At 42.0% G+C, this 576,716-nt stretch overlaps 2 protein-coding genes across 4 annotated transcripts; one reads left to right on the top strand and one right to left on the bottom strand.

Annotated features, from left to right (window-relative positions):
- Window positions 1–139,954: 139,954 nt before the first annotated feature.
- On the bottom strand, window positions 139,955–276,317 carry LOC126259279 (tubulin epsilon chain-like). Of its 3 annotated transcripts, none has more exons than XM_049955926.1 (10): window positions 275,842–276,311; window positions 249,312–249,535; window positions 249,074–249,189; window positions 228,238–228,426; window positions 191,789–191,909; window positions 182,026–182,153; window positions 180,695–180,814; window positions 179,996–180,136; window positions 153,208–153,382; window positions 139,955–141,080 (listed from the first exon to the last, which is right to left on the bottom strand). In XM_049955926.1, exons 1-10 carry the CDS (start codon window positions 275,864–275,866, stop codon window positions 140,934–140,936), a joined length of 1,386 nt encoding a protein of 461 aa, XP_049811883.1. In that variant the 5' UTR covers window positions 275,867–276,311; the 3' UTR covers window positions 139,955–140,933. The 3 variants fall into 3 exon arrangements, with proteins under 3 accessions (XP_049811883.1, XP_049811882.1, XP_049811881.1); XM_049955924.1 differs by lacking the exon at window positions 139,955–141,080 and adding an exon at window positions 143,230–143,700 and having other exon boundaries at window positions 275,842–276,315; XM_049955925.1 differs by lacking the exons at window positions 139,955–141,080; window positions 179,996–180,136 and adding an exon at window positions 143,218–143,700 and having other exon boundaries at window positions 275,842–276,317.
- A 105-nt stretch (window positions 276,318–276,422) lies between these two features.
- LOC126259280 (nuclear envelope integral membrane protein 1a) lies at window positions 276,423–394,356 on the top strand. Its single transcript, XM_049955927.1, has 8 exons — window positions 276,423–276,573; window positions 276,706–276,824; window positions 297,233–297,446; window positions 343,559–343,725; window positions 347,762–347,977; window positions 372,276–372,400; window positions 388,808–388,969; window positions 394,003–394,356. The coding sequence occupies exons 1-8, from the start codon at window positions 276,459–276,461 to the stop codon at window positions 394,121–394,123; spliced, it is 1,239 nt and encodes a 412-aa protein (XP_049811884.1). The 5' UTR covers window positions 276,423–276,458; the 3' UTR covers window positions 394,124–394,356.
- The last annotated feature ends 182,360 nt before the right edge of the window (window positions 394,357–576,716 follow it).

Here is a 576,716-nt window from a genome sequence, read left to right as displayed (position 1 = left end):
AGGGAAGTTAACTTCTGAGGTCATCAGTCCCCTAGAACTTAGAACTACTTAAACCTAACTAACCTAAGGACATCACACACATCCATGCCCGAGGCAGGATTCGAATCTGCGATCTTAGCGGTCGTGCGGTTCCAGACTGTAGCGCCTAGAACCTCTAGGCCACCCCAGCCGGCCCCTGGGCACACTCCACCCATGTCCTGTTCTTAACGGGGTGCGTCAGATCACACTTGATCTGCACAGCCATGTTCCGTCTTATCTGACCATCAGTGGCTGTACTCATGTACGATGGACAACCGCGTACTTTTCCTGGGTGCGGAACAGAGGGCCGCATCAGATCTGAATGTCTGCAGCGAAGGAAGTTACAACTACCAGCTGGAGGAGTGTTACCTCCCTCGTCGTCTACGACACTTCCGATCACTCATGCGACGGCCGCCCGGAAGCTCTCGGAATCACGTGAGCAGCTGATGGACAGTATTCCGACCCACCATGAGCCGGTTGTGGACGAGGTGATTGACGATGTGGCTCTGGCCATGTTTCCAGTTCTGGTCGTTGCTCCGGCTCCACCCGTAATCGTCGCTTATGTCGACTGTCAGGTTGTGCCCGACGGCGGCCTTTCTGCCTGATCGGCGCGACTCACGCCCCCCCCCCCCCCCTCCCGTCCACAGAAGACACGGAAGGACGACTGTATAAACAATGCTCACCTAAACGACGCTAAAGGGAGCACCGTACGACGTCGGAACGGGACTCTTCTCTCTGTCCAGAGATACACTACCTGCGAAGCATATGTTTCAGGATGTGAGACCGAGGACGACAGCGTCGTCAGTGAGTGTGTAAAATGACGGCCCTCACTGGCCGTCGCATCGACGAAAAGGAATGTTCCTGCCTCTGAAGTTCTTTCAGAAGAAGAAACGACGTCAGCCGATCTGGCTGTGTTGGCAGGCGTTACACATATGGATACTACGGCTGCGGAGTCACCGACGTTTTTGAAGGAACAGCAGATCCCCTACAGGTCTCCGCCGTTAGGGAATGCGACCTGCAGTTGCAGCGACCTGCAGCCCCCAATCCACTGGGGCGCAGCTCCACACATACCATATCGCAACACTGAATGTCAACGGCGTTCGCTTGCCCGTCAAGATGCATCTCCTGAAAGAAATATTATGGACTTCAGAACTAGACATTGTGTTACAGGAAGAGCATTTAGCATCGCTACCATGGATAGCATGATATGAGTTCTATGCCTCTCATGGCGTTCACCTTCGCCGTGGGGTGGCGGTTTACGCACATGAAGGCATTTACGATTCACTCCACACACAGCATTGATACCTATACACCTTCTGGTACCGGGCGTTGGAGTAAAAGAGCTCGATTTTATGCTGAGGAGATTGCCCACTGTTCTTCGGTCGACATGAACATTTTCTCTTTGTAAGGGACTTCAACTGCATACTCGGCCTGAAAGATCAAGGTCCAAACTTTACAATGTGCCAGGAGCTGTGTCTCATTGTTCATGATATACCCCTGCTGGATACCATGGAGGTACGGCGTGCAGACAACCTGTGAATCACGTTTCACATGACACTTTCGGCAAGCTGGTTAGACCGCCTTTGTCTCCTGTGGGCAGGTTTATGTAGCGCTGGCCTTTGGTGTTCTCTCACCATTGCACATACATGTGGACCTTGCTCCTTCCCCGCCCAGAGGTCTGGAAGGAGTTGGGCACCATGGAAGCCGGCCGGAGTGGCCGAGCGGGTCTAGGCGCTACAGTCCGGAACCGCGCGACCGCTACGGTCGCAGGTTCGAATCCTGAATCGGACATAGATGTGTGTGATGTCCTTAGGTTAGTTAGGTTTAAGTAGTTCTAAGTTCTAAGGGACTGATGACCTCAGCGATTAAGTCCCATAGTGCTCAGAGCCAACCAGCACCATGGAAACTAAACACTCACCATCTGCAGGAACCAGTTGTTGCTAACGTATCACTTAGATGTGGACAAGGTGCGAACAGGGTCTCTGATCCTATGCATCAGTGGTGTACTGGTGGCTGGAATGTGTCCAACTGATTACTTATAGCAGAGAGGTTGCTGCTTAGCACAGGCACACCACAGACTTCTTCTTCAGCACTCTCCACGACCTTGATGGCAAGCTACCTTCCCTGGAGGTACAAACTGAATGCAGCATGATTAAGGAGAAGCTACCAGCGATTAATCGCTGGAAAATACAACGGGCTGTGATACGTGCCCCCAAAATAGACGTGGTGTGGCGAGAGAATCCCTCCATGCATCATATCATGCACAATCGCAAACAAATCGTTGATCACCGTGCGCAGTGGGTCACCTGCCAAGCAGCCATAGTCGATAGCCTTGTCGAACATTATTGCCAAGTCTACTGTGCCAATGATGGGGCCGTCCTCGACTTCAATCCTATCGCCGTGAACGTCACGCACGATCTCACGCTTGAAGAGGGGCTACGTTAACGGAACCTTTTATCTCTGAGGTCATTACCGCTGTCTTCAGGCATGCGCTGTACAAGTCGCCAGGCACTGACGGACTCCATAGTAAATTTTATCGTACGTCTCTTGATCTCATGTCAAAAATGGCTCAAATGGTTCAAATGGCTCTGAGCACTATGGGACTTAACATCTATGGTCATCAGTCCCCTAGAACTTAGAACTACTTAAACCTAACTAACCTAAGGACATCACACAACACCCAGCCATCACGAGGCAGAGAAAATCCCTGACCCCGCCGGGAATCGAACCCGGGAACCCGTGCGTGGGAAGCGAGAACGCTACCGCACGACCAGATCTCATGTCAACACGATCAATGGAGGATGGAGATGTATAATGAACTGATCACGTCTGCAGCTGCTATTTCGCAAGCTTTTGTCGAGGGAATTATTATTCCCAGTCATAAACCGACACCTGGAATTACGATGGCCCACTACCGACCTGTCACTTTATTAAATACTGATTACAAGGTTTTTGGGCGGTTATTGGCGGCGCGCTGCAGATCCCTCTTACCGTATGTCCTCTCCACCGAGCAGATTACGCCAGGTGGCACAGTTAACGCCAGATAGCCACTGTATACTGTCGTGGCGTGATTGCAATTGCAGAGTTGTGCAGACTTCGTGCGGCGATCGTTGCCGTATATTTTGACAGCACGTTTCACAGGGTGCGCTATGTATTCGTTCAAATGGCTCTGAGCACTATCGGACTTAACAAAAAAATGGTTCAAATGGCTCTGAGCACTATGGGACTTAACTTCTGAGGTCATCAGTCCCCTAGAACTTAGAACTAACTAACCTAAGGACATCACACACATCCAAGCCCGAGGCAGGATTCGAACCTGTGACCGTAGTGGTCACGCGGTTCCAGACTGTAGCGCCTAGAACCGCTCGGCCACTTCGGCCGGCCGGACTTAACATCTGAGGTCATCAGTCCCCTAGAACTTAGAACTACTTAAACCTAATTAACCTAAGGACATCACACACATCCATGCCCGAGGCAGGATTCGAACCTGCGACCGTAGCGGTCGCGCGGTTATAGACTGTAGCGCCTAGAACCGTTCGGCCACACCGGCCGGCACTATGGATTCGTATATTCTGTCTTAGAATGGATGGGCTTCGCTGCCCGGTTCATCAGCGTCCTTCGGTGGCTCTTCAGCACCGCGTGTTGAGTGGTTTAAGTCATTGGGGTGTAGTGGGTCCGATACCGATCCAACGGTCGGCCCGCCAAGGAGGAACAATTGCGCCGTCAGCAGGCCTGTGAGCGGCTGCAGCGTCACCACATAAAGGTGCATGGAAAGTTGGCGCCTTTACACGGAGCCACTCATAGGCCTGCTGACGGCGCAGTTGTCTGGACACCTTCCGATGTCGCCCGTACACAGATGACCTCCTGCTGCTGGTTCGTTCTCTGGAGGAGGTCGCACAGATTCTCAACATCATTATGGTTCATAGTAGGATGGCTGGAAGTTAGAATCCTTGGCACTGTCTGTTGGTCGCGGGCTACCTCCGGAAGATCTGGAGCCCCTTTCCTGAGTCAAACGTCTCCGCTGTCTTGGGATCACCTTTGCGTTATCAAAGCACAGCGGCGATCAACTTTCGTCAAGTTTTGAGAATTACCAGGATGACGATCAATCGCAACTCCCAACACGGCCTCGCCGCAGCGTGTTGCCTACCTGAATGCCTTTGTGACACCCAGAATTGTTCATACTGCGCAGTTTCTACCGATGGCGATTACGATAGGACATTGTATTCAAGCGGAGTTCGGATATTTTCTGACAGCCCGGCCAATCTGAAAGTACGCTGTGACAGACTTATTCGGGGTGTCGAGGCCTCCATTACGCACCATTTACTTGCCGTCCTTGTGCCAGTGTCCCTCTCCCTGCCCGTCCCGGTCGGTAGCATCATGGCCCCGTTTGCACACATCGCGTCGGTCATTGTGGAACTGCTACGTTCGCGCCGAACTCCCACGAACGCACCGGCCGCTGACAAACGATTTCTGTGTTCTTTTCCTGAGTAGTGTCGCCAATAACGTCGTAAAAAGTAAGTTCATTGTTGCGGAGGACAGTGAGTTGGCGGCACATTTATCACAGTTTCCTTCCAACGCATGTCAGGTCGACTTGGTATTATGCGACCTATGGGAAGTATCTAAGTCATCAGCGGCCCCATGCCATGAGACTGGAGGTCTCTCCCCACTGCACCGTCTGTCGTAGTGCCGACGATGATCGTCACCGATTCAAATATATAGCTGTTGTGAAGGTCTGATTGTTGGGTAGATAAATGATCCGTGTTTTCTGCAAGTGCTGCCGCATATTGGCCCCAGTCCTTTCTTTACCAATCGATGGAATATTTTCCTGCCACAAAGTCTCGGGCGGTTCTCGGGATAAAGGGCTGGACCTTGGCATATTTACATGGAGATGCTCAACACTCGCTCCTTGATTTCTGACAGTACTTGCAGACAGCACATGCGGTGATTGCACGCTTTTCCTGTTACCCCGCGTGTTTTACCAAATATCTTAACAGCATTTTTACCACGCCCCTACGAAGTTGGCGTGTTCTCGGCGTGGCAGGCACCCGCCTGAATCGAAACAAAACACGACGCGCCTACACTTTGAACTCGGCCCGCCTGCCGTCCTTTACCACCTTGCCGAGTTTTCAGGGTTCCAAATGGGTGGACTAGTTTTAATTTGTTTTTCTAATGTATATATGTGCGAAATAAGTCACATCATCTGTGTTTATATATATATATATATAAACACAGATGATGTGACTTACCGAACGAAAGTGCTGGCAGGTCGATAGACACACAAACAAACACAAACATACACACAAAATTCAAGCTTTCGCAACAAACTGTTGCCTCATCAGGAAAGAGGGAAGGAGAGGGAAAGACGAAAGGATGTGGGTTTTAAGGGAGAGGGTAAGGAGTCATTCCAATCCCAGGAGCGGAAAGACTTACCTTAGGGGGAAAAAAGGAAAAAAGGACAGGTATACACTCGCACACGATACACCTGTCCTTTTTTCCCCCTAAGGTAAGTCTTTCCGCTCCTGGGATTGGAATGACTCCGTACCCTCTCCCTTAAAACCCACATCCTTTCGTCTTTCCCTCTCCTTCCCTCTTTCCTGATGAGGCAACAGTTTGTTGCGAAAGCTTGAATTTTGTGTGTATGTTTGTGTTTGTTTGTGTGTCTATCGACCTGCCAGCACTTTCGTTCGGTAAGTCACATCATCTGTGTTTTTAGATATATATTTTCCCACGTGGAATGTTTCCCTCTATTATATATCGCTTGAGCCTTGTCCCACAGTTACGCAGGGTCAGCCATCATTAATCGGATTTGGCTTATTAATATTTAAGGGGTGGCTGGGTGCCCTTCCTGCCACCACCCCGTACCCCCCGGGACGGAATTAGTGTACCCCAAATGTATGCGTCGAGTGTAATCCATGGAATAGTGCGAAAGTGTTCAGATGTCTGCGAGCTGTGTAACTGAGGCGGAACATGGGGACCAGCACGGTATTCACCTAGTGCGACGTGGAAAACCGCCTAAAAACCACATCCAGGTTGGCTGGCACATCGGCCCTTCGACGTTAATCCGCTTAGCGGATTAAAATAAAGTCTGTAGAGCACTTGACCGAGGAAACAATGGTAAGGCGATCGCTCGCCATAAGAGGAAAATCCGAGTTCGAGTCCCGGTTCAGCACAAATTTTCATCATCGTCATTCCCCTCTGCAGCTGACGGTTTTCCGTATTCGCAACTGCGAATACATTTAATATATCTCTTATCTGCGTCTTCAAGCGAGGGCACCTTCGTCTGAACGCATTACTAGCCATTTGCACGCATGACATTTTTTGCGCCTTATCCTCTCAGGGATCGTTTCCTGCAGTTTGTTCATATTCGGCAAAATCACACGGTATATTTACCGTTATTTTTACTAAAGTCATAGACATTTGTAATGTGCTAAAAGTGAGGATAACAGCAAATTAAATTTAAAATGTGTGGGTGGAGGGCAACGAGCAACAAATCGTGAAATTCGGCAATTTCTGTCATGCTCCTACACTGTCTGTCACATTAACATGGTTATCTGTTAAAGCCTGAATATCCGCCTTTTGCAGCACGGATCGTTGCGAAACGTGCAGGAAGAACATCAGTGAGGAAGGCACCCACAGGAATATAGAGCCATGAGTCATTGCGTCTCCTGTGCCATGGCCGGCTGTGCCAGATTTCTCGGTTGAGGATCCATGGCGCGAACTGCCCTATCGAGGTTGTCCCAAAGATTCTCGGTTGGATTTAAATGCAGGGAGTCTGGAGGCCAGGGGCGTAAGGTAACCCCATCCTGGTGCTCTTAGAACCACGCACGTACGCTGTGAGCTATGTGACACTTTGCGTTGTCCTGCTGGTAGATGCCATCATACCGAGAAAAAATTAACTGCATGTAGGGGTGGACATGGTCCCCAAGGACAGGTGTATACTTCGGTTGATCCAAAGTGCCTTCCAGAATGACGAGATCACCCAGGTAATATCACGAAAACATTCCCCAGACTATGATGCTCCTCCAGCCACGACCCTTCCGACGACTGTTGTACGGTATGTGCCTTCAGTCCGACGGAGCATAAAACGTGATTCATCTGAAAAGGCCACTTGTCACCACTCAGTGGACGTCCTTTACGACAATTCGGTGCAAATTCCAGCCTTCGTCGACGATGAACGATGCATTGATGCATGAACCAGGAGCCTGCTGCGGAGGGCCATACACAGCAGTGTTCGCTGAACAGTCGTTAATGAGGCACTGTTGGTGCCTCTTGGTTCATCTGGGCCGTCAGCTGCTCAACAGTTGCTTGTCTATTCGCCAGTGCTCCGCATATCGTTCACCCCTGCCACCTATGGCCCGAGGTGCACAAGCTACTTCGGCGCTGGTTTTGGATAGAGACATTTTGCCATCCAAGGTAACTTTAACCATGGATGCAAGCGAACTGCTTACAGACTTAGCCATTTCGGAAATCCTTACACCCTTGGTCCAAAAGCCAATGATCATGCCCTCTTAGACGTCAGATAAATCGCTCCGTTTCCGCAATACGATACTGATTGCTCCGTTTCCCGCGTGCCTTCGACAAACTTTATATACCCTCCGCTCTAGTGCTACCATCTGCCGTCTTTGAGTTGTTATTGCACTTTGACGTCTAACACAGGCGGTGGTCGCACTAATGTAACTGGACCGTGTATTATCGTTGCTTTAAACTCGTCTCTTGTCTTTCACACCTGCCCTGTTTCGTTGGAGACTTTTTTTTCTTTTGTTTCCTTTCTACGTCCAACGTCTTTCACCTTTTGCGTAATTACCGATGTTAAACAAGTCTACTCTTTCGTATTTGTATAATGCACGAGAAATGCTACAATTCTTGAGCAGTTTGATACAGAATACTTCCCTTTTCCTTAACAACTCTCGTAATCATTTCTGACTTCCTGTCTAGTGCGTCTGTTTCTTGCTAGTTTTGTATCTACTTTTAGTCTGCATCTTCCGAACTTAAGATCACTTGAAACTTTTAAATGATTAAGGACTGCCCAAAGCATTTCTTTGCTGTTGTATAAAACGTAATCTGTTTCCTTTTAATTCGATGCCCGTCCATAGCAAAAACATTTCTGAGAGAAAAAAATTAAAACTATTAAAGTTCGCTAAATCTCGCGATTACCGTTACGTTCCTAAAACACTAATAAGTGCCCGCATCTCGTGGTCGTGCGGTAGCGTTCTCGCTTCCCACGCCCGGGTTCCCGGGTTCGATTCCCGGCGGGGTCAGGGATTTTCTCTGCCTCGTGATGGCTGGGTGTTGTGTGCTGTCCTCAGGTTAGTTAGGTTTAAGTAGTTCTAAGTTCTAGGGGACTGATGACCATATATGTTAAGTCCCATAGTGCTCAGAGCCATTTGAACCATTTGAACGCTAATAAGTACGAATTAAGACGCATTTCACGGGCTTACTTCAACCTATAGACCGCAGTTCTTAGTGAAAGATATTTTCTGGTAAATGCCTAGTCTCAGAAACGAGGACCTTTTCAAAACTATATTTCAGGTACCTGCACTTTAACTACCTAAAGCTGTAATCATGAGCTTTAGAAATGTTCAATTACATAAGCGGCTCTTAAAGAAACTAAGCTAATCACTTCAGTTACACAATTGACAATTTGCTCGATTGTTTTATTTGTTTTATTATTGTTTGATTTCTTTTTATTTCAAGAAGTTATTCATCGCAAAATGGAGGTATTACACCCCACACATTTGCTGATCGAAGATCTAGTTTTCTTTTGCTGTGAGTAATAGAAATATGAGCGCGGAAAAAATATGATCTGAATATATTTGTCTGTCTATATCTTGTTGAATTTGAACTGGTGTTGCCGATACAGAACTACCCAGATCTCCTAGAATATAAGGATTAATCAAGCATAATATAATTAATAACGGTATTGGTTCAAATGGCTCTGAGCACTATGGGACTTAACATCTGTGGTCATCAGTCCCCTAGAACTTAGAACTACTTAAACCTAACTAACCTAAGGACATCACACACATCCATGCCCGAAGCAGGATTCGAACCTGCGACCGTAGCAGTCGCGCGGTTCCGGATTGAGCGCCTAGAACCGCTAGACCACCGCGGCCGGCAATAACGGTATTATTAATACAATCGTAACTGAGCCCTTAAATATAAAATAAGAATTTCTGAGTTTGTTGTAAACTAAAAGCAGTAGATCGATGGTATACTTTTAAAGACAATTTGTTGGGGCTTAGAGTTTTCATTTAGGACAAAGTCGCTTTCGCTACTTGAAAGTGGCACATTGGTACAACTGTCGGTATCAGCATAGTGGCGTTTCAGTCGAGCGACTTTGCGTGGCTGCTAACTACCCTGTTTTGTTCGTTTGCGATGGCAATATGTTGTCATAAGCCTCAAAACAAGTGGAAACGATAATACGACGCATATTAAATTCTGAGACTGTTAAACGAGGGCGACAAACTCCCAAGCAATGTTGAAATTTTTAAAGCTTCGCCTTCGACAACATCAAAGTCAATTTCGCGAATACAACAGTTTGATTACCGCGAATTTCCGCACACTGCAGAGTTTTGTGTTGAGTGGCGGCTTTCGCACCCCGCACACACGGCGGTCCGAGATTCGATTATCGACTGAGGTATCAATTATCGGCGTTAATCCAACGTCGCCAGAACAATTGCAGAGGTAGCAGCTCGATTAATAGCGAAACGAGATTATGTGCGTACTAGAGCCCGTGGGATGAACACACGTTACGCGCTGAAAGCCATCTGCTCTGAATGGTCGGGACGGCCTAATCACTCAGTAGCAATTTGTCTCCGCCGTCTCTGTCTCTACCCTTGTATGCTGATACGTTCAGTGGCGCTCATGCTATATGCATATCATACTTCCTGCTCCGTATGTAATACCACAATATTCTGGAAGGAGAGAGGATAATGCAACTAACATGTAAATTGACGATGCACATCCCGGCTTCCGTGTTAAAGGGAGTAGTACATGACTCTGCCATTGCAGCAGCTTGCGAAATCCCGGGGAGTGGGGAGGGGGGGGAGAGGGGTATGGGTAGTATTTCCCCCACCACCACCACCACCACCAATGATTTTATCGCATTAATTTCCCTCCTCTAAAATATCCTGGGAGCGGGGGCGGTTAATTGTAACGAGACACATAGCAAAACATATGCTACTACAATATTTCCATTTCAAGGATAAATTTTCGTTAGATATCTAATAATAATACACCGTACTTTATTAATATCAATAAAATTTTTAAAATACCAGCAACGATCGTATGGAGCTAGTGAATTCGCTCTGTTAATCTTATACAGATGGCAGCTGAGATTATACATTTGACAACTGCGCATTGTGGAGCGTAAAACTTGTAAATGATTGCTGTCGATCTATTTATTGAAACAAAGGAACGAACACTGAAAACTGACGCAATGAAACAAACAAAAAATCGATTAACTACCCAGTTCTTTAAACGTGATAATGTTAATACTCACATTAATATACAGGGCTATTACAAATGATTGAGCGATTTCATAAATTCACTATAGCTCCATTCATTGACATATGGTCACGACACACTACAGATACGTAGAAAAACTCATAAAGTTTTGTTCGGCTGAACCCGCACTTCAGGTTTCTGCCGCCAGAGCGCTCGAGAGCGCAGTGAGACAAAATGGCGACAGGAGCCGAGAAAGCGTATGTCGTGCTTGAAATGCACTCACATCAGTCAGTCATAACAGTGCAGCGACACTTCAGGACGAAGTTCAACAAAGATCCACCAACTGCCAACTCCATTTGGCGATGGTATGCGCACTTTAAAGCTTCTGGATGACTCTGTAAGGGGAAATCAACGGGTCGGCCTGCAGTGAGTGAAGAAAAGGTTGAACGCGTGCGGGCAAGTTTCACGCGCAACCCGCGGAAGTCGACGAATAAAGCAAGCAGGAAGCTAAACGTACCACAGCCGACGGTTTGGAAAATCTTACGGAAAAGGCTAAAGCAGAAGCCTTACCGTTTACAATTGCTACAAGCCCTGACACCCGATGACAAAGTAAAACGCTTTGAATTTTCGGTGCGGTTGCAACAGCTCATGGAAGAGGATGCGTTCAGTGCGAAACTTGTTTTCAGTGATGAAGCAACATTTTTTCTTAATGGTGAAGTGAACAGACACAATGTGCGAATCTGGGCGGTAGAGAATCCTCACGCATTCGTGCAGCAAATTCGCAATTCACCAAAAGTTAACATGATTTGTGCAATCTCACGATTTAAAGTTTACGGCCCCTTTTTCTTCTGCGAAAAAAACGTTACAGGACACGTGTATCTGGACATGCTGGAAAATTGGCTCATGCCACAACTGGAGACCGACAGCGCCGACTTCATCTTTCAACAAGATGGTGTTCGGCATTTCTTAAACAGGAGATTGGAAAACCGATGGATCGGTCGTGGTGGAGATCATGATCAGCAATTCATGTCATGGCCTCCACGCTCTCCCGACTTAACCCCATGCGATTTCTCTCTGTGGGGTTATGTGAAAGATTCAGTGTTTAAACCTCCTCTACCAAGAAACGTGCCAGAACTGCGAGCTCGCATCAACGATGCTTTCGAACTCATTGATGGGGACATGCTGCGCCGAGTGTGGGAGGAACTTGATTATCGGCTTGATGTCTGCCGAATCACTAAAGGGGCACATATCGAACATTTGTGAATGCCTAAAAAAACTTTTTGAGTTTTTGTATGTGTGTGCAAAGCATTGTGAAAATATCTCAAATAATAAAGTTATTGTAGAGCTGTGAAATCGCTTCAATCATTTGTAATAACCCTGTAAATAGATTCGGTGATCGCACAAGATTTAGTAAGTGAAATGTGCGGAAAAAGCTAAATAAAATACCTAGAAGTGATGACGCAATCTCGGAGTTGGAGTATTTATCTTTTAATGAAGAGAGAGACAAAATCTTAAGCCACTATGATGCTGAACCTACATCATCAAAGAGTGATAGTGCGATAGGAAATAACTTTTCAACGTCTTGGCAGAAAAATCAAAGATGGTTAATGTTTACTACTAGTAATGAAAAAGACGGACTATAGTTCTGCTACTTCGCGTGTTGTAGCTGGTTTCCTCCAATCAGAGCGCTCATCGTCATGCTAAAACCGTTCACCATTGCCAAACTGCCACAACAAGTAGTTTACTTCCAATTCCTTGTCCGGCTTTCTTTCTTGATATTCTTGGATCGAGAATCCTGGGTCTGGCCCTTCTGCTTTGTATTTCATCAAACATGATAACCTTATCTAAAAAAAAAAAAAAAAAAAAACAACAACAACACACATGGACCGACGCAAACGAAATACAGTACAAATGTTTGATACACAGCACTAACCAAACAATACCGGATCCTTCCGCAGAAGATACGATTCAGCATGACATATACAGCTATTACAATCACAGAGTCTGTCTTACATTACATAAGCTTCACACGATGATGCGTGAAGCCGAATTTTTGAAAGCTGCGATTACTCGTTACGACTGTGTCACCAGGATCAATAATACACAACATATTGCAATGTAATACTGTAGGGCAATGCGTAGCGTTTAAATGCGCATCAGGAACATCTTGGAACTATTTTTTTCTGTTTCCTGTGTTAAATAATAGGGTTTTTTTATTCTTTGCACACTGTATAGCTAAAAACAACTGACGGATGGAAGGTCGTAGGTTCGAAACTCGTCAAATGCAGTGATTTTTTAAATTTCTAAATCTAATCAAAAGATTTTGATTATTATTTTTATTCAGTTAACTGGTTTAATTTTTTTGTTTCTAACGCTTTGTCGTGTCATTTTCATCATCGTACTGACCTTTTTATTTCCTCTTGTTTTTCTTGCTATCATTCTTTTTTCGTTTGGAATCTTGTTGTGTCGCCTATAATCTGAAACCAAGCGTAAGGCAGGACTGCTCATCGGTTGCTAACGTGCCAGCTCGAGTGACCACTGTGAGGATAGTTTCAGGTTATCAATGACAGCTTTTACCGCTTAAACTGAAAGTTTTCTGTCTCGAGTTTGCTCAGAAAGGTTACATCTACATCTACATCTACATCTATACTCCGCGAGCCACCTTACGGTGTGTGGCGGAGGGTACTTATTGTACCACTATCTGATCCCCCCTTCCCTGTTCCATTCACGAATTGTGCGTGGGAAGAACGACTGCTTGTAAGTCTCCGTATTTGCTCTAATTTCTCGGATCTTTTCGTTGTGATCATTACGCGAGATATATGTGGGCGGTAGTAATATGTTGCCCATCTCTTCCCGGAATGTGCTCTCTCGTAATTTCGATAATAAACCTCTCCGTATTGCGTAACGCCTTTCTTGAAGTGTCCGCCATTGGAGCTTGTTCAGCATCTCCGTAACGCTCTCGCGCTGACTAAATGTCCCCATGACGAATCGCGCTGCTTTTCGCTGGATCATGTCTATCTCTTCTATTAATCCAACCTGGTAAGGGTCCCATACTGATGAGCAATACTCAAGAATCGGACGAACAAGCGTTTTGTAAGCTACTTCTTTCGTCGATGAGTCACATTTTCTTAGAATTCTTCCTATGAATCTCAACCTGGCGCCTGCTTTTCCCACTATTTGTTTTATGTGATCATTCCACTTCAGATCGCTCCGGATAGTAACTCCTAAGTATTTTACGGTCGTTACCGCTTCCAATGATTTACCACCTATGGCATAATCGTACTGGAATGGATTTCTGCCCCTATGTATGCGCATTATATTACATTTATCTACGTTTAGGGAAAGCTGCCAGCTGTCGCACCATTCATTAATCCTCTGCAGGTCTTCCTGGAGTACGTACGAGTCTTCTGATGTTGCTACTTTCTTGTAGACAACCGTGTCATCTGCAAATAGCCTCACGGAGCTACCGATGTTGTCAACTAAGTCATTTATGTATATTGTAAACAATAAAGGTCCTATCACGCTTCCTTGCGGTACTCCCGAAATTACCTCTACATCTGCAGATTTTGAACCGTTAAGAATGACATGTTGTGTTCTTTCTTCTAGGAAATCCTGAATCCAATCACAAACCTGGTCCGATATTCCGTAAGCTCGTATTTTTTTCACTAAACGTAAGTGCGGAACCGTATCAAATGCCTTCCTGAAGTCCAGGAATACGGCATCAATCTGCTCGCCAGTGTCTACGGCACTGTGAATTTCTTGGACAAATAGGGCGAGCTGAGTTTCACATGATCTCTGTTTGCGGAATCCATGTTGGTTATGATGAAGGAGATTTGTATTATCTAAGAACGTCATAATACGAGAACATAAAACATGTTCCATTATTCTACAACAGATTGACGTAAGCGAAATAGGCCTATAATTATTCGCATCTGATTTATGCCCCTTCTTGAAAATGGGAACGACCTGCGCTTTCTTCCAGTCGCTAGGTACTTTACGTTCTTTCAGAGATCTACGATAAATTGCTGATAGAAAGGGGGCAAGTTCTTTAGCATAATCACTGTAGAATCTTACGGGTATCTCGTCTGGTCCGGATGCTTTTCCGCTACTAAGTGATAGCAGTTGTTTTTCAATTCCGATATCGTTTATTTCAATATTTTCCATTTTGGCGTCCGTGCGACGGCTGAAGTCAGGGACCGTGTTACGATTTTCCGCAGTGAAACAGTTTCGGAACACTGAATTCAGTATTTCTGCCTTTCTTCGGTCGTCCTCTGTTTCGGTGCCATCGTGGTCAACGAGTGACTGAATAGGGGATTTAGATCCGCTTACCGATTTTACATATGACCAAAACTTTTTAGGGTTCTTGTTTAGATTGTTTGCCAATGTTTTATGTTCGAATTCGTTGAATGCTTCTCTCATTGCTCTCTTTACGCTCTTTTTCGCTTCGTTCAGCTTTTCCTTATCAGCTATGATTCGACTACTCTTAAACCTATGATGAAGCTTTCTTTGTTTCCGTAGTACCTTTCGTACATGATTGTTATACCACGGTGGATCTTTCCCCTCGCTTTGGACCTTAGTCGGTACGAACTATCTAAGGCGTACTGGACGATGTTTCTGAATTTTTTCCATTTTTGTTCCACATCCTCTTCCTCAGAAATGAACGTTTGATGGTGGTCACTCAGATATTCTGCGATTTGTGCCCTATCACTCTTGTTAAGCAAATATATTTTCCTTCCTTTCTTGGCATTTCTTATTACACTTGTAGTCATTGATGCAACCACTGACTTATGATCACTGATACCCTCTTCTACATTCACGGAGTCGAAAAGTTCCGGTCTATTTGTTGCTATGAGGTCTAAAACGTTAGCTTCACGAGTTGGTTCTCTAACTATCTGCTCGAAGTAATTCTCGGACAAGGCAGTCAGGATAATGTCACAAGAGTCTCTGTCCCTGGCTCCAGTTCTGATTGTGTGACTATCCCATTCTATACCTGGTAGATTGAAGTCTCCCCCTATTACAATAGTATGATCACGAAACTTCTTCACGACGTTCTGCAGGTTCTCTCTGAGGCTCTCAACTACTACGGTTGCTGATGCAGGTGGTCTATAGAAGCATCCGACTATCATATCTGACCCACCTTTGATACTTAACTTAACCCAGATTATTTCACATTCGCATTCGCTAATAACTTCACTGGATATTATTGAATTCTTTACTGCTATAAATACTCCTCCACCATTGGCGTTTATCCTATCCTTGCGGTATATATTCCATTCTGTGTCTAGGATTTCGTTACTGTTCACTTCCGGTTTTAACCAACTTTCCGTTCCTAATACTATATGCGCACTATTTCCTTCAATAAGAGATACTAATTCAGGAACCTTGCCCTGGATACTCCTGCAGTTTACCAATATTACGTTGACTTTTCCTGTTTTTGGTCTCTGAGGACGGACGTTCTTTATCAACGATGATGTCCTCTCTGGTAAGCCGTCAGGTATTTTATCGTTTCGCCCAAGGGGGGGTCCCTCTAACCTAAAAAACCCCCGTGTGCACGCCACACGTACTCTGCTACCCTAGTAGCTGCTTCCGGTGTGTAGTGCACGCCTGACCTGTCTAGGGGGGCCCTACAGTTCTCCACCCAATAACGGAGGTCGATGAATTTGCAACCATTATAGTCGCAGAGTCGTCTGAGCCTCTGGTTTAGACCCTCCACACGGCTCCAAACCAGAGGACCGCGATCGACTCTGGGCACTATGCTGCAGATATTAAGCTCAGCTTGCACTCCGCGTGCGATGCTGGTTGTCTTCACCAAATCAGCCAGTCGCCGGAAGGAACCAAGGATGGCCTCAGAACCCAAGCGGCAGGCGTCATTCGTTCCGACATGTGCTACTATCTGCAGCCGGTCACACCCAGTGCGTTCAATAGCTGCCGGAAGGGCCTCCTCCACATTACGGACGAGACCCCCCGGCAAGCACACCGAGTGCACACTGGCATTCTTCCCCGACCTACCCGCTATTTTCCTAAGGGGCTCCATAACCTGCCTAACGTTGGAGCTCCCTATAACTAATAGGCCCGCCCTCTGTGACTGTCGGGACCTTGCCGGAGAATCGGCCACTGGCCCAACAGGCGAGGCATCCTGTGGTGGCTCGGAAACGATGTCATCACCACTAGGAAGTACCCCGTACCTGTTGGAAAGGGGTAAGGCAGCTGCCACGCGGCCAGATCCCACCTTCGCCTTTCGGCCAGGCACGCGCGAGCCCACCACTGTCCGCCATTCACCCTGGAGTGATGGCTGACCGGTAAGATGCTCACTGCCGGAAGACGCAGCGACATCAGGGGTTCCATGCGATTCCAAGGCCACCGAAGTAGGCATAGGTCTCACCACAGTTGCCCCAACGCCACTACGAGCCGACGCCTGCGCCTCGAGCTCGATGAGCCTAACAGACAAAGCCTCCACCTGCCCCCGAAGAGTGGCCAATTCTCCTTGCGTCCGCTCACAACAACCACAGTCCCTACACATGACTATGTTTACCCTACAAGCGAACGGTGTACTCGCCTTATTAGCAGCAGGAAATCGAAGTGCTCTCTCACTGACGGTCTAACCGACACTGAGCTGTTCTAACCAAACAAACAAAAGCCTGTACGATACGAGGGTCGATAGCAACGGCGATACTGTACACTACACTGTTATTAAAATAAAAGGTTGTGTCTAGTAGGCACTCAAACACGCAAGAAATTACAAAAATAAAATAGTAACTACCCAGATAACTGAAATAAGTTGTACCTGTTTGAAGCTCGTAAAAATGTGTAACAAGCGAACGGTGTACTCGCCTTATTAGCAGCAGGAAATCGAAGTGCTCTCTCACTGACGGTCTAACCGACACTGAGCTGTTCTAACCAAACAAACAAAAGCCTGTACGATACGAGGGTCGATAGCAACGGCGATACTGTACACTACACTGTTATTAAAATAAAAGGTTGTGTCTAGTAGGCACTCAAACACGCAAGAAATTACAAAAATAAAATAGTAACTACCCAGATAACTGAAATAAGTTGTACCTGTTTGAAGCTCGTAAAAATGTGTAACAAAGGTTAGCATTAAACACCGTAAACAGAGCTATCGTTTTTTTAGTTCCGCCACAGATTGTTGACCGCCCTATTCTCAGATACACTGCACGTCACGAGGTTGCGGTTAGGTTAGGAAATGAGTTTAAATTCAGGGCTACAAAACGTGTCATCTGCCGCAGTTCAGTCATTGGTCACTTAAAATTAGCTGTCGTCAGACAGTCTCCCATTTCCGTCACACCTCGCCGCGGCCGCTTCTAATGTTTCTCGGAGTTAGTCATTAACAGCATCTGTGAAATGACACGTCTCGTTTTTGTGTCGCCTATAACCGAGCAGTAGGCGGCAGTATATGTGGCAACATTGTAGCGGTAAGTGACAGACTTCAGCTATCAATTTTAATTGGACTATAGCCACGTTGTGAAGTGGTTGCGTTAAACATCCTGTTACGTATCCCCGTGCACTTTGATTTTATATACAGTTTGATTGAATGTAAAAGAATGTTATTCGTTTGCTTGGTAGTAATAAAATCATGGATTGAACTTTTATGATCTTTGGCTACAATACAGTTTATATTGCATAGCACTTTAATTAAACCAAATGTTGATTATCGTTGCAAACACAACAGATAAAATGCAGTTCTCACTACCGGTTTCTGTAGTTGAAAATTTAACTTTGTGCACTCTGATCTATTATGTGGGGATACGCACAACACTAAAAGATTTTCTGCTGTGAATATATGATCGTTAATTTGCAAAACTATGTTCTCATAACTCTGACCTGGCTTGTCAGGAATGAAACATTGTATCACTACTGTAACTGATTACGAAATTACATATGTCTTTCTCTACTTTAGTCTCTAAAATGCACTGAAATTTACTCTTATTACACGCACAGAAGTTACAGTATGCAATGCTTGCCAGACATAAAAGCTGCAGTGGATTTTTTAATATTTGAACACTACTGATCGTCACGGCTAACACGAGAGCATGAAACTAAAAATGAAAATGATTTTAATAGTATTAGCCAGACCAGATTTCAACACAGCAGTCTTTTATCTCACACAATTAAAGTTTTAACTCTCTGATTTACGTAAATTTTTAACGTCCCTAATATTGTACTAGCAGTTGCCAATGTTCATCTGAAAATGACGTACTGTAATAAAACCTGCAATTCTCCTCTGTGGTCTCCGGGAGGCTGAAAGAAATAATTTTAATGTACAATTACCTGCCCGCTTTGTTGCAGGATAACTGCTTTCATTCAATTATACACTCCTGGAAATGGAAAAAAGAACACATTGACACCGGTGTGTCAGACCCACCATACTTGCTCCGGACACTGCGAGAGGGCTGTACAAGCAATGATCACACGCACGGCACAGCGGACACACCAGGAACCGCGGTGTTGACCGTCGAATGGCGCTAGCTGCGTAGCATTTGTGCACCGCCGCCGTCAGTGTCAGCCAGTTTGCCGTGGCATACGGAGCTCCATCGCAGTCTTTAACACTGGTAGCATGCCGCGACAGCGTGGACGTGAACCGTATGTGCAGTTGACGGACTTTGAGCGAGGGCGTATAGTGGGCATGCGGGAGGCCGGGTGGACGTACCGTGGGGCGTGAGGTCTCCACAGTACATCGATGTTGTCGCCAGTGGTCGGCGGAAGGTGCACGTGCCCGTCGACCTGGGACCGGACCGCAGCGACGCACGGATGCACGCCAAGACCGTAGGATCCTACGCAGTGCCGTAGGGGACCGCACCGCCACTTCCCAGCAAATTAGGGACACTGTTGCTCCTGGGGTATCGGCGAGGACCATTCGCAACCGTCTCCATGAAGCTGGGCTACGGTCCCGCACACCGTTAGGCCGTCTTCCGCTCACGCCCCAACATCGTGCAGCCCGCCTCCAGTGGTGTCGCGACAGGCGTGAATGGAGGGACGAATGGAGACGTGTCGTCTTCAGCGATGAGAGTCGCTTCTGCCTTGGTGCCAATGATGGTCGTATGCGTGTTTGGCGCCGTGCAGGTGAGCGCCACAATCAGGACTGCATACGACCGAGGCACACAGGGCCAACACCCGGCATCATGGTGTGGGGAGCGATCTCCTACACTGGCCGTACACCACTGGTGATCGTCGAGGGGACACTGAATAGTGCACGGTACATCCAAACCGTCATCGAACCCATCGTTCTACCATTCCTAGACCGGAAAGGGAACTTGCTGTTCCAACAGGACAATGCACGTCCGCATGTATCCCGTGCCACCCAACGTGCTCTAGAAGGTGTAAGTCAACTACCCTGGCCAGCAAGATCTCCGGATCTGTCCCCCATTGAGCATGTTTGGGACTGGATGAAGCGTCGTCTCACGCGGTCTGCACGTCCAGCACGAACGCTGGTCCAACTGAGGCGCCAGGTGGAAATGGCATGGCAAGCCGTTCCACAGGACTACATCCAGCATCTCTACGATCGTCTCCATGGGAGAATAGCAGCCTGCATTGCTGCGAAAGGTGGATATACACTGTACTAGTGCCGACATTGTGCATGCTCTGTTGCCTGTGTCTATGTGCCTGTGGTTCTGTCAGTGTGATCATGTGATGTATCTGACCCCAGGAATGTGTCAATAAAGTTTCCCCTTCCTGGGACAATGAATTCACGGTGTTCTTATTTCCATTTCCAGGAGTGTAGTTTGAATTTGCCGCGGCAGCGGCTCCCGCGATCGTGGCGCAGCACTGCTTCACAAAAAATGCTACATTCGCTGAAAAGGGATAACAATGTGGGATGAAATACTGGTCAAGCGAGCTACAAATTATTACAAGTATTTTTAACAATTTCTGTATTCAGAATTAACATAAAATTCAAAGTACACACCTTTTTTATACATCAGTGCCCAATGGCGTATTTCTCGATCAAAAAACAAATTAAAACGAACTAAGCGTTCGAGAGAGCGTCACAGGCTCTTACAACATTCACAGCTACGAGAATGTCTAAGCCTCCACTATTCATAATCAATTAAATATGCTAATGTATATCTTTGATATATTGTTAATTATCATTGTCTGCGTCGGTTTCCACACGCGCCGGCCACAGACGTTATTTGCAAAATTGACGTACATGATATTATACAAACATAAAAAAGCAAAATTATTATTTATTTTATACAGAATCCACATAATCGTTAACTGTTCATACAGAAATGAAATATAAGAACACAGATAAAAGTTTTTCGCATATATTACACAGATTTTACAAAAGTATTGCCCGGAGACGTCACAATCCTCATGAAGTGTGTAGAACAATTAGAACTTCCTCTTGTGATTTACTTTGCTCAAGAGACGATGCAGCAAGGAAGAATGAAAAAAAAGAACCTTGACGTCGTATATAAAGTTGAAAAAGTGTTATTCATTCGGACTGTGTGCAACAGGAAAAATATGCAAAAGCAGACGCTAGGAACATGTACAGTAAATGCTCGTGAGCGTGTTATGGTCAGTTTATGTGGTCGCAAAAAGAAAGTGGAGTTCGCGAGGCCATCCTGAACTTATACGGCTACAAACTGCGAGTGATGCAGGTATGGGAACACATCTCCAGACGGATAAGACCGCAGAAACAGTGACTAATTAGTTAACTTTTTGAAACTAATTGACTTTTTTCCACTTCTGTGAATGAAACAACCGATAGGATTCCTGAGAAACACTTGATTTTTTTTATGTCAAGTATGTGAACTAACAAAATAACCCATGCTGCTAGTTCTATAAATTGATGCCACTGGAAAATGATGACGCAACGTCCCTTGAAGAAGAAAATTACTCAAACCCTCTCAGAAGACGGCACTGGTGTGGAAATACTTAAAGAAAAGCTTGTAGCATTTCGTTCATACAGAGCGGCAGAAAAGGTTTTGTAGCAATAATTAGTACACCTGATTACTGTATACCGTACAGTCCACAGGATGGCCCTTGTTTCAGAACAGGTCGTTAGTGATATAAATGCTGTTCGTAACTTTGAATGTTTGTTAGAGGTACGTTACAAAATTCTCTGTAAACTATATACAGCTGCAAAACTTAAAAACACATCATCGGCTACAGGCATCACACATTGTCTGAAAGTTATAAAGCTACTTCATATTCGTTGGATTTCTAGTGAAAAGGATGCTTTTGGTAGCATTCAAAGATTTTCGTTGTTATCATGTAGATCCTAAGCTTAAAATCTGAAAGCTGTGAATTATTAAGAAGTGATAGCTGTAAATTGGCAAGGCTTTATAATAAGCTTTCACTGAGAAAAAATGTTCTGTTACTGTGTTGCTTATTAGCTATACCACATATTCCGTCTCTAAATACTACTACAAAGTAAAAATAGTGTGCTTCTTACAGTGAAAAAGAAAATATAGTTAATTCAACCACACAAACTCTTAAAAAATGTGTTACTGATGCTCTCTATTTGAGTCTTTGCAAAGAACATTACTTAATATAATGGAGCTTCAACCTGAAGAGGAAGATAAAAACCGACAGTTTGGCAAAATAAGATGACACATAATTCAACGTTAAATAAATGAACTTGAAAAAATGTTTCCGTCAAGTGAAGTGATAAAGTCTTTCTCAGTTTTTGAAGATAAAATTACCGGTAACAGTGGGCTGTGCGGCTATTCTGACATACGTACAGCAACTGAGTTGCTTGGTTTAGATGGTGACTACTGTATCACAAAGGAGAGAGTACAAGCGAGGTTCTCTAACCTTAAACGGTTCGCCTATAGTGGAAAAATTAATATAGAAAGTCCGTTCAGTGCTTTTGTCAACTGCAGCGTGTGAGCGAGGTTTCAGTATTATTCAAATTAAACTTAATATATCGCCATTGAATTTGTGGGTTGCCTTTACCGTCGCAGACAGATGGGTCACCATCGGACATGATTTGGCGGGTCAGTGTTACTCACTGAAGGAAAGGAGGAAGGAGCAGGAGCGGTACCATCTCCAAATTTTTAGATAAGTTAAGACTCGTTTTAATATACACATTTCTTTCAAATTAACAGCATTTTCATTGCATACATTTGAAAAAAGAATGTACTTGTAATGTCCCAAACCGTTATACGCAATACTGTAAAGGTAAAAATCCCCTTCCCTCCCACCCCCCACCGCGCCGCAAACTATTTCACACCCTGAATTGCAGGAAATATTTCATTATCTAAGATGTTTCTGAATTCCATTTAGGAACTGATACAGTATTTAGACGAATGCTTGGAGTAGGAACTCTTGTCCAGAGAAATACTCTTCCTGTGATGCAGAACCACATCCGTAAAATAGCTTTTCTTTCTTTGATATCTGCTAGCTGAAACACAGATAATAAATTGCTCTGATACTGGTAATTAGCTAGCCGGCCGCTGTGGTCGATCTGTTCTAGGCGCTTCAGTCCGGAACCACGAGGCTGCTACGTTCGTAGGTTCGAATCCTGCCTCAGGCATGGATGTGTGCGATGCCCTTAGGTAAGTTAGGTTTACGTAGTTCTAACTCTAGGGGACTGATGGCCTCAGATGTTAGGTCCCATAGTGCTTAGAGCCATTTGAACAATTTTTTTGTAATTAGCTGTTATTTTTAGCTGTTCATGCCGCTCCCCAGCCTGCTCCAAGTCTTCCACGTAAGGGCCACTCCATGTCAAATCAACACGCAAAAGACCATTTTCTACCTAACCGCCTCAGATTTTCTTGAAATTTGACACAGGTGTACTGTTGGTATAGACTTAGAAAAATATGAAATTTTGCTGAACTCGTTTTTGAATTACATGTTGTTGCTGTGGCCTTCAGTCCAGAGACTGGTTTGATGCAGCTCTCCATGCTACTCTATCCTGCGCCTGAATTACTTAGCTTTATCATAAATGGGCCCAGAACCAGGGAATGGCAGTTTTTAGAGTAGCTGTAGAAGCTTCCCTAATCGAGCTATAGACCTGGAATGTATACCATTTTACAGAATTTTTCACGCTTTTTCGTATGGTCTACAATAATATATAGGTTAATACAAGAAAATTCTTCTCAGGACAAAATTTAAAATTTTGATTTGATTTTCTTCAAGAAGTAAATACTTTAAAATTTCTGAATTTATTCCATGAGTAGCTAGTATTGTTGAAAATAAAAGGTCAAAATTATTTGTAAAACAAATGAAGACTGAAGCTCTATTTCCTATAATTCGACTCTGTAATCACGCTAATTATTCTAATATTGACATTTTCGTGAACACAGTAAGACTAATTATTAAGTAACAGGACCTGTTTGTCATGTTAAGTTTGAAAAGGCTTCACTCGTTTGGTACACATCACTTTCAAGTTAAACATAATTTCTTCCAGTAGGAATATTGAGATTTAATTTCACCAGAAAATCCATTACTGATACCCACAGAATATCAACATCTCTTGGAAGATCTAATTGACCTAGCGGGAGGAAGAAAAGCTTTATTTTATTTCATCGTGTTCTTCACTTTTCTGTAAGATACACACGACCCATCAGTTTGCTTGATACACAGCAGTGGTGTAGCCTGATACGTCTGCTAATTTTAGTTTATGGAGAGATTTGACATTTCCTTTTGCAAACTTCTAAATCAAAAAAAAATTTCCACCTATGTTTTTGGCCTAGTTTTCTGAGTGAATGCCTGGTGCTGACGCGTTCCTTTGATAGTCAACGCCTTATCAAAGTGATTTTTCAAGAAACATTCTGATTCAAAATAGCTTTCTTGAGCTGTGTATATAAAGTCTACATTGGTAATGTTTCCTACTGCGCACTCAAAAAGTTACACTGGGTTTTCGTAGGGTCATTGCAAACTGGCGCGAGCTGCCAGTCTCTTTACAGATCCTGCAACACCGTCACGAGCCCCTTCTGTTTTCATCACTGAAATATATAACAACGTGCTGTGGCAAAAAGTGCCACTCTGCTTATTCTGCAGCAAGTTGTTCTCTTTGGTTCAGCATGACTTCATTGCCAAGCAGCTTCCACTTGTAATCTTCCTCAAGGAAAAAGATTTTTTAGAAGTTGTTTTTGTTTTTGTATTGAGCATCAGACCCAGGCGGAAAATAGAATAACTTTTTTGGAAGGTATACAGGAACTGTTTCTTATCTAGTTAATCAGTAACAATTACGTAACTAAAATATTCACTTTATTGTCGTCATTGAAATATATAACATAGGTATGGATTATGACCTGAGTCCTGAGTTTAATCTTCTAGAACTACTGTAATTTTGAGAGAAAGCACAAGTGACAACGAATTAGGATTCTTTCAGATTTTCTTTTGTACATTTAAAAAAAAAGTCCTTGCTGCTTGACAATGGAGTCATGCCGAACCAAATGGGACAACTTGCTGCAGAGTAAATCAATGAACTCTTGTGAATCTTTCTTCAAAGTCTATAGATCACAACGATTAACTGAAACTCACTAGTGAAATTGTGCTTTTTCAGTTAAATTTTCAGCAAAAGTTTCTTCAAAAATTTTACTCGTCTCTGTTCCAGCTGGACAGTCAGCACATTTCCCCATGCTGCAATCGATGGACGATGAGATGCAAAGCACATTGGCGAGACATTGTTTGTAATTTTGCATTTTATCTTTTGTTACTGTTTTCAATCTAGTATTTTTTGTCATTAGGTTCACATTTTGGTGATTTGTGCACAGACAAATAGTGTGCGTGTCACTTTGACCAGCTAACATACAATGTTTATGTCTCTATTCAGCAAATTTAGAGAAACCTATTTCTATGCCGGAAAACTTGCCTTTAAAATTTTTTATGCTGCTTTAAGGTTACACAATATGAGTCTTTTCGAAATCTTTGGTTTACTTCCGCCTGATTCAGGAACTGTCACACAGTCTTTAATACTTGGCATTGTCATACTAACTACATCACCTGAAGAAATGAATGTGTAACTCCCAGTGCCTCTATTGGCAATTTTCCCCCCCGTTTTAAATTTAGACCTTCCAAAAAGCCTTTTTCTTGAAGACTTCTTTTTGACACTCTGGTCATGAAGTTCTACGCATTCAATTCAAGCAACATCTTTCCAATGCTCAACTTTTCTGGTAAACATGTTAGAAGCATTAGACTTTTCGTCCTAATCGTACAAATGGAAAACTTTTATTTCAAAGTTTTTTTATAACTTCATATTTCTCAATATTACTATCGCTTTCTGATAACTAACTTTCAACGAAATCAGAGAAAACTTTACGTTCCATAGCTGTATAAATTTTTCTTACTTTCGATTTGTAATACTTCGTGTACTTCATTTTCATCTTAGAAATGGGAGACTCGCCCAGCTGTTCAATAGCGTGACTGCACAACCTCTGAAGAAGTTATAAATTCTGTATCACTGTGCAATAATGTTTCTTAGTGTGAACGATCATGTTCACCATTTTTGTCACTTAGGGACTGCGCATTTTTTAACATAGCCAGTGATTCAAAAATCTGTGACACTATTTCCAGATACGATTCAGGCATCCATGATATCACATTTGTGAGCTTTCCACTGTCTCTAACAAAGTGATATGTTTTCTGTAACGGATTGCAACACTATATTCTCAATGTGTTTGTTTCCATCTTGAGGGGTGATGTGTCAGTTTCCATCTCGAGGAAAAAAAACACTCAGACGCACTTAACGTTAAAATAGAAAATCACATGTTAAAAATTAGCCAAAAACTTTTACGTTTTCATGATTGATTTTAAGTCACTTCATAGCTTCCAATAACATCTTGTTTTACTGAAGTACTAAATGCTTGGCCTAAGCAGTGAGTAATTTTTAATACCAGTTCACAAGTAAGTAACTTGTTACACACAACCAACTCAGAATACATCCAGTGAGGAAATGCTACACTATTGTTGTAACAATTAACATGAGTACACAGTCGAATTATTGGAAATAGAGTATCTGTTTCATTTTTTATTAATGAATTAATTATCATACTAAACTTGTTTTGGCCTGTGATTTACAACAATACTTGCTCCTCATGGAATAAATTTGGAAATTCTAAAATACGTATTTTATGAAAAAAGAAATTTAAATTTTAAATTTTGTTTTGAAAATAACTTTATTATTTTCTTATATTAACCTATAAATTATTGTACACCATACGAAATGGCGTGAACAATGCTGTAAAATGGCATTTACCCAAGATTGTAGCTAAATTACGAAAGCTTCTACACCAGTTCTAAATACAGCCATTCCCTTTTTTGAACCCATTTATGATAACTTTACAGCTCTGTCACTGAAAACACGTTGGCATATCTCAGTAAAATTTCACATTTCTGTAAGTCTATACCAACACTACACCTGTGCCAAAATTCAAGAAAATCTGAGATGGTGAGATATAGAGCCCGTGTTGATTTGATGTGGAATAACCCGTGAGTGTTAATGGTGGTATGTGACACTGTTTTAGCATAGGTGACTGATGATTCTGTCTGGAGTGTAATGTGATGTTAGTTTATTGTGGACTGTTACGATGGAGAAGAAAGAATGTGAAACCCGCTACCAGCACACTGCACCGAGGGGCCCGCCTATTTCAGCACCCACGGCTATCGGAAGGTTCATGTTGCATGCCCTCTCTCCTTGTCGATCGTCATTTTTAAAAGTCCTTTAAGCAAGAATTAAAAAATATTAATGAAAAGCAGAAGGGAGAGCAACATCTCGGCCATGCCTTTACTCAAGACGAGATTAATAGGGTAAAATCGGATGAATCAGGACAGTGGATGAACAAGGACAATTTTAGAATATTGATTCTCCAGAAGTAATGAACTGCATATAATTATGATACTACCATCTCCAGTTTAATGTCTGTACTCAATGTATCGGCAACCGTCTAACAGAATACCAGTCTAGTGTCGTCTTCTGAATTTCTTACAAGAAATACCAGTCGTTAAAAGTAAGAGGAACAGAAACTTTTTCTTCTAATATTTTGTTTCTTAAATTTAGTATAATTAGTTATTGTTGTATAGTTGTATAGTTATTGTTGTATAGTTATTGCTGTATATTTGTTTATGGTAAATTTTAAATCGGAGGTGTGGAATGAGGTTATGGTACTTCTGTTCATGCATAATGATTTTTCAGTGTTGCCAACCTGCGTATACTAAAAACACACCTGTCTGTGTAAATAGGGACACTAAATGAAGGCTGAAGTGGGATAAACACATTTTTCTGATTTATTTTTTACTATTCTCTCGGAGATTAGTGATGATAAAGGTGGTTGAGCTGAAGATGAATGCGCAAAGCTATTACTTCATTCCGCCAAGCGAGGACCATGTGTCACGCCCTAGAACTATTTGGTAGGCCTCGTTCATGTATTCACTATCCTCTACAAATTGGTAATGATGATTCGTTGAAGAAGAAATATGGACAAATTACTTTTACAGTCGGACAGGGAAAGCAATTAGTAGAAAGGATGTTTAGCCTGTCTTCTTGCATGTTCGGACTGGATTCTGACGTATGAAAGCTTCTTTTTTCTTCGCAGAACAAAATGAAATGGACCATAAGTTTTCGAAACAACATCAAATGGCAGGAATTAACTGGATTATTGCTTTTCGTAAGTGCAGTCCTGAAATAACAATCAGGATGACTGCAAGTTTCTTAATAAACATGACTTTGAGTAATATTTTATTTTATTGGATGAAGCAATGGAAGAAGTTAATTTGTTTTTATAAGCCATAAATGATTTATAATTGTAATGAATGAGGCTGTCAAATTAATAATAAACTAAACAAGAACATATTTGCAGCGAAAGGTTGCAAAGCAGTTGATTCCCAGACGTAGCCATGGGTGACCGCAGACTTGAGTTGAGAGAGGTGAACTTGTTACCATTCTTAATTCCACATGTGCTGTGGGAAATTTCATTCCACAAATGGCAATATTTAAAGGCAAAAGAGTTCATCCCATATTTTCTGACGGTTTTTCTAATGGCTCATTGGTAACAATGACAACACTGAGGTTGGATAAACTAAGGTGCCTTTTTGAAATGGTTGCATCATTTTTATAGTTCCTGTAAGATGTATTTTACTTCTTGGTGGACACACTTCCCATAAAGGTTTACAGACAGTGGAGTTTTTTGAGGCAAATCAATTACGTATGATTTGTTTGCCTAGTCATACAACACACCGACTTCAGCTATCAAATAGGCAATTTTTCAAACCACTGAGGGCGTATTATGACAATAAGTGTAATACTTTCTTGAGAAACATCCAGGGAGGAAGGACTAGTAACAAGTACTCTTTTGGAAAGATATTCAAGGCAGACTGGTTGAAAGCAGTTACAGCTGCTATTGCTGAGAGCGGATTCAGATCAACTGGGGTTTGTCCTTACAACGCAAATATTTTCTCTGAACATGATTTTCTTCCTTGTAATTTTTTCTTCCTGTGTAATTTAATGTAAGGGTATGACTTTGTACACTCCTGGAAATGGAAAAAAGAACACATTGACACCGGTGTATCAGACCCACCATCTTGCTCCGGACACTGCGAGAGGGCTGTACAAGCAATGATCACACGCACGGCACAGCGGACACACCAGGAACCGCGGTGTTGGCCGTCGAATGGCGCTAGCTGCGCAGCATTTGTGCACCGCCGCCGTCAGTGTCAGCCAGTTTGCCGTGGCATACGGAGCTCCATCGCAGTCTTTAACACTGGTAGCATGCCGCGACAGCGTGGACGTGAACCGTATATGCAGTTGACGGACTTTGAGCGAGGGCGTATAGTGGGCATGCGGGAGGCCGGGTGGACGTACCGCCGAATTGCTCAACACGTGGGGCGTGAGGTCTCCACAGTACATCGATGTTGTCGCCAGTGGTCGGCGGAAGGTGCACGTGCCCGTCGACCTGGGACCGGACCGCAGCGACGCACGGATGCACGCCAAGACCGTAGGATCCTACGCAGTGCCGTAGGGGACCGCACCGCCACTTCCCAGCAAATTAGGGACACTGTTGCTCCTGGAGTATCGGCGAGGACCATTCGCAACCGTCTCCATGAAGCTGGGCTACGGTCCCGCACACCGTTAGGCCGTCTTCCGCTCACGCCCCAACATCGTGCAGCCCGCCTCCAGTGGTGTCGCGACAGGCGTGAGTGGAGGGACGAATGGAGACGTGTCGTCTTCAGCGATGAGAGTCGCTTCTGCCTTGGTGCCAATGATGGTCGTATGCGTATTTGGCGACGTGCAGGTGAGCGCCACAATCAGGACTGCATACGACCGAGGCACACAGGGCCAACACCCGGCATCATGGTGTGGGGAGCGATCTCCTACACTGGCCGTACACCACTGGTGATCGTCGAGGGGACACTGAATAGTGCACGGTACATCCAAACCGTCATCGAACCCATCGTTCTACCATTCCTAGACCGGCAAGGGAACTTGCTGTTCCAACAGGACAATGCACGTCCGCATGTATCCCGTGCCACCCAACGTGCTCTAGAAGGTGTAAGTCAACTACCCTGGCCAGCAAGATCTCCGGATCTGTCCCCCATTGAGCATGTTTGGGACTGGATGAAGCGTCGTCTCACGCGGTCTGCACGTCCAGCACGAACGCTGGTCCATCTGAGGCGCCAGGTGGAAATGGCATGGCAAGCCGTTCCACGGGACTACGTCCAGCATCTCTACGATCGTCTCCATGGGAGAATAGCAGCCTGCATTGCTGCGAAAGGTGGATATACACTGTACTAGTGCCGACATTGTGCATGCTCTGTTGCCTGTGTCTATGTGCCTGTGGTTCTGTCAGTGTGATCATGTGATGTATCTGACCCCAGGAATGTGTCAATAAAGTTTCCCCTTCCTGGGACAATGAATTCACGGTGTTCTTATTTCAATTTCCAGGAGTGTATGTAAGTGTACAAAATGTTATGGACTCAGTACAATAACTAAAAGTAAAAGGAAAGACTGGTTGCAATGTTTTGTGTGTTATATACTTAAGAACTGGGCCTGTAAACGAGTGAACTGACTAGCTGAAACATTATTTGAAGAATGTCATCTCTTTTTAAGTATAATATTATTTCAAAATAATTTTGTTCGACGAATGTACGCTCTTTTATCAAAGGAATATTTCAAGTTGTCTAACAAAAATGTAATGCAACGTGTATGAACTATGAATTCACAATAAAAATATCAGAGAAATGAGCCTGTGGCTGGAACGAAATGGGGGAATTATGTTTTCGTATGTTTCGAGAAAACAGCGAGGAGTGAAGCTGCTCTCAGAAATCCGACACTCACTTCTTGTCCATCAAACTGAGAAGACGTATTTTGTGCGTCTCTGTAGTAGATATAGATTTCATTTGTAATTAAATATTTTATAAACGGGCCATAGCCTTGTTTTCCTTTTATAAGTAAACTTTCTCCCCGCAATTATTCAGTTGTGCGTGAATTATGGTTTCCGTAATATTTGTACCTGAAAAGCTAGCTGGAAGCGCGAGCTCAGCAGATGATGTTTAAGAGATGCAATGTGCCGAATGCAATTCGCGTTCAGCTATTGACTTCATTCTGCTATAAGCATGGCGCGTCCCTGATATTACTTGCGAATCAGCTAATAGTGTGCACTTGTTTTGAACAAGTGCACACTACATATGATCTGGCCATTGTCTCCGAACCGTTAATCCGATGCTCTCGCTTCTGTCAGATACAGACCCCACAGAACTGATGGTGGCGGTAAATTACTACGGCTCGTAAATGGTAAAAACTTCAGGAGCCAATTTTATTATAAAATCATTGCATTCTTTTTAGATGCAGCATCAAAAATGACCGTTACTCCATTGCTCAATAAGAGAGAAATTAAATCCATTTGTCAACTTGATTTTTTTACAAAGTTCGTCAATTTATCCAACGTGTCATAATTCACAGTTAACTGTAATATGACGTGAACTCATTAATGTGTGAGTAAAAGACAGAGGTCGGTGCACCGTATCTCGAGACATTGGCATAAATTAACACAATTAAAGTCAATAAGAGAAAATCCAGCAAGACTGAGTTAATGAAAGAGGCAATATCTGTAAAATAATAATCATTTACGTAAAAGAAGGAACTTTTGCAAGTAGTTAGGAAGTCACTTTTCTGTTTATTTTCATATATATGTAATTTAACAGGCCTACAAACAAGATGGGCTACGAGTGTCTTCTGTGGGCTTGAAGATTCAAAGACAATACCGAATAGGGCAAGCACGTTTGTGCTACCGCGGATGCTTTTTTACGTGGTATGTTCCGCATTTATACATGATCGTCAATCCTGCGATAGTAGATATTTCGTACCTGTGGGAGCGAACAAGGATGTGTTGATAGAATCATAATGAAATTGTGTACAGGTGCAATTAAAACAAATATTAAAAATGAAAAGGGATATGAAAATCATGCCCTTGGTCATAGACGACAGTCAAAGAAACGACATAGGTATATTAAACTTTTAATGTAAATAATACTGTCAGAACTATTATGTATAATGTGTTTCAGAAAATTTTAAAGTTACTGTTAATGAAAATAATATTCAAATTCGTTGGGGATGAAAATACATAGGGATAGGTAACATAAAAACGGATAGAACACGAAGAAACGTGTGTCACAGTGGACTTCCTATTGTAAATAAAAGGATTTCTGTTAACTAAAAAAGGACGGCCGTTCACGCTCTGTGAGTAACACTCGTGGGACACTGCATGTACATTGGCATGGTTCTATAATCAAACTCATAAAATGAGGAGGTAACAGAGATTTCAGGAAATTCGGTTCAAAAATGAGCGCGCAAATGACAGGCCAAAGTTGGCGGAAATTCGTGCGTCCGTAAGAAGAGCAATGCGTGAAGCATGCAAATGCCACCGCCATGCCCTAGCAAAAGATCTTGCCGAGAACCTGAGAAAATTCTAGTCGTATGTAAAATCACTAAGCGGATCGAAAGCTCCTATCAAGTCACTCGTCGGGCAGTATGGGGTGGCAATAGAAGACAAAAGGAGAAGCGGAAGTCTTAAATTTCACATTGAAGACATCATTCACGCAGGAGGATCGATCGTACAAATATATCGTGGTTTGTCTGTCGTACAGGCTCCCGCATCGAGGACATAGAAATTTGTATCCGTGGCGTAGAGAAGCGACTGAAAGCCCTGAAAACAAATAAGTCACAAGATCCAGATGGAATCCCAGATACGTGTTACAGAGAGTACTGTACGGAATTGGCCCCTTGTATTGTATTGTATGTTAACCGGGGGGCCTAGAAACGACGGAGAGGCTCCGTCCCCGCCGCAGCCGCAGTGGTCCACAACCCCAAGACGGCTACCGCACTCCACTTCACCCCTCCGCCGCCCCACACCGAACCCAGGGTTATTGTGCGGTTCGGCCCCCGGTGGACCCCCCAGGGAACGTCTCACACGAGACGAGTGTAACCCCTCTGTTTGCGAGGTAGAAAATGTTCAAATGTGTGTGAAATCTTATGGGACTTAACTGCTAAGGTCATAAGTCCCTAAGCTTACCCACTACCTAACCTAAATTATCCTAAGGACAATCACACACACCCATGCCCGAGGGAGGACTCGAACCTCCGCCGGGACCAGCCGCACAGTCCATGACTGCAGCGCCTTAGACCGCTTGGCTAATCCCGCGCGGCTTGCGTGCTAGAGTAATGGTGGTGTACGCGTACGTGGACAACTTGCTTGCGCAGCAATCGCCGACATAGTGTAGCTGAGGCGGAATAAGGGGAACCAGCCCGCATTCGCCGTGGCAGATGGAAAACCGCCTAAAAACCATCCACAGATTGGCCGGCTCACCGGACCTCGACACAAGTCCGCCGGGCGGATCCGTGCCTGGGACCAGACGCTCCTTCCCGCCCGGAAAGCCGTGCGCTAGACCGCACGGCCAACCGGGCGGGCCAATTGGCCCTGTTCTTAGACTGCGTTTGTCGCGAATCTCTCGCGTAGTGAAAAGTCCCAAAGGAATGGAAAAAAACCGGTTGTGACATCTGTATACAAGAGCGGTAAAAGAACTGACCCGCATAATTACATATCAATCTCCTTAACATCGGTTTGCTGCAGAATTCTTGAACACATTCCGAGTTCGGATATAATGAATTTCCTGGAGCAGAGAAGCTTCTGTCCGCAAATCAGTACGGATTTTGAAAGCTGGTGTGAAAATCAGTTTGCCCTTTTATTATATGATATCCTACAAACCATGGACGGAGAGCAACAGGCAGACTCCGAATTGCTAGATTTTCACTGATACTGTATGTAAGTGGTTCGAAGCCTTTTTAGGTTATAGAAACCAGTACGTGTTCCTCGACGGCGAGTGTTCATCAGAGACGAGGGTATGTGAGGAACAGGACCGCTTTTATCCTCTGCACAAGGTGTTCGGAAATTCCCGTTACAAACTTCGAGCACTTATAGAGGGATGTGAGTACATAATATTTTGAATAGGAGTCCACGTCCGGAACCGTACCGTTTCCATTCTACGATGGTTTCAGTTCAGATGTGTAATGCGTCCACGTCTGCTGAGGTAAAGAAAAAAGTCTCAGAGTTTCGTGTCCTGGTATGCAGTAGGGTAGACAGGATGACGTTCACTACATCGGACGGTCACCTGACGGCAGTTAAAGTCTGCCTTGTTTAATTTACGAGACACCTATAGAGACGGAAGAAGAGCTGCAGGCATGAGATCTCGATGCTACACTAGAAATTGAACAGACACTAAATGTGATGGAGAGTGTGTACCAGAACATGATTCGTATGTACAATTTCTGTAACAACGTTAGTGGTCGCCACATCGAGCGGCTGTTGTAATGCATCAGTGTTGTTGTGTACGTACAGTATACTGGGTTCTTATTTGTTTTGGAACAATGTTAAGACGACTTACACAAAATTTCTAGTCGGTGTGATGAACGGCAGCTTGTTCTAAATCTAGGAAAATATACGTTAAGGTGGATGCGTAGGAAAAACAGTCTTCTAACGTTCGAATACAGCATTAGCAGGGTGTAGCTTGATACAGTCAGCTCGATTAAATATCTAGGCGCAATGTTACAGAACAACATGAAATGAAATGTCACGTCAGTTTACCAGTAGGGAAGGCGAATGCTCGACTTCGTTTTATTGGGTGAAATTTGGGGAAATGTACCTCATCCATGTAGGAGAAGGCGTATAGAACGCTAGTGCAATCCATTCTTGAGTACTGTTCGAGTGTTTGGGATACCCACCAGATCGAATTACAGTAACTCAGAGGCGAGTTACTAGATTTGTTACCGGTAAGTTCGATCAACATGCAAGTATTACGTAAATGCTTCGTGAACTTAAATGGGAATTCCTGGAGGGAAGAGAGTGTTCTTTCTGCAAGGCACTATTGCGCAAATCTGGAGAACTGACATTTGAGACAGACCGCAAAACGATTCTACTTCCGCCAGCGTATATATCACTTAATGACCAAGAGGATGCGTTAGGGAAATTAGGGCTCGTACGGAGGCTTTTACAAAGTCGTTTTCCCGTCGCTTTATTTGTGAGTGCAATAGGAGAGGAAATGACTAGTAGCGATACAAGGTACACTTCCCCATGCAGCGTGCGATGGTTTGCGAGGTATGTACGTAGATGTAGAACAGTGGCTGAGAAGTTAGTGAGCTGATCACACCTTTGTAATCTCGAACCGTGAAGTATAGATCAAATCCATTGACATATTCTGCAGTGGATGTACTCTCAAGTAAAATAATGTATACTACTGACCATTAAAATTGCTACGCCAAAAAGAAAAGCAGATGATAAACGGGTATTCATTGAACAAATATATTATACTAGAACTGACATGTGATAACATTTTCACGCAATTTGGGTGCACAGATCCTGAGAAATCAGTACCCAGAACAACCACATCTAGCCGTAATAACGGCCTTGATACGCCTGGGCATTGAGTCAAACAGAGCTTGGATGGCGTGTACAGGTACAGCTGCCCATGCAGCTTCAACACGATACCACAGTTCATCAAGAGTAGTGACTGGCGTATTGTGACGAGCCAGTTGCTCGGCCACCATTGACCAGACGTTTCCAATTTGTGAGAGACCTGGAGAATGTGCTGGCCAGGGCAGCAAAGATGGTTCAAATGACTCTGAGCACTATGGGACTTAACATCTATGGTCATCAGTCCCCTAGAACTCAGAACTACTTAAACCTAACTAACCTAAGGACATCACACAAGACCCAGTCATCACGAGGCAGAGAACCAGGGCAGCAGTCGAACATTTTCTGTATCCAGAAAGGCCCGTACAGGACCTGGAACATCGGGTCGTGCATTATCCTGCTGAAATGTAGGGTTTCGCAGGGGTCGAATGAAGGGTAGAACCACGGGTCGTAACACATCTGAAATGTAACGTCCACTGTTCAAAGTGCCGTCAATACGAACAACAGGTGTCCGAGACGTGTAACCAATGTCACCCCATACCATCACGCCGGGTGATACGCCGGTATGCCGATGACGAATAAACGCTTCCAATGTGCGTTCACCGCGATGTCGCCAAACACGGATGCGACCATCATGATGCTATAAACAGAACCTGAATTCATCCGAAAAAATGACGTTTTGCCATTCGTTGAGTACACCATCGCAGGCGCTCCTGTCTGTGATGCAGTGTCAAGGGTAACCACAGCCATGGTCTCCGAGTTGATAGTCCATGCTGCTGCAGATGTCGTCGAACTGTTCGTGCAGATGGTTGTTGTCTTGGAAACGTCCCCATCTGTTGACTCAGAGATCGAGACGTGGCTGCAGGACCCATTACAGCCATGCGGATAAGATGCCTGTCATCTCGACTGCTAGTGATACGAGGCCGTTGGGATCCAGCAGGGCGTTCCATATTACCCTCCTGAACCCGCCGATTCCATATTCTGCTAACAGTCATTGGATCTCGACCAACGCGAGCATACGATATACCGCAATCGCGATAGGCTACAATCCGACCTTTATCAGAGTCGGAAACGGGATGGTACGCATTTCTCCTCCTTACACGAGGCATCACAATTTTAATGGACAATATTGTACTTCCACAATCACGATTACAGACGCTGTGAACACAAGCACGCACGAGTGGCAACGCAGTACGTCTGTGAGTGCTTCCGCCGACCCTACAATACAGTTCACGGCAGGAGTCAATAATACGCGCCGTGCGTCAAACATGTTTTACTATAAAAATTCCCAGGCAAGTATCTCGGAATCTGCTTCGCGCCGAATTATGAACTTCTGTCATGGTATTGCAACCATCTCCTCCAAAGCCAATAACTTTTACTACACCATTGCAGAGTTTCTCTCCAATGGAAGATTTCCCTATATGGACGTCTGAATCATCGTAAACTTTGTATAACACTCAAAAATTACTTTCAATGCAACCTGTAGAAGGTGAAGTGATACAAAATTACAACATAACAGGAAATTTTATTTTAGTTGAGTATTATTTAAAGAGGAGCTCTTCTGAATCTTTGTCATAAAAATGGATCATAGCACATTCCCGGTATCGGTGGACTGTCCGTCATTATACTAAATTTGACATACCATAGCTATTTCTCCATCATTTTTTTTGTGTAACATTCCAATCATATTATCAACTATGGCCCGTGCTTTGTGCCGTTGAAGAGTCATGATCCGTGCAGTATCCATGTCTGGAAATATTTTTTTCAATAAGTCGGATAAATGAAGAGCTGCTAAAATGTCACATACTGTTCTGCTAAGAATCCTGTTAATAATTTCAGCATTAGCACCTTCCTCTTAACTGGCTGCGCGTTTGAGACAAATTGAGAAACTGAATTTTGTCGTACAGTAACAGACTGCACTGCTCCTTACTTTTTGAATGGCTTTTAATGTTTTGAACTTCAATAACCAAAGCTGTATTACAGCATCTGCATCGCTTACTGTGTGGATAACTATCGCGCACCAGCCAGTACGGGACTTCTGTTTTTTTTCCACTCTTCACAAAATTTTTGCAATCTATGCACACGACGTTCCGTTTTAGAGATTTCATCTCTTTTTACATGTTCTTTTTCCGGCGTGAACGACCGTGAGGTGCTTGCTTTTTCTTTTTTTTTTTCTCAAGTTCACTATCACTTCCCATTTTCGTATATACTCACAGCAACACGCAGTGACGTGAAGCATTATAGAAAATGGACAGTAGGTGACTGCAGCTGAGCGTATTGAGACTGCCAAACACTGTTAAGAGTTCGTTCGCTGAATTAAAAAAAAAATGCTGCCTGATGCAATGTCATTCTAAAGTTATTATTCCTATGACAGTTGTTTGTATTTAGCGATTCCACTAACGATTCCAGAGTATTCTAGCGTAAATTACTGTTAATTGTTTTCCGATCATGTGAGAATATCGTTTAAAATGACATTTTAGCGCTTTGAGATTCAGGTGGCCGCTTTCTTCCTGAAACTTAATAATCCGAATTGAGTGCAAAACTCTACACAAAATAAAGTGATAGTTGTTGACTGTCAGAAACCACATTGTCCTTAACCATGAATCGTCAAGAACCATATGAATTAATTATTTCTCCAACAAAATGTCTATATTTTTGGTAAAAACTTAGGTCTCAGGAAAAATTCCCATATGTTTGCGTACGATATTCGCTTTTGCCTCGTTCCACTTTCAAACGAAGAAATTCTCCCATCCTTAGGAGAATTCTCGCAGAAATCGAAACCCCGTGTGGCAAAGTGGCAATAGCGACGGCCCGACTATAGCGATTCCCGCCTCGCCTACGTCACAACATTCTACGCTTACTTGCCGTCCATCGCCCACCAGTATTACCAGCCTTCCGTCGTAGAGATGTGGCGATTTTACTTTGTTTTATAAAAGATACTCATGTGCTCCGGAATATGTTCAGACTGAAACATAAACTTTTAATAGCACGAATTAATGAACACAAAAACCGAGCCGGCCGCTGTGACCGTGCGGTTCTAGGCGCTTCAGTCCGGAGCAGCGCTGCTGCTGCAGTCGCAGGTTCGAATCCTGCCTCGGACATGAATGTGTGTGATGTCCTTAGGTTAGTTAGGTTTAAGTAGTTCTAAGTCTAGGGAACTGATGACCTCAGATATAAAGTCCCATAGTGCTCAGAGCCATTTTGAACAAAAATTACTACAGATAAACCTTAAATTCTAAAACTATTTGTAAATACCAAGAAAACCAACGCAAAAGTTAATTTTTGTTACCTTGCAAATAAAAAAACGGGTCAAATGGCTCTGAGCACTATGCGACTTAACTTCTGAGGTAATCAGTCGCCTAGAACTTAGAACTAATTAAACCTAGCTAACCTAAGGACATCACACACATCCATGCCCGAGGCAGGATTCGAACCTGCGACCGTAGCGGTCGCTCGGTTCCAGACTGTAGCGCCTAGAACCGCATGTCCACTCCGGCCGGCCCCTTGCAAATAAAAAACTAACATTACTCTGTGTCTTTTTACGAATCGAGCACTCATTTTATGTTGTTTTCCACTTCACATGAATTTGTTATTGAAAATTTTGTAATCAAAAAATATCGAAAATGAGAAGTCTGTAGGTTCACATTGGAGTTTTAATGTTTGTTTTTCCTTGATCCCACCCCCAAATCGATGAGCAAACACAAATATCTGTTACGACCTGTAACATTATGTGATTGCCCTACCATTTTAAATCATTCGCTAAACGAGCAGTCGCTCGGCAACAGCTACAGTTAACAAATAACGTTGCGAGACTGTAAAAAACGAACGTCCTGTGACGTGTGTTTATTGTGAAAGCCCCGTCAGAGATGCTGTGAGCTATTGACTTTGAAAGCTGCTGCGCGAAAGGCGGACAAAAGAAGAACGTTTTTTAAACATTCTTTTGATGTACGAAATATTCTCGATGAACAATTACTGACTCTTCTGTCTCTTGTAATTTGTGTCGGACACGCATGTCTTGCCACCGTATTATTATTGTTTAAAAAATATTATTTTAGTGTAATGTGAAAGTGCCATACTGCATAGCAGTAGATATATGTGAGAAGCTGTATCGTTCGACGTGTATCTGGAAATGTCAAAGGATGTTAGTTCGTTATCTATTGATTGCCAAAAATTCAAAGTCAAATGGAACTTGTGTGTGGACTAATTATTTGGTATAGAACCTATGTCTCACTACTTCATGACTATATACTCGTATATTTGAATTTCTTTTATGTTTCTGCCAGGTTTGATGGTGCACAGTCACGAATTGTTTCGTCTAAATCGAACGGAAGTTGCATACGGTGAAATATTTTCTCCGCACCTTATTCTACTGTTAAATGCATAATAAACTTCGGTCCCTTATGAAATTCATGTTGAGCTATCCAAAAACAATTATATTTTCGACAGTCATTCACCCTCCTCTGCAAAGCAACTTCCGACTGATCAGACGATTCAACAAGAAACAGCCGCACACAGTCGGCGTAAAATTCCTGACCAGTAAAGGTATTCAAAACCACTACAATAACTAATTATGTCTATTGGCCTAAAATACAATATATATCATTATGTGCTTTTGTCTGCAAATATATTTCCACCACCGATTATAGCTGTATGTTAATGCACAAAAGTAAACATATTGTTATAGACCACAGTTAAATGATTCCATATATACTGAGCCAGTCATTGAACGCTCTTTCTTCCCGCCCAAAAGGAAGTATGCGTAACCGAGTGAGGTGGCGCTGTCGTTAGCACGGTGGACTGGCATCGTGATTTACGTTTTGTTTTATTTCCTTAATTCGCTTAAGACAAACGCCGGAATGGTTCCTTTTGAAAGGGCACGGCCGACTTCCTTCCCCATCCGTCCCTAATATGATGGGACGGACGAGACCTCCATGTTTGGTCCCCTCCCAACAAATCAGCCAACCAACCTAACTATGTGCAAACAAAAGAAACTGTAAACGAGTCAAATAACCACCCCTCACTCTCATTTAAGTAATTTTAACTGAATCTTGGAAGTGAGTTGTCATAAACCATAACTTCCAGAATTCAGGGGGCAGCAAAATGAAACTTATAAAAATATTTTTATTATGTGTAGAAGCTTCGATTTATTAATGATTATTACGGTACGAATAGTGGATAATGTAAGTGATTAATGAAAATTTAGAGACAGTGTATACGACATGTAAAAAAAAAACTCTGTAAGCAAACTGCATTCCTTTTTCTAAAAGAAACAAATAATTTTTGGAGGTAGCGGAGGCTTCCTCCTCTAATTCATGCATGCCCAAAGGAACTTTGCATCGTAGTCAGAATAACACGGGCACTGCAATATCGTATTTCTCTGACGATACCGGGCAAGTGACTTTCAAATACAACGCCTGACCTGTACGGGAATATACATAATGGATGTACGAGTCCAGGTCGCTGGCGCTTGGTTGACGACGTATTCTTTGGTCTGCTCGTTGGTCGTGCTCAGGTAGTCAAATGGTAAGGCGAACGCTCGCGATAAGCCGGAAATCAGGGTTCGAGTCCCGGTCCCGGCACAAATATTGAATGTCGTCATTCCATTCTACAGCTGCTGGTTGTCATTATTTGCAATTGCGAATACATTTAATGCATTTCTGTTTTAGTCTCCGATGCACTAAGAGGTAATGTTACCGAAATCCCGTATTATGTAATTTTATGAAATAGTAATACTTTCGTTCATAAATATCGGTGTCTGCCAGTTATTGTAGCGGACCTTTTGTATCACCATACTGAATTTGCATAATGAACTTGTATTTTTCAGATAGATGTAGCGAGCAATTGTGCTCACATTCTTTCAACGCATAGTGACCGATAGCTTATCAAGTTGAATCGTTTAAGTATTTTATTCTCCTGAAGTCAAACCTGCGTATCTGCTTTTACGAAGTCCGATCGAATATTCGTTACCACGTTTGACGTGGGAATCGCAATAGTAATTTAAGGTCAACGAGTCTTCAATCAGTGATGATGTTCTATAACCATCTGGGTCTGATACAGTGGACGAATAAAACACGCGATGGTAGAAAAGTCTAAAGCAACAGTGATTCAATATTCTGAAAGAGTTAAGTACTGTATATATTGATGTGTGTTAAGTCACTAACAACATCGTGGCATTGCATTTGTAATATGTCTTCCCCGAGGCTTATTCGTATTCAAGCAGAGTATACTGGTATTAAATTAAATGTTTCTCCCACTCTGATCTGCCAGTAAAGATACGTTACACCAGGATGTGCCCGCTCCGCAAATTGACATCAGCCAGCTGGCTGCACATCATGGTAAGTGCTAATATCCCCCTTCTGTGCATTATACATATACGCCACCATGTTTGTTATGTACGTAACTATTAATGACTGGTCAGGTCCACTATGGGATGCTCTAGCTATCATTTAGATTATATTGTGCAGTCCTTGATGCCATTTAGAGCCGTGAGTTCCCAGAGCCGGTCTCAGATTGAAGATAGATGCACAAAAATGTAGTAGTAATTCATATTTCTTCTATAGTTTCGTTATTTACGTCTGCATGCATTGCTTACGAGTTGTTCCTCTAGCTAGATGATATACACTTGGAGGATGACCATCCAAGGCATGGTATTTCTTCTTCTACAGTAATAATAATTCACACTTGTATCCATTACTTATGAGATGTTCTTGTTTCTAGGCGCTAATGATAATTATGTAGCCATGGGGGAATATTTCGAGGCAGCTATAATGGTGATCAAGTGGAATGGCCTATCGCAGCCTATGACATTTTCCTTCGCTCACAGCGTGAGCCTAAGTGATTCATTTTTCTTCTTCTAAAACAATTTTACACTCACATACAATGCTTATATTTCTTTTTCCCAAGGTATGCTTGTAAGGTAGCTATAATTTCGCACCTTACAAGAGCTCATCCACATACTTTGCCGTGATCTACAAACACAATTAGGTACCATGTGATAGGCTGTACATCGTATATATGAATATACAAAGGAGACTGACATTGTCAAGTACGTCTTGTAAATAACTGTTAACGCTTATCGCATGAAAGGTGACGGAGTGTCTTTATTATGTAAACGGCGTAATGAATGATTGCCTATACTAGTAGAGGTTGGAACACGAGTGGAGATGAAACGGCAGGCAGAACTCAAGCTCTCGGTGGAAGGCCCGCACAGGTGTTGGTCCTGCTTAAACACAGGAAGTAGCTAGATGGACGTCATGGCACCTGAGCTCTGGAGCACGATAGGGTGACGGCCGGCCGCTATTATAGTAGGAGCCGGAAGGATAACCGGATAATACTTCCGAACGCTGAAAATCTTGGACGCAGATGAGAGGAACGAAGAAGCGGCACCTCGGAAACCACGCAGGCTGGGTTATTTCGAAGGATTTTTACTCAGAAGCGTAGCATTGTACGAGTATAGGTTTTTCCTTGAAAACTTTCCGCGCTGAACGACAAAAGACTAAAATATGGTTGGTCGGTGTTCAGAAGAATCTGTATCGAGGGAGAATATTCCGTGGTCTCTGGAATATGATTCGTTTTCGGAATTACGATGGTGGGGAGCTGAACCCTGCTGGGAAACCAGTGCTGGAGAGACATGGTATTCCGTTGTGAGCGCCCTTGTCTGACGGTCGCTCGATATCAGCTTTGTTGCTACGGACGAACTTGCTGTCTTTGCTCTCAAGAGAGTTGATAGAACAGTTAGGCACTGTACTGTTGCGAACCTATACGTTTCTGGACTTTACCTCCGGGTTGGAAGTCGTCGTTGAGTACGCAGCATTCATTAATTGAGAGCACTTCCTCTGCCTATACTTACGTTGAGACGTTATCTGAACTCCGCCCTTGTGGCTGGGAGTTCGCGTTTCTCGTCTGTAGAACACAGGGAGGAGAAGACAGTATTAGAGTATATTAGTCAGAGGACCGCCTTCTGCCGTCCTAGTGTTTGAAATACACTCCTGGAAATGGGAAAAAGAACACATTGACACCGGTGTGTCAGACCCACCATACTTGCTCCGGACACTGCGAGAGGGCTGTACAAGCAATGATCACACGCACGGCACAGCGGACACACCAGGAACCGCGGTGTTGGCCGTCGAATGGCGCTAGCTGCGCAGCATTTGTGCACCGCCGCCGTCAGTGTCAGCCAGTTTGCCGTGGCATACGGAGCTCCATCGCAGTCTTTAACACTGGTAGCATGCCGCGACAGCGTGGACGTGAACCGTATGTGCAGTTGACGGACTTTGAGCGAGGGCGTATAGTGGGCATGCGGGAGGCCGGGTGGACGTACCGCCGAATTGCTCAACACGTGGGGCGTGAGGTCTCCACAGTACATCGATGTTGTCGCCAGTGGTCGGCGGAAGGTGCACGTGCCCGTCGACTTGGGACCGGACCGCAGCGACGCACGGATGCACGCCAAGACCGTAGGATCCTACGCAGTGCCGTAGGGGACCGCACCGCCACTTCCCAGCAAATTAGGGACACTGTTGCTCCTGGGGTATCGGCGAGGACCATTCGCAACCGTCTCCATGAAGCTGGGCTACGGTCCCGCACACCGTTAGGCTGTCTTCCGCTCACGCCCCAACATCGCGCAGCCCGCCTCCAGTGGTGTCGCGACAGGCGTGAATGGAGGGACGAATGGAGACGTGTCGTCTTCAGCGATGAGAGTCGCTTCTGCCTTGGTGCCAATGATGGTCGTATGCGTGTTTGGCGCCGTGCAGGTGAGCGCCACAATCAGGACTGCATACGACCGAGGCACACAGGGCCAACACCCGGCATCATGGTGTGGGGAGCGATCTCCTACACTGGCCGTACACCACTGGTGATCGTCGAGGGGACACTGAATAGTGCACGGTACATCCAAACCGTCATCGAACCCATCGTTCTACCATTCCTAGACCGGCAAAGGAACTTGCTGTTCCAACAGGACAATGCACGTCCGCATGTATCCCGTGCCACCCAACGTGCTCTAGAAGGTGTAAGTCAACTACCCTGGCCAGCAAGATCTCCGGATCTGTCCCCCATTGAGCATGTTTGGGACTGGATGAAGTGTCGTCTCACGCGGTCTGCACGTCCAGCACGAACGCTGGTCCAACTGAGGCGCCAGGTGGAAATGGCATGGCAAGCCGTTCCACAGGACTACATCCAGCATCTCTACGATCGTCTCCATGGGAGAATAGCAGCCTGCATTGCTGCGAAAGGTGGATATACACTGTACTAGTGCCGACATTGTGCATGTTCTGTTGCCTGTGTCTATGTGCCTGTGGTTCTGTCAGTGTGATCATGTGATGTATCTGACCCCAGGAATGTGTCAATAAAGTTTCCCCTTCCTGGGACAATGAATTCACGGTGTTCTTATTTCAATTTCCAGGAGTGTAGTTTATTTGTGGCTGGAGACGAGTACGAGAACCATCACTTCAACGCACCGGATGCAGCACATACGGTGATATCGCAAACTGCTTCGGCCTATTAGGGCTATAAAAGCTAAACAGCTGTGATCACGTTAGTTTATTTCCACTGAGGTTCGACACCACCGTAGATCAGCTTTGAAAGTAGTGTCTTCTAGTGTTTGGTACGTAGATGATGTCAGTCATTTCGAGTCATTGATATTAGATTGTGCAGTCATTATAAGGAGCAGAGTTGGGCATTTTGTTAGTAATTTTACTTAGTAAATGTAAACTTTGTAATCTAAAGGTTTTTTTAATCTACAATAAATATATAAACAGGAACAACGTTTATCATTTAGTAGGATTAGTTGCCTTCATTATTCATTTATGTTTAGATTGTAATTTATAGAATTAAAGAGATCCTAAGATCTGCTTCAGAGGGTAGTCATACAGGGCCAAATCTTCATTTAGTGTTTATTATTTTCCGTTGCGTACGTTCATTTTACACCCGCCTGGAGTAGCATCTTGAATGCTTCATAATGATATGACAATGGGGGACAATAATGTCGATATGCTGATAAGAACCAGTACATCCAATGACAGTGATGTGAGGTACATATTTAATGATGCAAATGCACATTAATTTCTGCTTAAGTATGAAAAATTATTATTATTGATTATTACACATTATTCTTGTTTTCGAAATTCCTACATACACAAGACATTGATCAGTGTCGTTTCGTCTTCTTTTCTGCAAGAATTTTGGGACCGACCAGGGGTGGGGTGCAGAAGCAACAACATTACACCCTACCCCATTGGCCATATGCTCCGCTCTGTCAGCGCCATGTCTGGTGCCATCAGTCACGTGCTCCCCGCATCTAGCGCCTTCATCTCGTCCAAGGCCTTCAGCCCTTCAGCACTACGTCCAGAGCCATCAACGCTGCACTCCCCATGTCCCGAGTCGTCAACGGCAGCTTCACCTCGCCCAAAGCCGTCAAGACTGCACTACCTGAGTCCAAGACTGTCAATGACGTCTTCATCTCGGCCTGCTACATCAACGATGGCTTCACCTCGCCCAGAGTTCTCAACAGCTAATTTCGTCAACAGCTAGCTAATCGCAAATCCCTAGCCCATCTGTATGATTTAGGACTGCACCATGTCAGCTGCACACCACCTTTAAGCTACTCTGTGATGCAGGCACATCTGGTGACTGGACCGCAGATGCTTGCATCAGTAGCTCTATTGCAGGCTACTGAGATCCAGCCCTTTCCTTAAAGCGTGTCCAGCTGATCAGCTCCCCAAAATCGTGTACAATCCATGTTATCCTGCCATTAAGAGCAATGCAACACTATACTGCGAATTAACGTACTCCCCCCCCCCCACCACCACCCCCAAAGAATGTCATAATGATGTGAAGGAGAAATCCATTGTCTATATTTGGAGGGGAAACCGCGTGATTTTGCACGATAACTCAACTACAGAGTCGTCGTTACTTTATCTCGAGTCTCACACTAGGTCGTTTTTCCGAAATACAGGAAAGAGGGTTTGGTAAGGCACTCAGCCTTACACTTCACATGAATTTTCACTCATATGTCTATGATTTAATGGGGTGTCCACCTATATCCAACTTCCAAAGGATATAGCTGCTAAAAGGGCTTGAATTAATCTTCAAAATCTCAGAGATAAAATCTATTCTTTCTGGTTAGTATTGGCCTGTGAGAAAAATTACAATGATCATGCAGTGCATCTGACCACACGTGGAATGGACAACGTTTGTGGACTTTATAAATATGATGGCATCAATTTCCCTTTTAAACTTCAGGACGTACCTGAATTTGAGAGACAGAACCCACCTACTTCAGTTCCTATTTACGGCTTGAAGAAAGATGAAGGCAAGCCAAAGAAGAAGAGCACAATTACCAGAAAAAACTTGAAACATAAGGTTGTTTAATTCCTCTACTTTTTCAAAGTAGGTGGTCAATGTGAGAGATCTGCAGATTTGCTACTTCTCTCCAAGGGGGAGAAACATAGCTACACATGGGTCAAGAAAAATGTCTCACTTACTTTCTTCCCTAAAGAGTAACCATCATGGTGCACATTATTTTTCCTTTACATGCGATAACCAATTTACTTTGAGTGAGCATTTAGCAAAGCATCTGATAGGTTGCTCTAGCAAAGAATGGATATTTGTGAAAATAACCATTGAGGAAAACAAGTTCCTAAAGTTTAATAATTTCTACCACCGTACTATTGCCTCTTTATAGTATACCTAGATTTCAAGGGCCTCTTCATTTCTGTGGTGCTCTGTGAGGGCGATTCCACTGTCCACTATAGAATCTTCACAGAGCAGTGTATCAAGTTGTATGCTCATATGACTTTGGTCATAACCGTTTTTAATCACACATTAAATAAAATCTATGAGATAGTTTGTCTCTGAGCTCGAGCTCCACAAATAGACCATAGTCATGTAATGGGGAGTTCAGGGGGGCAGCACACATCGCATGCAACTTGAACAAACAATTACCGCAACACATACCGACTTTCTTACACCTCATTTTGCGTGGGTGTGACGCTCATTTCATCACTGAGCACTTGGGTGATTTCGGTTTGCTCAAAGACCAGGTTAGTGCCTACTTGAGACCACTGAGAAACACATTTCATTCTCCAAGTGGATGACGGCAAACATTACATTGCGGTTCCTAGACTCATTATGTTTTATGCATGTGCCACTTCAAGAATTTACGCTGCCCTAGAACTGTACATCACAATGATGCAAAGATTCAACTTGCGACAAAGAAGGGGCTATTCCAATACGAATATCTGTATTCGACGGTGGGGCTCAACAAAACAACATTACCTGACATACAACTGGATGCAGAGTATGGGCATGCAGTGAATGTGTGGCAGGAATTCTTCATCGCCAATTTAGGAGAGTAGGCAAAGCTACATATGGACTCAGATGTATGCCTACTGCGGATATTTTCGAGTAATTCTGGACAATATGCACGATGGCATAATGCTGGATCCAGCCTTGTGTTACACCATGTCACGGCTGCTGAAAAGATTGTTGGATGTAAGGTCAGCCAGTTATGCAAAACACCGTTTCTTTCCAAGTTCCCAAATATGTTTCAGCACCTCTGTGCCGTCATCAGTGGGTTTCTGTTTTATTTAATCTGCAATGTTAACATTTTTACTAAATGATTACAAAATTACGGGAATAGTTAGTTCAAACAACAATTTGTTTCTTTTAGTTAGTTCCTTTACACTCGGTTTGCATGGGTTTTCAGGACCACTTGTGTATTATTTACCTGTAATAAATAACATCGTGGAGGCAGACCTGGAATACCCTAATAGTTTTCATGATGTACCCAGTAGTTTGCCACTCTGTGTGGAGCACCTAGTTCCACAAAGCGATTCAATTTCCAAGCTGATCACTATAAAAACCTACAGCAGTGTCTCAGTTTGAGAGTGAAACTAATTGGTGTTACCCACACTATCTCCTTCAAGCAGTTATGCTGCTGGTTGTAGTAATATATTGATGTTAATACCGAACAGAGGGCTTTCACTATGTGTGACTTTGTGAGAAATTTTTTTAATTAATGAATAATGCTATTTTCGGAAAACAACAGATAATTTGAGAAACCACCACGTATTTCATGTAGTTTATCGCTGGGTTTATCGCTGGGAAGGTGTTGCAGTGCACTGGATTATCGTCAGGGCAAATTTTAAATGTACCACAGTCTTCAATCAGTGATTATTCGCACTGGAGAGGGTAAGGTTTTGATGAAGTTCACGAAACCTGTTTATCTCGGTATGTGTATATTGAACCTTTCCAAATTCCACATGTACCGATTTCATTACAGGTTTGCAAAAACTCATTTTGCAGAGAGAGTAACTTTATATGGATACGGGTAGCTTCATCTATTGACTGAAGTGTTATGACCCGTATGCATCAATAAGGTGCCACCCGGACAAATTTGACGTGTCTGGACATGTGATCGATAATCCTTATAGCATAAACCCAGCTACAAGGACTGCCCACATTGTGGCGCAGAAGCTCCTCGCATTTGGTGCAACGTTAGGTACACATTGTATTGCAACTGAAAATTGGAAAGTAGCATAATGACGACATATGGTTCATTTCTGAGGGTAGAATCGAGACCATTGCTCACGCTATTCACTTGGGTGACAGTGGATGCGTTTATAGTGCATCTAGAATGAAATTTTCATTCTGCAGCGGAGTGTGCGCTGATATGAAACTTCCTGGCCGATTAAAACTGTGTGCCGAACCGAGACTCGAACTCGGGACCTTTGCATTTTGCGGGCAAGTGCTGCAAGGTCTGCAGCAGAGCTTCTATGGAGTTTGGAAGGTAGGAGACTAGTTACTGGCGGAAATAAAGCTGTGAGAACGGGGCGTGAGTCGTGCTTGGATAGCTCAGATGGTAGAGCACTTACCCGCAAAAGATAAAGGTCCCAAGTTCGAGTCTCGGTCCAACAAACAGTTTTAATCTGCCATGAAGTTTCATATAACGCATCAGTGTGTGAGCATGTATGGAACAATGTTTGAGCCATTTGAGGTGTGTATTTAACCGTGTGTGTAGAAATTGACTGCACACCATGTTTGCATGAAATTGTACTGGCTGTATGTAGACATCTAAGGGTATCCATGTGTATGTGCATTTATATAGTTTTCTTCACCTACTGCTAGCTGCCCCTGTATTATCAGTGTTATATAAGTTTTTCTTTGTCTCGCATGTAAAAAAAATCTCTATTATGAAAGGAAAATGGTAACTGTATTTCTAATATTGCATCAACTGCATTCAACAACGTCAAGTAATCTCTTCTGAAACAGTTATATCAAAGAATTATAACATTTTTTCTAAACAACTCCCATGAGAGATGCACTAGTATTAATGTAAATGGGTTTCTAGTCATTATTATTAAATAATATCATCATTATTATTAAACCAGCCACCAGACCCAGAAATTATTCTGTTGTGAAATATAGCCCTGTTGATCTTCTTATTTACAAGAAAACTGATCACACATTCATAGTTCCACTGCATGTCAAAATGTACAGCCATTATAACTTAGTCACTTGGTAATGAAGGCACTCTATTTTTTAGTGCCAGTACCATATTGATTGAGCTATATCGGCTTTTCAACTTTACCTACTTGAAATAGGTAAAAAAAATCATTTACTTTTTTCATTTCAAGTAGCATTGTGGGATATATGAACATTTACAAGTATGAACACATATCCTTAGCAACATCAGGAAGAGGCAATGCTTTATACATTGTACAGAATCACAACACATATCAAATTTATTAGTGGAAACAATCTCTAAGTGTTCTCATAAGTGAGCTCTGTAAGGGCATACCATATATTCCTGAAAACTCCATACACATACTCCCATCACCCGAACCTGTCATTCAAAACATGTTGGATAGCTGAGGTTGCAACCATAAAGTTTTTGATGCTGATTCTTGAAAATAAGTGTACTCTACACTATTCTCTTTGCTGTATATTTTAATGGCTGCTGGATAGTCCCCAACACATACTGTGTGACATGGGCTCTGCTTGAGTGTTGAACAGTCAGGTCGTCTATGAAAAAGTCTGACATACCTGCCACCATGAATTTGATGAAAGCACAACCTTCAAGCTCGTAAATCGTGGAGTTTCAAACACAACCACAATCTGAAGCTCTTTGCTAAAGGACATACCCAAAACCACATGCTTACTCCCAATCACATTTAGATTGAATATAATGAAGGATAACATCACTTTGATAGGTTAGGTATGACACCATAACTGCATGTTTGGTGGTGCCTGCATTGATTATAGTGGGAACTTACAGGCTGGAAGAAGAGTTTTTATATGTCCTGCTGCAATATATCACCGGTGCACTGCTTCTGCTACTGTGGCGGAGACTCAAAGTTGGACAAAGAAGAATCAGGTCACTGTGTGACTCTACTTGAGGTATCTCCACATATCATATTTCAGCAGAACATTGCCCAGCCACATAATGTGTGGAAAATGCATGTGTTCCTCAAAAAATGGCGTGCAGTTCAGCAAATTCGTTTTTTGACGAATAGAATGGAGGGAGATCGTCAGGGACATCTCTCGACACGGTTTGTTTCCATACCACGACGTTCATGTGATTGTTTACGACAGTTATTCAAATACATTAGGAAATGTGGTTTAATAACTGCCACTTTAATGTGGACAATGGAGTTTGGGTACTGCATGTAGAATCAGAAAAGCATATATCATTTTTAATAGCGTCCACTATTCTAGGACATGGTTAATTTACAACCGTCAGTCAAGTATGGGTGTGACATGTGGCTCAAAGGACTATCTGGTAGTGCAATGCCTAAATTCAACCTCGAGAAAAACTAAACACAACTTCCGAACAATCAAGACAATTGCCCAGGCCAAGTGGCGCTATTCCACCTATGTCCGATAGGAATGGCTTATAATTATGGAAACAGAAGCTCAGATCGGCAATAAATTGACTTTGTTTTCGTAGGCCCAACAATAGAAGCAACAGACCTAATCAAGAGTCGGAAGTCGATCCTCAAAGCAAGCACTCCCCACTGATCGATTCAGTTGTCTGTAATTCATTCAGATTTACTAGATTCAGTGAGCCCATGGAGACATTGTACACACAGATGCAAGACCTCATACATCAAGAGCAGACAATAAAGAAGAGTAAGTGCTGATGCCAATGTACACCACTATCACACTATAACAGAATCGCACAACATCCGATGTAAGATTATCACTTTTCGACAATATTTGCGAGCTGCCTAGATCTAATTCGTTTCTGCTTCAAAATGATATTTCTCTGAAATTTATTGATTTTTAGGATCCGATTCCATAATGCAGGATGATTCATATAAACTGCTCACCTCAGATATTCCCTGTATTGTTTAAGATGTCGCAAATCTGTTTTCATCGAAATGAAATGCGAAAGTCGTCACTGAATTAAGTATGGTCTCTTTTTATATTTATATTAACTACAGAGATATCAGTATTAATAATGATTTTTCGAGTGAAATTATAGTAATTTCTTCAGCTACTATCGCATTTATAAAAGGGACAAATTCAATACGTTTCAAACTTCAAAGTTCAGTAAGTAGTTTCGGAAAATTGCGATACTTAGAACTTACGATTTATCTGTTTTAAGCGAGAAACAGATTGTTATGTGATACAGAAGTTCATATTTTTATAGGGAACTGTCACGTCAAACTGATGGACAGTCCAGCATGGCAACTAACAGAGTGTGCTTACGAAAGAGGAGTAGTGGAGAAAAGTTTAACTTAAATCCGATACCAATCACACTTGGCTAAATATGGTTAGACCGACTGTTACTAATCACACTCGGTTATATGTGATTCGACTGACACACAAGCTGGGAGGTATATAAGAATGATTCACCACTTAACCTATGGTAACAGTTCTGCTAGAACACTGAAAGAAAGGTGCACCTCAAAACTGAATGGATCCGTAAAACATGAAACTGAGATATAAAGACTGATGCATATGTGCAATGTAAAATCAACTGCAAGGAAAGGGAAATCACGCAAAAATGTGATCAGAAACAGTTCCCTAAAATGACATTTATCTCATCAAGGCTCCATCACTAGTTTGAGTGTGGACATTTTGGGCCAAAAGATTCATTGTTCACCTTACTTAAAACAACCGCCCACTGTCTGCCTCACCTTACGCAGACGAACCATGTAATTTATGTGCCTAATGCAAACAAAGTGTTCACTTGTTACTTAACAACCAAACGCTGTTTACGTAAATCCCTTAACAGTGATTTTGACTACCAGAATTTATTATCCAAAAATGGCTACCATCCTCCCAAGCTATGCTTATGCAAGTCAACTCTTACTTACAATAATTCAGATGGGAAAGACTTTACATTCGTGCTCCGTATGTCAGTCGATCGACATGAGAAAGCGTCAGCTGCAGAGATCAGTCATCGATCACAGGGAGAATAAAAAGAAGAAGATGGCCGCATTCGAATGTAAGTATTAATCCTTCCATCTCTCTCTCATTATTATGATTATTATTATCGTTATTATTATTATTATTATTATTATTATTATTATATACATGTTTTCAATTTTTTCTCCCACAGCTCAGTAGACCCCTGATGACGATGTAGTCAACTCACCAGATTTATCGGAGTCACTGCGAACCATAGGCCATAGAGTTGGTAACAGTGTGATTGCGTAATCGGCCATACAAGCCATTTAACAGCTGCTGCTCCCATACATTTAAGTATATCTCGAGTTCCTATACGCTCCTACGGAATTCCGCACCGTTATTACGGCTCAAATTTTCTAACTGCGTTATGTCACAGTATGAGTCTGCCCGTTTGTATAGCTGGGTGCACTGAGCAACTGGAGTACTATCTAAGTGCTTGTGCAAGATGCCGCGTCGTCGTGTTCATCGTTGGCGACCTACGATTTACAAGCAGATTTATGATGTTGAGAGAAAATATAATATTGCTATGGCGGATGTTGCCATCAGCTTTTTGCTGGACCTGTTGTTCGTTGTGATTTTAAGTTTGATTTTGCTTCTATGGGTGTTGAGTGCATGGAGGACTGAACTGTGTTCCTGCTAACAATAATAATGTTATGTTTATTACTGCACTGCAGAATATTCCTCCTCGTGATGCTGTTGCTTAGAAAACTTTGATGTTAAATTACGCTGCTTGGATTTTGTCCGCTGATTTCCAGAAGGCTTTCGACACCGCTCCTCACAAGCGTCTTCTAACCAAACTGCGTGCCTACCGAGTATCGCAACAGTTGTGCGACTGGATTCGTGATTTCCTGTCAGGAAGGTCACAGTTCGTAGTAATAGACGGAAAGTCATCTCGTAAAACAGAAGTAATATCCGGCGTCCCCCAAGGAAGTGTTATAGGCCTTCTATTGTTAAATTGGAACGATCACATAGATAATATTGTGGGTAGAGCAAACCAAAGACTGCGATTCATTGGCAGAACACTTATAATGTGCTACAGGTCTACTAAAGAGATTGCTTACACCACGCTTGTCCACCCTATTCAGGAGTATTCCTGTGCGGTGTGGCATCCGCATCAGGTGGGACTGACGGATGACATCGAAAAAGTACAAAGAAGGGCAGCTCGTTTTGTATTATCGCGAAATAGGGGAGATAGCGTCACAGACATGATACGTGGATTGGAGTGGCAATAATTAAAACAAAGTCGTTTTTCGTTGCGACTGGATCTTCTCATGAAATCTCAGTCACCAGTTTTCTCCTCCGATTACGAGAAACATTCAGTTGGCACCCGCCTACATAGGGAGAAATTATCATCACGATAAAATAAGAGAAATCAGGTCTCACACAGAGAAATTTAAGTGCTCGTTTCTCCCGTGTGCCGTTCGGGAGTGGAACGCTAGAGAGACAGCTTGAAGGTGGTTCATTGAACCATCTGCCAGGCAGTTTATTGTGAATAGAAGAGTAATCACGTAGATGTAGATGCTACTGCTAGTGTATCTGTTGCTAAATTTACTGTAATGGGGTTCGTTGCTACCACTTTTTGACGGAATATTCCGTACAAAAACTCAGGTTGTATTATCAAATGAACGATGTTTATTACTCGAAGTAGGTGGCAATCGGAAAGAAGAAAATCCGAGGGCGTGCTGAAAAGTAATGCTTCGGAATCTTTTATGTGAAAAGTCTTGAATCTTTTTAAATAAAATAAGCGTTATTAACATTCTACATCTTTATTCTTCATGTCTACATATTTGCACCTCTCTGCCGCTGGACGGCTCCGAATTGTTAAACATCTAGATCTACATTTATACTCCGCAAGCCACCCAACGGTGTGTGTCGGAGTGCACTTTACGTGCCACTGTCATTACCTCTCTTTCCTGTTCCAGTCGCGTATGGTTCGCGGGAAGAACGACTGCCGGAAAGCCTCCGTGTGCGCTCGAATCTCTTTAATTTTACATTCGTGATCTCCTCGGGAGGTATAAGTAGGGGGAAGTAATATGTACGATACCTCATCCAGAAACGTACCCTCTCGAAACCTGGACAGCAAGCTACACCGCGATGCAGAGCGCTTCTCTTGCAGAGTCTGCCACTTGAGTTTGCTAAACATCTCCGTAACGCTATCACGCTTACCAGATAACCCTGTAACGAAACGCGCCGCTCTTCTTTGGATCTTCTCTATCTCCTCTGTCAGCCCGACCTGGTACGGATCCCACAATGGTGAGCAATACTCAAGTATAGGTCGAACGAGTGTTTTGTAAGCCACCTCCTTTGTTGATGGACTACATTTTCTAAGGACTTTCCCGATGAATCTCAACCTGGCACCCGCCTTACCAACAATTAATTTTATATGATCATTCCACTGCATACTCCCAGATATTTCACAGAAGTAACTGCTACCAGTGTTTGTTCCACTATCATATAATCATACAATAAAGGATCCTTCTTTCTATGTATTCGCAATACATTACATTTGTCTATGTTAAGGGTCAGTTCCCACTCCCTGCACCAAGTGCCTATCCGCTGCAGATCTTCCTGCATTTGTCTGCGATTTTCTAATTCTGCAACTACCCTGTATACTACAGCATCATTCGCGAAAAGACGCATGGAACTTCCGACACTATCTACTAGGTCATTTATATATATTGTGAAAAGCAATGGTCCCATAACACTCCCCTGTGGCACGCCAGAGGTTACTTTAACGTCTGTAGACGTCTCTCCATTGAGAGCAAGATGCTGTGTTCTCTTTGCTAAAAACTCTTCAATCGAGCCACGTAGCTGGTCTGATATTCCGTAGGCTCTTACTTTCTTTATCAGGCGACAGTGCGGAACTGTATCGAACGCCTTCCGGAAATCAAGGAAAATGGCATCTACCTGGGAGCCTGTATTTAATATTTTCTGGGTCTCATGAACAAATAAAGCGAGTGGGTCTCACACGATAGCTGTTTCCGGGATCCATGTTGATTACTACAGAGTAGATTCTGAGTTTCCAGAAATGACATGCTACGCGAGAAAAAAACATGTTGTAAAATTCTACAACAGATGGATGTTGATTGTAGCATGGCAGTGTGTAACGTAACTACGCCGGTGCTTGAGAAGCATAGTGCTGCAGTCGAGTTTCGTCTTCGAAGAGTTCGTCCACACATGGAGCACCCTCTCCTTCAGCATGCCAATGCTAGACCACACGCGAACGCTGCGACGTCTGCAGTAATCCGAGGCATCGGTTCACTTTTATCGATCATCCTCCGTACAGTCCTGACTTGGCCCCATTTGATTTCCACCTGTTTTCAAAACTTAAAGAACGCTTTCGAGGGTTTCACTGTGATAGTGATGAATTCGTGCAAGCAAAGGTGAGGTTGTGGCGCCGTCAACGAAGTGAAACATTCTACAACAAACTGGTCTCTCGTTGGGAGAAATGTCTTCATCACCTGGGTGAAAAGGCTGAGAAATAAATATGTAGACATGGAGAATAAAGATTCAGAATGGTAATAAAGTTTGTTTTATTTTAAAAGCCGTAAGAGTTTTCACATTAAAAAATCGGAGACATTTCTTTTCAGTACGCCCTCGTGCAAAGTTTCTCGTCCAGTCTGTGTCACCGACATGTGCTTCGTTTGGGCCAGATAGTCTTTAGCCCCTTCGAAAGAACCTGTCCCGTTTTCAAGGAACGGCTGGGCGGGTTTTAAACTCCGCTCCTCCCTAACACAGCTTTTTTTCCCTTCCCGCTTGCTATGCACGGTACTATCAAATTCTCTATACATCTCCCAAAGAGTTGACGATACATTTACTTAAAATTCGAGATCTACGTTCTCGACAAAAAGATGTATTCTCAGGCGTACTTGCCCAGCTCTATCAATAGTAAGTTTTTTTTCTGGCAGAAATACACTACTGGCCATTAAAATTGCTACACCACGAAGATGATGTGCTACAGACGCGAAATTTAACCGACAGGAAGAAGATGCTGTGATGTGCACATGATTAGCTTTTCAGACCATTCACACAAGGTTGACGCCGGTGGCGACACCTACAACGTGCTGACGTCAGGAAAGTTTCCAACCGATTTCTCATACACAAAAAGCAGTTGACCTGCGTTGCGTGGTGAAACGTTGTTGTGATCCCGAGTGAAATGCGTACCATCACGTTTCCGACTTTGATAAAGGTCGGATTGTAGCCTATCGCGATTGCGGTTTATCGTATCGCGACATTGCTGCTCGCGTTGGTCGAGATCCAATGACTGTTAGCAGAATATGGAATCGGTGGGTTCAGGAGGGTAGTACGGAACGCCGTGCTGGATCCCAACGGCCTCGTATCACTAGCAATCGAGATGACAGACATCTTATCCGCATGGCTGTAACGGATCGTGCAGCCACGTCTCGATCCCTGAGTCAACAGATGAGGACGTTTGCAAGACAACAACCATCTGCACGAACAGTTCGACGACGTTTGCAGCAGCATGGACTATCAGCTCGGAGAACATGGCTGCGGTTACTCTTGACGCTGCATCACAGACAGGAGCGCCTACGATAGTGTACTCAACGTCGAACCCGGGTGCACAAATAGCAAAACGTCATTTCTTTGGATGAATCCAGGTTCTGTTTACAGCATCACGATGGTCGCATCCGTGTTTGGCGACAACGCGGTGAACGCACATTGGAAGCGCGTATTCGTCATCGCCATACTGGCGCATCACCCGGCCTGATGGTATGGGGTGCTGATGGTATGGGGTGCTAATGGTTACACGTCTCGGTCGCCTCTTCTTCGTATTGACGGCACTTCGAACAGTGGACGTTACATTTCAGACCCGTGGATCTACCCTTCATTCGATCCCTGCGAAACCCCACATTTCAGGAGGATAATGCGCGACCGCATGTTGCAGGTCCTGTACCGGCCTTTCTGGATACAGAAAATGTCCGATTGCTGGCCTGGCCAGCATATTCTCCAGATCTCTCACCAATTGAAAACGTCTGGTCAATGGTGGCCGAGCAACTGGCTCGTCACAATACGCCAGTCACTACTCTTGATGAACTGTGGTATCGTGTTGAAGCTGCATTGGCAAATTCTACCTGTACACGCCATCCAAGCTCTGTTTGACTCAATGCCCAGGCGTATCAAGGTCGTTATTACGGCCATAGTTGGCTGTTCTGGGTACTGATTTCTCAGGATCTATGCACCCAAATTGCGTGGAAATGTAATCACATGTCAGTTCTAGTATAATATATTTGTCCAATGAATACACGTTTATCATCTGCATTTCTTCTTGGTGTAGCAATTTTAATGGCCAGTAGTGTATGATACACTGTCTCAAAGAAGTTGTAGTTATTCAGGAGATGTAGTCGCTGCAGGCGATGTGCGATATGCGTATCGTTTATATTTCAAAATATGTAAACCAATGGACGAATCGAATACTCGCTTCTTGCACATCCGTGTTGCCGAGAGACTAAAGCCTAAATAAAACTCAGGAAACGTGTGCTTCGAAATTTGTAGGTATTCCGACTCTCGGAACCCTGTGGCACACGTGTGCCTCCGGGATTTCGCATTTAAAAGGGGTTTATAATTAACTCCTCGTAAAGTTAAGCTTTGCCGCCACCCATGTTCTCTACAGTGCGAGCCCGTTTTTATCGCAATGAATCCTTTCGTGCGCGTCAAATGCACCAGCGTCACCCGCTTTTAATCTGTCATCTGCCAGCACTTAATTACTGCTTGAAAACTCTTTATTAGCATCCAGGATTAATCAGTCTCTCTAGAGAGCACTGTTCTGTTATTTCACAACCCGCGCGGTCTATTAATTTTAATAAACGTTGTAATTAACTGATAAAAATTCAAATCAAATTTGATTTGAAGTAACTAGGCGTTAAACGTTCCATTATTAGTTTATTAAAAAAATCTTGTTATTTGCAACTGCACGAGAAGAGAAGTTCGTTTAAATCATTCGTACTTCGAGATATCAAGAGAGACAGAATTTTATGATCACTGAAGCAGCTAAGACTTCACCTGACACAAACTGCTACGTAGAAAGCAACGGAATATCTCCACCGAAAAATGAACACAACTGTTTTGTTTTGACAGTCTTAAAATTAATACCCATGGAAGTTTCTTGCATGCTGATGCTTCTAGTGAAATTTGGAACAGGAATGTTGACATGGCCAGAAGTAAATCTGAATAGAAGCTTCAGATAGTTGTGTGATGTGACCCGCTTGTGACAATAACGTTTAGAAATACATCAGCTGTTAATGATCTACATCTACATCTACGAGATTACTCTGCTATTCACAATAAAGTGCCTGGCAGAGGGTTCAATGGACCACCTTCATGATGTGATTCTTAAGTTTCTTCCGGCGTATTTGTTACTCGAACAGTCCAGAGAGCGGCCCTGCGGGGGGAGGGGATTTAAATCGGCGGCCCGCCCTCAAGAGCTCCGTTCGTCAGCGCACCTGACGATGGCGACATGTCTGATCGCCGAAATATTGTGCCTGTTGGACACTATGAATCGGCAGTATACCAGTGGACTGTTCGAGTACCTTTATGCTGTCTCTCTATCGTTCCATTCTCAAACAGCGCGCGGGAGAAACGAGCACTTAAATTTCTATGTGCGAGCCGTGATTTCTCTTATTTTATCGTGATGATCATTTCTCCGTATGTAGACGGGTGCCAACAGAATGTTGTCGCAATCGGTGGAGAAAACTAGTGATTGAAATTTCATGAGAAGATCCAGTCGCAACGAAAAACGCCTTTGTTTTAATGATCCCCACTCCAATTCGCGCATCATGCCTGTGGCACTGTCTCCCCTATTTCGTGATAATACAAAACGAGCTGCCGCCCTTCTTTGAACTTTTTCGATGTCATCCGTCAGTCCTACCTGATGCGGATACCACACAGCATAGCAACACTCCAGAGTAGGGCGGACAAGCGTGATGTAAGCAGTCTCTTTAGTAGACCTTCTAAGTGTTCTGCCAATGAATCGCAGTCTTTGGTTTGCTCTACCCACAACATTGTCTATATGATCGTTCCAATTCATGTTATTTGTAATTGTAATCCGGAAGTATTTAGTTGAATTTACAGCCTTCAGATTAGCGGATTTCTTTTAGAACATATGAATAACTTCACATTTTTCTTTATTCAGCGTCAATTGCCATTTTTTTCGCACCATACAGATATCTTATCTAAATCATTTTGCAATTCGTTTTGGTCACCTGATGACTTTACAAGACGATAAATGACAGCATCATCTGCAAACAATGTAAGAGAGCTACCCGGATTGTCTCCTATGTCGTTAATATCGATCAGAAATAATAGAGGGCCTATAACACTTCCTTGGGGAACGCCGGAAATTGCTTCTGTCTCACTACGAAGTGTGACCTTTCTGACAGGATATCACGAATGTAGTCGCACAACTGAGGCGATACCGCAATATTTCTATTAATTGCCTGGTTGTTCTGGAACTTCAGAGTTTTCTTTTTAGCATTATAGAGGGACAGGTACACTCCTGGAAATTGAAATAAGAACACCGTGAATTCATTGTCCCAGGAAGGGGAAACTTTATTGACACATTCCTGGGGTCAGATACATCACATGATCACACTGACAGAACCACAGGAACATAGACACAGGTAACAGAGCATGCACAATGTCGGCACTAGTACAGTGTATATCCACCTTTCGCAGCAATGCAGGCTGCTATTCTCCCATGGAGACGATCGTAGAGATGCTGGATGTAGTCCTGTGGAACGGCTTGCCATGCCATTTCCACCTGGCGCCTCAGTTGGACCAGCGTTCGTGCTGGACGTGCAGACCGCGTGAGACGACGCTTCATCCAGTCCCAAACATGCTCAATGGGGGACAGATCCGGAGATCTTGCTGGCCAGGGTAGTTGACTTACACCTTCTAGAGCACGTTGGGTGGCACAGGATACATGCGGACGTGCATTGTCCTGTTGGAACAGCACGTTCCCTTGCCGGTCTAGGAATGGTAGAACGATGGGTTCGATGACGGTTTGGATGTACCGTGCACTATTCAGTGTCCCCTCGACGATCACCAGTGGTGTACGGTCAGTGTAGGAGATCGCTCCCCACACCATGATGCCGGGTGTTGGCCCTGTGTGCCTCGGTCGTATGCAGTCCTGATTGTGGCGCTCACCTGCACGGCGCCAAACACGCATACGACCATCATTGGCACCAAGGCAGAAGCGACTCTCATCGCTGAAGACGACACGTCTCCATTCGTCCCTCCATTCACGCCTGTCGCGACACCACTGGAGGCGGGCTGCACGATGTTGGGGCGTGAGCGGAAGACGGCCTAACGGTGTGCGGGACCGTAGCCCAGCTTCATGGAGACGGTTGCGAATGGTCCTCGCCGATACCCCAGGAGCAACAGTGTCCCTAATTTGCTGGGAAGTGGCGGTGCGGTCCCCTACGGCACTGCGTAGGATCCTACGGTTTTGGCGTGCATCCGTGCGTCGCTGCGGTCCGGTCCCAGGTCGACGGGCACGTGCACCTTCCGCCGACCACTGGCGACAACATTGATGTACTGTGGAGACCTCACGCCCCACGTGTTGAGCAATTCGGCGGTACGTCCACCCGGCCTCCCGCATGCCCACTATACGCCCCCGCTCAAAGTCCGTCAACTGCACATACGGTTCACGTCCACGCTGTCGCGGCATGCTACCAGTGTTAAAGACTGCGATGGAGCTCCGTATGCCACGGCAAACTGGCTGACACTGACGGCGGCGGTGCACAAATGCTGCGCAGCTAGCGCCATTCGACGGCCAACACCGCGGTTCCTGGTGTGTCCGCTGTGCCGTGCGTGTGATCGTTGCTTGTACAGCCCTCTCGCAGTGTCCGGAGCAAGTATGGTGGGTCTGACACACCGGTGTCAATGTGTTCTTTTTTCCATTTCCAGGAGTGTATTTTAGTCATTATTTCCATAAGTTGCGAGAACAAATAAACGATAAAGAAAAAAAAGGAAGTTCGGAATTAGTGACGAAACATTATCGACTGGTTACCAATTAATATTTACCATTATTTTGTAAATAAATATCAGACAGTACGTAATCCTCGAAGTTAATAAACTTCAGTATTGAAACTTTTTGATGTGACCATGGGCTGTGGCTCAATGATTAAGACACGATATTGACATTCAAGAAGAGCAGGTGAACTTGATTAAGTTTAGCGTAGATTCACAAAGTTAGTTGATGCACATGTCGGGTCGATTAGGTAGCAGTGTGAAATACAGGTAGGTCTTTCTCCACTCACTTGCGAGAACGATACTCTTCGAAATGGGGATTACTTGTTCCAGTCCTCGCCCGACTGACTGACAATGCCAAACAACAGAAAAGTAGTGCGTCGCTACATACTTCTTGCGTAAACACAAAGAAAAATTATAACACAACTGGAATGTAATGTCCTTTGACTTTTGTTTAAATCTTGAGCTCCAATCATTGGCTGCATAAATTTGACTCGAATGAGGTACAGAATTCAGCGGCAGCCATATTAAAGAAACCACTCTCATATTTTCTCAATGTGATATAGGATAACCACGTAAACCCTAAATCAGAGTTAGCGTATGTGGAGTCCAACACTGCCTCTTAACCACTGCGCCGCATATAACAGATGCAACATTTGTTACACATATCTGTCTGTGTAAGCAGCACAAGTACCATGGTAAGTTCTCAGGCATGTTATGCTTAGCTGTAGTTTCAAGTACTAATTAAATAAATTTCTTCCACTCAGTACTTTAATTTCGAACAACCACTAGCAGAAGCTTCTGTAAAGTCTGGAAGGTAGGAGACGAGGTACTGGCAGAAGTAAAGCTGTGAGGACGGGGCGTGAGTCGTGCTTGGGTAGCTCAGTTGGTAGAGCACTTGTCCGCGAAAGGCAAAGGTCCCGAGTTTGAGTCTCGGTCCGGCACACAGTTTTAATCTGCCAGAAAGTTTCACTAGCAGAAGAATTGACCATGGGACATATACAACCGCAGGCAGCTAATAGTCTGCTATTATATTATTCACCGTCAGATATGTTGCCGTATGATCGACTATGAACTATATATTTGAAAAATGTGACATTACCGTTTTGAGCTGCTGGTAAAGTTCTTTATTTATCAACCAGTTTAACTCATCTAACCATCATCAGGTCCATAAAAGTATTCACAGTACCACATTAGGCGAAATATAAACTCATTATAGTCAGATGTAAGACCTTAAACTACACGCTGTTGTCAGGTCCATCTATAAAAACTGTGCTAGGTTGTCTACTCACTCGAGTGACAACTGTATACGGCGTTAACGTTTTTTTTTTTTTATACACCGGTGGAAAAAACTCGCAATACCAAAAAGTAATCAACATAACTAATGAAATTTCTCGAATTCATCTGTCTAGGTAATATATTTATGTGATTAACAGTGCAAGATCACAGGTTTAATGTAAGTGCGGGGTAAGCCATTGCAAATGTGGAAATGCTGATCCATTAATAACCGGTTTAACCACCAGAATGTTGAATGCAAGCGTGCAAACGTGCACGCATTGTGCTGTAAAGGTACCGTGTTAGTTTGTGGGATGAACAGCACTTGGTCGCCCAGTTCCTGGATGGTTAATGCTGGTTGTGGATGACATTGAAGTTGTCGTCCGATGATGTCGCATATGTGCTCGATTGGAGACAGACCTGGTGATCTGCCAGGTCAAGGCAACTTGTTGACACTCTGTAGAGCACGTTGGCTTACAACGCGGTATGTGGATGAGCTTTATCCAGTCGGAAAACACGCCCTGGCATGCTATTCATGAATGCAGCGAAACTGTTCTTATCACCGGAATAACGTACAAATTTGCAATTGGGTTGCGTGGGATAACCATGAGTGTGCTCCTGCTATCATATGAATCCAGTTGTAGGTCCAGAGAGTGTAGCACGCAGACAGCTTGGTTGCAAGTTCTCAGCTGGCCTCCTTCTAACCAATACTCGACCATTACTGCCACCGAAGCTTTCGTCAGGAAACACAGCAGACCCCAGTATGCCGCCCTCCAATGACCTGTCACCTGACAAATGGTGGTGGTTTGGTATCAGTGGAATGCACACTACCGGTCGTCTTGCTCGGAGATGTAGTTGAAGTAACAGATTTGTAAGAATTCTTGTGTCGCCGTGGTGCCTACTGCTGCTCAGACTCCTGGAACAGATGCAGTACGATGCGCCAGTCATACGTCGAACATGATTCTCTTCCCCCTCGGTAGCGCCACGTGGCAGTCCAAAGACCGATCTTCTTCCGACCGTACATTCCCGTGGCAATCGCTGCCAACAATCATATGCGGTGGCTACATTCCGGCCAAGTCTTTCTACAATATCGCAGAAGAACAGCCAGCTTCTCGTAGCCCTACTACACGACCACGTTCAAACTCGTGAGGTGTTGATAAAGATGTCTTTGTCACCTTAAAGAAATTCTTGACGAACAACAACTCGTCACGTCCAGTCTCACGACCATTACAGCGTTTTTTGAAGCAAACCTGATTTGCATCCTCACAGTGGCGCTGCTAGTGACAATCTTATGCGATTGGCGTGAAATCTGCAGAGTATCATCATTCAGACATAGAAAAAAGCCTACCAACTTTAGTTTATGTCGCATAATACCTTCTTGGTGTTGCAGTTATTTTCCGTCTATATATTTCCTCTAGCACCTCTACAAATTTGTACACTTAGTTTCTTTACACCCTGTATATACACTAACTATAGTAAGCGACCTGATGCAGGGTCTTAACTAGGCTGAAACTGGGATTTGCCCTGCCCCCCCCCCCCCCAAAGGATAAATGATCCCTGGCACCAAAAGGAACAAAACAAGAAGAGGAAAAACTAAAATGAAATGGAAGTAAAATCTGCATTAGTACTGGTACATCAATTAGTTCGTTCTATTTCTACAACTGTGGTATAGTGGTTAGCAAAGCTACCGCTACACCCTGGTGCCTTGGGTTTGATTCCCAGCCAGCCGGGGAATTTTACTCCCCTCAACGAATGGAAATCATATTGGCCTCATCCTCAATGCATCGTCATCGACATGCCAATGCCTGAAGTGGAGTCCAGTGAGAGATTGCGCTATGCTGCCTGACTAAATCAGGTGGTGTCTCCTGGACAGTACTGCCATATCAACATTTTATATCACTTGAGAACTAAAGAACGACTATACGTGATCTAATTTTGTGGTCCGATTGAAGAGATTGAAATACTAGTGGGATAAGGGCAGCACGAGGACATTTTTGATATAAAACTCATCTGCAAATTAATTAAATTGATCAGTCAATTACTCCCCCATCCCACCCACCATCACCCCCCTCCTCAGATGATGTCACGTGTTTACCCCAGCCAGCACGTTGCGCCACGCTCCCTCCCCCTGCCCAAGTACTGCCAATTTCGAAATTTGGCGAGAATTTCAAAAACGGCGGGAATTTCTTTGTCTCAGGGTTGTGCTGACGTCCCACCCCTCCCTCCATCCGGAAATTGGCGAGAAATTAAATGTGGTGGATGCCCTTTCTAGGACTCGAATCCTGGTCCTTATGGACAGAAAGCCCAAGTGCGTCTCCCAATACATGGGAACTGTCCAGATGCATGAGAGGAAGGTCAGGTAGTGTATTTTATTTACATTAGTTGCGAAACTAAGGTAAAGATCGGTCCTAATTACGTAATTAATCTTAAATATCGGTCCTAATTACACAACTATAGGCATAGCGCTACACAAGAGGCGCCTAAAATCGCAATGCAGCTCAAAAATTGATGACGCCATACAAATGGAAATATCCTGCCGGGAAAAATTGTCACAATACCACTCTAAATTAGTGGCAGACAGACACCACCCTTCACCTACCAGCTAGCGGAAAAAAAGGCTGGCCGGAATTGCGTTCAACTGACGAGATGCTGACGTTGGGCAGAGAGGAGTTTAATAAGCATATGACCTGTAAGCAAACAGCTGAGAACTGTGCCTGTCGCTGTTTGACGACAGTGTTCGCTACAGATACCTCATGATGCTCGACAATCACTCTGCAGTCCAGCTAATCGAAATTCAGGAAAGTCAATACACACTACCACAACTGATGGCAAATGCTTCACTGTTCTAATTACACGTCGAAATTGTCTGAATAGAACCAACACTCACAATCAATGGGTCATAGTCAACACATCCACTGGGGATGAGAAAAAATCATTGTCACAAAAGACTGCACGAGGAGAGAGGGACGGCAGCTGCACTGTGTTCTCATCATTATGTGGTCGTAAACTAATCAACTTAGAGCAACTCCTACCTTCCATCCCTACCACTCCTGTTCCCACCCTCTCCCCACTGTAGGCAGAAATGCAGGCATCTTCTATTTGTCGCCAATGGTTCTCAAACAGATCCATCTGGTGGCAGTGTTATATTGTCTACGGTCTTTAGAACTCAGATCTCCTGCACGCCATTAAAAGTGTTTCTCAGAAAGACTGGAACAACGACGAAATTTGGAGAACTCTCCAGATGGCTTTATCAAATGGCCAGCTGCTACCGATCCTACCTGCTGCCTATGCTGACCGTACCTCCACGCCATATCTGAGGGAGAGTCTTCAGCTCAGTGCATCCGAGCCGAGCATGTGGCTGGACGGTCCAGACGCTCGGTCTGTGGTAACAACGTCAGCACCTTACAGAACAGTGTGAAATAAATCACAGCCACCTCGAGCGCGAATTCTTTGTCTAAAATGTAGCCGTTTGCACCGCCCCCACGCCACCAATAGCCCCACCCACAAACACATGCCATTCTGGATGGAGAATATTTGTGTTTAACGTCAACAAACTTCCTATAAGCGAGCATCTGTTAAAAAAGGAAAACACAATGTAGCGATAATACATGTCCTGCTTCCACGGAAATAGGTGCAAACCATTTGCTTTTAGTTTTATGAGTAAAGCTGGTATAGTTTTTAAGTTCGACTGCATGATACAATTCGCATCTCCCCCCCCCCCCAACCCCTGTTATTTTGTGACATCCAACGAAGCGAAGAAAAAAACTGCAACATTGTCGCCGATTACGGATGACCAAACTGCAGAGGTCTGGGCTACACATCTGAGAGATGTATTGACTTATTTCACGTCTCCTATACATGTCCACCCTGCGTAAAATCTAAAAAAAAACTTCCACTATTTTGCTGCGAAAACTACAGATCACTGTATAATATCCTTGTTATTTCGAACCTTTCATTGGAGTAAAAAAAGCGAGAATTTAAATCCTGAAGAAAAATCGTCTATGTTAAGTGACTTTTTTAAGTTTAATAAACAAAATTGCATGGTTTCAGAGTGCCCGTCACTTTCTATAAATAAATTGTCATGCACGTGTGTATTACAATCATTTCAGACATGTGAAATAACTTCACACAATACAGTTGGAAAGAACACAATCATTTTCCGTTCAACAACAACAAGCTATAATTCAAGAGGACGTTGTTGTTTTGTACAGTATGAAAGGTCATGTTTTACCAATCGCTCTGGCATTAAAGAAACCTAGGCTGTGGTGATGCTACTGTAAACAGCAATAAGACCGTTACATCTCCTTTGGCTACAGATCATTGTGCTTACTCCCTCGTAAGAAGTTACTGCTTCTTTCTGTGCATTTTCGTGCAGCAGGGCATGGGTGGTAACTCAATGTGTCAACTATCGAAAATATTTATGTCGTTTTTTCCTCACTCTATTTCCTAGTGAGGCATAGTTGCAGCCATCAAAACCACCACTACTAATAATAAGCACAGCTGTCATGGAAAGTGTGATTGAGGGTATGAACATTTCCAACTTAAAAAGACTTCTAAAATCTATCTCCTAAGAGACAGAACAGCAGCCTCCCGACTTGTTCTAGTTGGTTTATCAGCAGGTCTAGTGACGAATATACATTGACAATGCCTTTGTTGCGAGGAACAGCTCGGTCACTTCCTAGGACAACAGAATAGTGTAGAAGGAAGTAGTTTTATCATTCTAAAGTTTGTCACCATTGTGTTGTGCATTTAGTTGTGTAATTAGGACTGATCTTTATGATTAATTACGTAATTAGGACCGATCTTTACTTCAGTTTCCCAACCAAAATAAATAAAGTACACTAGCTAACCTTCCTCTCCTGCATCTCGACGATTTCCATGTGTTGGGGGATGCACTCGGGCTTTCCATCCAGAAGGACCAGGGTCTGTGTCCTCGAAATGGCTTCCACCATATTTAATTTCCCGCCAATTCCCGGGTGGAGGATGGCGTGGGACGTCAGCACACCCATGGGACAAAGAAATTCCTGACACTTTTGAAATTCCGGCCAAAATTCGAAATTCTCGCCTAAATTCGAAATTCCCACCAATAGGGTTGGTGGAGGAGTGGGAGGGCGCGGACCCACGTGCGGGCTGGGGAAAACATATGACATCATCCAGAGTTGTGGGAGGGGATAATTAATTGATTAGTTTAATTAATTTGCATATAAATTTGACATCAGAAGTGTCCACATGCCACTCTTATCCCACTAATCAAACAAAATACTTGTCGTGAATGAAAAAAATATATTCTCTGACACAAGCATGTCTAATGGAGGTCTCATAGAAAATTAAGTGTTCATATAGACAGGCTACAAATACAATCACAGTATCACTTAGAATGGACATCATTATACTTTGAGAATTGCTGGATTAATTTACACTATGAATTTAATTGCAAATTTCTAAGCGAAATCATAATGCAATCAGATTTGATGTATTTTACAAAAAGGAATGAAGATTACAATATAATGTCCCATCCACGAACATATAGTTAGAATCGGAGTGCAGATTCGATTAGGTACAAGAATCACTCATACTCTTCTAAATAACGAATCACCTTAAGCGATTTAGGCACCCACAGTGCCGCCGGTGGTTACACCGGTCCGCGTCAGTTCACTGAAATTAAGCACCGTCGAGCATGAGTGGCATCTGGATGGGTGACCATCCAGGCCACCATGCGCTGCTGACGTACTGTGTGTGCTCAGCCTCGTGATGCCAGTTGACGAGCTACTTCAGAAAGTATAGCGGCTTCAGGTCACGAAAACTGAAACGGCTACAGGAGCAGTATGCTGATCACATGCCCCTCAAACCCACCTCCGACGACGCCAGTCGGCCGACGAGGAATCTGAAACGCCATCCTGCCAAATATGACTTCAAAGAGTTATCACTGCGAGGGTTTACAAGAAATACTATGTTTCATCAGCAAGAACACAAAAACATTCGGAAGATAGTAAAAATGATGTAGGAAAAGGAATCAGTAAAACAAGAAAATTTATTTAAAGGGTAATAATTAACATCAGTGTTAGTACGTAAAATACTGACACTTATCGGACATAAGTTTTTTATGGTCAAGAGTACAATCTGATTTAAATATCTGTTTTGACCCATGACATCCTGTAGTTTATGTTGCGAAGAATGTAAGTGATCTGATGTTAAATATTGTCTATGCTTGTTGCAGTTTCAAGTGAAATCTATGATGTTAGTAAATTATGCTATTTATTCCAAATATGTGGTGATGTACGTGGGTGTGATTTTGGTGGCACCTTAGAGCATAGCTTAAAAATATTCGATACAGAAACTTCCAGCGATTACGTTTTTTTTCTCACAAATATTTGGATGTTACTTTCTGTATATGACACGATTTATGAGAGTCTCTTTGTGTATGTTGTGATTGCACTTGTGTGGTTTTTTTACATTTTTCTTCGCTTCAGTGTGCCGTTCTTTCATAGCTCTGTGGCTGGTATTGCTGTCTTCCTTTGAGATATACAGGTCTAGTGTAAGCAGCGATTCCAGTTCTTGGCTTCGATTCGTGAAGTAAATGTGCTATGTTGTGTGAGGAAATATATACTGGGTGTATCTGAAGTTTGCATTTTGAAGTAAACGAGGACGTACTCTTGTCCTGGATGTTTTTGTTTCTGATTTCGTTTGTGGTAATGGTGTCCAGTCTTTCGTAGTAATTTGCATATTATTTATTTATCCATTTTGACCTGTAAGCTTTCGTTTTGAGTTCCCTTGTTCTTTGGATTGTAGGTTGTGTTTGTCGTTTGTTTTCATGTAGTTTTGCGTTTTGATTTGTGTTCGACTATTTCGTAGTCTCAAGTACGGTTTGTTTTGGAACGTTGCTCTCGATTTAGTGAGTTTTTATAATATTTTCTTTGATTCGTTCTCCTCTTTTTCCTTTGTACATTCTCAATTGTCAACTTTCGTTCCCAGATTCCATTTCTTTCAAATTGTGCGATTTTTGTATTCTCATGTTTGGTTTATTTTAGACAATTTCGTGTATGTAATTCGTCAATTATCTTTTGGTTTTCGTGAGGGGAGTGTCTCGTATCGCTGTTTTATTTTGAGCTGTATAGAATAAGCGGAGTCCAATTTATATTTTCTCTATAGCTTCGTTTCGTTGTTTGAAGGTGAATTTGCGTGGCCAATTTTTCGATTTTTTGGTTGCTCTGGAATGATCTTATTTTTAGTAACCTTTTTTATTTTAGTTCCTTGCCGGCAAAAACGTCGTCATTGGTGCGGTTGTCCCGTTAATTTCACTTTTTTTGTATTAACAGAATCTTCCGTCGGTTCTTGGTGGAACAATATTATAATAATAAATAAAAAGCACCAGTTTGCTTTTGTTCTACAATATTACTTTTATTGCTAACCGGTTTTCGGCTTACAAGGCCATCTTCAGACATTTACTGAGTATTATCACCAAAGAAGTTAAATGTTAGCAGACAACATTGGAAGAGAAGTAACACATCTAGAGTGAAGTAGAAACATACAGTAAGTAACATCTTTGCAATGAAATAGTAAAAACTGAACAGTACATAAATAACAATGGGGTTGACAGGAAAACCTTTAGCCCAAAATAGGAATAGCATGTCTACATAACAATTTTTCTATTAATAAACAAAACTAATAAAATAAAATAAAATTAGTACTAGACAAGGCTGCATCAAGAGGTAGAAACATGGAGAGTGATAAACAACCAATTAAGAAAGAAGAGACAGTTGTCAATGTAGATACAGAATACATAAGGAACTTAAGCAATATCAATAGGATAAACAGAAATTAATAATTGCAGGAAAATGGAGGTGTTTGAGGGAACCTACAGTTTGAGAGTGTAGTGGTATTGCATTTTAACATTAACATTATAATCAAAGCAGTGGCTGTGTACCAGTTTTCATTAAATAAATGAGCAAAGTAAAATATGAACAGTATTTGATGAGACAACTACAAGGGGAGTTAAACATGGACAGTAATACAAGTACAAGATAAAAGGAAACCCTTAACTATTGAAACTACAGCCTATGTGGAATACAAAGACAACTGCAACAAATAAAACAGCTTAATGACTACAGGAAAATGGGAATATGTAGGAAGAGAGAGAGTGTGGGAAGTAATGAACAACAAAGACGATTATATGAAGTTTAGGAAAGGGGAAGTGTTGAGCTGTGTCTGGCGTTTAGGATGAGATCTGGACTGTGAGCAAGATGTTTGTTAATTTCCAGGGCTTCCAGCAGGTTGAGTTTATGCCCTTTGTTTGCTAAGTGAAGTACATGGGACACTGGCTGGTAGTTGCGACCCTCACTCAGTACATGCTCAGCAAATGCAGAGTGTGAATTCTGCAACCTCCAGCTGCGTTCATGTTCAGCCAGCCTAGTTGATATGTCTCTGCCTGACAGACCAATGTAAAATTTGTCACAATCAGAACAGGTCATTTTGTATACCCCACTGTTGGCTAATAACTGGATCTTGTCTTTGCTATTAAAAACACACTGGGCTGTATTGTTCCTGACATAGTAGGAAACCCTAAACTTGCAGGATTTCAGTGCTTTGGCTTCAGTCTGTGACACCTGACCTAGAAATGGTAGTGTACACCATTTCTTGCAGACAGTGGTTTCGGAACCAGGTGGGGCATAGAGGAGGGGTATAATTTTCCGTTTTTGTTTCCTGTGCAAGATGTGGTCAATAAGAACTGGATTGTAGCCATTGGCTGTGGCAATATATTTTATTGTATCTAGCTCTGCTTTAAAATCATCTCTGTACATGGGGACAGATATGAGACAGTGTACCATTGAGTGGAAATCGGCATATTTGTGAGCTATGGGGTGTTGTGAGCAAGAAGGTATTACTGTGTCTACAGTTGTTATTTTTCTGTAAATTATGAAACAATGTGTGTGTGTGTGTACTGATGTCAATGGTGAGATCTAAGAAGTTTATGGATTTGTTGCCAATTTCCATAGTGAACTGGATATTTTTATGTTGACTGTTCAGGTTTTTCAAGAATGTGTTGAGTTGTCTTGTAGTACCAGTCCACATACATAGGACATCATCTACATATATAAACCAGTATTTGATGTTTGCACTCAAAGGTTCTGTTTTTAGAAAATTTTGTTCAAAATGGTCCATAAATATTTCAGCCAACAGTGGACTAAGAGGGGAACCCATAGCTAAGCCATCTAATTGTTTATAAAGAGTGCCCTGGAACTGGAAATAGTTCTGTGCAAGGCATGTCTGTGTGGCCAGTCTCAAGTCATTCAGTTCCACAGGATTGACATTAGACTTGTGCATCAGCTCTGTCAGAATATCAGTGCATTCTACTACTGGTATGTTAGAAAACAAACTGCTGGCATCAAAGGATACTAATTTATCACTGTGTGAGACAGATATAACTTTTAACTTGTTTACTAGGTCCACAGAGTTTGAAATACCATGCTTTGGTTTGAATTTAGTCTTGCTCTTAATTAGGACATCAAGTTTACTGGTTAGTTTGTAAGATGGAGCAGTGAATGATGATACAACTGGACGAATAGGAACATCTTGTTTATGCAGTTTAGGAAGCCCGTACATTCTAGAAGGCACTGGGTTCATATTAGTTAACAGTTTTGCTTCAAATTCAGAGAATATGCTTTTGCATGATATGATTGCATGTTTAACATCCTCTTTGAACAATTTAGTAGGGTCATCAATGCTGATGAATAAGCAGAAATACTCCACTATCGTAATTTCCAGCAGTGTGTCAGATTGGGGATGAGGTTGGTTAGAATCACTAGGCTTTCTCTTTCGAGCAGTCCCCTTGGTTAAAGAGTATGTTGATTTGAATACAATGCTGAGGGATTACACGACATGTCACTTTGAGAAATATTTTTTAAATTAATGAATAATTCGATTTTCGACTAAACCATGGAGAATTTGAGGGAACATAGTGAAATCCTGATTAGAACCGAATAGTATGGGCGCTGTGGCATACGAAATGCATCATCAGACCAAATTTTAAATGAGTTGTAGTATTCAACAAGAACTTTGTGGCAGTGCAGATGGCGAAGGTTGTAATAAAATTCGTGAAGCCCGTCTATGTGATGTGCACACTAGACTTTTCCAGATTCCTCTTGTACCACTTTCATTTCGAGGTTGTGAAACCTCATTTCGCTGATAGTAAGTCACTTTTTATGGATACAGATGGCTTGATCTATTAGGTGAACAATTGCAATCCATATCAAGTGCCACAGTAAAGAATTTGACATGTTTCCATACACAGCCGATAATCGATAGGGTACTGTTCCACAGAACAAGAAAGTTACTAGCCTAATGAAGGATGAGGCAAATGGGTTGCCACTTGTGGAGTTTGTAGATTTGTGAGCAAAGATGAATGCATGTTGCACCTTGGAAGGTGCCACCCAGAGGTGGCAGCAACCTAGTATTCGATCGAGAGGACATGTGGTGTATAATGTTCTGTAGTCTGAAGTCGGCCTGTCGCCTCGTTTGTAGTGACAGGATTGAAACTCTCATGTGCTCACACTAATCACTTGTTGTGAGAGTGTGGGGGGACTGATTGAATGAGAGGACGAAAATGAAATTGAGTGTAAATGTTACAAAATAGGACAACCCTTTTATCATAGTATGTAGTATAAGTAACTGTGTGTGTGTGTCATGTAATTAGTTATTTACTTATTTATACACAGCATGTGTGTAAGGAACATGTACTGTTTACACATGCAAATATATACATTGTAAAAAAATGGACGTGCACACCATGTTCGTCAACAAGAATTGTAATTGTAAAATATCTGCTCACCATGTATGTCGACAAAAAAATATTGTAATCAGAAATATATAAACTCACATTGCACATCATGTAAATAGAATTTTTTTTTTTAAATTTCACCTACCGCTAGTCAGCCAAGTCTGATTAGCTTTTAAATGTAAATGTATACATACACATATTCAGAGTCCATCAAAACTGTTGTTGTGTAACAACAATGTAAACGCTACTATTGGGTCTATGAAATTTAGTTGTGTAAGAATAAAAGTATCTCTTCATTAGCTTTTAGCACAGATTTATATAAATCTGGAATTTGTAAATATTTCAACCATTGATTTCTTTTGTATTGCGTAAAAAAGTATCTCTGCACTGAACATTGTGAGCTAAAGAACCAAACTGTATCTGTGAGAATTGAATAAACACAAAAATTCGCTATCATACATCTTTATTGTTGTTGTGGTTGTTATTAAAAAAACCATCCCAATTACACACACACACACACACACACACACACACACACACACACACATAAAACATTATTTTTCAACATGAAGATGAATTTTACCATGGAGGATAACAATGGTTATACAGAATGTCTGCATGGATTACGCCTACTGTGCAACACGAATTGCCTTATGCGAGCAGGAGGTATGTGACCATGTCATCTTCCAAAGACATACAGCAAACAAGTCTAAAATTATATCATCAGCACTTGAAGAAAATCATAGACATAATATCTGGGCGAAGCTGTGTTCTATCAAGGTGGGAGCAGTGTGAAAACAAATCGTACACGGATTGTGAAGTAAAAATTCATTTATTTTTCATCCAATTAAAAAGTAATTTTACAGTTTCATAAGCAGACACAATACTACTTTCACACATCTTCTTCTTGAGTTGATGGAGAGCAGGACATCCATAGAATTCCAGGTTTTGAACAGCCACAAACTTGAAAATTCGACGTAACCATGTGATCTTCTCCTCGCCTATAACGTAGATGGTAGTATCTGTGTGGGCAATAATCGAAGTGACGTCATCATAATCCCAGTGAATTCCACTGTAAAAATGTGTTAACCGCTTTGAACTGACCCATGTGTTAAAACACCTCTTCACATCCTTGAATGACCTCAATGATGCAACATTTACTGAGATTGTATTATACAAGTACCTTCTGTATAAGCTATGAATGCAACATCTTCAAAGGTGAACTGTCTATACTAGACATCATAGAAACTCTGGGTGTCTGCAATGATGTTCACACCTTGAGATATCACTGTAAAATGATCTGGGTATGGCTCTGCACCTGTTTATTTATACAGCTCATTGCACAACAATGGTGAGTGGACAACAGTTAATCACACGGTGATGTAGAACTAGAACATATGCTGCAGTTCTGGAAAATTTGCCGAAGATTCAAATGCAATTTGCACATCTATAGGTCCAGATTTAATTATCTCGCTCTATTTTGAGCATTCTGCTACGATAATTGGCGCCAGCTTCTTGAATTTCTGTGTTCTGAGCAAACATACATCCTCTTCATAGTATGAAGCACGGAAACTCGCATACATGTTATATGCTAGGCTGTATACATTTTCATTCCATTGCAGGCTTAAATTATCATATGGGTAAAATTCAGAGTTCAGGTAGACTCTGGCATTAGTTACCCTGAAATTGTCAAATTTGATAGAATCATTTGCTTTTTTCCCATTTTATTGGCCTGAAATGCAAATATGGTGAACTGGGCCTCTCCAATTGAGCAGATTTTTTAGTAGCCCATGTTTGTCTGCTTGTTATCAGTAGCACAGGGTATTCGAAAACCTCTGTTTAACAGAATGAAGACAGTATAAATACACCAGCACTCAGAAATTTTCAAAAAAAAAATATGGCTCTGAGCACTCTGGGACTTAACATCTGAGGTCATCAGTCCCCTAGAACTAAGAACTACTTAAACCCAACTAACCCAAGGACATCACACACATCCATGCCCAAGGCAGGATTCGAACCTGCGACCGTAGCAGCAGCGCGGTTCCAAACTGAAACACCTAGAACCGCTCGGCCACATCGCCCGGCACAGAAATTTTAAAGTCTGTTTATCCAATACAGTGAGGCAGTGATGTGAGGTGTTTTCCTTATAATTTTATTGCTGGTGATATCGTTCTCCTCTTGAGCTCATTGAATGTATGAGTTGTTATCCATTGCACTCTGTACCAGAATAAGTTCCTTTTTAGCATTCAGAACAATTTGTCGCATGTATTCAAAGTATCTTACAAGCAGTTTTAGGATCCCATAAGCTGTTTTAGGGGTATACAATCAGCAAATATCTGGTACTATACCACTGTTCTACCGATTGGCTCGTCCATGAACCATCCAGCATTTTCTGAATAGTGTAAATCCTAGGGAGAAGCAGAGACTCTATTTTAAGAGTTTATTCTATGCCTACATTGTGTCCATGGTCAATCTCGACTCTATAAAGCTCGTATCATATCTCATGAAACAGTAATGCTAAAGCATTACGTGTAAGGTTCGATGCCACTGTAGCAGTACAATACCTTCTAGTAAATGATCCATCAAGATATATGAAATTCTTACAGGGGATGGTAAAAGAGCCCTGGTGTTGGATGGCAATGCTAATTTCTTTGTTCTTGTTAAATATGGTTGATACCTAAGTTTTATGTGAGAAGTATATCTGGCATATAATGCGCTCTTCTTATTCCACCGGGGAAATTATATCGGACGACGTCATTACAAGATTTCAGAACTACTGATTTCAGAAACGCGTAATTTGCATGTGTTATCACTTTGCTCTTCTCTTGTGAACTGCCGCACTGGGCATTGTGCATATTCGTTTTATACCTTACGTCCATCCTATCTTTGTTGACAATAAAAGGATGCTAGGAAGCTGCTGTGAGTCCTGGCTAGTCGAAGGTCGCCGCCAACACTTCTTGTGTCCCAACAAGGCAAGATCTTTGTTCTCGCCGAGATGTTGGGACTGGTCCACTGTAAGTCCTCGCCGCTTCCATGTCTCTGCACGTTCGAGGTCCCTGCTGGTTCTATTTTAGATGTAGCTGTATAATGATTTCCTCGTTCTGAAAGTCCATGAGTTGGTTATCCGTGAGTTGGTTATCCTGATCCACAATAATCAACTCCAGATAGTCCAGTGTCTGAACCGTTATTGGGAGGTAAGCAGCGTTGCTATTGTTCTCATCGATCTTATACCCTGTTCCAACTGTTGAGATAAGGGCTTGTTGCAATGTTACACTCGACATGGTTGTTCTCATCGATCTTATACCCTGTTCCAACTGTTGAGATAAGGGCTTGTTGCAATGTTACATTCGACATGGTTGTTCTCATCGATCTTATACCCTGTTCCAACTGTTGAGATAAGGGCTTGTTGCAATGTTACACTCGACATGGTTGTTCTCATCGATCTTATACCCTGTTCCAACTGTTGAGATAAGGGCTTGTTGCAATGTTACACTCGACATGGACTGCACTGATAGGAAATATATCCACTGACTGGTCGGATTTGTCAGATTTGTTATGGTCCGTCTTCAAAACATGTCCTTTTGTGAGACCCAGTAGCCGTTCTATTGAACCTTTCTGATTAACGTCAATCGCTGCATTCCATGTCTTCGTTTCATTTTTAAGTGTATTGACGTTTCCATGTAGCGTAATCCCTTTTGCAGATCATTTTAAAACGTCATTTAAATCGACAGTATCGTAAGCCTCAGGTTCTATTTCCACAATTTCTTTCCCACCATTAATTTCCAGGTGACGTTTATTGTTAGTCTCCGTGGTATTCATAAAGCTGTTGTATATCTACACTCCAGTCAATGCAATACTCCACTCCCCGATGCTTAAATTAATTGATGGAAAGTAATTACCACTTAGTACTGAAAATCATTCTTTTAAAGGCATCTGAACCTCAAACGATGAGTGGATATTTAATGCATCTCCTTACGAACATGATGCACAGATGTCCATACAAGTAAATATTAAAGTCTTGGTAGAGATGAAAATTGTAGAACACACGTCTTCTGTCAGTGAAGTATCTTTGTAATTCTGCTGGTGGCCGAGGATCTCCCAATGAGTCTAAATAACGGACGCTCTTTGTATTTTTGTTAACGTAGGCTACCCAATGGGATACTGGTTCCCCAGCAACATCTAAATTCACAATTCCACATTTTCCATCTGGAAGTCTTTGGTAACGCGTCCCTCACAAACACACCATGGAATTTTGGAATGCTGATTTTTTTTCCTAAGAAACTTGAGCAGGTCTGTATTTGTAAGTGGTCTATCCGCTAGGATAGCTAACAGGTTTTTATATTTATGAAGAGACCTAGTTCTTTCTTGTATGGTTTCAGGTATAGTCCTTTCACATGGCTGCTACTTCCATCATGCGGTAATGTCTTCTGTCTTTCTCTTGACTGCTCCTGGCAGTTCTGTGCGTTATTGACTGTTATGGCAATAGCCACAGTACAATCAGCCAGTTAACCCATTGATGAAAGGCGTACAAAAGCAGGAACGAGAAAGGGGATAATTCCTCCTGATGTCTTGAGTATCGGCAGAACTTAGGGTTCTTTAACTGGTCCTTTACGCTTCAGGGCCCATGAAACTGCATATATCGTTGTCAGGATACAGTTTTTTCAAACACCTGTGCCCTGGCATCTTCTCCTTCTTCTTCATTATTGTCTTATTCTTCTTCAGTGCATGATGTACGGCATTCATAACTTGCTTGAAATTTACACCCGACCCCAACATAATTTTACTTTCATGGTTCTACAGACTACAAATGCTGCAACTCACTGCCCTAAACCAATATCCTTTCTCACATGTATTACCTTGGCATTATCAGCTAAAACTCGATCTGCAGCGTGACGTCCTTGGAGATCTTTCTTATTTATTTATTTTTTCGCAATGTCGTGTTCCAAATATGCCTTGTCAAGCAGGTTAATACCCTTATCACCATAAGCCAATCGTTTTTCAAACTTTTTACCTGGTCTGCAGTACTAATACCTCGGAATGTGCAGTTCGACTAGAAGTTTGCCGAGAATACCACCATCTCCAATAATGTGTCTCCTATTGTGCATATTATGCTACGGTGCTGGCTGTGCTCTGTGCACCCCATTACATAGCAAACTGTCAGCGTCAATCCAGCTGTTTTGCGTCACAGGAAAACCAAGCAATTTAATTGGTACTCTATTCCCTCGACATCTTACGACACGCTCTATCAGGAACACATGTGGTTCTGATCTTTTCTGCATTTCTTCCATGTAAAGGCAACCTGAAATTTTAGTGCCACCGCTATCCTTTAAGATATAAGTTCTGGGATTAGTTCCCTGTACTTCAGAAACTGTGAATATCTCACCCGACCGGTTTGGGAGGTATGACTTCTCAATTGCTGCCTTGCGTTTTGGGATATGTACCAAATCACTCACATTAAATTTCTGTTTACATGAAGCCAGCATTTTAATATGATAGTATACCGTATCCATGAGCCCATTATCATGAACATCGATTGGTCTCATTTTTATTCTACTATGTTTGGTCCAATTAAACCGTGCAATTATTTCTGGGAGGATATCTGTCCATTTGTATGAACCGTGAAGATTAAAACACATCTATATTTGACCACTTATTGTTTTATTCAAACGTTCACGCCTTTAGGTGGGTGAATGTTGAACAGTGATTTATTCCATGCTACTGCATCATAGTCGTGAAATACATATTGTAAAACTCTCCACGGTGATCGGTTTGAAGGTTGTGTGGACATTATTCGTCCCTGTCTGCAACAAGTGCTCGAACACCCATGTAAAAGCCCTCCCCATTTTTGTTTTAACAGATAATGCCAAGACGAATTTAGAGCACATTTCAATAACCATTAAAATATATTTGATTCCATTATTCACATTTGAATATTCCCTCAGATGTACAAGATCAGCCTGCCGTAAGTCATTCAGATCTTTTATCATGACATGCCTACGAGGGCATGTTTTACGTGCTGGTTTGTGCATTTCTTGAACTAGTGTGTCCATTCTTATTCCATTATACCTCTCTCTCTCCATGATCGGAAATTATTGAAACAATCTCAATAAATGAGTAGTATTACCAGCAGCAGCTGAAGCCACGAGCAGTCGTAGTCGATCTATTAGCTAATTGGGATTGTCAAAGGCTCAAATGGCTCTGAGCACTATGGGACTTAACTTCTGAAGCCATCAGTCCCCTAGAACTTAGAACTACTTAAACCTAACCAACCTAAGGACATCACACACATCTATGCCCGAGGCAGGATTCGAACCTGCGACCACAGCGGTCGCGCGGTTCCAGACTGTAGCGCCTAGAACCGCTCGGCCACCCCGGCCGGCGATCGTCAAAGTATATATACAACGGGGATCGATTACTGACGACTCTTTTGTGCTGGATGTGAAGACCATAAGCAATGCTATGTCGGGCATCTACATGAAGAGCCAAAGAAATTGGTATACTTACCTAATATCATGTAGCGCCCCTGCGATCACGCAGAAGCGCCGCAACACGGCGTGGCATGGACTCGACTAATGACTGAAGTAGTACTGGAGGGAACTGACACCATAAATCCTGCAGGGCTTTCCATAAATCCGTAAGAATAAGAGGGGGTGGAGATCTCTTCTGAACAGCACGTTGAAAGCATCACTGATATGTTCAATAATGTCCATGTCTGGGGACATTGGTGGCCAGCGGAAGTGTCTAAACTCAGAAGAGTGTCCCTGGAGCCATTTTGTAGCAATTCTGGACGTGTGGGGTGTCGCATTGTCCCGCTGCAATTGCGCAAGTCCGTCGGAATGCACAATGGACATGAATGGATGCGGGTGATCAGATAGGATGCTTACGTATGTGTCACTTGTCAGAGTCGTATCCAGATGTATCAGGGGTCCCATATCCCTCCAACTGCACACGACCCACACCATTACAGAGCCTCCACCAGCTTGAACAGTCCCCTGCTCACATGCAGGGTCCGTGGATTCATGAGATTGCCTCCATAGCCGTACACGTCCATCCGCTCGATACAATTTGAAACGAGACCCATCCGGCCTGGCAATATGTTTCCAGCCATCTACAGTCCAATTTTGGTGTTAACAGGCCCAGGAGAGGCGTAAAGCTTTGTGTCGTACAGTCATCAAGGGTACATGAGTGGCCTTCGGCTCTGAAAACCCATATCGATGATGTCTAGTTGAATGGTTCACAAGCTGGCACATGTTGATGACCCGGCACTGAAATCTGCAACAATTTGTGGAAGGGTTGCACTTCCGTCACGCTGAACGATTCTCTTCAGTCGTCATCGGTCCCGTTCTTGCAGGATCTTTTTTCGGAAGTAATGAAGTCGGAGATTTGATGTTTTACCGGATTCTGGTATTCATGGTACACTCCTCAAATGGTTGTATGGGAAAATCCTCACTTTATCGCTACCTCGGAGATGCTGCGTCCCATCGCTCGTGCGCCGATTATAAGACCACGTTCGAACTCACTTAAATCTTGATAACCTACCATGTAACAGCGGTGACCAATCTCACAACTGCACCAGACTCTTGTTTTCCTATATAGGCATTGCCGACCGCAGTACCATATCCTGCCTGTTTATATATTCTGTATTTGAATACACGTGCCTATAACAGTTTCTTTGGCGCTTCAGTATAATATAGATCTTAAAATAGTTTTGTATTTTGCACTACGTCAATTTCCTGCTTTTCTATGTACACCAGTCATTTGCAGTATTTCACCATACATCTCCAGATCTTTGTGAAAACAGTTTACGAATTTTGCGGGATTTAGGAAAATGAGATTCATTAGACCAGCTGTTCTTTGAAATTCTCTATCATGTATCTGTAATTTTTTTTTTACGCTTATGGTTGGTTGGTTGTTTTGGGGAAGGAGACCAGACAGCGAGGTCATCGGTCTCATCGGATTAGGGAAGGACGGGGAAGGAAGTCGGCCGTGCCCTTTGAAAGGAACCATCCCGGCATTTGCCTGGAGCGATTTAGGGAAATCACGGAAAACCTAAATCAGGATGGCCGGACGCGGGATTGAACCGTCGTCCTCCCGAATGCGAGTCCAGTGTCTAACCACTGCGCCACCTCGCTCGGTACGCTTATGGGCTGCATGCCTAATATTTGTGCTTTTTCGCCACTGACATTGAATATTTTGTCTATCCTGTGAATGAAATTAGGGACTTCGCCGTCACTGTGTAATTCCGCTGAGAGTTCATCAAGTGATGCAGCTTAAAGGTTTCTCTCAGTGTCTGTTCTCGATCCAAATGTCCTAACCTTAGCAGTTGGAACTTCTCAAGAACAGACTTCTGTGCCATGATGACCTTATGCTTAGTCGACATCTGTTTACATACTAAGTAGACTCCTTTGCAGGGTGCACCTTATACACATTCTCTCCGATTCTATCAACCTTTACATTAAGTCATGTAAATTCGTTTCAATTCTATCAACCTATATAGTTAAGTCGTCTAATTACTTACTGAGTAAGATCTGAGTGTAGGTTTATAGTTCCTTAAACCTAGCACTTAAGTCGTCGATAAATCTCAGAAAGGACTGGGCATACATCTCTAGGTCCCTAACTTTACGTTCGAGAGGTCGAAATTATCCATCTACGGACAGACGCAGTCCCTGTGTATCCAAGCCCAACCTCTCGATCTGAGTGTCTGACATACGTGTGAACTTGTCCATGGTGTGATGCAAACTAATGTACTCAGCACTTTTTTTCATATCAATATATAAAGAAACTCCTGGGAGTTCTGTCTATACCTACGTCATACAGTTTTCTTGATATATTAATTACAATAAATCTGTAATGTGTGTGATTCCAGCAATCTGCGCATATATCTACAAAATCATTGAAGGACATATCGGTTACTACATGGTTTGAAAGCTATAATGAGATTTTCATTACCTCTCACAAACTGTTTCAGGATCCTGGAATATGTCTGACTCAAATAAAATACGTCAACACCCATATGACGATCAAATCTGAAATATCATAGAGTTTGATCCTGGTTTTCCACACCAACATCGTCAAATACAAACATGGTATTTGGATCTACTCTTTCTGGCGGGGGGATTTGACTGCTTTGACTGAATGTCGTGTGTGTCACCCCACTGACATCCTGCAGTATCTTTTCCAGTAACTGGTAATTGGACTGAAACAGCGTCTTTGAAAACACACACATATATGCTCCAAGCGGCCTCCATCCAGGTGTGTTAGCAGTGACGTGAGGACATTTGTCATGCTACACTTGGATGGACCTACAATTATCACTTGTATATTATCAGGTAGGGGTATCCCATTCTTCTTCTTCTGCATCATCACTGAACCAGTCACTTACAACAAAGTCCTTGTACTTCATACACCCCACCACGATACCGACCACATCAGGGTTTTGTATGCAACCGATTTTTATAGACAACATGTTATCTGAGCTACAGGTTATATGTGCACCTGAAAAGTTTCATCCGTCATTCAGGTTAACAATGACTGAAAACATTGACTGTGATTATAAGGTGATTCACAAAGCTGCTACAGTATTCTAAAAGTGCAGTGAAAATACAGGTAGCAGGAACATTACTATGAGAGGTATGAACAAAATAATAATACAGTTTGCTATAACTTACATATTTTTATTCAATAATCATATACAGGACGCACTATATGAAAAGATCAACTGGTTCCTTCTTCACAACTGTACAGAATATAGCAAATAAAGCCTTCTTGCATGCACAGAGACCAGCGTGTATAACTCTCAAACAGTGGTTGTTCCTTTAACTTCTTCTTTGGACATAGTATTAATGCAGTGTTCTAAATCATTTGCATGCACACTATGTGTACAGAGATAGCTCATAATATCTTTATACACAGTCTGAACACATGGCAGCCCACGGTTCAGGCTTTCCAACGTAAGAAATAGCACGGTCTATAGGCAGAACAAGTTTATAATGGTGGAGTGTTGTAGATAAATGGAGCGGCCCCCAGATCTCACCATCAGTGACATGCTATCGTACAATTGTGTTATAGATAGGCCAGCACAGTAAATGTCCAGGGGTGGACGGGATGGACAATACTTGGAGGTAATCTGTTGATTGATGTACGGTTCTGCACAACACAGTTCATGCCATTCCGACTCTGAAAACTGCACTTTAACAATTCTTGATGCATTTTAAATCTCTAACACAACATGGTCTACTGATGCTTCTATACCAATATTTAAGTGCTTTGAACTGCTAGCTGTTAAATTATAAGTTGAAGTGAAAAGCAGTAAACCTAGGAGAATTCAGCAGCTTCTCATCCACCACATCAATACTGTGGCTTTGCAATAACATCAGAATATTCTGGGAAGTTGCATATTCTGGAGACCAGTTCTGAGCTGCACCATCTGGCATAGGACCCCCAGCACAGTTCTTCTGAGGGTTGGGGACTGGCTGGGTGTCTTCCTTACAAAAATCAATAAGTGGGATTGATAATAGCAGCTCATTGTCCTGCTCCAACATACTGGTCAGGTGCACTATAGGAGCCCATGGTGTTGCTGCCATCGGTGGCCCTGACAGGTTGAATGTTGGTGCACGTCTCAACAACGGTATGGCAGCTGCTGGTCCAGACACCCTGGAGGTCCAATCAAAGACATGGAATTGAGCAAGGATATGGAACTAAACCATGTATACTTACTGTTACACTTCTTCTGCAAGACAGTGATGGATGAGTATTTTGACTGCTGTTTGACACTTCATGATTCTTCCACTGACTGACCGCAACTGACAGTGTAACCATCTTATATCCCCGTGACCTTTTGATCACATGACTGGATGTAGCGTTCCTCGACTCCTGTGGTGGTGACTGCTGGGTTTCTATTGCTTCTCGAGGGAAGTGGTGGGGAAAAAAGCCTGCCAACTAACTGCCAAGGCCCATACACCAAGGTGAAAACCTCTGGTTCATTCTGTATGGTGTAGTGGAATAGGACAAAGTTGCCTTCTGCACTGGAGATTGACCAGCCATTTCAAAAAACACAAATAGCTCCGGCACAAGCAACAGTCTCCATGAGCTGCAAAATATATCACCATTATCTGCTGGAAAGTATTCCCCCTATGCTCATCCATTATCACCTCCTTCCATTCCTTGTGTAGGAGGCTATGGAGGCAGTTCTCAGCTGTATGCTTACAGTTAATTCTCCTCCCTCAACATCTCCTCAATTGAACACATTTCGACAGTACCTTCTCAGGAGAGGGGGATAATTTTCCCCTGAAGGTATGCAACCTGCACAAACAAAATGGCCCAGAACTGGCTTTACCACAGTATTTCTAATATTTGAGTAATGATTCATTACAGACAGACTGCAAACTCGAATAGAGGAATAATGGGGAAAGAAATCGAGCTGTCCTCAAACGAATCATCCCAACATTTGACTTAAGCCATGACTGCAGAAACCACAGAAAACCTAAACTGAGTGGTTGGATGGGGTTTTGAGCTGTCATATTTTTTCGGCAGTATATGTACGAGGGCCATTTTTCCTTCGAGGTGTGATTGGTCGCGAAATTAGGACCATAGTGGAAATCCGATGAAGCTTTGCGCACATGTGTTCTGCAGTGTCTCTTGTATACCTGTCGATCGCGTCACGTCACAGTTTCCGGTTCTGAGCGCGCGGTGAGCACGTGAAGCTGCCTATAACAACAGTCTCCCACCAAGTGTGAAGTGGGTGCTGATGGGTTCCACGTGGTTTCCATGCACCCCTCGTAATTTAACTGTCACTCGCGACAGCAAAGTGCGGCAATAGTGCTGGAACTTTGAATCAAAGCGTACAGACGTTTACGATGGGAAGTGTTTGATAACCTACCATACAACCCGGATTTGGCTCCCTCTGATTTTAATCTCTTTGCACACATTAAATGGTGGATATGGGGACAGCATTTTTCTACAGATAGTAAGCTGCAGACCGGGACAAAGAATTAGTAGAAAGCACAAACGGTTGCTTCTATGACGAAGGCATTGTAAAATTGATAAAAGACTGCGATAAGTGCCTAAGTCGAAGCGGCGACTTTGCATAAAAGTAGCTGGTAGGCGTAGCTGAATATTGCAGTTACAACATTTTTGATTTTCACTTGAAAAGAGAATAGCAATCATATTATGTACTTTAGTTTATATGACGTGTTCTGCATTCTTGAATGGTCGTATCACTATGGATCTATGGAATGAAAAGCAGCTATATTTATAAATCTGTCTGCACTCATTTCTATATCTGACTAAAATACTAAACATCCAGTTGTCATTAGTCCCGTGTATCAGGATGTAACTCTAATCCCAACCTTTTTTCCTGTTTGCTGATTTGCGCCAACAGAAGTTACTGAAAAACTCGTATTGCTTAGTTAGCACAAAAGGCATTAATGAGCAGCACTAATTTCAAACTAAGGAGTAGCCAAACATATACACAATAAAGCATCGCAGTTCAGTACAAGTGGCTGCTTTTTATAGCAACCTATAAAGATGAAACAGATTAAATTAATTAATCTATAGTAATGAAATTTCGGAAATACATTTGTGTCGATAATATATTTAAGTGATTAACTTCGCAATGAAATGCTGGTACATTTATAACCGGTGTAACCGGCGGTGTGTTAAATGCAAACATGCATGTATTGTCATAGAGGTGCCGGACGTCAGTTTGTGGGATGGAGTTTCGTGCTTGTTGTACTTCTTCGGTCAGTACAGGGACGGTTAATACTGTTTGTGGACGACTCTGGAATTGTCACATATCTGGTGACTGAGCAGGACAAGGCACCATGCCGACATTCTGTAGAGCAAGTTGTGTTGCAACAACAGTATGTGGGCAAGCGTTACCCTGTTGGAAAGCAACTCCTGGAATGCTGTTGATGTATGGCAGCACAACAGGTCAAATCACTAGACTGAAGTTTCCGGCCCCGGTAGCTGAGCGGTCAGCGTGACGGAATGTCAATCCTAAGGTCCCGGGTTCGATTCCCGGCTGGGTCGGAGATTTTTCTCCGCTCAGGGACTGGGTGTTGTGTTGTCCAAGTCATCATCATTTCATCCCCATCGACACGCAGGTCGCCTAAGTGGCGTCAACTCGAAAGACCAGCACCAGGCGAACGGTTTACCCGACGGGAGGCCCTAGCCACACGACAAATGGCTCTGAGCACTATGGGACTTAACATCTATGGTCATCAGTCCCCTAGAACTTAGAACTACTTAAACCTAACTAACCTAAGGACAGCACACAACACCCAGCCATCACGAGGCAGAGAAAATCCCTGACCCCGCCGGGAATCGAACCCGGGAACCCGGGTGTGGGAAGCGAGAACGCTACCGCACGACCACGAGCTGCGGACAGCCACACGACATTTCATTACTAGACTGAAGTACAAATTTTCAGTCAGACTGCTTAGGATAATCACGAGAGTGCTCCTGCTGCCATACTAAACCGAATCACAGGTATTAACCTTAGGTGTCGGTCCAGTGAGCCTAGCAAGCAGCCAACCTGATTGGAGCTCCTCAACTGGCCTCTTCTGGCCGACACTCGGCCACCACTGGCACCGAGGCAGGACCAGCTTTCATCAGTAAACACAACGGACCTCCACCCTGCGCTCCAGTGAGCTCTCATTAGACGCCACTGCAGTAGCAAATGATGGTGCTTTGGGGTCAGTGGAATGCACGCTACAGGGAATCTGGCTCGGAGCTGGCGCTTGAAGTAACTGATATGTAACAGTGCGCTGTGTCACTGTGGAGTCAATTACTGCTGCAGATGCAGTACGATGCGCCAGAGCCACACGCCGAACACGATGGTCTTCCCTCTTCGTAGTGCCACGTGGCCGTCCGGAACCCGGTCTTCTTGCGACCGTTGATAGTAGTGTCTTTGACGCCTTGGCATTCTTGACCAATATCAGCTCTCCACATCCAAAAGGCATTCTTGACTAACATTAACGCACCGCATCCATTCTCAAAGGTAACTAACGCTCACGACCTTTACAGCGTGTCTTTAAAGCAAATCTGATTTCCATCCTTATGGTGGTGCAACTGGGGCCACTCTTACATAACTGGTGTGAAATATGAATAGACATCTTTCAGATGTATAAACACGCCTACCTTGGTCTAGCGGTTCTGGCGCTGCAGTCCGGAACCGCGGGACTGCTACGGTCGCAGGTTCGAATCCTGCCTCGGGCACGGGTGTGTGTGATGTCCTTAGGTTAGTTAGGTTTAAGTAGTTCTAAGTTCTAGGGGACTTATGACCTAAGATGTTGAGTCCCATAGTGCTCAGAGCCATTTGAACCAAACACGCCTACCAACTTTTATTTATGTCGCACAACTGCTTCTTGGTGTTTCGATTCTTTTTCCGTCAGTGAATTTATAATAGGAGAAATATACTAATGCATCTTTCACAGATCCTAAGTGAAATGGCCGAGAACGTGGAGGATTTAAAAGTTAGTGGAAAACATGTCACAAACATGTAAATACACTACTGGCCATTAAAACTGCTACACCACGAAGATGACGTGCTACAGACCCGAAATTTAACCGACAGGAAGACGATGCTGTGATATGCAAATTATTAGCTTTTCAGAGCATTCACACAAGGTTGGCACCGGTGGTGACACCTACAACGTGCTGACATGAGGAAAGTTTTCAACCGATTACTCATACACAAACAGTAGTTGACCGGCGTTGCCTGGTGAAACATTACTGTGATGCCTCGTGTAAAGAGGAGAAATGCTTACCATCACGTATCCGACTTTGATAAAGATCGGATTGTAGCCTATCGTGATCGCTGTTTATCGTATCGCTACATTGCTGCTCGCGTTGGTCGAGATCCAATGACTGTTAGCAGAATATGGAATCGGTGGGTTCAGGAGGGTAATACGGAACGCCGTGCTGGATCCCAACGGCCTCGTATCATTAGCAGTCGAGATGACAGGCATCTTATCCGCATGGCTGTAACGAATCGTGCAGTCACGTCTCGATCCCTGAGTCAACAGATGGGAACGTTTGCAAGACAACAACCATCTGCACTAACAGTTCGATGCCGTTTGCAGCAGCATGGACTATCAACTCGGAGACCATGGCTGCGGTTACCCTTGATGCTGCATCATAGGCAGGAGCGCCAGCGATGGTGTACTCAACGACGAACCAGGGTGCACGAATGGCAAAACGTCATTTTTTCGGATGAATCCAGGTTCTGTTTACAGCATTATTCGTCGTCGTCATACTGGCGTATCACCCGGCCTGATGGTATGTGGTGCCATTGGTCACACGTCTCGGTAACCTCTTGTTCGCATTGACGGCACTTTGAACAGTGGACGTTACATTTCAGATGTGTTACGACCCGTGGCTCTACCTTTCTTTCGATCCCTGCGAAACCCTACATTTCAGCAGGAAAATGCACGACCACATGTTGCAGGTTCTGTACGGGCCTTTCTGGATACAGAAAATGTTCGACTGCTGCCCTGGCCAGCACATTCTCCAGATCTCTCACCAATTGAAAACGTCTGGTCAATGGTGGCCGAGCAACTAGCTCGTCACAATGCGCCAGTCACCACTCTTGATGAACTGTGTGTTGAAGCTGGATGGGCAGCTGTACCTGTACACGCCATCCAAGCTGTGTTTTACTCAATGCCCAGGCGTATCAAGGCCGTTGTTACGGCCAGAGGTGGTTGTTCTGGGTACTGATTTCTCAGGATCTATGCACCCAAATTGCGTGAAAATGTAATCACATGTCAGTTCTAGTATAATATATTTGTCCAATGAATGCCCGTTTATCATCTGCATTTCTTCTTGGTGTAGCAATTTTAATGGCCAGTAGTGTATGTAAAGAGCGATCACAAATTTTAAGATTGAGAGCGTTGCTGAGCGTAGCGATTCTGTGATGCCGGTACATAAGAACCAACAGGTAGGCAAGGGATTAATGTGGCATCCGAGTCCTCCAGACGTGCGTGCGGCGACTTTATTACGAAATGCGCCCAAACATGACCAAAGCGCTGTTATTCTTTGCTTGGCTGTCCAAGAACAAACACTGGTAGCTACCCAACGGAGAATGAAAAATGTGTATGGGGCAGCACGTCTGTTGCAAACCACAATTGTGCTGCTGCTTCATGATTAATGCACGTCCTCATATCGCAAAGATAATGCAGAAGTTCGCCAATGTAACGCAGGAGTTACGCCAACTCAAGTGGAAGACACTCAAGCTCGTGCCCTGTAGTCCTGCTCGCTCCCCATGCGATTATGAAGCATTCGGTCCCTTACAAAAGGCCTCGAACGTTCGACGATTCCTGTCTGATGAGGACCTGCAACAGGCAGTTACGGACATTTTCACGCAGCAGCACACAGTTTTCACCAAACAGGTTTCTTCAACCTGGTGCGACGGTGGGATGCTTGCAATTTTTATGGCGATTCTGCCTGATTGCATGACGATTCTGGACTTGATGGCCTTCGAACAGAAAGTTTTTGATCGCCCCTTATACAGGGTGGCCAGAAACTGTATGAAAACTTGTCAGGGTGTTCCAGGATAGGTGAGCTGAGAAATAACGGTTGAGAAAAACTAGATACGTTGCGCTGTTTCCGAGTTAATTATTACTGAAGTTAGCCGATAGACGGTTGCGCGAAATTATCATTGAAATTAGCCAACCAAGCCGTTGCGTGGGGAACATGAAGCGCCAGATGCAGTTAGTACGATATTGCGTTGCCTGTGTTATTCCGAATAATTACTATCTAATTTTCCTTCAGGCATGTGTTATTCCCAATTACAAAGGAATCTCCGAAGGAACATTACGATCCAATGTCCGAGGGTACATTGCATCGTAATTCGCAATAACACAGGCATTGCAATGTCGTATTTATTACCCGACGCCGAGCAAACGACTTTCAAATTTTCATTGTCGTCATTCCATTATAAGGTTGATGGTTGTCCCTATTCGCAAATGTAAATAATTATCATGTATTGATACAATTAGCGTTCGATACAGTTCCGCACTGTCGCCTGATAAACAAAGTAAGAGCCTACGGAATATCAGACCAGCTGTGTGGCTGGATTGAAGAGTTTTTAGCAAACAGAACACAGCATGTTGTTCTCAATGGAGAAACGTCTACAGACGTTGAAGTAACCTCTGGCGTACCACAGGGGAGTGTTATGGGACCATTGCTTTTCACAATATATATAAATGACCTAGTAGAGAGTGTCGGAAGTTCCATGCGGCTTTTCGCAGATGATACTGTAGTATGCAGAGAAGTTGCAGCATTAGAAAATTGCAGCGAAATGCAGGAAGATCTGCGGTGGATATGCACTTGGTGCAGGGAGTGGCAACTGACCCTTAACATAGACAAATGTAATGTATTGCGAATACGTAGAAAGAAGGATCCTTTATTATATGATTATATGATAGCGGAACAAACACTAGTAGCAGTTACTTCTGTAAAATATCTGGGAGTATGCGTACGGAACGATTTGAAGTGGAATGATCATATAAAATTAATTGTTGGTAAGGCGGGTGCCAGGTTGAGATTCATTGGGAGAGTCCTTAGAAAATGTAGCCCATCAACAAAGGAGGTGGCTTACAAAACACTCGTTCGACCTGTACTTGAGTATTTCTCATCAGTGTGGGATCCGTACCAGGTCGGGTTGACAGAGAAGATAGAGAAGATCCAAAGAAGAGCGGCGCGTTTCGTCACAGGGTTATTTGGTAAGCGTGATAGCGTTACGGAAATGTTCAGCAAACGCAAGTGGCAGACTCTTCAAGAGAGGCGCTCGGCATCGCGGTGTAGCTTGCTGTCCAGGTTTAGAGAGGGTGCGTTTCTGGATGAGGTATCGAATATATTGCTTCCCCCTACTCATACCTCCCGCGGAGATCATGAATGTAAAATTAGAGAGATTCGAGCGCGCACGGAGGCTTTCCGGCAGTCTTTCTTCCCGCGAACCATACGCGAATGGAACAGGAAAGGGAGGTAATGACAGTGGCACGTAAAGTGCCCTCGGCCACACACCTTTGGGTGGCTTGCGGGGTATAAATGTAGATGTAGATGAATTGTTCTCATAGCGTACATGATAGAGCTGCAGACAGCTCAACTTTTGGCTCGTGTTCGATCCTTACTACTGACCTATGAGCAATTTTTGTATCGGATTTTTGTTCGGTTTTAGTAAACCAAACTAAGAATACTTTTGGCGCCACCGTCTCTGGTTGTCCGCTTGAATTTGCGCCCGCAACTGCCTGATTGGCTAACTTCAATGCCAATTAACGCGGAAGCGGTGCATCGTACTGAATTTTTTCTTAACAACTCTTTTACAGCACAACCTACCCTTCAACACCCTTACAAGCTTTTCAGACTGTATTTGACCAACCTATATATACTCTGAAGTGCGTAAAATAACTCATATTGCAGCGCACATCCACAAACACGTAGCAGTCTACAATACTTAATTACAGAGATCTTATCACTGCACTGAAGATGTGCAGAAGTAAAATGTTTCACACTATCTGATATTACTACTAATAAAGGGTTGTTCATAAGTACCTCTCGGGTTTCACAAAATGTCTGTGTGAAAACTACAAAACGTACGTACCGGACCGGGACTCAAGCTAGGGACCTCCTGCTTACCGGACAGTTCCGTTAACCACTGAGCCATGCGGACATAGTGATGTCCTTAGGTTAGTTAGGTTTAAGTAGTTCTAAGTTCTAGGGGACTGATGACCTCAGAAATTAAGTCCCATAGTGCTCAGAGCCATTTGAACCACTTGAAACGGACACGGAATTGAATGACTCGTGATTGATATGGACCATGAGATAGCTCTTGACGAACTTGGTATTCACGGATTTTCGTAGTGTCATTGTGTGAGTACTCAACTGTGAACTAGTTGACACAATACGGTTTGTCTCTGTTCAGGCACATAGGAAGGGATTGTGAGTGATGGACAAAGTGATGGCTGATTCTTTCTTGCCTCGCTTCAAACATTTCACGCTACTCGAGAAGCATCAAGGAGAATCCTTCAGTAGTCACATTGTTTAGCTACAGCTTGCTGTGACATTCATAGAAACATATCTACACTATGAAAGTATCACATGAAATAAAATGTGTTTGCAGCTTCGAGGTATTCCGTGTGACAGAAAGAAAAGTACGAGTAACGCGAATCGATGGCAAAGGGCGGAGTCGAAACCGTACGTCTGTAAAGGCAGTCGCTAGATAGAATTTATGCCACTGCCGGATTGTGCTCCGTCCATTTTCTGTGGCAAATCACGTAAACCAAACGTAACCGAAAAGAGAGAACAAAATGTCCGCGCGGACGAGAAAAGCAGTCCTCCCCACGATCGGACAGCAACGAGAGATTTGCAAGGGAAATGCGCTTTCAGAGGGGGCGGTGCCTTTGAAATGCAGAGTGCAGTAAACACCGCGGACGGTGGGAACGAAAGTGCCGCCTGGCTATACGGTACCGCCTCTCTTTCGGCACTATAAATTTGTTACCTGCCCACTCGACCGTCAACGGTGGGGTCATTAGAGGCGGATTACATTATGTAAGGATCGGAAGGCCGGCGAGCCGCGCTCACCACTGCCTCTAACCCACAAGGATGACACCCGCCGTTGGACAAGAGTCCACCAGTGTCGCCTCGTTAAGAAAACTGGAGATCCATTCTCGAAGTGACATCTAAAATGCCTCCGTATTGTGATCGCACGCCTCCGCCTACGTAGAGAGAAGCGTAATAAGCAATCATTACTTAACGTTGCGAATCACTAGCGTACTAGTTGAATCGTCTTAATGGTGGCAGAATATGCTCTTTAATCATAATGCGAGAACTAAATCGATTAAAGAGTACAAAGCAACAGAGCTGCCAACCATAGTCTGTTAAAAATTGCTTTAATACTGACGCTTCGACATGGACACATGGAGTCGCGGAGTAGAATTGCCACATCTCGCACAGAACACAGGTGTGATTTCGCACTTCACTCGTTCAAACTCGAAATATAGTCGATGCACAAAGACGCAATTGGCATCGGTGGCTTCTGGAAGAGTTTGTTCGATATTTTATTCTACTTTTACTTGCTGCAGCGAATTTGTAAGACGATAAACCGAAATTTTATAAAAACGTATTCGTAGCGACGTTACCGAATTTTCGACATAGGGAAACTTTTTTGTTACTGAATTTACGTGGACACATTATGCGACAGAAATCTTAAGAATATATCTTATTTGCGTTGTAAGACGTATGCTTTGCCGGTGATGGGCGAGGCATGACAGAATCTCTGACCAGAGACTAGTTTGTCGTTAGTTGTTGCTTGTCGCTAGTCTGGGCGAGTCGACAGTAGAAGTCTGCGTAGTCTGGTGGAGTCGGCATGGGTCGGTTGTGTGCTCTGCTCGCGACTCTGGTCAGGATTCTGGAGGATGGGTATTGTTGTAGAAGGTAAAGAAGCAGCATTGCGCATATTAATAATGTATGTTAATTGTAATTTAATTTGTTCCAAAAAAATGCCCCAATAATAATTTTTACAATATAAAGTAACTTTTTTAAAGAAAAGCATTCATTTCAATTTAAAGAATATTTCCAATGCATCATCATTCCTTCCAATAATCAAAAAAAAAAAAAAATATACGCCAGCATTGCACGAAGCTGTGTCGAAAAATGTCTAATTAAGAGCAGATATAATTGCAGTTTTTATTGAGGTAAGAAGTTTTGCTTTTTTATTCAGAATACAGGGCCGAAGGGCAGCGCTGCTGTCCTCACAAAATTCATCAGGTTACAAAACTTTTTTATTATTTTGGTGTTTAGGAATTTTTCTGTTTCGAACTTGACATTGAATGAGAAAAGAGTTTTGTGGGAACATTAAGTGTGAATGCATTTCTGCACACAGACTATAAATGGGAGCCAATTTTGTTGATAGGTCACAATATTAGAAAAATTCATTTAATTATTAATTTTGTGCGAGGTTACACTTGGTTCATGGTTCATATTATCATTGATATATTTCGTGTGGGGAGGTTACAGCGTTTGCTCTAAGCCGGAACTCTGTCGAAGATCTCTAACATGAAACAGTTTGAGTTAAATGTGATGCATGATGCTACGCTTGCGGGTCAAAATCTCAGTGGTCATCAGTTTTGTTTCACTGCGAAAAACAGAGCTATAGGTTTGTAATTAACCCGTTATTGCGTTTTCTAACCGAACTTCCTACTTACCTATAATGTCACAAAAAATGCATTGATTGACTATTGCGTCGGTTCTTGGTAGAATATTTTATACATTATGAATGAAACACACACAGCACCGGTGTAATATTCTGCAATATTTGTCTCACGAGCCGGTATTCAGCTGTTACACTATCATCAGGTACCATGATGGTTGTCTAGCAGCCAAAAACCGGGTCGTGAACAAATCATAAATATTGTAGATAATTACACCAGTGTTGTGTGTGTTTAACTCATAATAACAAAAAATTATGGATGTTAATCGATTTGAAGAAACGCATCAGCTTGTAATAAATAAGATCTTTGTTGTTGTTGTTGTTGTTGTGGTCTTCAGTCCTGAGACTGGTTTGATGCAGCTCTCCATGCTACCCTATCCTGTGCAAGCTTCTTCATCTCCCAGTACCTACTGCAACCTACATCCCTCTGAATCCGCTTAGTGTATTCATCTCTTGGTCTCCCTCTACGATTTTTACCCTCCACGCTGCCCTCCAATGCTGAATATGTGATCCCTTGATGCCTCACAACATGTCCTACCAACTGGTCCCTTCAATTGTCAAGTTGTGCCACAAATTCCTATTCTCCCCAATTCTATTCAGTACCTCCTCATTAGTTTCGTGACCTATCCATCTAATTTACAGCATTCTTCTATAGCACCACATTTCGAAAGCCTCTATTCTCTTCTACTACTTATCGTCCGAGATTCACTTCCATACGTGGCTACACTACATACAAATACTTTCAGAAAAGTCTTCCTGACACTTAAATCTATACTCGATGTAAACAAATTTCTCTTCTTCGGAAAGGCTTCCCTTGCCATTGCCAGTATACATTTTATATCCTCTCTACATCGACTATCATCATTATTTTGCTCCCCAAATAGCAAAACTCCTTCACTACTTTAAGTATCTCATTTCCTAATCTAATTCCCTCACCATCACCTGATTTAATTCAACTACATTCCATTATCCTCATTTTGCTTTTGTTGATGTTCATCTTATATCCTCCTTTCAAGACACAGTCCATTCCGTTCAACTTCTTTTCCAGGTCCTTGCTTTCTCTGACAGAATTACAATGTCATCGGCAAACCTCAAGGTCTTTATTTCTTCTCCATGGATTTTAATTCCTACCCTGAATTTTTCTTTTGTTTTCTTTACTGCTTCCTCAATATACAGATCGCTTAACATCGGGGATCGGCTTCCCAACCACTGTTTCCCTTTCATGTCCCCCGACTCTTATAACTGCCATCTGCTTTCTGTACAAATTGTAAATAGCCTTTCGCTCCTTGTATTTTACCTCTGCCACCTTTAGAATTTGAAAGAGAGTATTCCAGTCAACATTGTCAAAAGCTCTCTCTAAGTTTACAAATACTAGAAACGTAGGTTTGCCTTTCCTTTATCTTTCTTCTAAGATAAGTCTTAGGGTCAGTATTGCGTCACGTGTGCCAACATTTCTACGGAATCCAAACTGATCTTCCCCGAGGTCGGCTTCTACCAGTTTTTCCATTCGTCTGTAAAGAATCCGCGTTAGTATTTTGCAGCTGTGACTTATTAAACTGATAGTTCGGTAATTTTCACATCTGTCAATACCTGCTTTCTTTGGGATTGGAATTATTATATTCTTCTTGAAATCTGAGGGTATTTAGTCTGTCTCATACATCTTGCTCATCAGATGGTAGAGTTTTGTCAGGACTTGCTCTCCCAAGGCCGTCAGTAGTTCTAATGGAATGTTGTCTACTCCGGGGGCCTTGTTTCGACTCAGGTCTTTCAGTGCTCTGTCAAACTCTTCACGCAGTATCGTATCTCCCATTTCATCTTCATCTACATCCTCTTCCATTTCCATAATATTGTCCTCAAGTACATCGCCCTTGTATAGACCCTCTATATACTCCTTCCACCTTTCTGCTTTCCCTTCTTTGCTTAGAACTGGGTTTCCATCTGAGCTCTTGATGTTCATACAAGTGGTTCTCTTATCTTCAAAGGTCTCTTTCACTTTCCTGTAGGCAGTGTCTATCTTACCCCTAGTGAGATAAGCCTCTACATCCTTACATTTGTCCTCTAGCCATCCCTGCTTAGCCATTTTGCACTTCCTCTCGATCTCATTTTTGAGACGTTTGTATTCCTTTTTGCCTGCTTCATTTACTGCATTTTAATATTTTCTCCTTTCATCAATTAAATTCAATATTTCTTCTGTTACCCAGGGATTTCACTAGCCCTCGTCTTTTTACGTACTTGATCCTCTGCTGCCTTCACTACTTCTTCCCTCAGAGCTACCCATTCTTCTTCTACTGTATTTCTTTCCCCCATTCCTGTCAATTGTTCCCTTATGCTCTCCCTGAAACTCTGTACAACCTCTGGTTTAGTCAGTTTATCCAGGTCCCATCTCCTTAAATTCCCACCTTTTTGCTGTTTCTTCAGTTTTAATCTACAGTTCATAACCAATAGATTGTGGTCAGAGTCCACATCTGCCCTTGGAAATGTCTTACAGTTTAAAACCTGGATCCTATATCTCTGTCTTACCATTATATAATCTATCTGATACCTTCTAGTATCTCCAGGATTCTTCCATGTATAGAACCTTCTTTTATGATTCTTGAAATAAGTTTTGGCTATGATTAAGTTATGCTCTGTGCAAAATTCTACCAGATGGCTTCCTCTTTCATTTCTTACCCCCAATCCATATTCACCTACTACGTTTCCTTCTCTCCCTTTTCCTACTCTCGAATTCCAGTCACCCATGACTATTAAATTTTCGTCTCCCTTCACTATCTGAATAATTTCTTTTATCGCATTATACATTTCATCAATTTCTTCATCATCTGCAGAGCTAGTTGGCATATAAACTTGTACTACTTTAGTAGGCGTGGTCTTGTGTCTATCTTGGCCACAATAATGCGTTCACTATGCTGTTTGTAGTAGCTTACCCGCACTCCTATCTTTTATTCATTATTAAACCTACTCCAGCATTACCCCTATTTGATTTTGTATTTATAACCCTGTATTCACCTGACCAAAAGTCTTGTTCCTCCTGCCATCAAACTTCATTAATTCCCACTATATCTAACTTTAACCTATCCATTTCCATTTTTAAATTTTCTAACCTACCTGCCCGATTAAGGGATCTGACATTCCATGCTCCGATCCGTAGAACACCAGTTTTCTTTCTCCTGATAACGACGTCCTCCTGAGTAGTCCCCGCCCGGAGATCCGAATGGGGGACTATTTTACCTCCGGAATATTTTACCCAAGAGGACGCCATCATCATTTAATCATACAGTAAAGCTGCATGCCCTCGGGAAAAATTACAGCTGTAGTTTCCCCTTGCTTTCAGCCGTTCGCAGTACCAGATCAGCAAGGCCATTTTGGTTAGTGTTACAAGGCCAGATCAGTCAGTCATCCAGACTGTTGCCCCTGCAACTACTGAAAAGGGTGCTGCCCCTCTTCAGGAACCACACATTTGTCTGGCCTCTCAACAGATATCCCTCCGTTGTGGTTGTACCTACGGTACGGTCATCTGTATCGCAGAGGCACGCAAGCCTCCCCACCAATGGCAAGGTCCGTGGTTCATGGAGGGGGGAATAAATAAGATCAGTGACAACAAAATACACAATCAGTACTGCAACAATCGTTATGCAGACTTTGAGAAGGATTTGTTATTGTGATTGAGTTCTTTAAATGAACTTCTTTCGGTTTTCGTCATTGTCAACAGTCTTCATGTTAACAATTATGTATACGATAATACAATTGTGTCATACAGGTACTTAAGAACACCAACATTCGGCTGAACCTGCAGGTGAATCTCTATTGCTTTGCTTTTATCATGATATGCTACGTATTATTTGCAGCTGTTTTCCAGTCTTCAATGGTGACTTTCCTAACAGCTTTGCTGCTGAGTACCTCGTCTGCCCATAGTGCTAGCAATGTACCATTTAATTTGTGTCCGTATCAATTCTGTTGGTTTGAAATGTCAGTTCGTCTATTTCGTGTTTGAGAATATGTGCTTCATGCAGAAATATTAGATCCATAAGCTCCACCTTTTTAAATTTATAGCTTACTCCGACGTTTTGACACTGGAACCAATCATCTCCTCCATCCGCTTTGCCATGGTAGGCGTCTTAACTGTTCCGGCGTAAAGTCAAGCGCCGGCACGCCAGGCGGGAACGTTAGTGCAGACTGGGTTGTGAGACGACGTCAGCCAACTGCACACTGACCGACCCCTCTCCAAGACGACAACGCGATGGCACCACTCTCTACACGAAGAGGACGTAAGCACTGCGCCGCCTTCCGCCCCTAGTTCTACAGAGGTGTAAAGAGCAGCGACCTGCACAGAAGTATGAACTGTATTCCATCACTTGTATTACGAATTGTAAATACTGAAGAGAATTCTTATTTGCATGTCGCCTTTTGCATACGATACACCTATATTTCACAAAGTTAAGTATTGTCATTTATGTTATTGTAATAAAAACTCATTAATACGATTTGCTTGAGTTGTTGTCTAGCGGGCAGAGGAGCAGATTTCTTAAGCACCCCATATTGGACGAGTAGGTAGGACACAACATTAACAACGACAACAAATGAATGGTCGAGAGCATTATCAAGAACAATTGCTGACAGGCAAGTAACGCGCGAACTATTTCTCTAGACAGACTTCGTACGACAGTGCCCTGGCCAAGAGAGCTACTTTGAATATTTCTACCATATAACATTTGACGAACTTGTTCTACATCTACATATGTACTCTCCAAAACACCGTGAGGTGCATGGCAGAGGGACGTCCCATTGTACCATTTAATAGGGTGTCTTGACGTACCATTCACGTATGGAGCGCGGCAAGAATGATAGTTTGAATGCCTCTGTGCCTGCAGTAATTATTCTAATCTTATCCTCACGATTCCTATGTCAGCGATATGTAGGGGATAGTAGTATTCACCTACAATCATCATTTAAAACCGATTCTTGAAACTTTGTTAACAGACCATCTCGGGATGCGCGCCGACTACGTAGGTGCGCTGCGGCTCGAGCACCCACATAACATATTCTTATTTGTGCGCCGCACACACAAAATTTTTAGTTACATAAAAACAAAATAAAATAAACATTTCTCATTTAACCTGTACAAAAAGGAATATTGACTGCCAATCATTATGTGTTTAATTTTTAATAACACTTATCGGTATTAATAAGTTTTGTTTAATACTTTGAATACAGTAAACTAATGATCTCTTTGTTTATAATTTTGGGGTTTTACAACACACTCCATTAACTTCCTATTTCTACCTGCAACATAGAAAGTTGTGTTAGTTAATGCGGGGGTGGGGGGGGGTTAAGAATTTTTATTTTTGCAGGGGAGCCCTTATCGCGTACATTACGCCTCTGGGTCTGTGGTTTCGTCCAAGTACATATGAACCCGAGTTTGATCTCATTTCTGTTGCTTATAAGTCAGCTGTGTTGTCACTGAGCTAGGGCAGTCTCAACGTATGGTTATGGTACCAGTATATTTTACCTTACCACACCACGGGTCTTGATGACACAGGCAGTGTTCATAAAAGATTATAAATGGAAGGTAATCTTTTTAAAAACTGTCAATACTCCTCAGAAAACATATATTACATTCCGCCATTGATATGCACCCAAAAAAATTTTAGAAAGTCGGCGCCCTTGCTTGGGATAGTGTAGGTCTATCTTCAAGAGTCTTCCAGTTCTGTGCCTTCGCTATCTCTGTGACACTCTCCCATGTATCAAACAATCCTGTGACCATTTGTGGTGCCCTTCCTTCTCTGTATATGTTCAATGTCCCCTGTTAGTTCTATTTGGTACGGGTCCCACAGACTTGAGCCATATTCTAGAAGTGGTCGCGTGAGTGATTTGTAACCAATCTCCTTTGTAAATTGACTGCACTTCCCCAGTATTACACCAATTAACCGAGGTCCACCATCTGTTTTAACCACCACTGAGCCTATGTGTTCATTCCATTTCATATTTCTACAATGTGTTGCTGCCAGGTATTTGTATGATTTTCCAACTCCAACAATCATTCACTGATATTATAGTCATACGATATGATGTTTTTCCGTTCTGTGAAGTGCACAATTTTACATTTCTGAACGCTGAATGCAATTTGCCAGTCTTTGCATCACTTCTAAATCTTATTGAGATCTGACTGAATATTCATGCAGCTTCTTTCAGAAAGTACTTCGTCATAGTTAACTGCATCATCCGCAAAAAAAAAATCTGAAGTTACTGTTAATATTGTCTGCTAGGTCATTAATATACAACATGAACAGCGGGGGTGTTTTCCTAGTGCATACCTGAAGTTACTTCTATATCGGACGATGACTCTCCATCCAGGAGAATATGCTGCGCCCTACCAACCAAAAAGTCCTCAATCCTGTCACAAATTTCACTTGATACCCTATATGATGGTACTTTTGACAATAAGCGTAGTTGTGTTCCTGAGTCAACGCTTTTAGGAACTCAAGAAACACTGCAGTTACCAGAGTGGATTGATCCAAAGCTTTCAGTACGTCACGTGAGAAAAGTGCGAGTTGGATTTCATATGAGCGATGTTTCCAGAATCCATGCTGGTTGGCGTTGAGGAGGTCATTCTTTTAAAGATACCTCATTATGATTGAGCTCAAAATATGTTCTGAGACTCTACAACAAATCAACGTGAAGGATATTGAATGGTAGTTTTGTTGATTACTTCTACTACCCTACTTCTAGATGGGCGTGATCTTTGCTTTTTTCCAAGAACCGGAAATGGCTTTTTGTTCCATGGATCTACTATAGATTGTAGTTAGAACAATGGCTATCTCAGTCGCAAATTGAATATAGAATCTGACAGGAATTCCATCAAGCCCTGGAGTTTTGTTCAATTTTGGCGATTTCAGTTACTTCTCAACACCACTGAAATTAGTACTTGTTTCATTTACCTTTTCAGTGGTACGAATATTAAATTGGGGCAATTCTCCTGGGCTTTCTTTTGTAAAGGAACATTTGAAAACGGAGTTAAGCATTTCAACTTTTGCTTTGCTGCCCTCAGTTTCAATTCCTGTCTCATTCGCTAGGGACTGGATAACTTTGGTGCCAGTAACAGTCTTTACAAACGATCACAATTTCTTTGGGTTTTCTGAAATATAATTTGACGATATTCTGCTACGGTAGTCGTTGAAGGTATTACGCATTGCTCGACAGCCACATGCGTTTCATTCAGCATCTCTCTATCTGTAGCCCAATGCTTTGTTTTACACCGATTACGCACTAATCTCTATTTCTTTAGAAGTTTCTTTACTGTGACTGTATACCATGGAGGTCTCTCGCCCCCGCCCCCCCCTCCCCTCCCCCCCCATTGATTATGAAATGTTCTACTGGGTACATATCTATTCAATGCATGGTCAACTATTCTTTTAAACTTTAGCCAGAGTTCCTCTACATGCTCCTGATATGTGCTGAAAGTTTCAAGTTCCTCAGTGAGATATGACACTACTGATTGTTTATCTAGTTTACTGAATATATATATATATATATATATATATATATATATATATATATATATATATATATTTCTGCATGTTTTACTTGTCCTTAGTAATTTGGTATCATTGTTGCCACAACCACATCATGGTCGCTGATGCCATTTTCGATGTGACATGTTCAGAGAGGTCAGGTCTATTTGTTGGCATGAGGTCCAATGTACTTCCATCGTGAGTGGGTTTACTAACTATCTGTTCTAGGTAGTTTTCAGAGAAGGCATTTATTAATGATACGCATGATGTCTTATCACACCCACCACTAACAAAACTGTAATTTCCCTGAATGAGATTTTCACTCTGCAGCGGAGTGTCCGCTGATATGAAACTTCCTGGCAGATTAAAACTGTGTGCTGGACCGAGACTCGAACTCGAAACCTTTGCCTTTCGTGGGCAAGTGCTCTACCAACTGAGCTACCCAAGCACGACTCACGACCCGTCCTCACAGCTTTACTTCTGCCAGTATCTCGTCTCCTACCTTCCAAACTCCGCTTAAGAGTGAAAATCTCATTCTGGAAACATCCCCCAGGCTGTGGCTAAGCCATGTCTCCGCAATATCCTTTCTTTCAGGAGTGCTAGTTCTGCAGGGTTCGCAGGAGAGCTTCTGTAAAGTTTGGAATGTAGGAGACGAGATACTGGCAGAACTAAAGCTGTGAGGACGGGGCGTGAGTCGTGCTTGGGTAGCTCAGTTGGTAGAGCACTTGCACGCGAAAGGCAAAGGTCCCGAGTTCGAGTCTCGGTCCGGCACACAGTTTTAATCCGCCAGGAAGTGTAATTTCCCTAATTAATTGTTGGATTATTAGAGTCACCACCGATGATTAAAGAAGTGAAACGAGGTTTCCTCGTTGTGGCAGTGCGGTTCTAGGCGCTTCAGTCTGGAACCGCGTAACCGCTACGGTCGCAGGTTCGAATCCTGCCTCGGGCATGGATGTGTGTGATGTCCTTAGGTTAGTTAGGTTTAAGTAGTTTTAAGTTCTAGGGACTGATGACCACAGATGTTAAGTCCCATAGTGCTCAGAGCCATTTGAACCATTTTTTGAGGTTTTCTCTAAGGTTTCAGTTACATCAGGAGATGAATCCGGTGGGCGATAGAAGGATCCAGTTATTAGTTTATGCCCACCTCTGATACTGAGTCTAGGCCAACAATCTCACATGCAGTTTCAATTTCTACCTAGGTAGATTTGAGTTTCTTGTCTACTGCAACAAATAGACCACCTCCATTTGCCATTTGCCTAGCCTTTCGATGTATATTTAAATGTTCCCCAAAAATCTCACTGCTATCAATTTCAGGTTTCAACCAGCTTTCAGTACTTCGTACTATGTGATGTACCTCTTATCATGTGAACTTCACCGCTTTTTCTGAGCGCTTCAAACTCTGGCACTTTGTTGCGAATACTTTGGCAGTTTACCATTCGGATTTTAATACTCTCACCTGTGGGAGACATTTCTTTCGATCTTACACTGATACTTCCGGATTTCTTACAGCTATCGTTATCTCATTGGATGGAAAGGTGCCTAATCTAAAAAAAAATCTTGTATGCACCCCACAATCAGCTACCTGAGTAGCAACCTCTGTTGTGTAGTGCGTACCTTACCCATTGAGGGGGACCCTACAGTTCTCAACCTTATAGCGCAAGTCCAGGAACTCTCAGCCTAGCTTGTCATAGGGTGTTCTCAACCTTCTCTGCCAGTCGCTTGAATGACCCAAGTATGACCTCAGAACCCAGACAAGAGGCATCATTAGTTCCAACGTGCCCCACAGTCTGCAGTTGGTTGCACCCTGTTCCCTCAGTGGCTGCCCAAATATCTTCTTGAACACGTTGAATGAGGCTCCCAGGCATACGCACTGAGTCCACCTGGTGTCCTTTCCTGTTCCTCCCTGACATTTCCACAAGGGGTACTATCATTTGCCGTACGTTTGAACTGCCGATGGGCCAGCCGGAGTAGCCGTGCGGTTCTAGGCGCTACAGTCTGGAACCGCGTGACCGCTACGGTCGCAGGTTCGAATCCTGCCTCGGTCATGGATGTGTGTGATGTCCTTAGGTTAGTTAGGTTTAAGTAGTTTCAAGTTCTATGGGACTGATGACCACAGCAGTTAAGTCCCATAGTGCTCAGAGCCATTTGAACCATTTTTGAACTGCAGATGATTAAGAGACTGCTACCCTATCGTGTTTGCCTCCTCTTGACACTGGACAAAACAGGTGAAAGGAGTCCCATTGATTCAGTTTTAGTTTCAGTGAAAGACAGCACCTCAAATTCGTTGGTTATAGGGGGATCGGTAGAACACCCTGAGTCCACCCTGGTTCCAATTCACCCCGTAGACGCCTAAATCCACCACTGAGACACCACTCGCAGTCAAGTGGACGAGTATTAAAAGATTCTGTACATTCTGCAGCTGCAGCAGCAAGTTTACATAGTTTAATTCTTAATTTCTTTGCGTGTTTTTGGTACTTGCATTGTTTAATTCATAAATTTCGGGCGTATTATAGTATTTGAGAGTTGTAGCATCGCGTTTTAGTACCTGAATAGTGTAAATTCGCGTAGTCGTTTGTCTTCTGTTTTTGTTTTGAACGGCCGGTGTCGGTTGGTCACAGTCAGTGTGCTCCCTGCCGCCGTTGGATAAGCAGCTGCAGCAGCAAGTCGTATACTCCTAGCTCGCTCATTTGTTACATAGTTTAGTTCTTATTTTCTTTGCGTGTTTTTGGTATTTGCATTGTTTCATTCATAAATTTCGGGCGTATTATAGTATTTGAGAGTTGTAGCATCGCGTTTTAGTACCTGAATAGTGTAAAATCGCGTAGTCTCCTTCCGCCGCCGAGCAGTGTGTCAGCAGTGCGCAAGTAGCAGCATTACTGCATTTACTAGGCAATCTTGTATTTTAATAACCGTTTAAATTTTGTCGATTTGTTTCGCTCTCTGTAGATTAGTTCAGACGCTCTTTGCACAACAGTTTTTAGCATGGATAGGGACTGCAACTGCTGTGTTCGGATGCAGGCTGAGTTGGCATCCCTTCGCTCCCAGCTTCAGGCAGTGTTGGCTTCGGTCACACGGCTTGAGGCTGTTGCCAATGGGCATCACTGTGGGGGTCCGGATGGGGGTTTGTCGGGGACGGCCAGCTCGTCCCACGCATCCCCCGATCGGACTACGACTGTGGTTGCCCGGGATACTGCCCGCATTGAGGCTGATCCCTCACCTGTGGTAGAGTGGGAGGTCGTCTCAAGGTATGGCAGGGGGCGAAAGACATTCCGGAGGGCTGAACGGAAGGCCTCTCCAGTTTGTCTGACGAACCGGTTTCAGCCTCTGTCTCAGGCTGATACTGACCTTCGGCCTGACATGGCTGCTTGTCCTGTTCCAGAGGTTGCCCCTCAGTCTGCAAGATCCGGGCGGTCGCAGAGGGTGGGCTTACTGGTAGTTGGGAGCTCCAACGTCAGGCGCGTAATGGGGCCCCTTAGGGAAATGGCAGCAAGAGAGGGGAAGAAAACCAATGTGCACTCCGTGTGCATACCGGGGGGAGTCATTCCAGATGTGGAAAGGGTCCTTCCGGATGCCATGAAGGGTACAGGGTGCACCCATCTGCAGGTGGTCGCTCATGTCGGCACCAATGATGTGTGTCGCTATGGATCGGAGGAAATCCTCTCTGGCTTCCGGCGGCTATCTGATTTGGTGAAGACTGCCAGTCTCGCTAGCGGGATGAAAGCAGAGCTCGCCATCTGCAGCATCGTCGACAGGACTGATTGCGGACCTTTAGTACAGAGCCGAGTGGAGGGTCTGAATCAGAGGCTGAGACGGTTCTGCGACCATGTGGGCTGCAGATTCCTCGACTTGCGCCATAGGGTGCAGCGCAAAGTCAGGACATGCGGGGACCAAGCAGCAATCGGTATTGTAATTGTCAACTGTCGAAGCTGCGTTGGTAAAGTACCGGAACTTCAAGCGCTGATAGAAAGCACCGAAGCTGAAATCGTTATAGGTACAGAAAGCTGGCTGAAGCCAGAGATAAATTCTGCCGAAATTTTTACAAAGGTACAGACGGTGTTTAGAAAAAATAGATTGCATGCAACCGGTGGTGGAATGTTCGTCGCTGTTAGTAGTAGTTTATCCTGTAGTGAAGTAGAAGTGGATAGTTCCTGTGAATTATTATGGGTGGAGGTTACACTCAACAACCGAGCTGGGTTAATAATTGGCTCCTTTTACCGACCTCCCGACTCAGCAGCATTAGTGGCAGAACAACTGAGAGAAAATTTGGAATACATTTCACATAAATTTTCTCAGCATGCTATATTCTTAGGTGGAGATTTCAATTTACCAGATATAGACTGGGACACTCAGATGTTTAGGACGGGTGGTAGGGACAGAGCATCGAGTGACATTATACTGAGTGCACTATCCGAAAATTACCTCGATCAATTAAACAGAGAACCGACTCGTGGAGATAACATCTTGGACCTACTGATAACAAACAGACCCGAACTTTTCGACTCTGTATGTGCAGAACAGGAAATCAGTGATCATAAGGCTGTTGCAGCATCCTTGAATATGGAAGTTAATAGGAATATAAAAAAATGAAGGAAGGTTTATCTGTTTAGCAAGAGTAATAGAAGGCAGATTTCAGACTACCTAACAGATCAAAACGAAAATTTCTGTTCTGACACTGACAATGTTGAGTGTTTATGGAAAAAGTTCAAGGCAATCGTAAAATGCGTTTTAGACAGATACGTGCCGAGTAAAACTGTGAGGGACGGGAAAAACCCACCGTGGTACAACAACAAAGTTAGGAAACTACTGCGAAAGCAAAGAGAGCTTCACTCCAAGTTTAAACGCAGCCAAAACCTCTCAGACAAACAGAAGCTAAACGATGTCAAAGTTAGCGTAAGGAGGGCTATGCGTGAAGCGTTCAGTGAATTCGAAAGTAAAATTCTATGTACCGACTTGACAGAAAATCCTAGGAAGTTCTGGTCTTACGTTAAATCAGTAAGTGGCTCGAAACAGCATATCCAGACACTCCGGGATGATGATGGCATTGAAACAGAGGATGACACGCGGAAAGCTGAAATACTAAACGCCTTTTTCAAAAGCTGTTTCACAGAGGAAGACCGCACTGCAGTTCCTTCTCTAAATCCTCGCACAAACGAGAAAATGGCTGACATCGAAATAAGTGTCCAAGGAATAGAAAAGCAACCGGAATCACTCAACACAGGAAAGTCCACTGGACCTGACGGGATACCAATTCGATTCTACACAGAGTACGCGAAAGAACTTGCCCCCCTTCTAACAGCCGTGTACCGCAAGTCTCTAGAGGAACGGAGGGTTCCAAATGATTGGAAAAGAGCACAGGTAGTCCCAGTCTTCAAGAAGGGTCGTCGAGCAGATGCGAAAAACTATAGACGTATATCTCTGACGTCGATCTGTTGTAGAATTTTAGAAGATGTTTTTTGCTCGAGTATCATGTCGTTTTTGGAAACCCAGAATCTACTATGTAGGAATCAACATGGATTCCGGAAACAGCGATCGTGTGAGACCCAACTCGCTTTATTTGTTCATGAGACCCAGAAAATATTAGATACAGGCTCCCAGGTAGATGCTATTTTTCTTTACTTCCGGAAGGCGTTCGATACAGTTCCGCACTGTCGCCTGATAAACAAAGTAAGAGTCTACGGAATATCAGACCAGCTGTGTGACTGGATTGAAGAGTTTTTAGCAAACAGAACACAGCATGTTGTTATCAATGGAGAGACGTCTACAGACGTTAAAGTAACCTCTGGCGTGCCACATGGGAGTGTTATGGGACCATTGCTTTTCACAATATATATAAATGACCTAGTAGATAGTGTCGGAAGTTCCATGCGGCTTTTCGCGGATGATGCTGTAGTATACATTGAAGTTGCAGCATTAGAAAATGTCAGCAAGAGATGGCAGGATAATGGTGTGGATAAAGGCTGGTAAAAAGCAGTGCAAGTGAACTCTAAATACTGTGCTTTAGGAGCTACGAACTGTTCTATTCATGCAGCCACTTGTTCTACCAGCGTGTGTGCATAGTTCGCCATCACTTTCAACTCATGTTGACAAACTCCGACATATATTTCGGAATATCGATATCCATATCTTTCCTCTAACGAGCTTGGATACCTGGCTCAAGCCAAGCATGCTCCATGCTCCCCAGTTCCCTAAATGTAGACTCCCCTGTCTAAGACACCGCAGAAACAACAGATGAGCAGGTGGAGAAGTGGCTTACAAATACTTTAACTTATTGCCGACCGTGCTGCTCACATCCATTACTGATGAAGACAAACAAGTCAAATATAAGTTTGTAAAATATCAAATCCCTTAAGAAAACTTTCCTAATGTGCGTTCTCTAGACTTCCGAAAGTAGGTGGGATAGAATGTTTCAAAACTGACCTTTCAAAATTCGATTATTCTTTGGAGCATACAAATAATGCTAGGAACACTAACATACATATTCTGCACCTTCACTGTGAAATTCAACTGTGTAGTTTCTTCTTCAAATGTAACAGTATTTCAGCTTGCACCTACTCATAATGCAGCATATAGTCTGGCAACCATACATATATTTGCCAAGAAATCCACAACCAAAGAAATTTGTACCTGGAATATCAGCTGACAACATAATATTTATGACTTACTCTCTAAACTACGCAAGGAATAAACTACGCCAACATACAGAGACTTTAGGTGTATGAGTGTGCCTGAACTTGCAGCGGAGGCACAAGAGACAATTCGGGACACGACTTTCATACCATTCCTGGACGTGAAAGACCAACTCCATAGTTTTACTCTCAAAGTAACTCTATAAATATGCTCCCCCATAGACCGGACTTCCCCCATGAACCATGGGCCTTGCCGTTGGTGGGGAGGCTTGCGTGCCTCAGCGATACAGATGGCCGTACCGTAGGTGCAACCACAACGGAGGGGTATCTGTTGAGAGGCCAGACAAACATGTGGTTCCTGAAGAGGGGCAGCAGCCTTTTCAGTAGTTGCAGGGGCAACAGTCTGGATGATTGACTGATCTGGCCTTGTAACATTAACCAAAACGGCCTTGCTGTGCTGGTACTGCGAACGGCTGAAAGCAAGGGGAAACTACAGCCGTAATTTTTCCCGAGGACATGCAGCTTTACTGTATGATTAAATGATGATGGCGTCCTCTTGGGTAAAATATTCCGGAGGTAAAATAGTCCCCCATTCGGATCTCCGGGCGGGGACTACTCAAGAGGACGTCGTTATCAGGAGAAAGAAAACTGGCATTCTATGGATCGGAGTGTGGAATGTCAGATCCCTTAATCGGGCAGGTAGGTTAGAAAATTTAAAAAGGGAAATGGATAGGTTAAAGTTAGATATAGTGGGAATTAGTGAAGTTCGGTGGCAGGAGGAAGAAGACTTTTGGTCAGGTGATTACAGGGTTATAAATACAAAATCAAATAGGGGTAATGCAGGAGTAGGTTTAATAATGAATAAAAAAATAGGAGTGCGGGTAAGCTACTACAAACAGCATAGTGAACGCATTATTGTTGCCAAGATAGACACAAAGCCCATGCCTACTACAGTAGTACAAGTTTATATGCCAACTAGCTCTGCAGATGATGAAGAAATTGATGAAATGTATGACGAGATAAAAGAAATTATTCAGGTAGTGAAGGGAGACGAAAATTTAATAGTCATGGGTGACTGGAATTCGTCAGTAGGAAAAGGGAGAGAAGGAAACATAGTAGGTGAATATGGATTGGGGGGAAGAAATGAAAGAGGAAGCCGCCTTGTAGAATTTTGCACAGAGCATAACTTAATCATAGCTAACACTTGGTTCAAGAATCATAAAAGAAGGTTGTATACCTGGAAGAATCCTGGAGATACTAATAGGTATCAGATAGATTATATAATGGTAAGACAGAGATTTAGGAACCAGGTTTTAAATTGTAAGACATTTCCAGGGGCAGATGTGGATTCTGACCACAATCTATTGGTTATGAACTGCAGATTGAAACTGAAGAAACTGCAAAAAGGTGGGAATTTAAGGAGATGGGACCTGGATAAACTGAAAGAACCAGAGGTTGTAGAGAGTTTCAGGGAGAGCATAAGGGAACAACTGACAGGAATGGGGGAAAGAAATACAGTAGAAGAAGAATGGGTAGCTCTGAGGGATGAAGTAGTGAAGGCAGCAGAGGATCAAGTAGGTAAAAAGACGAGGGCTAATAGAAATCCTTGGGTAACAGAAGAAATATTGAATTTTATTGATGAAACGACAAAATATAAAAATGCAGTAAATGAAGCAGGCAAAAGGGAATACAAACGTCTCAAAAATGAGATCGACAGAAAGTGCAAAATGGCTAAGCAGGGATGGCTAGAGGACAAATGTAAGGATGTAGAGGCTTGTCTCACTAGGGGTAAGATAGATACTGTCTACAGGAAAATTAAAGAGACCTTTGGAGAGAAGAGAACCACTTGTATGAATATCAAGAGCTCAGATGGCAACCCAGTTCTAAGCAAAGAAGGGAAGGCAGAAAGGTGGAAGGAGTATATAGAGGGTTTATACAAGGGCGATGTACTTGAGGACAATATTATGGAAATGGAAGAGGATGTAGATGAAGATGAAACGGGAGATAAGATACTGCGTGAAGAGTTTGATAGAGCACTGAAAGACCTAAGTCGAAACAAGGCCCCGGGAGTAGACAACATTCCATTAGAACTACTGATGGCCTTGGAAGAGCCAGTCATGACAAAACTCTACCATCTGGTGAGCAAGATGTATGAGACAGGCGAAATACCCACAGACTTCAAGAAGAATATAATAATTCCAATCCCAAAGAAAGCAGGTGTTGACAGAGGTGAAAATTACCGAACTATCAGTTTAATAAGTCACAGCTGCAAAATACTAACGCGAATTCTTTACAGACGAATGGAAAAACTGGTAGAAGCGGACCTCGGGGAAGATCAGTTTGGATTCCGTAGAAATGTTGGAACACGTGAGGCAATACTAACCTTACGACTTATCTTAGAAGAAAGATTAAGAAAAGGCAAACCTACGTTTCTAGCATTTGTAGACTTAGAGAAAGCTTTTGACAACGTTAACTGGAATACTCTCTTTCAAATTCTGAAGGTGGCAGGGGTAAAATACAGGGAGCGAAAGGCTATTTACAATTTGTACAGAAACCAGATGGCAGTTATAAGAGTCGAGGGGCATGAAAGGGAAGCAGTGGTTGGGAAAGGAGTGAGACAGAGTTGTAGCCTCTCCCCCATGTTATTCAATCTGCATATTGAGCAAGCAGTAAAGGAAACAAAAGAAAAATTCGGAGTAGGTATTAAAATTCATGGAGAAGAAGTAAAGACTTTGAGGTTCGCCGATGACATTGTAATTCTGTCAGAGACAGCAAAGGACTTGGAAGAGCAGTTGAACGGAATGGACAGTGTCTTGAAAGGAGGATATAAGATGAACATCAACAAAAGCAAAACGAGGATAATGGAATGTAGTCAAATTAAATCGGGTGATGCTGAGGGGATTAGATTAGGAAATGAGACACTTAAAGTAGTAAAGGAGTTTTGCTATTTAGGGAGTAAAATAACTGATGATGGTCGAAGTAGAGAGGATATAAAATGTAGACTGGCAATGGCAAGGAAATCGTTTCTGAAGAAGAGAAATTTGTTAACATCGAGTATAGATTTAAGTGTCAGGAAGTCGTTTCTGAAAGTATTTGTATGGAGTGTAGCCATGTATGGAAGTGAAACATGGACGATAACCAGTTTGGACAAGAAGAGAATAGAAGCTTTCGAAATGTGGTGCTACAGAAGAATGCTGAAGATAAGGTGGGTAGATCACGTAACTAATGAGGAGGTATTGAATAGGATTGGGGAGAAGAGAAGTTTGTGGCACAACTTGACTAGAAGAAGGGATCGGTTGGTAGGACATGTTTTGAGGCATCAAGGGATCACAAATTTAGCATTGGAGGGCAGCGTGGAGGGTAAAAATCGTAGAGGGAGACCAAGAGATGAATACACTAAGCAGATTCAGAAGGATGTAGGTTGCAGTAGGTACTGGGAGATGAGGAAGCTTGCACAGGATAGAGTAGCATGGAGAGCTGCATCAAACCAGTCTCAGGACTGAAGACCACAACAACAACAACATAGACCGGAAACCTGAAGTGAGAACATGCACCTTGGCTAACGGAAGAACGAAAACAGTTCATGAATCTCGAAGACGCTGCACATTGTGCTTACAAACGACCTCCTAACCTTGAAAATAAAACTGACTGCAAGCAGAAAGCAAACAGTCAATCAATCTGAGACAAAGGATAACTAAGACATGTCTGTACATTAATCTAAAACATAAAAACAAGATGCTCTATGCAAAAGCCTCTGTGATCCAGGGAAGAGAAGGCAAAGTAGAAGCTGCAGCTGATCCCATTGTCCCAACCAAGGAACTAAACCAGTATTTGACTTTGGCGATCACCTTCATTGAACCGTAAACAAAACATAGACTTGCTGATTATTTCACGGAGGTAAATGATAGTAGTAGCGAAAAATTATTTCTTGAGCTGACAACGCTGTCGAATAATCTTTCAGCTCAGCATTTACTGTACAGAACGCCGTCGCACTCAATATGATCAAGCTTATTGTTGACCCGCTACTGCTCATAGTAACTACTGCTCCCTAGATATTGAAGCACTTGCCTGGGCAACACAGCAAAAACACTCGTTCCTGTCAATACAAGCACTAGAGATCCGACTGCTAAGAAGAGCAGCTGGGTACATTGTCTATGAGGAAAATCAACAATCTCGACGAAGAGGACGTAACAGGCAAATGGCTAATATATACAGGAGACACCATTTTAAAGACATTATGATTTTTTAAGTAACTGTGATTTTAATAAGTTTTGTAATTATATATAAATCTCTGGTCTGATGTAAGAGGACTCCCAAAGGCATTAATCTGTTCGGGTTCGATGAACAAATAAAAAACTAAAAATAATATACAGGTTGTCCCAAGATGAATGGTCAATATTCAGGTGTATAACAGGAACGATCATATAAAGCAAAATATTTTATGTGGACATACGTACTATTCTGAATGGTTTCCGGCACAGGACATATTGGATGGACAATGTTACTGATTTTCTTTATTGTTCAGTCCATTGTCATTGTTTACAAAGCACCATAGTAGTTTAGACGAAGTTGAGACGAATAATTTGATGTGGACTCGTGATCTATCAAGTCGGGAAACTACCACAAACTGGCTTACCTACATCTCAACGCAAGCATGTTGCGCAATATTTTCTGTATTATCTCACTTTCTTTACGCAACCTGTAAGTCGTTGAGATAAAATGAACAGGACCTTTTTAAAGGAAATTTAACGTATTTTAATTTTATGCTGCACCTAGTTTTCACTATTGGCCGCGGATTTCGTGTTGTTCAAGAAAAACTCACAAGAGTAGCTTCCATCTCAGAAACCATTTGGAATAGGGCACATATCCATATCTAGTTTTTTTCTTCAAATTATCATTCCTGTCATATCTCTGAATATTGACCACTTTCCTGAGACAACCTTTATACACGGACCATCATGTACAGTATGTTAAAATAATTATGCGTTATATGTACCATTATATTTAGTATACTGTTCACCCTAAGTAATTAAAATCTTCATAAAGGCTAGCAACACACCAACAACAGCACTATAAATGCAACAGACATAGAAGAAGATATAATAATTCACTTAACAAGAACACTTCACATAACAAGAAAACAGAAGAGTAACAACACAAGAAGACGACGACTAGAACAAAGCAAATAAGGATACAAAGAATAAAGAGCTGAACTCGGATGGAGAGGTGTTCAGTCAAGAAAGCGAGTAGCAAGCTGTATCACTGCGCCCAGAGCACAGAGAACGGAGTGACGCCTCAAGTCGCCGTGTGGTCCGCTCTGCGCGATCTCGTCCGCAAGAGCTAGTTACCTTGGCAGGGAACAGTGAGCTAGCTTGCAACCCGATCCATAAGAATGGTGAGAAGTAGTGAGGTAGAGAGCTATCTTGCTATCTAATTCCTGAGTGTTGTGGGGAGCAGTGAGCTAGTGAGACAGCCTACAGTCCTATCGGTGAGAGTGGTTGTGCGCCTGAGTTGGTGGGAGTGTTACATGTATCGCTTGGCAGTACGTTCCAATCCCACGCTGGCTGAAGACTGCAACTTTGGTGATTGCTGGCAACACATTCTGAGTGCAGTGCTAAGTCAAAGGATGTTGTTGTTGTTGTTGTTGTTGTTGTTGTGGTCTTCAGTCCTGAGACTGGTTTGATGCAGCTCTCCATGCAACTCTATCCTGTGCAAGCTTCTTCATCTCCCAGTACCTACTGCAGCCTACATCCTTCTGAATCTGCTTAGTGTATTCATCTCTTGGTCTCCCTCCACGATTTTTACCCTCCACGCTGCCCTCCAATGCGAAATGTGTGATCCCTTGATGCCTCAGAACATATCCTACCAACCGATCCCTTCTTCTTGTCAAGTTGTGCCACAAACTCCTCTTCCCCCCAATTCTATTCAGTACCTCCTCATTAGTTATGTGATCAACCCATCTAATCTTCAGCATTCTTCTGTAGCACCACATTTCGGAAGCATCTATTCTCTTCTTGTCTAAACTATTTATCGTCCACGTTTCACTTCCATACATGGCTACACTCCATACAAATACTTTCAGAAACGACTTCCTGACATTTAAATCTATACTCGATGTTAACAAATTTCTCTTCTTCAGAAACGCTTTCTTTGCCATTGCCAGCCTACATTTTATATCCACCCTACTTCGACCATCATCAGTTATTTTGCTCCCCAAATAGCGAAACTCCTTTACTACTTTAAGTGTCTCATTTCATAATCTAATTCCCTCAGCATCACCCGATTTAATTCGACTACATTCCATTATCCTCGTTTTGCTTTTGTTGATGTTCATCTTATACCCTCCTTTCAAGACACTGTCCATTCCGTTCAACTGCTCTCCCGAGTCCTTTTTCTGTCTCTGACAGAATTACAATGTCATCGGCGAACCTCAAAGTTTTTATTTCTTCTCCGTGGATTTTAATTCCTACTCCAAACTTTTCTTTTGTTTCCTTTATTGCTTGTTCAATATACAGGTTGAATAGCATCGGGGATAGGCTACAACCCTGTCTCACTCCCTTCCCAACCACTGCTTCCCTTTTATACCCCTCGACTCTTATAACTGCCATCTGCTTTCTGTACAAATTGTAAAAAGACTTTCGCTCCCTGTATTTTACCCCTGTCACCTTTAGAATTTGAAAGAGAGTATTCCATTCAACATTGTCAAAAGCTTTCTCTAAGTCTACAAATGCTAGAAACGTAGGTTTGCCTTTCCTTAATCTTTCTTCTAAGATAAGTCGTAGGGTCAGTATTGCGTCACGTGTGCCAACATTTCTACGGAATCCAAACTGATCTTCCCCGAGGTCGGCTTCTACCAATTTTTCCATTCGTCTGTAAAGAATCCGCGTTAGTATTTTGCAGCTGTGACTTATTAAACTGATAGTTCGGTAATTTTCACATCTGTCAACACCTGCTTTCTTTGGGATTGGAATTATTATATTCTTCTTGAAGTCTGAGGGTATTTCGTCTGTCTCATACATCTTGCTCACCAGATGGTAGAGTTTTGTCAGGACTGGGTCTCCCAAGGCTGTCAGTAGTTCTAATGGAATGTTGTCTGCTCCGGGGGCCTTGTTTCGACTCAGGTCTTTCAGTGCTCTATCAAACTCTTCACGCAGTATCATATCTCCCGTTTCATCTTCATCTACATCCTCTTCCAAATCCATAATATTGTCCTCAAGTACATCGCCCTTGTATAAACCCTCTATATACTCCTTCCACCTTTCTGCTTTCCCTTCTTTGCTTAGAACTTATCTTACCCCTAGTGAGATAAGCCTCTACATCCTTACATTTGTCCTCTAGCCATCCCTGCTTAGCCGTTTTGCACTTCCTATCAATCTCATTTTTGAGACGTTTGTATTCATTTTGCCTGCTTCATTTACTGCATTTTTATATTTTCTCCTTTCATCAATTATATTCAATATTTCTTCTGTTACCCAAGGGTTTACTAGCCCTCGTCTTTTTACCTATCTTCCGCTGCCTTCACTACTTCTTCCCTCAGAGCTACCCATTCTTCATCTACTGTATTTCTTTCCCCCATTCCTGTCAATTGTTCCCTTATGCTCTCCTTGAAACTCTGTGCAACCTCTGGTTTAGTCAGTTTATGCAGGTCCCATCTCCTTAAATTCCCACCATTCTGCAGTTTCTTCAGTTTTAATCTACAGTTCATAACCAATAGATTGTGGTCAGAGTCCACATCTGCCCTTGGAAATGTCTTACAATTTAAAACCTGGATCCTATATCTCTGTCTTACCATTATATAATCTATCTGATACCTATTAGTATCTCCAGGATTCTTCCATGTATACAACCTTCTTTTATGATTCTTGAATCAAGTGTTAGCTATGATTAAGTTATGCTCTGCGCAAAATTCTACCAGGCGGCTTCCTCTTTCATTTCTTAGCCCCAATCCATATTCACCTACTATGTTTCCTTCTCTCCCTTTTCCTACTCTCTAATTCCAGTCACCCATGACTATTAAATTTTCGTCTCCCTTCAGTACCTGAATAATTTCTTTAATCTCATCATACATTTCATCAATTTCTTCGTCATCTGCAGAGCTAGTTGGCATATGAACTTGAACTACTGTAGTTGGCGTGGGCTTCGTGTCTATCTTGGCCACAATAATGCGTTCACTATGCTGTTTCTAGTAGCTTACCCGTACTCCTATTTATTTATTCATTATTAAACCTACTCCAGCATTACCCCTATTAGAGTTTGTATTTATAACCCTGTATTCACCTGACCAAAAGTCTTGTTCCTCCTGCTACCGAACTTCACTAATTCCCACTATATCTAAATTTAACCTATCCATTTCCCTTTTTAAATTTTCTAACCTACCTGTCCGATTAAGGGATCTGACATTCCACGCTCCGATCCGTAGAACGCCAGTTTTCTTTCTCCTGATAACGACGTCCTCCTGAGTAGTCCCCGCCCGGAGATCCGAATGGGGGACTATTTTACCTCCGGAATATTTTACCCAAGAGGACGCCATCATCATTTAATCATACAGTAAAGCTGCATGCCCTCGGGAAAAATTACGGCTGTAGTTTCCCCTTGCTTTCAGCCGTTCGCAGTACCAGATCAGCAAGGCCATTTTGGTTAACGTTACAAGACCAGATCAGTCAATCATCCAGACTGTTGCCCCTGCAACTACTGGAAAGGCTGCTGCCCCTCTTCAGGAACCACACGTTTGTCTGGCCTCTCAACAGATACCCCTCCGTTGTGGTTGCACCTGCCGTACAGCTATCTGTATCGTTGAGGCACGCAAGCCTCCCCACCAATGGCAAGGTCCATGGTTCATGGGAGGGAGTCAAAGGATTAGAAATAAAAACTCACTCAAAAGTATGGAAACGTTTACTGAACTTCTGAAATTTGAAATATTCCTTTGAACTCAAGAGCGGAAACTTGATGCTGGAATTTTTTTCTGCCTTAATGTAGCACTTCTGTCCCGTTTGCCCCGATAGCTGCGTGGTCAACACGGCGGATTCAGAAACAAAGGGGCTCAGTTTCAATTCCCAGTTGGGTCGAATATTTTTCTTTTCATTCGGAGACTGGGTAAAGTGTTATGTTTACTTTCATATCGTCATAATTAATATCACTATTGAGATGGCTGAATGGGTACTGCAGCACGCCAATAAATCGAAAAAAACACGAAAAAACAAAGCTTTCTTTATTTTCTGTTTTCATGGAGGAGGAAAGCTTTATGTACTTGTAAGGTATGCAAATCCACATGTGCACATTGTGTATGCATTTTTTGTAGCTTGGGAAACGTTTTCTTAAGGATGTGGAGTGGGGCGCCGTAGCAGCAGCCTAAAGAAGAATTTTCATCCCACTCATTACAGCCACCAGTAATGCATTTTGAAATCCGATGAGCTATCATTCATTTTCTCCAAATCATCCGTATTCCATTCTTCAGCAAGATCTGGCTCTTTGAATCAGTTCAGGAGCAGACTGCCCATCTCTAATCTGCTACAGTAACAATAACTAAGTCTCAAATGCCAATTTGCTACAAATTGCCTCTAGATTACGCAAAGGACAATGACAGCTTCCGAAAATTCCCAAAAATGCACGTTAATTTGCGTTTATATACAATGAAATTCAGGGGTGATGTAATCTTTGGCAGAACTATGAACCATAAATGCTGATTTGCTACGAAATAAGTTACATACGCAAAATACTTGCACCAGTAACTAATGAAAAAATATTTTTGTAAGTGCTCAAAAATCTTCAAAGACAACTTATTTCTCACATAATTGTACAATGAAATTAGAAAATGATTGTTTTGAACGATGTTAGGCCTACTATCCTTAAAATTTTTAAAAGAGTACAATTATCAGAATGAGATTTTCACTCTGCAGCGGAGTGTGCGCTGATATGAAACTTCCTGGCAGATTAAAACTGTGTGCCCGACCGAGACTCGAACTCGGGACCTTTGCCTTTCGCGGGCAAGTGCTCTACCAAATGAGCTACCGAAGCACGACTCACGCCCCGGGCGTGAGTCGTGCTTCGGTAGCTCATTTGGTAGAGCACTTGCCCGCGAAAGGCAAAGGTCCCGAGTTCGAGTCTCGGTCGGGCACACAGTTTTAATCTGCCAGGAAGTTTCGAGTACAATTATGTTTAAATAATTATAACAGATAAAATATTGACTCCATAACTGTAAGAAATGAAAACAAACAAAATCTCAGCATATAATGGTTTCACAATATACTGGAGCAGACTGCAGAGATTTAAAAATATTGACGCTCATTCAACATATCGCTCAATAGATTGTAGCGTAGAAAGGTATTACTGGGCAATAAAGGGCAGTTTCTGCAGAGAATGAAGCGAACTCAATTCGCTCTGAACTGATTTCCACAAAGAACTAAAAGAAGTAAATCAGGAAAGGTCAAGTAGTGTGCTGGAGGGTGTACATTAAAGCACCATGCATTACTTTGAGAAATAAAATTCCTGACTCTTTACGAAACGCCAGATATCTCATTGTGCACAACAGCAGAGGAAACTGAGACCACACACATTCATGGGTGTTGTTACGCCTTTGGAAGTGGTCCCTATTATGCACTGGTTGGTTGGATGTTTGGAGGGGAAGTGGGCAGAGGGAACCAAACAGTGAGGTTATAAGTCCCACGATCTAATGTGCAGAAACTGAGGGAGGAACAACACCAAAAGCACATTCCAGTCAATGGGAAGGGAAAATGGGCAAAGAGGCAAAAGGAATGTCAGGGCAACAGGAAGAGTAAGTAATGCAACAAGGAGGGGAGCAGGGGCAGGCGACCAATAGGGACAAGACTAGGGAAAGCAGATGCAAGAAAAGGGGAAACAAAGTGGCATAAGAGACCAGACAAAATGTTGGGAAAAGGTGGAGGGGAATACCTGGCCGGCAAGGAGGCAAGGCTGAAGGCCTCCCAAACCAATGCCAATGCTAACTGCTGGGCTCCAGTTCCAGAAGGAAATTCAAGTGCTTAAATCTTCGCAAAGAAAACTGAGGATAGGCACAACCATGTTGAGATGGATCACTGCCAGACCACTAGAAGTGGGGTGGAATAGCACCTTGTTGACGAGAGCGATTACCACTGAATCACAGAAGAATGTGAACTCAATGGACAAAAATTGATACACAGAGTCCATGACGATTGTTTTGGGATTACCTTCAATCACGTAGATTCTTGTCAAGGCTTGGATCGTCTGCATAGAGGACCTACAAAACATCCAGGAGATGCCAAATGATAATCTTGCTTAAGCTACCTGACGTCCGATAAACCAAATGCAACGATGGAACAATACACCAATGCCAGAACCGGCAGTCTGCACTACATCCCCAGAATACTGTGTTTAGAGCGCCCAGAACGAGAAAGGAAGCACTACCACCAGAGTAGAAGAATCACCAACCAGCCTACAATCAAGAAAGCTGTCAAAACGCAGACACGCCAAACGGTCACACTCCACTCGCTGCTCTTCGCCTCGGCGACACTACAAGCAGCAACACGAACCCAAGTCACTGGAGAATCGGGAGATATCACAATGGTGGTTTCTCTATTTGTACTGAAATTCATTCATCTTAAAGCTTGCTGGATCCGGTTTATGACGAGGTCGTGCACCCTCGTGACCACAGCCCTTCCATCCAGCAGTCCATGTGTGCCGCCAGTGGTCCCGGCGTGTTCTGGCACTACACGGACCTGGCTCCTCCTGAGTCCCCAACCGAACTGGCCCACGCACACGACCCGGAAAAATAACGACGTCGCCCCAAAGATAGAGCAATAGTTACTACACATCGATAACCGCCGCTGCTGCCACTAGCGGACAGGCAACGCTTGCTAAACCGAGTGGCGCCAGTCAACACGAGAAGAAGACAAAAAACCGCAACCATGTCAACTAAACGATAGCGTCTGCTCTCCAACAGAGGGCGGAAACCTACAAACAGCACCAACGCGGGCCGCAGCACGGCTCAACTGGATATTGCTGGAGTAACTGACAAGAAACAAAGCCCATCGTTGAAGGTAGTGAGCTGCTTTTTTGGGAACGTTCGCATGAGATCGAAATAAGGGCAGCAATGGTTTTTGATCCGTCAACAGGGTCAAATGGCGACCACACACAGTCATGGAATTATGAGACCAACAAGTATCCCTGTCGACGATGTGAGGGACTACAACACCTAATCCATAGTCAGATGAGTGTGCTGCGACAGACACAGGGAATGAGGGATTGTAAACCATCACACACATGAGCCAAAGCAATGCCTGATTAAGGTCCGAAGGCACGGTCACATGCCTTGTCCCAGTTCCCTGCCACAGTCAAGTATAAGAAACAGTGCGCCATTTCCTCGACTATTGAAGCATTGGGCATGGACTTATAGTAATTAACTTGGCCTACTACAAGCTGAAGTTGCTTCACGTTCTTCGGAGGTGGCAAATCTTGAACAGCTTGGACATAAACTGTGGCATTGCTCGAATACCCATGGTGCTGAGAATATGCCCCAAATATTTCACTTGAGGAAAGAAAAACTGGCACTTCTCCAAGCTGCAACGAAGGTTTGCCGCTTGCAGGACGGAAAAAAGGGCGTCCATGTTATCAGTCAGGTGTTGGGCAGACTGCCCTGCAACAATGATCTCATCTAGGTAGTTAGCTGCACGCGGGCCATCTCAAGTACAGTGTTCCAAATATCTCTGAATATCACTGGGGCACTTACAGTCGATTGTAGTGGAAGAGACCAAAGGGCGTTTTGATCGCTAGCAATTCCTGCAGCATGGTATCCAAAGGAATCAATTTCCATTAAGATTTTGTCCTCAGTCAGCCGAGTAAGAATCTCGTCCAAATTCAGCAACCCACTTTGTCGACAAGCATAATGGTCGTTGCCCACTAACTATTGGAAACAGATGTCAAGATGCCAGTGCCCTGCGCACTGCAGCTCTGTTCCCAACATATTCATTATAAAGAATGGAATGTTCCATGCCTTGAAAAAACAGGGCATGGGTGAAAGTAGGAGGGTTACATACGCTTCAAATCCCGCAATGCCTTAGTAGATGAGTCAAAAACAACGAAACGTCGAGTGAAGTGCGTCTAAGTAAGAATTGTCAGTGCATGGCTGGATGCCATTGATTGCATTATGCATTTCTAGCTCCTAAGCCTCAAAGAGATCAAATCCCAATAAGTCCGATGCCCATGACATATCGATGACAAGGAGGCGCATCCTGCATGTTTTGGCACCATGTTGGATGAAGTCCATGAACTATCCTTTGGCCACCACAATGTCGTTGCTTTCATCAGAATCAAACACAAACCAACTTCGACAACAACAATAGCTGAGGCATACATGCCGACGTGGCAAGCCAAATATGAAGAGATAGAAAACTTATAAGAGGATATTGAACTGGTAATTCAGTACCAAATAGGAGAGGAAAATCTAATTGTTAAGAGGAACTGGAATGTGGTTGTAGAGGAAGGAGTGAAAGAAAAGGTTACAGGAGAATACGGGCTTGGTACTAGGAATAAGAGAGAAAAAAGACTAATTGAGTTGTGCAGCAAATTTCTGCTAGTAATAGTGATAATCTGTTCAAGGATCACAGGAGGAGGAGGTATAGTCGGAAAACGCCGGCAGATACAGGAAAATTTCGGTTAGGTTACATCATAGTCAGGCACAGATTCCAAAATCAAATACTGGATTGTAAGGAGCATATAAAAGCAGATACAGGACCAGATCACAATATAGTATTGATGAAAAGTAGGTTGAAGTTTAAAAGACTAGTCAGGAAGAATCTATGCACAAACAAGTGACATACAAAAGTACTAAGGAACGAACGATACACTTGGAGTTCTCTGAGGCTATAGATACTGAGATAAGGAATAGCTCAGTAGGCAGATCAGTACAAGAAGAATTGACTGTTCTTAAAAGGGCAATCACAGAAGTTGGAAAGAAAAACAAAGGTACCAAGAAGGTACTGGTGAAGAAACAGTGTATAACAGAAGAAATACTTCAGTAGATTGATGAAAGAAGGAAATACAAAAATGTTCAGGGAAATCCAGGAATACAGAAATGTAAGTTTCTGAGGAATTAAATAACTAGGAAATACTGGGAAGCTAAGACGAAATGGCTCCATCAAAAATGTGAAGGAATTGAAAAAGAAATAATTGTCGGAAGGTCTCACTCTGCATATAGAAAAGTCGGAACAACATTCAGTGAAATTAAACGAAAGGGTGGTAACATTATGAGTGCTGTGGGAAATCTATTGCTAAATGCAGAAGAGAGAGGAGATAAGTGGAAAGAGTATATCGAAGGCCTCTATGAGGGGAAGACTTGTCTGATGAAGTGACACAAGACGAATAGCAGTCAATATAAAAGACATAGAGGATCCAGTATTAGAATCAGGATCTAAAAGAGCTGTGGAAGACCTAAGACCAAATACAGCACAAGGGTTAGATAACATTTCATCGGAATTTCTAAGATCATTCGGGGGAAGTTCCAACAAAACGACCCCGTTGGTGTGTAGAATATATGATTGGCGATTTACCATCTGAATTTTGGGAAAACATCGTTCACAGTGTTCCCAAGACTGCAGGATCCGAGAAGTGTGAGAATTATCACACAATCAGCTTAACAGCTCATGCATCCAAGTTGCTGACGAGAATAATAAACAGAAGAATGAAAAAGAAAATTGAGAAAGCGTTAGATGACTATCAGTTCGACCTCAGGAAAGATAAAGGCAACAGAGTGGCAGTTCTGATGTTGCGTCTGATAATGGAAGCAATAATGAGGAAAAATTGAGATATGTTAATAGCATCTGTCGACTTGGAAAAAGCGTTTGATAATGTCGGATGGTGCAAGATGTTCGAAATTTGAGAAAAATTGTGGTAAGCTATAGGAAAAGACAGGTAATATACAATACGTACAAGAGCCAAGATGGAAAAACAACGGATTACAATTTAAGGTGGAAGGATATCACTGATAATTTTCGCTGACGACACTGCTGTCCTCAATTACAGTATCTGCTAAACGGAGGAGGCCAACTGTTGAGCGTGGCGGAGTGGGTGGGGAATGCCAGTTACTGGGAGAGTGAAACTCTGTGGAGTGTGGGAGCTGCTGAGGTTGCAAGCAGTGAGTGGAGGGGAGGGGAGACGTCGGGGGGGGGGGGGGGAGGGGGGGGTGCACGAAGACATGACATGGATCATACAGGGATACTGACACACGAAGGGACTGCTTGAATGCCCAGACACTCAGAAGACAAGAGTTGTATGTGGGGTATTTCAACTTCAGTAAGACTGTACGAAGCCCCTCAGTGAGGCACACTCCAAGATCATGTACTGAATTAGCAAAATGGGATACAACTGTTGACAGTTATAATTTGTGCACTGACAACAGCATTTCCGAGAGACCTCCCGATACAATTACTCCTATTGCTTGGGCAGCTTAAGACTTTGTGCTACGCTACCGCAATGTGCACCTGGGATTCGAGTATTCCTGTAAGGAAAATTTCAGTTCCCAATATGGCAGGGAATGTGATTGAAGTTTATGTTTTAATTGTTGATGAAGTACATCACTGGTCCAATGTAGATGAAGAGGAAGGCCCGATGATGTGCATTGCCAGAGATACCGTAAGACAGAAAGTGCTGCTTGAGGCAGCCACATAGTTTCCTGAAAGTTGCACTTTCCTCTCAAAGACCAGGAAAGATGGGAGCCCTTTGGCACAGTCTTTAGTGAAGGAGTCCATTCAAGAAGGGCACTGCAATCCATCAGAGGATGCTGCTGTAATCTCCGCCATCCATCATGTTTACCTGCCCTTCCATGATGTGCCGCATATCTCGCAGGAATAGCAACATTTGTTGTGTCATGTTGCAGGATTTGGGGACCGGGTGTTAGGTTATAGGGAAGCAAGAATATCCAACCTATCTGTAAATCTGGTAAAAGTACGGGACAGAAAAACACACACTTGACCCCTAGGTCCAAAGAAAACCACCTCACCATTGGCATATCTCAAATGTTCGGATATCTAAGAGATAACACGTTCCAGATCAACAAGAAAAATGTTTATTATCAAAACAACAGGATACTGACAAAACATAACCTCCTTCTCACAAAAAGTAATATGAAATCTCTCAGTTTTCTATCAGGCATGACCCTAGCAAACAACAAAGTGAATGAAGATGACGGGACTTCGAGACTAATCCAATGAAGTTTCCCACAGGAAGGAAGCAGATTGTACTTGGTGGAAGTTTGCTGAAGATACTACTCGGGAATGATGTTGGAGAGCTCTGAAGTCCAGCTACAGTAGCTTCTACAAGGTTTTGACTGGAGGGACAGGATTAGCCAGCATGAGTTGGCCCAGATCATCAGCAAATACAAGAATCATATAAATGTGTAGGTCTTATTCAGGCCAGAACATGAACCACAAGAATAGCAAGATTTTACATAGCCATGTCATCGTAATTGTAACAAAATATATGACCCATCGAACAGACATCATCACTACCTTTTTTGGCAATATATTCGGTATAAAGGAAAAATATACTCTCTGCATTTGATAAACAGTGGACTTTGAAAGCACACATAATTACTGTTTATAGTATACAGCATTAGTTGTAATATTTAGGCAGAGACAGATTCTTGCCAAAATCCATACATATGGCTTTCTTTCCCATGCTCTTTCGGCTTTGCTTCTTGGCTTTTTTCTTCCTATCATAAAATGTGTTAGCTTGTAATTTGTGAAAATCAGTTGAAGTTTTAAGATTCTTCAACTCAGTCTCAATATCTCATATTTATGCTAGTCCATTTCACTTTGACTGCATATTCGTCATAAGTACTTCACGTATCTGTGTGGGGATACCCAATGGAAATACTGAATTTCGTATTAAATGCACGTCTGTATGTTTCATAAGATGCCTTAATTGTTGGGTAAGCCTCTTTGAATAAACTGAACATTTTACCTACACATAGTTCCTCAGAGAAGCATCCTTTAGTTGTATCTTTTAATCCATAATGACTACTTCTACTTGGAGAGAGTACAATATGTTGCTTAATGGTTTCAACTGTTTCATCACCTAACTTCCAGGGTCTATTCTCGAGTTTCCCCCTCTTATCAATAGTAGCATTCCCAATAGTTCAAAGATTAGACAGTAAATATTAAATCTTTTTTAAGTCATAAGTCTTCTGACTGGTTTGATGCAGTTCTCCATGAATTCCTCTCCTGTGTCAACCTCTTCGTCTCAGAGTAGCACTTGCAACCCATATCCTCAACTATTTGCTGGATGTATTCTTATCTCTGTTTTCCCCTATAGTTTTTACCCTCTACCACTCCCTCTAGTACCATGGAAGTTTTTCCCTGATGTCTTAACAGATGTCCTATGCCCTTGTCCCTTATTCTTCTCGGGTTTTCCATATATTCCTTTCCCCACCAATTCTCCAAAATACCTCCTCATTCCTTACTTAGCAGTACACCTAATTTTCAACATTTTTCTGTCACAGAACGTCTCAAATGTTTCGATTCTCTTCTTTTCTGATTTTCCCACAGTCTATGTTTCACTACTAAACAACGCCGTGGTCCAAACATACTTCCTCAGAAATTTCTTCAAAAAAACGGCTCTGAGCACGATGGGACTCAACATCTTAGGTCATAAGTCCCCTAGAACTTAGAACTACTTAAACCTAACTAACCTAAGGACATCACTCACACCCATGCCCGAGGCAGGATTCGAACCTGCGACCGTAGCAGTCCCACGGTTCTGGACTGCAGTGCCAGAACCGCACGGCCACCGCGGCCGGCTCAGAAATTTCTTCCTCAAATTAAGGTCTATGTTTGAAATCAGTAGACTTCTCTCAGCCAGGAATGCCCTTTTCATCAGCACTAGTCTGTTGTTTATATCCTCCTTGCTCTGTCTGTCATGGGTTATTTTGCTGCTGAGGTACCAGAATTCCTCAACTTCATCTACTTTGTGATCAACAATCCTGATGTTAAGTTTCTCACTGTTCTCATTTCTCCTACTTCTCACTACCTTTGCCTTTCTTTGATCTACTCTTAATCAACATTCTTCATTCATTAAACTGTTCGTTGCATTCAGCCGATCATGTAATTTTTTTCACTCTCATTGAGGATAGCAGTGCCTCTATGAGTGTTATCACTGATATCCTTCCATCTTGAATTTTAATCCCACTCTTGAATCTTTCTTTCATTTCTGTCATTGCTTCTTCAATGTACTGATTGAACAGTAGGGGTGAAAGACTACGTCCCTGTCTTTTACCCTTCATAATCCAAGAACTTCATTCTTGGTCTTCCACTCTTATTGTGCCCACTTGGCGGTTGTATATATTGTACACTACCAGTCATTCCCTATAGCTTATTCCTTCACAATTTCGAACATCTGATGTTGACGAAAGTTTTCTCCTGGTCAACAAATCCAATGAACAAGTCTTTATTTTACTTTAGTCTTGCTTCCATTGTCAACCGCAGTGTCAGAATTGCCTTTCTGGTGCCTTTGCCTTTCCTAAAGCCAAACTGATCGTCATCTAACACATCCTCAATTTCCTTTTCCATTGTTTTGTGTATTGTTCTCGTTAGATGATTATGATAGATAAGATGATTATGAGATAATTCTGTATGCTGATTCAGTCCTTCCAACAAATATTTCTTTTTCGATTTCTTCACTTTTTTCATGCAGTCATTTTGCCTTAGCTTCCCCGCACTTCCTATTTATTTCATTCCTATGTGACTTGTATTTCTGTATTCCTGAATTTCCCTGAACATTGTTGTAATTCCTTCTTTCATCAAACAACTGAAGAATTCCCTCTGTTATCTATGGTTTCTTCATAGCAACCTTCTTGATATCTATGTTTTTCTTTCCAACTTCTATGATTGTCCTTTTTAGAGTTGTCCATTCCTCTTCAATTGAACTGCCAATGGAGCTATTCCTTATTGCAGTATCTATAGCTTCAGAGAACTTCAAGCACATCTCTTTATTCCTTAGTACTTCCATGCCCCACTTGTTTGTGAATTGATTCTTCCTAACTAGTCTTTTAAACTGCAGCCTAATTTTCATCACTACTTAATTGTGATCCAATACTATATCTGTTCTTTGGGTACACCTTCCAGTCTGGTGTCTGATTTTGGAATCTGTGCCTGACCATGATGTAATCTAACTGAAATCTTCCCATATCTGCCAGCCTTTTCTGAGTTTACCTCCTGATCTTATTACTAGCTGAAATTTACTGTGCAACTCAATTAGTCTTTCTCCTCTCTCATTCCTAGTACCAAGCCCATTTTCTTCCATAAGCCTTTCTTATATTCCTTACCATACAACCACATTCCAGTCCCCCATGACTATTACACTTTCATTTCCCTTTACATACTTAATTACTCGTTCAATATCCTCATATATTTTCTCTCTCTCTCTTCATCTACAAGTTCTGATGTCAGCGTGTATAACTGAGCTGTTGTTGTTGGTGTTGGTTTGCTATCAGTTCTGATTAGAATAACCCTATCACTGAACCAGTCACAGTAATTCATGCTCTGGCCTACCTTCCTATTCATAATGAATCTTATTCCCGTTATACCATTTTCTGCAGCTGCAGATATTACCCCATACTCTTTGTCTTCTTTTCATTTCACTTCACTAACCATCTCTATTTTTAGACTGGGCCCTGACATTTCAGGTTTTCTAGCTTCCTTATCATGTTCAAACTTGTCATATTCCATGCCCTGACTTGTAGAATGTTATCCTTTCATTGGTTATTCCACCCTTTTCTTATGGCTCCCTCGGCAGTCCCCTCCCAGAGATCTGAATAGGGGTCTAGTTCGGAATGTTTTGCCAAAGGGGAGATCATCAAGACACTTTTTCAATTGCAGACCCCATGTCCTGTGGCTACACATTGTGTCTTTAATGAAGTGATTTCCATTGCCTTCTGCATCGTCATACTGTTGATCATTGCTGGTTCTTTCATTCTTAGGGGCACTTTATCCACCCCAAGAACAAGAGAGTGCACTGAACTTCTGTCCACTCCTCCGCCCTCTGACAAGGCCGTTCGCCGAATGAGGGTGACTTCTCATTATGGAAGTCATTGGCTGCCTATGGTGACGATTTCTATTCAGATTTTAAGCAGTGATGGGGTTTGAACCCAGGACCGAGAATGTTTTGATTACAAAGCGCAGATGTTACCGCGAGACCACAAGGACTCTTCTTACTTTTTGATATAGAGAGCACTGCCATAAATGCCTTACGACAAACTAATACATCTTTCACTCCATCCCCTATTTGCTCTCGAACTTTGTACTTGTAGGTTGTATTGTTAAATCTAGCTTCACATTCATTTTTCCTATGCCTTCGATGCTGTATTGGAGGTACAGAAACGAGAGATCATAAATAAGTGTTCTAGAAATCTACAGATTTCAATCAAGTTAATCCTTTTAATATCTTTTAAAATACATTGTCAAAATATTGTAACCTACAATGGCAGTTTTCTCCCATCTCATGAGACATCAAAATAATCTTTTTGTTTACCTCAGATAAGCGGCGATGCTTTTTTTGGTTTCTTTCTTAGTTGGTGACGACCTTCCATACTTTCACTACTGGTATCACTCAACGGCTCATCTCCCATATCAGTATTTCCAATAAATTGCAGAAACTTTAGTGCACTACATAGAAACCTGCACACAAAAGCGTAAGATACCAATATACATAATAACAACAATGTCTGACAACCACTGTTTGTCAGCGCTGCAACCTATATCATTGTTTACTTTAAAGACCAGCATTTAATGGACTAAGTCCTTTTCCCCTGTTTCACATGGACTGAGCTCTTTCTTTTCCTGTACAGCTTCTTTTCAAAGCTCGTTCACAGAGTAACTGAGCTTGTTCTTTCCCACTTGCTATAGAAGGAAATATTGGGTCTATTTCATACTTTTATATACCAGCAAAAATTCAAAAATTGGAAAAAAGAAGAAGAAGAAGAAGAAGAAGAAGAAGAAGAAGAAGAAGAAGAAGAGGAGGAGGAGGAGGAGGAGGAGGAGGAGGAGGACCTAACTCTTTCTTATACTACACTATCTGGTCAAAAATATCTGGACAGCCCTATCCAATGCCGAACTGACCACTAAACATCACGAGAGCTGGACTCGCCAGTATAAAAGGAGGTGGGAAATATTGTGTTGTCGGTAGAGAAGCACTAACAGCAGAATGGGTCAGTTAGGACGGCTTAGTGACTTCGAACAAGGACAAGTCATTGAATGTCATAAGTATGAGATCCATCAGGGACATTTCAACCCCTCTAAAGCTGCCCAAATCTGCTGCTGGTGATGTGGCTGTGAAATGGAAACATGAAGGAACAACCATACCTAAAGCACAAGCAGGCAGATGTAGTGTACTGACATGATAGATAATGTCATGGATGGCACAAGTAAAAAATCACAAGAAATATGTGGAAGGAATCACTCATGGGTTCCAAAGTGCCACTAACAGTCCAGTTAGCGCAATGACTGTGCATAGAGGGTTAAAAGGAATGGGGCGTAATGGTTGAGAAACACGTCATAAGCCACACATTTCTTTACCCCACTGTCCAACATCACTATCTTCTCTGGCTCTGGCTCTTGAGGAAGACTGAGCTGCCATTCCTCCATGGACATTCAGACAGCTCACTGAAAGTGCCACCAGCGTTGTTCAAGCCACCATAAAGGTGGAAGGTGGGCAGTCCCCATATTAATATCCATAATATCGTGTCCAGATACACTCCTGGAAATGGAAAAAAGAACACATTGACACCGGTGTGTCAGACCCACCATACTTGCTACGGACACTGCGAGAGGGCTGTACAAGCAATGATCACACGCACGGCACAGCAGACACACCAGGAACCGCGGTGTTGGCCATCGAATGGCGCTAGCTGCGCAGCATTTGTGCACCGCCGCCGTCAGTGTCAGCCAGTTTGCCGTGGCATACGGAGCTCCATCGCAGTCTTTAACACTGGTAGCATGCCGCGACAGCGTGGACGTGAACCGTATGTGCAGTTGACAGACTTTGAGCGAGGGCGTATAGTGGGCATGCGGGAGGCCGGGTGGACGTACCGCCGAATTGCTCAAGACGTGGGGCGTGAGGTCTCCACAGTACATCGATGTTGTCGCCAGTGGTCGGCGGAAGGTGCACGTGCCCGTCGACCTGGGACCAGACCGCAGCGACGCACGGATGCACGCCAAGACCGTAGGATCCTACGCAGTGCCGTAGGGGACCGCACCGCCACTTCCCAGCAAATTAGGGACACTGTTGCCCCTGGGGTATCGGCGAGGACCATTCGCAACCGTCTCCATGAAGCTGGGCTACGGTCCCGCACACCGTTAGGCCGTCTTCCGCTCACGCCCCAACATCGTGCAGCCCGCCTCCAGTGGTGTCGCGACAGGCGTGAATGGAGGGACGAATGGAGACGTGTCGTCTTCAGCGATGAGAGTCGCTTCTGCCTTGGTGCCAATGATGGTCGTATGCGTGTTTGGCGCCGTGCAGGTGAGCGCCACAATCAGGACTGCATACGACCGAGGCACACAGGGCCAACACCCGGCATCATGGTGTGGCGAGCGATCTCCTACACTGGCCGTACACCACTGGTGATCGTCGAGGGGACACTGAATAGTGCACGGTACATCCAAACCATCATCGAACCCATCGTTCTACCATTCCTAGACCGGCAAGGGAACTTGCTGTTCCAACAGGACAATGCACGTCCGCAAGTATCCCGTGCCACCCAACGTGCTCTAGAAGGTGTAAGTCAACTACCCTGGCCAGCTAGATCTCCGGATCTGTCCCCCATTGAGCATGTTTGGGACTGGATGAAGCGTCGTCTCACGCGGTCTGCACGTCCAGCACGAACGCTGGCCCAACTGAGGCGCCAGGTGGAAATGGCATGGCAAGCCGTTCCACAGCACTACATCCAGCATCTCTACGATCGTCTCCATGGGAGAATAGCAGCCTGCATTGCTGCGAAAGGTGGATATACACTGTACTAGTGCCGACATTGTGCATGCTCTGTTGCCTGTGTCTATGTGCCTGTGGTTCTGTCAGTGTGATCATGTGATGTATCTGACCCCAGGAATGTGTCAATAAAGTTTCCCCTTCCTGGGACAATGAATTCACGGTGTTCTTATTTCAATTTCCAGGAGTGTATTTTTGATGGGATAGTCTGTAATACGAAAACAAAAATACCAGGATATCAGATGAGGAGTTATTAAAAGTGAACAGGAAAATTTACAATACAGGAAGGTAGATATAATAGTTTTAAGCTTATATCAATGGCCATTTGAGACAAAAGAATAATGACAAACAGTGCTTTTTTTCTAAAAAAAAAGTTTGAAGGTACTCCGACATTGGATATAATGCAGCAAAAATTACTAATAACTGAAGCATGGGATGCCACCCATCTGCTTTTAGCCATGACGTCATCACTTTCGTCATCCACTGATGTTGAACTTCCTGACTTTACACTCGCACACGAATTATTGACAGTTTTTGGTTTTTTAGATGCAGGAGAACAAGTAAAATAGTTTGATAGTTTTCTGCTCATCTCTCACCTCCAACTTAAATTACAAGTTGTAACGAAAGACAGGACATACTGTTAAACTTCGCACAACCGACAAGAATTCTCACCAGATCAGGTTAAAGGAAGACATCACGGCAACTCAGAGGTGTGCCGCTAGATTTGTGTCTGGTAGGTTTGATCAGCACATGAATATTACAGAAATACTCCATGAACTCAAATGCGAATCCATAGAGGGAACAAGATATTCTTTCTACAAAACACTATTTAGAGACATTACTGTACTGTCTGTATTTAACAGTGTTATTATGCAAAATTCGTAGAATGTAAGTATTAAATTTCACCCACCATTTTGGATCACCTAGTCCACATCAGGCAGGGCAATGTGTGTAAGGGGTCACATGCAGGGGCGTATATTCAATGTGTGCTAGGTGTCCCACGCACACCCTCTCACATTTTGTCCATTTTATGAATACTCCTATTTCTGAAATCTTTGGAAAATATTTAGGAGAGGGACAGGGAACAGCGGAGTGCTCTGTACTGGTCGTGAGTATGTTAACTGCATCATATGGCAGAAAATGAGCAAAGACACTTATTTTATGTGCTGCAGGCAACAGCCCTCTTGTCATCAGACTTGGGGTTAGAGGGAAAGAGAGAACCCCTGCCCAGCAGGTAAGCTGAGTCTTATGGAGAGGGATGCATTACTGGTGAGAAAATGTGGGCAGAGAGGGTAAAAATGGAAGAGTGCACATGCTTTCAGTTTTCAGGAGGGGTGACTCAATGGAGTGCAGTGAAAGTCCTGCACCACTAGCTCGGACCAGCTTCCACCTGTGGATGTTGCGTATTCTAGACATATTCATTAAGATGGTTTTGTTTTTTGTTTTTAACTGTAGATATTTGTGATTATCTAAAATACATTTGCAGTGTTTGTTACAAAAAATGTGATGATTTCAGTGTTTTTGGTCCAGTTCATACTTGATAATGGAAATAAATGTAAGTGTGAAACACTTGCTAAAAAACATATTTTCAAGTGATCTGTTCAAGAAAAACTTTAAAAATTTAGAAAAGGTAAGCCAAAGCCACCATTGTCTAATCTAGTATCAGAGCATAAGGGCAAAAAAGAATGCTACACTAGACATTTTTCTGTTTTGCACTATGTAAGTGTTGACTGACTGACAGGTGTGTTATTTTGTTAAATAAGAACTCTCACTTCGAAGGTATAATGAGTGAGTTGCTTTTATCAAAAAAAGGAAATTACATGGAATTACTAAACGTTTTGAAAAACATATGAACCTATATTGGAGGCACACTTGAGCAAACCTATAGTATTTCGAGGAACTTCCACAGTTATGGAAATGACATTATTAAAGCTATTTCTGAGGTAGTCAAAGAATCCCTGGCACAAGAAATAAAATCAGCAGACTTTGTAGCCTAATGTTTCACAAGCTTCTGTCATATCATGTAAATTGCAACTGTCAACAGTTTTGAGTCATATTCTTGCAGGTAATGCGAATGAAAGATTCATTGGTTTTGCTTATGTCAGTGCAGACAGAACAGCTAATGGTTTGTTTGCTCATGTTGAATTCATAATTGATGAATTTTCTGTAACAGAGAAGTTGGTTGGCCTCACATGTGAAGGAGCACCAGCAGTGAGTGTTCATATTAATGTCAAGCAGAGTAAAATTTTGTCTAAATATTTGGAAGCTATCTTCACTCACTGCTGATTTTCCTAACTCTGAGTGGTCTCCCTTCATTTTTTCCAGCTTCTACAAGAACTCGCTAATTACAGGAATTTGTTCAAAGACATACACACGGTTAAAGAAAACAGTGTAGAACTATTACAATTCTTTGAGTGTTTCTGGATAACAGTGATAATTGGTACAGCAATGGAGTGATGAAGTCTCAGGGTTTTTTGGCTTTTCTGAACAATTTTCAATGAATTTTCTTGCTAGAAACATTTTATGAGCTGTTCAGTTACACAGATGTCTTGTATAACATACAGCAAACCTGAAACTATAATGATGAGTATTGCAGCAAAAAGATTAAGGAGATTTCAGAACAGCTTTAATTGGACAGGGAAAACAGTTCTGATATTTTGTGAGAAGTGTCTGTGACTCAAAACTGTGATAAAGATTGTAAACAGTGAGTGAAGAGACTGTGTTCAGTCCAGATGTACAGAAATGGACATTTATCATTGTCTATACTTTGAAATAGTTGATTACACTCTTGTGAGATAGGACAAAAAAAGATACCTTCTTCTTCTTCTTTTTAAGCTGGAATTTTTTCACCTGATTTACTCTCGGAACTATGAAAATTACAAACTAAAATTTCCTGACCATCTTTAACATAAATTGTGCCCAATTTATGGACTGCTCTTTGGCTATGTTGCTTTGAAAAATAAACTCATTATACATTTCACCCAAGGTTTCTTCGAAGAATGTGTATGAGGTAGTTTCATTAATGAATGAGCATGGCCTGATTTCAGGGTTCAGTGAAGTGCATTAATTATAAACTTTGAGACTGATAATTCCATGTAGTACATCATCAGTGGAATGATATATCCTGACTATAGCAAGAATCAACACATATCTAAGAAGCACACAGCCACAGGGAAGACTAAGTGATGTTAAGTCTACTTTTCACAGAGAAGCACACCCTTATCATTCTGAAGAGCAACCTCCTGTTTTACGACCATATCATACAGAAATTCTTGTGCTTGTTCCAGGAAAGGAGAATTGAACTGCTGTACGAGTGACTCTTTTGTAAATAAATCCGCCCATTAGTACCTTCTTTGCAAAATTAATTCTGTAGTTCCAAACAGATGCCAAAACTGAAAAAAAATGTCATTTCTCTGGAGAGTGTTTCAAAGATGAAAGTTACGATCCACAACCTGTGTACTATCCTACATTATGCCCAGCTTCCTCAGTAGTGGCATTATTAATTTCACTCACTGCTTGTGAGCCTCCCCGCAATGTATATCAGTGTAATTGCTCACTACTCTGGAGACCAGGTTCTATTCCCGATATCTCCAACAATTTTGAAAGGTACAAGCACGGTTGCCCAAATGCTGCCAAGATTAGAAAGGCCTAAGATTGCAGATTTTTCACTATTTGTCTTCAGTTTCAAGAAAAGTGACACTCCTTGGCTGTCAAACATTCGGAAAACCATTGTTAAACTATCACAAACTCCAGAAACTACTACAACAGTGTTTAAAAGTGTGTAGTTAATTTTTTTAAAGACATGCCTCTCTTAACATAAATCACAAATGTATTTGTACCTAATTTTTATTTCCCATTATATTTTTACAAAGTTGTAAATATTATCAAATACTTAAATCCTATATTTGTAAATGTTATTAAAACAAACTGCAAATGTCGGTGCCTAACCACTAACTTTACAAGTAGATCTTATTCTCAAACTTTGTTTTTTGTAAAAAAAAAAATTCCAGAATGGCGTTATTTGCTAAAAGAATTTACCATTCAGTAGTCTTGTTGACTGAATGAACTGAAAATGTTTTTGCAGTTCAAAAAACTTATTTCTAAAAAAATTATAAAAGTGTAATAACATAGTCAGAGTAACAGATTACAGAAAAAATTGCTGGTGGCTCACACAAAATATTCTTTTAGTCTTTTTACCAACATTACTGCTAATGCTCAAAGTAGCAAGCATATTAACAAGTACAAATCAAAATTATAATTAATAACGCGTAACATAGTTGTGGAGGCCACAGCAGTTGTACTGGAGATAACAAATGAGGCGCAAGGTGCATTGGGGCCAGTACAACTGAATACGGCATTGTCGGAGCTTCTTCCTTACAAGGCAGTATATCATAGGAGAACATGTGACTTACTGTCCATTCATAGTAACCAAAGAGGTCGACCTGGATCAGGTAGTGGTTTTTGAAATGCTTATTAAAACTATAAGATTCATAAAAAAGACTTGTTGTCCAAAACTTCATTTGTTATGAGAGTCAGTTTTCTAGTTTGTTCCACTTATGAGAGGTGATCGCAGAGCGAAGCTTGTACTTCTGCTTGACATTTTGTACCACAGCAGATGACCATCACAAAACACATTTTGTCAGTACTACTGCAACTACTACCCTCTATCTCAGCCCCCCACCCCATTCAATTTGGGATAAAGAGAACAGTACACCCAACAGATTTGTTAACAAGACTTCACTGGTCACATGATACAACTCCACAAACTCCACTGTAACTTCTGTATGGCCTGTTATGGGGGCATGATCACCCCTGCTGTGCAAGATGGCTGCAGCACAGGGACATTGTCAATATTTATCTTCAACAGTGAAAGACTTTTCACCAGCTTCACCATCATCAGCAGTAACAGAAGCAAACAGAAGAAGCACAAGAACCAGGAAACTTACAACTCTGCAGGATTTTTGGTACCCGGCCTCAGTTACAAGACTAACATAAGGCAGATACCTTCAGATACACCAACTTCCAAGTCTAACTGGCAACACTCACCTCCACTGTCATCAACAGAAGAATAACCATGCCACCAGCTCATCTAAAGGATTTTTTAGCATCAGGTCTAAAGGGAAGGGCACCACCAAGATAAGTGAAAACAAATGCCTAACAGTGTTTCACCAAAACATTCAAGCCATAAAGAACAAAGCACAACAGCTAGAAGTAGAATTGGAAAATTTTGATAGCCAAATTTTGTGTATCACTGAACACTGGTGCAAAGGGAAGGAAATTGAACACATTGCATTAGCCTCATATGCCCTTGCATGTTACTATAGCAGAATCTCAATGAATGGTGGAGGTTCATGTATCTATGTAAAAAAAGGTATGTCATTTAAAGTTAGATACGATCTTTTAGATCTAGGTGAGGACAAACATTTTGAACTTTCCGCTGTTGAAATAATAGGACCTGGCATAGCAAAAAATATTAGTCATATTTTGTGTGTACCGCTCTCCCAGTGGAGACATTGATATATTCTTCTCAAAACTGAATCAAAGCTTAGACAAGGTTTCTAGACCAAAAGCAAATGTAATTATCTGTGGTGACTTTAAAATTAATATGATGAAGCCTGATAAGGCTAGCAACATATATGTGAATATTCTAAGCTGTTATGGAATTTCCTCCCTTGTTAATTGTCCAACTAGAATAATGAAAGAATCTTCCTCATCTATAGATCATGTAGCTACAGATATTGATAGTAAAAAATGTCATATTGTTGTCCAAAACCTGGGCCTATCAGATCACCTCTGCCAGATCTTAAAAACTAACATTCATGTAGAAACTCCTCCTAAACAGTGTACATACAAAAGAATGTTTTCCAAATCAGCCCTGTATGAGTTTAAATCCCAGCTAGAATATGAAGATTGGAGGGGCGTTTATGCAGAAACCAATGCAAATCAGAAATTTATCAAGTTCATGTCAATTTTTAAACTCAGATTTGAAGAGATGTTTCCCAAAACTCTTTATCAAATTAAAACTACAAAGAGAAATCAGTGGGTGACTACAGGTATCAAAAAATCCTCAGAAACTCTTAGATATCTCAACTCCATAAAAAATAATCAATCTAACCCAGAAGTTGTGCAATTCTACAAAAAGTACAGGAAAATATACAGAAAGCTGAAAACAAGAGCAAAGCAGCCTGGAACATCGTCTAACAGGAAACATCTAACTCTGCTAAAAAGGACCTCAATTCACATATTAAAAACAAAGATGTACCAGTAGGTAACCCTAAAAAATTAGCTGATTTTGTAAACTCATATTTCAGTAGTATTGCAAAATAATTACAGCAGAAATTTCCAGATACGTATGATTTACCTACTCAGAACCAGCCAACAAACTCAGTGGTGCTCTTGCCAACTAAAGAAAGGGAAGTGGCACTAGTAGTACACCAACTGAAAAATAATACTTCAGTAGGACTTGATGAAATCCCAGTCTGCGTAATTAAAGAATTTATAGACTCCATAAAGGGCCCATTAACAGACATAATTAATGAATCTTTCTAATCTGGATACTTTCCAGAGTACCTAAAACAAGCAAAAGTTATACCTATCCTTAAAAACGGATATGTGGAAAATGTAGAGAACTACAGGCTGATTTCTATACTGTCTATCATTTCTAAAATAATAGAAATACTAGTCAAAAAGACACTGCTAAATTACCTGAATAAATATAACCTTCTTTCCAATGACCAATTTGGTTTTAGGCCCGGAAAAGGCACACAATCTGTTATAGCACAGTTCACTAAAGTAATTTTAGAAGCACTGGACAAAGGTGAAAATGTAAGTGGTATCTTTTTAGACTTGTCCAAGGCCTTTGATACAGTTGACCACAAAATCTTACTTCATAAATTAGGGCAAATAGGAATAAGAGGTGTGACAAAGAAGTGGTTCAAATCATACTTGGAAAACAGAGTTCAACGAGTTGAGATATCACAAGTTTCAAACAATTCCCTTATAAAACACCTGTCTGACCCAGAACATGTGAATATAGGTGTCCCACAGGGAAGTGTATTAGGCCCAATATTGTTTCTTATATACATTAACAACTTCCCACAAAGTATCAGACATGGAGAAAAAATACTTTTTGCTGATGACAGCAACATAGTAATAACAGGTGAAAATCCAACACAACTGTCAGAAAGAGCAAACGAGGCTCTCAATGATGTCCACAACTGGTCATTAAAAAATAAAGTAACCCTAAATGTAAAGAAAACTAACTATATTAACTTCCAATTGAACAAAAAACACAATGCCACTAGAATAAAAGTTAATAATAATGAATTAGAATGTGTAACAAGTACCAAATTCTTATGGGATGAATGTAGACAGCCAATTGAAATGGACAAACCATGTCAACATTTTGGCAAAGAAATTATCCAAAGCATGCTATGCTCTTAGAATCCTTGCACTGGTATGCAATAATACCTGTCTTAAAATAACATATTACGGATATCTACACTCAGTCCTCAGCTATGGGATCATGTTTTGGGGAACAAGTGCCAGTAACATACAAACTGTGTTCAAAGTACAAAAAAGAGCCATAAGGATAATAACAAACAGCAACAACAGGGCCCATTGTCTAAAATTATTTAGAAAGCTAGGCATTCTAACTGTTTCTTGCGAGTATATCTTTCAGAACATAATGTTCATTAAGAAAAATCTCAACATGTATAACACAAACAGCCTAATACATGGCCATGAAACAAGAGCTTGTCACCACCTCCATCTAGATAGAAAGAACAAGGCAAAGACGCAAAAAAGTATATTTTATAATGGGATAAAACTGTATAACAAATTACCACAGGAAATTAAAGAAATAAATGAGCCCCTCACTTTCAGACAAAAGCTTAAAACCTTCTTAGTAAGTAAAAGTTGTTATACTGTAAAAGAATATTTAACATAGATGTAGATTATTAGCAACATATGACATTATCACCAAAATATTATGTAATTATAAATGTGTGTATGACTAGTTATAAAAACTACACAAAATATGATAAACCTGTTTCATTTTAAATGTAAATGTGTGCTCATGTGTTGTAAACTGCCGACATCCATACAATATTTATTGTTCCACAGATGAATAAATAAATAAATAAATAAATTTGTGTAAATATGCATTTATGGACTCTAAATGAGGACAACAGTTTGTAAACTGAGCAACCACCTTTAAATACTTGTTTACACCTTTATCTATCGCTCAAAGTAAACACTACACACTGGATAGTTATGTTTACTCATCCTATGGTTTCTATTCAGTATAAAGTATTTTAGTATGATATAAAGGTACAGTAAAGTTAGGCAACAGCCTTAGATAAATTTCTGTCAGTTCACATAAAGAGAATTGTTCTGAATGCTGCTAATTACACTTCTATCTGCCAACATTAGCTGACAAGTAACACAGCCTGTCTGCTCACAAAAAAATTTAAATGTTAACTCTGATTGTTGTGTTTCAAAATGTATGCAAATTTGCACAGGAGTGTGTTCACAAGAGAAATTTAAATAAAGTGAGTGATAAAAATCATTAAAAAAGGGAACAGAATATTATAATAGTAGGACTGTATACTTGTTAAGCAACTTTCACCTTCCATTACAGTGGAATTTACAAAATTCAACATTCCAATGCTGACTGTTCACAGTACCATGATTATTTAATAAAACACCAAAGTCAAATAATCAGAGTGCTGTCAGGCATAAAAATACGCAATATTTACATGTTTGCAACCGTCTTTTATCTCAGCATTTAGTAAAAATTTATTTGTTTGCATTACAAACACAATCTCACTACAGCACAGATCACACAACTTGTATTCTAGGTATTTTCACAACATCCTGGTGCAATATCTTTTTGTAGTCTGCAGCTGAAGTTTGGAGACTTTCCATACTTGAGAGAAAATATGACTCATCAAACCCATCAACTTGAAGGTAATGATGTGTATGAGCCTGTAAGGTAACACTTCATTCATCATGTGAGAATATTAAGAAAATTTATATAATAATCACAGAAAGAAACATACTGAATAGATAAATATACACACAGAGTGAATGAAACATGCCATATGACATGACACCATTACAGTGAATGGTATACACTTAACTAATCATAAACCAAATAACAATTACTCTGAAAGAATACAGTGTTACTTCTTGTAGAACATAAACTCAAATTGTAAAATGTTCTGTTCTCAGTAACATCTCGTAGAATAGTTGGTTGCTGGGTATAGGTTCCAACTGACAGATTGGAGGACAGTCAAATTCATCAGTACACACATTTTCCAAAGCAGCTTAAAAAAGCTGATTGATAATAGTAATTCTTTTATATCAGAGCAGTAGCTGTGTCTGCTCCACTAACTCTTCAATGTTCATATTTTTATCAGCTTTTATATTAAGAGAAATAAGATCATCAGACAAAGTAGTGTCATCTTAATGTTTAAAGGTCCATGTGCCTTGATAGCAGCCAGAGCTCACTGGGGCATGAGCCAGAGGACAGCTTTCACAGATGTCTATACCCAACCCACTCATACTGAAACTACTAGTACATGTTGGGCAGAATACAGTGTCTATGTGATGCAGGACTGGCCACTAAAGGTCACAAGTTGCAGATCTTCCAGTATAAAAGAAGGTGGGAAGTATTGTGTTGTTAACACTAGAACACAAACGTTCTTCAATTATCTAATGTTACAAACATTCGTAATTTTTATGACATAACAAAATGTAAGCAAAATTTGGTAACACATTTTATTATTTATTAATTATCACTAATAAACAATACAGGTGACAGTCTATAATCACAGAAACAATAGTTTCTGACAACAATGAGAACATTTATTTCGAACAATTAGTGTATAATTGTGCTCAATGTTCTTTGCAAAAGCCTTACGACAAACAGCACAAAACATTGTTGTCATTCTTCTCTTTTTCGATGGACATATGTGGCAGATAGTTCTCCTCAGGGCAGATAATATTCCAGCATTTCCACCAATGTCCTCACGATGGTGTTCAATTCCAAGGACAGACTGTATAGTGAGGTGGAGGTCATTTGATACTCCTGGTATGTGTAGCCTGCTTTGCATCCATGATGAGAGTAGCTCTTCACTCAGTCATATTACGAAGTTTTTCCTCTTTAGGACATTCTTCTTCTCACGGGTGGTGTTGTGAACGTGACTTACCTGCACCTAATGTTCAAAATTCCGTAAAAGACACACAATGGCCAGCATTTAGTGTTCCGGCTGCAAGAAATGTTGCAAGACATCTGGGCTAATGAATTAACGCCACCTTTTGTGTCGTAGCAATGAATCACCTTAGGCTTCTTAGTTACTTCATCTATTTCAGCTTGGTCGTGCATCGTCGTTAACAGAAGGACTATTTTATTTGCCTTAGATTATGAGAGACAAGAGCCATTTCCTTGTAAAAGATGAACATAGATGTTCCTATCTCTCTCTTCTCGGTTTTAAGTAGTTCTGGAGGTATTTCTTGCTTATTGTGTCTCAAAGTACCAACGAGAACATGTTTTTGTCCTTCAGCAGATCATTGGCTAACTTGATAGATGTGAACCAGTTATCAACTGTAACATTTCAGTTAGATCCTCTCATTGTTTTTGAGAGCTCCTTCACTTAGTATTCTCAGACCTTCAGTATCTGTGCTTTGCCGAGATATGGGGAAGCATCAACCATATATTTTGTTCCTGCATCACATGCCATGATAATTTTAATCCCCTATTTTGCAGGCTTGTTGCCTATGAACATATGAAATGGACATCTGCCACAAAATGCAAGGAGTTGTGCACCCACTGTAATGAATGAGCCTGGTCTGTAATAGATACAGTAATTGATAACAAATTCATCCCATAATTCCTTTACCATCAAGCCTCAGACAAGAAATTAAAAACTCAAATCGCTTGAAACTCATGGCTACTGTCAAATAATTCACAAGTTGATAAATGGTTATTCTTCAAAGCTGATGTCAAGATCAGGATACCACTTAAAGTTTTTAATTCTTCAGTGGAAGTTGTACTCCGAGTGCTCTTTGAATTTTGATATTTTCCTCATTACCTCTTTGTTCATATGATTTATTATTAATTGTAACATGTCATCTGTGACAAATAAAGAAAATATTTCTAACGGTGTAGCAGCATTTCTAGCACCGTTGATAGGGGACTGAATATGATGGATAACATTTTTTTGAGGTGTAGGCACTGTCTTGTTTTTAGGAGCTGCAGATGACCAGCGACGTCCATCCTTACCCTGCAGAGAGATCTTTTGAGTCCAAATGATGTAGTCCTTGCCACCGAAAGATGAAGAAACAATCCTGGGTCGTTTTCTTGTTCGGAACAGGGTATCGCTCCATTTTTTGCCTGAATTTGGAAGGTCTGCATCAACGACTGTAATTTGGCGTTCTTCACTCTCACCATCTGTAAGGTCAATATCATCTTCTTCAATGTTATCGGGTTCAGCTTCACTTGTCGGGTCATGTTGCTGTCATTCTCCTCTTGCTCCAGCTCATTAAGTAATTTCTGTATTTTATCTAAAAGATTTGGGTCATTTGCCTTTGTTAAATCTGGGATCTGAAATGAAATACGAGATAGTAATAGACTGAGTTTATAAATGCTCTTATTATTATCTCAGGAAACAAATCTTGGATCACGTATAGAAGTAATCATAAACCCATATTGTGAGCATTACTGACATTATAAGACGTAACGAAGTTACAAACATTTGTAAAAATGACGACTTTCAGAAAAGCTGTCACTGTTTTCTAAGCAGTGCATGGAGTTTCTTCTTGGCAGTCATAAGCACATCTGAAGCTAGAAAGGTACTTATGAGACGGAAGTGCTTGTGACCTTCCCGCACTTTTCAAGCAACAATGAAAAATTGGCAGTCATAATAATTATGAAAGTTTGTGTTCTAGAGTTAATGTAGAAGCAGTAACAGAAAAATCTGGTTGGTCAGGAGAGCTCAGTGACTTTGAATGTGGACTATTTACTGAAAGTCACACAAGTATGAGATCAATCAGGGATATTTCAATCCATCTAAACCTGACGAAGTCTACTGTTGGTTATGGGACTGTGAAGTGGAAATGTGAAGGAGTGACCATAGCTAAACTAAGACGTGACAGGAAACATTAACCACTGCAGAGGGCGGGTCTAAAAAAAATCACAAGAAATCTGTGGAAGGACTAACTCACAAGTTCCAATGTGCTACCAACAGTCCAGTTATTACTACTGTCAGTTAGTTAGTTGGTTCCATGTTCCATTGATCAATCGCATGGTACAGTAGCTGTTATGATGAGGAATGTGTCAAGTGCACAAGAAATGCACATATGAAACAAGATTCAGAGTTAAAGATTAATATTTCTATTATTTACCCCATTCCCTTAAATGGCACAAAAGGCATAGTATATAGTATATATTTATAGATTTGTTTATTCTTATTCAAGAATTCATCTATGGTAGAGAAGGAGTTGACAAGGAGATATGATTTCAATCTATTTTTGAAGCTATTACTGCTGTCTGTCAGACATTTTATTTCATCTGGTAATTTGTCGAAAATTTTTATAGCAGCATATTTTACCACTTTCTAAGCCAAAGATAGGTTGAGTAAAGAATAGTTCTAGTATCTTCCGCCACGGAAGTCGAACACGCGGCAGAACAAATGGACGTGGTCAGCCCATAGAGGGCTCCGCCTCCGCGGCGGCTATTCCGTGCAGCGGCTCTCGCGCAGCCAGGGTGCCACTGCTAAGCCACGTGCAGACAGCGGCCAAAAGCTGCTCCCTCCGGTTTCGTATATACGGACCCGCTCTGCCCTTGTCCAGCCAGTCTGGTACTCGCTCTGGATTTCGTTTCTATCTCGGCGGTATTGCGTTCTGGTCATTGCTTGTTGTTGACATTTGCCTGGCTCTGGTTCCAAGTGGATTTACGTTTGGTGTTTGGTGTTGTGGTTTCCACAAGCCTCCGTTGTTTATCTCCTCCTTTTTGTGTCGCTCATAGTCGGTAGTGGTCGGTTGTTGTCAGTTGTCGTTGGTCTGTCGCCCGACTCTTCCTGTGTTTACCAGGTGGTGCGTGCTCCACCGCCGGTGGCTTCCCTGCCTGGCAGCTCCGATCCGCAGCCCAAGGCATTCCCGCTGTTGGTTGTGGTTACTACAATAGTGTAAGTCTTTCTTTTTCTGGTATTATAATCATGAATGTCACTGTTGTTTTTAAATTGGTCCATGTTGCTGAGAACAAATTTCATTAGTGAGTAAATGTACTGTGAGGATGTTGTAAGACATCCCAATATTTTAAAAAGATGCCTACCAGATGTGCGACTATGAACCCCACACGTTATACTAACCACTTCCTTTTGAGCAGTGAATATTTTTTGTCTAAATGTTGAGTTATCCCAATATATTATTCCGTATGACATCAGAGAGTGAAAGTATGCAAAATATGTTAGCTTACTAATTTCTATATCCTCAAAATTGGCAATTAACTTTTTGCAGCAGAAAATTGGATGTACTGTGTTTTTTCAAAGTTTAGAGAAAGCCCTTTTGCAGAAAACCAATTAATGACTTTTTCAAAGACCTTATTTGCATCATTTTCAATTGGAGTTTCTTTTACTGGATTAATAATGAAGCTTGTATCATCAGCAAACATTGTCAGTTCAGCTTCCTGTCTAAGGTAGGAAGGGAGATCGATCACATATATCAAGAACAGAAGGGGACCCATGATTGAACCCTGCGGAACACCTAATGTAATTTCACCCCAGTCAGATGAAGTGGGAAACTTATTTAAATCACTTGACCCACATAAGGAAACTTTTTGCTTCCTGTTCTGTAGGTATGACTTAAACCACTCATTTGCTATTCCATTTATACCATAGAATTGGAATTTCTGTAACATAATTTCATGGTTCACACAATAAAATGCTTTGGACAAGTCACAGCAAATTCCTATTGGTGACATTTACTATTTAAAGACTATTATGTGGACAGTGAAATTGTATATTTCTGTATCAGTGGAACAGCACTTTTGAAATCTGAACTGTGATTTACTAAGTATCCCAGTATTGTTTAGATGGCTAACCACTCTTGAGTATATTAATTTCTCGAAGATTTTTGAAAATACTGTAAGCAAGGATACTGGCCGATAATTATTCACATCTGTGGTGTCTCCCTTTTGGAAGAGAGGCCTGACAATGGCATATTTTAACCTGTCTGGGAAAATACCTCCAGTTAGTGATGCATTACATATGTGACTCAGAAGATCAGCTGTAATTGCTCCACATCATTTTAATATCTTATTAGAGATGTCATCTACTCCAACAGAGCATTTATTTTTCAAAGATTTAATAATTTTACTTATTTCACAAGAGGTTGTTAGGTGAAATGTAATCTGTCTAAAATTTTTCAAAACAGACTCTTAAGAAATGGTTGTTAAATACATTAGCTACTTGTGTACTGTTGGTTAGGATGGTCTCATTCTCTTTAATAGTAATACTACCAACCCCAGTGGTTACTTTTCCTGTCTCCCTTCTAACAACATTCCATATTGATTTGACTTTATTGTCGGAATTGTTAATTACTTCTCTAACATATGTATTTCTTGATTTCCTTACAAGTGCTCTGATCCTCAAGAGAAGACACAGAAGTAGTAATTTTACCTGATGACAAGGGAAATGCTACTGTTCTTCTGACTCCAAAACCTTACTTCGGCAAGATGACGGGTTTACTGGAGGACTCTGTTGTCTCCAGAGGATCAAACTGATGCAGTATAATGGAAGGCATCTCCCCTCCTCAGATCCAACCAGTTTCCTGAATATCTTAAAAAGAGCTTAGGAATACAAGTGCAAGTTCCACCATGTCTTTATGGGCTCTCTAAGATAAGTACGGAATGAGTTCCGCTTGGCCCTATTGTGAGCAATGTAGAAGCCCCAACACATTACCTGGCAAAATATCTGACTTCTTTACTGAGGAAAATGTGAACATCACATTCAAGAACTCAGAAGATTTTATGTAGTAACTGAAGATTTTGCATCTCAAACCAGCTTACACATTAGTGAGTTTTGATGTGATCTCTTTGTTCACACAAATACCTCTGGTGGATTGCAACTTATTGGAGCAAAGTTGGAGGAGAACATCTTACATCTATTCAAACTTGTACTCACCTCAACTTACGTTTTATTTAATGAACAACATTTTGAGTAAACTGACAGAGGTGCTATGGGCAGCCCCTTGTCTTCCATAGTTGCTAACCTTTTTATGAAGGCTTTGAGGAAAAAGCACTTAAGTCAGCAGTACTGACACCTAAATGTTTCTGGAGATGTGTGGGCGACACCTTTGTAGTATGGCCACATGGGGCACCAACACTTCAGCATTTGCTTCATCATGAAAGTGGAGTAAAATGGAGCCCTCCCATTCTTAGATGTCTTCATCTGCAGAGAATAAGACTGTTCCTTGAGTCACAGTGTGTTTTGTAAACCAACTCACACTGGCCTATATATATGAGCTATGAGCTGCCATCACCCATCCCAATGCAGTGACATACTATGGACTCTCATTTATAGAGCTAGAATTATCTCAGATGCAGGGCAGTTATCAGCAGAGCTTCGCCATCTTTGTTCTGTCTTTGTACAAAACGGGTACTCAGACAAACAGGTTCATATTGTATGTCAGCCTGTATGCAATAAACCTCAAGAACAGCCAGAAGAAATAGAGAACTCCACGAGGATGGTTTTTCTACCCTATGTTGCTGATGTGTCTTTTGAGATTGGCAGGTTGTTCAAGAAACATGAAATAAAATGTGTCCTCCACCCTCCAGTGTGAGTTTAAAAGATGCTGGGTTCTGTTAAAGAAAACCTAGGTCTATGGAGACCAGGTATATATAAAATCTCGTGTCAGTGAGGCAAATCATACAATGGCAATACATGTCACACTGTTACAGATAAAGGCGCCAGATTCGGTCAGGCAGAAAAGTTTGCTTTTGCTTAACACTGTCTTGGCACGAGACATAGCAGGAACTAAGGAGAGACAAAGATCCTTTCATCTCCTACCACCTACTTCGACTCTTGTCATTAAAGAAATAGTTGAAATACATACAAGCAACAGCCTGATTAATAGACACATGGGATTCAAGCTCAGCAAGGCATGGGAATCAGCATGCATTACTAAGGCATCGACAGCCACAAAGGAGCAAATACCAGTCAACAAAGACAGGAAATCGGGGTCCGCACACTTAAACTGGGCACAAACACTCTGGCTGCATGCGCAGGGCAGCAATTTGTGCCTGCACTTTTCTAATGTCGCGCATATGAAGATGCTAGCCTGTTTCTCAGACAGCAGGCATTAGATCTCGCCGTGCTCTATGATTTGTCTATGATGTCTGTGCTTTTCTGGTGAGTCAGCGTATTTATTGGCAAGCCACTGTGACAAAAAGTCTGTAAGCATCTGAAGATGATGAGCAGCTGTCTTGTTCAAATATTATTCAGCTTCCACAACATTATCCAATGTGTCGCCTATGAACCAATGGATTACGTAAAAACTTTAGCTGAGCCTATCTCTGGCTTTAGCTAGCTTTCAATACACATAACTATATCTGTTTCAGTGCTTTCTATGAGTGCTTGAGCTTTGGTCCTTTCGCTACACAACTATGATAATTTGTAACTATAATACCTACACTTTCTATGTCTACCCTTGTCTCATGTTTGACCTGCTCTTTTTGAGTCTGTATCACTGTTAGAACTTTTCCAAGACCCTTTAACCTCTAAAAAATAAAATATGTGCCTAATCCACAGCACACAGTGCTTGCTACCACAGCAGCCACATTCTTCATGTAAGAACCCTCTGAACCTTTGATTCAGACCCCTTACTCAGCCACGCACCAAAGGTGCATGGTCAGTCCTGTCAGTGATGCTGCAGATGGTGAAATCGGTCTTCATCTTGCAAACAAGATTGGATGTGTTTACTACTTCAGACAGTAAACAGAAATCAGGGATAATCTCTTCTGATTCAAAGGGGCATACTATGTTAGTACTGAGATAAGCAACCACTTGCAATTGGCTGCACTCATTGCTTGTCATGTAATCTGCAATGCCTTGTTCCACATTTGGGTTGCCTCCCTCTGGTATGTACTTTAAGAGTAAACACTGGATTTCTTCCCCACCTTGGCAGTCATATCCTAAGGGGATCAATTACACATCTAACAGTGGAGCTTCCAATCACCAATAATCCCACCATTTGTGAATGCCCAGACCTTGCAAGCTCAGAGACAATTCTTGGAACATGACTAACAATTGAAGCTGGCTCAGGATCATTATCAGCCACATACAGCTCCTAAAACCTGTTTGTTGAACAAACATGGGATGCATTTCAGTTTGTCTCCTGGAAAGACTTACCTTGTCCACACATGTTGAAAGGACCTCCCACTTGACCAGGGAACAGGGTTCAACCTCAATGCAGCCAATAACTGCTAGAAATAGGTAGAGGCCTTTCTGGGGATGCACAGGACATGCTGGCCACCCCTTGGATACCCCCAACCGGCACTATGGTGTAGGACATTGGCAACAGCCTCAAAATTGTGTGACCGAAGCCAGCACTGCCTGCAGCTGTGAGTTTATGGACTGAGTACGCAAACCAAAATCAAAATATCTCAGAAAATGCCACAGGATTATGAAGAGAAAATATTATCTTTCCATTGGTTTATTACTCAACACCAAAAGAAAACCAGTGTGGAACTATGCCAAACAGCGGCACATAACTATGTGTAAATGATGGTTGTTTTTGGAATCATAATGATTTTTCACACTAGAAAAATTAAACATAGGAGAAATTTAACAATTAGTATGACTTTTAAGGTTTGTAAATATGTTAAAATTAATATAAGGGCTGTTCATAAAGTATCCAACTTTTATTTATAAAATCAGTGTTTACTTAGATTCAATTGTTTGACACCAGTCACTTTCAAAGTAGTCTTCTCCAATTTCTACACCTTTCCCAACATTGGTGAAAGCAATGCCAGTAACTCTTTTTTGATGTGGTGCACAGCTGCTTTGTCGAATTCTGCATAGTGCCTTCCCTGTTCTGAAGTCATAACATCTTCCTTGCTCTGAACTTTGATCCTTTTCAGAGTTTTTCCAGTCTGGGGAAAAAGCTAGAAGTCACTTGGTGCTAGGTCAAGGTAATAGGGAGGCTGACAGATCACAGTCATGTTGTGTTTGGCCAAAAAACTCTGAAGTAACTGAGAACAATGAGCAGGTGCATTATCATGATGAAGGTACCAACAGCCCACTGCCCACAAGTTCAGCTGTCTTCGTCACTGCTTCATGAAGGTGATGCAGAATGTATTGGCAGTTCTCCTCATTGACACTAGTATCTTTTGGGACTGACTTGTCATGGACAACACCACATTCACTTTGTTGCAGATGTGCCTTGCTGTTTTGGTCTTCAGGATGCTGGATACTTCTACTGTGATGACTGGAACTTTGTTTCTGGGGCATAACCATAAACACAGGACTTATCATCAGTGATAACTGGGTTAAGAAAATTGGGGTTGCTGTTCACCATATCCATCACGCCCTGTGTGATTGCTGAATGAAGTTGATTTTGCTCAGTTGGTTGCAGCTTTAGCATAAAATTTGCTAAGATCCTTCTGAGGTCCAAATGTCCCATTAAAATGGAATCAATGGATCCAGTACTGATTATAATGACATCTGCAACTTCTCTGATCATAATTCATCTATCCTGCATACCAGGATTCTTACATGATGTGTAAAAACCTCATTTGTGGATTTTGAGGGCCGACCTGAAAGTGCTTCACTCTTCATTTGATGAGCAGCCACCTCTGTCATGGTTGTACCACTCTTTTATCTGTCTGGTACCCATTATTTAATCCCAAACACTTGTTGAACCTTGTGAATTGTTCCAACTTGAGAATCACCAAGCTTAAAACAAAATTTCATGCAGTAACATTGCTCCACTTTTTCTGTCATTTTGCCCTCAACACAAAATCAGACTACTACCACTTAAACGTGTTCACTTGTCCATGGCTAACCAGAGACTGGCTGTCCCTGCAGCCATGAAAAAGTCAGGCATACACAATATGCATGTCTACACACACAGAGAGCACGTGACTGGATTCCATTGCTGGTTTCAACAATAAAAAAATAAGGTCAGATCCTTTTCGAACAGCCCTTTTAGTAAGTTCACACACCTGCAGATAACATTAAACAAGATGTAGCAGACAGAAAATGCTTGGGAAGTGTAAACTGTTCTTTAGATGATTCATGAAAGTGACACAGTGCAATGAGTTTCACTTTCCTAGTGTGGAACACGTATTGCAAGGCTTATGTGATGGCATGTCAAAATTGTGATTACCTTTAGGCTTACAAAAGGTAGTCCTTGGCAGGCAGTGGAGATTTAATATCCTATGGCCTTACAGGTGGTGTTATATATCCTAGTCTCTAAAGAAATCACCTTATAATTGTGACTGAAAAATGGTCACACTGGGATTGCAGGTTTGTGTACTGGAATTTGTATAAAAATTACACACCTGCACATGACAATACTTTGCTTACTCCTACCTTCAAAGTTTTCTGGTGAAAATGGATAAGATACACCAGTAGCGGACATGGATTTATGCCGTCTGTGGCACAGACATCATTGGTTTTGAACAGCTGTTGTAGTTCCTGTAAGGCCCCATCATCAGTTCAAACATCATCAGCAGTGTGGAACATTTGTTTGTTCATTATATGACAAGCTTCTAAGTGGAAGAAAGTCATTTATTTAGCTTTGTGTGAGTGCTTCTATTGTATGATCTTTAATTTTGCATGCATTTGTATATTTACAAGGCATAAGCTCGTGCATATTAACTGTATAGTTTAGATTTACACTGTCTTTTGTGATGTTGTTTGGTACAGATAGGGACTGGATGTGAGCTGAGCTGAAGCTCAAAACCAACTTCATCCTTAAAATCTGTTAAGTTCCACTGTAGCACTAGCTTATGAGCAGGTATTTGAATCATTTTGACAGTGTCCTTGAATCCATTTCAATAACTCATATTCTAGTTTTAGCCATTTTGCATTCAGTCCTCTATTTACCCATTTAGTCTTCCTCTTTTTACCTATATCTTCTTTATTAGCACGCCAAATGCGGATGGTTTTGTACTGTTGGTGCAGGGTTGAAATGCTGTTCCATGTTCTTCTGCATATGCTATTACTTTCCATTTGCAGCCCACATGATATGAATACTTTTTTTTTCCCCATTACAAAACTAGTTACTAACAGAAATATTGTACTGTTACCGACAACATAAATAATTTTCAATTCAAATTCACTGACACATCATGGCCCAGACAGTGTTCTGGGTTTATGACGGCAGAGCAGGAGGGAGACACTGTTAGCAAGCTTGTGAATCCTCACAACTAATGTTCATCACATCAGGGCACTACAGCTGCCAGCTGAATCTGATGTTGCCAGAGAGCGAGAGGTTTCCCATGGCATCAAATATATGACAATTTTTAAGACTGGCCGGAATTTTAAATCAAACATTCGGCATGTTTATATTAATTTCGAGTGTAAAGCGCACCTCAATTTTGGAGGCAATTTTTCGAAGAAAAAAGTGTGTCTTATACTCCATAAAATACAGTATAAATTTTTCCCCACACATGAATTAGCAGTTCTCATGTAAATAAGTCATAAACGCAACAGATGAACTGCCTGAATTTTCATTTACAAAAAATATGTAGATAAAATCTTGACCCATATTACCACAATACATTATGTAAACCATTGTCAAGTTACATAAAAATGTTACTGCATTGCTTTATATTCCAAATCAAATATGTCTTTGTTGTGAATAACCAACTAGTCATTACTTAGAAAACAAGTTCCCCATTTCCACCCACATATTTTAAGACTATTTAAACTGAACTATGTAAACCACAACTCACTAGTTTTTTATTTCTATTGTCTGTATGTTTCACCTAGCCATTTGGGACAAAATATTTAATATCTAAAACACAATCAAGAAATTTCTGACCCACAGCCTACACTGCAAAACTTTATGACAGTTCTGTTAAGAAACTAAATAAGGATGAAGTTACCTTTCGGCTATAGAGTTTTTTAAACTGTGTTAATACATTCTCAAAAAGATCAGTCATTGATGATGTGTTATAAAGTCCCAAAACTGATGAAGGGCAATAAGCTGGAGGGACAGAACAAAGACCAGTTTTAATTGCATCCTCACTCCATGGGGCAACTTTAATCTTCTTCTGATACCTGTGAACATTTACAAAGAACATGATGTTAGAACATTATTGAGCATTTCCCTCAAATAATTATTTACTAAAAGCACATAATGTCAATAATTTTTCCTGGAAACCAATTGCACAAAGTGGTATACCGGCATTAACAACTCTAGTCCTAAGCTTCCCTGTGAAAGGAAAAGCGAATTATATCTGCTTTCGAGAACAAGTAAAGATCCTGCAGTAGATGCACACTACAAAAACTACTCAATATTACTAAGAAAAATTCTTAAAAATCAAGGAACATGCATGTTTTGTTCGAAATCAGTGATTCCAGCGGCTGACTTAAGGCTACATTAAATGTACTGAAATGAGAGACAGGACCACCAGCCAAAGAACACGATAATATCACCACAATGTAAGGGTTGTAAATGATGCGACACAGGTAGCAAATGCGTTTCATAATCATTTTTTAAATATAGTAGAAAATGCAAGGACAAACAGTTCAAGATAACCACAACAGTATATTGAAAAAACAACTCTCATAAAATTCAATCATATGATTATAACACCAACTTCTCCCTCTAAATTAAGAAAATGAATACTCCCTCAGAAATATAAGCTCATATGGATTTGATGGTGTTTACAACAGAGTGCTAGAGATTCATCCCCTAGGCTGTGGCTAAGCCATGTCTCCGCTATATCCTTTCTTCCAGGAGTGCTAGTTCTGCTAGGTTCGCAGAAGAGCTATTGTGAAGTTTGGAAGGTAGGACACGAGGTACTGGCAGAATTGGAGCTGTGAGGACGGGTTGTGAGTTGTGCTTGGGTTGCTCAGTTGGTAGTGTACTTGCCTGCAAAAGGCAAAGGCCTCGAGTTCGAGTCTCAGTCCGGCACACAGTTTTAATCTGTCAGGATCTTTCAAATACTTAAATGTTTCACTACTGACTTTTTCAAAAATTTATGAGAAGGTTTTTTATTCAGGGATAGTAGCCCACTTGAGCAACAATAATAACCTCAATAAATCATAGTTTGGCTTCCAGAAGAGTTGCTTTACTGAGAATGCCATTTACACATTCACTCACCAAATTTTACAAGCATCAAATAACAAAATAGCACTGAACTCCACCCTTGCCGGTCCCAAGTCCAGGGCCTCATTTCGCAAGTGATGAGGAAGGAGGAGGGAGGAGGGGGAGGAGTAACACCTCGTTAAAAAACCTGGGTCCATCTGGCTCCGGATGGTAGGACCCTGTAAGGGCCCCTGCCTAGGGTTACTAGGTGAAACGTGGTCAACAGCCTGAAAGGTGGAAGAGGAAGTTCAGATTCCCAACAGCGGAAAGAGCGGAAGAACTACCTCCAGGACTCACAATATTGGTTGTATATTTTGTGGCCTTTGGGCCACACCCAAAATAACTTTCATCAATCTTGGAAGTGTGTGATGTAAACTGTTTTACCCCAGGTGGACGATCCACCATATGCCAGTACGTCAGCAGACATTCGGATTCTGGGGGGTCTGTAACATTGCACAAAGACAAGTCGGAGTGTCTTGGAACCTCATCCAAATTTTAACATAGGCAATCAATGTACCTAGCAACTTTCAATGCAAACTCATTGTTGGAAACCGGAAAACTAAAACATCTAACAGATACACTAAAGAACCACAATGTACTCATAACAGCCATTCAAGAAACAAGATACATGGATACAGACACCTTCGATTTCGAAGGTTTTAGGATATACAAAGGTAAAGTGGGACCGAGAGTAATGAAAAATGCACCACATCTTGGAACAGCCTTTATAATCAACAAACAAATCCTTAACTCAATAGTTGACTTTGATTCCCAATCAGAAAGAATCTCAAGTCTTACATTCACAAGCACAAACAAAATCTACACAATTATCAATGCACATGCCCCTATAAATGAGGATAATAGGAAAAACAAAGAAAAAGTGGAGGCCTTTTGGAATCATCTAGATGACATTATTCAGAAAATTCCAGATAAAAACATCATCATTCTTCTTGGAGATTTTAATGCACAGATTGATAAAGAAAAAAGATATAAGAAAATAGTTGGAGACTATCCAGCACACAAGAGAACCAACAGAAATGGTTTGAGGCTGATAGAACTCTGCCAAGCACACAATTTAATTCTTAAATCCACAGCTTTCAAGAAACTACTACAAAGACAAAAGACATGGATATCCCCAAATCCTAGCCTTGAGGAATTTCAACTTGATCATGTGGCAATCAAGAAGATTTCTAGCAAAGAAATCATGAATGTTAGGGTACTCAGGGGTGCAAACTTGGATTCAGACCACTACCTTTCTGAAATTAAGTTCAAAGTCATCCCAAACAGGAAACGCAGCATGAAACACATTAAGGGTCGGAAGTATAGCACAGAAAAGATATTAAAATCAGATGAATTCACAAAAGCAACAGAAACCATTCAGACACAAAGCTGGGGTGATATCAAGGAAAACCTCATTACTACAGCCAAACGCATAGCACCTAACATAAAAAGTAAAAAACATGCCTGGTGGTCGCTGGAATGTGATGCCCTCATTGAAACGAGAAAACAGGCATGGCAAAATCGGCAATCACAGAAAACAGAAGAAAGCAGACTGAATTTCATTACAGTTAGAAAACTGGTAGATGAAAATATAAAAAGGATTAAGAAGACACATGAAAACAAAACTCTCCTCCAAATTGATGAAGAATTTGCTAAAAACAACACAAGAAGCTTTTACAGAACTTTCAAACAAAGGTTATCAAGATACAAAGCACCCACCCTCCAATTTCGAGATGTAAATGGGACCATCGCTCACAATAACACGGAAAATTGCCAAATACTAGCAGGCTACTTTGAGAAACTCTTGAATTGTGAACCCATCCTCGAAAAATTTGAATCCATCCCAAACAACCGTGAGAAGCCAGGTTCAGAACCACCGATGGCTGAAGAACTACAGAAGGTCATTTCTTAAAAACAACAAGGCGTCCAGAGAAAATCAAATAGTGGCCAAACTATGGAAAAAGGCTGACAAAAATGCAGTTACATCCCTTAAGTGTGCTTTCGATAAAATCTGGAAAGAAGAAGAGATCCCCGCAGAATGGAGAACAGCTCTCATGCACCCTGTCCACAAGAAAGGTTTGAAGACAGACCCTAACAATTACAGAGGAATATCACTGCTGGATATAACGTACAAGATTCTTTCTAAAGTCCTTTTGAACAGGGCAGAGCCGCAATTGGACCTGCAAATCGGGGAATACCAGGGAGGTTTTAGAAAGGTAGATCATGTTTGAAACAAATACTAAACCTCAAAAACATTATGGCATACCAAAAATCAAGGGCAAAGATATACGTAATCTCCTTCATTGATTTCAAAAAAGCATATGATTTGATTGATAGAGAATCTCTATTATCAGTCCTGGAAGAAATGGGTTTAGATAAGAAAACAACTAATATTATAAAAGCGACCCTTACAAATACATTTTCGAAAGTTAAATTTATGGGCGAACTATTGGAACCCTTTGAAATGAAAACGGGAGTGCACAGGGGGATGGGCTCTGACCGTTGCTGTTCAATTGTGCCCTTGAGAAAGTAGTCAGAGACTGGAACACAAATATTAAGAGTGGCATAAGACTGGGTTCCAAAAAGAAGAACCTTAAAGTAAATTGCATTGCTTTTGCAAATGATATGGCCCTGTTTGCTGAAACAATGCAAGAAGCATGGGAGCAAATCCTTGAACTAAAGAAACAAGCAGCTAAAATAGGTCTTCACATCTCCTTTGAGAAAACTAAGATATTGACAAACATCAAGCACTCATGTAAATACCTGAAAGTTCAAGAACAGAAGACTGAAATAGTAAATGAATTCAAATATCTCTGAGAATGGATTAGTTGGAATGCTGGGGAAAGCAAAGCAATGGAATCCAGAAAAAATAAACTTGAATTGGCCTTCCAACTAACAAAAAATACATACAACAAAAAATCCCTTTCATGGGGGTCCAAAATTACACATTACAAGACAGTGATTAAGCCAGAAGCACTGTATGCAGCAGTAATACTTACCATTAATTTCAAAGGCCAAATGGAGAAACTTGAGCTAAAGGAAAGAAAAATTTTAATAAAAATCATTGGGCCAAAATTTCAAGACAATAAAATTATGTACATCAAAAATGAAACACTCTACAAGAAAACTGAAAAACCTTCAGATCCTATGCGAAAAAGGAGAATAAATTTTTATGGTCATCTTCTCAGAATGAATTCCAAGACAAATCCACACAAAAGTCCAAACCCTTCGTCTCAGAAGAAGAGAGGAGGAGAAGAAGATCAGAAAGAATGAAGAAATACTGGGCCCTAAGAAAAGAACACCGAACAAAAAAATGGCTGATCCAGCGTACCCCAAGGAGGTTAAGATTTAGGGTGTCAATGATACCGAGACAATTGTCAACTTGCTGAAGAAAGAATTTGGTGCCATTATAACCTCAGCGATCTCCAAAGGACTGAATTTTGCTCCTGTTCCAAATACAATACTGAAACAGGATATTATTAGTGGTGTTGAGGAAGCCATCTGTGGTCTGCCAGTGGAAAAGGTGGAGTAAATCAGGCAGGAAACATGCAGAATAATTGAAAAATCTTAACTTCCAAAACCAGACGTGATGACAGCACAACAAAAAACACTAAGACTAGTAACAGAAGATGAAAACACCATAGTTCTTCCTGCTGACAAATGCAATGCCACAGTTTGACAGTGTGCTGATGACAACCACCAGAAAATAAGCAATCTGCTGCACGAACCGGCCTACATGAAGTTGAAGAACACATAAAAAAAAACAGCAGCTTTGCTTCATGAGACACAAGATCTGTAGCAACTCTACCCAAAGGCTTCAGCGCCTCCACATTTGTATGGACTGACTAAGATCCACAAGGAAGTGGTCCCACTGCATCCAACAGTTAACATTGCTAATGCACCCACGTATAGAGTGGCCAAGTTTCTAGCCTCACTCCTGAAACCTATACTGGGACGCTGCAGTCACCACATGAAGAACATGGCTGAATTTGTGATCTCAGTGAAGGAGATCTGGCTGCAGAAGGACGATCTGCTGGTGAGTTTTGACGTAACATCTCTTTTCACACAATACTATTCAGCCCCAAACAGTGAAACTATTTACACATCTATTCATCAAACCTTACTTCAAATGTTGTGGGGAACTAATGAGCAAGTTGGTGGAGTAGCCATGGGCTTGGCACTTGCACCTGGGATTGCTAATCCCTATATGGAGCATTTTGAGGAGTTGGCACTAAAAATTGCACAGCTCAAACATAAACAAGTCTTCCATTACGTGGATGACATCTTTGTTGTGTGGGAACATGATAGAGAGCCCCTGAACAGCATCCATCAAAACATAAAGTGCCCGATGGAGCTAGAACACAATGGACGTCTTTCTTTTTTGGATGGGACATGCAGCCTACAGAAAGAAGACATACGCAGATCCATACCTTCATGCATCAAGCTGTCACCATCCAGCACAGCAGTACACCCTTTCAACAATGCCAGCTCACAGGGCAAAGACAGACTCTCGAATGAACTGCAACACCTCAGGGATGTGTTTCACCAAAATGGAGACAGTGAAGTGCAGATCAGACATACATTAAAGAAAACAAATGACACTGCAATCCACAAAACACAGGAAGAGAAAAAGGAAGATAAACTCATCTTTATCCTCTACAGTGGGTCTCCCTCACACAAAATTGCAAGAATCCTGGGGAAAAACAACATCAAGCCATTTTTCGGAAAAAAAAAAAAAAAAAAAAAAAAAGAGAGAGATTTGCTTCATTCGGTGAAGGCCAAATTACAACTACAAATATCTGGTATATATACACTCCTGGAAATGGAAAAAAGAACACATTGACACCGGTGTGTCAGACCCACCATACTTGCTCCGGACACTGCGAGAGGGCTGTACAAGCAATGATCACACGCACGGCACAGCGGACACACCAGGAACCCCGGTGTTGGCCGTCGAATGGCGCTAGCTGCGCAGCATTTGTGCACCGCCGCCGTCAGTGTCAGCCAGTTTGCCGTGGCATACGGAGCTCCATCGCAGTCTTTAACACTGGTAGCATGCCGCGACAGCGTGGACGTGAACCGTATGTGCAGTTGACGGACTTTGAGCGAGGGCGTATAGTGGGCATGCGGGAGGCCGGGTGGACGTACCGCCGAATTGCTCAACACGTGGGGCGTGAGGTCTCCACAGTACATCGATGTTGTCGCCAGTGGTCGGCGGAAGGTGCACGTGCCCGTCGACCTGGGACCGGACCGCAGCGACGCACGGATGCACGCCAAGACCGTAGGATCCTACGCAGTGCCGTAGGGGACCGCACCGCCACTTCCCAGCAAATTAGGGACACTGTTGCTCCTAGGGTATCGGCGAGGACCATTCGCAACCGTCTCCATGAAGCTGGGCTACGGTCCCGCACACCGTTAGGCCGTCTTCCGCTCACGCCCCAACATCGTGCAGCCCGCCTCCAGTGGTGTCGCGACAGGTGTGAATGGAGGGACGAATGGAGACGTGTCGTCTTCAGCGATGAGAGTCGCTTCTGCCTTGGTGCCAATGATGGTCGTATGCGTGTTTGGCGCCGTGCAGGTGAGTGCCACAATCAGGACTGCATACGACCGAGGCACACAGGGCCAACACCCGGCATCATGGTGTAGGGAGTGATCTCCTACACTGGCCGTACACCACTGGTGATCGTCGAGGGGACACTGAATAGTGCACAGTACATCCAAACCGTCATCGAACCCATCGTTCTACCATTCCTAGACCGGCAAGGGAACTTGCTGTTCCAACAGGACAATGCACGTCCGCATGTATCCCGTGCCACCCAACGTGCTCTGGAAGGTGTAAGTCAACTACCCTGGCCAGCAAGATCTCCAGATCTGTCCCCCATTGAGCATGTTTGGGACTGGATGAAGCGTCGTCTCACGCGGTCTGCACGTCCAGCACGAACGCTGGTCCAACTGAGGCGCCAGGTGGAAATGGCATGGCAAGCCGTTCCACAGGACTACATCCAGCACCTCTACGATCGTCTCCATGGGAGAATAGCAGCCTGCATTGCTGCGAAAGGTGGATATACACTGTACTAGTGCCGACATTGTGCATGCTCTGTTGCCTGTGTCTATGTGCCTGTGGTTCTGTCAGTGTGATCATGTGATGTATCTGACCCCAGGAATGTGTCAATAAAGTTTCCCCTTCCTGGGACAATGAATTCACGGTGTTCTTATTTCAATTTCCAGGAGTGTAGCATCCCTTGTGAGTGTGGTCACAAGTACACTGGGCCAACAAAGTGCTGCCACGAACACATTAGATGCATAAGTCTGTGGCATAAAGACACATCAGCAGTAACATAACACAGCCTCAATGAGGGACAAACACTTGAAATCGAGAAACAAGAACGTTGTGCCAAGCTAGTGGCTTTTGAGAAAGTGTCACCAAAGAACAACAGAGATGAGAGTGCATGACAAACTTGTCAACAGGAATGAGGGCTACTAGTTACATTCAGCATGGAATCCTGCACTAGCAGCTATACACTGAGACTGTATGCAGCAGCTGATGCTGTGTAAGTCTAGGCAAGACTGAAGACATAAGTCTAAATGACAGTCTGTGCCTATGCACCCCTTCCCTCACCACCAGCCCATGTGCCGGGGCAAGCGGTAGGGAAAGACAGACTCCACTCAGCTGTATAGATGAGATGCCCATGTTCCATCGACACTCTGCCAGAAGATGATGTGAATGATACTCACTGAAATGTCACAGAATATGAACACAGAGACCCTGATGGAAGTTTGAGAAGACTTCAACAAATGCAATTTTGTCTCTTGCGTCAAAAGTTGTAGCACTCATTTCTTACTATGACAAGTTAATTTAACTGCACTCTGTAAAAGTGTCTGCCAGATGTGCATAAAAATTGAATAAAATTTTGTACTGAATTGTTTTGCACATTAAAGAAGACCAGTAACTCATTACAAAGTTCATAAGGCCTCAATAGTGCTTTTCCTCTGGACAGCCATCTCACTACTGTATGTAGTAACACTGTGGTGTGTTCACTACCTATTTTGTCACACAAAATTATAAACACTCCACACTGCAGTGGTTGAGATTTTACATAGTTTATCATTTTAAAAAGGGAAATGGATAGGTTAAAGTTAGATATAGTGGGAATTAGTGAAGTTCGGTGGCAGGAGGAACAAGACTTTTGGTCAGGTGAATACAGGGTTATAAATACAAAATCAAATAGGGGTAATGCAGGAGCAGGTTTAATAATAAATAAAAAATAGGAGTGCGGGTAAGCTACTACAAACAGCATAGTGATCGCATTATTGTGGCCAAGACAGACACGAAGCCCATGCCTACTACAGTAGTACAAGTTTATATGCCAACTAGCTCTGCAGATGAAGAAGAAATTGATGAAATTTATGATGAGATAAAAGAAATTATTCAAGTAGTGAAGGGAGATGAAAATTTAATAGTCATGGGTGACTGGAATTCGAGAGTAGGAAAAGGGAGAGAAGGAAACATAGTGGGTGAATATGGATTGGGGCTAAGAAATGAAAGAGGAAGCTGCCTGTTAGAGTTTTGCACAGAGCATAACTTAATCATAGCTAACACTTGGTTCAAGAATCATGAAAGAAGGTTGTATACATGGAAGAATTCTGGAGATACTAGACGGTATCAGATAGATTATATAATGGTAAGACAGAGATTTAGGAACCAGGTTTTAAATTGTAAGACATTTCCATGGGTAGTTGTGGACTCTGACCACAATCTATTGGTTATGAACTGTAGATTAAAACTGAATAAACTGCAAAAAGGTGGGAATTTAAGGAGATGGGACCTGGATAAACCGACTAAACCAGAGGTTGTACAGAGTTTCAGGAAGAGGATAAGGGAACAATTGACAGGAATGGGGGAATGTTATAATGTCAAGTTGAACACATATATTTCAAAACGACACAACACATATAAGTCACTGAGCAAGTTGACAAAGCAAGACATGTGAACACGGTAACATTCGAATGAGCACTCAGTCCAAGTCTAGCGGCCGCTGGCTGGCTGGCCGCTTAGGTGGCGTGGCTGCTGCATGGCTGGCAGACAGCGCCACATGTAGAGGACGCGCGTAATTGCACGGCGGCACTTTGAATGATCAGCGAGTCACAACACTTTTCCCCTCTTTGAAATTTTTGCACTGGTCTTGATGGAGGTGGCCTGTAGATTGCTAACGTCCATAGGCATTGTTTGACTGGCCGTAACGTCTCGAGGAGGAGGCTTCCCATACGGACGGAAGTGTCCCCAATGATAACGGGTCGAGATGAGAGGAGAGGAGAGGTAGGGGTCGAATCTGCTGGGGCCCCATGCACCAATCTGCCCGTTGCGCCAAGTCCAGTTGATATAACAGAAGACATGGGAGATGTGTCGGCGTCCGTAAGAGAAGGAGGTGAGTAGATTGGCTCCGACAGATGATGGTCATCCGGTTCCTGTATAAGAACGTCTCCTGGTGGCGTCCGTTCTTGTACTGGCACTGAGATGATGGTGAGAGGGCTGCGTTGTGAGTAATGAGAGATGCTACGATCCCGAGCGTCAGGTAGAGCCGAAGCTGGTGTAGCGGCATTCAGAACAGTTGTTGCCAGCACATGAGGCCGAAGCTGGTCCGAATGACGCACTGCAACACCTGTGTCCGTCTGGATTTCATACAGGCATCGGCCACGGTGGCGTAAGATGCAACCCGGACTCCATTTTGACCGCCTGCCATATCCCCGTACCCAGACAGGGTCGCCAGTGGTGAAACGGCCAAGCGAAGGCACCCTCGGCTGTGAGGTGGTAGGCCACAGAAGATGAAGTAGCGTGCAGGGCTATCAGCCATGTAAGAGCTCAGCCGGGCTGTGGTCGCCCATGGGGGTGAAACGGTAAGAAGCCAGTAATTGGAGAAGCGCATCATCAGCAGCAGAATAAGTCAGGAGTTCCCGCATCTGAGCCTTAAAAGTGTGGACCAGTCGTTCACCCTCACCGTTTGATTGTGGATGGAACGGAGAGGCTGTGACATGCATAACGCCATTACGAGCACAAAAATCTGCAAATTTGGAAGAGGCAAATTGTGGACCATTATCAGTAACAAGAGTAGAGGGAAGGCCTTCCAAAGAAAAAATGCGGGCGAGAGCACTTGTGGTTGCCACGGTGGTAGGCGCCATGCAACGGACAATGAAAGGAAAGTTAGAGTAGGCGTCAATTACGAGGAGCCAATAAATACCTAAAAAAGGTCCCGCGAAGTCAGCATGAATGCACTTCCAGGGCGTCTCAGGCGAAGGCCACGGTGACAAAGGTGACTTTGGAGTGGTGGCCTGTGACGCACAAGGGCAGCAGGCAGTGACCATGTGTGCTATTTCAGAGTCGATGCCGGGCCAGTACACATAACGGCACGCCAGAGATTTTGTGCGAGAGACACCCCAGTGCCCTTGGTGAAGGAGGCGCACGACCGAAGCACGCAAAGGCGCAAGTACCACAACACGCGGCAAAATATTGTCGGTGGAAAGGAGGATAACACCATCCCTAGCCGTGAGGCGGTAGCGCAAAGCGTAGTAGTTCCGCAATGGGTCAGAAGTCTTAGCGGACGGACAATCTGGCCAACCCTTCTGAATACAGCGTAAAACCCGGGAGAGGATAGGATCAGAACCCGTAGCAGCCGCCAGCCGATCCCCGGTGATGGGGAATCCATCCACAACCCGCAGCTCGGCAACATCCAGGTGGAAACACAAAAGTTCGTCCCTATCGAATGCCAGATCCAGACCCATGGGACGGCGAGACAGTGAATCAGCATTCGCATGTTGAGCCGTCGGCCGGAAATGAATCTCATAATTGAAACGTGACAAGTAAAGAGCCCAACGTTGGAGGCGGTGTGCAGCCTTGTCGGGAAGTGACGATGATGGATGAAACAAGGAAACAAGTGGTTTGTGATCCGTAACAAGATGAAATTTGGATCTGTAGAGAGAAACACCAAACTTATGAAGAGCATAAATAATGGCCAAAGCTTCTTTTTCAATTTGAGAATACCTTTGTTGGGCATCCGTGAGCATTTTGGAGGCATAAGCAATGGGTTGTTCAGAGCTGTCAGAAAAATGGTGCGCAAGGACTGCACCGACCCCGTATTGAGAGGCGTCCATGGCAAGAACAAGATGTTGGACAGGTCGATAAGTAGCCAGGCACGGGGCACGTTTCAGCTTAGTCTTCAATTTCTGGAAAGCCGCATCGTATGACGCAGACCAGTGAAAAGGCACGTTTTTATGCAACAGGCGATGCAACGGCTGAGGCACCGACGCAGCAGACGGTAAAAACTTGTGATAATATGCTATTGTATGCTATTTTCCCCAAGAAGGCCTGCAGTTCCTTAACAGATGTAGGGCGAGGAAGGGCATCGATCACAGAGACAGTTTGCTGAAGCGGCCGAATACCATCCCGAGAGAGTTGAAACCCCAAGTACGTCATAGACGTCTGAAAAAATTTTGATTTCTGAAGATTACACTTAAGACCGGCAGTCTTTAAGACATGAAAAAGTGTGCAGAGATTTTGAAGATGTTCTTCAGTGGTGGAGCCAGTGACAACAATGTCGTCCATGTAATTTATACACCCAGGGACAGGAAGCAATAATTGTTCCAAGAATAGCTGAAAGAGAGCAAGGGCGCTAGCAACCCCGGATGGATAATCGTTGGTACTGATAGAGGCCGAAAGGTGTGTTGGGGACCAGAAACTACCAGGAAGCAGCGTCGAGAGGAAGTTGATGATAAGCTTCTGACAGGTCAATTTTAGAAAAATACTGGCCTCCCGCAAAGTTTAGTGAACAATTCTTCAGGTCGGGCAATAGGGTAAGTGTCGATGAGGCATTGCGCATTTACAGTGGCTTTAAAATCGCCACAGAGACGAATATCACCATTGGGCTTAGCAATGACAATGACAGGAGAGGACCTCTCACTGGAAGTGACAGAAAGCAAGACCCCTGAAGTAGTGAGACGATCCAGCTGCCGATCACGAAGGGCCACAGGAATGGGCCGAGCCCGAAAAAACTTAGGCCAAGCAGTGGGTTTGAGAATGATATGAGCTTCAAAGTCGTTTGCACGGCCTAACACAGGAGAAAAAAGGGACGAACATGTCGTCGACAAGGAATCCAATTGAGCATAAGGAATAGCATCAGAGACGATATTGACAGAGTCATCTATGGAGAACCCAAAACCGCGAAAGGCACAGAAGCCAAAAAGATTCTCTGCGTTACTCTGGTCGACCAAAAATATGGGAACAGTGTGAACGACAGGTTTGTAAGATATGTCAGCATTAAAACCTGTGGGTCAACGATGAAAAGGAAAAATCCACTACCTCGTCGCCAATTGTTATAACGTCAAGTTGAACACATATATTTCAAAACGACACTGAGCAAAGCAAGACATGTGAACACAGTAACATTCAAATGAGCACTCAGTCCAAGTCTAGCGGCCGCTGGCTGGCTGCCTGGCCGCTTAGGTGGCGCAGCTGCTGCATGGCTGGCAGACAGCGCCGCATGTAGAGGACACGCGTAATTGCGCGGCAGCACTTTGAATGATCGGCGAGTCACAACAGGGAAAGAAGTACAGTAGAAGAAGAATGGGTAGCTCTGAGGGATCAAGTAGTGAAGGCAGCAGAGCATCAAGTAGGTAAAAAGACAAGGGCTAGTAGAAATCCTTGGGTAACAGAAGAAATATTGAATTTAATTGATGAAAGGAGAAAATATAAAAATGCAGTAACTGAAGCAGGCAAAAAGGAATACAAACGTCTCAAAACTGAGATTAACAGGAAGTGCAAAACTGCTAAGCAGGCATGGCTAGAGGACAAATGTAAGGATGTAGAGGCTTATCTCACTAGGGGTAGGATAGATACTGCCTACAGGAAAATTAAAGAGACCTTTGGAGAAAGGAGAACCACTTGCATGAATATCAAGAGCTTTGATGGAAACCCAGTTCTAAGCAAAGAAGGGAAAGCAAAAAGGTGGAAGGAGTATATAGAGGGCCTATACAATGGCGATGTACTTGACAACAATATTATGGAAATGGAAGAGGATGTGGATGAAGATGAAATGGGAGATATAATACTGTGTGAAGAGTTTGACAGAGCACTGAGTCAAAACAAGGCCCCGGGAGCAGACAACATTCCATTAGAACTACTAACAGCCTTGGGAGAGCCAGTCCTGACAAAACTCTGCCATCTGGTGAGCAAGATGTATGAGACAGGCGAAATACCCTCAGACTTCAAGAAGAATATAATAATTACAATCCCAAAGAAAGCAGGTGTTGACAGATGTGAAAATTACCGAACTATCAGTTTAATAAGCCACGGCTGCAAAATACTAACACAAATTCTTTACAGACGAATGGAAAAACTGGTAGAAGCCGACCTTGGGGAAGACCAGTTGGGATTCCATAGAAATGTTAGAACAAGTGAGGCAATACTGACCCTACAACTTACCTTAAAAGATAGATTAAGGAAAGCCAAACATGCGTTTCTAGCATTTGTAGACTTAGAGAAAGATTTTGACACTGTTGACTGGAATACTCTCTTTCAAATTCTGAAGGTGGCAGGGGTAAAATACAGGGAGCGAAAGGCTATTTACAATTTGTACAGAAACTAGATGGCAGTTATAAGAGTCGAGGGACATGAAAGGGAAGCAGTTGTTGGGAAGAGAGTGAGACAGCGTTGTAGCCTCTCCCCGATGTTATTCAATCTGTATATTGAGCAAGCAGTAAAGGAAAAAAATTCAGAATAGGAATTAAAATCCACGGAGAAGAAATAAAAACTTTGAGTTTCGCCAGTGACATTGTAATTCTGTCAGACAAAGCAAAGGACCTGGAAGAGCAGCTGAACTGAATGGACAGTGTCTTGAAAGGCCCATATAAGATTAACATCAACAAAAGCAAAATGAAGATAATGGAATGTAGTCGAATTAAATCGGGTGATGCTGTGGTAATTAGTTTAGGAAATGAGATGCTTAAAATAGTAAAAGAGTTTTGCTACTTGGGGAGCAAAATAACTGATGATGGTCGAAGTAGAGAGGATATAAAATGTAGATTGGCAATGGCAAGGAAAGCATTTCTGAAGAAGAGAAATTTGTTAACATCGAGTATAGATGTAAGTGCCAGGAAGTCGTTTCTGAAAGTATTTGTATGGAGTGTAGCCATGTATGGAAGTGAAACATGGATGATAAATAGTTTGGACAAGAAGAGAATAGAAGCTTTCAAAATGTGGTGCTACAGAAGAATGCTCAAGATTAGATGGGTAGATCACATAACTAATGATGAAGTATCGAATAGAATTGGGGAGAAGAGGAGTTTGTGGTGCAACTTGACAAAAAGAAGGGACCGGTTAGTAGGACATGTTCTGAGGCATCAAGGGATCACAAATTTAGCATTGGAGAGCAGTGTGGAGGGCAAAAATTGTAGAGGGAGACCATGAGATGAATACACTAAGCAGATTCAGAAGGATGTAGGTTGCAGTAAGTACTGGGAGATGAAGAAGATTGCACAGGATAGGGTAGCAAGGGGAGCTGCATCAAACCAGTCTCAGGACTGAATACCACAACAACAACCACATCATTTTGGCCGCATCATCCATTACATATTTTTTAATCAGGAGGCATTTTCTCACAAGGGCTTGCTCATGCAAGATAGTGACTACTGGTGGCTCCTGTAGCTACATGCAGTATACATGATAAAACTTCCTTGGTGTTTCCTACTATGGTTGTAGAGCCATTTGTGCAAATATCAATAATCTTCTCCCAACCATTCTCACATTTTATAATGTAATCATTAATATAACTGCTTATATCTTCTCTTGTAGTTTTTTCATGTAAATATCCACTCATGGGGAACTGTTATTCAATACTGCAAAGTGTACTGACATGCTAGTTTTGAATCTGGAATGTCGCACAGAGCAAGCCAATGTGAAAACCCATTTAAAAACCTGTTTCCATACTATGTCCCCATGTATGCTTTACGCACTTTTGAATGTGTGACATTTGAATTTTCTCTCTCTCTCTCTCTCTCTCTCTTTCCCCATGAAGAATAGAGGTAAAACTGTCCCACTTAGTGTGTTCATTCATAGTGCACAGAAATAACCTTGGCCTCAGACTGCTAGTACACTTCTATTACAGATGGACATGTATCATTAGGTTTCAAGGAGTGCGTTTGCTGTTTCTTTGCCAACCTTGCTCTTTCTTTTTTGACTGTTCACTAATTACGACTGCCTGACAATCAGTTGTACAGTGCGTACCATTCTTATTGTTACCTCTACTGTGTGCCTCCTCAGCAACAGTGGTCATTAAATTACACTATGCTTAATTAACAACAGAGTACACATTTTACAACATTGGCTGATCATTGTTGTATGTAATGTAGCTGGTTGTGTAGTAACATTTGTTCTGTAGTGAGCCCACCTCTGTCATGTTAATTTCAAAGTGTTGTCTGTATGTACAGTGTATTCAGCATATGTAACTATGTGTTTCTTAATGTTTTAATTTATACATTACAATGAGTGGTAGGGGTAAGAGAAAATTTGTCCCACAGAGTATGAAACTGCAGGCTTTGAAAAGACTAGACAAAGGAGAAACATTAAAAAAACTTGCTGCTGGGAATGGAGTCAGTAAACTGACAGCTGGAGATTGGCATACGAACAGAGACGAAATTGAGAATTTTTCATCAAACAAGTATTCTATTTCGTCATTTGAACGGGAGCCAATGAAGACATCTCATTATGAGAAAATGAGTGAAGCTTTGTCAGTTCGGTTTACTCAACAAAGACAAAAAGGAAATCCAATTTCAGGGCCCATTCTCCAAGAAAAAGCAGTACTTTTTAGAAATGAGTTAAGGAATGTGAGGACATTTTTACTGCAAGTAGGTGGAAGAAGTGATACAGTGTAAGGCAATTTGAAGTTTGCAGTGAAAAACTTTCTGCAGATTCTCAAACTGTTACACAATTTTGTGAGAAATTAAGAAAAGTTATACTATGAGAAAATCTTACTCCTCATCAGCTGTATAACTGTGACGACACATGGCTAAATTATAAAATGCTTCCATCTAAAACTCTAGCCTCAAAAGAAGGAAAGGCTGCCCTGGGCTACAAAAAACAAAGTGATGTTAATAATTCTTGCTGCATTGAATGCAAGGGAAGACCATAAACTGAAGCTGCTGGTAAGAGCAAAGTCTGCTAAACTTAGAGCTTTAAAAAATATCACTGCTTCTGCACTGCCTGTTACATACGAGGTCTGTACAAAAAATTCCAGAATTTGTCCACAAAATTTTTGTACGCTTACCTTTTACTTGTTGTGCATATTTCGAAATACTCTCCTCCACAATTGATACACCGCTCCCAATTCCATTGCGACTTTCGGAAGCAGTCTTGGTACAACTCTTACTGGATTTCATGAAGCGCCATCTGTGAATTTTCTTTTATCTTATCTACCATGGCAAATCTTTGCCCTTTCAATGGGTTTTTTCGACTTTCGGTGTAAAAAAAGAAATCTGCCAGGGCCAGGTCTGGACAGTAGAGAGGGTGAGGCAGCACAGTGCTTTCGTTTTTTGTGCAATAGTCATGCACAAGTTGGGATAAATGTGCAGGTGCATTATTGTGACAAAAGGGCGATGATTTGTCTCACCACATTTAACGCCGCTTCCTTCTCACACATGTCGCAACACATCGCAATAGTACCACTGATTACCATTTTGTCACTATAGCGTGAACTCATGATGAATTAGTCCTTCAAAGTCAAAGAGAACTATCAGCATGGCTTTGACGTTTAACCTGATCTGATGAGCTTTTTTTGGCCTTGGAGAAGCTTTCCCAACCCATTGTGAAAATTGCACCCTGGACTCAACATCATAACCATAGACCCACGTCTCATCACCAGTTATGATTCTCTTAAGGAACATCTCTTTCTCATCTGTGTGATCCAAAGGCTCTTCATAGACTCCGAAGAAAAGGCCTTTCTGGTCCTGACTCATGAGACATAGGATGAACTTTGTGACAACAAGATGCTGTGTCAGGAGTTCATGATATGATCCACCTGTAATGTCACATTCTTCTGCGATCTCTCAGACAGTCAATCCTCGATTAGCACACACAATTTCATTGATCTTCCTGACATGAGCATCGTTGGTAGATGTTGAAGGGAATCCTGAACAATGGTCATCTTTAACTTCCATCCCGCCATTTTTAAACTGTGTGAACCATTTGTAACAAGGCATATGGCTTAAGCACTCATCACGATAGGCTTCCTGCAACATTTGATGAGTCTCTGCACAGATTTCATTGAGTTTCACACAAAATTTAATGCGGACACGTTGCTGCTCTAACTCTGCCACCTCGAAATTCGCAAACTGTATGACACAATGTTCTACTCAGTATACCACTGAACAATAACTAATAGCCATGCAACAATGAATCTTCCAGCAGTTACTCATTAAACACAGGTGCCTGCGAGATGTCAACCACATTTCATTCCAACACACCATTGGCAAGAAATTAAGAATATTACAGAAGTTTTTGAACAGACCTCGTATGTCCACCAAAAATCTGTTTTGATGGACAAAAATGTTTTTAAGAAGTGGTTTTTTGAAGATTTTGTTCCAGAGACCAAAAGATACCTAAAGAAAAAGCGACTGTCTTCCAAAGCCATTTTACACTTGACAGTACTGTTTCACAACCTGATTAGGAGAATTATAATGTGATGGCATTTGTGCACTGTTCTTACCCCCTAACTTGATGAGTTTAATATAGGCTATGGACCATGGTATTTTACAATTCTTGAAAAACAGGTATCATCGTCATTTGCTACAGACACTTCTACAAACAACAGAAGGTGATTGGTTGGTTGGTTTGTGGGATTGAAGGGACCAGACTACTAGGGCCATTGGTCCCTTTTAAACGAACTTTAAACACCGACAAAGAATAAGAACAAACAATGGTGATGACGAGACGACACAGGACAAGAAAGACACAGACAGAGACCAGAAAAAAGGAATTAAAATCACACCGAGTGTGACAGTGGTTGGCCGACCATAGAAACAAAAAAAAAAAAAAAAAAAAAAGGAAAAGCCAACCACCAAGAAACGCACTAAAAACCCCAGTCTAAAATCGTAGGCCAAAGGCCACACTCAACACAAAAAACCGGACAAACACTTAGATAAGTGATAAAAAAACCCTGCACGAAAAAAACCTGCCATTGCAACTTCATCTGATAAAAGTGCAGGAAGCGTATCAGGCAGCGCAAATGCCTGCCTGAGCAAAGTTAAAAGCCGGCAGTCCAACAAGATGTGGACAACCATCAAAGCTGACCTGCAGCGACATAAAGGTGGGTCCTTGTGGCGCAATAAATAGCTGTGTGTTATCCAGGTGTGGTCAATGCACACCAGCACAGGACAACAGAGTCCTTGCGAAAGACCCACAAGGAGTAGCGCTACGCACTGGTAGCCTCCTTGATGGCCCGAAGTTTGTTGGGTGAAGGAAGGGTGCGTCATTCTTCAACCAAGGTGCGAAGTACGCTGTGCTGCAAAACAGACCTGAGGTTGCTATCTGAAAGGCCAATCTCCCAGGCTGGTGCACCGACAGCCTGTTTGGCCAGCGCATCAACACGTTCATTTCCTGGGATGCTGACATGACCCGGGGTCCATACAAAGACCACAGAGTGGCCGCAACGGGCAAGAGTATGGAGGGTCTCCTGGATACCCATCACCAGACACGAGCGAAGGAAACACTGCTTGATAGCTCGTAAACCGCTCAGGGAGTCACTACAGATAACGAAGGACTCAGCTGAGCGGAGTGAATATACTCTAGGGCACGAGAGATGGCGACCGGCTCGGCAGTGAAAACACTGTCAGCCAGCCGGCAATGAGTGTTGTTCATAATGATCCCCTAGCGTAAGAGCATAACTGACACGACCAGCAACCACCGAACCGTCAGTATAGACAACGTCAGAGCCTTGAAATGCAGCAAGGATGGAAAGAAAGCAGTGGCAGAGGACCTCAGGAGGGACTGAGTCCTTTGGGCCCTGTGCCAAATCAAGCTGAAGGTGTGAGCGGGGCACACACCACAGGGGTATACGCAGAGGGGCCCGGAAAAGAGGTGGAAGAGTGAAAACCTCAAGCCCAGAGAGAAGAGCTCTGACACGAACCGCGATCATACACCCTGGCCGGGGCCGCCATTCCGGAAGATGGACGACTGACTGAGGGAACAGGAGACAATAATTGGGATGCCTGGGCAAGCTACAAACGTGTGTAGCATAAGCGGCCAGTAATCGTTGGTGCTGGAACCGCAATGGAGGTACACCTGCCTCCACAAGTATGCTGTTGACAGGGCTTGACCGGAAAGCTCTAGTGGCGAGTCGGATCCCGCTGTGAAGGATGGGGTCCAGCAACTGCAATGCGGAATCGTGATGCTGAACCATAAGCTAGGCTCCCACAACCTAGATGGGACTGAATTAACACCTGGTACAGCTGTAGAAGGGTACACCGATCAGCAACCCAACTGGTGTGACTCAAGCAACAAAAAGCGTTAAGATGCCGCCAGCACATCTGTTTAAGCTACCGAATATGAGGGCACCAAGTCAACCGGGTACCAAAAACCTATCCCAAAAACCGATGGGTCTCCACCACAGCAAGAGGTTTGCTGTCAAGATAAAGCCATGGCTCAGGGTGAACAGTACACCGCCGGCAGAAATGTATAATGCAGGTCTTGGCAGCCAAAAACTGGAAGCCATGCACTACAGCCCAAGACTGTGCCTTGCGAATAGCACCCTGCAGCTGCCGTTCAGCAGCTGCAATGCCAGTGGAGCTAAAGTATAGGCAGAAGTCGTCACCATACAAGGAAGCTGAGACAGACGTTCCCACCGCCGCAACGAGCCCATTAATTGCAATTAAAAAGAGGCAGACACTTAAGACAGATCCTTGCAGTATCCCATTCTCCTAAACTCGGGAAGAACTATAGCAGGCAGCACACTTGCACATGGAAGGAACGAAGCGACAGAAAATTTTGTATGATAATCGGGAGCGGACCCCGAAGACCCCAACCATGAAGCATAGAGAGGATGTGATGTCGCCATGTCGTATAGTACGCCTTTCTCATGTCAAAAAAGACGGCGACCATATGCTGATGGCGGGCAAAGGCCATACGAATGGCAGACTCCAAGCACACCAGATTATCGGCGGCAGAGTGGCCCTTACAGAACCCACCCTGAGTCGGAGCCAGAAGGCCCCGAGACTCAAGTAGCCAACTCAACCTCCGGCTCACCATGCGTTCGAGTAACTTGCAAACAACGTTGGTGAGGCTAATGGGGCGGTAGCTGTCCACCTCCAGTGGGTTCTTGCCAGGTTTCAACATGGGGATTACGCTGCTTTCCCGCCATTGCGATGGGAACTCACCCTCAACTCAGATACAGTAGTAAAAGTCTAGGAGCCGTTGCTGGCAGTCTACCAAGAGGTGCTTGAGCATCTGACAGTGGATGCGATCTGGCCCGGGAGCCGTGTCATGACAAGCGACTAGAGCACTTTGGAATTCCCTCACTGAACGGAGCATTGTACGATTCAGGGTGGCGCGTGTGAAATGAAAAGCTCCGACGTTCCAACCGCTCTTTCAGGGAGTGGAAAGCCAGTGGGTAATTCGCAGAAGCAGAACTCTGAGCAAAATGCTCCACTAAGCGGTTTGCAATTGTGTCACAGTCAGTACAGACTGCTCCATTCAGTGAAAGCATAGGGATGCTGGCGGGGGTCCGATAGCCACAGAGTCACCTGGTGGAGACATACCTCTCCCAGCACTCCTTGTGTTGGCGAATGAGGCGGCGGGCTCGCACACGGAGCTGTTTAAAGGTGATGAGGTGTTCCAATGAGGGATGCCGCTTGTGACGCTGGAGTGCCTGCCTGCAATCTTTAATTGCCTCAGCGATCTCAAGCGACCACCAAGGCACAGTCCTCCGCCAAGGGGACCCAGAAGATCAGGGAATGGCAGATTCTGCGGCAGTAACAAAGCCAATGGTGACCGAGTGAACCACTGCATCAATGGCGTCATTAGAAAGAGGCTCAATAGTGGCAATGGAGGTGAACAAGTCCCAGTCAGCCTTATTCATAGCCCATCTGCAGGGGCGCCCAGAAGAGTGACGCTGTGGCAGTGACAGAAAGATCGGAAAGTGGTCACTACCAGACAAGTCATCACGCACACTCCACTGGACAGATGGTAATAGGCTAGGGCTGCAGATCAAAAGGTCAATGGCTGAGTACGTGCCATGCGCCACACTGAAATGTATGAAGGCACGATTATGTAAAGGGGAAAGGTCGAGCTGTGCCAATACTTGCTCAACGATGCTGCCTCATCCTGTTGCCACTGATCCACCCCACAGAGGGTTATGGGCATTGAAGTCACCCAGTAACGGAAAAGGAGGCAGCAATTGGGCTATCAACACAGCCAGGACATGCTGCACGACATCACCATCCGGTGGAAGATAGAGACTGCAGACAGTAACAGACTGAGGCGTCCACACCCGAACAGCGACAGCCTTTAAATGTGTTTGTAGAGGGACAGTCTCGCTGTGAAGAGAACGAAGGACGTAGACACAGACGCCACCAGATACGCTCTCATTATCTACCCGGTTCCTATAATAACCCTAATAGGCACGCAGGGCGGGGGTTCGCATCGCCGAAAACCAAGTTTCTTGAAGAGCAGTGTAGAGGAAAGAGTGAAGGCTGAGAAGTTGTCAGAGCTCAGCAAGATGGTGGAAAAAACCGCTGCAGTTCCACTGGAGGACGACACTGTCCATGGCCGAGAAAGGCGTGAAGGGACCGGGGAGGCAGATTACGCCACTGGGTCACCTGCTGCCACCAAGTGAGTACCTGTGCAAGTGCTATCCATTGTGTCTGAGAGTCCGGCGAGATCTAGGTCCTCAGCAGATGCCAGAATCTCTACCTCGCCCTCAGTCACAGAGCTTGTAGGTTGTGATGGGGTGGGTGCCACCGCAAGTTCCTTCGTTTAGAGGTCTTCTTCTTGGACTTTTCTCGCTGCCCCTTGGGTTTCACTGGCTGGGAGGGCTTCACCGATTCAGTCTCCGGGACGGAGTAGGACCACGAAGTCCTACGACCAGCTGCTTGTGGGCACTTATGCCACTATCGGGCGTCATCTTTCCCACTTGTGGAAACCTGGGATGGGAGGGACCCAAGGGACCCCTTGCAAGCAAGAGGAGCCGAAGAAGTTGGACGCTTCTCTGGCTTAGAAGTGGGGACGGACATCCACAATGAGTGGTGGGGTTTGCTCCGGAGGTAGGTGGCGCAGGAGCAACAGGGTGGGTAGGTTATATTCCATAGGGACCTTCTTTTGCAGTCTGATGATGAGCTTCTCCCCCCCCCCCCCCCCCCTCCGCCCCTCATGGGCAAGGGGGCATGTGGAGTTGTACGGTTTGGTGAGCCAACTGGAATTCGCTGAACTGATGGGGCTATCACGGTTGTCGTAGTGGTGGCATATGAGGAAGTCATTCACACAGGATGGAGTCGTTCATATTTCCTCTTAACCTCAGTATAGGTCAGTCGGTCCAGGGTCTTGTATTCCATGATTATCCACTCTTTCTGTAAGATCCTGCAGTCTGGCAAGCAAGGTGAATGATGCTCTCTGCAGCTGACACAGATGGGAGGCGGGGCACATAGAGTATTGGGATCTGATGGCCGTCTCCAATCTCGACATGTGAGGCTGGAAGTACAGCGGGAAAACATATGGCCTAACTTCTAGCACTTAAAGCACTGCGTTGGGGGGAGGGGGGAAGGGGGGGGGAGTAGCTCATCATCAGACTGCAAAAGAAGGTCCCTATGGAATATAATATCCTGGACCAGCAAGCAGGTAACTTTCTTGACTGCTCTATGAAGAATTGAGGCTTTGTTGATATGAAAGACTCCCCATCAGCTCTCGTACAAACTAGGAACTGGGGCGAATAAGTGTCACTGCCATCCTGAGCCTTACGCTCCTCCCACAGTGTGGCCAGGGAGGGGAACATTTTAGGATCGTATTTCTGAGCGTTGAATTGAGCCCGAGAACGCTTAGAGACTGCTGGCAGCTGGCCACCAACGAGAGATGATGTACCACGCTTCATTGCGGGTCATCCACCCTGATGCCACCCACTCCGACCAAGGGCCTTCCCCACGGGCGCCACCCAGCTGCAGCAAGGGCCACCAGGACTCATACGTGGATTGCTCACTTCACACAAGCAGTTGCCTTAACTGCTTTGTCTATCCATGCACAACCCATTGCCATACCCAAACTTCCATATGTCGTCATTCCTGTGTGAACCTGTACTCATACACACACTATGTAATTCCCATAGAGGGGAGGACACTTTTATTGAAAGTTGTTGCCTGGTGTCAGCAGATAAATACAATATTGCAGTGCCTGTTTTTTTAAGAATGCAATGTTCCTTCGGAGATGCATACATGTCTGAAGGAGCAGGCACTGCAGCAAAAACAGCCACTATGACAAGCATACATATTGAAATTAACTTTGCATCATACTTCTGAACAACACAGGCACTGCAATATTGTATTTATCTGCCAACACCAGGAACGCAGCTTTCAATTAAAATGTCTCCCCTGTACGGGCATATACTTGATGAATGTACAAATGTGGGTTGCAGAAACAGAGCTGACACCATATGGAAGTCTGGATCTGGCCTTGAGTCATGCTCAGATAGCCTAAAAGTAAGGTGGCCACTTGCGATAAGCAGGAAATCCAGGTTCGAGTCCCAGTCTGGAACAAATTGTTGACATTCCATTATACAGCTGATGGTTGTTCATATTCACAAATGTGAATACATTTCATATTTTTCATTTTTTCTTTCGAGTATTCTGGTTATTTTCAGTCCCCCACCCCCAACAACCCTTTTGGGTGCATTTATGTTCCATCATCCAAGGCATGTGATTCTACACTTCCTGTTGCACAGGAACTTCATAGGGTATGTAGTTCAGCAGGGGGCACATCTACATAATCCTGCATATTTTTTTCTGTATTCCTATTGGCAGATACACCAACTGCATTTATATGCTATGAGACTGAGAGAAGGGACTTAACTTATACCACAAATTATTCTCATTCACATAAGGAGGCAACCAACAGAAATTAAGCCAATGCTAAATTTTTTTCTAATTCACCAATGAGACAATGCTGAAAACTGATGAGTGAAATACAATCAGGAAAAGAGCAAAGGTAGCCCTTAATCATATTAATAGCCCATTGAATCACATACAGAAACTTGACTGAAGTGGTTTGGACCTTTAGTGAGAAGGGAGGGCAGGAGGAAAGTCACAGGGTTGGAGTGTAGTGGGACAGGAGCTTGTGGAGATTGAGACCAGCGGAACTGTGGGATCGAAGGATGTGTTGAAATGACAATTCCCAACTACACCACAAAGTAAAAATTGTCGGAGAGGGAGAGGGGGATCCAGTAGGGTGTCTCCAGATGACAAGGTATGCCTCTGAAATCAAGCAAGTTGTGCTGAAGTACATGCACTGTCACTGCAAGTTCTATTCTTGGCCATGGCAGTGACACTTCAATTGAGTGCACAGCTGGTTCATAGTCACGTTTAAATAAAAGTCTCAGTAAAAGTTACAATAGAGCTAGTATAAGGCACGAGTGCTTTCACAGGTGGCCCTTCCTCTGATAGGATGATGTAAACCTTTGACAGGAGAGGAATAGAATGTGATGAATGGGTGCATTGGACAAGTCTGGGACCTGGGTCCCGTGCAGGGTCATGTGGCAAGAGGTTGGTAATACAGGTAGGATATGGATGGACTAGGATATTTCACATATTGGGTGAACAGTAGAAATCTACTTTGTGATAGGTTGAAATGATTATGTGATGCATGTTCTTCACTTCAGGTCGCAAAGAAAGACAATCAAAGACCAGAGGACGTGGTTAAGCTGTTTTAATTGGATATGGTATTGGTTAATAAGGGAGTGTTCCTTTGTAGTTGGTTTGTAAGGTTGGTTGAAGAAATAGGAGCATATGTGCATATGGCTCAGGGGCTGATTTGTGGACTAGGTTTGAAGTGTAGTGCATGTCTCCGGAGGCCTTGGTAACACCTTCAGTTTATTGGGTAAGGTGTTGCTTATCTCAGTGGAAGTGCCATCCACTGGTGGGTGTAGTGTAGAAGAGACGACAACAAAATGGAGGTACTGTTTTCTCTGAATCTGTGTTCCCCTGTTCTATCCTGCCCACAGACATACTCCTCTCATTGTTCATCGTGTATCACACACAGTTCCATGTGCCCTCATCTGTGAGACGTTGTTGGTGCTAGATTTCAAATGCATTTCTTTGCTGCCTCTCCTTATCCTAGCCATCATCCTGCCTTCGCTTCACCCCTCCCTTGTCGTCCCCTTCTCCTAATTCCTCTCACTTAATACTCTCAACACACCCTGTCACCCAAGTCAAGCTGCAGCACCATGTCAATGTACCCGTATGCGTATTTTTGTTACAAGTTCAACTTTGTTTATTTGTCTGTGTATAACTCAAAGCTTGAACTATAAGGTGTGAAATTAATTTTACTTTTCTTTAAGATACATGGGAATAGAAATAAGCAAAGAAAAGAACTGAAATATTAATCAACTGAGAATAATAGCACAGGTGTTGTTGATATACCTCGATGTGGACAGCTGAAAATGTGTGCCGCAACCGGGACTCGAACCCGGGATCTCCTGCTTACATGGCAGACGCTCTATCCATCTGAGCCACTGAGGACACAGATGAATAGCGCGACTGCAGGGACTTTTCCCTTGCACGCTTCCCGTGAGACTCACATTCCCAACTGTCCACAATTCTACATATGTAATGTACCTTATAGACATTTGCCCATTCACTCATTACTCGCGCACGCTTTGGCGATTCCCGTAAGAGTTTGGGCAACCTGTGCGCATTCGCACAGACGAAGGTCAATGGCTGGGTAGCCTTTAGCTATATATAAGAGGACAGTAATTGTTCTCGAAAGAACAGAATACTGTTGAATTTCTGTTCTTTCGAGAACAGTTACTGTCTTCATATATATAGCTAAAGGCTACCCAGCCACGGACCTTCATCTGTGCGAATGCGCACAGGTTGCCCAAACTCTTACGGGAATCGCCAAAGCGTGCGCGAGCAATGAGTGAATGGGCAAATGTCTATAAGGTACATTACATATGTAGAATTGTGGACAGTTGGGAATGTGAGTCTCACGGGAAGCGTGCAAGGGAAAAGTCCCTGCAGTCGCGCTATTCATCAGTGGCTCAGATGGATAGAGCGTCTGCCATGTAAGCAGGAGATCCCGGGCTCGAGTCCCGGTCGCGGCACACATTTTCAGCTGTCCACATCGAGGTATATCAACAACACCTGTTGGCAGCTGAGGGTTTCAGATAGTAATCATTTATTCCAGGGAAAAGCTGCACGGTCATCAACAGTATTCTGTTCTTTCGAGAACAGTTACTGTCTTCATATATAATAATAGCACAGACTGATATTCTGGGAATGACAAAGATAACCTGGAGAATGTGCTCTTCCTGTAACATTAGCTTTTCTAAAAAATATTTATGTACCTGTCAATATTTGAGCGCATTTCAACAAGAGACACATCTCCTCTGGCAACAAGAAGAGATGCCATAGTAACTCCTGACACAGGATCAACATTAATTAATTGGTTGTCCCTTGACCAAACAGCAGGAAAAAGTTCTTCTTTCCTGAAAACAAATATTCACATACAAATCTGCAATGGTAGATACACTGGAAACTATGGAGAAAAAAGCACTAGTCATTATGAGACATAAGAAAATGTTCATGATAACAAAGTAAGAGCAAATATGAAATGCCATATTTTTTCAAAGAAACAGCATTGGTGAACAGGTAAGACCTTGACGTAAATGAGATACAGAATGAGTGGATGAAATGAGAGGATGATGGAGTTGTAAATCCGGAAAATTTCATGGAAATTTTGTTAATAGATATGGCTGTTGTTAAGCTTCATTCTCCATTTTTGTGACAATTTTGTTTGAACTTCCTGCTCTTTCAATCATCCCCAAGTTAGTAGTATCAAGAGGACACTACAGCTGGAAGGTGAAGTACGACTGGAAATGTGATTTCTTAGATGGCTGATTATCACGAGGTGCTCGGCTGAGAGAGGAGGCAAGAGTGCTGGAGACTGGTAAGACCTTCTGTGTATGAGATGATATAGACAGACAGACAGGGCGAGAGAGAGAGAAGTGTAAATAACAGTCATTAATAATTTGGAGTGTAATTACCTCAACAGTGCCCCCAGGGGACTAATAGCACTGGAAATATAATGCAGTCCTGGGAATGGCACCATATTAGTTGGAATGTCACCCATATCTACATTGAGAGTCCCAGGAAATCTAGCTCCACTGCAAAAAATGTACTTTGATTATACATAGTCAATTACTTACAATGTGCATTTCTCCAGCAATATGGAGTTCAGTACATAATCAAACATGACATAATCAGTTAAATGATAAAAAAAGTACACGCTATTAGAATTAATTCTAAACTTTTGAAATGAAGAGTTCATCTTTATAATAAGTGCCACAGAATAAGGTGTGCAATGTCTTTAAAGGATTCCTAGGTGAGTTACCCAAACTATGAGGTAATGACAACACATAATGGGAATATGAAATGAATGTTAATAGTGAATGCAAAAACTTTAGATTTTTTAGTAAATGTGCCCATATTGCTCTTCCATATTTCCTAGTCATCTACCCTTCCCAGCAGTTTTCTCCAAGAGGACGCTGTCTCCGTCTATTCTTGTTTGTCCTAGTAACAAACAACATACTTCTTCAATTGCTCACTGAACAAACATTTATTTTTGAGTGGTTTTCACATTAACCCTTGTGAGATGACAGGACTTCAAAGTCCCATTTTATAAAAAAGAATATATAATATTTTGTTGTCATCTGAGGCTTGCTTTGGTATATTGTCAATGCATCGAAGAACTTCCATGGACTTGTTATGTGGGACACCAAAGCAGTTTGAATTTCAGGGCACACAGTTGTGACCATGGATTACACATTTATGAAAAAGTATAACACATCCAAAGTATGAATTTATATCATATCAACAGGAATAAAATGTTATGAAATTGTTTTAAGGCAACATTTATAGTGCAAAAGGCAAACAAGATTAAGACAACTGTAGTCACTTGGCATTATCTTGCTCAAATCATTATTTTTTCCTTATTTAAGTAGTAGTAGTAGCTATCTTCTCTACATATTATAAATTGAAGCACCCCACCATGGTTTTTGTCTGTGTTCAGGTTATTCTCAGGTACTAACGTAGAAATTTTGATACCGTTTTCACCAATAGGTATACTGTTCATGAGCAAAGTCTGAGTATATCACTACATATTATAAAAAAGTCATCCAGCTGTAGATACTTATTGCTACCCATGTGAAGCCTAGGTGGGTTGCTAGTTATTATTTATTTCTAAACTTTATTGCAGATCTGAGTAAAATATTCAAATACAAAAATAATATTTAAAATGAAGAAAAAGGATCATTATGTAATAATGCTACTAATTTTTTTTACTTAATTGTCTAACATTTTATTTGGAATACCATACCTTGTTAAATTGAGAAGCATATGAACAATGATATGATTCATATCCTGAAATGGTTTGGATCTGACAATTCGACGAACCACTTCCTCATCTCGACTTCTGCGCATGCGGCTGCATATATCAATCAGTGCCTTCACATATAAAAAGCATAATTTTAAACAAACATTGTTTCCACAAGTACAGAAATAAACTACTCATAAAGCATCTCACAAAGTTCTTTCACTGCCTCTTAGTTAGTCGCCATTTCAAACTATAAATATTTATTGCCTGTTTTTCCTTCTACCTTATCTCTTCTTTAGGCAATATGCTATCATGTGTGACACATTAATTGATTTTGTAGTGAGAGTTACCGGCAGCTAGCATTGCATTTTCTCTGTTATCTCCATCTGTTCAGTTACATTTTTCAGATCAAGAAAACTCAGTTTGTTTGTTTGTTGCTTTGTCCACTGTAGCTTTCAGATTCACAGTTAATGTGCTCATTAAACAATTGCTACGAACCCAGTGTGTTGCAGACTGGTGTGGAGAAGGTCACGGTTTGCTAAAAGTCTGATTATGGTTCACTAGCTTCAGATTAATGTTTTGAGTTGAAACAGTTATGATGTAAATGGGGGCAACATTCAGAGTACTGTATATCTCTCAGATTACACATATTTTAATTGGGTGGAATCTGATGCTGCTCTAAAAGAATCATGTCATACCTGTCTCATTAAGTGACAAATAATAAGCAAAGGGTGGATGTGGATACTGATGATTTCACAAATGTTACATCCACTACACTGATGCCAGAAGTGACTCAAGGGACTTTACTACCACGTTATCAGTCCCTCTGCCCTCATGAAGTCTGTGAAAGACGGTACAAATAAGGTGTCTCTTGATCTTACTATTTTACTCGTCTTGAATAGTATCTTTCACATTTTGCTTTCACAAGTTGGGTTAAGAGAAGCAAATACACCCATTAATAGTGGCAAAAGTTGTTAGATCTAAAAGGAAAGCGAATGGGGACTGCCACTTTGAAGCTGGATGCCCCTTGGTGCAGTGCATTACCTGTGGTAAGAAGCATTTCCCCACCACATTCACTCCACTGACATAAATACTCATAACACAGTATTATATGTAAAATGGAAAGGAACTAGACATGTAGATTCAGGGAGTAAATGTAGTAGGACACATTAGTTGGGGACTGCAGCATAGCTGAGAGCCTATAGAAGTTAAGGTACCAGCAAATGGTACCACCTCCATGCTCACTCTCTGGTTATTCTGAGTTTGTATTCTTCTAATTATTGTTAATGGTCTGCTGTTAATGTTGATGTCTGTGGCTAGCAACTAACTTCATGCTTTCATGCTGCAGCTTTTCTGCAGTTTTCAGTGAGGAAATTCTCACAAATGCAATAACTAAACAAAAGCAATATTTTTTTACTGGCAGACTTACTTTAATACAAGCTGCTTGTGAAAAGCATTCTCTGTGCTGACTGTGTTGTATTCTATAAATGGAATGGATCAAACAAACATTAAGAGTTCGTGTTTGATTTGATTTTACATTTTGCTTCATTTCAGCATATCAAGAAGGAAACGCCCAATAGTGGATGAAAGAGCGTGAGCAGTTTTGCCTGAGGCAACAAATCAGGAATGCAAAAGCCATTTTATTTTCCTGCAGTTGCACTACTGTGCATAAATAAAAAATAAGAGTAAGTGAGAAAGCACATTTACCAACCTAACATGTGGTGGTTCCATGTTACAGAGAGGAGAACTGTGAGAAATATGCCAAGCCACACTTTGAGTATTAACATTTTGTTGGCCTTCCTTTGTAGGAATACTACTTTACATAAGACAATGACCCTGATGAAAGAATGTAAATGCATATCCAACACTGCAACTCATTGAGTATACTTGTTGTTATTAGTGAAGTGTATTTGAGAAAACAAGTCACTCTCTCATGCTACCATTTCTGCACAGTTTTCAGCATTATCAATGGTTCACCAATGAACAGTTTGTTACTGACTGACGTAATATTTTTTTTTTTTTTTTACTTTGAGCAATATTAATGACTCTTGTATAAGTATTATTAAGAAATGAAATGAATAAACAGTAACTGCAAGAGACAAGTGAATAACACATCAATTATTTCAGAGTATTGAGGAGACCGCAATACGTGTGGAATGCAATGAAAATGATGACATGTTCTCATACACATAGCATTGGCAATTCCCTAGTCATGTAGTTGTACGAAGAAATGGAATGAGATGTTCACCACTGACATTTTGTTTCTATTCTAATATTTATCGCAGCAAAATAGTGCTTCCAGAATTCACCTACATACAAGTTTTTGTACAAACAATAGTTTACACAGACACCTTTAAACAGGCAACAACAGTTTGCATAATCAATTCCATGTTAAATATTGTAACATGTATGTTGTATAATACTGAGCCAATTTTCTGTTTCCAGTAATCACAAGAATTATCTGCCACCCCCCTCCTCCACCCCTCTTTCAGTACCTCAGAGTTCACCCCATCCAGTACAGAGGGAGCCATATATTTCAACAAACAAAAAGCATGAGACAAACAAAAAGATGAACTGGGCACCTCAACACTGCCCACTTTGAAAGGCATTTGAGAGGCAACTGAAGGCAACAAAGATGATGACAAGTTGCAGCAATATGTTGCTGCAGAGTAGAGTACTAAAAGATGACAAACCCGGCAATTAAATAGAAACAAAAGTCAATGTGATGAAGGCCATCACAAATGACATTCAGAAACATATTAACAACTGATTTTAAAATAAAAGTAGCTTTTTTATATTATTAATGTTCAAAATTGTACTTCTTTACGGCTTTCCATTGCCACAGTACAACACCTGTAGAACTGAAATATTTGCAAAACTTCTCTCGCACTTCTCTGGCACACAACGCCATGCAATTTCCACTCTGCTGACGTGTGCTTAGAAGAGATTTCTCCACATAACAAGTATCATTGTTTATGGTGTCCAAGTGAAGTGTCCTCTACATCAGCACTTGTGAGGTACATGCTTTCAGATTTTTCAGTTAAGTAATTTTGTCTGTATAATTAATTCCACTTTCTCAACAGGCAGTCAAATATTACTCAGGAGAATTTTATAGTGGCTGGCCTGAATATCGTACGTTTTCAGCTAGCGCCCCCCCCCCCCCCCGCCCCCTCCACATACACACACACACACATACCCTTTGACAGTGTGTTGTTTGAAAATATGTTTCGGCTTCTGGTGCTGGCAGTCTCTGTTGGGCTTCATGATGTATGGTTTCAGGTGAAAGGCATCATAGACAAGTATCAAATGTGCAAATGTTATGTTATTACAAGGAAGTGAATTTTTGCTGAGGTAAATAAATGTCATGTACCTTTCATCAATATTCTCAAGTAGTGTGCTGATCTCACATTTGACATATATCCCATCATCACTTGTCCATTGCACCCAACGTCAGTTAATAAGAAATGGTATCTAGTAACCACAACAACTGGTAATACAATGCTGTGGAGTTTTTTGTAATTACAGTACACCTAGCCAGCAGTTTGTGGGGGGGGGGGGGGGGAGGGGGAATGCTATTTGTTTCCTATCTATTGGATCTGCAAATAAGTTGAGAAGATTATTAAATAATAGCGCATACATTTTTGGGGATGAAGGTAGAAAACAGCCTCAAACTCAGTCTGCTCAACTATTTCACTGAAAGTAATATTTTTACTTATTTCCAGATTTTCTCCACATTACATAATTTAATTTTATGGCTTATCAATGCAGTTTGGCAACTGCCACAGCTCATAAAGTTATTTTCCCACTTTGTTCTTTTCAGCTTCTGTTGGTATGTCTAACATTTTATATCAAAGTAATGTCTCAATGACACATTTACATATTTGACACTCAAAAATATACTGTTGGAAAAAAATTGCAACACCAAGAGGGAGCTGTGTGACAAAAATGAAAATTGGTTGGCACGTTCCTACATCTAAAACATGACGTCTATTCAAATTTCATGCCAGTTGCGTAAGAGTGGCACTAGCAGAACCACTATGAGGATGCAAATCAGATTTGTTTTAATTACATGCTGTAACAGTTGTGAGCATTAGTTACCCTCGAGATTGGTCGCAGTGAGCTGATTTAGTCAAGAAAATCCTTTAAGGCAACCAAGCCGCAATTTTCAACACCCCACTGAGTTTGAACGAGGTCATGTAATAAGGCTATGAGAAGCTGGATGTTCCTTCTGCAATACTGCAGAAAGGTTTGGCATGAATGAACCACTGTATGTGATTGCTTGCAGTGGCAGTCACAGAAATGTAAGGTCGCGAGAAGACCTTATCAACATCTCACTGAGATTGAACAGGATTGTGTAATAGTGCTACGAGAAGCTGGCTGTTTCTTCCGTGATGGTGGAGAAAGATTTGGCAGGAACAAACCTCTGTACATGATTGCTGGCAGCAGTGGTCATGGAAATGTACGGTTGCAAGAAGACCGAGCTCTGGATGGCCATGTGTCACTACTATCAGCATATGGCTTTGGTGCATCATACTGCAATTGGAGCAGCAGCTGGCACCACAGTGACACAACAAACTGTTACAAAACGGTTGCCTGAAGGACAGCTCTGAGCCAGATGCCTTGTAGCATGCATTCCACTGACCCCAAACCGCCACCATTTGCAACTTCTGTGTTGTCAAGAGAGAACTAATTGGAGGATAGGATGGAGGTCTGTTGTGTTTTCTGATAAAGCTGGTTCTGCCTTGGTGCAACTGACAACTGTATGCTGGTGAAGAGGGCCAGTTGAGGGCCTGCAAACGATCTGTCACTGGACCAACACCTGGAGTTGTGTGTCTGGGGTACGATTTTGTATGAAACCAGGCACACTCTTGTGGCTATCACATGCACCCTGACCACATATTTGTATGTCAGTCTGGTGACTTGACCTGTTGTGCTGCAATTCATGGGCAGCATTTCAGGGGTGTTTTCCAACAGCATAACATTTCCCACATACCACTGTTGTAACCCAACATGCTCTACAGAGTGTTGACATGTTGTGTTATCCTGCTTGATTACCAGATCTGTCACCAATTGAGCACATTTGGGATACCATCAGATGACAACTCCAGCACCATCCACAACCACCATTAGCTGTCCTTGTATTCATGGAACTCCACCCCACAAACTGACGTACGGCACCTGTACAGCACCTGTGACCAATACATAAGCTGTGCAATCAACATTTGAGCAGTTACACCAGTTATAAACATACTAGCATTTTAAATTTGCAATGGCTTATCCTGCACATACATTAACCTGTGGTCTTTCAATGCCAATCACTTGGATATGTTAACTAGACAAAGCCATTCCCGAAATTTCATTACTCTACATTAATTATGTTTTGGTGTTGCAATTTTCTTTAGTCCAACTTTAAGTATTAGTCCTCTGCAGTGTTGCGAATTTTAGTGCAGACACCCACAATAACTTTCAAAATGTTGGGCTTTGATATTCTATTGCTGAAGGCCAGACTCTTAAAACATTTACCAGTTGCCAGTAAACATAATGTGACAACCAGACTGCAACACAACTGGGCACACGTTTTATCAATAATATGAGGTCGTAGGATAACAAAATGTATAAAAAAATATGCATATGTACACATTAGATGCATTGTGTAACATGGGCTTTATATTTATTGTATGCTCTTTTAAAAAATGTAAGATGTGATCAGTAGCTGTTGTGTGCTCTGTTAGCATTTCAGGTACAAGTACATGCAATTAAGAGTTTATTTGTAGGTCAGTTCAGACAGTGTATTCTTTGACTATATGAAGTAAAGTCAATGGAGCTCCACACGCAGAATTGGGGGGGGGGGGGGGGGGGGGGGTAGAGGTTCCTCTTTGCAAGTAATATTCTGATATTCAGGTGCAAGTTTGGTGTGACCAATACATAAGCAGCATAGAATGACTGCTGCTTTGCAGAGGGCCAGGAGTGAAGTTCAACAACTCTTTAGTAGTATCTTGTAATGATTCGGTGTTTGTTGGTATGTGCGGTATTTTGCCATTCTGTGTCCCACACCCTCAAGATATGGTATCTGGGATGTGACCGAATGTCAGTGTCTAGGGCTCTCAGTTGTAATGTTTCTGTTACAGCAAGAACAAACACACTTTTTGGAACATAGTACTCTACAAAGCAATACGTAACATACAGGTTGTGTGTACCACTGAACACATTGACTGGAAAACGGTAATTTAGGGCACAGAATAGACCAAGCAGTTGTTTGTGATTGCTTAAATGATACTTTTTCTTTAGCAGCTCACCAGGGGGTAACTGGGGGTCAACCAAGATAGCCTCTATATGTGGAACTGTGAACTGAATGGAGGTGCAATCTCTGAAACTGCGCACATCTTGGGCGAAGGTACATCACTCCTCCCTTCTAGGAGGGAGGAAAACCACATCCACACACAAAAACTATGAGCACAGAAAAATGTAGGGCACAGAAAAAATTCAGGGTACTGAAAAAAAGCACTGCTACTGAAAAAAAGCACTCTGGTACCGAAAAAAGCACTGGTACTGTGAAAAAACGCAATGATCTCACAAGACACTGAGTCATGAAAAATGCCAATGATGGCACTGAAGACCATTCCATCACCCAACAATGGCAGCTGTTGAATCATGTGGGCAAGCACCGGCAAGTAGAAGAGGAAGTGATGAGGGGGCAGTTTGGCACATCGTACCCCCTCTAATGAGAGGTCACATGGCAGGACCGTGAATGGCGTCTCCATAGCAATGTCTTTGTCAAGGATAGTGGTCAGCGCCAGAGGCATCAGCAGGGCCACAAGAGACAACAACCGCACCGGCCTCAGCAATGTCGGAGGCGGTGGACACTGAGTCAGATGCAGCAGGTGAAGGAGGGCCCACAGTTGGTGTGCATATAGCAGCTCTACTGAGTTCTTGTTCCCCACCAGAGTGAAACGGTACAAACGCAAAGAAGCATTGGATAACAAGGTCGTTCAGGCTGCTGGTTGGTAGTGACTGCATAGTTCATCAGGTGGAGCTGGCATCATTCTCTAAAAGATGTGATGCCTCTTTTGCAAAGGAGGCTATTGACTGGGCTTGTACTGAAAGCTCCAGCTCCTAATCTTACAAGGTCCAATAAGACTATTGCAGATGGTGTTGTTGAGCGATGAGCAACACATACATAGTTTACATGAGACAAAAATTACCATTTTATAAAACCTTAATAAAACCTCTCCAATCCGTTCCCCAAGAGGTTTTTGCGAAGAAACACAGAGTGTTTAGTTTCCTCATACAGTTATTCCTGAGTTGTCGTACAGATGGCGTCCACGTTAGTTTACTATCAAATAATAATGTTAACAAGTAGAATTGATCAACTACTTCTAGAAGCTGGTCTCCTAAGTAAACCTGCGGCCAGGAACGTAGACTGAAGTTCGCAAAAATGCACTACACAAGTTTTCTTTGGGGAAAAATAGTAGCTTGCTTTTGAGCCCAATCTTGTGCCTTTCGTGTAGCATTCTGAAAGTGCCATTAAGCAGCATGGACTAATGTCATGCTGTAATACATACAGAAGTCACGTACACATAATGCCAATGAGACTCACAGACCCCATAGTAGTCATGATATCATTGACTGCAATAGCAAAGAAGTTTGCATGTACCACTGACTTCTGTGGGACTCCATTCTCATGCATGTATCTAAAGGTCAGGCCAACTCAAACACAGAACAGTCTGTGTCATAAAAGGTTCCGCATAAAAATGGGAAAAAAACCACTACACTTGTAATGCAGACAAAATGTGATAGCACCACATGGTGTTACATACTTTTTTAAAATCCAACAATATGGTAATCAATTGTCTTTAGTGTGCCAGGATGCCTCTGATTGCAGACTCTAGTCTCAGCAGGTGGTCAGGGGTAAACTGAGATTCTTGGAAGCTGCACATGAACTGAGACAGGAGTAATTTTGAATTTAAACACCAACATAGTCACCTATTAATCATTCTTTCCAATAATTTACATAAATTAACTGTTAGACAAGTTGGTCTGTTATTATCTATGTTGTTTGCCCCTTTCTCCAGTTTCAGGATGGGTACTACAATGCTCACCCTAATCCTGATGGGGAAACTGCCTCTTGCATATTCGATTCAAAATCTCCATGAAACCATTTTGTTGTTCAGTTTTGAAGAACCTGGTTGTGTATTTGTTGATATCTGGGGCATATCTTGATATGAAGCTAAAAGGCTATTGAGTCCCCATTCATTAAAAGGACCAATGTTAAGTTTCTAGATGTTGCAGGTGAAAGGATAAGGTTTTGTGTTCCGCTAGATGTGGATAATTTGTAAAGGTATAGCAGAAATTACGGGATGCAGATTTTTCTGTGCAAAGTGTGTGGCAAAAAGTTCATCAATATTCAGGCAATTGTTAATAATGTCATTTTTATGAGAAATGCTAGAAATTTCTGTGGGTAGTAGCTGCCCACAAATACAGCAAAGTTCAGCCGATATCTGGATGGAACACGTGTCCTCGTAAAGCAGATGTGCTGTTGCCAAGACTTTTTAATTACAAACCTTGCCTTTGCTCTGAGTAATTTAAATGTAATTAACTTGGTCACAGAGGGACGGCATTTATAGTGTTGTAGCACCCTTCACTGTTCTACAGATGCCTCAGCTATTTCATCGCACAATCGGCACAAAGATTTCCTATGGTGGTCCTGTCAAAAAAGGTAATGTTGCTTCCGTAGCAGTTAAAATCACAGAAGCAGAATTTTGCACCAACTCACTATTTTCTTTCTCCTGGTAGATTTGATTCTGCACTTTGGAGACATAGGCTGTACTGTTAGCTATTCTAAGAGACCAGTGTTGCAAAAATTTGTCAGTGCTTCAATACAGTAGGGATAGCATGATCAAGAGATGTCACTATTGCACAGGTCCCCATGGACATTCCACAACATTATGGTGGTAAGGCTTGGGGTGCATATTGAAAGACAGAGTAGGTAACACAGGCAGCACTAAAATGCCTATGTTTAATAAGCAAAGTTCCAAGTCCAAGAGAAGTCTTCCCAACAGTTATCCCCCACCGGTCTTAGCATCATTGGCCCACACAGGATTGTGAGCATTAAAGGTGTTCATTAATGTAAAGTGGTGGTGTAGTTGTGCTACAAGAGTTGCTATCTCTTGATAAGAGTCGCAGATAGGCACAACAAATAGACAGTCAGAAAGTGAGCTTTCAGCCAACAAGACCTTCATCAGAAACAGACAACATACACACACATACACAACTCACTCAGAAATGACCACAGTCTCTGGCTGCTGAGGCCAGACCAGACTGGCCTCAGCAGCCAGAGACTGCGTGGTCACGTGTGTGTGTGTGGGGGGGGGGGGGGGGGGGGGTGTTTGGCGGGTGGGTGGGTGGGTGTGCTGTCTGTTTCTGACGAAGGCTTTGTTGGTCGAAGGCTTACTTTTTGACAGTCTTTTTGTTGTGCCAATCTGTGATGCAGCATCTTCACTATATGGTGAGTAACTACCCTTTTCGTATTATTTTGTATTTCTGTTTCTCTGATATGATGTTCCATATCCTTGTGGATCTCCTCACTATAGGGCTACAGGACAAACAGTATATTGTAACTAATCTAACACTCCACAGAATATTTATTCATGTTGAAGCCTGTAGCAACAGATTCTTTATGATTACATACACAAAACAGTCTAACTAATATGGCTGATGGTTGTCAGAGAGAGAGGGGGGGGGGGGGAGGTAATAAGTGTCAACGTACCTTATTTCCAACTGGAAAGACACAGTCGGCATGATCTGTCAATTGTTGTGTGGCTAGAGCAGCATTATAAGGAGCTGTTATAACATCATCATTGCCAGCAGGATAAACACATGTCACCAACCTGGAATGTTGTATGAGAAGCATGCCTGTAAAGTAGTTTGTAGTTCAATATAATTTTAAATCTAAAGCAAATTCGATGACAGGACAGAGAAAGAATTGCAGACATAACTGAAACACCAACTTAAAATACAAAAAGATTCTAAACCATATTCCATGAAAGAAAACTTTGTTCTTTACTATTAAGCAGAAATGGAAGGCTATAGGCAAGAGCAACACCAACACAAAAAATTATCTATCCCCAGTTTTCAAAATTAATATTGTCTTCATCATGAGCTGAAGGAAAAATGAGAAGAAAGAAAATTTTTAAAATCTGAAAAAGAAAAAAATATCCTTTAGAAGAATGTCCAGAGAGACATACAGTGTCCTTCGAAGGAATGAAATAATGACAAAGTACACAATTTAAGATGTTCAGAAGCAAAATGTAGAGAGTGCACCAGAACCTTCCCTCTCCCCCCCACCCCCTCCCCCTCCCTCCCATTACTTCCTTCGTATGGCAGATATTCAAAATTCCTTTTCGTCATAATTTATGTTTACCTAGGGAGTATATTTATGACAGTCCTTGAAATATCCAGCTTTTCCTTTATAAATTATAAAGAAAAATAATTTGGATTTGCCGAGCTTTGCATTTGGATCTACACAGTTTTGCTTATGTAGAGATGAATGTGCATATATTATCATAACATAACAGAAAAAAGACACTTTACTACAAGTACAACGGAGAAAAGAAAAATATTTCATGACAACTGACTGTGATTATGGCGTATATGACATTAACCAAAAATTTGAAAGGAATTAAGCTGTCACAATCTTACAAGTCTAATCCTGCCCAGTCTAAATTACACTGGAACTCACTATCCTTTGGGTGAATTTTAAACTCAAAATCCTCCTCACCACAGATTATACTCATGTACAAAGCATGATTTTCATTTTCTTCCCAATTCTGCCTGAAAATAACTTTTGGGCAGCAAATCAACATCCCTCACTTTTGCTTTCTCTAATGCTCTTCCAATTCAGATGGCATTTGGTCCCATGGACAAATTATTAATTCACTTATGTGAGTTTAGTAAACTGCTAAAAATGCAAATGGTCACGAAAGCTTCAGTGATTTTTAGTAAATGCAAGAACGTGCATTGATTTGGGCTCTCCTCCCCTCACACAGGTTCCACAGGAAGTTGGTTAGCTACAATAAACAGCAGATTCCAATCCTAGGTCAGTTTTCCACTCCTATATCTAACAGATCTGTTGTTTGCCCTCCCACCTGCCTTGTTGTGGGCCATTCCCATACTGCAGACTTGTTCAGGTTAGATGCATTTATTGCTTTCCGTTTCTCCATTGCCAATTAGGTAAATTTAGTGTCAGATCAAATTCTGGATCAGCAACAGGAATACCTCTGGTCTGAGTTTTCGTCACTGCTTCCCCCTGGACTCAGCTGTGCTACCATTTTTCAGGCCCACTTACCATGAGAGTCCACCTGCCCTCATTTTTTTCGGGCATGGCAGATGCCTGTTGCATTGCGCAACTCAGTCAAGGCTGAATTAGAAGGTTTGACATTGTTCAATGTCATTCGGCCTATTTCTTATAGTGAATGGGCTTCGCCACCACATCATTAAGAAGTCCACGGGTAAGCTTCACCTCTGCGCCGACTTCAGTGTCATGATTAATGCACATTCCTTGATTGATACATACCCTTTGCCACAACCTGACAAGTTTCTCCCAAAATTATCACACAGCCACTACTTTTCCAAGATTTATTTGTAGAAAGTGTACTTCCAGCACCCCTTGGATGAGGCCATTAAGTGCCTTCTTGTTGTCATTACATGTTTCGGCCTATACCAATATCAACACTTACCTTTGGTGTCACTAGCGCACCCGCAATTTTTCAATTTCTTTTTTAAGAATTGGTGATGGCCTCTGTGCCCAGCTGCATTAATTATCTCGATGATATCAATGTTTTGGGTTCTTCCACCAAAGACCACCTTAGAAATCTCTGATTGTTGTTTTCTGTTTTGCAGTCTGCAGATCTCAAGTGCAATCTTGCCAAATCTCAATTTTTTCATCCATCAACTGCATACCTAGGTTTGATGTTTCTTGCACAGGGGCCAGGCCATTGCATCACAATGCTGATGCAGTTGCAGCTTTGCTGTGGCCAACCTCTATTAAGGGACTGCATACATTTCTAGGTAAAGTTGCAAACTACCTTAAGCTTTCACCGGATGCATCCACTGTTGCTCAGCCTCTGCATGCACTTTATTTAAAAATTTGCCTCTTTTCTGGTCCCCAGGTTGTGACCAATTATAAGCTTTCCTTAAATCAAAGATTCTATCTGTCCCATTCTCTGACCACTTTTCAGTCAGGTCAGCATCTCGTGTTGGCTACAAATGCCTCTCAGCATGGTCTTGGCATGAGTTAGCACACACATATGCAGACGGGTCTCAACGAACCACTGCTTACGATTCCAAGGCTAACTCCCACTCAGCAACGATGTTCTCAAACTGGAAAGGCATTAACAAGTGTGGTCATCCTCAAGTCTCCTTGTATGGCTCTAATTTCCATTTAATCATGGATTACAAACTGTTGGTTGCTGTTTTTAATCCTTTGGCTTTCGTGCTGGACAAGGCAGCGCATCATTTGCAGCAGTGGGCTCTCTTCCTCTCCAGTTATCATTACCAGATCCATTACTGGCCAACTGTGCAACACACCAATGCCAATGTCTTATGTAGCCTACCGACTAGGCCAGACTTGGCGTTCGATCAGGATGCATAGTTTTGTTTCTATTTAGACACTGAGAACCAGAATGCAGTTGATGGTTTTCCATCACTATTGCCCTGATAGTATTGACCATTGCCGCCAATCCTAGTTGCGTCTTTTCTTTTGTGCAACACAGTTGACCGGAAAATCATGTGGGGTGTGCCTGAGATCCCTTACATAATTACTTCTCCCTCCAGCCCACCATTTCTGTGTTTGATGAAATTCTTTTGTTAGCTATGGAGGACACTGCTCCCCGGATTGTGATTTCTGCTTCCTCATGCTGTAATGTACTGTGGCTTCTGCATGTCAGTCATAGGAGGCCCTCTAGCCCCAAACCGATGGCCCGCCAGCATGTTTGTGATAAGAGCCTGGCGTAACTCCTACATGGACGCCAACCAGAAACCCTTCTCCACCTCCATCAGTTCCTGTGTCCACTGGCGTCACTGGCTCCTTGACAGTTACGGCCAGTTGCGCCTGTTTAGACTTGTAAATTTCAGCCCCTGGCTGAACTGGGTTCCTGCCATCAAGTGTCGCTGGAACTGGCACTGGCACTGTCCACACTCCTGACAGGGAGACATTGCATCACTTCGACCAGCTGCAGCCGCACACAGTGGGGTCTGTTCCAGAGGGCACAGTGCTTCACCCGCCCCCAATGATGCCCATTCCTGTGTTGCAGATGGTCCAATCCACACCGCAGCATGGCCATCGGATGGTAGAGCGCTGTCTTGGGCCCCTGCTTCTGGCTGCAGTCACCAGCGCAGCCCCCAATGCACCTGGTGCCGCAGCCACCGCCACCTCCATTGCTGGGTCCTGTGCAGCCATCATCTCTGACTGGCCTGTGATGCACTCACTGCTGACCTTGACGGGAACTTGTTATAGAAACACCGTCCCCAGTCCTGCTCTACGGCCTGTCACGAAAGGGGGGACAGTGTGCCTAACTGCCCCCTCATCACTCCCACCACTACTTGCTGGTCTCTGTCCCCCTCCCCCCCCACCACCACCACCACCACACGCTCTGTTTTTATGTATGTGTGTGTTTTTTTCCCATTCCCAAGAAGAGAGGAGTGGTGTACCTTCATTCATGATGCACGCCATTTCAGAGATCGTGCATCCATACCGTTCACAGGCCCGCTTATAGAGGCCACCTGGATAGGTCTCCTGGCACGCTCTAGTGAGCCACCAAGTAAACAGTATTATTTAAGCAATCGAAAACGAGTGCTCGTCTATTCCTTATACTGTATTACTGTTGCCCATTCAATACGTTCAGTGCTACGCACAACCTGTAGCTTACATGTTGCTCTAAAAAGTACTATGGTCCATAAATTGTGTTTATTCTTGCTATAACAAGAACCTTTTCTATTCAACCAAAAATTCTGGTTACAGTAACGGCCACCATCATTCTGTCTGCCAACTGGTATCAATCACTTGTGGTGGAACAGAGGAAGGCTCTGTGAATGGCCAACTATGAATCCACAGAAGACATGGCCAGCTCCCATCTGGTACTCACTGCCAGGCAGGCAGAGCAGGGGCTACCAACATAGATGGCAGCATAGACAACCGAGAACCAGAAGAATGCAGACAAAGCCAACTCCCATCTGGCACTCCTTGGTGAGCAGTCCGTGCTTCGACTTCCACCTGTCACCATGGAGATTACAAAGGACTATTAAGGATTTCTGCAGCACTTCAGACAATGGACGACTGCTGTCTTCACTGTGAGGGTTACAGGAGTCAACAATGTGAGAGTCCAACTTTCAAATGTCGGAGACCTCTAGACAATCACAAGCAAGACAGCACAGCTCTCCCTTCCTTTCTACACCTAAGCTGTGGTCCCAGACAATTTCATCAAGGTGGTCTTCAAGAGTTTTCCAAACTGTACAGTTCATGACTTCCAAAAATATCCCCTGGAGGGCAATGGATTTGGTGTGCGCAGCACAATGACATGCATCAAATCCACCCAGGTGCAGAGAGCATCATCTTCATTCCTGGTGATTGCCAAGAACAATCCAGAAAACAAGCAGCTCACTTCAGAGAGTGCCCAACACTCAGGTTACCATCAGAAGTCTACATAATAAGAAAGGCTCACCCCAGAACTTCCTCTGTCAAGGGGTGGGATAGGTGGCACGCTACTGTACCTTTCCTGAGGCATGCATACACGTATTCCATCATTAATATCCATAACTATGGAGGAAATGACAAAGCATTCTGCACATTTTATACAACAAAAAACAAGATAAATGTTCTACATGCACTCACAAGCAAGCCAAATCAAGAAAAACGGATAGGTAACAGGCAGCTTGCTACTGTTTTTTGTTTTACAGTAGCGTGAAGTCTGAAGAACTTGACGAAACTGCCACACACGGACCCACAATTAACGTTTACAAAGTAATACCTTGGGAAAGCAGCATTATTTAGGCAAAATATATAACTTGTACAAAGTGATTTTCGCATCTTCAAAGCTTCTTAGACAATGGTGCTTGCTAAGGATACACTAAGTTCTGTTACTTTGTCAAGCAATGGATTCACTTAGTTTCGCTTTGCAACCACAAGTGGATTCGAGTTTTGCACCTGTAGCCTACTTTGCAGGTTTGTTTTATGGCAGACACAAACTGTTTTGCTTGTGTTTTAAGGACCTAATCAATAGATGATGGCACAGAGAACAAAATGGTGGCAGTAATTCATTTTCAAGAAAAAGTGTATTTACTACAGATTGCTTCTGGACACCTCATTTATCAGCCTTTGCCTTACACCACTTTTCATACATAATACGTCAGTTCTAGTTTCAGTAAAGGCAAGGACGTTATTTCGTTATACCATAACGTAGACCAGTTTCACTCATACAGCAAATAACAGACTACCTGAAAGGCAGTGGTTCACATTTCAGTTCTGTTCTAACACATAATTGTAATCTGTCCTGACATATTTACCCAACATACTGTGAACAATAAAGTGGAGAATCTCATTCTGGTACCAACAACAAGAACATGTCTAAGCTCATGTAAACCAGATCCTTTCGCCAATGGGCACTATCATCAGGGTATCCATGCAGTTAAAAAGAAAGGTGGAGGGAAGGTTAAGGTGTAATATACCATCAGCATCAATGTTATTATAAACGGCACAGTAACTCATTTCATCAAAGAAGGAGTAAGAAATTAGACATGGGTTTCTTGGAGGAACAAGATTGGCATTTGCAGACAGTAATTTAGAAAAATCACGAAAAATCTAAATCACACTTAATATTTGTGAATCTGAACCTCACTAGTTTGAGATTCAACTCCAGCTACTTAACCACCATGTCATCCTATTTCATAAAATTTTTTAGATAAATTCGTAAATCTACTACATCATTGTATGGCTTCAGCTGTGCATTAGCACGATTCATTCACTGACCTATTTTAGAACAGATTTAAATATGGCTATCAACATCAGTTCTCTCTTGACAAAATACTCTCTTAGCATAAGCAATATTGTTTCTTCATATTTCCATCTGATTCCAACAATGTGTAGCACATAATTTAGGCAGCTCAGTATAGCAGCTACTTTTTGGTCAACGTTTTGTTTCAACATCTTATTCCAGTTCAAGATATTTTCTATCTTGTAAAAATTGATTAGTAGTAGTTTCAGATGCGCACAACAAAAAGATTGTCACAAATAAATAAAGCTCTCGGCCATTAAGGCCTTCGTCAACACACACACACACACACACACACACACACACACACACACACACACACACACACACACACACACACACACACACACACCATTTTTACCTGTGATCCATGCACAGCCTTTACATAGCCGAAAATGGACAACACTGACATAAATTTAAAACCTTATGATATTTTAATGGCGATGGCACTGTAGTAATCTTTTTGAGAGCTAATCAAAACAAGAAAATGATACTCTAGATTTATTTAGGCTCCTTAAATTCTTCAGCAGGCAGATTCTGCCACCTAGCAGATGGAAACTGCATGCTGGACCAAGACTCAAGACTAGAAACCTTGCCTTCCACAAGCAATTTTCTTATCCAATGAACTATCCATGTGTAAATTGTGACCCATCCTTACAACTTCACTTTTTCCAACATCTCTCTCCTACGTTCAAACCTTTACATAAGCTCTCCTGCATATATTGTTGTACTGACACTGCTTGAATGAATCTTTCATTTCAGAAACAATCCCCCACCTTGTGACTAGACCATCTTTCCACAATATCCTTTCTTCTAGCAGTGCTCATCCAGCAATGTCTGCAGGAGGGCTTGAGATGTAGCAGTGTGTATTAGCTCCACTTGCTACAATTTCACTGTTCTTCTTCTTCTTCTTCTTCTTCTTCTTCTACTCCTCCTCTTCCTCTATCTCTATCTATCTATCTACACACAATTCATATATCATGAATATTTGAAATTGCTGAATTCTTATACATACTGTATTTCACAAAACTTTATTACTCAATTGTACAGTTTTCAGACCACTCATGACAACAACATAGTTATAACACTGTCTACAAAATGCCTCTCAGAAGGTCTGAAAACCACACTGGCTGTAAATGGTACCAAAAAAATTATTTTGGTGGCCGAAACACGTGTGCCAGCATTAAACAATAAAATTCGTTTTAAGGAAACATTTTCCTTGATGAGCTACTCTACATTTACATTTCACTAAAACCATATGCTCTTCAAAATTTGAACCGAATAATAATTATTTATTTTAGGACAGACTTACATTAATTGAAAGCCTCTCTACTATGTAACAAACAACTTATGTTTTCCAAGAATTGTGTATTTAAAAAATCATACTTATTCAAAATTATTGTATGCCATAATGCTTGAATTTCAAACATGATCCTCTCAAAATTTCACTATTATAGTATTGTAGCCCTGATTTTTCAGAAAGTGAAAATGAGTAGCTTGCCTACAATAACATGTTAGTTTTTAAAATACTCCAATTAGACAATTTAACTTTCCAGAAAATTTTTGGCAGGGTATGGAATTCTCAATGCACATTACAACTTGCACTTCATAAAGTAGTAAATATCATTTTTCCATTTTTGGATTGTACAGGTTACAGTTAACTTCACTGCCTACTGCATTTTGTATTTTTGACTTTTGCTGTCAGATAAGAGGCATGTAAAGCCGGTCAGTAAATACGTAAGTTTATTTAGTGAAGCAGTGTTTCCAAAAAGATTGTAAATCTCAGAAACGAGAGCATTACTTAAAAACAGTGGAAAGCATAAGACGAAAACAATACACCAATATCACTCTCTCAACGTTCTCCTAAATACGATAAAAATTGATGAAGCACCATATCAACAAATATACAAATGGCCACAAGTTCCTAAGCAGTAATCAGAATGGCTTTCAGACTAGGGATGGTGTTTATCACTGAAACAACCGGTTTTTGGTTATATCACATTTTTTTCCATGCCAGTTTAATCTACTGTTAAAATGCAGAAAATAGTTGTTTCTGTAATGACCAGTTTTTGATTCCTATTATTTCCTGTAATAAATGTAGAAACTGAACATAGCTTGAAAATGTTTGATTCACTCAGTATCAACTTACATAAAATCAAAATACTAAATTGAATAGGCAAATAAAACTTAATCTGCCCACCGTTCGCTGCTTTTCTCAGAAGGTGATAAGTGGTTGAATACTATTGATTCTAATTTTTTGAAGCTCTGCTAATAAATCATGTTATACTCATAGCTCATACCACTATTTGGGCATTACAAATAGTCAGTCAATGCTAAAGGGTGAAAACTGAGGTCAAAGCACTCCGTTTTTCCTGTTAATTTATCTGTTTTCAAGGCTAGAAGCATATGAACACACATTATGTAGATACAGGCAGAAGATCAGCTACTTTCTGTTTTAATTGTATATTAAGAATGAACAGTTAAGTTTTTAATTTATTACAGTCACTATAATTTCTTTCCTCCTTTGCTACTCATCTTTTAAATTTTTATCTTTTAAAGCAAATGAAGCATTGTACTTCACTGCTAGGGTTGGTGCCTTTCTGCGATACAACGGATGTCCTGTGACGACAGCAAGAAACTATCACATAGACCAGATGGAGGAGAAACTTGCACACTGCACATATGTGCATACCGTAAGCCATGATACATGGCAACATGGATATTTTTGTCTCAGCTTTGCTGAGACCAGTTCTTATGCCACAGGTTTGTTGCTTGTTTCTGTTAGCACTGTTATTAAATAGCACTGATTGCTTTCCCCATTTTTTAATATTTTGCATTTAATAATGCACTATTTCAAACCATTATGCAAATTTTACAAATAAAATTTACTCGCTTTTTAAAAAAAATTATTTAGAAACATAAAATTTTCAGCACTGCTGGCATGGCTAACTGATATTTCATTTCTTACTCAGTTATTAGTAAAAAGTAAAAAACACGAGTTATAACCAAGATCAAACAAACACCAAACCATATTGGTTATTCAGAACTAAAATACCAGAATTGTTTTTAACGAGTTGTTTGTTCCCACCCCCATTCCATACTGGTAAACGCGGAAATAGCAGTAATATGTTGCATTGAACAAATACACAGAAATTTCGAAGAAAAAAAGACTAGAGTAGTGAGAGTTAATTTAGACCTCTCCAAAGCATCTGAAATTGTCAGTCATCGCACCATTTTAGAAAAATGGGAAGCACTAGGTATTCGAGATTTTGGCAAAAACTGAATTGAATCGTACATATAAAACTGAACACAGATGTAGGTCTGATGTCAGCTTATTTCAATCACAAAATCAATTTATAACAACAAAAATAATCAATTACACTGTGCAACAATGAAAATGTAAATCACATGAAAATAGCCAATTCCTATCAAATGTAGTGAAGGCAGCAGAGGATCAGGTAGGTAAAAAGACGAGGGCTACTAGAAATCCTTCGGTGACAGAAGGAATATTGAATTTAATTGACGAAAGGGGAAAATATAAAAATGCAGTAAATGAAGCAGGCAAAAAGGAATACAAACGTCTCAAAAATGAGATCGACAGGAAGTGCAAATTGGCTAAGCAGGCATGGGTAGAGGCTTATCTCACTAGGAGTAAGATAGATATTGCCTACAGGAAAATTAAAGAGACCTTTGGAGAAAAGAGAACCACTTGTATGAATATCAAAAGCTCAGATGGAAACCCAGTTCTAAGCAAAGAAGGGAAAGTAGAAAGGTGGAAGGAGTATATAGAGGGTCTATACAAGGGCGATGTACTTGAGGGCAATGTTATAGAAATGGAAGAGGATGTAGATGAAGATGAAATGGGAGATATGACACTGCGTGAAGAGTTTGACAGAGCACTGAAAGACCTGAGTCAAAACAAGGCCCCGGGAGTAGACAACATTCCATTAGAACTACTGATGGCCTTGGGAGAGCCAGTCCTGACAAAACTCTACCTTCTGGTGAGCAAAATATATGAGGCAGGCGAGATACCCTCAGACTTCAAGAAGAATATAATAATTCCAATCCCAAAGAAAGCAGGCGTTGACAGATGTGAAAATTACCGAACTATCAGTTTAATAAGTCACGGCTGCAAAATACTGACGCGAATTCTTTACAGACGAATGGAAAAACTGGTAGAAGTCGACCTCGGGCAAGATCAGTTTGGATTCCGTAGAAACATGGGAACACGTGAGGCAATACTGACCCTACGACTTATTTTAGAAGCTAGATTAAGAAAAGGCAAACCTACGTTTCTAGCATTTGTAGACTTAGAGAAAGCTTTTGACAATGTTGACTGGAATACTCTCTTTCAAATTCTGAAGGTGGCAGGGATAAAATACAGGGAGCGAAGGACTATTTACAATTTGTACAGAAACCAGATGGCAGTTATAAGAGTCGAGGGACATGAAAGGGAAGCAGTGGTTGGGAAGAGAGTGAGACAGGGTTGTAGCCTCTCCCCGATGTTATTCAATCTGTATATTGAGCAAGCAGTGAAGGAAACCAAAGAAAAGTTCGTAGTAGGTATTAAAATCCATGGAGAAGAAATAAAAACTTTGAGGTTCGCCGATGACATTGTAATTCTGTCAGAGACAGCAAAGGATTTGGAAGAGCAGTTGAATGGAATGGACAGTGTCTTGAAAAGAGGATATAAGATGAACATCAACAAAAGCAAAACAAGGATAATTGAATGTAGTCGAATTAAGTCAGGTGATGCTGAGGAAATTAGATTGGGAGATGAGACACTTAAAGTAGTAAAGGAGTTTTGCTATTTGGGGAGCAAAATAACTGATGATGGTCGAAGTAGAGAGGATATAAAATGTAGACTGGCAATGGCAAGGAAAGAATTTCTGAAGAAGAGAAATTTGTTAACATCGAGTATAGATTTAAGTGTCAGGAAGTCGTTTCTGAAAGTATTTGTATGGAGTGTAGCCATGTATGGAAGTGAAACATGGACAATAACTAGTTCAGACAAGAAGAGAATAGAAGCTTTCGAAATGTGGTGCTACAAAAGAATGTTGAAGATTAGATGGGTAGATCACATAACTAATGAGGTGGTACTGAATAGGATTGGGGAGAAGAGGAGTTTGTGGCACAACTTGACTAGAAGAAGGGATCGATTGGTAGGACATGTTCTGAGGCATCAAGGGATCACCAATTTAGTATTGGAGGGCAGCGTGAAGGGTAAAAATCGTAGAGGGAGACCAAGAGATGAATACACTAAGCAGATTCAGAAGGATGTAGGCTGCAGTACATACTGGGAGATGAAGAAGCTTGCACAGGATAGAGTAGCATGGAAAGCTGCATCAAACCAGTCTCAGGACTGAAGACCACAACAACAACAACTAATGTGCTGATCGCAAATATTACAACGTCAATTCAAAATTAGCTCTAGTTTTCATTTTACACTGTTTTATTACAGTGAGATAATTATATATGGATTTTTATGTTAAGTTTAAAATCAAATACCATACTGGTTTGCCAAAGTCATAATGACTTGTAAAAATGGAATATATTATTGTCCCTGGTGTTACCTGCGTGCAATATTTTGGATATAAACATTACTATAAGCCATCAAGTATAATGACTCTCAATGGCAGATTTGTGGTGACTTGAAAGTGGTTGCACTGCTATTAGGTATGCAGTTAAAGTATACTAAATATTGCTCCTTTCTCTGTGAATGGGAGAGTGGAGCTCATGCATCTCATTACAGTAAACACAAATGGCCCACCAGAAAATCTCTTCAACCAGGTATAAAGAACATTAAGAGTGAACCTCTAGTAGACTCTAATAAGATTCTGCTCCCACCCTTGCACATCAAGTTGAATCTCATGAAAACTTTGTTAAGGGAATGAACAAAGATGGTCACGTGTTTAAGTACGTAAGGCAAAAATTCCCTTACTTAAGTGATGCCAAAGTAAAGGAGGGCACCTTTGTAGGCCCACAGATGAGAGCTTTTTAGACCATACTTTTGATGGAATCATACAAAGTGATGAGAAGCATGCATGGGAATGTTTTAAGACAGTCTGTTTACAGTTCTTAGGGAACAAACGAGAAATAAATTGTAAGGAAATTCTAGATAACATGTTGTCTTCTTATGAAAAACTTGGTTGCAACATGTCATTGAAAATGCATTTCTTACATAGTCATCTTGACTTCTTTTCCAAAGATTGTGGTGCAGTAAGTGATGAACATGGGGAGCGATTTCATTAAGATATTGCCACATTTGAGAGGAGATATGCCGGAAAGTTGAGCCCTACTATTTTAGCAGATTACTGCTGAACTGTCATAAGGGATGTTCCCAAGTATGTGTATAAACGTTAAGCCAAGTGAAAACAGTCATGTTCTGAATTTATCTTTGAACAGAATATGTAATTGCATATACTGTACATATATAGACATTTAACAGTTGTTATCCTTTATATACATTTGTGACCAGTTAATTTACATATTTTCTTTTGTGCTTTACATAGTTCTGGTACAAAGTAGACTTACAAAGTATTTTCATTCATGTTTTCTTAATATTTTACTTTTGTACTTCCAGAATGGCACTGAAATTTATCATAATATAATTCAAGAACTTATTCACTTAAAATTTGTTATGCTGAATCTTGGAACATGAATGCATATTTAGTTAGTGAGTTATTTATACAAAAATGTAGATTACTTTTTAAAAAAAAACTAGAGCTAAATATTTATGAAGATGATGATTTTGTATCATTTTATACTGAAATAAACATAACTAACTCAAAATCATGCAATTTACAAACTTTCACTTCAAATTTGTTGTTCAGCATTATTGACACTATAATGCATATAATGTAAATAGATAGATAAAACATCTACTCACCAAGCGGTGGTAGGGGAACACACACACAAAGGGATTTAACTTTTACAAGCTTTCGGAGCCAGTGGCTCCTTCTTCTGGCAGAAGAGCTGAAGGGGAAGGAAGAGGGGTGAAGGGAAAGGACTGGAGGGGTTTAGGGAAAAGGGTACAGTTCAGAAAAGTCACCCAGAACCCTGGGTCAGGGGAGACATACCGGACGGGATGAAAAGGATAGGCTCTGTGCTGACAGAGTCTGTCAGAACTTGTGGCAACCTTGTCTAACAGATCCTCAGTTTTCTTTTCCATTCATTCTGTATATTATTCTTGTCAGCAACTTGAATGCATGAGCTGTTAAGCTGACTGTGCGATAATTATCACACCTGTCAGCTCTTGCAGTCTTCAGAACTATGTGGATGACATTTTTCTAAAAGTCAGATGGTACATCAGCCGACTTACACATTCTACACACTACTGTCAATAGTCATTTTGTTGTCATTTCCCCCAATGGTTTTAGAAATTCTGATGGAATGTTATCTATCCTTTCTGCCTGATTTAAGCTTAAGTCTCTCACATTCTGATTCTAATACTGTATACCTATCTCTTCTATATCAATTCCTGTTTCTTCTTTACACTGAAGCACTGAAGAAACTGGTATAGGCACGCGTATTCAAATACTGAGACACGTAAACAGGCAGAATACGGCACGGCAGTTGGCAATGCCTATATAAGACAACAAGTGTCTGGCAGAATTGTTAGATCGGTTACTGCTGCTGCATAGGCAGGTTATCAAGATTTAAGAGTGTGAACATGGTGTTATAGTCGGCACAAGAGCGATGGAACACAGCATCTCTGAGGTAGCGATGAAGTGAAGATTTTCCCATACGACCATTTCACAAGTGCACCATAGTTATCAGGAATCTGGTAGAATATCAAATCTCTCTCAGCGCTGTAGCCGGAAAAAGATCCTGCAAGAATGTGACCAATGATGACTGAAGAGAATCATTCAAAATGACAGAAGTGCAAACCTTCTGCAAATTCCTGCAGATTTCAATGCTGGGCCATCAACAAGTGTCAGCACACGAACCATTCAATGAAACATCATTGATATGGGATTTCAGAGTCAAAGGCCCACTCTGTACCCTTGATGACTGCACAATACAAAGCTTTACGCCTTCCCTGGGACCATCAACACTGGCATTGGACTGTTGATGATGGGAAACACACTGCCTGGTCGGACAAGCCTTGTTTCAAATTGTTTTGAGCAGATGGACATGTAGGGGTATGGAGACAACCTTATGAATCTATGGACCCTGTATGTCACCAGGGGACTGTTCAAGCTGATGGAGGCTTTGCAATGGTCTGGGGCGTGTGCAGTTGGAGTGATAGGGGACCCCTGATACTTCTGGATACAACTCTGACAGACTGTGATATGTATGTAAGCATCCTGTCTGATCACCTGCATCCATTCAAATCCATTGTGCATTCCGACAGACTAGGGCAGTTCCAGCAGGACGATGCAACATCCTATACATCAGAATTGCTACAGAGTGGTTCCACGAACACTCTTCTGAGTTTAAACCCTTCCGCTGGCCATCAAACTCCTCAGGCAAGAACATTATCGAGCATATCTCGGATGCCTTGCAACACGCTGTTCAGAAGAGACCTCCACCCCCAAGAGACCTCCACCCCCAAGAGACCTCCACCCCCTCATACTCTTACAGATTTATGGACATCCCTACAGGATTCATGATGTCAATTCCCTCCAGCACTACCTCAGACATTAGTCGAGTCCATGCCACATCCTATTGTGGCATTTCTGCATGCTCGCATGGGCCCTATACGATATTAGGCAGGTGTACCAGTTTCTTTGCCTCTTCAGTGTATGACATTATCAGACACCTCTTTCCCCTCACAGCAGCTGTCAATGTACTCCCTCCACCTATCTGAGCACTCCACTGGATTTAACACGGAAATTCCTGTTGCACTCTTAATGTTACCAACCTTGCTTTTAATTTCAACAAGGGTTTTCTAACTTTCCTGTATGCTGAGTCAGTCCTTCCAACAATCATTTCTTTTTCTATTTCTTTACATGTTTCGTGAAGCCATTTCATCTTAGCTTCCCTGCACTTCCTATTTATTTCATTCGTCAGCTGCTTGTATTTCTGTGTTCCTGAATTTCCCTGAACATTTTTGTACTTCCTTCTTTCATCAATCAACTGAAGTATTTATTTCTTACCCATGGTTTCTTTGCACTTGCCTTCTTTGTACCTATGTTTTTCTTCCCAACTTCTGTAATCGCCTTTTTTAGAGATATCCATTCCTCTTCAACAGCACTGCCTACTGAGCTATTCCTTACTATGGTATCTATAGCTTTAGAGATCCTCAAGCATATCTCATCATTCCTTAGTGCTTCCATATCCCACTTCTTTGCATAACTGATTCTTACTGATTAATCTCTTGAACTTCAGCCTACTCTTCATCGCTACAGCATTGTGATCTGAGTCTGTATCTGCTCCTAGATATGCTTTACAATCCAGCACCTGATTTTAGAATCTCTGTTTGACCCTGATGTAATGTAACTGAAATCTTCCTGTATCTCCCAGTCCCCAGTCTTTTCCAAGTATACCTGCTCCCATTGTGATTCTTGAACTGAGTATTTGCTATTACTATCTGAAATTTATTACACAACTCAATTAGTCTTTCTCCTCTCTGATTTCTAGTATCAAGTCCATATTCTCATGTAACCCTTTCTTCTACTTCTTCCCCTACATCCGCATTCCAGTCGCCTATGACTATTTTACTTTCATCCCCCTTTAAGTACTGCATTACCCATTCAGTATCATCATATACTTTCTCTATCTCTTCATTTTCAACTTGCGACAGCAGCATGTATACCTGTATTATAGTTGTTGGTGGTGTTTTGCTGCCGATTCTGGTGAGAACAACCCTATCACTGAACTGTTCACAATAATACCCTCTCTGCCCTACCTTCTTATTCCTATTCATAACAAATCCTACTCCTGTTACGCCATTTTCCATTGCTGTTGATATTACCCTCTACTCATCTGATGAGAAATCCTTGTCTTCTTTCCATTTCACTTCACTGACCACTGCTATATCTCGATTGAGCTTTTGCATTTCCCTTTTCAGATTTTCTAACTACCCTATCACATTCAAGCTTCTGACATTCCACGCTCATACTTGTAGAACATTATCCTTTCGTTGGTTATTCAATCTTTTCGTCATGGTCGCCTCCCCCTCAGCAGTCTCCTCCCAGAGATCAAAATGGGGGACTATTCTGGAATCTTTTGCCAATGGAGAGATCATCATTGCACTTTTCAAATTCCAGGCCACATGTCCTGTGAATGGTTTCCATCAGTTTCTGCACCCCTATGCCATTGATCATTGCTGTTTCTTCTGCCTTTAGGGGTAGTTTCCCACACCAAAGGCAAGAGAGTGCCCTGAACCTCTATCCACACCTCCGCCCTCTTTGACAAGGCCGTTGGCAGAATGAGGGTGACTTCTTGTGCTGGAAGTCTTCGGCCACTAATTCTGATTATTATTATAAATTTAAGAAGTGGCGGTGGGGTTCGAACCTGGGACCAAGGACATTTTGATTACTAGTCAAAGACGCTACCCCTATACCACAGGTGCTCTTACCAACTTAAATCTGGACTCATTTGACCAGGCCACAGTTTTCCAGTCATTTATGGTCCGATCAATATGGTCACAAGCTCAGGAGGGGCTCTGGAGGTGGTGTCATGCTGTTAGGAAAGGCACTTATGTTGGTCATTGCTGTCACAGCCCATTAATGCCAAATTTCGCTGCACTGTCCAAACAGATACATTCCCTGTATGTCCCACACAGATTTTTTTTGTTATTTCATGCAGTGTTGCTGTCTGTTTGCACTGACAACTCTACGCAAATGCCACTGCTCTCAGTCATTAAGTGAAGGCCATCAGCCACTATGTTGTCTGTGATGAGAGGTAATGCCTGAAATTTGGTATTTTTGGTACACTCTTGATACTGTGGCTCTCAAAATATTGAATTCCCTAATGATTTCGGAAATGGAATGCCCCATGCATCTAGCTCCAGCTAGCATTCCAAATACAAAGTCTTAATTCCTGTCGTGCAGCCAAAATGACAGACCTTTTCACATGAATCTTCTGAGTACAAATGACAGCTCTGCCAATGCACTGCCCTTTGATACCTTGTGTACATGATACTACCGTCAAATGTATATGTGCATATCGCTATCCCTTGACTTTTGTCACCTCAGTGTACGTTGGCTAGTAGCATTTTTCATTGTAGTCCATGGAAAGTTCCTTACTGCTGTGGTATTCTGCCAGCTGTAAAATTTGAATGCATTATCAACATGCACAAGTAAGTTATATTGCCTATCCAAAGGAACAGAGGCACAGAGGATCTTTATGACAACTGCTTTATGGGGGCATCAAATCATCATTGATGCAACCAAGAAGAATTGCCACCTCCAACACAGGGTGAAAGATCATTTCAATCTAGTAATTTGTGAGGATATGCTTTATCTTTGAGGACACACTTTCTACAGAGGACAGCTGCAAGGCTCAAAACCTTGTAGGTCATACTTTGTGATGGAAAAATGCATGGATGTTTATCTCACGAAATCTGTATCTCAAAAACAGCATTGGATGTTGGATGATACTTTCAAATAATATTTGTAGAAGAAGTTTCAAGTTAACACTGTGTCACATTTCAAATAATTTTCTTTACGATTGGTTGTAGTGTGAACGGGATGCCTAATTAACGTGGAATAGATCTGCTTGCTCTGATAACACTGCTAATATAAATACTATTTTTCCCTGTTCTTATTTATCTTAAATACTAGATACAAACACTACATATACATAAAGTATCGAAATTCCTTGTTAATCTCTGATTTTATGAGCATTATTGTTAACAGTATATAAGGGGCAGTAAAATGAAAACAAGAAGGATGAAAAAAAAGTAAGCAAGCTTTTTATTATATCAAAAGTAATCACTGTAACTGTCAATACATTTATCCCACTAAGAGAGAAGACAATCAATGCGTTCATGGGAAAATATTTGCGGTTGCCTATGGAGCTACGACTATACCCAGATATGCACCTCTTTCTCTGAAACAAATCAGTGGCCACGATCTTCACAGTCCCAAAAATTTGGAAATTGCATGGGGAGAGATGGGACTTTATGGAGGATATTGAAGGACTTCCCCACAAAACTTCTGGAGTGTAGTCAAAAAAATCTTGGCACCAAGTGAGTGGGCATTATCTTGCAACAAAATGATTATGTCTTTCAACATTCTTGGGCATTTGGAGTTGAATCTGTGTTTCAGTTTTTGCAAAGAGTCCACTTGTTTCAAAATAGCAGACTTTAAGAGATTGAGGATTTACAAAATTGATGAGCGCTTTCATGGCCACTTGTGATCTTCGGCCGACATTTGTTTAATGATGTGTTTTTTTACCTCTTGTCAACATAAGTGGCAGACATTCTCAAAGATTCACGCACCATTGCTGGTGGCAGACAGGAGATCAGCCTGGGGCCAGGATTATATACACTATTGATGTTAATGTCCATGAGAGCAGGGTATTTCCATGGTCATTATCATTGTAGCTCGACACACCCAGATAGCCGCATGTATTACTATGCCACTTCCAGAATTCGGGGAGGTGCATCTGCACCAGATCAAATCCACCCAGCAGATTAACAATGAGGATCAGCATGCCAGTCAGACTGGACATGGTTTTTAGGTCATTTCCCACACCCATCTAGGTGAATAACAGGCTGCTATCCATGTCCTCCCCTCAGTTAAATTTGCAAACATCTAGAAAATGCTTGCATGCTTTCACATGGGTTAACACTAGACATTGACAGATGAGGTAAACAAATTCCATTCCAAGGTGGGAAGTGGTGTGTCAGGAAAGGCATCCAGTCACCCTCTACCACTAGCATTGCCACATCCAATAATTAATATGCTGACCCTGGGCAGATGTGGGATAATGGTCAGGAGGAAGTGTGTAACTCATCCAATGTTAAAAGCAATGATCATTCATTACAGTACGAGAATCCAGGATCAAGATGATCTGATTCAGGATTCCTGTGCTTCAACAAAAAACTGTGTATGGTTTTTGAGACAGACAGAGTCAGAATGACAGTTTTGTATATTTGCACTAATTTTTAAGAGAATATAAAAGTATTATGAAAATACATAATTTGGAGTGTTCTGTTGGAAAACAGAAGCCAAAAGAGATAAGCACAACACTGTATTAACATGTTCCTATATGTGGACCAAGTAGTACATTATAAGTGGATTTCAGCCTTTAATATTAATAATCATTAGAGGCCAGATTTCTAAGTAATTATATATTCTTTTCCTTTTCGCTTATTCACATGAAAAATGTAAACATTCATGAATTATGTCATCTGCATTCATTTCTTTATTTTATCATTGCATATTTTTACGTATTTCACTACAATTTCATGATTTTATGTATTTTAACTTTATGCTACATAAAACTGCCCTTTTTTTCATATTTCCCCACACATCAGTAGCTAATTCCCTTAGAAAAATACCTGAACCCAAAGTTACATAGAAGATAAAGACAGGAAATAAATTATCTCTAAAAATCAAGGTCTAGTGTGATAAAACACGGTTAACCACACTATGAGTTGGATTATGAAGGATGTTCTTCTACTTAATTTTACAAGTTTCTGAATTTTAGTTCTCAAAAACAAAGCAGATTCAGACACAATACTGTGTGTAACATTATATTAGTCATTATTGTGTTCGTAGTATATGGCTTCGAGTGCTGTCGAGATTTGCAGTGGGAAAAACAAAAGACGAGCAGCCTGATGTTTTCCAATAGTATTGACTTCTACTGATTCAGAACTATGCCAAATAATAAGAGTACTTTTTAAAAGTTCCCAACTGTTTGTATTCACAGTGCCTTCTGTTGCACCAAAATTATAATCTAAATTAAAATCTTGGTTTACAATGGATGAAGCTTTCACTATTAACGGAGAGAGTGTTCTATGTCCAGCCTGCAATAAGTAGATCAGGTGCTCTATGAAATCCCAACTTCAGTAAAATGTGCATGTGATCTGCACACAACAGTGCAATCATCAAAGAAGCAAATGTCATTCACTCAGACACTAAAGACTCCCATGATAGAAACTTGAAGTGGCTGAATATGACACGCATCTACAGAAGTATTCGGGTGACAGATCCCTAGTGAATCAACGTAAAAAACTATTTAGATTTTTGCTATCAGTAAGCTCTTTAAAGTGTGTGGCGCTACATAATTAAACATCACAAATGGATAGCCATCAACGAAACAGATGTATGTGGGTGGTTCACTGGCAATATCATTGGGCAAACGAGGCAGAAAAATGTTCAAAGCAATTTTTTATTTCCTGCAAATGGCTGAAACACACTTCTTTCAACATTAGCTCATTTTGTAAATGGCAGTCCCAAAGTGCTGTGGCCTGAGGGAATTCAAGATGAAACCATTTTTGTTATGTATTCAGATGCCACAGCCTGCATTCAGGAGGAGGCAACTATCCTAAGCTTATGCAGTCTGAATTTAATCCACTTCACCTGTCTGGCCAATGCACTATAAAGTATCATCAAAGAAGTACACAGCAGCTAAGCAGAAGCAAATAAAATAGTTTCAAAGACAAAGAAAGTGTTACTCAAAATCCACCACTGATGTCACTCTGCAGAGAACTGTTCCCGAACCTAGCATTGCCATCTGAACCTCTCCTAATGAGGTGGAGTACATGTTTTCACTGAAGCTAAAATCAAAACAACAACTTTGTCTTCCTTGCCAGCAGCATTAGACATTTAAAATCCATCGGCTTGCTGTTGCATTTAGATTTTGTTGAGAATGTCAACTGCATGCAGACTGATATTAGAGGTGGTATGGGGCAGAGGGTAGTGAATATGTTTGACACTTTTGGCAAGAAATCCACACTACTTGACTTTTGTTAATATCTGCAACGTCCTCAGTGGACATCTCTACAGAAATATTTCATATCCTAACATTTGCACCATCAATACGTAATAACACAGGGTGTCCCAAAAAGAATAACCCGATTTTAAATAGAATTATTTATTAGGAACAAGGGCTTAAGACCCACAAATTGCATACTAAATTACTCAGAAAAGACAGAAGTTCATAAAAATCCATCATAAATGTTCAATATGTCCTCCATTGGCTGCACAGACAACATCTAGCCAATAGTCAAATCCATCCCAAACTGAGTGTAAGGTGTCTTCTGTCACTGAAGCTACAGCAGCTGATGTTCTGGTTTTTAGTTCATCAATGTCACGAGGTAAGTGAGGAATGTAAACACATTGTTTAACATATCCCCACAGGAAGAAATCACATGGTGTTAAGTCAGGGGACCAAGGAGGCCAAGACTGTAAAGCCTGGTCTCACGGTCCTGTATGCCCTATCTAACGTTGAGGCACGTTGGCATTGAGGAAACTGCGCACGTTGTTGTGCCAGTGCGGTGGCGTTCCATCTTGCTGATAGATGAAATGATCAGAGCCAAGTTGTGGGAATAACCAGTTCCATAGCATTGCAAGATATGATTGTCCTGATACGGTTTCTTCCTCAAAAAAGTAGGGTCCATAAACCTAGCTTTGGGAAACAGCACAAAAACCATTCACTTTTGGTGAATCACATTTGTGTCCAATTGTTTCATGAGGATTTTCGAGCCCCCATATATGCACATTATGACAGTGAACCATACTGCTAATATGGAAAGTTGCTTCATCGCTGAAAATCAACCGTAACATAAAAGTGTCATCTTCCATGTCCTCTAGAATAGCACTGCTAAAGTCCACTCGCTTCACTATGTCAGTATCTCGAAGAGCTTGTACCAGTTGTAATCGGTATGGTTTGAGGGCTAAACGATGCCGTAACACACACCACACTGTCATGCGTGGTAACTCAAGTTCTTGGCTAGCACAACGCGTACACTTGTAGGGGCTCTGCTCAAATGCTCATCAGATTTGTTCCACTGTTTGTTCAGGACCTGTGGCCGGCCAGGACTTTTGTCTTTACAGAGGCACCCTGTTTTTTCAAACTGGTTATACCACCATCAAATGTTCTTTGGTGATGGTGGTTTAGCACGAAATCGAATAGTAAATGCCCGCTGAACTGCGATCACTGATCTAGTACGACTAAATTCAATAACACAATACGCCTTCCATTGCGTGAACACCATATTGCGTGAGACTGGCTGCACGCTCCAGGTCAGCGCTCGTAGCAACATCTATCAGATTTTTTCTGAAACGCTGGACCATGCCAATTACATATAGTGTTGTTTCAGTTACCTAGTGACATTTGTCTCAATATTATTGCAAGTTAAAATTGGGTCATTCTTTTTGGGACACCCTGTATAAGGAGATCATTTTCCTCCTACAAAAATGTTCTTTCTGATCAATGACATTCTATGATCACAGAGATCTGTAGAAGCACCCGGTTGTTCAAAATTAAATGTAAGGTGGTGTACCCTAGTAATTTCAGTGAAGGTGGACTATTTTGTAAACAGATTTGACCAAAAATAATTTTCTTCTGTTATTGCAGTACAGACTTGAAAAATCAAAAAATAAGCAATGTAAAATGTAACTTCTTAATGCACTTTTTTTTTTTCTTTCTGGGTTATTTAAGTGCATATCAAGACATATAACATGCTGTGGTGTAATTCAGAAATTGAATTCAGTTTGTATTATTGTTAACAAAACATTTTTGTGATATTACTTATTTTCTTACTTATTTTACTCATTTTCATTACATGAATATGTACATATTTTGCATGTTGATATTACAAAAAACATACATGCTTACAAAAACATACATGCTCTAATAAATGTTTGGTAAGGGGAAAACTGCATTACATATTAGATTAAATGCAACCAAAGAGATGTCACCCGCTCAGCTTTGGACTTGGATTTTCTCAAACTGTGGTGAAGTGCACTTATCTCCCTTGGTTTCTAGCCACCTCCAAGGAAACAGCGAGAGAAGTGTCAAAAGGGAGTCAATACAACATTAATACACCAAACCATTAGGGAAGGCAATGTGTATGATGGAGATGGGATATATTAATGCATGGAAAGTTCTGGTTGAGAATAAAATAAATAAACAAAAAAATTATAACAACAAAATCAATTACTGACAAAATTATTTAATTGGATAGATAAAAAAACTACTCACCAAGCGGTGGCAGAACACACACATAAAAGACGATTGTAATTGGCAAGCTTTCAGAGCCAGTGGCTCCTTCTTCAGGCAGAAGGCTTGAAGGGGAAGGAGTTTGCTTATCTGTTACTGCAACAATACCTAACCACAGAACTATGGATATATATCAGAACAACACCAGTAACAAGTGCTAAGGGTCTTCAAGAATGTATGGCTGACTAAACTGTTCTTGGTTTTAAAGCTCCATCACCTGAATTACAATTATTGGCTTTCAACAGTTGTCATCACCATTGCCTTTAGGAGCTAAAAACCACTGACTGCTGCAAATGGCAGTGTCTTCCACATACGAATGAAGCAGTACAGTTCAGGGGACTGAATTTCCACATAAATGGAAAGGCAAGTCAAGTAATTTGTAGCAGATGTGTTCTTCCACAGGACAATGTGACACCAAGGAGTGGGTGGGGTGAACATCTCCTTTGAAACTGATGCTCGATGGATGTAGGAGGTGAGAATAGAGTTCTTTGTAATAATATATGTTTTTGAGTGGGGTCCATCTTTAGCAAAACACAATTTTGTTTTTTGTACCAGACATGTTTCACTACAGTTGCAGCATCATTAGTGGGTATTTTATTATTATGGCTATTTAACATAAGGAATGTTCTTTACTGTTTAAATACATACAAATATTAGTTTCTAAATTGTAATTACAGGTTTGTGGAGAGCACATAAAATTCTGTATTCGTACCTTCTTACCATATGGTGTGGTTTTCCTGCTGTATTATATTTTTACAGTGACTGTTTTCCTTTACAGCTTGTCACCTGCACCTATATAACTTAATGTAGTCAAAACATTTATGCAAAAACTACAATTTCTGAACTGTTATCGCTATGCCTGAGATTAATAATTCATGTGAAAGGTTGTGTGTGTGTGTGTGTGTGTGTGTGTGTGTGTGTGTGTGTGTGTGTGTGTAAAGAAAGAAAGAGCGAGAGAGAGAGATAATTGGTTTGCGGGTTTGTCATTATCATTATAATTATATTTATTTATTTTTTCAATGTGTGTGTGTGGGGGGGGGGGGGGAGGGGGGGAGTAGTTCTATAGGTTGGTATTATCTAATAATTCTTTGAGGGCAGAGAACAGACTTCCATTGCAGAGAGCTGTGTATTCATTTATTACTTGCTTTCCTTCAACTCTGGCTTTTTGTATTTGATAATTTTCTTCAATTATTAGTTTTTGTAGGGGGCTATTTCTGCATTTGAAAATTTTCAAATCAGTGTTGATGTCTGTTGGGCGGTGTCCATAAGGTGTTCAGCAAATGTGGAATGACAGCTGTTGCTTTTTAATGCTCTTCTCTGTTCTGTGTTTCTGGTATTAAAGTTTCTGCTTGTCTGTCCTATATAAACTGATTTGCAGTTCTGACATGTTAGTTGGTAAATACCAGATGTGTTGTGTTTGTCTGTGCTTGTGTTGGTTGTCCTTATTTTCCCCTGCGTTGAGTTGTCTGTCCTGTAGGCTATTTTAAGCCCTTGTTTTTTGAGTATGTTGCCTATTCTGTGGGCTACTTTGTTGTTTTAGGTGAGAGTCAACCACTTGTTTATTGTTGTGGATTTCTTGTTCATTTGTGTGTTCTGTGTGTTTGTAAGTTAGTGAGAAGGCTTTTGTGTGTTGGGTGTCTTTTTTAATTTTGTTTTAATTTTGTGGTTCAGTTTATCTGTAGTGTTTGTGTCATATCCATTCTCTACAGCTATTTGTCTGATTGTCTGTAATTCAGTGTTATAGTTGCTTTCAATGAGTGGAGTTTTGTTCAGTCTGTGTAGCATATATTTGAAACCGGCTAGTTTGTGTGTAGTCAGATGATTGGAATGTTTGTGAATGGCTGTGCTGGTGGTGGTTACTTTTCTGAATAAGGAGAACTGGTGTTGGTTGTTGTGTCTGTGTAGTATGAGGTCAAGGAAATGTAACATTTTCTTGTTTTCTGTTTCTAAGGGTTTTTTTTTTCATATCATTATGGAGTTGTTGGATGCAACTGGGTGTTTCATCTAGCTGGTAAACAGTGACAGTGACAACTCAATAATAGAACTTGACAATGAAGAAGATGACAAAAAAAGAAACAGTAAGTGAAACATACTGTAAATACACACACACACACACACACACACCACACACACACACACACACACACACACACACACACACACACACACACAACCTTTCACATGACTTATTAATCTCAGGCATAGCCATTACAGTTTAGAAATCGTAATTTTTGAGTAAATGTTTTGACTACATTAAGTTGTATATAGTTGCAGGTGACAAACTTTAAAAAAAACAGTCACTGTAAAAACGTAATACTGCACAAAAAGTACACCATGTGCTAAGAAGGTATTAGCACTCCGTCTTCAGACCACAAGTGTTCCATCGGGACCATCCAACCGCCGTGTCATCCTCAGTTGAGGATGCGGATAGGAGGGCCGTGTGGTCAGCACACCGCTCTCCCGGTCGTTATGATGGTTGTCTTTGCCCGGAGCCACTACTATTCAGTCTAGTAGCTTCTCAATTGGCATCACGAGGCTGAGTGCACCCCGAAAAATGGCAAAAGCACTTGGCAGCTGTATGGTCACCCATCCAAGTGACGGGCATGCCCAACAGCGCTTAACTTCAGTGATCTCACGGGAACTGGTGTATCTGTTGTGACTCGCCAATCATTCAAAGCTTGGGCTGCTGAGTTTCACGGCCTCAGTCAAAAGTGTCAATTTGTTACTGACATTCACAAAGAATCCTACGCAGATTCCATGGTACGTGATGCTATTATCCGGTCGGCGCCCGACAAAGAAGTAAGGCAACGTGCCCTTCAGTTGGCAAATCCGACTCTAGATGAAGTCCTCTCCATTGCGCAGTCCATTGAAATTTCTCGCGCCGCTGGAGCGCAAATAGAGGCGTGGGGTGATGTCAGGGACATACAGCCTCTGTGCGCTGTTGACGACGTGTGCGGCGTGTCCCCATCGGCAGACGTGGCTGCAGTATGCTCCCACACGCAGCCTCGGCCTAACCGTAAACAACCCTCTCAGAAACTGCAGCAAAACCCCCGGCAACTTCCTTCATGTCCATGGTGTTTTACGAAACATTCACGCGAAGATTGTCCCCAACGTTGGCCGTGTGTCACAATTGCAAAAAGAAGGGTCATGTGTCTTCCGTTTGCAAATCCGACCGCATACATGATGTTCATGACCGTGACGCTGATTCTGCTTCTGTGTTGTCTGTCAATTGCACTTCTTCCCTTTCAGGGAAGTTATTCTTCACAGTCCAAATCCTTGGTCGGAATGTTCGCATGCAGGTGGATACTGGTTCTGCTGCCACTATCATTAATTCTCAAATGTATCTTCAGTTGGGTTCTCCACTCCTATCACCTGTCACTCGGCCATTACGGACGTACAATAAACAGAAGATTTCTCTCTTGGGACAATTTAATGCTGAGGTATCTTACAAATCCATCGTTCGCACTGTTCCCATATTTGTGGTCGACCAGATTAACGCAGAAAATCTTTTTGGTTTCGATGCCTTTCGCGTTTTTGGGTTCTCCATAGATGACTCTGTCAATATCGTCTCTGATGCTATTCCTTATGCTCAATTGGATTCCTGGTCGACGACATTTTTGTCCCTTTTTTCTCCTGGGTTAGGCAGTGCAAACGACTTTGAAGCTCCTATCATGCTCAAACCCACTGGTCAGCCTAAGTTTTTTCAGGCTCGGCCCAGCCCTGTGGCCCTTCGTGATCGGGTAAAACGGGAGCTGGATCGTCTCACTACTTCAGGGGTCTTGCTTCCTGTCACTTCCAGTGAGTGGTCCTCTCCCGTCGTTGTTGTTGCTAAGCCCAATGGTGATATTTGTCTCTGTGGCGATTTTAAAGCCAGTCAATGCACAATGCCTCATCAACACTTACCAAATGTCCCGGCCTGAAGAATTGTTCACTAAACTTTCAACTTTCGGGTGGCCAGTATTTTTCTAAAATTGACCTGTCAGAAGCTTATCATCAACTTCCTGTCGACGCTGCTTCCCGGCTGCTTCTGCTCCTTAACACGCCTTTCGGCCTCTATCAATACCAACAATTGCCATTCGGGGTTGCCAGCACCCCTGCTCTCTTTCAGCGATTCTTGGAACAATTACTGCTCCCTGTCCCTGGGTGTATCAATTACATGGACGACATTGTTGTCACTGGCTCCACCACTGAAGAACATCTTCAAAATCTCCGCACACTTTTTCATGTCTTACAAAGAACATCTTCAAAATCTCCGCACACTTTTTCATGTCTTACAGACTGCTGGTCTTAAGTGTAATCTCCAGAAATCACAATTTTTTCAGGCATCTATCATGTACTTGGGGTTTCAACTCTCTCGGGATGGTATTTGTCCGCTTCAGCAAACTGTCGCTGTGATCGATGCCCTTCCTTAACCTTCATCTGTTAAGGAACTGCAGGCCTTCTTGGGGAAAATAGCATACTTTCACAAGTTTTTACCATCTGCTGCTTCGGTGGCTCAGCCATTGCATCGTCTGTTGCATAAAAACGAGCCTTTTCACTGGTCCGCGTCATGCGATGCGGCTTTCCAGAAATTGAAGACTATGCTGAAACAGGCCCAGTGCCTGGCTACTTCTCGACCTGGCCAACATCTTGTTCTTGCCACGGACACCTCTCAATACGGAGTCGGTGCAGTCCTTGCGCACCGTTTTTCTGACGGTTCTGAACAACCCATTGCTTATGCCTCCAAAACGACCACAGATGCCCAACAAAAGTATTCTCAAATTGAAAAAGAAGCTTTGGCCATTATTTATGCTCTTCATAAATTTCATATTTTTCTCTATGGATCCAAATTTCATCTCATTACGGATCACAAACTACTTGTTTGCTTGTTTCATCCATCAACGTCACTTCCCGACAAGGCTGCACACCGCCTCCAACGTTGGGCTCCTTACTTGTGTCATTTCAATTATGAGATTCATTTCCGGCCGACGGCTCAACATGGGTCCTGCTTTGGCATTCGATAGGGACAAACTTCTGTCTTTTCACCTGGATGTTGCCAAGCAGTGGGTTGTGGATGATGCCCCATCACCGGGGACCAGCTGGCGGCTCCTACGTGTTCTGACCCTACCCTCTCCCGGGTTTTACACTGTATTCAGAAGAATTGGCCAGATCGTCCGTCTGCTAAGACTCCTGATCCGTTGCGTACACTTTGTGCTACCGCCTCACGGCTAGGGATGGTGTTATCCTCCTTTCCAAAGACAATGCTTCGCCGCGTGTTGTGGTACCTGCGTCTTTGCATGCTTCGGTCTTGCGCCTCCTTCACCAAGGGTACTGGGGTGTTTCTCGCACAAAATCTCTGGCGCGCCGTCATGTGTACTGGCCTGGCATCGACTCTGAAATAGCACACATGGTCGCTGCCTGCGGCCCTTGTGCGTCACAGGCCACCGCCCCGAAGTCATCTTTGTTACTGTGGCCTTCGCCTGAGATGCCCTGGGAGTGCATTCATGCTGACTTTGCAGGACCTTTTTTAGGTACTTATTGGCTACTCATAATTGATGCCTACTCTAGCTTTCATTTCATTGTCCGTTGCATGTCACCTACCACCGCGGCAACCACAAGTGCTCTCGCCCGCATTTTTTCTTTGGAAGGCCTTCCCTCTACTATTGTTACTGACAATGGTCCGCAATTTGCCTCTTCCGAATTTGCGGATTTTTGTGCTCGTCACAGAGTCATGCATGTCTCAGCCCCTCCGTTCCATCCACAATCAAACGGTGAGGCTGAACGACCGGTCCGCACGTTTAAGGCTCAGATGACGAAGCTCCTGACTTCTTCTGCTGCTGATGATGCGCTTCTCCAATTACTGGCTTCTTACCGTTTCACCCCCATGGGCGACCACAGCCCGGCTGAGCTCTTACATGGCCGATAGCCCTGCACGCTACTTCATCTTCTGCGGCCTTCCACCTCACGGCCGCAGGTGCCTTCGCTTGGCCGGTTCACCACCGACGACCTTGTATGGGTACGGGGATATGGCAGGCGGCCAAAATGGAGTCCGGGCTGCATCTTATGACACCGTGGCCGACGCCTGTATGAAATCCAGATGGACACGGGTGTTGCAGTGCGTCATTTGGACCAGCTTCGGCCTCGTGTGCCAGCAACGCCTGTTCCGAATGCTGCTACACCACCTTCGGCTCTACCTGACGCTCGGATTCTTGGCATCTCTCATTACTCGCAACGCAGCCCTCTCCCCGTCATCTCTGTGCCCGTACAAGAACGGACACCACCAGGAGATGTGCCCATGCAGGAACCGGATGACCATCATCTGTTTGAGCAACTCTACTCGCCTCCTTCTCCTACGGACGCCGACACATCGCCCATGTCTCCTGTTATATCAATGGGACTTGCCGCAATGGGCAGATTGGTGCACGGGGCCCCAGCAGATTTGACCCCTACATCTCCTGTCATCTCAACCCATTATCATCGGGGACACTTCCGTCCGTATGGGAAGCCTCCTCCTCGAGACTTTACGGCCAGTCATACAACGCTTATGGACATTATCAATCTACAGGCCACTTCCATCAAGACCAGTGCAAAAATTTCAAAAGAGGGGAAAAGTGTTGTGACTTGCCGATCAATCAAAGTGGCGCCGCGCAATTACGCGCGTCCTCTACATGCGGTGCTGTCTGCCAGCAATGCAGCAGCTGCGCCACCTAAGCGGCCAGCCAGCCAGCGGCCGCTAGACTTGGACTCAGTGCTCACTTGAATGTTATCATGATCACATGTCTTGCTTTGTCAACTTGCTCAGTGACTTACATGTGTTGTATCGTTTTGAAATATATGTGTTCAACTTGACGTTATAACAGTATCCACTGTCGCAAGGCCGTTGCCTAGGAAGGTATGTGCTCTTCAAAAACCTGTAATTACAATTTAGAAACTAATATTTACATGTATTTAAACAGTAAAGAACATTCCTTATGTTTAACAGCCATAATCATAAAAAAAAACACTGATGATGCTGCAACTGCAGTGAAACATGTCTGGTACAAAAAACAAAATTTTGTTTTGCTAAAGGTGGGCCCCACTCAAAAACACATGTTATTGTTAAAGCAACCACAGACGAAAGAGCTTCAACATCAAGATGATTAGTTTTCTTTGTGTTTACTTAGTGTCCAAAGCCCACCCGATGTTCCACAAAACTTGTAATTCTAGACTCTGCTGAAATTACTGTGTTTTGGTTTAATTTTGAATGCTTCATTAATAACCAAACTTCAATAAGTTTAATATTTTGCAATAGTGGTCATTCTCTAAGCAGTTTTCCACCACAATCTATTTGGTTCACTTCATTTTACACAGCACATGTTTGGCACAGTGCTCACAAAAAGAGCAAAAGGTTTCTCTCACTTAAAAACTGAGATGTTCACAAGGAATACTGCACACACCTGATGCTTGAAACCCCATGTAACGAAATATCAGAATGGGTCAGAACACGAGTCTTCACCAATACCTCTGGAGAACATATCCCATCTTGCAAGTCACTACTTCACAATGTGGAGGAAATGCTGCTAGTTTGGTTTCTTACATTGACGTACAATGCATCTGTCCCCAACTGCACACGAAAGCATTCACAACTTCTTATCTGCTGTAGCTGTCACTGCTGAGTGTGCCTTAACTGGAGCCATCTTAGCACTATTTACTCATGTGTTCATGTCAGCAGTAAGTGGCTTTAACTTCTGAAGATTATGACATTGAGAGTTTTGACAGTTCTTAAATTGTGACTCAATTGACACACCATGATAACTGAATGGTTTTTACTCAAAACAGGTTACATTTATCATGGTTACCACAAGTATCCTCAAGTGAAATTCCTTGATATTTCCCTGATTTCCAGACAAGTTTTAGCATTTTTCCCTGACAAATTTTGAGATCTCAAGGGTAAGTACAGACATTAAGTTGACAATCCATCTTTGCAGCTATGGTACGCGAAAAAAAGTGCCAAACAAGGAAATATCTAAATAAAACTTGCAAGCAGACTGTGTTTCCTAATGTGAGCAAAAATCTTAAGAACCAACATCAACATCTTTTGTAACGAACTGTTTTTAGATGGAGACAGCAAGCCAAACAGTACATGTGTTTCATTAAGACCACAGATGTTATTGTATTTCAATAAAACAAAACACATTTTGTGACAAAAATAAGCATTTCTTTGGTGTCACAAGACAGATTTAAAATACCTTCACTGATTTCAGAAATAACCTCAGAAAAACATAGGGCTCTTGAAAGTTATGTATAAGGTGGGGAAGAGCTGTGTAACCCAACAATATAGGTAACTGCCAATAAAATGTTGGTTCTACTATGTTCATTACTGTCGGTTATCACAAACTATGTAACATCTATTATTTTACAGCTATTATGTGATTTTTCTTTTGAGAAATATTTGGGTACACAGCGTACAAACTGCCAGCGACAGCCATATTTTTTTTTCCTTCTGATTGCACATACTTTCTAATATATAAATTACTTTCAAAGTGCCAAAATGTGCTAGAATAAATAAAATGTCTATAAAACGCCACACCTTGCAATGTACTTGAGGTGAGACAGTCGCAGTTTTTGAAATCCAATGCCTGTGGCCTCTGACCTACTGAGGAGCACTAGAGTCCTTGGTCCATGGATAAACCACAAAAATCTGTTGTATTATGCCACATACAAACAGGCGCGGCCTGCGGGCAGGTCGGTGAGACTAGATCTGATGGGCAGGACATGCACGTTAGTGGGAAACGAAGGGCTTCAGATCGGCAGGCCTGACCTCTTAGAGATACCTGCAGAAATGGCCTGCGGTTTTGACCTGCTGCAGGAATCCAATAGTGTGCCCAGCTATTCAGGAGTCACAGACACCATGTTGATGAAATGGGACCGCAGTGATCAATCCATGAAATGGATAACTTGGGCAAATACTCTGAGGATCAATAATAATGAGGATAGGTAGCAACTCACCGTAAAGATGACCTCTGAGCCACAGACAGGCACATAGAAAAGACAATCACATTCTCACAACTAAATTTTCAGCCATAGCCTTTGTCAGAAAACCAGAATTCACATAATCACTCAGACACAACTTACGCACAGATGACCACCATCTCCGGCCACAGCGTCTACAGTCTCTGAGAATCAGATCCAAACAAACCACTCATTGTGCCTCCCTGCCTCTCATCCGCAGCTGCTACGCTAACAGTGACAAGTGGTGGCAGCATCAACTGCAAGCTGAGGGGATTGGTAGGAAGATGAGAAGCACTAATAATGAGTGAGTAGGGAAGCAACGCACGTGCTCAGCTGCACCCAACCACTGACAATGCATGATGTCTCAGTAAAGAAATCATTTCATCTACTGAGACAAAAAAGAGATTTTTTTCAGTGGTTCCCCCCCCCCCCCCCCCCCCCCAGATTTCCCTGACACGTTAGGAATTTCTTGATATTCCCTGATTTCCAGAGCCTGAGACAACCCTTTTCATTACTTGATTCTTTCGTTTATTAATTATTCACCCAGTTGCATACATTTCATCCTGAAGAAGAAACTTCATGGATGTGGAACTAGTAATGTATACATTAACCACAGGATGTATCTGTCACAAACTGCATCAATAATTAACAACTGTTAAATTTTTCAGTTGTTGTAATCTATTCTCACCAATTCAGAAAGAATCTGGCATAGTGAGATTAACAGGGAAGCTGCTAATTGAAAAATACCATATTTTGTGACAGTTAGCTAATCTTGGACTGTCAGGTTAATGCTCAGTGCAACAGATATTCTGATCTTTCCTACACCATAGAGGAAAAAAAATGAAAGCAGTTCTATCCCTTTGGAAGAAATACTTAAAATTGCTATGTCAACTTGAAGCTGCCAGATTTAGTAAAGACAATTGCTCAGCCAATGCTACTGACAAAGGCGTACAAACCACAAAATAAGTTTTGGCAGTCTTGAGAAAAGCAGGCAAACTGAAAAGTTACTGAGTGTGGAACTCACTGTCAAGTGGCTGTTTCAAGACAGTGTATGACATGATGGGTCAATACGACAGAAACTGAGACAGCTGCGAGTTATTTCAGTTGTCATAAAAGTAAAACAAGAACAATACCCAGATCAGAATAACCAAGTGACTGACAGCGAAGCACATCTGAGCAAGGAAGGGGGCGATGTTGTTGGTTCGTCAGGGCACGTGTGCGCAGTATGGCGCAGCAGCGACACCTGTGCCATTCCTTACTGCTCTATCTTCTCATGCTGCCTTTTAATGAAGCTTAACAAACGCATTCCTGCGTATAAAATGATACCTGGTTCCTATTATTTGTATATCTCTTATAAGCAACAGGTAACACACTGTAATGCCACTTAGTTCAGAATCACTTTCTTCCTTTGCACCACTGTTATCTGAGCTCTCGTCCATGGACGAGTCACTGGAATTGTCCAAGGATATAATTAAATTTTCAGTCTTACTCTCCACATTCAATTCACTTTTCCATGCTTCTTTAACAACCGTTTCTGTGTGGAGCACAACATCACTCCACTTCTCTGGTGTCATTTGTGTCACTGCTTCCTCTAACGGTCCTTGAATTTCTGTCACAGCAAAGCTTTTGTTACTTGTTGCCACTTTATGTTTAATCTGTGCCCAAACCATTTTGATGGTGTTGAAGTGGCAGCAGTATGGTGGAAGCTTAAGAACTCTGTGCCCACGTTCTTTAGCTATTTCGTCCACAACATACTGTTCAAACTGTGGCTTTTTTTCTGAGCTGTGTCTTACATAAAGGTCCTGAATTTTCACATTAGGGCATTTCAATCATTCAACAGTGGCAGCTTTCTTCATTGCCATCTTTAATAACTGAACAGTAGGGAGGGCCGATTTAGGTTTTCCAATAGTTGCCACTTCAACATGGTTTTCTGACAGAATAACTGGCCTTCATCCAGGTTTCGTAGAGACACAAAATGCCTTCAAATGGCACATTAATGATATTTCTTAAAAATCAACAACGCCATGCTACACTGTCACCTTTCTCCTTTATAATTTTCCGTCCATTAATTTTTTTGTACAGAAAACCGAGGGCTCTGACAATTGTTGACAAAGACATCTTGCTGCCACTGAATAACTCTGCCTCACGAAGAGTGACACACAGCTTTTTTACAGTTGAATGTTCTTTTCTTAATACCCATATATATGGCGATGAACTGCAACTTGTTGAAAAGGGTCAAAGTTTCTTATACGTGGTTCTGTTCTTTTCGTTTTACTGGGTGTCTGCAGTTTGGATGAACCAAGCTCTTCCCCTTCTGGACAGTATTTCTCCTTACAAATTTAACGGCAGTATTTTTGCGTGTCTTCAAAGCATCTACAGTTCTTTCGACTCCCTTCATTACAGGCAATAGAGTTACACCATTGCCTCTCTCCTTCTTGAAATATTTTCACATCAAGCACACAAACTCATACGTGTGACCAAGTAAAACACGGGCAGATTGCTGAATTTTCCATTTAGCAACCAAACTTGATTGTACACTTCCCCTGCAAGCTTCAGACATTCTGTAGCACAATATAAATTCCCCACACAGAGAAATGAAGCACACAGCAAAACAGACCACAACTGTTTACATTACCGCTCACGAGCGTCATCTGCAACAAGCTGCAGTAGTTGTTACTGCAGTAGCAGAGAGATCTGACAATGGTGAACAGAACAGGAGGTGCAGCCAAATGTGCTCTCAAACTGGCTGTTGCTATGGCAACAGCCATGTAAACAGCTAGATGTCAATCACTTTTATTTTGATCTGGATATAATAAAGTTACCTAACAAACACTGCCACTGAGTAAAAGAATGTTTAAAGATACACACTGTGGATGAAATATTACATTATCTCAAATCAATGAAATATGTATATCTATTTTTGTTCTTTACAGATTACTAACTTTCAAATTCATCAAGCTATCAAAACAAATAAAATGTCCACTGACAGCTCTTGACTAGCACTGTCGAAAGAAAGCACTATAATTTTTAATAACCAAGTACAACTTGAATAGCAAGTTGGAATATTTATTCTGATGATTAAAAAACTCACTTCAGTAATTTAATATGCACAGCAGCAGTATGGAATATGAAAGAGCAATCTGCAAATAAATCATAAATGAAGTGTCCAAGAAAAATACCATCATCACCATGTAAAACCTATTATAGATCTAATCCTGTTGGGTGTGTAACACTATTGTTGGTAATAAGTTTTAATATTATTTATATCTGCTGAAGCATCCGCACATAATGGATGAGAGGCAATATGTAAGATTTACTGTCAATCATATGTCAGAGGAAGCAGTGCATAAGCATGAATTGTGTGTTTGATTTAGATATGCTGTTTTAGTAATAAATGCACAATAAAAGCCTTTTTATGTTTTCCAATGGCTGACTGATGGCTACACAAGCCTTGGTCAGTTTGTTGTATGTGCTGGTTGAGGTAAGACTTGTGCAGATGTTAAGTACATCACACATTCCTAAAAAGAGTTTAAAATTTTTTGTGCAATAGGTCTAGGAACTTGCATTTTTTTATTTATTCGTGAGGTTAGGAAAGTTTTCTACAGCACATTTTGCAGATTTAACTCTAAACTGCAGTTTGGTGTTTAGAGATTTCTTATATGAGTTTACATATTCATAATACTTCAAAATAGATTTGTAATGATTTTCATGGAGCACTAATGAACAAAACTTTAAATTATTTTGATAAAGTATAATACTTGTAACCCAGATGCTCAACTGTCGAAGAAAGAGGAAGCATATCAATCCGTCATTGCACTTATAGTGTTTCGAAACATGTTGAAAAGGTACTAACAGATAGCCATAGCTGCTTCCCAATGTAACTTGTATTCTTTCTCATATTTGAAAATTTCAAAGAGTATGCAGTTCACATTTCTGTGAAACATTTGTGACTTTTCCATTAACTGAACCCAAAATTCCTTCAATTGTAATTTGTTAATAAATTTTTCTTATCTAATATGACGACAAAAATTTCATAAACCAGTTACGAAATGTTTAGTTGTAGTACAGTGCACAGTACCTGTGTACATCTGGAAAAATGTCTGATAATAATGGCAGCAGAGAAGATCCCAGACCAGAGCCTGTGCCACCTCCAACTGAGAAAAGGAGCAAGAAACCATGCAACTGATCGCAAGATTCTGCTGACTTCCGAAGCAAGTTTTCTATCTTGCTTGCGTATCTTCTACCATGAGACAAGTTTCCTTCAGCCCTGAAAGGAAAGAAAAATGTAGAAATCTCTGTTGCATATAATCTCTCAAGAAAATCGAAGGACCAGTCAAGACAAGGTTGTTAAACTTAGTAAACAATTTATTCTATTCTAATCTAGAAGTCATGCTGTAAGGTTATGACTCTTAAAATGTTCAACGCAATATATTTATCAATATTCATCTCGTCAGACAGATGATAACACCAACTCAACTTCCTTCCAGATTTGTCGCAACATCTGTTGGAGACATTGTACTGTCATTTAGAACATTCTTTCTCGAAGAACCAGATGGAACTGTTGAGACATTGTAATGCTAGTGATTGAGTAGAGTGACTGGTAGACCATCAGAATTTACAGCTAATTCGAAGAATCACCACATGACATGAATTTAATTTTCTTATTGTATCATACAAAAAATGACAGAAAACACTACTTCAAGTATAACTGGTAGCACATGGATATTACATTGCAGCTGCATGTGTGAATTACTGTAATGAGACCTCCTGCTGTGGAAGATATCATCAAAGGACCTTCTTCAACTCTCTTATATTCCCTGGAAACTCTGAGACACGTATAGTCACAGTTCATACAACAACGATGTGTCACATAAATAGCGGGATGAAGAGAGAAGTAGTTTTAAATTTTTTTCTGCAGCCTGTCTTTGCATATGGCTATCTAACTGCTATCTTCATCAAGTCAGTATCACTGGCACTGTGATGACAGAAGAGCAGGACAATGTTTAACAGGTTTACTTTGTTATTGAATGAGTCACATAAAGATGGTTAATGTATCAAACAATGGAAAATTCAGGATGAAATATAACAATATTATGAAAAGGAAATTTGCTACTCACCGTATGTCTACTTTCGACAAAGACCTTGTTGGCCAAAAGCTTATTTGTGACAGTTTTCTTGTTGTGCCTATCTGCGACTCAGCATTTCCACTATATGGTGAGTAGCAACTTTCCTTTTCAAAAGATGGTTAATGTGTTCTAGTCAGGCACTGTCCAACATTCAGTCCACATTACATGAAGAACAATTTTTAAATTAGAAGTACAGGTGGTGACTTCTACAAATGTGTTTCTTACTATAGGTATATTGTACAAACATAATCAATAAAATTAGGAATATTATAGGACTTGCAGAGTAAAAATGTAGCTGTAAGCATAATCAAAACATGAAGGAGACGTGTGTACAGTATCCCATCATCATCAGTGTTATTAGAGAGGGAGTACAAACCCAGGTTACACAAGAAGAAGGAGAATAAGATGGCCCTGTCCTTTTGGACCCACTCAGAACCAGGAAAATCAGTAATTTTCAACCACTCACATCCACACACTGCATATCACTGTGAAGTGCATGGTAGGGCTTCTTCCCATTCCAATCGCATACGGACTGCGAGAAGAATGACTGCTTAAATGCCTCTGTGCACCTGTAATTAAGCTAATCTTGACCTTCCAGTCTCTTTGAGAGCCATACATATGGGTTGTAATATATTCCTCAATTCACCACTTAAAGCTGATTCTTGGAACTTTGTAAGCAGGCTTTCTCACGATAGTTCACATATGTATTCAAGTGCCTGCCAGTTCTGTATCTTCACTGACTCCATGACTTTCTCTCTTGGGTCAAACACACCTGTGACCTGTGATTTGTGGCTTTCCCAGAATATATGCTGCTGACTGTTCTTGGGCGTACTGATGGATATAACTGTCAAAAGCCCATGATGTTTCAGCAGACAACTGTTCCACCACCACCATGTAGCTGATGGAATAAGTGTATGCTACATGCATGGGTGTATTTATATCTGCTGGTCAAGAGACAGGTCTCATCGGTCCTGCATGGTGCTCAGTGGTGGGATCCATGCAGCAAGAACAATGGTAGGCAGAGTCTCAATTGCATTCCACCTGCCATATTTGTTGCATCTTGCATCCAGGTGTCACATTTTGCTTTGACAGAGCTTAGTATTGGGTCCCATGCCGTGCTCAGTTGGAAGCCAGTGTCTCTGTTGATTAAATTATCCATCAATTGAATTTCAATAGCTTCTTCGAACATGCAATCCCAAAATTTATTATGGGTAGCCAGAATTTTTGTTTGCTGGTAACTCATTTTATTACTGTTTTCAATGCTGTGTTCTGCACTGAAGATTGATGTACAGAACGTGAGTGCCATGCCCACTTACTACAGACTAACAACTCTCATATAGCAGAAAACTGCACTTAAAACGGACATTAAATGAATTACCAGCAAACACAAGTCCTGGTCACAACTGATATATTTTAGGGCTACGTTTTATCCGACTGATAATTTCATCAACAGGGACTCTGGCTTCAAAGTGAGCATGGCACAGGAGCAAATACTAAGATTCATCAAAGCAAAACGTCATACGCAGATGCAAGGTGCAACATGGACGGCAGGTGAAAGCCAAATGAGGCTCTCCCCTCCACTATCACAGCTGCACACACCCTTACTACCACAGGGCCTGAACTCTGGACAGGCAGGTTAAATACTGCAAGCCAACAGCAGACACTTCACTCCATCAGCAGCATCTAATGACAGTGGAACGATAGTCTGCCAAAATATCATGGACTTATGACAATCAGATCTGGCAATACTCTTGAAACCAAGGATGTCAACCTGTGAATGTCTGTGCTGCCATTAAAATAACTGTATAATGTAATGTGATATACAGTTAGGATAAATAAGACAGTGTGTTACAGAATAGACACTTCTCAGCGGAAAGCACTTAGAATAATTAAAGAGATCAGCACAAACATTTATGAGAACAGTTCACAACAGATGAGAAGGGATGAAATTTATAATGAACCAAATGCTGACATAAAATTTAATCTATTACATGACAAATTCATACCATTATTTGAAAATAGCTTTCCGCATAAGGTAATCAGAAAGGACATTAAACAGCTGTTGTGGGGGGAGGGGGGGGGGGGGGGGGGGACAAAAGAAAACATGGATCACTAGAGGAATTAAAGTGTCTTGTGAAAAGAAAAGGGAACTGCATCCGTTCGCAACAACAAGTAAAGATTCTGCAGTAGTTGCTGAACGTGTACATCTTTCTACTTGTTTTAGTTGCCTTTTATAGGCTACTTTGGTAATCATTGTTGCTACAACTGCCTCATAGTCACTGAAACCAGTTTCAAATATGGACATCATCAAAGAGAACAGGTCTATTTGTTGCTATTAGATCCAATTAAATTCCATCATAAGTGGACTTTTGAAGCATTTGGTGTAGGCAGTTTGAAGAGACATCGTCCAGCAACGTTTCACAAGACATCTCCTTAAACCCACCATGTACAAAACTGTAATTTTTCTAATTGATTATTGGACAATTACAGTCTCCTCTGACAGTGACAGTATGATTAGGGAATTGCACACTAGTGAACTTTGGCTTTCTTTAATGTTTTTGGTTACATCTGGAGGTGAGTCTAGTGGTCAATAGAAGGATCTGGTTAGAAGTTTATGCCCATCCTTGACATTCAGTCTTGCCCACACAGTCTCATTTGCAGTTTCAATATCTACCTTGATGCATATGAGTTTCTTGTCTACTGTAGGGTTGTCCATTCGTCCCGTTTTTCCCGGGACAGTCCCTTTTTTTACCAAAATGTCCCGCTGTCCCGAAAGTTTTTTTGGGGACACTCAAATGTCCCGTTTTTTTATGACTCTGCTTGGCTAGAGTATTTTACGCTACTGGTTGTTTGACTTGCTATTAACTGCGCAATTATTTACGCTAGGAGGCATGTGATGACTTTCAACATACCCCAAACATGTACCGAACTGTCAAAAATCGCGAGTAATTTTAAACGCACAATAGGCTACGAATAACAACGAAGATTCTTCTCTTCTAAATCGATCCACTGAATCCGTCCTTTCGGTCCAGAGATACTCTACACCACTGATACTTTCTCTCTGGCTTCCGTCACCACACTGTTAATGTTTTGCACTGTGCAATCACTGTTTCATTATGCCAAAATGAAAGTGTAATTTTAACAGCAATGTAAAAAGTGAGTTTCCTTTTATCACTGGCAGTGGAGAAACTGTAAAATGCACGTTGTGCAGATCAAAATTTGTTATTGGTCATGGTGGAAGGTCTGACATTGTGAATCACATTAAGACGAAGAAACAGCGCATGAGTGATCAAACGAAAAGAGCAAATAAATGCGTGAGTGACTACTATGTAAACTTAAAATCAGTAACAGAAATGGATAGGCAGTTGGCAGCACAAGAAGTTACGTTTCCATACCACAGTGCAATGCATAACCATAGCTTTAAGTCAATGGACTGTACTACAGCAGTTGTTAAAAAACTTTTCAATCCTAAATTCACATGTGGACACACAAAATGTAATGCAATCATTTCAAATGTTATTGCACCGTATGCAGCTCAGCAGGCTTTAAATGAACTGGAAAGCGCTCGATTAATTTATGTAATGATTGATACATGGAATCATCTGGATTTGAAGTTGGTTCCTCTCCTTTCAGGTATTCTCACCCTGAAAGTGGCACCACGGTCAAAGTGCTCGAATTGGTTAATTTAGCTGGAGAAACTTTGGATTTACTTCAGAATTATGTGCTGGAGGTTTTAAAGCAATATGATCTTGAGGGAAAGGTGACTGCAGTTTCTGCAGACAACACTAACCCCAATTTTGGTGGTAAGCAGAGGAAAGGAAAAAACAATTTGTTCTATAAACTGCAACAGAACACAGTGAATAATATAGTAGGTGTTGGCTGGCCAGCACATGCGGTGCACAATTCCTTACAAACTGGCTCAGATTGCCTACCCATCGACTGCCAATTAATTGTAAACAAAATCTACCAGCATTTCCACATATATACAGTAAGGGTTGAATCTCTGAAGCCATTCTGTAAGTTTACTGAAACTGAATACAAATCTGTACTTGGGCACAGCAAGGCAAAGGTGGCTATCTCTGCTACCAGCATTGGAAAGAACTGTAAAGATATTTCCTGCTTTGAAACCATATATCATTTCCCTTGGTAAGTGTCCTGTTATCCTTAAACAATTCTTTGATAACCTTGTGTCTATTGTTCTTCTACATTTTCTTGTTACCCAGCTAAATCCTTTCTCCACAACAATTAAATGTATTGAGAAACAAGAAATCACAATAATGGAAGTTTATCAAGAAATAAACAAATTATTGGGCAAATTACAATGTAGAAAATCTGAAAGATTTCTCACATCCTTTGTACATGAGAATCTAAGAAAGCTGGAAGAAGAGGGTGAAATTACTGTAGAACAATTTCATATCCATGCTGACATCTTCTATGATTTTTGCATTGAGTATATTAAAGAATGGTGTTTACCATTTGTCACACCTTTTAAAGAATTTCACTGGGTTAATACTGAAAAGGAGCAGGTACAGTGGGAGGATATTCAGGACTGTTGTGTTTTTGTTAAAAGTATTGTACCAAATTTTCCTGTTGACGAACACGAACTGCTCGATGAATTTTCATGTGCACAGAACTTCATAAAAAGTGAAGAAGGAGACAAAGAAAGTGTTAATGAAACGTGGTGTAAAATATTTGCTTATTTCAAAAGTAAAAACATTAACATGAAAAACATGATTCATTTGATGGAGTTTTGTCTGGTAATTCCTGGGTCAAATGCTGCTGTGGAATGTGTGTTTTCATTAGTGAACTCTTTGTGGTCAGATGAAAAAAAAAAAAAAAAAAAACAGAATGAAAGTTGAAACAGTGAGAGCCTTGCTCATTGTCAAAACACGCTTTAATAGTGTATTGTGTACTGACTTTTATGATACAATTTCAAACGAAAATGCACTTCTTGATAAAGTACATAAAAGTGAAAAGTGCAGTGATAGTGTGGCAGAATAATTGTAAAAAGTGATTTGGGATCATCTGAGTGCATGTGTATTAAATTTAGTCAATGCAATATTTATGTCCCGTTTTTTTTTTTTTCTTCATTGTCCCAGGTTTTTCTCTACTTTACTTTAAATGTCCAATTTTTCAATGAAAATGAAATGGACACCCCAGTCTACTGTGACAAATACACTGTCTCCATTAACCACTAGCCTATCCTTTTAGTATACACTTCACTTTTTTGCAAAATCTCACTGCTGTCAATTTCAGGTTTTAAGAAGCTTCCTGTAACTTGTATTTTGTGAGCTCCAATGCCTTCAAACACTGATACTTTGTTGTCACACTGGTACTTTGTTGTCAATGCTTCTGCAATTAATAGCTAAGATTTTAATAGTACTCTTATCTGTAGGGGGCATTTCTCTTGATCTTATACTGACACTTTGTAATGTAGCAGAATGGAATAGTATATGTTGAAAAGGTCAATGCCAAGCATTTTGGAGACTGCAATAATATTTATGTGACATTATATACTCACAAACCTTTCAATTGCATTGTCCTGCATGTGCCATATTTATGAACACTGATAATGTGTGCTGAAGTTTTGTGCAAATTTAACTAACCTCTGAGAGTATTATTTTTGAGAAGAGGATACAGAAAAGCAGTAGTAGTAATAATACCTGAACTCAATGTAAAGAGACTGAAATCATGTTAGTATCAAAAGTCATGGTGCAATTACAAAGCAATTAAGGAATGTAGTCAATCACTTGTTTGCAATACATATTTCATGCAATTTTTATGTAAAACCAGATTTCTTTCAACATAATAATTACTTAAAACTTGTTATCACTATCTGCCAAACTTAAGTCTGTAATCAGTCTCATGAAAGCACTGAGATTTCAATTGTAAGTTTAATTATTACTATATAAAGAATGCTTTTGTAACTGCTGGATGTTTGACAACACCAGTGGCGATAGCTGCAATGCATGTCTTGAACCAGTTTTGTAACCAGTACACCCGTGTCAGTTTTATCTGTGATGTGATGAAATAAATATATTTTACAAGTACTTCTGTGCATTTATGACTACATTATTTGTTGCTGAACACAATGCAAAGTGCCGGTCAGTGCATAACAACTGAGCCCAGATGATATTTTAAAATGTATTATAACTGAGTTACACACCCAACACCTATTTGACAATCAGCAAGTTACGAATTTGAAACGTAAAAGAATTTGAAATCTAACCGTGACAGCTGCTTACATTTTAACTTCCGGGTCCTCTGTAGTTATCAATATCTGGACTGGAAGCACAGTCGCCTAATCTAAAATGCCATTTCTCCGAAAATTACTTGTTCCAGTGTCTGCCACAATTTGCAGATAGTTACAGCCCATTCCATCGATGGCTGCCAGAACAGCCTCTTCAACATGTTTAATGAGGCCCCCAGGCGCACATAATGAGTCCAGCTGGTGTTCCTTCCTAACACTTGCTCTCACTTCCCTGAGGGGTGCCATTTCCTACCAACTTTTAAATTTCAAATACCGAACAGAGGCCACTGCAACTATGTTCACTAAGTAACATACCATTTTTACTCGAATCTAAGCTGCACTTTTTTTCGGTTTTTGTAATCCAAAAAACCGCCTGCGGCTTAGAATCGAGTGCAAAGGAAGCGGAAGTTCTGAAAAATGTTGGTAGGTGCCATCACAACTAACTTCTGCCATCGAACGTATGTAGCGCTACAGGCGTGCTTTGCAGGTACAAAGATAAAAATTGGCGCCAAACCTCTGCGTAAGTAAATAAACTTTTTTAAAAAAAGGTATTACACGAGCTTTTTTCTCCACCCCGAGTTTCGACCACTGCATTTTCATATATTATCCAACGAAGTCAATAGGAATTCCGAATTGTTCATCTTCAAATGTAGCAGCTTTTCAAAATTCGTAGCAACAAAAATAAATTTCTTTACATAAAACTACCAACAATGCACAAGGCTTTAGGATTGTTGCACGAGTTGATACGCTGGGGCTCATTAAGATTTCATGTAGCGGCACCTATTGCTTCGTGGAATTTTGTGAAGTGCTTGTTGGTGTAAAGGTACGTTTACACTGGGATACATGTATCGCGACATGTATGAGCGACATGTCAATTTGACATGTCGCGATACATCACCTCACACAAAAATTCACAGAACTTGTATGCGGACCCTCGAGCTCACACATGTCGTGTATACATTTTGTATATCGCTTTTTGGCCATAACACGACATGTATGAGCGACATTTTAAGAACTTGCGCATGCGCAGTACTATTATTTCCTGTCGTCTTGTCGCCTGCCGCTTATTTTGACGATTAGCGTATGCGTAGTACCAGGCTCTTTGGTGGCTGTTTGAGTTTTGGAGGTGCCGACTGTCGTTTGTTGTGTAGTTATTTGTGTATTGTGTCGTGTGTTGCGCCCGCGTGTAATACTTTAAAATTTGCCATGACTTCTTGGTCAAAACAAAATACACTGCATTTTATAGAGGCAGTGCGCAAGCATCCCTGTATTTGGGATGTGAAACTAGGAGACTATAAGAACACTCAGAAAAGGTACGACGAGTGGGAGGAAATTGCCAAGGCATTTAACGTGTCAAGGAAGGAATGTGAGGACAAGTGGCATAATTTAAAAAGCCAATATAGTCGCGAGTTAGCGAAAAGGAAGAGCAGCAAAGGAACTGGAGGTGCTACAAGCAATGTGTACCACTCTTCATGGTATGCTTTTGAAAATATGCAGTTCATAAGAGACAATTACAAACAACTCTCTCATAGGAGCACACATGAAGTAGTACCAGTAAGTAAATTTGTTATATTATTTTATTAATCATATATTTGGCAACAGTTTTTCGTGCTAATGCTTTACATAATGTGAATATTTACAATTTCACTGAAAAACATGATTCTCCATACTGCTATGGTTTGAAGTCCTGAATACAGCAGAAGAATAGAGCATATTACTTTATGTCATCATTTAACAATGATGTGGAACTTATTTTCCATACTGCCATGGGATGGAGCCCTGAATACTGCAGAAGTATTCAGCATATTCTCATCTGTTGTCATTCAGCAATGAAGTTCTTCGGCCAATTCTGGGCAGTGGCTCCAGCACAGTAGGGGTGTCCCTCCAGGACCCAGGTATTACGTTGCCATCATCTCCCTCTCTGTCGTATGTTCCTGCTGGACAATACCTTTGAGATTTTCTGTTTTGAAGAAAATTATGTAAATAAACACAGGCTAGTGCCACCACTGTAGCCTTTTCCGGACTGAGAAGCATTTGCTTCCTCAGCACTCTGTAAACCGCACTTATAATCCCAAATACATTTTCTATTACTCTTCTTGCCCTGCATGCTCTATAGTTAAAAATACGTTGCCAACTATTTTTTTCATGCAGACCTGGAAATGGTTTCACAATATTTTCCTCTAGGCCAAAGGCTTCGTCAGCAACGAAAACATATGGAACAGGCTTGCTCCTACCAGGAAGAGGAGTTGATGGTGGTATATTTAAAGTTTGTAAGGTGTATGCTTCGCCGGCGATGGGTGAGGCATGACAGAATCTCTGACCAGAGAGTAGTTTATTGTTAGTTGTTGCTTGTCGCGAGTCGACAGTAGAAGTCAGTCTGCGCTTGTCTGCGCGAGTCTGCAGCAGTAGTCAGTCGAATACAGTAGTAGTCGGTCGGCTTTAGTAGCGAGTGGACCGTAGTAGTCTGTGGGAGTCGGCATGCGTCGGCTGTGTGCTCTGGTCGCGACTCTGGTCAGGACTCTGGAGGAAGAGTATTGTTGTAGAAGGTAAAGAAGCAGCATTGCGCATATTTAATAATGTATGTTAATTGTAATTTAATTTGTTCAGAAAAAATGCCCCAATAATAATTTTTTTATAAAGTAACTCTTTTAAAGAAAAACATTCATTTCAATTTAAAGAATTTTTCCAACGCATTATCATTGCTTCCAAGAATAAAAAAAAATATACGCCAGCATTGCACGAAGCTGTGTCGATAAATAAGAGCAGAAATAGTTGCAGTTTTTATTGAGGTAAGAATTTTTGCTTTTGTTATTCAGAACACAGGGCCGAAGGTCAGCGCTGCTGTCCTTATAAAATTTACCAGATATTATTATTTCTTTTGGGAGGTTACATTTCGTTCATGGTTCATTATTTAATTAATATTGTTGTTGGTTTATGGTCAATTTTCATTCCTTAATTTTTGTGGGGAGGTTACGCTTGGCTCCATTTCCATTTTTATTTAACAAAATTTTTGCGGGGAGGTTACAAGTTTTGGTTTCTAATATTTTGTAAAATGTGGTGTCTTTAAGGACACCACCATCTGAAATCCTCCCCTGTGTGCCAACATCAGCGTAAATTATTCTATAATTAGCATCAGCAATTGCTAGCAAAATGATGCTGAAGTGCTCTTTATAATTAAAATAAACTGTTCCACTGTTGTGTGGTGCCACAATGTCAATGTGCCTCCCATCTATAGCTCCCAAACACCTGGGGAAATTCCATTTTTCTTCATATTCTTTGGCAATTTTCAGCCATTCCTCTGCAGTAGCAGGAAGCTGGAAAGAAAATTGTTACCTTTTTAATTTAATTTACGCATGGACACTCAAAGAATTCTCAATACGTTAAGATACTTTGATTAAATGTATGTATAACATATAGCTCACTTTGTCTTAGAAATGTCTTATGTATTTTAAAGGTCATGGAAGCCCCAGCCACAAAAGGAGATGGTGAAGGAGAAGGAAGCATTAGTTTCCCTTTCGATGTAACAGAAATGGAGGAGGTGACATCTGCCACGCCCCCACAAGACATTGTGGAAGTGGAAACCACTCCAGTCATCTCTGTGCCTTCACATGAAAGTGGATCTGCAACCGTGTCACCCTGTACCACTCCAAGTCCGAGTGGAAGTGGTAGATCAATTGCACTGAAGAGAGCCAGGAGAGACCTGGATGAAGACTGAGGTCTTTTACAGACCTTAAGAAAAGTTGGCGACAATTTAGCACGCAGAAAAAGGGATCAGCTTACCCACTTGGGTGACTTTGTCGCCAATAAGCTCAGATTTCTTTATGAAAATGGCCATACTAGAATTATGGCAAAACTTGAGAACGGAATATACAGATGTTTGCAGGAGGCAAACGATGAACTAATAGATGCAAATGTCCCGGCCGCGGTGGTCTAGCGGTTCTAGGCGCTCAGTCCGAAACCGCGGGACTGCTATGGTCGCAGGTTCAAATCCTGCCTCAGGCATGGATGTGTATGATGTCCTTAGGTTAGTTAGGTTAAAGTAGTTCTAAGTTCTAGGGGACTGATGACCACAAATGTTAAGTCCCATAGTGCTCAGAGCCATTTGAACCATTTAGATGCAAATGCAATATAATATATGGATTCCTTAAAAACATGTATAAATGTTGAAATATGCATGTCGTGTGCTGTCAAGTACTACTTAATAAAACTAAATACAAATTAATGTTGTTGGATATCTTTACTGTGCAGAAAGTGTCCTCAGAAATTGTGATATTGTATTACTGAGTGAAGCATGTCAGTCGTTCCAAAGAACTAAAAGCTAACCCATTTCAGCAAAATTTGAGAAATTTATGCTGCAAAACGTATGTGCCGTTAAAATTTTAGTTCCTATTCCAGCAGCCTCACGTGGTTATGTTGGCAACATCAACGGCGCGGCAGAAAATTTGTGCTGCTGTTCCTGGTTGACAGTTACTTGTATGTACCTTCGTAAAACGAAGATTTCATGGCAAAACATTTGCATTGTCGCGCGATTGCTAATGCCAACGTCTCACACACGATTGTCGGCATTAGCATCCGTTGTCAACATTATCACGCGAGGCCGCCGGAATAATGGCAAAAAACTGATATACGTGCCAGATGCATGAAAAAATTATATAATGTATTACATACTCTGATATATATATAAAACTTTTACCTTCACTTCTTGGGATAAAACTTGCACAATGGCCTCGCAAACACGAAGAATAATGTTGCATATGGCACTTTTTGATATTCTATGCAGATACATTAACGTCGAAAAGGAATCCCCAGTGGCCAAAAAACCGAGTGTTACTGCCAACTGATCCTCTGGTGGAATCGCTTCCCGAAAGTTTGTGTTGGTTTTGGACACAAGAGGAGCAACAAGAGATAACAAACCGCGGAAATCCTCCATACTCATCCTAACATAATTTCTAAAATATGCACCATCCTCTAGCATTAATTCCTGAACGAGCATTGCGTAAGCTCCGTGAGTAGAGCGTTTGCGAAGAAACTCTCTCTGCCACCATCTACGCTTCCTCCGCCTTATCTTCCTATCATCTTCCAAAAGAGCAAGTGTACCAGCACATAAAAATGTGAAATCTTCCAAATCGTCGTCGGAAGCCATCGCACAGTGATACAAATCAACCAGTGAAAACGCACGCTCATACATGTATGAAGTTGATACTTGTCAACTCATACATTTCGCGATACATGTCGCAAAGTAGCATATACATGTATCTCATACATGTGCCGATACAAATCGCAGTGTAAACGCACCTTTAGTGAACCACGATGAAGCGCTTTCATTATAGTTCCAAATCCAAGAGGGGCATTATTTCTTTTGCGGAACAAAGTTCTAATCGAGCTGCTGGTCTGCGATACAGGATTGATGTGAGCAACTTCAGGCGATCGCGACTGAAGGGAGACAAATTATTTGAAAGTTCAAGTAGGAGGAAAGCATTTAGTGCGCCAAAGTGTGGCCGATATCATGCAATAGAAGTGATTTTAAAAAACGAATTTGTTAAGGAAAAATGTCAGAAATTCCTGCCTGTGAACGTTGAAATTTTAAAAATTAAGGCACATGAAATTGCTAGAGAGCAAAAAATCGAAAATTTTAAGGCTAGTCGCAGCTGGGTTGATCTGTTTATGAAGCGCTGGGGTTTTTCACTTCGGAGGCGAACAGACGCACAGAAGCTGCCGAAAAATTATGAAGAAAAACTTGTGGAATTTCAGCGCTTCATAATTAGACGGCGCACAGAAAAGCAATACCTTCTTGATCAGATTGGAAATGCTGACCAACTCCCGTATATTTTGACATGCCGTCAAATTATACGGTTGACGCCATAGGAAAGAAAAACATAAGTGTTCTTACATCAGGGGGTGAAAAACAGCGGATGTCCGTCATGCTTGGTTGCACAGCAGATGGACATAAATTACCCCAATTCATAGTTTTCAAGCGAAAGACTTTACCGAAATCAGAAGTGTTTCCAAAAACTGTAATTGTACGAGCAAACGAAACTGGGTGGTTTTCGGAGGACAAGGTTGCTGGAATATATTAGGCGTGTGTGGAATCGTCGTCCTGGCGCAATACTTGGTTTGTGCAGTCTGCTGGTATTAGATGCGTACGCAGGCCATACACCACCTGCAGTAAAACGAAAATTAAAGGGAAGCAAAACGGACTTGGCGGTAATTCCAGGCGGGATGACGTCAATTGTGCAACCACTTGACGTCTGTTGAATAAACCATTTAAGGACAAGCTTAAACGCATGTACACAAACTGGCTTTCGAAAAGCGACAGACAACTGACACCAACAAAGCATGTAAAACGCACAAGTTTGTCACAAGTATGCCAATGGATTTATGATGCATAGAAGTGTGTTCCAAATCAGACTGTGCAACAAGCATTTAAAAAATGTTCGATATCCAATGCACTACATGGTACGGACGACGATGCTCTGTATGAAGAAATACGCAACAAAGAATAGAGTGATACTGATTCAGAATCATGACTGATGTTTTAAACTTTTCGTATAATATGTATTACAAACCTAATAAAATTTTCTTTTAAATTTCAGCGTTTAATTTCTAAGTTATTTTCATTCTTATTTTATAAGTGTTGTTACTCTGCATTGCACAGGATAGAAAAGTGTGGAGAGCTGCAGCAAACCAGTCTACGGTCTGAACACAACAACACACTCCGCATTTGAAGCCATCACTAAAATTCTACTACGAAAATCCGACTGGCAAGACTGTTTGAGATGTATGTCAATATGGCCAACTCTTACGTTCTGAATTTTTTCCTACCTGTGGCGAGATGGTTGCTAATAGGAACTTTTATGAATCGTGAATCACTTGCAGTATTCTCTTCACCATAAGAATAATACGAATGTAAACATTATGCCAAGTATTCTTTCGTGTTTGCTGCTATCTCATTTAAACCCTGTCTGCGTAATAAACTACGAAACTAGAGTGAGAAAACAGCAAACGCCGAAGAATATATACACCCCTGGAAATTGAAATAAGAACACCGTGAATTCATTGTCCCAGGAAGGGGAAACTTTATTGACACATTCCTGGGGTCAGATACATCACATGATCACACTGACAGAACCACAGGCACATAGACACAGGCAACAGAGCATGCACAATGTCGGCACTAGTACAGTGTATATCCACCTTTCGCAGCAATGCAGGCTGCTATTCTCCCATGGAGACGATCGTAGAGATGCTGGATGTAGTCCTGTGGAACGGCTTGCCATGCCATTTCCACCTGGCGCCTCAGTTGGACCAGCGTTCGTGCTGGACGTGCAGACCGCGTGAGACGACGCTTCATCCAGTCCCAAACATGCTCAATGGGGGACAGATCCGGAGATCTTGCTGGCCAGGGTAGTTGACTTACACCTTCTAGAGCACGTTGAGTGGCACGGGATACATGCGGACGTGCATTGTCCTGTTGGAACAGCAAGTACCCTTGCCGGTCTAGGAATGGTAGAACGATGGGTTCGATGACGGTTTGGATGTACCGTGCACTATTCAGTGTCCCCTCGACGATCACCAGTGGTGTACGGCCAGTGTAGGAGATCGCTCGCCACACCATGATGCCGGGTGTTGGCCCTGTGTGCCTCGGTCGTATGCAGTCCTGATTGTGGCGCTCACCTGCACGGCGCCAAACACGCATACGACCATCATTGGCACCAAGGCAGAAGCGACTCTCATCGCTGAAGACGACACGTCTCCATTCGTCCCTCCATTCACGCCTGTCGCGACACCACTGGAGGCGGGCTGCACGATGTTGGGGCGTGAGCGGAAGACGGCCTAACGGTGTGCGGGACCATAGCCCAGCTTCATGGAGACGGTTGCGAATGGTCCACTACCAGTGTTAAAGACTGCGATGGAGCTCCGTATGCCACGGCAAGCTGGCTGACACTGACGGCGGCGGTGCACAAATGCCATTCGACGGCCAACACCGCGGTTCCTGGTGTGTCCGCTGTGCCGTGCGTGTGATCATTGCTTGTACAGCCCTCTCGCAGTGTCCGGAGCAAGTATGGTGGGTCTGACACACCGGTGTCAATGTGTTCTTTTTTCCATTTCCAGGAGTGTATATCACGTCATGTTCATATTCGTGTTATTCTTATACTGAATAGTGATACAGTCAGAAATGAAGCACGGCAACTGACTAGATTTTTACATCTAAGATGACTCTTAATTTCTGTGCAGAATGTCTGCAAAGATTTTCAAACGGAGAAAAATTTACGCTGAGGCCGGTCCACATGCAACGATCTGTCTGCGCAGTTCACATGCAAAAGATCGCTGCAAATGTGTTGTGTTCACACGACACAAACTCCAATCTACTACTCGCCTGCCATCTGTGGGTGTAGAAAAGAAATATCAGTGGCAAGCGACTACGCTCGCCGAGAACGTCAGAAGTTTAATTAATTTATTTTGAAATTTAGGAATTGAAGAAATTCTGTTGTGGTCTGTGTTCGCAACTTGTGTTGCGAAAAACATCCAGACAAAACGCAGGAAACAGAGAGAGCGGTCAAAATGGTATACATAGTGGCTGCTAAAGCGGAAGCATTTTTCGCACGTACATTTACTGCGAGAGTTGCAGGGCCACCCTAACGACTGGCGTAATTATTTACAGATGGATGTCGAAACTTATAATTGTCTCTTAACGCTCGTAACCTCTCATATTATACGAAATAATACCTGAATGAGAAGAGCAATTTCTCTCCATGAACGGCTGACGGTGACATTAACCCATTACTGGCCATTGTCCCTTTTTTGGGACGCGTATATTTTACTTATTTCTATGTAAGCAATGGAGCTTTTAGCCTTTATTGTTGCACCTGTAGGTTCAACTAACTGCTATAATGCCTGTAAATGTAAAATAAATAACTTTTTTCTAAGTACTTCACGTCAGGAAAATTATAAACTTGCTGATTTTTTGTTCTCGCGCTTGGCAGCACTGTATGTCTGCTGGTAGTTCCTGGACGACAATGAGCTGTGATTTAATTGTCGGGGCGTGTTTGTTATAAATATATGGATGTCCGTGTAAGATTAAGTATACTTAAGATTTTTTTCAAGTAAGTGCGATATCGATATATTTTATGCGTCCCAATAATGGCACAATGGCATGTTACACTATCATTTCTTGTTGATGTGCCCTATTCTTGTATACACGTATTATACAGAGAAGAATTGCATTTTACGTTCTTTATATCTGTTTTTTTTTTTTTCATATTCTATTCGAATTTTACGATTCCAACAGGATAAAAACATGCTGCGTGGACTTACACTTGAAGAAATTGTAGAAGAACTAGAGAACCATCAAGAGAGTGACGATGAACATGCTGACGTAGAATTGGCGATTATTCCACCCGATGCAGGTGTAATAACAGATGAAGAAGACATTGACGAAAATGTACTTAACAATGAGTCTGTTGTCCAAGATGTAGCCGGTACTTTAAGGCTCATAACCAGCCGAGATGAAGCTAATGCTACAGTTGTATCTCCAGAAGCCAAAAGAAGGAAAGCATTAGGACATGGAGCAGAAAGTGGTACGTTATCTACAAAAAAATATAAATGTAAGTGGTATAAATGTCAACCAACGTACACGAACACTAGTGAATCAGGGAAGAGCAATGAACATTATGTTGCGGAATATTTAGCAAATAAGACAGTGCGCCAGGTGATTGAGGATTTTTTTTCTGAGAAACTAATAGATATTATTATTGAACAAAGCGAAATCTATGCTTGCCAACTTAACAAAATAGATTTTCTGCTAACCAAAGAAGAACTAAAATCATTTATTGGCTTACTACTTCTGAGTGGTTATCATAGGCTTCTCCATGAGAATATGTACTGGGAACAGGCTCCTGATGTCGGTGTTCCTTTAGTCTTCAACTCCATGTCAAGAAATAGGTTTTGGGAAATAAAGAGATTCATTCATCTCAATGACAACTCCAAAATAGACAGAAACGACAAGAGGTACAAAATGAGGTTGTACTTTGAAATGCTGAAAAAGGAATTTGGTAAATTTGGCATATTTCATTCAGAACTCTCAATTGATGAAATGATGGTACGATATTATGGCAAACATTCAGCTAAAATTTTTCTGAGGGAAAAGCCTATCAAATTTGGTGTCTTACAAGTTCCAATGGCTTTCTTTATAATTTTTCGCCATACTGTGGCAAGACTGACAACAAACAGGAGCATTTAGGTGCAAGGGTAATAAATGAACTAACCAGCATGATTCCAGAATCAGAGTATCCGAATGATTAGCTTTTCTTTGACAACTTTTTCACCCGTGTTGACACACTGATCACACTCGGAAAGAGTAAAATGAAAGTTACAGGATCAATAAGAGAGATCCGAACTAATGCATGTCCTTTGAATGACTCAAAAAGAATGGCAAAAGAAAAGGAACGAGGATTCTATGACTACATGTTTGACAAAGAGAATGAAGTTCTGGTTGCTAAATGGAGTGACAACACACCAGTATGTGTAGCGACAAATTACAGTACTATTACTCCCCTGAGTTCTACTAAAAGATACTCATAGGCAAATAAAAAGGAAATATCTGTTACAATGCCACATCTCATTGAAGAATACAGTGCCATATGGGTGGCGTAGATCTACTGGACAAACAGATATCACTTTATAGGACGAGGATAAGGTCAAAGAAATGGTGGTGACTACTATTCACACAGATGATAGATATCTGCATAGTAAACACATGGCGTGCATACCAAATTGCTAACTCTAATGAGAAGCTCTCACTTTTGGATGTCCGACGGAGAATAGTGATGTTTTACCTGTCAAAGAAAACAGGATCAGTACCAAAAACCAGAGGACCGCAAGGAAGGAAATTGATGGGAGGACGGGTAAGCACAGATGTACGACTAGATCCAGGAAATCATTTCATTGTGCCAAGTAAAACACAGAAGAGATGTGCTTACTGCAAGAAAAAAACAACAAAAATTTGTGATAGGTGCAATGTTAGTGTACACGACAAGTGTTTTGCTTCAGTTCATACTGAATAGACATTCAATAATATTAAAACATTCTTTATTTATTGTTTGTGTTGTTTCTTACAATATTATGCATGGAGAATAAGCTTGTGAATTTGGATAGCGAATTTGGCCAATGTCCCAAAAATGGGACAGTCTGTAGTTTTTGTTCTAATAAACTGAAAATTTTCAAAACAACTTTTTCTTTTTATTCAATTAATCGCTCAAAGTAACGTATTTGCGTATAAAAGTTTGCAAAAAATGATCCGACAGAGTATTGGCCAGTAATGGGTTACGATTCCTGGCAACAGGAAGGAGCTATAAGGACTTTAAATTTTCAGCTGCAATTTCTAAACAAGCACTGAGCGAAATTATACTCAACACAAGTGAAGCATTTACGCTGTCCTGAAGGATAAGTTCATGAAGGCAAGTCAAGTACATTAATTCTGTCAAGTTACAAATAACATTTTTGCTGATGAAGAATCACAATATTTTTGCTGTTTTAGACGTGTTTGAATCACAAAATACCACAAACTTGGCTGGTATATTTCATCCACTCCAACACCAGATCTTTGAGAGTTTTGAACTTTTGATAATTATTTACAGTAAACAGTCCACAACGATTTTTATTATTACCGTTTCTCAGTTCGCCGGTGTGTCAACTTCTCGTAATTTTTCAATTAATGCATTGTATGCAGCTGTCTTTTTGTTCCTGTCACTGTACTCTTTACTTTTAATCTTCCACAAACATGGGTCATTTCTATAAAGTTCAATGAATTCACTGATAAACTGTCTAGAACACTGACGAGCGTCAGCCATTTTAATGCTCCGTGCGCATAAAGACAAACACTAGACTGAACAAGCAGCTGTTTCGCGCCAGATTTACTCCAACTTGTCTGCGCACATGTGGTTTGAACATACAGATTTGAGATGATTCGCTCAAACCTCCAACTCAAACTTCCAGGTTTGCACACACCTCATGTCGGTGCAAATCTCCTGTCCACACGCAACGATCTGTCTGCGCAGGTGTGATGTGCACAGACATTTGCGCAGACAGATCGTTGCGTGCGGACGGGCCTTAAACTCTCGTTCAGAACATCTATCAAAAGCAGTCTATTATTTGGTTCTTGTTGATCATTATCAAAGAAAGCAGCAGTGTAAGTAACAACAAATAGCAGTCTATTGCCATTGTTTCGCTAATGGGGCAATCCCCCCCTCCCTCTCTCTCTCTCTCTCTCTCTCTCCAAGCGGCGGTAGTGCCCACAATGGCAAACCATGCCGCTAGCGGCGTGAACACTCATTATCTGAATGCGATAAACAATGCATGACACAATGCATTTTCAGCTTAGAGTGACGTCAACACATTTATCAAAGAGAATGGCACTTATCGGATCAAAGCAAAATAAGCAATCGATTCAAACCAGACGAAGCACGTGAAAAAGGAAGGGTATCCGCATAAACATGGACGGAGCGCCTGATGCATAGCAATGGCTACCTGGTAAATCGTAACTGATAGGCTTACAACTCGAACCAAACTACTGTAGCTGTGTCTTCATCCATTCGACCTAAATTGTGTCTCACGTTACAATGGACCAACTTTGTTTCTCTCCCCTTGAATTTCGAGTCTCAAATTTCAGGTGCGGCTTAGATTTGGGAAACATTTTTTTTTTTTCCCTTGATTTCGAGTCTCATTTTTCAGGTGCGGCTTAGATTCGAGTAAATACGGTACTCATCCTTCAAGGATGTCATAAAAAGCAAGACCATTTTATTCATTTAAGAACCTGCATTGGAGGCTATGATTTCAATCTCAGTAAAATGTTAAATACAATTATTCATTATCTAAGGCACAGTTGAAATTGTTACCCAAAACACAGAATAAGTGCCTGCAGTGAGCAGACCGAGGAAATAAGAAACCAACCACTGCTTTCTTATTGAATGCTGGGCAAGTAAGGTGGCAGTAAGTCAGTAGTAGCACTGGGAATCAATGGGAATGGAAATGAAATACACAAATGCCTGTGTTGTTCCCAATACAACAGTAGTCCATATCACCTGCATACTTGGGTCACTGCTGAAGTATTGTGTGAGACATTTGCACTGACCAGCCACATGATTAGAAACTTAATGTTTACTCATTTGTTTCCCATTATATGTCACACAGCTGTTGCTGTCTCTCTCCCCTCCCTCCCACGTGACTTCTATGCACGTATCTCCTGAGATTCATTTTGCTTTGTTTCCTACTTGTAGAGAGATTGACTGTGAGTTGTATTGTAGACATGTGGATTAAAACAGAATTGAAATTTTGTAGTTGACCTCTAGTCACTGGTAAAGACTGTGTGTGTGTGTGTGTGTGTGTGTGTGTGTGTGTGTGTGTGTGTGTGTGTGTGTGTGTGTGTGTGCGCGCGCGCGCGCGCGCGCGCGCGCGCGCGCGTTTGTGCACACATGCATATGGGCATGCGCGCATGCAAGTGAAAGAAATACAGAGCTTGCTATTAGGACAAAATCACTTACCAATTATTTCCCGAGCCAGGATAATTTGTCAGTAAGCAGGCTTTATCAAATATGTTGCGCAATGGCCCATTTCTGTAATTAGCAACGACACTGTCTTCCATGTCAATGCATAAAGCCTGGAAATAAATATTTTTCATCAAAACGGCACTTGAAATTTCTTTGTTTCCAGCTTACCGAAATATGTTAGCTGGAAAATGGTCACTAACACAGATGCCATGTGCAAATACTTGGAACTTACCCTTGCTTTTACGTTTCCTCTCTCCAAATCAGCCACAGTTTTGTACGTGGATTCTGTTGAAGATTTGGGTATGGAGAAGAAACTGTGGAGTGCTTTTGATAGTTCCATTTGCTTAGATTTCTGTAGCTTCTGTGTGGAAATTCTCTGATTCTTCCAATGGATACCATGTTCCTGAAGAACAAGTGGCCAGAATTCGTTTCCTATCTGATTACCACATTGGCCAACTGAAAAAAGATATAAGGGACCATGCAACACATTGATTATAAATTGTATTTACATTTGCAATGTTGACAAAATAGCATTTATGTTATTTCTAAATGTTTCTTTAAATATGAGGGTGACTGACCGTTCACACTTCAGTTACAATCTTGTTTGTCTTAGCTGTATCACTTTATGTACAGTTCCTCAACCTATGACATATTTATGTACATTTGCCAACTTTTAAGCACTGGGTAATTTTACAGTAAACAGACATTTTCTGTTCACTCCAAAGGAGGTGAAAACTTAGCCATCCAATTTCTGATATGTGATGGTGCTAGTGGAATCAGATTCCACTGAAAACTGTGTACAACATAGGGGCAGTGTTTCACCTTGGTGGTGAATAGTTCATCAATGGGTTCAAATTTTGTCATAAAAGCACTAAAAATGGAGGAAATAGGTACATTTAGTCTCAAGCACTATTCTTACCAACTAAAGACTATAACACATATTTACATGTGCTACCTGAAGATGAAGTGAGGAAGTGGATTGGTTGATTGGTTGGGTGGAGAAGGGACCAAACTACGCAGTCATCAGTGAAAGTGACTAAAGACAGGGACGTGAAGGAAGAAGCACAGGAGATAAGAGGAACGCTCAAGACATAACAGACCCCATAAGGAAAGGAGTGGAAAAGCAGAGGGCCGGGGTGAACCACCAAGCCCACTTGAAGCCAATCCAGTCGGGGCGAAGGAGGCAGCAAGAGGGCCTGCCATCCCCTCCACCCACTGATAAGGTGGAAGGTCCCTCCATTAAATAAAGCGATAAAAACCCCCATCACGAATAAAACATAAAATGAGATCTGCCGCTGAGGTAGTGTCAGCCAATACCAGGGGTAGCGAGTCTGGAAAGCCAAAAGTCCGTCGCAGGGCGACTAAGTTGGGCCAGTCCAATGAGGTGTGAGCTACAGTCAACGTCGATCCAAAACAACAGAGAGGGGGGGTCCTCACGACAGAGGAGATAACCGTGAGTCAGCCAAGTATGGCCGATGCGGAGGCGGCATAGGACAACAGAGGCCTTACGAGAGACCCGTAAGGAGGACCACCATGCAGTTGTAGAATCCTTAATCACACTGAGGTTGTTCGGCAAAGAAAGAGTGTGCCATTCTGCATCCCAAAGGCCCAAAACCTGATGACGTAATGCCGAGTGAAGGTCTATTTCTGGAATGTCAATAGCAAGGGACGGCCTGGTAGTAGCTAATTGAGCCAGTCGGTCGGCAAGTGCATTGCCAGGAATCCCAACATGACCCAGGGTCCAAATGAAAACCACCGAGCATCCATGTTGAGCAAGGAGAGAAAGGGAGTCCTGGATAGCCGATGACCAAGGGTGGCAAGGGAAGCACTGGCCGATAGCGTGCAAGCTGCTCAATGAGTCACTACAGATATTGAAGGATAGTCCTGAGCATGAGCGAATATGTTCCAGGTGCGCAAGATGGCTACCAATTCTACAATAAAAACACTACAGCCATCTGGCAAGAAACAAAGTTCCATGCATCGCGCAGAGGTGTAAGCAAAACAAGTGCGGCCAGCAACCATGGAGCCATCAGTATAGGTCACTTCTCAACCCTGAAAGGAATGGAGGAGACAGTAGAACTGGTGGTGAAGAGCCATCGGAGGGACAGAATCCTTTGAAGCGGTTGAAAGATCAAGACAGAGCTGTGGCTGAGAGACGCACCACGGAGGGGTACATGCGTGAGCAGCGAAAAGAGGGGGTGAAGGGAATTTCTGGAGCTCAGAAAAGAGCGACTGAATGCGGACAGCCATGGTAAGCCCACATCGTGGTCGCCGCTGCAGCAGGTTGATCTCCGTGTCTAGATAAAGACCATGCTTAGCGTGCTTTGGGGTGCAGCAAATGCGCATAAGATATCAGCTGTTGTTGGCACAAAACTCGCAGTGGTGGAATACCCGCCTCTGCGTGAAGGCTAATCACAGGGCTAGTCCAGAAGGCACCAGTTGCAAGTCGGACCCCGCAGTGGTGGATGGGGTCTAGTATCTGCAACGTCGAAGGCAACGCAGAACCATATGCAGGACTTCCATAGTCTAAACGAGATTGGACCAGCGCTTGATACAATTGCAGGAGAACAGAGCGGTCTGCACCCCAGGTGGTATTGCACAGACACCTAAGGACATTGAAATGGGACCACCACGTCCTCTTCAGCTGGTGAAGATGAGAGAGCCATGTCAACCGGGTATCAAAGACCAAACCCAAGAAGCGATGGGTGTCCACCACCTCAAGGGGCTGGCCATCGAGGAACAGGTCCAGATGGGGATGGACTGTACGGCGACGGCAGAAATGCATGACACACGACTTGGCCGCCGAAAACTGAAAGCAATGGGAGAGAGCCCATGAGAGCACCCGGCAGATTGCCCCCTGTAGACGGCGTTCTGCAGTGCCCATTACGGAGGAAGCGACATAGATACAAAAATCGTCAGCATACAAAGAGGGGGGACACTGTCGGCCCAACAGCTGTCACCAGACCATTAATGGCTATGAGAAAGAGAGGGACGCTCAGCACGGAACCCTGTGGAACCCCATTGCCTTGCTGATGGGGAGTGTTGTAGGAGGAGCCAACTTGGATCTGGAAAGAGTGACAAGAAGGCAAGTTACGCATAAAAACGGGCAGAGTGCCACATAAGCCCCATTCATGAAGGGTGGTGAGGATCTGGTGACACCAGGTGGTGTCATAGGCCTTATGCGGATCAAAGAAGACCACAAGGAGGTGTTGCCAATGGGCAAAAGCTGACCAGATAGCAGACTCCAGGTGGACCAAGTTATACAACATAGAGCAGCCACAGCGAAAACCAATCTGAGTCAATGACAAAAGGTCACGGGATTCAAGGATCCAAAACAGCCGCTGACTCACCATGCATTCAAGGAGCTTGCGGAAGGTGTTGGTAAGGTTAATTGGATGGTAGCTATCCAACTGAAGAGGTGGCTTCCCTGGCTTCAACACCGAAACAATGCTTTCCTGTCACTGGGTAGGAAAGAATCCCTCACTCTACAGACGGTTGAAGAGGGTCAGTATACGATGGAGGCCAGCCACCGATAAGTGTTGGAGCATTTGGTTATGTATCTGATCCGGTTCAGGGGCCATGTCGGGACAAAGGGCGAGGGTACTGGCGAATTCCCACTCGCTGAATGGGACATTATAGGGCTCTGAGCAGCGAGAAACAAAAGATAAAGTCAGTCGTTCTGAGCACTCTTTCAGGAGAAGGAACATGGGTGGATGCTGAGCCAATGCCGAAGCTTGAGCAAAGTGTTGAGAGAAATTTTCTGCTACAAAGTCCGGATTGATAAGGACAACACAACGCACAGAAATTCCTGCAACCCCGGTGGGAGGAGGGTGGCCAAAAATTCGCCTGAGTTTCGCCCAGACTTCTGAAGATGGGGTGTGTTGTCCTATGGCAGCTACATATCGTTCCCAGCAAATCCATTCTGAAATCTGATTAGGTAGCTGTCCCAGGCACGGAGTCATTTAAAGGCCAGAAGAAGAGCAGTAGAAGGGTGCCGCTTGAAGTGTTGAAGAGCACGGCGGCAGTCTGTTATGGCTGCAGCAATTTCCGGAGTCCACCAATGGACCATCTTCCAACGGGGGGAACCTGAGGAAGAAGGGATTGCTGAAACAGCTGCTGAAAGGATGGTGGCAGTCAAAAAGTCTGTGTAGATTCATCAACATTGTCGTGTAGCAGTACAGGGGGGATGGGAGCAGAGGAGAAGGCACCCCAATCAGCCTTAGATATATGGCCCACCTGGGAGGGTGATGGAGCGAGAGACGCTGAAGGAAGGTCAAAATAATCAGGTAATGGTCGCTGTCACATAAGTCATGGTGGACACCCCACTGAATGGAGAGAAGAAGGCCGGGACTGCAGATGGAGAGGTCAATGGTAGAGAAAGTCCCGTGCGCCACACTAAAGTGTGTGGGAGCGCCTGTGTTTAGTAAACAGAGGTCAAGCCCTGCCAGAATAGCTTCAACTGTCCTGCCCAGGGCAGTAGTTGTATGACTACCCAAAGAGGGTTGTGGGGATTAAAGTCCACTAGTGGCAGGAAGGGAGAAGGGAGTTGTTGAAGAAGTGTGGTTAGAGCAAGGGATGTGGGCGGGCCTGTCAGGTGGGAGGTAGAGATTACAGATTGTGATTGGAGTGGCCAGATGGACCCCGACAGCAATGGAGGGGAACCCATTTACTAACAATGTCCTTGCGGACAAAGGTGCAAACACCACCAGAATACCACAAGGTGCCAATTTGGTTCCGACAGAAAGTGTGGAACCCACGAAGGGCAGGTGAGTAAGAATTGACAAAATGGGTCTCCTGTGCGCAATACAAGCAGCAGAGTAGAAGGAAAGAAGGGGCTGCAACTCTGGAAGGTAACGCAAATATCCATTACAATTCCACTGGAGCATTCTCAAGCCGGAGACCAAATGAGAAGCAAATGGATCTGAGTTGGTCACGCCGCCGAGTCGCCATCTGTTACCAATAAGGATATGGTAATATCCATATAGGTGGGGTCAGACTATGTTGATTCAATGGCTGGAGGAGGGGAATGCTGCACCTCACGGGGTACCAGAGGGGCCTTGCCCTTGTTCTTGGGTTTCTGCTTCTTCTCTTGGGATGAAAGAGAAGGGCAGACTTCAGCAAGGGCGAGCACGCAATTACACCGGGCAATCTTGGCAGCCACTGGCAGCGGATCATGCTGCCAATGTGGAGCAGCATATCGCCTTTCAGGGGGGGGGGGGGGGGGGGGGTGCCAGGAAGAGGAGTCCCGGGAGGGAGCTCCAGTACTGGGGGCCGCCGAAGAAGGGGAGCACTTTTCTGGCGGGGGAGCAGCACCCGAAGGGGTGGGTATGGGTACAGATGGGGAGGGGGAGCAGCACTGGGAGGGGTGAGTATGGGTACTGATGGGGAGGGGGAGGGGGAGGGAGAGTGGGTGAGTGAGGAGGAGGCTGAAGGCATGGGGCGAATGGGGTGGGGCTAGGAAGAGGAGGGGGAATGGACGTAACTGAAGCAAAAGTAGAAGTCATAGATACGGGATGGAGCCAGTCATACTTTTGATGAGCCTCAGTGTAAGTGAGCCGATCTAAGGTTTTGTACTCTTGAATCCTTTCTATCACAAACACCGGGCATGCAGGCGAACATGGAGAATGCTGTCCACAACAATTTATACACACTGGCGGGGGAGCACAGGCACTCCCCTCATGGAGGGGACACTCTCAGTCACTGCAGAGGGATCAGTGGTGCAGTGGGAAAACATGTGTCCAAACCGTAAGCATTTAAAGCATCTCATCAGTGGTGGAATAGAAGGTTCTACATCACACCGATACACCATTACCTTGACCTTCTCTAGGAGGACATTGCCCTCAAGGGCCAGGATAAAGGCGCCCGTAGCAGTGCAATTGTTTGGAGGGCCTTGCTGCACACGGCGAATAAAACGAACCCCTCAAGGCTTGAGGTTATCACGGAGCTCCTCATCAGTTTGGAGAAGAAGATACCGGTGGAAAATAATGCCCTGTACCATGTTCAAAGATTGGAAGGGCGTGACAGAAACTGGGACTTCACTGAGTTGGTCACAAGCATGCAGGGTGTCAGATTGGGCAGCAGACGATGTCTTTATGAGCAAAGCATCGGACTGCATTTTACTCATTAATTCAACTTTGCCATACTTATCTTCAATCGTCTCCATGAAAAACAAAGGCTTGGTCTTGGCAAAACTTCCACCATCCATCCTAGTACAAACCAAGAACCGAGGGAAAGGTTTCAACCCAAGCCAGCAAGCCTGACCCTCCTCCCAGTGAGTGGCCAGGGAGGGAAAGGCCAAAGGATCAGAAGAAGGAGTGTCACGTCTGCTACCACTCCTAGAAACAGCCACAGAATGCATAAGATGGTGAAGCTTTTGTCGCTTCATGCGCAAGGTGTCCGCCCTAGTACCACGCACTCCGCTCAGGGGCTCACCCCGGCCAATCAGCCACAGCGAGCGCTGCCTGGCACAGCAGCCATTGCCGGGAGTTCTGGTGCCCCAAAGTGATGAGCATTGACTCCTGGGCATGCACGAGGCGTTAACAGCTCAGGTACTAGCAGTGTGATCCCTGTGGTTTCAGGGGGCTCAACCAATTGGGTACTTAACAGCCCCACCACACAGACTGGCTACCGTGCTGGTGACCCAGCAGCAGGGGGCCAAGGTGCAGAGGGGGAGGGGAGGGGGAGAGGAACCTGCACCATGGATGCTAGGTAGGGATTTCATCCCCAAATGGCTCACACTGAACGGAGAATTTTGGAAATGGAGGTCAAGCCCCGAAGGGACCAAAAACACTGAAAAGGAGATGGAAACAGCAAACTAAACAATAGCACAGACCAAAACAAAGCCAGGACGATAGCCAGGTCAACATAAAGAAGTCCACTAAGAGGGAAAAGAGGGGGCAGGGACAAAGGAGCAAGGATAGGGAGGGAGAGGAACAGGGATGGTAATGCAGCGTGGAAGCGAAAGAAGACTGCAATAGCTCGGGGCCCCATGTGCGCCACACACATACCCACAAAAGGACTATGGGGCACGGGTGGCAGGGGGGGAGGGGGGGGGGGGAGGGGACCCAACCACACTGTATATAGCAACCAAATGGGTACTGAATGCATACCGCATACACAGAATGCATACCGCATACCCAGAAGTGAGACATTTTAATTATGCTGGCACAGCAAACAACCTGGTGTAATAGGAAAAGTTTGCAAGGACCCACGGTCCAATCTTGATGAACCCATGCTCACTGCAATTTTAACTGAGAGGTCATTGGGACCAACTGCTGCAGTGCCCCATGTTCAATAATGTGGGATAAACAGTTTTCCCTAAAACACTTTAGCCTGCATCAGCATAGTACTCTGTCATTATATCTGCAACAGATCACTGCTTAACCTGCTTTACACAGCAGACAAGCATCTGACCTGTACATTCTGAGTCATGGACATCCAACAACTTGTTGCCAACTCATGGTTTCGCTGTTGATCAACCATTTTTCATAGATGTTCACAACAGTAGCAGGCAAACAATTAACCAGCTCTGCCGTTTCCGAGATACTCATTCCCAGGCACTGTGCCATAACAACTTGCCCTTTGTCAAAGTTGCTGATGTCATTGGATTTGCCCATTTGCAACCCGTACTTTCACTAGAATGATTTTCCATTTTTCTCTGTTCTGTTATATGCTTTACTCACCGTACAACATGTCCACAACACCAACTGGCTACATTCAGTCTCGTAGTGGGTAACAATAGTGGTATTTTCGCTCATTAGTGTATATAAACTAACCTAGAGGTAATTACCGTAATTTGTTGCTAGTACACTTTACAAAAGCATCCAGTTCACTTGATGTGTTCCATATCCTTGAAGAGTCTCCATCACATTGAGATTTACAGAACACAGTGTGTGTGAATGAACTGTGTGTATATTAAAAAGAACTATAGCCAAAATGTTTCCCTGAGATGGGGAATTTTTGTATACTCTTCAAATGTCTGTATTAACCTTGAAAGTAAATGAAAAATATTTAGTTATGAAGAAGACTAATGGTAAGTTTAGTGAAATATAAGTCCCGTTGAGGCTGTACAGTTTGACTCTGAATAACTGGAGACTTTATGTGTATCAACTAAAGCAGCAAGTGAAAATTTGTTCCCAGGCCATGAATCAAACTCTGGTATCCTGCTCATTAGGCAGGTGTGTTAGCCATTTAACCACCTAGGCACAGGCTCACACAACTGCACAGATTATCCTGGCACGCCTGCCTCGTCGATTCAAATTCTCACTACAGTCCTGGTCTACTTTTAAATTCCCCTTTCCACATGAATAGAATTGTTCCAGTCTGGGTGTCAGGCTGGATCCCCCATTTATGTTCGTTACTGAGGTGCTATTCCAGAACATGAGAATGTTTGGATCGAGAATGGAGGTGTGCCAGGGTAATCTATGCCGCTGTGTGAACCACTGTGCCAAGGTGGTTTTGTGGCTAACACACCTGCCTAGTAAGCAGGAGACCCAGGTTCGATTCTCGCCCTTGGTACAAATTTTCCCTCACAGCTTCAGTCTATATACATAAAATCATATTTGTACAAGACCTGTAAAGTCTCTGAAATTGTACCACTTCATATGCCATGTGCTACTCAAGATCTGTGACAGTGCCACCTTATTAATTTTGGATCCATATCCTGTGAACTGAGTAAGAATCTAGTGCTGCCCTGTACAGCTTTTTTCAGACAGAGACCACGCTTGCTCACATACAAATAAAGATCAGTTATAGGCATGACTCAATTCTTGTTGTGAAGGTAAGACTCCATCTATACAAGAGAGATGCCACTGATGCTAAAACATTTTAATTTCTCACATGAAATTTTATGATCCACAAATTCCAAGACTTTACTACAAATTCACTACATATTTATTTTTTTTATTTATTAAGTTAGGCTTCTGTGTCTATGACAAAAAGAGAATAGAACATATCTTACCATATTGAGAACATTTCTTTTAAAACAATTAGAGTAACAATTCACTGACCTACAAAATGATTATAATTAAAATGATATAACAAATATAATTCATAAGATTATCTTCAATTTCCACAGCTTAATAATGCACAAAGAATGGGCCTGTCCACAAGTCAATTCGTCAGTCGGCTGGTATTACACTGCCTGGCCAAAAAATGAAGCATCAAGAAGGGGAGAAAGAAATGTAATGAAACTTCACGGGTTAAGAGGACATGTGATGTTACTGCAGTTATTACAAAACTGAGACAAATATTAGAACTCAGCAGTATGAACCCACTTATCAGTATGATGTCGCACCCCATCTAGCCTGGACATGCACACTCATTCGGTTGGAAAGAGTGTCATAAAGCCATTGTATCCTCTCCTAAGGCAAGCTGGCCTACAACTGCTGTAACTGGCCCTTGATATTTAGGGTACTGGCACAGAAATGGAATTGACATCCGAGTTGGTCCCACACTTTCTATCGGGACAGATCTGGGGCCATTACTAGCCACAGGAGCACTTCAACATCATGCAGACAGTTCAGAGAGACATGTCCCATGTGTGAACAACTGTTGTCCTGTTGAAAAATGGCTCCACGATACTGTTGCTTGAGAGGTAACACATGAGGATGTAGGAAGTTTGACACACACTGTTGTGCCATCAGAGTTCCCTCAATCACTACTAATAGTCACAGCTGACACCTCCCTGCCCCCTCCCCACAATAATGTGCAAGGCGTAACACCACTGTACCTCTCTAAAATATTGGAAGAGTGAGTCGTCTCTCCAGCTCGTCTCCATACAACCCAACGATGGTTATCCAGAGTAGTGCAGAACAGCAATCAGTTGTTGAACACAATGTAATGCCATTCATCAGCAATCCATGCTTCCCAGTCACAGCATCATTCCACGCACAACGGTTTGTGTTTGTTGTTAACAGCAGCTAACACATGCAATATAATTACTTAGTCTGACTGCTGCTCCAACCAATGGTGCAGGATGACCCAGAATGTTGCAGGGAGTCTATTACTTGTTCTCGGATGGCAAGCACAAATGTGAAGGGTTACAAAGTGCTTGATGCACAATACTGTGATCCTCTCATGGTGGTCAAATGGAACCTTAGCAACTAGTATGCCTGCCCTCACATTTCAATGCAGTCCAATAACGGGCCATTGCCACATCTGAATGCCCCACAAATCTGGATATTGCACGATTTGACCAGCTGGCCAAATTAAGACACACAATGAAGCCCATTACAAACTCTGTCAGATGCTGATAATGCTGTCTCATATGAGTATGCAGCATCTCCATAGCTTTCACGGCAATCGTTCAGCATCTGATGCTGTTAATACCCCTTAACAACATAAAGGCCAGTAACACTAATTGCTCTATGGCGGCCATTCTTACTGACATAGAGAACCTGCCAATGGCGCTTACATGTCCGAAGTTATGGCACAAAATAGCACTGCTAACACTATGAGAATTCTAACAGTACAGTGTTGCAGGGACCAGGCGCCAGATGGTGGCTCCGCTGCCATAGTGACGCAAGAGCCATCTTCCACTCTGTTACCAATCAGCCCTGTGTGACCAAGGACACATTTTAAAAGCATCATCTGCAGATAGCACTGTTCATGACTACTTCTAGTTGTATCAACACTGTGATCTTCCTGCCTATCTTGTATAAATCAGCGAGAGCTACGTTATGATTTGAAACTTTACTAGAACTAGGTATGGCATACGAACGTTTGCCAATTTTTCATGCAGAAATAATATCTCTCTCGTAACTGTACCAACATTTCAGCAGTGATACTGGCCATTAACTTGTGCCACATTCCTCGTGCTAATAATTGTAAAGTTTGACACTGAGTTTACCACTTTTTTGGAACTGTATTTCCATGTTGATGACCCCTACTAGCCACATTCTAAAGTAAATTGATTATTAGGGCACTATATATTCTATTTGTTTCAATATCCAACAGAGAATTAATAAGTTCTGCTCACAAAATTAGTCACTATTCTTCAATAAGCACTTACTAAAATATTTTTGAGAATATTAAAAGGAGTAAATTGGTCTGCAATGAGAGGTGATTTGTTTGCCTTCTGTTTAAACTGACACTATTACTGCATACACATTTGAATGTGTTAGGAAATGTGTCTCTAATCATCACGTAATTATAAAGTTACCTTGAGAAAGGTCCTTTCAATTCAGCAGTGATTTAAACATGGCAGTTAGCAACCACTATCATAACCAAAAGAACTACTAATCTTTAGTCAGTTAATGACCTACAAAAATCTGATTATACATTTATTAAACTATGCCTGCTTGTGATGTATCTAACTTTTGATTGTTCACTGATAGGGACAACATTTTCTATCACTATTTGAAATCACTAAGAAACTAGAAGGTATCAGATAGATTATATAATGGTAAGACAGAGATTTAGGAACCAAGTTTTAAATTGTAAGACATTTCCAGGGGCAGATGTGGACTCTGACCACAATCTATTGGTTATGAACTGTTTATTTATTTATTTATTTATTTATTTATTGTTCCATGGGACCAAATTAAGGAGAAGTCTCCATGGTCATGGAACGAGTCAATACATCAAATTATAACACAATATTAGAAACAGATAAAATGAAATATAAAAAAACATATTCAGGTGACAAATCGTAAATTTAAATAAAAAAAATCAACACTGTAACACTGGAATTTGCTTAATTTTTTAGCTCTTCCAGGAGCTCCTCGACAGAATAGAAGGAGTGAGCCATTAGGAAACTCTTCAGTTTAAACTTAAAAGAGTTTGGGCTACTGCTAAGATTTTTGAGTTCTTGTGGTAGCTTACTGAAAATGGATGCAGCAGAATACTGCACTCCTTTCTGCAAAAGAATCAAGGAAGTGCATTCCACATGCAGATTGGATTTCTGCCTAGTATTAACCGAGTGAAAGCTGCTAACTCTTGGGAATATGCTAATATTGCTAACAACAAATGACATTAAAGAAAATATATACTGTGAGGGCAATGTCAGAATTCCCAGACTATTGAATAGGGGTCAACAAGAGGTTCTCGAACTTACACCACATATAGCTCGAACAGCCCGTTTTTGAGCCATAAATACCCTTTTTGAATCAGAAGAATTACCCCAAAAAATAATACCATACGACATAAGCGTATGAAAATATGCGAAGTAGACTACTTTTCGTGTTGTAATGTCACTTATTTCAGATACTGTTCTAATGGTAAATAAAGCAGCATTTAGTTTCTGAACAAGATCCTGAACATGGGCTTTCCACAACAGCTTACTATCTATCCGAATGCCTACTTACTATCTATCCGAATGCCTAGGAACTTGAACTGTTCCGTCTCGCTTATAATATGCCCATTCTGTCTGATCAAAATATCGGTTCTTGTTGAATTGTGAGTTAGAAAATGTAAAAACTGAGTCTTACAATGATTTAGCATCAAATTATTTTCCACAAGCCACAAACTTATTTCATGAACTACATTATTTGATACTGTTTCAATATTACACACAAGATCCTTCACAATCAAGCTGGTGTCATCAGCAAACAGAAATATTTTTGAATCACCTGTAATACTAGAAGGCATATCATTTATATAAATAAGAAACAGCAGTGGCCCCAGCACCGACCCTTGGGGAACGCCCCACTTAACAGTGCCCCATTGGGACTGAACATCACTACCACTCTCAATATTGCGGAGAATTACCTTCTGATTTCTGTTCTTAAAGTAAGAGGCAAACCAATTGTGAGCTACTCCCCTTACTCCATAATGGTCCAACTTCTGCAGTAATATTTTGTGGTCAACACAGTCAAAAGCCTTCGTTAAATCAAAGAGAACACCTAGCATTCGCAACCTTTTATTTAATCCGTCCAAAACCTCACAGAGAAAAGAGAATGTAGCATTTTCAGTTGTTAAACCATTTCTAAAACCAAACTGAACATTTGACAGTAAATTATGTGAATTTAAATGCTCCAGTAACCTTGTATATACAACCTTCTCGATAACTTTAGCAAACACCAATGGCATAGAAATAGGTCTGTAATTGTCAACATTATCCCTGTCTCCCTTTCTATAAAGTGGCTTCATTACCCGAGTACTTTAATCGGTCAGGAAACCGACCACTCCTAAAGGAAAAGTTACAGATATGGCTAAGTACTGGGCCAACATACATAGAACAATACTTCAGTATTCTGCTAGATACCCCGTCATATCCATGAGAGTTCTTGGTCTTTAGTGATTTAATTATTAACTCAATCTCCCTCTTGTCAGTATCATGGAGGAGCATTTCAGGTAACAGTTTCGGAACACTTTTTTCTAAGAGCGCTATATGATTCCCTGTTGGGACTAGGTTTCTATTTAGTTCACCTGCTATACTCAGAAAGTGATTATTAAATACTGTACATATATGCGACTTATCAGTAACACGGACGTTCCCACTACGCACTGATTCTATATCCTCGACCTGTCTCTGCAGACCAGCCACTTCCCTTATGACTGACCATATGGTTTTAATTTTATCCTGAGACTTAGCTATTCTATCTGCATACCACATACTTTTTGCCTTCCTAATAACATTTTTAAGCACCTTACAATACTGTTTGTAATGGGCTGCTGCATTTAGATTTTGACTGTTTCTAACGTTTTGATATAATTGCCACTTTGTTCTACAAGATATTCTTATCCCTCTAGTCAGCCACCCAGGCTGCCTGTTTGTGCTAGTACCCTGTTTTGAACGTTCTAACAGAAAGCAACTTTCAAAGAGCACGAGAAAAGTCTTGAGAAAAGCATTATATTTATCGTCTACTGTATCAGCGCTATAAACATCTTGCCACTCTTGTTCCATGATAAGGTTTACAAAGGTCTCTACAGCAACTGGATCAGCTTTCCTAAACAGCTGATGACTATATTTAACACGTGTTGCAGCACAAAAATCTTTTAGAGTTAAAATTTGTGCATCATGATCTGAAAGGCCATTCACCTTTTTGCTAACAGAATGCCCTTCTAGTAATGAGGAATGAACAAAAATGTTGTCTATGGTTGTTCTACTGTTCCCTTGCACTCTCGTTGGAAAGAATATGGTTTGCATAAGATTATATGAATTAAGGAGGTCTACCAGCATCCTCTTCCTTGCACAATCACTTATACAATTAATATTGAAGTCACCACATATAATTAACTTTTTGTATTTCCTATAAAGTGAACCAAGAACCTCCTCTAGCTTTAGCAAAAATGTTGTAAAATCGGAGTCTGGGGATCTATAAATAACAACCGTTAGAAGTTTAGCTCCATTAAATTTAACCACACCTGCACAACATTCAAACACCTTTTCAGTGCAGTACTTTGAAACATCAATTGACTCAAATGGGATGCCGTTTTTCACATACATGGCTACTCCCCCACACCACAAAGAGCTCCTCGAAAAGCTGTAGATTAAAACTGAAGAAACTGCAAAAAGGTGGGAATTTAAGGAAATGGGACCTGGATAAACTGAAAGAACCAGAGGTTGTACAGAGTTTCAGGGAGAGCATAAGGGAACAATTGACAGGAATGAGGGAAAGAAATACAGTAGAAGAAGAATGGGTAGCTCTGAGGGATGAGGTAGTGAAGGCAGCAGAGGATCAAGTAGGTAAAAAGACAAGGGCTAGTAGAAATCCTTGGGTAACAGAAGAAATATTGAATTTAATTGATGAAAGGAGAAAATATAAAAATGCAGTAAATGAAGCAGGCAAAAAGGAATACAAACGTCACAAAAATGAGATTAACAGGAAGTGCAAAATGGCTAAGCAGGGATGGCTAGAGGACAAATGTAAGGATGTAGAGGCTTATGTCACTAGGGGTAAGATAGATACTGCCTGCAGGAAAATTAAAGAGACCTTTGGAGAAAAGAGAGCCACTTGTATGAATATCAAGAGCTCAGATGGAAACCCAGTTCAAAGCAAAGAAGGGAAAGCAGAAAGGTGGAAGGAGTATATAGAGGATCTAAACAAGGGTGATGGACTTGAGGACAATATTATGGAAATGGAAGAGGATGTAGATGAAGATGAAATGGGAGATACGATACTGCGTGAAGAGTTTGACAGAGCACTGAAAGACCTGAGTCGAAATAAGGCCCCGGGAGTAGACAACATTCCATTAGAACTACTGACGACCTTGGGAGAGCCAGTCCTGAGAAAACTCTACCATCTGGTGATCAAGATGTATGAGGCGAAATACCCTCAGACTTCAAGAAGAATATAATAATTCCAATCCCAAAGAAAGCAGGTGTTGACAGATGTGAAAATTACCGAACTATCAGTTTAATAAGTCACAGCTGCAAAATACTATCGCGAATTCTTTACAGACGAATGGAAAAACTAGTAGAAGCCGACCTCAGGGAAGATCAGTTTGGATTCCACAGAAATGTTGGAACATGTGAGGCAATACTGACTCTATGACTTATCTTAGAAAATAGATTCAGGAAAGGCATTTCTAGCATTTGTAGACTTAGAGAAAGCTTTTGACAATGTTGACTGGAATACTCTCTTTCAAATTATGAAGGTGGCAGGGGTAAAATACAGGGAGCGAAAGGCTATTTACAATTTGTACAGATACCAGATGGCAGTTATAAGAGTCGAGGGGCATGAAAGGGAAGCAGCGGTTCGGAAGGGAGTGAGACAGGGTTGTAGCCTGTCCCCAATGTTATTCAATCTGTATATTGAGCAAGCAGTGAAGGAAACAAAAGAAAAATTCAGAGTAGGTATTAAAGTCCACAGAGAAGAAATAAAAACGTTGAGGTTCGCCGATGACACTGTAATTCTGTCAGAGACAGCAAAGGACTTGGAAGAGCTGTTGAACGGAATGGACAGTGTCTTGAAAGGAGGATATAAGATGAACATCAACAAAAGCAAAACAAGGATAATGGTATGTAGTCGAATTAAGTCGGGTGATGCTGAGGGAATTAGATTAGGAAATGAGACACTTAAAGTAGTAAAGAAGTTTTGCTATTTGGGGAGCAAAATAACTGACGATGGTCGAAGTAGAGAGGATGTAAAATGTAGACTGGCAATGACAAGAAAGCGTTTCTGGAGAAGAGAAATTTGTTGACATCGAGTATAGATTTAAGTGTCAGGAAGTTGTTTCTGAAAGTATTTGTATGGAGTGTAGCCATGTATGGAAGTGAAACATAGACGATAACTAGTTCAGACAAGAAGAGAATAGAAGCTTTCGAAATGTGGTGCTACAAAAGAATGCTGAAGATTAGATGGGTAGATCACATAACTGATGAGGAGGTATTGAATAGAATTGGGCAGAAGAGGAGTTTGTGGCACAACTTGACAAGATAAAGGGACTGGTTGGTAGGACATGTTCTGAGGCATCAAGGGATCACAAATTTAGCACTGGAGGGCAGTGTGGAGGGTAAAAATCGTAGAGGGAGACCAAGAGATGAATACACTAAGCAGATTCAGAAGGATGTAGGTTGCAGTAAGTACGGGGAGATGAAGAAGCTTGCACAGGATAGAGTAGCATGGAGAGCTGCATCAAACCAGTCTCAGGACTGACGACAACAACAACAAACAACAACAAACAAATTCAACAACTATCAATGTGTCAGCATGCCTGGCACTATTGTCGAGTAACAAAATTTTATTTTCATCATAATTTTGATTTCTGGTTTAATACTGTAGTGCTGGAGTGTTTTATTTTCCTAATATCTCTCTACCCATGATACAAAGCCTACATCACAGTTCCATCCTTTCCTTTTCAAGGGGCACAGTAAATCTTTCAAGAGATAGCAGGAAGCTTATCTGGGACAGCAGCTATTGTTGAGGAAAATGTGTTCATGCAGTTGGTGGGTGAGCATTATTCATTTCCACTTTCAGCCTCTCATTAATGGCAGCCCATCCCTGTGTACCGACAGAGACATTATTCCCAATGAGTTAAATAACTAGAAGTTGCACAGTGCACTAAACAATAAAAAAAATACAAGGAAATGTATTGTACATGAAGCCCTAACCGCAAAATGCAGAGATAATAATGACAAATGAGTGGTGACTATTTTTCAAGATGTTCAGTTTTCTATGTTGAGTTTGCTTAGCAATACAGATATTTATGATTCCTTCGTTTCATAACAAATTGCAGTCAAATTTTCATTATATTGAGAATGTGCAGTTTTTCACACCACATCGCTGTATTGGAAATAACATAAGCTTTATTTCTGTTTACTATTGGTAAAATTTTTGCCTTTCTTGCAGCTAAAGGTACATGAAGTAAATTTCCTTTTCAGTTACGCTCCATGAAAGATGCATAAGTAAGGGTTGGAAAGTTGCACATGTCATGCCAAGACACGAGAAAGTAAACAGAATTAAACCATCAAATTACAGTCCCTTATCATGGATGTCGACTTCCAGTAGGATTTGGAACATGTACTGTTGTAGTGATGTAGTGATTGACAAATATGTTGGTTGGTTGGTTGATTTGGGGATGATGATGATGATGATGATGATGATGATGATGATGATGATGATAGTGTTTTAGGGCACACAACAATGAGGTTATCAGCGCCCGCTGTTTGGTCGATTTGGGGGAGGGGACCAAACAACGAGGTCATCGGTCCCATCGGATTAGGGAAGGCTGGGGAAGGAAGTCGGCAGTGCCCTTTCAAAGGAACCATCCCGGCATTTGCCTGAAGTGGTTTAGGGAACTCACAGAAAAACTAAATCAGGATGGCCGGACACATGTTTGAACCGTCATCCTCCCAAATGCGAGTCCAGTGTTCTAATCACTACGCCACCTCCTTTGGTGGCAAATAAGTGATTGCAACAGTGAAGAGGAGTATATTTTTTATAAATTTCTTTGTCTTTGTTTTTCTGGTATCTTTTGAGATTGTGCAGTCGAATGTTACTGGATCTACCTCTCCATTTAGCATTCCTACAGTGTTGGCCCGACTTTGAATAAAAAAACTGACGACTCCAACAGGCAATGGTAGGGTAAAACACAAGGGCAGTGGCAATGTTCAGCTCCCACTCCAAGCCGCAGGATCAGATCCTTTCAAGGCCGTATAATGGCAACTTCAAAAGTCTCCAGCACAAGTTATGGCTGCACAGCATGTAAGATTGCCACTGTTCTGGGCATACAGACTTGAACTTTGGTTCTTGCATGTGGGGAGAATTTGGCAGCATGACATTCACAATGACACCATGCCATTCCAATGCATCACAGCACACCTCAGCAAATCACAAACAAGGCTGGTGATGCTGTGCTTAAGAACTACTTAATTGAACACTTCACCCCTATACAAGAAAATAGATTACAGAGGTTAATTACCTACGAAGGCTTGGGTAACAAGTCACACTGTCAACTTCTGTGTAAAATTTGTTTGCCAGGAGAGCCGAATTTACTGCTGGAAAAGTCCTTATGCGTGCTTTGGCTTAAGAGGCTACCAGAAAATATAAGGATAACTATGGCCGGGGACAAAGATAACCCTCTTCAAGTGTTAGCAGAAAACGGTGGGGCTATGGCGGCATGCTAAGAATTGAAATTTGACACCTCTGTTGATGGCATTATTTCAGCTGGAGGACCCAAACTGAGCATTCCGGAAACAAACATGAGCAACAGCCCCGAAGCAAACATAAAGGGGACAGAACCAGCTTCTGCTTTTGAGCAGCTAGCAGAAAGCATTCTGATTCTGGCCAGGCAAGTGGCATCCCTGAAAAACAAGCAGCATGTATCAGGCACAGATTCCAGCAGTTGGCAAAGGCAAGGCAGCAAACAGTGCAACGAGAGGTTAAGGAAGGATAAGACTCTCTGGTGCTGGTTCCATCAGAGATTCACACTCTCCTATCCCCCTCTGCTGCAGCTACCACAGTGGATCCACAGGGCTTGTTTACAAACAATATTTTCCATAGTGCACATACAGATGTGCAGGAAGATGTCTGCGGTGGAAAGGTCAGATCAACATTCTTCATTCACACCAAACTGTTCTAATTGGCACATGTCCCTGAGTTCAATTACAGCAGCAACAGAGGAGTTCGAGCCCATTCCTGGCAGGGAGATAATGCACACCCAGTGACACTGGATTTCAGCCACACACAGATGCGAGAGTTTTAGCTTCAAAGGGTCACGATCCTAATGTCACAATCAATCAAAGAGTAATTCTGAATATGAAGGGCAATATCTGAGAGTCATATTTACAACGGTCTCAGAATATTTCCATACAACTGTTCAAAATGGATAGACAGTCAGAAGGGCTTTTTGGTTGACACAGGGTCTGATATTAGTATGTTGCCGAGAGACTTGTTTCACCCAGATATCATGGCGGCACATCTCCATTTAACACCCATGAATAATTCAACAATTACAGCATACAGCAGAAGGAATATGGTCTCAGATTTCAGTATAGAAGAACACTTAGTATGGAGCTTCTTGATAGCAAACATCACCGAGCCCACCCTGGGAGCAGAATTTTTGCACTATTTCGACTTCATCGTGTATGTCAAGAGGGGCAACTCAAAAAGGCAATAGTTGTGATGGCTAGTCACAATGAAGTGTGGTGCCTTAATATCAATGAATTCCTAGTATTTCTTTTATGTCAAAAACTAAGGCAACGGTTCTTGCGTAACATCGAGGCTGTGCAACGACTGCTGGGTACTAAATTCTGGAATGACTCCAGATTGATATCCTACACCACATGTTATGGACAAACAAGTCAGTGGCAGGTGCAACAATATTCTCCATTACTGATTGCACCTGCCCATACTCCCAAATTCACATGGCACCATCTTACATAATCAAGACAGCATTCACCCTACCCCTCGGGTTATTTAAATATTATTATATGGCATACGGATTGAAAAACTCTGCCCAAACATGGCACCATTTCATTCATCAAGTGCTCCATGGACTCTACTAAATACTCTGTTATATGGACACCATTCTAGTTTTTCACAGTCTCGAGACAAACACAAAAAGTCTCTACAGTAAATAAAGTGCCTACAAGATGCCAGTGCCATATTCAACAAAGATAAATGTGTTTTCAGCCAGGCCAGCATGAAATTCCTCAGTTCTAAGGTGTCAGTGGAAAGTTCTCACTGCTTGCAGAATACATAACAGCCATTCAAAATGTTCCCTGGTGAAAAACATTAAAAGATCTAAGAACATTCCTCGGAATGCTAAACTACTGTCAGCGGCATTTACTTCAAACCACAACATCACTGGCAACAGTAACAAAACTGCTAAAAGGTTAACACACAGTGGGCTCAAAAAAATGCATCTTGTAATCTCGGCCGGCTGAAGTGGCCGTGCGGTTAAAGGTGCTGCAGTCTGGAACCGCAAGACCGCTACGGTCGCAGGTTCGAATCCTGCCTCGGGCATGGATGTTTGTGATGTCCTTAGGTTAGTTAGGTTTAACTAGTTCTAAGTTCTAGGGGACTAATGACCTCAGCAGTTGAGTCCCATAGTGCTCAGAGCCATTTGAACCAGTTGAATTTGTAATCTCGAACATATGAGAGCATTCAAGAAAGTGAAGAAAGATGCGGTGCAGGCAGTTCTGCTGGCACATCTGCAGCTTAAGATGTCTGCGGCTCTCATTGCTGACGCAAGTCAAGTGGCCATGGGGGAGGTAACACAGCAATTTGTTGAGGGTGCTTGGCAACCTTCAGCTTTCTTTTCCCAGCTATTCGCAGACATGAAAGGTCTTGGAGTATTACTGAAGAAGGAGCATTATGCAGTGTATTCAGCAGTCTGACACTTCAGGGATTCAGTCAAGGGAAGAAACTTCATGATTAATACAGATCACAAGCCAATCATGGCTCTATTCAAGAAAGGAATGCCAGACAGTCCTCCAAGGTTGATTAGGCATCTGGATCACAATTCACAACATACGCACATAGGCGGCAGTAAAAACATAGTTGCTGCCTGCCTGTCAAGATGTTCTGAAAGCATGGAAACTGTATAATGGGACAAAATTGCCCATGTACAAGCACTTGACCCAGTGCAATGTGCCCTACGGGGGCATGAACTATCCAGTTCGAACCTGAAGTAACTGAAGACACCATCAGGACTTTAACCTTGTGGTGAGATGTTTTGCTTAGGATGATACGGGTTTTCATACTCAGCTTTTTCAGTGCAGACTGTTGCAACAAGGAATATGGACCACTACACGCCTGCTGCCAAAAGAGGTGTCTGGTCTGCAATCAATAAAGACTGTTGTAAATGGGAACAGCAGTGTGATTGCTACCAGAATTGCAAAGTGGGCACGCATGTTCCACCTACAGCACGGATTGCACACACCCTTGTTGACTGGGTGGGCTGCTATCATGCTCGGACAGCTGCTGTTATTTGGCTACCATTGCGGACTGTTTCACAAGATGGCCTGAGGCTTTCCCCATCGCTGATCTCACATCAGCGTACCGAGGGAGAGGGCGCAGTGGTTAGAACACTGAACTAACATTCGGGAGGATGATGGTTCAAACCCGTGTCCAGCCATCCTGATTTAGGTTTTCCATAATTTCCCTAAATCGCTTCAGGTAAATGCCAGGATAGCTCCTTTGAAGAGCATGGCGACTTCCTTCCCCTTCCTTCCCTAAGCTGATGAGACTGGGCAACTTTTTAAATTAGTGACACAACACTTCATCCTCACTAGCAGACATTATTGAGTTTAGACTCTTCATCACCTTTAATATTTCATTTTCATTTGTGGGAGTTAACATCATACTGCTGTCTGCTTTTGAAGCTGTTAATTTCTCATGTTTGGTAAATTTTTTGCTTAATCACACAGGTGCTTAAAAAACCATTGTTAATATAATCTGCCGATTTCATTTTTTAATTCAATATTTTCAGTATTTTTGAGTACTATTTCCTGATCCACAAGGCTCTTACCTGTTTCCCTTCTCACTAGGCCCTATCTCCCAAGCAGTTCTTGAGTTATTGCCTGATTTTCTTATTAATCTATCACTACTTAGTAATGATTTTGTAATAACCTTTTTACATATTTTTTGTAGTTTATTACATGTTTTTTTTTTTTTTTTTTTTTTTTTTTTTTTTTTTTTTTTTTTTTTTTAAACTTAGTGGCAGTACAACTTTTCAATTTAGAGTTAAGCATTTTCATTGGCCCGGAGGAATTTCTAATACCAAGCGTAATCCAGGAATTAGTATGTAAATGCTCGTACGAGTCCATTCTGACAAGTTTTTTAGGACAACACATTTCAAATTTTAAAATAAAGAGGGAAGAGAAAACATTACATGCAGCATTTGTGCTTTGTTTGTAGCAATACTTCTGCCCATGATTGATTAACCAGTGTATTCACAAAATAACTGCAACTGTTTGAGGAGAAAGTTCTTTTGTATATTTGATGTGAAGTATTTTCAGTCACTGGGGCTGTGAGAATTTTAAGGATTAGTACACTGTGATCGGATATTACTAGGTCAACATTAATTACATCTGTATCTATGGCTCCTATATTTGTGAAGAAATTATCTTTGAGGCTTGTTGCCAGAGACTGCAGTCATGTGTGTGCGAGTTGCATTTGCGTGAGGCTTTCTGAAGAGTTTGTTACTCTTCAGGACTAGTTATATGTGAATACAAGTTGAAGCTCTGCAGGAACTGATCTTTAGATGCACTCTCGGTTAACAAGTTGACATTAAAGTCTCTACTGCTATTTTTTATCATATAATATGTTGTGCAATGCCTCTAATTTATTTCTAAAAATTTCAGGATCACCACACGGTGGCCCCCACACTGACGTTAATATTAAATTATTCTTTTGTTATTTCAGCTGTATTGCTGCAACCTCAAAATGTTTTTCTTCCCTCACAGATTCTACTGCAGGCAAGTTTTTAACTTTTACTCCCTGTTCTATATAAATACAAACTTCACCATGTCTTTTTTCCTTCTTGCAATAATGACTGGCTAAATTATATAGGGAAATAGGCCTACTAAGGTTTACTAGTTCATTACTCTTGCACAAATATTTTTGAACACAAATACCATCTATACTAGCTTCACTGGTTGCCGCCTTAAGTTCTAATATTTTATTTTTAATACACTGTATATCAAGGCTCCTTATTTTTAAATTATTGAAAATAACTTGAGAGGAGTTCATACTTATGCTATCCAATGTTACCAGCTGTTCCTTGTTGAGGATGGGTACCAAAAATCCGTAAGAATTACACTTTCCTACCCCTTGTATCTCTTACCCTTGCAGGTGCTGCCATTCTTGATGTTGCATCTGATGTTGTAGCTAATGTTTCCATGGATGATGGAATTGTTTCTAAGTCTGATGTCTCAATGGATGCTGGGGATACTGCCAGTTTTGACGCTGAATCCATTAATGCAGCTAATGTTTTGGTGGACGCTGGAAGTTTTTTGCAGAAGCTGTAGTTTGAAAGAAAGCTTGCACTGTAGATGCCACTGGAGTGTCAAAAGATGTTTGTGCTGCAGGTGAAGCAGGTAACTGACACTCTGTTGATGTTGATTTGGCTACTGCTGTCTGTGCGGCAGTTTGTAGCACTGGTCTTGGCTCTGTTCTTCTGATTACTGGCTAGTCACCGATGCTAAACTTGCTGTTGAAACTGATAAGTCTGCAGGTGGAGATGGTTCAGCTCTTATTGACGATTTTGACACCTCTGGTGAGTTGTCTGTTGTACTGGGAGACATTTCAGATGTAGATACAAATTGTTTTACTTCGTTTAATGCATATGATTCATTTATTATTACAAATGATTGAGGGACATCAGCTCTTTCCGATTCCACTGATGCTGATATTGCAGTAAGTTCTTTATGAGACTGTGTAACAGTGTGTTGCACTACTTTTAGAGTATTTGATAGCATTCAATATTTCAGCACTGATGGCTTCTTCCCCTTTCAAGTTTCTGTGAAGACCATGTTTCGTAAAATGCTCTCTGCAATCACTATTTATCCTTAAATATGTTGCATTAGAATAACCTCTACATATCTTGGCAAAAAGTCTGTAGACACTAATAATCTCAGTATTCGCGCAAGAGTTTTCCGTGAGATCATACCTATAAGGAATACTGAGAATGAAAAATTTAACCTCATGCATTTTGCAGATTACTTCCTTTAACATTTTCATAGCATGTCTAGTTTCATTGTGGTATATGCAGTTGACATCTCCAATTGTCACACATATGGTACCACTCGTCTGAGATTTTTTTTACAGCTGTTTAAAACTTCACATAGTGGAGTTCCTGGTTTGATTATGCCTAGTACCTTGAATCCTGTTTTATTAGTACTCATAATTTCAGCTATTTCTCTTTCAAGGAAACTAAACTTATTACTTACTTCTATAGGAATTTCTGCAGCTTTTGTTATAGGTCATGCACTGTTTCTTTAGTCTGACACTGGAGAAATGTTGGCTAGATTTTGAAGAATTACTCCCTATTCTTACCAAATTTTCAAGCATTTTGATGTATTTTATGACAAAATCAAGTTCTTTCCTAAGTTTATTCTCTAAATTAACTTGCAAACCTGCACTGTACATTTCAATGGCACTGTCTCAACCGTTACAGTACAGTATAGTTGCTTCATAGTTGTCTCGTAATATTTCAAGTCACCCGTTAACTCAATTGGTGCAATGTTTGTTCTCTAGCGTTTACAAAAACCAGACAGAGATCTGTTGGATTTGCTTCAGGATTCATTCAGTTGATCATGAATAAGTCACTCGAGAGCTTTGGGTAGAGTTGATAAAATTATGACTGGCCTGTAAACACAAGACAGTTACGGGCTGAGTCAGATTAAGCTCCTTTCCCACTGAATGGAATGCGTCCCATTCACAAACGGAAAATTAAATATGTTTGTGAAGGCATACATCACAGCAGTCACAAAAAATATCATTGTGACTTCCAGCGTAACCTTAATAGCTTGCAATAATGTGCTCAACTGTAAATTCAGACTATATAGGTTATAGGTATAACAATATACTACAGTATTTTTGCCCTCCCTGTCCACCTACCGTTTCATTTCAGCACGCTAAAGAAATAACTGGGAAGCCTCAATTTAAGACTTTATGATCCACCCACACAGCTAAGCATGCTAACGCATCCAGGTGAATCTGCTTGGAAAAAATCCATCATACAGATTAAGGATGAGGATTGGTGAGCCCCAAAGAGCCAATAAGAGGTTTTTTGGTGATTCACACATCCAACGAGATGAATACACGTAGGGTTCCCACATTCTGCCCCAGATACACACATGCAAGCATTCAGAAAATGTTCTCACACTTGCACATGTAATTTACTCTAAACACAAACAGATAAACAGATAGGATACACAGATTCCATCCTGGGGGGAGAGGTGGCGTCAGGAAGTGCAGTCAGCTGCTGTCACAAACACTGCCAAAATTGATAAACAAATGGTGACCTTGTAGAAGAAAAGATCATTTGAAGATATTATATCAGAGAGCTTGTTCTAATATTCAGTGCATGTAGCCTAATGCGTAAGCAGTGAAAAGAAAAATAAAGAAGTTCAGATAACTGTTCCACCATTTTCTTGCCTGTATGCAATTACACTTTGCCAAGATCAGTTCTTTTCCGTGATCACAGACTGGAAAAAAACTAACTCCATTATCACGTTGCACACTTGATAAGTGGCTGTTATGTCATTCTTTGAAAAAGGAGTTACAGGATATGAAATAACAGGGCCTGTGCTACAACCATCACTTTCCCGGAATGATATATAGGCTACCATACTCTTAGGAACTGCACTGTCCCTGCCCAAAGTACTGAAATAGGTACAGTTGCACTTCATGCACACACATTGAAATGCTAGTTTAACAGGGAAGTCCTAAATGCATGTAGACTTCACACATCTAATTACAATCCTAATTGATCCACTGTGTTTTCCTTGATTGCTTCCATGAAAGGTGACTTATGCAAAAAATACGTACCACATAGGGCCAATAATGTTGTACCTAATATTTAACAATATGCTCCAAAGAAGATATAAATAAATAAATCAGTTTTTTTCTAAACCTATTGTTGTTTTCAAACAATGTGAAAGGGAAAAAATTATACGTGCTTTGGCCGCTACTTAATAAACCAACTCGACAACCAATTAAAAGACATTTAGGGTCGACAGACGCGTCCGATCCCACGCGTCGGCTTTGACACGTGACGTAAGGGTGTTGTCGTGTGTGACGTCGGATTTTGGTTTGAATGTGGCTGTCTCCAGTTCTGTTTTATCTTATTTTATTTACTTTTCTGATCTGTTCGTTCTATCTCGTGAATTTTTTTTTAATTTACAAACACTTATTACTTATTTTAATTATCTGTTTCCTCCAATTTCTGTTTTAGTTTATTATATTTATCTTTCTGATCTGTTCGTTCTATCCCGCGAGATTTTTTTTTTTTAAGACAAAAAACACTAATCAGCTACTGAAGCATCTTTATCTTCTATGGGTTGCAGGGGTTACGACCCCTGGGGAGGTGGGTGGGTATTCATGCATGACTGTCTTCACTTACACGTTGTAGCTACGCAAGGCGTCTAAATTTGTTTATATTTAGTTTGCCCCCCACCCAAAAAACCCCATTTCCCGCGCGCGCTTGTCCCGTTAGTGTCATTATGCTTCTTGTGGAAAGTGTGTGTGTTTGTTTTTTTTTCCGCCATATTTGTGACGTCATGGGTCAAAGCAGACGGGCGAGATCGGACGCTTCCGTATTTCCGAAATTTATTATTTAATCATCAACAAATTCATAAGGTATCTCAATTTTGCACAAACAAACACATATCCCCTCTAATTAACAGCAACGAAAATATCTTCGCATACCTTGAACGATGATGAATTCGCTCATTACTTGCTGCAAGTTTGACAACACAGACACTTCATTTCGGAAAACACTTTCACTAATTTCTTTATTGGTAAATAGTGCAGGATTCTTAGATAACGTACGTACTACAGCGAAGATGTAATTCAAAAGTAGTTACGATGCATTACAGCGAAAATAACCTTCAAAAGTCAGTCAACAGAACACGGAACACACAACACTTTCAAATTTCAATTAACCGCGCTTTGTTGTTGTTGTTGTTCAAAGCTTCCTAATACTAGTGGCAAAATATCAGAGACTCGACGTATTTCGAAGCCATGTCATCAATCTTTTCATAAGTATGCAACAGGGTAAATATTTAAAAATATATGCTAGCAGAGATGCACGATCATTAAACCACTCAAATTGCGGATGTTACACTAAATTTGACGATAGGAGAAACATTGACAAATACTTGACAATCTTTGAAAATATTATCAAAGTTCTTAGATGCGAGCTAGTCACACACACGGTGGTCATCTTCGACCATAGATACCAATATCTATGGTCGAAGGTGTTCATACAACCATGTAGTATACACAAAACGAGTGCAACCTCTGTCCAGATAAGATCTTTGAAGATGGCGCTCTTCATGAAATTCGTAAACGAACCGATGTGGAAAATTACCTGTATTTTATTAATTATTGTTGTCTGTCAGCCAATTTTATCAGAAACTTACACATTACCATTTAAAGGTAAGTAGAATGGGAAGCTGCGGGTAATATCACTTTTTGTTTCATATTTGGAACAAAGTCTCAACAGTGATTGTGAAAATATCAGTAAAGCACAACTGCTGGATTTAAATATCGAATTATGGTTTCACTTAGTGCATGACATGTATCCGGACGACAAAGTGACCTGCGATTGCGCATATGAACGACATTTTGAGATATATTGTTACCCTGGAAAACCGAAGCACGTTCTCCACACCTTCGAAACAGTGACGGTAAGTTGTCGAAACTACTACTCCCTTTGACCTTTTTATGTTAATGTTCTCTAGTGTATCTCTACTACCATCGTTAAGGAAAGGTTGATTATTGCTGTGCAATGCATTGGTACTTGTTTAGTCATAGTATTAAAATACTCGTTGACACAGTCACGTAGGCCTAGGATCACATCAGAGATACGCATTGAGTCGAGGTATATAGTAACAGGAAGTGGTTGTTACAAAATAGTGGTGTACAGCATATTAGCAATAAATGATACTGAGCTATTTGACATCTATTGTTGGACAAGGACCTCTTGTACACTACCGTAATATAAGCGTTTTGGTTTGTAGTGAAAGGCACCCATGTAGCTCCTACTCTCAGAGTTTGCAGTATCTCAAGTACTTAAACCTTGTTCTTCACGTATAATAAAAATATTCATATACGCAAAACATTACGGAGGACATTCTCAGAGAGCCTGAAATATGTTGTCAGACAACTTTACAAGAAATGTAGTGAGAGACATATTAATAATTACCTAGCAGTCTCATTACTTACATCCTTATTGAAGGTACTAGAAGAAAATTTGTATAAGAGAACCATACTAAGTTGCCCTCAAAATGAGGTACTTAGCCATTCTGAGCTTATATTTTAAAAAGGGTTCCTCAACAATACAAGCGTTTTTCGACCCACAAATTGGATTACACAAAACTGAAATGACAGAACATTGTTTCTGGAGATTTTTAAAAGTATTTGATTATGCAATTCGCAGTATTCTCCCAGAGGCTCAATTATTATAGTGTCAGAGATTTTCCTGGTTTCTGTCTTTAAATAATGAAACAGCATCTTCAGAAAAGGAAATGACCACTACAGGTTTATCGGAAGGATCAGTATTGGTTCCACTCTTGTTAATGTAAATGATATTCCTTCATGTATCTAAGAAGTGAATAGTTAACTTTTGCATTGTGAATACCACCACATTCAAGCTAGAAAAATGTAAAATATGACTGACTTCAACTATGTTCATTCACTAGTGTTTGTCATAATATTCTGGGGTAACTCATCATTGATGCAAAAAAAGTTTTTGGATCACAGAAGTGAGTAAAAAGACTGATGTTTCAGGTTCATTCTAGAACCTCTTGAAAACAGTTGGGTATGTTGACAACAGCCTCAGAGTCCCTTTACTCCCATATGGAATTAGTCAACAGTCAGTTACAGTTTGCAAATAAGAGTAAGGTTTTGGCGTCTTATATAGAACTGTTCTTATATATAGAGTGTGTGTGTGTGTGTGTGTGTGTGTGTGTGTGTGTGTGTGTGTGTGTGTGTGTCCCATAAACCATGGACCTTGCCGTTGGTGGGGAGGCTTGTGTCCCTCAGCAATACAGATGGCCATACTATAGGTGCAACCACAACGGAAGGGTATCTGTTGAGAGGGCAGATAAACGAATGGTTCCTGAAGAGGGGCAGCAGCCTTTTCAGTAGTTGCAGGGGCAACATATGGATGATGGACTGATCTGGTCTTGTAACACTAACCAGAACGGCCTTGCTGTGCTGGTACTGCGAACGGCTGAAAGCAAGGGGGAACTACAGCAGTAATTCTTCCCGAGGGCACGCAGCTTTACTGTATGGTTAAATGATGATGGCGTCCTCTTGGGTAAAATATTCCGGAGGTAAAATAGTCCCCCATTCGGATCTCTGGGCGGGGACTACTCAGGAGGACGTCGTTATCAGGAGAAAGAAAACTGACGTTCTATGGATCAGAGCGTGGAATGTCAGATCCCTTAATCAGGAAGGTAGGTCAGAAAATTTAAAAACGGAAAGGGATAGGTTAAAGTTATAGTGGGAATTAGTGAAGTTCGGTGGCAGGATGAACAAGACTTCTGGTCAGGCGAATACAGGGTTATAAATACAAAATCAGTTAGGGGTTATGCAGGAGTAGGTTTAATAATGAATACGAATGCGGGTAAGCTGCTACAACCAGCATAGTGAAAGCATTATTGTGGCCAAGATGGATATGATGCCCACGCCTACCACAGTAGTACAAATTTATATGCCAACTAGCTCACAGATGACAAAGAGATTGATGAAATGTATGATGAGATAAAAGAAGTTATTCAGATAGTGAAGGGAGACGAATATTTAATAGTCGTGGGTGACTGGAACTCGATAGTAGGAAAAGGAACAGAAGCAAACATAGTATGTGAATATGAAATAGGAGTAAGGAATGAAAGAAGAAGCCGCCTGGTAGAATTTTGCCTAGAGCATAACTTAATCACAGCTAACACTTGGTTCAAGAATCATAAAAGAAGGTTGTATACATGGAAGAAGCCTGGAGATACTGGAAGATCTCAGATTATATAATGGTAAGACCGAGATTCAGGAACCAGTTTTTAAACTGTAAGACGTTTCCAGGGGCAGATGTGGACTCTGACCACAATCTATTGGTTATGAACTGTAGATTAAAACTGAAGAAACTGCAAAAAGGTGGGAATTTGAGGAGATTGGACCTGGATTAACTGAAAGAACTAGAGGTTGTAGAGGGCTTCAGGGAGGGCATTAGGGAACGATTGACAGGAATGGGGGAAAGAAAGACAATAGAACAAGAATGGGTAGCTTTGAGAGATGAAATAGTGAAGGTATCAGAGGATCAAGTAGGTAAAAAAATGAGGGCTAATAGAAATCCTTGGGTAACAAAAGAGATATTGAATTTAATTGATGACTGGAGAAAATATAAAAATGCAGTAAATGAAACGGACAAAAAGGAATACAAACACCTCAAAAATGAGATCGACGGGAAGTGCAAAATGGCCAAGCAGGGATGGGTAGAGGACAAATGTAAGGATGTAGAGGTGCATATCACTAGGGGTAAGATAGATACTGCCTACAGGAAAATTAAAGAGACCTTTGGAGAAAAGACAACCACTTGCGTGAATATCAAGAGCTCAGATGGATACCCAGTTCTAAGCAAAAAATGGAAAGCAGAAAGGTGGAAGGAGTACGTAGAGGATCTATACAAGGACGATGTTCTTGAAAACAATATTATGTAAATGGAAGAGAATGTAGATGAAGATGAAATAAGAGATATGATACTGCATGAAGAGTTTGACAGAGCACTGAATGACCTATGTCGACACAAGGCCGCAGGAGTAGACAACATTCCATTAGAACTACTGACAGCCTTGGGAGAACCAGTCCTGACAAAACTCTACCATCTGGTGAGCAAGATGTATGAGGCGAAATACCCTCAGACTTCAAGAAGAATATAATAATTACAATCCCAAAGAAAGCAGGTGTTGACAGATGTGAAAATTACCGAACTATCAGTTTAATAAGCCATGGCTGCAAAATACTAACACGAATTCTATACAGATGAATGGAAAAACTGGTGGAAGCCGACCTTGGGGAAGACCAGTTGGGGTTCCATAGAAATGTTGGAACAAGTGAGGCGATACTGACCCTACAACTTACCTTAAAAGATAGATTAAGGAAAGGCAAACATGTGTTTCTAGCATTTGTAGACTTAGAGAAAGCTTTTGACACTGTTGACTGGAATACTCTTTCAAATTATGAACGTGGCAGGGGTAAAACACAGGGAGCGAAAGGCTATTTACAATTTGTACAGAAACCAGATGGCAGTTATAAGAGTTGAGGTGCATGAAAGGAAGCAGTGGTTGGGAAGAGAGTGAGACGGGGGTGTAGCCTATCCCCAATGTTATTCAATCTGTATATTGAGCAAGCAGTAAAGGAAACAAAAGAAAAATTCGGAATAGGAATTAAAATCCATGGAGAAGAAATAAATACTTTGATGTTTGCCAGTGACATTGTAATTCTGTCAGAAAACAAACGACCTGGAAGAGCAGCTGAACTGAATGGACAGTGTCTTGAAAGGCCCATATAAGATTAACATCAACAAAAGCAAAATGAAGATAATGGAATGTAGTCGAATTAAATCGGTCATTAGTTTAGGAAATGAGATGCTTATAATAGTAGGAGAGTTTTGCTATTTGGGGAGCAAAATAACTGATGATGGTTGAAGTAGAGAGGATATAAAATGTAGATTGGCAATGGCAAGGAAAGCATTTCTGAAGAAGAGAAATTTGTTAACGTCGAGTATAGATTAAAGTGTCAGGAAGTCGTTTCTGAAAGAATTTGTATAGCGTGTAGCCATGTGTTGAAGTGAAACATGGATGATAAATAGTTTGGACAAGAAGAGAATAGAAGCTTTTGAAATGTTGTGCTACAGAAGAATGCCGAAGATTAGATGGGTAGATCATACGAGGTGTGGCTAGAAAAAAACCGGACTAGTACTGGTGAAACAATAAAACGAATGCAATAAGGCTGAAAGTCGCGTGGCCTGTCACGTGACTCTCGCTCCGCCTACTGCTCGAGTTTCATCTGCCTCCTGCACTCAGTCTGCCCGTGGCGTCTGTTTTAAGTAGTTGACGTTTTGTCTGTGCGTCAGAAAATGTTGAGTGTACAGAAAGAACAGCGTGTTGACATCAAATTTTGTTTCAAACTAGGAAAATCTGCAAGTGAAACGTTAGTAATGTTACAACAAGTGTACGGCGATGATTGTTTATCACGAACACAAGTGTTTGAGTGGTTTAAACGATTTAAAGATGGCCGCGAAGACACCAGTGATGACACTCGCACTGGCAGACCATTATCAGCAAAAACTGATGCAAACATTGAAAAAATCGGTAAACTTGTTCGACAAGATAGCCGTTTAACAATCAGAGCAGTGTCTGAGTTAACAGGAGTTGACAAGGAAAGTGTTAGGCAGATTCTTCATGAAAGTTTCAACATGAACAAAGTTTGTTCAAAAATGGTTCCAAAGTGTCTCACAATTGAACAGAAGGAACGCCGAAGAATGATTTGTTCTGACATCCTGGAAAACATTGAAAGTGATCCCACCTTCTTACAAAATGTTATTACTTGCGATGAATCGTGGTTTTTTACTTACCATCCCGAAACTAAACGCCAATCGATGCATTGGAAAACTCCTGGTTCTCCACGACAAAAAAAGCACGAATGTCAAAATCGAAATTCTAGGCAATGATGATTTTTTTTTTTTTTTTTTTTTTTTTTTGACATCAAAGGGATTGTGCACATTGATTGGGTACCAGAGGGACAAACAGTGAATCAGCATTACTACATTAGCGTCCTGGCTACCCTACGTGAGCGAGTACGGAGAAAACGGAACGATTTGTGGAGAAAAAGTCATGGATCCTTCACCAAGACAATGCCCCAGCTCACAGTGCGTTGTCAGTGAAGACGTTTTTGGCAAAACACAACATTCCCATCTTAGATCATCCACCCTACTCACCTGATTTGGCCCCCTGTGACTTTTTTCTTTTCCCTAAAGTCAAGTCAGCTTTGAAAGGAACTAGATTTGTTGAAGCAGTAAAAGAAAAAGCGACGGAAGTAATGTATGGACTTACCAAAAATGATCTGCAGCATTGCCATGAACAGTGGAAAATTCGTATGGAGCGGTGTAGAGACCGAGGAGGAGAGTACATTGAAGGAGATAACATGAAATTGTAAATAAATGTTTTTTCCAGCATCAGTCCGGTTTTTTCCTAGCCGCACCTCGTATAACTAATGAGGAGGTACTGAATAGAATTGGAGAGAGGAGAAATTTATGGCACAACTTGACTAGAAAAAGGGTTCATTTGGTAGGGCATATTCTGAGGCATCAAGGATCACCAATTTAGTATTGGAGGGCAGCGTGGAAGATGAAAATCATAGAGGGAGACGAAGAATTGAATACACTAAACAGATTCAGAAGGATGTAGGTTGCAGTAGGTACTGGGAGATACAGAAGCTTGCACAGGATAGAGTAGCATGGAGAGCTGCATCAAACCAGGTTCTGGACTGAAGATGACGACAATTTTGCAGCAACCTTAAGCATAATTTCAAAACTTTTTCTCACATACATGCTCAATGTGAGATATGTAACACATTAATTCATTTGCAAAGTAATCAAACGTTTGAATTTTTTTACACAAGGGAGGTAATTTCTTTAAAGGGGGCGGGCGGGCCGTATTTACTCGAATCTAAGCTGCACTTTTTTCCGGTTTTTGTAATCCAAAAAACCGCCTGCGGCTTAGAATCGAGTACAAAGTAAGCGGAAGTTCTGAAAAATGTTGGTAGGTGCCGCCACAACTAACTTCTGCCGTCGAAAATATGTAGCGCTACACAGGCTTGCTTTGCAGGCACAAAGATAAATATTGGCGCCAAAACCTCTGCGTCAGTAAAAAAGAAAAAAGGTGGAAGACAAGCTTTTTTCTCCACCCCGAGTTTCGACCACTGCATTTTCATACATTATCCAACGAAGTAAATACAAATTCCATATTGTTCATCTTCGAATGCAGCAGCATTTCAATGTACTACGAAAATCCGACTGGCAAGACTGTTTGGGATTTTTGTCAATATGGCTTACTCTATATGTTCTGAATTTTTTTTCTACCTGTGAGAAGAGATGGTTGCTAATAGGAACTTTTATGAATTGTGAATCACATGCAGTTTTCGCTTCACCATAAGAATAATACGAATATAAACATTTTGCGATGTATTCTTTCGTGTTTGCTGCTATCTCATTTAAATCCTATCTGCCTAATAAACTACGAAACTAGAGTGAGACAACAGCAAACGCGGAAGAATATACATATCATGTCATGTTTATATTCGTATTATTCTTCTGGCTAATAGTGATACAGTCAGAAATGAAGCACGGCAATTGACTAGATATTTAAATCTAAGATGACTAATTTCTGTACAGAGTGTAATGTAATGTACTAAAGCGGCGTCTGCAAAGATTTTCAAACGGGGAAAAATTTTCGCTAAACTCTCATTCAGAACATCTTCTATCATACGCAGTCTATTATTGGTTCTTGTTGATCATTGTTTTTTTTTTTTTTTTTTTTTAAAGCGGCAGTAGCGCGCAGAAAGGCAAGCCATGCCGCGAGCGGCGACAGGCCGTGAACACGCATTATCAGAATGCGACAAACAATGCATGACACAGTACAGTAATGCATTTTCAGCTTAGAGTGACGTAAACACCTATAACAAAGAAAACGGCGCTTATCAGATCAAAGAAAAATAAGCAATCAATTCAAACCAGACGAAGCACGTGAAAAAGGAAGGGTAACCGTATCAATACGGACGGAGCGCCTGACTCATAGCAATGGCTACCTTGTAAAGCTTAATTCCTAAGCTTACGACTCGAACCAAACTACTGTAGTTGTATCGTCATTCATTCGACCTAAATTGTGTCTCATATTAAAATGGACCAACTTTGTTTCAATTTGGAGGTGCGGCCTAAAACTTTTATCTCCTCTTGAATTTAGAGTCTCAAATTTCAGGTGCGGCTTAGATTCGGGGAATTATTTTTCTTTTTTTTTTATTTATTTATTTATTTATTTATTTTTCTTTTTTTTTCTTTTTTTGCGGCTTATATTCGAGTAAATACGGTACGTCTCATAGGGGTAGGAATGAAAAGAGGGTTACTTTGAAGCATATCTCAGTAACATGTTGGGCAATTTGAGCCTAGCTTGTTAGCTACATGACTTATTATTTGTAGAAATATACTGTGGTTGTAAGATGCTCTACTAGCATTAGGGTGGTGTGGATGAGAAGGGGTGACAAAAGATGTTCAGAAATTGCCTTTTGGTATTTATTTCTTGTATTGAGACTGACTTGGAATGCTATTAAAACGAAGAGGAGCAGTTTCCCTTTATGCTGTTCAGGGAGTCAACCAGTGTTCGTTTGTGGGTGTGGGTGTGCATGTGCGCGTGCATCCACAGAGTTTGTCACATTTGCGTATGTTAAACATCTCTTCCTAAGGCTATGGATCTGTTCATGAAACGTTAAACATATTTCTTACTGTCTGGAAAAATCAAACGGTGGAAAATCCAGATAAGATTATCAGAATTTATGAAAGGGATAGGCCCTAGATTGCTATTCGCCATAGAGGTGACATGTTGAGTTGAAGACAGGCACAATGAAAATGCAGTTACGCACTGAGCTTTTGGCCAGATCCTACTTCAGAAAAGAAAGGAAAATGTGCGCACACACGTACACACTTTCACACCAGCAGGCACACCTCACACACACACACACACACACACACACACACACACACACACACGGTACTATTTCTGGCTGGAGATCGTAGAAAAACATACAGTTTACACATGCATCATTCAGCCATACTATGCCACAGAAAGGAGTGAGGTATTCAGCCTTAAAGTTGTTGACCATGTACCCAGTGATGTAAATAATTTAATGAATAGTAGAATTACTTCCAAACAAACTGACATCATAAATGTTTGACAACTCCTCCTAATCCATAGATCACTGTTTGCACAAAGAAAAAAAATTAAAAAGTCTCATTGATGGTTTCATATTTGTTGTACATGCCTATCGACCACTCAGTGCTTCAACATTATAATACAGAAGTGTCCGATTCCACCCATCTGCTTTGACCCATAACGTCGCCAGCATGGCGGAAACGAGCATTCCCTACGGCTCCAATATGGTGCCTTTGACGTCATTACGTAAACATGACAGCAAAGACGAATATAGATCGAAAAACCAACACACACATCTTCCTCCAAAAATATAATCAAACTAACGGGACAAGCATGGGAAATTGGGGGTTTTGGGGTGGAGACAAACTAAATTTAAACACAGACCACCATACCAAATGACACAAAACGACGAAATAAATCGACAACACACAATACCCAAATTCCACTACACACAATATTCCCCGGAATTTGTCACTTCGCTTCATCTATATAGCTCAACCGCAGTTGTCGATACCACATTATAAACCTCCAAAAATTACACTAGCACCACAGCTATTGGTACCACAAAACCAACACCTAGACAAGCAAAATTGGAATTGAACACATCACTTGACCTATGTAGCTCAGCAGCAGCTCACAATACCAAAACACCCATAGCTACAACCATGCATTGGAATTGGACACTTCCCTACATCTATATAGGTTAGCAGCAGCTCACAATACCAAAACACTCATAGCTACGACCGCGCATTGGAATCAGACACTTCCCTTCAACAGCAACTCAAGATACCAAAACACTGATACCACCAACCAAACAACACAGAAGTACCCCACGTACCATCATAACAGGCAAAAAATACACCGAAAAGCACGACTACTCACCACAAAAAAGTTCTGGCACTGCACTCTAGGTCAGTCAACAAATATAAACCAAAAAATAAACAAATCTCAATCACACCCTACAACTCAACAACAACTGCAACAAAATAGATCCTCCACAATATAATCACAAACCAACCACCACCCCTCAACCACCTACCTCCACAAACATTATCAACTACACCCCTCACCCACCTACCTCCACAAACATTATCAACTGCAACCCCCCCCCCCCCCAACAATCCACAGCCACCGACCCTCACATCACCTCCTTAACCAACCACCTGTGGCATATAGATTTTTCTAATAGCCCTTAAAAAAACGCAGTAGCCCTCAGGGATGCTCTTCTGCCAACAGTATTCATCTAAATGAGACCGAAGGTTAGAAGAGCGACTCTTCCCCTTCCCAATAGCTGACTTAACTGCCCCCAAAACCCGTCTATCGTATTTGTACAAGACCCAGTCTCATAATTTTACAATTCAAAACCATGGTTAACTACTAAATGCTGATACCCCCTCTTGCCCGACCCTCTATAAGATGAAAAAGCATCTGAAACTACTGTACTGCCCTCTTCAATAAACTCCCCAGTTAATCTCACCAATTCCCTTTTCGTCCGTCCCACCAAAACCCTAAAAATGCACTCTGAAGAACCACCCCCAGCTACAACGGCCCCCCACTCCCATAACCCAACCAGAGATTTAACCCACCCATGACACTTCTTCTCAAACTGCGACTTGTCAACCACCACCACCAACCCAGGCCCACCCAACCTACCCTTGTACTTACTATACTCAGAACACACTTCCCTACAAAACGAAAACCAGTCAAGAACTGTCCTCAATCTCACCAGTCTCACATGCACAAAAACTGTGAAAGGATCTGTAACAAAAATAATACGTCAACAACACAATCTCTGCCATGCTCAACCTAGACCTCTTGAACCAGGTACCACACCTTATGGAGCGTCATAGGTTGTCCCTACGGCACCACCACGTGTAGCCATCCATGGTCCGAGATGCCGAAACTTTTGCCAACTGTATTTCCTGCCGACACGCGCTGCCCCTAACCACTTCTGCCAGCAGCTCGTACAATTGCAAAAATTTTATAAGGGACAACGCATTGCCCCCCATTTCCGCATGCGAACAAGCGCTGTTGAATTTGTCATATCCAGCGCTACAATAACTTAGACACAACAAAAACTAAATTGTTGACTCCCTGAAAACAATTCCTGTTGCAGCAGAGTCAAATCCAATAGATTGCAGGACAAACAGCAATACCAAAATGAACCCAATACACCACACAACACGCAAACCACAAACACACCACCAGGAGGCACCACCGACTGCAACAAAATGACATCTATAAACACAACACACTCATAAACTAAACTCCGCGCCATTGTGTGTGTAACATACGTATCTCCAATTGAAAAAAAAAAAAAAGTGAGAAATGGAACTGGGTTTCCTGAAAATCGCCAAGGCACAAATGACTTGTTGAAATCTTTGTCCACCAATTGCAGTCTCTTTATTGCTGAACTTATTAAATGAACATCCGAAGGCAAGCACACCACACATTATGGCAGGCACATTATTCACGTCTAACAGACACTAGTTTTAAGAAATAAAGCTACCGAGATCAGACAAATTATCAGGCTGATAGTAAGTGGTGATTCATCTGACTGTAATTGTATTGTTAGTACAGTATCAATAATCTGTCTTTTTAATCATCCAGAAGGTCAAGATATGTTGCTTGATAGACCTAAACATGCCACAGTGATGCTTCAGTCTTTTCAAAGATGCCTCAGAAAGTGGCATGGATAATATAGTAACCCCCCATGCGCCACGACTTAGGAAATTCATCCCCCTCATACAGCCTGATAAATGTTTGCTGTTATCCATTGCATCATCTAGAAATTTTATTGTGTGGATAATAATATTGTATTTGATCAACTTAAATATTATGAAATTAATGGCATTTTTCTTGAATATATGGAGTCCTATCTTCTGTATCTACTTCCGTTCTCACCAAGCCAACAAAGAATGTGTGGCAGACATTACACAACAGATCTTAATTTCCCCTTCTTAATCCATTCATAGCTTCAACTACATAACGAGCTCTTGTTGTGACCACCAGTACAATATGCTATATTGCAGGCAAAGTTTCTCAGTTTACTAAGTTGGCTACACAACTACTGAGTGACAGAACTGAATCAGTCGCCGTATTCATTACAAGTGCAGTAAATACTATTCTAACTCTTCTTAAGATTGTAAATGTAAAACACAAAAGTTCACTCATCTCTTGGCCACGAGACTGTGAACAAAGTAGGTTACTCATCCCAGAATCTAAATCGATTTGGAGGGCACTGGCTTGCCAGGTCTCATCCAAGAAGCAGACATTCGTAAACCATGTGGAGATCTCTCATTTGTAGACCTCACAGACACTCACAAGACTTTTTCAAACACACACTCGGCTAATGCAGTAAAATAATGGCCCACAGTAACTAATCAGCAAATGATTGCTTACACCTATTGTTAACACATTGAAATTTGGAATCGTGTGTTAATCTCTGCAACTCACCAGTTCACTCACTTTTCTTACAACAATTCAGAAATTTGTGTTGCAGCAGCCACATGAATTTGAGAGTCTTACTAATCAGCCAACCTCTCTTTCATCTTAAGTACGTTAATTCACTAGGGTCTACTTCAGGGTTAAGTTTATGTATTAGTGTACTGACATCTACACCAGTATAGATGAATAAAAACACTTTCTGCTGCATGTCATCTTTGATTCTGTTTGCACTGAATGCTTTCCAGCCTGGCAATGTAGTTCAGCCACAGCTGCAAATTATTTTCAAAACATGGGAACAGAGGTGGCAGCCACCATGTAGTATGTGCTATTTCAGTGTCTGGACTGGAGAATTTTGTTAACAAAAGCACCTGAGTCTCTGCACATTTTGTAACAAGATAAGCACTTGCGTTAGACATCCACCAATGAAATTGCCAAACTGAAACGTAACAAGTTACTGTTACAACAGGTGAAGATAACAGAATTACTCTACTGAAATTGTTGAAAAATTGCACTGAATTATGTAGCCACAAGTTGATTTTATCACTTCTTTCCAATAATCCTTGTCAAAATCTTTGCTGCGACCATTGTCACTGTGTGCTGCATTGTGTGCATAATTTGTCTGTTTTCAATGTAGCTACACAGTTACTGAGTGACAACTGAATCGGTCTCACCACATTTGTTTCAAGTTAGACTTAAAGTTCCAAACAAAGTACTTTACTCACGCCAGAATCTTAGTTGGTGCAAGAGACACTGACTTACAGAACATTATACAAGAAGTGGGCACTTGTAGGCCTTGGTAAGGCTCTGTGACATTCTTTTTACACCCAAGGCAACTCAGTTGTCATGAGGTTGTGGGACCCTCGAAACACACAGTGAATGGAAGCATACTGTCACACTTGTTCAGCATACTTGACTGGCTTTGTAGAGTAGTGCGGCCACATTGGCGCCCTGTGTCAAGAGTTGATGCCATCAGTGAACCTGACTGGAACTACGCATATGATGATGCTACACTGTTTACATCTGCCAAACAGGCAACCCTGCACACGACTGTACCACGATAGGTCATAGTTTTCCTTGAATACACACGTGTTAAATATAGGTTTGAGGCTGAAGGTAAGGCCTTTCGGAGAGATGGCGAGTTCTGCAAGGATCAAGGTTTTTGAAGATAGATTGACAATAGTATTGGGAGTCAAAATAGAGTATATGGGAATAGTATTTTTCATTGGTTATGAAGATATTTGAAGTGGAGTAGATCGTCACAGGGAAGTTTGACTGCTGTGAGGGGTTAACATTGAGGGAATTTTACAGGAGTGGTGGGTTATTTGGGAGAGGGGATGGTATTTACAGGCAGAGGTAGGATAAAAATAGGTTTGATGGTTTCTGCAGATGGTGTTGAGCACAGTGTTTCGGATTTGGGTAGTGAGGAGCTTTATCCTTGTGAAGGAAGGTAGGAAACTGCAAAAATATTAGAAGTATTTGGCAAAATGATAGGCTTCATGTAGGTCTGTGCTTGAATAGTGTAAAGGACATGAAAAGTGAGGGTTAGGTGTTGATGGAATTTGAAAAATGAAAGTCTTTATAGAACAATGTGTGGTAGATACAGAGGAGGAGTTTTGTGTAAGCAACTATTACACATAAAAAGTGACAAGTAGGCTTTCAGTAAGAGTATGACAGGGTGAAATGTGTCAAAGGCAGAGCTCTCTGAACTGATGGAGGTAGAATAAATAAGGATTTATAGTGGGCTGTTCATAGAAAAACCTAGTAATACGAAGGTGGAAAATTAGGAAAATAACAAAGCAAAAATGTAAAGGTTTAAGAGGAGAATTCAGTATCAGGGCCTTGCGACAGTCCCCACCCTCCTTACGAGCATGACCTGTTACCACCACCTTATGACAGTCCCAAAAAACACTCATCACTTTGCCCGATGAAGGTTGGGTATTCACGTTCTTCAGCTGTAGGTTCTGCTTCTTGCTTTACACCTTTATCTACTCTAGGTCATAGTGATACACCCAGAACTCATCCATTGTGATGAGGGGGCTAGAGAAATTATATGAGTTGGCTTGACTCAGGTGCCCAGTGCCACTGCTGCCTTGGCTCAGCAGCCTTTCTGAATGGTTATGACCACTCACGGAACCACAAGCCGTGACCTTTGTTATGTTCAAAATGTTGTTCTGTATGTTGAATACTGATCCATGGTTGATCTTCGTTTTCTCCACTATCACCCCTCTTGTGATACACCCACTTTCCTTGAGATTCCCAGGTTTTCATAGAGATGGACTGCCACTTCATCCAAGAGAATTGGCTAACTACTCTGGAAGTGTCTGTGACACTTAACACATCTTGTGTGACATAATGGTGCATTATTTCCAGACATTAACTCCATATGAATTGTTGCTGTGTTGTTCCCCTCCAAACACAAAAAAAACAATTATCACGCAATACTCCACATTGTCAGTGGACTTCCCCATTTTCTTTTGGCTCCTTTAGTGATGTGCTATGGTACTGTGGCATAGGGCTTTCAGTGTGTAGCACTACTGTGGATATGTACTGTGAACAAACAAATAAAAATAATTGTTACCGTATTTCTTAAAGACAAAAATAAAAACTTTGACTACAACTTGTATGGAAATAATATGCATTGTAATATTTGTAGATTTGTCTGTTATGCAATGCTGATCTATAAATTTACCTTGCAGTTTTAATTATTTATAGAAAAATGCATTTCAGATTTTCTTCTTCCAACCAAACACATACTTTACCCCTCAGGGGCTTACAGCATTCGTTTGCTGAGTACGGGCGTGGCGACCCCAGGGTTCCTGAGCTGGGGACTGGTAGGCGCCACCAGTCCTCTGACACCGTAAGCTCTGGTCATACTTAAACGACCACCGTGTGGCGCAGCAGTGGAATGTTGTGTTTCGGAGAACAGGAGTCTTGGCTTCACTGCCTGGACTGCGAGGAAGGGTACCCACCTCTATAAAACTAAAAAAAATGAATAAAAAAAAACCCTCAACCTCAAGGTGTGCTACCCGCTGAGGAGGTGAATAGCTGTTGAGGTTAAACAGTCTTTAGCAAGCAACCTCTGGGGCACCTGCTGCACCCCAGTTGAATCAGGCTTGCTCAGGCATGCAGGGCTCTGCCTGGGTCAATGGTTGTTTCCCTAGCATCTCGTGGAATCCTTATGGAACTGTCTCATGAAACTACCACTCCTCAAAGAGAGCTCGGTTGGTCAGTCCTCCGGGAAAGAAGTCTACGAGTAATAGTAACAGGGCATTAGTGTGCCTTAACACTTTCATTGTAATCAAGCGAAATGGGGGAAGCTTTGAGAAGATATCCCCTTTCTATATTACCGAGGCATTGGAAGGTATAGCTGGGTCTCTGAAAAGTGTCAAACGACTACGTAATGGAACACTTTTGGTGGAAACTGCTAATTCCACCCAAATATCTAAGCTTCTAGGATGTAAGGTCTTAGGTGACTACCCAATTGAGGCTGAATTGCGTAACACCCTTAACTATAGTAAGGGCGTGGTTACCTGCTCCAATATAATGGAGATGGACCCTGCGGAGTTGCGTGAAGAGTGGAAGAATGTGGGCGTCAAAAAGGTGCAGAATTATACGAGGAGAATCAATGGAAAATTGGAAAAATTGGCAATGTTTATTCTAACATTTAGTACTCCCGAATTACCGGAATACATCCTTGCCAGCTATATTCGCCTGAAGGTTCACCCATTTGTTCCTAACCCCATGCACTGCTATAAATGTCAAAGATTTGGCCATACCAATATGGGATGTAACAGGAAGGCTACATGTGGCAATTGTGGAGGCTCTGCTCACGAGTTGGGGACTTCTTGTACACTCCCTCCGAAATGTGTTAACTGCTGTGGGGGATCACCCAGTGTGGGGCAAAAAGTGTGGGGTTTACAACGAGGAAAAGAAAATTCAAGAGTTGAAAGTATAGAGACGCATACCCTATGGTGAAGCTAAAACGGCTTACAAAGCCATGTAACCACCGGTTTTTGAAACTTCTTTTGCATCAGCCCTTAAAACACCAATAGCTAAATGTGATGCCTTCACACAAACTCGGACCACAGATTCAAGTATGAGCACACGCACTTGTCACTGTACCTGTGGGGGAAATGCTCCACTTGCAACTGATGTCGCTTGGAAGCCGTCAGCAGTAGACTTACCACCTAAGCCACATACCACTCCCCACCTTCAGAAGCCACCTAAGCCATCCCAGCAACCCAGACAGCCTCCTCCTCCTGTCAGTAAAGAAAAAGTTCTTCTAAAAGTAGTTCTAAGTCCAAGAAAGCGGTAGGTAAGCTTTCTGATCGACAAGCACTCTCCCTTTCTGATGGCGACTATGCTCTTGAAGATAGGGACTTCGAATCGGAAGAACTAGATAATGCGGAACCAGCTAACGTTCCCCCTGATCTCCCCAGTAAATCACCGCCTACGAGGGAGAAAGGAAAGAACCATCATCGCTAACCAATGGCTTCCATAGGGACTTCTGTGTTGCAGTGGAATTTGAATGGATGTCGCTCACATTTGGAAGAATTGCAGCTGCTGGTCCAGGATAAACCATTCTGCTGCTTACAAGAAACGCATTTTAAAGTCACAGGCACACCTACATTACGGGGCTACCACATATACAGCAAAGATGATACTGCTGTAGGCAGGGCTAAAGGTGGAGTGGCTATTTTTCTTGATGACAGATACCACTCCTCTGCTGTCCCTCTTGCCATGGCCATTCAAGCAATTACTGTGAAAGTTTTAAGTTTTCTCACCATTTACTATCACAGTCTGTTCTTTGTACATGCCCCCCCCCCCCCCCCCCCATGACACTTCGGATGCAGATGCACTGGCAGACCTCTTTCAGGCACTTCCGCGCTCATTCCTTCTTGTGGGGGACTTCAATCCCCACAATGTGTTGTGGGGCTCGGCTCCAGGGGTAGGCTGATCGAGCGACTCGTCCATTCTGAGGATATCTGCCTTCTGAACGCGGGTCAGATGACTTACTTTTCCACAGCTGCAGGGTCTTTTTCAGCTATTGACCTTTGCTTTTGTTCCTCAGCTTTTGCAGATTCAGTTCAGTGGGAAGTGTCTCCAGATTTACATTCTAGTGACCACTTCCCAGTGTGGATTTGTCTGCCGCCTAGGACAGTGACCAACAGGAGACCACGCAGGTGGATGATACAAAGGGCAAATCGGTTACAGTACAGTCAACAGGCTAATTTTGAATGAAAGGATTGTGCCCAAGAGGCGGCAACCCATATCACTCATGAGATCCAAAGGGATGCCACAGAGTCCATCCCCAGGTCTAGTAACCACCTCGGATGACGGCCTGTACCGTGGTGGAATGACAACTGTCGATTGGCAATCAGGGCCAGACGGACAGCTCGTCAGAACTTCAAATGGTGTCCAACTCCAGACAGTCTTCATGTCTTCAGGTCTGCGAGAGCACATGCAAGGCGAGTGATCGAAGAAAGGAAGAGGGCTTCCTGGAGGGAATTAACAACTTCCATTAATCGGTCCACTTCTGTTGCGCACATTTGGGAATCAATAAGACAGATTTCAGGCAAGGGTAATCCACATCCCCTTACGGCCTTGTCACATAATGGTGTCTTGGTGGAAACGCCAGAAGAGATGGCTCAAGAAAACTTGGAACACTTCTTTACTGTTACTAAGTCATCCAGACAAGCTCCTGTTGTTCAGGTTTTCCGTCGGACTGCAGAGATGAGGAAGCTCAATTTTTTCTCGCGTAATGATGTAGTCTACAACCTCCCATTCTCCATGTGGGAACTGGAATCAGCTTTCTCTGCAGCCAAAGACACTGCTCCAGGACCTGATGAGATCCATTATGCCATGCTTCGTCATCTGTGCCCTGAAGCAAAAGGTCAGCTCCTCTCTTGTTTCAATCAGATTTGGTTTGATGGACAGTACCCCATGAGATGGAAGGAGGCAATCTTAATTCCATTCTGGAAACCAGGTAAAGACCAGAGCGCCCCTAACAGTTATTGGAGTGTCGCTCTTACTAGTTGTACTCTTGAACGCATAGTCAACCACTGCCTCGTTTGGCTGCTCGAATCCTAAGTTACCTGAGCCACTCCCAGTGTGGTTTCAGGCGCTACCATTCCATTCTTGACAACTTAATACTAGTGGAGATGGCGATACAGGAGTTCTTCTTACACCGAAACCATTTAGTTTGTGTTTTTCGACCTCGAAAAAGCATGTCACTACTTGGAGGTACAATATCCTTTGCCAACTTCATGAATCGGAACTACGTGGACGCCTGCCGCTTCTGATCCAATCCTTCCTCGAGGACAGGTGTTTTCGTTATCGCATTGGCGATGCCATATCTGATTCCTATGTTCAGGAGAATGCTGTGCCCCAGGGCAGTGTCTTCAGTGTTACATTGTTTGCCATCGTATCAATGGCATTTCCTCTGGAGTCAGAAGCCCTGTCAAATGCTCTTTGTTTGTGGATGACTTTGCAATCTTCTGGTCTTATGACGATGACAAGGCAGCCACAGCTCAGCATTAGGAGGCTGGAAACCTGGGCCCAGACAACTGGTTTTCGGTTCTCACCTGAGAAGACTGTGTGTGTCAATTTTAATCATGCTCTTCGGAGTTTTAACCAACTATAGCTTACAATGGGGGGACGTATTTCACTTTTTCAAGACACAGTGCGCTTTTTTGGTCTATTATTTGACTCAAAATTGACATGGCTCCCACACCTGAAAGACCTACGAACAAAGGGCGTCCGCTTGTTGAACATTTTGAAATGCCTTGGCGGAAAAACATGGGGAGCTGACAGGCCCTGCCTCCTACAGTTTTATAAGGTATTTGTTCGATCACACTTAGACTACAGCAGCATGGTCTATGGATCGGCCCATCCTTCCTACCTTCGGATGTTAGATGCTGTCCACCATGCGGGCATTTGGATATCAACTGGGTCCTTACAGACCAGCCCGATTCAGAGTCTGTGTGCAGAGGCTGGTGAACCACCACTCTGGATTAGGCGACGTATCCTTTTGGCTTGAGAGGCGCTGAAAATCTCAGCGTCACCTCAGTCAGCATTTAGTTCAGTGATCCAACCCGCCTTCGAACGACTATTCAGGAATTGGCCCCATGTGACCCAGCCATTTGGTATACGTGCTACGGCCTGCCTCAAGGATCTGGATCTCTCGGGCATGAAAATACACACCCAGGGATGGAACCCACTGCCGCCTTGGTGTCTTCGGAGGCACAAAGTGATTTTAAGCTTGACGCAGTACCCGAAAAATTGTACTCCAGATATGGTTTTTACAACTGTGTTTTCGTCTATTTTAAGTACGTACCATCGTTTTATCGTTATTTATACAGATGGATCCCAGCAGGGGAATGCTCTTGGTTGTTCTGTGGTTTTCCCTGAAAGGATTTTTGAAGTGCGTCTTCCAGAACAATTTACAAATTATGATGCGGAGTTATATGGCATTCTAATGGCACTGTAGAGGGTTCACAGACATCACCGTATGAGTTTTCTTGTCTGTTCCAACTCTCATAGTGCACTGCAAGCGCTTCACCAACTGTATCCGGTAGACCCGCTGATTCAGCTGATCCATGACTGCTTACAGCGGCTCCAACGCCTGGCAAGGGGGTGATCTTTTGCTGGGTACGTGGCCACGTTGGGATACAGGGTAATGACATGGCTGATAAAGCTGCCAAGGAAGCATGTTGGGATGGTGCTGTACGTCAATGTCCCATCCCATTGCATGCCATTATCTCATTTTCTGACAGATGCATCATGCGTCAGTGGGAGGCTGAATGGTTGCAGGTGTCGGACAACAAACTGCGGTCACTCAAACCGACCACAAAAGCTTGGCGGACTTCGTGTCAGCCTCACAGCTGGAAGAAGGTTTTGCTTACCAAACTGCACATCGGGCATAGCCCTTTCACACATAGCTTCCTCCTCCAGGGGGAGGATCCACCTTTCTGTGAAGTTTGTGGCGTGCCGCTTTCAGTTCAGCATATTGTGGTTACATGTGTCCTGTATACTGATAATAGGACAGCCCTTGGTCTCGCAGGAGATCTGCCCACTGTCCTCGCAGATACTGATACCAGTGTTAACAGAGTGGTGAAATTTTGTGAACTATCAGGCCTCATCCCTAAACTGGTGGGGAAGGGCGGCAGACTTTAGTATGTTATAAACTGCTCCGCATGTGGGGACAGCCTGCGTCCCCACCCATGAGATTTCCTGTTGACTTTTCGTCAGAGCGCTGATGACCGTGATGTTGAGCGCCCCTCAACCCAACTTATCATCATCATCATCATCATCATCATCATCATCAAACACAGACTTTAGGCTATGCTATAGATCAGTCCGTCTTCACAAATAAGATTTCGTGAGGGGACCCTATTGCTCTGTATCTGTAATTTATAGTTTCATAGCAGGGAGCGTTCATTCATCACTGGCATAAAGTAATAGTGACTTGAAATTATTATAAAATAGTATCTTTCTTATATAAATGAAAGTAAAATTATAATTTTTTTCCCTCTAGATGCCCATCAGTGCTATGTGGCATATGCATATAAGTATTTGTAACCAGTTTATTGCCTTTAGTAGATAAGTTGTGTGAATTGCATTTTTATAGGAACCTCTTTTTTCTGAAATTGTTCGAAAATATGTTACAGTTGAAAATAAATGTGGATCCTAGTAATTATGATGTCTATTTGGGACACACGCCAGAAGAAGTTGCAGAGCAGCTGGAATTGCAGCAGTCCTCGTGGAGCTTCAATCTGCTTTCTTCTAAGTCTAATATACACCATCTTGATCCTTTCAACCGCACATGTGTTGGTGTGTACAATATGAAGCGGGGAAAATATACTGTGGAGCTCCTCCATCTGCGTAAGTGTTATTTTTTTTCATCAGCTGCAACAAGAATGAAACGTGTGATATAGAAGGTAACTGAAAGGAGAAAAAAGCCACAGTGCTTTAGACAGCATTATTTCAGGACAAGAAGCTTACTAGTCCCTTTAACTGCTGTTCCAACTCTCAGTATGCATGAATTGTGTTTCCGTAGAATTAACACATCCTGCATGTTGCTTGTATATTTTCTCTCTCCTAAGAGCCATGAGGCACATTTTCTCTGGCCTTTCAGCAGATGCAATTTTGTTTTTGCATTGTGTGGCTGGAGTCAGCCCAAACAAATAGCTCTCACCCCATCTTTTATGCAACACCCAGTGTCCATGGAAATTATCAGTTTGTTAACCATTACAAACAAAATTATTTTTAAAGGGGATTTTATGTGCTCATTAGATAAAGAGGACCCAGGTTAGTCATGTTTGATATTTGTTTTAGTTTTATGTACTAACAGGGACAGTAGAACTCAAAGAATGAGTATTCCAGCATGACAGCACTGCCTTGGCTCGCACTGAGTGCTACTGCCAAGCATGCATCGCTACTGAGTTGCAGCTAGATTGCTGTTTATTCTTCATGTTTCTCTGTCTCTCTTGATACTTATTGATAAAACAAATATCAGGCTAGAATCAAACAACGGAAAATCCAGGATGGAATGTAACAAAATTAGAGAAGGAAAGTTGCTACTCACCATATAGCGGAGATGCTGAGTCGTGATAGGCACAACAAAAGATTCACACAATTATAGCTTTTGGCCATTAAGGCCTTTGTCAGCAATAGACACACATGCATGCACGCACGCACACGCAAACGCAATTTGCGTGGTTTGTTATCTGAGACTGCAGGCATGTGTGCAAGTTGTGTGTGTGTGTGTGTGTGTGTGTGTGTGTGTGTGTGTGTGTGTGTGTGTGTGTCTATTGCTGACAAAGGCCTTAATGGACAAAAGCTATTTTGGGAGCGCTTTATCAAATGGACACACAAAATTTTTATTGTAACTAGAAACACACTTTCCGTTCGCAGTTGGCATCACAAAAGGCATGAGCAATAATGGTTTGGGCTGACTCCATCTACACAGTGCAGAAATAAAATTGCAGATATCTGCCAAAACACCAGACAAAATGGCTCTTAGAAGAGAGACCCAATGCACGTGTGTGTGTGTGTGTGTGTGTGTGTGTGTGTGTGTGTGTGTGTGTGTGTGTGTGTGTGTGTGTGAATTCATACTCGCCATGATCATTGCTTAACCCTTTTGTTTGCTCTGAACATGCTGTCACTGCCAGTCTCTTTTTGCCGCATAGCCATCTACGCTGATAGGGGACACCTAATACTGTGTGCACTTTAGGTGAATTTGACATTGTGCTGAAATATCGAGTATGTATCAACTATAATAGCTGGTTTCATTTACCAAGAAATCATCTTTTAAGAGTACTGTATATTATAAACGTCTGCGTTTCTTCAAATAACTTACTCACCTTCTTCACATTTCTTCCCATAGTGTCTTCAAAGTGAGACAACTCCTATAGAAAATGGGTGAGTCAGGTCTCAAGCTGGTATCTTCACTCGTCCAATTTACTCCATCATGAGGTAAATAGTCTTACACTGGATACGTTCCAACATAATTGCAAGTTTTACTCACAGCCTCACATAAAGGATGGGTAACATCGTTTACAAGCAAGGATATGGTTGAACAGGAGTGTAACTAACCGCTGCAGCCTGGAATGTTCAACATACAGGTGCAAAAGGAAAGGAACTAAGTCAGATTATCAGAGTGTACAAGGTAAATACTGTGGTGGTAGCAAATATTCAAATGACTATTGGGTACCAGAGGTTTAGAATGCTGTCATATTGTAGATAGGAGTAGGTAAGAAGAAATGAGCACAGTGTGTGGTGGTTACATCAGTAGATGAGAAATAAGATAAACATATTAGAACATGCACATCAATCAGTTGCCAATAACCTTGCTGCAGGGTCAATACCAGTTCCCATCAGATCACCGAAGTTAAGCACCGTCAGGCTTGGCCAGCATTTGGATGGGTCACTGTCCAGGTCTGCCTAGTGCTGTTAACAAGTGGGGTGCACTCAGCCCTTGTGAGGCCAATTGAGGAGCTACTTTATTGAGATGTAGCGGCACTGGTCATGAAAACTGAGAACGGCTGGGAGAATGGTGTGCTTACCAAATGCCCCTCCATACCCGCATTCAGTGACACATAAGAGCTAAGGATGCCACAGCGGCTGGTCGGTACCATTGGGCCTCCAAGGCCTGTTCGAATGGTGTTTGTTTTACATCACTTCAGTTAAGGAATGGCATCATAATTAAAGTTTGTGTAAGCCACTTTCATTGTGAACGAGTTACATTTTGTTGACATTCTTCGTATGAATCTGTGCGACATTCGCTTTTGCTACTGTTTGTTTTATGTGGTCATTGCACTTCAGGTAGATCTGGATAGTTACTCATAGATCTTTTATGGTAGATTCTGTTTCCAGTGATTTGTCATGAATAGTTTAGCTGTACAGTAGTGAATTTCTTTTCCTATGTATGCACAATGTTACATTTATTTACATCCAGGGTCAACTGCCGCAGCCAGCACCATTCGTCGGTTCTCTGGAGATCATTCTGCAAATCGTTACTATCTTCTGGCATCGCTGCTTTGTTATAAGCAACTGATCCCAACAAGAATGAGATGTACGTGGTTGTAGTGTATTCCTGTTGTCATCATTTAAAGCCGGTTCTTTGCATTTTGAAAGTAGGCTTTCTCAGATGTAAACTATCTTAGAGTCTGGTGGTTAAGGTCTTTCAACAGCCCTGTGACACTCTCCTGCAGGCACAAACAAACCTGTGACTGTTTGATCTGCTCTCCTCTGTACATGTTCAATATACCCCATATAGTCTGGTTTGGTACAGATCCCACACACTTGAGCAAATTATAGGATGTCTCAGAGTGATTTCTAAGCCATCTCCTTCTGTAGACTGATTGCATTGCTGTAGTATTTTGCCAGTAAACTGAAGTCTGTTACCCGCTTTTCCCATGACTGAGCCTATGTAATCATTCCATTCCATGTCACTACAAAGTGTTACACCGTGCATTTATGTGAAATGATCATTAACAGTGGTTAGTTATTGACATTATAGTCACAGGAGGCTAAGTCTTTTCATTTTATGAAGCACAAAGTTGTATGTTTTTGAACATTTAAAGCAAGTTGCCAATCTTTGCACCACTTTGAAATCTTAAGATCTGAATGAACATTTGTGCAGCTCCCTTCAGATTGTACTTCACTGTAGATAACTGCATCATCAGCAAACATTCTGAGGTTACTATTAATATTGTTCACAAGGTCATTAATATTCAACATGAACAGCAAGGAACCCAACACACTTCCTTAGGGCACTCCCAAAGTTACATCTACATCTGTCAATGACTCTCCAGCCAGAACAACTTTCTGCATTCTCCCTACCAAAAAATCGTCAGTACAGTCACAAATTTTGATTGATACCCCATATGACCATACTTTTGATAGTGGATGTAGGTGTGGTAAAAAGTCTAATACTGTTCAGAAATAGAGAAATACTGCATCTACCCGAGTGCCGTTATCAATGGTTTTCAGTAAGTCAAGGGAGAGAAGTGTGGGTTGCATTTCACATTACTGATGTTTTTGGAATCAGTGCTGGCTGGTGTGGAGGAGGTCGTTCTGTTCAAAATACCTCGTTAAGTTTGCTCTCAGAATATGTACTAAGATTCTACAACTATAGGTGTCAATAACTGAGGCATTGCATAAGTAAAAGAGAAGATAACACACAGAAAACTAAGGCGAGGAGAATACATGGTAAAAGGCATATTAAAGTGAAAACCATATGTGAAATTGGACAGTAAAGATATTTTGGAGCACTCTGATAACTCGAAGAGTGAACAAGAAATAAGATCAAGAATTGCAATGGCAAATGAAGTGTTCCATAAAAAGAAATGCTTATTATGTATCAAATCGGCATTGGATTTAAGGAGAAGGTTGATTAAATTCTTTATGTGGAGGGTTTTTCTGTACGGCTGTGAATGCTGCACTTTCAAGAAGTGGGTATGGAGGAGAATGGCAAAAATAAAATGGATGGGTAAAGTAAAGAACTGTGACTTATTGCAGAGAATAAAGGAACAAAGAACCCTTCTAAACCTTATTGAGAAAAGGAAAGCAGACTGAGTGGGGCAAATATTGCATGGAAAAGGAATTCTAATGGCTATCTGTCGTGCACTAGGGGGACAGAAGAAAATAGGAAGGAAGAGACAAAAATTCAAGATGAGGTGAAAAGAGAAGATACTATGCTTACGAAGCAGTCGTGCTGGAACATTATTAGATGGAGACAGCAGTGGTGTCAGAAACCTGCCAATAAGCAGAACATGTGGTGGTGGTGGTGGTGGTGGTGGTGGTGGTGGTGGTGGTGGTATCATCTTAGTTACAGGCACATATGCATCAGCTGAAGGGAAAAGGAAGACACTGACGCATACTATGAGGAACACTAGAAATAATCTATCAAAATAAAATAATATGGATTATGTAATGATGTGGTGACAAAAATGCTAGAATTGACAGGGAAGTCTCCTCTCTGTTTAACCCACTTACTTTTCAACCCGCTTACTGTAATCAAGCCTTGATCTCCTTGCAGTTTTCTCCCTTCGTAGGCCCCATGCATTGATGCCCCCCTACACACACACACACACACACACACACACACACAGGTAGGAACAAAGCAACACCTTTCTAATGCAGCTAACAAATGTGGGGTTGGTGAAAAATCCAACAAGTGACACTGAATGAACAAATAGTCTTCAGAAAACACATGTTAAAAGAAGAAATATCTCTCTGAATGCTGTCTATTTGTCTACAACCAATACTGACTGAAGAAGATGATAAAAGGGAATTAAAGAACAGCAGAGGAGCCATTAAAGTAACACGCCACAAAAGAAAAATAGTGCCTCAAAATTTTGAAATGGCCAGGCAAAAGGAATCTCTGAAGAGAGACAAGCTTGAGACATACAGAAGTTTATAACAGCAACAGTATGTTATAGCAAGAAACAGGAAAAATTGTTATATCAACTACTGATGATGTACATGATAGTGGTACTGGTACCAGCTCTTACGAATGTATAGAGTAATGAGATTTTACATTAAAAATTACATGGTAGGTTTAGGATACCACACTGTTATAGAATTCCTCCACTCATGAGCACAACTGTTGATTAATAGGTTCTGTAGAGACCTCTTGAAGGAACTGTAAAGTAGCTCTTTTACTGCCAGTGGTAGTTTCTTCTGCAGCTTTGTGGCAGTATGTTTAACGTTGTTCTAGCACCCACTTAGTCTAATACATTCTAAATCTGTATAACTGTGTTAACCCAACAATAGGATGATGCCCTCTCCTCCTTAAAAAGAGCTCTTTGAGAAATTTTTATTTTGAAGTATTCTAATCAATTTTACAAACTATTTTATTGATAAAAAGTACCTTATGGTCTGCCAAAAACAGTTAACACTATCAGTTGTAAATAGTCATGATGTTTGCTTACAAGGATATCACCAGTATTCGGATTTCTTGTAACTTTTTGTGTTTACAGTATGTGAAGTAAAAGTATGTGAAATGCTAAACTCAAATATGGAACAGGCAAAGCAGTTTGATGCAATTCTCAAATATTCTTGAAAATTGTGTGCGAAATTTTACAAGCATATTTAATTCCCTAAATAAAGTTCAAAACTCCAAAGGGCCATGTGACTCTGTGGTAGAATGTTTGGCTGCAAGATTGGTAACCTGGGTTTGGTTTCAGGCTGATGCAAATTTTTAAACAAAGGAGCAAAGGAGAGTGTTCCACGAAGTGCAAAGTGCATAAATACAAAAAGGAAAATGATACCAGCAGTGCTTGAGACTGGTAACAGCCATTTTGAGTCTCATTTTGGTTAAAAATTTCCTCCTCCTTCCCTACTTGCTGTTCACTTTGAATACTTATTTAAATACAAAATTCGTCAGTTATATGCCAATTATCAACTACATCATTTTTATGAAAAATAGCATTTCTTTATTTATATTACATATTGTGCAGAAAACTTAAGTTGTAATTGCGAATACAAATTCTTAATTACCAGTACTTAATAAAATATTGTTAGCAAAGATTTCTAAAATTTAAAAAGTTACATATAATTTTTTCGTATTTATGTATTTTTTGCTTCATGGAAATGCTCATAGGTCATGCAGCTTCATTTAAAAATTTTCTGTGGGATGTTATCCAACACATGCCACCCATGTGGTGGCCAAGCAGAGTACCACAGAGCCACACAGTCTGTCCAAAGAAGTCAACCTTAGTTTAGGGAATTGAAGATGCTCAGAAAGCTTCAGTCGATTTTCTCGAGACTTTTTGAAAGTTTCGTCAAACTGCTTTAGCAATTGATAATTGAGTTCCAATCTTCATGTACCATAAATATAAAAAAAAAATTCAGTTGCTGTGTGATCTCCCTGTCAAAATGAGTATATGATGTTGATGTACTAGAAGTTTCTGATCAAAAGCTGTGGGAAATCACAGAGCTAGTGTTGTTCTGCTTTATTATGTAAGCATGCCTCTCGTCTTCATTGTCCCACACCAGCTGATACTTGCTTTGAGTTCTGCAACGCATGCAGCTGGAAAATTCCTCTTTATCTTCAGTGCCTTCATTCTGCTAATTTATTGATTAATTGGTAAGCCTCAATTGCATTACTCTAGCACATACTGAACAACTTGCTGTTGTAATTCATTTGTTCCCTTAACAGTATGACATGTAGAACTGATGATCAAGAATTCATTCATCATCTGAGACTACTTTCGAACATCCATTCCAGTGGCATCATACCTTCCTGTGTGTCGTCTGCACCATGAGTCACTACAAATTTAAAATTACCCTGCGTGAACCAATTATGGATTATGGACTTGTAGACCCACAGCTCTCAAAAGTCACAGCTGTAATTTGCATCCATTATCGATTCCTGCTGTGTGCAGTCTGGAACCGCAAGACCGCTACGGTCGCAGGTTCGAATCCTGCCTCGGGCATGGATGTTTGTGATGTCTTAGGTTAGTTAGGTTTAACTAGTTCTAAGTTCTAGGGGACTAATGACCTCAGCAGTTGAGTCCCATGGTGCTCAGAGCCATTGATTCCTGCTGTGTATTGTTCTTACAGCATTAAGCAAACTATGTAACAAGAATATGTTACATTATTGGGTTCTTAGTGCTCAGTCTGTAGAAATGGAACCACTTCAGGCCAATAGTGTGCTTCATCATTTGTTGCTAACCATGAAAATCAACAGTGCAGTCGAGTAGTAGCTGCTTTATCACCAGCATTGAACATCATATTTCATTTATTATGCTGTGTTTTGGATTTTTGTGTGAATCAATTTGTTAGAATTAATTTGTTGTCTGTAAAAATATTGCAGAATACTAGTCAGTAAGAAAGTCAGCTCCATTCAGACTATATTTAGATTCACGTGAACTGTAGTTTAAACATGGTAGATTTTTATAAAAAAAGCAAGATGCACATGAAGCATTTTTGTGTCTGGCAACACAACAAAATTTACTGCCTGCTTGCTGCTACCTTCCCAACATTCAGCCATGCAAGTGCCACCACACTCCATCACACCCTTCTGAAATCTTCAAATTAAATCTTCCTGTGACTTCAACTACCAAAGCTTCATCAGTGCAAATACGACAAACACTAGCTGTGTCATAATGAGAAAGATTGATCTCAGCAAATAAAGCTTTGTCTGTGAATGTAAGACAACCCTGTATTTTTCAAATGATGAATTTGGGAAAAACTTCATCTTACAGTCGGATAAATACAATGTTTCCGTTTCTTGTTAGGTAATTGTGGATAGAGCTTCTACAAGTTAATACCCAATTTGCTTTTTCATTGAGAAAAAACAAACTTTAATATTGACGGAAGATATAGTTAGTATTTTGTGTTCTTTGAAATGTGTCCAGCATTACTCCATCTTGGAAGGCAGAATCTATTCATTATTGATGCAAGGTTTTAATTTACATAAGTGAATAACTTGTAATCATTTAATGCACAATTGATCCGGATGTTCGTCTCATTTCAGTTATGGTTTGGGATGAATTTCTAATAGTCTGACATATTCACACTTATTAACCTTTTCAGTCAGGTTTATTAAGAGTAAAAAATACACTTTCTGTTCTGCTTTTATTTTATATTTATTTAGATATGTGTGGGAGCCCACCCAGACATATGTTAACTGTATTCTTTAGACTTACTCTTTGTATATAATATGTCATGTTTTAACATATTTTGATTGATAACAGTTATGTCTCAGCACAGAAACAATAACAATAAAGATCTACGCCTAGAAGACACAGTTTGACAGGCATCAGGATGTTGCCTAGATTGATGACAATAGGAGGGAAAATACAGAAGATGGAGTGTTTAACATATCTGATAGAATGTACAGAAACTGGGCTAATAGAAAAGGAAGCAAAGGGAACACAAATAAACAAAATGAATTTAACATACAAACTTGATAAAAGCATCTGCAATAAGTAGAATATTCGATCAGTGCAAAATTGAGACATTACAAGACAGTTGCCCACTATGAAGCCTTATACGCAGCAGAAATTCTTAACCTGGTAAGAACAGGAGTCGTTAGGAGACTAGAACTGGTGGAACAAAAGATTCTCAGGAGAATACTGAGATGCAGAACAACAGAAGATTGTGAATTCATAAGTCGAGCAAACCAAGAACTCTGTACCAAGATCGAATCTCGGACATCATCAGGAAAAGGAGCATGTTCTTTGGATAGTTCCTTAAAATGGACAGGGAGGAAAGGGGGATTAACACAGCAAATAATACAATTCCTGGTAAACAAGGGAACCAAATTATATTTGATCCAACAGATATAGAGAGATCTGGAAGAAATGGAAATACAGAAACCAGAGATAACAATAGGGTGACTTTAAAATCAAAATTCGGAGTTTCACTGGTTTCGAGGATAGAAATAGACCTAGAATAGAGAAAAAGGTTACAAAGTATGAGAATGAAAGAATATTGGACAAGGAGAAAGACCAGAAAAAATAAAGCTGGCACGAGTGAATGTGGTCCTCAGATGGTAAAACAAAAATAAATTAATAATAATAATGTAATGGTAAAAAAGTATATACATATTTCCTTTCATAGTATGCTGATGCAATAGCTCCATACTTAATAATCATACACAACCATTTGCTCGACGAAAGATCCGTACCCAAAGACTGAAAAGATGTACAGGTCATACCAATATTCAAGAAAGGTAGTAGGAGTAATCCACTGAATTACAGGTCCATATCATTAACGTCGATATGCAGCAGGAGTTTGGAGCATATATTGTGTTCAAACATTGTGAGTTATCTTGAAGAAAATGGTCTGTTGACACACAGTCAACAAAGATTTAGAAAACATTGTTCTTATGAAACACAACTACCTCTACTCACATGAAGTGTCGAGCACTATTGACAACGGATTTCAGATTGATTCTGTATTTCTGAATTTCCGTAAGGCTTTTGACACTTTACCACACAAGCAGCTTGTAGTGAAATTGCGTGCTTATGGAATATCGTCTCAGTTATGTGACTAGATTCGTGATTTCCTGTCGGAGAGATCACAGTTTGTAGTAATTGGTGGAAAGTCATAAAGTGAAACAGAAGTGATTTCTGGTGTTCCACAAGGTAGTGTTGTAGGCCCTTTGCTGTTCCTTATCTATATAAACGATTTGGGAGACAATCTGAGCAGCCGTCTTAGGTTGTTTGCAGATGATACTGTCATTTAGCGACTAGTAAAGTCATCAGAACATCAAAACAAATTGGAAAACGATTTATAAAAGATAGCTGTATGGTGTGAAAATTGGCAATTGACCCTAAATAACAAAAAGTGTGAAGTCATCCACATAAGTGGTAAAAGAAATCCAACTAAATATCTAGGAATTAAAATTACGAACAACTTAAATTGGCAAGAACACACAGAAAATGTTGTGAGGAAAGCTAACCGAAGCTTACATTTTATTGGCAGGACACTTACAAAATGTAACAGGTGTAATAAGGAGACTGCCTACACTAGGCTTGTCCGTCCTCGTTTAGAATACTACTACGCGGTGTGGCATCCGTACCAGATAGGATTGATGGAGTAAATCAAAAAAGTTCAAAGAAGGGCAGAACAATTTGTATTATCACTAAATAAGGGAGGGAGGGAGAGGGGGAGAGAGAGAGAGAGAGAGAGAGAGAGAGAGAGAGTCACTGAAATGATACAGGATTTGGGATGGACGTAATTAAAACAAAAGCGTTTCTCGTTGCGGAGGAATCTTCTCAAAAATTCCAGTCACCAACTTTCTCCTCTAAATGCTAAAATATTTTGTTGATGCCGACCTACATAGTGAGAAATGATTACCATGATAAAATAAGGGAATCAGGGTTCGTACAGAAAGATACATGCATTGATTCTTTCCGCTCACTATACAAGATTGGAATAATTGAGAATTGTGAAGGTGGTTCAATGAACCCTGTGCCGTGCACTTAAATGCGATTTGCAGAGTATCGTTGTAGATGTGGATATATCAGTACAAATATTAATCGAGACAATATGCAGTTGTGTTGGATAAAAGTAGAAAAATGGAAATTCAGTAACAAGAACGAATACTGGTCTGACAATACTGACAATAGCAAGATCAGGTTAAAGCTATATTCCAAACAAGATAGCTATAGGCAGAGAGAAAAAACACTAACCCTGAACATGTCTATGTTGGGGGGAGGGCACAACCTTTCCCTCTCCCCCCTATCCCCTCCTCCCCCTTCTCACCACCCTTCTCCCCCCTTCTCACCGCCCTTCTCTCCCCTCCTCCACCGCCTCTTCCCCCCTCTTCACCCCCATCTTCACCCCCCCTCTTCCCACCCTTCACCCCCTTCCCTCCCCTCTTCTCTTCCTCCCCTCTCTTCCCCCACCCCATTCTCGTCCCCCCTCTCTCTCTTCCCCCCCTCTCTCTCTTCCCCCCCTCTCTCTCTTCCCCCCCTCTCTCTCTTCCCCCTCTCTCTCTTCCCCCCCTCTCTCTCTTCCCCACCTCTCTCTCTTCCCCCCCTCTCTCTCCTTCCCCCCCTCTCTCTCTCTTCCCCCCTCTCTCTCTCTTCCCCCCTCTCTCTCTTCCCCCCTCTCTCTCTTCCCCCCTCTCTCTATTCCCCCCTCTCTCTATTCCCCCCTCTCTCTATTCCCCCCTCTCTCTATTCCCCCCTCTCTCTCTCTCTTCCCCCCCTCTCTCTCTCTTCCCCCCCTCTCTCTCTCTCTTCCCCCCCCATCTCTCTCTCTCTTCCCCCCCATCTCTCTCTCTCTTCCCCCCCATCTCTCTCTCTCTTCCCCCCCATCTCTCTCTCTCTTCCCCCCATCTCTCTCTCTCTTCCCCCCCATCTCTCTCTCTCTTCCCCCCCATCTCTCTCTCTCTTCCCCCCCATCTCTCTCTCTCTTCCCCCCCATCTCTCTCTCTCTTCCCCCCATCTCTCTCTCTCTCTTCCCCCCCATCTCTCTCTCTCTCTTCCCCCCCCATCTCTCTCTCTCTCTTCCCCCCCATCTCTCTCTCTCTCTCTCTCTCTTCCCCCCCATCTCTCTCTCTATCTCTCTTCCCCCCCATCTCTCTCTCTCTCTCTCTTCCCCCCCATCTCTCTCTCTCTCTCTCTTCCCCCCCATCTCTCTCTCTCTCTCTCTCTTCCCCCCCATCTCTCTCTCTCTCTTCCCCCCCATCTCTCTCTCTCTCTTCCCCCCCATATCTCTCTCTCTCTCTCTCTTCCCCCCCATATCTCTCTCTCTCTTCCCCCCCATCTCTCTCTCTCTCTTCCCCCCCATCTCTCTCTCTCTTCCCCCCCCATATCTCTCTCTCTTCCCCCCCCCATATCTCTCTCTCTTCCCCCCCATCTCTCTCTCTCTTCCCCCCTCTCTCTTCCCCCCTCTCTCTTCCCCCCTCTCTCTTCCCCCCTCTCTCTTCCCCCCTCTCTCTCTTCCCCCCTCTCTCTCTTCCCCCCCTCTCTCTCTCTTCCCCCCCTCTCTCTCTCTTCCCCCCCTCTCTCTCTCTTCCCCCCCTCTCTCTCTCTTCCCCCCCTCTCTCTCTCTTCCCCCCCTCTCTCTCTCTTCCCCCCCTCTCTCTCTCTTCCCCTCTCTCTCTCTTCCCCCCTCTCTCTCTTCCCCCCTCTCTCTCTTCCCCCCTCTCTCTCTTCCCCCCTCTCTCTCTTCCCCCCTCTCTCTCTTCCCCCCCTCTCTCTTCCCCCCTCTCTCTTCCCCCCTCTCTCTCCCCCCTCTCTCTTCCCCCTCTCTCTCTCTCTTCCCCCCCTCTCTCTCTTCCCCCCTCTCTCTTCCCCCCCTCTCTCTCTCTCTTCCCCCTCTCTCTCTCTCTTCCCCCCTCTCTCTCTCTTCCCCCCTCTCTCTCTCTTCCCCCCTCTCTCTCTCTCCCCCCTCTCTTCCCCCCCTTTCCCCCCTCTCTTCCCCCCTTTTCCCCCCTCTCTTTCCCCCCTCTCTCTTTTTCCCCCCTCTCTCTTTTTCCCCCCTCTCTCTTTTTCCCCCCTCTCTCTTCCCCCCCTCTCTCTCTCCCCCCCTCTCTCTCTCCCCCCCTCTCTCCCCCCCCCTCTCTCTCCCCCCTCTCTCTCTTCCCCCCTCTCTCTCTCTTCCCCCTCTCTCTCTCTTCCCCCCTCTCTCTCTCTTCCCCCCTCTCTCTCTCTCTTCCCCCCTCTCTCTCTCTCTTCCCCCCTCTCTCTCTCTTCCCCCCTCTCTCTCTCTCTTCCCCCCTCTCTCTCTCTCTTCCCCCCCCTCTCTCTCTCTTCCCCCCTCTCTCTCTCTCTTCCCCCCTCTCTTCCCCCCTCTCTTCCCCCCTCTCTTCCCCCCTCTCTTCCCCCCTCTCTTCCCCCCTCTCTTCCCCCCTCTCTTCCCCCCTCTCTTCCCCCCTCTCTTCCCCCCTCTCTTCCCCCCTCTCTTCCCCCCTCTCTTCCCCCCTTTCCCCCCTCTCTCTTTTTCCCCCCCTCTCTCTTTTTCCCCCCTCTCTCTTTTTCCCCCCTCTCTCTTTTTCCCCCCTCTCTCTTTTCCCCCCTCTCTCTTTTTCCCCCCTCTCTCTTTTTCCCCCTCTCTCTTTTTCCCCCCCTCTCTCTTTTTCCCCCCCTCTCTTTTTTTCACCCCCTCTCTCTTTTTCACCCCCTCTCTCTTTTTCACCCCCTCTCTCTTTTTCACCCCCTCTCTCTTTTTCACTCCCTCTCTCTTTTTCACTCCCTCTCTCTTTTCACCGCCTCTCCCTCCATCTCCCCCCCCTCTCTCCCCCCTCCCTCCACTCCCCCCTTCATCTCTCCCCCCACTCTCTCCCCATCCCCCCACACTCTCTCTCTCTCTCTCTCTCTCTCTCTCTCTCTCTCTCTCTCTCTCTCTCTCTCTCTCCCCACCCCCTCCCTCCCCCCTCCTCTCTCTCTCTTCCCCCCTCTCCCCCCTTTGTAGCAGCAGTAAGCAATCTGACAACTGTACCAGACACTTATCTTACCCGCATTGTCATCTGCTGTTCTATGTTCTGGCTGTTAACATATCTCTGTATTTTGGTATTCATGCCTATACCAGTTTCTTTGGCACTTCAGTGTGTAATACTGTAGCTCCAGCATGTATGAAGCAAGAAGTGCTGTTGACTGTTGAATTAACGTAACAGCAATTAGTATAATTTCTTGGTGTTGATGTAGTTCTGGGCACTGAGTTTTTATGTAAATGAAGTATAAATATTGACTTTGCTAATGGAAGGTTTAATTTTGTATTTAATGAAAATGTGTATGAAGTGTCATTTTTAGAGGTACCTGTAGTTCACACATCTGGGCAATCAGTGCGGGCCAACCAGCGAGCCACAAGCTTTAGTGTACCGCTTTCAGGATTCAGGAGGGCATACTGGCCTTAGATCAAATCCTCCCTGCAGATTAGCATCAAGGGCCATTGTTCTGGCCAGCCTGGATGTAATTTTTAGCAAGTTTCCCACTTCTAACTGGATGAATACCAGGCTGGTACCCATATCCCACCTCAGTTACTCAATTTGCAAACATTTTGAAAACATTCACACAATTACCCATGGATAATACTAGATACAAACAAATGAGGTACTCAGTTTCCATCCCAGGGGAAGTGGTTGTGACAGGAAGACATTGATACTTTTTACCACTAACATTGCTAAATCTATATTAATCTGCTAATCCCATAAATATATGGGATAAAAGATAGGAAAGAGGAAGAGGGAGAGGTTTCAGTTTTGTGTAGCCACTGTTAATATTTTTCTGTATTGAGATCAATCATCACAAGGGTATCATGAGTGTAGAGTACTGACTTACAGGGCACCGAGCGAGGTGGCACAGTGGGTAGCACATGGGACTCGCACTCAGGTGGACAATGGTTCAAACCCACATCCGCCCATCCTGATTTATGTTTTCTGATTTCCCTAAATCGCTTCAGGAAAATGCCGAGATGGTTCCTTTGAAAGAACATGGCCAACTTTCTTCCCCTTCTCCCCCATCCCACAAACTGACCAACCAACCAACACACACACACACACACACACACACACACACACACACACAGTAGTGAGGTCTGACCTGTGTGCTCTACAGGACTCCATGGAATGGGAAATATTTCAAGTACGCATCAGGTTCTCTTCTACAAGATAAAGGACACCCTTTTCGAGGTAGAGGGTGCATTGTGTCCCTGGAGCACCACAATAACCCTTTTAGTTATAAACCTACCAGTTTCTTTCACACCCATTGGTGAGGTTGGATGAAAATGGTATGTGATGTAATAATTACAACAGGGACTGTCAACGGTGCCCTCCTCTTAATTTTCATGTGTACTGTGAAATGGGAGATTCGAAAATTATTCATTCTTCAAACACAGTTGGTGCCCAAGTAGTACACTACCAGACATAGGTTGCTTATCAAAACTTTATGTACTAAATCCCCTCTGAAACCCCTAGAAGCCTGTAATATGAATTGTGACACACCCTGTATGTTAGAAAAAGAAAAGGGCCCCAGGACAGAATAGTATCACTCCTTATAGTAACACGTAGGACATTTGATATATAGTTACTTACCAGGGCAACTTACATCCTGTCTAACAGATACGATTTGATTAATAGTAATAGTAGTTCTTTGTCCTTGCCAACATAATGTTCAAATGTAAATGGTAAGATGTCATGTGATACAATATAGAATTGTTTGTTCAGACCAAGGAGCAGAACGCAGGCAAAAGAATGGCTGTCAAAACATTTCAGAATATCTGTAACCAGAGATTCCACATCTTCGATGATGGGTAGACTAAATCTAAAGCCATATAGCAAAGAGGAGAGTTGCTCATTGTTCTCAAAGTAGCTGCATGGTTGCTCTTTCATGCAGCATTCTATACCTTAGATATGGGATGAGAGATATTGGCCATAACAGTATGTTCTATTTTTTATCTCACTTATAACTTGGGACAACACTTCTCAATTCCAAGACATGAGGGAATTTTCCAGCTTAAACACGCAGTATATAAGATAAGCCTGAGGAGACACTATAATATCAATTACGTGTTTTATGGTGTAATTTGCGAAACCATTGATATCTTCATTGTGCAGGTTATCTAATTTAGATACAATTCAGTACCCAGTATAGTAGCTGACCTGAGTCCACTTGAAAGTTACGTGTGTCAAATCAGATATGTGTACATATTGTCCAAAGTACCTTCAGAATTGATTTCATCTCTCTCTGAGGTAGCTGATTTCCCACATATTTCACAGCATATAAAAAAAGTTATTTGACATCTCAGGTTAAACTAGTCACTTCTGTGGTTGTATTTTTTCTGCTATTGAGTATACTGCTTACCAGGTCACAATTTATTACAAGTAAAATAATGATATAAACAAAGACAACAAATCATATATCAGCTAATGAAATATCTCAACAGAGCAAAAGAAACTATAGTTAAACTAATGGTATATCTGAAGAATATCCATGTACCAGAAATGGTTAGGATACAAGAAAGGCTTGGAAACAGTTTCGAACCTGGAAAATTCTCTAGTAACTGATCCCACTGAGGCAAGTTAGAAATTTTTTGTAAAATCAGGACCTGGAGGAGGTAAAGTATAAAGGCACGTGTATCAAGCTCTGATTTTTACTTCGATTTAATGTGTGCTGGAAGAGGAATCCAATACTAGTGAAGAGGCTATTGTGCAGAAAGTCTGTGTCACGGGCCCATGATGAGACTATTAAGCCTAACTCCAGATCATGTGCAACCTGTCTTCACCTTGCCACTAGGACGGGATGGGTGGCAGACCTGTCACCCCAGCCGCCTCCTACCACTGGAAAACATCCCCAGTACTTATTTGATAGCAGCCTGAGTGCACCTGTGGCTGTCCTGGAGGGATTAGAATTTTGAAAAATCCCTACCCCTATCTCTATAAGTCATAAGAGTTTTTTTATTGTGTTGGTCCATTTGGCATGTTTCAGCTCTTGCCATTTTCGTACACTTTAATTAAAAACAAAAACTGTATTCTGAACTAAGAACTTGAAATAGTTTAGTGTTAATATATAGTAAAGTGAGGTGTCAAAAAATGCACGGACAGAATTCACAACTAAAATACTCTCTCTTAAATTATGCACCTTGATTTCATAATACTACAGTTACTGAGAATATGCAATACTTCAAATTTGAGTACCAAATCAGAACAACAGTGTGCCTTGCCCTGACAAAGAATTTATTCATACTAGTTACCCACTGTGGGCTGCACTATGTATGTAAAGCTGGACAACTTCTGTTGTGCAGCGGTAATTTTGCTATCAGGGGACTGTGAACGGTTATGATTTAAAATCAAAGGTCAGCTTCAGGTAACTGAATAGCATTACTTTCATGTACAATAAGAGGCAAAAAGATTGCCCAGCCCAAATAATTTAGTCCAAGAACAGAGATTTGTGATGCTAAAGTTCAGAAATGCCAGTGTTTACAACTCTGGCGGCCTGTGCAGTTTCAGCTTCATGTTTACATCATCAAATAGGAGCAGTATAATAGTTAGGATGCAGTATATGTCAACATTCGGTGCAATTTGTCATCGTATCACTTCTTATGAAAATCATTATTGGAGCACGTAGAAACGGTTGAAATATAAGAACTCAACATCAGTAGAATTACTACGATGATGAGCGTTTCACATCTTGTTTCAGTGGCTGAATGGATAGGCTGACGGTTCATGAACATAAAGGCTGAACATTCGAATATAATCTCTGTAGTTTTCAGCCAAGAGAAATGTATCAGCTGATTCACGTATTATTCTAAATCCTTATGCGCAGTTATGTAGCAAGTGGATGTGCCTCCCTGTATCTGTTGTTTCCCGTTTAATATACGTTCTTCAATGATGGTAGGTCTATTCGGCACTTACGCTGCAAAGAAGAGATCGGTAGTTCCTTGGTAGCATGTCAGCTTACTGTGCTTTATTTACTTTTTGTGATTAAATTATATTTTCCTTTTTACTTTTTTCATATTCTCATCAGTAAATAACTAATTACGGTTTGTGAATTTGACGTCTAAAAAAAATCTTTCCTGGGAGGTAGTATTTATCTGACCTCCCGTAATAATAAAAATAATCGTCCTTGGGGAGTGATATTCATCTGACCTCACATAAAAATACAAATAATATAACAGCAAGTAAATTTATGTTTTGAAATTAACATTGTTGGCCTAATAACTATGTAGGCCTAATACAGGAGGGGGAAAAAAATAAATAAAGAGTAAGCTACGTGTAGCTTCAACATGCCATTGGCATCAAGAACAGCTTGGATCCTTTGAGGCATAGAATTGACGAGTCTATACAAAAAGTCGTCATCCATTGCAATTCTCTCCCATGAAGAATGAACAAAATCCTACCGGGCATTCTCAGTTCATGGAGGAGAGTCTGGCCAATTGTTGCGCAGTCTTCTTAATTTGAGCCCATAGGCACTCTAATGCACTGAGATAAGATGACTGGAGGCCAAGGAAGGCACTGAATAATAATCTCCCTCCATTGAAAACAGCTCAGAATCTTAATGCTAGTGTGTGATGAATGATTATCATGTTGGTAAATACAACATCCTTCAGGGTGCCAAAGTTAGCCTCCATGGATGATTACATTTCCAAGGAAACATTCATAGTGTGCTGAATTGAACTTGTGTTGGATGCATTCTAAAGTACATTTCACACTTACGTGTCCACTTTTAGCGCATGTGGCCACAAAGCAGGACCTCTGCTCATGGATTCAGTTGTGCACTTGTCGGAAAAAAGGGCTGTCCTCCAGCTGACATCTTCCCAATAATTCACAATTGCTAGTCTATCCATGACATGTCGTCTTTGATACAAACATGACAGTTCTTTAATTTTCTGAGAGCAGTTCTCGATGACCTGGGAAATGTGAAGCTCTATTTAGTTCCTGGACAAGACAGAATGGAGAATTCTAGGCTGCTGTGACCAATTCTTCATCTTATCTCCATGTAGTGAATCATGGTGTTCCAGGTATTAGACATCTTGCGACCACACCTTTATCTCTAAATCGTCTAATCCATCTCCTTCCTGTGGAAACACCATCGTCATAATGATATCTTTGTTCTGATGCACCAACACCATTTCCAGAGAGAGCAATTATTCCCTCATGATCTGTCGGCCATTTTGAAGCAGACTTGTGACGTGTCCCAGTCAGCTGATACTTTGCTCTTAGCTGGAAACTATTGACAGACCAAGTAGTCTTCAAAGTAATTACAAATAAATACATCTATTTTCAATATTTTTCCTATGACCATTTGTCTGTTTGTTTAAAGATTAGGCTATTATAAAATGGAACTCGTTCAAAGAATGTGGAACCTAGAAAAGCTTGCAACTGCATTATTTGTAGTGATTTGAGATTTAAAATATCACCTGCATAGGTCTAAATATAAAAAGGCAATTGATTCCTTTACATTCGTAAACTGTCAGCCTATCTACTCAATGAATGAAACAAAAGTGAAAAGTTAGTCATTGTAGTAATTCTATTTCAACCATTTCCACGTGCTCAAATAATGATTTTCAAGAGAAATGATACAAAGAGTTAAACTGCAATGAATCTCAACATATTCTGCATCCTAACTATTATATTGCTTCTATTTGATGATGTAAACACCAAGCTGAAGCTCCACATACCACTAGAGTTGTGAACATTGGGATTCTGAACTTGGCCATGCACAAATCTCTATTGGCAATATTTTTGCCTCTCATTGTACATTAGACAATTTAAGCAGCACTTGCTACTTGCCAGCATAGTGCAGCGTCTAAAGGTGTGAGCTGCCTGACTACAACCTGTATCCAGTGTTAGCCTTGCATCAAATATGTTGAGCTTCCACAACCACTTACTTGGTAGCATTATGGTCATGCCAGTCTGCCATGACTATCAAAATCCCTCCAGTAGTACCTGAGAGTAGCCTTCACGTACAGATAGAAGAAATGGTGGGGGCCTGTTCTTCATTATAGTTCAGCCAGTTTTCACCAAATATTTCTAAATTATATACACAAACCTTCCTTGTGAATCATTGTTAGCCAGTAATGAAAACATTCTCATAAGCCCTACAGTAGTTCTTGAGATTATCTCTCATTTATAGGCAGAAAAATGTGGTGGGGGCTTAAGTTTATAACACGTATAGTAGTAGAATATATGTATAGATTCTGTTAATTATTTTGTATGGTGTAGTGTCCTGATGCAAGACTTTGTATTACACATCACTTAGGTGACTTGTCTCCCTAGCCAGTTATCCTACCAGGAAGAGGCAACCTACAGTTTAATGTGAAGTCTGAAACATGTTTCATTTATGGCTAAGCTCCACATAATTGGTAATTGATTGCTAGGTTCCCCCCCCCCCCCCCCCCACAAAAAAAAAAAAAAAAAAAAAAAAAAAAAAGCACTTACCCGCGAAAGGCAAAGGTCCCGAGTTCGAGTCTCGGTCGGGCACACAGTTTTAATCTGCCAGGAAGTTTCATATCAGCACACACTCCGCTGCAGAGTGAAAATCTCATTCTGGAAACATCCCCCAGGCTGTGGCTAAGCCATGTCTCCGCAATATCCTTTCTTTCAGGAGTGCTAGTTCTGCATGGTTCGCAGGAGAGCTTCTGTAAAGTTTGGAAGGTAGGAGACGAGGTACTGGCAGAAGTAAACCTGTGAGTACCGGGCGTGAGTCGTGCTTCGGTAGCTCGGTTGGTAGAGCACTTGCCCGCGAAAGGCAAAGGTCCCGAGTTAGAGTCTCGGTCGGGCACACAGTTTTAATCTGCCAGGAAGTTTCATATTAGCGCACCCTCCACTGCAGAGTGAAAATCTCATTCTGTATTAAATCCTATTCAGATGTAAACAGGAAATTAGAACTGAAAAATATGCTTTAGTTGTAGCTCTGCACCAGAAAAGCTGTTAGTAAGACATAGTAACACAAGTTGATGAGCACAATCTACAATGGCCTATACACTGCAGCGGTTCAAGCAAACTGCTGCCAGTGCAAGTGTTTCGCGATCTGAAAGACCACAAGTAACATCATACTGGGAAGATCAGTTCATATATGTACCAAGTCGACATCAGAGAACGCTTGTTGCATCTGAAATTCATGAGGAAGTAAATACTACGCAATCAGCTCCAATCTCGTGTCTCAGCTGTGCAGGGCTGTTTTTATGAACCACGTTTAAAGGGCTGTATAGTGGTCAAAATACCTTTATTACGCAATTAAAATAAGGTGAACAGAGTGCACTGGGTGCAGCAACATTAAAACTGGACCGTACAGTGTTGGTCCAAGGTGTTATTCAGATGAATCTAAGTTTGAAGTATTTGGAAGCCATTGTCAAATGCTTCTATTTGGAGCATAATACTTAAGCCTTATTTGCCAGTTATTGTTTTTACCGTTCATTTAGTATTCAGTAAGAATAATCCACTTTTGCAATCCCAGAAAACAATGGCCAAAACTATTCTGACAAATAAAATCAACTTTTGCCTCTTGTTGCAGTTTTACCATCTTCCAGGTTTTAATTTGCTTCATTTTTGTCACTAAGTGGCAGACTCACATGTCACCTACAGTAACAAAGTAGTACATAAAATCAGTTGGATTCTTTCTGAAATGAGCCAAGTATTGCTGAGAGAATTAGTTTTCACCTTTGCTTTTGGTCAGATATCCGACAAAGGAGGCATCCATCTCGCATAAAGCTTTCTCATGGTACTGTAATAAGTTTTATGGTAGTCTTCTGAAGTCAAGTTTTCACAGTCCCTTAATTGTTGGTCTTCCAGTACCTCACTGTGCACTTTTCTCAATATTGTTACCTGCCATTGAGGTTCTGGGATATTCGTGTGAACAATCTTCTGAACAAATATTTGAAATAAGCCATCCATTTCTTGACTGTTAAAACAATGGAGCACATTCCTCATAAGCCATTTACAATTTTGTAAGAAATTACATTGATAAGACACTAAAAAATATGACTGCACAGTATTGCGTAACTATTTTAAAAGGTATGTGAGCAATACTATTCCAGTTATTCAAATTGATATATAAATGTGAAACAATATAATGGAAAAAAAAGATATGAAAGCCACCTCAGAGAAGGTTTCACATAGTACTTCTCTCTCTCTCTCTCTCTCTCTCTCTCTCTCTCTCTCTCTCTCTCTCTCTGCAGTGCGCCCTTTGGCAAAATTCCTCTGTGATAACATAGGTTGTAGTGACACTTCAGACTATTAAAAAGACAAATAAAACAGATACTTATTACACTTCATTAAAAAAAAAATCTTGATCCATTTTCATGTAACATCATGCTATTACTGGTGATTAAGCTGTGGTAGATCTAAACTTGTTTTACATTATCAGGTGCATCTGCTTTGTCTTATACACAGAATAATATAGTACAAGACATGCCATCATATTATTATTGTTGTTGTTGTTGTTGTTGTTGTTGTTAATTCTCCGTTAAGGAGAGCACTAAAACACAATCAATTTTTAAGGCTTGTTTTGTCTCTCTTCCTTTTTTCTTCCCAAAAGCCTCTCTTACAGTCACTATGTGTCTTCTGCTCTTCTGTCCACTTCTTTCCTGTTTTCTTATCTTTGGGCATTTGCTGAAATTTCTGTTTTCTTTTCCCTCTGCATTTTTCCCTGTCTGTCATGTCTCCTGTGGAGGTGTTTAGTTTCTTGAGGTTTACTATGGTTTCCTTTACCAGTTGACTTTCACTGTATTAGTTGTCACCATGTTAAAAATTTTCTTGGTCACTCTATTTTTGTTCATACCATGTATGTGTCCATAGAACTTTGCCCTTCTTTTCCTGATGTTGCTGGTAATCATCTGTCTATTTGTACAGCTCTTTTGTAGATCTCTTTATCCAGATCCCCTCTTTCTGAAGATCTGCTGTAGATCTTTCTCAGTAGTTTCCCCTTTTATTTTTCCATCTTCTTAATTTTCACTCTTCCTTTGAGTACTGTTGTTTCTGAGGCATACAAGAACTCTCCTAAGACCACTGTACTATAGTGTCTTAGTTCGGCACTGGTGGAAGTACTTCTTTTGTTGTAATGGTTCCGTGTAAGTTTGTATACTTTTTGTAGTTTTGTGGTCATTTCTTCATTGGATGTTGCATTCAGTCCTGTTTTTTGTATAATATCTCCCAGGTATTTGAAACTATCTACTTGTGTTATCTTTCCATACTTTGTTACCTTTGGGTGTCTGTCTGTGGATTTTGTGTCAATGTATTGCATTTGTTCATATGACATCTGTAGTCATGTTTCAGGTGAGATTTCATGTAGTGTCTCTAGAACTTCCTTTGATTCTTTTCTGTTATTTGTTATGATGGCTAGATCATCGGCAAAGGCTAGACAATTTATGTTGATGGTTTTATCCTTATCTCTCCATCTTTACCCCTTTGATTCCTTTGTCCCACGTCCTGATTATTTTCTGCAAAACCAAGTTAAATAGAATGGGTGACATGCCATCTCCCTGTCTCTCACCTGTCTTGATTTTAAATAGTCCTGAGATCTCTCCCATAAACTTCATTTTGGATATTGTGTTTGTTAATGTGTCCTGGATTAGAATTCTGGAGTTGTTGTCCACCTTCATTTTTGCCAGTGTGATGAAGTGTGTTTCTCTATCTATGGAGTCGTAAGCTTTCTTGAAGTCAATGAATGTTATTGTGGTGTTCCTGGACTTTCTCGTCAATATTGGTCTCTAGCACCAGATTAGTTCACTGCATGATCTCTTTCTGAACTCTTGGCGGAATTCTCCTCTTCTTTCTTGTGGAGTGGGTGTATTATTACTGACTTCCATTCTCCTGGTGCCTTTTCTGTTTCCTAAAAGGTTTCGATGATTCTATGTATTTTGGCTGTGATGTGTTTGTGTGGTCTAATTTCCAGATTTCCGCAATCAGTCCATCTTCTCCAGGTGCTCTGTTGTTTTTCAGTGATTTTATTATTTTCACAATCTCCTTGTGTGTTGGAAATTTGGAATCTAGGTTGGGTTCTGGATTCTCAGACTGTAGGTTCTGCACCAGTTTATCACAGTTTAGTAGTGTGTCAAAGTATTGCACTAATATTTCACAGTTCCTTTTTGGGTTTGTCTCCAGTGTTCCATCTTGCCTTTTGAAGCATAAACTTGGTGGTTGGTACCCTGTTCAACCATATGTGTTTCCTTTTTCTTGGTGGCTGCCCCAGTTTTATCAGTTCTTCAACTTTTTCTGACAGATCTGACCAGTTGTTACTGTTAATTATCTTAATCTTTTCTATTATTTCTTTCTTGTTTAATGCTAGATACTCCGTTTCTGCTCAGAAATTTGTTGGTTCTCTTGATTTGTCTACTGGGTATAAATTTCACTTTAATTTGGAATAGGTGGTGATGGATTCAAAAAATCCTTTCCTTACCTTACATCCATAATTTCTCTGGTGTTTTTCATGGATATCGCAATGTAGTATTATCTGAAATTCTCCTAGGATGTTGGTGGGGGATTTCCAAGTTCATAGTTTCTTGTGTGGTTTCGGGAATTGCGTAGACATGTTTAGAGGTCGAAATCCCTGCAAAAGTGTATCATATTCTCTCCATTTTTGTTTGTCAGCGTAGGGGTCGTATGCGTTCCTGTTGTGAGTTTGAATTTTCTTTCCCAGCCTAATTGGGCATTAAAGACTCCTAGTAAAACTTTCATGTGCTTCATGGGGACTTTTTCGTAGTTTCTTCCACATCTTCCCAGAAATCTTCTATCATTTATGGGGACATGTGCATTGATTAGTGTATGAGGTGTGTTCAAAAAGTAAGGTGACTATATTTTTGTGAAAAAATATTTATTTATTCAGCAATATTCATGTTTTCCCCTCCAGAGTAATCCCCCCAGATATAATACACTTATGCCAACTCTTCTTCCAATCCTCGAAGCATTTCTCATAAGCACTTTTTGGTACAGCCTTGAGTACTTCCACCAATGCAGTTTTTATTTCCTCAATCGTTGAAAATCTTCGTCCTGACATAGGTCTCTTCAGTTTTGGGAACAGGAAAATATCGCAGGGTGCCAAATCCGGTGAATATGGTGGCTGAGGCATGATTGTCGTGTTGTTTTTGGTCAAAAAATCTCTCACAAGCAACGAGGAATGATCAGGTGCAGTGTCATGATACAAAAACCATGAATTGTTTTTCGACAATGATGGACATTTTTTGCATATTGCTCCTCACAAACCGCACATAACCTGAAGTAAAACTCCTTATTGACCATACGACCTTGAGGCAAAACTTCATGATGCACTACGCCATGGTAATTGAAAAAAAGAGAGAGCAAATTTTTGACAGTTGATCAGACTTGGCATGCTTTTTTTCGGTCTTGGCTGTCCGGTATGCTTCCATTGGGATGATTGGGCTTTGGTTTTGATGTCATAGCCGTAAACGCACTTTTTGTCACTAGTTATGACCGTTTTGAGCAAATGGGGATCATCATTGATGCCATTCAAGAGGTCCTGAGCAATGTTCATGCGACGGTTCTTCTGATCAAAATTGAGAAGTTTTGGAACAAACTTCGCTGACACACGTCTCGTGCCAAAACATCCAAAAAAATTGCACGACACGAGCCGACCGATATGCCAACATCCTCAGCAACTTCTCTTCTGGTAATTCGCTGATTTTCCAAAAAAGTTTTCTTCACAGCTTCAACATTATCATCTGTTTTTGATGTGCTGGGGCATCCACAGATTCATCATTGGCATCTTCACGGCCATCTTGGACGAGCTTGTACTACTTGTAAACAATTTTTTTACCTGGAGCAGACTCACCGTATGCCACTGTCAACATTTCAAATGTTTTAGAGCACTTGATTCCATTTTTCACACAAAATTTGATGCAAATTCCTTGCTCCATTGCCAAGAACACATAAACACACACAACCTTACTGTATGTCAAAAACAAACGAAGTATGCTGTGCACTTGAAACTATGAACATATGTTCAGGACATGTGTACCAACATAACAAAAAAAAAAAAGATTAATAATCGAATGTATATTGCCCGCACAATTTGAAAAGTCACCTTACTTTTCCAAGAGTCCTCATATAGGCTTTGTTTACAGACTGTATTGTGAGCATTGATATTTTTTTCAGGTTTTGAAGTGAAAACTATTAGTGTCCAGTATTGATTTGTGTGCTACAAATCCCATTCCAGAGAGTTTGAGATTTCTCCCTTGAATAGTTACGGCTTGTTTCCCCTTGTATATCCTGTAGTTTTCAGAGTCAAAATGGCTCTCATTTGACAGTTGTGTTTCCTGTATTGCCGGATTTCTGATGCTGAATTTATGCATTATTTTTGTTTCAGTTTGCTTGATTTCAGTAGTGTGGTCATGTTGAGTGTTTCCATGTCAAATATTCTCTGTTTTTGAGAAGCTCCGATTCTTCTCTTCGTGACATGCCTGATGCCTTGGAATCCAGTTATCAGGTTTATTACCCGGTCTTTTGGACTGGGGCCCAGGGTAGTTGATTGTTTCCCATTGTTCTGTCATGATATTGGTTTGTGTTGAGTTTTTGGTGGTGAAATCCCAAAGGATTTCAACTGGAATTTAGAGTTCCAGAAGACTGAATCACAGCTAAGTTCACAGAGCCAACATATGCTGACCAGAGTACCAGTGGATACCTCACAGATGTGTCTGGATTTTGAGGTTTCACCAGTAATGCTAGGCAGGGGTCCTCTGGAGTCAGATGGACCAAGGAGCTTTTTTTTTTTACAAGATTGTCACTCTTCCTACTCCTCCTTCCTCATCACTTGCAAGATGAGCCCCCGGTTTTGGGACCAACAATGATGGAGTTATTATTATTATTATTTCTATCTTTTCTCAGACGTTATGTCTGGTCAAAAATGGAAAGTGACGCGGACCTTGATCAAGCGTGACTTCCTTTTAACTGTACAGTATATGTTATATTGCATTTAGGAACTTTCGGGTAATTGAACATGTATCGATAATTACGGATTTCTGTAGTTGTTTATATAGGTTTGAATGTAGCTGTATTGCATTGATGTACTGGTGGATATTGTGTGGTATGACTCCTGTAGTTGATAATATAATTGGTATAATGTCAACTTTAACATGATGCCACATGTCCTTGACTTCCTCAGCCAGTTGGATGTATTTTTCAATTTTTTCTCCTGTTTTCTTTTGTATATTTGTTGTATTGGGTATGGATATTTCGATCAGTTGTGTTAATTTCTTCTTTTTATTGGTGAGTATGATGTCAGGTTTGTTATGTGGTGTTGTTTTATCTGTTATAATGGTTCTGTTCCAGTATAATTTGTATTCATCATTCTCCAGTACATTTTGTGGTGCATACTTATATGTGGGCACATGTTGTTTTATAAGTTTACGTTGTAAGGCAAGCTGTTGATGTATTATTTTTGCTACATTGTCATGTCTTCTGGGGTATTCTGTATTTGCTAGTATTGTACATCCGCTTATGATGTGATCTACTGTTTCTATTTGTTGTTTACAAAGTCTGCATTTATCTGTTGTGGTATTGGGATCTTTAATAATGTTTGCTGTAATATCTGGTGTTTATTGTTTGATCCTGTATTGCAATCATGAATCCTTCTGTCTCACTGTATATATTGCCTTTTCTTAGCCATGTGTTGGATGCGATTTGATCGATGTGTGGCTGTGTTAGATGATACGAGTGCTTGCCATATAGTGTTTTCTTTTTCCAATTTACTTTCTTCGTATCTGTTGATGTTATGTGATCTAAAGGGTTGTAGAGGTGGTTATGAAATTGTAGTGGTGTAGCCGATGTATTTATATGAGTGATTGCTATGTGTATTTTGCTAGTTTCTGCTCGTTCCAGAAAGAATTTTTCTTAAATTGTCTACCTGTCCATAATGTAGGTTTTTTATATCGATAAATCCCCTTCACCTTCCTTTCTGTTGCTGAATGTATGTGATGTATTCTATATTTGTGGCATTGTGATCTTGTAAGTGTATTGAGTGCTTATAGGTCTGTGTTACTCCATTTCACTACTCCAAATGAGTAGGTCAATATTGGTATAGCGTAAGTATTTATAGCTTTTGTCTTGTTTCTTGCTGTCAATTCTGTTTTCAGTATTTTTGTTAGTATTTTTCTTTTAGTTCTTCTTTAATATTTGTATTATCTGTTCCTATTTTTTGTCTGTGTCCTAGATATTTATAGGCATCTGTTTTTTCCATCGCTTCTATGTAGTCGCTGTGGTTATCCAATATGTAATCTTCTTGTTTAGTGTGTTTTCCCTTGACTATGCTATTTTTCTTACATTTGTCTGTTCCAAAAGCCATATTTATATCATTGCTGAATATTTCTGTTATTTTTAGTAATTGGTTGAGTTGTTGATTTGTTGCTGCCAGTAGTTTTAGATCATCCATGTATAGCAAATGTGTGATTTTGTGTGGGTATGTTCCAGTAATATTGTATCCATAATTTGTATTATTTAGCATGTTGGATAGTGGATTCAGAGCAAGGCAGAACCAGAAAGGACTTAATGAGTCTCCTTGGTATATTCCACGCTTAATCTGTATTATTATGATTCTTTCTTCTCTCAGACGTCATGGTCAACAATGGAAAGTGACGCGGACCTAGATCAAGCGTGACTTCCTTTTAACTGTACGGTATATGTTATATTGCATTTAGGAACTTTTGGGTAATTGAACATGTATCAATAATTACGGATTTCTGTAGTTGTATATGTAAGTTTGGATGTAGCTGTATTGCATTGATGTACTGGTGGATATTGTGTGGTATGACTCCTGTAGTTGATAGTATAATTGGTATAATGTCAAATTTATTATTATTATTGTTGTTGTTGAGCTTTACAAGTGAGTCAGGCTCCAAATTCAGTTAGTGACACCGAGAGAGTAACAAGGTTTATAGAAGGCTTTTTTCTGTATGCTGTTCTAGTTTTCTTAAATTCCTTAATTTTATAGTATTTAAGAGTTAGTCATGAATTTCAGTAACTGTAAAATGTAGATTCACACAATCTGTAGTGCAGTTACCATTTGTTTGTTTTGAATGACCAGCACTGCAGCTCAGTAGGGTGCCGGCCTCTGCTGGTGACACACCAGGAGAGTAGTAATAGTAATACTAGAATGAATAGAATGTGTTCATGGTGTATGAATGAGTGGGAGAAGTTGGCCACAGTTGACAAACAGCATCTGAGATGTGGAGATGGCCCTGCCAGTCATTGCCGAGGGTGCTGGGTGCAGTCATCTAAAAGTTGTGGCTCACATTTGCACCAGTTATGTCTGTCACTTGGTTTCTGATGCCATATGTAGTTTGTACAGGTGGCTGGCAGAAGTGGTGATGTTTGCTCGCCTTGCCCATGGGATGCAAGCAGAGCCCACAGTTTGCACCATTGTGCACAGAGTTGATAAGTCTTTGTCTGGAGCCCAGTGGAAGGTCCCAACAATAGCTTCAGTCTGTTCTGTGATGCTCTGAAATGCAGATTTCTGAATCTGCATTATGGGATGGAGAATTGTAGTGCTCCCATAGCTCTTTCCACCCTGAGAGAAAATTTCTTAGATCTTTATCTGATATGTACCAATTTCCATACAAAATGACATGTAGAATCAGGTAAAAATACTGAAATAATATCTCTTAGTGATAGTTTGTTCAAGAAGTCACTAACATTATCGTGCTGCTCGAAATTCAGTAGTGTAAAATGCAGCTAGCATTAGCACATACAATAAGTTAAACACACTCGGTCTAAAATGATGCAGAAATTCCCCTAAACTAGTGAAATGTAGGAAAACAGATTTCATTGGTTTCGGTAAAGCATGGATTTGTCTTCTCGTTGAAGATTTAAATGGTCTCTTTTGCTCTGGTGGTCACAATAAGAAATAAACAGCTGTCAAACAGAAGCCAGGAACTCTTACCATAATTGCAGTCTGGAGTGGTGCAGAAATGTGATGTAGTTGAATCACAAAAAATTTAAAACCGGACCCGTGCAATTGTGCAGGCCAGGTTGAAAAGGGATAGAAAGGTCAGGTGTAAATTATAGAAAGAAAGCAACTGCACAGGTAGTAAAGTACAGGGCTATTACAAATGATTGAAGCGATTTCATAAATTCACTGTAGCTCCATTCATTGATATATGGTCACGACACACTACAGATACGTAGAAAAACTCATAAAGCTTTGTTCGGCTGAAGCCGCACTTCAGGTTTCTGCCGCCAGAGCGCTAGAGCTTTGAGACAAAATGGCGACAGGAGCCGAGAAAGCGTATGTCGTGCTTGAGATGCACTCACATCAGTCAGTCATAACTGTGCAACGACACTTCAGCATGAAGTTCAACAAAGATCCACCAACTGCTAACTCCATTCGGCGATGGTATGCGCAGTTTAAAGCTTCTGGATGCCTTTGTAAGGGGAAATCAACGGGTCGGCCTGCACTGAGCGAAGAAACAGTTGAACACGTGCGGGCAAGTTTCACGCGTAGCCCGCGGAAGTCGACGAATAAAGGAAGCAGGGAGCTAAACGTACCACAGCCGACGGTTTGGAAAATCTTATGGAAAAGGCTAAAGCAGAAGCCTTACCGTTTACAATTGCTACAAGCCCTGACACCCGATGACAAAGTCAAACGCTTTGAATTTTCGGCGCGGTTGCAACAGCTCATGGAAGAGGATGCGTTCAGAGCGATTCAGTGTTTAAACCTTCTCTACCAAGAAACGTGCCAGAACTGCGAGTTCGCATCTACGATGCTTTTGAACTCATTGATGGGGACATGCTGCGCTGAGTGTGGGAGGAACTTGATTATCGGCTTGATGTCTGCGAATCACTAAAGGGGCACATATCGAACATTTGTGAATGCCTAAAAAAACTTTTTGAGTTTTTGTATGTGTGTGCAAAGCATTGTGAAAATATCTCAAATAATAAAGTTATTGTAGAGCTGTGAAATCACTTCAATCATTTGTAATAACCCTGTACTTGTGAAATGCACATGGGGGTCTTTCAGGTTAGCCTTTCAGGTTAGCCTGCCAGTCAGTACGCAGAGACCACACACAGAGTAAAGACACTTAGACTGTCAAAATTTTACCAATAAATTGTAGAAGCATTTGTAAAATAGTTCCTTAATGGGCTGCTGACCTCCAGGAAAGTCGTTGTCTCAAATTATTCTCAGAACCAAGACTTCGCTGAAACCCGATTTAGGAAACACTAAAATACTTAAGGAGGCTTGTAAACTATATCGAGAAGACAGATTGGATGTCATGTAGGTGGCAGGGGGGAGGTTGTTCAGTGCAGTTTGCAGTTGACAGTGGTATTGAATCTGTCAAGGCCGAAATTAAGTCATTCTGTGAAGTTGCACGAGTATTACTAACAGTCCTAGATGAAGTCAAGTTAATAATGGGATATTTGTACTGAACCCCCGATTCCACTGTGACAGTTTTAAATTCATTCAAAGAAAGATGCTCAGTAGTGTTGGAGTACTCAGATCATGCGATGTTAGTTGGAGATGACTTTAACCTACAGAGTATAGTCTGGGACTTTGTGGATTCATTTCATGTGGTAAGGACAGTCAGTCTTGTGGAGCAGTTTTGAACACAGCCCCTAAAAAACTATTTTCCACATCTAGTTCAACAGCTCACACACAGTGGAAATACATTCATGTAAAAAAATAAAGGGGGGGGGGCAGAACTCCTTGAATGACTTGACAGGATGTTCATATTCACAGGCCATCTACATTAGTATGTTCTGCAGAAATGATTAGCATTTGAACCATATTGGGCTGCAGGTTTGAGGTCAACATCCATATCATGGCGCAACACCACCTACCACTAAAATGTGACTGCGGCTCTTGTTATCGCTACAAAACAGAGGTAATGGATCGGTGTGACTTGAGCAGACATGCAGAATAACTCTGACGTATGTGCGAACCGTACTGTCAGATCAGTGAGTTTGAAAGAGGGCACTTGATTGGCATGAGAGAATGTGATGCATCCATTCGGGAAACTGCTACTCATGTGTATAACACATCGTACACTATCAGGGGTGGCAGTCAGTCACATTTTTTTTACAGCATGGGTAACATGCGTGTCATCCACTTCACAGCTTACCTTTGATGAATGTGGAGAAACATGCTAGATGGCAATGGCATATGAAACGACGTCACTGGGACAGGAATGGCATTGAAAATGATGGCTGCATCTTGTTTTACTGCGGAGAAGGGGGGGGGGGGGGGGGCAGCGGATTGATTGCATTCGCACATGACATACAATGCCAATGTAAGCCCTTAAGGTGTGGGATGCTATCGGGTACAACCACAAATCACACCTGGTGCATGTACAGGGCACTATGACTGTGTGACCTTTGTGAATGACATGCTGCAACCCGTAGCCATACCCCTTTGGCACAACACCCCAGGTGCTATTTTTCAGCAAGACAATGCTCGACCTCATGTTGCTGCATGAACACTTGCATTGTTGGTATCACAGGATGGCAGTTTTTTATCTGTGATGGTTGGCACTGGCTTACAGTGCTGCACCCATCGTTTCACCCTATCCCACACGTTTTCGGTTGGGGACAAGTCTTTGTCGCCAATCGAAAATGTGTGGGATAGGGTGAAACGATGGGTGTAGCGCTGTGACCCAAAGCCAACCACCACAGGTAAACTTAGGAACCAGGTGAATGCAGTGTGGATGCCTATACCACAGGACACCATTTGAGCCTTATACAGGGTGATTCAAAAAGAATACCACAACTTTAGGAATTTAAAACTCTGCAACGACAAAAGGCAGAGCTAAGCACTATCTGTCGGCGAATTAAGGGAGCTATAAAGTTTCATTTAGTTGTACATTTGTTCGCTTGAGGCGCTGTTGACTAGGCTCAAATGGAAACAGATGAATCTTTCGTTTCAAAGATTGGTTTTATTGATGAAGCAACTTTCCACACTAAAGGGAAAGTCAACCGTCACAATGTCTGTATATGGGGCACTGAGAATCCGCGGGAAACAACTCAGTATGAACGTGACTCGCCTAAGGTGAACGTTTTCTGTGCCATTTCAGCCAATAAAGTTTTTGGTCCCTTTTTCTTCGAAGGTGCTACTGTAACTGGACTACAGTATCTGGAGATGTTAGAGAGTTGGCTGTTCCCTCAGCTCGAACAAGAAGCACAATAATTCATATTTCAGCAGGATGGAGCGCCACCACATTGGCACTTACCTGTCCGTAACTACCTTAACGTCAACTACCCGAGGCGATGGATCGGCCGCCAGGCAGCCCGTGACACAGCACTTCATCACTGGCCTCCAAGAAGCCCCGATCTTACCCCCTGCGATTTTGTCTTATGGGGGTATGTTAAGGATATGGTATTTCGGCCACCTCTCCCAGCCACCATTGATGATTTGAAACGAGAAATAACAGCAGCTATCCAAACTGTTACGCCTGATATGCTACAGAGAGTGTGGAACGAGTTGGAGTATCGGGTTGATATTGCTAGTGTGTCTGGAGGGGGCCATATTGAACATCTCTGAACTTGTTTTTGAGTGAAAAAAAACCTTTTTAAATACTCTTTGTAATGATGTATAACAGAAGGTTATATTATGTTTCTTTCATTAAATACACATTTTTAAAGTTGTGGTATTCTTTTCGAATCACCCTGTATATGTCAATTCCATCACACCTTGAAGTTATCAGTGCCTATGGTGGACCCTGTGCCTTCTGGGCAAAAGGACACATGCCAAACTGAGATAACTGAAATGCCAAACATTTCTGCAGAACATACTAGTGTACATGTCCTGTGAATATGAATGTCCTATCCCTCATTGTTGGGCATATTTTAGACCTTGCAGCTACAAACAGACCTAACTTATCAACAGTGTCAGTATAGAGACCAGCAATAATGGTCATGTCATTATGACAACAATGGTTACTAAAGTTGATAAACCCATCAAGAAGGCTAGGAGAGTATTTTTGGTAGAAAGAGCAGATAAGCAGTTGTTAGCATCCTACTTAGACAGTGAATGAACAGCATTTAGTTCCATGTGATAGACACAGAGGAACTGTGGGCAAAATTCAATCTGATTGAGAGTCACATTGTAGAGTAGTACATGCCAAGTAAGAGGGTTAATGACAGACAATACCTACTGTAGTTTAATAACAAAGATAGGAAAATACTGAGGAAGCATTTTGAACTTTCGGTTCAAAAACGGTAGGGCAAATGATTACAGGCAACCTTTTAGTAGAAATCCATCCATCTGTAAAAGATGAATGCCCGAAGCACACAACTACTTGCACCTTCTTACATTAGCAAAAGTTCTTGCCAAGCAATCGAGAAAATTTTGTCCCTGAGTAAAATTGTTAAGGGGGTCAAAGACTTCTATCCGGTCACGTGTTGACCAATCTGGTGTGGCAAAAGAAGACTGCAGAAGGTAAGTTGAAGTTTTAAATTTCACATTCAAGAAGTCATTCACACAGGAGCATTGTATAAACAAGCTCTAACCTCACACAGACTCCTGTATAGACGATGTTGAAATAGGCTTCCATAGTGTGAGAAACAACTGAGAGTTGAAAACAAATAAGTCACCAGGTCCAGACGGAATTCCAGTTTGACTCCGCTATGATCCTATATATAATATTCGCATACATTCCACAGCACCCGGCCTCTCGCGTGGTACACTTCAGATATTCCATCAGTGGCATCTGCACAGGCAGGCCACTAACGCCACCTTTGACAGGCTACATGATTTGTGTGCATTTGCTAGTGTCCGCCGTACCATCTAATGGAGCCCTCTTGTTTATAGGCCTACTATGACAAACACCCATCCCCATATCGTGTTCATACTCATCATCAGCAACTGCTTGTAACAGTACCTGGATTGTTTCTATGCTTGTGTCTATGTTCTTAACTGTTCTTCACTCACATGTGGAAGAAGAACAAACTTTGGTTCATTGTGGCCATGCTATTGTTTGTGTTTTTTAGTATGATTTGGCTTCTACATAGAGCACTCCATGGCATTAGCCTCCCTTTACCTTGCATTTACTAGTGCAAAGACTGAATACCTAACTTCCAAATCCTTCAAAAATATGAAAAATATATTTCTTCAAAACAAGCAGGTAAAAATTCACTTGATGCCCTGCTGAGAGACGATCTCCACTCCTTCCAAATTAACAATTTAAGCGTACACTGTATGTGGCTTGAATTTCAAGAAATAATATTGACATAAATTGACATATTTATACCAAATGAATTAACAAACAATGGAGTTGATCCCCCATGGTACACACAACTGGTCAGAATACTGTGGCAGAAACAGTGAAAAAAGTGTGACTACTTCAAAAGAATGCAGAACCCCCAAGGTTGGCAGTCTTTTACAAAAGCTCTAAATTTAGTGACAACTTCAATGCAAGATGCTTATAATAGTTTCCACAATGAAATGAAACTTTGTCGCCGGCTACGGTCGCAGGTTCGAATCCTCCCTCGGGCATGGATGTGTATGATGTCCTTACATTAGTTAGGTTTAAGTAGTTCTAAGTTCTAGGGGACTGATGACCTCAGAAGTTAAGCCCCATAGTGTTCAGAGCCATTTTTGAAACTTTGTCTCGAAACCTGGCAGAAAATCCAGAGAGATTCTGGTTGTACGTAAAGTATGCTAGTGGCAAGACATGAAGACATAATTAATGACTTTTCTACATAATACTACAGCAGAGTTGCTGTACATAGCTTTCCAAAATTTCTTCACCAAAGACACCGAAGTAAATACTCCAGAATTTGAACCAAGGACAGCTGCCAACATGAGTAACTTAAAAGTAGACATGCTTGGAGTAGTGAAGCATCTTAAATCACTTAATAAAAGCAAATCTCCAGTCCAGATTGCATACCAATAAGGTTCCTTTCAGAATATATTGATGCAATAGCTCCTTGCTCAACATTCATATACAACTGCTCGCTCGATGAAAGATCTGTACCCAAAGACTGGAAGGTTAAACAGGTCACACCAATACTCAAGTATGGCAATAGGAGTAATCCTCTAAATTACAGGCACACATCATTAATGTTGATATCCGGCAGGATTTTAGAATGTTAAGAATTAACTCGAAGAGAACAGTCTGTTGACACAGTCAACACGGATATAGAAAAAAACATTCTTGTGAAGCACAACTAGCTCTTAACTCACACAAAGTGTCGAGTGGTATCAACAAAGGATTTCAGATTGATGATGTATTCCAAGATGTCCAGAAGGCTTTTGACACCATACCTCACAAGCAGTTTGTAATAAAGTTGCATGCTTATGCAATATCTCTATTATGTGACTGGATTCGTGATTTGCTTTCAGAGAGGTCACAGTTAGTAGTAATTGATGGAAAGTCATAGAGTAAAACAGAAGTGATTTCTGGAATTCCTCAAGTTAGTGTTATAGGCCCCCTGTTGTTCCTTAGGTATATAAATGATTTAGGAAACAATCTGAGCAGACATCTTAGGTGTTTGCAGATGATGCTGTCATTTATCATCTAGTAAAGTCATCAGAATCAATTCCAAAACAATTTTAGATAAGATATTTGTACAGTGCAAAAATTGGCAATTGACCCTAGATAATGAGAAGTGTGAGGTCATGTACGCAAGTGCTAAAGTTATACAATAAATCAATCTAATCTAAAGGCTGTAAATTCAACTAAATACCTATGAGTTAAAATTATGAATAACTCAAGTTGAAAAGAGCACACAGAAAATGTGAAGGCAGAACGCCTAGAAGATGCAGCAGATCTACCAAAGAGACTGCCTACACTGCTTGTCCATCCTCTTTCGGAGTACTGCAGTGCAGTGTCAGATCTTTGCCAGATAGGATTAACATAGTACTTCAAGAAAGTTCAAAGAAGGGCACCACATTTTGTATTATCTATAAATAGGGGGAGAGTGTTGTGGACATGATACTGGACTTCGGGTGGACATCATTAAAACAAAGGCGTTTTTTGCTGCACCAGAATCCTCTCACAAAATTTTAGTCACCAACATTCCACCAAATGTAAAAATGTTTTGTTGATGCTGACATACATTGGGAGAAATAATCAACATAATAAAATAAGGGAGATCAGAGCACATGCATGGAAAGATATAGCTTCCCCCCCCCCTCTCACCCCTGCTCATTGTTACTATGTAGAATAACAGAGAATTATTGTGAAGGTGGTTCAGTGAACCCCCCCCCCACCAGGCACTTAAGTGTGATTTGCAGATTAGCGATGTAGATGTAGACCCAAGCAACAGAACAATAGCGGAGGTTGTGATGTTCGTGAGGGTAAAAGAACGGATCCCCAACATTACAGACCAAGACCCTTAACACTGGTTTTCTGCTGAATTCTTGAACATGTTCAGAGTTTGAATATAATAAATTTTCTTTAGACGGAAAAGCTTCTGTCCATAAATCGGTACGAATTTAGAAAGCATTTCTCGTGTGAAATTCAGCCTGCCCATTCCTCATGTTGTCCTGTGAACCATGGGTTTAGTGCATCTGGCACATTCCATATTCTTACTTTTCAAAAAAACATTGACTTCATGCCCCCACTACTTACTGTTAACGAAGGTCTAGGTATTCAGATTAGGTTCCAAGATATGCAAGAGGCTTGAAGACTTCTTAAATTATAGAATCCAGTACTATATTATACAGACTGTAAGTCACACTTTTTTCTTTTTAAAAATTGTCTCCAAAATTCAGGAGCTTCTTGTACTCAAAATTAGTATAAAAATCTCCAGGGTCTGATTTAAAATTTCCATCAGTCTTAAAAATGGTCTTATATTCAATGCTGTGGGGAAACCTATCTCTGTCTACTAACATTGGATTCAACTGACGGTAGCAGTGCACCGACGCAACGAACTTGAGTTGCGGTGATTCACTAGTTTGCTAACACCGCGTCTCTCCCGCTCCACCATCACAAACCCAGAACACTGTCTGGCCTATGATGAGTCATTGCCGTCTGTGGTGCCAGTGAAGTCGAAAGTGATTTGTGTTATTGGTAACAGTACAATATTTTTGTTAGTAGCTTGTTTCGTAATGGAAGAAATAAGATATTCACATGGTGCAGGCTATAAATTGAAAGTAAAAGCATGTGCAGAACAACATGGAAATAGAGCAGCTGAACAGCATTTAGGTCCTCCACCAACGGAAAAAACCATTCGCGATTGGTGGGCTAGTAAAGAACAACTGAAAAAAATGAAGAAGACTAAATGTGCAAATAGAGAGGACTGAATGCAAAATGGCCAAAACTAGATAGTGACATATTGAAATTGATTCAAGAACACCATCAAAATGTCACTTGAATTAATACAAAAATTATTCAAATACATGTTCGTAAGCTAGTGCTACAGTGAAATGTATCAGATTTTAAGGGTGGAGTTAGTTTGTGCTACATGTTTATGGACTGTGAATGCAAAACAACACTAAAATATCTCAGTAAGTGCCACAGAGTATGAGGAGAAAATATTATCTTTCCGTCACTGTATTCAACATCAAGAGAAAACTAGTGGGGAATTAACCTAAATGACGAATATGGACAAATCTCCTCTGACATGTGCCGAGTAACAGAACTGTTGCCATGAAAGGTGCTAAAACTGTAATTATAAAAACAAGTAGACATGACGTGTTGCGCTGATGGTACTAAACTTAATCCAATGATCATTTTCAAGGGCAAAATGGTGTCAAAACCGTCTGAAATACCTCCAGGTGTTGTTCATGTACAAGTAAAGGGTTGGATGGATGAGGCTGGTATGAAATTATGAATTAACAGTGTGGGGGGAGAGAAGGAAAGATGCTTCATTGAAGAAGAGTTCTCTTCTTGTGTTAGATCGGTTTATTAGTTATTTGAAAAATTCTGTGAAAGAGAAATTGAGACAGGGAAGTGCACAGCTTGCTGTTATTCTGGGAGGATTTACATCACAATTGCAACCTCTTGATGTCTCCATAAATAAACCATTTAAAGTGTTTAAGAGAGGAATGGAGCAAACGGATGATGAATAAACACAACCTGAATTCAAGCCAAAGGGAGCTTTAAAATGACCTACAATCAAACAAGTGTGTCAGTAGATAAAACAGTCACGTCTAGAGTAAGAGAAGACATTACTGTTAAATCTTTCAAGGAGTGCAGCATAAGTAATGCTACTGATGGTAGTGAAGACCATCTTATACAGGGTGTTACAAAAAGGTACGGCCAAACTTTCAGAAAACATTCCTCACACACAAATAAAGAAAAAATGTTATGTGGACATGTGTCCGGAAACGTTTAATTTCCATGTTAGAGCTCATTTTAGTTTTGTCAGTACGTACTGTACTTCCTCGATTCACCGCCAGTTGGCCCAATTGAAGGAAGGTAATGTTGACTTGGTGCTTGTGTTGACATGTGACTCATTGCTCTACAGTACTAGCATCAAGCACATCAGTATGTAGCATCAACAGGTTAGTGTTCACCACGAACGTGGTTTTGCAGTCAGTGCAATGTTTATAAATGCGGAGTCCGCCCCGGTAGCTGAGAGGTCAGCGTGACAGACTGTCAATCCTAAGGGCCCGGGTTCGATTCCCGACTGGGTCGGAAATTTTCTCCGCTCAGGGACTGGGTGTTGTGTTGTCCTAATCATCATCATTTCATCCCCATCAACGCGCAGGTCGCCGAAGTGGCGTCAAATCGAAAGACCTGCACCAGGCGAACGGTCTACCCGACGGGAGGCCCTAGCCAAGACGACATTTCCATTTTTATAAATGCGGAGATGGCAGATGCCCATTTGATGTATGGATTAGCACGGGGCAATAGCCGTGGCGCGGTACGATTGTATCGAGACAGATTTCCAGAACGAAGGTGTCCAGACAGGAAGACGGTCGAAGCAATTGATCAGTGTCTTAGGGAGCACGGAACATTCCAGCCTAAGACTCGCGACTGAGGAAGACCTAGAATGACGAGGACACCTGCAATGGACGAGGCAATTCTTCGTGCAGTTGACGATAACCTTAATGTCAGCGTCGGAGAAGTTGCTGCTGTACAAGGTAACGTTGACCACGTCACTGTACAGAGAGTGCTACGGGAGAACTAGTTGTATCTGTACCGTGTATAGCGTGTGCAGGCACTATCAGCAGCTGATTGGCCTCCACGGGTACACTTCTGCGAATGGTGCGTCCAACAATGTGTCAATCCTCATTTCAGTGCACATGTTCTCTTTACGGATGAGGCTTCATTCCAACGTGATCAAATTGTAAATTTTCACAATCAACATGTGTGGGCTGACGAGAATCTGCACGCAATTGTGCAATCACGTCATCAACACAGATTTTCTGTGAACGTTTGGGCAGGGATTGTTGGTGATGTCTTGATTGGGCCCCATGTTCTTCCACCTACGCTCAATGGAGCACGTTATGATGATTTCATACGGGATACTCTACCTGTGCTGCTAGAACATGTGCCTTTACAAGTACGACACAACATGTGGTTCATGCACGATGGAGCTCCTGCACATTTCAGTCGAAGTGTTCGTACGCTTCTCAACAACAGATTTGGTGACCGATGGATTGGTAGAGGCGGACCAATTCCATGGCCTCTACACTCTCCTGACCTCAACCCTCTTGACTTTCATTTATGGGGGCATTTGAAAGCTCTTGTCTACGCAACCCCGGTACCAAATGTAGAGACTCTTCGTGCTCGTATTGTGGACGGCTACGATACAATACGCCATTCTCCAGGGCTGCATCAGGGATTCCATGCGACGGAGGGTGGATGCATGTATCCTCTCTAACGGAGGACATTTTTAACATTTCCTGTAACAAAGTGTTTGAAGTCACACTGGTACGTTCTGTTGCTGTGTGTTTCCATTCCATGATTAATGTGATTTGAAGAGCAGTAATAAAATGAGCTCTGACATGGAAAGTAAGCGTTTCCGGACACATGTCCACATAACATATTTTCTTTCTTTGTGTGTGAGGAATGTTTCCTGAAAGTTTGGCCGTACCTTTTTGTAACACCCTGTATATGAAGAGAGCAATGATGACGACGACGAGGAAGAAGGAGAATGTTCAGATGACAATTTTCAGGGATTTAGAAGATCAGTTTGGTTTTATAAACTAAGATCTTTTTTTTAGTTTGGGTTTGCAATCTAATAATAAAGTGGTAAAAATTTTATTAAAAATGCTTAAAAATTAAGGTGTGTCTTACAGTCCATGAAATATGGTACATTGTCTATGATGGTGAAGTTCATCAGAGACAAGGGTATCATCAAGTATGCCCCAGGGAAGTATGACTGGACTGCTCTTACTTTCTGTCTATGTAAATGATGTGACAGACAAAATGAGCAGCAGTCTGTGGCTGTTCGCTGATAACACTTCGGTGTATAGGAAGGTGCTCGCATTGGGTGACCGTAGGCGGATACAAGATGACAGACAAAATTTCCTGTTGGTGTTATGAATGGCAGCTTGCTCTAAATGTAAGAAAATGTAGTTAATGCAGGCAAGTAAGAAAAACCATTCAATAATGTTTAGTTACAGCATTAATAGTGTGCTGCTTGACACAGTCATCAGTTGAATGTCTTGGCATAAAGTTGCTCAGTGACATGAAATGGAACAAGCATATAAGGTCGGCAATGGGGAAGGCAAATGGTAGACTTCGGTCTGTTGCAAGAATTTTATGAAAATGTAGCTCTCTTATAAAGGTGATCACACATAGAAACAACATGCAAGTATTACGGAGATGCTTTGTAAACTCAAATGGGAGTCTCTGGAAGAAAGATGACTTTCATTCTGTGAAACACTATTGAGAAAATTTAGAGAAGTGCCATTTTAAGCTGACTGCAGGACAATTGCACTGCTACCACACACATTTCTTGTAAGGACCACAAAGGTAAGAGAATGTAGGACTAGGGTTTACAAGGGGTGTTTGAACAGTCTGTGCAAAGTCCAAGAGATGGCACCACCAGCACATATCGATGCCATGTTTAGTTAGTAGCATCTTTGGAAAGAACGCACACCAAGTTTCAGCTATATTGGTCTTTTTTTTTTGCGTTTGGCAGTTGTGTGAATCAAGGAAGTACATTGTCAAAAAATGGATGAAAAAGAATTTCGTGTAGTGATTAAACATTACTTTATGAAAGGCAAAACACCCCAGGAGACTAAAGAGAAGCTTTATAAACATTACGGTGACTCTGCACCTTCGATTAGAACAGTTTATAAGTGGTTTCAAAATTTTCGGAGTGGCCATAAGGGCACAAGTGATGCTAAACGTTCTGGATACCCTGTGGAGGTTACGACTCCACAGAAACCATTGATAAAATCCATGATATGGTGATGGATGACAGAAGAGGTTATAAACAGGTACATAATATTTTGCATAAACATTTGGACATGAGAAAGCTATCCACAAGATGGATTCCGCGATTGCTCACGTTTGACAAAAAACCCAATCATGTAAAGTGTTGCAAGGATGGGTTGCAGCTGCTCATGAAGAATCCGCAGGACTTCAAGCATCGTTTCGTCACTGTAGATGAAACATGAATACATTACTATACTCCTGAGACCAAAGAACAATCTAAACAATGGGTTACCAATGGAGAATCTGCACCAGAAAAGGCGAAGACCATTCCTTCGGCCAGAAAGGTTATGGAGACTGTATTTTGGGATTTGCAAGGGATAATCCTCATCATCTATCTGAAAAAGAGTAAAACTATTACAGGTGCATATTATTCATCATTATTGGACTATTTGAAAACTGAGCTGCAAGAAAAACACAGACAACTGGACCGCAAAAAAGTCCTTTTCCATCACAACAATGCACCAGCACACACATCAGCAGTTGTGGTCGCAAAATTGATGGAAATAGGATTCCAGCTCTTTTCGCATCCCCCCTATTCTCCAAAGTTAGCTCCCTCAGACTACAATTTGTTCCCCAATTTGAGGAAATGGCTGGCGAGACAAAGATTTTATTCAAACAAGGAGATGATTGCAGCAACTATTAGCTATTTTGCAGTCTTGGACAATTCTTGTTATTCAGAAGGGATCAACAAATTAGAACAGCGTTGGACAAAGTATATAAGTCTAAAAGGAGACTGTGTCGAAAAATAAAGGTTTACCCCAAACACTTAAGTAGTATTTATTTTTGCACGGACTTTTCAAACGCCCCTCGTATAAACAGACTTTCCTCCTCCCTGTTTGTGAGTGGAAGGGGAAAGGAAATGACATGACTAGTAGTGGTACCTTGTACCTCTGCCATGCAGCATATGGTAGTTTACAGAGTTTGTATGTAGGTGTAGTTGAAGGCTCTTTGATATAGAATGGGCCTTATGAAGCCACTTTGCTGTGTTACTAATAATCTTCCAGTCTCTACCCTGTCTTAATTTTTCCAAATCACTTTGAATGTTGTCAAAGTGTCTTTTATGTAGGCATCCAAGAAGTCAGCTTTAATGAGAAGCTCTTCTGTCACACTCTTGATCTGTTTGTTAGTGGTTTAATGACATGCGCTATCTGTTGCAATCTATATGTCATTCTTTGCATAAATTCATCATTATATAGTATTCTCCAATCATTATTATTGGTGTCTGTTATAGGTCCAGATATTTTTCTTCAAAATTCGTATTCAAATATATTTTGTACAAGTCCAGATTTCAGACTTATTGTTTAAAACTGACACATCTAATTATTTAGATTTCCTTGAATAATCCAGTCAACAAAGGAATATTGGGGAAAAATTCATAGAGTTGCAAATTTTTGTACAGTGGTAGGTGGGAGTGTAATGAGTAACATATTAAAAATCCTGATCATTGGGGGTGTGAGCATACATGTGTGTGGGGGTTAAAGGTCACTTTGTTTTTCGTGACTGGGGGAAAACCTCAGGTTCCAGTGAAAATATTTCCCAGTGCAGAATTAAACTACTTTCAATTTCCTACATGAAAGGTCCCCCTTTTTTTTCTTTTTACTAATAGTTTCCATGTTGCACGGGATGGGACATTGCATATTATTAAAAAGAGTGTTTTTATGGTATAAAATTAATGTATATTGTCAACTGATGTACCAGTGGCCTTGCCACAGTGGTAACACCGGTTCACAACAGATCACTGAAGTAAAGCACTATCTGCCAAGTGCTGTGGCAAGCAGGGTGCACTCAGCCGTTGAGAGGCAAACTGAGGAAATACTTGACTGAGAAGTAGCAGCTCCGGTCTCTGGACTGAGGATGACAGGGTGGCCGGTCGGTACCATTGGGCCTTCATGGCCTGTTCAGGCAGAATTCAGTTGTTTTTTCCAACGAATGTGGTTTAAGAACAAATATTTAATGTTTGTACCACATCTAAGGGCAATAGAACTATACTAAGGAATAAATTTTGTTCTGGGGTGTAACTGGGTGGAAAAGTTGAGGTATAAGTTACAAGCCTGAGCAAAGGTAGTTCACCGGATTGTGGTCATGCACTTAGCTCCTCCATAGTTCCCCAAAATAAAGAGTGAAAAGGTAATTCCCCATTCTCTCAACCCCACAGTATCACAAAGAGCAACTACAGGATGTTTCACAAAGTTATATCAACCTTTCTGCAGCTCATCTTATGATTTGCTTAAGACTCAGTGTGCCGACTGCCAGTGGGAGGGGGGGGGGGGGTATTTTCTACAAAGTGTGTTAATGCTACATGGTATACAGGTATGAATTACTAACAGTACTAATACAAGAGAGACATATGGTCAGAATGTAAGTAAAACTCTGCACACACTGTTCTACAGTGTTAGAGTAAAATTGATTCTTTAGTCATACTGTACTGCAGCTGTAGCTTCTTCTGGGAAAGGCCACTTCCCCACCATTAGGGCTGCTCACTTTGCAGTTTATAGCCAGACTATGCCTCCTCAGAATTTCCTGTATGTTTTCCTCATGTGAATAAACAAAACAAATCCATTGAGTTGTGCTGATATAATGGAGTTATTTTCAAGTTATTAAACTTTTGAAATACCCTGTTGCTGCTTTTGGTGGCATAGTGCAGTAGTCTGTGGAATTGCCTGCTTGCACTTCATTTAGCAGACCTATGAAGGAGGGAAGTGCATGATCACAATCCAGTGACTTACCTTCCCTCACACTTGTAACCTCCACTCCTGTCTTTCACCCTCTTACACCCACAGAACAAAATTTATCCCTCAGTACAGTTATATTGCACTTTCATGTGGTAAAAATGTTTAGTATATCTTCTTAGCCCACTTCATTGAACAATATACATCTATTTTATAACCATTAGAACACTATTTTTAATAATCTGTGTTTTTTCCATTTCCTGCAACGCAGAAGTTATTAGTCATAGAGGAAAAAATGGGACCTTTTATTGCAGACTATTTAATGTAGATTAATTTTTTGCTGTCAAACATTTTTACCAGATGTTTTTGAGATACTAAAAAAAGAAGAAGAAAAACAGAAAGTGCCCTTTAAACACACTCACACCCCACCAGTTCAGGATTTAGTATGGTATGTTGTTCATAACACTTCCCCCTACCACTGTACATAAATATGTGACTATAAATTTTTCTCATTGGCCAACATTTTGTGGTCTTTTTGGGCTGGGCTAAGAAAATGCATTGATTTGGAAAACTGTCAAAGGCTCTAATATTTGTTGGTCTTTTCAATCCGTGGTTCAGTTTCAGCTTTTAATCAGTTGCCAGAGGATAACAGTGCTGAGATAATTAATCACTCTTAGCAAAAGTAATTTTATTAGTTTGAAATGCATTGTTATTTGGTAACTGCATTTGTGAATTATATTGTAAGAGATTTTTATTAATTTTCATGTTCACGTAATAAAGACATGTCCTCAGCATATGTGAGCATATTAGTGTTGCTCTTCAGTTGTTCTCCATGTTAAAATAATACAGGCATTATGAAAATTTATTTTGGAATATCCCATGCTGTGGCTAAGCCATGTCTCTGCAGTATCCTTTCTTTCAGGAGTGCTAGTCCTGCAAGGTATGCAGGAGAACTTCTGTGAAGTTGAAAAGATAGAAGATGTGGTACTGGCTGAAGTAAAGCTGTGAGGGATCGTGAATTGTGCCTGGATGCTCAGTTGGTGAGCACTTCCCCACGAGAGGCAAGAGTCCCAGGTTCAAGTCCTGGTATCACATAGTTTTTAATATGCCAGGAAGTTTCCTATCAGCACACACTATCAGGGGATAAATTTACTAGTGCCTGTTCTCCAGGTGCCCTCAGATTCTTCAGGACATTACTCAGGATATAATCCAAGATATCCAACTCCCTTCTTCATTTGAGTTTGTAATAGTAGTAGTAAAAAACAGTATTCTGCTTAGAAATAAGAAACTATAGCTTAGAGCACTAGTGAATTAAATGATCTGACCAAAGCAGCACTCTTCCTGCTACATTGATCAATCATAATATATGCCATATGCTAATTCCCTTTTTTTCGTGGCTGTCTAAAATTGGTCTTAGTAGTTTGCACCATTGTCATTGGTTAATGAAGTTATTCACTGTATCACAGCTGATGACTGAAATTAGCTGCATCTGTAAGTTTTGTGTGGAGTGTGTACTCTCATGTAAGCTCTTGGGAAGAACTGTTTGTTAGGCAAAGCAGTTAAATTGTGATTAGCAAAGGTTGCCTTAAGACTGTGAGTAGTAGTCTGATGACCAAACACTCATTTATGTTTACTTTCCAGGTGTTGACTATTGGAGAGTGTTGTTGATTGCTGTTGCTATGCTGACCTTCATGTCTGCTCCTCAGCTAAGCGAAAATTCATTGTTTTATTACATTTGTGGAATATCACTTGGAATAACAGCCAGCTTTCTTATCTTAACCTACTTCATCAGCAGACTATTTCCTAAGGTAAGTTCATACAGCATGACAGTTTGTTATTGTTTTTCATTGTGAATGTCACAGTCTCAGAACTTACCTGTCATCAGATAACTAGTAGAAAAATCTGTTTACATGCGATCTTATTTAATTCATTGCGTGTCTTATGTAGGTAGGTAATACACACTTTATCCACAATCTTCCATCATACAGTACTCCTTGGTTAGTGTTAAATGACAAACACTCCACTGATCTCATTCTGGAATGGCTGAAATCAGGTTTAATGAACCAAGGTTTTCAAAATGCTTTCTTAATTCTGTCACAGAGTTCTCATTTTTTGCTAAAACATCCAGATTGCAGAGAGATGTGAGGAGGACGGCGACTTCCAGTCTGAAGGAACAGGATGGATGGGTGTTTGGGCGAAGCAGTGAGCAATTTTTGTGCAGCTGTCACATCAGACATCTATGAAGGCAAAAGTAGATACTTAATAGGGCACATACACTTTGCCAAACTGACAGGTTCTTCAAATACCAGTGATATATTTATACAATTAATAGCAAAGTTTTACCACACATAAATACACTCACAAAATCTGTGTAACATATTTTGCAAATGTTCAATGTGTCCATCATAAATAAATAAATGGTAGACATCTTTGTCAAAATCCATTACCTATAATATCATAGTCGTCTTGATTCATAGTAACATTTCTGGAAATTTTCAAGCCACAATGGCTTAGTCGCAGGACTGCTTCTTTCGTCAAGCGATCAGTGTCACTGACCAGAGATACTGGTTCAGTTCCCAGATTACTCATAACACTCAGAGACCCACAAAAATTAGGTCTGACATGTAGTTCAAATAGTGTCATGAATTTTCCACTGGTAATAAGCAGGCACTATTTAACACATTATAGAAAACAATGTTATGGTATTAGAGGAAGGTTTACATAATAAGTATTGTGAATATTATCCCATCTAAATGTCCAGAAAGGTCAACATGAAAATTCAGGAGAAAAAGTGTCTTGGTTTAAATGTGAGAAATGAGATGCCAAACTGAAGTGTGCAAGAAAAAATTACAGTGCTCTTAAGATTAAAGAATAAACTGTGCCATACTGGCTGGATACATAATGTGGGATGAACACTTATTCAGAAAAGTCATGTTCTCAAATAAAACAAATGAAGAATAATGAGAAAACCTTAATGAAATAATTCTTGGGTAGCCTTCCAAAACTGTCATCACATTACTACAGGAAATCCTGCTCCAACTTCTACCCTGAACCTACTGTACAATCCAAACTACAGCTTCATGGACACTCAAGGAAAATGCAATGCACAGAAAATTCCACTACTGAAATGGACGTCCTTTAATTTGATTTACAAAGAGAGTATTCTTAGTTTATGTTCCCCAAAGAAAGATCATTGTGACTTGGATTCCAGTTACAAGCTTGGAAGCTTGAATGATGTTGTCTGGAAGCAGGCGCAGGAGTTTGTGAAACTACATTATGCTTTAAAAATGGGGTAGGTTGGATTGTACTGTTTTAGATGAACTGTAACTAGTGTGATTTGAGTTTATAAAAAAATACTGCCGGACAGAAATTAAGAAAAATTATGTGGTCACTGTTCTTACGCAATATGAATCCCTTTGTTCACATGGGTGAATGCCATATTGCAAATCGAAGTAAATTACAAGAAATAATTAGTTGTCATCTTGTGCAGAAAAATTAAAGTAAAATTTCAACTTTAATAATTTTAGAACATAATTAATTGTAGCTAATTTCAAATACTTAACAGGAAATTGGGACTGCCAGACTTCCTATTGGTGTGGGGCCACTTTTCACAAATATACAGATTACATCATAGGTTTTTTCTGTATGCAGTGAACTGTAATAAAGGAACCAGTTATTAATTTAAATTAAGGGTGCCCTTATGAGAATCAATTACACCATTGGAACCAGAACAATCAAAATAAGAATCAGAGTACTAAATTCTAGTGAAATTTAGGCTAATCCATGAACTTACAAAAGTCATGAAATACCACCTAATATTGTGTTGGACCTCCAGTTGAACAGAATAGTGCAGAACTCCAACATGCCATTGACTCAACAAGTCATTGGAAGTCCCCTGCAGAAATATTGAGTGCTGCTGCCTCTATAGCCATCCATAATTGTATTGCCAGTGCAGGATTTTTGTGCACAAACTGATATCGTGATTATGTCCCATAAATGTTTGATGGGATTCATGTCGAGCAGTCTAGGTAGCTATATCATTTGTTCAAATTGTCCAGAATGTTCTTCAAACCAATCATGAGCAGTTGTGGCCTGGTGACAGTGTGCATTGTTATCCATAAACCACCACCAGTTTGCACAGTACCTTGTTGACAACTTGGTATCTGCGCCACACTCAGACCCTCCTATCAGCTATTACCAACTGAAATCAGGACTCATCTGACCAGGCTATAATTTTCCAGTAACATAGGGTCCAACCGACATGGTCACAAGCCCAGGAAAGTGCAGTTGTTGTGCTGTTCGTAAAGGCATCTGTCGTCTGCTGCCATTACCCACTATTTCCAAATTTTGTCACGCACTCGTAACAGGTACATTCATCTTGTTTCCCACATTGATCTCTGCAGTTATTTCACACATTGTTCCTTGTCTGTTAGCATTGACAATTCTACACAACTGCGGCTGCTTTCAGTCTTGAAGTGAAGGCTATCAGACACTGCATTGTCCGTGGTCAGAGGTAATGCCTGAAATTTGGTATTCTCGGCACACACTTACCACTGTAGATATTGGAATATTGCATTCCCTAATAATTTTCAAATTGAGATGTCCTGAATGTCTAGCTCCAACTAGCATTCCACATTCAAAGTCTGTTAATTTCTGTTCTGCGGGCATAATCTCATCGGAAACTTTTTCACATGAATCAGCTAATGACTGCTCTGCCAATGTACTGCCCTATTATACCTTGTGTACATGACACTGCCACCATTTGAATGTGCCAGTATCTCATTACTTTTGTTGCCCCAGTGTGTAAGAACTTGATATCTTAAAGTAAATGTTACACATAAAAAAGTTACATGTAAGTATGTGTTGGGCATAGAAAAACATAAAGATGGGATAGGTGTTATGTCCCAGTACTGGCTTTTGAGCTGCTAATGTCTCCATGCACTATGTATTAATCAGGTACAAATGAAGAGTGAATTTCCTCAGGGAAAAGGGGGGGGGGTTGCAGGTCGGACACTCTAAGGTGACTTTGGGGTATAGATGTAGGCATATATTGTTATTTGCAGTAACTACAGTAAAGTATTCATCAAGCTGAAGATTGGTTAGAAAATTAAGATGGCCAGTGACTTATTAGGTATGTTCTATCAGAAGTGAAATGCCCTTACCTTTCTCATGCTTAAAAATGGTCTTAGTGGTAAAGTTCATAGAGACTTGCAGTTCAGTGTGGAGTATTAACCTTGATGCAACATGATTTTTTTCATGTTTACGCTTATGATGTGTAAGTCACATTAACTCCTCTCTGGGAAAACAGAGGGGCTATAACCAAGTGGGATGGCGTCCTGGACCTTTCAAATTATTCTTTCTCACTTACCTGCTCAACCACAAATATATCTATACATATAATGAAATCCCACATCCAATTATTCTGCCTGTATGTTATGGCTGATCTCAGGAACCACTGTGGGAACTTCCATATGGTTTTCACCAATAGACTGAGTTACGAGGAAGGTTTGAGTACATCACTACATATTATAAACAAGTCATCCAGCCGAAGATACTTTGAGCTACTCGTGCAAAGTCAGGGCTGATCACTATTGTGACTATAAATACAGTATTCCTACCACAGAAGTGGTAAGGTCTCAATAACAACATTGTTATTATCTGATACGGTTACAGTAATGTTTTCATCACTTTCACAGTATGAATACTTTCAGTAATCACAGTTATTTTTGTGAGTGCTGCAGTATGTTTCTTAGGAAAATGATGAGATGTGTTGGCACTCACTGTAAACAGTTACTAAATGTGTAAAAATTCAATGCTAATGCAATGATTATTTTTAATTTTCAGAGACCTTTAATGTATGGTTTTTTAATTGGTGGATCGACTGTAGCATTGTACATCGTTCAGACCATTTGGGGAAATCTCCAGCTTATTCTGCAGCAGTACCAGAAGTATGTGTTGTTGTATATTGGATGTACTGGACTGATCAGCTTCATCGTGTGCTACAGGTTAGGGCCAGTGACTGACCCACGCAGCAAAAATCTCATCAAATGGGCTTTGCAGGTAATTTTATTGAAGTTAAAACTGCTCCACGTATACAGTTACGTCAGCTGTAAGTTCTTGAAAGACATACATACACACACTCTTCGTATAGCTTAAGTAATGCTAGTTTGAAAATACTCTGATGTTGACTGTGTTCTTGCTTGTGTTGTAATGAGGAACAGTGATTTGGTATAACTGAATACATACAAATAAATTAGTGAGTGACCTACTCTTAACTGGCACAGCTGTCAGATATGGTTCTTGATGAAGTGTATATAAGTACTTCCATATAGACAGCAGATTAATGTTCACTATATGTTTTTTATTCTTATTAAGATTACCGTACGTAAGCTTCTGAGTTGATAAGTTTGTTGTAGATAAGTTTGTTGTTTATTACTGCTGATTTTAAAATAGTCCCTAGCTACTGCCCAGAACAAAGAAAACTCTGTGATGTGAGTTAATAGCAGATGATACTTGTGTATAAATAAGATGCAGCAGAATGCAGGACTTTTGAAAGGTTGACAAGTCACAGTTCAGAAGTGATATAATTCTGGGTATGCTTGTGTTGCTGTGCGGAGAGTATGAACACAAGCAGACATCTAGTAGAATAGCCATGACGATCTCTAATGGATTGTGAGATGCTCAGTTGTTTTATTGTGATATCCTCCAACATCCACGTTCTAGGATTCTGAAACATTCTGCAAGAAACTTGGGAAGTTTAGTCTCCATCAATCTGTGGTTCGACAATTGGTATTAGCATTGATCTGGTCTAATAAACCATCCTCCTTACAAGGCACTGTACTTGGAGACTGGTTTTTTGTCTTGCACTGTTTTGGGGACAAATCTTGATTGGAGGCCCTCTTCTGTCAGATCACACTAACGTTGGTCTGCAACATCCACATTTTGTTGTGCTGCTGACTTAGCCAGTTGTGGGCAGAACACCCTCGTTTTCAGAGCAGTGCAGTGATTCAACAACAGATGGTGGCTCCAATTCAGTGTTTGGATGATCTTTCCTTCAAAGTTCATGTTTATAACTCATCCTTGACATTGACATTTGTTACTTTCATAGGAATCCATTAAAGTCTGCTTTGGTTTAGAACTATCGTGAATAAAATGAAATGTGAATACTACAATCCTTTGCCACTCACACTTGATAGGGTGTAAAGCAGTCAGAACAGCCTATGGAAATGCCTTGTTTCCATTAGGACCAATGTTTCCCTGTTCGTTGACTTGGCTAGCATGTCAACCTTCTGACCAAATGTCTTAAGTTGAGAGGCTGAGTGAGGTATCTTGAAGAATTACATTAATATTGCTCATAAATGGCAGAAGCAGCATTACTAGTTGTCTTTCGTGGCCTTTCGCAGGATTACAATGTAGGAGCATGTTATGAAGAAGTTTGAAGGCACACAAGCATGGTTTATCAAATGAGGCAGTAGAATGGTTACATAAGAATAAAGATGATTGGAATGAATTTAATTTCCCTTCATTATTACAGCATCTCAGGATTGAGAATCTTTTTCACATTTCTGGCTTTCACCTACCATGAGTGACACTAATGCTGATAAGGAAGATAAGAGTGTTGCCCCTCCACTTGTGGACAATTTTCACAGGCAGGGAAACTACAGAAGTGGCCAGGACAGCACAGCCAGAACTGATGTATAGGCCGGCCGAAGTGGCCGTGCAGTTCTGGGCACTGCAGTCTGGAACCGCGAGACCGCTACGGTCGCAGGTTCGAATCCTGCCTCGGGCATGGATGTGTGTGATGTCCTTAGGTTAGTTAGGTTTAAGGAGTTCTAGGGGACTGATGACCACAGAAGTTAAGTCCCATAGTGCTCAGAGCCATTTGAACTGATGTATACTGTGTAACGTGCTTCACAAGTGCGCTGCTGCTGCCACCAACTCGGCAGCAAACTGTTAAACTTTTGTGGCTTGCAACCACTGTCTATACACCACAGAACCTGTAACAAAACTTAACAACCATAATTCAGTCATGGTAAAACAACAATGAACTTCACTGACTTCATTCATAGCCCATTCATTCCGTTCCTCCTTCAAAAAGCATTCATGCTCTTTCTCTTTTTATTACAGAAGTTACACTTGTACAGCAGTTCTGCTTCATTTGTTTTTGGTATGATTTTTGTTCAGATGTGTCATTTTCATTCACAGCACCTTTTGACGTGTTCATGAATGGTTTACAACTTCAACAAACACTGTGGTCCAAGCATTTTCATCATATTCTGAATCCCTGTGTTCTTCAAGTATTTTTATTTCTCATATCTCAGCAAGAGATAAATTGCCGTGAGACTCAATGGATTGTCATAATTGTCTGGAAGACTGCAAAGTAACATCATTGACAATAGATTACGATTAATTTTCAAATCCATTACATGTAATTTGTCCACAGGATCAATTCAGCAAGATACTGCATCACATCATTGCCAACTGGCATTTTGTCTATTGTGAGACACAAAAGCAACATAGCTTTGTTAGTTGGTGCTTCAGATGCATGAAGAAATTCCAATTTAAGCCGTGGCTGACAAAATGTGGTGCATATCATGACTTGTTTTCAGTTCAGTTGGTTCAGTGAGTAAAATAGCCTATTCTTACTTTCACTGTTAGTCGTATTTTATGTACAGTTTCCATAGCAGTGAGAAAATTGCCTACACACAGCAAAAGGTTTAAAAACAGGAGAGGATGCATTTACAAATGTTTCTTTGACTTAAGCATTGCACTACCTTTTATGAGGACAATGGTGATTACCGGCCAAAATCCAGCCTGGAGAAGGCTCACATTTACTTGTGATCCAGCAACAGTGAATCCTGTAATAATCCAGCTCCATATTAGAGCTGGACTCAGCAGTCTTTGTCCTGCAATGTTGGACCTGGCCATACAAGAAAATTTCACTACTCGCACCAGATCGCGGTTTAATTCTACACCTCAAACCAGGAAAAGGTTATGCTATAATAGAATTTGGTTTTCATGATTGCAAAGTTATTTTTTGAATAAAATTACTGGTTTCGGCTCTGCAGTAGTCATCTTCACAATCTTTAATAAAAGTAAAAGGAAGTACATTACTAGCTACTACATCAAGAGATTAAACACCAATAACAGTAGTTACAACAAAAACGCGATATACATCTCATTCCACTGCAGTGCAACAAGTCATGAGACGTAAAAATGAGTCCAAACTATCAAGCATGCTTCAGCCAGTTGCAAATAAGATGCAAAGTGATCATAGAGATCATTGATGCGTTGATAACATACAAATAATTACATGAAGTAATTAAAAGGATGTTCATTTTAAAGTACAGATCTTTAAAATATATTCAGTTGTATATAAGAAAGCGAGTCTTAAAAATGTTTAACCATAAGAAAAAAAGCATTCATCTCCTGACAGTTTAAAGCTGGTCAGAATGTAACAGAATTTCAAAAAATAAAAATTGATTATAGAAATTAATGTACAACTAAATACATTTTGATGGCTCTATAATTAGTCTTATAAAGGAATAAGAGGGAATAAAATTGAAGAATGTGCACAGTTTGGAGCATGGCTGCCTTTCAGTAATTGTATATAAGTTTCAACACAGAAATGATACAGCCTACTGGTTGCAAAAAATTTTTTTAATACATTGACCTAGGTTTCGACACCTCTAAGCATATCTTCATCAGAATGAAATTTTAACAATCATAAATTTACATTGCAAGGTGGCAGTAGTCAAAGATGTGAGCAGACATGCTCGAGTAAAAAATTAAAATGTTCCGGCCTTTGATATGTATACATTGCAACAAACATCATTCTTGCCTTCTAACAATGTAACTTTACGGTTGTTAAAATTTTGTTCTGATGAAGACATCGTTAGAGGTGTCAAACCAAAGGTGTGTATTAAAAAATTATTTGCATCTGGTTGGCTGTATTATTTCTCCATTGAAATTAAAAGAATGATTCATTACAGTAAATAAGACAGGATGATTTATTGTGGGAAGGTAGAGAAGTGCAGCAATTGTCACTGGAAGGTGCACATTACTTGTGGTTCCATGTTGCTTTCTCTTGGCTACAGTTCTTGATCCCCCCCCCAGGGGGCTCACGGTACTTTCGTGAGTACGTGCGTGGCGAGCACGGGGCCCCGAGCTATTGCAGCCTTCCTTCTTTCCAGGGCTGCATGTTCCTCTCCTCTCCTCTCCTCTCCTCTCCTCTCCTCTCCTCTCCTCTCCTCTCCTCTCCTCTCCTCTCCTCTCCTCTCCTCTCCTCTCCTCTCCTCTCCTCTCCTCTCCTCTCCTCTCCTCTCCTCTCCTCTCCTCTCCTCTCCTCTCCTCTCCTCTCCTCTCCTCTCCTCTCCTCTCCTCTCCTCTCCTCTCCTCTCCTCTCCTCTCCTCTCCTCTCCTCTCCTCGCTCCTTCCCCTTCACCCCCTCCTCTCCCTCACTTGGTGTCTTTGCTTATGTTGGTTTTGCACTTACATTTTGTTGCGTAATCTCCTCATCCTTTTGGCATTCTCGGGTCACCCTCTGGGGTTTGACCTCCATTACTAAATTTCTATTCCATAGTGTGAGCCATATGGAGAAGAGCACCTTACCTAGTTTCTCCGATGTGTGTCCTCCTATTTCATTCCACCTTTCCTTTCACATTGTTATCTGATGCTAGGATGCATAGCCAGCACGGTAGCCAGCCTGTGTGGTGGGGTCGCTATGTACCCTTTTGGTTGAGCCCCCTGAACACACAGGGATCACACTTTTGATACCAGAGCTGTGACCACCTCATGTAAGCCTAGGAGTGGTTGCTTGTCGTCCTGGAACATCGGAACTCCCAGCAATGGCCGCCGTGCCAGACGGCCCTTGATGTAGCTGGGTGGCACCCGTGAGGAGAGCCCCTGATCGGAGTGGGTGGTATCAGGGCAGACGCTATGCAAATGAAACACGTATGGGTCCAGAACTCAGGCCATTCTTCTGTGGCCATCTCTGTGCGTGGAACTGATTTTTTTTAGTGCTGCTTCTCCTGCCTTCGGTCTTCACTTCCGTGGCTACCCCCTGGGAGGAGGGTCAGGCACATCGGCTAGGGGCGAAACCTTTCCCCCGCTATCTGGTTCGCACCAGAACTGATGGGGATACTTTCACCAATACCAAACCTTTTTTTTTTTGTGGAACAGGTTGAAGACAAGTTTGGCGAAGTGGACTCTCTGAACAAGATGCGGTCGGGTTGGTTGTTGATCAAAACTGCTTCAGCTACCCAGTCTGTGGCTCTTCGTGCCTGTAACCATCTTGGCACAATTCCTGTGTCCATTACCCCGCACCAGTCTCTAAATATGATTCAAGGTGTGATTTTTCACAGGGACCTCATCCTTCAAACTGGTGAGGAACTTCGGGACAATCTCGGACGATGGTGTGTTCACTTCGTTCGGCGTGTTCAGAAGGGTCCGAAGGAACATCACATTGATACTGGTGCCTTTATCCTGGCCTTTGAAGGGGATACCCTCCCTGAGAAAGTAAAGATTATGGTTTATTGATGTGACGTGAAACCGTACATCCCACCTCCTACGAGGTGTTTTAAGTGCTTGCGTTTTGGACACACGTCTTCCCGCTGTTCGTAGGCCTCTCTCTGTGGTGACTGTGGACGTCCACTCCATGAGGGGAGTTCCTGTGTTCCCCCTCCTGTGTGTGTTAATTGTCATGGCAGTCATTCTCCATGTTCACCACATTGCCCAGTATATAAGAAGGAAAAGAAAATAGAGGAGTGTAAGTCCCTTGATTGTTTAACCTGCACTGAGACTCGTAAGAAGTATGCACGTCTTTACCCTGTGTCCATGACATCTAGTTATGCTTTAGTTACATCTTCACACCTTCATCCCCCTTCCTTACTCCAGTCCCGAACCCCTCTCCTCCCCCCCCCCCTCCCCTGACGCTCCCACACATTCTCCTCCGGGCACTGCTTCCCCTCCCCAGCCGGAGAAGTGTCCCACTTCTTCGGCATCTGCCGGTCAAGGGTGGCCCTCCCGGAATACCCCTTCCTGGCACCTTACAGGCCAAAGGTCAGCTGCCACGCAAGGACCGCGAGAACCATGGTCTGTGGGCCCCAGGGTGCGATTTGTGCTTTTACCAGTGGGGGTGATGTCTAAGGGGGTTAATAGAATTATATATGTTACTAGCTTGGACCGTGGTGTTACGCATGGTTAAACAGCTGTTTATAAATAGATGTTAATGCCGAAACTCACTATTGACGCGTATGCACTATCAGAAAAGCCATCCCTTGTTATATCTTTAAAAGTACATTATAGGTAAAGCTTATTTACAAAACATCTACATACGGGTACAGGTATACGAGGGGAATTCAAAAAGTAGAGGCACATTTGCGGAAAGTTGTACTTATTCTGATGATAGAAAACTGAAACACATTAATAGTAAGACTTATTAAAAACTTTCAGTGTTCGGCTCCACAAATTTAAATTATATGTAAAGTTTTACTCCAGTGCGTGGGAAATAAACATCCCAGGTTGGGATGCATAAACTAAAACCAGAGGAGGGGATGGTGTGATTCAGAGGGGGGGAAATCCCCCCCCCCTGCAAATCGCACACTGGTGGGCCCCCAGGTCGCCCGATCTCTTTCTGTTCCCAATCTTGCTGCAGCTGGTTCCTTTATGCCACACAGCCCTCCTTGATCTCAAACAGAAAAGAAGAAGAAACCTAAGTCATGGGACAAGGAGCCTCTGGTTTCACCAGAGGTCCTATCCCCGGCTTCGCAACCTGATTCTGACCCGTTGTTCATGGATGTCGCCCTCTCCTTGTCAGTGACAGGTGGTGACCCGGCGGCATGACTGGCTTTAGCCTGTTCAACCCCAATTTGAATCATTGTTCTGTGGTTATCCAATGGAATTGTAATGGATATTACTGACACATTCCAGAGTTGAAATCCCTTATTTCGTCTTACTCTGCAGCTTGTGTGGTTCTACAGGAATCTCATTCTACTGATGATCACTCACCGACCATCTGTGGGTTCCGTGTTTTCTGTCGAAATCGGGTCGGCCCCCTCCGGGCCTCTTGTGGCGTTTGTACCTTGGTCCGTACAGACATTACTAGCACCTAGATTCCTCTTTAAACTACATTGGAAGCAGTTGCTGTTAGGGTGCACCTGGATTCTGAGGTCACGGTTTGCAATCTTTATATCCCTCCTGACAGGACTCTTAAACCTGCTGCTTTTACTGCCCTTCTTCAGCAACTTCCTCCTCCCTTCCTCCTCATTGGGGATTTTAATGCTCATCATCCCTGGTGGGGCAGTGCTTTTTCATCTAGACGAGGTCTTCTCATAGACAAGTTTCTTACAGACCACGACTTGTGCTTTCTTAATGATGGTTCCCCTACTCATTTCAGTGCCGGTCATACTACCTTTTCTGCCATTGATCTTTCTCTATCTTCTCCCTCCCTCCTCCTTTTATTACACTGGTTGCCACACGACGACCTTTGTGATAGTTATGAATTGTGGGCTCCATGTGGTTCCCAAGTTGTGCAGTGACCGTAAACCATAAAATAACCAAATAAGCAGCAACCAGTCGCAAAATCATGTTTTCTTTATTTACTTTTGCAAGTCGATTTCAACTGATTAACAGCCATCATCGGTGCTACGAATACAAGAATAAAAATAAAAATAACAACAGTGACCAAATGAATAAAAGTACATAAAGCAATGTAAAACCAATTAAATGTATACAGACGCATTAAACCATTTAAAATGCACATATAAATTTACCTTTCAACTAATACGTGCCCTGAGTAGTAACGCTGTCTTAAGAAGAGGTCAAACATAAAGTGATACATCGAGAATTGACTATGACAACGAGAAACCATAAGGGGGCACTGCAAAGCAAACCCAGCCTCTATGCGAAAAAATACAGCTAAAATAAAATGAGAAGAAGAAATGACATACAAAGTGAGGTAAAATATAATGATGAAATACTGAACTATTTACGAAAAATGGATATATTAACAAAGATTTTGTCAACCACATAGTACAGTTATATACGCCAAAAGTGATTGTACAAATTAGTAAAAAGGAACAAACACAGGTGAGAAGCACACCATAGAAAAAATCTTAAAAATCTTTTTAAAAAAATTTCTAAAATTATTTATTATATTATCGAAGAGCAAAAGTTAATCATAATGCCAAAACGTAAAATGGTGTTGGCATCCATCTAGCGTACAGTTATCGATATTCAGGAAGATCGGATTTTTTTCGGCAGATGGCACCACGTTGTTGAATGCACATGTGAAGTAAACTAAATTGAGATAAGAAAATTACGGACACAAATGAAACAAACGTATTAAACAAACAAGACCAAATGCAGAAATAAAGCGCTGACACACTTCGCACATGGAAAAATTAACACAGGCTCAATAGGATAAATTGAGAACTGGTAGGGGCTTTTACGATGTGCTCGTATATCATGAGACATAAATCCACACCATACGTCTGTTGGTGCAGCCGAGAAGACGGCAAAAGCCCAATTAAAGGGTGTCAACGCAAACTTAGTTACAATATCATAATTCATATAACCAATCTATTTATCTCCCCCCCCTCTTTCGCTCTTCCCTCCTCCACCCCCCTCTCGTCTTTCCTTGTCATTTTCCATTTCCATTCCCATCAAGCAATTGCTCGGCGAAGAGCTCCCAAAAATGAACTCCCCTCACATTCACCTGCTCATTGAGAAGGCACACGCTAGCTGACCTATGATGACAAAAGATTTCCATATCCTCCAGCAAATCAAGATAATTTCCCTTTTCTGCTCTATGTAATACACCCTCTTAAGAAAGTGGGGTACAGAAAACATGATAAAATGCAAATCTGAAAAACGCCATTTTACGCTGATTAGGGTGGGCTGAATGATAGTTTATGATACAGTCAGTCTATGTCTTTTTTCGAAATATGCCAAAATGAAGCCGTCCATCACTATTCCTTATGTGTAGATCCAAAAAACTGTGTGGTTGACAAATTCTTTGAAATATATCCATTTTTTGTAAATATTTCAGTATTTTATCATTATATTTTACCCCCCTTTGTATGTCATTTCTTCTTCTTCTTCTTCTCATTTTTATTTTAGCTGTATCTTTTTGCATAGTGGGCGGGTTTCTTGGTTTCATAGTCAATTCTCGATGTATCACTTTATGTTTGACCTCTGCTTAAGACAATGTTAGTACTCGGGGCACATATTCGTTGAAAGGTAAATTTGTATATGCATTTTAAATGGTTTAATGCGTCTGTATACATTTAATTGGTTTTACGTTGCTTTATGTACATTTATTCATTTGGTCACTGTTGTTATTTTTATTTTTATTCTTGTATTTGTAGCACCGATGATGGCTGTTAATCAGTTGAAAACGATTCGCAAAAGTAAGTATATAAAACATGATTTTGCGACTGGTTGCTGCTTATTTGGTAATTTTATGGTTTACAGTCACTGCACAACTTGGGAACCACATGGAGCCGCCGCCGCCCCCCCCCCCCCCACCCCCCCCCCACCCCACCCCACCCCCCCATTCATAAGTTTCTGCCGAGCCAGGCATGTGCAATATTACAGGAATACAAGACATTGAAAATAAAGCTGCCGACTACCTGCCAACACATTGTATTTAATAAACGATGCATTAGTAACAAAGTTACTCAAAAGATTCGTTAAAACAGTTTTTAATAACAAGTGCACTAATGAATGTATGTTTCGTTATAAATGGAAGTGTGAAGTGATTATTATACGAAGTGAAATTAGGAAGTTATTCATCAAGAAAGAAGCCATTTACAAGAATCTTTTTCGTCTGCGTTTTGAACTTTCAAGAGTTGTTTCTCCGTTAATTTTTGATTATTTGTGTAGAAATATTAGGTTTGCTGTTGAAAACATCACAACGAAAACTCAAATTAGGCACAATAACAAACCTCAGCAGTTAATTGGGCAACCTAATAAGACCAGTCTGGTAAGTAAATCGGACTGTAATTTTTATCCAAGAATGGTAAACTTAACTGAAATAGGTTTTAGCACAGATGAACAACAGTTGCTTAACCAGGGTTTGAAGTATGAAATGCATAGCAGGTTCAATAAAGATGCAGTAAAAGATACATTAGTCCATGCACAGTTTGCGTTAAATAGTTCAAAGGTTAATAAAGTTGAAGAAAGCCCTGTTGCTGTTGCACTTGAAAAAGTTATTTCTAAGGAAGTAAATAAAGTAAATATGATGTGGTTTATGGAAAACAGAACGATCAAGAATATAAATAGTAAATTGCATAAAAATAAAGCGATCATTACTAAAGCCGATACAGGGAACACAGTAATTCTAGTTAGCAAAGATGAATACATTAAGAAAACTAAAGAATTTTTTTCTAATAATAATATTGTGAGAATTGAGAAACATCGTACTGGTGAAGCACAGAAAAAACTTAATGATAGGTTAAAAAGATCTAAAGACATTTTTACACCGTTTGAGAAGCTGACTTTGCAAAACATGAACCCACAGACACCTACTTTAAGGGCCCAACTTAAGGTCCATAAAGAAGGGTGTCCTGTGAGACCAATCGTGAACAATATAGGGGATCCCTTCAGTAAAAAAAAAAAAAAAAAAAAAAAAAAAAAAAATTGCACGAAAATGTTTAAACATATTTAAAAAAACTTCAGATTCTATAAACAATTTTCCATGAAGAATAGTAAACAATTAATTGAGCAGGTTAGAAACATCCCCACTACAGCTAATATGAAGCTGCTATCTCAGGATATTGTGAATTTATACACTAATATCCGGATAGATGAGACTATTGATATTGTGGAAAATAATTTAATGCTGAGTAATTTGACAGACAATGAAATTGAGGAGTTGACAGACCTTTTGTCTGTTATGCACAAATAAAACTTTTTCCAGTTCAACAGCGAAATTTATGTGCAAACAGACGGTCTCAGTATGGGAAACGCGATTTCTGTTTGTTTCCTTTTTTTTTTTCTGACGTGTTCATCAATCGCCTTGAAACCAGATGGTTTCATGGGAATGTTGAGTTGGCAAAGAAAATTGCCTTCTACGTTAGGTACGTTGATGATACATTATTGCTTGTGAATGGCGTCGAAAATGACATTAACGAAATGTATCCTCATTTAACGCTTTACATACTAAAATAAAGTTCACATATGAACTTGAAACGAATGGTGTTATTAGTTTTTTGGATCTATTCATAAGGAATAGTGATGGAAGGCTTCATTTTGGCATATTTCGTAAAAAGACATATACTGACTGTATCATAATCTATCATTCAGTCCACCCTAATCAGTGTAAAATGGCGTTTTTCAGATTTGCATTTTATCATGTTTTCTGTACCCCACTTTCTTAAGAGGATCGTAAAACTGAGTTAGATATTACTTTTTCCATACCTAAATCTAACGATAATCCGCTACCCTTTGTTCAAAAAATTTATGAAAAATTTGCCAATAAATATAAAGACGTGGGAGCAAACAGAGTAATTGTAGGGAACAATGAAGCAATGAAATATCTTTCTTTACCATACTATGGGGCAGATAGTCTTAAAGTTGCAGCTATTTTTAGGAAACTCAAGGTTAAGATTGCTTTTTCAACTAAGAATAATTTGGAACAAATTTTAGATCATGGTGTAGATAAAGTAAAAGTTTTACACCAGTCAGGGGCTTACAAAATACCTTGTCTGAGCTGTAAAGCATGTTACGTAGGTCAGACTGGACGAAAAATTGAAACTAGATTTGCTGAACATGTCGCCGTTGACAGAAAGGACGTGGCTGATAGGTCGAATTTTGCAGCCCACATTATAAATAGTGGACACGAACTTCCTCGAATTGAGACGCATGTGAGGTTATTACATAGAGCAGAAAAGGGAAATTATCTTGATTTGCTAGAGGATATGGAGATCTTTTGTCATCATAGATCAGCTAGCGTGTGCCTTCTCAATGAGCAGGTGAATGTGAGGGGAGTTCATTTTTGGGAGCTCTTCGCCGAGCAATTGCTTGATGGGAATGGAAATGATAGGATAAGGAAAGACGAGATGGAGGTGGAGGAGGGAAGAGTGAAAAGGGGGGGGGGGATAAATAGATTGGTGATATGAATTATGTTACTGTAACTAAGTTTGCTTTGACGCCCTTTAATTGGGCTTTTGCCGTCTTGTCTCCTGCACCAACAGACATATGGTGTGGATTAATGTCGCATGATATACGAGCACATCGTAAGAGCCCCTACCAGTTCTCAATTCATCCTATCGAGCCTGTGTTAATTTTCCCATGTACGAAGTGTGCCAGCACTTTATTTCTGTTTTTGGTCTTGTTTCTTTAATATGTTTGTTTCGTTCATGTCCGTAATTTTCTTATCTCAACTTAGTTTTCTTTACATGTGCATTCAACAGTGTGGCGCCATCTGCCGAAAAAAAATCCGATCTTCCTGAATATCATTAACTGTACACTAGATGGATGCCAACACCGTTTTACGTTTTGGCATTATGATTAACTTTTGCTCTTCGATAATATGATAAATTTTAGAGATTTTTTAAAAAGTTTTTTTATGGTGTGCTTCTCACCTATGTTTGTTCCTTTTTACTAATTTGTACAATCACTTTTTGGCGTATATAACTGTACTATGTGGTTGACAAACTCTTTGTCAATGTATCCATTTTTCGTAAATAGTTCAGTATTTCATCATTATATTTTACCTCACTTTGTATGTCATTTCTTCTTCTCATTTTATTTTAGCTGTATTTTTTCGCATAGAGGCTGGGTTTGCTTTGCAGTGCCCCCTTATGGTTTCTCGTTGTCATAGTCAATTCTCGATGTATCACTTTATGTTTGACCTCTTCTTAAGACAGCGTTACTACTCAGGGCACATATTAGTTGGAAGGTAAATTTGTATGTGCATTTTAAATGGTCCGTATACATTTAATTGGTTTTACGTTGCTTTATGTACTTTTATTCCTTTGGTCACTGTTATTATTTTTATTTTTATTCTTGTATTTGTAGCACCGATGATGGCTGTTAATCAGTTGAAATCGATTTGCAAAAGTAATAAAGAAAACATGATTTTGCAACTGGTTGCTGCTTATTTGGTAACTTTGTGATAGTGACCATTTCCCGTTGATTCTCTCACTCCCTTCCCAATCCGCTATGGACAGGTTACCTCGTTGGTCTTTCCAATGCGCCGATTGGCCTCTGTACACTGCATAGGTCGTGGTTTCTCCCTTTTTGTTGGCTTGTATTTATGTCGTCCTACGTGATGCGTCTGACGCAATTGTTCACTCTGCTAGCCTTGTTGTACCGTGTTCATCTGGACCATTTCACTGCCAGCACGTCCCGTGGTGTACGGCCATTGCCATTACCATCCGTGATTGCTGTTGAGCTTTGCAACACCTTAAGAGGCACCCATCCAGTGCCGATCTTATTACCTTTAAACACCTTTGTGCTAAAGCCCGTTACTTAAACAAAGCAAACAAATGTTTTGGGAACACTTTGTTTCTTCCCTCTGTTCTGCTGTCCCTATGTCACGGGTATGGGCTACACTTCACTCTCTCCAAGGTTGCCATCGGCAGTCCACCCTCCCAGGCCTTCACCTCCCGGATGGCCTTTGTACGGACCAGTTGATTCTCGCAGAACATCTTGCGACCCATTCTGCGACGGCATCAGTATGAGCCTCCTATCCGGCTGCTTTCCTTCACCAGAAACAGCGGGCCGAAGCTTCCTCCTTATGTTTCACCCCTTGTCAGTCAGAATCTTACAACGAACCTTTTACGGAATGGGAATTTATTTCAGCACTTTCTTCTTGTCATGATACGGCCCCTGGCCTAGGTTCCATTCATAACCAATTGCTTCAACATATCTGTGCTCCACAACGGCAACATCTTCTCTGGGTGTTTAACCGTATTTGGCTCCAGAGTGACTTTCCTTCTCAGTGGAGGGATAGCATCGTGGTTCCTGTCCTTAAGCCTGGTAAGAGCCCCCTGTTTGTCGAGAGTAATCGACCAATTAGTCTAACAAATGTTGTTTGCAAGTTACTTGAACGGATGGTAGCCCGTCAGCTCAATTGGGTCCTCGAATCTCGGGATCTATTGTCCCCTTACCAGTGTGGCTTCCAAGAGGGGCGGTCTCCGATTGATCATCTACTTCGCTTGGAATCTGCAGTTCGGCAGGGTTTTTCCCAGCACCGCCATGTGGTTGCGGTATTTTTCGACCTTTGCAAGGCCTATGACATGGCTTGGCGCCATCACATCTTACTTACACTTCATCAGTGGAGTCTTCGGCGCCCACTCCTGATTTTTTTATCCGCCAGTTCCTGTTCCAGTGGTCGTTCGGGGGTTTGCGTTGGTACTGTTTTTAGCTCTCCACGGACTCAGGAGAATGGCATCCCACAGGGTTTTGTATTGAGTGTACTTCCTTTCCTCATTACTATCAATAGACTTGTGGCCTCTGTCGGTCCTTGGGTCGCCCCTGCTCTGTATGTGGATTATTTCTGTATTTGGGTTAGTTCCTCTTTGATGGCCTCTGCAGAGCAGCAGCTCCAGGGAGCTATACAGCATGCCTCTGCATGGACCCCCTCACACGGATTTCAGTTCTCTCCTTTAAAATCACGGATGGTCCACTTCTATTGCCGTACTACAATCCACACCAGTTCAGAGCTCTATCTCAATGCACAACGATTACCTGTGGTCCAACAGTTTCTTTTCCTGGGTCTTCTTTTCGACGACAAGCTCACTTGGCTGCCACATATCAGACTTCTGAAGGTAGGATTTTTCCGTAAACTCAATGTCCTTCGCTTCCTTGCCCACGCCTCTTGGAGTGCGACCGCACCATCCTTCTCCGCTTTTATCATGCTTTAGTGCTGTCTCGCTTGGACTATGGTTGTCAAGTTTGATTCGGCTGCTCCTTCCACACTGCACCTGCTGTATCCAGTCCACCATCGTGGCATCCATTTGGCCACTGGTGCCTCCCGTACTAGCCCTGTTGATAGTCTCTTGGTTGAAGGTGGGATCCCCCCCTATCTGTTCAGGGGTCCCAGCTTCTGCTTTCTTATGTAATCGCTGTCTGTTCCTCTGCCACTCATCCTTCCTATTCTATCCTGTTCCCAGACCATGGACGTCGCCCACCTGATTCCCGCCCTCAGGTGGGTTTACCAGTTGGGCTCTGCCTTGCGTCTCTCCTCCGTGATTTTTCCGCTTCCTTCTTTGTCCTGTCTTCGACGCACACCCCCACCCCTCACCCCGGTTAGTTCCTTGGCCCCGAATTCGGATGGATATCTGCCGAGGTCCGAAAGAGTCCATCCCCCCGATGGTGTTCCGTTACTTTTTCCACCGAATTTTATGGGAGTTTCGGGATGCTGTTGTTTTTTACATCGATGGCTCTAAATCTGCTGATCGTGTGGGATATGCCTTCACGTCCTCTTTTGGCACGGAAAATCATCTCCTGCCACCTACATGTGGGATGTTTATTGCAGAACTGATTGCAATTTCCCAGGCCCTTACCTTTATTAAACAGTCCCAACACAACCGTGTTTTGTTATGTACGGACTCAATTGAGTGACCTCCTGGCTATTGACTGGTGTTTTTTTCCCATCATCCCTAGGTCTCAGCCATCCATGACCATCTCACTGATCTTCACCATGCTGCTTGTTCCGTTGACTTTGGACCCCTGGCCATGTGGGTATCCCAGGTAATGAAATTGCTGATTGTTTGGCTGGGGGAGCAGTCACTTACCCCCCACTCTCTGTAACCCCTCCTGCAGCGGATTTACAGCTTCTCATCAAATCCCACTTTGCACAATCAAGAACATGATTGGAATGCTCTCTCTTATTACCAAACATTTCAAGTTACTCTAAAATGTTGAGGTACCTACTTTTGGAAACAGTGTGCAAAATATTCAAATTGATTGATGTATCTGTTTTTTTTATCTTGCTTCCTTATGATGTGGTTGTCTTCAGTCCGAAGACAGGTTTGATGCCGCTCTCCTTGCTACTCTAACCTGTGCAAGCATCTACATCTCTGAATAATACAACACCTACATCTTTCTGAATCTGGTTACTATATTCACCTCTTAGACTCCCTCTGGTTTTTACCTCCCCACTTCCCTCCAATACTAAATTGGTGCTCACTTTGTTTCAGAATGTGTGCTCTCCTTTTAGTCAAGTTGTGCCACAGATTTCTTGCTTCCCCCATTCTATTCATTACCTCCTCATTAGTTAAGCGATTGACCCATCTAATCTTCAAAGTCTTCTGCGACACCACATTTCAAAGTTTTTCCCCTATCAATGCTACCATGGTTTTGGAGACCTAATAATTTCCTGTGTAATTTATGTAGTGTATCAAAAATACCAAACTGTAATTTTATATCTAAAAACAAAGGTGATGTGACTTACCAAACGAAAGCGCTGGCAGGTCGATAGACACACAAACAAACACAAACATACACACAAAATTCAAGCTTTCGCAACAAACTGTTGCCTCATCAGGAAAGTCTTTCCCCCTAAGGTAAGTCTTTCCGCTCCCGGGATTGGAATGACTCCTTACCCTCTCCCTTAAAACCCACATCGTTTCGTCTTTCCCTCTCCTTCCCTCTTTCCTGATGAGGCAACAGTTTGTTGCGAAAGCTTGAATTTTGTGTGTATGTTTGTGTTTGTTTGTGTGTCTATCGACCTGCCAGCGCTTTCGTTTGGTAAGTCACATCACCTTTGTTTTTAGATATATTTTTCCCACGTGGAATGTTTCCCTCTATTATATTAAACTGTAATTTTAATTATTTAATTGGATAGGAGTATGTTAGTGAAGCTTCCTGGCAGATTAAAACTGTGTGCCAGACTGAGACTCGAACTCGGGACCTTTGCCTTTCGTGGGCAAGTGCTCTACCAACTGAGCTACCCAAGCACGACTCACGACCCGTCCTCACAGCTTCAATTCTACCAGTACCTTGCCTCCTACCTTCCAAACTGCAGAGAAGCTCTTCTGCGAACCTTGCAGAACTAGCATTCCTGGAAGAAAGAATACTGCAGAGACATGGCTTAGCCTGGAGGATGTCTCCAGAATGAGATTTTCACTCTGCAGCGGAGTTAGTCTCGGGTCTGGCACTCAGTTTTAATCTGCCAGGAAGTTTCATATCAGCGTACACTCCACTGCAGAGTGAAAATCTCATTATGTTAGTGAAGGTCTACACCAGCTGTCTGACACCTCTACATACAGCGTCTGCCATCAAGATCCCATCCCTGTGGTTCAAACTGACCTGCAGTCCCTCCTTAAAACCTCAGGCCCGTCACAAGGACAAACACCTCAATCTATAGAACTTCTCACCACATACCCCCACCTTTTACCCTCTTTCTAAGAGACACAGACCCAGTCATCCTGACCGTCCTGTAGTTGCTGGCTTCAAAGTACCCACTGAACATAAATCATAGTTGATCAACACCTACAGCTCATACTACAAAAAATCCCATCCTATGTCAAAGATGCCAACCATTTCCTAGCTTGTATGAAATCCGTGCCTGTACCACTCCCACCACACACCTTGCTTGTCATCATTGATGCCACCTTCCTCTGTACCAACATCCTCCACGTACATGCTCTGTCTGCTGCTGAACGTTTCCTCAGGCAGTGCCCACCTGATTCCAACCCTATGACATCCTTCCTGTTCATCTTAATCAACATTATACTTATCAACTACTACTTCACCTTTGAGGGGCAGACATACAAACAGATCAGGGGTGGTATGGCTATGGGGACCAGGATGGCACCTTCCTATGCCAACTGTTTCATGGGTCGCTTGGAAGGGACTTTACTTAGATCCGTAAGTCTTCAGTTCCTGGTTTGGTTTAGATACATTGATGACATCTTTACCATATGGACTCAGGGTGAGACTGACCTGCTAAAATTCCTGTAATCTCTGAATATCTTCTCCCAATTAAGTTTCACATGATCCTGTTCTGAATCCCATGCCACTCTCCTTGATGTTGATCTCGTCTTTGCCGAAGGCCAGCTAAACACTTCTGTCCACATTAAACGTACCAACAAACAACAGTATGTACATTTTGACAGTTGCCATCCTGAATGAGATTTTCACTCTGCAGCGGAGTGTGCGCTGATATGAAACTTCCTGGCAGATTAAAACTGTGTGCCCAACCGAGACTCGAACTCGGGACCTTTGCCTTTCGCGGGCAAGTGCTCTACCATCTGAGCTACCGAAGCACGACTCACGCCCGGTACTCACAGCTTTATTTCTGCCAGTATCTTGTCTCCTACCTTCCAAACTTTACAGAAGCTCTCCTGCGAACCATGCAGAACTAGCACTCCTGAAAGAAAGGATATTGCGGAGACATGGCTGTGGCTAAGCATCACACTCCAGATCATCTTTTTTTCTGTAATAAATACTCACTAGACATCACTGTAGTTAGCTGTACAAAAGAGACTTTAAAGAGCATGCTGATACATTACTTGATGTTATCCCAAAAGTGTATTGGCCACTCTGCACTGTTAACAGTGTGATATTGTTAGAGGCAGCTATAAAGTTGGCTTTTCTACAGAAGCATTAGCTGATGTGACTATACCCATTTTTGTTTCACATTGTAGAATAATACTTGGATCCAGATACTCAGGTAACTTCAATGATGGGTTATGTGGGTATCTGCCCATAACACAAACTGGAGTAGAATAATGGTGTCCCTCAAAATAGCATTTTAAGCATGACCTTACTTCCCATTGTATTCTTTAGTATAGCATTCACAATTTAAAAAAACTGCCTGCAGTAAGTGCAATTGATGGTTTAAATTTTTTTTTTCTGTTCTTTCAACTCTTCACAGCACCCCTACATTTGCGACTTATAAAATTGAAGAGTAGGCATACCATAATTTTTTAAAAAACTAAAGAGAAATTTGTGTTGATTTCTAACCAATCTACTCATAGTTTTTAGTTATTTACTGCAAATTAGTGATACTATTTTAAGACTTAAACACCAATCAATGTTTATTTCTGTGCTGTTGTAGCTGCCATACTGGAGACATTTGAAGACTAGATCCTCCAGAGCACCAACCTCTGTGAAACCCATTTGTTTAGGACTGATAGCTCAACTACCATTAAGCTTTTGTGTGATCCCAGACATATTATGGGTGCATGGTATTGTGATCAGAATACCTTCATATCAGACCATCATATATACCATAATGAGAGGCAATTAGACATCTTGACAAACAGCTCCATCTCCAGCCTATGTGCTTCTACTTGCTATTTGATAGCATTTTCTCATGGTGCCCAGTTATACAGGTTCTCACCTTTTCCGGACTTGCTGATGTTCCACACAATTGCTTGTTCTGCCTTGGAACAGATTTCCATTAATAAACCGGCCCTAAAGTAATTTTAGTATGCTGTTACAGGGTTGCCACAAGTTCTGGAAATCAGGGAATTTCGAATGTGTTGGGGAAATGAGGGAAGTATCAGGTAATTTGAAAAACACCGGAAAAATCTAGTTTTTGTCTCAGTAGATGAAATGGTTTGTTTGCCGAGATGATGTGCATTGTCGCTGGCTGGGTGCTGCTGAGTACATGCACCACTTCCCTAGTCCCTCATTTTTAGTGGTCAGCTACAGTGTTGGTTTACACAACTCTTCCCTGCCTTACACACTTCTTTCAAGAGGCCTACTTTCTTCTGAGATCGTTTGGGAAATCAGTGAAGCTATTTCAAATCTGTCTTGTGGCTCCAAGGAAATGCATATTTTTGTCACCAAATGTGTTTTGTTTTATTAAAATAAAATAACAACAGTTGCCCTAATGACACACATACCACTTGGCTTGATTTCTCAATCTAAAAACAGTTCATTACAAAAGGTGATGTTAAGTACTTAATATTTTTGCTCACTCTGGGGAGACATCCAGAAATCCTTACATTTTTTGTCAACTTGTGTCTTTACCTACCCTTTAGATCTCAAAGTTTGCCTGGTAAAAATTCTAAAACTTGTCTGGAAATCAGGAAAATATCAGAATTTCACTTGGGGAAATGTATGGCAACCCTGTGTCAATCTAGTGACTAGAGCGCCTCAAAAATACTTTCCATTTTCTGAGGTACTCTTGAATACATTTACTTAAAATGTTTTATGACCTTTTAAATGAGCATTTTAGTAATGTGGTAGTTTTCTCAGGTTGATTTAATTACATGATTAGATACAAGCTGCAGGAAACAATCCCTGAGTGGATAATGAGCAATAAAGGTTTATGGACATGTGCCAGAAATGTGTTCCAACAGAGTTATGTACACTCGAAAATGGAGAAAAAAGATCAATGACAGTGTAGGTTTCAATGATCAAAAGCACACATGAGAACACACCAGACAAGTAAAAATGTTCTGTCTTCTGTACTAGTGCTTCAGTGGTTCATTGGTGTGATAGCAGCAAACCATCAGTACTGGTTCAGCCTCAATGTGCACTTGTGGTAGATGTTCTTAAGATGCCTCTGTACTGCAAAATAGCTGGAGCATCATCTTGTGGTAGCGACATTACCCTTGTTACCACTGAAGGAACATCTTACACCAGGGTAGAGAGTGTCACCTGCAGGAGGTGCAGATATGACTAAGCTGTGGGGCATTGTGGAAGAATGAAAGGTCCCATGAGGTGGTCACCAATAATCACCACCCACACATTGAGGTTGAACTGGTATTGATGGTTCACTGTTACCTTACCACAGACAGAATATTCCCACTTGCCTGGTGTATTCTTATGTTTGCTTTCACTCATTGAAACCTAAGCTGTGAAAGATCTTTTCTCTCCACCTTCCAGCAGATGTACCTCCCTTGAAACAAGTTTCCAGACAGTCGGAGACTCTCTTTTTCTAATTACAGTGTTCAGGAGATTTAAACACATGAGACTACAAGTAAATAAATTAGATGTTCAATTAAGGGCTCAAGATAGTATTGCTCTGCATACTGTCACTCTACTGTTGAGATTTAGAATTAAGTTCAGATGGAAACAAAAGTAACCGAGATTGAGTAACAATTATCTGCAGCTGATAGAGTAAGTTACTTGGCTGTCATACCTCATTTCAACAACTTGGGTGAAAGGGGCTGAGAGGACACACATTTTTGACATACAGGTTTCTTCTCTAGTTAAGAGAATCACTAGTATATGATGCTTGTCACTTGAATGGTCGTTGTCCTGTCTGTATATAAAATACAATGAAACAGTGGAAAATCCAGGATGGAATGTAACAATATTATGAGAACATAGTTGCTACTCACCATATAGTGGAGATGCGGAGTCGCAGATAGGCACAACAAAAAAATGTCGCAAAATAAGCTTTGTGAGGCAACTGGGTGGGGGTGGGGGGGTAAGGAGGAGGCTGGGGAGGGACAGCAGGGGTGGGGGATGGTGAAGTGCTGCTGGGGAGCATGCAGGGACAATGTGGAATGAGTGTAGGGCAGCTAGGAAGCAGTCAGCTATTTAGTTGGGGGGGGGGGGGGGGGGGGATGGAAAAGGAAAGAAGTAAAAAGACTGGGTGCACCGGTGGAATAGAGGGCTGTGTAGTGCTGGAATGGAGACAGGAAAGGGGCTAGATGGGTAAGGACAATGACTAATGAAGTTTGAGGCCAGGAAGGTTACAGGAACACATGATATCTTGCAGGAAGAGTTCCCATCTGTGCAGTTCAGAATAGCTGGTGTTGGTGCTAAAAATCCGTATGATACAGGCTCTGAAGCATTCATTGAAATGAAGAATGTCGTGTTGGGTGGTGTGCTTAGTAACAGGGTGATCCAGTTGTTTCTTAGTCACAGTTTGTCAGTGGCCATTCATGTGGCTAGACAGCTTGTTGGTTGCCATGCCCACGTAGAATGCAGCAAAGTGGTTGCAGCTTAGCTTGTAGATTACATGACTGGTTTCACAGGTAGCCCTGCCTTTGACGAGATAGGTGATGTTCATGACAAGACTGGGATAAGTGATGGTGAGAGAACGTATGGGACAAGTTTTGCATCCAGGTCTATTACATGGATATGAGCCACGAGGTAAGGGGTTGTGTCAGATCCTTCCCACCAACACCAGCTTTTCTGAATAGCACAGGCTGCAACTGTCTCTGCAATATATCCTATGTTCCCGTAACCCTCTTGGCCCTACCTTTGTTAGTCATTGTCCTTGCCCATCTAGCCCCTTCCCTGTTCCCATTCCAGCACTATACAGCCCTCTATTCCACCAATGCACCTGTCTTTTTACTTATCTGATTTTCCGCTAGCCACTCCCTGTCTCCCTCGTCCTCCATTTTAACTTCCCAACTGCACCTAGCTGCCCTACCCTCCCTCCATCTTGTTCCTGCACGTTCCCCAGTAGCACTTCATTGTCCCCCACCCCTACCCTGCTATCCCTCCCCCTCCCCGCCCCAGCCTTTTCCGTACTGCCACCCAATTGCCTCCCCCATCGTGTGCTGCTGCTGCTGCTGCTGCTGCTCGTAGTCTGGCTTTAGCTGCCAGAGACTGTGGTCATGTGTGTGCGAATTATATTTCTATTTTTGACAAAGGCCTTGTTGACCGAAAGCTTATTTTGTGACAGTCTTTTTGTTGTGCCTATCTGTGACTCATCATCTGCGCTATGTGGTGAGTAGCAACCATCCTTTTCGTGATGTTGTTATAAAATACAGTGGACTTTTTTAACCAGTTGCCATCCCCTGCGGAATTTCCTTAGATTTCACTAAATGTATGATCTGCTCCCAATATTATTACTGGAGATCTCTCTGCATGTTATCAAGCAATGTGCTCAACCACCTTTCTCCGTCAAGTTATCATATCTACACAGTATGGTAAAGACATGGATGTGGGTGTCAGGTTTGTGACTGTCTTTTTCATCACTTTATTACACTGAGTAAAAATATGTTCTTTGGTTTATTTCAGAACCTAATGGTACAAGAAATACCAGGCATCAATTCCACATCTAGATGTTTTTAGTGATTATACAGACTTTACTACATGCACTTACTTCACTGGAATGTCACTATAAAAATGCTTTTAAGGATTTCCTCAAAGGCTGAGAAAAAGTTGTTAGTTCACAGTTTCACTGTTTAATCTACAGTCTTTGCAGACTACCATACAAGAAAACCAACTCCATTAACTGTTTACCCTTCAATATTGTTCTCTGTAATGTTACAGCCTCATGCGACACTATAATAAATACACAAACTGTAGATAGTGTTTAGTGTATGATGGATGATGTTTGCCATACATAACTTCTTTGAGATCACAGAGCAACATTTCTTAATCATATTTGATATTATTACGTAAATGTAGAAAAATGAATTTCTGGGAAATAAACTACTTCAGTTTTCATAAACTTTTGCATGCCCAGTCAGCACTTTCGCATTTACCTGTAGATCATAAGATAAGTTCCTGGCAAATATTTTTTTGTTTAAATATTAATCTCTTCCTTCCATGTAAAGTTCATGCACATGTTAGTTTTTGTGTTCAGCCTTACACACACACACACACACACACACACCTACCTTCCAGTGCCTCCAAATCTATCACTTGTATTTGCTAGTATGTCCTTTGCAATGTTCGAACATGGTGATATTATTCTTATTAATAGTAAATATGGTAATGGAAAGTCCTGATGTAATGTGAATAATACAAGAAGTAAATACAGAAGCTCACTGTTCAAGTAAGGCAGTGGTTTGTTTAAAGGCATTTAAGGCTGAAAACTGTGCTACCTTTCAGACAAATCCTTTTTCATCGGTCAGCTTTCACAGTATATGGCAATGCAGAAAAAGTGGATTATGATGTACGTTCTCATTTACTGTAAAGCAATCATCCCTAGTTCAGGATCTTGACTAATGCAGATTTATCTAAAATGTAAAGCTTCTGTTCTCATGTTGTGTGCTTCAGTGATAACTGTAATTTGACTTCTTTCATTTGGTGTCTACCGCTTCCAAAAATCTTCACTAAAAAGAACTAATCTCGCATCTGCAAGACAAAGTACAGAAGGAGGTTATGCTACGAGAGAGAGAGAGAGAGAGAGAGAGAGAGAGAGAGAGAGAGAGAGAGTGGAGGGGGGAGGGGCCACATGCACATATTTTTGTTATTGGTAGAGTAGTCTCTTATACTTCTGGAATGTTACAGGAGGATGCATTTTAAAGATTTTTTATTTATTTACAAAGAACAAGCATTCACACTTTGGTGCTGCAGTATACTGTGAAATGAAATGCTGAAGTCTGAAACATTTTCAGAATTTTCCACTTGTATACTGTAGCTGCCTCCCCTTTTTTTTAAAAATTGATTTGTTTAGAATATTATTTGCCTGGCCTTGAAAACTGGTAGTTTATAGGTTTCAAAACTTCCTACTAACTATAGTCTTCTTAAATTTCAGGGCATGGGACTCTGGTTGATTTACTCAAGCACCTGTTATCAGGAAGCTGCTGTTGCTTTAATGCTGACTGTTATAATGTGTTACAACTTCCCAAGTGTTTGGATATCAAAACTTCAAGCTGCATGGTGAGAGTAAATGACTGTAATAATCCAGATAGACATAGGAAAATATTTGATCAGTATTGAATATTTATATTGCAAAAAGCAAACATCCAAGAAACTATTTCATTATGTTTACTGCAGTGCAGTGCATGTGGCAAGTTACGATCAGAATATAAAATAGTGCAATATATATTCATTAACATAACAACTGACCTCTTGAAATAAATTTGGTGAAAAACATTTAATAAGATGTATTATTATAGCTTAGCTTGCTTGTGGATATGATGCAGCGCTAATCTGATACATTGTGGTTTTCAGTTATTGCGTTAGATGGTTATCTGTCCCTATTGTACCAAACACCACTGTGACAACTGAATTCTTTTTATTCTGAATGTCATGAATTTTCCAAAAAATGTACTGTTGATTCCAGATTGTTATTGACTCATTCAAATTTTGACTTTGTAACTATTTGAGAGTTTGGGTGGGAGCCATAACTCGTGCAGCAAGTGCATACTCTAAAATCTGAAATTCATGATTCCATTTTTCTTGGAATTTGAAAGAAATTGTCGTTTAACTGTGGTCATGAAAAATTCAGTTAGGAACATACTTTTTCCATTTGAAGGCATATCGGCACACAGAAATGACATTCATTGGCACACTGACACATGGGAGAGACTGATCACCAAGCACATGGCTGGGCCTGCATGGGAATAGTGAGCCCTCTCTGAAGCTCAGCTGAGAATCATCCTTTTCTGCATGCATGTATGCTTCTTAAATTTTGCCTTATCTTCTGTCAGTCATAACACAAACCACAGACATCAATAAGGTACACCACAGAAAAGTGTCTATTGGCAATGACACTCTCATAATCTTTAAGGAATGAGAAAGGTAACTGGAAGTGTATTGGCATACAGATTAAGTCAAAAGGCAAACAGAAACTGTAGAACAGTTACTTTCTTAGACGAGAGAGGAGTCGTAGGATGTATTCAAATTTTTGTTAATCATTCAAGCTTGTGTAATGTAAAAAAAAAGCTTAGGATTTAATTAATGAATGATGCAAAGGTTTTCCTGTCGATGAAGTATGTGACACCCCAGAGAAGCCTAATAATGAAGACTAGTTTTTGTATGTTTGTGGATAAACATTGTTCACAGAGGTGACGTGTGTTGCATTGTTCTGTTATGTTGTTTCTTTTATTTTGTTCATAAGAATTTATAACTGTAATGGTGGGAAATAATTTGTGAAAAATGTAAGTTTTTCGTGCAAATTTTAGTGGTTCTGCCCCATTTAACTTAACTAGTAACATAGTTTTTGCGGTCTATCTATGACTTTTAGAACAAACTTGTATGAGCACTGTTTTGCCTACAACAATTTAGCGAAGTGTGATTGTCTGGATCTAGTGCCTGCAATGTGGATTCATCTTTTAATGATGGTCAGAAGCAGCAGAACAATGCAAAGAGAGATTTTATAACTGATGGCAATAGCTATGACCAAACAAGGTATAATATGAACCATAGAGTTGGAACTCACAGTGACAGGTTTACCTAGACATTAATTTTGAGATGTTTGTGATATTATGGAATGTTGTAAAGACTGAAGCAAGTTCACACTTCTAGAAATGGCAATGTTAGGTGAAATCTGCAAAGCAGATAAAAATAACCTTTGCGTCGGTTAAAGCTATAAAATTTTTCCATACTGGTAAGTTAACTTTTGAAAATCGTTTCAGATGACAGAAAAAATCAGATGTATCTGAGAAGAGAATTTTCTGGCTTTACTTTCCAGTCAAAAGCTGAGGAACATAAGCCAAATTGTCAATTTTTTTCTTAGAGTCCTTTCCTGAAACAGAATTGGGGGCAGACTAAAATATATTGTTTATAGATAACAGGACAAAAAATAAAAGACCACTGAAAATTGTTGCTATTTATCCAATATAGAAAACTTTGTGTTTAAATTGACAATGACAAAGAGTGTGAAGATGAAGGCAGTAGTGGTGGCTCTGGCGGGAGTAGTTAAATAAATACAATCCAAATGGGCCACAATAAAAGATTGAGCTCACTGGTGATGAAGACAAAAAAAAGTTTGATTAACAAAAAGACGATAAAAGTGAAACACAATTGAGTCGACATAAAAAAGTGCTAATCCTCAATTTAGTAAAGGTTAGTATGATCATATTAGCTATTGTGTTTTCAAATGCATCACACGCTATTAACGAATAGTTCTGTATGTACCGTTGGTGCTGTTTGCAGCTATTAGAAATAGACTGTCCCACATTGATCATCATGACCACTGAGTACTGAACATCCCTGCCATGTCAATGGTTAGTCCCTTGTTTATGTGAAATTATGACAGTTAGTCCTACATTAACATGCCAGTAGGAGATGACAGAGTATACTCTCTTCTATTTGGATATGAATAGGTGATAACTGTTGAATATTGTGTAGCATTTTGCTGAAGAATATCATCAAAGAATATGACAAGTGTGATTTTCAAGAGAAAGAAAGAAAGCTAAGCTTATGACAGTGGATAATGACTAACAGCATGATTCAGATGATGGTAACTTGTATTACATGGCGTTGGTCATATAACTGGAAATGGAAAGACTGTAGAAGACATTAAAAATAAGATTGGACTAGGGAAAGGTGTTGTTCAACAACTAAAACTATCCTTTGTAATGATGTCACAAATGCAACGAGAAAAATCATTTGTAAAAATAACACCTGGACAGCGATTGTTAATCAGAGACAAGAGCATAATTAGGAGTGTGTCAGGGAATCCCCACTACGCCAAATTAAAAGAAGACATTGAAGCATTTCAGAGGCATGCTGCTAGACTGGTCAATATGGAAATGCTTCGGGAAATCAAATAGGAATCCCTCATGGAAAATGTTGTTCTTTTCGTGAAACACTATTTAGGAAATTTAGAGAACTGAAATATGGAGCTGACTGCTGGATGATTCTACTGCTGCCAATGAGCATTTTGAATAAGAGTCGAAAAAAAATGTGAAAAATTAGGGCTCATACAGTACTATGTAGACAGAAGTATTGCTGCAGGAAAGGGAATGCCTAGTAGTGTACGAAACACCCTCTGCTATGCACCATATGGTGGCTTGTAGAGAGAGAGAGAGAGAGAGAGATATGTAACATAGTGTATGGAAAAGAACCATCTCATCCTCTTTTTGCATGCAGATTATAGTCCCTTGTGTTGTGGGTTCAAGATATTTACCCTGTCTTAGCAACACAAATTTGATGTAAATGATGGAGACAGTCCAGAATTAACATGATCAGTACTAAACTGTGTAGAAACTGCACTCAAGCTTTGTGCACAAGTCTTCTTTAACAATGAGCCCAGGTTAAAGTACTGAGCTACAGTGCTTAACAACTTATGTACCTACAGTATCTACTTTATCTGTAGAACGAATGGTTGTGTTCTGTCATAGTATTGTTTGTAGTCCATGTAAAATTTTTCATAATCGTATCACTATTACTTTTTTGTGCTTCACTATACACTACAAAGAAGTAAGTGGTCTGTGAAGCTCTTGTTTTTTGTCCTCTGTGCAGTGGAATTTCTCTGAATTGCCAATTTTTGTCTTGTTATAACACCAAGAAACAGTTTATCATATTGTACACTTTTCAAAAAATTTATTGGTGTTCCACAAGTATTAGCGTTTTATCAAAAGTGAAGTACTAATTCTTTTAATTTTTTAATTAAGTTATGTTTTCACAAGACAGTTCCAAATGTGCCTTACTATTTTGTATTTGTTCTTGCAGACATTTCCTTCACTTGACTATCAGGTCTCTCTAAGCAGCTTTTCCATGTGCTATATTTATACGAGGGCTATCCACAAAGTACATTACGTTTTGGAATTAAAAATAAATAAAGTATTGTAAATTTTTTTTTATTATATACAGATGAAAGCCACACTTAAATACTACTTTTCTACATAGTTGCCATTTAAATTAAGGCAAGCGATGGACGAGCTTGGAAATTCCTTCGTCGTAAAATTCGGCCGCCTGCGCCTTCAACCACGTAATGACTGTCTTTTGGGAGAGAAAAGGTGTGATTTTTGTGGATTTCCTGGAAAGAGGCACTACAATAAACGCTCAAAGGTATTGCCAAACTCTGCACAACCTCAGAAGAGCAATACAAAACAAGCGCAGGGGAAAGTTGGGCTCAAAGATCTTGCTGATTCAAGACAACGCCCAAACCCACACAGCAAATGCCACTCGCGAAGTTCTCGAATCTTTTAAGTGGGAGTTGTTTCCTCATCCGCCATACAGTCCCGACCTGGCACCGAGCGACTTCCACTTATTCCCAGCAATGAAGAAGTGGTTGGCTATGCAGCGTTTTGATGACGACGCACGGCTTCAAGAAGAGGTAACCACGTGGTTGAAGGCGCAGGCAGCCGAATTTTACGAAGAAGGAATTTCCAAGCTCGTCCATCGCTACGATAAGTGCCTTAATTTAAATGGCAACTATGTAGAAAAGTAGTATTTAAGTGTGGCTTTCGTCTGTATATAATAGAAAAAATTTCCAATACTTTATTTATTTTTAATTCCAAAACGTAATGTACTTTGTGGATAGCCCTCGTAGTTCAAAAATTGTCCACTAGAATGCTTGCAAGAGATCATTTGTGTTCAGAAAGGATAGTTTAAATAAAGTAGGTGGTGGTGTGGTTATGTCTGTTGGTAGTAGTTTATCCTGTAGTGAAGCTGAAATAGATAGTTCCTGCGAATTACCATGGGTTGAGGTTATACTCAACAGCCGCACCAAAATAATAATTGATTCCTCCTACTGACCCCCCACCCCCTCCAACTCAGATGGTACAATAGCTGAACGGTTCAAAGAAAACTTGAATCTCATTACAAATAAGTACCCCACTCATAGTTATAATTGGTGGAGACTTCAATCTACCCTCGATTTGTTGGCGAAAATACATGTTCAAAGGCGTTGGTAGACAGAAAACATCTTTCGAAATTGTACTAAATGCTTTCTCTGAGAATTACTTTGAACAATTAGTTCATGAGCCCACACGAATTTTAAATGGTTGCGAAAACACACTTGACCTCTCAGCCACTAATAATCCTGACCTAATAGAGAGCGTCATGATAGATACAGGGATTAGTGACACAAGGTCATTGTAGCGAGGCTCAAAACCATATCAGCCAAAACCACTAAAAATAAACGCAAAATACATCTATTTAAAACAGCAGATAAAAATTGGCTTGATGCCTTTCTAAGAGAGTGTCTCCATTCCTTCCAAGCTAATTATGTAAGTGTAGACCAGATATGGCTCAGATTCAAAGATACAGTATATCGACAGCAATTGATAGATCCATAACGTATAAGTTAATAAGAGATGGGACTGATCAACCATGGTACACAAAACACGTCAGAACACTGTTGCAGAAGCAACGAAAAAAGCATGCCAAATTCAGAACAACGCAAAATCCCCGAGACTGGCTAAGTTTCACGGAAGCTCGAAATTTAGTGCGGACGTCAATGCGAGATGCTTTCAATAGTTTCCACAATGAAAGATTGTCTCAAAATATGGTAGAAAACCCAGAGAGATTCTGGTCATATGTAAATTACACCAGTGGAGTTTTCTGTAATTCCTTCATGAAAGAAGACGAAGTAAATATTCCAGAATTCGAAACCAGAACAGCTGTTAGCATGAGTGGCATAAAAGTAGATATCTTAGGTGTTGTGTGAAACAACTCAAACCACTTAAAAAGGCAAGTCTTCCGGTCCAGATGGTATACTAATCACATTCCTTTCAGAGTATGCGGACACAGTAGCGCCTTTCTTAGCAATCATATATAACTGCTCATGTGATGAAAGGTCTGTTCCTAAAGACTGGAAAGTAGCACAGGTCACACCAATATTCAAGAAAGGAAATAGGAGAAACCCATTGAATTACAGACCCATATCACTGACCTCAATTTGCTGTAGGATTTACGGATTCAGAAAATATTTTTCTTGAACAACACAGATAGCTCTTTATTCCCATGAAGTAATGAGTGCTGTCGACAAGGGATCTCAGATTGATTCCATATTCCTAGATTTCCAGAAGGCTTTTGATACCTTTCCTCACAAGTGACTATTAATAAAGTAGCGTGCATATGGAGTATTGTCTCAGTTGTGTGACTGGAATCGTGATTTCCTTTCAGAGAGGTCACAGTTCATAGTGATAGACGATAAATCATCAAGTAGAACAGAAGTGATATCTGGCATTTCAGATGTTAGTGTCATAGGCCTGCTGCTGTTCCTGATTTACATACATGATAATCTGAGCAACCCCCTTAGATTATTTGCAGATGATGCTGTAATTTACCGTCTAGTAAAATCATCAGACAAGCAATTCCAGTTACAAAATGAACTGCAGAGAATTTCTGTATGGTGCGAAAAGTGGCAATTGGCACTAAACAAAGAAAAGTGCGAGGTCATCCACATGGATACTAAAATAAATCTGATAAATTTTGGGTATACGATAAATTGCTTAAATCTAAGGGCTGTCAATTCCACTAAATACCTAGGAATTACAATTACGAGCAACTTAAATTGGAAAGACCACATAGATAATATTGTGGGGGAAGGCGAAACAAGGACTGAGCTTTGTTGCCAGAACACTTAGAAGATGCGACAAACCCACTAAAGAGACAGCCTATGTTACACCTTTCCATCCTCTGCCGAAATATTGCTGCACAGTGTGAGATCCTTACCAGGTAGGATTGACAGAGGACATTGAAAAAGTGCAAAAAAAAAGGCAGCTTGTTTAGTGTTATCGCACAATAGGGGTGAGTGTCACTGTTATGATACGCGAGTTCGGTGGCAGTCACTGAAACAAAGGCAGTTTTCTATGCCGCGAGATCTATGTATGTAATTTTAATCAACAACTTTCTGTTCCGAATGCGAAAATATTTTGTTGACACCCACTTACGTAGGGAGAAATGATCATCATAATAAAATAAGAGAAATTAGTGCTCAAATGGAAAGATTTAGGTGTTCCTTTTTCCCATGCGCCATTCGAGAGTGGAATGGTATAGTAGTAGTATGAAAATGGTTCGATGAACCTTCTAACAGGAATTTAAGTGTGAACTGCAGAGGAACCATCTAGACGTAGATACAAAGGTGGGAGAGTAAGTTTAATTTGTTTCTTTCAAGATACTGAGGCATAAAGTTTTCAGTCAGCAGAAGAACTCTACCTGTTCATTCATGACATGGTAAGAAGCGAGAAGCTATACTGCTGGTTCACAAGGAGACCTTACGGACTGATCTTCTTAAGTCTTCCACATGCTTCTATGATTTGAACCTCAGTTCTCAGACATAAGGTTCTTAAAACAGTACAACTGTTTAAAAAATGAATCAAATATTTTTAAATATTATTTCAATTTCATATAAGTACAGACTAAAAATACATAAAGTGTTGCTATTAGTGAGAATAGGACCATCAGTGCCAAGCACCAAGTGCAGACAACTTTGTTAAAACGTTCTAAATGTTTTATACTTAACAGCTCCTGGAAATCTTAAAAAATCAGTTTTTTCCAAGCGTGTTTGAGAAGTCCGTCAAACTGCTTTAGGAAAGGTGATGTTCATGCACTGACCTCCAGATTGTATGAGTATGAAGAGAATTGAGGAAGGCCAGTTTGTAAGGTCCTCTTGTCAGTGTAAAATAGGCAAGATCTTGTGATAATTGGACTTAACTGGCGTAACCTCGCCAAAAAAGTCATAAATTTTACCGTTACCCCAGTTGCTAAGCTTGTTTTATTTTTGCTAGGCCTCCATGTTGTCCTTTTTTCTGTTCTTGTGTAGCTCTTTTCTTTTTTCAACATCAGCTAGTAATATTCAAATATTTCTCTCTTTTGTCATTAAAAACAGTCTTTCACATTAGTTTGGAGTAACTAATGCTTATCAGATGATGGCAGTGCTCGTCACATATTGCATTTTTATCCAAGACCATTCACATTTCTAGTTACAAAATCTTTGTTTTCAACCTCATTTGTTCAAGTTTGGATTAATTGCCTGTTCTTTTCACTCCAGTATTGACTATGTTTTTAATATGTCATTAGTAAATATTAACAACAAAATATGAATAAGTAAACTGTACAAATGTTATTTTCTAGATATATCAACTTTGGCAGTAAAAGTTTTTATTCCACCCCCTGTTACCACTGATTCCTGATCTCCCACTCCACACCCCTGTCCTTCACATGATGTACAGCTTTTTTAAATTGTTTGTCAGAGGACACAGAGGCCACAATTTTTAGATAATGTTGATGTAATAGTATATGAATGGTGAGTTGCCTGTTGTGATGTGCCATAACACATTTTACAATGAAAAATTGTCAGTCAGGCCACCTGCTTGCTGCCTGACATCAACACTTCTCCCCAAAGCTCTCAAACATGTTCCTTTCATCAAAGATATGACTGACAACAGTGACATGTTTTTTAGTGACTTAGCTTAATTTACATTAAAGATGTATATCTAACTGGAACTAAAGTCTGATACGCTCCCCGCATCTCAGCTATTACATCTCATATCGGGTACTGCTAATCTTTACAACTGATTCTGTAATTTTATCAAACCCTGAGAAATTTGTATCCTTGTACAGAAAGGTACTCCAGAGAGTAAGCTAGCATGAAGCCAAGGATGCTCCCTTTAAGTACATGTAACACTGGTCTCTGTACTTAGTTATCAGTGACAACTGACAGTCTTTTTTTTGTTCTGGAACAGTGCAAAAATTGTCTGCAGCCAAGGTATGTTGCAGCTCATCACCCCCCTCAAAATTGGAGATTGCATACTGAAAATGAAATCTTTGCAAATTACACTCATCACACAGTAATTTAATGTTGTCTATGGAAAAGAGCTTGGCCCTTGCAATGTATGATTATTTTAACCACAATACTATAGCTTTTACATCTACATAGTGTTGTTAAAGAAACAATACCATATATCTGACTTTCACATTTTCCAGATTTTTGTCAGTTTGCATAACTTCTGTTACTGCAGTCATCATCATCATCATCATCATCTTGGACAGTTTCCAGCCACTGGCTGGGTCTGTCGGGAACACAAGCCTCTCCATCGTGTTCTGTCTTTCCACCATTCCCCCTCTTCCACCTTCGTCCAGTTCTCTCCTCTTCTCATCACACATTCCTTCACTCCCTTCACCCATCTATCTCTTGGTCTTCCTCTGGGCCTCTTCCCCTCCAGTTGCAGATCAAACATCCTCTTTGGAATTCTTCCCTCATCCATTCTCTTCATGTGCCCATACCACTGCAGTCTTGATTTTTCTATCCTGTCCTGTACTGGTTCCTCCTTTAGTCTTTCCCTCACATACACATTTCGCAATCTGTCTCGTCTTGTTACACCCAACCTGCTCCTCTGGAACTTCATTTCACTAGCCTGTATTCTACTTTTGTCGCTTTTGTGCATTACCCATGTCTCACTTCCGTATGCCAATATGGGGACAAAGTAGGTTCGGCATATAATTCCCTTGGATTTCTGTGGCACCTCCTTGCTCCAAATAAGCCCCCTAATGCATTTGTAGAACTGCCCTGCTTTTCTGCACCTTTCATTTATTTCCATTGCGTTTCCCCCCTTACTTTCAATCACACTTCCCAGGTACTTGAAGTTCTATACCACTTGTAGTTTTTCCCCTCCACAAGTTATATCCACATTTGGCCTATTCTTCTTCCTTGTTGTGAAATTATTTCACTTTTCTTTGCAGAGAAATGCATTCCATATTGTGTTGCCGTTGCCTCCCATGCATCTAACTGCTCTTGCACCTCCTTCTCGCAATTTCCCCATAACATCAGGTCATCGGCAAAAAGCACTGCTTTCATTTTATGATCTCCAATTGCATCTGATACTTGCTGGGATTTCATCCATAACAATAATAAACAATAAAGGCGAAAGTGCACTTCCCTGTCGCAGCCCATTTTCCAGCTTGAACCATGCAGTACGTTCCCTCCCCACTTTCACACAACTCTCACTTCCCTCATACATTTTTCTGACTTTTCGTGTTATCTCTTCATCTATCCCTTTTGCGTTCAGCACATCCCAGAGCTTGTCCCTACAGACACTGTCATACGCCTTCTCAATATCTAAAAAGGCCATGATTAAGTCCTTCCCGTACTCATAGTGCCTTTCCTGCAGTTGCCTTACCGTAAATATGAGGTCCGTTGTTGATCTTCCCGGTCTGAAACCGTACTGCTCCTCTTGCAGTCTACTTTCACTACTGCTTCTTATTCTCTTCCCCAGGATCTTTTCATAGATTTTTCCACAGTGGCATAGCAGGGTGATTCCTCTGTAGTTCTCACATCTCCTTTTATCCCCTTTCTTGAAGATCGGGACTATTAATTCCTTTCTTCCAATCCTCAGGAATTCTGTTCTCCTTCCACACCACCCTCAGCACTCTGTATAGCCACTGGGTTCCTACTTCTCCTGCTGCTCGTATCATATCCACTGTTACTTCGTCCCAACCTGGTGCCTTGCCCCCTTTCATCCTCTTTATGGCTTCTTCCACTTCATTCCAAGTTAGATCATCAATTTCCCCACTATTATAATCGTCTGCTGCCTTAGGCTCTCCATCATTGTTAGTTACCCGCTTGGCGGCATTCAACAGATCTTCAAAGTACTCCTTCCAAATCTTTTTGAGCTCATGCATTTCCTCCACAACTCTTCCATTATTATCCATGATCCTCAGGCACCCGCTTCTGTCGTTCCTCTTATTTCTTACCATGGTGTAAAGTACTTTTTTGTTCCCTTCACTGTCCTCTTCTAACATTCTTGTCCATTTTTCCATCCACTTCTTCTTCTCCGCCCTTACTATGGTTTGTGCCGCTTTCTTGCTTTCCTTATATTTTACCCTAGCTTCCTCTGTTCGGGTCTGGAACCATTCTCTGAAGGCTTTGTTCTTTCGAAGTACTGCCTCTTTACATATGTTGTTCCACCATGGGGTTTCCCTACTTCTCCTCTTTGTGCTAGCTCTTCCGCACACAGTCTCAGCTGCCTCAACTAGAGCCCTCTTAAAATCTCCCCATTCTTCTTCCACTGTTCTCTGATCTTCCTTTGGCAGCTTCTTCCTGATCAGTGTCTGGTACTGGGTCCTCCGTTCATCCTCTTTCAGCATCCATGTCTTCAACCTTTTCTCCTGTATATCTGTTGCCCTCCTATCTTTTTTCTCTCTCAGGGTGGCTACCAACAGCCGGTGGTCACTGTCTAAGGCCTCAGATGGAATGACCTTAACATCTGTTTGGCTGCTCATCATCTGCCTATCCACTAGTACATAGTCTACTACTGAAGTTTGGGACCAGTCCCCACTGTACCAAGTTATTTTGTGACTACTTCTCTTCTTTTGCCAGGAATTTGCGATCGCCAGCCCATTCCTCTTGCAGAATTCCAGCAGCAATTTTCCTTCTCTATTTCGGTTCCCCCAGCCCTCTGGTCCCATTATCTCCTCGAATCCTTTCCTGTCTGTGCCAACATGTGCATTGAGGTCCCCTATTATAATCTGATTTCCTCCGTTTAGCTGCTTTTGCATGTCATCTTCAAATTCCTCCTTCTCCTTTTTTGTACACCCCACCTGTGGGGCATATGCTTGGATGATTTCAATGCTTTTTCCTTTCACCCGTACTCTGGCTTTTATCATTCGATCATTGATACCTTCCACCTCCTCCTGCAGACCCTCTCTGACCACTATTGCCACTCCATTTCTTCCCCTCTCATTCCCTATCCAGTACAGTTTACATCCGTTACTTAGTGGTTTTTCACCAACTCCTGCAGTTACTGCAGTAATGGCAAATAACTTGATAAAATTATGTAAATCCAGTGCAACTGTAAAAGAGTGAAATATTGCCTAACTGGAGCACCAGAAGACTAGTGAAATGCAGGAAGATCAGCAGAGGATCAATGATGGACACAATAGTTGGCATCCATCAGGCACTCTTAAAAACAAATGTTCCCTTTACTACATTACTTTCATGTAAGGAACAGTTTCTTTCTCAGTGTAAAGATTGTCCTCTGAAACTCTGTCCTTAAACATCAACTGAAACCCTGACTGCATTCCAACATAAGAAACATGAGATGAATCAAGCAATAAAAATGTCCTGTGGCTGCTTGCGCTTTTGTGTTTATATCTCATGTCAACATGGAATGAGTTATGCGGTATTGTTTCTTTGATGACAACATATACTTAACAAGCAACTATGAAATAAAGAGTGTGGACAGGCTGTATGTTAATATCACTTAGTGAAAGCTACAGTTCTCTGGCAGAGCTATCCAGGCATCATATCTTTGAGGAGTACTATCCCAGCAGCCTAGCCAGAAGAATTTCTGTGAAGCTTGGAAGGTAGGGAAGAGATACTACTAAAATTGAGGCTGTCAAGGCAAGCTATAAACACAATCAACTACTGTGTTGCCTACAAAAGACATCTGTTTGTGTTTGTGTCCCTGGCTGTAGAGTTCCAGTCCAAGAGCAGCAGCTCTCAGTTTGTATACAGTTTAATTTAGTGGTAGTCTTATGCACTTGTGAGTAGAAGCAAATAGTAGCAGTTTACCTGTTTTAATAGTTGTTAGAGTTGTGAGTTTTCTGTTCATTTTTGTGAAGTGAGTTAAATTTGTAGTTTAATTCAGTGCTGCAGTTGTCACTAGTGTCGCTTTATTTACTTGATTCTGTTATCTATTTGCATTTGCTGGTCTTAAAGCATGCTGTGAACTGGTGTTGGTGAAAGGCTCAGTGTTTTCTAGTAGCTTGCATTTGTGTATTTAATAAGTTTGGTAGTGCAAATCCTCATCTAAAAGACAACAGGGCTCATCTTCTTCTTCTTCTTCTTCTTCTTCTTCCCCGTTGCTTCATTTGAATTTTAGTAGTAGGATGGATAGGTTCTGTATATGCTATATGCAGACACAGGAGAAGCTGGCTGCAGTTCATGAACTGAAGATACTGCTGGCCACAGTCAGCTGTCTGCAGGCTGCTGCCTCAGGATGTAGCAGTGAAGGAGAAAGTTATGCATTGCACGGTACACATAAGATGACGCTTGTTTTGCCCAAAGGCTCTGCTGCCGGGGCACCTTCCAATGTGCATGGCCTGGGGGAACCACACTCACTGCAGAGTGAGTGGCAAGTTGTATCACGTTCGCTTCACTCTCCACTCTCCCCTCTCCCATTCACCCTGCGAGTCAACAAGTGGCCACTTCTTGAGCAGGGTCCAAGTAGGCACACAGAGGACTGGTATGGTAGTTATCAAGAGCTCCAGTGTTATTAGGGCACATTATGGAGCCCATTACTGAAATAGCTTCCAGGGCTGGAAGTGAGTCCAGTGTGTGCTCAGTGTGTATGCCTGGGGAGAGGGGGGCTTCCAAGACATGGAGAAGGTCTACCTCTCAGTGGCTGTGGAGTGTCCGGGGGACAGTGATATAGTTGCAGCTCATGTCGGCACCAGTGACACCTGTCATTTGGGTCTGACACCATCCACAGTTCAAACAGGTGAGCTGCCCTCATTCGTGCAGTATAAGCTGAGCTCACAATTTTCAGTATCATACCCAGAATTGATCGAGGTTCTTTGGTTTGAAGCTGGGTGGAGGGTCCCAACCAGAGGCTACATTGATTCAGTGACTGTTTTGGCTGCTGGACGTGCATTTTGGGGTGGAGAATTGTAGGATACCCCTTGATAGATCAAAGACACTTCAAATGTCAGAATTCTAGCAGTAAAATGACAAAGCATTAGTAACCAAGTCGCTGAATTTACACCCCTCCTGAAAAGTTATTGAACCCAGAGCTGGAGTGAACCCAAAAGAGAGAGCTCTGAACTATTTAACAAGGCCTGGAACATAGATTGAAAAGACAGATTACATGCATTGAAACAGGGAGTATTTATTCCAAGGAACAAAAATACTGGGTATATTGATCAAAATTGAGTCTGGCTGTGAAGTTATCTGGACACAAGTAATTAGCTTAGACCAACTCAAGTTAGAATCATTCAGAGTAAGTAGTACAGAAGTACCCCAATCATGTAATGTTAGTTGGAGGCAACTATAACCTACCGAGTATAGACTACGATGTTCATTGCAGTTGGTATGGACAAACATTTGTGTGAAGCAGTTTTCAACATAGTTTTCCAAAAATTCTCTTGAGGATCTAGTTCGACAACCCACACACAATGGAAATATTTTAGACTTTATGGCTATAAAAAGGCCTGATCTTATCAACAGTTTCAATATAGATGCAGGGACTGGTAATCATGATGTTTTCATAGTGATGATGGTAACGAAAATTCTTAAGTCTTCAAGAAGGCTAGAGTGTTTTTATGCTGGAAGGAGATGATGAGCAGTTCTTAGCATCGTACTTTGGCAATGCATGGGCACCATGTAGTTCCAGTATGGTGCTATGAGCAATATATTGTTTAGCACGATGTTGTTTCCACAGTTTTGTTCATCCCTTTGTGTGCAGTTATGTTTAACTAAATCTTGTTGAAGATTTGGCACAATAGAACAAACGAACCCTTTTAGGTGTGTCATCTGATTGAAAACAATGTAAGAGCTACTCAGGAGTTTTTCTCAAAGAAAAGCTGTTCAAAATCCTATTCCTTAATCACCTAGTCCTCTCCCAGTACTGCCTCCATCTATAACTTACAGCTGTTCCTTTCATAATGCTGAAGTTGATAGAACTTAGTTTTCTTTGGGGAATTTTGTCATTTATAACTGTATCTGTAAAGAGGCCAAAGTTAAAAAAAAAACTCTCTCTCTCTCTCTCTCTCTCTCTCTCTCTCTCTCTCTCTCTCATATACATAATACATATATCCTTCTCCACCCACTGCCCCCTCTTGTCCACATCTTTCATGTGGTATTTTCAGTGTTTTTGTTGTGCCCCTTTCCATGGTTTCAAGCATTATACATAATTAAATTGATGACAGAACACTCTGGCTACCACTTTACTCTCTTCTCTTCATATAAAATGAATAAAATTACTTATAACAAGGGTGATGTCATGATTTCAGCTATTCAACACTACACTCAAATTAAGTGCCAATCAACTATTCAGTGCTGATTCTTTTGCATGAGACAAAAGCACTTAATGTTACTGCACAAATTACATTTATCTCATTCTTTCTCCTTTGTATAATTGCATTTAAAGAATTTAAATAAGGAGCAAAATGTACATGTTTACATTTGAGTAGGTGTGAGGCATCTTGACAACTAGTTGTTAGGACAATTTCAGTGGCCAGCAGTTCCTCATTTCACAGAGACAGAATGACTGGCCAGTACTCATCTTCGAAAGTTGAATTTCCAGTAATATCAGTAGAAACATTTTAAAGTGAACAGCTATTCCTGCTTTCAGAACTATTAGCATATCCATCAGGGAGGAAAGAGGGATAGGTTGGTGAAAATTAGAAAGGAGCAGCAGATCACTCAGATTCCAGGATAAGACACACACATGTTGGGAGGAAGAGGGGTTTCCCCTAAGCTCTGTTACACACCTAACACAGGAGTTCCCAGTAACCAGCATCCCAAACTTTGCACTGGTTAAGACCTGTTGGAAACATGAGTTCTGGTCCCAACAGACAAGACTTCTGTACTGGCTCAGGTTTAATCTTAGCAGTGGGTAGTAAATTGGACAAGTTGCTAAGATGTAAGTGGATAGTTGAGCATTCAGTATCCAAGTTCACCTTCAACCCAGATAGTTGCAACTCAGTCACTGGTCATTCCTCCCCCTGGCTCTCCTCCTTCCTGTAACAGAACTGCTCTCATTGGTTATTCTTATGTACCTCCTCCATTTGTAATTCTCAGATACCTAAAAATATCCCCACCCTGCAATCCTTCTATTCCTACTAACCCCCCCCACCCCACCCACCCACCCATCCACCCACCCTCCTTGTTACAAACATGCTATCTTCTCTTCTCTCTCTCTCTCTCTCTCTCTCTCTCTCTCTCTCTCTCTCTCTCTCTCTCCACACACACACACACACACACACACACACACACACACACAACTGCCTGATATTCCTATTCCATTTTATGGACTTGACCTGACTGACTTCTTCCTGCTACTTCTACTCCCCTCTGTGGACTTCCTCCTATCATTTCTAATCCATTCTGTGTATTTTCCCCTCCATTTGTCATTGTCCTGTTCCACCCCATATGTTTCTTCCGTGTGTATCTTCCTAGCTTTTTCAAAGTGCTACTACTACTGTGCACATTCTACTCTTGTTCATGCACACTCAATTACTTGCTGTCCCACCTCTAATGGAATAATTGTGTGTGTTACTTGGGTCATTAAAATCATACAGTTTCTGACAACATAATTTAAATTTTGTCTTTTCCAAACAACACACTACAGTGACATTCTTCTTCTGGAAATGTTCCTCAGTGTGTTATTCAAAATGGCTGCATGCATTAAAAGACTTTCACCCCTCGTAAAAATTTCATGTTTTTAGGAAACGAAGATTCCCACCAAAGTTAAAATTATTATCAGAGGAGGAATACTATGAACAGGGTGTTCGTGAAACAAAGAAAGCTCTTGAGGAACTCAGAGGATACTGCTCCAGTCCAGAGTGTGATACATGGAAGACAGTTCTCAAACTGAAAAATCCAGTGAGGTAAAAAAACAGATGCAATAATTATTATTTCCATTGTCCCAGTTACAGCAAAACTATAGGAGTACCGATAAATAAATGGAAAAAGTTAGCCCTAAACCATTTCATTGTAACAGTTCACTTTGTGGAGTTCAGTGTACAGGGAAAATGAACCATCGGTGGTTTCAAATCAGTGCCATATAATTACAATTCATGCATTTTTCTGTCAAGATATGTGAAAAATATATATATATTCAAATAATGCTAATGAAATACACACATTTCACACACAGCACTAACCAAACACTACTGGATACATTCTCACAAGAGGCAATTAGATGTCACATTTGCAGTTGCCCTATTCACAGGGCTCAGCTTACATTAGATAAGCTTCGCACAACTTTGCACGAATCTAAAGTCTTACAGGCTAAAATTCGTTGTGACTGGGTCACAATAGCCACAAATATAACTACTTTATGCAGTGTTGTGGTGTAGCACAATGTTTAACTCATTAACCTGATGTGTGGAAGGGCGTAGGCTTGAATCTTGTCAAATGTAGTGCCTTTTTTTTAAAAAAAAAAAAAAAAATCTAAGCAAAAGAGTTTGATTATTATTTTATTCAGTTAATTGGTTTAAATGCAATTTTTCTAATGTCTAATTCTCTGTTATGTCAATTTTTCGTTGTGCTGACTTTTTGCGTTTGGAATCTGCTTATGTTGTCTATAATCTGCAGACTAGCTTCAGCAAGGACTGCTCTTCGGTTGATAACGCAGCAGCTTGTGTGGACAGTGTGAGGATAGTTTCATGTAACCAGTGATAATAAGGAAGTTTGTTACATTCAAGGCTATGGAATGCCTTGCCTGCCACAATTCAGTCATTGGTCACTTACAGTCAGTAGGCTTGCATTTTCAACATACTCACAGTATCCAGTTTCAACATTGTTCCTCATTACATATTAGCAGTATTTGTGAAGTGACCCGCCATGTTTGTTTGTCACCTATAATCGAGCGGTAGCCAGTAGCCAATATGGCAACACTGGAGCAGTAAGTGCAGACATTGACATTACCTGTCAAGTAATTTTAATCAGACTATATTTTAATTGCAGGCAAAAGAGAAAAATATGAATGATGTGAGTAACTGTTTCATATACCAGATTGAATTAGAAACAGTTTCCCTCTCCTTTGCAGTCTACGTCTCCATTGTACTGATCTGTCCAGTCAAAGGAAATACTTTGAAGGTTCATATAGTCTGTTTCGTGTTGTCTCTGTACTTCTCTCGGTTCTTTTTATTGCTGTTATGATGGTTCAACAAGTTGGTTACATTGCATTTAAATGTTCCTAACAAATTTATGGCTGTTTAGCCCCCGCCCTTACGCTTCATCAAATCTTAGAAAATATGACAAGGTACTAACTATTTCAATGAACAAAGAAAATACCAATTATTGCAGGTCTATTATTTAAAAAGAATTATACTGTTGTAATAAACATATCCTTTATTCGAAACTGAAAGTAATGCTTGGTGTCGTCGTCATTGTACCAGTCTGACTCTTCGGATGGTTCTGGATGTTCTATTAAACTTCTCATGTTGTCCTGTAAATCAACAGTAGCTCTTCTGTTTTCATAAGTAGAATGTCAGAAAGAATTGCAGGAACTGCTCTTTTTTGTGTAGTAGAAATGAGTGCCATGACTTGTACAATTTATATTTGGAGATGCTAAAAATTTGAAATAATTTCTGTAGACAACACAACTTCCTTGCTTGTAGTTATAATAGAGTTCATATTTCATAGTGTGGGAAGATACAGAAACTATGGAAGCAGGAAGTCCAGGTAAAGGAAACCACCTTGACTATTAAAATTATTTATTATTCTTTAAACAGTGGAAAATCAATGTTCGAATATCAGAAATGCGGGGAAAGATATAAGGCTACTTAGAGTAAAGATAAAATGTGAAGTTACAGGCACACACAATAAAGACAGTTAAACACAAGTTTTTGGCCACAGCCTGTCATACGAAATAGCAGTCTATGGGGGGGGGGGGGGGGGGAGTGCTGTCTGTCTGTAGTGTCCAGATTGCCAACAGGTGCAGCTTCAGGAGGTTGTGGGCAGGGAGTTGGAGAAAATGGAGCAAAAAAGGAGAGAAGCAGGGAAAGATGGGTGGGTGAGTTGGCAGAGGGCAGCAAACAAAGAGGGTGGGAGATGAAATGGGGAGAGGGTGATAGGACAGAGTGTGTGGAGACCGTTGGGTGGAGGTTGTGGGGACAGTATGTTACTGTAGGTTGAGGAAAGGATAATTATGGGAACGGAGAATGCTTTGCAAGGATAACTCTCATGTGTGCAGTTCAGAAAAGCTGGTGGTGGAGGGGGGGATTCAGATAATGACTTGGGTTATGAAGCAGCCACTGAAATAGAGTATGTTATGTGCAGCTGCACATTGTCCCACAGGCTTGTCTACTTTGCTTTTGGCCACAGTTTAGTGGTGGCTGTTCATCCTGGTGGACATCTGGTTGGTAGTAAAATCAATATAAAAAGCTGTGCAATTATTGCAGCAGAGGTGGTATATGACATGGCTGCTCTCACAGGAGGCTCGGCACCTGATGCAGTAGGATAAACCAGGAAGTGCCTGGTGTGTGGATTGGGCACGTCTTGCACCTGGGTTGTCCGCAGGGATATGATCCTTGTGCAAGGGTTTGGGATTGCGAGTGGTATAAGGATGGACTAGGATGTTGTGCAGATTGGGTGGGCAACAGAACACCACTTCAGGAGGGGTTGGAAGGATCTCGTGTAGGATGTCCCTCACTTCAGGTAATCGAAGCCCAGATACGGTTAAGTTGTTCCAGTCCGAAGTGGTACTGGGTGACAAAGAGGGCACTCCTTTGTGGCTGGTTTTTGGGAGTGGTGGGAGGATTGGGGGTGTGAGGGAAAATGGCATGGGAGATCTCTTTGCAAACTAGGTCTGGGGGATAATGTGTGTCTGTGTAGGTCTCGGTAAGACACTCAGCGCACATTGTCTGCAGTTACAAGAACTCCCTTACCCAGTACACTGAGGTCCTCATCAGGGCCTTCACAGACAGGCACTATCCCACAGACCTACTCTGCAAACAGATCTCCCACACCCAACCAATCCTCCCAACACCCCCCAAGAACCAGCCACAAAGGTGTTTCCCCCTTTCCACAAAGGTGTTCCCCCTTTGTCACCCAGTACCACCCCAGACTGGAACAGCTGAACCTCTCCTTTGTCAGGGCTTTGATTAGCTATCATTATCACCTCTAATGGGGAACACTGTACCCAAGATCCTTCCATCCCTCCTAAAAGAAGTTTTCGTCACCCACCCAACCTCATCATCATCATCTTAGTCCATCCCTATGCCACTCCCAATCTCAAACCCTTGCCACAAAGTTCATATCGCTGTGGAAGACCGAAGTGCAAGATCTGCCTTCCACCCATCCAGCACTTCCTATTCCAGTTCTGTCACAGGTTTGTCTTACCGCATCAGGAGCTGGTCCACCCGTGAAAGCAGCCATGGCATTTACCAGCTCTGCTGCAAGCATAGCACAACTTTCTATGTTGGTACGACTACCAACCAGCTGTCCACCAGGATGAATGGCCACCACCAAACTGTGGGCAAGAGTAATGTAGACCACCCTAAAGTAGACCACACTGTGGCACAAATGCAGCTGAACATAACTTGCATGATTTCAGTGGCTCCTTCATTTTCCAAGTCATCTGCATCTTCCCCTCCACCATCAGCTTTTCTTAACTGCGCAGATGGGAGTTATCTTTGTAACAAATTATCTGCTCCCATTATTATACTGGCCTCAACCTATGGTAACATACTGTCCCCAAACCCTCCACCCAGCCATTTCAAAATCCTCTGCCCTATCACCTACCCATTCTCATCTCCCACCATCTTTGTTTGCCACCCTCTGCTAACTCACCCACCCATTTTCCCCCTGCTCCTCTCCCTCTTCACTCTGTTTTCCCCACCTTCCTGCTCGACATCCTCCTGACACTATGCCTGTTGGCAGTCTCTCTCTGCCGGACAGGGCTTCTCTCTCTCCCCACCCATAAACTGCTGTACCCTTCCCTTCCCCTCTCTATCAAGATTGTTGCTTCCATTCTGGTCCGAGCTGCCATAGTTGTCGGTCATGTGTGTGTGAGATGTGCTTGCTTGTGTGACTGAATGTTGTGTGTGTTTCTTTTTCTGATGAGGCTGTGGCCGATAGCTTATTTCTAAGTGTCTTTTAATTGTGCCTGTCTATAACTTAAGGGGGTTATCTTTATTACTCCATACAAATGTAATCAGCCAGTTTCAGCCTACATGCCAATTTTCATGCATTTTTGTCTTATTGAATCATATTTAATATTGCACATGTCATTTGCAAGTGGTGATATTTCTTAAAATGAACATTTTTTGGCGTGACTGGCTTACAAACTATTCATTCTTGCTCACTTCATTCTGGCAAAAGCAGTTGAAAATGGCCTTCCATGCTGAAATTGTCTGGTTTTATTTGTAAAATGTAGGAAAGACGAAGTTTATGAGGTTGGTTTCCTTGACCAGGTTTTCCTTCATCAATATAAAGATGATTTCAGCATGTACAAAAACTGAATATTTATTTTTATTTATTTATTTATGTTCTTTTTCATCAGGATTTTTTAACTTCACATTTACCCATCATAACTGCTGGTTTCATTAATTTGTGGTGGAGTAGTGTATCTTAATAATGGGGTGTGTGGCTTCTTTACAGTTTATTATGTATGATCTTCAGTATTTGTGAACTGTTTTTGGTATAAGTATGATCAGCGGCTAGGGAGGACACTCATTGTTTTCTCCAGCAAACATAGAATGTCAGAGTTAAATAGTTATCTGCTGTTCATAATTTTTTTTTCTCTGTTGTTGTTTAAAATATTGTCTATTAAAGTTGTCAGTAGTAAATGGCGTATGTTTACTATGGTTCTCTGTGTCTTAGTTTGTTCTTTCTGTTCCTTGTGTAGTTGTAGGAACACAGATTTAGGCCATTACAAGCTTAGTACTAAGAGGCATATGATTCTCTTTTCCAGATTTGCAGAATTCATGAAAGGAGACTCACATTTAAGTGATGATGAAATGGTTCAGTATGAAGTAGAATCCAGACATTCTACTGCCGACTATGACTACTCTGATGAAGAGGAAGAAGACTGACATCTGCTCTAAAGGGCAGCAAATATGTATTGGTTACTAATGTAATTACTCAGGAGAAATTGATGACTGTGCCAAAAAACTGAATAATTATTTTTATTGTTGGCAATGGACATTGTACCATTGTAGTAATTATAATCTCTATGAGATGTGTGTTTTTAGAACATCAGATTTTGAATATTGATTAGTGTATTTATGATTCAGAATGATTTTAATAAAATTTATATGATAAAATATGATGCTACATTATATCTTTATCGTTTTCCACTTTAAAGTAACTGGTGGGTAAGAAGCAAGAAGTTGATTAGACCCGTAGTTGAGAGGGAGAGAAACACTGTCTCAATAAATCAGAGATATTATTTACATAAGGCTTCTGAAGTAAGAATGATCAGCAACAACTGAGATTAAAATTGCAAAGTTCATTTAACAAACTACTGGTAACAGTCATGTCAAAGGAGGTATTTAAAAGATGGTTATAAAGCATTATGAGAATATTCTTTTGTCTCCTTTACAACCATTTACATGTTTAACCCTTTCATGACCTGCAGGATATATCTCTCCAATATCACTTAATCATGCATCATGACCATGGGGCAATACAACCCCAAATCTCCCCAAATCTACAATGTGGTGCCATCTACTGCTTGAAATTGTTAGACTTGTTCCTGTCAAACAGCTTTATTCTGCTGAAAGTTGTCTGATGCATTGTATATGTTTGATCACTCGTGTAAATGGTCTTGCATATTTTTCAACATTTAATAAGCAAGGTAAAGATATTATTATTTATTAGTAAATATTTCTTGGGCTTTCAGTATGGTTTCATTACAGAGTCAACACTTTGGCTTTATCTCTTTCAGTGTGTGATACTGTATTACCTGTCTCAATAGTTTCATAAATAATAATAATAATAATTCATCGCACAGCATGGTGTACCAGCGCAATTGCAGACCTTATTTCTGTCTTCTGTTTAGAAATGTCTTGTCTGAAAGAGGAAGAGCTTCTCAAATATTAGTTTTCACTTACAATAATGAAGAATTTTTGTAGAAAGAAGGTAGTTATGGAGCTGTAAGAACTCTCTCTCCTTGATGTATCCGATCATTCGATATCTCTTATGGTGTTGACTGAGCCATGCAGGGATTGTCACTGCAACAGTTGTCAATGTTTGAAAGGAGATGGCAGAAAATAAAGTTATTGTGTGTGCAGAAAAAGATAATGGGGCCGAACTTATCAGTGAAACTGAAAGTGAAGTTACTGTGCATGCAGAACAAGAAAATGGGGCCAAACGTGCCAATGAATCTGAAACTGAATGGAGCGTTGATTTAACTTATTTTGAAAACTTATCAGTATCTCCTGACGCAAGTGCCAATATCAATTTTGATTTTGGACAGCTTGATAAATATGAAATTTTTACAATTTTTTGGGTTAGCTGGCTGCATAAGGTCAATAATGAGACTACCTTATATGCTGATAAAGATGTGAAAAAATCATGAGAGGTAAAAGGGTAAGACAGGCTAGTCACAATTGGAAAGACACTGTCATTGAAAAAACAAAACATCTTATTACCATTTACATCATAATGGGATACGTAGGCTAGCCAAGCAAAGTCACTACTGGTCCTCTGACCTACTATTAGAAGTATGTATGTAAATGCATTTTCTCAGCTACTGAGTAAAACCAGGTTCAAAAGACTGACTGAAAACACTGATTTGCAGTGACAGTTCTAAAGCAGTACCAAGAGGTGAAACTGGCTATGAATGACTACACAAATTGCGGCCAATATGTACACTCTGATAAATGTGCAAAAGAAGTATACAATCTGTCATGTATCATGGCTGTTGACGAGAGTATGGCCCAATTCAAAGGCCGTTCTTCAATAAACCAGTATTTTCCAATGAAGCCGACAAGATGAGGCTACAAAATTTTGTGTTTTGCTCATTCAAAAACAAGTTTCATAAATGACATTGAGTTGTACAGTGGCAATGAGGACACATCAGTAGTTGTTCAGTTCGGGTAAAAATGTTGCTCTCCAGTTTACTCAATCATACATGCAGTCTCACCAACTGTGTTCGATGACTACTTCACCTCGTACAATTGGATGAAGGCACTGACTGAAAGAGAACGTAATGGGGTTGGAATAGTGAGGAAAAATAGGAACTTACTTCCAGATATAGTCAAGAAACAAGACAAACTAAAATGGGATAGTTTATGTTCAAAACAAAGAGATTTGTGCCAGCAATAAACTTGCAAGACAACAAGGCTGTGACAGTACCGAGTACTTACCATAGCCCAAAAAATTTAACTTTTGTCAAAAGGAAATACAAAGGTGGTATTTCATCATAGGTCCTCTGCCCTGTAGCAGTTGCAGGGTGTATTATTTAAGGGATTGTAGATTCCATTGATTATATTAGTGAGAAATATTAAATTGGAAGGCAATGTGCAGAGTGGTGGCATTGGGAGTGGTGACATTGCCTTTCCTTTTTCATTATTGAACTGGTAATTGTTAACAGTTTTATAATGTGTAATTGTAAAAATGGAGGAGGACTTAACCAGTTACCTTTTCGTCTTTGGCTCATCAGGCAACTAACACCAGGTCGTGAAATCAAATGAAGAGGAAGACCAAACTTTCTAACAAGAAACAAGTGGGGTGTGAATAATGTAGCAGATGAAGTTTGCCTTCAAACTGTTAGATATTTCCAAGCAATAGGCTCAAGGAAATGCTTTAGATTCTGCAGCACAGAGGAGGAGGAAGCAAGAATCAACATAACATGCATACATTGAAAAGTTCGTCCATGTGCCCATGATTACTTGGAAAAATTTCATGAAAGTAAAGGTTCCTGTCATCGCCATCATCAAACATAATTGGCAATGCAGCCCTTGTATTTGAATAAACTTGTCATAAAATTTATTGTGTGTGTGTGTGTGTGTGTGTGTGTGTGTGTGTGTGTGTGTGTGAAAAATTTCTGCTGAAATTAAATGTTCTTCCATATGCTTATGAAAAACTCCAATGGGGCACACAAGTCCCACATAAAATATTTAAAAAAAATACATAACTATCATAAACTTTCCATACATTCCACTTAAGAAGCTATTCCTTGAACAAAATACAAAACAAAAATGTAAAACAATTGAGCAAAAATTAGTTTGATCATAAAAGGGTTGATTTATGTTACTATACAGATGACATTGCTCAGTGCACACAAAAAATATTTGACTGGCTCCTTGTATTATTAGTGTCCTTTTTCCCCATTTGATATCTTCGTTAACCCATATTCCAGTGAATTTGGTAGTGCTTGGATTCTCCAAGTGTTTTCTGTTAAACAGTTCTACAACAGTTGTGTAGTTGTGTGAAAAGTTGTGTTTTGTTTATGCAAACAGAATTTAATATTCTATTGGTTGGTGTGTGTGTGTGTGTGTGTGTGTGTGTGTGTGTGTTAGATGGTGCTATCGTATCTAAAAACTGTAATCACAGACTAGGCTCTAATGTGCATCATTTCTGATTGCTGTTGGTGCACACCAGTGTCTCCAGGTGTATAATATGTATACAGCCTTCTTTCACAATTCATAAATCAAGTTTAGCTATGATTAAATTATGCTCTGTGCAAAATTTTTCCAGGCAGCTTCCTCTTTGCCTTTTGAAATTTTTTAACCTACCTGCCCAATTAAGAAATCTAACATTCAACGCTCAGTGGAATGCCAGTTTTGTTTCTCCTGATGGCATCCTCCTGAGTAGTCCGTGCTTGGAGATCCAAATGGGGGCTGTTGTACCTCCAGAATATTTTAGTCAAGAGGATGCTGTCGTCATTTAATCATACAGTAGAGCTACATGCTCTCTGTAGAAATTACGGCTGTAGTTTCCCCCTTGCTGTCATCCATTCGCAATACCAGAACAGCAAGGCCATTTTGGTTGATGTTACAAATCAAATCAGCCAGATCACCCCCGTGACTACTGAAAAGGCCGCTGCCCCTCTTCATGAACCATATGTTTGTCTGGCCTCTTCTGTTGTCATTGCATTTACGGGACAGCTAACTGTATCACTGAGACATGTAAGTCTCACCACCAACGTCAAGGTCCATGGAGGGGGGGAGGGGGGGGGGGAGATTAAAATTTATTTACATAAATTTAAAAAATAAAAAGTCAGACTCACTTCATTTGTGATAAATAAGATTCTTTCACCAAAAAATTTTAAGCTGCCATATTTTGAAAATAGGTAAAGTAGGACATGTCTCACAGAGGGAACTAGATTCATGTTTTCATGTGAACCAAGGATTTTCAGAGTTAGATTTGTAATTCAGAATGATTTTATCAGGATGGAAATTATGGGGAAAAAAGTATAACATATCAGTACCAAAAACATTTCTTCTCCTGACACCACGTTTTAAATGGCTTTGATGTAGCATACACCAATGTTTCCTACAGTGTAGGAAATTTTCTAGGGCATATACATACAAATTATGTACAAATCAGCAGAATTTTCCCCTGTGGTGTCGGGCTGGAATAATCTGCGTCCTTTTCTTGCCTGTCATTATTATGCGATTAATAGGAGTCTCTCTTTATTGGGTCAAGTTTTTTCCTTCGTTTTGTGGCTGTTCAGATTTTGGGTATTTCCTCTTTTCATTTTTTAGAAGCTGTTCCCCTCACTTTTTTCTTTTTTTTTTTCTTTTTTAAATTCTGATCTCCTTTTTGGGGTTGGCCTCCACTTGCCAAATTTTACAGTAGTGTGGGCCGTTCCATGAAGGTTTCCTTGCTGTGGTGCATTAACACTCTACTATGCACTGTTATCTTTTGCACCTATCAATCAAGTGGATCTACCTCTGCCCCAAAAATCCAGTGTGGTAGCCAGTCCATCATGATGGCTTTGTCATGTAGTCTCTGTGGTAGCCCTCTGACAGTGCAGGGATCACACTGCTGATGCCTGAGTTGTAACCTGCCTGTGTCAGGCAAGGAGTAGGTTCCTGCCAATTTGGGGTACCAGAATTCCGGGCAACAGTGTGCCAGGTGGCCTTTGTCATGGCGGGGTGGCGTCCATAGCTAGATCCTCCGATCGGAGTTATTGGCATCAGGGCAGATGATACCCAAGGAAACGGATCAAAATTAATGGTGGCCGTATCAACACGCCCTCCCATCAGTCAGGAACAGTGGTTTTAGTGCAGAGGTTTACAATCCTACAGCATTTCTGTCATTGACCATGCATCAAGACGGGAGGGAGCCTGGCAGGGAGAAATGAAAGTGGACAGTTGGCTGAATTCTTGGTTTGTTCCTGCACTGACGGTGGCTCTTTCACTACAATGAAGCCCATGTTTTTTTATGAAAACATTGGAGAACAGTTTGTAGAAGTTGTGGCAATAGAGAAGATGAAAAATGGCCCTTTGCTGATTAAAACATCGCACACCAACCAATTATGGGCACTTCAGGCCTGTGTCAAGTGAGGAGATGTACCAGTCACCATTCTTCCTCATAACAAGCTCAACAGAAATCTTCCATCAGGACCTAGCACTACAAACTGATGAAGTGCTGTGTACTAATCTGGTGTGGATTGGAGCCTGTTCTGTTTGCTGCATCCAGAAGGGACCTAAGGATAATAGAGTGGGCGCTGGAGCTTTTATCCTAGCCTCCGACAGCAAATTTTTGTCTGAGAAGGTTAAGGTCATTGTAGGTGTGATGTGAGGCCTTACCTTCCTCCTCCAATGAGATGTTTTAAGCGCCAAAGGTTCAGACACATGTCCTACCATTGTTCTAATGAGACTATCTGTATAGCATGTGGCCAGGCATTCCATGAGGACAGCCCTTCCATGAGGACAGCCCTTGTGATCAACCCCCTCAATGCATCAACTATCCAGAACCACACCCTCCTCATTCGCTGCAATGCTCTTTGTTCAAGCGGGAGAAGAAAACTTCATCCAGCTGATAAGGTCTTAAATTTTGCAACTGTCATGTTTCAGTCTGCACCTCACGTGACGTCGTCTTGCAGGACACCTACTAGCACTGGTTGTATTGTAGAGCCTGCTCTACAATTCAGGGAGGGAATGTCAACTCCCTCATCCCCTACACCTACAGCAGTGGTGGTTCCCATAGCATCGGTGCAGCCAGGGATGCCTAGTCATCCTCTGGTGTCATCAGGGATGAGGGCACTGTCAAGGTGCCCTACATCTCAAGACAGACAAGCAGCCACAGGCTGCGAGCCAAAGAAAATACAGTCCTCTTCGTTCCGAGAAGATAAAATGTGGAAATCTTCACAGAAATTGAAGCCTCATTAGGATAAGAAGGATAATCTGAAAGGTAAACTACGTTCTGAAGCTTTGGCTGTTCCATTCTCCAGCCCTGCAGCGGTCGAGCCTATGCATGCAATCAGGTGGACCACTACCTGGTAGCAGAGTAATTGCACCCATCTTTTCCAGTTGCCACTTTGTCAGATCTGACTTCAACGCTCCTTCAACTGGACTGTAATGGCTACTATTGCCATTTGAACGTGAAACATAGCAATGTGCTATGCTCGAATGACTATGCTTCAGATAAGCAATAGTTTTAAGAACTTCATGTGATACCTAAGAATATGAGGTGGCTTCAGAAAGCAACCTGGTTGTTGCAAGGGCAATAAAACTAAAGTTCTAGCCTCTTTATTTAAGCAAGTGCCGATTAAAATGCAGTGGGATGGCAGGCAGATGGACAGCCAGAGTGGAGGTAGCATGCCGAAGGGTTACGATAAGAGCTGAGTCTGGCATGGTATGATATGGAAAAGGTAAATGTAAGTGGATATAAGCTCTCTGCACATGTAATGAGAGAAAATATGGAGAAAGGAGTAGTTGCCATATATGTCAAAAGTTATCATTGTGCAAAAAGTATAGAAACAGTTTTGTGTAGAGAAACATATATAAGCATGTGCCTGTGAGCTTAAATTAAAGAAAGGCACATTTATAATTGTAACTGTATATAGGTCCCCATCAGGAAATTTTCATCTATTTCTGAAAAATTTGGACTCCTTGTTGTGTTATCTGTCAGACAGGGGGAAGCATATTATTATTTGTGGGGACTTCAATGTAGATTCTCTGAAAGAGGGTAATAGGAAAAATGACCTTGAAGTATTACTCGGTTCTTTCAATTTGACACCCGTTATTGATTTTCCTACTCGGGTGGTAAAGGATAGCAGCTCACTGATAGATAACTTCTTTATAGACCAAGATAAGTTTAACCAAATAAATGTTCAGCCTGTTGAGAATGGTCTTTCTGATCATGGTGCACAGCTAGTTACAATATATGACATAGCTCCATTCAGCAATACTAAACAGTCCTCCAAAGTAGTACGTTCAGTCAACGATTTAACAATTGCAAATTTCAGGGAAAGCCTACAGCAGTTAGACTGGGATGAGGTGTACCGTGAACCTGATGCCAATTTAAAATATAATTTATTTCATGACATTTTTGTAAATGCATTTGAAAACTGCTTCCCCAAGAAAATAGTTAAATATACTCGTAAGAAACCTTCTAACAAACCATGGCTTACTAAGGGTATAAAAATATCTTGTAACCGGAAAAGGGAAATGTATCTGACAGCAAGAAAGAGTAGTGACCCAGAAACTATCAAACATTATAAAAACTACTGTGTTACATTAAGAAAAGTTATTAAAAAATCCAGGAGTATGTGTATCATGTCTGAAATCAGCAACTCTGATAATAAAATTAAAACAATTTGGAATATTATTAAAAGAGAAACAGGTAAACCAAGAGCAGAGGAAGACAGTATTACCATAAAATTGAATGAAAACTTTACGAACAAAAAGTCATAAGTTGAAAATATTTTTAATAATCATTTTCTAAATGTTGTGGATATAGTAGGATCCAGGTGTTCATTAGAAGATGCTAGGCTGTTAATGGAAGAGGCCATACCTATGCAATTTGATACAATTGAAATCTCACCCACTTCTCCCTCTGAAATTAGGAAAATAATAAACTTGCTTAAAAGCAAAAACTCACATGGAATTGATGGCATTCCCAGCAAAATACTAAAAGCTTGTTCTCAACAGATAAGTAAGATTCTCAGCTACCTGTGTAATAGCTCTCTGGAACAGGGCATTTTCTCTGATAGACTGAAATATGCTATTGTTATACCTTTGCATAAAAAGGGGGATGGATCTGATGTCAACAATTACCGTCCAATCTCCCTTCTAACAGCTTTATCCAAAACTTTTGAGAAAGTAATGTATTCAAGAGTAGCTTCACATACCTGTAAAAATGAAGTACTAACAAAATGTCAGTTTGGTTTCCAGAAAGGTTTTTCGACAGAAAATGCCATATATGCTTTCACCAATCAAATTTTGAATGATCTGAATAACCGAACACCACCCATTGGGATTTTTTGTGATCTCTCAAAGGCTTTTGATTGTGTAAATCATGAAATTCTGCTAGACAAGCTCAAGTATTGTGGCATGAGTGGGATAGTGCACAAATGGTTTAATTTGTACCTAACTGGAAGAGTGCAGAAAGTTGAAATATGTAGTTCTCATAACATGCAAAGATCAGCACATTTCTCAAACTGGGGAACTATCAAGAATGGGGTTCCACAAGGGTCAGTCTTGGGTCCTTTGTTGTTCTTAATATATATTAATGACTTGCCATTCTATATTCATGAAGAGGCAAAGTTAGTTCTCTTTGCTGATGATACAAGTATAGTAATCACACCTGACAAACAAGAATTAACTGATGAAATGTTAAATACTGTCTTTCAGAAAATTACTAAGTGGTTCCTTGTAAATGGACTCTTACTGAATTTTGATAAGACACAGTACATACAGTTCCGTACAGTGAATGGTATGACGCCATTAATAAATATAGACCTTAATCAGAAGCATATAGCTAAGGTAGAATATTCCAAATTTTTAGTTGTGTACATTGATGAGAGATTAAATTGGAAGAAACACATTGATGATCTCCTGAAACGTTTGAGTTCAGCTACTTATGCAATAAGGGTCATTGCAAATTTTGGTGATAAACATCTTAGTAAATTAGCTACTACGCCTATTTTCACTCATTGCTTTCATATGGCATCATATTTTGGGGTAATTCATCACTGAGGAATAAAGTACGAGGGCCATTCAGAAAGTAACCTCCGGTTGATTTAAAAAAATACACCAAGTTAAATAAAAATATTTTAATATATACATCTTACAACTACATCTTTGCACTATTTTTCTACATAGTCTCCATAGCGATTGAGGCACTTATCGTATCTCTTCACAAACTTTGAAATTCCTTCTGCATAAAAATCACCCGCTTGTGCCTGGAGCCAGCCTGTGACCGCATCTTTGAGCTCTTCGTCATCATCAAACCGCTGTGACCCGAGCCATTTCTTCAAATGCATGAAGAGGTGATAATCACTTGGCGCCAGGTCTGGGCTGTAAGGTGGATGGTTGATAACGTCCCACTTGAAGGACTCAAGAAGGGCCGTTGTTCTGCGAGCAGAGTGAGGACGGGCGTTATCGTGCAAAAAAACTATACCGGAAGTCAGCATACCACGGCGTTTGTTCTGTATAGCCCGTCGTAACTTTTTTATTGTTTCACAGTACACGTCTTGATTAATGGTCGTACCACGTTCCATGAATTCAACCAACAACACCCCTTTGGCATCCCAAAACACCGTTGCCATCAGTTTTCTGGCAGAAAAATCTTGTGAGGCTTTTCTTGGTTTGGTAGGCGAATTTGAATGTGCCCACATCTTTGATTGTTCTTTTGTCTCAGGGTTCACGTACTTAATCCAGGTTTCGTCACTGGTCACGATTCTGTTTAACAATGGTTCTCCTTCGTCCTCATAACGTGACAGAAAGTCTAATGCAGAGGCCATTCTTTGAGTTTTGTGGTGGTCGGTAAGAATTTTGGGCACCCATCGTGCACAGAACTTACGGTAACCCAATCTTGCTGTCACCATCTCGTACAAGAGAGTCTTAGAAATCTGTGGAAAACCAGTAGACAACTCCGACATTGAGAAACGTCGATTTTCACGAACTTTTGCATCAACTGTCTGAACGAGTTCGTCAGTCACCAATGATGGTCTACCACTCCTCTCTTCATCATGAACGTTTTCTCGTCCACTTTTAAATAAACGTACCCATTCACGGACAACTCCTTCACTCATAACTCTTGGTCCGTACACGGCACAAAGCTTACCGTGAATAGCTGCTGCAGAATATCCTTTGGCTGTAAAAAACCTTATGACAGCACGCACTTCACATTTGGCGGGGTTTTCTATTGCAGCACACATTTCAAACTGCCACAAAAACTAAACTAGCGCAGGTACGACGTTCACTCGACCACGGCTTGATGCCGACTGACCTGTTGAGTGCGTGAACGCACAGATGGCGTCGCTACTCCCCCCACAACCCGCGCTGTGACCAATCGGAGGTTACTTTCTGAACCGCCCCCGTATTTATTGCACAAAAGCGTGTAATCAGAATAATAGCTGGAGTCCACCCAAGATCATCCTGCAGACATTTATTTAAGGATCTAGGGATATTCACAGTAGCTTCTCAGTATATATACTCTCTTATGAAATTTGTTATTAACAACCAAACCCAATTCAAAAGTAATAGCAGTGTGCATAACTACAATACTAGGAGAAAGGAATATCTTCACTATTCAAGATTAAATCTAACTTTGGCACAGAAAGGGGTGAATTATACTGGCACTAAAGTCTTTGGTCACTTACCAAATAGTATCAAAAGTCTGACAGATAACCAACAAGTATTTAAGAAGAAATTAAAAGAATTTCTGAATGACAACTCCTTCTACTCCATAGAGGAATTTTTAGATATAAATTAAGAAAAAAAAGAAAAAAAACAAAAAAAATTTAAAAAAGAATTAAAATAAATAAAAAACACAAAAAAATAAAAAGTTGTTATATTAACTTAAGTATGTTGTTAAATTAACTTAATTATGTCATGTATTGGAAAATTTGACTCGTTCCACATCATTACGAAATATCGTATTTATGATCCATGGAACTAGTATTAATCTAATCTAAAGGCCAGCACGGTGACTTGCAAGAATGTGAAGGCGGAAGGACACACAAAATCCAGGGGTAGCTGAGAAATACGGCACAGCATCTGCAGGCAGACACCCCTTGGGGATGGAGAAGGTGGACTGGTCCAACTGGAGGCTGCCGAAGGGCCAGAGTAAAATTTGCAGAAGAGTGTAAATCAAAACGGTATTTGCACCGAAAGCAACAGGGAAAGTAAAAGGTAAAATGTGTCTGTTATAAGGGCAGAGATGGTGGCTGACATCACAAGGGGAGAGAAGGAGTGCACAACTCGTCATTATTGAGGACCAGCAGTTAGACCAGAGAACAGTACAGATGGCCATCAGTCACGCTCCCGCAAGAGTACCAGCTAAGCTCTGCTTTTTGGTGAAATCTGTATAAGACTGTGACAAAGTAATGTTCACGTAGGTGGTGAATTTATTTTGACTGTGAATGAATGTTTATCTTAGTATGTGACAATTACCGAGGTATAGATGCAAATAGTTAATTGAGCAAAGCTTAGTGCGTGCAACAACACGACCGTCATTGAACATGGTAAATCAGCTGCTGTGCTCACTCCTGCTGTTGCAATTCTGTTTTTGTTTTCTGCCAATGATCATGCTTATTTTTATGTGGGGTATCAAGTGTAAGTAAAGACTGAGTTCCATGGCAGCTGAGTGAATGATATTAAAACGATCACAATGGGGAGTAGCTTGATTGAGACAACAACCAAAGACAATCGGTATCCGTCAGTGGTCTTAAACCCACTCTGAGGGGCATATTGGTCTGACCACTAACTGGTTGCCCTGCAAACTACGATTTTGCAACTTGTTTGTAATAAATTGTATCAAAGGATTTTGAGGCCACGTATGTCTAAAATATAATTTCTTTTGTCAGAGCTGCATTGCATTATTTAGTAGCACCCGAATTCGTCTCCAAAACCTTAGTTCTACGTATTTACAAAGTCTAGAATCCACAGGGTGCTGAATAACATATGAGCGGCTGAACTGCAGGTGAGAGTACAGGTCGAGAAAGCGCAGAGGGTGACTATGCTGCCACCGTGCGCAGGTAAGTCACAAAGAGGACCTGCCACACACCCCTGTAAATCTTCCGCTTACTGTACCAGACAGTGGTCCAGTACTTTATAAGTTAGGGTTTGTCAATCCGCAGAGGGGATGTTACAACGTGGTACATCGGCCTAGGGAATGTTACAAACTCCTTACTCCATTATTGGCATAGCGCATCTGGAAAGACAGTTTACGGCCACACACCTCCCTGCTCTGACATCTGGAACATGTTCCACATTAGTCACTTCAGAAAGCTGATTGGCAGACGTTTTCCTCTATAGCTTCTATTGCAGCCAGTTGTATGACAGATATCAACTAGTTGGTACAGGACACTACTGGTATTATTATTCATGCTGCAGCAGCAACGTACTGTACTCCTCCAACTCATCCCAATGACTGCTGCTGCCATGGTGGTCTGAAGATATGCCCACAGCTATTAGGGAACACTGCAGGGCATTTCAACGGCCAAGTGCCATCCCTTTATGGATAATTTAATAGCATTCAAGGGACTCCGGGCAAAGGTGTGGCTTTTAATAAACATTAGTAAGCAGGAGTGGTGGGAGCAATATGTCTCATCTACGCAATCCCACACTTAATCACTAAACTCTACCGTGTTTGTGGCCATCCACCACCAAAGGCAGTTCTTGGCGTCCTTATCAGTGGTACCACTTATACATATCCGGCTGTAGTTGCCGAACATTTGTGGCACACTTCGCTGAAGTGTCAGCTTGCAGTATTTACCGTCCTCATTTCCTGACCCAGAAACATTTTATTGAGTGCTGTCTTTCCATGCACATGGCTCTCTACCATATAATGACCCTTTTAGTGAATGGGAGCTTCGCAGCACTTCCACATTGTGCCAAGATACAGCTCCTGGACATGACGAAATTCACAACCAAATGCTCAGACATCTTCATGCTGACAGCATGAAACATATCCTCTGGCTTTTTAATCATATTTGGTGGGGATGGAGAATTTCTCTCTTAATGACGGAAGGGTATTACTATTCCTGTCTTGAAACCAGAAAAGGACCCACATATTTTAACTAACTACCAGGCAATGTCTCTAACAAATGGACTGTGTAAACTATTTGGAAGAATGGTCAAAAGTCTTCTTTGTTGGTGCCTTGAAAATGGAGGGCACACATCACTATTCCAAAGTGGCTTTCAGGCTTTCTGGTCCATCATAGATCACCTGGTTCATTTGGAATCTGCAGTGCGCAATGCTTTCGCACATTGCCAATATTTGATTGCTGTGTCCTTTTGACCTACAGAAGGCATGCAATACCACCTGGCGACACCACATCCTATCTACACTGCATGAGTGGGGTTCCTGGAGTGGTTGACCCATTTTTAACCAGCATTTCCTCTCACAACAACTTTTTCAGGTCCAGATCGTTTCATCTGTCAGCAACCATTATGTACAAGAAAGTTGAGTCCCTCAGCGATCAGTTCTGAGGGTAATGCTGGTTACTATTGCCATAAATGGTACTGTAAAAGCAGTGAGCCACACAGTCTCTCTGTCACACTGTATGTGGATGATCTTTGCCTGTACTGTCCCTGCGTATCACTGTGCACCGCTGAGTGCCAACTTAGGGGGCTTTCTGTAGAGTCCATGACTGGGCCCTGAAACAGAGTTATCAATTTTCTCCTGCAAAATCGTGAGTTTTGCATTTTTGCTGATTCCAGACTGTGCACCCACACCAAAAAATTTGTCTGGGTGAACAGTTACTTGAAGTCATTGAAACTTTTCAATTCTTAGGTATCTTATTTGACAACAAGCTAACTTTGCTGCCACATGTCCATGGGCCCAAGGCAATTTTCATCAAGAAACTTAAGTGCTCTGTTTTCTTAGTCACTCCTCAGGAGGTGCAGACCACACAGTTCTTCTGATATTGTACAAAGTGTTGATTTTATCCCATTTGTACTATGAGCACGTTGCCTATGGGTCAGCAGCACTGTCCGCACTGAGCTTGCTTGACCCTGTTCATAGCACTGGGATGGCAACAGGGGCTTCCACATGAGCCCTGTTGATAGCTTTCTGGCTGAAGCCAGTGCCCCACTGGTGCAGGTTAGGCAGGTTAGATGACCACCCATGTCACTCAACTTTGTTCCACAACCAACAGTTCATACTGTTTGTGCATTACCCAAAACTGGGTTGACCAGCTGGGATCCGACTCTTATATTCTACTGAAAGACCTCCAATGGCCTCCATTAATCTGTGTTCCTAGAGCTCCCTCTCGACCCCCCCCCCCCCCCATCGTCTGTACCCTGTCCTGTGATATGGATGGGCATTTTTCGTGGCCCCAAGAAGGATGCTGATCGTATCCTTCTCCAACACATTTCGTTGAATCCTCCATAATTCTTCTAATTCGGTATGCATCTACACTGGCAAATCAAAAGTCAACAACAGGGTCAGTTACGCTTTTGCTCATGCAAGGGGACACAAGAAGCTCTCTCAGACCCAGGCCACAACGAACTTTCTGAGCTGTAGCGATTCCATGAGTTGCTTAAGAGGGATAACCGTGTGCTATCACAATCATCTTCTGGTTGCCAACATCCAGGACCTACTGGTTGACCTCTACTGAGTTACATAGCCACTGCAGGAAATGATCTCGCTGACCATCTAGCTAAACACACAACTACAGGAGATCAACGTGATGTCCGGATACCGGGCACTGACTTACGATTACAATTTTGATACAATATTTTGAGCCTTGGGAATTGGAACTGCATGTTACTATAACCCTAAAAAGTTGAGAGCAATTAAAGGGTCCACTAAGGTTTGGCGTACATCTTTCCAGGCCACTCGCAAAGATGTCATTGTGTTGTGCCAACTATGCAGTGGCCACACAACACTCACCCACAAGTTCCTTCTCCATCGGGAGGATCCTCCTCACTGCAGCTGCGGTAGTCAACTGATGATAGAGCATGTACTCGTAGAGTGCGCCCTGCTGGCCGATCTGCAGCATGCACTCAGCTTGCCTACCTTTCTACCTCAGATGCTGGTAAATGAGAAGAAAAAAAACTATCCGATCTCCTGGTTTTCCACCTCCGGAAAGGCAACTCACTCACCCTTCACAACCTTTCCAGCAAACCTCAACCTCCTCTCATTGCACACCAACCCAGTCTCTCCCATATACTCAATCTCCCACTTCCAGCTCCACTCCCTCCAAAACTTCAAAATTCCAATCAACACAACGTGGAACCACAACACCCCAATTCAGTAGTTAACCTTTCCTCCAAACCTCTCTCCCAATCCGAAACCTCTGTCCTATCCAAAGGCCTCACCTTCAGCCCCACTCCCAGATTCAACCAAACAGCCCTCGTCAAAGATTTATTGTCCTACACCCGTACTCTCTGCTGGAAATATCACTTTGCCACGAAGAAAAATGATCCTAATCCTACTCCTAATGATCCAACTCCCCAAAACACCATCCAAATTGAACCCTGCCTCGAACAGTTCCGTCCTCCGTCGCAGCGGGACCCACCTCCTCTTCCTCAAAATCACCCTCTCCAAACCTTCCAGGAATTTCTGACTTCCAGCCTTGCATCTCAATCCTTCTTAAAAAACCTTAATCCTACTCCCAACATCACCACTGCTGAATCCCAGGCTATCCGTGATCTGAAGGCTGACCGATCCATCGTCATTCTTCCGGCGGACAAGGGTTCCATGACCGTGGTACTTGATCGTCGGGAGTATGTGGCTGAGGGACTGCGTCAGCTTTCAGACAACACCACATACAAAGTTTGCCAAGGTAACCCCATTCCCGATGTCCAGGCGGAGCTTCAAGGAATCCTCAGAACCTTAGGCCCCCTGCAAAACCTTTCACCTGACTCCATCAACCTCCTGACCCCACCGACACCCCGCACCCCTACCTTCTACCTTCTTCCTAAAATCCACAAACCCAATCATCCCGGCCGCCCCATTGTAGCTGGTTACCAAGCCCCCACAGAACGTATCTCTGCCAACGTAGATCAACACCCCTTCAACCCATTACATGCAGTCTCCCATCCTTCATCAAAGACACCAACCACTTTCTCGAACGCCTGGAATCCTTACCCAATCTGTTACCCCCGGAAACCATCCTTGTAACCATTGATGCCACTTCCTTATACACAAATATTCCGCACGTCCAGGGCCTCGCTGCGATGGAGCACTTCCTTTCATGCCGATCACCTGCCACCCTACCTAAAACCTCTTTCCTCATCACCTTAGCCAGCTTCATCTTGACCCACAACTTCTTCACTTTTGATGGCCAGACATACCAACAATTAAAGGGAACAGCCATGGGTACCAGGATGGCCCCCTCGTACGCCAACCTATTCATGGGTCGCTTAGAGGAAGCCTTCTTGGTTACCCAGGCCTGCCAACCCAAAGTTTGGTACAGATTTATTGATGACATCTTCATGATCTGGACTCACAGTGAAGAAGAACTTCAGAATTTCCTCTCCAACCTCAATTCCTTTGGTTCCATCAGATTCACCTGGTCCTACTCCAAATCCCATGCCACTTTCCTTGACGTTGACCTCCACCTGTCCAATGGCCAGCTTCACACGTCCGTCCACATCAAACCCACCAACAGGCAACAGTACCTGCATTATGACAGCTGCCACCCATTCCACATCAAACGGTCCCTTCCCTACAGCCTAGGTCTTCGTGGCAAACGAATCTGCTCCAGTCCGGAATCCCTGAAGCATTACACCAACAACCTGACAACAGCTTTCGCATCTCGCAACTACCCTCCCGACCTGGTACAGAAGCAAATAACCAGAGCCACTTCCTCATCCCCTCGAACCCAGAATCCCCCACAGAAGAACCACAAAAGTGCCCCACTTGTGACAGGATACTTTCCGGGACTGGACCAGACTCTAAATGTGGCTCTCCAGCAGGGATACGACTTCCTCAAATCCTGCCCTGAAATGAGATCCATCCTTCATGAAATCCTCCCCACTCCACCAAGAGTGTCTTTCTGCCGTCCACCTAACCTTCGTAACCTGTTAGTTCACCCCTATGAAATCCCCAAACCACCTTCCCTACCCTCTGGCTCCTATCCTTGTAACCGCCCCCGGTGTAAAACCTGTCCCATGCACCCTCCCACCACCACCTACTCCAGTCCTGTAACCCGGAAGGTGTACACGATCAAAGGCAGAGCCACATGTGAAAGCACCCACGTGATTTACCAACTGACCTGCCTACACTGTGATGCATTCTATGTGGGAATGACCAGCAACAAACTGTCCATTCGCATGAATGGACACAGGCAGACAGTGTTTGTTGGTAATGAGGATCACCCTGTGGCTAAACATGCCTTGGTGCACGGCCAGCACATCTTGGCACAGTGTTACACCGTCCGGGTTATCTGGATACTTCCCACCGACACCAACCTATCCGAACTCCGGAGATGGGAACTTGCTCTTCAATATATCCTCTCTTCCCGTTACCCACCAGGCCTCAATCTCCGCTAATTTCAAGTTGCCGCCACTCATACCTCACCTGTCATTCAACATCATCTTTGCCTCTTCACTTCTGCCTCGACTGACATCTCTGCCCAAACCCTTTGTCTTTAAATATGTCTGCTTGTGTCTGTATATGTGTGGATGGATATGTGCGTGTGTGCGAGTGTATACCTGTCCTTTTTTCCCCCTAAGGTAAGTCTTTCCGCTCCCGGGATTGGAATGACTCCTTACCCTCTCCCTTAAAACCCACATCCTTTCGTCTTTCCCTCTCCTTCCCCTCTTTCCTGATGAGGCAACAGTTTGTTGCGAAAGCTTGAATTTTGTGTGTGTGTGTTTGTTTGTGTTTGTTTGTGTGTCTATCGACCTGCCAGCGCTTTCGTTCGGTAAGTCACATCATCTTTGTTTTTACATATATTTTTCCCACGTGGAATGTTTCCCTCTATTATATTAAACAAGGTCTATGATTTATAAGATAACACAGTTACTTCAGACATTCTTGGAATGGAGAAGATGGTTATGATGAGGGTTGGAATTTAAATAGTGGCAACTATTTATTCACAACCGATACATGTTTGCCCCTGTTACTGTCCAAAGAAGTCACCAGTGTTGTGTAGAACCCTTTGCCAGCAATGTGGAAGGCGTAGTATACTGTTAGCAGAGCCTGTTCTGTTGATGGTGCGAATGGAGTGGTCTGCTGCCTGTTGAATCTCTGGAACAGTTCTGAAGCGAATGCTACAAAGTGGTTCCTTCATCTTCGGAATCAAATCAGTCACAAGGACCTAAGTTGGGGGGGGGGGGGTGGTATGGTAGATGGTAGAGTACTTCCCAGTCCCATCAACTGAACAGAGCAGCCACAGCTTGCGCTGTATGCGCCCGCGCATTGAAGTGCAAAATGATGGGTGGGTTGCACAGAAAGTGTAGCCGCTTCTTTTGCAAAGCTGGTCACAGGTGATGCTCCAAAAACAAACAGTAATAATGTGCGTTGACAGTCTGCTGTGGAGTAACATAATGCGTTAGGATAACACCATCACAGTTGTACACGAGAATCATCGTAACTTTAGACTGTTCCATTTGCACCATCAACAGAACAGGGTCTGCTGACGGTATACTATGCCTTCTACATCACTGGCAACAGGTTCTACACAATGTTGGTGACTACTTTGAAGGACAGTAACAGGTGCAAACATGTAACACTATTGTATTGGTTGAGAATAAATAGTTGCCACTGTTTAAGTTCCAACCCTCGTAGATCTGATTTTTGTTAAACACAAACACTGCACCACATCCAAAGACTCGCTGCCCCAGTTGATTACACCCAGTCTTCTATATATCCACTCCGTGTACCATACAATTTTTTCTCAAAGTTCTGAAAGCATCTCGCTACTTGCTAGCACTAAACTGATGCGATATAGAGGTCCCAACACTGAAAACTCCATATTACTTCAGTGGGACATATGTATCCCATCAACCACAAAAGGGTTAAATGGCATATCTGGCCACTGGTGCACGTCATGTCTTGTATCATTTTAAAAAGAGGCAGAACAGTTATTCTGTAGAGCATATGACATGCCTCTAGTCAGCTGCTGTAGATTTATGGTGGTATGAGGCCCATTGAAGACATGCAACTTTATGATCTTCTATGTAGTACATAGTTCAGTGTGCATTACCTGCAGTTTACTTTGAAATGTTTATTTAGAAATGGATTGAGATGAACTTGATTTGAATGACAGCCAGGCTTGAAACTGACAGTCATTGCCATGGCGGGTCACTTGTCTCTAGTCACTGTCAGTCAGGTTGTTTTAAATTACAGTTCTTACACTGTGTTACTTGGATGCAACTTGTAGACCATTCCTTGTAGAAACGTTAGTTTGCATTAAAACCCCAACTAATGGGGCAATTTCATTCACTATGTTGTCATGAGCATGTACAAACAGGAGAGATCCTTTCTGTCAAGTCTCCCCATGTACCCATCTTACTGTCCTAATTCCATGCAACTAACTGACACGCACACAAATTTACTGCCACTGTTTACATCAGAAATGGAGGGTCACGTGGCAGCCTGATACAAATTCTACACCAGGGATGTCCAGTCCAATGGCTGTATGCAACCGAAGCAAATATCAACATGGCCCAATAAGAGAGTGTCTGTCAATCAATCAGTAAGAAAAGATACCAATAAATTAACCGTATAGTGGAGACGCTGAGTCGCAGATAGGCGCAACAGAACAACTGTCACAAATAAACATTAGGCCAACAAGAACTTTGTGAAAAAACACACACACACACACACACACACACACACACACACACACACACACACACAGCGGTCTCTGGCAGCGGCAGAGCAGCAGTACATGATGGGATTGCAACTGGGTGGACGTTGGAGGAGGCTGTGGTGGGGAGAGGTACGGTTAGTAGGGTAGGGGTGAGAGATACTGAAGTGCTGCTGGGAAGTGTGCAGGGACGAGGTGGAGAGAGGGTAGGGCAGCTAGGTGCAGTCAGGAAACTAGGTGGTTGCAGGGGAGTGGTTGGGGAGGGATAGTGGAAAAGGAGAGAAGTAGAAAGACTTGGTGCATTGGTGGAGTGAGGGCTGTGTAGTGCTGGAATGGGAGCACAAAAGGGGCTGAATGGGTGAGGATAATGACTAACAAAGGTTGAAGCTAGAACAGTTACGGGAACATAGGATATATTGCAGGGAGAGTTCCCACCTGCGCACTTCAAAAAATCTGATGTTAGTGAGAAGGATCCATATGGCAGAGGCTGTGAAGCAATCATTGAAATGAAGGATGCCATGCTGGGCAGTGTGCTCAGCAACAGGGTGGTCCACTTGGCCACAGTTTGTCGATGGCCATTAATGCAGACGGACAGCTTAGCTTGTAGAGCACATGACTGGTTTCACATGTAGACCTGCCTTTGATGAGACAGGTGAGGTTTGTGACTGGACTGGAGTTGGTGGTGGTGGTGGTGGTGGTGGTGGTGGTGGTGGTGGTGGTGGTGGGAGGATGTATGGGATAGGTCTTGCATCTATGACTATTACAGGGATATGAGGTAAGAGGTTGGTAGCAGGAGTTGTGGAGGAATGGACGAGTATATTGTGCAAGTTTGGTGGACGGCAGAATACTGCTGTGGGAGGGGTGCGAAGGATAATGGACAGGACATTTCTCATTTCAGGGCACGGCGAGAGGTAGTTGAAAGACTGCTGGAGGGGAATGCTCCTCTGTGGCCAGACATTGAGACTTTGGGAGATGGTGGGAGACTGGAAGTATAAGACATAGGAGACCTATTTTTGTACCAGGTTGGGAGGATAATTACGGTCTGGGAAGGCTTCAGCAAGACGCTCGGTATGTTTCGAGAGGGATTGCTCGTCATTGCAGATGTGACGAACACGGGTGGATGGGCTGTATGGAAAGGACTTCTTGGTATGGAACAAGTGGCAGCTGTGGAAGTGGAGTGGAGGCATTGCTGTTGGTTAGTAGGTTTGATATGGACAGAGGTACTGATGTAGTCATCTTTGAGGAGGTCAACATCTAGGAAGGTGGGTTGAGTAGGATCAGGTGAAGCAAATGGGAAAGATGTTGTTGATGTTCTGAAGCAATGTGGAAAGGTGTCCTCACCATCGATCCAGATCACAAAGATGTCATCAGTCAATCTGAACCAGCTGAGGGGTTGAGGATTTTGGGTGTTCAGGAAGGATTCCTCTAGATGACACATGAATAGGTAGGCATAGGATGATGCTGTTTGGGTGCCCATAGCTGTACCTGGATTTATTTCTAGGTAATGCCTTCGGAGGAGAAGTAATCATTGGTGTGGATATAGTTGGTCATGGCGGTTAGGAAGGAGGTTGTTGGTTTGGAGTCTTTGGCTATTGGGAAAGGTAGTGATCAGCATCTATAGGGCCATGGGCATGAGAGATGTTAGTGTAAAGGGAGGTGGCATCAACAGTGATGAGTAGGACACCATGTAAAGGGACAGGATCTGTGGAGAGTCGGTGGAGGAAATGGTTAATACCTTTTATATAGGAGGGTAGGTTCCAGGAAATAGGTTGAAGATTTTCGTCTAAGACACCAGAGATTTTCTCAGTGTGTGCACAGTAACTGACCGCAATAGGGCGTCCTACGTGGTTGGGTTTATGGACTTAAGGAAGGATGTAGATGGTAGGAGTGCTGGAAGTGGTAGGGGTGAGCAGAGAGATGGACTCTGGGGAGAAGTTCCGGGATGAGCCTAAGGATTTGGTGAGTGACCAGAGATCCTACTGGATTTAAGGAATGGTGTCACTGTGGCAAAGTTCATAGGTGTATGTAGCTGAAAGCTGGTGGAGTCCTTCTGCCAGGTAATCCTTGTGGTTCAAAACAACTGTAGTGGAGCCTTTGTCACAGATAGGATTAAGGCTGGGATCAGTTTTTAGATGGTGGACTGCAGTTCTTTCTGTGGATGGAAGGTTGGTTTGCATGTTGAGGGATATGAGGAATGACGGTGAGGCAAGATTCGAGCTTAAGTAATTAGTGAATGTTAACAGGGGATGATTTGTGAGCAGTGGGGGGTGGATCACAGATGGATGGAGGAGTTAACTGAGTCAGACAAGGCTCAACATTGGTCTTTGGTTGAGTCTCATTGGTAGGGAAAGTGTTTCCACTGTAGGGACTAGGAGAAAGAGAGAAGGTCTTTAAGTAGTCCTGCATAGTTGAATTTGGGAGTGGGGCGAAAGGTGAGGCCTTTGGAAAGGAGTGATATTTCTGTGGGGCTAAGGCTTCTGGAGGAATGGTTCATGACTGTGTTTCGGGTCTGTATTGATTCTGGATTCTGTGTGGTGGTGGGAGAGAGTTTTGGAGGGAGGGGTAAATGTAGTATGTCTGTAAGACAGGATCTGTCAGCTATGAGGAGACATGGTGTTTTGAAGGTTGTGGTGGACAGTGGTACTTCAAAGTGGGATTAAAAACTGAGCATGGTGGACAGTTCTTGAGGTGATGTGCATGTTGCTCCAGTTCCTGGACGGCAAGGGTTTCAGTGTGTGTTATGGGTTCCAGGAATTTGGGAGTGCATAGCTGTAGAACTTCACAGATGCAGAGAAGGTACTGCAAGAAGGTTTGGGCTTGGTTGATATGGTTTTGCAGGACTATGTTGGTGAGGGTTAAGGATTGGCGGAATGTAGACAGAGGGAAGTCATCGTGGAAGGAGAGGTGGCTGCCGTAGATAGGTAATTTAATGGTAAAGCCATTTGGGGGGGGGGGGCGATTGCATGAACTGAGCAACAACACAGGAACAGTATGGGCAACTGGGTTCTGGCAAGGGATAAGGAAACTTTGATGCAGATGGAAGGAGTAAGAATCCATGCTGGTGGCAAAAATGTGAAAAATTACATAAATAACGTAGAATTACATCTGAAAAAATTCCAAAAAATACACCCAAATACGTGGGAAAAATCACAAGAAGGATGAAATGAATGAAAAAGGGGGAAACAAGATGAAATCTGAGGGAGTCGACAATAGTAAATGCAAAAACTCACTAAAATTATTGTGAAGTCACAATGAGATCAAAGAAAAGATTTAAATAATATAAAAAAATACATTGTCCCTTCCATCTGCGTCAATAAAGAAAAGTTTCCTTATTGCTAGCCAGAACCTAGTCCCATAGACTGTTCCTGTGTTATTGCTTGGCTCATGGAATCCCTGCAAATGGTCTTACCATCAAATTACCCTTTTCCAGCTGACACCCCGCCTTCCACAATGACCTCCATCTGTTCAAATTCTGCCCGTCCTTAGCTCTCATCAACATAGTCCTGCAAGTTTCAGTACCTCCTCTCCATTTGCAAAATTCTCCTGCTATGCAATTCAGAATTCCTGGAACCCATAACACACATTGAAACTCTTGCCCTCCAGGAACTGGTGCAACATGCACATCACCTCAAAAACTGTCCACTGTGCTCAGTTTTTAATCCTGCTTTGAAGTACCACTGTCCACCACCTCCACAACAACCTTTGAAACACCACCACGTCTCCTCATAGCTGACAGATCCTGTCTTAGAGACATACTACATTTACCCCTCCCTCCAAAACTCTCTCCCACCACCACACAGAATCCAGAACCTATACAGACCCGAAACACAGTCATGAACCTTTCCTCCAGAAGCCTTAGACCCACAGAAATTTCAGTCCTTTCCAAGGCCTCACCTTTTGCCCTACTCCCAAATTCAACCATGCAGGACTACTTAAAGACCTTCTCTCCTTCTCCTAGTCCCTACAGTGGAAACACTGTCCCTACCAACCCTACCAATGAGACTCAACCAAAGACCAATGTTGAGCCGTGTCTGACTCAGTCCACTCCTCCGTCCAACAGTGATCCACCCCCACTGCCCCCAAATCATCCCCCATTAACTTTTCAGAATTTCTTAAGCTCAAACCTTGCCTCATCATCATTCCCCATATCCCTTAACATGCAAACTAACCTTTCATCCACATAAAGAACCGCAGTCCACCATCTGAAAACTGAGCCCGGCCTTATAACCCCATAATGACAAAGGCTCCACTACTGTCGTATTGAACTGCAAGGATTACCTGGCAGGAGGACTCTGCCAACTGTCAGATACATCCACCTACAAACCTTGCCACCGTGACCCCATTCCCAAACTCCAGCAGGATCTCTAGTCACTCCTCAAATCCTTATGCCCATTCCATAACCTCTCTCTGGAGACCATCTCTTTGCTCACCCATACCACTCCCCGCATTCCTACCTTAGACATGCTTCCTAAAGTCCATAAACCCAACCACCCATTATGCCCCATTGAGGCCGGTTACTGTGCCCACACTGAGAGAATCTCTGCTCTCATAGATGAAAACCTTCAACCTATTACCCGAAACCTACCCTCCTATATGAAAGATACATACCATTTCTTCCACTTCCTCTCCACAGTTCCTGTCCTACTCATCACTGTTGATGCCACCTCCCTTTACACTAACATCCCTAATGCCCATGGCCTTACCACTGTTGAACACTACCTTTCCCAATGCCCGACGAGTCCATACCAACAATCTCCTTCCTAGTCGCCATATCCAAGCCCGTAATTACTTCTCCTCTGAAGGTGTTACCTAGAGGAAAAAAAAACTGGGTATGGCTATGGGCAACCACATGACACCATCCTAAGCCTACCTAATGATGGGCCACCTAGAGAAATCTTTCCTAAACATCCAGAATCCTAAGCCCCTCATCTGGTTCAGATTCACTGATGACATCTTTGCGATCTGGATCGATGGTGAGGACACCCTATCCACATTCCTCCAGAACATCAACAGATTCTCCCCCATTTGCTTCCGTGATGCTACTCAACCCGCTGAGCCACATTCCTCGATGTTGACCTCCACCTCAAAGAAGACTACATCAGTACCTCTGTCCATATCAGACCTACTAAACACCAGCAATACCTCCACTTCCACGGCTGCCATTCTTTCCATACCAAGACGTCCTTTCCATACAGCTTACAAACTCATGGTCATCACAACTGCAGTGACAAGTGGTCTCTCTTGAAATATACCGAGGGTCTTGCTGAAGCCTTCCCAGACTGTAATTATCCTCCCAACCTGGTACAAAAATAGGTCTCCTATGTCTTATACTTCCAGTCTCCCACCACCTCCCAAAGTCTCAATTTCTGTCCACAGAGGAGCATTCCCCTCCAGCAGGGTTTCGACTACCTCTCGTCATACCCTGAAATGAGAAATGTCCTGTCCATTATCCTATTATCCTTCGCACCCCCCCCCCCCCCACACACACACACACAGTGATATTCTGCCGTCCACCAAATCTACACAATATACTCGTCCATCCCTACACCACCCCTGCTACCAACCCCTTACCTCATGACTCATATCCCTGTAATAGTCCTAGATGCAAGACCTGTCCCATACATCCTCCCACCACCATCTACTCCAGTCCAGTCACAAACCTCACCTATCCCATCAAAGGCAGGTCTACTTTGAAACCAGTCATGTGCTCTACAAACTAAGCTGCAACTACTGGGCATGACAACCAAGAAGCTGTCTGTCCGCTTTAATGGCCACTGACAAACTGTGGCCAAGAAATAAGTGGACTATCCTGTTGCTGAATACACTGCCCAACATGACATCCTCATTTCAATGACTGCTTCATAGCCTGTGTCACATAGTTCCTTCTCACTAACACCAGTTTTTCTGAAATGTGCGGGTGGGAACTCTTCCTGCAATATATCCTATGTTCCCATAACCGTCCTGGCCTCAACCTTTGTTGGACATTGTCGTCACCCATTCTGGCCCTTTCCTGTTCCCATTCCAGCACTACACAGCCCTCATTCTACCAATGCACCCAGTCTTTTTACTTCTCTCCTTTTCCACTATCCCTCCCCAAACCCTCCCCGCCCACAGTCTCCCCAGCAGCACTTCAGTGTTCTTCACAATAAAGGATGACAGCCAGAAACAGTTGCAGGATAGAATTTTTTTTATTAAAATTCGCTATGATCCTGTGCCCATTACACATGTCGTACAAATGGAGATGATGTTTTAAATTACTGACGACGCCTTTGGCATAATTATTTTATTATTCTCCATGGCATGATGTAATTTTAGAAGTTTTACTTCTGATGAAGGTATATTTATATGTACCGAAACCTTGGTCAAGAATTTTAATAAAAAAAAATTCTATCCTGCAACTGTTTCTGGCTGTCATCCTTTATTGTGAAGAATTTTAACAGTTGCTGCTGCAGCCATGTTTAAAATCTTGACTTCAGTGTTCCCTACCCCTACCCTAATGACTCAGCCTCCTCCTTACCCTCCATCCATTTGCCACTCCAATCATGCACTGACTGCAGTCATGTGTGTGTGAGTTGTGTGTGTGGGGGAGGGGTTCATGCATGCACCTCTGTCGTCTATTTCTGACAAAGGCCTTGTTGGTCAAAAGCTTACCTATTTGTGACAGTCATTTTGTTGTGCCTATCTGCGACTCAGCATCTCTGGTATATGGCGAGTAGTAACTTTCCTTTTCATAATATTGTTACATTCCACCCTGGATTTTCCATTGTTTCATACCATAAAATTCCATTTATGTAAAGTTATGATAAACCAAAATGTAATCCAAAAGATGGGATGAAATATGCAGCCATACTTTTCAATTTGATGCAAGGATTTAGAAGTCGATTTCAGGATTTGTTGCATTTATTTGACACCTTTTACAAACGATATAGATGTGTTGCCAGAAGAGTTTCAGGTGGAGTGCATAGAGTGGAAGTCTGACATCCAACTAAAAGAAAAATTTGAATGTTATCTACATTGGGCTGACCAGAGAGGAATATCCCTCACTGTACAGTTTTATGTTAAATATGTGACGTTTGTTTGGAAACACTCGTTTTTGAATTTTATTTTCAGTCACATAAAGACTAAAAATAGAACCAAAATCTGAGATAAATGCCTTGACAACTCCCTGGGAAGTACAACCACTTCAATCGAACCTGATATTAATAAATTAATTTCCCAAATTCAAAGTCAAATATCACATTAATTGTATGATTTGTAAGCACTTGTATGTAAAATTATTAATGAAATAAGACACATAAAATGTCAAATTAATTCCACCTTATATTTTAGAATCAAGACACGTCAGTTCTGAAGTACTTACATGTGTTAACTATATACCTCCAATGGTATTCTTATTTCTTTTTTTCCAGTGGCTATTTTTAGTTTTAAGTATGTAATGCGTGGCCCAAAAGTTCTCGTCGTCTTCCAGTGTGGCCCAGGTAAGCTAAAAAGTTGGACAGCTCTGTTCTACATCATCTACAGTGCACCAAGGCAACCAGTATGCCTCTTTTACAGGAATGACTAACATTTTGTCTCATGAGAAAGCAGATAGTGCTACATTGGTTACTTGTTACAACTTTTAATTTTACTGTTTAAATTTCTTGAAAATGTAGTTTGGTAATGAACAGTTGTGGAAACCAGTTAGATGTTTGGCTTGAAGGCAGCATGGTTTGGGCTTACTATGTAAGCCCAATATGTACTACATAAGTACAATGGTAGATCAGTATACTGGGTGATTAAAAAGTCACAGAAGAGGTAAAAAGTAGACAACAATACAGTACTAACAAAGGACCCCAATGTCACACAGGTAGCACTCACTAAGTCCGTATCCACATCTGGATGACTTGTCCGCTGAAGCAGTAGTAAATTACACACAATTTTTCCATCATCAGTCAGTCTATCTATTAGCGAAAACCATAGCAAAATCCCTACAGTACTTCCTGAGATTAGTGTCCAAATGCAGCAGACAGAAAAAACAAAAAACAGTGGAGGGATTTCGATTTATAGTATGTGTCTTGTACCAGCATGCGACAAAATTTTCAAAGAAATTCACAGAATGCTCTTGCCATTGGAAGAGAAGCAAAACCTGGTAGTGTAACATTCATGCAGTAATGAATGCCTCGGCACACAGCACCATGTACTGCAAGTGCTATGACTAAAATTTGGTGTTGTCGCCAGGTGCTAAGCACATTGGACAAACTGAAAGCAACCATCCACCATTGGTCAGTACTGCAAACATATCTTTCCCCTCCTTTATCTTGCAACTTGAGGTTGAATTTAGTACTACAGCACTAGACCAGTTTCCCTTCAGGAACAGGACTTAAAAACGATAATCATCCTCAAGTAGAAAAAGGGAGAAAAGAAAACTAAGTTGGATTATAATTAAAACAATACCAGTTCTAGTGGGAACCATTTCTTTCAAGCCATACGTATTCAGGTTTTGTATTTTTTTTTTTTTTCTTTGTATGTGTTTATTATCATTAACACCAAATTTTTGGCTTTTATGTTTATGTAATTACTTGATTGTCCCCCAGGGGGCTCACAACTCATTTGTGAGTGTGTGCATGGTGAACCTGGAGTCTCGAACCATTGCAGCATTCCTACAATGTGACATTATTCCGACTATTTCTTTCCTTCAACCTACGCTCAAACGAATGTGCTATTCAGTGTCAACATGACCCTAATTCTGGTCACTGTTTCTAGTTACTTAAATTTACCTTTTTGTTTAATCATACACCCCTTTTGGTTTATTTATAAATAGCCTCAATTACTAGGTTATTTCACATTATCTTTAAGATTCCCCAATAGTGTGGATCATGCAACATAGGTCACCGAATACCCAAAATGGTAGCTAGACGGGGGGAGGGGGGAGGGGGGGGGGTTGGGGGTCAACAGTCACACATTTGTAGGCTCCTATGACTTAGGGAACACGCTATTGGTGCCTAAGCTTTTCCTTCCCCTTGAATGCTGAAGAGTATGTGTCTGTTATTTGGAATACGATGACTCCAGACAATGACCTCTGTGTCAGGTGGTCGTTGCTTAGGTGCGTTGGTGCCCTTGGGGAGAGCCATCTGTCAGAGTGGGTGGTGCCATGCTGAACAAATGGCGATGAAGAGAATCAAACTAAACCATCATTGGATGTGCTCTTGGTGCTGCTACTTTAAAAGTGCAGAATACACATCAATTTACAAAACAATTGACGATACTATGGCTGATCAAACACAGCCAAATGACTACTGAAGGCAGGATACAGTTTTCAGGTAATTTTGCAGCACCCCAAAGTTACAGTCAACTTTATAAGTCGTATAAGCAGCTGTGTCGACTACATAATACCAAACCACCTATACCAGAATCACGATGATGATCATTGCTACCTTTTGTAGGGCCATCAAGGAAGATTGACAGTTGAGGGAGTTAAAATGCCCAGAACTGATTCAACGAATTTCAGACCAGAAAGTGGCAACTAAATTGAAGTCTCCTAGGCAATGATTTCATCTAACAGTGCAGTTAAAACTCTTACACGCATCAAATCAAAATCCAGCTTAGCAGTAGTAATGCTGTGAGTTGATCCAAGCAACCCTGAGTGAGGCACCAAAGAAAACATCAGACTGAGTCGCTAGCCAAGGTTTTCCTCACTTGCAGCCAGGTTGAAATGTCTCCATCCATTCTGGAGCATCTGAAAGATGTGGCCAAGGCATTGATTTTGGGTAATAAATTCCCAAAACAAAAAGGAAAAAAAAAAAAGCTTGACTGCTCTGTGAGCAGATGAGATACAGTCTAATACTCACACAGCTCATAAGGCTTAGGAGGGCAGTCTCACCTCTATGTTCGGCAATCTTTATTATATGGTCTTGTGGCAATTAAAGTACACAACATTATGCTACTCTCACACTCCATTCTATTCACTTTTAGTCTACTAACGTTACAGAAGAAGACACTGAAACACTATTGCTGTTTTATATCTTGAGTCATAGGACATGCAGAAATTTATCCGAAATGTGACGAGATTCATTCTAAAACAGTAATTATTCATACAACTAATTTTGTGGGATATGTCGTTCCCCAGAACTAAATTTTCCAGGAAATTCACAAAATGATCAATAGTTTCAAGCCAATATTTTTTGAAGGTAGTTTACCTTGATTCCTAAAAGGTAAACATATTTCAGCAGTGTGTACAAAATAAATGTTTTTTTATCATCAATATCATGGATGCCACCCCTTTGATATAAATACCTAGCATTACATCCTCATTTCAAAATATGCACAAAACATATTTTTGTTCTTCTGTATCAATAAAAATATAAATGTTCATTTGTTCAAAATTATTAATCTCCAAATGTTTACACAATGTGCGTCTAGTCACCTAAAATGTACCTTCCCAGTTTACTTCAGGTTTTTACATATTACTATAATAAATGTTTAGACACACAGACTATGTACTTGTAATATATAAATATAAAATATATGAAACTGAAACCTTGTTAACGCACTGGAAAGTTTTATTTATGACTTACTGGTTTATGATTCGAATACTACTATAGAATATGAATTTGCAATAATAACAGACAAAGCTCAAGGTCAGAGAAAGGGAAGAGCAGATGGGCAGAGAGGTGGGAGGAAATGGACATAGAAAATGGTAAGTAGGAGATGGACAGAGGCAGGGGAGATGAGAAGATTAGGAAGTGTGTCCAATTCCCATAGATACAGGAAATGTTTTTCATCATTTCTTTCTGTTCCATTCAAGCAGACTGAGCCACATCAAAGCTTGGTTAGGTACAGCTAGTATACCAATAATGTTAACAAAGAATGCCAGTGATTAATACTCTTCTTAGTGGAAGAACTCTGAAAAAACTTTTAAATGCTTAATAAGCTATGATGCCAAATATACCACTACTTACAAAACTTCATGTCTTACGTTCAGGAATTTATCGCATTATTATCAAGGCTTCTGTTTTGTGAAGTTGACCACTGTAATTAGACATAACTGTGGGAAACTAACTAAAACAACCACAAATTGGCTGCTGCAGCCTTAACACAATAGGACTGAATCAAGATGGTTCTTGTCTCCCCATTTTGGTTCATTGTCACGTCAACTGGGCTATTGAATTAAACGGATGGTGTTGGTGGAAGGATGTATGGGACAGGTCTTGCATCTAGGCCTATTACAGGAATATGAGCCATGAGGCAAGGGGTTGTAAGCAGGAGCTGTGTAGGGATGGATGATGATACTGCGTACAGTGAAGTAATATCACTGTGAGAGGTGTGGGAAGGATAGTAAGTGGAACATTCATCATTTCAAGGCACTACAAGAGATAGTCAAAACCTTGGTGGAGAATGTGATTCAGTTGCTCCAATCCTGCATAGTACTGAGTCATGAGGGGAATGCTCCTTTGTGGTTGGACAGTAGGACTCTGGAGGCGGTGGATGACTGGAGAGATAAGGTACGAGAGATGTATCTCTGTACAATGTTGGAAGGGTAATTTTGATCTGTCAAGGCCTCAGTGACACACTTTTTATATTTGGAAAGGTATTGCTTGTCACAACGGACATGATGGGCCACAGGTGGCTGGCTGTATCGAAGGGACTTCTTTGTACAGAATGGGTGGCAGCTATCGAAATGGAGATACTGATGGCGATTGGTAGATTTCTGGATGTAGCCATCTTTGAGGTGGAGGTCAACGTCAAGGAATGGGCCTTGTTGGGCTGAGGAGGACCAGGTGAAGCGAATGGGGGAGAAGTTATTGAGGTTCTAGAGGAATGTGGATTGGGTGTCTTCACCATTGATCGAGGTTATGAACTTGTCATCAGACAATCTGAAACAGGTGAGGGGTTTGGAATTCAGTGTTGTTAGGAGGGAGTTCTCTAGACAACCCATGAGTAGGTTGGCATAGGATGGTGCAATGTAGTGCCCATTGCTGTACCATGGATTTGTTTGAAGGCGATGAATTCCAAAGTGAAGTAATTGTGGTTGAGGATATAGCTGGTCATGGCGATCAGGAAGGAGTTTGTAGAATTGGAATCAGTTGGGCATTGGGAAAGGTAGGATTCAATAGCAGCAAAGTCAAGGACATTACAAATGTTAGTGCAAAGGGAGGTGGCATCAATAGGGACAAACAGGGTGCCATGTGGTAAAGGAACAGGAACAGCAGAGTTGGTGGAGAAAATGGTTGGTGTCTTTTATATAGGAGGGAAGGTTACAGCTAATAGGCTGAAAGGGTGGTGTACGACAGAGATTCTCCCTGAGGGGCACAGCAATTCTCCACAATGGGGCACCCTGGGTGGTTGGATTTATCTATTTTGAGAAGCATGTAAAGTTAAGAGTGTGGGGATGGTTGGGGTGAGGAGAGATTCTGGAATGTACCTAAGTATTTGAGGAGAGACTGGAGATTCTGATGGATTTCTAGAATGGGTTCGTTGTTACAAGAATATGTAGGCGGACAAAACTGACATCTGGAGGAGTTGTCTACATCTACATCCATACTCCGCAAGCCACCTGACGGTGTGTGGCGGAGGGTACCGTGAGTACCTCTATCGGTTCTCCCATCTATTCCAGTCTCGTATTGTTCGTGGAAAGAAGGATACTCGGTATGCTTCTGTGTGGGCTCTAATCTCTCTGATTTTATCCTCATGGTCTCTTCACGAGATATACGTAGGAGGGAGCACTATACTGCTTGACTCTTCGGTGAAGGTATGTTATCGAAACTTTAACAAAAGTCCGTACCGAGCTACTGAGCGTCTCTCCTGCAGAGTCTTCCGTAACGCTTTCGCGATTACTAAATGATCCTGTAACGAAACGCACTGCTCTCCGTTGGATCTTCTCTATCTCTTCTATCAACCCTATCTGGTACGGATCCCACACTGTTGAGCAGTATTCAAGCAGTGGGCGAACAAGCATACTGTAACCTACTTCCTTTGTTTTCGGATTGCATTTCCTTAGGATTCTTCCAATGGATCTCAGTCTGGCATCTGCTTTACCAACGATCAACTTTGTATGATCATTCCATTTTAAATCACTCCTAATGCGTACTCCCAGATAATTTATGGAATTAACTGCTTCCAGTTGCTGACCTGCTATTTTGTAGCTAAATGATAAGGGAACTATCTTTCTATGTATTCGCAGCACATTACACTTGTCTACATTGAGTTTCAATTGCCATTCTCTGCACCATGCGTCAATTCGCTGCAGATCTTCCTGCATTTCAGTAAAATTTTCCATTGTTACAACCTCTCGATACACCACAGCATCATCTGCAAAAAGCCTCAGTGAACTTCCGATGTCATCCACAAGGTCATTTATGTATATTGTGAATAGCAACGGTCCTACGACACTCTCCTGCGGCACACCTGAAATCACTCTTACTTCGGAAGACTTCTCTCCATTGAGAATGATATGCTGCGTTCTGTTATCTAGGAACTCCTCAATCCAATCACACAATTGATCTGATAGTCCATATGCTCTTTGTTCATTAAACGACTGTGGGGAACTGTATCGAACGCCTTGCGAAAGTCAAGAAACACGGCATCTACATGTGAACCCGTGTCTATGGCTCTCTGTCTCGTGGACGAATAGCGCGAGCTGGGTTTCACACGACCGTCTTTTTCGAATCCCATGCTGATTCCTACAGAGTAAATTTATAGTCTCCAGAAAAGTCATTATACTCGAACATAATTCGTGTTCCAAAATTCTACGACTGATCGACGTTAGAGATATAGGTCTATAGTTCTGCACATCTGTTCGACGTCCCTTCTTGAAAACGGGGATGACCTGTGCCCTTTTCCAAGCCTTTGGAACGCTACGCTCTTCTAGAGACCTACGGTACACCTCTTTTGAGCGATTTTGTTTCTCTATCCCTCTGTCGTCTATTTCGATATCTACCATTTTGTCATCTGTGCGACAATCTAGAGAAGGAACTACAGTGCAGTCTTCCTCTGTGAAACAGCTTTGGAAAAAGACATTTAGTATTTCGGCCTTTAGTCTGTCATCCTCTGTTTCAGTACCATTTTGGTCACAGAGTGTCTGGACATTTTGTTTTGAGCCACCTACCGCTTTGACATAAGACCAAAATTTCTTAGGATTTTCAGCCAAGTCAGTATATAGAACTTTACTTTCGAATTCATTGAACGCCTCTCGCACAGCCCTCCTCACACTACATTTCGCTTCGCGTAATTTTTGTTTGTCTGCAAGGCTTTGGCTATGTTTATGTTTGCTGTGCAGTTCCCTTTGCTTCCGCAGCAGTTTCCTAACTCTGTTGTTGTACCACGGTGGCTCTTTTCCATCTCTTACGATCTTGCTTGGCACATACTCATCTAACGCATATTGTACGATGGTTTTGAACTTTGTTCACTGATCCTCAACACTATCTGTACTTGAGACAAAACTTTTGTGTTGAGCCGTCAGGTACTCTGTAATCTGCGTTTTGTCACTTTTGCTAAACAGAAAAATCTTCCTACCTTTTTTAATATTTCTATTTACGGCTGAAATCATAGATGCAGTAACCGCTTTATGATCGCTGATTCCCTGTTCTGCGTCAACTGTTTCAAATAGTTCAGGCCTGTTTGTCACCAGAAGGTCTAATATGTTATCGCCACGAGTCGGTTCTCTGTTTAATTGCTCAAGGTAGTTTTCAGATAAAGCACTTTAAAAAAATTTCACTGGATTCTTTGTCCCTGCCACCCGTTATGAACGTTTGAGTCTCCCAGTCTATATCCGGCAAATTAAAATCTCCACCCAGAACTATAACATGTTGGGGAAATCTACTCGAAATGTTATCCAAATTATCCTTCAGGTGCTCAGCCACAACAGCTGCTGAGCCAGGGGGCCTATAGAGACATCCAATTACCATGTCTGAGCCTGCTTTATCCGTGACCTTCACCCAAATTATCTCACATTTCGGATCTCCGTCAATTTCCTTCGATACTATTGCACTTCTTATCGCTATAAAATACGCGTCCCCCTTCACTGTCCAGCCTGTCTCTGCGGTATACATTCCAATCTGAGTTTAGTATTTCATTACTGTTTACGTCTGGTTTCAGCCAACTTTCTGTCCCTAGTACTATATGGGCGTTGTGACCGTTTATTAATGAGAGCAGTTCAGGGACCTTTCTATAGACGCTCCTGCAGTTTACTATTAGCACATTAACATTGTTATTCCCTGTTGCATTTTGCCTACTCCTACCTTGCCGCGTCTCAGGAGGCGTCTTGTCGGGCCTAGGGAGGGAATTCTCTAACTTAAAAAACCCACATGTGCACTCCACACGTACTCCGCTATCCTTGTAGCCGCTTCCGGCGTGTAGTGCACGCATGACCTATTCAGGGGGACCCTACATTTCTCCACCCGATAGCGGAGGTCGAGAAATTTGCACCCCAGATCTCCGCAGAATCGTCTGAGCCTCTGGTTTAAGCCTTCCACTCGGCTCCAAACCAGAGGACCGCGATCGATTCTGGGAACGATACTACAAATAGTTAGCTCTGATTCCACCCCGCGAGCGAGGCTTTCCGCCTTCACCAATTCCGCCAACCGCCTGTACGAACTGAGGATGACCTCTGAACCCAGACGGCAGGAGTCATTGATGCCGACATGAGCAACAATTTGCAGTCGGGTGCACCCAGTGCTCTCTATCGCCGCCGGCAGGGCCTCCTCCACATCTCGGATGAGACCCCCCGGCAAGCAGACAGGGTGAACACTGGCCTTCTTCCCCGACCTTTCCGCTATTTCCCTAAGGGGCTCCATCACCAGCCTAACGTTGGAGCTCCCAATACCTAATAAACCCCTCCCCCCGTGTGCCTGCTCGGACCTTGCTGAAGGAGCGGCCACATGTCCACTCACAGGCAGAGCGGGCGATGCCTCCACATTGACCCTCCGCCTCGTGCGCCGTGAACGCCGCTGAACCCGCCACTCCCCTTGGGGAGAGGGTGGCCCAACAGCGCCCGGTACCCGCGAAGATGTCTCGACAGCAGGGACAGTAGGTGAAGCATGTAACACCTGGGGTGTACCATGCGACGCACCAGACTCCCCACTGCCGCTACACTCCGAGGCAGCAGCCTGAAGACGGCTGACCGCGGCCATCAACACGTTCAGCTGTTCGCGAACAGTAGCCAGCTCCTCCTGCGTCCGTACACAGCAGTCACACATCCTTTCCTTCCTAAGAAATCAATTTACTGTAGAGAGTTAATAAACTTTTAACTAATCAAAATATCCACGGGTGTACTGCCGGTCTACAGTGTCCAACGGGCACAATATTTCGGCGATCATACATGTCGCCATCATCAGGTGAACTGACGGACTGAGCTCCTGTGAACGTGCCGGCACGGAGATCCGTACACTATGGCTGCTCAGGTGGAACTGGGTTCGGTCGCGGCGGCGGCGGCGGCGGATTTAAATACCCTCCGCCCGCGGCGCGCTCACTCCGCCGTCCGCGCCCCGCGCCACGGTCGCGCGGTGGAACAGATTGTGACGGCGTCTGAGATGACGTCGGTGTGGTGGCTCCGTCCGCCGTGGTCGTCACAACTATACATTTGCTCGATTTACTCTTGATTAACCCAATCGCTGGTTCCCAAGCCTTGCTAAGATTATAGCCACAGTCACGATTTATGAGGTCGTCATTGGTGCGAATTTCGATGGCCTCTCTAACAACGCTGTCCCAGTATCTCGACGTCTGTACCAGAATCCTCGTGCGTTCATACGCCATAGCGTGATTTTCCGACAAACAATGTTCAGCGACCGCCGACTTGCTCGGATACATCAGTCGAGTGTGCCTCTGGTGTTCACGGCATCGATCCTCGACGGTACGCATCGTCTGACCAATATGTCAATGTGGCAAGTCGTATATTGGTCAGACGATGCGTACCGTCGAGGATCGATGCCGTGAACACCAGAGGCACACTCGACTGATGTATCCGAGCAAGTCGGCGGTCGCTGAACATTGTTTGTCGGAAAATCACGCTATGGCGTATGAACGCACGAGGATTCTGGTACAGACGTCGAGATACTGGGACAGCGTTGTTAGAGAGGCCATCGAAATTCGCACCAATGACGACCTCATAAATCGTGACTGTGGCTATAATCTTAGCAAGGCTTGGGAACCAGCGATTGGGTTAATCAAGAGTAAATCGAGCAAATGTATAGTTGTGACGACCACGGCGGACGGAGCCATCACACCGACGTCATCTCAGACGCCGTCGCAATCTGTTCCACCGCGCGACCGTGGCGCGGGGCGCGGACGGCGGAGTGAGCGCGCCGCGGGCGGAGGGTATTTAAATCCGCCGCCGCCGCCGCCGCGACCGAACCCAGTTCCACCTGAGCAGCCATAGTGTACGGATCTCCGTGCCGGCACGTTCACAGGAGCTCAGTCCGTCAGTTCACCTGATGATGGCGACATGTATGATCGCCGAAATATTGTGCCCGTTGGACACTGTAGACCGGCAGTACACCCGTGGATATTTTGATTATCAAATACGCTGGTAGAAACTCAAGAATAACAACTTTTAACTAGACTGCTAATTCAGTAAAGGCGGCTGACTAAACTGTGGTTGCTAGCCTTTTCTTGTAGAAAACAATGAAAATAGCACTACCTGTCTCTGTACTGTATTGAAAACAAACACTAGCACTACTGGCACTATGGTTGACTAAAGGGAATCTCTCTGACTGTATTCAAAACAAACACGAAATCTGTGGAACACTATTATTAGCACTCGACAATTAAAGCTTCCTAAAAGCAAAAACACACGGAAGAAGAAGTGACAAGTAAGAAAAATACAGTTAATACTTAAATTAAGGTAGCTCGCTGCACAGCAGACGTGAAGCGGACGGCAGTTACGACGACACTGACACTACTGCAGTGTGCGATTTGCAGGGGGGGATGGGGGGGATTTCCGCCCCTCTGCATCAGACCATCCCCTCCTCTGGTTTTAGTTTATGTATCCCAACCTGGGATATTTATTTCCCATGCACTGGAGTATACTTTACATATAATTTAAATTTATGGAGCCGAACACTGAAAGTTTACTATTAATATGTTGCTTAGTAGTTTTGAAAAAGTGTTATGTAGTAGTTAAGCATTTAGAACTAAATGACAAGACGACGCAAGCCACATTTCCGTAGCATGCCACAATGTTGCAATACGTCGCCCCAGCGTAAACGAGGCTTTAGAGCCAGGTCTGTATTGTATGGTGGATGTGATGTGATGCGTACGAAACTAAGCAATCAGATCCTAACGTCGTGGAAAACTGTGAAGAGGTGTCATCCTGCAGCAAGATAACGCTCGCCCACATTCTGCCAAAAGGACAGCCGACTTAATAAAAGAGTTGAGATTCGAGGTGCTGGAACATCCACCATACAGTCCAGTCACATGTTTGGACCCTTAACGGAAGCACTACAGGGAAGAAGATTTGAAAGTGATGAAGACGTCATTGCTGCGGTGCAAAATTGGTTACAGATGCAACCGATAAACTTATTTTCTGATGAAATAAAAAAAACTTGTAAAACGTCGGGAAAACTGCATTGAAGTCCAAGGAGGTTACGTAGAAAAATAACGCATGTTCCAGTTTTCTGTCATCAGAATAAGTACAACTTTTCACAAATGTGCCTTTACTTTTTGAATTCCCCTCGTATACCTGTATGTAGATGATTTTGTAAGTAAGCTTTACCTATAATGTACTTTTAAAGATATAACAAGGGATGGCTTTTCTGATAGTGCATACGCGTGAATAGTGAGTTTCGGCATTAACATCTATTTATAAATAACTGTTTAACCATGGGTAACGCCACGGTCCAAGCTAGTAACATATATAATTATATTAACCCCTAAGACATCCCCCCCACTGGTAAAAGCACAAATCGCACACTGCACTACTGCCAGGTAATACTTGCAGATCAAAACTGCAGAGGTTGTGCCTTTGTTAGCTGGTAGGATTATAAGGTCAGGACCAGGTTTTAGGTGGTGAATTGTAGTTCTTTCTGCAAATGTAAGTTTATCTTCCATGTTAAGGGATTTGGGGAGGATAAGGCAAGGTTTGAGGCTAAGAAATTGTGGAATGTTAACATGGTGTGATTTATGGGTAGTTGGGTTGAATCACAGTGGAGTGGGGGAGTGAATTGAGTCAGGCAGGGATCAAAATTGGTTTTGGGTCGAGTCTGACTGATATAATTGGTGGCAAAATAGTGTTTACATTGTAGAGACTGGGAGAGGGAGAAAAGTTCTTTAATAAGTTCATCACGTTCGAATTTTGGAGTGGGGCTGAAGATAAGGCCTTTGGAAAGGACTGATACGTCTGTGGGACTAACACTTTTGGAGGAAAGGTTCATGACTGTGTTTTGGGTCTTTTTAGTTTCTGGATTCTGGATGGTAGTTGGAGGGAGTTTCAGAGGGTAGGTAGGTAGGTAGGTAGTTGGTATGTGAGGCAGGGTTTGTCAGCTAAGAGGGGATGTGAGGGAGGTTTGGGGGCTGTTGCAGTGGTGGTGGATAGTGGTAGTCCAAGAGTCCAAGGTGGGAGTTGGAGATGAACAGGTTGGAGAGTTTTAGAGCTGGCATTGTGCATGTCACTCTAGATTCTGGAGAGTAAGAATTTCAGTATGAGAGATAGGATACAGGAATTTAAGATTACAGTGCAGGAGAATTTTACGGATGGAGAGGAGGTATTGCAAGGAGGTTTGGGCCTGATAATGGTTTTGTAAGATTATGATGGTGTGAGCAAAGGACTGGCGAAATTTGAAGAGATAAAGGTCATTGTGGAAGGAGGGGTTGCAGCCAAAGATGGGTAATTTGATGGTAAGGTCATTTGGAGGGATTCCATGAGCCAGGCAAGAATGCGAGAATAGTATATGGGACTGTGTTCTGTCTATGGATCAGGAAACCTTTTCTCTATTGGAGCAGATGGAAGGACAAAGGATCCATAGTGGAGGATAAAAAAGGCATAGATTACAAAAAAGAGTTTGAAAAATTTGCAAAACACCTAAAAATACATGGAAAAAAACTCAGAAAGGGCAGAAAGGACGAAGTATGCGGAAACAAGGTGAAAACCGAAGGAATAGTGCTGATGCCGAATGGCGAAAACAAATTAAAATTGACTTGAAAACACAATGAGATCAAAGAGAAAAAATAAATAAAAAGATGATATGGGATGCAGATAGGTGGGCAGATGTGTATGAAGAAGTGGGTCTACCTAACCTCATCCTTCGCTAGTCCCTGTCATTCACCAACCTATCACCTTCCCTGCTCTCACTCCAGCACTACACAGTTGATGGGGAGGACATCCAACCACATTCTTCCAGAACCTCAACTATTTCTCCCCAATATGCTTCACTTGGTCCACCTCAATCCAACAAGCCAACTTCCTCAATGTTGACCTCCATCTGAAAGGTGGCTACATCAGTATCTCTGTCTACATCAAACCTATCAACCACCAGCAGTACCTCTACTTTGATAGCTACCACCCATTGCATCTCAAGAAGTCCCTTCCAAATATACCAAGAGCCAGGACCAACCCACAACAACAGCCAAATGCTCAAAGACTTAACAGTGGACTGCTAACGTCATTTCCTTGCCATTTTCAATTCTATCTGGAATGAGGGTGAGTTCCTATCTCAGTGGCGAGAAATGTGATCATCCCAGTAAACACCCTCTTGAGATGCTAGAAAACACCCTCTTGAAATAAAGAGCTATGGCCCAATCAGTGTTACTAATGTTTTCTGCAAGTTGCTCGAACAGCCAACAGCTGTATTGGTCCCTTGAGTCTCAGGTTCAGTTTGGTTCTGTCCCAGAGCGGTTTTCACAAAGACCGTTCTACTACTGACAATTAGGTCTGCCTGGAGCCAGCTGTTGGTCAGCTTGCCCAGTATTCTGCAAATTTTGTTGTTAAACCACGGTGGGTCTTTTCCATCCTTAGCCCATACTTCTACAGAGCACATTTACAATCAGTTTAAACTTGACCCATAGTTCATCGAAGTGCATCGGGTCGGAAACAGATGACATCTATTCATCACCTGAGTAGAATGCTAATGACTGCTTATCTGTAATTTCCAGCACAAAAATTCTTCTATAGTAGCCAGAGTATTCAGAAGCATCATTTTACACACAGACAAGAGACACGATTGCTTGGAATCTTTCAAATGGGAATATCTCAACCAAATTACAATAATTTCAGTTTACTAATTAATTTAATGCATTCAAAGGTCTGTCTGTATAGCAACCTCTTCATATTACTTTAATTTTGTTTATTCATTTATTGATTGATTTTACTGTAAATATAACAGCTTTAGATTAGTGTAGGGGTGAATCATTCTGAGTTACCAGCAGGTGATCTGTTACATTCAACAACAGGGATTTCATCTTTTTCCATATCGCTTGTACTATAGGCAAATGCTGGGAAATTCCACAAATGTAAACACAACAGAATTGACACAAGTTACAGACACACAACGAGCACTACTTTCATTCCCTGAAATGACGAGCGCACTAGGTCAACAACTTAATAATTGATTAGTAGTATAGTAAATAAAAGTGTGTGGACAACATTGCTTAGTAAAATGGTTTATTGTACCCCATCCAACAAGTTAGATATTAGTCCGTCAAGTAGCTTATCCTCATCTCAATTCCTCAATTTGCCATCTGTTTAGCAGAGAGTATTGACACTTTTTTTGTTTTCAGTCACCAGTTTCTTGTGGATTTGCAACATGGTTCGATGGAGTGGTGATGGGATGGTCTTTTCTTCATGATGACAAAGAAGCAGACCGAGAAAGCAATTCGCCAAGACGTGCACTATCATCTATTATTTCAGTTATTTTTAATCCATACGTAGAGGACACACTTTAAACAGTTAGAGATAGGTGTAATAATACACGGTGATTCTTAATTAGTTACCTAAAAGTATCATTAAATAATGCAGGATATTTACTTACTTGAAATAATTTTAAGTTCTGGCATTGGCAAAACAGTGAGTTTCTTTCCACGAATGTTCCATGTGGCTTTATCTTCTCACACGACAGATATCCAATCTGTACGAAATTTCTTCTCAGATACAATGAGAGCATGTCATCATCTACCTTAGCCAGCGCACCACTGATGTGTTTGCAAAGCTCGTCAATGGTTGCAGGAAGTGGTGGGGTGTACACCTTGTCTTGAACATATCCTGTAATGTTCCTCCTCGTCCGTCGTCTCGGAGCTTCTAGTGTCTGGTGAAGTCCTGTGATGGCCAAAACCAGGGACCACTAAGTCAGTCTGGTGATTTTTTTTTTTTTTCAAAATTTAACAAGACATGCGCTATTTTTTCACAGATGCGTCGTGCAATTCAAGCACCTTTCGTACCTTCATACTTTCATTGTCAGGGTCGGAAAATGGGGATTGGGGGAAGGATCTTGTTCACTTAGAGCAGGTGAAAGAAAAAACTGACTCACATAATTAAAACAATTAATTTACGTCAAATCAAAAGACTTAAAGGGGCACTAATCGGAAATCATCTCTTCAATGAGAGGGTGAGTGCTGTAATGGATTCTGCTTATTGCACTACAGCTGCCGGAGAGTGTCGTTTGGTGAAGATAACTCTGAGCCAGATTTCTGACTGACAGAGACTTCGAGTTGTCTGTTGTCTCTGCTCACTAGTTGTTGTTCCAGCCGACGCCCAACAGCATAAAATAAAGATTGTACGTAGACTTAATTAACATTTTTAAATGATTTATTTAATGTATTTTAACAACGTCTGTTGCAGCCCAGGAACCTTGCATGCCACTAATTTGATTCCTTTAACCGTGACGTTGTTTTGCCTTCAACTAATGTCATGGACGAAAAGCCTTGAATTCATCTGTATGTCGTATCCAAGAGACATAGGCCTATACAACTACCAGCAAATGTTCTTAGCTCCAGAAAAGTTCACTGCGCAATGAATTGCATAAATTAATTATGGCAGAATCATTTTGATATGAAAGAAAGCTTATCAGATTTCATTTTACCAGTGGAATTTGTTTTAAATTCGCCAGCTCTATTTCTGTGTCACCAGGAATCTGCATTACATTTTGTTCACTAACTAAAAATGCGTTAAAACTTATGAAAACGACTCGCAAAAGACCCTTGCAATATTTACGTTTTTCAATATATGGGGTCAAACTGGTGTCATCCTCAGCATATTCACTCTATTCTTTCAGGTATGGAATTTGACTCAAATCCTCATTTTACAACTGAGAGATGACTGGTTTTAATAAAATTTTAAATGGACTGACACTTTTTGCCTTCTAGTTTTAAACTTAGGCTTTCAGATGGCAACTAACTTCAACTAAAAAGCCAAATCCAACTGCTTGCTGTCATGTCATAGAATTTATTTTTCAGGTAGTGTATTTTCCTGTTCTAAAAAACCAAAAAAAAGCAATTTTCAAGTTCCAAAATGTATTCAGAAGCTTTCCTTTGGAACTATTGCATCTAATAATGTAGGACAAGTTCACCACGCTCCAAATACAATAATTCACAGTACCCCTTGAATTCTCTCGCAGCTAGTGTCGTAGCTCTAGGTTTATTCACACATTTCAGAACCGCTGGCATAATATAATGAATATTTAAAGTTTTAAGAGTTTTCCACACGGTGACTCTTGGTGTATAATGCAGTAATATTTTAGTACAGGATGATTTAAAACATTTTCCAGTAAAGTTGCAGTACCGTTGATTCTACATATCACTGACGGATCTCCATCAGCACACAAATCGAATGGCTCTATTATAATAGACTTTTAACTTCTGTAGGCATAATTTTAGTTTTTCAAATATTTCTGAACCTATTTTTTGCGTGTATTGTCTCCAGACTAGCAAGACCTTCGAACACATTAAAATTCACATCAATTCCAGTCACAAAAATGATACACCAGGCAACATCGCGTATCTCCGTTGACCCATCCAAAGCCAGAGAGCGGAAACTATAAGAAGGGAAAAGGTCTTCCAGTTGCTGAGATACCTGCCGTCTCGTAACTGTCTGCCTTGATATAACAGTTTTTTACGCTTTTTTTTCAGTAGCCTTAGTACCAAGATGGCGTGCAAACACTTGTAGAGCAAGTATGACAAAGTCTTCTCAAACAGGAAGTAGTTGTATCTTATTTCACTAATGCTAAAGAACTTTCACATGAGGCTTATGTCATCGCCAACTCTTCTCAGCTAACTTCAGTAAATATAATTTGTCTTTTTCTGGCTTCTTCTTTTTCTAGTTCACTTATCCTTGCCGTACGTCAGACTCACGTACAAGTATCACTACTTTGTTCGTCTGGCTTTGGATTGGTGTCTATCAAGATCATGCCCTCTATTATGTGAAAGAATACTTCCAAAAGACAAGTCAATTTTTGACTTCCATTGCGCAGTGAACATTTCCTAGAGCTAAGAACATTTGCAGGTAGTTGTATGGGCCTATGACTCTTGAAGACGACGCACAGATGAATACAAGGCTTTTCATCCATGACATCTGTTGAAGGCAAAACAAAGTTACAGATAAAAGTATCAAATTAATGGTATGTAAGGTTCCTGGGCTATAGCAGATGTTCTTTAAATACGTTAATTAAATAATTTAAAAATGTTAATTAAGTCTACAAAAACAACCTTTATTTTGCACACACACACACACACACACACACACACAACCTTTATTTTGCGCGCGCGCGCACACACACACACACACTTAACATCTAGAATGTGGCTCAGTTATCTTCACCAGACGACACACTCCGGCAGCTACAGTGCCATAAGCGGGGTCCACGATAGCAAAGATGGTTGCCGACTACTTATTATTGTCCCAATAACCATGTGTGTTTTGAGCTGACATAAATTGATTTAGTTACGTGAGTCAGTTTTTCTTTACTTCCTCTAAGCGAGCAAGATCCTACCGCTATCCCTGCTTTATATTATAAGCGATTACTTTCACAAGAAACTAAATTAGGTTTTTTGATAAAACTCTGGGGTGATATCCAGAACTGTCATCAGAACTATATTGCGATTTCGTATGTTTTCTGTAGTGAAAATGGATCCACATCATTTCAGTTATCACATAAGCTATTATCTACACAAAAATTTCATTAAGTTTTTCTGTAGAACTCTTCAGGAGCTATTCAGAATTGTGATCACAATTTCATTTTCGCAAATTGGCAAATAATTTTTTACAACATTAAAATTTTCCTGTTTGCTAGTGTTTTCTTCGTGAAATTCCGCAGAACTATTCAAATTTAATACAGAGAACTCTAGAGCTATAGTATATCTACCAAGCACTCTGAAAAAATGTATATTTCTCGAAAGTCGGATGCCAACTATACAGCTAGTCAGCTATTGAAGAATATAATCATAATTTTTACGCGAAATTTTACAGGACCATTCTAAATTTGTTCAAAGAAGTTTAGAACTATATTATATCTATAAAGAACAAAAGAAGTTTATTTATCGAAAATCAGTTGCCAACTTCACAGCTATTCAACTATTCGGTATTCTGATCATATATATTGCAAAATTGTAAGGAACTATTAAGAATTTTTACAAATATCCTCTAGAATATATGTACCAAGAACTCTGAAAAAAATGTGTTTCTCGAAGGTAGGGTGCTGCTTTACATGACTCTGGAAATGGGTCTCTCATTACTGCAATTATCTCATAAACTATTAACTGCACAAAAACTGTTATTAGGGTTTTCTGTAGAACTCTTTGGGAGCTATTCAGAATTGTGATTATTTTTTTCCTGCAAATTAATCTTTTTTATTAGATTAAAATATTCCCAAGTAGTATTGTTTTCTTCGCGAAATTCTGCAGAACTATTTAAATTTTGTACAGAGAAGTCTAGAACTATAGCATACTTACCAAGAACTTTGAAAAAAATGTATATTTCTCGAAAGTCGGGTGACTACTTCACGACTCACGAAATCTTAGCGCCGTGCGGTGCGCGAGACAAATCACGTGACATGTTGCTCTACAGACCCCTGCTCAAACGTTTGTTGGCGAACCTGTATAATTTCTGTGCACTGCTACACCTACGGTATAAAGCCAAATGAGGGTCGCCAGCCTTGCGTAGACCCACGAGACAGGGTTAAAGCAGTCCCTTCCTCTACACCACTATTCAATTCCCTCAAGCCATCTGACTGCATCAGAAGTTCCCAAGTCTGATCTCTGGACTGGACAACAAACACAGCAATCACTCACTACACTGTCACCAACCTGTTTCTCCCATCTCTTTGGTAAAAACACAAGAATATAGTCTAAAGTCAGAGAGTTAAGGACATACACGAGAACGCCATACTTCCAATTTCAATTGGAGCAAAACTCAATTTATTCTTCTTCTAATAACCCTCGCTAAGTGCGCTTCGTTCGTTACACAATGCCTCCAGCTAAGCAGCTGCTACGTACTCTTACTTGACAGTCCGTGTACGCTCGCTAACATCAACACTCACCTCGAAAACCAGCAATAGATTAAGACGTTTCCCACGTCCGCGAAAGGGGATGCACTTCCGAAAACTTCTCAGTATTCACATCTAGAGAACAACCTTACTGCTCCCTGACTACGAACTTCCGAAATACCATTCCGCACCATCTCCGCCCCAGAGGGCTCAAACTCGCCTCATGCACTCTAGTAGGGCCACTTATCGACTCGTCAATTTCGCGAGGGTCCCATAGCTCAACGAGACTTCTTTCATATGCTGACGTTACGGCGAATCAGCATCCAGAGCAGAAAGTAGGTACTACGATTGGGATTTCCTTCTCGCGCACGTAGGACTATTGTGAAGTGCTGCTGCCTGTCGACATTTTCAGCGGTTTGTTCCCAAAGGGTACGAGGAAACGCCAGCCGCTCTGTGGGAAACAGTCGCCTTTGCAAGCCCTCTGGTCGGGCCATGTCAAACGCGTTAACCAGTCTAAGCAACCACCGTCCACTAAGCTCCAAACATGAGAAGGTCAGAAAGCACAGGCGGTCGTCCACAAAAGGAGCAGTCTTGTTACGCACATAGATGAGAGCAATAACACATTACGCTACTGAAGTAAAACGATTACAGGTAAGTCGTTATCAAGCAAATGGTAGGTTTCAATGCAATTTCTCCACGAAGGAAATTGCTTACAAATCCCTTGCATGGCCAGTTTTGGAATACTACTCCAGTGTATGGAATCCATATCAGGTTTGTATACAATGAAGGATCGAATGGTGATGGGCTTGTTTGTCTCTTGGAAGAGTGAAATACTCTTGAAAAGAAAGAAGACTGGGTTTAACGGATCGTCGAAGTCGAGGTCATTAGAGACGGGGCACAAGCTCAGATTGTGTCAACGACGGGGAAGGAAATCGGCTGTGCCCTTTTCAAAGGACCCATCCCGGCATTTGCCTGGAGCGTTTCAGGGAAAGCACAGAAAATTTAAATCTGAATGGCTGGTCCCGGGTATGAGCCATCGTCTTCCCGAATTGGAGCCTAGTGTGTTAACTACTGCGCCACCTCGTTCGGTGCCCTTGAAACGACACGCGATACCGGCTGGCTATAATTAAACTGACGGTGTTCCGACTGCTGCAGTGGGGCCCGCATACATCGTAGGACCCTGAAACACCGTAGGTATGTTCATTAACTGGTGCGATCGCGGTGTACGAGGTGCATTCAAGTTCTAAGGACTCCGATTTTTTTTCTCCGGACTGGAAAGAGATAGAAACATGTACATTGTTTTAAAATGAGTCCGCGTTCATTGTCAATACGTCCCAGAGATGGCAGCACCGTACGGCAGATGGAATTTTACCGCCAGCGGCGAGAATGAGAACTGTTTTAAATACTTAAAATGGCGACGTTTTCCTTACTTGAACAGCGTGCAATCATTCGTTTTCTGAATTTGCGTGGTGTGAAACCAATTGAAATTCATCGACAGTTGAAGGAGACATGTGGTGATGGAGTTATGGATGTGTCGAAAGTGCGTTCGTGGATTCGACAGTTTAATGAAGGCAGAACATCGTGTGACAACAAACCGAAACAACCTCGGGCTCGCACAAGCCGGTCTGACGACATGATGGAGAAAGTGGAGAGAATTGTTTTGGGGGATCGCCGAATGACTGTTGAACAGATCGACTCCAGAGTTGGCATTTCTGTGGGTTCTGTGCACATAATCCTGCATGACGACCTGAAAATGCGAAAAGTGTCATCCAGGTGGGTGCCACGAATGCTGACGGACGACCACATGGCTGCCCGTGTGGCATGTTGCCAAGCAATGTTGACGCGCAACAACAGCATGAATGGGACTTTCTTTTCGTCGGTTGTGACAATGGATGAGACGTGGATGCCATTTTTCAATCCAGAAACAAAGCTCCAGTCAGCTCAATGGAAGCACACAGATTCACCGCCACCAAAAAAATTTCGGGTAACCGCCAGTGCTGAAAAAATTATGGTGTCCATGTTCTGGGACAGCGAGGGCGTAATCCCATTGTGTTCCAAAGGGCACTACGGTAACAGGTGCATCCTACGAAAATGTTTTGAAGAAAAAATTCCTTCCTGCACTGCAACAAAAACGTCCGGGAAGGGCTGTGCGTGTGCTGTTTCACCAAGACAACGCACCCGCACATCGAGCTAACGTTATGCAACAGTTTCTTCGTGATAACAACTTTTAAGTGATTCTTCATGCTCCCTACTCACCTGACCTGGCTCCTAGTGACTTTTGGCTTTTTCCAACAATGAAAGACACTCTCCGTGGCCGCACATTCACCAGCCGTGCTGCTATTGCCTCAGCGATTTTCCAGTGGTCAAAACAGACTCCTAAAGAAGCCTTCGCCGCTACCATGGAATCATGGCGTCAGCGTTGTGAAAAATGTGTACGCCTGCTGGGCGATTACGTCGAGAAGTAACGCCAGTTTCATCGATTTCGGGTGAGTAGTTAATTAGAAAAAAAATCGGAGGCCTTAGAACTTGAATGGACCTCGTATGCTGAAAATTTTCAGTGTACTCCGCGTGCTCACCGATTAATGAACATACCTACGATGTTTCAGCGTCCTGCGAGGTATATAGCCCGCACTGCATCACAGTTTAATTATAGCCACGCGGCACCCGGTATATCGCATAAACTAGTTTATGATTCTAAAACTAGTTAACAAGGAAAAATCTACTGTAAAGTCACCTATGTATTGCTGCCACAGGAATCCTAAGGCTAGAGGAAGACAAACAACGGTGAATACATCAGCGTATTCCCCACGTTTGATCTTTGGACGGAACAAAGAAAGATGAACAATATCTAGACAGCAGAGTAGCATTGTCGGTAACCAAGCAGTCCACTGTCTCAGTGCAAAAACAGAAATACCAATAAGTCATAGTGTTTCACATCCTTTCACTGAACCCAAATGAACTTCGCTACTGTAGAATGCTCTGGGGGGAATCAAAATGTCGACTATCTTATATTCTCCCAACGAGGGCGCTCCAGGAATTAAGCACCCCCCTTCCCCATCCCCATCCCTTCAGACAGAGTCAGTCTTTTTCACAATTTCAGTCATCAATGACTTCTTATTTTCACATAGCCTTCTTACGTGTCTTTCTGACGTGAATACTTCTTTAAGACCAGAGCCACGTATGGGGCAGCTGTCAGTTAAACAGAAGTGAAACATTTTCACTGTAATACGTTTTGAGTTATAACTCCACAATTAATTAAACAACCGAAGTTATGTTGTGTCACTCGCAGAGTATATAACTAACGTCTGTTTACTTTCTCTCGTTCCCAGAGCGAAGGACGAGTGCCGTGCGATACCTGTAGCAACCATCACAGCTGCGTTACTACGTTGTCGACGGTATCTTTGCCGCTTCTGCAGTACAGGTCATAGGATAGGATTACATATTCGTGCTTTATTTGTTGAAAAAAAAAGTGTAAGTCACCAGTGCCTATTTAGTGTTTCCGAATATCGAGAAGACGTGCCAACCGACATGGTATGACAATGATTTATGGCTCAAAACAAGCAGGTTTGAAAGCACTTCCATTTATTGTAGCGAAAATTAAAGGTCACGTACTAAATAAAGTCGATGGGACGCAAGCAGTGCGAAATAAGACGAAACTGGATAAACAGTTGGTGCACTGCCTTTTAGTTGCTTCAGCTCCAAAATAAGGTTTGATAGATTTTTTCCGTAATACCTTAAACATTAATATCTACTGATCGGATCTTAAACACGGGGAACGCCGGCCAGGGTGGCCGAGCGGTTCTAGGCGCTACAGTAGCAGGTTCGAATCCTGCCTCGGGCATGGCTGTGTGTGATGTACTTAGGTTAGTTAGGTTTAAGTAGTTCTAAGTTCTAGGGGACTGATGACCTTAGAAGTTAAGTCCCATAGTGCTCAGAGCCATTTTTGAAACACTGGGACACAGAAAATGTGGGAAAACTTAAAAAAAATGTGTGAAATCTTACGGGACTTAACTGCTAAGTGCTAAGGTCATCAGTCCCTAAGCTTACACACTAGTTAACCGAAATTATCCTAAGGACAAACACATACACACACATACACACACACACACACACACACACACACACACACACACACACACACATGCCCGAGGGAGGACTCGAACCTCTGGCGGGAAAAACTTAAAAGAAGTTACACACAAAGCACAAGAAATTAATTTAGAGGACCATGACAAGAATAGGAGCAATGTAAATGGTATTAATGGCAGATCCAAAAGAGAGGTATTGGTGGGAGAAGCATGCCATACTTCTTTGCACAGGTAAATGACTCTTAAACGCAACGACTGGGTTCAAAAGACTGTGGGCTGTGACGGGCAGAGCACATTTTACTTATGCTTTATTTATTTATTGCAAGTATCCTTCTCAGCGATACTGTACAGGTATTTAAAGAATTGTTAGTCCATCATATGCTGATATTCATTTTTATTTCTTTATTACGAAGTTAGCCGCTCTTTTACGGGCTGACATAGGTACATTTCAAATGTTCTACAGGCGCATGGCCGAAGCAAGGCTGGCAATATTACCAGTAGCCAATCTCTGCCATTTTGAAAGACGCAAGCCGGCCGCGGTGGTCTCGCGGTTCTAGGCGCGCAGTCCGGAACCGTGCGACTGCTACGGTCGCAGGTTCGAATCCTGCCTCGGGCATGGATGTGCGTGATGTCCTTAGGTTAGTTAGGTTTAAGTAGTTCTAAGTTCTAGGGGACTGATGACCACAGCAGTTGAGTCCCATAGTGCTCAGAGCCATTTGAACCATTTTGAAAGACGCAAACAAGGTGACCAACTCCAGCGCTTCTTTTGTCCTCAGTTTAACAATGCCGTAGACTATTTTCAGTGAGACTAGATTTCATAAGTGATTTCTATTTCCTATATTTCCAAATTACTCCCACACTTTTTCGTTTATATAAAACTTTAATAGTCTTGTTTACTAGGCCATTTTGGAACCACATTAAAATTTAAGATTTTGTCGAACGCAAAAACCTCCCACACTGCGCGATGGGACGGTTTGTCCCCCCCCCCCCCTGCCCAGTCCCACTCTAAAGCCCAAAGAAATGGCTCCGAGCACTATGCGACTTAACTTCTGAGGTCATCAGTCGCCTAGAACTTAGAACTAATTAAACCTAACTAACCCAAGGACATCACACACATCCATGCCCGAGGCAGGATTCGAACCTGTGACCGTAGTGGTCGCCCGGTTCCAGACTGTAGCACCTAGAACCGCACGGCCACTCCGGCCGGCTCAAGCGAAGATTATCTGTGACATAAGCAGTTTTGGTCTAATATTTTATTGCGGGGCAAAGACCAGAACGGCATCATTCTGCCTTGGGATCTCACGTCACCACAGCGCGGACTTCGAATTTCGAGCGGTGCTTAACAGCTCCACACACGAAAAACAGAACACGGCAGTATGTAGCCACGTCGTGCGAATAATCCAGAGATCGCAGCGATCGGTCGCTGATCGCTTGGAATTCTCATCCATTCTGGTGAATCGCGCGCTGTGTGTGGTAATGTGGCTGACTGGCTATGACTTGTCTGTCTAGTTCGTCAACGTGGTTATGTAGCTTTGTTTGGTTTCCCTTTGTCAACGTTTATTAAGAACTTTACCTTAGAATTTATAGTTACTCAGAGACCACGAATCACGCTGAGCAGCGAATTTGGGCACGAGTTGTTATTTATGTGAAAAAGTAAGGCAAATATAAAAAACTTCGATTTTACAGTGCTTATCATTTTGAAGTTATTGCTGTAGAAGTAGAGCTGATCGGTAGTGCTTACTAATAATCATGATACACTGGGCTCCATCCGATGACTTTGAATGTACGAAACAACTAGAAATATTATGTAAGTTTTTGACTTCTAAACAGAATGACGTACTATGGTATTAAGTGGACATCTTTTACATCTATATACTGCAAACCATCGTGACAGAGGGTATGTCCCAATGTACCAATTATAAAGATTTCTTCCCGCCCCATTCACGTATGGCAAAAATGATTGTTTGAATTCCTGTGTGTGCAGTAATTATTCTAATCTTATCCTCACGATCCCTGTATGAGCCATACTTGGGAGGTCGTATTATATTCCTAGAGTAATAATTCAAAGCCGGTTCTTGAAACTTTGACAGACTTTTTCGCGATAGTATACGTCTGCCTTCAAGAGGCTGCCAGATCACTTCCTTCAGCATCTCTGTGACACTCTTCCATAGATTAAAGAAACTTGTGACCATTCGTGCTGCCCTTCTCTATATACATTCAATATGTGGTTGGGAAGGGAGTGAGACAGGGTTGTAGCCTATCCCCGATGTTATTCAATCTGTGTATTGAGCACGCAATAAAGGAAACAAAAGAAAAGTATGGAGTAGGAATTAAAATCCATGGAGAAGAAATAAAAACTTTGAGGTTCGCCGATGACATTGTAATTCTGTCAGAGACAGCAAAGGACTTGGAAGAGCAGTTGAACGGAATGGACAGTGTCTTGAAAGGAGGGTATAAGATGAACATCAACAAAAGCAAAACTAGGATAATGGAATGTAGTCTAATTAAGTCGGGTGATGCTGAGGGGATTAGATTAGGAAATGAGACACTTAAAGAAGTAAAGGAGTTTTGCTATTTGGGGAGCAAAATAACTGATGATGGTCGAAGTAGAGAGGATATAAAATGTAGACTGGCAATGGCAAGGAAAGCGTTTCTGAAGAAGAAAAATTTGTTAACATCGAGTGTAGATTTAAGTGTCAGGAAGTCGTTTCTGAAAGTATTTGGATGGAGTGCAGCCACGTATGGAAGTGAAACGTGGACGATAAATAGTTTAGACAAGAAGAGAACAGAAGCTTTCGAAATGTGGTGCTACAGAAGAATGCTGAAGATTAGATGGGTAGATCACATAACTAATGAGGAGGTATTGAATAGAATTGGGGAGAAGAGGAGCTTGTGGCACAACTTGACTAGAAGAAGGGATCGGTTGGTAGGACATGTTCTGAGACATCGAGGGATCACCAATTCAGTATTGGAGGGCAGCGTGGAGGGTAAAAATCGTACAGGGAGACCAAGAGATGAATACACTAAGCAGATTCAGAAGGATGTTGCAGTAGGTACTGGGAGATGAAAAAGCTTGCACAGGATAGAGTAGCATGGAGAGCTGCATCAAACCAGTCTCAGGACTGAAGACCACAACAACAATCCCCTGTTAGTCCTATTTGGTATGGGTCCCACACATTTGAGCAATATTCTAGGATGAGTCGCACGAGTGATTTGTAAGCATTCTCTTTTGTGGAATGATTGCACTTCCCCAGTATACCACCAATTATCTGAAGTCAACCATCTGCTTTACCCACCTGCTTTGCCTATGTGATCACTCCATTTCATATTCCTACAATGTGTTATACTCAGGTATTTGTATGAGTTCGCCGATTCCAACTGTGACTCATTGATAATACAGTCAGAGAATACTACATTTTTTTCATTTTGTGAAGTGCACAGTTTTACATTTCTGAACATTTAAAGCAAGTTGTGAATCTTTGCGCACTTCTCATTTCATATATTCTAACTCTTCGTTAAGCAATTTATAGCAACAGTTACATTAATCAGCAGTGCTGCTGTTGACATTTCTATCGACACATCGCGGCTGCAAAACAACTGTTGAAAATACTTGCTGCTGAACTATAAAACTAATGAATGAAATAGGAATTGTATCATCACTCTGAAAAGACGCTCACCATCCGCTTGGCGCCAGTGAAAAATGTAAGGTGTTTTGTAAAGTAAACTATAGCTTCCAAGAAAAGTTTTCTAAGAGTGGTTTAATAAATTTATTCCCGTTTTTATTTATTTATTTTTTTGTTCATATTCGTGCGGATACGGAAATCAACTGCCCATTGCTGCTAAACATAGTTCATTTTCCGTAGTAGAACTTTCGACGTAATAGTGTTACTAGTTCTGGTCGAAATTGCTAGGCGAATCGCTGGTGTAAGGTGGTGTCGACGAGAGCAACCGATTACAATGAAATCGCTTGCGACGGGTCGCTGCGATCCGTCGTTCGCGTGTGGTGTCGCCCTGTCTGTGGCGCCGCCAAGCGGCAGTCAGTTCTGCTTAAATACAAATATGCTCACGTGATGGCGCGGCGATCACCATCGTACGCTCCTATGGGCATGCTGAAGGATGTTTGGGAAAAACCGATACGAAATGGACCCTTCATTCTCTCATATCATTTAACTGTTTTTAGCTGCCCTGATGACCCTATAGAATGAATAGTATAAACTTAAGCTATTCTCTACAACCACAAAACTGCATGTATCTAAAAGCACTGCAAGTAAATAACACGATGAAAGTCGTACTCTTTATTTATGTAAGTATCATCAGGCTTTTGTTTCATGTGCAATTTAGTCGTGCTGTTAAAACCACGATGTCGAACAAAGGTGCAAATAATCTGAAGCGCCTAGTGAGTACATCAAAAAAATCTTCAGTGCATATTAAGGCACTAAGCCAAGAACCAATGCACATCGCATCGCTTTCGTGGCGTTCGTTGATGGTTCTCTAGAGGACCCAGCAGATTTATAGGAAACTAATGATGAATTACCTAACTACCTCCGTTTTGCTGTTTTCATACGGTTCTTCTAGTTGTGAGGGGAGGGGGTTCAGTCTCGACAGCGCTACCTTTCATTACGGAATTTCCTGCCAATGAAGTGCTGTTGACAGCATGTCTTTAACGAGTCTGTCCAGCTGCCAAAGATACTTGGTATCATTATTTTGAAGAGTTATTTCTGAGGCATACAAATTGATTACAAAACTGAGTAAATGAAATTATATTACGAAACTCCAGTGGCCCTTTCTTTCGTATGAATACCTGCAGATGGAGACAGAAACGGCATCCCACCACCCTCCACCTCTTAACATTGTCAAATTCAGATAACATGCAAACTCCGTACAGACAAGGGATAATGCCCTGGAAAAAAAGAAGAGGAAGATCAACTCAGCTACTCCCATCTGCCATCTAGCCAGAAGTGTACTCGAAAGTCCACGTACACTAAGATGACAGAAGTCATGGGACGCCTCGTAGTATCATGTCGAACCTCCTTTTGCCGGGCATACTGCAGCAGCTTCACGTGACGTGGACTCAACGCGTCGTTGGAAATCCCCTCCAGAAATATTGGACCATGCTGCCTCTATAGGTGTCCATAATTGCGAATTTGTTGCGGCCCAGTATTTTGTGCGCCGACTGATCTCTCGATTATGTCCCATAGATGTTCGATGGGATTCATGTTGGGCGAAATCATTCGCTCGAATTGTCCAGAATGTTTTTCAAACCAATCACGAAAACTTCTGGTCCTGGTGACATGTTGTGCTGTCATCCACAAAAATCCCATCGTCGTTCGGGAACATGAAGTCCATTTCCAGTCAATGATCAGTTCAGTTGAACCATGTAAACACAGTTGACATCTTTATGGAGTCACTAATTGGACAGACAAATTGGGTCTATGGCTTCGTCGGGTCTGCGCCACACTCGAACCCTACCGTCAGCTCTTACCAACTGAAATCGGAACCAAGCCACGGTTTCCCAGTCGTCTAGGGTCAAACAGATACGGTAACGAGCCCTGCAAAATCTCTGCAGACGCAGGCAATGCTGTACTGTTAGCAAAGGTACCCGCGTACCAAAGCGTATTAACGCCAAATTTCAATTCACTGTCCTAACAGATATGTTCGTCGTACGTCCAACTTTGCACTTCCATTTCTGCGGTTATGTCACACAGTGTTGCTTGTCTGTACGCACTGACAACTCTAAGCAAAAGCCGCTGCTCTCGGTTGTTACATGACGGCCGTCGGCCACGGCGTTGTTCGTGGTGAGAGGTGATGCCTGATATGGTATTCTACCTGTGCCGCCGCCAAGCGGCAGTCGGTTCTGCTTAAATACAAATATGCTCACGTGATGGCGCGGCGATCAGCATCGAACGTTCCTATGAGCCTGCTGACGGATGTTTGGGAAAAACCGATACGAAATGGACCCTCACTTCATTCTCTCATATCTGGTATTCTCGGCTCACTCATGACACTATGGATCTCGGAATACTGAATTCCCTGACGATTTCCGAAATGGCATGCCCAATGCGTCTAGCTCGCTCCAAATACCATTCCGCTTCAAAGTCTGTTAATTCCCCTCGTGCGTCCATAATCACGTCGGAGACCTTTTCATGTGAATCACCTGAGTACAAATGACAGCTGCGCCGATTCACTGCCCTTTTATACCTCGTGAACGCGATACTACCGCCATCTCTAAATGTGCATTTCGCTATCCCATGGCTTTGTCACTTCAGTGTATAGCAAAAAGTAAAAGGCAAAACGAGAAAGTTTCTCTACAAGTTGATAATTTTAGCAGTATACCCACACACAATTCCATTTTTGCATAAATGTGCCACTGATGCCACATTTCTTCAGAACAATGAAAACAAAAATTGAAAAACGCCAACACACGACAATGGTGCCAGTGCGGCTAGCGAAAAGGTACGTACAAGTGGTCGAACCGAAGTGAAGCCAGATTGGAAACATCAGAAACTGACTCTATGTTGCAACGCAATAAACACGAACGTTCCCCCCGCAACAAGTTTGTTGATGAGGCATTTGACCGCAACAATTTTAAATTCAAATGCTCTTTTCAAAATGGTTCATATGGTTCTAAGCAGTATGGGACGTAACATCTGAGGTCATCAGTCCCCTAGACGTAGAACTACTTAAACCTAACTAACCTAAGGACATCACACACATCCATGCCCGAGGCAGGATTCGAACCTGCGACCGTAGCAGCAGTGCGGTTCCGGACTGAAGGGCCTAGAACCGCTCGGGCACAGCGGCCTGCTAATGCTCTTTTACTTGTCGCGATATCACATCTACCATCCAGACTCGTTTTACGTTTCAAGTCATCTTCAGTTGAGTTTTCGTTTGCTTGACTGTCCTGCCAAAATATGCATACTTTCCTCTATTGTGCCCACAGATTAAGGTGAGGCAATTATCATTCATTCAAAAAAAATTCGACACCTATTCGTCCCGAAATGTTTTGGCTTTCTTGTTTTTCAACCTTTTGCTTTTTGTTAAGTAAATGATATGAAGCACTTCGCTGCTGATCCGACAATAATTTAATTTTTATAATACAATAACTGTGACGATTTTTAGTGTAAGGATTGTGCCTCTCAGTCAATGGCCACATGGGAGGAAAAGAAGACTTTGGCGGGGCAAAAAAAGTAACGAAAAAATCCACTGAAGAAGTTAATGTCAAAGGCGAAACGTTCATAGAAGGTAAATATGATAATGAAGGAAGAAAAGGGTGTTTGAATTTATAAAACGAATATTCCATTCTTTGCTGATGACATGCACTAATTGCCAAAGACATAGCCGATGCACAAAAAACGGTGAAATAGTGCAGAAACAAACGGGGTAAACTGCATTACAACTTCTTCCGAAAAAAAGACATATAAAAACAGCACCTTGTGAGCTTAAAACTAGGCGATACAGTCTGGAATCGCGCGACCACTGCGGTCGCAGGTTCGAATCCTGCCTCGGGCATGGAATGTGTGATGTACTTAGGTTAGTCGGGTTTAAGTAGTTCTAAGTTGTAAGGGACTGATGACCTCAGAAGTTAAGTCCCATAGTGCTCAGAGCCATTTGAACCATTTTTGAGCTTAAAACTGAAAATAACAAAATTTCGTGGTAAAGAATTTAAATACTTGGGGTGAATGGATCACTGAAAATTATAACAAAAAGGTCACAGAATCCAGACTGCAGAAAATAGAAATCGCATTTCAGTGAATTGTGAAACTAGGAGCAGCAACATTAATCACTCACGCTGAGAAAACTTGCGAGGTTACGCATTTCAGCGAACAAAATGTCTTTACAATACAAAATACCGTTCCTGCAACTGTAAAATCCGCCATTATACAACAGTGATGAAACTAGAAGTATTCTAAACATCCGAGACACCTGCTTCCCAACACAGAACATTAAAACAGCGACTCGAAGTAACAATGTAATGTTTGAGAAAACTCACAGGATCAAGAATAAAAAAGAGATATATATCCTGTAACACCAAGCTGAAATTACAGGAAAATTCCTAAAATCACAATGTGAAGAACCCAACTCAAGGTACACGTAGAAAGAATGGCCCAATCGCGCAGGAAAATATGTTAAAGAATGAAGATGGCAAAATTTATAGGACCCACATACCATCAGGAGAATCACACAAATACGGGGATTCGAAGAAGAAGGATGGACCAAACAGCAGACGTGGATGGAGCAACAGAAACACACACACACATGTGGCGTGAAAGAATACTGGGCTAAGAGGAAGGCCAACAAACTGCTGAGGTTCTAAGCGAGCCTTTCGCGAAAGAAGAGGGGGATAACGAATATTATCCCCATAGATTGGAATGCAAATGTCTGGGCGGAAAACTCGACTCAGCTGCAGGAGATGGTTCCGCGCCTAATGCCTGGGCGATTATGTTGCCGTCGACCGAGGGAGATGGCAGCAGAAAAGACAGTAATACATTCGTGATCAAAGGGCGTAACCTCAAAGCAGGCACGTTCTCTGCGCGGCGGTAAAAGCTCGAGGCAGATCGCGCTACGAGAAAGCCTGTGTGCCTCGCGGTTTCAAGGAATGGCACGCGGACCTGCAGGGTATTGTCCACCAAGTGCGGTGCATGCGCTATTCTCAGCGCGGGCCTTAAACAGAGCCCGGGGAACAGAGTGGCGACGCGAGAAAGCGTCCCCTGAAAACCCGATCTCCACGGCCGCCGACCTGGCGTTTGTTCGGCCGAATGTTGTCAAACGGCGGTAATATGACACACGTGAGATTTACGAGGCCCGCTTCGCCATGAAAAAAATATTGGCTCTCAGGCCGGGCTAGCGGGCAGCCAGGCGACGGAAACAAAGGCGGGCGCGGGCGTGGTCGCCACCTCCCCCCACTGCCCCCTCCCTACTCCCCCTCCCCTTCCACACACACACACACACACACACATACACACACACACACACACAGGCTGCAGGATCCCCCGACTGATTCCTCCTTCCTGTGGCGGCCCCCACAGGATGCTCCAGGTCTCCGGTCTGAGCGAGTCGGACGGAACCCGCTCCACCTTTACGTAATCCCATGTTTGCACCCTTCATCGAGTAACATGCCGAACGAGGAGACAGTGTTTCCGTGACTAGTTTCGCAGTCGGGGTGTGTCTCCTCTTCAAGCGCCAGCTCCTCAGTTTGCATGCATCACAATACTTCGCAGCACAGATAAAAAAAAAAAAAAGTGTTACTTTACCCATGCTGGATCTTGTGAACTCCGGGGCCGTTAACAACAGCTGGTGAATGACACAACCAGCCACAAATACTTTTTAAATGTTTTATTTTAGTGCCACAACCGGTTTCGGACAAGCATGCCCATCTTCAGGTGGCGAATATTTTTAGTTACACGGATGTGTTGACCGACAGCATGTCCTGTGCTCCCACACTGCACACGAATATTTTAGTATTTAGTGCCGCTTTATAAGTTGTTTCATGAATAAAAATACATTAAAATGCTTGCATTTACTTATATATAACGCAAAATAGTTGTGTTCACTTACATAATCGCCACTGGAACTTACCTAAGTGGGCACAACTATTTTGCAACATACGTAAATAAATGCAAGAGCCGGCCGCGGTGGCCGTGCGGTTCTGGCGCTGCAGTCCGGAACCGCGGGACTGCTACGGTCGCAGGTTCGAATCCTGCCTCGGGCATGGGTGTGTGTGATGTCCTTAGGTTAGTTAGGTTTAAGTAGTTCTAAGTTCTAGGGGACTTATGACCTAAGATGTTGAGTCCCATAATGCTCAGAGCCATTTGAACCATTTTTGAAATGCAACAACTTAATCTCATCAAAGAAAAATTGATCGATACTACCTCCAAGGTGAAATTCATGGCCGGCCAGTGTGGCCGAACGGTTCTAGGCGCTTCAGTCTGGAACCGCGAGACAGCTACGGTCGCAGGTTCGAATCCTACCTCGGGTATTGATGTGTGTGATGTCCTTAGGTTAGTTAGGTTTAAGTAGTTTTAAGTTCTAGGGGACTTATGACCTCAGATGTTAAGTCCCATAGTGCTCAGAGCCATCTGAACCATTTTTTTGAAATTCATGGGTGAAACATCCGAGCCCTTCCTGATGAAAACTGGCGTCCGACAAGGTGATGGTCTGTCTCCTATTCGATCTTGAGCTGGACAAGGTCATCCAGTCATCCACGAATGGGAAAAGGAACTGAAGAATTAAAACTGCTGGAAATCTATACAGATGGGGCGAGTCAAGGATGACATAAGAATTTCATGTTTAGCTTTTGCTGACGACTTAGCCATACTAGCGGATGATGAGATAACAGCAATCGAACAGGTTGAAACCCGTAAAGAATGTGCAGAGAAAGTTGGTCTGCAAATATCTTTCCTAAAGTCTGAGTTCATTGCCACAAAAACTGACACCCAAAACTTCACTACAAAATACAGTCATATCAATAGATTACCGTATTTTAAATACTTAGGTGAAATCCTTGACCCTACGGGGCGAGAGAAAATAGCACAAAACAGTCGCCTCCAAAAACTAAAGAGAGCCTATGGAAGAACCTACGAGGTGTACAACAAAAAATGCTTGTCCAAAAACACTAAAATTAGGCACTGTAATACAGTATTAAAACGTGAAGTCCTATATGTCAGTGAAACTCTGGTAGCTCACACAAAAGGTGACCCAGAAAACTTATTAAGGGAAGAACGCGAAACTATCAGAAAGATATTAGGGCCAAAGATAACAGAAGAGGGCTATAGACTACAATCTCGTCAAACAACTGAGAAATTGTCCAACCTTGTAGCAGACATTCCAAAAAGGTGATTAAAATTTTATGGGCACGCCTATAGGCTTCCCAAAATAAGACTTACATAAAAATTTCTAAAATATATATAAGGACTTAAAACTATACCCTGGATAGTTGCCAGATGAGAAGTTAAGTCAGAGAACGAAGCTCCGAAGAGGAAAGGACGACAGCCCACGCAGAAAAAATGAGAGCAGTGTGAAAAAAAGGGAAGAGAATCAAAAAGCTTTGCGTGATCCAACAGGGTCTAATCGCATATAATAATAATAAATGCAAGACTTCAGCGTATTTTTATTAATGAAACAACATTTAAGTAGCACTAAATACTCTAATATTCTTGTGTGGTTTGGGAGCAGGCGACATGCTGTTAGTTAAAACATCCGTGTAACTAAAAGTATTGGCCATCTGCAGAGGGGCATGGTAGTCCGTAACTGGTTACGGCCCTAAAATAAAACATTTATAAAGCATTTGTGGATGGTTGCGTAATTCGCCAACAAATAAAAGTGTTCTGTGTCAGATACTTCATATACACCTATGCCTGGCGAGTAGATCCCGACACACACGACCAAAGCCGAACATAAATATAACTGCTCTCCAAAATTTAAAGGACGAGATAAAGTATCACAACATACTAAGAACTAGTTGGAAATGAATGAAAGTGCCGGAGTATGTTGCCAGAGGCCTACCGGTCATGCGCAGAAGGCTGGAGGCACACGGTGAAAATTCAGCGTGCTATAGCGTCAAATGGGGCTGGCACCGCAAGCTGAAGGAAGGGGATAGACAGTGCCTGTCGATTAGCCATGAGTTATGGTGCACTTTGGAGGTGAACCATCGGGAAACTGGAAGAAGCACGAAGTGCGACGAGTACAGCACAGGAGTCTAGTATTGCTCATAGCTTTGTTTCACGTGCATGGGAAGCAACTGCTGCCCGAAGGTGGGAGAGGAAGGGGACCATCAGCTGCAGCAGCTTGTGGCCGCTAATCTGTTACGTTATTTCGTCAAGAAGGGCCTTAAGTCGTCAACACACGTCACACACAATTTAAATATAACTCAGAAGTAACATTATATGTTTAATCAAACTGTAAGAACTAACTGTAAGAGAAACTGTACTGAAAACCATAACGTAACTAAAATTTACACACACAAATATATATATATATATATATATATATATATATATATATATATATATATATATAGGGTGAGTCACCTAACATTACCGCTGGATATATTTCGTAAACCACATCAAATACTGACGAATCGATTCCACAGACCGAACGTGAGGAGAGGTTAATACAAACCATACAAAAATGCACGGAAGTATGTTTTTTAACACAAACCTACGTTTTTTTAAATGGAACCCCGTTAGTTTTGTTAGCACATCTGAACATATAAACAAATACGTAATCAGTGCCGTTTGTTGCATTGTAAAATGTTAATTACATCCGGAGATACTGTATCCTAAAGTTGACGCTTGAGTACCACTCTTCCGCTGTTCGATCATGTGTATCGGAAAGCACCGAATTACGTAGGGATCCAAAGGGAACGGTGATGGACCTTAGGTACAGGAGAGACTGGAACAGCACATTACGTCCACATGCTAACACCTTTTTATTGGTCTTTTTCACTGACGCACATGTACATTACCAGATGTACTGCGGCGTGTACGACATTCATTACGCCAGAGATTGCAATTGTGTGCAGCAAATGATGGCCACCACATTGAACATCTATTGGCCTGACATGCCGGGACACACTATATTCCACTCCGTAATTGAAAACGGAAACCACGTGTGTACGTGTACCTCACCCCTCATGGTAATGTACATGTGCGTCAGTGAAAAAGACCAATAAAAAGGTGTTAGCATGTGGACGTAATGTGCTGTTCCAGTCTGTTCTGTACCTAAGGTCCATCTCCGTTCCCTTTGGATCCCTACGTAATTCGGTGCTCTCCAATACAGACGATCGAACAGCGGAGAAGTGGTACTCAAGCGTCAACTTCAGGTTACAATATCTCCGGATGTAATTAACATTTTACAATGCAACAAACGGCACTGATTACGTATTTGTTTATATGTTCACGGATAGTAATAGAAATCGGCCTTGTCCTTTTTAAAGGAACCATTTAATCATTTTGAAGCATACAGTATACTCTGTTCACAGACTTGGCCCATCGGTGTCAACCGACCGCCGTGTCGTCATCTGCCGACGGAGAAATTGGATGCAGTATGGAGGGGCGTGGAGTCAGCATTTCTCTCTACCGGCCGTTGCCAGTACTTAATCAAGTAGCTCCTCGGCTCACCTCACGAGGCTGAATGCACCTTGTTCCAGTCCTCCCAATGGGCAATGCCTGGCAATACCGGGGATCGAACACAGGTCCTCCAGGTGACAGTCAGCCGCACTGATCATTCGGCTACGGAGGGGTTAAGCCTTAGCATTTGCCTTAAGCAATTTAGGGCAACCATAGAAAACGTAAGTGTACATGGTCGAGTGCAGAACCAGGGGCCTCTCGAATGCGGGTCCACTATAACACCTCGCTCAGTTAGTGAACAAGGCGAGAAAAAGTGTTTGCAAGATCCTTATACACTCTAATTTAACATTGGCCATCCCTATATGAACGCAAGGTTTGCACTGTCAAGATATCCCAGATTTTACACAGGAACAGTTTCTTGAAAATTAGTCAGCTATGGTCTTGCTTACAATCTGAAAATAACTCTAACTGCGTAGTAGAAGGTAATGTTTTTGTACAGTACGGTGGCTTTTTTTGTACTGTACGCTGACTGCAATTCGTCATAAGTCTACCTGTATTTCCTGGTACTTGTGGAAACGGTATGTTGGCTACAAATAGGCGTAGATTCCATTCACAAAATCAGTAATTCGAAATGTGAAAGTAAGTTACTTGCTTGTTAGTAAGCTTCTTTCTTCGAGTGTCTGCCAGTTTAGATTTTCGTCAGTTATTATCCTACGATTAATACAAACCTGTAACATTTTTGTTCAGTATCTCCGTTAATGCGTATTGATACAGATCCGACACTCCCAAATACGACTTCTTCACTACTGACCATCTGTACTACTGATGGGAACAATCGAATGAAAATAATCGATTCAGTCTGTTGTCGAAAACCAATCGATCTATTGAATTATTTATTCATTCCGTTGAGTGAAATCAGTATGTGGCAACAACCGATTGAAAACAACCAATTCAGTCTGTAGTAATTTAAGTATCGGCTTAATTTTTATTAATTCACTCCTTTCTAATGTAACAGGTCCGTGGGAGCAACAGTATAAAAACAGTCGACATAATTGCATTTTTGATTATTGACTGAATTATACCGATACCTTATTTCCTTTCAAGTTAAACTATACTATTATCTTTCATTGGTTCTGTCGGCCAGTCTGAGAGTGGTTTTTAGGCGGTTTCTCCACACTCGCCTAGGCCAACACTGTGCTGGTTAACCATCCAGACCATATTAAGAAATGAAGAATAATTTTCACGAAAAAGTACTTCCAATAAATGCCAGTCGATGCGTAAAAATCAAGGGATTAAGTCGTCAAACAATTAAAAAGTCTATCCTATGTGCTTCCTTTTCACGTCACCTCACCATTTACCGAAAGAGAACTATCGGTGACGAATAAAAACTGACAGAAAGACAGAGACATTTTCAATAAAATTAAATTAAACAACTAATCGTTGATCTTTTAAACCACAAATGTGCTATCTAGGGCCAGTTATTTGACTAGTCAGACTTGATATTTAATGCTAGAAGCACGAAAAATTCGTACTTAAATAAATAAATACATACATTTTTGAAAATACTTCTCTTGTAGAAATATTCTTCTCATTATCCTTGAAATGAAATACTTTGTCACCCAAAAGTTGACAACCGTATTCATGTCTCACCGAACTAGTATGTAAGTGAGAACACATCTACCTGGCACCTGGGCGAAAACGTTCATGTAACTGATGTAGCGACCAGAGCACCAGATGCTTGTCCGTCAGTTGTGCCCCAATAAACGAGGCCACTCAAATCCGGAGAGTGAGTGAAGAACGTGCATATAGCTGACGTGGCCATAGACTAATTTCATTCCCTTGTTTCATTCGACTGAAAAAAAAGACTGAACGAAAAAAACAAAAAACTGCCCATTCGGTTGTTAAAACATTCGGAGGGCCTTAACCACAACACTATTTTCCCCCAAATCCTACACAACCGTCTTTGTCTGTTCCTTTCTCCCACCGAATGGCCACTAAGGTTATTTCATTGTGCAAAAGTTGGAGGTCTAATTTGAGTGCAAGTTGAATCAGATCTTACACTCCAGAACAAACTTCCAGGATGAGTAGTATAAACATTTTGCAATCTGTTTCGTCTCCATCGGTAACCTAACATAGAACTGAATCGTATAAATTGCTAAACCCACGACTGCATCTGTATTTCGTCTTGAAGTCACCGCTAAGATCTTAAAACTCCCCTCTTACACACTACAGGCACAGTCGCACGAAGTTTCTTCATATGGAAGCGTTTGAGGAGTGCGTTAGAACGTTTGGTTCTTTCCTTACAACTTTATTATTTACTGGTTACTTATGTCTAGCATTCTGAGTTAGCTCGACATTTTTTTCCCCCCTAAAGACAGGTTCAAAAATTCACCTACATCTGGTAACGAAGCTTAACAAGGAATTTATTTACGTATTGGAAGTTAAGCGTGACCTTGTGGTTTAGCCTTCTGTTAACATAATACGTCATTCAAAACAGAAGACTTGATTACGTGGACAACATGGAGGGAATAACATCACTGTATCTTCTGAAGTGGCATTTATTGCACCAAACAGCTTCCAAAGATTTGTCACCAGTTATTTGAACACCATTTTTATTTTAAATAACTTCGTCTGTAGCTGCAACTTACCTTGTCTGTAATTACTATTGGACAATAGGCAGTGATAAAGTGAGAGTCGATGGTGTTTCCAAAAAAATGGTTCAAATGGCTCTGAGCATTATGGGACTTAACATCTGAGGTCATCAGTCCCCTAGAACTTAGAACTACTTAAACCTAACTAACCTAAGGGCATCACACACATCCATGCCCGAGATAAGATTCGAACCTACGACCGTAGCGGTAGCGCGATTCCAGACTGAAGCGCCTAGAACCGCTCGGCCACACCGGCCGGCGGTGTTTCAAAAGAATCATTTCAGACGTAATAACTGTAATCGAAATCTTTCGTGGGTCAAGAGTGTGAAAGTAGTTGCTTCCATGAGTTGAAGACCAAACTCAATTTTCATGCTACGAAGTAGTAGTATATTTTTGATAGGTGTTTGCGTACGTGACACCTTTTCATTTCCACCAACACTGACATGGCGTGCCACTCAAACGAATTGCGATTCAGTTGAAGATTAAAAAAAAAAAAGATAGTAGTAACGTCTCAGTCTTGGCGTAAGGTCGATCTCATCACTACTTTCGTAATATCACGCTAAATAAGAATGTAATGTCATCCTTCCGTTTTCTTTGATATCCACTTCTTTCACAAACCAAACGTGTGAAATTCTTGCTGAAAACCGTTAACGCGACCGCAAACAAATTTGTGTTCCTCATTCACTGAAGAAAAATGTGGAGTGGAAACCTGTCTATTTGGTTATTTACAGTGCAGTGTACTGGCCGCACGTGACGTGAAGCCATAAAATGATGTAAAATAGGGTACTCCATTCAACGTTCCTCCGTTACCTGTTGTTGTTGTTGTGGTCTTCAGTCCTGAGACTGGTTTGATGCAGCTCTCCATGCTACTCTATCCTCTGCAAGCTTCTTCATCTCCCAGTACCTACTGCAACCTACATCCTTCTGAATCTGCTTAGTGTATTCATCTCTTGGTCTCCCTCTACGATTTTTACCCTCCACGCTGCCCTCCAATGCTAAATTTGTGATCCCTTGATGCCTCAAAACATTTCCTACCAACCGATCCCTTCTTCTAGTCAAGTTGTGCCACAAACTTCTCTTCTCCCCAATCCTATTCAATACCTCCTCATTAGTTACCTATACTGTGATAAATCCTGTGGAGTGAGTATACCTACAAAATCCTCGTCGTCAATATTTCTCGTAGCGTGAGCAGCACTGTTACATTCACCTGGCATCAGAAGATGTGAAATAATCATTGACTTTTTTCCGATATTGTAAACTGCAAGTATAATTTTCAGCTGCAGTGCGTTCCGTCTGTACTAACACAATTTTTTTGTAGCCGTCTGATATATTATTGACGTAACACAATGCTTACTGACTGTTGTGTACACCGAATGTAAATAAAATTATAGAGAAGTCTGGTACACTCATTTGTCGAGGCGCCCTGTAAGATTCGCGACAGACAAAAGAAAGTTCCATTTCTTGATAAAATAGACTTCTCTACGTACCTTATTGTTACATTAAGCAGAAGAGTTATATTCTTTTGTTGATACAGAAATGGGAATGAGCTTCGTTTTATGCATCGTGACAATAACAGAAATGAAAATGTAAGGCGCTCAACGGATCCATGGCTGCGTACCAAAAGTGAAAGGACTTTTTTCCGTCGCGCAATTGGCTACAAAATGGGCTGTACTGACAACGCACATCTTCAGCAGAAAGAATAAATTTTTACCAGTTTGTAACACATGTATTCTTGTCAAGGAAGGTATAATTCTTATACTGTTCTCGCTAAAAATCATTACAAGACACGACTAAGGGTACTCTGTAATGAAAGATGCCTCCCTAATTAGATTAGCCCCATTCGTGGCATAAGCATTTCAACCGAGTAAGAAGCATCTAATGAGTGTGATACATCCATAAACTCCCTAAAGTCGCATACGCAGGTGACCAGTTAGCAGTGCTACACGTGAGAACTGTAAACTTGTGTGTCTGTTTCAGTACTGGTAAAATGACTGGCAGCAAGATTCCGAATGTAATATTTCTACCTCTGGTGTTAATTCCGTAACTTGTTATTTGTGTGTAATTAAAAGAGTTGTCAGCACATTACCACTTTGTGAATGTAAGTGCTGAGCTGCAAGTGAATTAAATCATAAATGGTGGGTCAGTATCGTAGCGATAGGCGACGTCACACACAATAAGACGTGATTATTACCGGCGGCGTTGTGAACCGCGGCCAGCGGTAGAGGGGTGTTGTGGGAGGAGGAGATTTGGGAGGGAAAGGGGACTAGGAGGAGGGGGCAGGCGAATAAACCACTCTGCAATGCGACCGTGCCTTGCCGATTCGCGCCAACTGCGCGCGATCGTCATGAACAGAACTCGCAGATGGCGGTTGCTCCGTCGAGGACTCTGTGACTGGCGGTTGCTCCGTGCGAGTAGTTCCCGGCACCCGAGCGGCGAGAAACCCAAGACCGATGTCGGCGTTTCGGGTGTGATACAGAACTCCCACAGCCATTCTTTTCGTACATTTTATTCGCCTTTGTGTTAAATCATATTGCTTTACTCTCTTTGATGCCGTTCTCTCAGAAATTTGCATTGTGCCGTGTTTAAAAGCCGAGAGAATTCCGAGATTAATGCGAAGGGGAACGAAAAACAGAAAAAAAACATACGCCGAGACTTTGGTTACCACAATGTTTCATGTAAATAAAGTTTCTTTCATAGTTTAGTGCCCTCACCTTCACACTGAGGACCAAAATTATTCCTATATGTCTGTATATTCCCAGTAACCACCGTCACTAACCTGCAGTCTTAACTCTTTTGTCAGAAACAAGAGATATTTGGTCTTTGTACCAGTGCTGCAAAATCCTTCATATATATATATTGTTCCCTTCTGCAAATTAAATATAATGCTTATTCACAAATGGAGAAAAATGCTTTGGCACGTGCATGCGAATTTTTAGAAACGTATTGCAAAGACCTATAATTTCTTGCTGACTTTGCATGTTTTCTAGTGCTTACAGCAATACGTTGAAAAACAAGCCTTGCATTCGGAAAACTGCTGTTCCTAAAATCATCATTCGTGAATGACTGCTTCAGTATTTGTTGTTATTGTAGTCTTTGATCCAAGACTGGTTTTGCGGCGTTTCACGCCTGTTTATCCTATGCACGAATCTTCATCTCCGTATACTATAAGGAAATGGAAGAGGATGTAGATGAAGATGAAATGGGAGATAAGATACTGCGTGAAGAGTTTGACAGAGCACTGAAAGACCAGAGTCGTAACAAGGCCCCGGGAGTAGACAACATTCCATTAGAACTACTGATGGCCTTGGGAGAGCCAGTCATGACAAAACTCTACCATCTGGTGAGCAAGATGTATGAGACAGGCGAAATACCCACAGACTTCAAGAAGAATATAATAATTCCAATCCCAAAGAAAGCAGGTGTTGACAGATGTGAAAATTACCGAACTATAAGTTTAATAAGTCACGGCTGCAAAAGACTAACGCGAATTCTTTACAGACGAATGGAAAAACTGGTAGAAGCGGAAGGTGTTGACAGATGTGAAAATTACCGAACTATCAGTTTAATAAGTCACGGCTGCAAAATACTAACGCGAATTCTTTACAGACGAATGGAAAAACTGGTAGAAGCGGACCTCGGGGAAGATCAGTTTGGATTCCGTAGAAATGTTGGAACACGTGAGGCAATACTAACCTTACGACTTATCTTAGAAGAAAGATTAAGAAAAGGCAAACCTACGTTTCTAGCATTTGTAGACTTAGAGAAAGCTTTTGACAACGTTAACTGGAATACTCTCTTTCAAATTCTGAAGGTGGCAGGGGTAAAATACAGGGAGCGAAAGGCTATTTACAATTAGTACAGAAACCAGATGGCAGTTATAAGAGTCGAGGGGCATGAAAGGGAAGCAGTGGTTGGGGAAGGAGTGAGACAGGGTTGTAGCCTCTCCCCGATGTTATTCAATCTGTATATTGAGCAAGCAGTAAAGGAAACAAAATAAAAATTCGGAGTAGGTATTAAAATTCATGGAGAAGAAGTAAAAACTTTGAGGTTCGCCGATGACATTGTAATTCTGTCAGAGACAGCAAAGGACTTGGAAGAGCAGTTGAACGGAATGGACAGTGTCTTGAAAGGAGGATATAAGATGAACATCAACAAAAGCAAAACGAGGATAATGGAATGTAGTCAAATTAAATCGGGTGATGCTGAGGGGATTAGATTAGGAAATGAGACACTTAAAGTAGTAAAGGAGTTTTGCTATTTAGGGAGTAAAATAACTGATGATGGTCGAAGTAGAGAGGATATAAAATGTAGACTGGCAATGGCAAGGAAATCGTTTCTGAAGAAGAGAAATTTGTTAACAATCGAGTATAGATTTAAGTGTCAGGAAGTCGTTTCTGAAAATATTTGGATGGAGTGTAGCCATGTATGGAAGTGAAACATGGACGACAACCAGTTTGGACAAGAAGAGAATAGAAGCTTTCGAAATGTGGTGCTACAGAAGAATGCTGAAGATAAGGTGGGTAGATCACGTAACTAATGAGGAGGTATTGAATAGGATTGGGGAGAAGAGAAGTTTGTGGCACAACTTGACTAGAAGAAGGGATCGGTTGGTAGGACATGTTCTGAGGCATCAAGGGATCACAAATTTAGCATTGGAGGGCAGCGTGGAGGGTAAAAATCGTAGAGGGAGACCAAGAGATCAATACACTAAGCAGATTCAGAAGGATGTAGGTTGCAGTAGGTACTGGGAGATGAGAAAGCTTGCACAGGATAGAGTAGCATGGAGAGCTGCATCAAACCAGTCTCAGGACTGAAGACTACAACAACAACAACATATTCCAGCTTTGACCCTTTCCATCATCGTACCAAATTATTCCGTGATGCCTCAGCACTGCGCCATAAGTGTCTTTTCTCCCTGATTCTCATCTTTAAAAATGGCTCTGAGCACTATGCGACTTAACTTCTGGGGTCATCAGTCGCCTAGAACTTAGAACTACTTAAACCTAACTAACCTAAGGACGTCACACACATCCATGCCCGAGGCAGGATTCGAACCTGCGACCCTAGCGGTCGCTCGGTTCCAGACTGTAGCGCCTAGAACCGCACGGCCACTCCGGCCGGCTTCTCATCTTTAGTTACCCGGTCCACCCATCTGGACTTCAGCATTCTTCTGTGACATTACACTTCCTGCCTCTTCGGTACTGTCAATTGTCCATGTTGCGCTCGATACAAAGGCTTGCAAGAAAAAGACTTACTAGTACTTATATAATACATTCTATGCTAACGTATTCCCTTTTCCAGACAGACTTTTCATCACCACTCTGCAATTTCTGTCCTCTTAGCGCACTGTCGTCCGTGTTTTGTTACAAAGGTAGCGAAACTCTCCAACAACACAGGATGGTGTAGTTAAACTTTCGCTTCTTGAGAAGACCCGCCATGAAAAACGAGTGATCGCAAGTCAATGAAATTTTTGGAAACATTTATAAGGATATGCGGGAGAGATATAGCGAATAAAGATTGAAAGAAGCACTTTTTAATTTCCAAATGGGAGGGTAACATCTATTAAAGGGGTGTCATGTTTACTTTGCAGGTTTAAACGTTGCTCAATGTGAAGACCATCTGCATTCACGACAGCCTGGAAGCGCACTGGAGTCTCCATTTCACAATTATTGTTTGCAGCACTTTTTGAGTAGTAGACCATGAAAAGTTCAGCTGTCGTGACATAGCTCGCGCACTGTTTGAAGATCGCACATTCTGTCCAGCATTCTACGCCATGCCACCAGCAATTTCAACGATTTGTGGCGCAATTTCCAAAATCGCCAGTTAACACAATGTAGCCGCATCAGTACTTGAGCCTAACGGCAAGTCATGACACTAACGCCTTTAACAACGCAAATCCTACAGTCCGCAGTCTTTACATCATTCCTATAAAGCTGAATACCCATGCGGTAAATAGTTTTCCGTCTACACTGGCTCAAGCAGTGAATGGTTAATTACAAAATGGTTCAAATGGCTCTGAGCACTATGGGACTTAACTGCTGAGGTCATCAGTCCCCTAGAACTTAGAACTACTTAAACCTAACTAACCTAAGGACATCACACACATCCATGCCCGAGGAAGGATTCGAACCTGCGACCGCAGCGGTCATGCGGTTCCAGACTGTAGCGCCTAGAACCGCTCGGCCACCCCGGCCGGCCGTTTAATTACAAACAGCCTGTATTTACTGTCTCATTTCCTCATTTAATTCCAGGCATCACCTAATGTAGGTCAACTATACTCCATTGCTCTTGTTTTATTGGTGTTGATGTTCATCTTATAACCTCTTTCGAAGAAAGTATCCAGTCCGTCCAACTGATCTTGACTGTCATTGACGTTCATCTTATATCATCTTTCGAATAAAGTGTCCAGTCCGTTCAACTGGTCTTCCAAGTCCTTTTTGCCGCCGTTACAGGGTTGCAATGTCATTGGCAAATCTTAAATCTTTTTATTTCTTCTCCGTCAACTTCACTTCCTTCATATTTCCTTTTACCACTTATTCTGTATAAAGGTTGAATAACATGAGGAATATGCTAAACCGCTTTCTCACATCCTATTCAGGAGCCATCGCTCTTACATATCCTCTTAAAACTGCAGTCTAGTTTCTCTACAAGTTGTAGATAGCTCTTTGCGCCTTGTATTTTATCCATGTTAACTTAAGAATTTGAAACAATGTATTGTAGTTAACACTGTCAAACGCCTTTTTCTAAATCTTCATGGTAGGCAATGAAGCCCCATTTTGTTAAATTTTGCAGGAGAAGGAAAAACGGTTTCTTAAAAAATAGCATAAAGTTATACTGAAAGTTGCTACATGTGTAGCTGTATAATAGAAACCTAGTTATTGACAGCTTAAAGAAATTTTCTTTTACCAGGTTGAATAACATGACTTTCTCACATCTTATTCAGGAACCATTGCTCTTCCATGTCCTTTTCAAATTTCTCTTTGATAATGGACTTACTGGTTTCTGGAATTACGAAGTTTTCACGGACATGGACCTACGACGTTTTCATTGCCTCCCATCGATTTGCAACATACAGTTTAAGACAAAAAAAAAAAAAGAAAAAAAGAAAAAGAAAACAAAGACGCGCCACGAAGGAATTATCCTAATAGAATAAATAAATCATCCATCTTTTCTGAAACTATAATCATTTGTTTGTCTGTACATGTACATCACATCTACCCATTTGCGTACAATTCCTTCGTGGTCTGCCATATTTTTTTCCCTTAGGGCGTATATATGAATATTTCATTTCCGAGGAAAGTAGCATAATTTGGTTAGTAACATTACAAAGCAAGTGCTGTATCTCACCAAGATACTCAGATTCATATAAGTGTCTGTTCGACTTGTGTAACTTTCTCATGTTTCAGTCCAATTATGTAGCTGTTCGTCTACAGTGTACCGTCTCTATAAGACGCTTCTCTGAAGATCCTTTGCTAGTGACAGTTTTAGGAGAAGATACTCTTGTTTTCACAGTAAGTAAAAAATTCCCGGAAACCTACCACCGCGGTTCAGACTGTACTCTTCAAAATGACGCATTAATAGGGAGCATATGCATATGCATAATTGTAAATCTGCAATCTCTGTGATAACTTCACATTTGGCAAATTATTTTGGTGTGTGTGTGTGTGTGTGTGTGTGTGTGGTGCTTTGCACAAGATGGTGATGTTCAAATTACGTAAGTGCTGGATATATTTAGGAAGATACGAAAAATACAATCCTGCAACTTCGCAACAAAATCGCGCGGAAGTTTCGACGGCAACAACACACCAAAAATACTTCGCCACAGTGGAATAATAAAAATCGAAAACGGACGATAATGCAAAGTGCATCTTGAAAATCATGTGAACAACCGTCTGATGATGGACTTGCCAGTTCGAAACCGGTAACGGCGCTAATTACCTAAATAAATAGCAGTATTAATAGTGGCTGGTTGCTGTTTTCTTCTTTGTAAGAATTAACCTACATTAATAGTACACAGCCACAGTCTCACCATGTCAGTTTTAGACAAAATAGCATATGGAAATAGATACGGCTTTCCACAAGTCGTCGTCCAGCTGTCAGAAGAACGTCGACACAGAATACATCTAGTACAAAATGCGCCACTGTTCGGGTTCTCCCGCTCAAAAAACAGAACAAGCTAGCCGATGTGTCCCAACTTCACAATAATTATCTCAGATCATTAAATACGCTGAAATGAAATGTCGTGTGGCTAGGGCCTCCCGTCGGGTAGACCGTTCGCCTGGAGGTCTTTCGATTTGACGCCACTTCGGCGACCTGCGCGTCGATGGCAATGAAATGATGATGATCAGGACAACACAACACCCAGTCCCTGAGCGGAGAAAATCTCCGACCCAGCCGGGAATAGAACCCGGGCCCTTAGGATTGACATTCCGTCACGATGGTAGGACACTTTTTTCAATCTTTTTTTGTTTTTTTCCTCTATCCACTTTTTTATCCATCCTTTTTTCCCAGCAATCCAATTTTTATTAACCACTTTTATTTTATTTTTATTTTTTATTTATTATTTATTTGTTTATTTATTTTTTTGTATTTTTAGGATGGTCAGGGCGTGGTACACGCCGCGCTAGCAGTGGGGTCTGTTCACGACACTGTCAGTGCGTCGAGGCCCAAACCCCTCCCACCCCTTTTTCATGTTCCCTGTTGGGTCATAGCACTAAGTGTGCAGAAATCTTAACACAATATTTCCATTCTCCGATGTAAGAAAGACAAACCTCTTCTCTAAATAGAATCTGAAAAAAAAACAATTCTTCTCGAATCACACAAAAACTTTGGAAGTCGAACACGAGTAATTTTGAACAAAATGTTTGGAAAAAAATGTTCCGGAAGCAAGGTAATAGTAAATAAAAATAAGAAACCAAGTGACTTTTAATTTTCTTCTGTTCGTTCTCGTTCAAGGTGTTGTAGTGGTTCCACATATTTAACCAACACCCATTCTTTCAAAAATGATCTTCAGCATGTTGCCGTAGTGCTTCTTGTGGTTGCGATACGTGCTGATTTTTGCATATTCACACTTCATGTAAACGCGGAATTCTATCTCGTTGTCCGACCCAAGTGTGTGGATGACATATCTAACATATTTTCCCAGTAACCAGCTAATGGCGTTGGTTTTTAGTTTCGGAAAGTATGTCGAGTCTGGTCTCAGGAGGAGCGATGGCGTTATATATTCCGTAGAGGATCTGGTGAGAAAAGCGATTTGTTGCCTGATCCAATTCCAGTTATGCACATTGCCAGCACAGGTGAATCTGTGGCTGAGTGTATCCACCAGACTGCATTTTCCACAAAGGTGTGTCTGGTTTAAACCGATCCCATATAGTCTCTCGTTAGTGCTGATGACATTATTAACTGTTTTGTACCATGCGGAAATAGCGTCTGTAGATAGCCCGGCATAGTTGATGTTCCGCCATACAGCTTTCCGGTCACAATTTGGGAATTTCGTTTCAATTTTGTTTCTACCCTCATTTAACTTCCTTTCAAGTATGATGTCGCGCGCTGTGATACGTGTGTTGCTTCTGATTTCGTCACTAAGATAACTTGCTTCGAGGAAAAAGTTCCTCACATACTGCAGACGGGCATTAATTCTTCGCACATCGATCGGTGCTTGCAGGCTATGGGGTGTCACAGCCTCAAAGAGCTTTGCGGTTATACATTGTGGAAGTTCTCTGAGTATATGGAAAGTCCGTTTGAGGAACAGAGCAGACGCTGTATTGCGAATATCCACCAAACCGAGGCCCCCGTTTCTGACATCCAGTATAACGGTAGTCGCACCAACCCTGAATATGTCTCCTCTCCATAAATAATTGGTAACAGTGGACATGATCCCTTTCGCTACTAGTTTAGGGATTGGAAATACCTGCGCAGTCAAATACGCTTTAGACAAAACGCAGGAGTTGATGAATCTGACTTCTACCGGGGGCGGACATTCAATACGCTGAAATGTCGATACGTATCGCTTTGACGTCGCTCTGCAACGCTCGAGGCCCACGAGAAAGACAGGCCGCGGCGCATACATCGAAGGTAGGCCTGAGCTCGCTTGCTCGCTCAGCTCAGCGCACAAAATGCATTTCTAAACCTGTTAACTCGCAGCTGGGCGCATTCATACTAACGAGAATTGCATCCTCTACTGGAATCTGGTATTATGAAATCTTACTGATTACTCCTCGTACACTCGGGCATGGGTGTGTGTGATGTCCTTAGGTTAGTTAGGTTTAAATAGTTCTAGGGGACTGATGACCTCAGAAGTTAAGTCCCATAGTGCTCAGAGCCATTTGAACCATTTTTGAAACCCCTCGTACAACAAAATCTAAAATCAGTTCTCGACATAAATGGAATAACGGCTAGTTTGTGGTATTTAGTCTCTTCTGCGTAACAGTGCTCATTTCATACAAGATGTGATGCCTTATACAACTGATAATCATTTTGACATGATTTTAGTTTTATTGTACTCCAGAACAGCCGTAACAAATTATTAGCAGGCCTATGCACTTTCTGTCACTGTAGGACTAATAACAGTAAGGCTGCATAATACCGGATTCTAGAAGAAGATGAATTTCTCGTTTGTACCTACGCACCTAGTTACAGGTGTAGAAACGTACACTACTGGACACTAAATTGCTACACCACGAAGATGGCGTGCTACAGACGCGAAATTTAACCGACAGGAAGAAGATGCTGTGATACGCAAATGATAAGCTTTTCAGAGCATTCACTCAACGTTGGCGCCGGTGGCGACACCTACAACGTGCTGACATGAGGAAAGTTTCCAACCGATTTCTCATACAAAAACAGCAGTTGACCGGCGTTGCCTGGTGAAACGTTGTTGTGATGCCTCGTGTAAGGAGAAGAAATGCGTACCATCACGTTTCCGACTTTGATAAAGGTCGGATTGTAGCCTATCGCGACTGCGGTTTATCGTATCGCGACATTGCTGCTCGCGTTGGTCGAGATCCAATGACTGTTAGCAGAATATGGAATCGGTGGGTTCAGGAGGGTAGTAAGAGACGCCGTGCTGGATCCCAACGGTCTCGTATCACTAGCAATCGAGATGACAGACATCTTATCCGCATGGCTGTAATGGATCGTGCAGCCACGCCTCGACCCCTGAGTCAACAGGTGGGGACGTTTGCAAGACAACAACCATCTGCACGAACAGTTCGACGACGTCTGCAGCAACATGGACTATCAGTTCGGAGACCATGGCTGCGGTTACCCTTGACGCTGCATCACAGACAGGAGTGCTTGCGATGCTGTACTCAACGACGAACCTGGGTGCCCGAATCGCAAAACGTCATTTTTTCGGATGAATCCAGGTTCTGTTTACAGCATCATGATAGTCGCATCCGTGTTTGGCGACATCGCGGTGAACGCACATTGGAAGCGTGTATTTGTCATCGCCATGCTGGCGTATCACCCGGCGCGATGGTATGGGGTGCCATCGGTTACACGTCTCGGTCACCTCTTGTTTCCATTGACGGCACTTTGAACAGTGGACGTTACATTTCAGATGTGTTACGACCCGTGGCTCTACCCTTCATTCGATCCCTGCGAAACCCCACATTTCAGCAGGATAATGCACGACCGCATGTTGCAGGTCCTGTACGGGCCTGTCTGGATACAGAAAATGTTCGACTGCTGCCCTGGCCAGCACATTCTCCAGATCTCTCACCAAATGAAAACGTCTGGTCAATGGTGGCCGAGCAACTGGCTCGTCACAATACGCCAGTCACTCCTCTTGATGAACTGTGGTATCGTGTTGAAGCTGCATGGGCAGCTGTACCTGTACACGCCTTCCAAGTTCTGTTTGACTCAATGCCCAGGCGTATCAAAGCCGTAATTACGGCCAGAGGTGGTTGTTCTGGGTACTGATTTCTCAGGATCTATGCACCCAAATTGCGTGAAAATGTAATTATATGTCGGTTCTAGTATAATATATTTGTCCAATGAATACCCGTTTATCATCTGCATTTCTTCTTTGTGTAGCAATTTTGATGGCCAGTAGTGTAGTTTGTCTGCTCAGTTGAGCGAGCGAGCTCAGGCCTGCCTTCGCGACGTACGCGCCGCGGCCTGTCTTTCCCGCAGGGCCGGCCAGGATGGCCGAGCGGTTCTAGGAGCTACAGTCTGGGACCGCGCGACCGCTACGGCCACAGGTTCGAATCCTGCCTGGGGCATAGATGTGTGTGATGTCCTTAGGTTAGTTAGTTTAAGTAGTTCTGAGTTCTAGGGCACCGATGACCTCAGAAGTTCAGTCCCATAGTGCTCAGAGCCACCTGAGCATTTTCTTTTTTTTTTCCTCGCAGGCCTCGGCAACGCTAAAGAGAAACTATGCAAAATATTATGCGTTCTCCAAATGAGCGGTAAACGCGAGGCAACAGATGTTGTTTGCAGCTCACTCTCGGCAATAGCGTCTATATCTCCGCTGATGTTGTCTTCAAGGCTAGAGAGAGGATGATTTCTAGCACACGTGTATCCCTCATGCAGGAAACGAGACTCTAAGAGCCCCGAAAGGTGGCTTGATGACGTTACGAAAACTGTGCGAACGTAGTGGTACACAATGGCACAGGATCAAACGAATGGAACTTCTTACTTTATATTCTGCCTTACGGCAGGTCTTGTCATGGGTGAAGCCTCCTCAGAGAGGTCCACCGCATGAGCGTCTAGGGAAGTGATTCCAGCGGTGGTTTCCCGTTGCTTTCCACTGGTGATGATGAAATGATGATGAGGACAACACAACACCCAATCCCTAAGCGGAGTAAATCTCCAACCCAGCCTAGAATCGAACCCGGGCCCCAGGCGTGACAGACCGCCGCACTGACTACTCAGCTATCGGGGCGGACAAATGAATGGCAGAGAAGGCATTTCGTACATCTACGGACGGATGGTGACTAACGAAGAAGCACGTTAGAAGAGGCATTCTGGGATAGATAGACCAGTTTGCAGATGGGAAGCCTGCGTTCCCCCTGGAGGACAAGCCCGCTCCCCTCTGGCCTGTGTGCCGAGGCAGGCAACAGGAGTAGATTAGACGCTGCAGGGATGTCCTCGTCAACCGCTGAACCGCGGTGTTAGCTGATAACACGATCCATGAAACAAAACGGACGCTACGTGCACAGTCGAACCCATCCGCTACAGCTGTAAGTAGGCTGTTTATGTTTTCTTATTGGCAACGTTACGTAGTGCTCTGTATGAAAATCACTGGCTGTGCTGTGTGCAGTCTGTGGCTAGTTTGCATTGTTGTCTGCCATTGTAGTGTTGGGCAGATGGATGTGAACAGCGTGTAGCGTTGAGCAGTTGGAGGTGAGATGCCAGCAGTGGTGGATGTGGGGAGAGAAATGGCGGAGTTTTGAAATTTGTACGACTGGATGTCATGAACTGCTATGTATATTATGATTTTTCAACACTGTTAAGGTAAATACCTTATTTGTTCTCTATTAATCTTTCATTTGCTAACTATGCGTATCAGTAGTTAGTGCCTTCCGTAGTTTGAATCTTTTATTTAGCTGGCAGTAGTGGCGCTCGCTGTATTGCAGTAGTTCGAGTAACGAAGATTTTTGTGAGGTAAGTGATTTGTGAAAGGTATAGGTTAATGTTAGTCAGGGCCATTCCTTTGTAGGGATTATTGAAAGTCAGATTGCGTTGCGCTAAAAATATTGTGTGTCAGTTTAAGGACAGTCATGTATAATTGTTTGAAGGGGACGTTTCATATGGCTACCCTGCCACGATACCTCACTGGAATCTTCTGATTTTTTCTTGTAGTCTGGGTAATTAGTGTAGATTTTGTTTATTGCTAGCGCGTAATTGTAGAGAGAATCTCTTTTGTAGTTGCAGTCTTTCATTGTTGTACAGTAAAACAGTTGTGGCATGCATGTAGATTTGCACCAAGTATTTCGCAGCTGCGCTTGCAATTAACTAGATATTATTTTCAGTGCTATGTTAATGTGTTTTCTTATTTTGTTCTTCAAATTGTGTTTCCTTTGTGGTCGTGTGAAATATTGTGACAATAATGGCGTGTGAAAAACGTAATACTAGGCTCCAAAGTAAACTGAGAAATGACAGTGAAGACGAAAGCAGTGTGTTAGCGCCACCATGCAATGAATTAACTAATGTTCAAAGTAGTAATTTGGTAATTGTGCATAGGGAAATGGAGCGGGCTGCAAATAATGGTGTAGGCAGTGAAACAATTAGTGAACAGGGAAGCATTATCGATCGATCGGTCGGCAATAGCTCGCCTCAGGAATCCGAAATGACAGGACACAATCTCGCAAATACTGTAGATTCAGGTTTTGGGTCCTCACCGTTTTCTCAAATAAGTCAAGACACATTTTCTGCTTGTCAAAATGTGAATGTTGCCGGTGCAAATTCACTGCCGAAAAGCACTGAGGAACATGTTTCAGACACCAGTGCATTGTTATTACAATTAATACAACAAATGGGACAAACACAGCAAAAGCTTCAAAAGTTAGACACAATGGAATAAAATCTTCGAAAGTTAGACACAATGGAACAAAATCTTCGGAAGTTAGACACCACACTTGAACAAACACGTGAAGATTTAACTACTGAGTTACATAACATTGAATCGAAATGTCAAAAAGTTTGTAATGACGTAAAAACACAAATTTGTGAGCATTTTCAACCTATTTTTTCGGGGCATGAAAATGCATTATAGAATCACGAAGCAGCCATAAAAGAACTGCAAACTATTGTTCATGAAAATCATGAGAGCTTGCAAGCTAAAACTGACTCAGTTGCATCTACCGATTCGGTTACGCAACTTGCAAAAACTCAGGAAAACTTAAAGAACACAGTAGATACTCTGAAAATTGGTTCAGAAAGACACATGGAGGAAATCAGTTCATTATCAGAGAAAGTAGTTGAACTTTCGGATCAGCTAAATAATTTATCTACGAAGCTAGATGATAATTTGAATGACACAACACCGGTAGTCTTTAATGACACAGAAGAGTCCGAACAAATTAGGAAATTCAAACAAAATCAGAATCAAATTAATACGCAACACCAAAGAGAAATCCGGGAAGTACAAGATCAGCTGACACAGGTAATACAAGAATTACGTATTTCAGAGGACACTCGCGCCCCAATACGGAAAGAGGGACATAGAAATACGGAACAGCCACGAAATAATAACACAGCGCATTTCGGAAATTATGAAAGAAATTGGCAAGGTGCACCGAATTTTGAAATGGAACCGCCGAAACGACGTAAGAACGACATTCATCCACAAGCATGGCTCCATCAATTCTCTCATTGTTTTCCTCCCAACTGGTAATTAGAGCACAGATTAGAATTTATGTGTGGCTATTTAGAGAATGAACCAGCTGTAAGAATGCGATCGGTCATTCACGATTGCCATAGTCAAGGAGAATTTTACCATGCCTTCCTCTCAGAATATTGATCTCAAGCTACACAAGACCTAGTAAAACATAGCATCATGATGATGGAACACTTTGAACAATCTGAATTTTCCAGTCTTGTCAAATATTTTGAAGACATGTTGCATAAGAATCAATATCTTTCAAACCCATACAGCCCTTCAGAACTCATCCGCATTTGCTTAATGAAATTGCCTGAACATTTAAGAAATATTATTTTGGCAGGACGTTGCAAAGACGACATTGAAGCTTTTCAGGGACTCTTACAAGAAGTAGAAATTGACACAGACAGTCGCGGGATGCGAAAACAGGAAAACAATCACTACAGGTCACATCCGTCACAATTCCGTGACGACAGAAACAGTAACTGAACACGACAAGTCTATTCTTACAACGCAAATCGTGAACAAAACAGACACCACCCATATGACAACCACTGACAGAGTAATAATGACAGAGAAAGATCGCATTTCCGTAGTAATGAATATGACAGAGATTACCATAGAAACAGACAATATGGGAACAAAAACAATTATTATCAAGAGAGACAGAATAACTTCAGACGCAACAGTTCAGCGCGCAGTTACGATCCTGGGAGAAATTCTCCATCACATGACCGACAAACAAGAAACTATGTAAACTGCCGACAAAACGACAGACCTGAATTACATCAGAACTGGCGGGATTCAAACAGAGCAGGGCACTCTCGACAAGGTGAATCTGTAGAAGTTAGGTCTCCTAATCCCAATAACGACGCACGCCAACAAAGAGACAGACAATGACTCGCACCGCAGGCAGCCACGTGCGCCGGCTGGCTCAGGGAAAAATTACATAGACGCTAACCTTGAGAAAAATTTTAGCATTCTTTACCGATGTACCGTATACCACATGATAATTCCACTGAAGCTGAAACTCTGCGTACTAGGAAGAGTAAAGGTTTACACCACATTTCACATGTAAAACCGTTTATTGAAAGATAATCTGCTTTTTAACTTTGTCTTTGCCATAAAACGTTTCACTTCACATGTCTAGTATGGATTGTCAGACTTAGAAACTGTTACCATGCTACAATGTTTGAAGTTAAATATCCATTCAAGAACCAAGAGAACTTATTTAAACAGAAATTACGAATGCATTGTTATTGTGAACAGACGACACAGTGTTATTGTGTGTGTATATTCTTGCTTGTTAGTTGCACGATTACGTAACGACTATAAGGCTCACATACTTAGAACATTTACCAGTACTGCTAATGAGATTTTAATGCAACATTTTGGTTTACTTGAAAATACATTCTGGATTTAAAGTACTTTCTGTGAGATACCAGATGACACAGTGGTTAGTTTATGTGACAGCTACACGATTTTATCACAACGCTACTAATGAGTGACAATTTACAATGTTGCTTTTGCAGTGTATCTGTTTTATATCTGCACAGTTTTAATGAATTTTTCTGGAAAGTAAAACATGTTTTAGTAGTAACTTTTGTGGTATAGCTACAAGGAGACAGCCTTTTCCGTAGCACAACAATACGTTACAGCACAGTACTTTCTTCATCACGGCAATAAGCGTAATGGCAATAAGCGTAATAACTAAGATACCTATACGCAAAGCATTTCGTTTTTGTTTATCGTGAGGTAAGTACATTGACTTCTGCAGGACGTAGCTTTCGGAGGACGATAACTACGACACTTCCACAGAGATTATCTTACAACAAGACGCACAGTTTAGCGCTACAGTACACGTATTTGAGTGATTAATTTTGTACTTAAAACATTTATTTTTAAAGATATTTGAAATACAATGATACAAAGGTTTTCCGTGATACATTTCATTCCATTGCTGTAATCTGTAACACCTGAGGGTATAATTACATTAATCCTCAGGGGGGTACACGCCTACTTTGTGTACCATGTGTTTGGCAAGCACAAGGAGCCCTAGCTAATATGGTATTTGCTTATACAACTTAACACATCGGTACCACATTTCTCTAACACATAAATTACACAGCTATCTGATCATTTAACTGAGAGAGACAAACATTTATTTTACTACATCAGTGACCGAAGTTAACGCAATTACACAGTTGGATAACTTCACACTTATGAAATTGTATTTTGTTTGTACTTTGTGAACTGTTCATATTTTTTTCAGAACCATAGTGATACTATGAGAGCTTTGAATGACGTATTTGGTATGGGATCATGATTTTTAAAGTACGTTTGAAGTAGATGACACTATTGAAATGAGCAGAGAATTTTTTAGGTTTTGAATTTATTGCAGAAAACTACGACGTTTTCGAGATTTGACTGAGGTGTTATGATGTTATTATTATGACGACGATGTGTATTATGCTGCTGTGGTATGTTTATGATCAATAAGCTGATGCTATATGAGGAATTTGATTATGCTACGTATGTTATGATGCTTCCCCCATGAACCATGGACCTTGCCGTTGGTGGGGAGGCTTGCGTGCCTCAGCGATACAGATGGCCGTACCGTAGGTGCAACCACAACGGAGGGGTATCTGTTGAGAGGCCAGACAAACATGTGGTTCCTGAAGAGGGGCAGCAGCCTTTTCAGTAGTTGCAGGGGCAACAGTCTGGATGATTGACTGATCTGGCCTTGTAACATTAACCAAAACGGCCTTGCTGTGCTGGTACTGCGAACGGCTGAAAGCAAGGGGAAACTACAGCCGTAATTTTTCCCGAGGGCATGCAGCTTTACTGTATGATTAAATGATGATGGCGTCCTCTTGGGTAAAATATTCCGGAGGTAAAATAGTCCCCCATTCGGATCTCCGGGCGGGGACTACTCAAGAGGACGTCGTTATAAGGAGAAAGAAAACTGGCATTCTACGGATCGGAGCGTGGAATGTCAGATCCCTTAATCGGGCAGGAAGGTTAGAAAATTTAAAAAGGGAAATGGATAGGTTAAAGTTAGATATAGTGGGAATTAGTGAAGTTCGGTGGCAGGACGAACAAGACTTTTGGTCAGGTGATTACAGGGTTATAAATACAAAATCAAATAGGGGTAATGCAGGAGTAGGTTTAATAATGAATAAAAAAATAGGAGTGCGGGTTAGCTACTACAAACAGCATAGTGAACGCATTATTGTGGCCAAGATAGACACAAAGCCCATGCCTACTACAGTAGTACAAGTTTATATGCCAACTAGCTCTGCAGATGATGAAGAAATTGATGAAATGTATGACGAGATAACAGAAATTATTCAGGTAGTGAAGGGAGACGAAAATTTAATAGTCATGGGTGACTGGAATTCGTCAGTAGGAAAAGGGAGAGAAGGAAACATAGTAGGTGAATATGGATTGGGGGGAAGAAATGAAAGAGGAAGCCGCCTAGTAGAATTTTGCACAGAGCATAACTTAATCATAGCTAACACTTGGTTCAAGAATCATAAAAGAAGGTTGTATACCTGGAAGAATCCTGGAGATACTAATAGGTATCAGATAGATTATATAATGGTAAGACAGAGATTTAGGAACCAGGTTTTAAATTGTAAGACATTTCCAGGGGCAGATGTGGATTCTGACCACAATCTATTGGTTATGAACTGCAGATTGAAACTGAAGAAACTGCAAAAAGGTGGGAATTTAAGGAGATGGGACTTGGATAAACTGAAAGAACCAGAGGTTGTAGATAGTTTCAGGGAGAGCATAAGGGAACAATTGACAGGAATGGGGGAAAGAAATACAGTAGAAGAACAATGGGTAGCTCTGAGGGATGAAGTAGTGAAGGCAGCAGAGGATCAAGTAGGTAAAAAGACGAGGGCTAGTAGAAATCCTTGGGTAACAGAAGAAATATTGAATTTAATTGATGAAAGGAGAAAATATAAAAATGCAGTAAATGAAGCAGGCAAAAGGGAATACAAACGTCTTAAAAATGAGATCGACAGAAAGTGCAAAATGGCTAAGCAGGGATGGCTAGAGGACAAATGTAAGGATGTAGAGGCTTGTCTCACTAGGGGTAAGATAGATACTGCCTACAGGAAAATTAAAGAGACCTTTGGAGAGAAGAGAACCACTTGTATGAATATCAAGAGCGCAGATGGCAACCCAGTTCTAAGCAAAGAAGGGAAGGCAGAAAGGTGGAAGGAGTATATAGAGGGTTTATACAAGGGCGATGTACTTGAGGACAATATTATGGAAATGGAAGAGGATGTAGATGAAGATGAAATGGGAGATAAGATACTGCGTGAAGAGTTTGACAGAGCACTTAAAGACCTTAGTCGAAACAAGACCCCGGGAGTGGACAACATTCCATTAGAACTACTGATGGCCTTGGGAGAGCCAGTCATGACAAAACTCTACCATCTGGTGAGCAAGATGTATGAGACAGGCGAAATACCCACAGACTTCAAGAAGAATATAATAATTCCAATACCAAAGAAAGCAGGTGTTGACAGATGTGAAAATTACCGAACTATCAGTTTAATAAGTCACAGCTGCAAAATACTAACGCGAATTCTTTACAGACGAATGGAAAAACTGGTAGAAGCGGACCTCGGGGAAGATCAGTTTGGATTCCGTAGAAATGTTGGAACACGTGAGGCAATACTAACCTTACGACTTATCTTAGAAGAAAGATTAAGAAAAGGCAAACCTACGTTTCTAGCATTTGTAGACTTAGAGAAAGCTTTTGACAACGTTAACTGGAATACTCTCTTTCAAATTCTGAAGGTGGCAGGGGTAAAATACAGGGAGCGAAAGGCTATTTACAATTTGTACAGAAACCAGATGGCAGTTATAAGAGTCGAGGGGCATGAAAGGGAAGCAGTGGTTGGGAAAGGAGTGAGACAGGGTTGTAGCCTCTCCCCGATGTTATTCAATCTGTATATTGAGCAAGCAGTAAAGGAAACAAAAGAAAAATTCGGAGTAGGTATTAAAATTCATGGAGAAGAAGTAAAAACTTTGAGGTTCGCCGATGACATTGTAATTCTGTCAGAGACAGCAAAGGACTTGGAAGAGCAGTTGAACGGAATGGATGGTGTCTTGAAGGGAGGATATAAGATGAACATCAACAAAAGCAAAACGAGGATAATGGAATGTAGTCGAATTAAGTCGGGTGATGCTGAGGGTATTAGACTAGGAAATGAGACACTTAAAGTAGTAAAGGAGTTTTGCTATTTAGGGAGTAAAATAACTAATGATGGTCGAAGTAGGGAGGATATAAAATGTAGACTGGCAATGGCAAGGAAAGCGTTTCTCAAGAAGAGAAATTTGTTAACATCAAGTATAGATTTAAGTGTCAGGAAGTCATTTCTGAAAGTATTTGTATGGAGTGTAGCCATGTATGGAAGTGAAACATGGACGATAACTAGTTTGGACAAGAAGAGAATAGAAGCTTTCGAAATGTGGTGCTACAGGAGAATGCTGAAGATAAGATGGGTAGATCACGTAACTAATGAGGCGGTATTGAATAGGAGTGGGGAGAAGAGAAGTTTGTGGCACAACTTGACTAGAAGAAGGGATCGGTTGGTAGGACATGTTTTGAGGCATCAAGGGATCACAAATTTAGCATTGGAGGGCAGCGTGGAGGGTAAAAATCGTAGAGGGAGACCAAGAGATGAATACACTAAGCAGATTCAGAAGGATGTTGGTTGCAGTAGGTACTGGGAGATGAAGAAGCTTGCAGAGGATAGAGTAGCATGGAGAGCTGCATCAAACCTGTCTCAGGACTGAAGACCACAACAACAACAACAACAATGTTATGATGAAATATGAAGAAGTGTCGACGAATATGTATATGTGTAATAAGGTATGGAATAATGAGTAGTGGTTAGGGACTCTGGTTTGTGAAAAAGGTTGTTGGAAACCAAGAATCGTACTTTAAGAGATATAAAATGTATGCAAATGCGTGAATGTATTACAACGCCAACGAAAATTTTTTGGACACTGTTATATTAACAGGATTTTGTTTCTACACATCTGTGACGCAAATTCTTGACCTGTGAAACTTTTTATATGAGACTGTCACTGTAGTGCAAACTGTTGTCATAAATATTTTGGTAAGAAAGTTAAGTGACCACCTGCACGTAATGCGTCGTGGGCAACCAGCTGCGCGACAGTCGCCTGGAAAAAAGCATTAGTGTGTGCCTTTCAGAGGCACAGGTGGAGAAAAAAAAGAGAGGCCATTATCCTCGCTATTGACATTCCTTTGTAGAAAGCATCGCAAATACGACACGCTCAAACTTGAAAACATATGATTATACTGTGGAGCTCTTAATTTATGATATTTACTAAAATGCCTAATGAAACGATGAGAAACATTTCACGGCTGTTGTCTTGCTAGTTGAGAGAAATGCCATATGGCTTGCTTTATGTATTTATTTACTCATTTTGTTTAATATCTAGTTTCTAGCTGCACTGCAGCATTGGTTAAAACAAAATTTTATAGATGTACTAATATAAATATTTTATGCCTACAGATCCAGCAAATAATAACTTTATAATCTATACCAAAAAAATGAGGGAGCACAAAAAGACATTTCCCTTCACAGGAATTGCGTACATAATTTTTGTCAGTGACTGGGTAACTTATTTAGTAGTGTAAGTTAAGGTGATGCATCACCCTAGTGTTATGACGTGACACAGGTTAATACCTATGTCACGTCATACACACCTTTCCCCTTACACCAAACAAATAGAGTTTAATTTACAGATATCTTACGTCTATTACGTGTATAAAGGAAGAAGGGTGAGGGTGACATATATGTTGATTTTCCAAAGTCTTTATTTGCATTTTCAGTAACATGAAAGGTCTTGTAAGCGATGATGTCTCTGTCAACGAAGCTTTCCAATCCAGACACATTTGGAATACCAGTACCACCTCGTACAATGGCCACTGTCAACCATCCATTGCCATGCGTAAATGTATCGTTAATGTCAATGCTAAAGTTCAGTTTACATCCACAAAACACTGCAGGTCCATCTAGAAGAGAGTGTGCTGCAACAGATTTTACTGTATTCTTCTTCTTGTCTGCAGCTGAAGTTGTGAAGATGTGGAAATGACAACTTCAGCTGCAGACAAGAAGAAGAATACAGTAAAATCTGTTGCAGCACACTCTCTTCTAGATGGACCTGCAGTGTTTTGTGGATGTAAACTGAACTTTAGCATTGACATTAACGATACCTTTACCCATGGCAATGGATGGCTTACAGTGGCCATTGTACGAGGTGGTACAGGTGTTCCAAACGTGTCAGGACTGGAAAGCTTTGTCGACAGAGACATCATCGCATACAAGACCTACCATGTTACTGAAAATGCTAATAAAGACTTTGGCCATTTTTACTGTAATATTTTTTCTGCTTGTGGGTTTGTCATGTTTAGATATAAGTTATTACATTTGCTGCTGCTGTTTGCCAGGCATAGTGTTACTGAATTTGACTTTGTATTACTCTGTTAAGCCAGTTTTACTATGGATTTATTTTTCTTGTTTGCTGCGCATTGCCTTATATTAGTTGTAATATTGCATTTGCTTTGCTAATTTATGCTGCTTGCTTTGACAATTTCCATTTGTTTTTCATTGCTGTTTGTATTAATTGTTTTGTGCTGCTGCATTGCCTCGTCCCTTAGTTTAGCATCTGAGCTCAGTAGATTTAAGTTAGATTAAGATGGGGTAGGCTATATAAGAGAACAAGTTGTGATGAATTGGAAGAAATGCATTGAGAAGCTATAAGAATATGGTTTGGCCAAAAAAGTATTTTGAAAGAGGATATGAACAAAGAAGTATGGTTTAGGGACAACAGGTTTAGGTAGGACTTTCTTGGAAATAAATGAGAGGTAAGATAATGGAAAATAAATAATGAAGTAAGAAATGTGTGAACATATAAATACAGAAAGCATGCTTGGATAGAATTCTTTTGGTGGAAACAAATGTTGAAATAAGAGGAAAGATGTATGGAATGAAGTTTTGGGGTGGACTGCAGTACCAAATGTCACACTGAAAAGAAACCCTGTCCTGTATTTTTGTGTTATTACACTATGTGAATTTGTGTTTTTCCTGTCTTAATGTGTTTAGCTAATAAGAGTTATGTTGTAGAATTTTTCTGATAATATGTTATTTTCTTTGTAAAGATGTTTAGACATTATTTATTCTGTTCTGTTTTAATGCTCATGTGTGAAGTTGATGTTTCGAAAGTTATTCTGATCTTTTATGTATGTACTCATGTCATAATTCCTGTAACACTGATGTATATGTTATTTCGATTCTTTTGTAAAGCCTGTACTACAAATGTTATCTGTATTGTTATGTTCTTTAATTATGAATTTTGTACCTTTGTAATTGTATTATTAAGTTAAAAAATTGTAATTGACACCAGTTCATCATATTATTAACTTGTAAGTTCCATTTCACTGCACACGTTTCTGTTGGTCAAAGTATATGGACAATATGTGAGAAGTAGGGACTGTTAGTGTTTGCATGTGTATTAATAATTCAGCAAAGGACTGGTTAACAGCATTGCTGGTTCTAAGGAAAATTCCAACAACTTTCTGAGTGCACAAGTGGTGGTTCATGGACTTGCTATATTGTCCACAAGACTCTTCGATGGTGATTGTGCACCTGCACAGTCGTAACGGATGGCTGCTAGCCGTCTCTACATGGACTACAGTGGGTCTGCATCTTTGATGGACCACCAGTACCATTATTTCTACAAGAACTGCAGTGGGTCTGCACCTTTGGTGGCCCACCAATACCAAGACTATAGTGGGTCTGCTCTGTGATGACCTACCTACCAATATTCTTCAAAACGTCGAATGACTCTGCTGTGGGTTTTCTCTGTTGTGGCCCATTACCTGTCTGCATGTCGAGAGCCAGCACTGTCTTTCCGTTGGAAAGACAACACTACTTCTTCAAAACTGCATGGAAATCCACTACTTCCGTGTGCATTTTCTTTTACTGCTCAGACTTTGAGAAAAACACTGCAATTTTACTGTGATGAATGATCAGGACTGTCTTTATGGACTGTGAGAAAATTTTAGCTTTTGACCAACACTGTATCAATAAGTGTGTACATTTGATTTCTTTGTTATTGTAATTATGAAAATTTTTTTCAAATCTGTATTGGCCAGTGCCCAAAACAATTTGTAAAAATTTTTGTGGGGAGCATGGGGGCTATGTAAGTAGGCTGTTTATGTTTTCTTATTGGCAACGTTACGTAGCGCTCTGTATGAAAATCACTGGCTGTGCTGTGTGCAGTCTGTGGCTAGTTTGCATTGTTGTCTGCCATTGTAGTGTTGGGCAGATGGATGTGAACAGCGCGTAGCGTTGAGCAGTTGGAGGTGAGCCGCCAGCAGTGGTGGATGTGGGGAGAGAAATGGCGGAGTTTTGAAATTTGTACGACTGGATGTCATGAACTGCTATGTATATTATGATTTTTCAACACTGTTAAGGTAAATACCTTGTTTGTTCTCTATTAAAATCTTTCATTTGCTAACTATGCGTATCAGTAGTTAGTGCCTTCAGTAGTTTGAATCTTTTATTTAGCTGGCAGTAGTGGCGCTCGCTGTATTGCAGTAGTTCGAGTAACGAAGATTTTTGTGAGGTAAGTGATTTGTGAAAGGTATAGGTTAATGTTAGTCAGGGCCATTCCTTTGTAGGGATTATTGAAAGTCAGATTGCGTTGCGCTAAAAATATTGTGTGTCAGTTTAAGGACAGTCATGTATAATTGTTCAAAGGGGACATTTCACAGCAACACAACAGCCTGCGCAGTAACCATCGTCGCAAAATCATTCGCTCAACATGCACGGACGCCATGCAGTATCCTACGAGGGACATAACGCACAGGTTGCTATTACTGTGACTTGTCTGATGCAACGACAATGAAATCAAGTAAAATGTAATTGGAAGCTTGAGGAAGAAGCACGTGTTTTTGTTTTTTCTCTGCATACTCCAAAATAAAATTGGCGACAGGTCGTAGTGGACCCTGGCGTACTGTGACTGTTGAAGGCCACAGGTTGTACACCAAGAGGGAAAATTCACGCGGCAAAAGCCCGACAGAAATCCATAGTGCATTAGGTGATCTTTGTGGTGAGTTTACAGTGGACTGTAGTACAGTTTCACGTTGGGTTAATCGTTTTCGTGTTGGTCGTACGAGCATGGCCACTATCCGAGATCCGGAAGGCAAAAAGTAAACAGATGAATGAAGTATGAAAATTTTGGCGAATGCTCTTGAAGAAGATCGCAGTGCGACCTGTGAGGAACTTTCTGAAGCCATGGGAATTCCCCAAACATCAGTATTCCGTACTTTGACAAACGATTTGAAGAAGCGAAAATTTCTGCGGGATGCGTCCCACTGTTTGGTTACCAAAGAGAAGCAAAAACGCATTGACATTGCAGTCTTGCTCAGACAACGATTCGACCGTGACAGTCAAGGATTCTTGTGTCGAATTGTCCGTGTTTATGAAACGCTGATTAGAGACATCGAATTGGAGTTGAAATCACAATCCAACGAATGGAGAGCTTCAGATTCCTCACGTGCAAAAAAATATCGACGCGCTCAGTCAAAACTCAAGCAAGTGTAATTTTTGCTTATGATCACCAAGAGCAGTCGACAGACGAACAGAACTGGTGACCTGGATGGAATAATAGAGCTTCCTAGACGTTGGGATTCTGTCGTAGAGAAGCAGGGAGACTGTACCGAAGGACTGTAAAGAGATACTGAAAAAAACTGTAAATAAAAAAAATAGTGTGCACTATTTATAAAATGTCCCTCTTGTGTAGAAGAACGACAAATGGACGACAAGGAAGAGCAAACTGATACCTCATCCTACGGAAAACCTAGGAAATCAGGCGCGGATCCAGAGGGAGAGAGGAGTATTGACACCCATATCTCCAATGCACATTTGCTAAAATCGTTTGTATTTATACATGTATCAATTTCGAAGTTTCTCAGTTAACTTTTAGAAAACAAATTAACGTGGAACCTAAGAGTGTCAAGAGTGGGAATGAATACTACAAGCTATGTTTAGTCGGTTGAAATTTAAGAGACTAGTCAGGAAGAAACAATGTGCAAAGAAGTGAGATAAGGAAATACTAAAAAATGAACAAAGACGCTTGAAAATGTCGGAGGCTATAGATACTGCGATAATGAATAGCTCAGTAGGCAGTTCAGTTGAAGATGAATGGATATATCTAAAAACGGCAATCACAGAAGTTGGAAAGGAAAATATAAGTACAAGGAATGTAACTGAGAAGTAACTATGCGTAACATAAGTACTTCATTTGATCAACGAAAGCGCAAAAATGTTCAGGGAAATTATGAACACGGATATACATCACTTAGCGATGAAACAAACAGTAAGTGCAAGGAAACTAAGGCGAAATGACTCCATGAAAAATGGGAAGAAATCGAAAAAGAAATGATTGTCAGAAGGACTGATTCAGCATACAGGGGAGTCAAAACAACCTTCGGTGAAGTTAAAAGTGCGTTAAGAGTGCAGTGCGAATTCCACTGTTAAATGCAGAGGAGAGTATAGATAGGTGAAAACAATACATTGAAGTTATGTACGAGAGGGAAGACTTGGCTGATGACGTGATAGAAGAAACAGGAGTCGATGGGGAAGGGACAGAGGATCCAGTTTTAGAATTAGAATTTAAAAGGGTTTTTGAAGGAATTAAGATCAAATAAGGCAGAAGGGATAGACAACATTCCACCGGAATTTTTAACGTCAGTGGGGGAAGAGGCACACGACTATTGACGATGGTTCAAAAATGGCTCTGAGCACTATGGGACTTAATTCTGAGGTCATCGGTCCCCTAGAACTTAGAACTACTTAAACCTAACTAACCGAAGGACATCACACACACATCCATGCCCGAGGCAGGATTCAAACCTGCGACCGTAGCGGTCGCGCGGGTCCATACTGTAGCGCCTAGAACCGCTCGGCAACTCCGGCCGGCTATTGACGATGGTGTGTAGAATGTATGAGACTGACGATACACCATCAGACTTTCAGAGAAACATCATCCTCACAGTTCCGAGAATTAACAGCTCATGCATCCAAATTGCTGACAAGAATAATATACGAAAGTATCGAAAAGGAAATAAACCAGTTTGGCTTTAGGGAGGGTATAGGCACTAGAGAGGCAGTTCTGACGTTGGGCTTGATAATGGGAGCAAGACAGAAGAAAAATCAAGACACGTTCATACAATTTGTTGACGTGGAAAAAAGCGTTCGACAATATAAAGCGGTCAAGATGCTTGAAAGTCTGAGAAAAGTAGAGATAAGCTGTAGGGAAAGGTGGGAAATTTATAATATGTAAAAGACCCAAGAGGGAATACAAAGAGTGGGATACCAAGAGCGAACTGCTCGCATTAAAAAGGGTGCTAGATGGGGATATAGTCTTTCTCTCCTACGTTCAGTCTATACATCGAAGAAGCAACGATGGAAATAAAAGATAGATTCCATAGCGGGACTGAAATTCAGGGCAAAAGGATATGACATTGCTATCCTAAGTGGAAATGAGAAAGAATTATAGGATATTTTGAACGGGATGAACAGTCTAATGAGTGCAGAATATCGACTGAAAGTAAATCGAAGAAAGAGGCAGATAATGAGAAGCATCAGATATGAGAACAGCGAGAAGCTCTCATCAGCGTTGGGGATCACGAAGCTGACGAAGTCGATGGATTCATCTATCTAGGCAGCAAAAAACCCATAACTGGCGGAGCAACGAGGACATAAAAAAGCAGACAGCACTGGCAAAAAGGGCATTCCTGGGCAAGAGACATCAACTAGTATCAAACATATGCCTCAATTTGAGAAAGAAATTTCTGAGAATGTACGTTTGGAGCACAGAATTGTATGATAGTGAAACATGGACTGTGGGAAAAACGGATCAGAAGAGGGTGAAGCATTTTAGATGTGGTGCAACAAAACAATGTTGAAAAATAGGTGGATTGATAAGGTAAGAAAGAGGAGGTTCCCCGCAGAATCGGCGAATAAAGCAATGTATGGAAGACTGACAAGGAGAAGGGACAGAATGGCAGAACATACTTACTTTAAGTCTTCATGAAATAACTTCCATGGGACGAGATGCAGGGGATGACAGAGACTGAAACACATCCAGCAAGTAACAACGAGGATGTGAGTTGCAAGTGCTGGTCTGAGGTGAAAATGTTGGCTCAGAAGAGGAATTCGTGGCGGGCTGGAAAAAAAAAAAAAAAAAAAAAAAAGTTTAACGCAGGATATTTTTCGGTTGTTGACCTGAAGGCTTGTCCATATGGATTCGCCTGAGTTCGGACCGTTTGCAGAGAACATTCCTGCCAGTTGACGTTCATCCATTGGCTGACCGTACCTACTGCAAACAACAAATCCAGCACGTTTCATAAGTCTAAAGGTAGATTCAGCAAATCACATAAAGTTGAATCAAACAAGGCAGAAGGGAAGGAGCCTCCACTATTAAAAGAAAAAAAAAAGACCGACTTTCCGGAACGAAAGTGAAAACTATTGGAAAGGAACAGAATACCCTAAGTTACACATTCAGAGATAAATGCTCTGGAGACCTACATTCACAATCATCGACCTAAAGGAAATACTGATGATAGTGAACACACTCTTTGATTTTATGTCAAGTAAGTTATGGTTTTCTGTAAGTTGTGACTGTTTGTGGCTGTTACAGTTCTTAAATTTATTGGCGGGTAAATGAGCTTTTCAAATTTTTGGACGAATATTTAAAAATGATGTATTTTTTTGAATTGCAATTTCTTGCAAGTTATGTTAAAATGATACACTAAGTACATCTACATCTACATCTATACTCCGCGAGCCACCTTACGGTGTGTGGCGGAGGGTACTTATTGTACCACTATCTGATCCCCCCTTCCCTGTTCCATTCACGAATTGTGCGTGGGAAGAACGACTGCTTGTAAGTCTCCGTATTTGCTCTAATTTCTCGGATCTTTTCGTTGTGATCATTACGCGAGATATATGTGGGCGGTAGTAATATGTTGCCCATCTCTTCCCGGAATGTGCTCTCTCGTAATTTCGATAATAAACCTCTCCGTATTGCGTAACGCCTTTCTTGAAGTGTCCGCCACTGGAGCTTGTTCAGCATCTCCGTAACGCTCTCGCGCTGACTAAATGTCCCCATGACGAATCGCGCTGCTTTTCGCTGGATCATGTCTATCTCTTCTATTAATCCAACCTGGTAAGGGTCCCATACTGATGAGCAATACTCAAGAATCGGACGAACAAGCGTTTTGTAAGCTACTTCTTTCGTCGATGAGTCACATTTTCTTAGAATTCTTCCTATGAATCTCAACCTGGCGCCTGCTTTTCCCACTATTTGTTTTATGTGATCATTCCACTTCAGATCGCTCCGGATAGTAACTCCTAAGTATTTTACGGTCGTTACCGCTTCCAATGATTTACCACCTATGGCATAATCGTACTGGAATGGATTTCTGCCCCTATGTATGCGCATTATATTACATTTATCTACGTTTAGGGAAAGCTGCCAGCTGTCGCACCATTCATTAATCCTCTGCAGGTCTTCCTGGAGTACGTACGAGTCTTCTGATGTTGCTACTTTCTTGTAGACAACCGTGTCATCTGCAAATAGCCTCACGGAGCTACCGATGTTGTCAACTAAGTCATTTATGTATATTGTAAACAATAAAGGTCCTATCACGCTTCCTTGCGGTACTCCCGAAATTACCTCTACATCTGCAGATTTTGAACCGTTAAGAATGACATGTTGTGTTCTTTCTTCTAGGAAATCCTGAATCCAATCACAAACCTGGTCCGATATTCCGTAAGCACGTATTTTTTTCACTAAACGTAAGTGCGGAACCGTATCAAATGCCTTCCTGAAGTCCAGGAATACGGCATCAATCTGCTCGCCAGTGTCTACGGCACTGTGAATTTCTTGGGCAAATAGGGCGAGCTGGGTTTCACATGATCTCTGTTTGCGGAATCCATGTTGGTTATGATGAAGGAGATTTGTATTATCTAAGAACGTCATAATACGAGAACACAAAACATGTTCCATTATTCTACAACAGATTGACGTAAGTGAAATAGGCCTATAATTATTCGCATCTGATTTATGACCCTTCTTGAAAATGGGAACGACCTGTGCTTTCTTCCAGTCGCTAGGTACTTTACGTTCTTCCAGAGATCTACGATAAATTGCTGATAGAAAGGGGGCAAGTTCTTTAGCATAATCACTGTAGAATCTTAAGGGTATCTCGTCTGGTCCGGATGCTTTTCCGCTACTAAGTGATAGCAGTTGTTTTTCAATTCCGATATCGTTTATTTCAATATTTTCCATTTTGGCGTCCGTGCGACGGCTGAAGTCAGGGACCGTGTTACGATTTTCCGCAGTGAAACAGTTTCGGAACACTGAATTCAGTATTTCTGCCTTTCTTCGGTCGTCCTCTGTTTCGGTGCCATCGTGGTCAACGAGTGACTGAATAGGGGATTTAGATCCGCTTACCGATTTTACATATGACCAAAACTTTTTAGGGTTCTTGTTTAGATTGTTTGCCAATGTTTTATGTTCGAATTCGTTGAATGCTTCTCTCATTGCTCTCTTTACGCTCTTTTTCGCTTCGTTCAGCTTTTCCTTATCAGCTATGATTCGACTACTCTTAAACCTATGGTGAAGCTTTCTTTGTTTCCGTAGCACCTTTCGTACATGATTGTTATACCACGGTGGATCTTTCCCCTCGCTTTGGACCTTAGTCGGTACGAACTTATCTAAGGCGTACTGGACGATGTTTCTGAATTTTTTCCATTTTTGTTCCACATCCTCTTCCTCAGAAATGAACGTTTGATGGTGGTCACTCAGATATTCTGCGATTTGTGCCCTATCACTCTTGTTAAGCAAATAGATTTTCCTTCCTTTCTTGGCATTTCTTATTACACTTGTAGTCATTGATGCAACCACTGACTTATGATCACTGATACCCTCTTCTACATTCACGGAGTCGAAAAGTTTACTAACGTAAAATATTATTATACTATTATCATGATTATATTAAATCATTTTGTGTATACAGGGAGTTTCTAAAAGAATGGCCTGATTTCAATGCTTTTTATGTAATGATAAAGCATGCTACAAATGTGGAATGAATTGCAAAATACTCACAAAACCTTGAAGTTTTAGCTACGCTGTTACAAATGCCCATGTGCCCACATGCAGCAGCGCGAATTTCTATAGACAATAGCTAACTTCGCCATACTCTTTACACAATGTATCTGCTTTAACAGAAGTTACAGCGGCTGTTATTCTGTTCTTCGCTTCTTCCACTTCATGAGGTAAAAGGGAAGGGAACACACTTTCCTTCGCATGTCGCCACAAGAAAATGTCGCATGGGGTCATGTCTGGTGAAGGTCAAGAAAGCAGGGCAGCGTCTCGGTGTCCCATGCGCCGTATCCGGCGTTGATGGCGAGTGTCATTGAGAAACTAGCGTACATTGCTGTGCCAATGTTGTGGAGCTCCATCCTTTGGAAAATGAAGTCATCGGTGTCCTCCTGCAACATCTGAAGTTAGCTCATTTCAGTCACGGTGCTTTCCTAAAAAAATGGAGAGAAACGACACTTTAGCACTCAGTAATGTCACAAGTGTTCTGGCAACCCCATATGCGTATTTTATGTTGGCTTACTTTACCACTAAAATGAAATGTTGCTTCATCACTGAAAATTAAACGTGATAAAAACGTATCTTCTTGCATGTCCACTAGCAAAGCATTGGTGAATTCAGTCCGTTTCCTTTTACCACCAACCCGAAGAGCACGCATTAATTGTAGTCTGTATGGTTTACAGACCAAACGACGCCTAAACACTCGTAAGACAGTCGTATGAGGCACTGCCAGTTCTCTGCTTGCGCGGAGAGTAGATTTTCTTGGACTCCGCTCAAGCGTTTTCCGAATTCTTTCCGCCATGTCATCAGAAGTGCCAACGGCCTTGACGCAGAGGTAACACCGGTTCCCGTCAGATCATCCAAGATAAGCGCTGTCGGGCTTGGCTGCGTCACCGTCCAGGTCTGCCGAGTGCTGTTGGAAATCGGGCTGCACTCAGCCCTTATGAGGGCAATTGAGGAGCTACTTGATTGAGAAGTTTCGACACCGGTCACGAAAACTGACAACGACCGGGAAAGCGGTGGCCCTCCGTATCTGCATCCGGTGACTCCTAAGGGCCGAGGCTTGTCGGTGCTGTTGAGCCTTCAAGGCCTGTTCGGAAGGTGATTGTTTTTTTATGTCATCAGAAGTACGAGGTCGAACTGGACTCTTGCCGTTGCACAAGCGTCCTATCTTTTCAAATTGGCATACCAACGACGAATGTTTTTGGGTACCGGCGGGTCAACGTCAAAACGCTGACGAAAAGCACGCCGCACAGAAATCAATGACTCACTCTTTGCAAACTATAGCATACAAAACGCCTTGTGTTGAGCGGACGCCATCTATTTCTACAGAGTGCAAACTGAGAAGATGCAGTAACTAACATTAAACTGTGATTTTGCCGGCCGCGGTGGTCTCGCGGTTCTAGGCGCGCAGTCCGGAACCGTGCGACTGCTACGGTCGCAGGTTCGAATCCTGCCTCGGGCATGGATGTGTGTGATGTCCTTAGGTTAGTTAGGTTTAAGTAGTTCTAAGTTCTAGGGGACTTATGACCACAGCAGTTGAGTCCCATAGTGCTCAGAGCCATTTTTTGAAACTGTGATTTTCTGAAATTCTATGGCACACCCATTCAGATAACACGCATTTCCTTATCGGTACAGGGGACTAATGACCTCAGAAGTTGAGTCCCATAGTGCTCAGAGCCATTTGAACCATTTTTGAACCTTGCCGGTACGTCCTATGTTTCGTAATTATTACCGGCGAAAATCGGGTCATTCTTTTTGAAACACACTGTGTTATTACTATTACTGTTATTATTATTATTATTATTATTATTGTGTTGTTGTTGTGGTCTTCAGTCCAGAGACTGGTTTGATGCAGCTCTCCATGCTATTCTATCCTGCGCAAGCTTCTTCATCTCCCAGTACCTACTGCAACATCCTTCTGAATCTGCATAGTGTATTCATCTCTTGGTCTCCGTCTATGATTTTTACCCTCCGCGCTGCCCTCCAATACTAAATTGGTGATCCCTCGATGTCTCAGAACATGTCCTACCAACCGATACCTTCTTCTAGTCAAGTTGTGCCACAAATTTCTCTTCTCCCCAATTCTATTCAATACTTCCTCATTAGTTATGTGATCTACCCATCTAATCTTCAGCATTCTTCTGTAGCACCACATTTCGAAAGCTTCTATTCTCTTCTTGTCTAAACTATTTATCGTCCATGTTTCACTTCCATACATGGCTACACTCCATACAAATACTTTCAGAAACGACTTCCTGCCAATACTCGACGTTAACAAATTTCTCTTTTTCAGAAACGCTTTCCTTGCCATTGCCAGTCTACATTTTATATCCTCTCTACTGCTACCATCATCAGTTATTTTGCTCCCCAAATAACAAAACTCCTTTACTACTTTCAGTGTCTCATTTCCCAATCTAATTCCCTCAGCATCGCCCTACTTAAGTCGACTACGTTCCATTATCCTCGTTTTGCTTTTGTTGATGTTCATCTTATGTCCTCCTTTCAAGACACTATTGATTCCGTTCAACTGCTCTTCCAGATCCTTTGCTGTCTCTGACAGTATTACAATGTCATCGGCGAACCTCAAAGTTTTTATTTCTTCTCCATGGATTTTAATACCTACTCCGCATTTTTCTTTTGTTTCCTTTACTGCTTATCAATACACAGATTGAATAACATTGGGGGTTAGGCGACAATCCTGTCTCACTCCCTTCCCAACCACTGCTTCTCTTTCTTGTCCCTTATTATTATTAGTAAAATACTAGGCACTGGTGCATCGGTAGTACGTTGAAAGTAGGAGTAACAAGCAAATTATCATTCGTAGCGGAAGGAGAGAATAAGAAACTGTGACCCTCCCACTCCTCCCCCGAAAAACTCAACCCTAGATACGCAACTGTGAGGAGATGAAATGGAACACGATCGTCAGAAGAGGACAAAAGACCTAAACAAATCAGTGTAAGAACACGATGGATACACAAACCCAGGAACGACGTACAGAGGACGTAAAAAATACGTAACAGGTACAAGCCACAAGTTCCGCTTCAGAAGCTGACTCAAGATCGACCAATGACAACGCGTAAGTCAGTGATACATCATGTTTCACTTCCATACATGGCTACACTCCATACAAATACTTTCAGAAACGACTTCCTGCCACTTAAATCAATACTCGATGTTAACAAATTTCTCTTTTTCAGAAACACTTTCCTTGCCATTGCCAGTCTACATTTTATATCCTCTCTACTTCGACCATCATCAGTTATTTTGCTCCCCAAATAACAAAACTCCTTTACTACTTTCAGTGTCTCATTTCCCAATCTAATTCCCTCAGCATCGCCCTACTTAAGTCGACTACGTTCCATTATCCTCGTTTTGCTTTTGTTCGTCAGAAGATGACAAAAGACCTAAACAAATCAGTGTAAGAACACGATGGATACACAAACCCAGGAACGACGTACAGAGGACGTAAAAAATACGTAACAGGTACAAGCCACAAGTTCCGCTTCAGAAGCTGACTCAAGATCGACCAATGACAACGCGTAAGTCAGTGATACATCATTGACAGTAGTGTTGACAGTGATCACGCCGTGCAGGTAGCGACATTTGAGGATCTGCAGGTACCTACTAAGCTCACCTTACAAAAAATTAGTCACCCCGGTGTCCTCGGACAGACGAATCGTTTAGCCTTCACAGATGGCGCAGCAACCGAGCCTCGTGCTCAGTCGCGTAAGCACTGCTTCTACGTGAGCAGAACGCAGTAACGGCCACTGAGCCATTTATGTTTGAAGCAGACATTTTACGTAAACAAGGGTAAATGTAAGGACGTTACAGAGTGGCAAATAGGGGCAATGATGTTTCGCCGTACCTATGGACGTACGGTGTGTGAAACTGCTGGACTTGTTGGTGTTTCTTGGCGGACCGTTCAGGGTGTCAAAAATCACTGGTGTAATACATGTGACTACGAAAGACGACGTCAGAATTGTGCTCGGGAAATATAACTGAGAGGGACCAAAGACGCGTTTCACGGCTTGTCAATCAAGATCTCTACCAAACCCGACGGGAATTGCTGTAGGCAGTGAATGAAGATCCATCCCAAACCGTTAGCGAGAGAACATTGCGGAGGGAACTGCATGCTATGAGCTTTTGGTGTCGGTCACCTGGCAAGAGGGTCATTGTTTACACAGGCACATAAAGTCGATAACAGCAAAGTTCTCCAGGCTGGAAGAATATGTGACTGGTTTTTCTGAACATTCTCCCACCTATTACATCTCGATTGGTGTGCAAGTCACCTGACTTGAACCGCAGGGAAACTCTGAGAGCGGACATCAGCATCACCGGAATTTGGTGGAACTGCGCGACCAAATCCTCAGCGAGTGCCTTAGCCTGTATCCGACGTACCTGCACAACCTTGTGGACTCACTTCCTGTCCGAATCCAGGCGGTTAGCAAGTCCATGGGCGGAATTTCACGGTATTAAATGACACTTGTAATGCTTTCTCTGGAGGAGACTAAATTTTTGTCCGGCAACAAAACCGGAAAATGGCACCTGGCAAAGAAGTACCACTGGCTAGTGGCTGGCCTCTACCATTCGATTCGATGAAACGCCAACCACAGAGTTATTTTAATCGAAGTATAATCAGTAATCGTATAGGATGAAAGACTGGTTATGAAGGTTCCTGCAATCTGACAGCGCACAACAGTACAAATAAATGACACCCTACAGATAATATTCCAAGGTCACGAACTGAAATACCACACTGAGAACTTTGAAGATAACGAAACGATGCTCTGTTTTTCTCCGATACACAAAGAAAATCTAGTTGTAGGAACAACAAAATAGAGCAGACAGACATTGCACTGTGCGTAAAAGAATTCAGCTCTACTGAAGTTTTTCAATTCAAATGACTGATGTCAAAAGATTAACATGAATTTCTCTAGCTTCTTTCACCTCTGACAATGAATCACATACATGACAACGCCAAGCTGCACCATGGTTCAGGGTCAGCGTTAAAGTACAGCTTCTCCTACACCTGTCTGCGTAAGTCTATTCATGGGTCAGAGGAAGGCAAGGGCATACTAGCTCCAATAGGACGACGCCTGTTGAACTGCTGTGCTACTGAAACAACCTTTGGGCGACGACTTCATCACCTTTTCGATCACATTATGTCTGCGTGGACGCCGATATTTTTTTTATTTTACTTTGTTTTCGAGAGACAGCGCAAATGTTCCATGACGACTTGGAAATTTTTTCTATTGAACGTTCTTCCACAAGAGAGGCCAGATATCTGAAAGCGAAAAATGATATTGGTTGTACAGTAACCGAACAGAGAGAAAACCTACACTCGTCATTTAATAACCTTTCTCAACAGTGATAATGTCAGCACTATTGAAATCGAAAAGTGCAGTTGTGTTTTTACGTTTTTTGATCCTTAGAGAAAAGAAAAACCACAATAATAAGGTAAAAAAGATATCTGTACTGCCTTATAAGTACTGTTTGGTGTATTTGTATGTATAAATTTTCGCCAGCAAATAAACGTCGAAGTACTGAAATTTTTGGACGACACTTTTTTCCGTTGTTCAATTTCTCAGCAGTTTACCATGTAAACTTTATCAAGTAAATCCGTTATGAAGTTTGCTTTGGCCATTAATAAACTTTGTCATTGCTGGTTCCTTAATCCTGTTACTACATCCCGAGTGTTCGAACCATAGACGGTATCCCATAACCTCACTTCACCGCACGGTTCCGGGCTAAGCGAAATGACGTTGAGTGTGTGAACACACAACCATTTGACGGTGACGGCCGTTCCGTTCCGTTGACGCCCCGTGTCAATAAGCCTTAAATCTGAGTCTGGTATCTGCTTTTGTGGTGTGTCACACCGATATTCCCACAGTCCTAGCGTATGCAGGTGAGAAGACGATCTTTTTTAATTAAGTCATGTTATGTTGGTTGACTGAAAATTTGTGTACATTCTGCTTTAATTTGTTGTAATTGCACATTACATGAATGTTTGTTTTGTCACCTGTTGAGGAAAAGGGCGACAAAATGCACCTACGGTGTTATCTCCGCTGCGGCAGCCAAAGATGCTGTACTGACCACTGCCACAAGCCACAACTGGAGTGATGGCCAGCGATAACAAGAAGATTCTGCTGGCGACTGTTGCTGTAAATGGTGTCCTCTAACGTCTGTTAGTTGTTTTCTGTCCATTGCCATATGCATGTTATTGTACGATGATAATAAAATTTTTGTGGTGCGAAAATTATTTCTCAGCATAGTTCCTCACGAAGTAGAAAGCAATAATTGTTTTTCAGGAGAATGTATAAAGACTGTTACTGTGTGGACATGTATGGATTAGGTAATATTAGCAGAAGAATTTTTTCAGAGTCTGAGTTTATTTGGGAGCGATAATATAGCCTGAGACTACAAAATGTAAAGTAAGTTTCTGAGATACGTATTGCTTTGATCGCTTATCGCGACAAACAGCAATTTTAGAATAACAGGAGGAAAACGTGTCTAATCCAATCTCTACGCGATATTATGGAGTTGCTAACTGAAGAAAGAAAAAATAATGGATTTATTTCAAGATTTAGTTGTGGCTTACGTTCTTGTTGAAAGAAACCGAGCATGCTCGTAAAGATTAATTGCAAATTCAAATATTTTTAAAACTTCGAACTTCGGAGCCGGGACGTGACGCTGCACCTTCCGCACCAAAATATTCTAGTCAATGATCACCTATTACGTAGTCAAACTTTGTCGGACTTTTTCGCCTATTTACGCGGGCTGTTACGTTACATTCAGTTATGAGACTTCGTTTCTTCCCGGCTTTTGTAATGTTTATATAACTTACGGGAATGCAGCCGAGTGGCGTCGTCGATAACCGCTGATATTTCGACACGAGCACATCCTGCCATTTTCAAATCAAAATTGCAGGAAGTATGCGCTGTGTAAGGTAATTTTCAACCTCGGTTTTCAGAGAAACTCCAGAAAGATAACACTCACGCACACTGTAAACACTAGCGCCATCACAAACCAAAGTTGATATCGATAGTGAAATCAATAATCAACGGGTGAGGTGACACAAACTCTGTCCCTCTGTTTCCTGCCGGGCCGGGTGGCCGAGCGGTTCTAGGCGCTACAGTCTGGAACCGCGCGATCGCTAGGGTCGCAGGTTCGAATCCTGCCTCGGGCATGGATGTGTGTGTTGTCCTTAGGTTAGTTAGGTTTAAGTAGTTCTAAGTTCTAGGGGACTGATGACCTCAGAAGTTAAGTCCCATGGTGCTCAGAGCCATTTTTGAACCTCTGTTTCCTGAGAAGGGAGAGAAAGATTCTATGCAGAATTTACTAAAAAACCACCATCTCTGTTTATAAGCTTACTTGATAATTTAATTTCAACGGCTTCCTTACTAACACGATCCCAATAGCTGGAAGTGCATGCAAAATCTTCGCGTTGTTATATTCCATAGGATTCACTTGACTGTGTTATGAGTGTGTGTCCCTTTTGCTCGGTACGCCGGTCCTCCACAGCCCTGATAGTCTGACCAATATATGATATGCTACAACTGCAAGGAATACGGTAGACACCCGCCTCACACAAACCAAGATAATTATTTACGGGACCAACAAGGACCCTGATCTTAGATGGCGGTGGGAAAACATAGCACAATAAGAATTAAGACCTTATATAGTCTCCTGCAATAGGGAACTTTTCTTGAGGAGGCTGTTATTCTACCTCTCAACACTTTCTGTGGAGTCAGCACCGATCTTGCAATATGCTGAATCAGAGAGTAAACGCTGCATCTTTTCAACGTAATTCTGCTTCTCCGAAACAACTGTAGCATAGCTCTTGTCTGCAGGTAAAATAAGAATACCCGGATCAGTTCTAAGTGAACATAAAGCAACATACTCAGCTGATGTGATGTTTCTCTTGGGTGGACGTGCCCCAATCGACACTCGACATGCCTCTCTCCTAGCCTTCTTTGCAACATCAGGAGGTTGTTTAAAAACAGCCTATTCAACAGAACTAGTAATATCAACCACTGGTAAACGCATTGGAGTCGGTGCAAAATTTAAACCTTTCCCTAGCGCGTATAAAGCTGCGTCGTCAAAATCTTTCTCCGAGAGGTTTATCGGCAGAACGTCGAGATACAATATTAGAGACGTGCAAACTTCGCCGAATGCCGGGCAGTTACAGAATAAAGTTCGCAGTCAGACTGCAACCATAAACGCCGTCCAGTCAGTCTCAAGAAAATGCTGAAATTTTTGAACGGATCATTAAGTGACGCCGCAACAATTTCTTGGAAACAAAATTAACTGTCAACAAGTGTATGAATCTTTTCACGAACAAGAGCTAGAACCTCGTGTTGCTCGATGCGACTGACGGCAGCAGAATTGATATGGTGCACAACTTTTGTAAACGTTGTATCAATATTTTGACACTTTAGCGAAAACAACCCACATTGCAATCTTATTCCACTACTGCGAAATTCATCCAGCCTCCTCGAGCACCGATACTTTTCCTCCCCGTAAAGATGAACAATGTTAGATCTGAGGGTCTCCCGGCGCATACTGTGTTCAAATGACTTAGGGGAATGCCGCCGGGTGACGTCTTCGACAACCGCCGATATTTCGACAGGAGCAGACCCTGCCATTTTCAAGACGAAATTGCAGCAATTAAGCGCTGTGAAAGGGATTTTAGAACTTCTATGGAGTTGCGATTGTGACTTACTATTGTCAATTTGTTTATGGAAGATTTCGAGGAATGTGCCTTGGAGTTGGTGGCTTTGAAACCTGTGTGTTTCTTTAGATATGTAGACCATACTTTTGTTGTTTGGCTTCATGGCAGTGAATATTTGAGTGACGGTATAGGACACCTGAATTCTGTCCAACCGAATATTTATTTCACGATGGTTGTGGAAAAGCATGGCTGTCTTCCCTTCTTTGATGTATTGATCAGGAGGAAGGAGGATGGCGCGTTGGGACATGCTGTGTATAGGAAGCCTACTCACACTGGCTTGTATCTGCAGGTTTATAGTTGTCACCATCCGGCTCATCGTGAAGGGGAACTTCGTGCCTTGGGTCACAGGGCCCATGTCATCTCGGACCCTGAGAGTTTGTCAGCTGAATTAGCCCATCTCGAAGTCACCTTTCGTCAGAATGGTTACAGTGAAAGACAGATGAAACGTACGTTGCGGTATCGACCAACCACGCAATAGGTGAGTGATGATAATACCGAGTTGCCACCGGGGTATACTGTATTTTTGCCTTACGCAGGGAGCATTTCCTACAGGACTGGTCGTATCTTGCGTAAATTTGATGTGTTTTTCGACCATCATCTAAGGTCAGGGTCCTTTTACTTTCCGTGATGGATGATCTTGATTTGCGCAAGGCGAGTGTCTACCGTATTCCTTGCAGTTGTAGCACACCACATATTGGTCAAGCTATTGGTACTTTGGAGGACAGGTGTACTGAGTATAAGCAGCACATACGCTTACTACAGCCGAGCAAATCCGCCGTTGTGGAAAGTTGTATTGGCACCAATCATCCCAAGGAATATAACAACACGGATATTCTGGCATGCACATCCAGCTATTGGGATAGTGTTATTAAGGAAGCCGTTGAAGTTAAAGTAACAAGTAAGCTTATAAATAAATGTGGTGGCTTTTGTTTAAATTCTTTGTGGAATCCTGCTCATTCTCTTATCAAAAAACAAAGGGACCGAGTTTATGCTACCTCACCTGTTGATTATTAATTTGACTATCGATAGGTTCTGACATCGGTCATCTTTGCTTTATGATGGCGCTACATCTACAGTGTGTGTTAGTGTTATCTCTGAAAACTGAGGTTTTAAATTCCCTTGCACAGCGCTTACTTGCTGCAGTTTTGCCTTGAAAGCGGCTGGGTGTATTCCTATCGAGGACGTCACCTGGCTTCGTTTTCCAAAGTTACCTGAACATTCAGTTATGTTTACAGCCATCCCCAATCTTTGCACCAGACACTGATCATCTGCACGTCCTTGTGCTTTTAGTGATAACGTACCAAATCTGTCATCTGATTAGACGCAACTGCGTCGTATCATCCGCCCGGTCAAGTGTATACTTCGTGGACAGCATAAAACTTAAGAGGTACGCTAGATACTACTTTCTCATTTACTTTCTCTCCATTAAACAGCCATATAACAGCCGACCGGAGTGGCCGAGCGGTTCTAGGCGCTTCATTCCGGAACCGCGCGACCGCTGCGGTGGCAGGTTCGAATCCTGCCTCGGGCATGGATGTGTGTGATGTCCTTAGGTTAGTTAGGTTTAAGTAGTTCTAAGTTCTAGGGGACTGATGACCTCAGAAGTTAAGTCCCATAGTGCTCAGAGCCATTTGAACCAGCCATACAACAATTTCTGTCAACAAGTCTTCGGTACAGTCGTATAACTGTTGGTATAATCCCTATGCAAGTATCTTATCCCCCGCGGCCCAGTCGTCAGATGTAATTACTGTGGTGTCACCGCCAGACACCACACTTGCTAGGTGGTAGCCTTTAAATCGGCCGCGGTCCGTTAGTATGCGCCGGACCCGCGTGTCGCCACTATCAGTGATTGCAGACCGAGCGCCGCCACACGGCAGGTCTAGAGAGATTTCCTAGCACTCGCCCCAATTGTACAGCCGACTTTGCTAGCGATGGTTCACTGACAAATTACGCTCTCATTTGCCGAGACGATAGTTAGCATAGCCTTCAGCTACGTCATTTGCTACGACCTATCAAGGCGCCATTACTAGTTACTATTGATGCTGTAAAACATGTACCGTCAAGAGCGATGCTCACCAATTATGGATTAAAGTTAAGTATTCCAGCAGCTACGTACGTTTTTGGCTATTCTCTATTCCGTGTCCTGTTCCAGACCTCACGCCAGCCTGCGTGAGCTTAAACGCGTGCCTTTCGGCTTCCTCCTAGTGGATTGGCTGTCTTGCAAATCCACAATTACTGTCTGAATTACCCAACAAGGCAGACGATGCCCCTGTACTGTCGTATTTGTGTTTGAGAAAGAGCCCTAAATTTGACCTGGACTTGTGGGAACTTAGGAGTAATTAACTAACAAGATCATAAAGTATTTAAATTAGAATGTGAACGACGCTCTTCTATCCGTATGGACCATGACATCCTACTTGCGTTAGTAACACTTAATCCAACGACTCGGCTCTTTGGTCAGAGCACTCAGTAAAGAACATTAATCCAAAGTTGGAACTCTGAAAAATTAACGACTTATCATCAAATCACGTACCTGATTTACAATGCGCTAAACGACAAGGGCAACAGCTAGCTCACGCAGGACGAGGAAAAAAAGAAGAGAGAAATGGTTTGTGGCAACGAGGTGTTACGAATGAATCGCCCGGTTTCAGTTCAAAAGAACACCTAGGGTGCACCTTAATAGCCTCAGGTGGGGAAGAAAGAAGTGGAAAAAGAAGAGAATGGGAGCTTGTTGTTCACTAATGGATTGCGTGCGGCGGGCAGAGCACAATAGACGTGCTTGAGGTCTGTCCAGGGGCACGGAGAACGGCACTTCGAAACAGCGCATTAATTTGTCTGATTTCAATGCCACACTCAAGTACATTATTTGTAATTAAGCATATCAGTTAGTCGGTGAAATGAGATGATCGCATGGCATTGTTGGCCGGGAGACCAAATCTCAGTGCAAGAACTTTGATTTGACGCCACTCCGGCGACTTGCACTTCGATGACGATGAAATGATAGTGAGGACAACACAGCACCTAATACCTGTGCGGAGAAAATCGCCAACCTGCCAGCAGTCAAACTTAGGATACTGGGATAAAGCGACAGCAACGCTAACCATTAGACTGAATTATACACTAATGTGACAAATGTGATGGAATACCCTCCTATTATCGTGTCGGATTCGTTTTCCCAGCGTGGAGCAGCAACTCGACGTGGCATGGACTCAACAAGTCGTTGGGAGTCCCGTGCAGAAATATTGAGCCATGATGCCTCTATAGCCGTCCATATTTGCGAAAATGTTGCCGGTGCAGTATTTTGTGGACTAATTGACCTCTAGTATATGTCCCATAAATGTTCGATGGGTTTCACTTCGAGCTATCAAGGTGGCCGAATCATTCGCTCGATTTGTCCAGAATGTTCTTCAAACCAATTGTGAATCATTGTGGCCTAGTGACATGACACAATGTCGTCAATAAAAATTCTGTCGTTGTTCTACCTCTACATCTACATGGTTACTCTGCAATTCACACTTAAGTGCCTGGCAGAGGGTTCATCGAACCATTTTCATACTACTTCTCTACCATTCTACTCTCGAATGGCGCGGGGGAAAAAGGAACACCTAAATCTTTCCGTTCGAGCTCTGATTTCTCTTTTTTTATTATGATGATCATTTCTCCCTACGTAGGAGGGTGTCAAAAAAATACAGAGGGGTCCAAAAAAACGTATCCACTGTTTAAAAGTCCATAACTTGCAAACTAATTGACAGAGTTGTCTCATTTTTGGTGAAAGTGTAGCTTAAAGTCCAACTTAAAGATATCACTGTAGGTGTTCGAAATGGTCACCATTAACATCCATACACAAACGATGCCGCGAACTGCAGCACTAACTACTGACTGCAACGTGTTCAGTTGGATATTTCCACATGAATGTACGAGAAGTTCATCCAATGTGCGTGGCTTTTGTCGATAAACGACGTCCATTAGTGTTTCCCACAGGTAAAAGTCCAGAGGAGTTAGGTCTGGGGAGCCCGCATCTCGTGGTCGTGCGGTAGCGTTCTCGCTTCCCACGCCCGGGTTCCCGGGTTCGATTCCCGGCGGGGTCAGGGATTTTCTCTGCCTCGTAATGGCTGGGTGTTGTGTGCTGTCCTTAGGTTAGTTAGGTTTAAGTAGTTCTAAGTTCTAGGGGACTGATGACCATAGATGTTAAGTCCCATAGTGCTCAGAGCCATTTGAACCATTTGAACCAAGGTCTGGGGAACGTGGTGAATACTCCACAGCACCTCTACGGCCTATCCATCTTCCTGGTAGATTTTCGTCGAGATACGCCCTAACACGATTTTGGTAGTGGGCTGAGGCACCATCTTGTTCAAAATAAACTCTTCCGTCTCCATACAAGTCTCAGATGGCAGGTAAAATGGATGCCTGAAGCTTCTGAAGGTACACCTCACCGGTAACTGTGCCGTCAAAGAAGAATGGCCCAATCAAGCCCCAGTAAGACAACCCACACCACATATTTACTCCTGGCAAATTCACGGCTTTGTCTACATGGACGTTCGGATTTTCGGCGGCCCAGTCGATGCAATTGTGGCCATTTACTGTACCATTGTGTTGGAACTGTGCCTCATCAGACCACACAATCATCTCTGCAAATTCTTCATCGTTGCGCACCATGTTAGTAAACCACTCGCAGTACTCCATTCTACGATCTGGGTCGTCCTCGTTCATTGCGTGTAGCAATCGTGGGATGTAGCACTTCTACTTTGCTGTCTTCAAAATTCGCCGATCACTTGAGCGACCCAAGTTTCACGGGCACACTGGCTCACAGACTTCTGTGGTGAGCGAGTGAATTGTTGCAACACACGACGGGAGTTAACTGTACTTGTTACTGTTACAGGTCGTCCAGATCGTTGTTTGTGTACATCTTTAACACAGCCTTCAGCTTCAAATTTGTCTCGAATGCGACGAATCGTTAAACGTGTCGGTAGCTCTGTTTGATACTCATTTCGCCATTGCCGTTGAACCTCATTAATGTTTTCGTACTTAAAATGCCACTTCAAAACTGACTTCCTTTCATCGAATGTAAGCCTTGCACCAGCCACGTTTACTCGATTAACTAGGTGTGACTAAGAACAAAACACTGACTATCTGGCGGCTGTCATCTGACTAAACAAAACAACGCAATACTACGCTTGTGTGGCGATTGCCGGAACTACAAAGTATTTCACTACCAAAGTTGAGACAACTCCGTCAATTAGTTTGCCAGTTATGGACTTTTAAACTGTGGATACATTTTTTTTAGGACCCCTCTGTATTTTCGCATTCGGAAGAGAAAGTTGGTGATTGAAATTTCGTAAATAGATCTCACCGCAAAGAAAACCGCCTTTTTTTCAGTGACTGCCACCGCAACTCGCGTATCATATCAGCGACACTCTCACCCCTATTGCGCGATAACACGAAACGAGCTGTCCTTCTTTGCACTTTTTCGATGTCCTCCGTCAATCCTACTTGGTAAGGATCCCACATCGCGCATCAGTATTCCAGCAGAGGACGAACAAGAGTAAAGTATCCAGAATGATATTTTCACTCTGCAGCGGAGTGTGCGCTGATATGAAATTTCCTGGCAGATTAAAACTGTGTGCCGGACCGAGACTCGAAATCGGGACCTTTGCCTTTCGCGGGCAAGAGCTCTACCGCCTGAGCTACCCAAGCACGACTCACGCCCCGTCCTCACAGCTTTACTTGCCCTCGAAAGGCAAAGGTCCCGAGTTCGAGTCTCGGTCCGGCACACAGTTTTAATCTGCCAGGAAGTTTCAAGAGTAAAGTAGGCTACCTCTTTAGTGGGTTTGTCGCCTTCCCCACAATATTATCTGGGTGGTCTTTCCAATTTAAGTTGCTCGTAATTGTAATTCCAAGGTATTTAGTCGAATTGACAGCCCTTAGATTTGTGCGATTTATCGTATACTCAAAATTTATCGGATTTCTTTTAGTAACCATGTGGATGACCTCGCACTTTTCTTTGTTTAGTGCCAATTGCCACTTTTCGCACCATACAGAAATTCTCTCTAGATCATTTTGTAATTGGAATTGATCGTCTGATGACTTTACTAGACGGTAAATTACAGCGAAGGGGGCTGCTCAGATTATCACCTAGATCATTTATGTAAATCAGAAACAGCAGAGGGCCTATGACACTACCTTGCGGAACGCGAGATATCACTTCTGCTCTACTAGATGATTTACCTTCTATCACTACGAACTGTGATCTCTCTGAGAGGGAACATGCAGTCACTGAATTGCTACAAATGGTCTCTAAGTAACCGAACATAACCATTTCCAGTCAATGATCAGTTCAGTTGGACTCGAGGAGTCCATTCCATGTAAACACGTCACACATTATTATGGAGCCACTATTAGCTTGCCTTGTTGACAACTTGAGTCTGTGGCTTCATGGGGTCTGCACCACATTCGACCCCTGCCATCAGCTCTTACCGACTGAAGTCAGGACTCGTCTGACGAGGTCACGGTTTTCTAGTCGTCTAAGTCCCACCAGTATCGTTACGAGCCCAGGGCAGCAAAAGCACCCGCGTCGGTCGTCTGCTGCCATATCCCATTAATGCCAGATTTCGCCGCACTGTCCTAATGGATAATTTCGTCGTACGTCCCACATTGACTTCTGCGGTTATTTCACGGAGTGTTGCTTGTTATCACTGACAATTCCACGCAAACGCTGCTGCTCTCGGACGTTAAGTGAAGACCGTCGGTTGCTACGCTGTCCGTGGTGAGAACTTATGCCTGAAATTTTGTGTTCTCAGGACCTGTTGACACTGTGGATCTCGGAATATTAAATTCCGTAACGATTTCCGAAATGAAATGTCCCATGCGCCTAGCTCCAACTACCATTCCGCATTCAAAGTCTGTTGATCCCCCTCGTGCGGCTGTAATCACGCCGGAAACGTCTTCACACGATTCACCTGAGTACAAATGACAGCTCCGCCGATGCACTGCCCTTTTATTTCTTGTGTACGCGATACTACCGCCATCTGTATATTTGTGCAATGCTATCCCATGACTCCCCCCATGAACCATGGACCTTGCCGTTGGTGGGGAGGCTTGCGTGCCTCAGCGATACAGATGGCCGTACCGTAGGTGCAACCACAACGGAGGGGTATCTGTTGAGAGGCCAGACAAACATGTGGTTCCTGAAGAGGGGCAGCAGCCTTTTCAGTAATTGCAGGGGCAACAGTCTGGATGATTGACTGATCTGGCCTTGTAACATTAACCAAAACGGCCTTGCTGTGCTGGTACTGCGAACGGCTGGAAGCAAGGGGAAACTACAGCCGTAATTTTTCCCGAGGACATGCAACTTTACTGTATGATTACCGAACTATCAGTTTAATAAGTCACAGCTGCAAAATACTAACGCGAATTCTTTACAGACGAATGGAAAAACTAGTAGAAGCGGACCTCGGGGAAGATCAGTTTGGATTCCGTAGAAATGTTGGAACACGTGAGGCAATACTAACCTTACGACTTATCTTAGAAGAAAGATTAAGAAAAGGCAAACCTACGTTTCTAGCATTTGTAGACTTAGAGAAAGCTTTTGACAACGTTACCTGGAATACTGTCTTTCAAATTCTGAAGGTGGCAGGGGTAAAATACAGGGAGCGAAAGGCTATTTACAATTTGTACAGAAACCAGATGGCAGTTATAAGAGTCGAGGGGCATGAAAGGGAAGCAGTGGTTGGGAAAGGAGTGAGACAGGGTTGTAGCCTCTCCCCGATGTTAGCCGGCCGAAGTGGCCGTGCGGTTAAAGGCGCTGCAGTCTGGAACCGCAAGACCGCTACGGTCGCAGGTTCGAATCCTCCCTCGGGCATGGATGTTTGTGATGTCCTTAGGTTAGTTAGGTTTAACTAGTTCTAAGTTCTAGGGGACTAATGACCTCAGCAGTTGAGTCCCATAGTGCTCAGAGCCATTTGAACCATTTCTTCCCGATGTTATTCAATCTGTATATTGAGCAAGCAGTAAAGGAAACAAAAGAAAAATTCGGAGTAGGTATTAAAATTCATGGAGAAGAAGTAAAAACTTTGAGGTTCGCCGATGACATTGTAATTCTGTCAGACAGCAAAGGACTTGGAAGAGAAGTTGAACGGAATGGACAGTGTCTTGAAAGGAGGATATAAGATGAACATTATCAAGGGATCACAAATTTAGCATTGGAGGGCAGCGTGGAGGGTAAAAATCGTAGAGGGAGACCAAGAGATCAATACACTAAGCAGATTCAGAAGGATGTAGGTTGCAGTAGGTACTGGGAGATGAAGAAGCTTGCACAGGATAGAGTAGCATGGAGAGCTGCATCAAACCAGTCTCAGGACTGAAGACCACAACAACAACAACAATCCCATGACTTCGTCACCTCGGTGTAAGGCCACCCAAGTTCACGTAACACAGCTGCCATTAAATTATCTAAACTACAATATCTGTCCGAGAGTGCCTACTCCAGAGTCTACCAAAGATCCTTTCGTCATACTTGCTAAGAAAATAAAGCTAGCTACATGCCCAAAGATTAATGTTACCATTCTGTGTAGTACAGATATCGAAGCGTTCGTACCGAGCGAGGTGGCGCAGTGGTTAGCACACTGGACTCGCATTCGGGAGGACGACGGTTCAATCCCGTCTCCGGCCATCCTGATTTAGGTTTTCCGTGATTTCCCTAAATCGCTTCAGGCAAATGCCGGGATGGTTCCTTTGAAAGGGCACGGCCTATTTCCTTCCCCATCCTTCCCTCACCCGAGCTTGCGCTCCGTCTCTAATGACCTCGTTGTCGACGGGACGTTAAACACTAATCTCCTCCTCCTCCTCCTCGAAGCGTTCTTGTCGTTAGTAAAAGTACTTACTCCGAAAGCTTGGTACCCCAGCACTAATCGGATTCTACAGAACTTCATCCGCAGAAACCGTTATCTGAATGTTTTCAGATATCTCATTGCCTTAGGCCAAAAACTGGCAACACATAGATCTTAATATAGTTTCCTAGAATATGGTAACATTTTGTACGAGCCAATGAGCGTAATAAGTCAGGGATCAGTATCACAACAGCTGGCATTCAGCAGTTCACCCCACCGTATTTCTTCAGTCTTTACTTGAATGGCTCCCTGGAGTATCCACCTTTAGCTACAAGTCTATGGCAGACGACAAAGCCTTTCTATTAACATCGTTGGCTGATAATCAGGATAGGACATGCGATTATTTCGATTATTTACTAATAAAATTGCATTGAAGGTGAAATATTCTAGGCTGTTAGGCCGCATCATACTCCTCTTCTTACACAATCGACGTTTCGGCAGCTCTAAGGAATATTCTTCAGCGTCTTCTGGCGTCTCGGGCTAGCTGAACATGTCAGAGACCATTATCGTATTCGCTTCTGAAAAGGAGTTTTCTAGCGGTTGTTCCGGAGAAGTGGGTTTATTGAGTGAAATTAACTGTAAGCAAGCAGCGCTCAGTACACTACCTTCTGTATCAATGTGAATTACAGCTTGGAATAGTAGCTGGATTTCTTAAAGGATTCACCGAATGTCAACGGCTGTCATGGTTTGTCCTTAGATAGGACTTCCAAACGAAATAGTATCAATTATGTCAATAACAAAGGCGAGGCCCGCCTTCTCACCCTGCCAGGTTACCACTCGTTTCTAAAGTTACTAATAGAATAAGCAAAATTCTCCGAAAAATTTGTACATCGAAAATAGCGCACCAAGAAGAGAGCATTGGGTGGAAATGAAATTTAGTAGCCATAATGATACAGATGAGAGATTCACTTGATCCAAAAATCAAGACATATGAACAAATACAGTGATTTTATATAGCCAGTACAATGCAACATTGATAACAGGCTGGACCACCTTTTGCTGCAGTACTTGCCGCCCGGAATCGAGTTGATGTGACATCTGAGGTTGTCCTCAGGCAGAATGGCACGCAAATCTTGAACAGCCATTTCCAAATCGTGTAGAAAGCGACACGGCGGCATCTGACGTTTCAGCCGCTCCCAAACGAGCTCTACAGGGGAAGTCCAGCCACGAAAGAGTGCCAACATGAGGTAGGAAGACTAGAGCAACTCGAGCTGTATGCGGAAGAGCATTATATTGCTCGAAAAGTGCCCTGGTAGCGAGGATGTGCAACAAGCAGTTACAGACTTCTTCATGCAGCAAGACATGGTGTTTTACAAAACGGTTATCTTCAAACTGGTGTGTCGGTGGGATGCTTGCCTCACTCCTCACGGCGATTTTGCCTGATTGGCATATCGCTTCTGGACCGTACGGCCTTCGAACAGAAAATTGTTGATCGCCTCTTATATAAAGCCACTGTGCAACAAACTTTACTTTGTGGATATACTCCGCTGGGTTTCTAAATTAGATTGGTTCAAATGGCTCTGAGCATTATGGGACTTAACATCTATGGTCATCAGTCCCCTAGAACTTAGAACTACTTAAACCTAACTAACCTAAGGACAGCACACAACACCCAGTCATCACGAGGCAGAGAAAATCCCTGACCCCGCCGGGAATCGAACCCGGGAACCCGGGCGTGGGAAGCGAGAACGCTACCGCACGACCACGAGCTGCGGACTCTAAATTAGATTCTCTAGGTAGTTTCAGATGGAGCTTTTTCAGCGGATCACGAAAAATGTTGTCTCAGACGCCAGGTAATTGCTGTGTTCCATAGCGCGATGATTAAAAATCTGGGGTACGCGTTTGAGACAGGTTTGTTAACGTGTTGGGAGCAGTAAGTACTGTGTGAATATCTGTAGCGTCCGAGTGAAGTTTCTTTTCTCCGAGGTGCCCCAGCCTCCATAGACAATCATAATTTGGTCGAAAGAGTAAAAGGACGCTTGCAGCGTCGTCACTTTCCCCATAGGCAACTCGCAACTCTCTGGGTTTTCCTGGATGAAACTACAAGGCGGAACAACAGGGTCACGTCTGCAGCAAGCGCGTGACGAGCAGCGTTGATGATGACGAAGGAGGACCCTCCATTCTGATCTGCGCGCCGACAAGGACGGCGTATACCAGCAGTCTGTTGAACATGAGAGACATCCGACAGGTTCAAAATGGCTCTGAGCACTATGGGACTTAACATCTGTGGTCATCAGTCCCCTAGAACTTAGAACTACTTAAACCTAACTAACCTAGGGACATCACACACATCCATGCCCGAGTCAGGATTCGAACCTGCGACCGTAGCAGTCGCGCGGTTCCGGACTCAGCGCCTAGAACCGCTAGACCACCGCGGCCATATCCGACAGGACAGAGTCACATTACGGCTGCAGTAGAGTCACCTTTCGTCTGTGTTCTCTCATACAGAGCGACAATTGTAGAACTATATGAAAAAAAAACGTAAATTAGTTTCAAACTATGGCGCGCACACACTTCATTCAACATATATAGCCAGTACAATGCAACATTGATAACAGGCTGGACCACCTTTTGCTGCAGTACTTGGGGCGACATCGTTGTTTGTCCAGGTCGTGTGAGTGTGCAGGTCGGTTGGGGACTCAGGAGGAGCCAGGTCCGCGCAGCGCGAGAACAAGACGGGACCGCTGGCTGTGCACATGGACTGCCGGATCGAAGGCCTGTGGTCACGAGGGTGCACGACCTCGTCGTAAACCGGATCCTACAGGTTTTGAGATCACTGCGTTTCAATCCAAGTAGAGCGGAGATCACCCCGAGTGCTTGGGGAAGGAGGATCTGATTAGCTTTCCTGGACTTCTAATTACTATTTATTGCGTTCAGTTTGTTACTGTGTGCTAAGTTCAACCAGCGGTATTTTTTCTGCCTCGTGGCCGCTAACGCACCAATTACCTGCCCTGGTGGTTAGTGTATGTAACGGCAGTGTACGTTTCCTCGTCTTGCCGCTGCTGTCCAGTGAGGCGTGTAGTTTCCATAGCTTTTTTGGTTGTACGCTGGTTGGTCATTCTTCTACTCTGCTGGTAGTGATTCCTTTCTCATTCCGGGCGCACTAAGCACAGTATTCTGCGGACGGAGTCCAGACCGCCGGTTTCGGTTCAAATGGTTCAAATGGCTCTGAGCACTATGGGACTTAACATCTGTGGTCATCAGTCCCCTAGAACTGAGAACTACTTAAACCTAACTAACCTAAGGACATCACACACATCCATGCCCAAGGCAGGATTCGAACCTGCGACCGTAGCAGTCGCGCGGTTCCGGACTGAGCGCCTAGAGCCGCGAGACCACCGCGGGCCGGTTTCGGCTTTGGCGTATTTTTACATATTTGCATTTGGTTTATTGGACATCAGGTAGACTCAGCAAGATTAGACTGCCACTAGTCTGAGTTACCATCTTGTGAAGTGAATGCAACTCTTGGCTGCGTTTCTCATCGCTCGCGAAAGGTTTTTTTTTTTTTTTTTGCCGGACCTACTCAGAGGTCGATTTCTGGTGCACTGTCTGTGACTGGCCCTTGTGTTTTATTATTGTATTTGCTATTTTATTGCATGTTTCTAAATTTTTTCATATAATTGCGATTCTTGGCGTTACAGCAGGTTTAAATGATTCTGCTACCAAGTTTACCATCATTTTGTCTCACCTGTTTGGTGATCACTTGCTTGTTCTTTTAAATTAACCTTTGCTATTGCATTGCTGTTTTACAGTGTGTTCGTTAAATTTGTTTATAATTCCCGTTCTTGGCGTTGAAGCCCTTCAGCCGTGACTGTGGTTACTTGCCTTAAAATTCAAAATGGGATCACATTGGCTTGTTTTTAAAACATTATTTGCTGCGTCTGTATTTTATGTTCATTTGGTAAATTGTAACGCACTGAAAGCACTATTAATTACACTGTTGTTTATTCCTTCATTAATAACGTGTGATATCCTTATTTATTACTGAGTCTAGAATTACCGTTTTAAAATAAATGTGTGTAATTGCAAAAGCCAACCAACAGTAACTGATTACGGCCCAGTCCACAATCGTAACCGAATTCTGCCTTCCTTGCTACCAGGTTTCAGCGCTGGCGATGAAGTGGCGCAAGCGAATAGCGAAATTCTGCGTGACTCGCCGCAGTGTCGGAACATCGATGACCTCACGAATGGCTGTTTTCAGCTCAGCAATTGTTTAGGTGTTATTTCTGTACACCTTGTCTTTAATGTAGCTGCACAAAAAGGAGTCGCATGTGTTCAGATGCGGAGAACATGGCAGCTAATCGAGGCCCATGCCAGTGGTCTCTGGATACCCCATAGCCAGAACACCGTACCCAAAGAGCTCCTCCAGGACATCAAACACTCTCCTGCTTCGAAGGAGTCAATCTCTGTCAGGCATGAACCACATCTTGTCGAAATCAGGGTCCCTTTGGATAATAGCGTTGAAATCATCTTCCAAAACCTTCACGTACCGTTCGGTAGTCACCTTGCCATCAAGGAATACCGCATAGATTATTCCGTGATGGACATTGCACATCAGCCACCCGTTCAGGGTGAAGAGACTTGCCGATCACGAAATGCGGCTTCTCAGTCTCCCAAATGCGCCAATTTTGCTTATTGACGACCCCATCCAAATGGAAGTGGGCTTCGTCGCTAAACCAAACCATACTAATTCCCATCATGCTCCGCGGTCAACCATGTAATTTGAACGTCCTAAAGCAAACCGTTCAGAAATTATGACGATTTTATTTCCTATAGTTCAAAAACTTTCACCCTGTACATAGGCGAGGACGAGACACCAAATTAAACTGACCATTCCTCAATGCAGGCTTCTGCTAACGGGCTGTGAAAGATCCAAACTTGTTACGCGTTTATGTACATATTAATGTAAGATTTTACAAGGTTGTATGTTCGCTAATTATGGACATAAATATGTGTGCTTACGATGATTTCAAAGAGGGATGTGACAGATCTTACAAGGGGACCTCATCTACTAAGGATGATCAAATTTCCAAACTTAAAGTATACACCAATACAAATGCGCGGTGTTTGAAATTGTCAAATAGCACTTTATGAAAATGAAAACATGAATTATGCTGAAGGTGAATAGTACTAATAATTATTTCCTTAATGGCTTCCAAACTAAACCTACCCATTTCATCCCTATACATCAAGGCAATGTCCTGATTGATTGACTGACTGACTGACTCACTAACTCATCATCGCCCAGCTCAAACCGCTAAGGGTACATTCTTGAAGTTGGAGAGGATGTGGATCTAATACTATAGGCATCGTTAAAGAAGGGGCTGTCCGAAATTTCACTTCTAAGGGGGTGAAATAGGCTTCTTGAAATCATGTCGCTATTAAGGGAATTTTAAAGCTAGAACTACGAAAACTGGTATTTGGTTTCTCAGCCAGAATATAAAAAATACCTGTTTCAGGATTTTTGGAAATTCAACCACTGAGGGGCTAAATAATGGGTGGAGGTTTTTTTGAAAAAAATTACTAAAGAACTACTAAAGGATTTTAAGGCTAAATCTATGGCAACTGGTATTTGACTTTTCGGTTAGAAATAAAAGAAATTCGCGTTTCAGTGTTTCTGGAAATTCAGTCCCTAAGAGAGTGCAACAGGGAACGAAAATTTTTAAGAAAATATTTCGTTACGTTAAATTTATGAAAATTGGTGTTTCTCAGTTAGATATAAACAAATATTTATTAGGGGATGAAAGTTTCTGTGGAAATATCTACATAAGAACACCATCGGCATGATTAACAAAAACTTTTGACTCCAACTACCAGAATCGCTTTTTGGTCAGAAGTACATTCGGAAAACACCATGCTTCTATGGCCATAATTAGAGTGAAAAGCTTAGAAGGTGCTTCAATTTGTGAAAACATAAAAATTTGATTAAATAAAAACGCGAGCGAAGCAGCAGTTGCTGAACTAGTCAATCCATGGATCATTTGTGACAGGGAACAGACTTCCTGCAGCAGCGTTAGTGGCAGGTAGAGCTAGCACAAACGCAGAAATTAGCTGCAAATTTTTGCAGCAGATGTCTGGAGAGGCAATGAAGTTAACAACTAATAGTTCTTAACTGATGGTTTTTCCACTTCACTTACGTTTTTAACGTGATTCATTTCCTCAAGAAGTTCCTCTTCACGTATTGTTCTCAGAATATTTTCCTGAGCCAAATTCGAAAGAAGAGGATATGTGGGCTGAACATAGTTAAAGACCTTCAAGAACCATGTCTCGGTCAGTTCCTTTTTCTCAAAGAATGAATTTTCTTTATTCAGTTGTTCATGCAACACGTTATATGGGATGGTTATTGAAAAACAGGACGATATACGTTTCATGTGTATTTTGACGAGACAGAGGTACACTGAAGCTAAACAAGGGACAATCCCAAAAAAGTACGAGACGTCTGGTCACCATAACCGACTCGTCCTCACAGATTTCGCCCAAATTTGTGTGTATGCGGAGCCTGACCAGAAATGAAAGTGACAGAAGTGGGAGCTCCAGGTGACCGAGAGTTTTTTTTTTAAACAAAGAAAGAAACAAAGCATTTTTGGCGCGGGTCGGGCGGGGCATGAGCCATTTATGTTAGCGTAGTTTGCAGGGCGAGGCTGATGCTACGGAAAGAGACCAGAACGGTAATATGAGTGTCGTGGGGTCGAGTCCTTAAAAGGATTTTTTTTCTTCTTTTCTATTTTTACGTTACTTACGCTACAGATAAACTGAAATGATACTCAGTGTATTGTATTTATTAATTTTGTCAGAAAAGGCATAAAAAGGAAAGGCAAAGGAAACTCTGGGATTGCAAACAAATTTCCAGGAGGGGATAGTAAGCCGTATACCAGAACTTTGTATATAAAATTAGATATTTTTATTATTTTGCAATCGATGATGTACATGTGCTGGGGTGACATTCATAGGTGAAAACGGGGGAAGCCGTTATTTTCTCTGCCTCTTGCGCACGTCGTAAACATCGCTTTCTAAAATTTCCTTTTGAAAAGAAAAACTCGGTTTACATTCGAATAAGGGTCTCTCTCATCGCGTAGTTTGATAGAAATTTTTCTCCAAATAAGGGCGACAATAGGTGGTGATATGAAAAACGAAAATGAAGTCCCATGCTTCTTTACAGAGCGTAGGGGAACGATGCGGGAGACCCGCACCGCCTTACTAGACAAGGTCCTAATGGAGGTGGTTTGCCGTTGCCTTCCGCCGACCGTAATGGGGATGAATGATGATGATGAAGACGACACAACAACACCCAGTCATTTCGAGGCAGGAAAAATCCCTGACCCCGCCGGGAATCGAACCCGGGACCCCGTGCTCGGGAAGCCAAAACGCTACCGCGAGACCACGAGGGGCGGACAGGTGGTGACATACAGTGGAATTTATTTTGATACATTCATCTCATAACGTAATTCTTTTCTCTCTCGACGAGATAAGAGCATATTTTAAGCTTCGTGATCAAATTCCTTACCCGACGATAAAAAAAGACATCGCAGCGTTGGACTAGCGGGGGCTTTTAGAAGGAATCACTTTAATACTGCACGATGGCAATCCTTTTTCATCTTAAAAATATCATGGCGTGAGAGTGGATTTGTCTGTCCTGCTCACGAGCAAATTAACTAAGACAAGAAATTTGTTCTCTCGCTCGTAGGGCTCCATCACGTCAATCAAACGAATTTCTATATGGGGCTTTTGTAAGTTTCGCAGATTTTGATGACGTATTGACGACATCCCTATATTATGCCTTGTTTTCACCCACCATTCATTGAATCCTCTGCCCAGAAAGCTAGTATTCTCTTGTAAGTATACGTAGACTGTTCACATTAATTACCCAAAAAGCGTTATAGCATATTTCGCTATGTGCAGTAGGGTTACTTTGTTCATATTCTGTCGTTTCACGAGGACTGCTTTTGCCCGTCTATGGTACAGGGTACTGGTACTGGTACTGACATCGTGGAAAGAGAAGATACGAATGACAATATCTTGTTATGCGCGACATCAAAAAGAATATTTCAATTGACGTCAACGAGCGAGGATTCTCGACTTAACTGTCTGATCGGACAATTTAATTACAATCTCCTCTTGGAAAGTCATTTGAAAAGTCCTCGTGGACGTTGTAAATTTCATGGAAATTTATTTGCAATCCGAGATTTATCTTGGCCTTTCCTTTTCATACCTTTACGAAAATGTAAAAAAATACGATATATTCAGCATTACTTCGGTTTATAATTTAAGTAACGTAAAAACTGAAAATAAAAAAGGTTTCCCCACTGCTATTCGAACACAGGATCCTCGGGTTACCGTTCTGTTCTCTTTTTCCCTGCGCCAGTCGCTGGCTGGAAGTTACGTTACCGTTGTCGCTCATGCCTCTCGCAACCTGCACAAAAAATGTTATTTTTTTCTTAATGGTTGGCCATCTGGAGCTCCCACTTTTGTCGCTTACATTCGTCTTCAAGCTCTGCATGTACCACAAATTTGGACGAAATCGGTGAGAACCAAAAATTTGGATGACATTGGTGAGGACGAGTAGGTGTGGTCCTCTTGTTAGCTGTTGCTTGCTCGTTTATACGTGGAGAGAGAGTGTTGCTGAGGGACGAAGGGCATTTGGGCGTTAGTTTGGGTGGCGAGTCCTTCTTTTGAAGTCGAACCAAAGCAAACTCGCAACATACACTACTGGCCATTAAAACTGCTACACCACGAAGATGACGTGCTACAGAGGCGAAATTTAACCGACAGGAAGAAGATGCTGTGATATGAAAATGATTAGCTTTTCAGAGCATTCACACAAGGTTGGCGCCGGTGGCGACACCTAAAACGTGCTGACATGAGGAAAGTTTCCAACCGATTTCTCATACACAAACAGCAGTTGACCGGCGTTGCCTGGTGAAACGTTGTTGTGATGCCTCGTGTAAGGAGAAGAAATGCGTACCATCACGTTTCCGACTTTGATAAAGGTCGGATTCTAGCCTACCGCGATTGCGGTTTATCGTATAGCGACATTGCTGCTCGCATTGGTCGAGATCCAATGACTGTTAGCAGAATATTCGATCGGTGGGTTCAGGAGGGTAATACGGAAAGCCGTGCTGGATCCCAACGGCCTCGTATCGCTAGCAGTCGAGATGACAGGCATCTTATCCGGATGTCTGTAACGGATCGTGCAGCCACGTCTCGATCCCTGAGTCAACTGATGGGGACGTTTGCAAGACAACAACCACCTGCACGAACAGTTCGACGACGTTTGCAACAGCATGGACTATCAGCTCGGAGACCATGGCTGCGGTTGCACTTGACGCTGCATTACATATAGGAGCGCCAGCTATGGTGTACTCAACGACGAACCTGGGTGCTCGAATGGCAAAACGTCATTTCATCGGATGAATCCAGGTCCTGTTTACAACATCATAATGGTCGCATCCGTGTTTGGCGACATCGCGGTGAACGCACACTGGAAGCGTGTATTCGTCATCGCCATACTGGCGTATCACCCGGCGTGATGGTATGGGGTACCATTGGTCACACGTCTCGGTCACCTCTTGTTCGCATTGACGGCACTTTGAACAGTGGACGTTACATTTCAGATGTGTTACGACCTGTGGCTTTAACCTTCATTCGATCCCTGCGAAACCCTACATTTCAACAGGATAATGCACACCGCATGTTGCAGGTCCTATACGGGCCTTTCTGGATACAGAAAATGTTCGACTGCTGCCCTGGCCAGCACATTCTCCAGATCTCTCACCAACTGAAAACCTCTGGTCAATGGTGGCCGAGCAACTGGCTCGTCACAATACGCCAGTCACTACTCTTGATGATCTGTGGTATCGTGTTGAAGCTGCATGGGCAGCTGTACCTGTACACGCCAGCCAAGCTCTGTTTGACTCAATGCCCATGCGTATCAAGGCCGTTATTACGGCCAGAGGTGGTTGTTCTGGGTACTGATTTCTCAGGATCTGTTCGCCCAAATTGCGTGAAAATGTAATCACATGTCAGTTCCAGTATAATATATTTGTCCAATGAACACCCTTTATCATCTGCATTTCTTCTTGGTGTAGCAAATTTTAATTGCCAGTAGTGTAGTTCACTTCTATCACAGGAACGTCAGGATGCCGAGTTGCAATGATCTTTCATCTCATCCTCAGATATTCCATGGCATCACGTGGACACACCTCTGTCCAAAATAACCCACACACCGTTAAAGCATCGTCACACGGGACAAGACAGCTAACGTTAATGCAGAAGGGATATCAGTCCTCATGTATCAAAGAGCCTGCGTTGTGTGGGACATGCTGCTGTCCGATTAAAATTACTTGATAGTTGATGTCTGTCACTTGCCGCTACAGCGTTGCCACATCGGCTGCCGGCTACCGCTCGGTCATATGTGACACACAAACAGGGCACGTCAATTCTCAAAAATGCTGTTAATGTGTAATACTGAGTTATTTTGGAAACGGCCGCCGCGGGGTATGAGGGAAAAGCGAGATTCTCTGTCGACGGCTGATTTTAAGTGACCAATGACTGAACTACGGCAGACGATGCGTTTTGTAGCCCTGAGATAACCTAAGATAACCACAACCTCGTGGTCTGCAACATATCCGTCCGCAGCTCGTGGTCGTGCGGTAGCGTTCTCGCTTCCCGCGCCCGGGTTCCCGGGTTCGATTCTCGGCGGGGTCAGGGATTTTCTCTGCCTCGTGATGACTGGGTGTTGTGTGCTGTCCTTAGGTTAGTTAGGTTTAAGTAGTTCTAAGTTATAGGGGACTGATGACCATTTGTGAGCTGTCCTTAGGTTAGTTAGGTTTAAGTAGTTCTAAGTTCTATGGGGCTGATGACCATAGAAGTTAGGTCCCATAGTGCTCAGGGCCATTTGAACCATTTTGCAACATATCCGAGAAAACAGCAGTCAGTGGCTGGACTAAAATCACTATCGCCGACCTCTGTGGCCGAGCGGTTCTAGGCGCTTTAGTCCGGCACCGCGCGACCACTGCGGTCGCTGGTTCGAATCCTGCCTCGGGCATGGATGTGTGTGATGTCCTTAGGTTAGTTAGGTTTAAGTAGTTCTAAGTTCTAGGGGACTGATGACCACAGATGTTGAGTCCCATAGTGCTCAGAGCCATTTGAACCATTTTTGTATCTGGCTCCCAAACCACATAGTTTCTTACAAAAATGGACTCGCATAAAATTCGTACGTTAGCCCTAGTAAAACGCACATTTCCTTTCTTGTCCATGTGCTAGCCATGTTATTCTGTCAGTAGTCTTCTTTTACTTGTGCCTTGTCCCATAGTCTGCGCAGGGTCAGCATTGTTACAATCGGATTTGGTAAAGTTAATTGAAAGGGATGGCCAGATGCCCTTCCTACCGCCACCCCATAGACCCCGGGATGGAATCAGTGTACCCCAGCTGTCAGCGTTTAGTAAAAACCATGAAAGAGTGCGATCGTGTTTCAAATGTTTGCAAGTCGTGTAACTGAGGCAGGATGTGGGGACCAGCGTGGTATTCACCTAGTGGGATGTGGAAAACCGCCTAAAAACCACATCCAGGCTGGCCATAACACCAGCCCACGTCTTTAATCCGCCGGGTGGATTCGATCTGGGCCCGGCGCGCCTATCCGAGTCCAGGAAGCGCTCTCGGCTAACCTGGCGGGTCTTATTTTGTCAGTGGCATATCAAATAAAAACTCCAGTTTCCACGAACATGGCATAAGACATAACGAAAAGTTCTGTGACCAGTCAGTAAGGACTTCAGACATTAATATTCCACAAAATAGGACAAACTCACTCTTGAGAGACAGTGCAGTTACATTATTTTACATTTTATTTCTATTAACTTACTAAGAAAGTTCCACAACATTTAGAAAGCGCTGAAGGTGAAGTGGATGATGGAGGCTGTGAACCCGTTACACATTGTTTCGTCATTCGGCGGCTTTACCAAATAAGTTCCACTGTTGTTCTGCAACTGTATTTGAGACAGCGTAAGAAGAACCCTGACAGCTCGTAGCGTTGTTGCCAGCATTCAACTGCGAAGCGCTAACGGCTGCAGGCGGAAACTGCAGCCGTTTACAGCTCTGTAACACCACTTGGGCGTTGCTATAGCTACTGGTTGAAGTGCATAAGCCTGCGAAGCTAACGCGCCCTGCCCACTGCAGCGGCCACTCAAATGTCGTTTTTATTGTGGTCTTCAGTCCCGAGACGTGTTGGATGCAGCTCCCCATGCTACGCGATACTATGCAAGCGTTCTCATGTCGAAATAACTGCTGCAGTTTACAGCCTTCTGTATCTGCTTACTCTAATCATCTCTTGGTCTTCCTCTGTGATGTTTACCCTCAACACTTCCCTCTAGTGCTAATTTGGTGATTCGTTGATGGCTCAGAATGTGTTCTATCAACCGATCCCTTCTTCTGGTCAGGTTGTCCCACAAATTTCTTTTCTCCCCAATTCTATTCAGTACCTTCCCAAGAGTTATGTGATATACCCACCTAGTCTTCAGCATTCTTCTGTAGCAATACACTTCAAAAGTTTATATTCTATTCTTGTCTAAACTGTTTGTCACCCATATTTCACTTCCATACTAGGCTACACTTCATATAAATACTTTCAAAAAAGACTTTCTAGCATTCAAATCTATATTCGATGTTAACAAATTTCTCTTCTTCAGAAACGCTTTTCTCAACTATAGCGACCTTCTATTTTACGCTTTCCTATAAGATTCAATCGTCGATATGTTAGTAATTGACATTTCATTGTAACAATTCCTACCAAGAACGACGCGCTTTTGTTGAATCCTCAATGTGCCGTTGTCCTAAAATGGAGTACTTTCGTAGAAAGCGAGTTATAACAGGAAAATAACTAGGTATAAAATTTCTTTAACCACCAATATGACGTTTCCCGTCATTTCACTACAGCAGATCTCACCAAAACGACATGAATTAAATATGGGATGCAACTGAAAATGACAAATACAATATGGCGTTTCGTAGGTTCTACTTGTGACGTAGACACCTTTCTTGCTTCTTATTGGTTCTATTTTGCGTGGTACTTTCCCGAAACATCGCAGAACTTATTTTGTGTTTCGCTTATGCAAAAGGCTCCTCAGTGTGAATTAGGAGGAAATGATGTCACAAAACTCATACAGTTCCACGCCAACGATAGCTAACATTAACTCGTCGCGTGCGAGGACGGAACAGCGACGTGCAACACGCGAGATAAATTACGCGACGTTCTGCTCTGCAGATTTGCTCGGAAACGTCTATTGGCGGATCCGGATTAGTTATTTGCACTACTACATTTTGTACACTGTTGTTATGTCCCTGCGCACCAACGTGCAAAACTTTTATTAATTCGCAACTAAAGAACCAGCGAACGAAATTAACGTTCACAAAACTTGAAAAGCTGTGTCGGCGTCATGGTGGAACAATAGTATCAGGAGATCCGTAACTCCTCAGAAAGACGTTACCAGCACAGCAATTAATAGTCTTTATAGCAGTCCCTAGTCCGGTCCAGCACAGGGCAGCCAATAGTCTTCACTCAGTGAACTACACTCATGGAAATGGAAAAAAGAACACATTGACACCGGTGTGTCAGACCCACCATACTTGCTCCGGACACTGCGAGAGGGCTGTACAAGCAATGATCACACGCACGGCACAGCGGACACACCAGGAACCGCGGTGTTGGCCGTCGAATGGCGCTAGCTGCGCAGCATTTGTGCACCGCCGCCGTCAGTGTCAGCCAGTTTGCCGTGGCATACGGAGCTCCATCGCAGTCTTTAACACTGGTAGCATGCCGCGACAGCGTGGACGTGAACCGTATGTGCAGTTGACGGACTTTGAGCGAGGGCGTATAGTGGGCATGCGGGAGGCCGGGTGGACGTACCGCCGAATTGCTCAACACGTGGGGCGTGAGGTCTCCACAGTACATCGATGTTGTCGCCAGTGGTCGGCGGAAGGTGCACGTGCCCGTCGACCTGGGACCGGACCGCAGCGACGCACGGATGCACCCCAAGACCGTAGGATCCTACGCAGTGCCGTAGGGGACCGCACCGCCACTTCCCAGCAAATTAGGGACACTGTTGCTCCTGGGGTATCGGCGAGGACCATTCGCAACCGTCTCCATGAAGCTGGGCTACGGTCCCGCACACCGTTAGGCCGTCTTCCGCTCACGCCCCAACATCGTGCAGCCCGCCTCCAGTGGTGTCGCGACAGGCGTGAATGGAGGGACGAATGGAGACGTGTCGTCTTCAGCGATGAGAGTCGCTTCTGCCTTGGTGCCAATGATGGTCGTAAGCGTGTTTGGCGCCGTGCAGGTGAGCGCCACAATCAGGACTGCATACGACCGAGGCACACAGGGCCAACACCCGGTATCATGGTGTGGGGAGCGATCTCCTACACTGGCCGTACACCACTGGTGATCGTCGAGGGGACACTGAATAGTGCACGGTACATCCAAACCGTCATCGAACCCATCGTTCTACCATTCCTAGACCGGCAAGGGAACTTGCTGTTCCAACAGGACAATGCACGTCCGCATGTATCCCGTGCCACCCAACGTGCTCTAGAAGGTGTAAGTCAACTACCCTGGCCAGCAAGATCTCCGGATCTGTCCCCCATTGAGCATGTTTGGGACTGGATGAAGCGTCGTCTCACGCGGTCTGCACGTCCAGCACGAACGCTGGTCCAACTGAGGCGCCAGGTGGAAATGGCATGGCAAGCCGTTCCACAGGACTACATCCAGCATCTCTACGATCGTCTCCATGGGAGAATAGCAGCCTGCATTGCTGCGAAAGGTGGATATACACTGTACTAGTGCCGACATTATGCATGCTCTGTTGCCTGTGTCTATGTGCCTGTGGTTCTGTCAGTGTGATCATGTGATGTATCTGACCCCAGGAATGTGTCAATAAAGTTTCCCCTTCCTGGGACAATGAATTCACGGTGTTCTTATTTCAATTTCCAGGTGTGTATATATCTAGTGGGACTCCCGGTCACTGTTTATGAAGGTATTCAGGCTTCTAGTTGGCGGGGCCAGGTGAGTCACTGGAAGTGTCGCCTATTCCGAGTTGCCATGCATCTTTACCTTGTAATATCCGAGGGGATAACGCCTTCTTCTTTTCTCTTTCTTGTGCCTGTGTCTCTCGTTGGCATGGTTATTTACGCACTTCGACTTGATATGGCTAAGGAGTAGCAAGATGCCCTTCCTTTCGCCACCCCGTTAACCCCCCCCCCCCTCCCCCCAACAATAAACGGAATGTGTACCCTAACTGTCTGTGTTTACTATTATTCATGTGAAAGTGGGCGAAATTTTTTCAAATGTTTGCGAATAGCGTAACTGAGGTGGGATCTGTGTACCTTCCCGGTATTCACCTAATGGCATGTGGGAAACCGCCAAAAAACCACATCCAAGCTGGCCAGCACACCAACTCTTGTCGTTAATCCACCAGGCGGATCCGATCCAGGGCCGACACACCTGTCTGTCCCGGAAGCAGCACTTTAATGTATACAGCTATGGACTTGGGTGGAATAATGCTTGTGCTTGCATTAAGGATGCAGGGTACTTATAAATGGTGGAACAATCGAGTTTTTTATGACTTTATTAAATCCGTCTTCCCTGATTACATTGATATATACATTGTAGGGTTTCAAATGAAAAATGGCCTATGTATACCAAATTTTAAAGTGACTGTCATGTGTGCCACCACGCCCCCTTTATTTCTATGATAGAAATCAGTATTATTTCAAAAAGAACTGTGAACTGTTTCCAGGGATTATACGTTTGATACATGGTATATGTTGATCACAGTGCAGGTTTATAGTGTCTGTAAATGATTATCTTTGCTAGTATTTACTTTTGTTTCGCTGGCGCAGCGTGTTCACGTGTTACTGAAAGTTTGTTGCCCAAATGCTACATATATTTGTGGAAGTACATATCCTTTAGTGTGCAATAAATACGAACTAAGCCACCTACCGAGAAATTCAATAAAAAAGGAAATCTCGTTATAACCAGCTCACAAACAAAGCAAGCCACACTGCTGAAACTGACCTATGTATCAGTTCTTCAGGAAATAAACTCCCACATGTGACGCCTCCTGGTGATTCAAATTTTTGTGTTAACATGACTCTGTCTGTAGTGGATTTGTTGTTGATGATGTGGGCATCTTATCTTCTTTGATAAAGGCAGTGGCGAAATGTAAACAATGTGATGGTGTAGGCTGTCTGAAAATAACTGAACAACAAAGTAGCAGGAAGGGTTTAGCGTCAAAATTAATTGTTCTGTGTAGTTCCTGCAATAAATCTACTTCGAAAATGACTTCGAACATTGTGAATAATTCATATGATGTGAATTTGAAGTTAGTGTATGCAATGCGTGCAATAGGAAAAGGAAAAAAAAAGGCTGCTCAAACGTTTTGTGATTTGATGGACCTTCCTCCTCCTCCCAGTAGGTTCAGAAAGTACATAAAATACTTTCAGGTGCCTTGACGGTTGTGTCTAAAGCATCTGTGAAACGTGCAGTAGAAGAAACTGTAAATATTAGTGGAACCAGGGACATTGCTGTTGGACTTCATGGGACTTAGCAACGTCGAGGACATCTTTCCTTGAATGGTGTTTGTATGTGCTACTTCTCTGGAGAATGGAAAAGTTGTTGATGTTGAGTGCTTATCCAAGTACTGCCGCACCTGCCATGGTAACACTGAAGGACATATTGGACATCAAAGTTCTAAGAATGATGATGGTTACAGTCGAGGTACAGAGTGTGATGGAGTCCTAAAAATATTTCTGAGGTCAGTGCCCGTTTCTAATGTTAGATATGCGAAGTACCTAGGCGATGGGGACTCCAAAGCTTTCAGTAAAATTAACGAGTTAAATGTTTATGGTGATACCTTGGTAACAAAACTGGAGTGTTGTGGACATGTGCAAAAGAGGATGGGTGATAGATTGAGGTAACTACGAAGAGAAATGAAAGGAAAGTTTCTGTCTGATGGAAAACCCCTGTCTGACCGAGGCCGATTGACAGAAACTGAAATACACCTTCTTCAGAGTTATTATGGATTGTCCAATAGACGAATTGCACCTCTGAATGATGTTACAGCATCGAGAAAAGCTGCATGGGCCATCTACTTTCATAAGACTTTGCCCTAAAGGAGCAGATTCTTGGTGTGGTTCCAAAAAGCAAAAGAAGGTGGTCAAATATACCACAATAAGCATTCTCTTCATGAGCCTGTTATGAATTAAATAAAACCAATTTTTAAAGACCTGGGTGATCCTGTTTTGCTTAGTAAATGTCTTCATGGGAACACTCAGAATACAAATGAAAGTTTCAACCATTGCATACGGGAAAGATTACCCAAGAATATTTTTGGAGGACTAAATACATTAAAAGATGATGTACTAGATGCCGTGAAACGTTTCAATGATGGAGTGGTAGGAAGGTTGGAAGTCCTGAGAAATTTATACATAAAATGTGGTTCTAATATAGAAGACCAATTGCTTGCTTGTGACAGACAATGGGTGCATGAAGCTGAAAGATTCGCTCTTCAATTTACGAAAGAAGCAAGAAGTGCTAAAAGGAATGTCAAGAGGAAGCTTGAAGATGAAAAAATGCTTCAGAATGAAGATTATGCTTCAGGAATGTTCTGAGGCACAGTTTAATAGGACTCATATCTTCATTTGCAATTTACCACAAGTTGTATTTTTCAGAATTCAGGTACAAATATTTCCTAACCATTGCTCTAATTTTTTGCTGTAACTTGCAACAGTCCACATTTATGTAGCAGAGCTAAAAAACATTTTACTAGGAAAAAAATTAAAAATAATTAAAATATAAGATGTGATGCTTTTTTAATCTTTGCAATATACATAATAGGTGTAATTAAATGGGTCTAGTAGCTCAGCCATCATGTCATGCATACCTAGTAAAGGTTTGGTCTCCTTCAAATGTATAACATTGGATTAACTGGTACCTCAATTTGAGGAAGCGGTTTGGAAAAAAAAAATTGCATCAATTTTTTAATAACTCTAAGCAGGTTCAAAAATATTCAAAATACTTGTAATTTGTTTGGAGAGTGTGCTGCATTATCTGATATCAACAAAAATCTGTAAAACATATACATTATAAACAGTGTGTGAAAGAAATAGGTGTTGATTTTTACATAATACTGAGCCAGAAAAGTGCCCTGTATCCTTAATAATGCAATCTATGAGCATTCCAATTAAACTACGCCAACACACAATGCAAACCGGATTCAATGAACTGTTTTAAGAAGCCTATTAGAGTAAATTCAGCAATGGGTGCACAGTCCCAGAGAGAGGGCAGTTCGTTTTTCTGACAGGTTTCTAATCAGGTCGCCATTGCCGTGGTTCTGTTCAGAGAAGTAGCAGAAGGTAAATTGCAGAATACACAGGCAATAGCCTTCAATACCTTACTATAATTTGAAAGACTAGCTTTCAGTCTACCATACTGCATCCACATGATTGTAAATGTGACATGTATTGCCATCTGTTGTTTTTGCTTGTAATAGTTGTTAATAGTGGAAGGACAAAGAGAGAGGTGGCGCTATTTGTTAGTGTGCATTCCCAACAACCGGGACAGGTATGTACTCAGGGGCAAACCTATTGCTCTCCTTTGATTGATAGATCATTAACCTATTGTTCTCCTTTGAGTGACAGGTCCTTAGCCTATTATTCTGCTAAAAGGATCCTTCCTTTTGAATGACAGGCACTTAACCTATTGCTCTCCCACCCCCTCCCACTCCCCTCTCCCCTCAGGCAACCTACCCCCTTACTGCTACAGGTACACTTTAATGTCTGAGTTATTGGATAACCCCTCTCACTCTTATCAATTTGACTGACTACTTAATTAAATTGTTCAATTAATTAATCTCCCCCTCTCTGGTAAATCCCCTCCCCTCCCACCCTCCCTTCCAGAAATTGGCGGGAAAAAGACTCAGTTCATCGGTCATTTGGAGAAGTTCGAGTGTACTGTATAGAATATTGTTTAAACAATGTGTAGAAAATTGCTTAGTTATTTATGGCAGTGTATGGAATATAGTTTATTTATTTAGTTAAAGAATTTGTCTGGAAATCGATTGTATGGAATATTGTTGAAGCAATTTAGACAATGTGTAGAATATTGTTTATCTGAACAAATTGGGGGATTCAAGGCAGTGTATGGAATATAGATCATTTATTTATTTAAAGAATTTTTCAGAAAATCGATCACCACCCTCAGCACTCTATCTCCGGATCCCCCTCACCCTCCCCTACCTGGAAATTGGCGTCTCTGTGGTGGAGAGGAAGGATCTCATGAAGGGAAATTCAAGGGTATATTGTTTATTTATATAAAAAAAATCAGTTTGTAGGGATTGGATCTTTTGCTCATCCTTTGATGCTGTTTGGAAAGATGCAGCTCTTGTAAGAAGTAATTAAATCGATCGCCCTTCTTTTTATTTCAATTGCACAAGGAATACCGTCATGCAACACATATCACACGTAATTACACAGTTAAAAATCGATAATGAAGCACGCACCATCCATCGTCCCCTGTCCACTGGACTGCACACGCTGCTGCTGTCATGAGTTAGGATAGGATGCACCAGTGGCCACCGCGAAGCGAAGATGCAGCCGTCAGCTGCCAAACCACCTGCAGGTGTCAGTTCGGTCCCGCAAGGATGAGGCAGCGGCATCCCTTTCATACATGACACCTGAGAAATACCTGTAGAAATACATGTTCACCTAGGCACTATTACTGGCACAATGATGCTGAGCTGCGGGTCCAGCACAGAGAGAGATATAATGGGACAGCCCGACCATTACTTATCAGTCCCTTCTTGGAATTTGTAAAGTGCTGCAGAAATAGTGAACCGTCGCTTTTGTAGGAGCTTTCGTGATGTCTCAGCTTGCCTACATAAAAATTCTTGTCTTAAGAGAACTGGTTTGCGAAAATAGTCCGAATAACACCAAATGCATTCTTCCTGATGATCCTAACGGAACAGCCCGTTTCAGTAGCAAAAAACTATTTTGTACAGATCCCCATATTAAACTGTCAATTAAACCCTGCAAAACGTGGTCTACAGATCGTCAAATACATGCCACGTACTCGCCGCGCCACAGTGCAGCGCCAACGGAGGGAACTGCCTCCGTAAACAAGGCCCATACCACAGCCGCAAAAGCTCATGTCAGCCAGAGAGCGGCCAGCCGGCCGTGGACTAGCGCCCATCCCAGGAGGACCTAAGTGGTAGGAGCTCGAGTGCTATCAATACACTCAGCGCAAACACTCGTCGTATTGAATCTTCTCAAATTTCCGCAGAGTATACACGCGACACGCGGTCCGGAAGGCAACTTAATGCAAACTGGGTATTAGTTCACCATTCATCCACCCAGCGAAAGCCCCGAATCAAATCGTCGTAAGCCAGAAGCTTTCTTGGACTCTCTGAACTGGAGTACGAAGGATGGGCAAGCCCCATCTTGGAAGAAAAGCGTCCGCTGAGATGCTGTTTCCGGCCCCGATCTGCTTCCTTGCTGCTATGCTTTCTATGGTCATCTCCATACTCGGAAGAATGTTAGGTACCAGGCACATATTTGTCAGTGTAACTACAATTAAATAGGATTGCTGCTGCAGTCTGACATCGAGCAATGTAGTGGAAATCTCTCCTCTTGACGGCCGTGGTCCTGGAACGAATCTCAATATCTATAGCGCACATAATTTTCCACATTAAAAAAATCTTTCATTCCCCTTATGGCTATCGATGAGCTGAATCTATACCTCCCACACTATAGGACACACAGTCATTTTCTCTGGACATGCTGTAACATAAGCAACAGAAACTTTACACTGCAATATATACGCATTTCAGTGCAGTTATCGTTTACATGTGTACGGTACCTGAAAAAATTATGGCATGGCCACATTCAGACCAGCTACGTGTCTCGATTTTCTTCAGTTCTAGGAAATTATTTGACGTGTAAGTTTTCCAGTCAGCTCTCTCGGAAGGTGCTGCATCCTGTCAAGACTCTCTTTAACAAGTGTTATAAAGCACTATGTGATGATCAACAACGGTCGAGAGGGTTGGAAAGATATCACTGATACAAGTTGGTGTACTGTAATCAACATCATTGTCGATAATGCGAGAAAGAAAATTCAAGGATACGCTTACGGGGTACCGATGAGGGGGCATTTTTTATAGCCGTATTGCCTCCTGTCCTGTTTGTACACTACAGCAGGTCAAGTTAAGCCCTTGCATTGCTATATTGTGCAGCCATTTACGAAATGAATCTATCACCCCTTACGTTGGAATATATTCCTCAATGAGTTGAAATCACAATTCACCACGTCAAATGTATCCTTCCCTTACGGCTAGACATATGTAAATTTATTTTTTACGTGAATAGTAGTTTGATTACATCCCACAAGCGTCTCGTGATATGTCGGAACATAAGCCACGGTCCCGTTACGTTCAAGCAGCAGCATAAAATTTCTGACTATCATAGGTGTATAAAAAGATTATGATACGTCCAGATTTGCACCAGCTGGGTGTCGTTATCGCACTGCAAAAAAGCCTCCTCCATCACATACTTGTCGACGAATAATGGGTGTAATTGCAATTAAAAAAAAGCTGTAGACTTTTTTCCGTTTATTGATTTCGCCACTTCCACGAAACCTTTTGGTATTTTCGATACTTGTAAATCCAGCCAACACACAGTGGCGTCATTTATATATTCAACCGTCAAGTCGAAGTTTGTGCCAGTGAGTTCCATGCATAGCTTCCACCACCCAGACACAACTTTCCCCTGACTAAGAAATCATTGTGAGTGCAAAATATAACAGAGTACGATCATTCAGAGTTAATTTCCACGGGCAGGGGGAGTGGGTAGAGAAACCGCAAAAACTGTTGTAGTCTAAGCGCATTTTTAAGCTCATGTTGCTAAGCACCGTACCTGTTTAACACTTTGCAGAAGGATGAGGATCACCGCGAGAGGGATTTGTTGTTTCAACTGGCGAACTTGAGTTTGTTACGGTAAAACAAAACAGCCTGTTAGAGCGTCAAACAAAGGTTTTGTTTGTTACATGTGCGAGAAACGGTGACTTAGTGACATAGCCCTATTTAGATCCTATAACGTGTGTTCGGGAGCTGAAGTTTCAAAAAGGAACATCATGTTATGTAGAAGCCTCCTATAGACCTGAATGCAAAGAATGCTTTATTACAAGCGACCAACAGACTTTTGTTTGTCTCTTTCAGCGCACTAACTTTAAGTAACTGAATAATCACTATGAATTCATCGTCATTCAGTTATTCAACCTCAAGTCTGTGCTGGATGTCTGTGAATACGGTAATGCCGTTATTTTGAGGAGGGGTAGTGAGTGTAGTGTGCAAAGTATGGTCTTGCTTTAGTTATCGCTATTAAAGGGGGCAGTGACTGCACGACTCTGCTTGTTCAACAACAGAGCTGTAACCACGCATTAGAAAAAATATTTCATAGCTCATACTTACTTAATATGTTATGACAGTTAACCGTGAGAACTAAGAATTCAAGAGAAAAGGGAATGTTACTGGTTACAGCGTGTTTGAGCTGGTGAAATCAAGGAATGCTTTTAATGTGTTCTTAGATATTTATATGAAACTGATAAAAAATCGTCGCCACTTGAATGATTTTGATTATTACATGTTCCCTACACAATTTGTACCATTACTACGTGATATATATTTTATTTGCCACCTGACATATGTCAAACTATGAGCTACTCTTTAAGCACTATGACTCGAATGCGCGATGCCACATGAGTCACCATCAATTAAGATGTATTATATTGGGTTGAGATGAAAAGATCAATAATAATAATGTCTGTTCTGTATCCACGTAAGATGCTATTACTTTTTTATTCACCCATTTTTTTACTTCGTGGTTTCTATGATGATGAGCGTAGACAGATAATATTTAAAGATATGGCGTACACAGAAGATGCAGGAATGATAGAGACATTCTAAGCAAACATTACATCACGAAGTTCTTTCAAGTATGAGAAGTGTGCTAAAACACGAAGAAGGCAAAGTGGTTAACACATTTCTACGATGGAATTAACTTGGATGATCCCGGCATACGCTATGAATACACTCCTGGAAATGGAAAAATGAACACATTGACACCGGTGTGTCAGACCCACCATACTTGCTCCGGACACTGCGAGAGGGCTGTACAAGCAATGATCACACGCACGGCACAGCGGACACACCAGGAACCGCGGTGTTGGCCGTCGAATGGCGCTAGCTGCGCAGCATTTGTGCACCGCCGCCGTCAGTGTCAGCCAGTTTGCCGTGGCATACGGAGCTCCATCGCAGTCTTTAACACTGGTAGCATGCCGCGACAGCGTGGACGTGAACCGTATGTGCAGTTGACGGACTTTGAGCGAGGGCGTATAGTGGGCATGCGGGAGGCCGGGTGGACGTACCGCCGAATTGCTCAACACGTGGGGCGTGAGGTCTCCACAGTACATCGATGTTGTCGCCAGTGGTCGGCGGAAGGTGCACGTGCCTGTCGACCTGGGACCGGACCGCAGCGACGCACGGATGCACGCCAAGACCGTAGGATCCTACGCAGTGCCGTAGGGGACCGCACCGCCACTTCCCAGCAAATTAGGGACACTGTTGCTCCTGGGGTATCGGCGAGGACCATTCGCAACCGTCTCCATGAAGCTGGGCTACGGTCCCGCACACCGTTAGGCAGTCTTCCGCTCACGCCCCAACATCGTGCAGCCCGCCTCCAGTGGTGTCGCGACAGGCGTGAATGGAGGGACGAATGGAGACGTGTCGTCTTCAGCGATGAGAGTCGCTTCTGCCTTGGTGCCAATGATGGTCGTATGCGTGTTTGGCGCCGTGCAGGTGAGCGCCACAATCAGGACTGCATACGACCGAGGCACACAGGGCCAACACCCGGCATCATGGTGTGGGGAGCGATCTCCTACACTGGCCGTACACCACTGGTGATCGTCGAGGGGACACTGAATAGTGCACGGTACATCCAAACCGTCATCGAACCCATCGTTCTACCATTCCTAGACCGGCAAGGGAACTTGCTGTTCCAACAGGACAATGCACGTCCGCATGTATCCCGTGCCACCCAACGTGCTCTAGAAGGTGTAAGTCAACTACCCTGGCCAGCAAGATCTCCGGATCTGTCCCCCATTGAGCATGTTTGGGACTGGATGAAGCGTCGTCTCACGCGGTCTGCAGCACGAACGCTGGTCCAACTGAGGCGCCAGGTGGAAATGGCATGGCAAGCCGTTCCACAGGACTACATCCAGCATCTCTACGATCGTCTCCATGGGAGAATAGCAGCCTGCATTGCTGCGAAAGGTGGATATACACTGTACTAGTGCCGACATTGTGCATGCTCTGTTGCCTGTGTCTATGTGCCTGTGGTTCTGTCAGTGTGATCATGTGATGTATCTGACCCCAGGAATGTGTCAATAAAGTTTCCCCTTCCTGGGACAATGAATTCACGGTGTTCTTATTTCAATTTCCAGGAGTGTATATGGTGACGTCGCTTCAGTTATTCGACCACACGGATACCATCATCTATGTGAAGGGGTAGGAGAAGATCTCATGGATGCAACGAATCTTTAAATTTGCTGCTATTCAAGACCTGGAATTCTACAGATGTCCTTCTCTCCATCAACTCAAAAAGAAGAAGAAGAAGATATGTGAAAGTAGTGTTGGTGTGTCTGCTTATGAAAATTAGTTTTAAGTTGGATCAGAAATAAATGAATTTTTACCTCACAACCTCTATGTCCTTGTTTTCAACCCTGTTACCGCATTCACAGTGTACAGTTTTAACTCCATGCTATGTCTGTGGTTTCCTTTAAGCACAGGAGATATAATTTTGGACATGTCTGTTATATATATATATATATATATTTCCAGGAGTGTATATGGTGACGTCGCTTCAGTTATTCGACCACACGGATACCATCATCTATGTGAAGGGGTAGGAGAAGATCTCATGGATGCAACGAATCTTTAAATTTGCTGCTATTCAAGACCTGGAATTCTACAGATGTCCTTCTCTCCATCAACTCAAAAAGAAGAAGAAGAAGATATGTGAAAGTAGTGTTGGTGTGTCTGCTTATGAAAATTAGTTTTAAGTTGGATCAGAAATAAATGAATTTTTACCTCACAACCTCTATGTCCTTGTTTTCAACCCTGTTACCGCATTCACAGTGTACAGTTTTAACTCCATGCTATGTCTGTGGTTTCCTTTAAGCACAGGAGATATAATTTTGGACATGTCTGTTATATATATATATATATATATATATATATATATATATATATATATATATATATATATATATATATATATGTTTGGAAGTGGGCATGGTCACGTGCCTCTTGCTCCTATAACCCAACTCAAGCTGCACGATAGGCATAATTCCAAGTACCCATTCTATATATTTTGTTATCTTCCATCTTTGTCTCCGTAATAGCACTCATCTTTAGCTAAACTAATGTTATTTGTGACCTGCACAGCCTTTATATACATATACATACATAATGCAATAGGGGATAGGATTTTTGTAATTAATAACAACAAAGACGTATAGGTGACGAAGTTTTTTCTTCGTTTATTCAGTTCACACAAATACAATACAGTTCTTGAGGTACAATATATTTATTGAGGTACAATGTAGTCTTTGAGTTACAATATAGTATTCTTGAGGTATAAACTGACTCTGCTATATACATATATATATACGCTTAAAAACTATTCTGACTTGGATGGCTAGCGGCAGGTGAAAAACGTAAAAGCTACTCTATTTTACAAGATGCACACACACACACACACACACACACACACACACACACACAATCAGAGTCCCCTAACCCTTCTCTTGCTACAAGTGAGTAGTCTGAGTATGGGAGAGTTTCACTCCCATCATCCAAATGACCCTTTTATCGTCATGAGGCGACTGACCGATTTTAGACTGAAGCACAGTGTACACCTTGTATATTCTCAATCGAATACTGGTCTGCCGTACCATATACGGTGGCTGCGGTGGAGCACCGCGAATACCACTGCAAAGGCACTGCAAATAGTCTTCGATGGAGAGGTCATGTGACGCACACCCTTAGCCCGCCTCTGGGTGGCACCTTCGAATGTGAGATGTGCATAAAGTTTCGAACGTAGACCACAAACTCCACAATCGGCAATCCATTCGCCTCGTCCTTCATAAGACTGATAACCTTCTTGTTCTATGTAATAATACCATAAGGATTGTTGGCTGTGTATGAGGACATGTCGAATTCACTACTGTGGCACCTCATTAGTTCATATGGATTCAGTTCTTCACCCAATAGATGAAGCTATTTGCATACATATAAAGTAATTTAGGATCTGCAAAATTAGTTTTCGCAAACTCATAATGAAAGCGGTATATATGGAGTTTGGACAGGTTTAGTATGCACATCCCCACATAAATAGGTTTCGTAAACTCTAGTGCAGTCTTTGTCTTCTCCACAGTAACAAAGTTCTTACTGAATATGGAGACCCACTTAAAATTTGACCTGGCGATGCATTCTCTTACGCCATAACGCCATCCTATTCGGTTCTAATCAAATTTTCACGTCGTTCCCTCAAATTCTCCATTGTTTTATAGAAATTGAATTATTCATTGATTTATAGAAGTCACACGTCGCGGAAGCTCTCTGCCTCATATTCAAATCAATATACTCCTTCAACCAGGGGGACTGCTTGAAGGAGATAGCCCGGGTGATTCTAACCACGTCCATACTCAAGCTGAGGCACTGCTGGAGGTTGAGATAACGAATAATGTATCTCCACTTATCCCCCAGCATTGTCATCAGTTTTGGTGTGGAGCCACCTCGTGGAACTAGGGTATGTGAGTTCTGCCCCCACCACATATCCTACATCAGAATGAGCTGCCATACCTCCCATGATTTTTCCACCTAATCCCTTGCATTCATCTTCGGGCACCCATCAAAACTCACCAATTGGCAGTGATTGCTGCATGGCATGCCCCTATAAGTTATTTACATCCAGGTACATTATGTAACTCGAATCAAGGGATGCATCGAACCTGTCACCCATCCATGGGTTATTTGCCTTCGCATGCCTGTGGACACATTGGAAAAGTCCCCCACGGATCCCTCGCTCAGAGAAAAGGAGCATGTCAGCATTGGCCAATAATTCAATGCGGCACTTCGTTTTCTTGAGCATTGCATCCTAAGACAACCCAGGCGCCATGTAATAAAAGGCAGGATGCAGAGAATATGTGGCCATGCACAGACTCCAGAATTTCTCGAAAAGGTCCGTAAGCAAGCACACTTCTGTGTCCATGTAAGGCCGTGTGTACTCTCCTAAAGTGGAAATACTGAATTCCCACCAGACATTCATGGCATGATCATACTCTGCATCCATTATGGCCTCTCCTGTAAGGTTGCTGGAGAATGCAGTTATGTTGGGTAGCCTGGTTTTGTTGAGTTTTGCCGTGTTATCCACATACTCATATGGGAAACCCCCGTCCTATTCACAAGCTGAAACTTTTCCTCATTGGAAAGTACAGCTCGAGTGATATGCTTATCCTCCCAAGGTAGAGTTTCAATGAGTTTCTGGATTGGTGCCTGCATAACATGTAGCATATCAAGGAAGTGGAGCATAATTCTTGGCGTCATTCGTTTGGAGAATGAAATGTATTTCTCGACGCTCTCAGGTAGGACACTAACCTGCTTTTTCTCCCAACTGAAATTAGCCAAGTGCTCAACTAGAAAGTGAGCATCATACCCACTTAAATTATGAGAGAAAACAGGTATGTGCCTTGGTAGCTGGTACTTCAAATTGTACGTGTTGTGAGCTGGGCCACTGAACTTCCCCGTAAGATGGCAGTGGTCCCTATGAAAAGTTTCTGTTTTTCTGCCTAACGGCAGCTCACAAATATGACAGTCAACATTGTTATTATACAAATCTTTATTCTCCTTCGATTTGGTCATGGGAATGTTGCCGCTGTAAAGCTTATCAACCTCCCATGAAAGTTTTTCGAGCTCAGTGAGCAGCTAAACCGCATGATTATCCCCAACATAAGATTTGTAGCGGTTGAGATTGGAATCATAGGATGATACAATTTGGTGCGGTGCTGGATATGGTACGTGTTTTTCTGTAAAGGTGGTACGTGAGGCTGTAGGGTTACCTCACAGGAGTGAGGAGGCATTCAAAGCCAATGTACACTACAAACAGGCATCGCACCTGGTGGTGAGCATTCTTAAACTTTATGAATTTATTTTCCTCAGTAGGCGTAATAACACGTACTGGGTCCTTGGAAGCACAGTCTGCTAAATGCACCACTAATAACTTGTCTGAGGAAAAGGGATTGAGGCACCTTAAGCAAATATGCTGGTTACCATTATGATTACTCAGTTGGGTGGAAAGGAGCCGGACATGTGTTTGATCTAAACATAGTGATAATTATCACCTTCAGAGAAGAGCAGCATGTTTACATGCAGCTCACGCTCACCGGCAAATTTTGAGAAATGTGGGGGCCTGATGACAATATGCCTTGTCTTGCTCATCTGATTTGCTTTTCTTCTCCAGGCCATAAACATGAACCGATATTCTGATATTCTGCACCTCAAATTTTGGTATGTCCTGGATCTTGATGGGGAACTCGATACCATCAAAGTTGTAACGCTTATGAATGTCAAGGAATCTGCTATACTGAGTTGTGCGTTTTGGATCTTTTGTGTAATTTCTCTCGCAAGCCAGGATTGACCATGCAAAACAAGCCAGATCGTTCCTATTTTCGACATTAATACATGCATGCTTATTAGCTATATCCTTAGGGAGCTTGATATAGCTAGACCCTCCATTTACCGGATCATAGACATGTGTATGGATGTCCAGGTGTAGTATCTGGCTGAGTGCTTTAGCTGGCCCTCTAACTTCCATCTCGGAAAACCAGGTCAGTATAGCACTCAAGGTGGATTTACGAAACCACTTGGCCATTGATGTGCTCCTTGTTATCACGCCATCCCCCCCCCCCCCCCCAAGGATAATAAAGAGTTGTCTTTTCAACACTAGAATCAACAACTTTGGGGCGGATGGGGGAGGGGGGGGGAGAGGGTGCAATAGTTCGATACAGAGCACTACACTGCATTTAATGGCGGGATACTGCGGATCATTGGCTGCCTTGAGGAGCTGCGTTTGCATGACAGGAAGGCACGCCTTTAGAGAACCAACAGGGTCGCGGTACTCTTCTGCTGGGTTCTCGATCGTGTGAATGAGATTCGCTCCTGAGGAGCGTCTGCAATCACCGAGTACTCTAACTGCGGTAATGGTGTCACTGACCTGATGTCCTTCACTAAAAGGATGGGAGAGGGAACTGCCACTAGCCATAGGATCTTCTCTATTACTAATTCTATAACTACAACTAGTCGATGGAGTTGGCGAGTTGGACAGGGGTGTGTGCTGTACCCCATATGATGGGCGAGGACTTGACGGTGGAGGAGTAGGAGGAGACGATGCAGAATCGGGCCGCTGCGAGCAGTCTGATTGCTGCAGCCCTGACCCACTAGCGTGAGGGAGGGCGGCCCGTCGACGCCAGAGCGATACTGTGGCGGCTGCGGCCGGGGCAGAGTCGGGGGCGGGGGCAGCGGCGGCGGCGATGGCGGGGGCGGCGGCGGCGGCGGCGGCTTCCCGCGTGGTAACTAGTGGCGCTCTTGCCGACGAAGCACGCCGCACAGATCCTCGTTTAGATGTTCTAGTCTTCGCCACCCCCCGTGCCCGAGCCACAGTGTACTGCGGGAATAGTTCCTTTGACACAATTCCATTGACACAACTGCTGTAGGATAACGAAAAAAAGCACAAGTTCTAGACATCGCCTGCTGTCACTACTGCTGAAGGAAAGAAAGAATACTGATTATTTGTAAGCAGAGTGAGTATAAATTTTACCTGTTTCGCTCTGGCCCCTTGACATCTCCCTGATCTTCTCACGACGGCGCCGGCCAGAGTGACCGAGCGGTTCTAGGCGCTACAGTCTGGAACCGCGAGACCGCTACGGTCGCAGGTTCGAATCCTGCCTCGGGCATGGATGTTTGTGATGTCCTTAGGTTAGTTAGGTTTAAGTAGTTCTAAGTTCTAGGGGACTGATGACCTCAGAAGTTAAGTCCCATAGTGCTCAGAGCCATTTGAACCATTTTTTCTCACGACGGCGGTTTCTCTCCATCTCCTCCACCCACTGTGGCATTTTCGTGGTCTCGCGGTCGCGTTCTCGCTTCCCGAGCACAGGGTCCCGCGTTCGATTCCTGGCGGTGTCAGGGATTTTCACCTGCCTCGAGATGACTGGGTGTTTGTGTTGTCCCCATCGTTTCATCATCATTCCAGAAAGTGGCGAGACTGGGCTGAGCAAATGTTGGAAATTTGTACGGGCGCTGATAACCGCGCAGTTGAGCGCCCCTCAAACCAAACGTCATCATCATCATCATCACCATCACCGTGGCATTTCGCCTTCGCCTGAATTTGGGAAGGTCCATCGATTCATTTCCCCTATATCACCTGAAACATAATGATCTACTAATAACGAGACATACACATACAGAAACTATGGGAAACTATATATATAAAATACACACTTATTGAGATCTGCGATGGTTCCTGGATATCTCAAGCACATATCCCTCCCTGTCGCCCTTCTTTGTATGCCGGGAAATCATCTACACCAACAAAGAATATGCATCATATTACATATACGAAGAAATTTAATTGCCTATACACAGTGCTATGGATATGAAAAAAATTAATGGATATTTATATATACTCAAACAATACGAAACTCTTACTCAAATGCAAAAGAAGCAGGGTTTTAACGCTTTCGATACTCGAAATCGTCTATAACAACACCAGCGACAACTTATTACATAAACGATGAAATTTCTTTAAAAAGAAACTACGTATACAGGTCATATACTGAAAAAGTACGAAATTCTTAGTGACAACGTAATATTATCGATTCAGGTCCCTCTAAATCATCTATAACAACCTCTGACTCTTTGTTCACAATACATTACATATACAATGAAAGACATTTGTACTACTAACGATGATATTGCTGCTGTTGCTGCAGCTCATGCCATTGTTGTTGCTGCCACTGCTGTTGCTGTTGCTGCTGCAGCTGCAGCCACTGTTGTCGTTGCTGTTGCTGCTGCTGATGCAGCTGCAACCACTGTTGTTGCTGCCACTGCTGTTCCCGTTGCCTCTCAGCTTCATCAGTTACCCACTGGATATATGCTGAAACAATAAGACATGTATTCAGTACGAAATTCTAAGTGCAAATAAAGTTACTATTATCGATTTTGATCTCTCGAAATCATCTACAGGCTCGCTGATCACACCAGTACTACAAATGTGGAATATATGCTTACAATGCTGCCGATGCTGCTGCTGTTGCTGAAGCAGCAGCTGCTGCCACTGTCTTTGCTGCTGCAGCACAGAGTTTATTTCATCCACGCTTTGGTATTGGTGGATATGAGCTGAAACAATAGGAAAAAGAATAAGAAATGTATTCAATACTACGAAATTCTTAGTGGAAGTGAGAAGTTACAGTCACCGACTTGAACCTGTACTTACCAGGTAATACCCCATCCTGCTGTAACCGTCTCTGCCGTTTGCCACTACTGGCACTAACGACGGTGCTCGATGCTGCTGCTGAACGTTCCATTTTTTTCACCTCAACCGGTAACACGCACGCAAAAAAGGAGCAAATCGACGCGCACGAACCCGAGCAAGACGATCGATCTCACATTACAGTGGCCGACGACAGAATGAGGGCGACTGGGGATGGAGTGGTCTACATATACCTTCTACCCCCCACCACACATCACTTACCTCAGGGAGCCAGTAGGAACGCAACATTCCACCCCATCAGCAGGTGAATGCTGGTCTGATCACGCTGCTAGGGTCGGTGCCGATCTGTGAGCATTGCCTGCGTCCTGCTGGTCGTGTGATTTTTGCTGTTCAACGAAACCGAACTAAGATTAAATGTAGGCAATGCTCGCTCCCATTTCGCGATAACTTTTCGCTCAGCTTTCTATGTATCTAGGGTTGCCACAATTTCTATCTGACAAACCGGGACATTTCCCTCAAATTGACTGAAAATGGACGTAATTTGGGAAGGATAAGTCAAGGCAAAGCGGGCTACTTCTTTTAAGCTTACAATACTGAAAGATTGGAGCAAATGCTACTTTCAGTTGTGAACAGCTGCAATAACGTATTTGTTTCCTACTGTCGGACACTAACAATTATTTTAGATTTGCTGTTGAGTTTGTTATGCCCAACGTCACGCTTTTTGCGGCTTTGGCATTTAACAGTTTGGAGCTTAGCGTGAAAGCATAGTTCACCAATTTCGAAGACATGATGATTTTTAACGGTATGACGGCATATTTGCTAATTTCGCTGCTGTTAGTAATTGCCCCCCCCCCCTCCCCCGTTTGAATGAATTTGAAACAAAGTAACTGTCCATTTCTTTAAGTGGCCCCGGATTGTGATTTACGTCAGTTAAATGATACTTAATTGCTGCTATTCCCCAACCAGCATTTTGCTTTCAAGTCACGCCTGCCTCGTTTTATGAAGAAACATTCGTTGAATGTTTTTTCTTGGAAAGAAAACTTCCTCTTACGCACTTTGAGTTCACTTGAAGCAACCAAACACGTTATTCACAAATTAACCGCTACTCGACACAGTAAAGCTTAAACTAAAGTGACATAAGGGACGCTGAGCGCGGCGAATCAGTGAAGTATCGCGCATTCGAGTCATAGTGCTTAAAGCGTGGCTCATATTTTTACATACGTCAGGTGACAAATAAAATATATAGCACGTAGTAATGGCACATGTTGTGTAGGGAGCATTTAATAATCAAAAGCCTTCACGTGGCGACTACTCTATCAGTTTCATATAAATATCCAAGAGCACATTAGACGCATTTCTTGATGTCACCAGCTCAAACATGCTGTAAGCAGTAACATTCTCATTTCCCTAGAATCCTTAGTTCTCAAGGTTAGTGGTCGTAAGAGCTACGGAATATTTTTTCTAATATGTGGCTACAGCTCTGTTGTTGAACAAGCAGAGTCGCGCAGTCACTATCTCCCTGTAACCACGATAACTAAAGCATGACCATAATGAGTTTTTCACTCTGCAGCGGAGTGTGCGCTGATATGAAACTTCCTGGCAGATTAAAACTGTGTGCCGGACCGAGACTCGAACTCGGGACCTTTGCCTTTCGCGGGCAAGTGCTCTACCAACTGAGCTACCCAAGCACGACTCACGCCCCGTCCTCACAGCTTTACTTCTGCCAGTACCTCGTCTCCTACCTTCCAAACTTAACAGAAGCTCTTCTGCGAGGAGACGAGGTACTGGCAGAAGTAAAGCTGCGAGGACGGGGCAAGAGTCGCGCTTGGGTAGCTCAGTTGATAGAGCACTAGCCCGCGAAAGGCAAAGGTCCCGAGTTCGAGTCTCGGCCCGGCACACAGTTTTAATCTGCCAGGAAGTTTCAAAGCAAGACCATACTTTGCACACTACACTCACTACCCCTCCTCAGAACAACGGCATTACCGTATTCACAGACAGCCAACACAGACTTGAAGTTGAATAATTGAATGACGATGGATTCATAGTGATTATTCAGTTACATAAAGCTAGTGCGCTGAAAGAGACAAACGAAAGTCTGTTGCACGCTTGTAATAAAGCATTCTTTGCATTCAGGCTTGTAGGAGGTTTCTACAGGCCGGCCGCGGTGGTCTCGCGGTTCTAGGCGCGCAGTCCGGAACCGTGCGACTGCTACGGTCGCAGGTTCGAATCCTGCGTCGGGCATGGATGTGTGTGATGTCCTTAGGTTAGTTAGGTTTAAGTAGTTCTAAGTTCTAGGGGACTTATGACCACAGCAGTTGAGTCCCATAGTGCTCAGAGCCATTTGAACCATTTTTTTTTTTTGAGGTTTCTACATAACATGATATCTTATTGAAAATTCAGCTCCCGCGCACACGTTATAGGATCTAAACAGGGCTGTATCACTAAGTCACCGTTTGTCGCACAAGTAACAAACAAAATCGTTGTATGGCGCTCTAACAGGCTCGTTTGTTTTACCGTAACAAACTCAATTTCGCCAGTTGAAACAACGGATCCGTCTCGCGGTGATCCTCCTCCTGCTCCAAAGTGTTAAACAGGTACGGTGCTTAGCAACACGAGCTTAAAAATGCGCTTAGACTACAACAGCTTTTGCGGTTTCTCCACCCACCTGCCCCGCCTGTGGAATTAACTCTGAATGATCGTACTCCGTTATATTTTGCACTCACAATGATTTCTTAGTCAGGGGAAAGTTGTGTCTGGGTGGTGGAAGCTATGCACGGAACGCACTGACACAAACACCGACTTGACGGTTGAATATATAAAAGACAGCACTGTGTGTTGGCTGGATTTACAAGTATCGAAAATACCAAAAGGTTTCGTGGAGGTGTGAAATCGACAAACCGAAAAGACTCTAGAGCTTCTTCAAATTTCAATTACATCTTTTATACATCGACAAGTATGTGGTGGCGGGAGGCTTTTCTGCAGTGCGTAAACGACACCCATCTGGGGCATGTTTGGACGCATCATAATTTTTTAGACACCTATAATTGATAGTCAGAAATATTATGCTGCTGCTTGAACGTAATGGGACTGTGACTTAAGCTCCGACTTATCACCAGACGTTTGTGGGTCGTAATCAAATTACTATTCACGTAAAAAAGAAAATTACGTGTGTCTAGTCGTAAGGGAAGGATATATTTGACGTGGTGAATTGTGATTTCAACGCATTGAGGAATGTATCCTAACGTAAGGGGTGATAGATTCATTTCGTAAACGGCTGCACAATACAGGGTGAAGCGAATTTCGTGCACTCGTGCTTCGCTGCGCGACACTTCACATACCATCGATGAAAAAATTTCTCTCACAATATTTCGTCTGGCGAGTATATCCGGCAGGAAAATGACCTTAAAGAGTGGCAATCTGGCAACACTGTAACCACATATATGGTAACTATCTCTGTAAGCACAGCCTAGTGCAGCTGTACTGTTTGTGCAGTGGGTAGATTTTTGGGTCAGCGTGCATGAGGTCGAGGGTTCGGTACTGGGTTGGGGCGCATTGTTTTTATTTGTTAATTTCATTCTGACATTTCATATTGCAATATTCGGCGTTTCTTAGGTAACATGTATCCTAAATTTACAACATTTTGTAACTATGAACATAACAAATACGTGCTTAGACAAATAAGAAACAGACAGTTGAAACAAATGACTTGTCATAGGACAGAATAACTACAAAAACAATATCAATTTCGAGATGCTGAAGATGATGTACAATAACACAACATCTATTTGTCATTTACACTGCATGTAATATGAGTGCTCAAATGTCGCACGTTAGCAACCAGTTACAATAATAAGAGAATACGTTGTCCTCAGAACAACAGATGCTGAAAGCGACCTCCCTGTCCGTCCAAACATTGCGCAACCCGCCATATCACCAGCTCTGGACCCTTCGCAGCAAAGCTGCGTTCACAGTAACAAGAGCAGCATGAACACGCGCTAACAATTCTTCCACATTCGTCTTCAGAGTGGAGTACACGTGCTCCTCCAGGTGTCCCCACAGGACGAAATCCAGGGGATTTAAGTCATGTAAACGAGGTGGCCCTCAACTGCACCTCGATGTCCGAACCATTTCCCTGGAAGTGTTCTGTCCAAGTGCTGTCGTACATTAATTCGAGAGTGTGAAGGTGCACCATCAAGTTGGAACCATACCCCCGGCCGAACATGTAGCGGAACATCTCCCAGAACATCAGGCAGATAGTTAGAGAAGAATGCATGATACCTTCCTGCAGTCAACCGGTCAGGCAACATGGAGCGTCCTAAACACCTGTCGCCCAATGCTCCAGCCCAGATGTTGATACCAAAGCGAACTTGATATCCACGATCTTGGGTGACGTGCGGGTTAACCTCACTTCAACGGTGGGCATTGTGTATATTAAAGACACCCTCACGCGTCAATGCTGCTTCAGTCGACCATACTAAGGTGTTTACGAAGCCATCGTTGGCCTCCTGATGTTGTTGAAACCATTCACAGAATTGCATCCACTGATGGCGATTTGCAGGATGCAGATGTTGTGTGAAATCATAATGATAGGGGTGCAGCCCATGCTTGTGCAGCATGTTAATGACCGTACATTGCAAAACACGCAGCTGCTTTTCTACGCTGAGTGTACTTCGCTGAGGGTCTTGGTGTATGACCTCCAGAATAGCTGCCTCAGTAGCTGGAGCACGGCGAGTCCGTGGACGACCTCTGAAGGCTGAGCTGCAGGCGACGGAACCCATTTTTACCTGGATAGCGTCGATGACGATATCTAGCAGCATATTTACGAGCATATTCACATTGGAGTATCTTAAGGGCGTGTTACTCTGCTCGCAACTAGACCATGTCTGGTGGGCAGCGCATACAGTATAAACACTCCGTCAGTCCTGGAGGCTGTTCCACCTAACGCGCATTACCCCTCTGACAGATATGGTTCTGCATGATTCATCCCAATGTCGCTAACTGTGAAATGTTCGGTTTCGAATTACACTCTTTCCCTAATAGAACAGAGATGATGTTTCCATAATCCCATCGATAGAATAACAATAATAATAATAATAATAATAATAATAATGCATTGAATACGCAATAAACAGCATGAGGTTACCAGACTCAGTGTTGAAAGGCATGGAACCATGGTGACAACACATACAAATAGTAACCAAGTTTGGACATTATTTGCAAAGCACATTGCTAGTCTTATTGGTAATATAAGGCCCTTATGAAATGTATGGATCTGAATGAGGCAAGAATAATAGCTGTTACTATTCTCTTGGACCACTGGAGGAGGGTACAAAGAAAACAGGTTTCGCATCTAGTAGATGAAGTAATTGTGATATTGCACGACATAGAAAGGACATCTTTTAAAGCTGACCGATCTTCCGTTCCTATGATTGAAGTATGTAAGTGCAAATGTTTTCTAGAGGACCTGCTGCAATTGCTGTTGACGATTAAGATGCCAGGTACTGTACCACCTAGACTACATTTACCAAATAAAAAAACATATGCCTCAACCCAGGATCAAACCATCAACCTTCGGGGTGGTAACCCAAAGGTCTATACACTGCACCAACTATACAGCAGAACTTAAGTGTGCTGACAGAGATAGTTACCATAGATATGGTTACAGTGTTGCCAGATTGACACTCTTCAACGTCCTTTTTCTGCCAGATGTACTCGCCAGACGACATTTTGTGAGAGATATTTTTTTTTTCGCTGGCATGTGAGGATAGTGCTGCGAAGCCCGAGTACACGATTTCCGCTTCACTGTGTATAGCAATGCAAGGAATCAACTGGAACTGCTGTAGTGTACAAGCAGGATGGGCAATATGGCTAGAAAAAAGAACGTCCTCTCATCGACACCCTCTAAGCGTATCCTCGCGTTTTCCTTGTCACATTATCGACAATGATGTTGATTACAGTACACCAAATCGTATCAGTGATATCTTTCCAACCATTTCGACCGCGGGGGCATTGTTGATTATCACACAGTGCTTGACGCCTGTGCTTTGTAACACTTGTTTAAGAGAGCCTTGACAGGATGCAACACCTTCTGGATGTGCTGACTGCAATACTTAAACGTCAAATAATTTCCTAGAACTGAAGAAAATCGAGACACCTAGCTGGTGTGAATGTGGGCATGCCATAATTTTTTTAGGTGCCGTACACATGTAAACGATAACTGCACTATTTGTCTGAAATGCGTATATGGCTCTGAGCACTATGGGACTTAACATCTATGGTCATCAGTCCCCTAGAACTTGTTGTTGCTGTTGTGGTCTTCAGTCCTGAGACTGGTTTGATGCAGCTCTCCATGCTACTCTATCCTGTGCAAGCTTCTTCATCTCCCAGTACTTACTGCAACCTACATCCTTCTGAATCTGCTTAGTGTATTGATCTCTTGGTCTCCCTCTACGATTTTTACCCTCCACGCTGCCCTCCAACGCTAAATTTGTGATTCCTTGATGCCTCAAAACATGTCCTACCAACCGATCCCTTCTTCAAGTCAAGTTGTGCCACAAACTTCTCTTCTCCCCAATCCTATTCAATACCTCCTCATTAGTTACGTGATCTACCCACCTTATCTTCAGCATTCTTCTGTAGCACCACATTTCGAAAGCTTCTATTCTCTTCTTGTCCAAACTGGTTATCGTCCATGTTTCACTTCCATACATGGCTACACTCCATACAAATACTTTCAGAAACGACTTCCTGACACTTAAATCTATACTCGATGTTAACAAATTTCTCTTCTTCAGAAACGATTTCCTTGCCATTGCCAGTCTACATTTTAAATCCTCTCTACTTCGACCATCATCAGTTATTTTACTCCCTAAATAGCAAAACTCCTTCACTACTTTAAGTGTCTCATTTCCTAATCTAAACCCCTCAGCATCACCCGATTTAATTTGACTACATTCCATTATCCTCGTTTTGCTTTTGTTGATGTTCATCGTATATCCTCCTTTCAAGACACTGTCCATTCCGTTCAACTGCTCTTCCAAGTCCTTTGCTGTCTCTGACAGAATTACAATGTCATCGGCGACCCTCAAAGTTTTTACTTCTTCTCCATGAATTTTAATACCTACTCCGAATTTTTCTTTTGTTTCCTTTACTGCTTGCTCAATATACAGATTGAATAACATCGGGGAGAGGCTACAACCCTGTCTCACTCCTTTCCCAACCACTGCTTCCCTTTCATGCCCCTCGGCTCTTATAACTGCCATCTGGTTTCTGTACAAATTGTAAATAGCCTTTCGCTCCCTGTATTTTACCCCTGCAACCTTCAGAATTTGAAAGAGAGTATTCCAGTTAACGTTGTCAAAAGCTTTCTCTAAGTCTACAAATGCTAGAAACGTAGGTTTGCCTTTTCTTAATCTTTCTTCTAAGATAAGTCGTAAGGTTAGTATTGCCTCACGTGTTGCAACATTTCTACGGAATCCAAACTGATCTTCCCCGAGGTCTGCTTCTACCAGTTTTTCCATTCGTCTGTAAAGAATTCGCGTTAGTATTTTGCAGCTGTGACTTATTAAACTGATAGTTCGGTAATTTTCACATCTGTCAACACCTGCTTTTTTTGGGATTGGAATTATTATATTCTTCTTGAAGTCTGAGGGTATTTCGCTTGTCTCATACATCTTGCTCACCAGATGGTAGAGTTTTGTCATGACTGGCTCCCAAGGCCATCAGTAGTTCTAATGGAATGTTGTCTACTCCTGGGGCCTTGTTTCGACTCAGGTCTTTCAGTGCTCTGTCAAACTCTTCACGCAGTATCTTATCTCCCATTTCATCTTCATCTACCTCCTCTTCCATTTCCATAATATTGTCCTCAAGTACATCGCCCTTGTATAAACCCTCTACATACTCCTACCACCTTTCTGCCTTCCCTTCTTTGCTTAGAACTGGGTTGCCATCTGAGCTCTTGATATTCATACAAGTGGTTCTCTTCTCTCCAAAGGTCTCTTTAATTTTCCTGTAGGCAGTATCTATCTTACCCCTAGTGAGACAAGCCTCTACATCCTTACATTTGTCCTCTAGCCATCCCTGCTTAGCCATTTTGCACTTCCTGTCGATCTCATTTTTGAGACGTTTGTATTCTTTTTTGCCTGCTTCATTTACTGCATTTTTATATTTTCTCCTTTCATCAATTAAATTCAATATTTCTTCTGTTACCCAAGGATTTCTATTAGCCCTCGTCTTTTTACCTACTTGATCCTCTGCTGCCTTCACTACTTCATCCCTCAGAGCTACCCATTCTTCTTCTACTGTATTTCTTTCCCCCATTCCTGTCAATTGTTCCCTTATGCTCTCCCTGAAACTCTCTACAACCTCTGGTTCTTTCAGTTTATCCAGGTCCCATCTCCTTAAATTCCCACCTTTTTGCAGTTTCTTCAGTTTCAATCTGCAGTTCATAACCAATAGATTGTGGTCAGAATCCACATCTGCCCCTGGAAATGTCTTACAATTTAAAACCTGGTTGCAAAATCTCTGTCTTACCATTATATAATCTATCTGATACCTTTTAGTATCTCCAGGATTCTTCCAGGTATACAACCTTCTTTTATGATTCTTGAACCAAGTGTTAGCTATGATTAAGTTATGCTCTGTGCAAAATTCTACAAGGCGGCTTCCTCTTTCATTTCTTCCCCCCAATCCATATTCACCTACTATGTTTCCTTCTCTCCCTTTTCCTACTGACGAATTCCAGTCACCCATGACTATTAAATTTTCGTCTCCCTTCACTACCTGAATAATGTCTTTTATCTCGTCATACATTTCATCAATTTCTTCATCATCTGCAGAGCTAGTTGGCATATAAACTTGTACTACTGTAGTAGGCATGGGCTTTGTGTCTATCTTGGCCACAATAATGCGTTCACTATGCTGTTTGTAGTAGCTAACCCGCACTCCTATTTTTTTTATTCATTATTAAACCTACTCCTGCATTACCCCTATTTGATTTTGTATTTATAACCCTGTAATCACCTGACCAAAAGTCTTGTTCCTCCTGCCACCGAACTTCACTAATTCCCACTATATCTAACTTTAACCTATCCATTTCCCTTTTTAAATTTTCTAACCTACCTCCCCGATTAAGGGATCTGACATTCCACGCTCCGATCCGTAGAACGCCAGTTTTCTTTCTCCTGATAACGACGTCCTCTTGAGTAGTCCCCGCCCGGAATCCGAATGGGGGACTATTTTACCTCCGGAATATTTTACCCAAGAGGACGCCATCATCATTTAATCATACAGTAAAGCTGCATGTCCTCGGGAAAAATTACGGCTGTAGTTTCCCCTTGCTTTCAGCCGTTCGCAGTACCAGCACAGCAAGGCCGTTTTGGTTAATGTTACAAGGCCAGATCAGTCAAAAAATGGTTCAAATGGCTCTGAGCACTATGGGACTCAACTGCTGAGGTCATTAGTCCCCTAGAACTTAGAACTAGTTAAACCTAACTAACCTAAGGACATCACAAACATCCATGCCCGAGGCAGGATTCGAACCTGCGACCGTAGCGGTCTCGCGGTTCCAGACTGCAGCGCCTTTAACCGCACGGACACTTCGGCCGGCCAGATCAGTCAATCATCCAGACTGTTGCCCCTGCAATTACTGAAAAGGCTGCTGCCCGTCTTCAGGAACCACATGTTTGTCTGGCCTCTCAACAGATACCCCTCCGTTGTGGTTGCACCTACGGTACGGCCATCTGTATCGCTGAGGCACGCAAGCCTCCCCACCAACGGCAAGGTCCATGGTTCATGGGGGGGGGGGGGGGGCTAGAACTTACAACTACTTAAACCTAACTAACCTAAGGACAGCACACAACACCTAGTCATCACGAGGGAGAGAAAATCCCTGACCCCGCCGGGAATCGAACCCGGGAACCCGGGCGTGGGAAGCGAGAACGCTACCGCACGACCACGAGCTGCGGACGAAATGCGTATATGTTGCAGTGTAAAGTTACTGTGGCTTATGTTCCGGCATGTCCAGCGAAAATGACTGTGTGTCCTATCGTGAGGGGGGGGGGGGGAGGGGTATAGATACAGACATCGATAGCCAAAAGGGGAATGAAAGATTATTTTACGTGGCAAATTATGAGCGCTATAGAAATTGAGATTCGTTTCAGAACCAAGGCCGTCAAGAGGAGACATTTCCACTACAGTACTCGATGTCAGACTGCAGCAGCAACATTATTTAATTGTAGTTACACTGATAAATATATCCCTGGTTCACAATATACTTCTGAGTCTGGAGAATGGCCGCAGAAAGCATAGCAGCAAGCAAGCAGGACGGGGAGGGAAACAGCATCTCAGCGGATGCTTTTCTTCCGAGATGGGGCTTGCTCATCTTTTGTACACCAATTCAGAGAGTCCAAGAAAGCTTCCAGCTGATGACCATTTGGTTTGCGGCTCCCCCTGACCGGGTGAACAGTGGAGTAATACCCAGTTTGCCTTTGAGTTGTCCACAGGACCGCGTGTCACATGTATACTCTGTGGAAGTTTGAGAAGATTCAAGTGTTTGCGCTAAGAGTATTTATAGCATTCGAACTCCTACCAGTTAGGTCCTCCTGGGGAGGGCGCTAGTCCACAACCAGCTGGCCTCCCTCTGGCTGACACACGCCTCTGCGGCTGTGGTCATGGGCCGTGTTTACAGCAGCAGTTTCCTCTGTCGGCGCTGCACTGTGGCACTGTGAGTACGTGGGATGTATTTGACGATCTGTAGACCACTTTTTGCAGGGTTTAATTGTCAGTGTAATATGGCGATCTGTACAAAATAGTTTTTTGCCACTGAAAGTCTCGTCTGCAGAAAAAAAGGTGGACAGCGCTCCCACAGTAACAGCAGCAGCAGTTTGACAGGTAAATTCAGTAAGAGACAGGCTGTCCCATTAGGATCATGAGGAAGAATGTATTCAATGTTATTCTGGCTACTTTCGCAAACAAATTCTATTAGGACAAGAATTTCCATGCAGGGAAGCTGAGACATCAAGGAAGCTCCTACAAAAGCGATGGTTCACTATTTCTGCAGCACTTTACAAATTACGAGAAGGGACTGATAAGTAATGGACAGGCTGTCCCGTTAAATTTCTCTCAGTGCTGGACCCACAACTCTGCGTCATCGCTCCTGCAACGGTGCCTAGGTTTACACATATTTTGACAGGTATTTCTCAGGTGTCACGTATGAAAGGGATGCTGCCGCCTCATCCTTGCGGGACCCGAATGACACCTGTGCATGGTTCGGCACCTGACAGCTGCACTGTCACTTCGCGGAGCTGCCAGTGCATCCCGACTCTTGGCAGCATGTGCGGTCCAGTGGACAGGGGACAGCGGACACTGTAATTACGTGTGATGTGTGTTGCATGACGGAATTCCTTGTGTGATTGGAATAAAAAGAAGGGCAACTGATTTAATTACGTCTTACAAGACCTACATCTTTCCAAACAGCATCCAATGATGAAAAAGAGAAATCCAGCCCCTGCAGACTGATTTTTTTTATATAAGTAAACAATATACCCTTGAATTCCCCTTTATGAGCTCCTTCCTCTCCACCACAGAGCCACCATTTCCAGGTAGGGGAGGGGGCGAGGCAGGCAGGGATGGGGTGTTGATCGATTTCCTGAAAAATTCTTTAAATAAATAAATAAACTATATTCCATACAGTGCCTTGAATCCCCTAAATTGTTTAAATAAACAATATTCCACACATTGTCTAAATTATTTAAAGGGAGTTTAACAGAGGCGGATAAGTTAATTAATTGATCAATTTAATTAAGTAGTCAATCAAATTGGTAAGTGTGAGGGGGATTATTCAATAACTCAGACCTGAAAGTGTACCTGCAGCAGCGAGGGGGTAGGTTTCCTGAGGGGGCAGGGGAACAGGTGGGGGTGGGGAAACAATAGGCTAACGACATGTCAATCAAAGGAGAACAATAGGTTAATGGCCTGTCAATCAAAGTAGAACAATAGGTTTGCCACTGAGTGCATACCTGCCCCTGAAGTAGAAAACTCGCACTAACAATTGCGCCAGCTTTCTCTTTGTCCTTCTACTGTAAATGCAGAAAAGAATGTGCCACGCTGCGTAACCACACAGTCTGGGAGGCGTCTTGCCACCTCTATATAAACAAACACTCTCAAGAAAGTTATGAGTGCTAAAGGTCAAGGAATTAGATATCGGATACTCTGGGAACTAAACTCAATCGAGAACACGTTAGGTCTAAAAGAGAAAATTCCAGCTGCCACACAGTTAATTAAGCTGGAAAACCGACTGCAAAAGGCAAACCAATGTATAAGAAAATAGGTCGTGCATACCTTCACTGACTTGGATCATCACCGAGTGAGAAATGGTTTCCTTTGGCTGTAGGACGCGAGGAATCTCACGTCTCCAAATCCACAATATTACGCCGAATTAAATACAATAAATTGGGCACGAAATATCACAGCAACTGAACTGCAAGATATGTGCAAGGGAAAGCAGAAGTTTACAGAGAGATGGAGCAATATCATTTAATTCAGCAGCGATCTCCGAAGGCAGGTCTGGTTGGCTCGGCCGCAACGGCAAGAGTTCCTCTCCAAGCTACCGTTCGAATAACCAGCCGTTTACACCCACTGTTCCTAACAATATCCTGTACTGACCACGATGGCGCCAGAGATGGATGGATTGATTCTGTCGCTGACCCATGGTCACCAGCGCCAACTTGGCGAAATATCGCGGTCTCGCGTGAGTACTCATAATACTGAATTAACAGAGCAAATAAATCTTTATAAATTCCGGTAAAAATATGATGACATGTCACCTACAGATGTTTGAAGTCAATAAAAAGTCACATTTTTAACATCCCAACGTATATTGTTTCTTTTCAACAAGTTGTTTCTTCCTTTATATTGAGATCTCCAACTTCTTACCATCTTGTTAGTTCATATAAATATGTGAAACGAGCATTTTAGCGACTTCTGGGATCATGTTTGCAACACTTTACTCATACTTTGTGGGTCATACACCTCCTAATCCTTGTTCCTCTGCCCCTAAGATTTCACAGTTTTCCTACAGCTTTCAGAAGATATATGTGTTTCTGGTAAACCAATATCAAAGCAGAGAAGGTTTACTTGTAAGGTGCTAGAAGTACAATCCCTACTGACCTAGAGGGAAAGGAAGCTCCCTATAAGAGCATACAGATTTAACAGAAACGATGTTACTCAATGGATAATATTGAATGTAAACTACTAGGAGTGGCCCAGTTAAGCATGGATTTACGGGAACCACACCTAACATGGATTTATTGAAAAAGGGCCTCATCTGACTACAAAAGGAAACTAGCAGTCACTGTAACAATTTGCTTTATTACCATAACACATGAAACAAATTGTTTACCCACTGAACCAAACATGTAAACATTTATACGTGGACAAAAGGTTATAATTGTGAATTGTAACCTTGGCACAGAAGAGCTGACGCATGAAAGCATTATGTGAAGCTATATCACAAATATGAACTCTAACTACGAAAATGGTTACTGATTCAAAGACAGAACCCTGGGAAAGCAAGTACAAACACTGACAGATTCATCCAAGAGTACGATGCTGTGAATGTCAAAACTGTGCAGTTAAACCATGTTGTAAATAACCATCTTTGCATCCCCCTTGGCTCGGTGATTGCATCAATGGCTCATTTTTACCATTCTTATATGGAAAGAATGTGGAAGACGGTTGCAGTAGCAACTGGAAATAGTGAGTCCAAGTTGACCTAGGTTCTCTGTTCTAACAAGGAGAGGCGCAATCGACTTTTTGCAACTATCGATACGGTGAGGTGAGTAGTGGGACAAAGCTGTTGTGGCCCCACGTTGCATTTTTGCCAAATTTATTCAAGATGGTGGATCCAAGATGAGCGCAGGGGTGCGTGCCATTGCTCTCAGGCCGCTGCCGCCTACAACCAACAGGTGAAAGTTGCATCTTTTTTCGGGTACAGAATTCTTTGAGTGTTATACTGATGTCAAATGTCTATGTAAATAAGCGCCACTTCTCTCTCTGGATGTGCACATGTTCATCTAACCACTGTGGCTGAGATGTACCTACCAGTCCACTGCCAAGAGAGATGTTTGCATAGCAGCTCACCCTTGCACACGTGGCTAAAAGGTTCTCAATGTTATACTGACGTCACAGATCTATGTAAATAAGAGTCAAGTCTCCCCTCTGAACATGGTTTAGAAATCTATTGCAATGCTTCCCAGAATAGCACAGAGTGCATTCTCCTTAGCGATCCTAATGGGACATGTGAGATGCTTCCGGCCACGTACATGTTTACCCAGCCACCACGTGTATCTGTCAGTCCACTGCTGGACTAACTGCCAAGCGATAGATGTCTGCGTAGCAACTCACCCATGCAAGTGCAGCTAAAAGGCTGTCATTGCTATACTGATGTCTCATGTCTATGTAAATAGCAGCCAAGTCCCCTTTCGGGATGCGCTATAGAAATCTTCAGCAATGCTTTCAGAAACTGTTAACAAAAATAGTCCAGAATAACGCCGAATGCATTCTTCCTGATGCTCCTAACGGCATGTCCATCAAACATCAGTCCCTCACAGAAATCGTAAAGTGTCGTGGAAATAGTTAACGGTCGCTTTTGTAGGAGTTTTCGTGATGTCTTAGCTTGTCTGCATGGAAATTCTTGGGCTAACAGGAGCTGTTAACGAAAATAGCCCAGAATAACACCGATTTTGCATTCTTCCTTATGGTCCTTGCGAAGCACCCCATCCGTCACGTGTTACCCTACCTGAAAATCGCGACTTCCTGATTTCGATGTATGTCTCAGAAACGGTAAACGTTCTCGCCGCTGTTTAGAGGTTCCTGCATCCCAGCACAAAGGATGTCTTGTGAATGAATGGAGCATTCTGATTGGCTCTTACTGAATTTATCCGCCAAACTGCTGCTGCTGCCGGTGCAGGAGCACTGTCCGCCATTTTTTTCTGCAGACGATACTTTCAGCAGCAAAATTATTTTGCACAGTTCGCTATATTGCACTGACAGTTGAACCCTGCAAAAGTGGTCTACAGATCGTCAAATATGGAAGACACTTGCTCAGTTAGACTGCACTGTCACTGAGGACAGAAGCTTGAATATTACAGCTTGAAACCAATCTCCAACCTGGCAGTATAATAGCGTGTACCATGTCGGTGTAGTAAACATACAATTCGTATCCTGCGCGATACAAAATCGGCTCTCTTGCCTCTTGCATGTAGCTATCGACTGCCAGACACTCGTACATATACCACAAAGACAGACAGCATAAGCACATACACCGCATATACTCCCCACCGCACTACATATTTCCTGCGAGGTCAGGTGGTCATCCACCTCAGCTGACAGTCACAAGTCATCTGCTCCTGACCTCCGAACTGTTGTACAAAGTTGGGCTCTTTTCCCCTCCGACCTGTTTGCTTGCTTGCTTTCTACACCCATCTCCAGATTCTCGGATTACAAGTACATATTTAATTTCACATGGTTTTCCAGAATATCATACCATTTACGTGATACTTTTAGATGTCAGGCTCATAGCAATATCGTTTGCATAGCAGTATCGCTAGTGCAACATAATTCTGAAGATGTAGACTGGAAATTATTTCTCTACAAACCTGAAAATTTATTGAGTTGGGGTGTGCTGTAAACCACTGAATAACTAGAAACTTCTCCTGTCTGTGAAGACCTTTACATGAAAACTCGAAAAAAATAGAGAAAACTGACATTTCCACTCACGAATGCTGATGTCAGTGATGCAACAGATTCCAAATCATCCCCATAATTTACAAAGTCAGCTAAGGTGTTTCTCATGTCTAGAGAACCAGCAATCATGTCTTCCACTCGCCTTTCACCTGCTAGATGCACACACCACAATCGATGTTCTCTCAACTAAATAAAGGCGCAAAATGTGTAGAAGCAGTCGATTGGACGATTGACATGGGAGGGAATAATGGTCCAGCATGAACGCCATTCGACACTAAGTCTTCTTATATTTCTTCGTGATCACGAAAGCAGTCCATTGCATACTAAGTATTAGTCCGCTATTCGGCCGTCTAGAGGATGACATGGTTAAGTCAGCTACATTCCTGCATCCCAACAGGCCTCTCCATTTGGACGGCTCCCGTCGTTAACAGGAAACGTGAATCATTCCCGTCACAGGCCACCGCCACCACCGCACGCCACGCACCCCTACGCAGAATCGTCCTAGGAAACAGGCCACATACATATTTGATCACTATACATGCAATTATTAAATATTATGAACGTGGTCTCAATTGGACGACATTCGACAATGAGCGAAGTATTAGAAATACATCTGTACCATTCTTACGACTTGGCATACTTTTTCTCTTTGCTATCACAGTATTCCAAGTCATATCCATACCTTCCTTATGACTGGACATAGTCATTTCCTTTGCATATGTCGGAACACACACACACACATACTTCATAAGCCTGATGCTCATGGTGAACATATCATGCACCCTCTACTACTAAGTATAATACTTCGCCAATAACTGATTGCGGCTATACGAAATAATACTGACCGAAAATCATCGATGGGTGGACATGTCGCATAAGTTTTTCCTGTGGTTGGTACCACTGTGTCTTAGGACGAGATAGCTAATCATCTTACAAACTACAGATGTCAAAAAAACACGATCGCAACGATCATATTACTATTACAATCAGTCCTGGTTCTACAGGCGCACACAAGTATCCATGTTAAAAGCTATGCTAGCTTTATAAATCGAGGTATGGCATTACCTTTCCAGACAAATACCGTGACACTTAATATAGATAGTAATCGCCAGAGTGTATATTATCAGACCAACAGTGTGGTTACAAGTCGTTGGAGTTGCAACCTCGTGATAAAATCACTGAATTTAGAAAGTGATTCGGCTAAGAAACGTGGTATGAAGCCAGTAGTTGCAACTCCCTCGCAGCGCCACTAGATGTTTCTCCAGTATTTGTAATGCATTTTGTCTTGATGCCACGTCAGAGGTTTGGTGATATATCCACTAGCTTATAGGCGATGGTTGATTGAGGAGGATCACACACAGTAGGTGCTCCGCTTATGAGGTCATAAGAAATGTACTGAATGGTTGGTTCAAATGGCTCTGAGTACTATGGGACTTAACATCTATGGTCATCAGTCCCCTAGAACTTAGAACTACTTAAAGCTAACTAACCTAAGGACATCACACAACACCCAGTCATCACGAGGCAGAGAAAATCCCTGATCCCGCCGGGAATCGAACCCGGGAACCCGGGCGTGGGAAGCGAGAACGCTACCGCACGACCACGAGCTGCGGACAAATGTACTGAGGTTTTTTAGCTTTCTAGTGTTATGCTCTCCAGTAGAAATGCTGTTTGCGATTTGTAATCAAGTCTTTCCATTCAACCACATACGTGCATTGGATCCTATGAAGAAGTGTTTTAATGATTACAGCCACTAGTGAATCATACTTCCCATACTCTCATATCTCGAAATGAGTCACCTTTTTCGAACCTATCTGCTACAGTAAAATTTTAGATAGTCCCTATGCCTCTTGCAGCTGCTGTCATTTCTGCAGCTTTGCACATGTCATCGTTCCAATTGAAATTGGACTGAACAGAAGTCAGAGAGAGCCTTATCTACCATCTTTCGCTACCCATGTAGAAACCCAGAGAGACCTGAGTTAGTGCAACAGGACCGTGTTTTGACCATTTGGTGGAAATGGGAACATGTTGGCATAGCTTTGCCAACAGTGTGTGATGTGTAAGGTCAGTGCCAAATGAAGCATGCTCCTCCAATACAATATAGTATAAAAGACGGTATGGGAACTGGGAAAGGGATGAGGATTTTAATGCTGCAATGTGGTGCTCCCTCAAACTATATACAGGTATTGCAGTCCAAAGCAGATCTCCGTCCCTCAGGGCCCATTCACGTTTATCACCTCAACATGTTATCATCGTTAATCTGCACCATCCAGCAGAGGAAAATTATGAACTACAAAAGCTCCATTAACTTCATCCGATACAGAACTCAGCAAGATTCTTACCGCCTCTCTCTCCTCCCACATATCGGAAACAAATACCATCCACATGCCAGCATTGAGCACACGTGATGATCCTATTAAATAAACAGGTATTGATCCAATGCACAGACGAGTGTAAAGGTGCATCGCCTGTACTGTAGGAGGATGACCGTATCCCACAAACTATACTAAAAGTCGCAAGAGACACTCCCTGTGACGCTGTGTCATTGTTTGAAACATTGTTTTTTTTGTGCAGTAACATGCTTTGTACACTGCCATACATTTTGTTTTTTCTGGCATGACTTCGAGGTCTGCGTCAGGTTCTAAACTGACATTAACACATTCTGATCCATTCCTTCTCATAGAACACTAGACATCGCATGATGTAAATCATGTTGTTACTGCTGCTACTATAATACATCAACACATTTGATGATTTGAATAAAAGACAGTTACAACATAAGGAAACTGGAAGTGTTTGGCGGCATTGTGAGGCATTTCCAAACTGCTGTCCGAAGGTGATTGACGACCTCTACATTTAAACTCATATGTCACAGTGAAGGAATAGCTGATGGCTATGCATTCCATTTCGACTGATTCCCCATATTGCAGTCATGTATGTGATCATTGTTTCGGTGCTAGCCATCCCCAGACGTTGTTGCCCCTCCAACAAAACTCTTTCTCCACCTCAAGCAAGTGATGTCAGTCAATCATTATGTGGTAACCAACAGTGTACTAATGGATGGATGGGATAGGAAAGACACCATTGAGGTACTGTAATAATAAGCATCATAGTTGATAGTGCAAACAATTTTAGGAATTTTACAGTAATTTCAACACCAAACAATGATGTGACAGCAATTTCAGTATCATCATTAAATGGCCCCTTCTCTACTTTGCGAGTATCATTCCGAATGTAGCTAGATGACTGTGCAGTATGTCCATTCATTTTTAATTCTCAAACATATAGATCATCAAAGTATACCTGACAGCACTCTACATATTTCTAGCACCTCGAGCATAATGCATAACTTACTATCTATCTCTATGCAGATGGGAGTCACAGAGTATTCTCACAGTCTTGGGATAAAATAAGAGACTGACAGACCACCTCACACTGTCTTTGACCAACCCAACCTGCAACACCGTTACCGATTTAACCCGCAGCTCACCAGAAATAGACTGCCACATTCTGCGTCTTGTGAATGAATGGGGCTTGCTGAGTCCTTGCCCATCCAAGTGCATAAGATTTGTCCAGATGCACCCATGTCGAGGAGGTTAGCACCCATTATGGGTGTATAGTAGTAGATTTTGAAATGTTGTGATGTAATAGCAGACGGTTAGCAAGAACAAGAAACAGGTGGTTTTTATGTGTGCTGGAGACCCAGACGGATGGAACTCGAAGCATTTTACATAAATCAACTTCGCTATCAATTTCAAATTATTGTTCTAGTGTTTGGGATCAGTACCAGGAGGGTACTGGTAAGAGAGAACATAAACACACACACTCCTGAGGCTACACGGTTCTGCACTTAAAACAGGCTATAATGTTAGATCGCTTCAGTTTCCGACTTATCAAATGGTTCAAATGGCTCTGAGCACTATGCGACTTAACTTCTGAGGTCATCAGTCGCCTATAACTTAGAACTAATTAAACCTAACTAACCTAAGGACATCACAAACATCCATGCCCGAGGCAGGATTCGAACCTGCGACCGTAGCGGTCGTTCGGCTCCAGACTGTAGCGCCTAGAACCGCACAGCCACTCCGGCCGGCCCGACTTATCAGTCATGTGGAATGCAGTGCTGTTAATGTAAGAAATATATTTCCAGCACCTGACATACATCCTTCTTGTAGGTTTCTCTACGATAAACATATATAACAACTGTAAAATGAAAAAAACTACTTCCTTAAAATATCGATTGTGTGTGATACGTGCATTATGTAGCTTTCCAGAGATGTATAGCATCCGCTGTTCACACCTGATCATGGTTCAGAAATTATACTATGCCCACATCAGTCCTGTATAAAATGATCGTTAGTAACGGACAATACCTCTTACAAGAAAACAGATAAAGGCATAGCAGAGGTATCCGACATGTGAAATTACACATCACACCACCACTAACTCTGTAAACAACACATCTGTCAAGCAGATGCATACACAAGGATTGCAGTGTCTCGTAAACAACTATCGCTAACTTAGAATCATCTTAGTCATGAAACTGAAGTCTTGATCTCATATCCAAGATGCAACAACGGAATGGAGTACATCACATAAGTCTACATTCGTTTAGAGGAATGTGTCGAAACAGGATGGTCACATTTCATAACACATGAGACGGAAGTCCTCTGATGACCAAGAGCTGGTAACGATCACAAGTAGACAGTGCTCCAAGTCACATACAGAATACGTGGTTGTATATGAGTCGAATGCAGGCTATGTCATGTGACAGATGCATCCTGACAGAACAGCGGAAAAAATGGTCAAATGACCTGCAGCAACATCTCCCTCCCTCTCTAGAATGCATCATCAGTCTGCCATTAAATCGTATCTCGCTACAACTCCATCTCAATCGATCACTCCATCCACTCTCTGTTATTCTTTAATGCAGATGCAAGTAAGTTTAAAGGCAGATGGTTCTCTGTTTTCCTGAAAAGCATCAAATAGAGCAGTCAGCTCGCATGTATCACTGTTACCTCAATAGACATACAGTAGAATGCTGCCTGGATGGAAAAGAAAGTGACTGCTTCCCTGGTTCCCTTTACTTCCATGTCGACGTTTTGACTGATTCCTCTTGCTGTCGTATACTTGTTCCCATGTACAAATTTTTCTACGCTGATTAGAAGACAATTTCCCTGCATTTCGGTATTTATTCTCTCAATTTATACATATTTTCTGTCATTTTTCGCAATTCTATCGATTTTATGTCAGTTCTGCCCTTGCAATCCTGACATAACCTCTTGTTCCATGTTCTAAAATTGCTTGTAAATATAGTACAACCGCCAACACCCAGCGGAAATGCACTATTTTTCTGATTGGGAGGCATAGTATAGCACAGTACTCGATTGCATCCAGTCACCTTTACCCACATATTCCGCATTTGCAGTGCATTTGCTCTCTTTTCTGTATGTCTGTGTATGTGCATGCGTCACAGACGCCTCTCAGAAACCAGTCCTCCCACTCGTAGGCCCAACTTAGAACACAGAATACGTCTTCGGACGTAACGCGTAGTTGGTCCACCTGCAAACCGTATCCCAGGTGTGACGTGTGGTGGATCCACCTCTGAACATCGGTCTGGATGTATAGTGGATGGGTAGATCCATCTTCAAACCTCTCTCAGATGTGGCATAATGTGGATCTGGATCCCAGCAATGCTTCGGATCCACACTCAAATGCTAACTCAGGTCCTGGGAGCCATCGGTATTTGATGATCTGTAGACCACTTTTGCAGGGTTCAACTGTCAGTGCAATATGCGAATGTGTACAAAATAGTTTTGCTGCTGAAAGCCTCATCTGTAGAAAAAAAATGGAGGACAGTGCTCCTGCACCGGCAGCAGCAGCAGTTTGGCGGATAAATTTAGTAAGAGCCAATCAGAATGTTCCATTCATTCACAAGACATCCTTTGTGCTGGGATGTAGGAGCCTCTACATAGCGGCGAGAGCGTTTACCGCTTCTGAGACATATGTTGAAAGCAGGAAGTCGCGATTTTCAGGTAGGGTAACACATGACGGATGGGGTGCTTCGCAAGGACCATCAGGAAGAATGCAATCGGTGTTATTCTGGGCTATTTTCGTTAACAGCTCCTGTTAGGACAAGAATTTCCATGCAGACAAGCTGAGACATCACGAAAGCTGCTACAAAAGCGACCATGAACTATTTCTGCGACACTTTACGATTTCTGTGAGTGACTGATGTGTGATGGATATGCTCTGGCTTTAGGAGCGTCAGGAAGAATACATTCGGCGTTTTTCTGAAAGCATTGCAGAAGATTTCTATAGCGTGTCCCGAGAGGGCACTTGGCTGTTATTTACAGCGACATGAGACATCAGTATAGCAATGACAGCTTTTTAGCTGCACTTGCGTGGGTGAGTCGCTATACAGACATCTCTCGCTTGGCAATTAGGCCAGGGCTGAATCAGCTGGTATACGTGGTGGCTGAGTAAATAGGTAAGAGGCCGGAAGGATCTTGCATGTCCCGTTAGCATCGCTAGGGAACATTGCAACATATTTCTACAGATCATTCAGAGGTGCAACTTGGCTCTTATTTACATAGATATCTTTCATCAGTATAATACTCAAAGAATTCTAACTGTACACCCAAAAATAGACGTGACTTATACCTGCTGGGTGTAGGTGGCAGTGGCCTGAGAGCAATGGCTTGCGCCCCCGCGTTCGTCTCTTCAGCAGTGGCTCGCATCCAGAGTGTGGCGTTTGTGTGTGCTCACTTTGGAACCTTTGTTGGGGACAGTTCGCTGATACGTCGTAGTTGACGATAGAAAGCGTTTTTTACGTGAACTGAGTGTTTGTGCACTACGTTATTTTCGGCTGTTTAAGCGTTGTGAGCGTATTTGCAGAGCCTTTTACATGCATTATTTCGTATATTTACGAGTTGTTTTCATGTCTTTTCATCAGTGTAGTACATTTACTGCATTAGTTTGCTAATTTACGAACAGTTTGCATGTCTGTGTGCTGTGTTCTGCATTATTTGAACAGTTTAGAAGTAGTGAGTTTGTTTGCAGAGCTTAATACATGCATTATTTTGACAATTTACTAGTTGTTTGCGTGTCTGCACATCAGTGTACTGCATTATTTCAGTGACTTTCGAGTAGTTTGCAGGTCTGCAGGCTGTGTATTGTGACCCCAAGCACGTCAGAGTGTGTGTTTTGCATCAGTGTAATAAATAAAGTACGTGAAATCCACCCCTAAAAAATTTATTCCAAAGTAAATAAAGAACACTCCTTCCTATCCAGCAGCCCAGAACATTCTGAGTCCTTTTCCCACCATTTTTCCCCAGAATGACAAGGGACAACACTGCCCTCCAGTGGCAGTACTGTAGGTCAGTTGGACTCCAGATCTCATGGTGAACACAGTGGATGTGGCTACTGTCTCAAATTGTTTAAATAAAGACTGCGTGCAAAATAAAGACTAACGTCCATCCTATCCAGCAGCCTGCCACAGGCTGCTTCTTTTCCCACCAATTCCAAGGACGAGCTGGCGGCTGGATGACTTAGGTGTGTGGAGGTAGCCCAAGTGACATTTTCTTAGGTTAATGGAGGTAGCCCAAGTGACCTTTTTTCCCTGGCAAAATTTGAATTTCCTGCCATTTTCCTGGGGAGGGGGAGGTGAGGTAAGGGGGGAGGGGTGGGGGCTAGACCAGTGGAGGTGGCCAAATTGACCTATTTTCCCTCCAAAATTTGAACTTCCCGCCATGATGTCATTGCGGTGTTGCCATATCTATCGCCGCCATATTGGGTCTGCCATCTTGAAGAAATTTGGCAACTATGCAATGAGGGCAGCATCAGCTTTGTCCCACTACTGGTGGGGCTAATAATCCAGCTATCACACACTGCAGCCATTACCCTGGTAGGCTTGCATTCGTAAGTATCAGAGGAAAACAAATTTGGAATTTTGTGTGACACTGAATAGCTTCATAAAAGTTATGAGTATTGTGTGGTTGTGTGGTTTGGTGGATAGATTAATAGCATCACATCAGGAGAACATAGATTTATTTTTAAATCTTTATCAAAATGACTATGATCGTTATTTTCGTTCACTTAATTGGTTTAATTTTTCATTTCTAGTCCTTTTTGACATCATTATAATCAGCATCTGAACATTTTCGTTTCTTTCATTATTTCCAATCGGATTTTTGGGGAATATGAATTTAATTATTTTTGTCTATTATAATACTCTGTTATTTGAAAATTTAGATCTATCAGTTAAAAAACAAAAGATGAAATAATCTATTTATATTTAGGCAATGGTGTGAAAAATGTATTTTTGTTAGCAGATGCACAATTTTTTTTACACAGTAATCGTCAATCAGACAGTTAAAACATAACCTAAATACCTATTGCTCTATGCACAAAATAAAGCAGATGAAAATTTAAATGAAATATGGATTTATAAACAAAACAAAATTCAAGCAAAATGAGAAATAGATATATGAGCACAATAATGTGGACGAAAAAACAGGGTGATAAAACAATATTAATTAAAGCGAAATTAATTCATAAAATTAATTAAAAACACATGAATAATGATTTCAAGGGGAGAAAGGATGACAGGAAGAAAAATGAAAGTAAATGATGAAGTTGGTACCATGATTAAAATTATGTGAGAAAGGAATGGAATTAAAAAATTACAATTAAATCAAGTAATTGAATAAAAATGATGATAAAAGTCATTTCAGTAAAGATTTAAAAAAATAAAAATAAAATTTATTACCCTAACAGGATTTGCACCTACAGCCTCCCACATGCAAAGCCATTATCCAATCCGTTACTCAATGCAACCAAACTATATAACGAAAGTTTTTTAACGCTGTTGAGTGTCATACAAAATTTCAAATTTTTTTCGTCTCTTATTCGCAAATGAATGTCACCAGGGTGAATGACTGCCTGGTGTGATACATGGGATCATAACCTACATGACCGAACAGATTGTTTCAAAAAGTTGATCACACCGCTGGGTACCTCTCCTAGTAAGTGGGAAACATCTCTCTCTGTAGTACTCTGTAATTACCTGGAGCAAGTGTACTCTTCATTGTCACTGCAGCAAGTACTTTCTGACTTTCCTGTCCCAAACTCAACTAGTTCTGCTAATGTAGAAATCTCACTGGCCAACTGCAACAGACCTTGTCAATTCTGACCAATAATAATTTTATAAACAAATTTAACAAATTCGTACTCTCATGGGTTATGTCATGTTTAACCAGTAATAGTGTGGTGAAGGAAAGAAGGCTCCCACTACATAACAGCTTACCCACCCCAGCCAACCGAAAGTTTTGCATGTAGACACACTGGGGAAAATGCACGTTCTATTGCAATAATTATTTTGAGCCAATCGGAGTTCTTCTTACTTGGATTTGAATGATCAGTCCTGCATGATGCAGCAGTGAATAATGACCTGTCTGGTCTCAAGTTGTGAATGCTTCACTAGATTTTGGATCTTTATCTCACCAAAAAGGATTCCTTCTAGCATCTTGCTCGATGCATTCGTAGAATGCAGGCCGCCCTCCTATGCCTGCTGTGTGGAGATAGGACATTTTGATTTCACTGTTATTTACCTGCTCGAGGGCTGCTTTCAATGCCAAATAAGTTTATGACACTCTGGTCCTTCTAAGCTGACTTCCCTGCTATGAGCTAGCTAAAGAAAGCTCCCAAGGCTGCGAAAAATAACAGGTTCCTTTCACCATAATAAAAGGAAAGGCGAAGTAGAAACAATTAGCTGAGAAAACATTGCCAGTAGTGAATATCATATGCTGTTTTCTTGTAGCTTTAAATAATCGACTACACCAACCATTAGTGTGAGTAAGTTGCAGTATAAAACAGGTAGTGTGACAATTTGGGCATAAACTGCCTCATAAGAGAGATCCTTCAACTCATTCTACAACTTGTCCTTGTTAGATGAGCATTTAAAATAAATATAACCGGTTGTGTCCCAAATTGGTTCACACCACTATATCAGAGTTGTCATGGTGCATGATGGCCCACTTATTATTCTTTCAAAGCAACGGGCACTGCATTCTCTCATCTTGTGTCAATATGATTTAGTTTCTGCAGCAAAACTTTGAGCATTGCATACACTCATGGTATATCAGCATGAGTTAATCTATCCCGATTTTCAATGTCGGTAACAAGCATTGGACTCACTCATCACGCATCAGTGTGCTGTACTCTTCATTATTATTGTATGAAAGCTATCAGCACTGCACATGCCTTGAACTGCACCACTACACATGCATTAGAGGTCTATAACAGTTCATGACATACCTGAATTTCAAGTGTTTGTTAGAGCATAATTTCCCTGATATATGTACAAGACAGCTTCATAAAACCTATCTGTGTGACAGATGTGGCATGACGATAATACGTAAGTGATACATTCAAGAGACTAGCCTATACTGAAGTTCAGCACTACAAATGTGTTTACAGAGACTCAATAAATGCCACTAGTTATTTGTATGCGTTTGTGCACTCCATCAACGTTTGTAGCCTTACACTTTAAAATTTAACATGTTTTCCTACACACTGATCAGAGACTAGCCTATACTGAAGTTCCGCACTACAAATGTGTTTACAGAGACTCAATAAATACCACTGGTTATTTGTATACGTTTGTGCACTCCATCAACGTTTGTAGCCTTACACTTTAAAATTTAACATGTTTTCCTACACACTGATCTATTTAGAACAAACAGCGCATTCCAACTCCCAGTTACATTCCTGAGAAAAGAATTATGTAAATTTTATTTTTATTCTTACAAACCCCATAAAAAATCTTAATCTCAAGCAACTGTAATAGTGATGTCACACTATGATATGAACTGAGCAACAGCACCAGTGGTGTCATATTATATTATGACCAGCCAAAGATACTGTCCCCTTAGCATTTTTACCAATCTTATTCATGCAACTACCTCTTCATACTGAAAACTAGTGTAATGCATTTTCAGATAAGATAAAAGCAGATATCATGTAATCAAAGTACCTTTGTGACGGCAGTAAGTACATTTGCAACTAGTTGCTGCATTGCACATGACAGTGCCGTTATACCAAGGATGTCAGCTGAGTACTGCGCTTTTAATATCAGTCTACTACAAAACTTTTAAAATATGACTGTGTTAAAAACTTTTGACAAGGTTAAAATAATTAACAACAATTGTGGTCACAAGTATACAATATCTTGACAGTGACATGCAATGTGACAACTACTTGCTCACTTCCGATCATAGTGTCAGCTCGATAGCTATCCGCTATCTGCTGTGCTTAAAAAAAATTCAGTATCTGCACAAAATTTCAGACTGTAATGAAAAAATAGAAAGCACCATAACATGTAACAACTATTAACACGCACAACCTTCAGGTGGCTACTACGAATAACATTTCACTCTTAAATAGAGCAAAAAAAAAAAAAAAATGCTGTAGTACTTGAACTCAGACTGTTCATTCATAGCCGGCCGAAGTGGCCGTGCGGTTAAAGGCGCTGCAGTCTGGAACCGCAAGACCGCTACGGTCGCAGGTTCGAATCCTGCCTCGGGCATGGATGTTTGTGATGTCCTTAGGTTAGTTAGGTTTAACTAGTTCTAAGTTCTAGGGGACTAATGACCTCAGCAGTTGAGTCCCATAGTGCTCAGAGCCATTTGAACCATTTTTTTTGTTCATTCATAAATCTGTCAGGCTCTGTTATCTTTCTTTTGTAAATCTCCCATTCTTTAACTATATCCTTTTTCATTCCTTTAGTTGCCACATGCCAAAATTTCATAGTATCTTCAGTGCTGCCAGATACATATTTACTACTACGTAAATGATGGCCAAAACCAGTCTTATTGTTTGGGCCTATGTGTTTTTTTTATTTTTAGTTACAAAATGGCGACCAATTTGGCCAATATAAAAACAATCACACGTTCCACACTATAGTGTATAGACGCCATATGTCTCATACTTTCTATCCTTTTTCCCCTCTTTTTTAAATGTTTTACGCCTTAATTTAAACCTCAACTGGCCTACTGTCCGCCGTGTTATGGTAAACAAAGCATGCTCCGAAATGTAGCTGAGAAATTTGGAAACTGATAAACGTGGAAATATAAACGCTTTCACTAACGTGATCTTCGGAGGGTGCCGGGGTAGAATCCCCAAAATGTAAATTGTCATCTGATCAGAACTGTGGTATTTATCAGAGATTATGTGCATCCGTTGTACAGGTAAACTCGCGGCTGTTAAGGAGATATTACATTGGGGCGCCTTTTTAACTAACGCATTACACCAGTTAAGAGAGGCAACTTCCCTTACGCAGCTGGCTGTAGGAGCTCTAGCTCCGATGCCAATCGCATAAACAAAAAAAGCCTAGATCTTGTTCAACTAGCTGAGAGATCGAAAGTGACAGTTCTTCAACATTAACGGCGAACGCCGCGCATAGGGGCTCACAGGAACTTAATTTCATTTTCCCTCGCGCTTGACTGGTCTCTGTCTCTCTCTCTGACGTCATTGTAACTGTATTGCAGAGAAAGAGCTGTGAAGGTTCTACACTCCTGCCGTGGAGAACTGCTCGCAAATTCTGCAAAAACCTGAGCGAACTATTGTTAAGCTAGGTCGTGCCCCAGATCTTTTTATTTCTCGTTATCTCGTTTTCGCGCACAAAGAAGGCATATACCAAATTACTTCGGCTCCTCGGCAATTCTTTTCATATATTTTCTGAAAGGCATTGCCTCAGTCACAGCGAAATTAAAAAGCTCCCTGTTCCGGCTGCACGTAATTACGTAATGGAAGCTTTGCCGTACAAACAGCGGCTGCAACACACAGACAAGACGTAAGTTTTAATTACCTGGTCACGGTTGACTCCCCTATCTCAGAAAATAAAACCGGGCACGTTAGCGATGATACCAGGACCACAGTTCTGATATTTACATGGTGTCAAACGGGAAGGAATGCAGTACTTTGACAATACAGGTACAGTACTCTGCGACAATAAAATCAAGTACCAATTGACGGAGTTCAAGCTGATTACGAGTGAAACTGGCGATAAACGTATAGATAGCTGATTTGATCTCCCGCTGGACCGGTCGCTGTGGCAGAGAGGTTCTAGGCGCTTCACTCTGGAACCGCGCGACCGCTACAGTCGCAGGTTCGAATCCTTCCTCGGGCATGGATGTGTGCGATGTCCTTAGGTTAGTCAGGTTTAAGTAGTTCTAAGTTCTAGGGGACTGATGACCTCAGATGTTAAGTCCCATAGTGCTCGGAGCCATTTGAACCATTTGAATCTCCCGCTAGATTCAACTTTTTTTTAATTTATTTTTTTTTATTTACAGGCAGGGTTCTTTACTTCGTAGTTAATCCACTCTCGAAAAATCCGTGTGAAAAACGCTCTAAGATGTGTGTGCGTCGCACTCCAGTGACAAAGTGAGAAGGCTGCGGTCCTGGCAGCGAATGTGTTTTTACTTAAAAAATGTACGTAGTTTTCGAAAGTGCTCCTGTTTTGATCAATGCAGTTTGTCCAACATTTTTCCAGCACGTAGATCAAATAATTGTGAGACACATCGAAGTTAGTGTGCAGACACCCATGGATCACACAGGAATTAATGGCAACAAGCCAAAAGCAGAAAAGCCAAATTCCGTTTTCAAATGTTCCTTTGCGAAGGATAATCCGGGAGTACCTACTTACTTACTCCATGGCACTACGGTCCTCTGAGGACCTTGGCCTCCTCCATCACAGATTTCCAGTCGTCTCGGTCTTCAACACGCCTTCGCCACTTCCTCACTCCCACTGCTCTCAGGTCGGCTTCCACATTTTCCAGCTCTCTCACACGCGGTCGCCCTCTCCTTCTTCTACCAACAGGATGTCCCACCATCATCTTCTTCGGGAGCATTTCTTCTGTCATACGCTGGACATGTCCTAACCATGTTAGCCTTCCCATTTTCATTGAGATTACGAAATCAGATTCTTTGTACAGAGCCTTATTTCATTAGTCCTAATTCTCCATATCTCACCTTCTTTTACAGGACCAAAAATCCTCCTCAGCACTTTCCTTTCCCATATATTTAGCTTCTTCCCCAAAGCCTCCGTCAGTACCCATGCCTCGCTGCCATACATGAGAACTGGTTTGATCACTGTTTTGTAGAGTGTAAGCTTTAGTTTCCTACTTAGGCTCTTACTTTTGAGCATGGTATATATGATCTGCTCTCTATGATCTGTCGGCAGCCCTAATTTGGTTCTTTATCTCTGCCTCCACTTTGTTTTCTGATGGTATTACTGAGCCAAGATAAATAAAGCTATTTACTCTTTCAAAGTCGTAACCTTCTAACTGCAGATCACCTGTGTCTCTTCTGACTCTCTCAGTTACCATTTTATCGCACTAATTTCTAAACCAAGGTTGTTGGCAGCAGCCTTTGAAGGCTGATGTGAGCGTCTCCGTACTTCTAGCACTTATTACTACATTATTTGCATAGGCTAAGATTTGCAGAAGTCTATTGTAAATATTGCCTCCTGGGTTTGTGGTTATTGATCTAACTGCATTCTCTAATGCCAGGTTCAGTAGCACTGGGGATAATGGGTGTCCCTGTCTTAGGCCTTCTTCCGTTGGGAACGATCTCGACAGACGTCCCTGAACTTTAACCTGGCTTTTTCTCTTTTCCAGGGTCATCTTAGTTAATTTTATTAGCTTCTTAGGAAATTTGAATGTCTGCATTGTTTCCCACAGTACTGATCTTTTAACTCGGTCATAGGCCAGTTTAAAACCTATAAAGAGATATTCTAATCTAACATTATATTCGTAAGTCTTCTCCAGCATCATATGTACTGTAAAGATATGGTCAGCTGTAGACCTCCCAGATCTAAAACCTACGCTGCATAGGTGATCCTTTCTTACGTATAGGGCAGATGGCTGCTAACGTCCAGTCCTCTGGCATTTTTTCTGTTTCCCAGGCCATTGTAATTATTTTGTGTATCCTCCATACTAATATTTCACCTCCGTCTTTTATCATTTCCCCCATTACCAGGTCGTGTCCAGAGGCTTTGTTATTCCCATGTTGCTTTATAATTACTCTTAGCTCTTCTATCGATGGTGGTTCTGTGTCCACTGCATCATCATCTCCATCCACCTCTTGTTCTTCAGTTTCTTTTCTAGCCCTTTCATTTCTCTCTTCACTTATAATGTGTCTGTTTGACATTAACACTTCAAAATGTTTTGCCTATGTTTCTATTATTTTTTATCAATTCCAGCTATCAAACTGCCTGTCTCATCTCTCAGCGTGTCCATCCTTGGTTGATATCCTCTCTTTATTTGTCCCAGCCCATAAAAGAATGTCCTCCCCTGCTTATTTTCAAAGTTCTTCTGTATTTCATCCATCCTTTCCCTTTCCTCTCCTCTCTTTTTAATCCGCGCTAAATTCTTAGCTACCCTTCTCTTCTCTTTAAACATAGCCACATTGTTTCGTGTAGGTCTCTGTAACATTCTTTGTTGAGCTTGATTTCTATCGTCTAGCGCCTTTGACATCTCCTCATCAAACCGTCCGTTTCTTTTCTGTTTTTCTCTTTCTCCAAGAACATCTTGAGCTATTGTATTTAAGGCTATATTAGTTTCCTCCCATAGTAGGTTGATATTCATCCCTCCATCCCGCTAATCCTTCGCAACTTCTCTTGCTCTTTGTTCCTATACTCATCCTTTTTCTTCTGATCTTTTAGCATCTCCACATTGTAGACCTTACTTTTCTCCAACCCACCCCTTCTGGCTTTAACTGCAATCCTTTCTAAGGTTTTGATTCTTACCAAAAGATGGCCTGAGTCAATACCCGCTCCTTGGTGGCTAATCACATCCAAAATATCTGAGGCATGATCTATTTGATTTCTCGTCAACCCATATGGTGATATCCAAGTCTCCTTATGAATGTCTTTGTGTGGAAAACACGTGCTTTTAATCACTAGTCCTTTGCTAAAAGCAAATTCAGTCAGTTTCCAAACATTGTTATTTGATTCCAGGTGCTTACTATGAAGACCTGCCACCAGTTGGTTCTCTTTCTCTTTACCTACTTTAGCATTACAATCCACCACGATAATATGGACATCATACTTTGGCAGATTATCGTATACTTGCTCCAATTTACATAAAATTCTTCTTTCTCTTGTTCAGTTGCATCTTACTTTGGGACATGCACACTAATCAGCGACAAGTTGTAGAATTTTCCCTTCAGCCTCAGTCGACATAATCTGGGTTTTGTTGTTACCATAAAAACTGTTCCCAATCTATTTTCTTCATCCCCACTATTGATCAAGGTATAACGCCGGAAGTCAACCACCTCTGTTTGTTTCCATCTTATCTCTTGCAATGCTGCAACATCAATTCGGTATCTCAATAATTCCTCTTCGAGCTTCCTACTGGCTCCCGCCTGAAAATTACTTCTTACATTCCATGTTTCGATATACCAAACTCGTTGCCGTGTGACGTGCCTTGGTTGTTTGAGACAGTCCGGTTCTCTCTGTGAATCGGTTGCTGAACAATGAGTTTTTCCGATATGGGGTGGTTAGCCCCACGATCAACCCCCAACCTGGACCTGGATTTGTATCGGGTTTACTCCCTTAGGGAGACTGGCTTCACCACGCCTCTAGAGCCCTCCCTGCCCTATGTTGTAGGGAATTTAAACTGACAAGAAAAATGAATAGGTTTAGCATAGGATAGGACAGGAGACAAAATTGATAGGTCGTTGTGGGACACACTTCGTCTGGCTCCTCCCCCTTGGCCTGTTTGGCATGGGTGTAATCAAAATACCTTTATGACGGTAGTAAGTACCGCCGGCATAGCCCTCTGGATCCAGAGCACACAAACCTCCTCCCAAGCACGGACAGTGCTACGTTAAGGAGGTGTACCCTGAGGAGGAATCCGGGAGTAATGCCTCTGTCTAATTCTCGCACCACTGTAGTGATGTGTGATATACAGCGGTGATCCCCTGGTGTGGAACAGCTCTTCTACAACAAAGAAAGACGTATGTGTAAATGGAAATGTAAAGTAAGTTAGTATGATGCGGGAGAGGGTGAAAAGCTGTGAGGCTATTTAAGAACATGGTGGTAGTTTTGAAAGTCGCCATACCGGATGCAACTCCTAATTTTCAGATGGAATGGTAGGGGATTATGTGATGCGTCAAAGAGATAAAGAATTATACAGAAAGAACAATGGTGCATCTCCTTTCAAAATACAAGTAGTTTTATTCATTCTCGAATTATGACATGTTTCTTTCTTACAGGTGACGTCAACGCTGGTGACGTTAACACAAGCAATGAGATCGTCCTGATGTCAGGGGTGTGGACTAACCGTGTCATTGTAGAGACTTTCAATCAATAACACTGAGGCAGACTACCCATTACCTACAGTGCAGTGGTGAAACAACTCCCAAAATTCAGTAATATTGATTCTGTATCTGACAACTGAAAGCTGGACCATCAGAATCGGCTGTGGATGGGACAACGTCAAGTGCTGTTCTGGAATCGTTCGGTAAGCACCCAGAGCTCAGTACTTGCCACACCTTGCAGGAAACTAGGGTCAGTTGTACATCAATAATGAGAATTTTAGCAATATATTGAGAGGCACCCACATGCCTTTCTCATACTGTGGCATCAAGCAGTCAGGCCTGCAAGATGAGTGGTCAGCCAAGCGAGTGGATTCTTTCTTATTTAACGAGTAACATGAACTCTAGTACTCACACTTAGTTACAAGTTATCCTCCTATATGATTACTACGCAACGGAAACGCATATCTGACTATCAGTGATTTACAGAACTCTGACTGTACACTACGCACTGGCAATACCACATTTTCTTTTTGTCTTTTATTTAACGGCTTTTATTAACACGTGGCCATCCCACTGAATATGAATGGCGCACACATTATAAATTCGGGACATTATGACAAAATACAATTCAATGAAAAAGGCCACCAATCTCTTTCTTTTCACTATCTGATTTATTCCTAAACACACAAATTCTATAACCTACAACAATATCACATGAGAAATTCCGCCCAGTGGGCATGGCTTTACATTAGTGAATCTCTATATTATGGTCTCGTAATTTATTTAAGGCTTCAGTGCTCTTTCTGGATAGGATGGTGGATCTTTTATTATACCTCACACTTCGACTCTCACAATCATCATCACGAAACTGTCCTCCAGATCGAGCGATACAGAAGGAACAAGCATAACCCACAAATCTTTTGAAACTACCTTGCTACTCCCCCATGCAAACCACACATACCCAAATTACATGACATACACCACACAACAATGTGAAATACTACACAAAGAATGGTTACAACATTATCACTTTCAGCTTTCCCACTTCAATTAATATTGATCCCAGTTTCACACGACACTGCCCCACTTTGTAATTCTACTTTCCTACTGTGAACTCTGGAGATAAATGCACGTCTTCCTGTGCAATGCAAGCCAAGTGGCGTTGCTGGATAGACGGCCAACTCACCTTGATTCTCTCTCAGAGCTCAAATCTAGCGTCACACGGAATCATATCATGCAGTTTAATATTAAGCACACACGCAAGTCCTCAACTGATACCATGGACGAGTACTTCTCTTTATCCTTTGTCTCAGATTGAGACTCACACAGTACTCACCACGTGGAAGTACTCGTCTCTAATTTCAAGTCCTGCACACGTAATTTCTTAAATATTTCAACTTATGATACACACGCTATTTCTTAAATATTTCAACTTATTGTACACACGCTAGTAATTCAGCTTAACTTAAGCACACGGAAGTATCTCAACTTATAGCTACACGTGGTTTCATTGTGACCGTTGGCCACTTCCGAAGATTACTACAATCCCCTTAATATTACCTGCCTGACATTTAATTCTCCCCACAAAAGTTCCTGAGATAGAGAAATTATTAATTCAAACTACTCTTAAATATTCCACATGCATACCATGCCTCCACTCTTTCGTCATTACGGAGCACAACAAAAAACAGGTCTTAACGGCAGAAGATCCAGCGGCAGAGTGCTGAAACATGGCCGTTCTGTAGGTCATCTCGCACCTCTGTCGAGGTGGGGGAAGCACCTTGCCACCGTATTGGTCAACCACATTTCAGGCGCTCAAAGCTCTGGTACCTTTCATCTCTTTGGTCCCACCAAAGGTGGCCAAAGGATCGACTCAAAGATGATCATATATCCACATTCACTATCTGTGATTAGCAGACGACCATACATTCATTCATTTCACAGATCTCACCAAACTGGATGTAGGGATTTACTTTGTGGGAGTGCACATGTGATCAATTAAATAAATAAATTGTCATTCTTTCCCACACTGGTATCCGGCTTCGCTGCATTAATTGAAATTGAGTTATTTTTACACAAAAAATGTGTTGTTCTGACAAGAATAATGAAGTATTTTGTACCTATTTTCAATGTCGGGTGGTACTGTAACCTTTCACCACCGGCTACCCATGCAGAAAAAAATGGCACGGTACTATCCTTGCAATGCAAGGGTAGTTCCGAACATTTTTTTAAGAAAACTGTATTAGAACAAACATAGCAAGTCATAAAAATAACCAGGAGGAGACCTTAGCCCCTGGTGACCTCAAATAGACGACCAAATGTTGTTACTTTACCAAATTATTGACAGTTGTTGCATTATTGTACTCTCCACAATCCGGAGTAACGTACACATACAAATTTACAACAATCCAAATGACAAATAAAACATCACGCCATACAAATAAAAAATAATGGTGAGATAATAATTGGCTTAGTTACCGGGATCTCCGTTATTTTTAGGAGTAATTCAAACTTCAATAATTCTAAAACAAATGAAAAATACTAATTGTACTCATGAAATTTTAAATACCTCACCGTCCAAACACAGAACAAGTAATCTGACATTCATAGATTGTGTTGTAATAATCTTTACACGGCAATGTCTAAATACCAAACAAAATCAACAAAAGAAAGAAATTTCGTACACTAGTTACACGTAGAATGTCAGGCTCCATACCATTACTCTAAAATAT

Source organism: Schistocerca nitens, chromosome 5 (assembly GCF_023898315.1).
Source record: "Schistocerca nitens isolate TAMUIC-IGC-003100 chromosome 5, iqSchNite1.1, whole genome shotgun sequence".
Lineage (NCBI taxonomy): Eukaryota > Metazoa > Arthropoda > Insecta > Orthoptera > Acrididae > Schistocerca > Schistocerca nitens.
Note: the sequence above shows the minus strand (reverse complement) of the source record. Positions and strands in the feature narration are given on the sequence as shown.

What these genes read in the sequence shown, in the direction of transcription:
- LOC126259279 (XM_049955924.1), bottom strand. Translation starts at nt 275,866, where the DNA reads ATGAGCGAATTCATCATCGTTCAAG. An exon ending in ATTTTTCCAGATGTACACAG is followed by an intron (nt 191,910 to 228,237) that starts GTACTGTGCACT and finishes ACAACATTCCAG; the next exon opens with GTTGGTGACATGTGTTTATC. An exon ending in ATGCGCTCAAATATTGACAG is followed by an intron (nt 153,383 to 179,995) that starts GTACATAAATAT and finishes AAATGTTCACAG; the next exon opens with GTATCAGAAGAAGATTAAAG.
- LOC126259280 (XM_049955927.1), top strand. Translation starts at nt 276,459, where the DNA reads ATGGCGCTCTTCATGAAATTCGTAAACGAACCGATGTGGAAAATTACC. An exon ending in TCATCAAATGGGCTTTGCAG is followed by an intron (nt 347,978 to 372,275) that starts GTAATTTTATTG and finishes CTTAAATTTCAG; the next exon opens with GGCATGGGACTCTGGTTGAT. An exon ending in TCAAAACTTCAAGCTGCATG is followed by an intron (nt 372,401 to 388,807) that starts GTGAGAGTAAAT and finishes TCATGTTTTTAG; the next exon opens with GAAACGAAGATTCCCACCAA.